This window comes from Pinus tabuliformis, chromosome 3_1 (assembly GCF_031772625.1).
Source record: "Pinus tabuliformis cultivar Carrire ecotype Pingquan chromosome 3_1, CPIR1, whole genome shotgun sequence".
NCBI classification, from domain to species: domain Eukaryota; kingdom Viridiplantae; phylum Streptophyta; class Pinopsida; order Pinales; family Pinaceae; genus Pinus; species Pinus tabuliformis.
Window position 1 is genome coordinate 661,205,252 of NC_142301.1, and position 576,716 is coordinate 661,781,967.

The 576,716-nt window shown below is 39.5% G+C and overlaps 1 protein-coding gene and 1 long non-coding RNA gene across 2 annotated transcripts; one reads left to right on the forward strand and one right to left on the reverse strand.

Moving 5' to 3' along the window:
- Positions 1-108,203: 108,203 nt before the first annotated feature.
- LOC149188847 (uncharacterized) lies at positions 108,204-372,573 on the forward strand. Its single transcript, XR_016256310.1, has 5 exons — positions 108,204-108,356; positions 108,543-108,747; positions 109,255-109,339; positions 109,424-109,499; positions 372,046-372,573. It is a non-coding gene; the product is annotated as an uncharacterized LOC149188847 (long non-coding RNA).
- Positions 372,574-558,008: 185,435 nt separating this feature from the next.
- Positions 558,009-559,250, reverse strand: LOC149188848 (uncharacterized). The gene has a single exon (XM_089410067.1). It carries the CDS (start codon positions 559,248-559,250, stop codon positions 558,009-558,011), a length of 1,242 nt encoding a protein of 413 aa, XP_089266193.1.
- Between the last annotated feature and the right edge of the window lie 17,466 nt (positions 559,251-576,716).

A 576,716-nucleotide genomic window follows, 5' to 3' on the forward strand; every position in this document is an offset into this window, starting at 1 on the left:
GGTGCATACTCCATATTGCTTCTCTTATTTCCTCTTCTGTGACCTCTTTCTCTAGATCTCTGTTTTGTTGTTCGCTGATTTTGCCGAAGAAAGTCTTCATTGTCCACTTGCTGGTTCCTTACTGAGAGGAGGTTTTTATAATAGTTATGTGTTGCCTTTTTAATCTCTTCCGTTTCTCTTATTTTCTGCCTTTCCACTTGTATTTTATTGATTTGATTGCCTGCTCTTCTTATTTTTAAATTGTTATGGAAAAAACGGTGTTTTTATCTCTCGCTTTTAGCCATAGACATCTTGTCTTTGCCTGCTTTCCTCTTCCTCTTGCCTGTTTTGCTTGTATAGATCCAAAAAAATTTCTTTTTTCATGCGCATACTCTTGTTCACTATCTTGCTTATTTTCCTTTTCCTTGCTCATTTTTTCGAGTTTCTCTTGTAGTTCTATTTTTTTCTTTTCTTTTATTTGAGAGCATTTTCTCTTTCCCATGCTTTTAGTAGAAGTCTTAATTTTTTTAGCTTAGTTTCCTATACATAATGGGGAGAGTCTATTACACTGTTTTTCTAGCTTTCCCTTATTAGTTTGCCGAAGTCTTCCTTGCTATCCCACATTTTGTTGTATTTGAAAGAGATTGGTCCTTGATTCTCCAGCCTATCTAAGGTCAAAACCATTGGCTTATGGTCGGAAGCTGAAGCATGCATTATTTTGCTTTTCACTACAGAGAAGGCTGCTGCTATATTTTCTTGAATCAGTGTTCTATCTAATATTTCCTTTATGTTGTGTGCTCCCGTTCTTTTATTGCTCCAAGTATATTTTCCATTACTTGGAGGTATATCAAATAGTTTGTACTCTTCTAAGAGTTTTTCCAGCGCTGCTCTTGAAGGATCACTGAAATAATTGCCTCTTAGTTTTTCATCTATATTTCTAATCAGATTTAGATCCCTTATAATTAATTTGTTTCTTTGCCCTTCTTAAACTTTTTCTTTCACTGATATTCAACATTGAGCTTTATCTCTATAGTGGTTTGGAGAGTATATATTTATGAAGCTAAACTCTTTGTTTGAACTCTTGTTTTTTAGATCTGTTCTAATCCAATAATTATTGAATTTTTGTTTGACAAGTTCCCATTCCCATTTGTTTCACAATATACATATACTGTTAGAGGCTCCATTAGAGTCTATGGTTGTTTCTTCAATTTTTTTTATTTTTTGATCATTTTTTAACTTCTTGCATGCTGACTGTGGTCTATTGGATCATAAGAATGTCTGGCTGTTCCTGTTTTATTAAGTCCCGAACTGCGTTGATTTTAAATGCGGATCCAAAACCTCTGCTATTCCAAGAGACCGTAATAATTATTTACTGGATTTGTGGTGAGTCCCTCCCTTTTTCTTTTGCTGATTTTTTTCTCCACTTCTCTTCTGTTTGCCAAGGAAGGAGTCCATTCGCTGTTGAGTACCTATGGCCATTTCCTTTGCTGCTGCCTCATCCCTTATTTCTTTGTTGGATTTCTTTCCAACTTTTTTGGTTGATCCCATGTTTGGTTGTTTTATTTTGCTTTGTTTCTTGTTTGTATTTGGTCAACCGTGGGTGGAGGGGAGGATGGACTCTGTATGGGGGATGAAATAATGGCTAATGCATTAACTTGGGAAGGTGAGCGAGGGGATGGCAGATCTTCTCCTAGAAGTTCGAATGGGTTTGAGGAAGGGTTGGCTGGAGGGGTCGTATTTATTGGTGGAATAGAGGCTGTTGCATTGTTTTCATGAGATTGAGAAGAGTTCAGTGCAGCTTGTCTATTATGGAGTTTCTTTCTTTTTACTTGTTCCCAAGTATCTTCTTGGGCTTCAGCATTCTCATCATTCTTTATTTTTTTAGCTTATTACACCTATTTGCAAAATGACTGTATTCATGGCATACCTTGCATTTGAATGGGATTTGTTCATAGTTTAGCTACTGGATGTGTGTCCATTGATCCATTTTGATTTTTATAGCCTCCAGTAAATTTTTTCCCAGATCTACTTCCACTCAAATTCTAGCACAAGCATGCATATTATCTTTGGGTTCACATCTGTCTATGTATTTGCCTACCGCATTTTCGATAGCTTTCACCTATTCATCGCCCCAATAGTGAAGGGGAAGATGAGGTAACCTTACCCAAATCAGAACAATGCTTGGAATATCTATCTCCAGATCAAAATCAGGTAACTATATATTCATATATAAACCTCTTGAGTCCATAAAATAGGGTCCATTTCTGAATATTAAGTTCCTATCTTCCTTAGTTTCAAATAAGAATGTAAAATAACCCCTTCCACAAAAATGTATGGCTATTTTTCCTTGTATATTTGCACTCCAGTTTCTCTCTACCCATTTTTGGACTGCTCTGGGAGAAGGCCACAACCCTGTAAATTGTTCCACCAAACCACGTTCTGCTAATGAGATAGCTACTTTTCTGGGGAGTGTTGGAGGTAATGAGATCTCTGGTATGTCTGCTAGCTTTTTCACAAATTTACTAGTAGTTGGCCTGGCTTTTGGAGCTCCATTTTTTGCTATTAGCGATGTGAATGTTGCTTTATGATCATCAATCCCTTGATGGGAAGAAGAATCTCCCCTTGCTGAAAGGGGCATGGTATGGAAGATTTGTTGAGAGTGGAAGGCGGAAAGCTGTGCAGGTAGAGGGCACGCATCGGTTTAGAGAGGCCAATCTGAGCTCAAGGGAGCTCAGCAGCAGGAGGCTGCCAAGCGGAGGAGCTGCAGGAGGTGGTGATGGCTGCTAGGTCAGGCCTGCTGCGCGCGCGATCTTCTGTCTTCTGAATTGTATTACAATGACATGAACATATAAAGGGCAAAATTATAGAATGATAAAGCTCAAATTTTTTCATGTAGTCATTGAAATATTTTATTTATGATCTATTTTGATTTTTTTAATATTAGTTATATTTTTTAAATGTCATATATTAATTTTATATTAAGAATTAAATGAATTATACATCTAGATTTTATTATTGTTTATCAAGAAATAAATTATTTTTATTCACATATGTAATTGATTTTGAAATAAATTAGTTAATGTAAATATTAAAATAGTCCATTTAAATGTTGTATTTTAAATATTTTGCTCACAATCAAAAGTGAAAATATAAGGTTTTCTTTTACTTTAGTTATTTTATTTCTCTAAAATTAATATAAAGTTATGTTACTTCACAATATTTTTACCACATTTTTTTTATATTTACTTTTGTTTTAAAAATCATATATTAATATTATATTAAGAATTAAATGAATTATACATCTAGGTACTATTTTTTATTATTAAGAAACAATTGATTTTATTTTTATTTTTTATTTTTTTAACACTAAAATATTATATTATAGTTAATCTTAAAATAATTATTTTATGTTTTTTTATGCTTTTTCTTTCCGTAGATCAAAACAATCTCAAAAAAATCAAAATGAATCAAAGAAGCCTAAAATCTGCGATATATAATTGATTGCGATTTTTTTTTATTTTATTTTATTTTATTATTATTTTTTTTCACAAGAACGGTTATGGATTGTATTAATGGAGCGGTCTGAATACCAGATTTCTGATTACAATAGGGGTGGGCCCGATCCAAATGGAATCGACCTTCTGAGATACTATGAGGCTTGTATTCCCCTTCCAGCTCTTTTTGGGATCAGCAATTGAGCTTATTTCTGCGATTTTCCCAAGCTTGAATATACAAACAAACTGCTTTAGAATCAAACAAAAAAACATATCTGCTGAGATGATTTAAGGAATTGGGTCCCATGTTTCGTCCCCGTCTCTTTTCATTGCCCCGGCAGAGAGATGTGCAGCTTTATTGGCTTCAAGATCTGCTTCTTTGTTGTTATCTCTCAGCACATGAAAGTATTTCAGATTTTGGAACAGCTTCGCCACGCTTCTGATTCTTTGTATCAACCTTGCTAATCTTAAGTCCCATGGTGTAGAATTGGTCACCATGAGTTTTATGATCACTTCGGAGTCCCCAAAAATATTTGCCTCCTTGATTTCCAGCTTCAAGAGCAACTTGAGACCTTGGTAGAGGGCTAATGCTTCAGCTTGGATGCTGGAATTGATTCCCAGACCCCAGGCAAACTGGAGGATCGATATACCATCAATGTTTTTAATAACTCCTCCTGCTCCAGCGTTGCCAGGATTTCCTTTTGCTGCCCCGTCAAAGAAGAGAGAGTGCACCTTTTGCTTGGGGATCCAGTTTTGAAAGTCCTCCCTATTTTTTCCCCTTATTTGCCATTCCTCAGGAGGGACCATGCTTCTGACAGTTTGGTGAAATTGCAGGTTCAAGGAGGTCCCCCAATCAATGTCTAGCTGACTGAGGTTCGAGTCGTCTTTTTGATCTCCCAGACATTCTTTTAATTGGATCTTTACCTTGGCCGCAACCATCTTGGCATTGTGCTGAATGCTTCTGAAGATTCTGCTGTTGCGCTCTAGCCAAATCTGCCAGCAACAAATTTTGAGCAGTGATGACCAGGCCGCTTTGATCACTTTATTTTTAGGGAAGGGACCGGGATAGTTGTTTTTCCAAGTGGCGAACAGATCTGTTATAGAGGCAGGGAGCTCGAATCTGGGGTTCCAATAGTCCATCAGTTCTCTCCAGACCTGTGTAGAGAAATTGCAATTTAGGACGAGGTGCGTGGCACATTCCGCATATTCTTTGCACAAGGAGCACCTGGACGGGCCATAGAATCCACGCCTCTGGAGATTGTCCTCGGTTAGAATTTTTCTGTGGCATAGGAGCCAACAGAAAATGTCAATTTTGGGCAACGAGGGGATACCCCAGACAACCTTCCACGGGGCCGGATCAGGAGGCACATTTGGGATTGATGCAAGGTGCGCATATCCCTGGGCAACTGAATAGCCAGCCGACAGAGTGCCCCAGCCTCGCCTGTCTTTTCTATGGATGTGCGAGGGTGCAATCCCGTTCAGAAGCTCGCGGAGGTGGATGGATTCTTGGTGGAGGTCCGAAGGCAGATCTGACAGACTCCAGCCCGCCCAATGCGACCCGTTCCATGAAGATATATCCCACAGGTTGTTTTTTCCAGAGGCTGTCAACCAGTCTTTCAGCGCTTTCACGTTTGGGCAATCGCCAATTGGATCGCGGTCCATGATGCGGTCGTTCCATATGTTTATTTTTTTCCCATTTCCGGGAATCCAGTAGGCTTTGGACCGAATCATCGGGGTAGCTTTGGAGCAGAGGCTGACAAAGGGCGAGGCTCCTTGAGGTAATGGCCCATCCAAACATCTCATCCGCGTGCCTTTAAAGTATTTTCTCCAAAGTGCTGACTGGGCCCAGCCTGGATTGGGCGCTATTATTCTCCAGAGGAGCTTGGCTCCCATAGCTATGTTCTGCAGAGGGAGCTTCTTAAAATTAAGCCCTCCCTCCATCTGAGGCTTGAGGACAGTCTCCCATTTAACCAGTGGGAATCTCCTCTCATTTTGTTTACCCCCTTTCCAAAAGAAATTTCTGATATGTTGATCCATTTTCTGGAGTATACCAATAGGAGCTAGAAGCACTGAGAACTGATATAATGGGAGACTGCTAAGGACGACTTTAATGAGAACTGTCTTGCCCGCCATATTTAGCCAATTAAATCCCCAAGCCTGGAGTTTGATTTTAAATTTTTCTACCTGAGGAAACCAATCCCTGCTATAGGCACGCTTGAGAAAAATAGGTAGTCCCAGATACTTGAATGAGGTCCATTCTGAGGAGGCAGCAAATCCTAGGCATCTGGTGATGGAATTGAGCAGAGAGGGTGAAGTGTTCCAGCAGTAAGTGTGACACTTACCCTTGTTGAGGCTGCTTCCGGACTCCATACAATACTCATCAAGTGCCTCTTTAAATCTTCTAGCTGAGTGAGTCGAAGCTGCCCCAAGAAGCAGTGTATCATCTGCAAATAGGGCGTGGTTTATGTTTTGGACCCCCCTCGCTATGGAAATCCCTGAAATCTCCTGATCTTGCATTTTTTTGTTTAGATGGAAGCTGAGAACGGAAGCTTGAATAACAAACAGAAGAGGAGACATGGGGCAGCCCTGTCTTAGTCCTCTTGTAGCTTTAAAGAATCCAGCAGATCTACCGTTGACTAAAGGAGCAATCCATGGTTCCGAGATGCAAGCCCAGATCCAATTGATAAATCTCACCCCAAAACCAAATTTTTTCAAAACATTCAAAAGAAAGCTATGTTTAACTCGATCAAAGGCATTTGCTAAATCCAATTTGATAGCCATACCTTGTTCTTTGCGCTGCTGACTTGACAGGATTGCCTCTTGAACTAGAATGAAGTTGTCCACCAAATGTCTTCCATGGATAAAGCCCCCTTGGTTCTCTGGAATGATTTTAGGGAGAATATGCTTCAGCCTGTTAGCAATAATTTTTGTGATCAGCTTGTAACCAGTGTTACAAAGGGAGATGGGGCGAAATCTATTAAAAGAATTGGCACCCTTTTCCTTGGGAATGAGAGCAAGGAAAGAGGAGTTTGTGCTTCCTCCTAATTTCTGACAGGCTTGCGATTTTTGAACCATTTTATAGAGATCTTTCCCCACTATGTGCCAGCAAGTTTGGAGAAATCTGGCGGAAAAACCATCAGGACCTGGGGATTTATCTGGGTCCATAGCATAGAGGGCGCTTTTGACTTCTTCCATTGTGACTTTGGTTTCTAGATGATGATTCATCTCAGCAGATATTGAAGTGGGAACCCCGTCCAGCAGACAAAAGTTCTGATGTGTATTCGCCTCTTCACTATACAGGCATTTGAAATGAAGGTGGGCTGCATGTTTAATACTTGCAAAGTCTTTGTGTATGGTAGAGTCTTCTTTAATTTCAGCTATGGAGTTGAAACATTTTCTAGCTTGAGCTTGTTTGTGAAAAAATGAGGAATTTCTGTCTCCTGCCTTAAGCCAAAGACAACGCGATTTGATCCTCCACGTTTCCTCTTCGGCCAGGCATGCTTTATGATAATGCTGTTGGAGTTGAACCTCTTTATCTAGGATTTCTCTAGACATATGTGCCTCTTCCGTGAGCAAATGATGGGCGTCAAGCTGACTTTGGATATTTTTTCTTTCAGCTGCTGGATTAGAAAGAGTTTTGGCCCAACACTTTAGGACAGATTTCAATCTTCTGAGTTTTTCTTCCCATATGTAGAATGGAGATCCGCTGACAGGCTGGGACCAACTTTCTTTAACAATCTGCAAGAAGCTGGGTTCCTTGATCCACAAAGGGCTAAACTTGAAGGGTATGGGGCCAAGATCAGTGTGAGCTCGAAGATTTAGCTTAATAGGCTTATGATCAGAGGTGCTACAAGAAAGAATGTGCATGCTAGCGTCTAAACCAAGCAAAAGAAAGGAGCTATGCACAAAGAATCTATCCAGCCTTGCTGCAATATGTCCAAGACCTATTCTTTTATTGGACCATGTAAACTTACCTAAGACAAGTTTGATATCTAACAGGTCCTAGTCTTGGAGGATATCCTCTACCCATTCCCTTGTCGGGTCTCGCACAATGCAGCCTCCTCGCTTTTCAGAAGAATGCAGCGTGATGTTCAGGTCACCTGCTATGATGACATTTTCCAGATTGCCCAGATCTGCTTGCTGCCTTAATGAGTCCCAGCAGATCTTTTTTTCTCCAGCATTGACCGGTACATAAACGTTGAAAAGACAAAATATTTCTTTTGTGATTAGATGCTGCATCTTTAACATTGCCCAATGGATATTTGATGCCTCAGACACCAGCAAAAACCTGCTATCATTCCAAAGAGTACCCAACCCTCCGGAGGCTCCTCGGGCTGAGACAGCTGTTGCATTACTCTTTTTCCAAAGTTTTTTACTTACCTGAAGGAAATCTGACTCCTCCATCTTAGTCTCCTGGAGAAGGAGTATATCAGGGGCCTCTATTCTTATTAGATTTCTTATAGCCTCTTCTTTGATTTTGCTACCCATACCCCTACAGTTCCAGGAGATTATCTTCATTATTTACCTTTGCTCGGCTGGGCTCCCTTGGAGCCTTGATGCGGGTTTCTTGCCATCTTCGGCTTTTTTGCTAACAACTTCTCCAAAGTTGGTTGACTGCCCTGTAGTTTATCCTTGTACGTTTCGTGCTCTCTTTTCTCCCGATCCGTTTTGCGCCCTCTTGTAGATCTCCTTACAGAGGATTGGGATTCTCCTATTTCTCCTTCCTCCTCCGAGTCTTCTGATTCTTGATCCTCCTCCTCGACTTCAATGGGGGTTCCTTTTGAGCTTTCTGCAACCCCCGTGTCTTTAAAGAAGGGGGGTAGGGAACCTTTATCTGGGGACACTGGCTTTTGGACTACAACTTCATGAGAGTCCTCTGGTTGGGAGCTGAGAGGATCGAACCTGTTCTCTGGGGTGAACTTGGGCTGGGTCTGCTGGATCTGTTGAGCTGGATCCTGCTGAGGGCCTTTGCCACTAGTTCCTCCCGGCTTCTGGGTCTTGGAAGACATTTTGGATCGTTTAACTTGGTTCCAGCTGACCTCCTTCCCTTGTACAACTTCATTGGCAGATGGGCAGTTTCTGGCGAAGTGCCCATAAACCTGGCATTTCCGGCATTTGAAGGGCAACTGTTCATAATCTAGCTTCTGCACATGCGTCCAGCTTCCTACCTTGATTTTGATGGCCTCTGGGAGCCCCACCTCCAGATCCACCTCAACGCAGATCCTGGCACAGTCATATTGATCCTTGTTGTTCGCTCGGTCTATAAATTTCCCCAAGGCATTTCCGATGTGCATCAAAGAATCCCAGTTCCAGCAATGAACTGGGAGATTTGGAAGCCTAACCCACACCGGGACAGCTTTGGGTACGTCTACTGTTGGATCGAAGTCAGGAGTCCATTTATTCAGATACAAACCCTGGGGGCCCATGAAATAAGGACCATTTCGGAAAATCAGATCTTTGTCGTCTTTGGTGGTGAATTCAAAGAGGAAGAATCCTCGCCCCAGAAAGTATGAGGTCACACTTTCTTTGATCAGCGGCGACTAGTTTCTTTTGACCCAGCTCTCTGTGGATTTGGGGGATGGCCATAGACCAGTGAACTGGCCTATGAGGGCTCGCTCGGACAAGGACAGAGCAACCTGAATCGGAGTTTCCGGAGGAAGAGAGATCTCTGGAATATCATCGAGTTTCTTGACGAATTTCGCCGCTTCAACATTTTTCTTCTTAGGGAGCCCTTCCAGAAGCCGGCTGAACGCCTCAGCTGAGGAGATCGTCGACGGTGGAGGAGAAGAAGGGGCATGGGGGGTGCCCAGCACCTCCATGGACGCTAAACCAAGCTTGTCAGCAGCTCTTGGGCAAATCAATCACCCATGGCCAGGCCGACCGCAGGAATGAGAGGGACCTCGCGCGGACAGACCCGCAGGCGGATGCGGGCTCACACGCAGTCAGCAGGATGTGCAGGGAGCGGGCTCGAGAAAAGGCCGAGCAGGGCCGAGGAGCAGCACTCAGAGAAAAAAAAATTCGATTGTGAAATATTTTGTTATGATTAACATTAAAATATTTTTGTTTTTTGTTTTTGTTTTTTTATGCTCTATATATAATTGATTTTAAAATAAATTAGTTAATATAGATATTCAAATGGTCTATTTAAATGTTGTAGTGAAATATTTTAAAAAGAATAAGAATTATACATTTTGCTCACACTCAAAAATGAAAATATAAGTTTTTCTTTTAGTTTTAATTATTTTCTCTCAAAAGTTAATATAAAATCATGTTACTTCATAGGGAAATTGAAATATTTTACTTCACATGGACATTAAAATATTTTACTATTTTTTACAAAGGAGGAAAAAACAATTGCTCTATTAATATAATTGTTCATATACAATTGAGACAGAAAAGAACTAAATCACAAATGTATTTACGACATTTCTTTTATATTTTACTTCTGTTTTAAAATTCATTTATTAATTTTATATTAAGAATTAAATGAATTATACATCTAGACACAATTACTTTTTTTAATTAAGAAACAATTGTTTTTTTTTACACTAAAATATTATATTATAGTTAATCTTAAAATAATTATTTTATGTTTTTTTATGTTTTTTTTTATGCTTTTCCTTTCCATCGATCAAAATAAGTGATTATGCGATTAATCTTGAAAAAAATCTAAAAAAAATTAAAATGAATCACAGAAGCCTAAAATCTGTGATATATAATTGATTGTGAAATATTTTGTTATAATTAACATTTTTTTTAATATTCTATATATAATTGATTTTGAAATAAATTAGTTAATATAGATATTCAAATAGTCACGGAGAACTTATTTATTTTCTTTCTCAACTTTTCAAAATTAAAGTATATCCTATTAAGCAACGATTGAAATACCTTGGCTACAACCCGAAATCTGTTGGTTATTCAACTATTGATTTGTCTTGGTTATCTGATCGATTTTACAAGAAAATTTTAGGGTGGGAATTCAAATGCTTATCCATGGGTGGTCGCGTGATATTGACCCAGGCTGTGCTGGTTCAGATTATGGTATACTGGGCACATCTATTCCTCATTCCATCTTCCATTATCGACAGACTCAACAGGATGACTGCCAACTTCATTTGGGGAGGTCACAAAGACCAGGAAAAATTCCATTTAGCAAAACTTGAGATGCTGGCCCGCCCAAAAAAGATGGGGGGATGGGGCATATTGGACTTAAATCTGTTCTGAAAGGCTCTACTATGTAAATCCATGTGGAAAGCTGTCATGGGGGACTCTATTTGGAGTAATACAATCAGATCCAAGTATATGGAGAACAAAGATATAACATTCTGGTTTAGGCTGGGTTCCATTGGATCCCCTTACGGCTCGGCTATATGGAGAAGTTTCAGGAAAATTGAACATTTCTTCTTAAAAAATCTGATCTGGAAATTCCAGTCCAAGAATAAAATTATTATGGGTTTGGATGATATTGCTGGTGGGGTAGGTAGGATCCAATTCTCCCCACAACTGATTGGGGCTTTACACAGTAGGGGTATCTTTTTCTGGGATAAGGCTATTCACAGATGGGAGGGTGCCATTCCTATATGGAAAACAACTGATGACTTGGGACTGAGAAATGCATTGGCTCATCAATGGAACGTGATCATATTGGATATGCGAGATAGAGGCATCTATCGATCTAAGGATGCGGATTTCCTAATATGGAAGGGGCTTGGTGGCAGAACTGATGTATATGTTAGGCACATATACCAGCTTCTTATTCAATCTGAATCTGAACAGGGGAATCCCATCTTCTCGAACACTTTCTGGAAATCTGGATGTCCCCTTAAGATCATTTTATTTGCTTGGTTGGTCTTTCATAACAGGAACCTTACTTGGGAAAATCTCCAGAAGAGACATTGGTGCGGGCCGGCCATATGTCCCCTTTGTTGGGCAAACACAGAGAACAATCTTCATTTGTTCATTCTCTGTCCGCAATCACAGTTGATATGGCAGCTTGTGGCAGCACATTTCGGGCTCAACAGAATCTCTTTCCCCACTATTGTTGATGCTTTTGGATGGTGGAGTGACATGAATATCGACATGCGGCCCATTCCATTGCTGGCCATTTGGGCAATTTGGAAGTGGCGGAATGCAAATATTTTCGACTCAAAAATGGAATGCCATCTATCAGTATTTGAATCTATTCTTCATATGCACAATTCTCTTTGCTTGCCAAAACAGTCTCGGTTAAGAGGGTAGGAGGAAGGCTCAAACTATGGATCCTTCGGGGGTCCCGCATGCCTACTTTGATGGGGCAGCACAACAGGGTATTTGTGCTTGCGGAGTTTATATCATCCCTTCAGATGGGCAACAGTATGAAATATATTGGAATGGAGGGTCTGGTACCAACAATAAAGTTGAGGTTATGGCTCTTGCTGGTCTTCTTTCCTTCTGTGATTTTCTCAACATACAAGAGCTGCAAATATTTGGAGACTCTAAGATGATCATCGACCATTTTCGGTCAAAACATGTCATAAGGAACTACAACTTATCGGGATGGCTCAAAATAATTGAGACAATATGGAATCGCAGGAAGGACTACTTGACTGCTCATATTAACAGGGAAAAAAACACAGTTGTGGATGCTCTATCGAAGAAAGGTCTCCTATCTTATCACAGAATATGGTCAATGTGCATCACAATGGACAACATTTCTTTCCAAATTCAAGATTTTCTCATGCCAGGTACATAACTCACTTTTTTCATGATCACCAATCCGGTATGTACGTAAGACCTTCGATTGCTTTTCCATTTTGGATGACTTTCTGTTATAATCCACATCCAACTTTTTGATTATAGATACCTCATATTTCTCTACATTAATGCTGAACATGATGAACTATCTGATGTAGCCTATTGTTCTGGCATTTTTTGACCATCACATACATATTTGTATGAATTCCGATATGCAGCTATAAACATATGTCTCCATCTTCTATATTTGTACTATCTCCTCTATATGTTTTTATAATAGAAATATTGCTTTTTTTCGTGCTGAAAAAGTGTTACAGTGAAATATTTTAAAAAGAATAAGAAATATACATTTTGTTCACACTCAAAAGTGAAAATATAGTTTTTCTTTTACTTTTAGTTGTTTTTTCTCTCAAAAATTAATATAAAATCATGTTACTTCATAGGGACATCGAAATATCGAAATATTTTACTTCACATGGACATTGAAATATTTTAATATTTTTTTCCAAGAAGGGAAAAACAATTGTTCTATTAATATAATTGTTCATACACAATTGAAACAAAAAGAACTACTCATATATATTTGCTCTAATGACTTTTAAATGTTGTATGTTGCACAGACCATAAAACTGTGACAATACAGAGACAGAAAGCACTGTTCATATATATTTGCTGTAATGACTTTTAAATGTTGTATCTTGTAAAGACCATAAAACTGTGACAATACAAAAAATCAAAAGTCTGCAAGGTCACAAACAATTTCAATAAGTTGCAAGGGGATAAGGACTGCAAAAAGGAAGGTTGTTCATCAGTAGAATGAACCCAAATAAACAAGCCTATCCATCAGAACTAAATTGTAGTATGGGTGAAAAAAGCCTTCCGGCCAAAAATATGAGAACTAAATCACAAATATTTTTACCATATATATATATATATTTTAACAAAGTTGGTTGCTGTATTAATAGCTGAAAAAAGAGGGGAGTTAGGATTCCTGAGATACATTGAGTGTTGAGGGCAACCTGGATCAATGGAGTTACAAAACAGATATCTCTCCTTGATCCTACTCCTACTTGTTCTATCTTTAAGGACTGCTAAACTACTGTAAACTCTTACATATTGGAGCAACAAAAATTGACATTTGCAAAACATTTCTAATCTATGTTTATATGACTAATGTGTCTTGTAGTAGATTCCTTCGGCTTTTCATCCCTTTCTACTTGTTTGGCGCTTGAGGAGCTTGGGGCTGCGTTGTTGCGTTTGTCCATCATGTATTTCAGGATCATTATGGACTCTTTCACATGGCTGCATCTGTTTGACAAATGATTGAACTGTTCATGAAGTGAAGAGACCCTGTGCAAGAAGAGATCAATTTCTGCTCGGTATTTGTCATTAATGATGCGGTTCTGATCACTGATTCTGGCTTCCAAAATCCTCTGCTGGTTGTCTAAAATATGCTGCTGGGCTCTGATTTCTTCCATCTCAGCTTGCAGGTCCGCACAATGCAAGCAATCCTCATTGCGAGCCATAGCTGATGCTGTGGATGGGGAGATTAGAGGGCAGATGGGAACGAAGAGAGGCTGCCAGAAGATTCGATTAACAACTCGGGAAGCAGAAACCTTCCAGGAAACAGAGGCGAAAGAGGAGAGTCGGATTACGACACAGCACAAAAAAGACTTCCTGAGGACCTGGTAGTTCCACTTGTAGTCGGAGGTGGGGATGAGAGGGTCGCAGAGGGGAGCAATCGGGAGATAGATCCACCTGGAGACAGAGGCGAGCAATCGGGAGATAGATCCACCTGGAGACAGAGGCGGGGGAGAAAGAATCGCAGAGAGGAGCAGTCGGATAGAACCACCAGGAAACAGAGGCGGGGATGAGTGAATCGCAGAGAGGAGTAATCTGGGGATAGAGCGCTGGAGTAAGGAGGAGGGAGTGAAGATATAGGGGGAGGCGGGAGAGGAGGGAGCCGGTCACGAGAAAAGTGAGGGAATCCTGAGAGAGGCACGGGAAGGTCAGAGAACTGTCCTGGATAGCCCGAGAAACTGGACTGAAAAGATAGAAACCGACAGAGCTATTGAGATTGATAAGAGTTTTAAGAAGATCAAATCTATGCCATATCCCTATGCGGATTGCGATCTTGCTGAAGGCCTGGTAGGGCTGATTCCAATCGTTTCTGTCAGTGCTGTCCGATTTGGTGCAGAATAGCTTGTTTCGGATCATGGCAGGGGCTGATGGATCTCCTCAGAGTTGCAACGCAGGCTACCTACTGACCTTTCACACGCTCTGTTGGCATATCCGTCGGCCTGCTTGTTGAGATTACGAAGGATATGGTGGTACTGCAAATCGTCCATTGTCTGATGCAACAGTTGATTGTGCCTGATCACTTGCTGGAGGAGGGTATTGGGCGATTCCTTCTGGTGAACCATGAGGTGGATGACAACAGAGGAATCCCCAAAGATCTTTGCCGATTTTATCCCCAGTTTGCTTAACTGAGTTAGTCCCTGAAACAGAGCTAACGCTTCAGCTCTGTTATTCGAGACCTTCCCTAGACCCCATTCGTAATGAAGGATGCGCTCCCCATTAGCGTTGATGATCAGTCCCCCTGCTCCGGCTGTACCTGGGTTCGATTTAGATGCCCCATCGAAAAAAGACAGAAGCAGTTGCAATTTTGTATCCAGTTGGCGAACTCCTCCTCTTTTAATCTGACTTTCCAGGAGTTGGTTTCCAGCCTGCGTTGTTCATTCGCCATGCTACCTTTCTGTGCATTGTAATTTTTTTCCAGAATGTAACTTATAAAATCTCGCTCTTCCACACTATACGTTGTTGCATCTACCCTGCTTGTAGTTTTGATTGAAATAGTTTCCAGGGCGAGATTTTTGGCCTTGTTACAGATGATTCTTGTAGCTGAGCTCTTGTCTTGGAATATCTTCCGATTTCTTGCCAGCCAGATTCGCCATAGCAAGGTATAAGGGAGAGTGTTCCATACTCTCTTCACCAGGTTGCTTCTTTTTTCTTTCCAGGGGCAGCTTTTTCTCCAGATGTGAATTGCTTCAGCTATGGAATGCTGAGGATTCCAGGGTAAGTTACCAGTGAAAGACAGTCTTTTCCAACAATCAACTGCAAAGGGGCATTCTACAAAGAGATGGTGCATCGTTTCTTCGGCGTTGTAGCAGTTGGGACATCTAGATGGGCCGTTGATGCCTCTCTTTTTCAAGTTCTCTGCTGTTAAAATTTTTCCTTTCAGCAGAAGCCATATGAAAATTTTTATTTTTGGGAGCGCCTCAGACCTCCAAACTATTTTCCAATGGTTCCATAAAGTCATGGGAAAGGTGCTGTTGCAGAGATATTGGTGGCCTGCTTTGACTGTGTAATTTGTTCCAGTTGAATCCCAACGAAACCCATCCCTCTCATTCTTTTTGATGGGAGCTTTACTGTGAAGGAGAGTCTGTAGATAGCATAGGCTAGGCTTTAATTCACTGGGTATTTCCGGAAAAGACCACCCTATCCAGATGTGGGAATGGGGATCCCAGCTGGAGATTTGATCCAGATGGTGTATACCCCTGTTGTTGAAGAAATTAATGATGGGTATGGCTTCTTCATGCATGTTTATAGGTTGTTGACCCAAGATTTTATCAGTTCCAATGTTGATGCTAGCTCCCCCCCAGGAACTTTAGAAATATTCTGAATCATGAGAGGGATGGATTTTTTGCATAGTCGCCAGATTTTAGAGGAGTCTCTGTTGGGAATATTGGAGTCAAGGAGTTGCTGCCTGGGGAAGTTTAGGTATTTGGTCTCCAGCACCCTTTTCCACCACGATGAGGGACCTGTTATGAACCTCCAAACAATTTTCCCACCAAAGGCAAGATTTAAGAACTTAGGCGACCTTATACCGAGACCTCCTCTATCTTGGGTTTGGATGACATGTTTCCAGCTGACTAAGTTAAACTTGCTTTTGTCGTTCTTCCCTCCTTGCCAAAGGAAATGGCGTAGAACAACTTCCATTTTGTGGTGGAATGTAGCAGGAGCTTGATGAAGAGAGAAACGATAAAGGGGGAGAGAGGTGATACCTGACTTGAGAAGAATAAGACGGCCTGCTGGGTTGAGCCACAGTGATCCCCATTGCAGCACCTTCCTCTTCACCTTGTCAATGATTCCATCCCAGGTTCCAGCCTTCAAAGGGCCTAGGCTCACAGGCATGCCCAGGTAAGAGAAATGGGTCCACTCCAGATTGCATGAGACACCAAATATATTTGCGATACTATGAATAACCTGATTTGAAGTGTTCCATCCATATATACAGCTTTTAAGCTGATTGACCAAGCCTCCAGAGTACCCCATAAATTGGTCAAGGAGTTTCTTGAACCTCCTTGCTATTGTGGTGGAAGCTCCTCCAATTAACAAAGTATCATCAGCAAACTGTGAATGATTGATGTTCTTGGCTCCATTCCCGAATTTGATTCCAGTTATGAGGCCCACTCTCCTGTTGTGGTCCAGAGCTTGACTGAAGGATTCCGCCATGAGGATAAAGAGATAGGGGGAGAGGGGGCAGCCCTGTCTAAGACCCCGGGAAGATTGAAATGCTTCACCTGGTCTGCCATTGATCAGGGGGGAAATCCAGGGCCCAGAGATGCAAGCAGCTATAAGGTTAATGAAGGGCAACTCGAATCCCATCTTTTTAAGGACAACTATAAGGAAGGAGTGCCTAACTCTGTCAAAGGCATTGGCCAGGTCGAGCTTGAGGATGAACCCTTTTTCCTTCCTGGTGAGGCTCGAATGTATGGCTTCTTGAACAAGAAGAATGGAGTCAGTGATTTGTCTATTAGGCAAGAAACCTCCTTGATTTTCAGAGATCAAAGAGGGGAGGAGGGGTTTAAGGCGAGAGGCTAGAATTTTGGACAGAATTTTATAGGAAGAGTTGCAAAGGGAGATGGGTCGGAATCTGGAAAAGGAGGTAGGTCGATTTTCTTTGGGGATGAGGGCAAGAAAGGTGGCATTGGTGAACCCACCTATTTTACCCTTTCTTTGCATCCATCGGATCATCTTGATCAGGTCCTTTTTTATAAGACCCCAGAACACCCTATAGAAGCAAATGGGGAATCCATCAGGCCCAGGCGCCTTATCAGGTTGCAGATTCCAAATCGCTCTTCTGATTTCCTCTTCTTCAATTTCCTTGTTTAGACTGTCGTTCATCTCCTTAGTGATTCCTTTAGGCAAGTGTTGGAGAAAATCGGAGTAGTCCTCTTCACCTTTGGTTTCAGTTAAGAGGTCTTTATAATGCTCGGAGGCGGCCTTTCTAATGGTCTCTTGAGTGCTGTGCAGATTTCCTTCATTATCCAAGATTGAGCTTACATTGTTCCTGAGCTTTCGAGCAGTGGCCTGTTTGTGAAAATAGGCTGTGTTTTTGTCTCCTCCTTGGAGCCATAGTTGTCTGGATTTTAAACGCCATTTGGTTTCTTCCTCCCTGTTTATGTGGCTCAGCTGTGTATAGAGTGCGCATTCTTGCTCCTTGTTTTGTTGAGATAAGCCTTGTTCTTCGATCCTTAATTGGACACTCTCTAAATCGCTCTTGATTTTCTTTTTAGCCTCCTCTGGCTCCTGGTAATTCTCTTTGGCCCATTCCTTTATCAGCTGTTTGGTTCTTTTTAATTTGGTTTCCCAGATGAAGCCTGGTGAACCTTCTACATGCTGGCTCCAAGCCTTCTGGACAATTTCTCTGACTGCTGGAATCCAATTCCAAAGAGGGCTGTATTTAAATGGGATAGGTCCGAGGGAGCAATGGGTTTCCAGAGTGAGGGAAATAGGGTAGTGATCGGAAGCTGAGGTATTGAGGACATTGGCGTATCCAACAGAAAAGGAAGAGAGGTACGAGATATTGACTAGGAATCTGTCAAGCCTCTCCATTATGTTGCCGATGCCGATCCTACGGTTACTCCAAGTGTACCTGCGATTTTTGGGAACAACATCAACTAATTCATGTTCCTGAGTGATAGCCTCCAGTCGACCTCTGAAGGGATCTGGGGTGAAACTTCCTCCCCTTTTTTCATTGGCATGCAAGACCAAGTTGAAGTCGCCTGCTACTATGATGTTTGAGTTTGGCTCCCCATCGATACTTGTCTTCAGGTCATCCCAGCAGATTTCCTTTTCTCTATAATGGTTGGGGACATAAACATTGTAAATAATTACTGTGTGGCTGCCTGTTCTGCTGTCCAAAACGGTTCTGATCCAATTCTGGTGGAGATTTGTTGAAGTGCAGTTCCATTTACTATTGTTCCAGATGGTGGCAATTCCTCCGGAGGCTCCTCTTGAGTCACTGATGCATCCTATATATTGTTTCTGCTGATCTATTATTCTTCTCATTTCATGCTGGTCTTGTTTTGTCTCCTGTATTAACATCATATCTGGCTTTTCATTGTGAATTAGGTCTCTGAGGGCAGCAACTTTGGAGGGGTGCCCTAAACCCCTGCTATTCCAAGATGTGATTTTCATCATTGGGTATTGGGCATGCGGAGAGGTGCTCGCCTCTCTTGGTCTTTGTAGCTTGTCTCTTTCTCTTGATGCCCCAGAATGAAGGATTCTATGGGAGTTTGCGTTCCCATGGCTATGTCTTTCTGGGCATTCTCATCCCTGTGTTGCTTAGCTGATTTCCTGCCAGGTCCCGGTTTTTTGTAAATGTCACTGGTTGTTCCATGTTCTTTCGAAGAGCTTCTGGTTATTCTTGATAGAGAGGGCTCAAGAGGGGCCTGTGATGAGATGATCTGGGAAGGGTGGGGATCAGAAGGCTCAGAGGGGGGATCTTCTAGGGGAGACTCAAGGGTAGAGAGGACAAGAAAGGGGTTGGAAGAGGGTGGGAGGGGCGGATCAGGCGGGAGGGGGACAGATGGAGAGGGGGAGGAAGAAGAAGGGCGCAGAACAGAGGGTCCGGGGGTATCAGTCTCCAGGGGAGGCTTGGGTGGAGGAGCAGACTTCTTCTTTTTAACTGTTTCCCACTGACCTTCTTGCTCGTCACTCTCTGCATTAACAAGTTTAGTACATCTATTAGCAAAGTGTCCGTATTCGTGACATACCTTACATTTAAATGGTATCTGCTCGTAGTCCAGTTGCTGGACATGACTCCATTCGTCCACTTTCAGCTTTATTGCTTCAGGCAGTCCTTTGCCTAGATCCACTTCGACACAGATCCTTGCACAAGCTTGCATGTTGTCCTTCGGCTCGCTGCGATCGATATATTTGCCTACAACGTTCCCTATGGCCCGAACTGACTCATCTCCCCAACAATGGAGAGGGAGGTGAGGGAGACGGACCCAAACCGGAACAACACTGGGAACATCCAGCTCAGGGTCAAAATCTGGGGTCCATTTGTTGAGGTAGAGGCCCCTGGAGTCCATGAAGTACGACCCGTTCCTGAAGATTAAATCCTTATCCTCTTTGGATTCAAAATGGAATGTATAGTACCCTTTTCCACAAAACCTAATTGATATTTTCCCTTGGATTTTGTCTGACCAGTTTCGTTCAACCCATCTTTGAACTGTTCTTGGAGAGGGCCAAAGGCCTGTAAATTGTCCTATGAGACCTTTTTCGGCAAGAGATAATGCTGCCATGCGAGGCAGGGTTGGAGGCAGTTGAACTTCTTGAAGAACATCTAATTTCTTAACAAATTTCGAAAGTGCAGGTCTGGGGCGTTGAGGAGGGAGGGATTTCACTAGATCTGAAAAAGCTTTTTGTGGATCGATTTCCTCCCGAGGTGATTCCGGGAGGGCCATGGCGGGGGGCCAAGGCCCTGGCCGCCGCGATGCCGGATGGGGGATGCTATCTCAGAGGGCGCGCAGGCTGTGGCGAGGGCGCACACAGCGATAGTTCATAGAGTTATAAAATATTTGCTACTATTTTTATTATTTTATTATTATTATTATTATTATGTTTTTAAAATCATATATTAATTTTATATTAAGAATTAAATGAATTATACATCTAAATACTATTACTTTTGTATTAAGAAAATTGATTTTTTCTTTCTTTCAATTATTATTATTTTTTAAACTAAAATATTTTATTATAGTTAATCTTAAAATAATTATTTTATGTTTGTTTGTTTCTTTTTTTTTGTCGATCAAAATAAGTGATTATGTGATTAATCTAGAAAACAATCTCAAAAAAACTAAAATGAATCACAAAAGCTATATAATTGATTGTGGAATATTTTGTTATGATTAACATTATTTTTTTGTTTTGTTTTTTGTTTTATACTCTATATAATTGATTTTGAAATAAATTAGTTAATATAGATATTCAAATAGTCTATTTAAGTGTTGTAGTGAAACATTTTAAAAAGAATAAGAATTATACATCTTTCTCACACTCAGGTAAAAATATAAGTTTTTCTTTTACTTATAGTTATTTTTTCTCTCAAAAGTTAATATAAAATCATGTTACTACACAAGGACATCGAAATATTTTACTTCACTTGGACATTGAAATATTTTATTATTTTTCTCCAAAGAGGAAAAAACATTTGTTCTATTAATATAACTAAGTGTTCATATACAATTGAGATAGAGAGAACTGGTCATATATATTTGCTCTAATGATTTTTAAATGTTGTATCTTGCAAAGACCATAAAACTATGACAATACAAAAATCCAAAAGTCTGCAAGATCACAATCAATTTCAATAAGTGGCAAGGGGATAAGGACTGCAAAAGGAAGCTTGTTCATCCGCAGAATGAGCCCAAATAAACAAGCTTGTTGATCATAACTAAATTGTAGTATGGGTGAAAAAAACCTTCCAGCCAAAAATTTGTCTAAGAACTAAATAAGAAAAAACCTAATCATACAGTGATAAAAGCAAGAGAAAAAACCACCCAAATCCTATAGAAGTAAACAATGATCAGACCAGGAAATGGGTTACTGAGTGGAGTTGAGTTAATGTCTAGTCGAAGAGAGAGTTACCCTTTCTTTATAATCAAGGAGTCCCTTGTCTCCACAATGAAGATGAAATGGGCTACTGAGTGGAGTGGAGTTGATGTCTAGTTAGAAGAGAGAGTTACCCTTTCTTTATAATCAAGGAGTCCCTTGTCTCCACAAAGAAGATGAACCCTTCTTCAACTCGTAGATCTCTTTTTGATAGAAAATCCGCCCTTTAATTCCACGTTCTATGAATATGCTGAAAATTGAGGGCAAGAAAATTTGATTTCAAAGTTGTGATCCTGTCCATCTAGTGGATTAGTGACATAACATGTAGAATATATTTGTCAAATATCTAGTTAATTACAACTCTTGAGTCTCCGATGATCATAGATGGAGGTGGGAGATGAAGAAGAGGGTCTCGACACCACAAATTCAAGCTTTGGTGAAATATTTTATTTACGAGTGAGTGAAGTATTTTTACATCTCTTTTCATTTTTTTTCACATCATAACCAACATTGTTTTTTTATTTAGAGAATATTTTACTTTTGTTTTAAAAAGGATATGTCAAATCCACATTGAGCCACCACACATCGCCCAAAAAAACATTTAGTGTGTTTATATCGTGAAAATGAACATTATATATATAACATTAAATGTCCTGATCAATATTAATTTTTTTGATTGAGACCTGGAGCACTGCCATGAAGCCCTAGCCTGCGCTTCAACGCCTCTGTGCCCTTGATCCCTCTGCTCTACGGCCCGTGGCTTTGGGCCCTTTGCCCTCCTGCACCGTTCCTGCGTTCCCGTCTTGAGTTCCTGCGTCTTTGTGCGCTCGTCTGCTGCTGAGTGGGGCCAGTAAGCCGGGCTTGCCCCCGGCAGGCCCTCTTCCGCCCCCCCCCCCTCCGCCTTCTTCTGCCGAAGCCTTCTCTCGGCTCTTGGCTGGTTTGCCGCAGAAGAAAAAGAGTGAAGCAACCAAGTTTGTCAAGAGGCTTGAAGACATTCCTGAAATTTCCCTGCCGCCAGAGACTCCAATTCAAGTCGCCCTCTCCTTGGTTGAGCAGGCTCTCATTGGCCAGTTCACCGGTCTATGGCCTTCTCCTAAGACCACTGAGACCTGGGTCAACAAGAACTGGGCTCCTCTGATCAAGAGCAGCGTCACCTCTTACTTCTTAGGACGAGGGTTCTTCCTCTTCGAATTCACCTCAAAGGACGACAAGGACCTGATCTTTCAGAATGGCCCTTATTTCATGGGCCCCTAGGGCCTGTATCTCAACAGATGGACGCTAGATTTCGACCCTGCAGTCGATGTTCCCACGGCTGTCCCTGTGTGGGTCAGACTCCCTAACCTTCCAGTGCATTGTTGGAACTGGGACTTGTTGAAGCACATCGGAAACACCCTTGGGAAATTCATAGATTGGGCAAACAACAAAGATCAATATGACTGTGCCCGTATCTACGTAGAAGTAGATCTGGAGGTGGGTCTCCTGGAAGCCATAAAAATCAAATGAGGAAACTAGACTCATTTGTAGAAGCTAGATTACGAGTAGTTGCCTTTCAAATGCCGAAAGTGCCATGTCTACGGTCACTTCGCTAGAGGATGCCCAACCAATGTGGAACCAGACAAGGGTAAAGAAGAAGGTTGGAACCAGGTCAAGCGTGCCAGGAAAACCCAAAAGCAGGTTGGTCCAAATGGAAGAGGTCCCCTCCAGGCCCCTCCTTAGCAACCCCCTTCCAGAATGGATCAAGAAAATAAATTCGCCCCTCTAAGCTCGCAAATAGAGGAACCACAGGATCCAGACAACCAAAAATCAACCCCACCCTCTAAAGGTACCCCCTCTTCTCCCAAGGGGGCAAGCCTTGCTGAGAGTTCCAAAGGAAATACTATCGAAGTAGAGGAAGATGAGCATGAATCGGATGGCTCGGAGGAAGAAGGGGAAATAGGAGAATCCCAAGCTTCGATAAGGAGATCCACAAGAGGCCGCAAAACAGATCAGGAAAAAAGAGAGCAAGAAACTTTCAAAGATAAGCTCCAAGGCAGCTAGCCAACCCTTGAGAAGCTGTTAGCATCAAAAACAAAGATGGCGAGAAACCAGCCCCAAGGCTCCAAGGGAGCCAACTAGAAATACAAATGATGAAGATAGTCTCCTGGAACTGTAGAGGTATGGGGAGAAGAATCAAAGAAGAAGCCATCAGAAGTTTAATAAGAACATAAGCTCCTGACATACTCCTCATCCAGGAGACCAAGCTGGAAGACTCTGTCTTCCTTCAAGCTAGTAAGAAACTCTGGAAAAAATGTGAGGTGAAAGAAATCTCTGCCCATGGGGCTTCCGGTGGGTTGGGCACTCTTTGGAACGCTAGCAAATTCTTAGTCATTTCTGAGACCCTCAACACTCACTAGCTGCTCTTAAAACTGCAGCATCTAGACTCAAAAGAGATTATTAGTCTCTTCAACATGTACATCCCTATGAATGCTAGGGAAAAAAATGCCTGTTGGGAATCCATAAGAAACCAAACAGTTCTCGTTAATTTAGAGAATAACATCATTGCAGGAGATCTAAACCTCACTCTCTTATCAGTAGACAAGAGAGGAGGCAACATTGTTCGAGATCCGGCAAGGGAATGGGCAGAGGACCTTATGCAGGACTGGGATCTGCTGGACATCAAGCAAATCTCTAGTAAGTATACTTGGTCTAATAAAAGAATTAGTCCTGGCTACGTTGTTGCCAAATTGGAAAGATTCTTACTTCAAAGTTCTTTTCTTCTGCTTGGATTAGAGGTTAGAGTTCATATTCTCCCATGCAACACTTCTGATCATAAAGACATCAAGCTAGAATTGGTGTTCAGCTTGACCTCAGACCAATTCCCTTCAGATTTAGCCCACTCTAGGCTAAGGAATTAGACTTCATGCAATTAGTTAAGGGCATCTGGATGCAGCCGGTCAAAGGCTCACCCTTTTTCGTCTGGGAGGAGAAGCTCAGAAGAGTGAAAAGGGCTTTGAAAATTTGGGCCAAATCTCTACCCAATCCAGCCAATGAAAGGAAAAAACTCCAATGCACTCTGGAAAATCATCATCTCCATGCTGAAACAACTGACATAACAAAAGAGATTCTAGACAAAGAAGCCCAGCTCCAGCAAAACTATCACAAGGCTTGTCTAGCTGAGGAAGAGTACTGGAGACTTAAGTCTCGCAGCCTTTGGCTCAAAGCAGGTGACAGGAACTCTTCCTTCTTCCACAAACAAGCTCAGGCAAGGAAATGTTCCAACTCCATTTCCGAAATCAAAGATGGCCCCATCATTCACAAAGACAATGCAAGCATCAAAAAAGCTGCCTCCCTTCACTTTAAAAACCTGTATAGTGAAGATATAAATCTGGATCAAAACTCTGATATGATGGACGTGGTCCCCTCCCTGATTACTGATGAAATGAATCACCTTCTTGAAGCTAAAGTCACCAAGAACGAAGTCAAGGATGCCCTCTTTGCCATGGACCCAGACAAAGCCCCTGGGCCGGATGGCTTTTCAGCCAGATTTCTCCAATCTTGCTGGTCGATTGTGGAAAAAGATCTGTACAAAATGGTTATTAAGTCCCAAGCTTGCCAAAAAATTGGAGGCAGCACGAACTCTGCTTTTCTTGCTCTCATCCCCAAAGAGAAAGGAGCCAACACCTTCAACAAGTTTCGCCCGATTTCGCTATGTAATATTGGCTACAAACTGATTACCAAAGTCATCGCTAACAGACTCAAGCTCATCCTCCCCAAAGTCATTCCGGAAAGCCAAGGAGGATTCATTCAAGGTAGATAGATAGTGGACAATTTAATTCTGGTCCATGAGGCAATTCACTCAAGCCTGAGTCACAATGAAAAAGGTATGGTTGTTAAACTTGATTTAGCAAATGCTTTTGATATAGTTAAGCATAGTTTTCTGCTGAAAGTCTTACATAAGCTTGGATTTGGTGAGAAATTTATAAATTGGATTTGGCCCTGCATTTCAGAGCCTTGGATTGCTCCATTAATAAATGGCAGAGCTTCCGACTTCTTCAAAGCCACGAGAGGGCTCAAGTAGGGGTGCCCTCTCTCACCCCTTCTATTTGTTCTTCAAGCCTCTGTCCTCAGTTTTTATTTAGACAAAAAAATGATGGATCGGGAAATTGCTGGGCTTTGTATAGCAAGAGGTGTTAAAAACATAAATCATGCCCTCTTTGCGGATGACACCTTGTTATTGGGAGCTACCTCTGTGCTTATAGCCTCCAGATTTAAAGGAGTTTTGGATGAATTTTGTTTGGTTTCGGGAAGCAGACTAAACAATGGCAAATGCCATATCTATTGCTGGAACACCACTTCCAGCTTGCTCAATTCCATTTCCAGAACCTTTGGTTTCGCAGCCTCCTCAAACTGGACTTCCTTCAAGTACTTAGGCCTACCTGTATTTCTTAAAAGAGCCTTCAACAAAGATTGGCTCCCTCAATTGGAGAAATTCAAGAACAAGTTGCTTGCCTAGGGCTTTTCCTGGCTTAACATTGCTGGTAAATTTGTTCTCATAAAATTAGTCCTTAACAGTCTTCCCTTATTTCAGTTTTCTGTCCTTCTCGCTCCCACTGGCATCCTCAGAAAAATGGAGGAGATCATTCGATTTTTTTTTTGGAAGGGGGGCAAGAAAAATGAGAATAAGATTCCGTTAGTCAACTGGGAATCCATCTCCAAACTGCTCTTGGAAGGAGGCTTGAACTTCAAAAATCTTGGATATCATAATATTGCAAAGGGAGCTAAGCTCATCTGGAGAATTATTGCACCTAACCTTGGCTAGGCACAATTAGCTCTTTGGAAAAAATACTTCAAAGGCCAGCGCTCCCGCTGTCTAGATCACCCTCTGCCGCTCCCTAATTCGCCCTTTCTGAAGCTCTGCAACAAAGCCTGTCCGCTTATTAACGCTCATGCCTACTAGATTCCCGACAATGGAAAAAGGATCAACCTTTGGACAGACAGAATTATGAACAATGAGCCGCTGGGAGACTGTCGCTCTCTCCAAGCGATGCGCAGATGGATGAACGATGTTGGATTGCATTCCCTGTGGGACATTTTAGTCTGGCAGGACTCACGCTAGGCTGGCTGGAACCTTGAAACGCCCCCAGATTTGTCTATGGAACGAGAGGTCCTGCTCTCCAAGCTTCACGGATTGGCTCCAACGCGGATGCGAAGCAGGGATTCAAGAGGTTGGGGTGTGCAGGCTGGTGGTTATTCCGTTGCTCAAGGATACGCCAAGCTATGTGAGCGCCCCCATGCGGCCACGAATCCAGAGCCGTGGAAAGGGATATGGCATTATCCCTCCTTACCAAAAATCGACTTCTTCAACTGGCTGTTATGCCACTCCAAAATTTTGACAGACGATAATCTTCAGAAGCGAGGTTTCCACGGCCCTTCAAGGTGCAGACTTTGCAAGGTAAACCAGGAAAGCGTTTCTCATCTAATGCTTGAATGTTCCTTCACTTTGCAGATTTGGATCGAGCTGCTGGAACCTTTGAGTTCCAGCTTCGCCTTGCCTTCCTTCATTCCTGATTTTTTTGATAAATGGCTGCAAAGGTATCCTGGTCCTCCTCCAAAAAACAAAATTATCAGAGCTGCTTGGTCTTTTCTCCCTAAAATTATCTGTTGGCAGGTTTGGCTTGAGCGAAACAGAAGGATTTTCAAAAACTGCGAACAGGACGCCAAGCTAGTGGTAGTTAAAATTAAATGCCAGTTAAAAGAGTGCTTGAGAGACCATAAAGATGACTTAAGTCTCAACCAGCAAGATATAAATTGGGGTTCCTCTCTCGATCTTCAGTTCCAAAAAATTGCAAAGAGTATCTCCCTCCCAAAAGTATGGCAAATAAGGGCTACAACAGAAGAGTTCCAGGGATGGATTGCAAACCATTAGAGACACTTTCTATTTTTTGATGGCGTTGCAAAGGGAAATCCTGGAAGAGCTGGAGCTGGAGGAGTCATTTTGAATCCAGCTAGCTTTAGGATCCACAGTTTCGCCTGGGGTTTGGGCATCGCTTCCAGCATTCAAGCTGAGGCTTTGGCTCTTTTCCAAGGACTCAAGATTTTGAAAGTGCTGAACATCAGGGAGGCTAATGTTATTGGAGACTCTCAGGTTATCATTAACACTATGGTGACTCATTCTAAGCCAATGGACCTAAGGCTAGCAAGGCTGATTCACAAAATTACAGACCTTGGAGACTCTTTCCAGAATTTGAATTTCTATCACGTGTTGAGAGCCAATAATAAGGAGGCGGACACCGAAGCTAACAAAGCAGCTCTTCTTACGGCTGGAGCCCTGCTCAGAGGCGAACAGGAAATATGGGAACCAATTCCTTAATTTAGAAAGCTGTCATGTTTTATTGCCTACTGTTAAATCAGTTTGTTTGTATCCACAATCTTGGGAAAATCTCGGAAATTGACTGCATAGTAGCAACTAAAAAGAGATGTGAGCTAAACATAAATGTCACGGTCTTGCAAGGTTGTACGACACTTCTGGAATTAGACTCACCTTTTGTAATCTACTCTTTGGCATTAAGGCCAAGTTTCTAATATATCCACTACCCATTTCTGTAAAAAAAAAGCATTAAATGATCTGGAAATTATTATATATTATTTTAATTAATTTTTATCATGGGGGGACATTGGTATCAACTTTCGACTTTATTCCTACAAAAGCAACACAACTACACACCCTTTCAAAACTAGAAACAAAAATCGTTGAAAAATCTAGGGTCAGCTTAGTTAGGTGATTTCTATCCCTTTGATAACTACATGTGATGCATTTTTACTTAACTTGATTAGCTGCGTTTTTCACTTGATTATTATGAATATTTTCTTCATCAAACAAATATCAAACTGTAAAGAACAATAACACAAAGGACACAAGATATAGGTGATCAACAAGGGCCAAAACCTCTCTAACTGAGATGAAAACTCACAAGAATTCTTCTCTTTTTATAGAATCTTCAATTGGCGAATTATAAGACTTATGATCCTTAACCAAGGCCCTCCAAGACCAAGTCAAACCTTGCCTCTTTTGCCAAGTCAAAGTTGCAACTTCTTTACCTTCAACTTTGGCCCTGCAACACCTAGACTGCAACTTTGACCTTTCTTTCTGCAATTTTGGCTCCCCTGTAACTTATGTAATTTGAAGCCCCTACTGTAGAAACCCTAACCCTTGCAAGCGTGAGAGATAATGGTATATTCTTGCTCTTTCCTTCTTCACTTGGATAAAGTCTCTCTCCTAGAGAACTTGGCTTGCAAAAATGCTCTTTTTGGTGACCTAATTTGACTTCTGCAACTCAAATTTTACTGTAGCAAGAGGAGCCCTAATTCCTTCGCATGTGTGGAGAGAAGTCACCCAAAATTAATCCAAAGATCTCGTCCTTCTTTTCTTCCTTTGTCCTCTTCTACTTCACACTTTTTCTCTTGTGATTGAGCTTGAGTGAGAGAAGTCTGTCTTCAAAGTGAGGTCAAAGTCTTCTTTATATAAGCTTCTTGTCCATGCCTTTAGACTGACTTGTAACTGTCTTTAGGCCGACTTGTTGCTTGTGTAGGCCGACTTGTTCATTGCATTGTGACGAGGTCTTTGAGGGTTTTTTGACTCTAACATTAACTCAAATAATTCTCTTTACAATATCTAACATGCTCAAGAAGGGTCTTTCATACACGACAATGACTTTCTTGACTTGTAGACACAATGACAAACCCTAGAAGCTCTTGATGGGAGCTTGAACTATAAAAATAAATTTCCTTGAGCATGAAACCCGTGCCTCAAGAATAACAATCAATTTATTTTTCTCATTACATCAAATACATAAAATCATGATTACATGTCATTATGAAGACCGAACCTAGTTACATATTTCAACACTCCCTCTTAACTGGGGAGGTATTCATAATCCATACAAGGTAATTGGACATTCTCAATTTGGATAATTCTCATAAGAAGAGTTAGATTGGTAACCCATTTGTTTAGCATCATATCAATGAACGTTGTCACATAGCAAGGCCTTGACTAATAACTCCATCTCTCCACGAGATCAGAGCACAATGTTGGTGATAACAATGACTTATAAACACCATCATCATTGTCTCTCAAGGTAGATACCCCACCCGGGGGTTCACAGAGTATGTACTTTCAAGACTTTTTATCTTGGATTCCCAGTCCTCAAAGAATATCGGTCCTCTTTGACTACTCTTATCTCGAATGGCCTACCTCATCCTCAGAGAGTATATGATGCCAAATGCTTATCTAATCATCCATTCTTTCTTCCCAAAGTGAAGACAAGAATGATGTGTCTATTTCTTCCTCTCCAATAGGGAGGATATACCCATTCCTATAAAAGGAATGTACATAAGCTCCCTCTTATTCAAGGACTTGTCCAAGCTACCTCTTAATCGGGGACTTGCTTCCAACAACTTTATGCTATACGTGGAGATCATGGGACTCTCAACTGCTTGTGGGACTCCTCCTTTTGATGTCATGAAGTTCATCCTTTTTCATAATGGAGCCTTCATTAGTTGTAGGGTATTATCCATCCATCACTTTGCTTCACGAGCTACATCATTCATGTCATCCTTCTCTTCATCGGAAAGTAAGCTTCTAGGCCACATCTGGCTTTTCTTCATACTACTATCTCTTCCACGTCATGTTTCTTTCAAGATGTTCCATCCAATCACATAATTTCTAGTTGTAGGTGACATCTACAACTCTCTTTTGATAGCCATGTATCAACCCATCCAAAGGTTGCTCAAGAATAAAAAATGAACATTAAACTAAAGTTACCTCTTGTGAAGGCCTTTCATCATAACATTTGCTTGCTTGCAACATCAACACTATTAGATCCCTATAATACTAGTGTATTACCCTTATTGTTATTGTTGTACCCCATAGAAGCCCACTATTGTTAGTGTTGTGCCCTTACATTATTATTGTTATGTAGGCTCTGATTATATTGTGACCCCTTAGATTCCTGTATATATTTTTTTCAAGGAGGAAGAAAACTGAACATTTTCATTAAAGAATGTTTTATATTTGCCTACATCTTGTTCGCTTTTTGTAGGGAAAATATTACTTGTCTGGTTGTCAACAGGCCGACCAACGCCATACACTATATATCGGTAAAAAAAGATAATGTAGATAAAGAAAAAAACTACCAACAGACATAACCACTGATATCAAACCAATTACGCGTATTGTGGTGTCACCCACATCTATCCAATCTTCTGCATCGAGAGGTAAATGATCGAGTAAACAATTCAACCATCTGAGGAGAAAATAGAAGTAGAGTATGGCAAAAAAAAAGTGACAAAAATGACCCCTGTACACCTCATGAGATGGCCTGAAAGAAATAGGGACCTAACATAGGCTGAACAGAGAAAAAAATGCAGGTCAATAGGGTCTGAAAATGCCCGAGGACACACAGAACAATACAAAAGATCCCTCGCTCAAAATAGAACCAACCACACCCTTTTCATAGTGCATAAAACCAGGCAGAAGAGCCAGAGCTTTCTTAGAGAGGGAATCAACCTCAGAGGTCTGTTCTCTGTAAATGTGCTGGCAGATGACCACCGAGAATAGATTCTTGAGGACAATAATGCGTTGCATCCAATTATGAAGAGCTGGAATCTGAACAACGAAACAACCTTGGATCCATCAGATAGTAGATAGGAAATCACCGACCATCCAGACCCTATCAAGGCAGGGCCACTAGTAATGCGCCCCATAACTCCAACATCTCAGCACGAATATTGTCACCTAGGCCCCCAAACCAACAGAAGCGGAAAGATATAGAATGATCTATGTGAGGTGTGACTCCACACCCACACCGCCCTCTTGCCGAAGCCCCATCAAAATAACAAATATGATGAAATTGATTCACATCTTACAAAAATTGCATTCTGAGGGGAAGACTTAGGGACTAATGGACCCGTCTCCATTAAATGTGAAACGATATGTAGTGAAGGCAATAGAGAATCTAGGGCTGATCCAACAAAAATGTATTCATTATGAGCCCGCCAAATACCCCAGATAATATAGAGAGGGACTGCTCTATAAGTCTGATTTTAGCTTTCCTATGAGCAAATCTAATAAGCCACCGAGGACATATAAGCTATGATTTGTATTCCTAGAAGAGAAATCATACGTTTCCAGATATCCCTAGTGAATGGGTAGAGTATGAATAGATGGTGACAATCATCCACAACTACCCAACAGAAGGAACATCTTCCAAGCTCGATAAATCCTTTCTTTAGTAGAGTGTAACACCCTCATCCCACATCTACCCAAGTAACCGACCAACCGGGTTAAACATGTGATGAGAGGCTACTGTTACTGGATTCAACCTCATATGTGACCTTAAGGAGGTGGAATCGACGGAAACATAACATACATACCTTCCACATCAACTACAAGACTCCTGGGAACCACCCCAACCACTCAGGTAGTTAGCCCTTGGGTCCCACTGAAGTTTTTGACCACTTGACCTTTGGACGCTCCCATGCTATAGGCTTGCTAGTGTCCACTAGGCTCTGGACGCTCTCATGACAAGGCATGCCAGTGTCCAGAGACTATTTTGCTCAGTGCTATGCCAATGTCCTCAGGATTTGAGCCACTTTTTCAGGATCAGAGCCCAGGTCACTTCCTAGAATTGAATGACACCTCGATAACAATAAGATGACATGGGAACATTGATGCCAAAGTAAATACTTGAACAAGCCCTTAACAAGACCCCTACTAGCCATGACAGGCATTTCGTCAAACATATCACAAATATGTAATCTGCAAGTGTAAACAATCAGATTTAAGCATAGGGATCTCATACTTATCCGAGAATCTCTAAAACCATTTTTCCCTCATATCATTTGCTTCATCATAATCTATTAGGACATAGATACATTGTCCATTAATTTACAAGTAAGAACATGATGAGAGCCATACATAGCCACTGTCATGAAACACATACATAACCAACATAATAGCAACAAAAATACCAATGAAATCATAGCCATATGATCAACATATAAACCAGTATAATACTCATAGAAATACAAGGAGAGATAACCTCATATTGTTGATGCAAAATCCAAACCTGGGATGGGACTACCACATTCCACCCGACCATAGAATGGTTGAGCCAAGTCTCTCTTCAGCCATTCACCCCTGTGCCATATTCCAAGCATGAATGTGGGACTCAAACCAAAATAACCAACGAGGGCATCTCAAGGCTAAACCACCTCACCCTCATCAGTAGAAACCAGGCTTTACCATAATCCATCCTGGATCACTAGGCCAACACAACAAACATGTAATAACAAACTTTACCATGATCTCCACCCGATCACTAGGCCAAACAAGCATTGATGCCACTGGATTTCTCCACCTACACTGTGAGGAATTTTCCTGTCTCCTAGTCTCTCAGGCTTTACCACAATCCACACTAGATCACTATGCCCTAAACCGATACCCACTCTTCAGTCTTTACCACATATCCCAACTCGGGATTACTAGGCCCAACAGAGAGCAATCCACCTCTTGGCTTTACTGTATATCATTGCCATTCATTGGCAATGATTCCTAGGCCCACCGAGGCAACATAATCCTGGCTTTACCGCAACCAACAGTCTGGCTTAGTGGTTACTAGGCTAGTAGATTTACCGTGATCCACAATCTGGTTCAGGGACCACTAGGCCATGTACTTTATCATTCTTATATCCACCTCACTCAGTTTCAAATCCATATAACAATCCATCTCAACCAAGACATGAGAACCCCATCACACCATGACTATCCGGAAATGGAAAGGCTAGTCTGAAAACACTGTCACACCCAGAAAAACCCATTCCATAACAACGAAAGAGCCACATGCAATACCATGCATGCCAATTACAGCAAGGAAGATACACATGAAAATCGATCCCTGCAAAGAATACTACTGTAGCTGCTTGATTTTTCTCTTCCTTGCTTGCTGCTTCCTTCCTCTTGCCTTCTTTCCCTTTTTTGATCCAATGCCAAAGTGCTCCAAGAAAACTCTAAGTGTACAAGAGTGAGAGACAGAGAGAATAATGGGAGAGCTCCAAAACTGAACTGACAAAAGGTTACCAACTGATCCTCAAAATCCTTTTTTATTAATGAGGCCTCTATTTCCTTCATTTTCCATTATTTTCCTTCATTTTCCTCTTCACATGCAACCTGTGACCTTTCACCTCCCCTTTCTCATAATTTCCATTATTTTCATAAATAGATGTGCCAAAAATTCCATTTTCCTTTCCAGAGCCTTAACCATTGTCTTTGCCAATTTCCTTAGCTGCAATAAATCGATAAACATCCACACTAGGATGTTTTGCCCAACATTTAGCTTGGAATAAGTGTCCCATCAACTATGGTTATTGTTTTTGCCTTTATTAACTTTTATTACATGGAATTTTTCACCAAGGATGTTACAGAACCCTCCCCCTTGGGGGACACCATCCTTGGTGTTCAAACACACCTATATCTCAACAAAATACTGGAAGAAAACATACTGCTCATGGAACTTTATAACATAGCTTGATGTAATATTTAAAATGATCACCCTACTGAAAAGCAAACTGACATGACAACATAAAAACATAACATCATAATGACATGACACCCATACTGCTTTTTGGAGTTTATAACATATCTCATGGTGGTATTACATCCATACACATATTTAGATATACCACACATCACCAAAACATGTACCAAAACATATACCAAAACACCATACCAAAACTGTTTTGCCTCAACCAACAAACAGTGAAGGATAAATAGGCCGCATCTGATCCACCGTCTCCCATGTAACTTCATCGGGCCCAAAGTACATATTTACAATGATCACCCTGCTGAAAAGTAAATCGACATGACAACATGACACCCATACCAATTTTTGGAGTTTATAACATATCTCATGGTGGTATTTACATCCATATACATATGTACATATACCAAACATCACCAAAACATGTACCAAAACGTATACCAAATACATATACCAAAACACCATACCAAAACTTCTTTGCCTCAACCGACAAACAATGAAGGATAAATAGCCCGCATCTGATCTGCCATCTCCCATGTAACTTCATCAGGTCCAAAGTACGTATTTACAATGATCACCCTGCTGAAAAGAAAACTGAGATGACAACATAAGAACATAACATCATAATGACATGACAACCATACTGATTTTTGGAGTTTATAACATATCTCATGGTGGTATTTACATCCATATACATACATACATATACCAAACATCACCAAAACATGTACCAAAACATATACCAAATACATATACCAAAACACCATACCAAAACTGCTTTGCCTCAACCGACAAACAATGAAGGATAAATAACCCACATTTGATCAGCCATCTCCCATGTAACTTCATCGGGCCCAAAGTGCGTATTTACAATGATCACCCTGCTCAAAAGCAAACTGGCATGACAGACCAAACATCACCAAAACATGTACCAAAACATATACCAAATGCATATACCAAAACACCATACCAAAATTGCTTTACCTCAACCAACAAACAATCAAGGATACATAGCCCGCATCTGATCCGTCATCTCCCATGTAACTTCATCAAGCCCAAAGTGCTTCCATTGTAATTTAACCTGCTCGATTGCTCTGTTCCGGAGCACGAGCACCTTTTTTTTCTGCAATATACACTCAGGCTCCGGTTGGAATTCTCCATCTGGTTCCACTTGAAATACAGACCAGTCAATCACATGATCAACATCTTTAACATACTTCTTAAGCAATGACACATGGAAATACAGACCAGTCAATCACATGATCAACATCTTTAACATACTTCTTAAGCAATGACACATGGAAAACATCATGGACTTTCACTATTAGAGGCAGTGCAAGTCGATAGGCTACTAGCCTAATCCTCTCAACAATACTAAAGGGTTTACAAAATTGTGGTGCCAACTTGGCACATGATTCAATATGTAAGGAGTTCTTCTTTGGTTTGATGCGCAAGTACACCTATTCCCCAACCTGAAACTCCTTGAACAACCTGTTCCGATTTGCATAGCTCTTCTGCCTATCCTATGATGCCTTTAGATTCTTCTTTATAACTTGCATTTCTTGTTCCATGTCCGCCAACATGTCCGGTCCAATCAACACCTTGTTAATTGGATCACTCCAACTGATGGGAGTATTGAAACTCCGCCCATATAATGCCTCAAATAGACCCAATCTCAAAGGTTCCTGATACCCATTGTTATAAGCGAACTCTACCAGTGGAAGATAATCTTCCCACTTTGCTACTAATGCATCACGTACATCCTCAACATGTCCTCCAATATCCTGTTGATCCTCTCAGTCTGTACATATGTCTGCGGACAATAAGTTGTACAGAAGGCCAACTTTGTGCCCAAACTTGCAAACAACTCCTTCAAGAAGTTGGAAGTGAACTTTGCATCCATGTCTGACATAATGTTCTTTGGAACTCCATGCAATTTGACTACATCTTGAATGAATACTTGTGGTACATCACTAGCTGAGAATGTAGACTTCACTAGAATGAAGTGCGCAACCTTTGTCAACCTTTCCACCAGTACCATGATGGATTCATGCTGCCTCACTCTCCTCGGAAAATCTGTGATATAGTCCATGGAAATGACCTCCCATTTCCATTCTGGAATCGCAATTGGCTATAGTATTCCACCTAGATGCTTACACTTGGCCTTTACATGCTGACAATCGATACACCTAGCCACGAACTTTGCTACATCCTTCTTCAAATTCATCCAATAATAAAATTACTTCACTACGGTCAATGTCTTCTGATAGCCTAGGCAACCTAAATATGGTTTCGCATGAAACTCCCTTAAGATCACCTTCTTAAGCTCACTGTTGTTCAACACATATATCCTATCTCTAAATTTGACCAATCCATCGGCTGTAAGACAATAGTCCACATCCTGTGCACCTGAACCTGTACCTGTACAACCACATGTGCCTGTACCTGTACCTGTACTATTTTTCAACTTGTGCACAATCTCCATATACTTGACATCTTGTTGACCTGCCGACAAGATCCTATCCTGAAAGTCTGTCCAATAGGAGCTCATAGGTGCTAAGTGATTTACCTGTATCCGCCTACTAAGAGCATCTGCGACCCTGTTCTCCTCTCCTTTGATGTACCTGATCTCATAGTCAAACTCACTGATCGTGGCCAACCATATAGCTTGCCAAGCGTTCAGATTTAGTTGGTCAAACAAATACCTCAACCCAATGTGATCACTCATAAGCACAAACCTCTTGCAAAGAAGATAATGCCTCCACATCTTCAATGTGTGTATGGTCATTGCTAACTCAAGATCATGTGTTGAGTAGTTCTACTTGTGCTCATTTAGTTTTCATGATTCATAGCATCCCACTTGTCCATCCTGCATAAGGACTCCACCAAGTCCTCTATTGAAAGCATATGTACATATTGCAAACTCTTTGTCTAGATTTGCAATCTTTAACAAGGAGAATGTGTCAATAACTGCTTAAGCTGCTCAAAAACTAGTCTCACACTCCTCGGTCCAGTCAAACTTCTTACCTATCCTCTGCAATGATATACTAGGATAAGAAATCTGCGAGAAATTCCTGATGAACCTCTTGTAATAACCCGCCAACCCCATAAAATATCTTACCTCATCCACATTCCTGGGAGCTACCCACTCCATGATGAGTCACCCTTATCTTTTCTAGATCTACTGCAATTCCCTCGTTGGAGAAAACATTTCCCAAGTAATGTACCTCAGTCTGAAAGAAACTGCACTTCCTGAGCTTATCATACAACTGATGCTCTCTCAACAATCTCAACACCGCTGCTAAATGCTCGACATGCTCTTCCTCATTTTTAGAATATACCAATATGTCATCAATGAACACAATAACAAACTTATCCAAATAAAGACGTAACACACTATTCATGAAGCACATAAACATAGCTGGAGCATTAGTCAAACCGAATGGAACTACAACAAACTCATAATGCCCATACCTGGTCCGGAAAGCTATCTTTGAAATGTCCTCCTCTTTGATGTGTACTTGGTGGTATCTAGATCTCAAGTTGATCTTAGAGAAAACTATTGCTCCTTTCAACTAATCGAAAAAGTCATCAATCCTCGACAACGAATACTTTTTCTTGATGGTCACTTTGTTCAACTGCCTATAGACAATGCATAATCTGAGAGTACCATCCTTCTTCTTCACAAACAATACCGATGATTTGATATGATCATATACTAAAAACTGTTGTAGAATTGATTAGCCATTAGTGAATTGAATGATAAACGAAAGCACAGAAAACGAGGAAAACTGCTGAAGAAAAACAATTTATGACAGTTGAATAACCATAGCTAATATGCAAAATAGAAGTGTAAACAACGAAAACACAGATATACCAGACATCGATATTTATTACAGAGTTTGTCCATGATGGACTACGTCTTCGGGTCTGCTTTCAAGATGGGCGACCGTTTTATTAGGAATGAGAAGAAGAAGTGGATTACACAATGATTTAGTTAAACTGAACTTGCACACAGGAAATTATGACCTCTGTTGTCAGATAGCTCTCTGAACCAGATTTCCAATGCCGCTTACGGTTTCCAAATCTGACTGCTGATGCTCCTGAAACTCTGAAAACAAAATCCGCCTCTAACCTCCAGAACCTGCACATGAAAACTGAAAACCACTCCCCCTTGTCTTCAAAGGACAAATCTGCCTCTTAAAGGCCTGCAAATGCATAATAACATCCTTTGACTGATTTAGGGATGAACAAGCTAACTTCTGGGGTTGAATAGGTTTGTTTTTCCACCTTAGGGTTTATCATGGTCTTGGAATTAATTAAAAATCATTTACAACATAAAAAACCCAAAAATAACATTATAATACCCCGAAAACCGCAAACGGTTTTTTAACGGCGCGATGGACAAATGTTCGCATATGAACAGGTCCTTTCTTCCGGCGGTTACACTGACCGTTCACCATGACGGTTGGTGGTGGCGGTTATCCCGACGCTCACATAACGTTGCCACGCCTAACCGTAACGACCCACTTAACCCACTGACTGTTAACCTTGACAACTATCTCCATAGTGTTCACATGGCAATGTTTCTGCGCGGTCAAGAGATGGCAGTCTTCTGCGCCTCAACGATTATCCCACAATGTTCACATGCAAACGTGGTCCCGATACGGTTTACGATAACAATTTAGGGATTGCGGTTAACTCTGACGGTTGTTTTGCAGAGGTCACATGGTCCTCCGCTGCGGTCTCCTACCCGTGCGGTTAGGACTTTGTTTTGTTTTATATTGCAATGTATTTGCATTTTATTTGTTTTGTTTGCCATTTGATTTGGCCGAGAGCTATAGAGCTAGGTTTATATGGTTTTTTAATGTAGTTTAGAATGTAATAGGTGATAGGATTAGGGCTTTAGGAATGTATCTTAGGTTTAATACATAGATGTAATGTATTAGGACTTTAATACATGGTTTAGGTTAAGATTTATGCATCATGCATTAGATTAGGGTTGGAACTTTAGGAAAGAATGCATTAGAATTCTTAGGATAGCAAAGATGAATAAGATAACTTAGGAGTTAGGGTTTAGGTCTAGGCTTAAGCAAACAATTTTATTTAACTGTTCAAGGCCCATGTTGGCTCTGCACAACAACATCGGCGAAACTGAAGCCTTTACCAGATGATCGACCCTTGTACATCCTTGTGGTCTCTGTGCGACATTCATCAACATTTCACGACGACGACCATCACATCTGAAACTGACACTGGTGTTGATGACGACAAGACTATGTTGTTGACCAAGTACTTTAACTCGAATCATTTTACACAATCAACTATATCAGCCATAAATCCTGTAAAGTCGAACGACAAAACACATGTCGTCGACCAAAGCTTGGCGGAACTGTCGATGACATAAGTTGACAACCAGGTACAACACCACATCAACTGAATGCCATGAAACCATAACATTACCTGAACAACCTGATCATTACCAACACTTTCGATCTGTCGAAGCTGAATTGAAGTGACGATGACGCTGAATGACACTCATGAATATTGATGGCGACACTTCGAACACATGTGCAATTGGATCGATGGATCCTCCTGGATCAACCGATGTGCCCAAGGTGATACACTTGGCCTAATGTATCCCTTATCCAACATTTGCTTCAATTGCAACTTCAACTCTACCAACTCATGTGTGCTCATCCTGTAAGGTGTTTTTGATGCTATAGCTACCCCTGACACTAACTCAATAGAAAAATATACTTCCCTGTGAGGTGGAAACTCTGAAATCTCCTCAGGAAATACATCTTAAAACTACTGTAGAATTGGGTACCTACTCAACATATGCACCCTCAACTTCCTTACCTTTATCACTAGAAATGTGTGTTGCAAATAAAGCACCATTTTATGCGACTGCGCTTTGCTTGCATAACTGTCACCATCCTAATTGATGTGGCTTTCTTCTTTCCCTGCAAGACTCTTGGTTCTACATTATCATCCAAGCACTCAATTTTTTTGTCATAAAAATCCACCTTGGTTATATTTAGATATAACCAATCCATGCCCAACAACATACTGTATGATCCGAATGGTAATACATGCTAATGTGTTGTGGTAGGTATACCATTCAAATCAAATGCACAAGCTCTTACCCAATTATGAACTCACTTGTTTGTACCTGTAGCCAACTGCACTAACCAAGATTTTGCATGCAATTCCTTACTCAAACCACACTTATCCACCAAGTTAGGACAAAGATAACTATAATTAGATCCAGGGTCAATCAAAATAGAAATAACTTGATCAAAAAGCTTACCGTCCATCTTAATGATAAATGCCTGATGGTCTGACTGTTTGTTATCCAATGCTGCATAAATACGAGGAAAACGCTAACCAACATCCCCAATAGTTTGTGCCTCCTATGCACTATATATTTGAGGCCTACCACCCTGATTTTGTGGACATTCTCTCTTAAGGTGCTCCTTACTGCATGTCCAACACTCAAACAAACCCATACCCTCACCTCTATGTTGCTGTCGTGACCCATGTCCATGTCTAGTTGTATTGAACCTCTTTTGTGGTGCCACATTTTCTTTCTCGTTCACATTCTGAGACCTTGCTCTTTTCGGCTGCCATTTACCTTTTCCTTTCCATCCTTGTTGAGATTCATTCTTACGCTTTCACTGTTCGTAACAATGCTTCAATTTCCCAATAACTTCCTCCAATGATCGAAGCTCATCATACTCAATCCGATCTCTAAATGCTAAAGGAAATCCACTGACAAATCACTTAATTTTAGCCTTCTCATCTTTAAGATACTATACATACCTCAATAGCTCCAGGAACTCAGTCGTGTACTCTTCGTCTATCATTGACCCCATCTTTAGCTCATAGAATTCTTTGGCCTTACTATTGTAGTACCTTTCTGACAAGTACTTCTTCTTGAAAATCCTCTGGAATTCGTGCCAAGTCAAGTCATCTATCCTGATGTCTCTAACCCGCTTCAGATCTTCCCACTAGATGTATGTTTTACCTCTCAGGTTGAAGATAACTATTCTGGCCGCCATGTTATTTGTGTACTCATGAAACTCAAAGAATTTCTTCATCCCAAGTATCCAATCCTTTGCATCTTCTGACTTCTTCACATCTCCATCAAAAGTAGGCGACTTTGCTTTCTTAAAATAATCTTGCAAGTATACCCTATCACTCCTCCTGTAAGGATGATAACGATGACTATCATGTTGCCTATCAGAACCAAAACTAGAATAATACCTGTATCCATCACCTCTCCTCTCAAGAGTATCCAATAATTTTCCATCTTTAATCGTGTCATCTCTATTCGACCTGTTACAACCATGAGACCTACAACCATATGCCCCATTAATTATGTCCTCCTATCCATGGCTGATCCGTAGTGGCCCTTGTCTCTACAATTCTGAAAACCTTTGAAGAAGTATTGCATTAACCTTTGCTTATTTCTCTTGTGCCTGTATGATTTTTTCATTGTCTGTCTTACAACTCCTTATTTATTCCTTCAAGCTTCTCATGTGTCTGCCAAATCAAAAGAGTGTCCAACACTACGTTGCTCATCCAATTCATAGGGGGGGAGTCTTTGTAGTCTACCATCTTGTTAGTTATTTGATCTCTTTCCTGCAAGGCATACTATGTCAGATAAACCAAATCACAAAAAACCAATGTGCCTTGGCATAATTCAGGGGGATGATATCTCATCTGCAAGATCATCAACTCAATGTGATACATGTATAACATAATCATAACAACACATAGACATAAAATACATAAGCATATAACCATGTAACCATCAGTCTAGCTAGAGTCTAGACATCAATGCATGACCATATCAACTACGCATACCATGACCTCACACATGTCAACACAACCATACCAATGTACACTGACAGTACAAAAGCATAAACAACATTTAACCAACCATACACTCATGACGACATACTTCATAACAACAACATCCTCATTCACATGGTGAAATCACTACAACCATGACTGACACCATGCGTATGCATAAGCACATAGACCACAAGGATGATTAACCACACGTGAAAACGACATGAATTCATGACCAACACACTGCCCATCTAGTCCAAGTGGTGAACCATGCTCTGATACCACTTTTTGGTATCAGATATGACCCAAAGAGAGCGCAATCCGCTCTGATACCACTATGTAACGCCCTCCTCCCACATCTACCCAAGTAACCGACCAGTTGAGGAAAACATGTGACAAGAGGCTACTATGATTGGATTCAACCTCTTATGTGACCTTAAGGAAGTGGAATCGACATAAAAACAACATACAAACCTTCCACATTAGCTACAGGACTCCTAGGAACCACCCCAACCACTCAGGTAGTTAACCCCTAGGTCCCACTGAAGTTTTTGACCACTTGACCTCTGGACGCTCCCATGCTATAGGGCTACCAGCATCCAGGAGGCTATGGATGCTCTCATGACAAGGAAATCCAACATCCACAGACTATTTTTCTCAGTGTTGAGCCAGCATCCCTATGATTTAAGCCACATTTTCAGGCCCAGAGCCTAGGTCACTGCCCAAAATTGAATGACACCTTCAGAATAGTAAGATGATAGGGAACTAATTATGCCAAAGTAAATACTTGAACAAACCCTTAACTAGACCCCTACTATCCATGATAGGAGTTTCGTCAAAGATATAAAAACTATGTAATCTACATGTGTAAACAATCAAATTTAAGCATAGGGATCTCATACTTATTAGAGAATTTCTAAGAACCATTGTTCCCTCATATCATTTGCTACATTATCATTTATTAGGTCAAAGATATGTTGTCCATTCATTGACAAGTAAAAACATGATGAGAGCCATACATAGCCACAGTCATAAAACACATACATAACCAGCATAATAGTAACATAAATACCAATGAAATCACAACCATATGATCGACATATAAATCAGTGTAATACTCATAAGAATACAAGGAGAAATAACCTCACATTGATGATGCAAAATCCAAACCAGGGATGGGACTACCACATTCCACCTGACCATAGAATGTTTGAGCCAAGTCTCTCTTCAACCATTCACCCCCATGCCATATTCCAAGCATGAATGTGGGACTCAAAACAAAATAACCAACTAGGGCATCCCAAGGCTAAACAACCTCACCCTCATCAATAGAAACCAAGTTTTACCATAATCCATCCTGGATCACTAGGCCACCACATTAAACATGTAATAACAGACTTTACCATGATCTCCACCCGATCACTAGGCCAAACAAGCATGGATTCCACTGGATTTCTCTACCTACATTGTGAGGAATTTTCCTGTCTCCTAATCTCTCAGGATTTACCGCAATCCACACTGGATCATAGGCCCTAAACAAAGACCCACTCTCTAGGCTTTACCGCATATCCCAACCCGAGATTACTAGGCCAAATGGAGAGAAATCCACCTCTTGGCTTTACCGTATATCCTGCCATTCACTGGCAAGGATTACTAGGCTCACTGAGGAAACACAATCCTAGATTTACCACAACTCACAGTCTAGCTCAGGGGTTACTAGGCAAGTGGCTTTACCGTGATCCACAGTCCAATTCAAGGACCACTAGGCCATGTGCTCTATCATTCGGAGATCCACCTCACTCAACTTCGAATCCATTCGACAATCTAACTCAACCAAAAATTGAGAACCCCATCACACCATGGATATCCGGAAATGGAAAGGCCAGGCTGAAAACAATGTCACTCCTGGAAAATCCCATGCCATAAAAAAAAAAGAACCACATACAATACCATGCATGCCAAATCTAGCATGGAAGATACACATGAAAATCGATACCTGCAAAGAATACTGTTGTAGCTGATTGATCCTGCTCTTCCTTTCTTGCTCCTTCCTTCTTCTCACATTTCTTGATCCAATGCCAAAATGATCCAAGAAAACACTAAGTGTCCAAGAGTGAGAGAGAGAGAGAGAATAATGAGACAGATCCAAAATTGAACTGACAAAAGGTTACCAACTGATCCTCAGAAGCCTTTTTATTAATGATGACTCTATTTCCTTCATTTTCCATTATTATCCTTCATTTTCTTCCTCACGTGCACTAGTGACCTTTCAACTCCCATTTCTCCTAATTTTCATTATTTTCATAAATGAATGTGCCAAAAATGCCATTTTTCCTTTCCAAAGCCTTAGCCATTGCCTTTGCCAATTTCCTTAGCCATAATAAACCAATGAGCATCCACACTAGGATGTTTTACCCAACATTCAACTTGGAATAAGTGTCCCATCAACCGTGGTTATTATTTTTTCCTTTATTAACTTTTATTACATGGAATTTTCACTAAGGCTGTTACATAAAGTGTCCCATGTGAGGATGCGATTATGGAGAGTAAGCCATGTGAAACATAATAACTTAAGAGACACCTCCTACCCCCACAGCCTAACAACCAGCTTAGAAAAAGGGGGATATTGTGTACAAGAATTAATATGTTCATAAGCTTTAGATGACTGTTCTGCCATCGAATATATGTCCAACCCATCCAAGTCTATCCGGGTGTGGAATCCATAGAATACCTGCTTGGCATAGGTTTCTTCGATAATTTCCCATTCTGCCTAAAAGAAATCAGGGAGGCCAATGTCTCAAGCATGAGGCCAAGAAGCAATAGTTAGAGGCAAATGTTGTCCTCTCCCAATACTGGACAAATTGAAGAATCCCTGATGGTGGAGAGTATTAATTAATGGAAATCATAGAATATGACATCCTCTCATACCTTTAATTGCATCCAAGCCGACTTGTATACTTAGCCCATTGCCGAAAACCCAGAGAAGATTGTTGCATAACTAAGGGATCATTGACCTTAAGCTCCGCAAAATGGCTGTTATACAAGACCTCAATGGACTCCATAGAAAAAATTAGATTAAAAACAAATGATAAGGCTTTGTGACAATTGTGATAGCAAGTACACTAAAGGTCATACGTGTGCTAAGAAGAAATTATTCGACATAGATTGTGAGAAGGAGGAAAAAATGAACAAGAAACATCAAAAGAGGAGTTTATACACCAGGAACCAACCGCGGAGAGAGAAGAAATGAATCCAACCATATCTTGTAATGCATTGGAAAAAATTACAACTCCTCAAACTCTCAATATAGAAGGATATATCAAGAAAAAAAAGGTAATAGTGCTGATTGATTCAGGTAGTACCCATAATTTTGTTCATTGTAAGATAGCCAAGGAATTGAATTGCCTCCTATATCCAACACCAAAGTGTCAAGTGATGGTTGCAAATGGAGGAACTATAAATTTCTCTGGAAAGTGCCATTATATCAAGCTAACCATGAGGTAATATGTATTGAATAGTCCAATGCTTTCCATTCCAATGGGTGGTGCTGATGTTGTACTAAGAGTCCATTGGTTACAATCTTTGGGGACGATAGCTTTTAATTTTCAAGAACTTTTCTTGAAATTTTTTGGGAAGGAAAGGAAGTTGAATTAAGGGATATCACATGGAAAACATGAAATATAATCATCTTTAATAAAATGAAAAAGCTTTTGAATAAAGAACAATGGGGCGTAATTACACAATTATTCTCACTATAGGTTCAAACATCGAAATCATCTATTTCTCCAGATCTCCAAATTGTCTTGGACTATCATTCTAATGTATTTGAGACTCCCAAAGGCCTCCCACCTATTCGTGATTATGATCATGCTATTCATTTGATTCTAGAAATTGTTCCTCAAAACATCAAACCTTACAGATATCCCTATGCCCAAAAGAGTGGAATTGAACATATGGTTGCAAAAATGCTAGAGGCTGGTATAATTCAACCTAGTCAAAGTTCTTTCTCTGCTCCAGTAGTATTGGTGCACAAGAAGGATGGATCATGGCATATGTGTTCCGATTATAGGGAGCTCAAAAAGATCACTATTAAAGATAAATTTCCCATTCATGCCATTGATGAATTGTTGGATGAATTACATGGAGCAATTTACTTCACCAAGTTGGATCTTCGTTCAGGATATCATCAAATTAGAATGAAGACTGAAGACATTTCAAAAACAACATTTATAATTCATGAGGGTCATTACGAATTTTTTGTCATGCCTTTTGGACTTACTAATGCACCTTCCACATTTCAAGGTTTGATGAATTCCATTTTCATACCCTTCCTTAGAAATTGTTTTAGTATTTTTTGATGATATACTAATCTACAAGTATTGGAAGGATCATGTTCAACATGCTGAGAGGGTGCTCAAACTTTTGGAGGAGAAAAAATTATATGTAAAAACCTCCAAATGTTTCTTTGGAGTACAAGAGGTGGAATATTTGGGTCATATTGTATCTCATGTGGGTGTTAAGGTAGACCCTAACAAAATTAAAACCATTAAGGAATGGAAAATTCCCACAACCATAAAACGTTTTCAAGGATTTATTAGGTTGATAGGGTATTATTTCAAGTTTGTTAAGAATTATGGGAGAATAACAACACCTCTAACAATAACACTGAAGAAAGATGCATTTTCTTGGATTCTAGAACCAACTAACGCCTTTGAACATTTTAAAGAGGCAATGTGCCAAGCACTGGTCTTAGCTATACCAGACTTCACAAAAACTTTTATTGTGGAACATGATGCCTCAAGAAATGGAGTTGGTGTTGTTTTAATGCAAGAAGGAAGATCCGTTGCTTTTGAAAGTCGTCCAATCAAAGGAAATTATTTACGCAAACCTATTTATGAGAAGGAAATGTTGGCAATACTACATGCACTAAATTAATGGAGGCATTACCTAATGGGAAGACACTTCAAGGTAAAAACATATCATGATAGTATTAATTACATTTTGAAACAAATATGATCTTCAGAAGAGCAACAAAAAAGGGTCACAAAGATGTTGGGTTATGACTTTGAAATCATTTACAAAAAATGAAAGAAAAATGTTGTATGTGGAAGCATTTCTTTGTGCCATTTCTGTTATCCAACCTGATTGTAATACTGAAGCAAGGGATGAATGGAAGAATAACGAAGAGGTGTGGACACTCATTCAAAATTTGCAGAAAAATCTCCGCACATCTGATACATTTAGCTAGAAAAATGATTCATTATGGTAAGATCGCTTATATATTTGTAAGAATTTCAAACTCAAGGAAAAGGTTCTTTTGGAATTGCACACCTCTCCCTTAGGAGGGCACTCAGGATTTAAAAAAAATTACCATAGGGTCAAGAATGATTTTTTTTTGGATGGCCTTAAATCTGATATTCAGAAGTTCATGGAAGAATGTTTGGTTTGCAAACAAAATAAAGTTGAGACAATCAAGACCCCGGGTCTGTGACAACCTTTAGTCATTCCAAGTCAACTTTGGGAGGAGGTCTCAATGGATTTTATCACATGTTTACTCAAGTCTTAAGGAAAGAGTGTCATCGTGGCGGTAGTTGATAGAATTACCAAATATGCACACTTTTGTGCATTATATCATTCTTTTAAAGTCAGTATAGGTGCTATTGCATTTATGGAAATAATTCAAAATCTACATGGAAACCCAAAGATCATTGTAAGTGACAGAGATCCCATTTTAACGGGAAATTTTTGGACAGAATTATTTTCTTGTATTGGTACTCAATTAGCTCATATCTCATCTTATCATCCTCAATCTAACGAGCAAACTGAGATAGTGAACAAATGTTTGGAAGGATATATTCATTTCTTTGTATATGATAAACAAACACAATGGGTCAAGTGGTTACCTCTAGCTGAATGGTGGTATAACACTTTCTTCCATACCTCAACAAAAATGACCCCATTTATGGGCACTGTATGGATATCATCCAACATCCATCACATCATATTTAAGAGAAAATTCTAAGGTTCAAGTAGCAGAATATCACATCAAGCATCAACAACAAGTTCTCCAACTCTTAAAGGATAACTTGACTCTGACGCAGAATCAAATGAAACAACAGGTAGATCAACATCGCAGTGAAATAAGTTTTGATGTAGGCGACTGGGTATTTTTATGGCTACAACCATATAAACAAATGTCCCTCAAGCAAGCTAAGAAGGATAATAAATTATCACCCAATTACTATGATCCTTACAAGGTGTTGCAAAAGATTGGTACTATGGCATACAGATTGGAGCTACTTGCGTCTTCCTGAGTACACCTAGTTTTCCATGTTTCTGCTTAAAGAAGGTTATCGATGACAAGCTCCAAATTCAAACAATGTTGGTAGAACTTGACGAAGAAGGAAAAATCAAATTTGAGCCTAAATCAGTCACGGAAACAAGAACTCGACAACTACGAAATCGATTAATTTCAGAGTATCTCATTAAGTGGAAGAACTTACCTATTGAAGCTTCCACATGGGAGGATGAGAAGTTTATACAAAAACATCCAGAACTACTCAAGCATTGAAGACAACACTTTTTGAAGGAGAGGGGCATGTTAGGTCCATATAATACTAGTGTATTCCCCTTATTTTTATTGTTGTGGTAGCCCCTTATTGTTATTGTTGTGCCCTTACATTATTATTCTTATGTATGTTCCGATTATATTGTGACCCCTTAGACTCCTATATATACAAGTAGGTCTTATCATTTGTATCATCCAATAATTTTTCATTTATGTAAAGGAGGTTGCCCCCTCGAAGAGGCTAATTTTTAAGTCATTGATCTATCTTTTCTTCTATTTTGTGAGCTGGTTGCATAACAAACACCCCGTGTTCATAATTACACCTCCAAGAATTTTTATGTCAAGGGTCTCCTTTCTTTACAGACCTTATCAAGGTCTTCATACCTTTTCCACAAAGATGTCACATCAGGTCCTTTTAGTCTTTAGATGTTGATTCCTCATCTTACATGACCATAATTGCATCTTTCATGATCTCTTCTTTCTTTCTTCACATATTGCTTCCTAGGAACTTCCATCCATAGTTCCTTCATCTTGATTGTCAACCACCTCAAATTCCATATGAGTTCATATTATGTTGATTTCATTTTGTTAATATGTGAACCATGATTTCATGCATATTTCCAAAGAAAGAGATCATTGATCATGTTCTCAAGGTAGAACATTTACCCATGCTTTCTGCAAATATATGATGACATGATTTTAAATATCAAATATATACATACATACCTCTTTTCTTCTTTTGGTCATCTGGACTTCCTTCAACAACTTCCTTTCCTTGAATGAAAGTACTTCAATGAACTTGACCTGTTGCAATCCTTTGTCACCACACCATCATCCTTCTAAACAATATATCCCACACAAGGTGGAATGATCGACGAGACACTTGCTTCTTCCAAGTAGAGGTGAACCTTCTAATGAGTATTTAAATAGAGGATCTAGATTATCCTCATCCTGAAAATTCTCCTTTCTCATGATGGCGATGTATGATGAATTTCTTCCATTATGCTAGATGACTTTCTTTAAACCATATGTACTGCATGAGGTTACCAAGAGCTACTTCCTTTATATGATGACTGCTATATCCATTTAGAGTTCTACTTCAACTATTCTTTCAAGATTCTCTAATGATGTCTTCAACTCTTGCTTCAATGTTCTACTTCCCGTATGATGCCATCTTATACTAAGATTCATCTTGTCATAATGCGTCTCATATTAACTTCCATTGTGGAGGTCTTTTCACCTCCTACTTCTCCTAGATATGCATTGGAGAAACACTAATAGTGAAGATCTATCCATTTGGATTTATTCTCATTATGTTCTTCCACTTATTCGGTGATATGAGCTTCATTTATTTCTTTCCTCTTGTTGGCCTTCTTGAATTTCAGACAATTTCTCATGTAATCCCCATATTCCTGACAACCATAACATTGGATTTTCGACATTTTATTTATTTATTTATTTTCTTGATGACCAAATCTTCCAAAATTTTCTTTCCTCCTAGCCATGGTAGAAAATTCTTGAACTTGCTCATTTGATCCTACCGCGCTTTTTTCCTTTAATCTGGTTTCTTCAATTTTACACAACGACCAAAGTTCTCATAAACATATTTCATAATAATCACATATTGGTTTTTGAGTCAACGTTTCAAACCATCTATTGTGGTTCATCCTCAAGACAAAGATGAAAAAACAAGATCAATCATTAGGTATAAATAACATAAATGCCTCAGTTCCCAAAAGTAACCATTGGAAATTTAGTTGATAAATTAAATGCGAGCTCCCACCAATTTTTGACCTAGAAATTTTGAGTTCTTAATACTCTTGCAACACGGGCCTTAAGTATTTTTTATGGCAGTCACCTTGAGGAGGAGAAATATCATCTTTTGAAGGTCTTCGAAAATAATGGCTATAACAGACATCAAGGTCTTAGGGCTTTTCAAAGAGCTAGTAAGGGACCCAGGGTTAAAAATGCTATAAATGGTCTTGTTTCCATGGTTAAACTTCCTTTTATCCATGGGGTCACTGACAAGATTTCTCATATCCTTAAAAATCATAAGATCCTTGTTACCTTTAACCCCCTTAGTACCTTTAGAAGCTCCCTTGTGTCTGTTAAGGACCCGTTGACCCTAAAGACATGAAATGGGTTTATTCAATCCCTTACTCTTGTGGGATTCCCTACATTAGGGAAACAAGTCGCTCCATCAATCGTCGTATTCAAGAACATGCTGTAGACATCAGATGCAGGTGTTCCAGATCCTCAACTATAACTGATCATGCAGAGAAAACTACACACCATGTCTGTATTGAGGACTCCCAGGTCATTGCTAGGGTTGATCACTTTCACCATAGGAAGATACGGGAGGCCATTGAAATTGAAAATCATGCGAGAAATCTCAATAGGGATGATGGTTGGAAATTAAGTAGGAGTTGGGTTCCTGCCCTTTCGTCTTGACTTCTTGGTTTTTAATATAATTTTATTATTCTTTTTGTTTTGGTTTTCATGTTTTTTCATTCTTTTGGTTTTGTTTTTTATTGATCCTTTCCATTCTTTTCCTCTTTTCTATTTTGTAGCTCTTCTATGTTCCTTATTTTAATTTAATTTATTTTATTTATTAAGACTTGTCCCTTAATAATATATTAATTAGTTTTTTTCTTTTGACCTTCTCTTTTTTCCTAACCTTTCATCTTGAACTATCAGTTTATATTTATTATTATTTATTTATTTATTATCATTTTTTTTTTACCTTTGTGTAATATACATATTAGTAGTTTATTAATTTTATACCCTTTTTCTTTAATTGTTTTTCCTTGCCCTTTAATATTAGTATTATTATTTATTTTATTCAATTAATATTTTATAATTTCCTAATTAATTTGAATATTTTTTTGACCTAACTATACATTACGTTCATCTTAAAACTATTTATTTTTTAAATTTATTAACTAAATTTCCAACAACTACTTTTGGGATCTAAGGCATTTCTGCTTTTTATACCTAATGATTGATCTTGTGTTTTCATCCTTGTCCCGAGGATGAACCACAATAGATGGTTCGAAACGTTGACTCAAAAACCAAGATATGATTATTCCGAAATACATTTCTGATAACAATATGGATCACAAAAGCCTGAAATTATTGACCAAAGTTCGCTGAATGGGGTGGCTTCCTTCTTTCTAAAAATGCTAGATGTGAAGTTGCCCCATTCCCTTGAAGTGCATTGAGCACTATGGTGGAAATTTCTTTATCGACCATTATTTCTCCCAATTCTTGTAGTTGGTCTCTTATTTATGACACCTTCATAAAATATGGGGTTATTCCATCTTCCTTTGAGATCTTCATTTTGTATAGTTTGTTCCTCAAAGATATCACTCCTCCAGTTGTACTTACAGAGAAAAATTCTACTAACTTGTCATATATTTATTTTGATGTCTCCAACTTTGATACATAAGGTATGAGGGTATCCTTGATGGATTCTATGAGAATCCTTTGAGCCCTTACTTCCCTTTTCATATACTTTGCTTGAGCCTGAGTTTCTTCCTTTGGAGGTTTAGTAATTGAACCCTTAACATGCTCAACGAATTCATTTTCTATGAGGATCAAATCTGTCCTCTTCTTCCATGCAGAAAGTTTGTTGACCCAACCAACTTGTTGCTTTCCTTGCAAAATGAAGTCATTTTGATAGAAAATTTAGTCATAACTATAAAGGTACTTACTTGTCTAATGAATATGTTTCTTGATGACAATATCTTCAACTTGATGCCTTTTTGATGATATGATGTTAATAATGGAAGATGTCTTGTTGATGAAGATGTCTTCCTTCAAAATGATCCTTGGCACAACAGGGGGAGATGACTTTAATTGCTTGATGATGATGGAAAATCTTCTTCCTACTTCCCTTGGATATAGAAACTTCAAGATGCTTCAATGTGTATTCCTTCTAGGTAGGGCCCTTGAGATCTTCTTTGATGATGATGTGAGAGCTTCCCAAGAATGCTTCAAGTGAGAAACCCTTCTTTTGATAAGTTAGGGTTTGAGGTCTTCTTTGCTTGTAGTCGGTCCTTGTGAATGTCTTCTTGATGGTACGATGTGAATGTCTTGATATTTCTTGATATTCATTTTGATACTCCTTATTTTAGCTTCCTTTCCTTGTCTTGTCACCTTAGCTCTGATACCATGTTGAGAAATCTAGGGGCAACTAGGTTAGGTGATTTCCCTCACTTTGATAACTGTTTGTTATGTATTTTTAGTTAACTTGATTAGCTTGTTCTTTCACTTGATTATTATTAGTATTTTCTTCATGAAACAACTATCAAACCATAAGAACAATAACACAAAGGACACAAGATATAAGCAATCATCTAGGGTCAAAACCTCTCCATCTGAGAGGAAAACCCACAATAATTATTCTTCTTCTTATAGAATCTTCAATTGACGAATTCCAAGACTTACGACCCTTGACCAAGACCCTCCAAGACCAAGTCAAACCTTGACTCTTTTTCAAGTCAGAGTTGCAACTTCTTATTTGTCTTCAACTTCGGCCCTGCAACACCTAGACTGCAACTTCGACCTCTCTTTCTACAATTTCGGCTCACCTGTAACTTCTTCAATTTTTGGCCCCTGCTGCAAGAACCCAAACCCTTGCACATGTGAGAGATAATGGTATGTTCTTGATCCTTCGCTTAGATAAAGTCTCTCTCCTAGAGAAATAGACTTGCAAAAGTGCTCTTCTTAGTCAACCATAGTCCTAACTCCTCACTGTTGCCATCCCTTTCATCTGTCTGTTTCAAATATTCTTCATCATGAAGGACGTCGTCATTAAAATGACTCACAACATGATTAGTGTGTGTGTGTGTGTATTCTGTCATAGTTTCATTTTCATGGGCATGGCTTATATCAGTAATTTGGAGATTACTTGCATGGCGTGTGGGAATAATAATGTTTATTCTATTTATTTTTTAAATACAATGATTCTAGATGATTCATGGTGTATGGGAATAATATGATTCCAGAGGCCGCTTAGCAGTCTCCACCATAACCATTTGGGTTTTCCACTAGTTACGTCGCCAGTTGGGCCGCATATAACAATTGGTGTGTGCGTGGGTATAAGGTAGGCAAGGGAATTGGATTTGAGAGCAACACCAACCATTATCACCAAAAAGAGAGAAAAAATTCTTGCCACTGAGGCATTCAACCACAATGGTGATGCTCAACCTTCCGTCACTGCCCAACACCCGATGCGTTGTCAATCCAGGACACTCGATCACTTAGACGAAGGATATTCACTCAAAAACAATCGATGCCATCCATCTATAAAAAAAATAAAAATTCAACATCGATACATCCACCTGAGGTTGATATAGAGACGCCTTTGACGAATAAGACATTTTCAGCGAATTAATATGCACATTTAGTATAAATTAAACTTTAGTGGTTGAGTAGTGTGAAGTACAAGTAGATTGTCTAGGGTCTAGTCCCTAGGTTAGGTTAGTTGTATTTTTGTGAATATTTTGGGCTCACTTGATATCCTAAAATTAGGTTGCCAAAAGTGAAATCAACTAGTTTACTTAGGATACCATCCTCAAGATAAGAATAAGTGTATAATAGCTTTCCTAAAATCTTTATTCCATCATTTAAAAAAAAATTGCAACTTTCATCTTTTATTCATTCTTTTTTTTTATTAATTGTTTCTTAGTTTGAGATAAGAATAAGTGTATAATAACTTTCCTAAAATCTTCATTCCATCATTGAATTTTATTTTTTTTTGCGACTTTCATCTTTTATTCATTTTTTTGTTTTGTTATTTTTTTATTATTAATTGTTTCATAGTTTATTTTCTTTTTTAATTAATTGTTCATTTTTGTTTTGATTATTAATTATATATATTTTTAGTTTAATTGTCATTTTGCATTAAGTGTTTGATTGTTGATAAGTATGATTTTCTTTTGTTGCTATATACAAATTTATAACTTTTTTTCTTTTGTAAAATTATCCATTGAAGTGAAAGAACATATATATATAATTTTGTAAGTCACCTTGTAAATAAATATGAGTATAACTTTAATAGTAATTTCATGGTTTTAAGTTAAATCATGCATGATTTGGGAGAATGGAGTTTGTGTTGGAGACTAGGGTTTACTCTTATTGGGTTTCTTTCCCATCGGCCATTGCAGGCCAAGGGCTCAATCTTAGCTTTGAGGATTTGCTATCATGCAAAGACATAGTCCCTATCTTTCTCTTAGGAGTCGAAAAATGGGTTCAAAAGAACATGTTTGTGGCATATCGAATATTTCTCTATTTCCGTTTGTTTTTTTAATCTCTGTGAGCACTAGAAGATAAGGTAATGCTAGTTTACCTCAAGCCTATCTTGTTTTGTGCATTAAGGAAATCATAATAGTTGATAAATAATCCAAATACTATTGTTTCTAGTTGGTATTTGGTTGTTTTGATGTCGATGTGATGGGTGAACACAATAGGGTTGACTTATGAACTCCTTTAGTTGGCCCCAACTACTCATGCCTGCTTTGCTGCAAGGGTGTTGGCATTAGGGGTGTTGGGTAATTTAATTGTGAGTTAAATTACTTGTCATTAAATGTCAAAGATGTTGAGAAATGTAACTAGTATCGATATTTATAATTGATATCTAGCTCATGATAAAATTTAATTCTTTTGTATTTTTCAAAAGAAAGAAAAATAAAAATTATTGTCAAAGATAAATTATTTATGAGCATGGGTTTCATGCTTTATTTATTATATTTCTAGGTCAAAGCATCCATTGTGTGCTTCTGGGGTTTATATCATGATTATTGTCCTTGTCATCATGTAACAGTCCCTTACTAGGCATTTTTTTATCAAAGAATAAAATTTATTTTATGTAATTTGGTCAAATATGGCTCCTCCTCTAAGTCTCTTGCTCTCTATTCAAGTCGGCCTCATAAAGGGAATTCGACCACACAAAAAGACTATATATTAGCAGTGCATTCAATCTATTTGAGCATCCATAAAATAAGAGTTTGATCTACAATTGAAAGGGAGTGCAAAGGAAAGAAAAGAAGGTGACAAAGGCTTGGAGAAAGAGAATAAACCCTAATGAAGGAAGGAGGAACCCTAGCAAAGGAAAGGAACTCATTTTCTATTGTTTCTAGCTCATATGTACGAGATTCTGAGTTGCAAGAAGGGGCCGAAATTGCAGGTCTGTAGTAAAGGCTGAAATATTGATGCAAGAGGCAGAAATATGTGATTGATGCAGTATTGAAGAAGGTTGACTCTTGTTGACTGGAAGTTGTTCTTTGTCATCTTGGAAGGACCATCTTAGGAGGCTGACTTGGTGGATTGGATAAGATATTTATCTTAGGCGAAGGGTCTTTATTGTCTCATTTGATTTGGTTTTGAAGGAAGAGAAGATAATTTTTGGGTTTTTCCCTACAAGAGGGGTTTTTTCGTGGCTAAGAGCCTACATCCTGTCTCCTTGTTGTTTTGATCTTCATGTATTTATGTTTTTGGTAGTTGCTTGATCATAAAAGAAAACATAAAATAAGCTAATAAGTTTGCAAATAAATCACAAGTAATTATCAAGATAAGAAAATATTTTTGCCTTTATGATTTTATAACGAAGCAATGTTCGTATTCTTGTGAATTATACTTGCACTATATATGTTAGGGAATTAGCTTTTGATATAATAAAAATCTAGTTCATTTGAAATGAATTTGAAAAGCTTAAAATATGTTCTTATCTATAAAATAACATCTAAAATCAGTACACACAACACTTCCTAAAGCAAGACAATACCCAATAAAAGCTTAGCCTATGGAAAACATTAGGATCTAAACTAGAAAGCAATAGACTTTTTTTAATCTACTGAATTGAAATGACAATCCTTCTTTTAAAAATTCTTAAATCTAAGTTCTAACTCTAAATTAAATGAAAATGAATTTGGTTTAGGAAAACTATCTATTATATAGAAATTCAATTGACCATCAATCTAAGACACAATGAAACTAAAGCATTAAACTTCTATTCTACAAGCAAGGCATTAAATTTTTTATTCTAAGAGGAGTTGGACATGATAATTAACTATGAAAGCCTATGAATGAGTGTACATCAATTAGAGTTCATTATGCATACTTAACATCTATTGCAAACTTCTGAAAAGTGAATGTAAGACTAAAAGTAAATGTTTTTGTTGTTTTTATGGTTCACTAAAACCCTTGATTTTTGCAAATGAAACAAAGCGAATAAGAAAAAGGCAAATCTAAAGTTGTAAACGAAAACTACGCTATAAAAAATGTATTATGGATATGAATAAAATAGAGCATAAAGAATTAAACAAATGCTAAATATGAACCAAACTACTCTATCTCGTACTTCTGCAGGGGTGGCTCCTGAGAAGCACGAGTGATTATACCTCAAAACACGAACTTTAAATCAACAACAAACTTCTTCCATTAAAATGAAACCATAAATATGATAAGCTTGATTAACAGAGCAATGTCAATGCAATCATTAATTAAAATCAAGATACACACCCTCCCCTTTCATCAAAGAGATTACAGTGTTTTATAAAGCTTTGAAGTAACAATAACCTCAAAATTGCATTGCTTGAATCTAGCCATGAGATCTTGAGAATAAAATATATTTTTGATGGATTTTAGGATCAAAGATGAGCTCATATATTATCAAGCTTATCTCCCTGCCACGAATTTTCTAAAACATAGCCTGTTCTTGCCTCTTTGTTGACTGTGCTTTTGAATGACACATTAGCAAACCATTTGCCCATGCAATTTATAAAATATGTTTTCAAAGAACCAAGAAAATATTCAAAAACTAAACATTTTTGAGGAAACTGCCCTTTAACGTCCTAAATTGGCTCATTTTGCAAAAAACCCATGTTTTGTTTTTTTAAAATTCATTTCCATTTGATCAGAAAATGTATCCAAAGTTGACTGGTAAAAAATGCAGCATTTTTCCTTTGATCTCATGCGTTCACACATGCAAGCTGGGTCAACTTTGACCAACAAAAATCCATATTGGATCTTTTAGAAACAAAATCCATGTGCATGATTTCCTTCTAGAATGGCACTAATATCCCGATCACAAAGTTTGCTACAAAAAGTTGGACAAAACTACATAAATTGATCTGGAAAACTATCATAAATAAAACGAAACAAAATTCTTCTTAATTCATTATAGATAAAGGAAATAATAATAATAGATTATGTAAACATGTATGAGGGAGTTTTGGTGTATTTGTGGAGAAAAATGGTAAAAATGGTACTAATGGGTAAGTGGTATGGTGTGAAAATGAATGGCAAGATCAAGACAATTTAGAGGCCCAACATCTCCCCCACACCTGATTTTTTGCATGTCCTCTTGCAAACAAAGCTTTGCAAAGTTTCATAATGCAACCGGTTCCTAATATTCCTTTATTCTAACATTTCAATTGAATCCTTGACCAAAGCTTGAAGATATTGGTGTTGACCATCTATATCAGTAAGATGCGCTTTTCTCTCTCACCAATCAGTAAGAGATTGGTTGATGGTGAGAGTATGTGAGGAAGAGAAGGTTGCATAGTGTGAATATGCTTCAGACCTAGTTGTGAGAAAAATTGCTTCAGTTAATGAGTGTAAATGGCAGTGAATGGAGCAGATTGTTGAAGTAATGCATCAGTATTCAGATCATATTTGAGGATGATGTAGTAAAGATTGTTTGGAGAGTTTTTTCATGTTGTTGGAGTATAATTTGTTGGAAACTCTAATTTTTGTTTTTATCAGGAGCTGCTGATGCATTTGGCACATAGCCATTGTGTTGTATGTTGCTAATTATAGTATGCAACAATTGTATTTTGCAGTGAGGGTTTGATATTAAGGTTGAGTATGTGATATGTTTATGTTGTTGGTGATGATATCATTCAGTTTTTTATTGGATGGATTGTGGCCACCATTTTGCTAGAGTAGAGAGAATATTTGTGGTATTATTTTGATTTGATGAGATTGTCTTGTTGTTGGAGATCATATTGCAGAGCTGAATCAAGTTGAGCAGAAAGTCTTGGGATCCAGTGTGAAAATATATGAAACGAGGTCCACATAGAGTAGAGGAGCAGTGAATTCATGGGTGTGGAGCAGTGATTGTGAAGTTTCAGTGAAAGGAAAAATTTCTCAATCCAACTGGAGTTGGATAATCCAATCGAAGTTGGGTGAGGATCAATTGATCATGGTGGCTTTTAGCGGATGGTAGTTCGTAGATCAGTGTGAGAACATAGTCTTCCGAGCTGATCAATAGAATTGAGTCTCCAAGATGATGGGAGTCAAATGATTGTATATAAGGTCAAGTCTCCTAGCTGATCAGAGTCAACAATATACATAAAAGACTATATTTTCTTAATAGAAGACTCAGAGAAACACAACAACAACAAGAGTGGTTTTTTGCCCAGTGAAATGTGGATGTGTTTTTGATGTGTTGATTATTGTTTCTCTCATTGTTGTCTTGTTTAAGATTCTTATATGGTTTATATGCATGATATAATCTAATGTATTGTTGGTTAATATATGTGATTCAATAGAGAAGTTTACATTGGTAAAATTGTTTAAGAAGTCACAATATTGATTCACACCCCCATACCCCCCCCCCGCCGCAGCCCCCCCCGGCTTAGTAGTGCTCAAAGGATTCCAAAAATTGGTATCAGAATGGGGCTCTTAGTTATAGTTTGATTACTGGAGAGTAGAGTTGGGGTTAGTTGGAAATTTGATTTTTTATTTTTATTTATTTTTAATTAATTAATTTTTTTTTTAATGTTTAATGTTTAATTAATTAATTTATTTATTTTTATCAGAATGGATGTCCTCATTGCTGCAAATTACAAGGTATGGCACAAAAATACTAAATCTCAATAATTGTCTAATGGATCTAAAATTTGGAGACTGGTATGTGAAGGATGTGGAAGGGATCCAATAACACCTAAATTTTTGGAGCAGGATGCGTAAGCTAGAGTCATAAACTACAAGAATCTTCATGATGATGATATGAAGAGGCTAGTAGGTTTGAAATATGCCAAGGAAATGCGGGACAAGCCAGAATCCATATTTGGAGATGGTACCGACAACAATATGGAGAATGAGAAGAAGAGAAACAAGAAGAAGAATAAGAAGAAGGGCCTACAAAGTCAAGAATCTCAGCCACAAGAGTCTCATTATTCTAGTGCACATGATTCAATAGATGATAAGAAGAAATTAGAAAACCCTGAACCCAAAGGTATAAATATTAATGATTTTCTATTAAGTTATACTTTTGATGATTCAGATTTTGATAATGCTAAAGTTCCTAATGAATATGATAATGATATTAAGGGTCTTAGATCTAAGATTTCTAGACTAAGAAGAAAAGTGCATATTTCTAGACTAACAAGGAACAAGAAAAATTATTGCAGATTTGTGATAATAAGGAGGCCAAACTCAAGGAAGAGATTTTCAGCTTAAAGATTAAGTTAGCAGAATAAGAAAGAAATTAGAAGCTGAAAAGTTTTCCTTGAGAAAACAATGAAATATGGAGAAGAGTAGTATGGCCTTGGATAATTTGATTGAGATCCAAAGATCACCATTGGATAAATCTGGTCTTGGATTTAAAAAGGGTGAGTCTAGTTTGCATGTAGGAAAAAATAACAAAGAAGAACCCAAGAAACCTCTAGAAAAAATACCAATAGCAAGAGCGAGAACAAAGGAAATAAGAAGTAGAACCAATAGCTAATCAAGCAGCAAAACCAGCAGCAACAAAGAATAATTCTCAGGGAGATCCTACATCAAAAAAATCATTTACTCTAAGATATAATCGTGGCAGATTTGTAAGGTTCCAAAGGAATCAAAGTCCTTTTGTTCCTTTTGTGCATAATGTAGAATGTTACAACTGTCACAAATTTGGGCATGTTGCTACTAATTGCCAAAGCAGAATGTATAAATCAAATCAGAGGAGATTGCAACGATTTCAGTGGCCAAGGAGACTAGCCAACATGTATAATCATGGTTTTTATGGTTATTGCTATTCATGTAACCTTTTTGGACATAAGGCAATAGATTGCAGGTCTAATCGATGGAGGAGAAGCACATTTCATGCAAGGTTTATATCTAGCATTAGCAGCAGGGTATCTAATCCTCTTGCTACATATCTTGGCCATGTAGAATGTTACACATGTCATAACTTTGGCCATATGGAAAGAGACTATTTGTTGCCATGTTATCGAAGACAAAATAAATAAGAGCAATAGAAACAAAGAGGACCTACCAAAAAACCAATAAAGGAGGAAAAAAAGCAGCCAAAGACCGTGTGGAGAAAGAAGGAGCAATAATTCTTCAAGTAGTGAAGTGCATCCCCTCCTACAATCCATGATTATTTCTTGCATATTTACAAGAGGATTGCAGAGTTCATGAGAGGTGCATAACCTCAGGGGGAGCGTATGGTAGCTTGATGAGTATAAGATGTTACAACAACATATGATGAGTTCATTTGAGCTTCATGCACTTTCAGGCCCACAAGATCAAACTGTCTATTGGAGGTATATTGAGCTCAGGGGGAGATATGCATGGTATGAGGTTTGCATGAGTTATTTGATATTTTTCATCATTTTCACTTAGTTATTTGTAACTTCCTTACATATGTTTCCTGAGTGAAAGTAGTACATTTTTCAACCATATATAAATTTTTGGTCTCTACTGACAGTTGGTTGAAAAGTTGTACAACCATGCATGCAATGAGATCATTGGTACAAGATGCATAGAGATGACATGAGACATGGACCAAACATGTATGAGATGTCATATGATGATCATTACAACATGTATTTGTTATTTATTCATCATTTTATGTTGGTTGAGAGTCCAATCCTTAGTATGATGAGTCATGATGTTTGATAGGCTTGTTATGGAGGAGTGTCATGGAGTTTATTATAGCCACATGTATGGGCTAATGTTGATGTAATAGTCATGATATTTTATGTATTTAAGTCATTGGTCCATTGGAGATGATGATAACAACCATGTATTTATTGATATATCCATGTAAAATTCTCATGAAGCCATGTACTTGTATGTATGTATATTTGGGCCATATAGTCATGAGGTAATGTTATGATCATATGAGAGTATGTATGAGGTATTATGTCGCTTCTAAAACCATCTATTTTCATTATAATATGTCACTTAGTCATGGTCATGTGGAGTCTATGTCCATATGGTGCTTTTATTTGTCAAAAGAGAGCATTGTTTGCAGTGGAAGCAGTTCATTGCAGGTTCGAGATGATATTGGAGATGACATGTGTTCAGGGGGAACATATATTTGATCTTGTTTACTTTAGCCATATATTTTTGGCATTATGATCTGCTTGGAGGTGTTCATGATGTGCCTCATGTTATGTTATGTTTGTTGGGTTTTGACCTCATTATTTGGGCAAAGAGATTGATGTTTCCTATTGATGATGATGCTATGTGGTTGCTATATGGAGAATGTTGATTGATGCTTCAGGTGCATATTGTTGCATATCATTGATGTTGCTTACAATTGTGATTATTGTTGTTGCTTCTGGAGGTTATTGGTTGGATATGCTGATCTGAATGTTGCTTGGTTCATATGTTGCTTGTTGCTTGATGATGATGAGGAGGCATGGATGTCGGTTGATATGCATTATATTTCAGACATGTAGAGATCAGTTGCTCCAGTCTTTGTGATACAATTTTCTGCCTTATCAGATGGATTTGTCCCTTTTCCATTGATGTCAAAGGGGAAGTGACAAAGGATATTGTTCTAGAGGTCATGTGTGGTTTCCATCAATGCCAAAGGGGGATATTATTGGCATTATGGTGTGCATGGTTCCAACTAGATGATGTTGGCATTGGTTCATGATGACAACTAGCTTATGTTGGCATTGATGTCAACGCTGTGTAATCTACTAGATGTTTGGATGCCTTCATTGTAGCATGCTTTGCAACTAGTTGAGTTGGAATTGAGATGGTTATGTTGGCATTGATGTCAAACTTTTTAAAGTGGTCGGATGATGGCATTGGTGTGGTTGATGGTTCCTCATGTGCTAGTGGTGTTCATGGAGGTGTTGCCTTGAGTTGTCTTGTGTTGGCATATGTTAGCATGTGCATTTATTAGAGGCACTATTGATATTGCTATAGGTGGATGATGCAGATCTACCTGTGATGGAGATGATGGCTCAATTGTCATTCATGTTTTTGTGATGGAACACTTGTTGAGTTGGCATATTACATCTTCATCTAGGTCTTCCTGCTTGTGTTCATGGAGATGACTTGTTGCAGTGATGGTTTGGCACATGATGATGCTGATGATGTTGCAGAGGTGTTGCAACTTGTGAAGGACTTGTTGGCAACCTTACCAACCTATGTTTGTAGGATTTTTAGGTCAACTTGGAAATGACACTTGGGATACTTTTTTCATTGTTATTAGAGGCTTGTCATGGGTTTTCATAGGTTCTACAACTTTAGGAGATGCCCCCCAAGTAGATAAACAAGTCCTGGAAGTTTGGAACTGATCAGATGCAAGATTAGGGCTGCAAAACTCTTGAGAAAACTCAGTTTTGAGAGGCATACATAGCTCTTGTGAAGGAAACCTGAGTATATGCAGGTTTTATGAAGGAAAGTCACGTATATGTCCTAAAAGTGAATTTCTCCACATTCCTCGCGCAAATTGGAATTAATTCGGCATGGAAATTCTTAGAGGCTTCTAGATTAAGTTGTAAAGGTCGAAAATGGTTTGAAAGGTCCTCTAATGATGTGAACACCTTAAGTGCACAAGTAGTGGAGATAGTGGATTGATTTTGTCAATTTTGGGCACTCTTGATCCCAACCCCAACATCCATTTCGCCCTGCATGTTTTATATAATTCATTTTGGAGTTGAGTGATGGTTTATGGTGAGAGTATGCGAGGAAGAGAAGGTTGCATAGCATGAATACACTTCAAACCTAGTTGTGAGAAGAATTGGTTTAGTTAGTGATTGTAAATTGCAGTGAATGGAGTAGATTGCTGAAGCAATGCATCAATATTCAGATAAGATTTGAGGCTATTGTAGGAGTGATTGTTTAGAGGGTTTTTGTATGCTGATGTAGTATATTTTGTTGGTGACTCTCACTTTTGTTTTTATCAGGAGCTTCTGATGCATTTGGCACATAGCCATGTTGTTGTATGTTGATAATTGTAGTATGAAACAATTATATTTTGTAGTGAGGGTTTGATATTAAGGTTGAGTATGTGATATGTTTATGTTGTTGGTGATGATATCATTAAGTTTTTTATTGGATGTAGTGTGGGCACTATTTTTTTGGAGTAGAGAGCATATTTGTGGTATTATTTGGATTTGATGAGTTTGTCTTGTTACTAGAGATCAAATTACATAGCTGAATTAAGTTGAGAAGAAAGTATTGGGATTCAATGTGAAAATATATGAAACAAAATCCGCATAGAGTAGAGGAGCAGTGACTTCATGGGTGTGGATCAGTGATTGTGAAGTTTCAGCGAAAGGAACAATTTCTCAATCCAATCAATGTTAGATAGTCCAATCGGAGTTGGGTGAGGATCGATTGATTGTGGTGGCTTTCAGCGGATGGTAGTCCATAGATCCGTGTGAAGACATAATCTTCCAAGCTGATCAATAGAATCAAGTCTCTAGGTTGGTGGGAGTAAACTGATTGTATATGAGGTCGAGTATCCTAGTTGATAAGAGTCAACAATCTATGTAAAATACTATATTTGATTAATAGAAGATTCAGAGCAGTGTAACAACAACAATGGTGGTTTTTTTTCCCGATGAAGGGTTTTCCACTAGATATCTTGTGTCTCTTGTGCGGATGTGTTTTTGATGTGTTGATTATTGTTTCTCTCATGGTTGTATTGTTTTAGCTGCTTATATGGTTTATATGCATGAGGTAATCTAATGTGTTGTTGGTTAATATATGTGATTCAATAGAGAAGTTTAAATTGGTAAAATTGTTTAAGAAGTCACACTACTGATTCACCCCCCCCAATAGTGCACAAAGGTTTGCAACACTTATTGTATGGAAGGTACATAGAAAGCAACACTAAAGCGAACACACAATTTAAAAATCACAAAGCCAAAGATCAAGAACAATATGTATGCACAACTTGAAAGATTTTGAAAAATCCAAATTCAATTTATATTCAACTCATAATTTGTAGGCTTGGCCAACCTCGTACAACCAAAATCTGCCAAGTCTTCCGAGTCAACATTCTAACAATAAAAAGAGACTTGGCCAATTGAACACGATAGAAATATGCGAGAATGCGCGTTGGGATTCATCCAATTCTCATGAAGATGAAGGGGATTCTTCTTTTTTAATAACACTGAATCTCATAATCCTCTATTACTATTTTCTTTATTTCCCTCCTTCAAACAACCACTGTAAAAGAGAAGTAGCGACCTTCCTTCCAAAAAAACACCCAAACCAACAAATTTTCTTTGAATGGGTAGCCATGACTACATCTTCCGTCCTAACCCCCTTAGCATCCGAGTCCTAAGATGGTGGCGGGGTCCTACGAAGGCTACTCATGAAATGGCTATACTCATCCTTTCCACCTACTCCATGGCGAAGACTCCTGTAACAGAAATGTCAAGAATGATAATTTGGATGAAAAAGCCAAGGTCGAGTCCTTGAGCTGCACATATAGTGAGACCCTACAAACCTCAATTTGCAAAGCTAAAAAATTGGTCATGCATCACAAGAGGACCCAAATGTCTAAGGTAGGTGAAGATATTGGTTTTGTCATTGGAAGAAACAAGGAGTTCGAGCTTCCTTCATATTCCCCTGACACCTCCGAGATAGAGTCACCCCATGAATCCATTAGGGATGAAAGGGTTGTGAATCCTGTAATGTTGGAGAACATAATGCCTTAAGGAGACTTCCACATCCATACCATGCAGTATCTCTTCCTCAAGCTTCGCCTTGTTTTATATGCTGATTCCATCTCCTCACAGGTATCCTCACACCAAATCGCTTAATGGTGAAAAATATGATTGCCATAATAGAGCTTACCTGAATTTCAAACCAAGGAGGAGAAAGGAAAAAGGGGAGAATATGGGGAAAATTCCAGACATTTGTGATTTAATGAATTTTGCAGCATTGGACAATCCACTACCACACATCATTAATGTTGAACTCAAATGGAAATAGAGACAAATAGAATGTAGATGGAACTGACTGAATGGAACGAAGATGGAACTAATAGAATGACAATGGCATCCGTTTTGAGATTGTTGAAGATGGTGAAAAAATGGGTGGGCAATAAGGCCATTTCATATATAAGATAGACTACGCCTATACCCTTTTTTTGTCAATCAAGATGCTTTCATTAGATTATCAAAAATATGCTGAGTACAAAATTCATCTCAATAGACCCCTTTCCCTCATTCAAAGAGACTTGTTGAGATTGGGACCTGAAGGAAAACATAGAAAAATGATGGAATTCTTTATTTCTGATAGGCCTATTAGCCTTGGCATACATAGACAAAACATAAGAGAATTCTGAATAGGAGGCAACATATTAAGGAGGTGGGTTAGGAGGAATAACGCGAGGAGCAACAAAATAGCCCACATGTTCATGCATGTGAAAATAAATATGCTCCACCTTTGCTTCCAGGTTGTGGAGGTAGTCATTGGTGCTCCAATGTTGGCATCGAAGACTGTCCAATTGTTCCATAATTTCGTTCTAAATATATTGGATGTTGTTGATGTAGGCTACCAGATCGTTACGATCCTCATATTTATGCTCCCTCAAAATTTCCATGTTCACCTGGTCGTTGCGCAGCTGAGCTGCAATGGGCTCGAGGGTGGCTGGAGAAATCACATGGCCTAGGGAACAGGTTGGAGAGATAACAATTGCCTCCTCCATTTCCCGACTGTCATATGTGTCTATGGGCTATTGATTTCTCGGGTTAGGCCGCTCAGCATGGCTGTGATTTCCTCGCCCCCGATGAGGGCGTCCTCTTTGATGCGACATGATGTCGAGCCGAGGCTGCCAAAGGAAGGGAGAGGCTAGAAACATGAACCACAAGAACCATGTAGCACCCAATAATCAAACCTACAAAAAAATCACCACTGAGATATATAACTCCATGCAATATAACCAAACACAAGAATCCTAGTGGATGACACGAGATTATAGTCCCAGGGTGCGCCTAAGCATGGGGCTTTCCTCCACACCTAAAACTGGCCAATAAAAACACCCCAACCGCTGGACACAAATAATTCCCACCACTAGTTTGACACCGTACTCTTAGACTCGCCTTCGTGATTGGCGAGGGGCGCAATGCGACTATTGACCGCCCCTTCTCTATGAGTACCGAAAGGAGTAGCACCCCAACAAGCTCATAGCTCGAGACGAGCCCAATTACATAACTGGGCACTCCAACACTTGAAACACAAATTACAGGGGTAAAAACTAGCTTACCTCGAGGACTAGGCGCCTCCTCCGTCACCAACACTAACTCTCCATCCCTTGAGCATAGGTTCTAGGCGGAAAGATAGAGAGACTCAACATTATCACTCGTGCCAGGATCCCATGGACAGTCCCTGGGCTTAGTGGTGCGCCACCTTGGGCTATCCCATAAACTGTCGCTCTGCACACCCACTGCCTTGACCTTGGCAGGGCATTCAAATACTGAATACCACTACCCTCTGCACCCTCCCAATTCATCACCCGAAAACATACAACTGGAGAATTTCCCTTTGTGTCCTGGGTATTTATCAACAACGCGTGCGAGTAAGGTGTCCACATGTGGGCAATTAGAGCATGCCCGACTCTTCATGGAAGATTAATGAAGCGTGTGGAGGTTGGTCAGGCTCCGTACTCGTCCGACTTGCCAAGTGGTGATATGGATGTACACCACCATCATGGAGACTACGCCTATAATATATTTTTCTTTTTTTTGATATTGTTGCTAGTTGTTGCCAATCATGGGTTTGACTCTCTTCAACTTAGGCCTCATAATCAGGGCCAAGGATTTATTCTGTTTACCATCCACAAAATGTGGGGAAATAATCTGTGTTTGCTTTCATGTATAGACATGTTTATTTTACATTAATTTTTTTTATTTAGCATGGTCATTGAAATATTTTATTTATGAACCAGATTATTTATTAAAAAATATTTCTTTTGTTATTAATATATTTTCAAATATACATCAACATTAATTAACCACATATATTGAAATTTTCTATTTATCACTCGTATTGAATTTTTAAGTCCTCTATTGAAATATATTTATTTTTGTAGGTTCGACTAGTGAGACATGTTTGTGGGATTGAACTTCCGATTACTTGGATACACAAGGGCTTGCCAACATGATTTTTGCCAATTATGCTACCACCCACAAACTGTATTGAAATATTTTAAAAAGTAAAAGAATTATACTTTTTCCTCAAATTCAAAAGTGAAAATATAATTACTTCAATTAATATAAGTGAAATATTTTACTAGTGTGATATATTTTACCACATGTTCTTCATATGGATTCACATTTTCAATAATAAATCAAGCTAACATAGTGAGCATGGAGAATATGATGTTTTAGAATATTTTTAATTAAAATTAATTATATTCATTTTTGTTTTCATTATGGGCGATATGATCTTTTATTTAAAAAACATTTTGTATATTCATTTTTTTTTAATTATCACTGACATGGTCTATTATACTTGCCCAAAAGCAAGTTATATTGTAATCAGTTTATGGTAAAAATAATTTCACCTCTAAATTTTTTCAATCAACCTATATAGTTTATTAAAGTTAAAAAAAATTAAATATTAAATTGATATTTTTGGAATTTTTTTTTTAAATTTAAATTTCTGACTATTAATGAAATGACTAATTTTGTGAGGTTTTATTAAATCTATCAGAATTAAAATTTATTTAAAAAATTAAAAATAAAATAAATTCTCTATAACAAACAAATGTCTTAAAAATACCCAAATCTTAATATTTACAAATTTCATAACATACATTTATCGAATCTTAATAAAATAAAATATTTATTTATTAATGCAATAACTATCACACACCCTTCACATCACACCAAATCTAATAATTAAAAGCAAGGTGTACATGTCCTAATGTAAGCATGGTTACATTATTATTAATGTTTTTATTAAAAAAATAATATTACTCACCTTGCTTTACGTGTACATGTAGGTTTGATTTAAAAGTATTTGATTCTCATATCAATTTCAATAGCTGATTATTTCATAGCCCTCTTCGTCTCGACATTTTTCCATGGATTCCCGTCCTTATGAGTCCAGCTTTATTAATAGAGTATGTCAGAAGTTTTAATAATTATTTTTAAAGTATATTTTAATTATTTTGTTAGGATTTTATTATTATTTAAAATTAATAATATAATTTTGGGTTTTTAAAATGTATTTTTAAAAATTTAAAATTTATATTAAAAAATAATATCAATATTATTTTAAAAGCTTACGAGACACTTAAACAATTTTTGAAAGGTTTCAAAGAGGAGTAAAACTCGTTTTACTAAGGCATTTCTCTATTCTTATTGCAAATTTTAAGTTGGCCAAAACAATCATTCTATCCAAATCCTTTTTAAAGAACACATTATTTATAGCTCGTCATTATTTGACATATATTGTTAGAGAAACCTTATAAAAAGAAAAACATCTGAATAAATTTAATCATGAATATATAAATTTAGTTTTGGCAATATCGTATTCAATGTCTTCACCCTTAAATTAGTAATTGATGAATTTATTATATATTTTTATTTCATCTTTGGGTTTTTCTAGCTCCATTGATTTCCATCATATTCTTATGTATTTATGCCATTACCTTCGCATTTAATCGGGTCTCTTTACTTTTCTTATTTCTATTATAATCCCCTTACCTAAATATCATTAATCATCCTTAGTTTCATATATATTCTCTTTATCTATTGATTAGTTTTTGCATAAGAGGCAGGTAGGTACTAAACAACTATTACACTTATTTAGAAAACATTTTGTTTTTATGATAGTGTACATTATTTTATTTTAATTTTAAAAGAGACGCGTGTCAAGTCGAGGTTAAGCATAAATGAAATCATACATCCCCTCATACTAGGCTGTATCATGCGCCTCTCAAAACAAAAATAAAATTTATAATTTCATTCAAAAAATTAATTATAATTTTAATAAAACTAATATGTATAACAATATAAAATTTGTTACAAGTTTGACATCTTTAATATAATTATTTAAAATAAGATTTATAATTTCGCTGAAAACATTTAATTATAATTTTAAAAAAATGTTTATATATATAATTATAATCATAAATTTTTTTTTTACATATTTTAGATTTCTTTATGGGTTGAGTAACATTATGTATACCATTTTTTGGATTTAGAACACATTCTCCTTGATTATTTAAACCGAAATTAAAATTACAACCATGTTTATTACATTGAAAATACGTCAAACTATTCCTAAGATATGGTCTTCGCAAATTTATTCATAACTTTATCTTTAAACTAGTTATAATTAATTAATTAAAAACATTTTTTTAAAAAGAAACGACTACGAATTTTGTATTAATTAAGTCTATTTTGAAGGCCATAACGTTTTACATCTTTAAGGAAGTCTTCTTCTACTACATTCAAAGAGATCCAAAAAAGGTTAATTTTTATGTTTTTATGTCTACATGCAACTGTTTTAATCAGGCTATACTTATATAACCTCCAAAACACTCCTAAAACTATTACATATTTTTAGAACACAAATTAAACTAACGAGTAGGACTAATCTTCAGAATACACCTTGAGAACAAAAGTGTCTTCAATTCCTTGTTTTCCATGTTGAATTTCTACGATATTGGGTCTAGGTTAGAATCTTAAAATCTCTGATGCTACTAAACCAAGAATCTCAACAAGAACTACTTTGCACAGTGAAAAATATAAAGCAATAAATCACATATGCACAAGTATACACAATTTTTAACAAATATTATACAATAATGTACAACCCAATATTCGTTATATTAAACCAATATGAATAATACAACATTGTATGGAATACAAGATACAATGACAATATTCGCTGTAGTTTCTATGTCGTATCTTGTCCTGCCGGTACTTCGCTTCCATACTTCTCTCTAGCTGCCCATTAATCCTTCAAAGGACAACACATAGAGTCTATAGGAGGGCTTCCACCTAACACCGCTGCAAGTCACTTCTAATGCATGCACACGGGCTGATCTAATATGCTCTTCTAGGCTAGCCAATCCTCGAGCTCAATTCCACCAATCTAGCAGTCACTTTTGTCCTTCAAAGTGTTTCACATTAGGCACCAAACTTCACCCAAACTTCATTTGTCTTCGTCACTTCAATATTGCTTGTCTAGGGCTACTTTGGGTATCCAACACACTACCCTCCACCATACCAATGACACCCAACACTTCACTGTAGGATTTTCTCCTAGAAAGGATTTCGATCACCAAATCAAGTCTTCAAATTAGCTCCCACAGGATGCAAATGAAACCAATCCAAAACTGATCCGAAACATGGATCCAACACAAGACAAAACTAAGTCAAACACTCATTTCGACTATTGTTCCAAATTGAAGTGACATACTGTGATGATGCAACCTAATTAGGGCTTTCAACAACCACTTGCCAGCCCAGACAAGTACCCTTAACAACCTCCTACAATTGTGATATGGTCTCTCCTCCTTGCTGTTGTCCAATGCTAGAGTATAGTGTTAAAACCAACCCCTATACACACCCAAAAAACCACTGTTTAGGGATCGACCTACATGTAATCTTTCCTGTAGATTAAGTTGCCAAAATAGGGATAAAACATGCCAAAAACTCCCTCACAAATAGCTCATAAATAACCTCCTTTAATGTGGCCTTACAATTGGTTGATATGAACCCCAAAAAAGTCATGAGAGTGACCTTAACATCCCTCTCTTTTTCGATAAAGATGCCCTAACCTGTGGCCAAAAAAATAAAATAGAGACCCTTCTCCTTGAACGAGCTCCTTTCTCTCCTTCTACGTTGTCCTTGTGTTGCTCACTTGGATGGTCCTAAATGAGACATAATCACCTCCTACTTATACATAATAGACGAGCTTCCTCCAACGTTCCAACATAGGGCTTGTCAAACTGTTAAGAGGCTTATTAACATCAAGCCGACCCTAACACATTTTGTGCAAACCCACTTCTAGACTTCAAAAATTCATATCTCCATTTCTACAACTCATAATTGGATGATTTTTATTGCGTCAGATTGTCTCGACGAGATATATCATCCTCATCCATCACATGTTGAAATGTGCTCATGGTTTTGACCTAAATCACAATGGGTGAAAAACTCCTACCTTGGGTTCCAAGCCCAAAAGTTAATCTTGTGACGCTTTTCTCTCCAAACCTCGAACCCTAGGGATTGTAGTACCTCCCAGGCTACTAAAAAATCAACACTCCCTCTTAGTGAGGGAGGTACTTCCAAGACTAGGAAGTAACTCATCATCATCATCACTACTCACAACACTTGCCCAACTCTTGGCACTCACCACTGCAACAATCCTTGAAGCATGAACTACGCTTCTCTCGGAAGTGTCACTGTCACTGAAAGGATCCTGCTTCTTATTCTCTTGTAATTTCTTCCACTCCCTCCATGAAATTTCCTTCTTTGCAGATGTGGAAGCACCCTTTCTCTCCATTAACCACACGCTCTTCCTGGGCTTCAAAGTGTTCCTCTAAATATGCAAGATCCCGCTAGAACTCGACTCCCTCTGAGTCTCTGGAATTTGGACCTTCTTCTTGGGAACCTGTACTTTCTCCTCTGAAGCTTGCACTTGCAACTGCTTCTATGGAACCTACACTTGCTTCTTCCCATGATCCATAGGCTTTCCCGTCAGCCTGTATAGACCATGCACTCTAAATCCAAGCACAATCTCATCGAAGCTAGAGAATCTAGGTCTGAGTCTTGCCTTCCCATCCTGGAACAAGACCTCAAACCCCTTCTTCTCGATCATCGAGATAGATATCATGCTATATCTGAGTCTTGGTACAAATAGTACATCCTGGACCCACATCACATGTCATGTATCTATCCTGAATGGCACAATCCCCGATCCCCGGATCTCCTTTTGACTCTTGTCACCCAACACCATCTGCAACTTCGAGTCCCATTCAGCTAGAGTCTCAAAAACTTCTTGTGACCCTGTCATATGTTTTGTCATACCATTGTCCACATACCATCTATCGTCATCGATAATACCTTGCGATAAATGAGGTATCATAGCGAATTCCTCCTCCTCTAATTTCTTGGTGAGAGAATCTATCTCAGTAGAAGTGGCAACATCGGTGACCTGCTTCCCTTTATTCTTCTCGTCATCTCCCTTCTTCTTCATCAAACATCTCGACAAAAAATGACCCATCTCGCCACAGTTAAAACACTTGACTTTACTCAAGTCCTTCTTATTCTTACCCTTCATTCACTCTGCAAGTGCCATGTCATCCTTCGAAGCCCTATTCTTCGGTTGAAGATCCTCATCTTTCAACTCTTCCTGAATGAAGTCGACCCACAACCTATTCCAATATGGAAACTTCTCTCTAGCTACGATCCCTTTGATGAAGGGCTTCCATTCCTCGGTGAACCCTTTCAAAGAAATCCTCACCATATCTGAATCTGAAATAATCACACTGAAGGCAGCAAACTCATCTTTGACCTGAGACAATCTCGTCAGATATAAAGTCACTCCTTCACCCTATATCATCTTGGTGGACTTCAACTTATCCTCGAATATTAGTACCCAGTTCTCGTTCTTATTTTGGAACAAATTTTGAAGAGCCATCCACATCTCATATGTAGTATTCTTCCCAGAAAAATGAGGTATTAGGGGATCCTTCACACCATCAAGGATGATCAATATCACCCTCCTATCCAAATCCTCATACACTTCCAGCTCATTTTGGTCAGTTGGCTTCTTAATGGCTTTCTCAACGAACTCCCAGATCCCGTTGAATGCAAGACCAATTTGATCCTTTCCTTCCATGGACTATATTTGGACAACCCCTCCAACCTGTCCTTATACCAGATACCAACCTGCAACTTTGACATTTTCACCTACAATGTGACCAACTCCCTCTTAAGTTGTACTTCACTGTGCACAACTCTAATTCACTAACTTCCAAAGTAACTCAGAAATGATCTGATACCATGTTGAATTTCCACGATATTTGGTCTAGGTTAGAATATTAAAATCTCTGATGCTACCAAACAAAGAATCTCAACAAGAACTACTTTGCACAACGAAAAATACAAAGCAGTAAATCACATATGCACAAGTATATACAATTTTTAACAAATATTGAACAATAATGTACAACCCAATCTTTGGTTATATTAAACCAATTAGAATAGTACAACAATCTATGGAATACAAGATACAATGACAATCTTCACTGCAACTTCTATGTCGTATCTTATCCCGCCAGTCCTTCGCTTTCGTACTGCTCTCTAGCCGCCCCTTAGTCCTTCAAAGGAAAACACATAGAGTCTCCAGGAGGGATGCCACCTAAAACTATTGCAAGTTACTTCTACTACATGTACAAAGGCTGACCTAACATGCTCTTCTAGGCTGGCCAATCCATGAGCTCCAATCCACCAATCTAGCAGTCACTTTTGTCCATCAAGGTGCTGCACATTAGTCACCAAACTTCATCCAACCTTCAACTGTCTTCGTCACTTCAAGATTGCTTGTCTAGGAATACTTTGGGTAGCCAACACACTTCCCTCCACCAAACCAATGGAACCCAACACTTCACTATAGGATCTACTCCTAGAAAGGCTTCCGATCACCAAATCAAGCCTTCAAATTGGTCCCCACAGGCTACAAATGAAACTAATCCAAAACTGATCCGAAGCATGGATCCAACACAAGACAGAACTCAGTCAAATAATCCTTTTGACTATTGTCCCAAACTGAAGTGAACTACTGTGATGAGGTAGCCTAGTTAGGGCTTCCAACAACCACTTGTCATCTCACACAAGTACCCTTAACAACCTCCTACATCTACGACATGATCTCTCCTCCTTGGTATTGTTCAACGCTAGAGTATAGGGCTAAAACCAACCCCTATACACACCCAACAACCCACTGTTTAGGGCTCGGCCTACCTGTAATATTTCCTGTAGCTTACGTTGCCCAAACAAGGATAAAACATGACACAAAATCCCTCACAAACAACTTAGAAATAGCCTCCTTTAATGCAGCCTTACAACTGGTTGATATACACCCCAAAACAATCATGAGAGTGAACTTAACATCCCTCTCTTCCTCGTTGAAGATGCCGTAACCTACGGCCAAAAACAAAAAAAATAGAGACCCTTCTCCTTGAATGAGATCCTTTCTCTCCTTACATTGTCCTAGTGTTGCATACTTGGATGATCCTAAATGAGACACAATCACCTCCTATTTATACACAATATAAGGTCTTCCTCCAACGTTCCAACATAGGGCTTCTCAAAATGTTAAGAGGCTTATTAACATCAAGCCGAACCTAACATATTTTGTGTAAACCCACTTCTAGACTTCAAAAAATCATATATCCATTTCTACAACCCAGGATCAGATGATTTTCATTGTGTTGGATTTGTCTCGACGAGAGCTATCATCCTCATCCATCACATGTTGAAATGTGCTCATGGTTTTGGCCCAAATCACGATGGGTGAAAAAACCCTACCTTAGTTTCCAAGCCCACAAGTGACTCTTGTGGTGCTTTTCCCTCCAAACCCCAAACTCTAGGGTTTGGATTACCTCCAAAGCTACTAACAAATCAACATTCCAGACCCTAGTAGAGAAGAAGAAGACGCCTCGCCAATTTCCACCATCTGCAGATCTAAGGTCACCTCCTACTGTGTCAAAAGATCTTCAACTACTTCATTATTCTCACCGGTTGCTTATGATTCTAGCAGTTGGTTCAGATTGCCCATCTTGAAGTTGAACAAATCAGTTTCCACCTGCATTCTTTCCAACTTAAGTCTCCACCAAACTGAGTTTTTGGTTTAGCAAATCAAGTGGGCTTGCGACTTTGGTAGCATCATTTCTCCTTGCCTGTAAATCAAGTTTATAATAAATTCCATGGACACCATCAACTGGCATAAGTGGAATTTGTTTTCCTCATTCTCAACACTGATATGGCTCTCCATTGGGACAATCACACCGTGTGCCTTTGATTCTCCCAGACTAACTGTGAACCATATGGGAAACCCTGTGATGGAAATATTGTACCTCCTCTTCTTATAGCCACATGATTCTGCCTTCCCAAAATCATCGTTCCTGGCTGCGCTTTCAATGTCGTGTTGTTTTCCATGCATTCATTGGATGTAAAAATCCAACACCTTAATGTTCAATATGCAATTTGTGAGACACTCCATTCATTCTTGGGAATGCAAGTGTGTTTCCTATGTCTCGAATGTAGGGTTACTAACTCTTAACAACCACTCAAATTTATTAACAGAAAGGCCCATCATACGTCTATCCATTGACAAACTCTGAGGTACTGGGGATTTCCAAATGAGTGCACATATCCAAAGCTTTGCATGAGATTTGAGCCACCAAAATAATAGGAATGATAAGAGATGTAACAAATGACCCAAGTATGGTATGACAATGGGACAATGTGAGTCCCATCCCTTTGATTCAAATTTTAATTCTGACTGCTACCTCCAAATTCTAAGATAAGCATAATCTTGTCATGGTAATGGCTTATGAGATGGATTTGCATCACCTAAAATCAACACAAGGTGGAACCCCTATTTGCTAGAGAATCTGCCACTGAGTTAAGGTTTCTTCTAACATGAAATAATTCCACACTTTCAAATTTTGTTATTTGGAGATTTATTTTATGCAGAATGAGAACTTGGATATGCTCGAAATTCTCTTTAAGTTTGCTCACTTATTAGATTACAATCAACGAATCTGTAAAGACCAATAAATGTTGAATTTCCCTTGAAATTTCCAAATATAATCGTTGCGAGATAGGAAAATATTCGGCCTAGTTGTTGGTTGATATCCCCAACCCCAAGCATACTGAATCTTTATTTTTTCATTGGAGCGTAGAATAACCCCTCCCACTCCTACCTCCCCATAAAAACAATTTAACTTTACACTATTTATTTTAAATAATATTTTGAAAAATAAAACTTTATTACTTTAAATTGTAAAATTATATTTTTAAAACAATATTTTGAAAAGCTTTAAATTTCAAAACTTAGGTTAACTTAAACTTTTATGAATCCGATGAAAACATAATTATGAAAATAGGTCTTCCATAAATTTTTAGAATAATAATAATTTTATTTCAAAATTCACATTTTGAATAATAATTATATTTTATTATATAGTAAATTCAAAATTTATATCTATAAAAAAATTATATATTTTCTATATATATTTAAAAAAATAATGTTTATGCTTCATTGAAAGACATATGATATATAATACACATGCTTTTTTACTATAACTTAAAGTTAGCTTTAGTGGTTGAGGAGAATGAAGTATCACTAGAATGCCTAGAATCTAGTCTTTAAATTGGTTATCTCTTTCTAAATATTATGGGTTTCAGTTGATATGGTTAAATTGCCAAAATTACAATCAACTAATTTACTTAGGATACCATTCCTAAACTAAGTGTGTAATAGGCTTCTTAATATGTGCATTTCATCATGAATAAGTATGTAGTAAGTTTCCTAAAATGTGTATTCCAGCATTAAAATAAAATAAAAAATAAAGATCAAATATGATGTCACTTTCATCTTTTATTATTATTTTAAAATCATTACATTGAATTGCCTTATTTTTTGATTATGTGCGTTCTTAATATGTGCATTCCACCAATGAATAAGTATGTAGTAAGTTTCCTAAAATGTGTATTCCATCATTTAAAAAAATAAAAAATAAAGATCAAATATGATGTCACTTTCATCTTTTATTATTATTTTAAAATTTTGATTAATTTGAATTGCCTTATTTTTGGGTTATGTGTGTTTTGTTTGTTTGTTGAATAACTAAACGTCGTGGATTTTTAATATATATACAAGGATATGTGTGATTCTATTCACATCTGTTTTTTTAATTAAAAAATAAAATATAAAAATTACTATAAAATTAAAATTAAAAAGCAAAAGCTTACACAATGTTGGCTTAAAATTCTCACTGTTACACAATTTAATATATATTATAATTAAATATATAAACTTGTCAAGACAAAAATTATAGGGTGTTTAATTATTTTTACAAATTTTTGAACTATATGATCAAAATACTTATTCAGCTTGTTGTAGGGCATTTAATGCACAAGGGCCATATATGTCCACTATTGAATTTAAGTAAGTAGATTATCCAATAATGAGCATATACAACCCTGCACATTGCCCAAGAAGCTGGACAACTCCTGCCCAAATAAAGCACACAAAATAGGTGTAGAGAGGCAGAGTTGTGGGATTGGAAAACCACTCAAACTCTTTTTGGACCTCTAGTGATTCTGACGATTCTCTATGGTTGTGACTTGTGGGCCAACAGTACATCGGACATGAAGTGAAAACAAATTGAGAAAATTCAGAAGCGTTTGATTACAAACAAATTTAAAATTAAACGTGTAGTTCCTTATGCTATCTTATTAAGTGAAACCATGGTCGATCTTATTGAAGCAATTGCTATGGTGCGAGTCATAAGGTATTTAAAAAAAAGAGCAAATGGAAGAGGACGGGTGGCAGCTCCCATGGGGCCTTTGTCTCCATTGCCATTGCAGGTAGTTCTAGAAGCACTCAACGGCAGATCCTCCAGGTGGCAGCGGGGCGGGTGACGAGGCAAAGGATGGAGAAATCTGGTATGGTAATGCATGCCCTATTTTTGAGGAGAAACCGGACCAGGACGTGGTCATGTGATGCCACCTGAACCCCTTCATGTTTTTTTGGATTAGTTTGTCAAGTTCAGATGGTATTGATTCGGTGGTTCTGGTTCTGTCTTTGTGGCTAGGTAGTCTGGTTCTTTGTCTTTGTGGTTTGGTAGTCTAAGGTTCTCCTGCTGAAATGGATAACATCTCTATCTTTTGTTGTTGGTCTCGACAGCTTCATAGGGGGTTATCCCATATCCTCTTTTTGGCTATATCGTTGTATTCAGGTTCCTATGTATGGTTTTTTGCATACTGTAACTGGTCTTCCCAATCATGGGACAATTTTGATGAGCTGAAGGCATGCAGTTGCTCTCATCCGAGGCTCCGACCTCCTTGTAATAGTATTTTCTTTTTCCTTTAATAGAATTAGTCTTTACCGAGAAAAAAAAAATTCACAAAACAAATATATATACTGGACCTTTAAATCAATATATATTTATAACTTCCACTTCCTATCTGCGACTCTATTTTAGTGTCCTAAATGCCAATGAGTCCATATTCTTTGGACTATTTTCACTTTATCAGGAGGGTATTTGTGTAGAAAATTGTTTTCATTCTACAGGAGGGTATTTGTGTAGAAGATTGTTTCTGTTCTACAGGAGGTTTCAAAGCTCAAAATTGGCCTTGAAAGTTGAAAATTTCATAATATAATCTTTATGGAAAAACAACTATATATACAGGACCTTTAAATCTATGTATATTTATAAATTCCACTTCCTATTTGCCACTCTATTTTAGTGTCCCAAATGCCAATGAGTCCATATTCTTTGGACTATTTTCACTTTATCAGGAGGGTATTTGTGTAAAAGATTGTTTTTATTCTAGAGGAGGTTTCAAAGCTCAAAGTACTTCAAAATGTGGCTCCCTTGCTGAAAATACAATGATGGTTTCTTACAGACAAAAAGAGTGGCCTGGCCGTTATAATTTTTTTTTCCCACTTATGGCCACTAGCATTGCAGAAACAAAACGAGTGTCGGTGTCCACTTAAACCAGGTGAAGTTGCAGTTATCTTGAAGGCAATGGGGTATCCTAAGGAGATCCACATAAATGAGAATATGCCACATCTTCGGGTTGTCAACAGTTTCATCTCATCAGGAAAGGAAATCATTAGTGTTACAATGGGCCAAGAGACCCTCCACATACCTCACCTCACCCAACTTCCACTACATTGTTGCACTTAAACTGCCAAGAATTTCAAACGAAATATATCATTGATATCATTACAATTAGATGACCAATAAATCTAATCATCATTTTTTTTTAATTCACTACAAATGTTTTAAATTTTGAATGTCGTCCATGTGTTGATGATATTGCTAGTTGTTTCGTTAAATTTATTAATGAATATTTCGACGAATTAAATGAATGGCTTAATATGATTTGTTCTATTAATGCACGTGTGAGGTGAAATGCGATCGTTAGATTTTATGTAAGTTAATTCGCAAATATGGGAACACAAGTTAATGCATCACGGTCAAATTATGCAATAATTTGTAATCCTGGAATGGTTCAAACCTAGCGAGTTATATATCCACCGTCCATGTATACTCCACAAAACAAAAAATTTGGTGAGAGTTATGCCCACCAAACCGTTTCACCGCACGGATCATTCTAGTTATGACAAAAGGAGCACGCTACATATATTCTTGGCACTACATCATCCTAAAACACATCGACAATCCCGCAAAGCGTTCTAAATTTTGTTTGGGTTTCTATTCGAATTTAATAATTCATATAATAACTTGGTGGGTGTCGTAGATTGAACATGGAGTGCGCAGAAGATACACTTAAAATCTCGATGGATCTATCATAACCAATGAAAGAGCACACTATAAAGGATAAATTGCTTTCAACCTCCAAGGATGTCATACTCGATGAAAGCCCATTTGATATATGGTGGGTTACTTTTGACACTTTTTTTTTCACATTTTTCTGGAGCAATACCATGTTGCAGATGTACTGGTATTTAAAAGAGGTGTGACAAGAACTTCATGGGATCATCTCATATACTTCATGCATTCATGACAACAAGATTGACTTCGACAATTTTAATATCTTCTGATCTTACTAATTTTGGTTTTGAATACTTAATATTTTTTTTGAAAGGACTATTCATGCCTCTAAAATACTATCATTCTCTTAAAAAGTCTATTTTGACAGATTGTAAGTAATAAATATTACATGAGAAAAACAAAACTTCATTAGATGAAAAACTATATATATGAATTCTCTTTTTATATATAAAAAACAACATATTTTTTCTTCTGAAAAAAACATTGCATTTTGTTTCCAATTGTTCAAATTCAAAATTTGTTGTGACTGCTTAATATTTTTTTTTTTCTCTGTAAGACTAGGCTAATTTATATTACAAAAAACAAAAATTACAGCAAAATTACACCAGGGCCGTGGCCCTGCATCTCCAGCGAGATTGTCTCCATGAAAGACCCTTCTGAGTAGCATCATTACAAAATTGAATCGACACAGTAAGCCTGTAAACCGCCACAATGGACATGTGAACTGACACGGTGGATTGACAAACCGACACAATGGACACATTGACTGACATGGTGGACACAAAATCCGATATGGATGACACATAGACATATTGACAAAGAGAGCAGTAAATCGACAGAGAGCTTGAGAGGCAAACAAAGAGTTGCTTTCCTGGCAGCAGTGAACGGATTGACAACGGAATTAGTCCTCATCGGTTGTATGGGGCTCCTCCTTCGCCGGTCCTTTGAGCTTCTGCGAGACCTCCATATCCTTCGCCTGCCCTTTGAGCTTTTGCGAGACCCCCATTTCCGAGCGCAGCGTCCTCTGAACCGGCTCACTAGGGCCAGCTTCCTCCGCTTGAGTTGCTGGGGGTGAGTAATCTTGGGTAGGCCTCCGCATATCGACCGCGGGAACCTGCATATCGACCACTGGCACGCCCAAATTGTCCAGAGGCCCTCTGTGGTTATTGCAGTGTTCCACCATGACTGAAACGATAAGAGTATTGTTTTCCAGCGTGCAAGGAATTCGATAACGAACAGCCGGGTGCTCCAAATGCCCGCATTCTGGAATTTCTCCCCACCCACGCACAGTGCCGCGTCCAACAGGTCTGTTTGAGCCTCTGATGTGCTCATAAGCAATTTCCGCCGAGGAGGAGGGCGAATTGACTGGGCGCTGGGTGGCAGAGCGGCCCCTAGAACCACCCCTGCGACTGCTCATCGTGAGCCTCTCCCTCTGCATTGTCAAATTAACCTTCGGACCAGAATCCCACTGAGTATTTGTGCTCTGAACCAGGGAATGTTCCTCCTCTGCCAACGTCTGCTCGGAATTCTTGCAGGAATGAATCCAGGTGACCGGGGGAGCGTAGATAACGAGCGCCATTTGCCTCGAACTCAGCTGCACAATGAATGCCCACTGAACCAGCCATAAAACCAGCATTGAAGCCGAGTATGCGGAGCCTCCCATCGCCTTTATTGTCTCTGCGGTCGGGTGTGTCGTGGCACGTCCGGGCTTACGACTGCCCACGTGACGAGCCTCTTCCGACACCTGCCTATCTCGCCAGGTCACCACCCGCATCCGGGAGTGACTGCTTAATATTGAGTTTAGCAATAATTTGTATTATATTAGTTTTTTCTTGGTTTATTGCTTGTAAAACGCCCTAGAGTTGAAAACGATCATGCTTATGTGGAAGAAGAAGTGGGATTGGAACAAGAAAAATAATTCAATGTTGGATGACACCTCGAGCCTTCAGGCACCATATAAAATTGGTAAGGAATTTGGTTCAAATGGTTTTGTTAGATATCTTAGAGTGCATAACTAAATATTATTGGAGAATTTAATTTCAACAACCTATTAACCGTCCATCCAAGTATCATCCCAAGCATCTTAATTCAATTTTCACTTTGTCCAATTTAATTCAATCACTGCAATCATTCATTTATTGTTTATGTCTCCAATATAATCATTGTGCTCAACGCACCCATTGAAACATCGCTGAGGTCAGCATATTGAAAACTCATTTGGAGCACGAAGTCGGCACAAAGTCAGTTTGCATAAAAAGGTAAAGGCACAATTTATTAGTAAGACAAACACCATTTTTTAACAAATTTGTTTCAAAGGCTTTCTTAAAATAATTGTGATTTAGGTGCGGTTTATTAGTACCGCAAACACCTTTGTTTTAACAAATTTGTCTCAAAGGATTTCTAAAATAAAGGTGATTCATTTTTGTTTAAAAAGAGTCTTATGTTATGTTGTAAAAAAAGGGAATTAAAAAAAAGTGTTTATGTAATTTTTTTGAGAACCACTACAAAAGTAGTAAAAGGCACTTCCCTTTGAAAACAAATCTCCTAACTGCCATGGTGTATCTGTTTGCAGCGCCTAATATTATGCATGATATTATGTTAAACGATTAAAGAATCCTCTGCCATTATATTGAAACAATTATAATGAGCTTCCTCTTCAATAAGCAACACATTTGCATCGCACAACACCAAAAGCTCGCAGCACAGAGGATCGAAGCTCGCAATAGAGAGGGTCAATTTGAGAACCTCTACCTCAAATTCATGCAGCGCATCACAACCCTCATGGAATTGAAGTTACCGTCAATTGTCGTCGTCTATGGGCATGCTTCTGCAGGGGGATTTATTTCTGCATTAGCCCATGACTACAGATTCATGAGAAAGGACAGAGGGTTTCTCTATATGAGCGAGATAGACATGGGTTTCGTCATTCCTCCGAGTGGCATGTCCATCATTAGGAGCAAGGTTGATTCACGTTACTTGACAGAAATTATGTTGGGCAGACCCAAGTATTCTGCTCCCATGGTCTTCAAAGTGGTTTTGGTGGACTATGTTCACGATAATTATGTCGAAACCCTAGAAGCCGCCATTGATGTAGTTGTTAAGATGGGTCAGAAAAAATGCAATAAAGAGGTTTACCTACAACTCAGGCTTTGTATTTTCTCCGAACCTATGGAGAAACTCTGACTGGTTGCCAAAGAGGGTTCTCTATTACTTTCCCACCTTTGGTTTCTGTATCTTTAATTTTTTTTTTTTAACTTTGTGAACCCCATGTGTCAATTGTTTGAGTACTCAAATATATGAATATTATGCATAATATTTGCATTCACAAAAGCTAGTGCATTCTACAGAGTTCTTGTAGCCCCATTTTTATACACTGCCATCTGTAAATTTTGATTCTACAGAGTTCTTGTAGCCCCATTTTTATGCACTCCCATTTGTAAATTTTGATTCTATGCCAAACTAATCAGTGCATAATATTACAATTCTAGAGCGTATTTCGAAAATTGTGAAATAGACTTAAGCTCATGCTTTTCTAGAGGCTTGAATGAACACTAAAGAAAATTCAAAATCACAAGGTTACTAATGTGACAATTGTATATGACATCCATGTTAAGCCAGTGTTGCACAGTAATTTTTTTAGATTCAAGAAACTTTATGGCATTAGTATAAATTAATGTATGCACTAAATTTATACGTGGTTGGATGAGGGATTTTTGTTTGAAGATTCCACTTGCTTCACAAGCTTACTAATGTGACAATTGTATATGACATCCATGTTAACCCTGCATAGTAAGTTTTTCTCAAATTCTAGAAACTTTATGGCATTAGTATAAATTAATGTATGCACTAAATTTATACATGGTTGGACCAGGGATTTGTGCTTGAAGATGCCACTGGCTTCTCTGTAAATGGTGACATTGATGTGCATACAGTTGTTGTTGCTTCCTTTCTTGTCTCACATCCAAGCTTTTCACCTCAAAGACTTCTAGAAATGTCAGAAAAATGGAGAGATCCACCTTTGCTAGAAGGCCCCCTGGATCTTTTCATTGGGATAATCTCTACAGGCAACCACTTTAGAGACTGGATGGCTGTCAGAAAGATATGGATGCAGTCTAAACTCGTTAGATCATCGAATGTTGTGGTCCATTTTTTTGTTGCCTTAGTAAGTTATTGTACATTTATTTCCACTAGATTGTTTTCAAAAGAGTTAATAGAGTGATGGAATGATGAAATTTATTGTCATTTAACTGTCTCTATAGGAATTCACTGCATATCAATATTATTAAGAGGAAATACTATGATTGAGGGGTATATCATTTATCATCAAAGAAGATACTTGTCTTAAGATGAAAACTCCTGAGTAAATCCTTTCAAAAATCTCAAGAAGTGTCCTTGAACACTCTGTTCATGAAGAAGCAGAGGAACAGATAGCTAACAAAGATTTGTTGTACCATTCAAGTTGGGTTCAAATCATCAAGCTACAAGCTACCCCAAATATGTGCTGTACCAAGCAAGTAAACTTCAGAGCAATTGATTTTGGCAATATTAACTACAAGAAGTCTTCAAAAAAGACATCGGAAAAGGGGTGGTAACTGGAGAGAAATGAGGAACTATGTAAGCTTTAGGTTTTTGAATTCATTGGGCTCCTTTGAGTTAGGGTGGTTGTTTGTAGCATAATGGGCCAAGGAGCCCATAATTCCTAGTCTAGACTGTTGTCCTATTTCTAGCAGTGCCTCTCTAGCCTCGATTGTTTTAACTTTTGGCGTCCCCATTTCTCATATTTTATTCCCATATTAACTTTTGGCATCCCCATTTCTGAGATTTTCTTCCCAGATGTCTTTGTTTTTTAATACTAAAGTGGCCGAAAATCCTCATCCTCCTTAATTGAGGCAGTTTTGGGGGGTTTCTTGAGATTCACCACTTGGTTTGTCTACTTTGGACAAGCCTCTATAAGGTAGCCAAAAAAATGACATTGTTGACATTAGAATGTCGTGTTTTTCTAAATCCAATGGTTGCAACCATTGTGTTGCTTGTAAGTTGAGCATTATTAGATTTTGGCGAGTTTTTGCTTATATGTATCTTCATGAAAATTTTGGCATAAGTAGACAAGGCTTCTTCAACCCTTGTGCCATAACAATTTCATGTTCTTTCAAAAGGCTTCCACCTAGAAATGAATGAGGGTTTTGATGATCTTTACCCACACTAAATTGGATGAGATTAGAACTGTGGCAAAATTAAATTCTGCAAACCACTAGTTTATGTTAGAACCGCATTCATTCTGGGAAAATTGTTTTATGTTAGAACCACATTCATTCTGGAAACATTGTTTTATGTTAGAACTGCATTCATTATGGAAACTCTATTTTATGTTAGAACCACATGCATTTTGGAAACATTGTTTTATGATAGACCAACAATCATTTTGGAAACCATTGTTTTATGATAGACCTGCATTTGTAGACAACCACGACATATTGTCTTGGGTCCAATTTCTCTTTTCATGTGTTGTAAAAGACACATGAGTATACATTAGAGCAATCGATTTTGGAATTTTTAACTACAAGAAGTCTTTAAAAAGATATCAGAAAAGGGGTGGTAACTTGGAGAGAAATGAGGAACTATGTAATCTTTAGGCTTCTGTATTCTTTGGGCTCCTTTGAGTAAGGGTGGTTGTTTGTAGCATAATGGGCCAAGGAGCCCATAATTCCTGGTCTAGATTGTTGTCCTATTTTCATCGGCGCCTTTCTAGCCTCGATTGTTTTAACTTTTGGCATCCCCATTTTTAAGATTTTCTTCCCAGATGTCTTTGTTGTTCAATACTAAGTGGCTGAAAATCCTCATCCTCCTCTGCTGAGGGAGTTGTGGGGCATTTCTTGAGATTCAACAATTGGTTTGTTCTACTAAGCCTCTATAAGGCAGCCAAAAAAATGACAGTGGCCACTATGTTTCTTGTAGGTTGAGCAATATTATATTTTGGCGAGTTTTTGCTTATATGTATCTTCATGAAAATTTTGGCATAGGTAGACAAGGCTTCTTCAACCCTTGTGCCATAACAGTTTCATGCAGCTATTTAACTGAAGTGTTTGGTTTCCCTATTTTTGCATGGCTTACAAGAATTATTTTAATCACACATTGTTCTCTCAACATGTTATTCTAACGTTAAAAAGCTACACTTATTGATCATTAGATGATATTTTTGTTTCGTAATCATAATTTCCTTTTTATTTGATCAACTTAACATGTCCTGAGTGAACGTTGAAGTGGGATGAGGTAGCGAGAGAGAATTATCAAGGTGTTGGTTTGTCTTTATACCTGATATGATTGTCCTTACATTTCCAAGACAATATTTGTCTTCATTTCATGTTATATATATGGTCTTGATATGAAGGCATTTTTCACCTTGTAATTCATCTTGCTAGGAATTTTCACAAACATATTTGCATGTTTATATGCTCAACATAAGTATACAACAAGAAACGTTTAGTGGGATTTGGTATGTTTCCATCATTGAGTTATGTAGGATGTGAGACCACAAGGTTTACATGTCTATATATGAAACTGGGTTTATCCTTTGCTTAGAGATGCAATAATAAAAGCATACCTGGTTTTGATATGGATCCATTTTGGATTATACAGAATTTGAGGTCACTGGATTTTGCATATTGGTGATCAAAGGAGTTCTTGCATGTGCAAAATCTATGGAAGGATATATGAGAAATTTCATGACACACAAAAGTGCAATAATTTAGAAGAATATAATATGAGAAATTTCATGACACACAAATCAATGTAAATTCTTACTTATGATAAAAACGAAACACCAGTAAAGAAACAAAATTGCATAAAATTTTGACTTTTTTCTTCTACGTCATGTTTTCTTATGCCATTGCCTTACGGCGTTTCCTTTGCAACATGTGGTGCAAATGCTAATTAATTATAAATGAAATGCAATAATGATGTGGAAGCAATAATAATTTAATGTTTACTAGTTAAATTATTCAATAATTATCTAATTAATTCCTAACTTAGAAATCAATAAATTATTATTATATCAAATTTAAGAAAAAATAGTCTTAAAGAGCTTGGCGATGGAAGTAACATAAGTCCCGTAAGAAAACTTAAAGATCCAAGATTAGAAGGATACGATATGATGTGCCCACCTCTCAATTATATAGAAAAGGGAGAGGTTATGCTTATATAAGTAACAAGTGATCTGAATATGAATGAACTGTATTACTAGTAACTAGGTTGAATAGAGCAACAGGTCTGGTTCCTAAGTTACTGTATTCATTTCATGTAACTTATGGCATTACTTATATATATAATTACGAATATATTACCATACCTTTCATAGCCATATAAGATAGCTAGTTCATAAAGTTAAAACATGCTATATTAGTATCCCTATTTAATTAGTATTGGTTGCGTTCACTATGATTCACTTGGTTCCATAGAGGTATGATTACTTATCAATGTACGATGAAGCTTACTACTCTGAATTACTAGTGATCAACTTGGTTTAGCTTACTCTATTGACTCATTGCTCTTAGACAAGCGGGTAACACTATACTCATATGTTTAAGCATAACGATGATAATCACCTTATATGTGTAAGATAATGAACAGAGTGCTGATACATGATACTAGTAATTACAATGTTGACTATTCATACCTTATTAACATTATCTATACCATTGATTTACCTTATTTAATCAACATGAACAATCGATGTGCGCTTTGGAATGATGTAAACGCTATGACTAAGCTTCACCTAAATAATTAAAATTAAATTAAAAAAATAAATAATTTTTAAATAAAAATAATATATTAAATAAAGGTTACATAGTAGTTAGTACATGTTAATTAGCTTAAATATAGATTAATTAAACTAAAAAATAATAAAGACAAAGACATAAAGATTTATCTATGTAAAATTTTGTTATTATTAATATAAAATATTGAAAGACATAAAAGTTTCATCACAAAAATAGAACAATTAATAAATATTGCATTGTTGAATGCCATCACCAAAAATTAAGAAATATATATATATATATATATATATATATATATATATATATATATATATATATATAGCTAGTACTTGAGGCTTAGCTTAAGTAAAATTTAATGAAATTAAAAAAAAATAAAAACATAAAATTTCATCACAAAAATAAAAACAACTAATATTGTTGAAAGCCATCACCAAAAATTAAGAAAGATGATTAACTAATATTATTTATATTAACATACATGCACTTTAATATATATGTGTTTTATTTTTTATTAATATATATAATTTTTTATAATTAAAATTACTAAATATATTTTTAATATAATTAAATTGAAAATATAGAGAAAAAAATAAAATTCATGAAAATGGAAATAATAGAAAGAGGAAAAAAAATAAAAATCGGAAAGTTAAATAAAAAGGAAATAAAACAAAAAAACAAAAAATTAGTCACTAATATAAAACAACACATAATTAGACCTCAACCAATCACTTATAAACAAATTTAAATAATAATAAAAATAGTAAAAATTGAATTCCTAATGTTAAACTATAGATAAATGACATAAATTTTTGGTCAAAGGCAAACTAATAGACAGTCAAAGCAAAACTAATTAGGTAATACTATGCTTGGGGCAAGTATAATAATTACATATTTATCAATTTTCTATTTTAAAATATTAGGTAAATCATTTTTTTAATATATTAAAATTTGATTTTCATATTATTTTATTAGCTGAGAGAGTTGGAATATTTTGACAAGGCTTGATTTGAAAATAAAATTGAAATTTTCTCAAGATTTTGTTAAAATCTGGCGAAATTTTCTAGAAATTTTGATTATAATTGTCAATCTTCAAGATTTTGAATGTCCCAGTGAATTTTGATGGAGCTGAATTCATTTCCATCATAAAAACAAAATTCAGACACTCCTACCAATAAATTATTTTAGCTCGAACAAATTTATAGCATCCACCAATCACTAAATTACAATACATCCTGTGAGAAAAGTGAGATGATAAGGTGTGTTACCAGTGATCTTACTTGCCATTCATACTTGCCATTCAACCAGGGGATGTGGCAGCCCATCTCCCTAGTTCTCATATAGTGATCGATGAATCTCAATACATCCCATACATAACCTCACCCACTTAATCTGACTCGCTCGGATTGACACCACTCGAGGCATCAGCCCACTCCTTCATGGAAGGGCTAAGTCGAAACATGCAAAAATGATGGCCATCACAACCTCTGTAATGGCAATTCAATACGACATTTTGACCGCCACCTCGACGTGCAATCTCCTCTAGAGTTAGTTAAACACCACTCGAAGATTTAGACACCGGAGTTAGTGTTTGAATCATGTTTTTTATAATAGAAATAGATTGAGCATCATCAAAAATGTCTAAAACACTTAAAATTTTGAAGTTTAACAACTATAATTTGGATTTACAAAAATTCTTCGCAAAATTTTTCTAAATATAACCAAAATTTTCATAATTTCCCAAATAACTCCTCCGCCTTATTAGAGTACACGCTACTCTTCTCCGCAATAAATGGTAGGGCATGGGTGAATCTCTTCGTTTCGGCCCCCCTGGTCATTACCAAACTTGAATCCCAAATTTACCTTTAGATTGCTCGGGGTTAGAGATAGAAATGATAGCTACCCGGCTAACGAATCCCACTCCATTGTCACGGCTTTCTCCAATCTTACTGGCAACTGACATCTGGACTTGTCCAAACAAAATCTCCCACTCAATTGGATTCCATGATAATTGATACGCAGCTCGGTTATGAACTATGAAAGATGGTTATGATCTGCATTATATTTTAAAATTGAATAATTGATACGCAGCTCGGTTATGAACTATGAAAGATGGTTATGATCTGCATTATATTTTAAAATTAAAGTGGGAAAAAAATTCAAAACTATATTTATTAATTTTTAAAAATGGGTGTGAACGACATATCTAAAAATTATAATTTATTTTACATTCAGAAGATTGTTGACGAGTGTATTTATTTTAATCCAGTAGAGATGGATATTTATTTATTAAATCTTTATCCTCTGACTATTAAATTATTAATAAATTAAATTTTTTAGAAACTTCTTTACAAAATAAATAAACACACTTAATAGTTGTTTGATTAAAGTTTGGAAAAAATAAAAACCATTCTTACCGAATATTTAAAAAATAATGGAATGTTCTGGCTCTTTTTTCCACAAGCGAATTCAAATTTTGCATATAACTTGAACTCGAAGTGGGACGTTGATGGCCTGCCCACTCCCCCTCCCAAAAAGCTATCGGATCAGAGTGATTGTGACCGTTTGAAAGGCAGGCTACATAAGACAGCACATTCTCATTTTCATCTCATCTTCTCTGCTCTGCATCGCACTGGCTTCCTTTGTTTTCTGTCCATCTTTGTTTCCTTTGTTGCATGGCCATGCATTTTGGGATTTAAATATTTGTTTGTGTTGGGTTTTCACGTTTTGATTGTAATTGTCACTGTTTTCTTTTTGGTTTTCTTCCATTGTGTTTGCATTGTTTGCCCAGGCGAATTTTTTTGTCGCTGTTATGTAGAGCAGAAGAATCTTTAAAGAAGAAATCCTCGTTTTCCTTTCCGTGGAGGACCAGGTATGCGTTTGTTTTTCTCTATATATGCCTTTTATACTATGAACAGCCGGTTGGCTAAATGTATAGAACATACTTTATTCATTATTTCTATTTCACAGTGAAGCAGAGGAAAATCACGAGGACATTATAGCGTAGATACGGTGCTTTTTGTTTTCTTTAGCAGTTTTTGCTTAATAGTTTTGACTTGCATAATAAATTTGCAACAGGTGGAAAAAAGGGTTTGCCAGGGAGGGAAAATATGAGACGAGAAGCTTGGGTTTCTAATTCTCTTTTTAATATCTGTTTACCCTCTTCAATCCGCCTGAGACGCGTTGTTTATCTTGCAGTGAAACTGGGGCGATGAGACGGTACAAGGTTACGAACGTGCCAAATGATATTCGTACACTTTTCTGCCTCATTCATTGTATTCGGTAAGGTAAGTACCGATTTCTTTTTCAGTTTCTCAAAAAGATTGATAACAATTGGTTACTCTCTCTGCAGGTACTCTCTCTGTAGGCATGCGTGAGATCATTATCGGTATACTATCTCCAGTTACAAATTCTGTCAATCCATGTTTGGTCATTTCTAGGTCTATCTGCTTCATGTCCGTTGGATGCCGTAGATAAAGGGCTAACATCATAGAAAATCAAGGTTAACATTGATTTATCCTATATTTCCCTGCGCGTTTGCATTCTTTGTTGGGCATATTTTATTTTATTTTGTTTCAGAGAGCCCTCATAGTTGTTTTACCGTATTCTAAATACGGTACAACTTATGTATCAAACAGTTTTTATTTATCATACTGGCCAGGGTTTCAATTTTTCGCACAGAGTCGCAATAGTTGTTCTATGATCTTATTGATATAGATTATATGGTTGTGCTAGTAAAATATTTTTGCAGTGGTTAATTATTTGAAACATGTCAAAAAGGGAAAGAGAGGGCCTCGCCACAACGAATTGAAGATGACGACCTTAGGTATGTTTTGGTTTATTTGAGCAGTGATTCAATATCTGTCTCTCAATTTTACAAATGGTTTGCGGTTGAATTGCAGGATAAAGTATGAAGAATACATGATGCCTTTAGTACTTTGGCGTTTTGAAGATAAAAGAGGGCGGAGAGCATATGAGATCATCACATGAGGTAGGTACACCTTTTTCACAGTATCCATTTAGGTAAAACCGCTAACCCTGTCGAAGATGCGGTTAACCTAGTTAATGAGTCTTGCTAATTAATTGTAATAATTATATAGAGATCTGTATCGCAAATTTGACTAAAAATGATTCTTGAAGCAATGTTATCTGGAAGTTGCATAGATGATTAATGGAATTGTGTTAGTTGGGGATATGGTTCTGTTGCAAGATGTACGGAAAAACAGAAGAACGACGGGGAGAGATGAAATCCATTGGAGTGGAGGAGCTTGATAGATGATTTTCCTCGGTGGAGCGCTTCTTAGGTTTGGAGAGGTTAAACCTTTTTCAGTCAGTCTCCAGGCTCTGGCTCAGCAGGTTTTCGGGTCAATTCCGGTTTCCAGGTTTGGATTTCGATTCAGATTCAAGTGCTGATGAAAATTTCAATTATTCTGTTCCCGAGGCTCCGAATTTCAATGTTTCGAATTCTAATTCAGATTTGAGGTTCAGGTTATTGATTATTTTGGTCATAGATTAAGCCCTTTCATTGGTTATTTTGATTTCTGGATGACAATTTATTTGGGAGCGCATGATTTTTGTTTTGTTTTGATTTATGGTTTCAAATGAGCTTTGCTTTGAAGCAGGTTAAAAGTTCACCATTGAGAAAGAAGATAATGTAAGAAATGTTTTTATTTCAGCCTAAGCGCTGTCCCATTTTTTCCATAGGTATGTAAGCTTGTTTGGTTTTCTTATCGTTTATATATAACTAGAATGGTTCCATTTTTTCCATAGGGATGTTTGCTTGTTTGTTTGGTTTTCTTATCGTTTATATATAGCTAGAATGGTTGTAGAGATTGATTCTTATCGATCTTTTATTGCAGTCATTGCAGAGATGAGATACCATGCTGGAGGAGAGAATTTAAAAAGAGAACAAACTACCAATCTGAATCAGCTAGATACACGTTTTAATCATATTCTCTGTTGGTTATTCTAAATTAAACAACTAACCCTAGCTAACACCATAGGTTATATGATTATCACCATAGATTATATGATTATTCTCTTTAATGCCATTTTAAATTCAACAGTTAACACATAGGTTATATGATTATTCTCTTTATGGCCCGTTTCTATCAAATTAAGCAGCGCTCAAAATTGTTAATTAAAAGTCTATTTCCCTGAAATTTTACTAAAGGAACTAGATGACATGGAAAGCAACTTTTCGCAAAAATCAGATGATTATAGATGATTACATTGGCGAGCTATGTAGGTGTATTAATGTCATGTACTATTTATGTCAAATTTCAGGTTGTTGCTTCATTTTTAGGGATTGTATTGATCAGGATTCCTTGATCTCAGTGATCCTTGAGTAGCCTGTACTCCTTCCCAGGGCCACAAAATAGTTTGGGTTTGTGTGTAATTAGTACTTAGTACTGGTCTGTGTGATTTTGGATTATGTTGTGCACGTTTTTATTATTGGGAGGAGAAATCCAATCCTTTTGAACTCTCAAAAGACATTACCATTATAAATTTATCTTTGCACAATTATTTACTCATAGGTAGTAAAGGTTAATCATTCATAGATTTAAGAATGTTTTTTCTTTTTCTATTTAGTAATGATTATCATATTAGATGTATTTAGATTTTAATTTAGAATTTTAAAGATTATTTTATCTTTTAAATGTTAGTAATACTTTTTTAGTAATGATTATCAAATTATATTGGGTATTTGGATTTTAATTTAGAATTTTAGAGATTATTATATCTTTTAAATGTTAGTGATGATTATAATTTTGGATGAGATAGTTAAATTTTAATTTAGAATTTTAGAAACTATTATATTATTTACTTGTTAAAAAATATTGTTAAAATAATGTATATTATTTTATTTTTTAAAAGGAGATTTTAGTTTGAAATTATAGAAATTTTATTTTTTACAAATATTTATTTATTTGTAGGAATCATAGAGATGCATTATGGATATAAAATGTATAAATGCTTTCCAAATCCATTTTGATTTCATATTTCTATTTTATATTTTTATAGCAAAGCTTATATGAAATTCACAAAACTATTGTAATATCATACTTTGGTTTTGTAATTTTATAACAAAGTCTATGGGAATCAAATAAAGTCTAGGGGGTAAATAAAGTGATTTTTAGAGGTATTTTCCAATATGTAGTCAAATTAAGGGTATTGTGTGCTATGTGAGAGGTTCATGCAGCTATCTGATGGGAATTTAGAAACCATAATATAACATTTTCTCAATAACTTGAGCATAAAGACTATATTTTGGCCAAACTCACTCCCATATTAAGGAAAATAGAAAAGAATACCTATCAAATTGCTTTACACTAGAGGATCATTTCAAAATATTGCAAATGAGGTCCACAAATTTGGTCAAAGCTAGCATAGTGCATATTCTACATAGTGATCATCCCAATTCAATTGGAGATGGAAGTTTTTCCCAAGCACAAGAGAGTTGAAATTTAAAGCTTCCCCTACAAGGTAATTTCAATCCTCTTATAGGTGTTTTGCTTGGAATCTTGTGAATAGCCACAACAAATATATTTTCTCCTATAATCAATGACATCCTTATTCTCCAATTTATAGACATGATGCAATATTAGTTTGTTTTTCTAAGGTCTCCAAATAAATCTTTTAGCATGACTCATTTCTCCACTTCTTTATAGATGAGGATGAATTGTGATACACATGATAAACTTCTTTAGAGTACAACCAATTAAATAAAAAAAATATTCTTCAATGAATTAATCACAAATTTTTCCAAATAAAATAAGTAATTTACTAATATAAAATTTTAATGTATAGGCTAATGCTGACTCAAAAGCAAACTAATTATTATACATTTAGTTTATCAAATAAAATAAGTGTGCAGTTTAAGTGATTGATGTTTTTTTAGGCTAGAATTTAGAATTTTAGCACAAGATTGTGTATTTTCATTGTTTATATTGTGTTTTTCAACGCATAAATAATTTCAGCATTATAAAAAGCCCCATAAAACTTCAAATTGACTAAATTACAAAGTTCAAATTTACAATTTCAAACAATCTCTATCAAATTTCGACACCAATTACAAAAATAAACACATTAAATAATTATACAACTTTCTTTATTACCTTTTAATTTCTACTCATTATTATTTTTTAAAGTATTTTTTATTAAACTGATATTAGATTACATAATATCAAAATCATTTTATCAAGCTATATATCAAATTACATAAATTCTAATTCTTTTGCAATGATTTGCCAAATTTAAAATCAGACAAACCGCAAAAGTTATTTTTTTTGTCCCAAATATATTTGGATACATATTAAAACTTAAACCTGCGATGCAATATTCCACAATACTTTTAAATTCCAAATAAAATAGAAAAATCATATAGCTGAAACCATAAAAAACATGTAAAAATATCAATGATATTTGAAATGATTAGATTAGATAGGCTTGCAGAATTTGGGTTATTGCTAAGGTCCTCAATCCAAACAAAATTTTCATATTTTTCCAGCAACAAAATAATTCTTTATTTTTTCAATATATTTATATTTTTCTTATTTTCTAAGTAAATTACCTCTCGAACAAAACCCTGAAAAATATAAGACATGGCAGCGTAATTAAAACCCCACCATTTCCATATTAATCGGAGATATGTTATTTGCCTATTTAAAAAATTCACAAATGAAAACAGACGAGCAAAGCCACACCCTTCTTGACTCTCGCTGGAGTAGTCGTCCTCTGCGCCAACCTGAGATATTTAATAATTTTATTAAAATTGTAATAATGGTGGAATATTAAGAATCATTAATCAAAATTTTACAAACTTTATTCCAACGTAAACACACACCCACTTCGATTGAAGTTGGAAACAATAAAAACCATGCTTGTCGAATATTTGAAAGATGCATTGAAATTGAACTAGAAGTGGGATGTTGATGGCAAGCCCACTCCTCCCAAAAAGCTATCAGATCAGAGTGATTGTGACCGTTTGAAAGGCAGAGTATATAAGACAGCACGTTCTCATTTTCATAAAATCTTCTCTGCTCTGCATCGCATTGGCTTCCCTTGTTTTCTGTCCATCTTTGTTTCCTTTATTGCATGGCCATACATTTTGGGATTTAAATCGTTGTTTGGGTTGGTTTTTCACATTTTGATTGTAATTGTTGCTGTTTTGTTTTTGGTTTTTCTTCCATTGTTTGCCCAGGCGATTTTATTTTGTGGCTGTTATGTAGAGCAGAAGAATCTTTAAAGAGAAATCCTCGTTATCATTTCGGTGGAGGAGCAGGTACGCGTTTGTTTTTCTCTATATATGCCTTTTACTCGTAATAAATTTGTACTGTGAACAGCCGGCTGGCTATATCTATAGAACACACTTTATTCATTATCTCTATTTCACAGTGAAGCAGTGGAAAATCACGAGGACATTATAGCGTAGATACAGTGCTTTTGTTTTCTTTAGCAGTTTTTGCCATTATAGCGTAGATACGGTGCTGTTGTTTTCTTTAGCAGTTTTTGCTTAATGGTTTTGACGTGCATAATAAATTTGCAACAGGTGAAGAAAAGGGTTTGCCTTGGAGGGAAAATATGAGACGAGCAGCTTGGGTTTCTAATTTGTTTTTAATATCTGTTCATCCGTTTCAATCCGTCTGAGCCGCGTTGTTTATCTTGCAGTGAAACTGGGGAGATGTGACGGTACAAGATTACGAACGTTCCACATGATATTCGTACACTTTTCTGCCTCATTGATTGTATTCGGTAAGGGAAGTACTGATTTCTTTTTCAGTTTCTCAAAAAAGAGAGAAAACAATTGGTTGATCTCTCTGCAGTTACAAATTCTGTCAATCCATGTTGGCAAGCGTTCGGTCATTTCTAGGTACGATGGACACAAGGATGCCGTAGGTAAAGGTCTAACATCATAGCAAATCAAGGTTAACATTGATTTATTCAATATTGCGCCGTGCCTTTGCAGTCTTTCCGGGCCATATTTTATTTTATTTTGTTTCAAAGAGCCGTCATAGTTGTTTTATGGTATTCTAAATAAGGTACGACTTATCAAACTGTTTTTATTTATCATATTGGCAAGGGTTTTAATTTTTTGAAGAGTCATTGATATAGATCGTTTGCACCCTTTAATATAATTTTTTTGCAGTGATTAATTATATGAAACATGTAAAAGAGGGAAACAGAGGGCCTCCCCACAACGAATTGAAGATCACGACCTTAGGTATGTTTTGGTTTATTTGAGCCGTGATTCAATATCTGTCTCTCCATTTTACAAATGGTTTGCGGTTGAATTGCAAGGAGAAAGTACTAAGAATACGTGATGCCTCTAGTATTTTTCTCACTGAAATGAGGGAGAGGGCGGAGAGCATATTAGAGCATTACATGAGGTATTTTCATACTCATTTTATGTGAAGTGGGCGTAGGTACAGCCTTTTTCATACTATCCATTTAGGTAAAACCGCTAATCCTGTCGAACATGCAGTTAACCTAGTTAATGAGTCTTGCTAATTAATTGTAAAATAATTATATAGAGATATGTATCGCAAATTTGACTAAAAATGATTCTTGAAGCAATGTTATCTGGAAGTTGCATAGATGATTAATGGAATTGTGTTAGTTGGGGATATAATTCTGTTGCAGGATGTACGGCAAAACAGAAGAACGACAGGAGAGATGAAATCCATTGGAGTGGAGGAGCTTGATAGATGATTTTCCTTGTTGGAGAGCAGAGTTTTATTTGTAAGAGTTTCTTCTCAGGTTTGGAGAGGTTAAACCTTTTTGAGTATGTCTCGAGTCTCCAACTTCTGGCTCAGCAGGTTTTCGAGTCAATTCCGGTTTCCAGGTTTGGATTTCGGTCAATTGCTGATGAAATTTCGATTATTCTGTTCCCGAGGCTACGGATATTGATGATTCGAATTCTAATTCAGACTCTGGTAAAGATTCTGATGATTCTTATATCGAGGTTCAGGTTATTGATTATTTTGGTCCTAGATTAAGCCTTTTCATTGATTATTTGGATTTATAGATGACAATTTATTTGGGAGCGGATGATTTTTGTTTTGTTTTGATTTATGGTTTCAAGTGAGCTCTGCTTTGAAGCAGGTTATAAGGTTCACCATTGAGAAGGAAGATAATGTAAGAAATGTTTTTAATTCAGCCTAAACGCTGTCCCATTTTTTCCATAGGTATGTTTGCTTGTTTGGTTTTCTTATCGTTTATATATAGCTAGAATGGTTCCATTTTGTCCATAGGTATCTTTGCTTGGTTTTCTTATCGTTTATATATAAACTAGAATGCTTGGTTTTCTTATCGTTTATATATAAACTAGAATGATGGTACTGATTGATTTTTTATTATTATTATTATTGTTGCAGTAGTCATTGCAGAGATGAGATACCATGCTGGAGGAGAGACAATAAAAAATAGAACAAACTACCCATCTGAATCAGCTAGATACGCGTTTTATCATATGCTCAGTTGGTTGTTCTAAATCAAACAACTAACCCTGGCTAACGCCATAGATTATATGATTTTTCTCTTTATTGCCATTTTAAATTCAACAGCTAACACCTAGGTTATATCATTATCCTTTTTATTTCTGTTTTCTATTAAATTAAGCAGCACTCAACATTTTTAATCAAAACTCTATTTCCCTGAAATTTCAGGGAAGGTGATGACATGGAAAACGAAATTCAGATTTCAGGGAAGGTGATGACATGGAAAACGAAATTCAGATGATTATATTGGCGAGTTCTGTAGGTGTATTAATGTCATGTACTATTTAAGTCAAATTTCATGTTGTTCCTTATTTTTGGGGATTGTTTTCATCAAGATTCCTTGATCTCTTGATCCTTCAGTAGCCTGTTCTCCTTCTTAATGCCACAAAATAGTTTGGGTATGTGTGTAATTAGTATTTCTTGATCTTGGATTATGTTGTGCACGTTTTTATTATTAGGAGGAGAACTAGAATCCTTTTGAACTCCTACAAGATACTACCATTATAAATTTATTTGTGCAAAGATTATTTACTCATAGGTATAAAGGTTAATCATTCATGAAGAGAACTAGAATCTTTTTGAACTCCTACAAAATACTACCATTATAAATTTATTTGTGCAAAGATTATTTACTCATAGGTATAAAGGTTAATCATTCATAAAGGGTTTTCACAAATACAAGTTTTTATGTTTTATCACATTACATAGAATTTGAGAGACTGTTATATCCTTCAAAAGTTGTGAGTGATGCTTTTTCAGTAATGATTATCTTATTAGATTAGGTATTTGGATTTTAATTTAAAATTTTAGAGATTATTATATCTTTTAAATGTTAGTAATGATTATTATTTTGAATAGGATAATTAGATTTTAGTTTAGAATTTTAGTGACTATTATATTTTAAAAATATGGTTAAAAAGATGCATATTATTTTATTTAAAAAAAAAAAGATTTTAGTTTGAAATTTTAATTTTTTTTTACCATTTTTACAAATATTTATCTATTTGTAAGAATCATAGAGATGAACTATGGATATAAAATGTATAAATGCTTTCCAAAACTATTTTGATCTCATACTTCCATTTTATATTGTTATAACAAAGTTTATGTGAAATTCACAAAACCATTGTAATATCATACTTTGGTTTTGTAATTTTATAACAAAGTCTATAAGGTACACAAATCTACATAGTGATCATCCGAATTCAATTGGAGATGGAAGTTTAAATTTAAAGCTTCTCCTACAAGGTAATTTCAAATCCTCTTACAGATGTTTTGCTTGGAATCTTGTGAACAGCCACAACAAACATATGTTCTCTTATAATTAATGATATTCTTATGCTCCAATTTATAGACATGATGCAATATTAGTTTGTGTTTCTAGAAGGTCTAGAAATAAATTTTTGATCTTGACTCCCTTTGTCCACTTCTTTATAGATTTTTTCTGAAGGAAGATGAGTTATGACCCACATGATAAACTTCTTTAGAGTACAACCAATTAACTAAAACAAATTCTTTAATTAACTAATTAATTACAAATTTTTGAAATAAAATAAAATAAACTAATTAATTTACTAATATAAAATTTTAATGTATAGACTAATGCTAACTCAAAGGCAAACTACTTATTATACATTTAGTTTAGACAAAGATAATAAGGGTGCAATTTAAGTAATTGACGTTTTTTGGGCTAGAATTTAGAATTTTATCACAATATTGTGTATTCTCATTGTTTAAATTGTGTCTTTGAATGAAAAATGATTTCAGCATAATAAAAAAACCCATGAGACCCCCAAATTGAGTAGATTACAGAGTTCAAACTTACCATTCCAAACAATCTATATCAAATTTTGAATAAAACCAACTAAAAAACAAACACATTAATTAATCAAACAACTTTCTTTATTCTCTTTTAATTTTCACTTATTATTATTTTTTAAATAAGTATTTTCCTATTAAATTGATATCAGATTACATAATATCAAAATCATTTTACTATGATCTATATCAAATATAAAATCTAACTTTTTTTTACAATAATTTGCAAGATTTAAAATTAAACAAAATCACAAATATTAATATTTTTTGTCCCAAATATTAATATTTTTCTTATTTTCTAAATAAATTACCTCTCTATTTTATTTTTAAAATATCACTTTAAACTATATAGAACAAAACCCTGAAAAATATATGACATGGCAGCGTAAATAAAATCCCACCATTTCCATATTAATTGGAGATATGTTATTTGCCTATTTAAAAAATTCAAAAATGAAAACAGATGAGCAAAGCCTGACTCTCGCTGGAGTAGTCCTCTGCGACAACCTGAAATATTTAATAATTTATTAAAAAATTAAAAAATGAAAACAGATGAGCAAAGCCACACCCTTCTTGACTCTGGCTGGAGTAGTCGTCCTCTGCGGCAACCTGAGATGTTTAATAATTTATTAAAATTATAATAATGATGGAATATTAATAATCATTAATCAAACTTTTACAAACTTTATTACAACATAAACACATACGGCCACTTTCAGTAAAGTTAGAAAAAAAACCATGCTTACTTGATATTTAAAAAATTAGTTGTATTTTGGGTAATTTTTTGGAAGTCTTTTTTATAGGTTTTGTTTTTCTTTTTGTTTTTTTAGGAATTTGGTAGGAATTTATTGAAATTACAAGTTTGATGAATAAACTTGCACGATGAAAATACGTTAAAGTTTTTTAAGATGTTAAATCTATATATAATAAAAAAACCAATTTATATAAGATAAATCAAAATTTCATCTCAAAATTTTCAGCCAAATTCTTACCCATGAACGTCAAAAAAAAAATTCACATGAGAAACAACTTCTTTAGAAAGTTGATTGCATTCAAATTGTACTGGGACGTTGATGGCAAGCCCACTCCTCCCAAAAGGCTATCAGATCAGAGTGATTGTGACCTTTTGAAATGCAGAAGACAGCACATTCTCATTTTCATAATCTTCTCTGCTCTGCATCGCATTAGCTTCCCTTGTTTTCTGTCCATCTTTGTTTCCTTTGTTGCATGGCCATGCATTTTGGGATTTAAATCGTTCTTTGGGTTGGTTTTTCACGTTTTGATGGTAATTGTTACTATTTTGTTTTTGGTTTTTCTTCCATTGTTTGCCTAGGCGATTTTATTTTGTGGCTCTTATGTAGAGCAGAAGAATCTTTAAAGAGAAATCCTGGTTATCCTTTCGGTGGAGGAGCAGGTATGCGTTTGTTTTTCTCTATATATGGTTTTTACTAATAATAAATTCGTACGGTGAACAGCCGGTTGGCTATATGTAACGCACTTTATTCATTATTTCTATTTTACAGTGAAGCAATGGTAAATCACGAGGACATTATAGCGTAGATACAGTGCTTTTGTTTTCTTGAGCAGTTTTTGCCATTATAGCGTACATACAGTGCTGTTGTTTTCTTGAGCAGTTTTTGCCATTATAGCGTACATACAGTGCTGTTGTTTTCTTTAGCAGTTTTTGCTTAATGGTTTTGACGTGCATAATAAATTTGCAACAGGTGAAGAAAAGGGTTTGCCATGGAGGGAAAATATGAGACGAGCAGGTTGGGTTTCTAATTTGTTTTTAATATCTGTTCGTCCCTTTCGATCCGCCTGAGACGCGTTGTTTATCTTGCAGTGAAACTGGGGAGATGAGACGGTACAAGATTACGAAGGAGCCAAATGATATTCGTACATGTTTCTGCCTCATTCATTGTAAGGTAAGTACCGATTTCATTTTCAGTTTCTCAAAAAAGAGAGATAACAATTGGTTACTCTCTGCAGGTACAAATTCTGTTCATCTATGTAAGCATGCGTGCTATCATTATCGGTATACTCTCTTCTGTCAATCCATGTTGGCACGCGTATTTCTGCGTCTATGTGCTTCATGTCCGTTGCGTTAATTATACAATGGACACAAGGATGCCGTTGGTAAAGGGCTAACATCATAGAAAATCAAGGTTAACACTGATTTATTCAATATTGCCCTGTGCCTTTGCAGTCTCTCTAGGGCATATTTTAATTCATTTTGTTTCAAAGAGCACTCGTAGTTGTTTTATGGTATTCTAAATAAGGTACGTAGTATGTATCAAACTGTTTTTATTTATCTTACTGGGTCATTGATATAGATGGTTGGCGCCTTTTAATATATTTTTTTTGCAGTGGTTAATTATTTGAAACATATAAAAGAGGGAAAGAGAGGGCCTCCCCACAACGAATTGAAGAGGTCGACCTAGGTATGTTTTGATTTATTTGAGCCGTGATTATTGATCTGTCTCTCCATTCTACAAATGGTTTGCGGTTGAATTGCAGGAGAAAGTAAGAAGAATACATGATGCCTCTAGTATTTTTCTCACTGAAATGAGGGAGAGGGCGGAGAGCATATTAGATCATTACATGAGGTATTTTCATAAATTCATACTCATTGTATTTGAAGTTGGCGTAGGTTCAGCCTTTTTCATACTATCCATTTAGGTAAAACCGCTAACCCTGTCGATGATGCGGTTAACCTAGTTAATGAGTTTTGCTAATTAATTGAAAAATAATTATATAGAGATCTGTATCGCAAATTTGACTAAAAATGATTCTTGAAGCAATGTTATCTGGAAGTTGCATAGCTGATTAATGGAATTGTGTTAGTTGGGGATATGGTTCTGTTGCAGGATGTACGGCAAAACAGAAGAACAACTGGGGGAGATGAAATCCATTGGAGTGGAGGAGCTTGATAGATGATTTTCCTTCGTGGAGAGCAGAATTTTATTTGTAAGAGTTGCTTCTTAGGTTTGGAGAGGTTAAACCTTTTTGAGTCAGTCTCCAGGCTCTGGCTCAGCAGGTTTTCGAGTCAATTCCGGTTTACAGGTTTGGATTTCGATTCAGATTCAGATTGCAGATGAAAATTTCGATTATTCTGTTCCCGAGGCTCCGGGTTTTGATGATTCCAATTATAATTCAGACTCTGATCAAGATTCTGATGATTTTTATATCGAGGTTTCAGGTTATTGATTATTTTGGTCATAGATTAAGCCCTTTCATTGATTATTTGGATTTCAGGATGACAATTTATTTGGCAGCGCATGATTTTTGTTTTGTTTTGATTTATGGTTTCAAATGAGCTCTGCTTTGAATCAGGTTATAAGATTCACCATTGAGAAAGAAGATAATGTAAGAAATGTTTTTATTTCAGCGTAAGTGCTGTCCCATTTTTTCCATAGGTATGTTTGCTTGGTTTTCTTATTGTTTATATATAACTAGAATGGTTGTAGAGATTGATTTTTTTCGATCTTTTATTGCAGTCATTGCAGAGATGAGATACCATGCTGGACGAGAGACAATTAAAAAAAGAGAACAAACTACCCATCTGATTCAGCTAGATACACGTTTTATCATATTCTCGGTTGGTTATTCTAAATTAAACAAATAACCCTAGCGAACACCATATGTTATATGATTATTCTCTTTAATGCAATATTAAATTAAACTCAACAGCTAGGTTATATGATTATTCTCTTTATTTCCAGTTTTCTATAAAATTAAGCAGCGCTCAGTATTGTTAATTAAAACTCTATTTCCCTGAAATTTCACTAAAGGAACTAGATGACAAGGAAAACAACTTTTCGCAAAAACCATATGATTATAGATGATTACATTGGCCAGTTATGTAGATGTATTAATGTAATGTATTATTTGAGTCAAATTTCATTTTGTTCTTTATTTTTGGGGATTGTTTTCATTAAGATTCTTTGATCTCAGGGCACTCTTATTTCTTACCCCATAGAAAAGTTAATGCAGTCTGACATGCTACGGAAATAGCAGTTTCCTTACATTTATATTTCCCTCAAAATTGACTTTGGCACTTCAGCAAGGAAACTGCTATTCCCCTTGCATGTCAAACTGCATTAACTTTTTTATGGAATAAGAAATAGGAGTTGCCGATCCTTCAGTAGCCTGTACTCCTTCCTTAAGGCCACAAAATAGTTTTAGGTCTCTGTGTAATTAGTACTGGTCCGTGTGATCTTGGATTATGTTGTGCAAGTTTTGTGATCTTGGATTATGTTGTGCAAGTTTTCCTTAAGGCAACAAAATAGTTTTGGGTCTCTGTGTAATTAGTACTGGTCCGTGTGATCTTGGATTATGTTGTGCAAGTTTTTATTACAGGTCCATTAATTGTCAAAAGATACTACCATTATAAATTTATCTTTGTACGGATTATTTACTCAGACGTATAAAGGTTAATCATTCATAAAGTCAAGAATGTTTTTTTGTTTTTTCACCGGTATAAATTTTTATATTTCTAAAAAGTTTTTAGTAATCTGATAAATGACTTATAAAAAGTTTTTAATGATCTGATAAATGCTTTCATTTATCACATAACATGGATATTTGGATTTTAATTTAGAATTTTAGAAATTTATATGTTCAAAATGTTAGTGTTGTTTTTTAGTAATGATTATCACATTAGATTAGGTATTTGGATTTTAATTTAGAATTTTAGAAACTATTATATCTTTCAAATGTTAGTGATGATTATAAAGTTGGATGGGATAATTAAAATTACTTTGGAATTTTAGTGACTATTATATCATTGGGGTGTTTAAAAATATGGCTAAAAATATGCATATTATATTAGTTTTTAAAAGGAGATTTTAGTTTGTAATTTTTAAAAATTTACCATTTTTACAAATATTTATCTATTTGTAAGAGTCACAGAGATGAACTATGAATATAAAATGTATAAATATTTTTTAAATCCATTTTGATCTCATACTTCCATTTTATATTTTTATAGCAAAGCTTATGTGAAATTCACAAAACCATTATAATATCATACTTTGGTTTTGTAATTTTATAACAAAGTCTATGGGAATCAAATAAAGTCTAGGGGGTTAAATAAGGTGATTTTTAGAGATATATTCCAATATGTATTCAGATTAAGGGTATTGTGTGCTATGTTAGAGGTGAGGTTCATGCAATGAAGCCGCCATGATGGGAATTTAGAAACCATAATAAAACATTTTCCCAATAACTTGAGCATAAAGACTATATTTTGGCCAAACTCACTCCCATATTAAGGAAAATAGAAAAAAATGCCTATCAAATTGCATTACACTAGAGGACCATTTTAAAATATTGCAAATAAGGTCCACAAATCTGGCCAAAGCTTGCATAGTGCATATTCTACATAGTAATCATCCCAATTCAATTGGAGATGGAAGTTTTTCCCAAGCACAAGAGAGTTGAAATTTACAGCTTCTCCTACAAGGTAATTTCAAATCCTCTTATAGGTGTTTTGCTTGAAATCTTGTGAATAACCACAACAAATATATTTTCTCTTGTAATCAATGATATCCTTATTCTCCAATTTATAGACATGATGCAATATTAGTTTGTTTTTCTAGGTCTCCAAATAAATCTTTGAGCACCATTTCTTTATATATTTTTTCTAAAGGAAGAGTACAACCAATTAACTAAAAAAAATATTCTTCAATTAACTAATTAATTACAAAATTTTTGAAATAAAATAAAATAAAATAATTAATTTACTAATATAAAATTTTAATGTATAGACTAATGCTAACTCCAAGGCAAGCTAATTATTATACATTTAGTTTAGACAAATATAATAAGGGTGCAATTTAAGTAAATGATGTGTTTTAGGGCTAGAATTCAGAATTTTATCACAAGATTGTGTATTTTCATAGTTTAAATTGTGTTTTTGAATGTATAAATGATTTTAACATTATAAAAAAACCCAAGAGACCCTCAAATTGAGTAAATTACAGAGTTCAAACTTACAATTCCAAACAATCTCTATCAAATTTTGAACAAAACCAACTAAAAAATAAAACACATTAATTAATCAAACAACTTTCTTTATTTTTATTTTTTTCACTTATTATTATTTTTTAAATAAGTATTTTTCTATTAAATTGATATAGATTACATAATATCAAAATCATTTTGCTAGAGTCTATATCAAATTACATAAAATCTATTTTTTTGTAATGATTTGCCAAATTTAAAATAAGACGAACCACAAAAGTTAATATCTTTCCTCCCAAAATTTTGGATGCATATTAAGACTTCATTATGCAAGACAATATACTATAATACTTCTAAATTCCAAATAAAATAAAAAATCACAAATTAACCAAAACCATAAAAAAAACATGTGAAAATATCAATAATACTTGAAATGATTATATTAAATAAACTTCCACCATTTATTGCTAAACTCCTCCCTCCAAACAATTTTTTCATATTTTTCCATCCAACAAAATAATTCTTCATTTTTAAGATATATTTGTATTTTTCTTATCTTCGAAGTAAATTATCTCTCCATTTTACTTTTAAAATATCACTTTAAACTATCATAGAACAAAACCCGCAAAAATATAAAAATATTTGACATGGCAGCGTAAATTAAAACAGATGAGCAAAGGCACACCCTTCTTGACTCTCGCTGGTCAGGTCGTCCTCTGCGAGAAACTCAGTATTTAATAATTTATTAAAATTGTAATAATGATGGAATATTAAGAATCATTAATCAAAGAATTACAAACTTTATCCCAACATAAACACACACGCCCAGTTCCATTAAAGTTGGAAAAATAAAAACCATGCTTATCAAATATTTAAAACAGAGATCCATTGAAATTGAACTAGAAGTGGGATGTTGATGGCAAGCCCACTCCTCCTCCCAAAAGCTATCAGATCAGAGTGATTGTGATCGTTTGTAATGCAGAGTACATATCTCTGCGTCGCATTGGCTTCCCTTCTTTTCTGTCCATCTTTGTTTTCTTTGTTGCATGGCCATTTTTGTGTTGTTTTTTTCAGGTTTTGATTTAATGGATGCTCTTTCTTTTTGGTTTTTCTCCCATTCTGTTTGCGTCGTTTGCCCAGGCGATTTTATTTTATAGCTGCTATGTAGAGCAGAAGAATAGCTAGAGAAGAAATCCTCGTCATCCTTGCGGTTGAGGAGCAAGTATGACGAGCAAGTTTGTTTCTCTGTATATATACATTTTACTAATAAATTTGTACCGTAAACATCCGCCTATATGCATAGAACAGTTTTTATTCATTATTTCTATTTCATAGTGAGCAGTGGAAAATCGCAAGGGCTTTCATCGTACATACAGTCCTGTTGTTTTCTTTAATAGTTTTGACGTGCATAATAAATTTGCAACAGGTGGAAAAATGGGTTAGCCATGGAGGGAGAATATGACACGCGAAGCTTCGGTTTCTAATCTGTTTTGTGTTTTCTCATTTGTTTCTAATATCTGTTTATCCAATTTCAATCCGTCTGAGAAGCGTTGTTTATTTTGCAGTGAAACTGGGGAGATGAGACGTGCCAAATGATATTCGTACACTTTTCTGCCTCATTCATTGTATTCGGTAAGGATAGTACCGATTTCTTTTTCAGTTTCTCAAAAAGAGGATAACAATTGGTTACTCTCTCTGTAGGCATGCGTGAGATTATTATCGGTTTACTCTCTGCACTTTAAATTCTGCCCATCCATGTTGGCACGCGTATTTCTGCGTCTATCTGCTTCATGTCCGTTGCCTTAATTATACAATGGACACAAGGATGCCGTAGGTAAAGGGCTAACATCATAGAAAATCAAGGTTAACATTGATTTATTCAATATTGCCCTCTGCCTTTGCTGTCTTTCAGGGCGTATTTTATTTTATTTTGTTTCATAGAGCCGTCATAGTTGTTTTATGGTATTCTAAAAACGGTACGACGTATCAAACAGCTTTTATTTATCATACTGGCAAGGGTTTTAATTTTTTGCAGAGTCATTGATATAGATCATTTGTACCTTTTAATAATATATATATATATATATATATATATATATATATATATATTTTTTTTTTTTTGCAGTGGTTAATTATTTGAAACATGTAAAAGAGGGAAAGAGAGGGCCTCCCCACAACGAATTGAAGACGACGACTTTAGGTATGTTTTGGTTTATTTGAGCCGTGATTAAATATCTCTCTCTCCATTTTACAAATGGTTTGCGGTTGAATTGCAGGAGAAAGTACGAAGAATACATGATGCCTCTAGTTTTTTTCTCACTGAAATGAGGGAGAGGGCGGAGAGCACATGAGATCATTACATGAGGTATTTTCATACTTTTTATGTGAAGTTGGCGCAGGTACAGCCTTTTTCATACTATCCATTTAGGTACAACCGCTAACCCTGTCGAAGATGCGTTAACCTATAATGAGTCTTGCTAATTATTTGTAAAATAATTATTTAGAGATCTGTATCGCAAATTTGACTAAAAATGATTCTTGAAGCAATGTTAGCTGGAAGTTGCATCGAGGATTTAATGTAATTGTGTTAGTTGGGGATATGGTTCTGTTGCAGGATGTACGGCAAAACAGAAGAACGACGAGTAGATATAAAATCCATTGGAGTGGAGGAGTTTGATAGATGATTTTCCTTGGTGGAAAGCAGAGTTTTATCTGTAAGAGTTGCTTCTTAGTTTTGGGGAGGTTAAACCTTTTTGAGTCAGATTTCCTACTCTCCAGGCTCTGGCTCAGCAGGTTTTCGAGTCAATTCCGGTTTCCAGGTTTGGATTTCGATTCAGATTCAGATTGCTGATGAAAATTTTGTTTATTCTGTTCCCGAGGCTCCGGGTTTTGATGATTCCAATTCTAATTTAGACTCTGATAAAGATTCTGATGATTCTTATATCGAGGTTCCCGTTATTAAGATTGCTTTGATGTGGCTTGTTCTGTTCCGGTTCCATTTTGTTTTAAGGAGCGATATAGAACATTCTGATGTATAGCATATGTAGAAGTAAGCTCAGAATCAGACCTTTAGATAAATACTTCATTGACATATCATAGACTTTGATGCAAAATGATGTAAAAGAAAAATATGCATATTTACTTTCTTTATTATATAATGAAAGCTGGTTTTTTTTCTTTCTGAGAAAAAGATTAAGCCCTTTTATTGATTATTGACTAAGCCTTTTTATTGATTATTTGGATTTCAGGATGACAATTTATTTGACAGCGCATGATTTTTGTTTTGTTTTGATTAATGGTTTCAAATGAGCTCTTCTTTGAAGCAGGTTATAAGGGTTCACCATTGAGAAGGAAGATAATCTAAGGAATGCTTTTATTTCAGCCTAAGAGCTGTCCTATCTTTTTCCATAGGTGGGTTTGTTTGTTTGGTTTTCTTATCATTTATATATAACTAGAATAGTTGCAAATATTGATTTTTTCAATCTTTGCTCGCAGTCATTGCGGAGACGAGATAACATTCTGGAGAAGGAGAGACAATAAAGAATACGACCAAACTACCCGTCAGAATCAGGTAGATACACATATTTTCATTCTCTCTGTTGGTTATTCTTAAAAAAAACCTAACCCTAGCTAACAACGCAGGTTATATGGTAATTCTCTTTATTGCTAGTTTTCTAGTAAATTAAGCTATGCTCAAAATTATTATTAAAAATTTGTTTCACTGAAATTTCACTAACAGTAGGAGAAGCAACGTTTCTTAAAAATCAAATGATTATAGATGATTACATTGGCCAACTATGTAAATGCATTAATGTCATATACTACGTAGGTGGAATTCCATGTTGTTCCTTCATTTTTGGGATTGTTTTCATCAAGATTCCTGATCCTTGAGTAGCGTGTATTCCTTCCTTGGACCACAAAGTAGTTTGGGTCTGTGGTCATGATTTGGACGACGTCAGTTAGTGCTGTTTTGTGTGTGATCTTGGGTTATGTTGTGCACGTTTCTATTAGGAGCAGGAGAACTCGATTCCATAAGAACTACCATAAATTCACATTCGCACCAGTTATTTACTGGTAGGTATAGCTATTGATCATCCATAGAGTTAAGAATGTTTTTTTACAATGAAATACAAATATTTGTGTTTCTAAAAGTTAATTATCACATTGAATGGGGTATTTGGGTATATTTGTATTTCTAAAAATTAAGTATCACATTGTATGGGTATTTGGGTTGTAATTTAGAATTTTAGAGACTATTATATCATTCAAGTGTTAGTAATGATTATCACATTAGATGGGATATTTGGATTTTAGTTTAGAATTTTAGAGGTTATTATATCATTCAAGTTTTTAAAAGTATTGTAAAAAAAATGCATATTATTTTTTTTTAAAGGGATTTCAGTTTGAAATTTTAGAGTATTTGCTATTTTTACAAATATTTATCCAATTGTAGGAATCATAGAGATTCACTGTAAATATAGAATGTGTAAATGCTTTCCGAATCCATTTTGATCTTATACTTCAATTTTGTATTTTCATAGCAAAACCTATGTGAAATTCACAAAACTATTTTAATATCACACTTTGGTTTCCATTGAGAACTACAATAGAACATTTTCTCAATAACTTGAACATAGAGACTATATTTTGGCCAAGCTCGCTCCCATATTAAGGAAAATAGAAATAATATCTGTCAAAGTGCATTACACTAAATGATTATTTCAAAATATTGCAAATGAGGTCCACTAATCTGGCTGAAGCTTGCTTAGTGCATATTCTACATATTGATCATCCCAATTCAATTGGAGATGGAGGTTTTTTCCAAGCTCAAGTGAGTTGAAATTTACAACTTGCCTCAGAAGGTAATTTCAAATCTTCGTATGGGTGTTTTGCTTGGAATCTTGTCAATAGCCAAAACAAATATATTTACTTTTCTAATCAATTATATCTTTATTCTCCAATCCATAGAAATGATGCGATATTAGTTTGTCTTTCTACAAGGCCTCCAAATCAATCTTGAGTATGTCAATAGATTGTTTCTAAATGAGGATGAGTTGTGATGCACAAGATAAACTCCTTTGGAGTCCAACCATATTGAGTTGAGCTTCATCTTTTGCACTACAGTTTTTTCTAAACTCAAATAAAATATACTTATTATTTTAGCTAGATGATTTTAGTCTTTTTTTCATTAAATTATGTCAAACTCTTTCCACTCATTCAAGTCATTTGATACTCAAAGACTTTGAGTCTTTCTACTAACAAGATAATATTTGTTTTTCTTATGTGGTTCACGGATCTTGGAAATTGATGACTGCTACGTCCACCGAATATTTGTACTAGGTAGACCCACACGAAGGGATCACTTCCTACTGGCTCAACCATGAAACCTGACCATGAGAGTGTCGAGAGAATTGAACCTGTGACCTCACCATATCAAAGGTGCTTTAACGATGGGGACTTGACCAGTTGAGCTAACCCTCGGGGCTACTAACAAGAAGATAAGATTTACTATACATGTTTCCCTTATTAATCATGGTTGGATTTTTTCAAACTCTACATATTCAAACTAAGGTTTGTTTGCTTAGAGTGAATCTTTTGTTATCTTGATGTTGCAATATTTGAACTAGTTACCAAATAGATTTTCCCAAAAATAAGCTAACAAAATCACTGTTTTACAAACCAGCCGTTTCGAAACCGACTCGGTCGAGTCGAACCGTTTCAATAGCCTGAGGACTGACCCGGCCAAGTAACTGGTCCGGTTGACTGAGTCACACATGACTCGGCCGAGTCATCCAATGACTCGGCCGAGTCATGTGTGACTCGATCAACTCGGCTGGGTCCGATATGACTCGGCCGAGTCACAAGGGGACGGCTGGGCAGCGTAAAAACATAAAAAAAAATTCATTTTTTTGGTATTTTTTCAAATGTTTAATGCAGTTTTCATGTTGTCTAAGGTAGGAAATCTACTCTCTAGCCATATATTTTCTTAGAAAACTGACCAGACATTGCCCAGTAAATTAATGTATGTGTGTTTGTTGCGTAATTGTTGTGAAAATGCCCGCGTGTTATTGTTCTATGTCTGAGATATTTTGAAAGATAAGGGTTTTTATGTAATGCATTGATATATGTCCAACATAACCAATCAGACAAAATTTAAGTTAGTTTGACCTAATTTCCTTTCTATATGCCCACATTTCCAATTTGGCATGTGAAAAGGGTTGTCAAAGCAATGGATATTTCCCAAAACCCAAAAGTCATTAAAACTTTATGAAAAACATGTTAGTTGGATCTATTTATCGCGCTTTCACCCCACTTCATTGTGTTATCATTTCTTTAATTGTACTGTCATTCAACCCCTTTTCCACATACCTAGTGTAGGCACAAGATCAAAGTTGAAAGGGTGTGTTGCACCTTATATAATCAGATGGAAATCCCAGGGAGAAAATGAAAAACCAAGGGAGGAGAGGTGGTTCGTTTTGAGACCAGAAGTTTAGAGATGGTAAATGCTGACCCTACAATCTAACTAGCATTCAAACATACAGGATGCATAGCTTTATGTGGAAAATTCAAACACATGGCCACCACTTTCAGCTTGCCAGTTTGTTTTCCCTCAGTTGTAAAGGTGACAAGGTCAAGGTCTCTATTTATACACAATTTGTTGCTTGATTGAAGGGACACGTCTCTGGAGGTCACCGACTATGTATTGCCATTGGGTACCATTTTGATATAGTGGATTGGTTCATGAGCCTACTTTGATCATATGTTGTCTTCCATCTATATTATAATGCTGTGTGTTTGGAAACATGAATGAAAATCTTTAAAATTATGTTTAAAATATTTAAAATTATGTTTTTTAATAAAAAAAATAAATATTTAATGTATTTTTTACAACGACCGAGTCATTGAAATCGAGCCGGCCGAGTCATTACCGTTTCGGAGTCGGAGTCGGAGTCGATCCTCGGCCGAGTCGGAGTCGGAGTCGGAGTTTTAAAACATTGAACAAAATATATGTTCCCTCATGAATCACCATATGAAATCATTTGCTGTGAGATCCTAGTAACTATTTTGGATTCTAGCCTTCATGGATTCTGCCTCAAGTCCAAATAATTGGATCCTCTTGGGAAAGAGGCCTTCATGTTCCTTTTCATTTGTGGACCTTGTCTCCCTCTACCTCCTTTTTGTGCATCACATTTCTTATGACCTTCCTCTCTTTTGTCTAGCATCATCATTACCGAAAAAATTGCTGTGCCTATTCCCACTCATATTTATGGAGTCTCTTTTCCTTTCTGTTGATTTATTAGACAATGCTATGCATTTTTTGCTACAATATGTAATATTCAATCAACCTTGCTTCTTTCTTCTTGTTTTAATCTCTTGGTATCCTTTTCACTTTTGTAAAGGAACACACTACTTGAACATCATTTTGCTCCCTCTTTCTTTCTTATTTTCGTAGGTAATGGAATAGTTTAGTAACGTCTTTTCCATAGGCGAGATTGCATACCTCTAACACTATTAATAGCATGGAACCTTGTACAACATTACTTTGCACATTGCCTTCCTTGATCCATTGATCATCCATGAAGGTTATATAGGAGGACATGTATTCTCTTATCATTGTTAGTATCCTAGGAACTTGGACGACTTGCTTTTCCAGGCTTCCTCCAATTACTCTATCCCTCTTTTTGGTTTTCCCTTTTGGTTTCCCTTTTCTTGTAATAACTTGCTTGCTTGCATACTCCACACGGTGTGCCCCACTCTAGCTAGCCTTTGGTTCAAAACCATTGTATGGCCTGCCTCTTAGGCTTGTTTGCATCCCCAAGTTGTTTTCTTTCTGTTTACAATTATTGTAGCATTGCTAACAACATTGTTGATGATCCATGTTGCCAAACCCTATGTTAGTCCTTTGTTCATTTGTTCCATGTTTCTCTTCATTCTCTCTTCCCTCCATGCTTCAAGCATAAGCCTAACTACTTTAGCTTTCTTGTCTTCAGTTGTCCTAACATTTCTAATAGGTTCCTCTAATATCTTTGGGGAAAGTTTGCTTGTTCTTTTCTATTTTTTGAGTGACAAATCCACTGTTTCTTTTCTAAAATGTTTGCCTAGAAAACTTGGAGATTTAGTGCTTCCCCTTTCTTATTTTGACCTCTTGGCCTCCATTTAAACCTCTTTACCTCTTCTTTTGGACTCTTCCCACTTTGGCATCTTGGCCTCCATTTAAACCTCTTTACCTCTTCTTTTGGTCTCTTCCCACTTTGGCATTTTGGCCTCCATTTTAATTTCACCTCTTCTTTTGGCCTCTCCCAGCTTTGGCATCTTGGCCTCCATTTTGCCTTACAATCACCCTTTTCTGGCCTCATGACATCTCTTTTTGGTCTCGTACCCCGTTTTGTGGCCTCTCAACCTACCTTTAGTTTCTTGGCCCTTCTTTTGTGCTTCTCAACAACTTTTTTAGACTTTGGGTTTGTTACCCACTAGATTGTGGTTAACCCCCAAGGGAAAAAAATTCCCATTTGATCTAGCTTGTAATGTTCCTAATTGGAAAATTAACAGTAATTACCAAAAATGCACTAGCTACAACAATTAAAATTTCACCATGCAAACACAAATTAGTACACTAAGGAAGTGAGGCAAAGTGTTGAGCCATTTTATTAAATTTTAAGTTGGAATTGAGTACAATGGAGTGAAATGATAGAACCTGGGCTTATTACTGCAAGCATGTAATACCCAGGTGAGAATCTAAGTAAAATCTCCAGCTGAAATGGCTCAATCTGTCCAAATGCATTGCTAAGAAATTTCTGCTGTTGCCGGAGGAAAACTGTGAAATGAACCCTTAAAATTGCTCCAAAAATTATGAAAAATTAGAGGAAGGCTCCTCATTCCCCAACTAACAAAACCAAGAAAAATCTCATAGACCCAAGTGGCAGAATGGCTTCCCCAAATAACTACGCCCTGCTCTAGGAATATTGTTGTTGCTGGATGGCTTCAACCCTTTGTTTTGGGCCTCAAAAGTATTGAGAAAAATTTACCAAATTAACTGAGGCCTCTCCTCATAAAACCCACAAAAACCCAAAAATATTTTGGGCTAGTTCCAGCTGACCCAGAAATACGCAAATTTGGACGAAATTCCTAACAAGTGGGTTATGCGTCCCACCAAGACTATTTGCTGCAAAGTAGCTCCAATTTCCTCCCTCAGCTGTTGGAATTTCCTCTACAAAATTTCTCTGGAAAAGAACAAGAAATCTCAACTCAACTCCTGCACAAATCTCCACTTCAATCTATATGCACTGTAGATGGCGTAAGAAAACCCCTGTGCAGGCCTTAATGACAGAAATTCAGCCCTTTTGATAACAATGTTCTTTGCCTTTGAAAATATCCAAGAAAACTCGTCCTCCATTGAGGAAAATTTTTTGCAAATTCTCAGCCTCAAGATCCACCAAATGCTAGCTCTCCAAAATGCCACGAGTTCCACAATTGCATCTCTTGCAACCCGTTCAAGCTGAAATATCTCTGCAATTCAACCCTCCAAATACCAAATTATGCTCACAAATTCTCTTCTAGAGTGACACTCAAAGTTCACTGAAGAAGAGTTGGAATTCCTGCTTGGAAATTCCTTGTGCTAAACAACACTGGTTGACTTGGCTTAAGCAGCTCAAGAAAACCCACCAAAATTAGAAATGAAATGCCAAAATAGAATGATCAAAATGAGGCTTTAGCCTTCCTTTTATTGTTGTTTTCCCTTCCTCATACCATGGTTCGATTTCTCTCACACTATGCTTTGATAGCATGGTTTGATTCTTCCCATGGTTTGATTTCCCTTTTTGGTAACCTCCACAACTTATCTTCACTTTAATTTTGTTCTTTTCCTAAGTCCCAACCTTTGCCTTTTCTCCAAAAAATTACTTAACATCTCCACAACTTATTTCTCCTAAGTTTTTTTTATCTAATCTATATTAATCGCCAAAATTACAAAATTGAGAATCTCCTTGGCAAAATTTATAACTGGGGACATGATAGTCCTCCTTGCCAAAAAATGCTTGTCCTCAAGCAATGCTCAAACAAGCGTTCTCTCTAACTGTTGATCACCATTATCACCACCAATAATATTAGGGTCCCAAATGTGCCACTGAGTTAATCTCGATCTTTGTACTGTCCTGTCATGAAGGAATCCTTCGATACTAGGATCCCAAGCCATCCTGATTAATGTGAAACACCCCTTGCTCCACTCGCTGTCTGGCCAGGTATATGTACCAGAAGCCCTCTGCATACTATTAATAAGTAGAGCATCATGATAATGTAGAAATCTGTCCAACTCCCCATGAAGCTTCCCTACCAAGTAGTCCACCTCATGCACTCCAAGAGTAAACTCCTAAAGATACAACCCAATTCGTGGGGATGAAGTCTCTCCTGCATGAGCTACCCCTAATATCCTCCTGCATGACCAACCTTCCATGCTAATGAAGTCCTCCATGCCATTAGCAAGTCACCAAAGACCAATGGAAGATTTGAATGATCTCCCCCTGCAGTAGCTAGCTCATCCCTAAAGATCGTTGAGCTGTCAAGTACTGTGATGCCCGGGTCCCACGCTAGTCTCAGAAGGGTACCACCATGCTATCGCTGCGCTACTTTGATTCCATCACGCGCACATTGTATCCTCCTCCACTGAAACTTGGTGGTGAAATACTAAGAAAGGCCAAGGTCATCTTGCCCAGGTATCTCTATTATGTCAATATCTACCCATCCATTGCTAATCCTAGTCTTGAGCTGCAATTGAAAAATCTTGCCTCGCCATACAATGGAGGCCTCAACGATCCCCCATGTTTCAACCCCAAGGTGAACTATATCACCCTTTGTTATGGTCCTGCTCCTTACGAAATGGAGTGGCCTATCAGTGAACGGAATCCCTAGACCCCATAACCAGATTTGCTGCGACGTAGTCCTTATGACTACTGAAATCCACCTGCCCCACATCTCTCCTCCCTACATGCAATCGATATATATACTCCACTCATCATGAATCAATCTAGTGCATGCAAAATTGCCTTGCGCCTGTCATACCACACTGTGGGATCTGCTATCCTGTCTCCTAAAAACATACCCCGATACTGCCTGAAGACGAAACATTCGCCTGTATGAAAGGTCAACCACTTGTTGTATATGCTCTTATGACAGCGCAGAGTACCTTGCCCAAAATGTATCATGCATCCCTTTAAGTGTGAACTAAGGGGTGGAACATACGCTACCTCCACAACAAACCACGCACTCCCCAAACCTGTACCTGTCATCTCGTGCCTTGACCTAATGCCACTGTTGAGAAGTCTCTCCCCTGGTGTGCTGAGTCCCATCCAAATATCTCAGGTGAGCTCCCCGTGCCCTGTTGCTCATGCTTAGAGTCTCAAGGGGCAACAACCAAATCATCAGTGCTTGTAAGCGATGTAGAAGAGGGACATGCGTGTGAGTCCCCATGGATACCATCAAATATCGCTAATCCGCGTCCTCATCGATTCTGGGTGAACTAGACCCAACGATATGCCTGGTGTCCCCGTCCATAAGTCTCCTTGGAGGCAACACTCCGAGACCCCACCATACAACACCATATGCCCTTGCATACCACCAAGTAACCTTGTATTCCTCAACATTCCACTGTACACTATGACCTATCCCTGTACACCACTGGATACCCCCTATTACTGCTATACCATCCTGTATCGTCTTGTATCGTGCTTGTATCACTGTACCTAATACTGCCCATGCGTAATCAATGCGATATGAGTAACTCCTCCCACTTCATGATGTAAATCCATGCACATTGACGCATCACCATGCACCACCATGAGTCCCATCCAAATATCTTAGGTGAGCTCCCTGCGCCTTGTTGCTCGTGCCTAGAGTGTCAAGGGAAAACAACCAAATCATTAGTGCCTGTAAGCGATGTAGAAGAGGGATATGCGTGTGAGTCCCCATGGATACCATCAAATATCTCTAATCCGTGTCCTCATTAATCCTGGGTGAACTAGACCCAAAGGTATGCCTGGTGTCCCTGTCCATAAGTCTCCTTGGAGGCAACACTCCAAGACCCCGTCGTACAACACCATACCCCCTGCATACCACCAAGTATCCTTGTACTCCTCGGCATGCCACTGTACACTACGACCTATCCCTATACACCACTGGATACCCCCTACTACTATTGTACCATCCTGTAACGTCTTGTGTCCTGCCTGTATCACTGTACCTGATACTCCCCATGTGTAATCAATGCAATAGGAGTAACTCCTCCCACTCCATGATGTAAATCCATGCATCGCAACACACCACCATGCACCATTGTGCTCACCTACAAACCACTGCTCAACGTTGTATGCTCCTACATGCCATTGGATGCCATGATCTAAAGCTAAGACAAAACGCGTTGGCCTGCATCCTACTATTATTGCCACCTCCACTGTCGCATCACCATAACCTATGATGCATGGACCTCGCCTCCAAATCCTCCCTGAGAGACACGAGAGGTGAATCCCCTGATGTACCAGTGGTGATGCCATCACTGCACTGTTCCTTCGTGACCACTGTGCCCCACATAACTGGGGAGAATCCTCGACCCCATACAAGGCACTGTAGCTTGCTAATGCCACCTCTAACAAACTCCTGCCAAATTATGCTAATCATCTTGTGATCCCGAGTACAACCACCATACCAAGACAACCCAAGGGGTCTGTACATAAATTGATTGGCCACTAGTGTTGATTGAAACTCCCCTAGTGAATGCATGCGCTTAACCGCTAGGTCAACTATACCACCAATGTCGTAATCAACTGATATATCTTGTAAACAATTAGTCCCACTTGGATCCCAATGCCAATTTGGGCTTCTAGTATCCCTAATGTCTAGAAGCTGTCGTGGAGCTTCACCCTGGTCTACTACCATCTCCATAATCCTAGCCTCGCCAACTCAAAATCGCTCACCATCCAACCTTAAGAGAGGAGTCGAATGCATGAACTCCCATACATAGAACAAGCTCTGCATCCTGCGAATTCTGCACCCTACGCAGCTCAAGTCGCCTCATCTCACCATCTTGGTCAATACATAAAATTTGTCGAGGCGACTTTGCCTCTCCCTCTCCAACATGTAAAAGCAACCTACTAGTGCTACAAGCCCCATCTATGTATGTCTGAAGAGGGCTGCTCTAAAGCTCCAATGTGTACCCTAACTGTACCATTAGGGAATCTAACCATTCCCCAACGCGAGTCAGTTTGGCCGCTAATTTGACACAAACATCTCTAATGCCCTCCAACTCCTCGTTCTGCTGCAGAATGATCTCTTGCACTGTTGTGGCCTTCTTTTTCAATGCTAGAAGGCCGACCTGGAACTGATGAAACTGTTGTGGGCGGATATCATCTATAAACTCAGTCACAGCTCTGGACCCCTTTGTGTCTCTAGGCACCTCATCAATGGAGGATATGTCTTTTGGTACCTCATCAACGGTGGATACCTTCGTGTCTCCTAGCACATCATCAACCTGATGTAGGCGGTCATCATATGGAAACTCTGTCACAACTTTGGGTGCCTCAACAATGGATACCTCCTCAACTGATGGCCCTACAAGTGTATGCTCAACTGTCTCCACCAGTGTGTCAATCAGAGCTATCAAAGTAATCTCCAATAAGGGTGACTCCTGCGTCATTCTTGGTATATTTACGTGCTCCTCCTGCGTGCCGTTCGCTTCATGCTCCACCTCCTTCTCAGGCTCATGATATCTAAAGCTAGGTCTCCACTAGCAGAAACATCTCCTAGCCTCACCCTGATCTATGCTCCTCAAACGAGATATCCCTCTTGATCCTGGAGTCCAGTGCCCCATACTCATCAATCCTATCCATGAAGGACCTCATCAAATCTGCAAAGGTGTATGGTTTCCTCTCCTTCTCCAGTTCATCTAGGAAATGAGGCATGGTAGGCTGGCTAGGCTGGCCATGGGTATTGTTTTGCTGGACTGCACGTGCATGTGCGTGGCTTCTCTACTGGTTATGTATCAACATTCCCATCATTTGTTGCATCCCCTCTAGAACCTGTTGGCAACTTTTGCCTCACCAACTCCTCCATGCTCCCCTATGTACTACTTCCCTTTTGTGTCATTGGAGTGTCCATAAATTCACCAATCACTGTTCATGCATGCCTAACCTCCATGATCTTGTTAGCTTCCCCACAGCTGGCCAAGATCATGCTCTGATACCACTGTAATGTTCCTAATTGGAAAATTAATAGTAATTACCAAAATATGCACTAGCTACTACAATTAGAATTTCCCCATGCAAACATAAATTAGTACACCAAGAAAATGAGGCAAAGTGCTGAGCTATTTTATTAAATTTTAAGCTGGAACTGAGTACAATGGAGTGAAATGATAGAACCTGGGCTTGCTACTGCAAGCATGCAATACCCAGGTGAGAATGTAATTAAAATCTCCAACTGAAATGACTCAATTTGTCTAAATGCACTGCTTAGAAATTTTTGCTGATGTTGGAGGCAAACTGTGAAATGAACCTTCAAAACTGCTCCAAAAATTATGAAAAATTAGAGGAAGGCTCCTCACAACCCAACTTGCAAAACCTAGAAAAATCTCATAGACCCAAGTGGTAGAATGGCTTCCCCAAATAATTGTGCCTTGCTCTGGGAATATTGTTGTTGTTGGCTGGCTTGAACCCTTTGTTTTGGTCCTCAAAAGTGCTTAAAAAATTCTACCAAATTAACTGAGGCCTCTCCTCATAAAACCCACAAAAACCCAAAAATATTTTGGGCTAATTCCAACTCACTCGGAAATACCCAGATTTGGACGAAATTCCTTGCAAATGGGTTCTATGTCCTACCAAGACTATCTGTTGCAAATTAGCTCCAATTTCCTCCCTAAACTACTAGAATTTCCTCTACAAAATTTCTCTGAAAAAGAACAAGAAATCTCAGCTCAACTCTTGCACAAATCTCCACTTCAATCTATGCGCTGTAGATGGCCCAAAAAAACCCCTGTGCAGGCCCTAATGATAGAAATTCGACCCTCCTAATAGAAATGTTCTTTGCCTTTGAAAATCTCCAAGAAAACTCGTCCTCCAATGAGGAAACCTTCTGCAAATTTTCAGCCTCGGGATCCACCAAATGCTAGCTCTCCAAAATGCCATGAATTCCACAACTACGTCCTCCTGGAACCCGCACAAGTTTAAAGATCTTTGCAATTTGGCCCTCCAAATACTAAATTTTGTTCACAAATTCTCTTCTAGGGTGACACTCTAAGTTCATTGAAGAAGAGTTGGAATTCCTGCTTGGAAATTCCTTGTGTTAAACAACACTAGTTGACTTGGCTAAGCAGCTCAAGCAAACCCTCCAAAATTAGAAATGAAATGCCAAAATAGAATGATCAAAATGAGGCTCTAGCCTTCCTTTTATTGTTGCTTTCCCTTCCTCATACCATGGTTCGATTTCTATCACACTATGCTTTGATACCATGGTTTGATTCTTCCCATGGTTCGATTTCCCTTTTTGGTAACCTCCACAACTTATCTTCACTTTAATTTTCTTCTTTTCCTAAGTCCCAACCTTTGCCTTTTCTCCAAAAATTTACTTAACATCTCCACAACTTATTTCTCCTAAGTTTTATTTATCTAATACCATCTTAATTGCCAAAATTACAAATTTGAGAATTTCCTTGACAAAATTTCTAATTGGGGACATGCACAACTTGCCAGTCAATAGCCCCACTTTGACCCATAGATATGCACTCTTAGTTACCTATTAGCCACTTTCCGATCAATCATCTCTTTCATCTAGCCAATTCACCTGATGAAAGTGGGTCTTCAAATATGAGGTATGCTAACCATTTTTATATCAAGTGTTTACATTTAATGGTTTAAGGCATTCTAGTGTGGATCACAGGTCAAATTGGATGATTGACTGTGTTGCAATTTCCCTGCCCTCTAGGTTTAGTATGTGCCCTAGCTAGGAACAAAAAACACTAGCGAAACCTAACACAAAAGCACTTTGCATAGTGTAAATATAACAACAGTGAAACCACAATAAAAGGACACAAGATTTATGGCCCATATCTCATTCCTTATTAGTCCATTAATAAAAGAATCATATGGCTCTCGTACTAGGGATCATGGCCCTTCAAAAACCTTGATACAAATTAGTATACATAGTATACAATAAGGTACAACTAGGGCTTGAGGTCTAATTCTTCAGAACCTCAATCTACCCATTAAATACAAAGACAAATAACTTGATTTGCTGTAGCATTCCTTCTCCTTCTGCCCTTTTTGTCCTCCTTTTCCACCATCCGTTGGTTGCCCTTTTCCTCTAATCTGCACACAATGATCAACTCCCTTTAGATAACTGTTCACTCTGATGACTCTCAACAACTTCACCCTTTTGTTTATTGAACATAATAGCTAGTATACACCTTCCTATCAACACTTTCCTTAGGCTGTTAGACTTCCTTTCTTTAGCCCTCCTAGTCGACCTTAGTAACCATCCATTTCCTTTGCATAGTTGTTGTTGTCCTTAAGGCCCACGACCCTCTTGATCTGTCCCTTGGTCCTTCTGATGTATCCCTCAGAATACTTGATTTGACCCTTACTAGAATTCTGGGTTGATCCAGACTTATTGAGGCTCTCAGTCTCTTGCTAGATCTCAGACACCTATTATCCAACCCTCGATCAGTCTACAACACCCTGAGGCTCTTGGCCTCTTTCCTGAAGCCTTATGATTAGTATTGATGGCACTCGATCTTATTAGATCACCTTCATCCTCCTGTAAGAACACATAACATACTTCCTAAATTAACTCAATAGTCCACTTACAATGAACAACAACCTCATTCATAACCCTCACTAGCCTTCCTACAACTTTGAGGTACTGTGAACCTTTGTTCACAAGCCTAAGGCCTTTCAGCCTCCTTCTAGGCCTACGACCTCATCATAAAACAACTCAACTCCTTTCTTTATGGCTCGACCCTACCTCTCTAAGGGTCGGAGGGATCTCGCCCCCTACTCTACTTGCGACCTAGCCTCATAATAGGCTTTGGCATTTCCTTAGCTCCCTGTCCACAACACAAAGGCCTTTCGGTGTCTCAGATCTGTGGCCTTTCAACCAACTTTTGGGGCTTCGACCCTCTCTTTGAGCACAAAATAGAATCTCAACCTTATTCCTCTTCAAACAACAGGAAATACTTAACTCAACAACCTCTCCTTTTCTTCCAAACAACAAACATAATACTCGGCCTCTCCTAAAAGATAGATGCTCGACCTCCTCCTTCTCTTAGACAAAAATCTTACAACCAACACAAAAATAGACCTCTAGCTTATCCTCTTATAGCTATGACTCTCTCTCTCTTAGGCTTGTTGTTCTCACCAAGATGGATTGCTATGATGGATTGACCCCTCCATTGGTCTCCTCTTATTTATATTTTTCTCTTAGGTCATTTCGAGAAACCTTGGTCCTTTAGGGTTTTTCCCACTCAACCATTTACTAATTAACTAGGATATAATGAGTAGAAAATCCATGAAATTATGATATGATAATATGAAAAATTTGAAAACAATTTTCTTTTCATGTAATCACAATTTCTCTACAAGATGCAGCAGAATAGGAATAGAAATAAAAGAACAATTCATACAATAGCACAACACAATTTTTCTAGGGAACCTAATTGGGAAAACCCTCGCTTGCTTGAGAATATTATTGAAGAAGACTAAGCTACAAATCTCTTACAAAGAACCCTACTTCAATATAGAATACAAATTAATCTCTCAGCTTTGAACTAGGTTGAAACAACCTTGCAAGAATTCTGATTTGCTTCCCTCAACCAACCCACACTAAGGCCCGAAATCCTTGCACATTCCTTAGGAAATAACCCATATTTCCTAGCGCATTCGACCTCCTAAAAAATAGGAATTTCCTCCTATTTTTTGCGCACTTCCCAAGGGAAATTCTCCTCCAATAATTCACACAAGGAAACCTTTCTGGATTGTTCCTCTCACAATCTCATACAAAAAGTTGGGGTTACAAGTTGTGCCTTCAATTTCCTTATAAGCACCTCAAATAGGCTATTGTTAGTAAGTTCTATGTTTGGAAAGTTGAATTAGTGCTTTTATAGTTAACAATAGTTAACACAACTTGTTAACCACTTCCTCCTAAAATTTAGGAGGCTAACTCCACAAGTTCTTCCAGTTTCCAAACCAACTCATACTGGAATACAATTAACTCAGTCTTCCACAAACTCGCACTAGTAAAATTGCTTCTCTAACTTGTACACATCACTGGAACTCGTATATGACTAAGGAGAACACAAATTTGATTCCTTGAATTAATGCACACATCAAGGAATCTATTCCTTCTCTACTTTTCAACACTCCCTCTTAGCGAAGAAGGGATTCTATACAACTCCCAACTTATCTTTGCGATGAACAAAACTGCTTCTTGCCAATGCCTTGGTCAAGATATCTGATATTTGCTCCCTTGTTGGAATGTATGGTAGCTTCATTATCCCCTTCTGCACGCAATCTCTAAGATGGCGATACCCGATTTGGATATGCTTTGAGTGATCATGAAACATCAGGTTCTGAGAGAGCTTAATGCAACTCTGATTATCACAATTTATCATGGTAGGATCTATCCTTTGTGTAAAAAGTCTCACAAGTAACTTCCTCATCCAAATAGCCTCATAAGTTGTCTGATTAGCAGCCATGTACTCGGCCTCTGTTGAACTGAGTGCAACTGATCTCTGCTTTGTGCTGTTCCAGGAAATAACTATTGACCCAATACTTAAGATGCCACCTGAAGTAGTCTTCCCATCTATGGAGTTCCCTGCCTAATTTGCATCTATGAAGCCCTCAAGCCTCACTCCATCAACCTATTTGCACCACAATCCATAGTTCGTTGTGCCTTTGAGATATCTCAACACATTTTTTGCAGCAACCCAATGCACTTTGGTTGGTTCCACCAAGAACTGACTTAGCTAGTTGACTGCAAAACAAATATCAGGTCATGTATTGACAAAGTACATCAATGATCCAATGAGCTTCCTGTATGCTGTAGGATCCACTCGCTCTCCTCTGCTAGCATCGACCTTCCTCCAGTTTGTGAATAGAGGCGTGGCCATGGGCCTACAATCCTGCATATGAAATCTTTGGAGAATCTCTATACTGTACTTCCCCTATCCCATGAAGATCTCACCAGCACCCTGCCAAACCTCCAAGCCAAGAAAATAGTGCATAAGCCCCATATCATCTCAAATTCCCTTGCAAGGTCCTCCTTGCAATCTTTAGATCAAGCTCTCATCTCCAGTCAGTACAAGGTCATCAACATAGAGAATTATAATGAGCGGAATCCCTCCAACCATTATGTAGTACAGGTTGGCATCTACCTTTTTAGTTTTTGGTAGCATCGAAAGTGATCTAGCCTTGAAAATTGGTGGAGAGGCTAAGGCACATGAGTTCTAAAGAACGTAGAAACCATTTGGTGAAATTCCACCTGGATTGTATTTTATTAAAATAATTAATACTTTTAATGGAGTTCCTAAGTCTAAAGTTAGGGAAATTAAAATATTAATGGGTATTAATCAAAATATGAGTGAGAATGATCTAGAAGGCGGATCAAGTCATGTTTTAATCTTAACTGTTGATTAGAGACTTAATCTTGGTCATTGAAGACTCAACAAGAAAAGTATAAAATGGAGGCTTGGGGTTCATTTGAATACACACACAGAGATTGAGGAAATCAATTTTCTGAGGTGAGAAGTTCTTAGGAGGAAAATCGATTGGGGAGATCTTGCAGCATAGGGGCAGTGAGAATCCGGAAGAATGACTTTCTGGAGAATACTAACAGAGAGGCGGAGAGAGCTTGCAGAGAGGCAACACAGTAGTTGGGAGATCTGACGTTGGACTAGTTTGGGCCCACGCAACATTGACACAGAGCTAGAAGGGCCAGCGCAGAGCAGAAAATCTTCCTGTCACGCAGAAGCTGGAACTGCGGAACTGCTGGAACAGTCGGGATAGCTGACGCAGAGGGAAAAAGAGGTGATGCGGGGCTGACACAGAGCCTGAAAGGTTGACACTGGGCCTATGTAGGATCAACATAGAAATAGCCAGGGTTAGCTAGTCTTGTGCCGGATCAGCTGGGATTCTGCTAGGTGAAGTGAGGTAAGACTTACTCATATTTTCCACCAATATTTTGTATTCAGATATTTCTCCTGCATAATAATAAACCCTCAGAATTGCTGCACTGGTTTTCTGGCATTGGGTTTTTATGGGGACTATTGTGTCTAAAAATAAGTGTGTCCTATGTATCTTGTTCTTTGCTCTAGTTTCTGTTTCATGAGATCAAGTATTTAATTAGTGTAGGCTGCAAAAGTAATTGCTTCAGTATTCAGAAGAATAACTTGGTTAATGTATATTAAAAATCAAGTAGGTGAAGTAGATTCGTATTTTCTGCAGTAGGGGTTCCTTCAGTGTAGAAATTTTCACATACCTCACTCTTAGTGAAGCCAATCTTCTATGGTAGCTGTCAATCTAAGTGTACAATGCTCTCGGAGCTTGCTTGAGCCCATAAAGAGCTCTCTTAAGCCTGCATATATGTGTGTCTCTACTGAACTTCTCGAATCTCTTTGGTTGCTCCATAAAGATCTCCTCCTCAACCACTCTATTGAGGAAGGTTGTTTTCCCGTTCTGGTGGATCTTCCACCCCATTTGTGTTGCAAGTGTCAGAACAGTCCTGATGCATGAATGCCATGCTACTGGAGCAAAAGTCTCATCATATTCTATGCCCTCATTTTGTGAGAAGCTCTTGGCCACAAACCTGGCCTTATACTTCTCCACACTCACATCTGCTCCATGCTTCACCTTGTACACCCATTTCGATCCAACTATTGATTTCCCCTTTGGTCATGGGAGAATCTCCCAAACATCGTTCTTCATGATAGAGAAATATTCCTCCACTATGGCATCGTGCCAAACCTACTGAGAAGTTTCCTCATTATAAGAAGGCTCAATGTCCACCAACTTTGTCATCAGTGCCATATAACCTGTGTACTTCTGTGGTTATTTACTCTGCCTAAACATGGTGCTAGGAGCCTCGACCTGCTCCTGAGCCTCCTAAATCAATCTCTTAGCCCGCTTGGCCTGGTTTCTTCCTATGGTGGGTGGCTTTGGCTAGTTTGTTTACTCTTGGCCTGGTTTCTCCTCCTCATCCTACTGAAAATCCTGTTGTGCTACCCTCTTGCCACTAGACTGTGGTTGTGGTTGACTCTGAGGTGTTGGTTGTGACTCCTGTTTGGGAGCGAGTAGCTCCTCATCAGGTATTTCCATCTGCTCATGCTCTAAGGAAACTCTCAGAGACCAATCCTCTTGGAATCTCACATCTCGCTTGAGAATTGTCTTCTTGAATCCTGGAATATACATCGTAGGTGTCTAGGATGTCTCACTATATCCCATGAAAATTCCCTTTTTTGTTGTGGGATCCAACTTCTTCCTGCTATCATTGGACACATGACAATAGACCTTTGAGCCAAAGATTCATAAGTGTGAAACATCAGGCTTCTTTCCTGTGAAAGCCTCCTCTAGTGTGACTTGTCCACGCACCCTGTGTGGACTCCTGTTCTGCAGAAATATGTAGAGGATTCTACCCACAAGAACCTAGGCAGATCTTGATCATGCAACATATCCCTAGTTGCTCCAATAATACTCATGTTCTTCCTCTCAGCCACTCCATTTTGCTGAGGGTTATGAGGCACTATCAAATCTCTCCTAATACCTTCCTTTGCACAAAACTCGTTGAAGGCATTGAAGATATATTCTCCACCATTGTCACTTCTCACTGTATTGATTTTCTTCCCAATCTACTTCTCTACCAAGGCCTTAAACTTCATGAACCTGTCTAAGACCTCATTTTTCTTTCTCATGAAATAAATCCAAGTTTTCCGAGAAAAATCATTAATGAAAGTAACATAATACTTGTGTCTCATCAATGATGGAGAAGAAAAGGGCCCGCACACATGTGAATGTACCAACTCCAAAATCCCTTTAGCTCTGCTATCCTGACCATCGAAAGAAGACTTGGCATACTTGCCAAACGTGCATCCCTTGCACACTCCATTCTTGTTAAGGCCTCTTGTTGGTAATCTTGTGGCAATTTGCTGAAGAATCTTTAACGCCCCATGATGCAAGTGTCCCATGCACCTGTGCCAAAGTTCATCAACATCTGCACATCCTGCCTTGTTGCTCAAGGCTGCATCTGTCTCTACCTGCAACTTGTAGAGATTCTTCACCCTCACACCTATCTGCTTCATTGCTCCTAAAACTAGATGCTTGAGGTAAGCCTTATCTCTGATGTAGATGACATTATACCCTTTGTCCTCAAGGACAACTACTAAAACTAGGTTCTTCTTTAGCGTTGGAACATGGAGAACATATTTGAGGTGTAGAGTATTACCTAACTCCTGCTCAAAGCTGACAGTACCAACTCCCTTGGTAGCATAGTTTCCATTATCTCCAAGCTCGATATTCACCTGCATATCTTTATCATCCAGCTGGATGAAATACTCCCTGTTCCCAGTCATATGGAAAGAGGCTCCTGAATAAATATACCATGTACTTCTCCTTACTAAGCTTGCCATGCAAGCTATCAATGAGAAATCCTTCTCAAACTAATCTAGCTCAGGTGATGCAGCTACATGTTTCTTATTCGACCCCTTCTTCTTTCGGTTAGGACACTTAGAAGTAGTGTCCAAAAACATGGCAATGCAAGCCTTTGATCTTACTTAGAACCATCTTCTGCTTGTGACCCTTTTGACTGTTCTCACTCTTCCCCTTGCCTTTCTTGCCTTTGACTTTTCTTACAAGAGCAAGCTTTTCCTCCTCCTTTTCAACCTTGGAACCCTTGTCATTGTTGCTAGAAGTCTCAATTAGTCTAAACCTTAGCTCCTTCTGGATGAAGTCATTCCATAGGCATTCCCAATCCGACAACTTATCACGTCTAGTAATGCTTTGAACAAAAGTATGTCAATCTTTGGTAAACCCATTTAGAGTCACACACACTAGCTTTGTGTGCATGGATTGATCTCCAACAATTGCTAGCTCATCATGAACTTCCTGAATTCTAGTGAGATAGGCAGTTACACACTCACCCTTCTGCATCTTGATTTTCCTCAACTTCTCTTTGAGTACCATCTTCCGGTTCTAGAAATAATTCTAGTAGAGCTTGACTAAGGCATCCCACATGTCCTTAGTTGTATCTTTACCTGCAATATGAGGGACTACGTGATCTTGGAGTCCATCAAGGATCATCTTCTTGGCCTTGGCCATCTTCCTTTGGAAAAGCCTCAACTTGTTTGAATCTAAAGTTTCTACAACTCCTTTCTCAGCAAATTCCTTCAGCCCAAATTCATCCAACAAGGACAATATGTGGACCTTTCAAACACCAAAATTTGAGGAGCCATCCAGTTTATCCTTCTCTCTCAATCCTAATCCTGTGTGAGTTGTCATCTTTCAAACTTGAAGACTGTGCTAATCGATTCTTGTTCACAACTCCGATACCATGTATAAATCCACGAAACTCTAATATGTTAATATGAACAATCTGAAAACAATTTTATTTTCATATAATCAAAAAATTTCTCTACTAGATGCAACGAAATAGGAACAAAAATAAAAGCACAGTTCATACAATAACACAACACAATTTTTCTATGGAACCCAACTAGGAAAACCCTCGCTTGCTTGAGAATATTATTGAAGAAGAGTAAGCTACAGATCTCTTACAAATGACCCTTCTTTAATAGAGAATAAAAATTAATCTCTTAGCCTTGAACTAAGCTTGAAACAACCCTGCAAGAATGTTGATTTGCTTCCCTTAGCCAACCCACACTAAGGCTCTAAATCCTTGCGCATTCCTTAGGAAATAGGCCCCTATTTTCTAGCACATTCGACCTCCTAAAAATAGGAATTTCCTCCTATTTTTTTGCACACTTCCCAAGGGAAACTCTCCTCCAATAATTCGCACAAGGAAACCTTCTTGGATAATTCCTCTCACAAGTTCACAAGCTCACACAAAAACTGTGATTACAAGTTGTGCCTTCGATCTCCTTATAAGCACTTTGAATAGGCTATTGTTAGTAAGTTCTATGTTTGGAAAGTCAAGTTGGTGCTTTTCTAGTTAACAGTAGTTAGCACAACTTGTTAACTAGTTCCTTCTAAAATATAGGAGGCTAAGGCCAAAAGTTTTTCCAGTTTTCAAATTAACTCAAACTAGAAGACAATTAACTCGGTCTTCCACAAACTCACACTAGTCAAATTGCTTCTTGAACTCATCCACATCACTGGAACTCGTACATGACTAAGGAGAACACAAATTTGGTTCCTTGAATTAAGGCACAAATCAAGGAATCCATTCCTTCGTTACTTTTCAACATAATATTCCTTTTCTTGGTTCCAAACCCACCACTTTAGGTCCAAAACCCAAACACTTGGTAAACTTGCCCATAAGGTCCCTTTTCGTGGGTTTCCACCACTTGGAAATACCTTCTGAGCTACCAAAATTTCAACACTCGCTGTTAGCGAGGAAGGAATTTCCATTACACCTTGAAATATCCAAGTCCATGAATTTCCTTTCATGCCCACAACTTCCTTGTTGGGAATCACGATTGCTGTTAGACCAAAACCCGTAGGTGTTAGTCAACGATCGCATCGCCAGAGATAAGGATCCATGAGAGGTGATTAGTCCATGTCACGAAACACACGGGGAGCATTGGTTTATCCAGTGTCCAACAATCTCCCCCTCAACACGAGGCGGGTATGTATTGAACTCCTAAGTTGTGACCATGCTCTGATACCACTTGTTGGGAATCATGATTGCTATTAGACCAAAACCCGCAGGTGTTAGTCAACAATCGCATCATCAGAGATAAGGATCCACGAGAGGCGGTTAGTCCATGTCATGAAACACACGGGGAGCATTGGTTTATCCAATGTCCAACGTTCCTTGTATGAGCTATGAATTTCCCTTGCATGGCCACATTTGTCCTCACATCTGCCACGTCTTCTTTTGTACTTGGCCAAGATTTATCTTGCTTGGTGCATGACTGTCCTTGCATGCATCATGACTTTTCCTTGCATTATCCATGACCATCCTCGCATGGTCTACGACTTTCCTTGCACCTCCATGAGTGTCCTCGCATGGTTCATGACCGTCCTTGCATGGGCTAAAAACTCCTCTCTCTTGCTCGAATCTGAAGGTTTAGACTTCCATTGGTTGGCTGACTTTCTTTTGTAGTTTCCCTATAAAGCTAGAGTCTGTATGAACCAACACAACCTCCACCGGCTCACTTTGCTTTCCCTCTCGGAAAGTGTTGTTTCTGAACTCATGTCCTTCCAAAGTTAGTCTCGAGCTATGGTCGAACACTGGGTCTAATCCACTCTAGACCACACAATGCAACTCTACATGAGTCCTCATCCTCCTAGGTTAAATACCTCATCTGCACATGGTTACTCTATAGGATGTGAAACTCCACAACCCGATGAAGATACAATCTCACAATCAACTTTCCATCCACATAAAGCTACCTTGTCCATGCCAAAGCACCTTCTCTGCTAAACCTTTTGCTCTTTGTCTAGTAGTTTCACAACTCCCTCTTAAGCTGTGATCTGAATTGGATCTTAAAACACTCTCTAAGTTTTCATAACTCTGTAAAATTCATGCCAAAGTTTCAAAGACTTACAAAGGTCAAGCTTATCAGGAATACCCTCGGAACAGTTGTAAATTGTGAGCAGCGTGGAGCAACGAGGATCCTCGGTCAAGCGTGCAGACCATTGGCCCATGGTAACGCGCGCTGTCACGAAACAGCGAAACGGGAGGTCTTTTTGAGAAATAGGGAACCCCTTTGAGAAGAAAAAGCCTCTAGCGACCTGGACCTGAAAAGTCAGAAACCGTACGGAATTTGCCGATTCCATCAGAGGCAGGTCCCACACCAAAACCGGCAGGATATCAAAAGGGCTTTGAGTAGTAAGCAGTTTCAACCCAATCCCGCCCGATGCCACACACTGGGTGCCACACGTCCGACGGAAGAGAGAGAAAACCGATCACATCGGACAGGTAAACATTGTGCTACTTACCCGCCTGATATGGATGGAGACCGTAGGATCTGGAAGCTCCAGATCGACGACGGAAATGCAATCTGACGGATGACCAGATTCAACGGGGTAAACAGGCCGAGTTGTATAAAGTTTGAAGTCTGACATGAATGATGAGTTGGCAGAGGGATCATGTTCATGGGCATTCTTGGAGCTAATGGTAAAAACGATCGTTTCACAGACGTCCAAGAGAACTGACACTCAGTTTGTTACGAAACAGGTGGCCACCTCCCTGTGAGGCATTACACAATGATGATGACGCAGAACAGGGGAATTTGAATGGACAGAGGCAGGGAAACCAGAAAGCCGGGAAGCGGAAACAAATAGTAAAAAAAAAGACTGGCTTTAAAGCCATGAACTGACAGAAGCAGAGGAGTTAGTTAGACGTAGAAAGCTAAGAGCAGAGAATAGAGAGAAGCCGAGCTGACCTGAAGGCAACATCGAGCCAGACAGAGCCAGAGAGAGTCAGAGTCTGTGTACTCCAGAGAAGGCTTGAGAGGTTCAAGTGAACTCCTCGGCATAGGCCTGTCATGTATGAGTCTCAGATTGGGCTCATACTACTGTGACCAATAGAGGTCGAGTTTCAGTAAGGAGAGTTTGTGTACTCCAGAGACTTGGGGATCCAAGTCCAGTCCTACTGATTTATATTTGTTTAGTGAGACTCGAATTGAGCTCACTGTTGTAAAAACTCTGCTTTGAAAACATAATAGAGAGGCCACCACTGAAGGCTGGACCAGGAGATGTAGCCCAGGAGCATTGGGTGAACTCCTTATTAAACTTGTTGTGTTTACATGTTTGCCTGTTATGTTTTCTCTAACTGCCTCAGTGTCTATGTATTTCGCAATCTTATTGATCCATTGCATAAAGTAACATAGGCACATCCATGCACATGAGTCTGTAATACCTTTAATTCTTTGTCCTGGATAAATTCCAGATCAAGCTGCTTCTTGTGCACATCTAATCCATATGCTCTTCAAAGTAGCTCTAATTCCATGTTGAAATTTCCATGCCCTCAAGGTTTGGTATATGTCGTAGTTGGGAACACAACACATTAGAGGAGCCCAACACAAAAGAACTTTGCACAAAGGAAATACAGCATTAGTGAAACCAATAAAAGTACACAAGATTTCTAGCCCAAATCTTATTCCTTATTAGTCCATTAATAAGTGAATTATAGGGCTCCTGTACTAGGGATCATGGCCCTTCAAAAACCCTAATACAAACTAATATACCCAGGATACAACAAAGTACAATTAGGGCTTGAGGTCTAATCCTTCAGACCCTCAACCTACCCATTAAATACAAAGACAAATAACTTGACTTACTTGTTGTAACGATCGTTTGCCTTCAACCCTTTCTGTCTTCTTTGTCCACTATCCCATGGCTGTCCTTTGCCTCCAATCTGCACATAATGATCAACTCCCTTTAGATCACTATGTCTTACTGTAGCTCTCAGCAACTTCACTCGTTAGTTTACTGAACATAACAACTAGCATACACCTTGCTTTCAACACTTTCCTCAGGTTATTAGACCTTCTTTCTTCAGCCCTCTTTATCTGTCCTTCGGCCCCTCTGATCTATCCCTCATAATACTTGATCCGACCCTTGCAGGTATTCTGGGACGATCCAAACTTATTGAGGCTCTTGACCTCCTTCTACTAGATCTCAAATACAACAGCTTGAGGCTCTCGACCTCTCGCCTAAAGCCTCTTGATCAGTCTTGATGGCACTCGATATTATTAGATCACCTTTGACCTCCCTTAAGAACACATAATTGAATTCCTAAACCAACTCAATAATCCACTTACAATGAACAACAACCTCATTCATAGCCCTTGTTTTCCTTCCTATAACTCTGAGGCACCTCGACCCTCTGTTCACAAGCCTGAGGCCTTTTGATCTCCTTCTAGGCCTGTGACCTAATTATAGAATAGCTTAACTCTTTTTCTTTATACCCTGGTCCTGCCTCTCCAAGGGCCTGAGGGCTCTTGATCCCCTACTATGCTTGCGACCTAGCCTCAGAACAGGCTTCGACCTTTACTTAGCTCCTTGTCCACAACACAAACGCCTTTCAGCCTTCTTCTCTCAAACCCGAGGCCTTTTGGCTTCCTTCTAGGGCTTTTTCCCTCTCTTTGAGCACAAAACAAAATCTTGGCCTTATTCATCTTCAAACAACAAACAATACTTAACTCGACAACCACTCCTTTTGTTCCAAACAACAAACATAATACTTGGCCTCTCCTAGAAGGCAAATGCTCAGCGTCCTTCTCTTAGACAAAAATATTCTAGCCAACACAGAAACAAACCTCTAGCTCATGCTCTTGCAGCTATGGTTCTCTCTCTTAGGTTTGTTGTTCTCACCAAGATGGATTGCTATGATGGATTGACCTCTCCATTGGTCTCCTCGTATTTATACTTTTCTCTTAGGTCATTTAGGGAACCCTTGGTCCTTTAGGGTTATTCCATCCAACCATTTAGTAATTAACTAGAATATAATATTCCTTTTCTTGGTTCCAAACCCACCACTTTGGGTTCAAAACCCCAACACTTGGGTAACTTTCTCACCACAAGGTTATTTTTCATGTGTTTCCACCACTCGGAAATACCTTCCGAGCTACCCAAATTTTAGTAGACTACTTTTGATTGCATCATTGTTCCCTTGCTTTGCCTTGGTGGTTATCTCCTGCTCCTAGTCCCCTGCTCCTAGTCTAGTGTAACCCTTCTTGTGTCCATTCATTACACTATCTGGGGGGGCACAAATAGGAGGCCTTGATTAATGTTGCATGTCCCTGATAATCCATAATTAGTAGCCCTTTTAGTTGCCATCTCCACTCTTTTGTTTGATCGCTTATTTCTAATATTCCTTGGTTTCCCTTGTGTGGCATTTCTTTGAGTAAGGGCTCAAAAACTTGGTCCTACCCTTCTCATTAGCTCTCACCTAGTTTTTGGCATATTATGATCTATCTAAATAAAAGGAATTTTTAAATGCCCCAACCTCAACGAGTAATAAATTGCTATATTTCAAGGGTGTATTTGATGCATCTATTGAAGCTTGTAACCCATCTATTGAAAGAAAAGAATATTATTGAAAACAAATTGGCACTTGATGCGTGGTAATTCAGGTCCAATGATTTCCAAGGAAAGGAGTATCTCAGGTCTCACGATTGCTACCTTTTCATTTCATATTACTCAACGACATTAGTTGCGTAGATGGTACACCACAATGACATATTTCATGGAGTTAACACCTATTTTTTACTTGCACCTTTTGATTGATGGGTTGGACAAGGAATTGTTCATCCCCCTAAGGTTAGAAGCATCTAATAGGCCCCGTTGATAACCCTCCCATACTTAAGTAGGGTAGCTTGTTTACAAGTCTTAAGCTAGAAAGACATTTGAAGATGAGCCTTGTGTGATGTATTTTAATTCCTTGTTCCATTGAATATGGGCCACTTTGATACACTTATGGTTTGAGGTACCTTTGATGTTGATCTCATTTGATTTCATGAGTTGTGTTAGGTATTTTCTCCAAATTTCATTGGCCATCCTTCGCGGAATCAGAGCATGCTTCTTTATGTTGGAAAATCAAGAAACTTGTATATTATGTTTGACTTTCCTTGATAATTACTTGTGATGTTAGTTGGCCTTTTATTACTTTCATTTCTTGTTCATCAAGCAATTACCAAAGCAATGAAGATCACTAAGAGACAAAGTACACAAGATATAGGCTCCAAGCTAGGGCAAAACCCTCTTAAGGGGAAAACCCAAAAATAATACTTCTCTTTTTATAGAATCTGTTCTCTCTTCTTGTAGAATCTGTTCAAAATGAGACTTCCAATACCCAAGACCAAAGCAAAAATTCCTCCCAAGCACCAAGCCAGCCCACCAATAAGATCTCTTCAAACAAACTAGGCCCTTCCAAAGATAGTGAAGATCAAAGCAACTTCACTTCAGAGTTTCGGGCCTGAAACAAGGTCTGCAACTTCGACCTGCAATTTCGTCCCCTACAACTTGCACAAAAACCCTATACAACTTCACACTTGTGGAAAAAAAGATTTTTTTCTCAAGAGACTTTCCTTCTTCGACTTCTTCCTCTTCTTCTTGTCTTTTTCACTCTTCCTTCTCCTTCTGTTAAAATTGGCAACTAGGGCCAAACTCCATGTGGGTCATCTTATTAATGGAAGCTGATATTTTTCTTGGATCCCTCTCATCGAGAGGTGTAGGATTGATCTAAAGATCATTCGATTCCGATAAGTATTCATGGAGATATGAATTTATTTGTGTTATTGGACAATTCGTCAAGGTCGGCCAGCAACCAAATAAACCCCACTTGTGCTCAACGTTTTAGTATAAATAGAGGTGGCCTTCAAGTCATTTCAACACACTTGGGATCTCTTCCTCTCTACTTGTCTTTGGGTTTTAGTAGGAGGAGAGATCCTAAGGGATAATGCTGCCCTAATCTAGAGGGCAGAAGCCAGGAACTGCCAGGAGAAGCCGAAACTGCCGGAACTACTGGACCTGCCGGGAACTATCGGGAACAGCCAGAACTGCCGGAAATTGCTGGGAACAGCCGGAATATCCGTAACTACCGGAATAGTTGGAACTACAAGAAATTGCGGGGAACAGCTAGAACGTCCAGGAACTGCCGGGAACAGCCGAAATAGCTGGAACAGCTCGAAACTGCCAGGAACAGTTGGAAACAACCGGAACAACCAGAACTGTCGGGAATTGCCGAAACTGTTGGAACTACCGGAAATAGTCGGAATCAGTCGGAACTGCTGGAACTGCCGGGAACTGTCGAAGCATCTGTCTCCGAAGGAGAGCAGCATGTAAGGGACAACTAACTAACTTTGGGACAGTTGTATGGTACTTAGCAGCAAGTACACCAAGCATGCAATGTTACAGCTAGCATGCAAGGGACAGCTAGCATGCAACAACAAGCATGCTAAGGACAACAAGCAAGCAAGGTGTAGCCAGAGCATAGGTCAGTATGGCAACATGTTGTAGCAATGGCACATAATGCAGTATAGTGATGGGTACAATCATGATTAATGAAGTGTGATGAGATGCATCATAGTGATGATGGGTGCAGCATGGTGCAGCGCGGTGAGGTGCAACATGATGACGAAATGCAGCACAACGATAGGTGAAGGAGTCACCTTGGAAAATCAGTTGAAGCATCATGTCTTCCACTGATCTCATGTATCATGTTCTTAGAGAAGATCTTTGCTCTTATCTAGATAAGTCAAAGTGTTGACTTCTGTTGTAAACATACTATCTCTCTCTCTCTGCTGAACTATTGAAGAACATATAAGAAGAATTGATCAAGGATTTACCCACATTGGGGTTTGTCCCTGGCTAGCACCACATCTTGTGTCCTCTTGTCTTGGCTTGTCTTCTACGATTTATGTTTATGTTCTATCTGCAGTTTACTTTAATGCTGATGTGATTGTTAATCTGGAAAAGATATCGAGCTAACTGTGAAAATTGAAATAAATTGCTCTAAGCATAGAACATACCTAAAATTAACATGGTATTAGAGCTGAGGTGAATTCAAAGCCCAAGCAAGAGTGAAAGAGCAATCACTGAAGACATTTGGGAAAAGGAAAAAGGATCAGTGGATTCCTCATCCCTCTTCAAATTCACCGAGGGTGAAGTTGAAGGAGAGAATATTATCAGAATGGCGCATCGGAAGCTTTTGATGGCCTACCTAAAGATCACTTCTATGGGAAGTCAGATCTAAGGATGTAAGGAAAGACAGTTCGGCCATTATGTGAAGGAGCGTCCGACTAGCAGGGACACATCACTTGATGATGATAACAATCATTCTAGGGACATCTTCAATGATCAGAGGAATGATAGGTAATGTAGGTCATCAAGGATACAGTCGACTCTTCAATGAAAGCAAGGAACCCCAGGTATGAAGAATCAAATGTTGTTTCTGATAAGATAAAGAAGTGTTATCTTGTATTGGTCCTCTCCTTCAGATTCTTTGGGAATCTGGCTTATTGATTGTAGTGCTTCAAGGCACCTCATCGGATAGAAGGGTGCTCTCTCGAATCTGGTAAAGATGGAAACAATTGCGGGATTATACTTGGAGCCGATGCTGCCTATCCCAGAAAGGGTGTAGGGAATGTTACCCCTCAATTGAATGAGGGTAACTCGATTCATTTACAGAATCTCTTTTATGTACCTGATCGCAAGAAGAACCTGGTGTCCATTTCGGCAATGGAAGTCAAAGGTTACAGGGTGGTACTCATCGATGGAAAGGTACGTGTTTGAAAATAGAATTTTCAAAGATGTTTTTGAGTTCAGGGTTGTATCAAGTTGCAGGAAGTCCACTGGGGACCATGTCCATTGACACATAGCACCAGAGTTTTGTGAGTCAGATGGTGACAGGGATGCCTGAATTCAAAAAGAGCATGAAAGTACATGTCTGAGATGTACTGAAGGAAAATCTTACAAGGGGACCATTCCCCTCATGTAGCAGGTCCACAGGTTTGGAACAACCCGAGGGGTTTGAGATTCATGATCAGGAATCTCAGGTGTGCAGGTGGAAGAAAGCCCTCTATGGATTGAAGCAAAATTCCCCAGGCGTAGTATGAGAGGATTGATAGCTATCAGATGAAGCTGAGATTCACTAAGAGTGAAGACGATCCAAACCATTGTTTGAAGGTTGTGGATGATAGACCTCTCATACTAGCACCTTCTGAGGACGACCTATTTCAAACAGGTGCAGACCCTCTCACTTGCAGAAGTAAGAGGGAGTTGGATTTCGGATGTGGAATGGTAAACTGCAAGCCTGTGACTACCTTGAGGATCTTAACTTTCAGAAGTTATATGGTAGTGATGTTGGACCAGATTTGGGAAATGCCTCTGTGTTTCATAAACTCATTCGTGTTGATGTTCTTGGTAAACTTTTGTCCAGACATATGTTTTACAGTTAGCACAGTGAGCTCACATTTGGTTGAGCCTCACTGGATTGGTGCCAAGAATCTTCTGAGATATCTTTGGGGTACAATCTCTCATGGATTGAGATACACTGTCGGAAATATGAAACTGCATGATTATTCGAATGCTGACTGGGCAAGCAGTGTGGAGGATCACTAGAGCACTTCCTAGTGCTGGTTCTCTTTGGATTCTGCTTCGATATCATGGATGAGCAGGAAGCAGAAGTCAGTTGCTATAAGCACCGCCGAGACCGAATACATAGCTACGAGTATGATCTCGTGTGAAGCTGCATGGTTGCAGAAGCTCTTAAGTGAGCTGTTTGTACACATGATGAATACCATTGTGATTCTCTGTGACAACGAGAGGGGGGATTTGATTATTGAGGAATCCTGTATCGATGATTCCTCCAGCAGATAGGCATCAGATACTGCCTTATCTGGGATATGGTAAGTCGATGAATGAGGAGGCTCCATTGCATTGAGACTGATGTACAGGTCGCAAACATTTTGTCAAAGCCCCGGGGAAAGGTCAAATCTGTGACTTTCCTGAACGACTTGGAGTCGTTGAGATACCTTCTTATAAGGGTCCTGCATGTTGCATGCATTGAGCTCTGGGAGCTTTGGTGGGGCTTGGGGTACTTACTAGAGCAACATTCAACCACAGGGCGACTCACCCTCCCCTGGTGGTGCGCTATGTACAGGATGATAGGTTCAACCTTCCCCTGTGATACCCCCTGCGAATGTGAAATAGGATGATTAGTTCTCTTGTGGGCTGAGATGATTAGTTGTCCCGTGGCAAATGTGGAACAAGATGATTAGTTCTCCCGTGGCAACTGTGAAACAGGATGATTAGTTCTCCTCTGGGCCGGGATGATTAGTTCTCCCATGGCAACTGTGAAACATGATGATTAGTTCTCCTGTGGGCAGGGATGATTAGTTCTCCCGTAGCAATTATGAAACAAGATGATTAGTTCTCTTGTGGGCTGGGATGATTAGTTCTCCCGTGGCGACTGTGAGGCAGGATGATTCGTTCTCCTGTGAGCTGGGATGATTAGTTCTCCCGTCGAGGCATCCTACCCATGCAGTCTGGGACTCATGGGAAGTACTTCTCATTTGATCAATGAGCAGGGAAATGGGGTTAGGGACCATAGTAGTACTATCGATGGATGCATTATTGTATCTACCGTACTCCCTATGCTAGGATGACCTCCATTGATCTGGGATCAGTATGAGTGGTTTGAGACACCAGGATGACCTCCATTGATCTGGGATCAATAAAACTGACTTCTGGTCAGTGAGAGTGATGTGACACACTCTCTTCAGGTGAAACTGACTTCGGGTCAGTAGACAATGGTATGAGACATTCTCGATCAATTCTTCTTCTTCATGGTTCAACAGAGCAGAGCAGAGCAAAGCAGAGCTCAGCAGAGCAGAGCAGTGCAGGGCACTGATGGCAGAGATAGTATAGTCGGACATATGGATCAGTGGATGGATTTCTCCCTAGTTGAGAGGGAGTGTTAAAAAGGGCAACTAGGGTCATCTTATTAATGGAAGCTGATATTTTTCTTGGATCCCTCTCATCGAGAGGTGTAAGATTGATCTAAAGATCATCTGATGCCGATAAGTATTCATGGAGATATGAATTTATTTTTGTTATTGGACAATTCGTCAAGGTCGGCCATCAACCAAATAAACCCTACTTGTGCTCAACGTTTTAGTATAAATAGAGGTGGCCTTCAAGTCATTTCAACACACTTGGGATCTCTTCCTCTCTACTTCTCTTTAGGTTTTAGTAGGAGGAGAGATCCTAAGGGATAACGCTGCCCTAATCTAGAGGGCAAAAGCCGAGAACTGCCGGGAGAAGCCGGAACTGCTGGGAGAAGCCAGAACTGGTAGAACTGTCGGGAATTGCTGGAATTGCCAGAAATGTCAGGAATAGCTGAAATTGTCGGAACTACCAGACCTGCCAGGAATTGTTGGGAACAGCTGGAACTACCAGAATTGCCGGAAACTACCGGGAACAGCAGTAACTTCTAGGAACTGCTGGAACTACCAGAAACTGCCGGGAACAGCTGGAACTGCTGGGAATAGCGGGAACAGCTGGAATGGCCAGAAACTGTCGGGAATAGCCGAAATAGCCGGAACAACCGAAATTGCCAGGCACAGTCGGAACAACCAGAACTGCCAGGAACTTCTGGGAACTGTCGGAACTGCCAAAACTGCTGAAAATAGCCAAAACTGCCGGAACTGCGGGGAACTGCCGGGAACTGTCGGAGTATCTGTCTCCAAAGGAGAGCAGCATGCAAGGGACAACTAACAAACATTGGGACAATTGTATGGTACTTAGCAGCAAATACACCAAGCATGCAATGTTACAGCTAGCATGCAAGGGACAGCTAGCATGCAACAGCAAGCATGCTAAGGACAACAAGCAAGGTGCAGCGAGAGCATAGGTCAGTACGACAACATGGTGTAGCAATGGCACATAATGTAGTATAGTGATGGGTACAATCATGATTAATGAAGCGTGATGAGATGCATCATAGTGATGATGGGTGCAGCATGGTGCAACGCAGTGAGGTGCAGCATGATGACGAAATGCAGCACAACGATAGGTGAAGGAGTCACCTTGGAGAATCAATTGAAGCAGCATGTCTTCAACTGATCTCATGTATCATCTTATTAGAGATGATCTTTGCTCTTATCTAGATAAGTCAAAGTGTTGACTTATGTTGTAAACGTACTATCTCTCTCTCTCTGCTGAACTATTGAAGAACATATAAGAAGAATTGATCAAGGGTTTCCCCACATTGGGATTTGTCCCTAGCTAGCGCCACATCTTGTGTCCTCTTGTCTTCTACGATTTATGTTTATGTTCTATTTGCAGTTTATTTTAATGCTGATGTGATTGTAATTTGGAAAAGATATTGAGCTAACTGTGAAAATTGAACTAAATTGCTTTAAGCATAGAACATACCTAAAATTAACACCTTCACTATCACAGATCAAACTTGCTTGAGTAGGTGATTCAAATGAGTCGAAGTCCTTATTTATAGCCTTTTGGGGGGTCAAATAGGCCTCTTTAGGCCGACCTCTTTGTTGGGGCCGACTTGGTCTTGGAGGATACTTTTGCTTTCTTGACTCAAAAATAATTATTTTCTTTTGTTACAATGAGTCCAAATGGGAGTATAATACATGGCAAAAATTCTTCTTTGACCTAGAAAGTCCTAGAAGCATGAAGAACATGCTTTGATCTAGACTTGAGCATGAAACCCATGCTTTTACAGATAATATTTCTTTTTCTTTTTCTTTTTATATACAAAATATACAATGTCATGTTTACAAAGGTCATTATGAAGACCGAAACTAGTTACATTCTCCAACACTCCCTCTTAACTAGGGAGGTATTCATAATCCCATCATGAAGTACAAGGAATCTCAAACTTGAAGTATTCTCATAAGAAGAGTCGGATTGATAAGCCATCTTTTAAGCATCTATATTACAACCAACATTGTCAACAAGGCCTTAACATGACAAGCTCAACTTATATGAGAGCATCATGCTGGAGGTTTTATGTGAGATACCACACTACCTCTAAAGGCACATACCCCATCCGGATGTTCACCAGGTATGTCCTTTTAGGACTATTCTTACCTTGGATTGTCAATCCTCAAAGAATATTGATCCTCTTCGACTACTCTTGTCTTGGATTCCCTACCTCATCCTCAAAGAGTATCGGTCTATATGTTCACTTGTATCTTGGATTTTATGATCCTCAAGAAGTTCCAATCTCAGATGCTTATCCAATCCCCTAGACCCCAGTCTTTCTTTATGGCCTTCACTAAGACTTACGACTGTTAATCCTGGTCTAGTGCATGACATATAAAGAGAAGAATATACTCTAACATCCCTCCCTCTAATCAGAGAAGAGATATCCACCAAACCAAGCTTAACTCTTAGGTACTCATGCTTCTTGTTTGGTAATGCTTTTGTTAGAATCTCAACTACTTGTTCTGTTAAGTTATGGTATGTTCTATGCTTATAACAGTTTACTTCTTTTTCTTATTATATTCCACCAATTAGCAATCACATGTACATAAAGTAAAGTGCAGATAGAACATTAAACGATCGACAGAAAACAAGCCAAGACAAGAGACACAAGATGTGGCGGCTAGCCAGGGACAAACCCCACAATGTGTGGGGAAACCCTTTGATCAAATCTTCTTTTATCTTCAATGATTTAGCAGAGAGAAATAGTACAATAAATCTGATTCATATCAGCAGTAGCAAACCCTAGATCAGTAGCATCAGCATTAGCGGCTTCATTATCAAACTAGGGCAGACCATATCTCACAAACCGACAGTCGGATTGACTTCATTCCACCACCAAAAGTTTCGGCTTCCAGAGGAGGTTCAGATGAACCTACAGCGCAGTTCAGATGAGGAGATCTTCTAGGCCACGCAAGTCAATCTTTACTTCTGTAGTTGCAGCTTCAGTTTCAGTAGTTTCCGGCTTCAAACTAGGGCAGTCGATATCTTGCAAACCGTTCATCGGATTGACTTCATTCCACCACCAAAAGTTGCAGCTTTCAAAGGAGGTTCAGATGAACCTACAACGCAGTTCAGATGAGGAGATCTTCTAGGCCACGCAAGTCAATCTTTACTTCTGTAGTTGCAGCTTCAGTTTCAGCAGTTTCCGGCTTCAAACTAAGGCAGTCGATATATTGCAAACCGTTCGTCGGATTGACTTCATTCCACCACCAAAAGTTGCGGCTTTCAAAGGAGGTTCAGATGGACCTACAGCGCAGTTCCAAAGAGGAGATCTTCTAGGCCACGCAAGTCAATCTTTACTTCTGTAGTTGCAGCTTCAATTTCAGCAGTTTCCGGCTTCAAATGTGTGAGAGAGAGAGACCCATTTCAGCGCAGTAGAGAAGAGACTCATATCTGCGTAGTAGAGAGAGAGATGTGATGAGATGAGTGAGTCAAAATGAGGAAAAGTCCTCTTATATTTATACACAACGTTGGTGGGTGAATAGATGCGACTGTTGGGCTTCTGAGCCTACATGAGTTGTAGGTCGGCTTGATAATAATTCCATAATCAAAATAAATTCATATCTCCATGAATACTTATCGGAATTGGATGATCTTTATATCAATCCTACACCTCTCGACGAGAGGAATCTAATAAAAATATTATTAGCCATGAATAAGTTGACCCACATGAAGTTTTGCCCTGGTTGCCAATTTTAACACTCCCTTTCAACCATGGAGAACTTCATCTGCAATCTGTCTATCGGTCGTTAGTATTCATCCATCAAATGCACTGCCTTGTACAGCCTGACCCTTGCCTTGCTCTGCTCTATTTTGCCTATTCTGCTTTGTCTTGTTCTGCCTTGCACTGATCTGTAATGTTTTGTTTTGTTCTGCTCTGCTCTTGCATTGTTCTGTTCTACTCTGCTTTTGTCCGAATTATGAAGAAGAAGAAATGATCGAGGATGTATCATACTGACTCAAATTCAGTCTCAGAGTATGTACCACTGGTCCCAGACCAGTCTCAACCAACCCAAAGTCAGCGTCATAGTGAGTACAACTCCAATGGTCCCAGACCAATGTCATCCTCCACTGACTCAAAGTCAGTCTCAGAGTATGTACCACTGATCCCAGACCAGTCTCAATCGACCCGAAGTCAGCGTCATAGTATGGTACAACTCCTACCACTGGTCCCAGACCAGTATCATTGATCCCAGATCAATGGAGGTCATCCTAGCGTAGGGAGTACGGTAGTTACAACGATGCGTCCATCGGTACTACTATGGTCCCTAACTTCATTTCCCTGCTCATTGATCAGATGAGAGGTACTTCCCATGAGTCCCATACTGCATGGGTAGGATGCCTCGACAGGAGAACACATCAATCTTGCTACAATTTCCAATGGAGAACTAATCAATCATTTCCTCACAGGAGAACACATCAATCTTGCTACAATTTCCATGGAGAACACATCAATCCAGGCCTCACAGGAGAACACATCAATCCTTCTACAATCGCCGTGGAGAACACATCAATCCAGGCTGCCATGGAGAACACATCAATCCAGGCCTCACAGGAGAACTAATCATCCTGCTACACAGGAGAGCGAATCATCCTGTTCCACAAGAGAGCGAATCATCTTGTCCCACAAGAGAGCGAGTCATCTTGTTCCAGTGTGCACCACCAGGGGAGGGTGAGTCACCCTGTGGTCATATGTTGCTCCAGTAGGAACCGCAAGCCCTCAGAGCTCCCAGAGCTCAATGTATGCAACATGCAGGACCCTTGTACAAGGGTTTCTTGCCGACTCCAAGTCGTTTGGGAAAATCACTAATTAGATTTTTCCTTGGGGCTTTGACAAGGTGTATCAACCTGTACATCATCTTAATGTGATGGAGCTTCCTTGCTCATCGACTTACCATATCCCAGATGATGTTTATCTGCTAGAGCAATTGACGAATACGGGATTCCTCAATAATCGAATCCCACCTCTGGTTGTTACAAAGAATCACAGTGGTATCCAATGTAAATCCAAATAGCTCACTGAAGAGCTTTCGCAACCAGACTGCCTCACACGAGGTTATGCTAGCAACAATATATCCTGCTTCGGCGGTGCTCATAGCCACCGAATTTTGCTTCCTGCTCATCCAGGATATCGAAGCAGATCCCAAGGTGAAACAGTACCCGGAAGTGCTCTTTACGGTCCACCACACTGCCTGCCCAATCAACATCAGTATATCCAAGTAGTCTCACATCTCCGGCAGTGTATCTTAATCCATGAGAGATTGTGTCCTGAAGACATCTCAGAAGATTCCTAACATCAATCCAGTGAGGCTCAACCAAATATGAGCTCACAATGCTAACTGCAAAACATATGTTCGGACGGAGGTTCACCAAGAACATCAATGCGAATGAGTTTTTGAAACTCAGAGGCATTTCCCAAGTCTGGTCCGACATCACTACCATATAACTTCTAAAAGTTAAGATCCTCGAGGTAGTCACAGGCTTGCAGTCCATCATACCGAATCTTTCCAATATATTTACCACATATTTTCCTTGAGATAGGAAAATTTCCCTTGGCTTTTGCCACACATCACGTCCTTGGTCCTTCATTTCAAATTCAGAAGCCATCTCCCTCTTACATTTGTGAATGAGCAGGTTTGCACCTGTTAGAAAGAGGTCATCCACATACAACACTAGTATGAGAGGCTTGTCATCTTCAACCTTAAAGTAAAGGTTATGATCGGCTTCACTCCTAGTGAATCCCAACTTCATCAAGTAGCTATCGATCCTCTCATACCATGCTCGGGGTGCTTGCTTCAGCCCATAGAGAGCCTTCTTCAACCTGCATACATGAGATTTTCAATCATAAATCTCAAATCCTTCAGGATGCTCCACATAGACCTCTTCTTTGATAGAACCATGCAAGAACGCGGTCTTAACATCCATCTCATGTAGGTTCGATCCTTGTGAAGCCACAAGGGCTATGATCAAGCAGATGGTCGTATATCTGGCAACAGGTGCAAATATCATAGTCTATACCTCCCTTCTGGGATAAACCACGAGCAACAAAATGAACCTTATACTTTTCCATACTTCCATTTGCTGCATGCTTTATCTTGTAAAGCCATTTTGAAGTAACAATTGTCTTGTCCAGGGTCTGGGAACTACTTCCCAGACATCATTCTCCATAATAGACTCATATTCTATGGTCATAGCATCCTTCCATAGTTAATGCTTGATGACATCTGAGAATGATGAAGGTTCATTTTGTATGATCGTGCTCATGATGGTCAGGTATCCCTCATACCTGTTAAGTTTCTTACTTTGATGGAAGGTTCCTCAGGGTGCAACATGTCCTTCAGCATCATCAATTATCCCCCTAAGCCATGAAGGCCTCTTCCTAGAAGAGGAAGGCTCATGTGGATGAGGATCAATCAGATCCATGGGTTCTTCTACATCAGGCACTGATTCATCATCCTTTTCTTTCGGTTCCCTGGTGTCGGCTTCTTGAGAGCTACTCAAAGTCAGCAGATTGTCCACCTTGCTGAGAGCCATATCTTTGTCAAAGGTGACATCATGACTAATCACGACTTCCCTTTGACCAGTGGTGAACATTTCTTCAGGAGTTTAGGAACCCAATGCTTGATGAGAGCATCGATTTTGTACATATACGGCGGTGATTGTAGTTTCAGCCCATAGAAACTTTGGAAGTCTTTGATCATGTAGCATGGCCCGGACAGCTTCCATCATCGTGTGGTTCTTCCTTCCCACCACACCATTCTGCTCAGGAGTATGTGGTGTAGTAGTCTCCCTCTTAATGCCAACCTTAGGTATGCCTGAGTAAACCAATTGTAATATATCGGAGGTCTTGCTTTGGCTTGAGGGGAATGGTCCCCTTTTGAGCTTTCCTTTGGCACATCCTAGACATGCACCTTCTTTCTCTACTTGGAATTCGGGCATCCCTGTTACCATCTGTCTTACATCGGGTAGAGCTTTGTAATGAAGGTGGGCAAACCTCCGATGCCAAAGTTTGGACTAAAGAGTTGTGTCACAAGACATGACACCTAGCGGACTTCCATCGACCTGATATAATGAATCAACACTAAACCCAAGAGTAAAGGCATCTTTAACATTATTTTTCCATATACATACCTTGCCATTGCTGAAGGTTACCTTGTAGCCTCTGTCTTACATTGCCAAGATGGACACTAGGTTCCTTCTGAGGTCAGGTGCATTTAATACATCCTAGAATTTCTAGCCTTTTTGAATGCTTGTTCTCTTCCTTGATTCCCAGCTCTCCTCTTACCTTTGTTGTTGAACTTGTCATTCCTTTGATTGCCATCAGAGGGATTTTGAGTTGCACCACTGCATACTGTACCATGCTTCTCTAATCATGATTATCATCATGCTGCCCATGTCCATGATTTTATCCATCATAATGCTGCTCAAACTAGTGTGCATCATCATCATGCTATCCTATATGTCCATGATCTCATGTTGCCATTTATGTCCATGATCTCATTCATCACGATGCTCATGATCTCATACATAGTGACTTGCTTTATCGCAAATGTAACATCGTCATTTTCTTCTAGCCTTAGGTCCAGCCTTTCCTTTTGATTTAGTCTCGGAATTATTTCTTTTCTTTGCATGAGAAGAAAAGGCAGTAGGAGGACCTTTAGGCATGGGCATTTCTTGCACTTCTTCCCTTGTTTCTTCTTGAATGCATCTAGCCATTAATTCCTCGAAACCAGGAATTACATTATAGTTCAAAAGAGTAGTCCTGAACACATACCATTCAAATGGAAATCCTCCAAGAGTTGTGAGTGCCATTTCTCTGTCAGTAATAGTTTCCCCAATAGATAGGAGATCGTTCTTGATCTCGGTGATTCTTAAGAAGTATGCTTGCATACTTTCATCTTTACCCTTCTTGATTTCCCTCAGCTTATTTCTAAGAAACAAAACTTGATTTGCATCATTAACTTTAAATAAACTCACCAGTTTGTCGTAGATTTCCTTGGAGGTGTCTAGATTAGAGATGTAGGCCACCAAGCGCTTGTCGATAGAGTCCCGGATGATCTTCTTTGTTTTGACTTCTCCATTTTTCCATTTGTTCCAGGCAGCAGCAGATGCATTTGATAAAGGCTCAACAATATTGCCTCTTACATGGTCCAGCACTCCTTGATCTTCAAGGGTTAGATCGATAGACATCTTCCATCCGTGATAGTCAGCTTTCTCACGGAGCTTGTCTTCGGCAGGAAAGAGTGTTGAGGGCCCCAAAGTTCTTTTAGGATAGCCTTGCCAATCTTCTCTTCAATGATTGCTCTTGCTCTTGCTTGGGCTTTGTCTTCACCTCGGCTCTGATACCATGTTAAGTTATGGTATGTTCTATGCTTATAACAGTTTACTTCTTTTTCTTATTATATTCCACCGATTAGCAATCACATGTACATAAAGTAAAGTGCAGATAGAACATTAAACGATCGACAGAAAACAAGCCAAGACAAGAGACACAAGATGTGGCAGCTAGCCAGGGACAAGCCCCACAATGTGTGGGGAAACCCTTTGATCAAATCTTCTTTATCTTCAATAATTCAGCAGAGAGAAATAGTACAATAAATCTGATTCATATCAGCAGTAGCAAACCCTAGATCAATAGCATCAACATTAGTGGCTTCATTATCAAATTAGGGCAGACCATATCTCACAAACCGACAGTCGGATTGACTTCATTCCACTACCAAAAGTTTCGGCTTCCAGAGGAGGTTCAGATGAACCTACAGCGCAGTTCAGATGAGGAGATCTTCTAGGCCACGCAAGTCAATCTTTACTTCTGCAGTTGCAGCTTCAGTAGTTTCCGGCTTCAAACTAGGGCAGTCGATATCTTGCAAACCGTTTGTCGGATTGACTTCATTCCGCCACCAAAAGTTGCGGCTTTCAAAGGAGGTTCAGATGAACCTACAGCGCAGTTCAGATGAGGAGATCTTCTAGGCCACGCAAGTCAATCTTTACTTCTGCAGTTGCAGCTTCAGTTTCAGCAGTTTCCGGCTTCAAACTAGGGCAGTCGATATCTTGCAAACCGTTCGTCGGATTGACTTCATTCCACCACCAAAAGTTGCGGCTTTCAAAGGAGGTTCAGATGGACCTACAGCGCAGTTCCAAAGAGGAGATCTTCTAGGCCACGCAAGTCAATCTTTACTTCTGCAGTTGCAGCTTCAATTTCAGCAGTTTCCGGCTTCAAATGTGTGAGAGAGAGAGACCCATTTCAGCGCAGTAGAGAAGAGACTCATATTTGCGCAGTAGAGAGAGAGAGATGTGATGAGATGAGTGAGTCAAAATGAGGAAAAGTCCTCTTATATTTATACACAACGTTGGTGGGTGAATAGATGCGACTGTTGGGCTTCTGAGCCTACATGAGTTGTAGGTCGGCTTGATAATAATTCCATAATCAAAATAAATTCATATCTCCATGAATACTTATCGGAATCAGATGATCTTTATATCAATCCTACACCTCTCGACGAGAGGAATCTAATAAAAATATTATTAGCCATGAATAAGATGACCCACATGAAGTTTTGCCCTGGTTGCCAATTTTAACATGTTCATCTGTAGGAATATAGTGTAGATTCACAACCCAATCTCATACCAGACTTCTAATGTAGTGGTACTTATTATTTATATACTTTGTCCTAGCATGAAACTTTAGGTCCTCTGTCAAATTTATGCAGCTTTCTGTATCACAATGTATACATGTAGGGCTAAGTGGTGCTTCAAGTAAATTTCATAGCAACTGCATGAGCCAAACAACTTCTCTGTAAATTTTAGCTGTAACAATGTACTCAGCGTCAACACTACTTAAAGCAACAATATCTTGCTTCTTTCTCATCCATGAGATCACGAAAGATCCCAAATTAAATCATCCACCTATAGTGCTTCTTCCATCTATCTCATTGCCGCCCCAATCAGAATTTGTATATCCTATGAGCTAGATTTCATTACCAGCATATTGAAGGCAGTGATGTATGGTTCCACATAGATATCTCAGGATGTGTTTGGTTGCTATCCAATGATCATGCCTTGGCTCCATATGAACTTGATTGAGGACATTTACTGCAAAACAAATGCCACGTATAGTGTTTACCAGATACATCAAGGAGCCAATCAACTGTCTATAGCAAGAAGGATCCAATGGACTAGAATCTGGACGCCTCATCTTCTTTAGATTAGTAATCATGGGAGTTATCATTGGATTTTATAGAATCTTGATCACATATTTTCCTTGACCAAGATATATTTCACCTGGTTTCTTCCAAACTTCTAGTCCTAGATATTAATCCATGATCCCAAGATCCTTCATGTCAAATTCAACTGCTTACTGCTTCTTGCATTCCTGAATTTGATGTTCCACACTTGTAACAAGTAGATCATCCACATATAGAAGAATGATAACTAGTCCATCCTTGACCACTATAATGTAGAGGTTAGGATTTGTAGAACTCTTGACAAATCCAATTCTCAAAAGGTATGCATCCATCCTAGCATACCATGCTCTAGGTGCTTGCTTTAAGCCATATAGAGCCTTCTTCAATCTGCAAACATGTATCTCCCTTTGATTGAATTCAAATCCTTGAGGTTTTTCAATATAAACCTCTTCATCAAAGGTCCCATTCAGAAAAGCTGTTTTAGAATCCATTTGATGGATGTTACATCCCATAGTAGCAAGCAAAGAGACAAGTGATCTAAGTGTTGTATATCTAGTTATAGGAGCAAAGGTTTCTTCATAATTGATACCTTCTTTCTGTGAGAAGCCTCTAGCTACAAATCTAGCTTTGTACTTATCAATGCTTCCATCCACAACATGTTTTATCTTATATATCCATTTTGAAGTGACTATAGATTTGTCACTTAGTCTAGGAACAATTTCCCAGACATCATTCTTCATAATTAACGAGTATTCTTCCTGCATTGCATTCTGCCATTCTTGATGTTTAGTTGCATCTTCATAAGAGGAGGGTTCAACTTCAATGAGTATAGTCATATAGGCTGCATAATCAAAATACCTCTTCGGTCTTTTACTTTCTCTAAAGGTCCCTTTTGTTGTGTGTCCTTCTGCTTCTTGTAGAGTTGTCCTCAACCAAGCATGTCTCTTTCGAATTTTAGGAACAATTTACTTGCTGCACAGGCTCACTAGGACCTTCAACATCTTCTTGAGTTGATGTAGGACCTTGATCATTGTTGTCCCTCAAGATATTTTAAAAATAGGTATCTCTTCTTCATTAAAATCGATTGGAATATCTTTGGATCTTTTGTAAGCCACATTTTCATCAAAGATTACATCTCGAATTACTTCAATACGAAGATCCTCTTTAATGTAGATTTTGTATGCCTTTGATGAATCACTATAGCCAACAAATATGCCTTTCATACTGGTAGGATCCAACTTCTTCCTCTTGTCTTTGGGAATGTGTATATAAACATGATATCCAAATATTTGAAGATGATCCACACTAAGCTTCTTTCCTGTAAATGCTTCTTCCGGAGTCATGTTGTTGAGAATCTTATGAGGACTTCGATTCTGCAAGTAGACAATTGTTACACATGCTTCTCCCCATAAGAATTGGGGGATATCTTGGTCATGTAGCATGGTCCTGACACATTCTTCAATTGTTTTGTTCTTTCTTTTAGCCACACCATTTTGTTAAGGATTATAAGGAACAATTAGCTCCCTCTTAATCCTTGCTTCCTTGAAAAATGCTATAAGCTCCTTGGAGGTATATTCTCGACCAATGTGAGACCTTAGGGTCTTGATTGTCTTTTCTATCAAATTTTCTACTTCATTATTGAATTCTTGAAACTTCTCGAATACCTCATCTTTGTTCTTGAGGAGGTACAACTATGTTTTCCTTGAGAAATCATTGATGAATATCACATAGTATTGATGACCTCCAAGAGACTTTACTGCCATAGGACCACATACATCATAATGTATGAGATCTAAGATTTCCTTTGATCTGGTATCACTTCTTGCAAATGGTTTCTTTACATTCTTGCCTAGAACACATCCCTTACAGAGTCGTTCATGTTCTTCCTTCAATTCGGGGATGCCATTGACCATTTGATTTAGAGATGGCAAAACTTTGTAGTGAAGGTGTCCATACCTTCTATGCCATAGTTCAGAAGGGCTCACATCTAAGTGAACTAGGGCTTGAGGGAGAGGAGTAAGTAACCTATACAAAGTTCCCTCACGAATCCCAATTATTCTTGCATGATCAATACTAGAATCCTTTCCCCAAATGAGAACTTTGCCATCAACAAAAGCAATTATATCACCTTTAGACAAGAAATAGGAAGTGGATTTTTCTTCAAACCTGGAACATATAAGATATTATTGAGATGAATGCTCCCACTAGTCTCTAGCTATAATGAGGTAGATCCAATTCCCTTCACTGGATAGCTCTTCTTGTCTCCAGGTTAGATTGAATGAGAGGAGGTTCCTTTTGATAGAGTCTGGATTTCACTGCATTCACCTGTCATATGTCTGGAAGCTCCACTCTTTATAACCCATACATTATCATCCTTAAAAGTGCTAGAGAGAGAGCAGAGAAGAAAATTCCATCCATCAATTCTTTTGATAGCTTGGAGATGACCTTCAAGATGCTTTCTTTGATAGTCACAACGAGATTCCCAAGAAGCTTGAAACACTTCTTCATAATCCTTGCCATTGACAGAGTTCCAACTAAGATGTGATCTTCAATCTCCTTCTTGCACCTTAGTTCAGAAACCATGTTGGAAAATCAAGAAACTTGTATACTATGTTTGACTTTCCTTACTTGATAATTACTTGTGATGTTAGATGGCCTTTTATTACTTTTATTTCTTGTTCATCAAGCAATTACCAAAGGAATGAAGATCACAAAGAGACAAAGTACACAAGATATAGGCTCCAAGCTAGGATAAAACCCCTTAAAGGGGAAAGCACAGAAAGAATACTTCTCTTCATGATAGAATCTATTCAAAGTGAGACTTCCATGAATACTTCTCTTCATGATAGAATCTATTCAAAATGAGACTTCCATGACCCAAGACCATAGCCAAAATTTCTCCCAAGCACCAAGCCAACCCACTAACAAGATCTCTTCAAACAAACCAGGTCCTTCCAAAGACAACGAAGATCAAAGCAGCTTCACCTCAGAGTTTCGGGCCCTGCAACAAGGTCTGCAACTTCGACCTACAATTTCAGCCCCTGCAACTCGCATAGAAACCCTCGATAGCTTTGCTCGTGTGGACAAAAAAAATATGTTTTTCGCAAGAGACCTTCCTTCTTTGACTTCTTCCTCTTCTTCTTGTCTTTTTCACTCTTCCTTCTCCTTCCCTATTGCAGATCGAACTTGCTTGAGTGAGTGATTCAAATTAGTCGAAGTCCTTATTTATAGCCTTTTGGAGGGGTCGAATAGGCCTCTTTAGGCTGACTTGTCCTTGTTGGGCCAACTTGGTCTTGGAGGATAATTTTGCTTTCTTGACTCAAAAATAATTATTTTCTTTTGTTACAATGAGTCTAAATGGGAGTATAATACATGAAAAAAATTCTTCTTTGACCTAGAAAGTCCTAGAAGCATGAAGAACATGCTTTGACCTAGACTTGACGATGAAACCCATGCCTTTACAAATAATATTTCTTTTTCCTTTTCTTTTTATATACAAAATATACAATGTCATGTTTACAAAGGTCATTATGAAGACTGAAACTAGTTACATTCTCCAACAATTTAGCACTTTAGAGAGAACATCCAACCCACATGTGACTACACTAGAGATCTAGACAAGAACATTGCACAGTTTTGAGGGACGTTTGGCCATGTGATGATTTAGTAACATAGAGCATGACACCCCTTCCTTTAGAGATGGGTTGTTGAGCATTAAAGATGAAACGTTGCACCCACTAGCATGACATCATGGAGATTAGGGACCACTTGACATTGTTGATGGTTTCTTGACGATGGAGCAACTTCCTTGGACCATGGAGATGGCTTGTTGATGTAGATCACCTTTGGAGGTGCCCCTTGCACCTTTTCTTGAAAGGCTCATTTGGAGCATGATGTCATCCTTTTTGGCCTTCTTACTCACATGTGTGGGTTAATTTAAGGTGATTTCTTATGTTTTTGAGTTCAAATGATTATTATGTTGGTCAACATGTGATCGTAGCACCATATTATGTGGATTGCTTGTATTTTGGGGCTCTTTTAGTTATATTAGTGAGGAACTGATCTACCTTTGTATTGTATAATTAAGGAGGTAAAATTCTTCAATTATGGCATCAGAGCACATTCATTTTTCTTCTCTTGAATTCTCTTGAGCTTGTGTGGAATGGAGGCCTAGTTGAGCAACTAAGCCTAGGGTTTCTCTTCTTGTGAATTGAGCAGTGTTGTAGGAACTGTCTCCGCCACCAATGGATCAAAAGTTGGAATTGCCAACTGTGCGGATCCATGAGCGAACCACGGATGGAATTGCGCACTCAGATTTCAGAACTACACTTTGCTTGGAAAATTGCGGTTCTAGGACCTGTGGGAATTATGGAAATTTTGTTCAATGTTCCCCAAGCCGAAACATAGTTTGAGCATGTGTTCGACACACTTCCCATGCAGTTCTAAAAAGCACTCACATGGTTTCGTGGGGCACTTATTTTTTTATTATCTTTTTTTGGTATTTTGGAATCGTTATGTGAGGAACCGTGCTTCCCACACACTTCTAAGGTGCTCCCTTGATCTCCCAAACTCTTCCTAGATGCTCCCTAATGGTAATGTTAATGTCACTTTTACTTAAATTTTTAGCATTATGACTTAGGATGTTTGAGAGTGGTTCCAACCTCATCGGACTTCATATGGAGAAAATATACTTCATATCCCATTCAAAATTTAGCAAACTTAGTAGTTTTCAGGAAAAATGGGATTGTGGCATTTCATTAGATTATATCATGTATGAGGGTATGTGACTGACATTTAATCAAGAGCACCAAGCCCAATATGTACCCCAGTGTTGGTGGTGTTGATTGTTGAGCTCCTTTGTCATGGCATGGCCTTAGAAAAAATGTACCCTTCGCTCAAGTCAAAATCATTGATCAGGCATGTTAAGTTTTTTATACCATATTTAAGGCTTGGATTAGGCAGCTCGATCAAATTGGGGAATGTTGACTAATATCCCTAGAGAATCAAGGTAGAAGCAAAGGCTAGAAAAGAGAAGAATCTAGATTCTAGATGGTTGATGCTCGAACAATTAATCATTAATGTACTATGGATGCAATTTCTATCTTGATTTGTGTACAATATGCATGTTTTCATATATTTTGCAACTAATTTGGCTTCTGAGGATTTTTGGAAAATGACGCTTCCGACACTTCGCTTCCTCAAAAACGCACTTGCTTTGTCTCTGCTTTGTGCAACATTGGGATTGAACTCTTCCCAAAAGATTTTCACAATGAATCTTGGATCTTAGATGTATTATAAGTTGGTTTATTTGTTATGCTTGGATATTTTCTTGGGAATTGTTGCTACTTGTTAAGTAGGTTACTTTAACATTTGTGTGCATGTCCATTTTTGAATTTCTACTCACTTTATAAATATTTGAGTAGAAGAGTAGGTTAATTCATATTCTCATTTGATTTTCTAGAGAATTGAGAACCCTAGTTTAAACCTTAGGGAAAGTAGGTTAATTTTCCCCGACAAGTTGGAATTAGGTTTTCCCCTTTTATATTGCCATAGGTTTTAGTTTGGATCCTAGACTCTACTACCATAGGTGGAGAAGGCACTAGCATCTCTTCATCTAGTGGATAGGTTGTAGTTTTATAGTTAATTTAATAAAACCTATTTTATTAAGTTAAACACTAGTTTAATTTAAATTCATCTTTCTACTTTGGTGCTTTGATATTGGGGATCACCTTGATTGCATTATATTGGTTAAATAATGCCCTTTGATGAATGTCCTATGGTGTAGAATCAATTTTACGTACATTGGAGAAGCAAAATCCATGTTTTTCATGCATTTTTCTTCAATTTATTAGGGTTTACATCAATATTTAATATGAATTATTGGCTAGTTGAATCGTGGAAAGTTGTTGAATTTTATTTCTTAACTTGTTGATTTTCTAATCTTTCAATCCATGTACTTTTTATATGAATTGAATGGTTATATTTGTTGTCGTTATAAGCTATTGATTGTTGTCCAAAACTGCAGATTTTTACCCTAGTTATAGCAGTTTTATGTCTAGTAAGCTTAGGGTGTTTTTTAGGAACCCATTTGAGACCCCTTTGACCTAGATAGCCTTAATATTGACAAATAGGCTTTGTGAACCCCTTTGCTTGTGTTACACACAATTTCCATCCCAACCTAGTCATTATAGGCTTGTGTGGGTGGATATAGTTCGTAAGAGTCTTAGGGGGTATTTAGCTTTAAGTATCTTAGAGTTAGTTTTTGAGCCCTATTGAGAAGCCTCCCTTGTGGTGGTTGGTGGTCACCACTAAAATAGATGACGAGTAGTTGCCAAGGTGACAACCCTAGTTTGTTGCATATATTTCTCGCTTGGTGAGGCTTTGCAACAAGGTGTAAGATTTTGCAGCAATAGGGTCTGTTACCACTCAAACCAGCAAGGGACCTAAAAGGGGTTCCTAAGAGGGCAACTGCTAGGTTAAGGGCAACGGTGGAGGCTTAGCCCACTGTCACCACAGCGAAGTCTCCCTGCTTTCGACAAACTTTCACCAATGGGAGGAGTCCCGGTAATGTAGGAATCACCTGTAAAGTATATGTCAATGGATAGGTGTGAAGTGACCCTAGAAACCCTTTCTCGAGGATGGAGTGAAGGATGGAACTTGCTTGCTCTTTAAGCAAGGGACTTGGTCTTCTAGGGGTAAGGGGTGAGGATTGGAGGGTTGAGGGAGAAGGAACAGACTCATTGATGAGGTTCTCAATCCCTATAATCCTTGAGAAACTTGGATTCCCAAATGGTCCTTGAGAAATAATCTTTATTGATAATTGGGACCACATGAGGCCAAGTTGACCCAACCAAGGTTCGGGAATGGAATACAACAATCAATGATGTTCCTATTCTGGACTAGGTGAAGGGAAAGGACCAAATAAAAATATTTACTTCAAAAGGTTGAATTGATCCTGTTGAGGTCTAGCCTTGGGGATGCCTAGGCAAAATTCGATTCTAGGGCTAGATTTGGGATTCTGGGGATTCCACCATTAATATTGCCTCAAATTTGGAGGAGAGGGAGGGGACCCACCAATGTAGTAGCTTGTAGGAGGTCGAAGTTTTTCCTTGGGTCAATTCCCAGGAAATTGATGCCCTAGGTAACCTTTGAGGGCTAGACCAGGGAAAAAGTGGTAAAAGGCAAAAAAGGTGAAGGAGATGACCACCCTTCTTAGGGATCAGTGCCTAATTCACTTGGGCATATGGAGTCCAGGATGATAATGAGTAAGAACTTGGTTTCTTGATTAAGGAGGCCTAGAAAGTCAGCTTCATCTAATGTTGAGAGAAAGAAAGGAAAAGTGACCTTTAAGAATTTATACTTCAAAGAAAATAATGCAAGCTTATCGAGACAAATAATCTCTAGGACATTTCATTCATATAACATTGGCCCATACATTAAATTAGCTAAAACATGCTTAATTCCACATTTCAATTATGCAACAACTAGCCCTAATTTTAGCAGTATGTAGCAACAAGAATAACAACGTTAAAATTCACTTACAACGTTATAGAGTATATCCAACCAAAATTTTGTTTGCAAGACAAAGCTCCAAGACAAGAAAAATAACCCAAATCCATATGTCAAAATTCATCCATCTCCAAAAATATCCCACAAGGAAAAAATGCAAAGTTCTCTAAAGATTAGAGAGATCCCAAGTCAAGTGATGATCCAAATGAATGTATCTAACATCAATATATAGCCTCATAAGGAGTTCGAATTAGCCTATGGGCCTACATTAGCCCCTAATGATAAAATAATGTGCAAATAAAACCCCTATTGGTGACAAGCCCACCAAACTAGCTCACAAGTGGAAAAATAAGCCTCACAAGGGGCCAAATAATAATATGTACATGTTGTGGGGCCCTCCAAAAGCCTAATAATGTCTTGAAGTGCCATACTAAGGAATAAATTCCTCAGAATATGATGGAAAAGGGGGTGGCCCCTTGTTCTCCAAGTAGTAGACTTGTGGTGCTCCCAGTGGGTCTGAGGGCACATAAATGACCCCATGGGTCTCCATATGAATAAGATATTCCTGTAGATCCTCTGCAAGGGTCCGAGTGATGGAATGAATGCTGCCATGACATCGTACAAGTCCTGAGACACCTTCCAAGAGTGTGAGGCTCCTGTGGGGGGTCTGCTAGGCAAAGTGTACCAAGAATATCACCATCATCCAAAAAGTGGATTGCTAGTAGTCTCTGGGCATTGATGAAGATCCGTGGATTGATGTTTGCTGCCGTGGAGGCCAAGGGCTCTCTATGCACACCCTATATGTGCCAATGTAGACCTTTGGGGGTTAGGATCCCGTATAGGGAGACCACTTGTAATCCTACATAAGATCCAATGCGTCCCCTAGGCTTCTAGTACAACCAGTCATTAAAATAATCGGGTAAAAGAGTTTTCAAATCATGGATACCAAAGTGGGCACTTCATAATGGCATGCCCTTTCGTGGTGGGCTTTGGCAAGTGCTAGTGTCTCCAAGCTCCAAAGGGGGTTAATCAAGTACCTTATTAGGTGGTTTCAGCCCTTTAAGGGGATAGTATGTCCAAGGTACATCCCTCTAGTGGGGATGACAAGTGATAAATAAGCGGAATGGAGTATGGAATGAGAAGGGCAATCCTAGGCTACATATTGGGGCATAAGGGTAGCTAGATAAGGGGAAGACCACACCTGGATATGTAATGTGTAGGAGGGAGCAATCATGGTACATGAGGTGCCCTGGTCTTGATTTTTCCATCCTTATTTATATGCCTTTTTCCTTTTATGAATTTTCTTTAATTAACTTCTCAAGGCTCAAAGGACAAGAGCATGATGTGTAAGATATAACAGTGATTACCCCCTTTGAGGTAGGGCGGTTCATTTCCCTCCAGGGGTTGGGACAATCATGGGTTCCTAATTGATAAAGGAGGCTCATCTAGGGCCTATGGAACCAAGGTGATGACCATGGATTGGGGTAGAGCTCATGTATTGGCTTTTGCCCACGTGCTAATTATTTTTTCCCGACCATCTTTTGCATTTTGTGGTACAATATCTTGTTAAATGTGGCCAATTATACTTTTTTCTTTTCTTTTAGCTGCTTCAACTTCCGGGGCATCATTCCAGGCCTGACCAAAGGTGGGGGCAAGGGGATAGGGAGGCTGGCCCTATGTGGACCCAGTTGGGAGAAATGATGAATGGGGTATAGTGAGTGGAAAGGGAGTAATATATGCGGATAAAGGAGCGGGACCACACACCCAAAGTCGGGATTTCTGAAGTAGTATCACTGTAGAATGAAATGGTCAATAAAGGAGATCCCCTGGTACTAAGATCCAAGGGTAACATCCAAAAGAGATCAAGGGGACAAGAGCACAAACTAAGCACACCCTTTCCACCAAATCCCCACATCAATCCATACTCAAAAGTATCCATGATAAGTAAACCCAATACTCAATTACCAAATGACAAGATATACCTTTAGATTGGGGAGGCCCATCTTCAAACATACAATCAATACAGGTGGGTGAGGTACCACATGGTTGGCTCAGGTGGCAGATAAATGGCACAACGAGCTAGTAGAAGGATGCAAAGGGTTGCCCGCTAAGGTTCATCGTGGAGAAAAATTTCTCCTGGGAATATCACCCACAAAGTGGTGGGTAACATCTGGCTCCAACTGGGACGTGATCTCTTGAAGAAGTAGACGAAGTTGCTCGAATGGGAGGTCACGAGAACTCCAACAATATCTTGGTCACCGTAGACCTGTTATCTGCACATGTTAAAGATCAAAGCCACGAGGCAACATGTTTTCCACGGTGTCTTATGATCTCCCATGCTTAATGTTATCCCATAAACCAACAAGAAAATAAAATATGAAAATATGCATCTCTCTACCATGAGAAAAATCATATGATGTTATTTTTAATGTAGAAATCAGCATGCAATGCATCCTACCCTAACATGTATGTAATAATGTTAATACTAAGTGTAATCATAAATCCAGTGCAACCAACATATCATCATACCAATATACATGTGCTTGCTAGTATGATTACTCATGTAGCAAATCCCAAAGAGAATGTGGGTACAATTACATAGAGGATGAAGCGGGTGGGAGGTGGGAAAATATGATCTCTATTCGAGGTAAAAGGAAACCTTAGGAGAAGGAAAATAAGTCAATGTAGAAGTGTAGGGATTTCCCTCTAAGTACACAATGGTGGAGTGAAATATCATTATCAAGAACTTCCTATCACAATCATTGTTTATAATATTAAGCTTTGCAGGTGCCACAAGGTCGTGATGAGAGGGGAACCAAGGGTGAGGGAAGGGTGGCGCGCAACAAATAGGTTGCTCACGATGGTGGCCACATCGGAGAGGGGAGGTTATGGAGTGTTCACAATCGTGAGGATATGCCTAGGCTCACTTGAGATTATATGGAAAGGGGTGAGGGAATCACTTGAGGAAGACTCAAAGTGATGAACGAGAGGAAAAGAAAAAGGGGAGGGCGAAGTGTCATATCCAACGGGTTTTTCTTCCCCAAAATCATATTTTAAAGGTTCAACCGATTTGAATATAGAATCATAGGTAGGAGCCTAAAGATTGGGCTTTCCCTAAAAGGATAATCGATTACTTCAAACTGCCCCTCTTCATGCAAGGGAAAGTTATGATTCTCCTTCTCAAGGGCATCAATGGGTGTGTCATCATAAATAATGCCCGAGAGAAAGGGAAAACCAATCTCAGCCTCATCCTCTTTGTCGGTATCATAAATGGGAGAACAATTGAATTGAGGACCAACAATTTCCCATTTCTCCTTTTCAATGTGAAAATAATCTCCAATGTCATTTTCTAAGGAGCCCATGGGATCACCTCCCTCAAGGTTTTCAAAAGGCGAGTCATCAGGAGTGATATCCTTGAGAAAGGTAAGGTTTGTCTCATCTTTATTTTCCATAGCCTCATCTTCCCTAACACACGTGTTCATAAAATCATGTGGACCCAACAAAGACTCATCTTCAAAGCTACCTCCAAGCACTTTAGCGAGATCTTCCTTTGGGGCTTTATCACATGTAGCTTATCACATGTAACAAGAGGATGGTTCTCTTTAGAAATTAAAGGGGAACTTGAGACATGTTCCTCACCTTTACCAAGATCCTTTTCAAGAATACTCCTTTCATTATGTAGCTTTTCCACAAAGGCGTCTCTGAGATCCTCCCACTCTTCATGAGGGATGCCACCCCATATTTAAGGAAAAATACCTTCAAACTTATCATAATCAGGGGTAATCTCATGAGGGAGGGTATTATACAACTCTTTAACTTGACCTCTAAGTGATAAGGCCAATACTTTCATAATTGTGTTTTCATTGTCAATCCTTAGTGGGGCTAAGACCCAAAAGAAGTCATCAAGATGTACATTGGGATCTTGGTTGGGACTCCCTTTGAACTTAGGCATCCAACCTTTGATCCATGCTTTGATTTCTGGGTGCTCTAGTACTTCTTCAGTACTAAGGTTTTTATAGGGAGAAGGGGGAAACTCTGCTCCTCGAGATAGTCCATTTCTTATGATTTTGCAAAAATGGAGTCGCTAGGTTGAATGTAGATGCCTTAATAGATGCTTGCTTCACCCTATAAGCATTAACTTTGAAGGTCAATGAAGAACTAGGGCTTCGTTCTTCCAATGGAGTCGCCGATGATAATATGTCAATATGTCATATGGGGAACAATACACACGTATCGCATCCCTGACAATGGTGCCAGAAATGTTACCACTCAAACTAGTAGGGGAACTAAGAGGGGTTCCTAATAGGGCAACTACTAGGTTAAGGGCAACGGTGGAGGCTTAGCCCACTGTCACCACAATTAAGTCTCCCTGCTCTTTATGGACTTTCACCGATGGTAAGAGTCATGATAGTGTATGGATCACATGTAAAGTATATGTCAATGGATAGGTGGGAAGTGACCCTAGAAACCCTTTCCCAAGGATGGAGTGAAGGATGGAACTTTCTTGCTCTTTAAGTAAGGGACTTGGTCTTCCAGGGGTAAGGGGTGAGGATTGGAGGGTTGAGGGAGAAGGAATAGACTCATAGACGAGGTTCTCAATCCCTATAATCCTTGGGAAACTTGGATTACCAAATGGTCCTTGACAAATAATCTTTATTGAGAATTGGGACCACACAAGGCCAAGTGGACCCAACCTAGGTTCAGGGATGGAATATAAAAACCAATGATGTTCCTATCTTGGACAAGGTGAAGGGAAAGGACCAAACAAGAATATTTACTTCAAAAGGTTGAATTGATCCTGTTGAGGTCTAGCCTTGGGGGATGCCTAGGCAAAATTCGATCCTAGGGCTAGGGCTAGGGCTTGGGATTCCTAGGGATTCCACTGTTAGAATTGCCTCAAATTTGGAGGAGAGGGAGGAGACCCACCAACACACTAGCCTGTAGGAGATCAAAGTTTTTCCTTGGGTCAATTCTTGGGAAAATGATGCCCTAGGTGACCTTTGAGGGATAGACATGGGAAAAAATGGCAAAAGGTGAGAAAGGTGAACGAGATGACCACCCTTCTTAGGGATCAGTGCCTAATTCACTTGGGGATATGGAGTCTAGGATGATAATGAGTAAGAACTTGGTTTCTTGATTAAGGAGGCCCGGAAAGTCAGTTTCTTTCAATGTTGAGAGAAAGAAAGGAAAAGTGACCTTCAAGCATTTATACTTCAAAGCAAATGATGCAAGCTTATCGAGACAAATAATCTCTAGGACATTTCATTCATATAACATTGGCCCATACATTAAATTAGCTAAAACATGCTTAATTCCACATTTCAATTATGCAGCAACTAGCCCTAATTTTAGTAGTATGCAGCAACAAGAATAACAACATTAAAATTTACTTACAACGTTATAGAGTATATCCAATTGGCATTTTGTTTGCAAGACAAAGCTCCAAGACAAGAAAAATAACCCAAATCCATACGTCAAAATTCATCCATCTCCAAAAATATCCTCGAAGGAAAAAATGTGAAATTCTCTAAAGAATAGAGAGATCCCAAGTCAAGTGATGATCCAAATGAATGTATCTAACATCAATATATAGCCTCCTAAGGAGTTCGAATTAGCCTATGGGCCTACATTAGCCCCTAATGATAAATAATGTGCAAATAAAACCCCTATTGGTGATAAGCCCACCAAATTAGCTCACAAGTGGAGAAATAAGCCTCACAAGGGGCCAAATAATAATATGTACATGTCGTGGGGCCCTCCAAAAGCCTAATAATATCTTGAAGTGCCATACTAGAGAATAAATTCCTCGGAATATCACCCACGAAGTGGTGTGTAATAGTGCCTACCTTTCACTTTTATTATCTCAATCCCTCTTTTCCTTGTCATAGTAGGACATTTGGTGGGATAGGCGATCTTATCGCATAGGCTTAGTTTATTAGTTGGTAAAAAGTGAGGCTCATTTTTCTTCATTGTTTCTTATAATCACCCCAATTGTCCTTTCCTTTATTTATTGCCCTATTTTCTGAACAATTGAAATGTTAAGAGTCAAATCATTGTGTTCATTAGTGGTAGAAACCATGCTTTCCTATATAGGGTATGTTTCCCATATTTGGGAAAAATGGGGCTAAAAGAATTGACATTTTATGCTACTTTTCTCTATGATTTTTTGAAGGTGCTCCAACTTTGCATGGCGGTTCATTTCTACTTTTCCTATTTATTTTTCTACCCTCAATTTAATTTAGTTAATTTGTCTTCTACTTTGTAGATGGTTCTTACCAACATTGACTTATCACATTATATTATTAGCCATCTGAATACTATCACCATTGGCATTTATCGAAAGGGAGGCCAACCAAGATTATTGAATTTGACTATCGGTATAACATGTAGTGCATAGACATTTATTGAGTTAGGTTATTGGAGGGTTCCATGCTCTTTTTAAGCCTTGGTTATTGTTAATGAATCCTCTCCATGGTGGGGCCCTTTTGTCTTTTTCTTGTTTTGGAAGTCAAACCCTTGTCCCTTTCCCTATTGTGTAGCCTTGATGATTTGGAAATTCCTATCATTTGTGTCCTTTAGTGTTTGTTCACTCATTTGCATGATCTTTCCCAACCATGAGTTTCCTTTTCGTTGTTTTGCAATATTTTTCTAGGTTCATGTAGAACAAAAAATTGATTGTGATTGCTTCTTGTTGTAGTTGGGACATTAACCACGTTATAGAGTGATTTTTTCCAAAATCACACATGAATTAATTTGTACTCTTTACTTTCTTGTTTTATAAAATTTTTGGGTGCTTTTGTTACTTTAGGATTTCATTTTCATCACTTCAAGCTTTCAACTTCTCTTGGGGGAAAAATGTAGCATGAAAAATTTAACCTTTATTGCTACTTAGCCTTGTAATGATTTTTTAAAGTTACTCCAATCTTGCTTAGTAATTCATCTTGCCTTTTCCATCTCCTTTCCTACTCTCAATTTAATTTCGTTAATTGTGACCCTCCTTTATAGTCATTACTAAATTTGACTTATCATGTTAATCTTCATCAATACTCTCACCCACAATCTTCGTAATACATCATTGATGAAGGCAAATTAGGGGCTTTGACTTTGACTGCCAAGTTTATTGTGGAGGGCACATCCATTTAATTTATTTAGTCTAGCAAAGGGTCCCTTGCCTTTCTTATCCTAGGTCTTTGTTATTAGATCCATTCCTAGTTGGGACACACTTGTCTTTCTCTAATTTGGTATCAAAGCCTCATCCTTTGCCCTCTAGGTTGGCCTATTTGATTTGGGAATTCCAACCTTTTTTATTTTTATTTTTTTATCTGCAAATCCACAAATTGTTTTGCACTATTTTTCCTATTTGTAAGTTTCTCTTCCATTTCCCATGACATTTTGCTAAATTCACACAAAATTGATAGTCAGTTGTGCTTGTTTCCCATTCATTGTCATGTCCCATGAAAGAGAGTGTTTTTTGCTAAAATCTCACAGATTTTCCCATTGACATTATTTTCTTGGCTATTTTTATATACAATTTGTGTGCTTTTTTTAGTTTAGGGTTCTTTCCATGCTTTGAGTATTCAATCCCTCTTGGTAGCGCTTTCTCCTTGTTAGGGGCACACTTCTTTGATTTTGTCTTCTATTTTTGTTCTTTTCATGGAGCTGTCCATCTTAGAGGCCTCACTCATCCTTTTTGTTTTATGGCTTTAGTAGATCCCTCTTATCACCAAAACTAAGCCTTTGGTGACTTGTTCGAGAACAAAGGTTTTGTAATCTTCTAAGCTCTTATCACTTTGGGTTGGTTCGTGCCAACACTAGTGTATTCCTATATTTGGCCATTGGTCTATTGATTAGGTAAAAGAAAGTCAACGAAATCAATAAGTAGACAAATTTCACTTAATCTAATACTAGTTTGGGATGGATTTAAAAAATCAATGTTTGCCATTTGGATTATGGGGTCAAATGAAAAGTAAACAAAATCCCATTTGGTGTGTTGGAGAATGTAGCAGAGAAACGATTAATTCAAATTCTCCGTAACCTTAATAATTTATTGTGAACTTATTTATCTTCTTTTGTTTCTTTATTAGATCTTTTGATTAAACAATTATCAAGAACAAAAACAATAAAGACAATGGACACAGAAAGTTAGGTTCCAAGGCAGGGCAAAACCCTTCCAAGGGGAAAACCCAGAAAATATCGTCTCTTCTTATAAAATCTGCTTCAAATGAGAAAACCAAGACCCAAAACCTTAGACCAAGCTCCTCCAAGCACTAAGTCAACCCTCCAAGAAGCCTTTCAAATTAGGTTAGAGATCAACCGAATAAACTAGGAACAATTTTGCTCCAACTAGCTTCCGGCTTCAACTTGGGCCCCGAGCTTCGACCTGCAACTTTGACCCTATAGTAGCTACGACAACCCTAGCTTTTTTGCACGTGTGAGAAGAAAATAGCCCAAAAACAATTTTTTCTTCTTCTCCTTGACTTCTCCTTGCTTTCTTGACCTTTGCTCTAGCTTTCTTGATGTTCCAAGCTTCAGATCAAACTTCTTGTTAGAGATGATCAAATTGTTGACAAAAGAGGTCGAATCTACTTATATTTATAGGCTTTATATGAGTTCGAATTCCCTTCTTTAGGCCGACTTGTCATTGCTAAGGCCGACTTGTGCTAGGAGGCTTGTAGAACTTGCTAGACTCAAAATCAATATCTTTTACATGTTACAACTTGCCCAATGTTGAGAAATCTAGGGCAACATATAGATTAGGATTCTTAAAATGATTTCTCTTTCCTTTGACAAATTCTTGTGATCATCATATTAGTTCTTTATTATTATTATTGTGTTTCTTTTATCATCAAGACAAATGCCCAACAAGAAGATCAAATAAGACACCATAGAGAGGCTCCAAGCTAGGGAAAAACCCCTATGAAGGGAAAACCCAGTCAAACTCTTCCACTATAGATTCAAATCAAATTGAGATGACCAAGACCTTTTTGACTCTAAAGACCAACACACCATGATCAAATGAACCACCGATCCAAGGGATTGACTTCAACAAAGTCAACTGCTAGCTTCTGCTTCATTAAGACCTGTCGAAACCCTAACATCTTTAGAAATTCGCTTCTTTCACAATGAAGAATCCTCCTTCATTGGACTTCATGTTAGTTTTTGTACCATTGGATGTGTTCTAGCCTTGAAATTTTGTGGAGAGGCTAGAATGCATGAGATCTACAAAACCAAGAAATCATTTTTGGAAATTCCACCTAGAAATCACTTAATCAAATTATTAACCATTTTTAAAATATTTCTTAAGTCTAAACTTATGGAATATGGTTAATTAATCAGAATTAATTAAGTCAAGGCGAGAATCATCTAGAAAATCACACAGATCAATCCAGAGATGATCCTAGCCATTGATTACGTTTTAATCTTGGCCATTGGTGCTCCAACAGAGGATTATAAGAGAAGGTCGATGTGGTGATGGAGAAGACACTTCTGCAGTTCGATATCTTGGTAGATCGATTTCTAGAGTAGCAGCAGTGAGTTATTAGAGAGAGAGATAGAGATCGAAGCAGTGAGAGAGGGGCAGAGACAGTGAGACTAGAGGAGGCATTCTAGATCCAACGAGTGCATTTGCAGAGAGACAGAAGAGCCACAGAGAGGTTAATGTTGGGGAAGTGCAACAACCTCTAGAGGCAAGATCGATTTGCTGAGAAGGAGAGACGTCTTTAGTTCCAGAGGCTAGGAAGGCATCCCAGAGTGCGGGAGAAGCATCTTTCTAGTCAGTAGAAGGAAAAAAAACTTCATCAAAGACTAGTCTGAGGCTAGACGTCCAGCACGCTGCGCAGAGCAGCACAGAGGCTGACGCAGGGGGTCAGAGGGCCGAATTTCTGAAGGCAAGTTGTGTCGAGAGTTTGCCTGTGGGGTGAGGAAAATTCCTCACTAGAATTTTTGCCAGTATTTTTCTCTGTGGGATTGCCAGATTTTGGCATCTAGTTGTACTCAAAATTTCTCGCTGCTACATAATAATAAAACCCTCATTTGCTGCACCGGTTTTCCCGAATTGGGTGTTTTGGGGACTTTTGTCCAAAAGTAATTGTGTTAATTTTATGTGTGTGTGCTAGCATTTCTCAGTTTCCATTGAATTATTTTTCCACAATATTTTATTTGTGAAGGTTGCAGTGTATTTATTTTGATATTTGTCATAGTAGATAAATTGTTAATTAATTAACAATTAGGAGAAATAATATCGGTTACAGCAATAGGATTCCTTTTTGTGGAATTTTCACACTTCATGCTTCTACCCAGGCTCCTCACATTCCTTATCTACTTCAGATTCGATCATAAAGATGTGATTGATGTGCTACCAAATGAGGTCGAATTGCATCATATTTATAATCTTCTTGAGCTGGAAGGGTTCTTTCAAGGACGACTTGTAGGGCTGGACGACCTGATCATTTGGTGGAAACTAAGACACTTTTTACAAAACAATTTTTCTCTTTCTTATTTACAAGAGCCCCAATGGGTCTATGTTAAATTGGCAACTAGGGCCAAACTCCATGTGGGTCATCTTATTTATGGAAGTTGATATTTTTCTTGGATCCCTCTCATCGAGAGGTGTAGGATTGATCTAAAGATCATCCGATTCCGATAAGTATTTATGAAGATATGAATTTATTTTGATTATGGACAAATTGTCAAGTCGGCCAACAACTTATGTAGGTTTAGAAGCCCAGCAGTCATGTCTATTCAAACTCTATCTTTTAGTATAAATAAAAGAGGACTTGAAGTCATTTGTCACACACACACTCTTCATGTGATCTCCTCCTCTCCACGTCTTTGGGTTTTGGGGGAGAAGAGACACTAAGAGTATATGCTGGCCTAAGTAAAGATGATGCCCTAGCAAGGATGATATGTTAATATTGGAAACCAGGGCAAAACTTCATGTGGGTCATCTTATTCATGGCTAATAATATTTTTATTAGATTCCTCTCGTCGAGAGGTGTAGGATTGATATAAAGATCATCCAATTCCGATAAGTATTCATGGAGATATGAATTGATTTTGATTATGGAATTATTATCAAGCCGACCTACAACTCATGTAGGCTCAGAAGCCCAACAATCGCATCTATTCACCCACCAACGTTGTGTATAAATATAAGAGGACTTTTCCTCATTTGGACTCACTCATCTCATCACATCTCTCTCTCTACTGCGCAGATATGAGTCTCTTCTCTACTGCGCTGAAATGGGTCTCTCTCTCTCACACATGTGAAGCCGGAAGCTGTTGAAATTGAAGCTGCAACTGCAGAAGTAAAGATTGACTTGCATGGCCTAGAAGATCTCCTCTGTGGAACTGCACTGTAGGTTCATCTAAACCTCCTTTGAAAGCCACAACTTTTGGTGGTGGAATGAAGTCAATCCAACGAACGGTTTTTAAGATATCGACTGCCCTAGTTTGAAGCCGGAAACTGCTGAAACTGAAGCTGCAACTGCAGAAGTAAAGATTGACTTGCGTGGCCTAGAAGATCTCCTCTTTGGAACTGCACTGTAGGTTCATCTGAACCTCCTTTGAAAGCCGCAACTTTTGGTGGTGGAATGAAGTCAATCCGACGAACGGTTTGCAAGATATCGACTGCCCTAGTTTGAAGCCGGAAACTACCGAAACTGAAGCTGCAATTGCAGAAGTAAAGATTGACTTGTGTGGCCTAGAAGATCTCCTCTTTGGAACTGCACTGTAGGTTCATCTGAACCTCCTTTGAAAGCCGCAATTTTTGGTGGTGGAATGAAGTCAATCCGACGAACGGTTTGCAAGATATCGTCTGCCCTAGTTTGATAATGAAGCGCTAATGCTGATGCTGTTGATCTAGGGTTTGCTACTGCTGATATGAATCAGATTTATTGTACTATTTCTCTCTGCTGAATTATTGAAGATAAAAGAAGATTTGATCAAAGGGTTTCCCCACACATTGTGGGGCTTGTCCCTGGCTAGCTGCCACATCTTGTGTCTCTTGTCTTGGCTTGTTTTTTGTCGATCGTTTAAAGGTCTATCTGCACTTTACTTTATGTACATGTTATTGCTAATCGGTGGAATATAATAAGAAAAAGAAGTAAATTGTTATAAGCATAGAACATACCATAACTTAACATGGTATCAAAGCTGAGGTGAAGACAAAGCCCGAGCAAGAGCAAGAGCAATCACCGAAGAGAAGATTGGCAAGGCTATCCTAAAAGAACTATGGGGTCCTCAACACTCTTTCCTGCTGAAGACAAGCTCCGTGAGAAAGCTGACTATCACGGATGGAAGATGTCTATCGATCTAACTCTTGAAAATCAAGGAGTGTTGGATCATGTGAGAGGCAATATTGTTGAGCCTCTATCAAATGCATCCGCTGCTGCCTGGAACAAATGAAAAAATGGAGAAGTCAAAACAATAGAAGATCATCCGAGACTCTATCGACAAGCACTTGGTGGCCTACATCTCTGAACTGGACACCTCCAAGGAAATCTACGATAGACTGGTGAGTTTATTTAAAGTTAATGATGCAAATCAAGTTTTGTTTCTTAGAAATAAGTTGAGGGAAATCAAGAAGGGTAAAGATTAAAGTATGTAAGCATACTTCTTAAGAATCACCGAGATCAATAACGATCTCCTATCTATTGGGGGAACTATTACTGACAGAGAAATGGCACTCACAACTCTTGGAGGATTGCCATTTGAATGGTTTGTGTTCAGGACTACTCTTTTGAACTATAATGTAATTCCTGGTTTCTAGGAATTAATGGCTAGATGCATTCAAGAAGAAACAAGGGAAGAAGTGCAAGAAATGCCCATGCCTAAAGGTCCTCCTACTGCCTTTTCTTCTCATGCAAAGAAAAGAAATAATTCCAGGATTAAATCAAAAGGAAAGGCTGGACCTAAGGCTAGAAGAAAATGACGATGTTACATTTGCGATAAAGCAAGTCACTATGTATGAGATCATGAGCATCATGATGGATAAAATCATGGACATGGGCAGCATGATGATAATCATGATTAGAGAAGCATGGTACAGTATGCAGTGGTGCAACTCGAAATCCCTCTGATGGCAATCAAAGGAATGACAAATTCAACAGCAAAGGTAAGAGGAGAGCTGGGAATCAAGGAAGACGACAAGCATTCAAGAAGGCTAGAAATTATAGGATGTATTAAATGCACCTGACCTCAAAAGGAACCTAGTGTCCATCTTGGCAATGGAAGACAGAGGCTACAAGGTCGATGGAAGTCCGCTAGGTGTCATGTCTTGTGACACAACTCTTTAGTCTGAACTTTGGCATCGGAGGTTTTCCCACCTTCATTACAAAGCTCTACCCGATGTAAGATAGATGGTAACAAGGATGCCCGAATTCCAAGTAAAGAAAGAAGGTGTATGTCCGGGACCATGTTACTTGGGAGCGAGAGCGGGAGTGAAACCGGGAGCGGGAGAGACAATTTTCAGAAGCTCCCGGTTTGGGAGCGAATCCGGGAGCGATTTTTTTAAAATATATATATATTTTATATTTTTTAATTTTTGATACATATATGTCAACAAAAACATGTAGAATGATGAATTAGACATAAAAAACATAAAAAAACATAGATTGATCATTGAACCATATCACATCAATCATCTAGAAATTATAATCGTCATCAACCATGTCCACAAGTTAGTAAAATACATATTACAACTGCAACATATTGAGTCTTATAAATCATGATTCATCAAATTCAATATTAAAGTTTCAACTTCAAGCTTTCAGAATTGAAAATTCAATAACATTTATCATCATTGATCACCAAAGTTGTACTTGTAAGCTAAGTTTAACCATTACAAGAAGTAATATCGAAGATATTTCTAAGTCCTAACTTCTAACTGTTAACATGATATGAAATGTTAAAAATTTATAAAATGAAACATGAATAATGAGATGAAATGAAACAACTTTAGTCTTTCACAAAGCATCATATTCATAATTCACAATCATTACCAATGAGTTATAATTGCCAAGGCCCATCTTCAAACTTCAAATTTTCATTGTCACAGTGATATAATGTTTACAAAAAATATCATTATGATATGAAAGAGTAAAGAGTCAAGAGTCAAGGACTCAAAACTCAACAGTTATGTCAAGGACTCAAAACTCAACAGTTATGAAAACTAAAGTCTAATAGAAACTAAAAAAGACAAGTAAACTGTAAATCTACATGTGGCCCTTGCCACGAGACTCTCCAGGAGTATAAGCAGGTCGTGGTGGTCTTCTAGGAGTCTCCCGCACAGACCGACGACCAAAACTAGAACCTCCACGCGAGGGTGTAGATGGAGGTGGCGACAGCAAAGGAACAAGACTCGGACCTCGAGCACTGCTACTGGATGGTGGAGGTGGAGGTGGAGGTGGAGGTGGCATGGTTGCTGCTTCATTTTCATCCCTTACAAGTTCCTCTTCTAGTTCTTCAATATGTACAATGCCATCCTCCAAATTGTCATCCTCTGGGTGATTGTCCCAAATTTTATATGTGGGATCCTCATTAGCCCGATCACAGTAATGACTCAACAACCTCAAGTTGTAGTGCACATAAACCAAGCTTTCTGCTCGGTTTTCATTGAGTCTGTTTCTTTTCACATTATGTATATAACTGTAGGTGCTCTAACACCTCTCTGCAGAAGAAGAATTTACAACCTGTGAAAGAACTTTTTTTGCCAATTTTGGCAAAAGTCCGTGGCCGCCATATGTTTCCCACCATGTGAGAGATTCAAATTTATCTTTGTCGTCCATTGCATGGAAGTTACCATACAAACCAGTGCCACTGAAGTATCTGCCTATTTCAAGGCGCACCGCTGCACATTCCTCCCTGTCAGGTACCAACTTTTCTAATGCTTCCAAATATCCTTTAGTTACCTCTTGATCTAAATGGGGTTTGGTCCTAACCCCACCCCCTGATGCAGGTTGGCCCAACCAAGATGTAGAGTAGTATTTTGGTGTAAGGATATAAGCCAAGCAATGTAGTGGAAGGTTAAGCCTATTCCACCGTTCACACACACAATCATGAATCAGTTTGTACAAGTTGGGATCTCTATTATGAACAATGTCTTTTATTTCCCCCAACATGGTATCCATTTGCTCATACACCTCGCCAATCACTGGTTTGTCTGTGTCTGCAAACCGAGTCATGTGATAAATTGGCTTGGTGAAATCCAATACTTGCCTCACACTTGTCCAAAACTACCCATCAAGAGCGGCCTCCTCCACCATTTCAAAACCTGCCATGTCAGCTACATTTGTAGCCCTTTCCTTTAACACCTGCCAATGTGGGCTTGATACCATGTTAGCTAATGCCTCTCTTACCTTCAAAAGGCGCTTGAAGGTGAGGTAATAGCTACCAAATCTAGTCCTCGCAATCTTCAACAACTCCAATCTCGAGTGACTGCGGAAAAGGCCATGGGTATTGCTATGATTTGTAATAAATTTTATCATTTGTTTTCCTTTCTTGTACAAATTACCAATCCATTGGTATTGTTCATTTTTGTTTTTGACAATATCATGCAACAGAAGGTTCAATGTGTGAACCAAACATCCAGACCAAAATATGTTCGGGTATTTATCCTCAATAATTGCTCCCGCCGCCTTACAATTAGGAGCATTATCAGTGATGACTTGGATGACATTGTATGGGCCAATATGCTCAATTGTTTCAAGTAATGCTTCTGCAATGTTGATGGCGGTCTTGAACTTGTCTGAGTAATCATGTGCAGCTAGAAAGATGGGACCACTAACAGACACAGCAAGAACACTTATCAATGGCTTGCCTTTTACATTTGTCCATCCATCAGATACAATGGACACCCCATGGTCAGTCCAAGAACTTGTCATTTTATTCAAAGAATGTGATATTTTTGCTTTTTCATGATCAAGGCCAACGGTTCTTGCCTTGTCATACCCAGTGCTCTTGTATCCTTTAGGGGCATCATTTATGGCAGAAACCATTTCGTGCCAATAAGGTGAGCGTAGAACATTGAATGGTATCCCACATGCATAGAGAAACCTGTAAACTTTTGAATCCACATCATTCCTACACCCCTCATCAAGGAAATCTGATATGGTTCTACGCCTTAAAGATGATGACCCTGTGCCTCCATGTCCATATCCACTGCCTTGGGAGGATGCTGAAGGAGTTCTTTGTGATTGTGAGCTTGGTTCAAAGAAACCCCTTGATTTTTTTGTTCTGTATTGGGCTTCCTCCTCTTCCCTTATGTATTTGGCTCTATCTGCTGTTGACACCGTTGTACAAGTTTTGATTCCTATTTGTTTCTCTCCATCCCATGGCCTTTTCCCGCAGAGGTGTCTTCTAGCACGGGTGTATGAACCTGTGTAATCAGTGTTGCAATGGGGGCAATGAAATTTAGTGGTTCCACCCCCTCTCCCTGTTTCAGCCCTGTGAACATATTTCCACAATGGAGTTTGGTCTTGTTTAGTTTTTTGAGGGTCATGTTCACCCTCCTCCAGCTCCTCCTCACTGGGGTTTTCACCCATTTGACTTTCTCCGGCTTCTTCATCCCCCTCTTCAGTTTGGGGCCCCCTCCGTTTCCTACTCTCCAGCACCATAATAACCATAAAAGGGACCAGGAAGAGGAAAATGCCAATAAATATAGCCAGGTCCATGGTGTTTGATGTTTGTAGGGTTTTGATTCTTGAATCTGCAAATTAATTTAATTTATTGGGATTAATTAATTTAATTTATTAATTTAATTTAAATACATGATCTTTAAACTAAAACAACTAAATTAAATTAACTAAATTAATTACCTAACCAGCTAAACTAACTAAATTACTAAGTTACTTACCTCTGCAGGCTTGCTCCTCGCTCCTTGGCACTTGCTCCTCGCTCCTCAGCTCTTGCTCTTTGCTCCTTTGCTTTTGCTCCAGCTCCAAACTCAAGCTCAATGAAGTTATAATGAATTTTTTTTGGCCCATTGGGATTATAAAACTAAAAAAAAATTCTACATTTTTTTTTTTATTTTCGGGTCCGGCGGATTTTTTTTCCGCCGAACTGCTCCCGGCCCGGCTCGAATCGCTCCCGGAGCGATTTTTAATGTCCGGGAGCGATCAGGGAGCGATCGCTCCCCGATCGCTCCTGGGCATTAAAAATCGCTCCGGGAGCGCCGGAGCGATCGCTCCATGTGTCGCTCCCTAACAGACCAGGGAGCGCAATTTTTTTTAAGGGAGCGCGCTCCCGAAAATCGCTCCCGTCCGGGAGCGATTTTGGGAGCGCGCTCTCGAGCCGCTCCCGCCCGGAGCGCGATTCGGAAGCGGGTTCGAGGGGGGGGGCGCTCCCCCGCAACACTGGTCCGGGATGTGCCAAAGGAAAGCTCAAAAGGGGACCATTCCCCTCAAGCCAAAGCAAGACCTCCGATATATTACAATTGGTTTACTCAGGCATACCTGAGGTTGGCATTAAGAGGGAGACTACTACACCACATACTCCTGAGCAGAATGGTGTGGTGGGAAGGAAGAACCACACGATGATGGAAGCTGTCCGGGCCATGCTACATGATCAAAGACTTCCAAAGTTTTTATGGGCTGAAACTACAATCACTGTCGTATATGTACAAAATCGATGCCCTCATCAAGCATTGGGTTCCAAGACTCCTGAAGAAAAAATCAACGGTAAGAAACCTGATGTTTCTCATTTTAAAATTTTTGGAAGCCCTGTATACTTTCATGTGCCGAAAGAGAAAAGAAATAAATTGGGAGCATCTGGAAAGAAGGGAATTTTCATGGGCTATGGTGAAAATACTAAAGGCTATAGAATCTATGTAGCCGGTCAAAGGGAAGTCATAATTAGTCATGATGTCACCTTTGACGAAGATATGGCTCTCAGCAAGGTGATCAATCTTCCGACTTTGAGGAGATCTCAAGAAGCCGACACCAGGGAACCGAAAGAAAAGGATGATGAATCAATACCTGATGTAGAAGAACCCATGGATCCGATTGATCCTCCTCCATATGAGCCTTCCTCTTCTAGGAAGAGGCCTTCATGGCGTAAGGGGTTACTTGGTGATGCTGAAGGACATGCTGCACCCCGAAGAACCTTTCGTGAAAGTAAGAAACCCATAGGTATCAAGGATACCTGACCATCATGAGCACGATCATACAAAATGAGCCTTCGTCATTCTCAGATGCCGTTAAGCATCAAGTATGGAAGGATGCTACGACCGAAGAATATGAGTCTATCATAAAGAATGATGTTTGGGAAGTAGTTCCTAGACCATAGGACAAGACTGTTGTTACTTCCAAATGGCTTTACAAGATAAAGCATGCAGCATATGGAAGCACGGAAAAGTATAAGGCTCGTTTTGTTGCTCGAGGTTTCTCCCAAAAGGAAGTATACACTATGATGAGATATTTGCACCTGTTGCCAGATATACGACCATCCGCTCGATCATAGCCCTTGCCGCTTCACAAGGATGGAACCTACATTAGATGGATGTTAAGACCGCGTTCTTGCATGGTTCTATCAAAGAAGAGGTCTATGTGGAGCAACCTGAAAGATTTGAGATTTATGATTGAAAATCTCATGTATGCAGGTTGAAGAAGGCTCTCTATGGGATGAAGCAAGCACCCTGAGCATGGTATGAGAGGATCGATAGCTACTTGATGAAGCTGGGATTCACTAGGAGTGAAGCTGATCCTAACCTTTACTTTAAGGTTGAAGATGACAAGCCTCTCATATTGGTGTTGTATGTGGATGACCTCTTTCTAACAGGTGCAAACCCTCTCATTCACAAATGTAAGAGGGAGATGGCTTCTAAATTTGAAATGAAGGACCTAGGACTTGAAGTGTGGCAGAAGCCAAGGGAAATTTTCCTATCTCAAGGAAAATATGTGGTAAATATATTGGAAAGATTCGGTATGATGGACTGCAAGCCTGTGACTACCTCGAGGATCTTAACTTTTAGAAGTTATATGGTAGTGATGTCGGACCAGACTTGGGAAATGCCTCTGAGTTTCAAAAACTCATTCGCATTGATGTTCTTGGTGAACCTCCGTCCGAACATATGTTTTGCAGTAAGCGTTGTGAGCTCATATTTGGTTGAGCCTCACTGGATTGATGCCAAGAATCTTCTGAGATGTCTTCAGGACACAATCTCTCATGGATTAAGATACACTGCCGGAGATGTGAGACTACTTGGATATACTGATGTTGATTGGGCAGGCAGTATGGTGGACCGTAAGAGCACTTCCGGGTACTGTTTCACCTTGGGATCTTCTTCGATATCCTGGATGAGCAGGAAGCAGAAGTCGGTAGCTTTGAGCACCGCCAAAGCAGGATATATTGTTGCTAGCATAACCTCGTGTGAGGCAGTCTAGTTGTGAAAGCTCTTCCGTGAGCTGTTTGGATTTACATTGGATACCACTGTGATTCTCTGTAACAACCAGAGGTGGGATTCGATTATTGAGGAATCCCGTATTCGTCAATTGCTCTAGCAGATAGACATCATCTGGGATATGGTAAGTTGATGAGCAAGGAAGCTCCATCACATTAAGATGATGTATAGGTTGATACACCTTGTCAAAGCCCCGAGGAAAGATCTAATCTGTGATTTTCCAAAACGACTTGGAGTCGGCAAGAAACCTGCATGTTGCATACATTGAGCTCTGGGAGCTCTAAGGGCTTGCGGTTCCTACTGGAGCAACATATGACCACAGGGTGACTCACCCTTCTCCGGTGGTGCACATTGGAACAAGATGATTCGCTCTCTTGTGGGACAAGATGATTCGCTCTCTTGTGGAACAGGATGATTTGCTCTCCTGTGTAGCAGGATGATTAGTTCTCCTGTGAGGCCTGGATTGATGTGTTCTCCATGGTAGCCTGGATTGATGTGTTCTCCACGGCGATTGTAGCAGGATTGATGTGTTCTCCTGTGAGGCCTAGATTGATGTGTTCTCCATGGCAATTGTAGCAGGATTGATGTGTTCTCCTGTGAGGATAGGATTGATTAGTTCTCCTGTCGAGGCATCCTACCCATGCAGTATGGGACTCATGGGAAGTACCTCTCATCTGATCAATGAGCAGGGAAATGAAGTTAGGGACCATAGTAGTACCGATGGACGCATCGTTGTAACTACCGTACTCCCTACGCTAGGATGACCTCCATTGATCTGGGATCAATGATACTGGTCTGGGACCAGTGGTAGGAGTTGTACCATACTATGACGCTGACTTCGGGTCGGTTGAGACTGGTCTGGGATCAGTGGTACATACTCTGAGACTGACTTTGAGTCAGTGGAGGATGATATTGGTTTGGGACCATTGAAGTTGTACTCACTATGATGCTGACTTTGGGTTGGTTGAGACTGGTCTGGGACCAGTGGTACATACTCTGAGACTGACTTTGAGTCAGTATGATACATCCTCGATCATTTCTTCTTCTTCATAATTCGGACAAAAGCAGAGTAGAACAGAACAATGCAAGAGCATAGCAGAACAGAACAAAACAAAACAGTACAGATCAGTGCAGGGCAGAACAAGACAAAGCAGAACAGGCAAAATAGAGCAGAGCAGGGCAAGGGTCAGGCTGTACAAGGCAGTGCATTTGATGGATGAATAGTAACGACCGATAGACAGATTGCAGATGAAGTTCTCCATGGTTGAGAGGGAGTGTTAAAATTGGCAACCAGGGAAAAACTTCATGTGGGTCATCTTATTCATGGCTAATAATATTTTTATTAGATTCCTCTCGTCGAGAGGTGTAGGATTGATATAAAGATCATCCAATTCCGATAAGTATTCATGGAGATATGAATTTATTTTGATTATGGAATTATTATCAAGCCGACCTACAACTCATGTAGGCTCAGAAACCCAACAGTCGCATCTATTCACCCACCAACGTTGTGTATAAATATAAGAGGACTTTTCCTCATTTGGACTCACTCATCTCATCACATCTCTCTCTCTACTGCGCAGATTTGAGTCTCTTCTCTACTGCGCTGAAATGGGTCTCTCTCTCTCACACATGTGAAGCCGGAAGCTGTTGAAATTGAAGCTGCAACTGCAGACGTAAAGATTGACTTGCGTGGCCTAGAATATCTCCTCTTTGGAACTGCGTTGTAGGTTCATCTGAACCTCCTTTGAAAGCCGCAACTTTTGGTGGTGGAATGAAGTCAATCCGACGAACGGTTTGCAATATATCGACTGCCCTAGTTTGAAGCCAAAAACTGCTGAAACTTAAGATGCAATTGTAGAAGTAAAGATTGACTTGCGTGGCCTAGAAGATCTCCTCTTTGGAACTGCACTATAGGTTCATCTGAACCTCCTTTGAAAGCCGCAACTTTTGGTGGTGGAATGAAGTCAATCCGACGAACGGTTTGCAAGATATCGACTGCCCTAGTTTGAAGCCGGAAACTGCTGAAACTGAAGCTGCAACTGCAAAAGTAAAGATTGACTTGAGTGGCCTAGAAGATCTCCTCTTTGGAACTGCGTTGTAGGTTCATCTGAACCTTCTTTGAAAGCCGCCACTTTTGGTGGTGGAATGAAGTCAATCCGACGAACGGTTTGCAAGATATTGTCTGCCCTAGTTTGATAATGAAGCCGCTAATGCTGATGCTGCTGATCTAGGGTTTGCTACTGCTGATATGAATCAGATTTATTGTACTATTTCTCTCTGCTGAATTATTGAAGATAAAAGAAGATTTGATCAAAGGGTTTCCCCACACATTGTGGGGTTTGTCCCTGGCTAGCCGCCACATCTTGTGTCTCTTGTCTTGGCTTGTTTTCTGTCGATCGTTTAATGTTCTATCTGCACTTTACTTTATGTACATGTGATTGCTAATCCGTGGAATATAATAAGAAAAAGAAGTAAACTGTTATAAGCATAGAACATACCATAACTTAACATGATACCCTAGCCGCAGTAAGGATGATGGCCTAGCCGTAGTAAAGATGATTCCCTAGCCCCAGTAAGGATGATGCCCTAGCCACAATAATGAGGGTTCTATATGCAACTAGAGGAAACTTCTAGCCATAGCATTTAAGGTGCCCTAGCCGTAGCATTTAAAGGTACCCTTGACCACAGCCAATGATGATTTGATGCAGCAAGGGGAGGCACTTGTATGCAGTCTAGAAGAGACTTAATTCCGCAAAGAAAGGAGGTTCTAAACGCAGCTGTAAGATGCCCTTAGTCACAGTTAAAAGGAGACTCAATACACAATCCATGAAGGTCCTTAATTACGCAGTGATTAGATTCTCATATGTTGTTTAAGGAGAGCTACAATCCACTGTCCTAGAAGGCTCCTATACTCAGTTCTAGAGGAGAGTAAGACGTAGTCATCTAAAGGTCACTAATCCACTGTAAAGAAGAAGATAACTGTAGTTGAAGGAGAGACCTATCAACAATAAATCTAGCTACAATGGTGGGGAAATATGATCGCATTCAAGGGAGGCCTAAACGCAACAAAGAGAGGCTAGATCCATAGCCCAGAGGAGCTCCTATCTGCTGTTCGAAAGAAGCTTTGATCCACAGTCTATAGAGACCTAGCCATAACAAAATAAAGACCTGTAATCTACAGCAAGAAGGAACGTAGACAACGTGGGATTTGACTGTGGTTAATAAGGCTGATCTAAGGTCTGGTGCAGCCTCAAAGAGAAGGTCAATCAAGTCTGTCTAAAATGATCTCTCTGGATAAGATTGGAAGACACACTGTTGTTCAAAGGCAGTGATATTTGGGTGTTGTGTGTAAACCTATCTTGCTGCTGAGCTAGGCCGTAGGCCATAGCCAACAACATAGAACTTTAAGGGCTGAACTAATCAGTGGCAGTGCTGGAACCTCTCTTGGTCTTTGAGTTGTTGACTGTTTCAAGGACTAACATGATGTAGGTGACATCAATGATGTTGAGAACAGCTCAGTGATATTTGGGTGCAGCACCGAGACGATGAAGTACAACATGATAGTGAGGTGCAACATGATGATGAGTTGCAGCATGGTGATGGGAGCAACTCAGTGATGGGAGCAGCTCAGTGACTAGGTGCAACATAGTGACGAGATGCAACACTATGATAGGTGAAGCAGTCACCTTGGAGAATCAGTTGAAGCAACATGTCTTCAACTGATCTCATGTAGATATAGAAAGTCAAAGTGTTGACTTCTGTTGTAAATGTACTATCTCTATCTCTCTCTATTTGTTGAACTATTGAAGAACATAAAAGAAGAATTGATCAAGGGTTCCCCACATTAGGGTTTGTCCCTTGCTAGTGCCACATCTTGTGTCCTTTTGTCTTGGCTTGTCTTCTACGATTTATGTTTATGTTCTATCTGTAGTTTACTTTAATGCTGATGTGATTGCTAATCTGGAAAAGATATTGAGCTAACTGTGAATATTGAAATAAATTGCTCTAAGCATAAAAAATCCCTAAAATTAACAGTCTATGACATCATGACTTTGACTTTGACTCAAAATAGAATCCCTAGAGCAGACAATGGGTGCCTTGACCTATTGACCATTGACCCAAGCATGAAACCCATGCTTTAATAAGTCAATTTCTTTTTATAATAATTTTTTTTTTCTTTTTTTTTGACAAATACATTACATCATGACTTCAAATACAATTATGAAGACCGCCACTAGTTACATTCTTCAACACTCCCTCTTAACTAGTGAGCTATTTATAATTACATATATACAGAGGTACATGGAAGATCTCAAAATGATAAGTTCTATGAAGAGTCAGAGCACACACAATGCTACGGATTAGATACTTGACGAAGGTATCTAATAGGGTGGGACTAGGGTGTGTTCCAAGCTTCAACCACTCTAGGTACCATCAGGCTTCCACTCTAACACCAACCCAAGGATCTAGGTGCGTATTCAAGGTCAGAGCTCCAAGACCAATGCCACCCTCCCTACTTTAGGATCTAGACATCATCACAGGCCGGCCATATATCCTCCAAAGCATCTTGTCACCCCAAGATGCTTTATCTCTCCTTAACAACTAAATCAGATATATCCACCAGTCCAAGCATGCTTCAAAATGTTTAACCTTCAGAGAGATCCTGCACAATCACAACCCCAATTAGTAATAAACTTTAGATATAAGTTAAATCAGACCTTCAGGGTTTTCAAATATATTGATGTTGCTTAGGTCATCATCATATTATCCAAACACGTCTAGGAATCTTTCTTCTTTAACTTCTATAGCAGCACCAAACTTAGCCTCAACACTTCTTCTAGATCATCCAAGTCTTGTTTACAAATTTTCCATTCACGAATATCTATCTGCAAGGCTTCAACCCTGATCTTTATTCTTTCTTCAAGGTTTTAGTTGACTCATTATGCCCTCCCTTTCAACCAGAGAGATATACAATTTCTTTCGTCCAAGCTCCCTCTCAACTTAGGGAGATTAACAACTTCGTATTATCAAAGAAACTTCAACTTATCAAAACTTCAGGAATGTCATACTTTCATAACAAGGTCATCTAATCATATGTCATCATTATTCCATTTTCAAGTCATCTTCAACATCTTGAAGATTATGTACTTGAAAATCTTCAATAGCAAGTACAACCAAGTACAAATATACAGAAACATGAAGTCAACTATATCAAAATTATGTCATTACAATGGAAGCATCAAAATAATCAAGATTTAGACATCAAATATCAAAACCTAGTTAGGTTCATAGTCAACAATGGTTACATTTTTTATATTCTGGACTTCAACAACTTGCTAGGGTTTTTGTCATAAACCCTAGATTTCATCATCGAGACTTAAAGCCTTGATATCAACAACTGAATCAAGTTAGAAATCCAATCATAACACTTTACATCTTCAATATTATGCCCTAGAACTTTATGTCAGATTCTACTAGGGTTTTATCACAAACCTTAGATTTCATTATTCATCGACAATCAAGTTAGCATTTCATATCTAGGGATTCATTCTTATATCAATCTCTTACTAGGGTTTCTATTGTAAACCCTAGATACACATATCTAACTTCAAAGATTAGATATACAACAATTTGATTAGACTAGGGTTTCAATCATGCAGAAGCTCATACACCCAGGTTTTCATTGCAAGGGTTTTGTCATAAACCAAAATTCACCAACCCCTAAAATCTAGGGTTTTATTATTTAACTTAGATATCATCGACAAACTCTAAAAGGCTAGGGTTTCATAACATTAACAAATTATAAACATCAAGAGTAGAATTTTATTTTTAGACTTTATTAACAAACCTTGAGTAGGCTAAGGGCTTCATTGCCAACATGCCATAAGAATCAAGAGGCTAGGTATTTATAGTGAACCCTAAAGGTTAGGGTTTCACCAAAAATGATCAAACAAGAGATAATATGATAAGGGTAGATTCAATCTAATGATTAATCGCCCTAACAAGAATCCTTATGATACAAAACCCTAAACATGAGAAAGTAATAGAAGGTAAATTTCAAAATGATCATATCTTTTAATGAAGAAGTTTAGCTACAAAATCTTATGGTCTTAGACATACCTTGAGTTGCTCCTTTTACAAACCTTGTAAGGTTTCCTTGAAGTGATCCTCTGAATTTAGCCATAATCTTTATACCTGCAATACTTATTGACAAATATAACCAAGAAAAATATGTGATACCAAAAGCATGACGTCAATTTGTCAATCTAGGGTTTCTATGCAAGAATAGAGGATGCAATCCTAGGGTTTCCAAGTACATGTTGAAATTTCTAAGTATAACCCGTTAGAAATTTTATCTATATTCTTCTGGTTTATTTCTCCTACTTGTTAATTACGAACAAGTTATTTAAACATATAAACATCGAAATAAACACAATACAGTCTCAACCATCTACAGATCAACAACTGAAAGAGATAGAAAACACACAAGTGACATCGTTAGTTTTGGACAACTCATCCCCGGAAATACCCAATATGGGAAAACCGGTGCAACAATTCTGAGGGTTATATTATTATGCAGTATATCCTTAAGTACAACTGGGTGCCAAACTGGCTCACTCGACAAAGAAAAATAATGGCAGTAATACCTCTCTATTCGGAAGCAGATATTCAGAAAATCTGCCCCACGAAACCCTCTCTAGCACCATTGAAGCACTGTGTCAACCCTCCTGGCCTCTGCGTCAGCCTCAAAACCCTCTGCGTCAACCCTTTGAGGCATTGCGCAACCTCTACAACCTTCTGCGTCACTCCTGCTGCTCTCTGCGTGGATGACACAACCCCTTTTGGCTTTGCGTTGTCTCTGCTAGGCTCTGCGTGGCTTGCTCTGGCTTCTGCGCCTGCCTCTACACTGGTCTCTCAGCACTATCTCTGCCTCTCTGTCCAATACTCACTGCCCCTCGTTGCAAACTGATCACTGATTCGACTTTACTTAGCAAACCCCGCTCTAGTAAATCGAATGATTGATCACTCTGGTGTGTCCTCCAACTGACCCTCAAGCATCCTCTTATTCTTTTCCTGTTGGTCCTTCAACGATCGAGATTACATTTGTAATCAACCGCTAAGATTAGGCTTGATCCATGTCATTTAGAACATTCTAACCTAGTTTTATATTAATAACCATTAATATTTTATTTTTCCTAAGTTTAGACTTAGGAACTCCATTAAAAATATTAATTATTTTAATATCTCCTAAATCAGGAAGAATTTGCCCAAACCATTTCTGGGTCTTGGATATCTCATGTGATTTACTCTCCACCAATTTTCATGGCTAGATCACATCCGATGCTACCCCAAATCAACACTTCGTACTAGCGAGGATTGTGTTCTAGTAATACTGCACACTGAGCATCACTCTGGTTATACGACACCAGTACCTGTGATGATGCTAGGCCCCCCGCCCAACATCCTCTGCACTGCTGCATCCTGTACTGCTATCCATGGCCCTGCCACTGCTGCATCTGTATGACAACTCCCTCTTCATCCGTGTTGTTGCTGGTCCTTTCTCCCAACACTGCATCTACACTGCAACCCCCTCTCATCATGCTGCATCGTGCTATTGTTAACTGCTATTGCACTGCAACTCAGTTACTGAGAAGTAAGTAACTGATCCACCCAACTACTGACATCCCTGTCAGGCTAGAAACACTCCCAATGTTGAAGCTCTCTCTACTGCTATCAAGTGCTCCCTCTACTACCTTGTTGGTGCAACAACTCCCTACCTCTTGTACCGTTGCAAACCTCTCTGTGCCATCCTACACTATTGCAACCTCCTCTGTGCCTCTTGTAATGCCTCAACCTCCTAGCTTTGTGTTGTCGGGACTCTTGCACTGTAGCACTCTTTGCCTCTTGATCCGCATCCATTTCTACCGACATCCGCCAGTCCTGCTACTCTCTCTTTGGGGCTCCTGTAGCAAGGTATAATCCAAGAGTGTGGGTGCCTCAAGGATCCTTCCCCTTATCGCCTGTAGTCTTCTTAACTACATCTCGATGTCTCCCCACCTCTTCTCTAGAGGTACATGAGCACTGATGGCACAATCGTCATCCTCCTCTACCTCCTTTTTCGCCTTCGCTAGTGCTACCTTGGAGTCAGACACCTCTCCCTTGTTCTTCTTCCTCAGATACTGGTTTGCATAATGACCTAGTTCCCCACAGTTGAACCACTTGACCTTGGAGAGGTCCTTTTTCTTCCTCTTCTCCTGCTTCCCTACAGATGCCAGAGTTGCATCATCTTCCTCTTCCTTCTTGATCCAGACTCCTTTGCTTCTACTTCCCGTCTGATCTCTTCTTGGTGAAGATCCGCCCACAATTCTTCCCAATATGGAAGATTCGCTTTGCCTAGAATGCTCTAGATGAATGTCTCCCAATCCTCGAAGACTGCGTTGAGAGGAGTCCTCACCATCAAATCCTGATCTGACATGGCCGCTATGTAAGTCAGTTGGTCCTGGATCTCCTTCAATCTCTCGAGGAAATGATCTATCTGCTCCCCCTTCTGCATCTGGTATGACCGCAACTGATTCTCAGGTAACATCTTCCTCTGCATGGAAGTATGCTGGTACAATGTCTTCAAGGCGTCCCATATTTTCTTTGCTGTCTCCTTCTCAGCAATATGTTGGACCACATGAGCCTTGACCCCATCAAGGATGATACATTTCGCCTTAGCCATTGCCTCCTCGTACTTCTCATTATCAGCCGAGTCAACTGGGATAGCCACTGTTCTGAAGGCAAAGACCTTGATGTGATGTCTATCTAGAATGGACAAGATCTTGGCCTTCCAGACCACAAAGTTGGACGCCCTATCTAGCCTGTCCTGATCCCTCAGTCCATTCATGGTCATCTCTCTGCTCCTTCTGTCGACTCCTCCGAGTCTCTGCTTCCCTCTGGAAGTTCTCTCTTCGACTCCCTCTGAGTTGCTACTTCCCGTCTGGAAGTTCTTTGCTAGACTCTCTTTGAGTCTTGATTTCCCTCCTGGAAATCCGCCTGCCAATCATCGAGTTGCACCTCTCCGATCTCCTATGCACTTGCAACACTGATATGGATTCCTTGGCTAGAAATCTGCCTCAGTAGCGACTCCCTCTACATTGGTTTTTCCACGTTAGGTATTGTTTTGCCCACAACACCCCACCAGCTTCACTCCCCGCAATTTGCCCACAGCTTCCTATGCCCCAGCAACTAAAGGACTGAGGCTCTAGGCTTTACGCAATCCCAACACTGGCTGAAATGCTCCCCTAGCCAACTGCGTCAACCCTCTTGGTCTCTGCGTGAGCCTTTTTCTGCCCTCCTCAACCTCTGCACTGGCCTCTCTCTAGCTAGGATTGATGATGCAGTCCCTCTGCGTCAACCCTTTTTTTGTCACTTTCTGCAAGGGACAACTTCTGTCACTTAGGAAAACTATCTCTACTGCAAATGCTCTACTTCAGCTGATGCCTTCAGCACTCCTGTGATCTGCAACCATGCTCCGATACCATGTTGAAATTTCTAAGTATTACCCGATAGAAATTTTATCAGTATTCTTTTGGTTTATTTCTCCTACTTGTTAATTACAAACAAGTTATTTAAACATATAAACATCAAAATAAACACAATACAGTCTCAACCATCTACAGATCAACTGCTGAAAGAAATAGCAAACACACAAGTGACACTGTTATTTTTGGACAACTCGTCCTCGGACAAACCCAATATGGGAAAATCGGTGCAACAATTTTGGGGGTTATATTATTATGCAGTATATCCTTGAGTACAACTGGGTGCCACACTAGCTCACCCGACAGAGAAAAATAACCGACAATAATACCTCTCTATTCGGAAGCAGATATTCAGAAAATACGCCCCACGAAACCCTCTCTAGCACCACTGAAGCACTGCGTCAGCCCTCTTGGCCTTTGCGTCAGCCTCAAACCCTTCTGCATCAGCCCTCTGAGGCACTGCGTAGCCTCTATGGCCTTCTGCGTTACTCCTACTGCACTCTGCGTAGATGACGCATGCCCTTTTGGCTCTGTGCTATCTCTGTTGGGCTCTTCATGGCCTTCTCTGGCTTCTGTGTCTACCTCTCTACCTCTGCGCTAGTCTCTTAGCACTATCTCTGCCTCTCTGTCCAGTACTCACTGCCCCTCGCTGCAAACTGATCAATGGTTCGACTTTAATTAGCAAACCCCGCTCTAGTAAATTGAATGACTATCACTCTAGTGTGTCCTCCAACTGACCCTCAAGCCTCCTCTTATACTTTTCTTGTTGGTCCTTCAACGACCGAGATTACATCTCTAATCAATGGCTAATATTAGATTTGGCTTGATCCATGTCATTTAGAACTTTTTAACCCAGTTTTATATTAATACCCATTAATATTTTATTTTTCCCAAGTTTAGACTTAGGAACTCTATTAAAAATATTAATTATTTTAATATCTCCTAAACCGGGAAGAATCTGCCCAAACCATTGTTGGGTCTTGGATACCTTATGTTCTTTAGCCTCTCCACCAATTTTCATGGCTATAGCGCATCTGATGCTACCCCAAATCAATAGTGCAAATCCTAGATCTAACAAAAATCAAATTATCTTCTTCTTCAATCAACACTAGGGTTTACTCGACACCCTAGATTACCTACAAACCCTAGAAGTCAAGAGTAATGAGTGATTAGGGTTAGGGTTTCTATATGAATAGGGTTTTCATGTGCCACTTAGGGTTTACAGTCTTAGATATTAATACCAATATCAACAACTTTCGATAATGAAGACAATAAACCTTAGAAACATATAAGCAGCTAACCCTAAAATATCTCATGTTAGACCCTTAAGAAATGAATATATTATACATACCTCATGATTACGTACCTTTGTCCTCCAAGATCATAGAGGGTGCTACAAGGTCTGCTACAAGACTTGTTATTGGATGCCATGCTCTTCTAACTGCTCTTTAAGAATGAAGACTTCAAAGCCAAAAACTGTTTATAAAGGTATTGCAATCTTTATTTTTCCAATGAGTCTTCAAACATGGATACCTTTTGATATAACTACTCTATCCAGCTTCTGATAGGACTACAATGAGGGAGCTTATTACAGATCCTCAATAAGCTTCTTTGATGGAGATGCCATAGAAGATCTCAAACACACCCTTCTGTTGTAGTTTGTTTTTCTTGTTATGAAACAAGGATAATATGTTGTTGTTGCTTTTGTCACTGACTACTACATGACAATCAAAGATATTTTATATCCAGAAGACTATTCCTTCTCAAGGCTTAGAGATTCTCTCCAATCACTTTACTACTTCTTCTGGATGTCAGTAGCTTCTTCAGAGGATGACCTTCAAAGGATAACCAGTTCTGCTTTTCTTGAGATGACCCTTTTAATAGGGCTTTCTGAAAACATGTCCAGAATTCAAACTGTATATATATGTGCTTAGGATGAGTGTTCTTTTCGGCTTCCAAATTCGGCCTCACTGTTCGAGCTTGAACTTTGTATATCTATATGTACCACATGGCTGCTACAATCATGTGGATTCTATATTGTATGGCTTGCGTTTTTCTTTTAGAATAAGGTGAGCTTGTAGATGGATGACAAGCCTTCCAAAATATTTATGTTCAGGTCTTCGATAGGGTCTTGACTCCTTGAAGTGATTGAAGTTTTAAAACAAGCCCTTCGAAAAAGAATACATGAAAATAACACAAAGATTTCGGTCTCCTTTAATAACGATTTTAGACCTTGAGGAATATGCCTAGGACTTCGGTCTTTTCATCAATGGGTTCGACCTTCTATAGGCTATTAGACTAGCCTTTCCGTGCTCTAGAACAGGGCTTATGAGCCCCTCAAAACCCTCGATCTTTTCTCCTCAGATCTGTGGCCTTAACAGTGACTAGGGCTTCTAGATGTGCCCATAATTTTGGCTTGGTGCCTCGTACCCTTTGTTGGCCTTCTTCCTGCACTTACACAAAGAAACCAAGCTCTAATTCCATGTTGAGAAATCTAGGGTAGCATATAGATTAGGTTTCTTAAAATGATTTCTCTTTCCTTTGACAAATTCTTGTGATCATCATATTTGTTATTTATTATTATTATTGTGTTTCTTTTATCATCAAGACAAATGCCAAACAAGAAGATCAAATAAGACACCAAAGGTAGGCTCCAAGCCAGGGCAAAACCCCTATGAAGGGGAAAACCCAGTCAAATTCTTCCACTAGAGATTCAAATCAGATTGAGATGACCAAGACATTTTTGACTCTAAAGACCAACACACCATGATCAGATCAGCCACCCATCCAAGAGATCAACTTCAACAAAGTCAACTGCTAGCTTTTGCTTCATTAAGACCTGTGGAAACCCTAACATCTTTAGAAATTCGATTCATTCACAAATGAAGAATCCTCTTTCTATTCCTTTGTTGGACTTCATGCTTCTACCTAGGCTCCTCGCATTCCTTATCTACTTCAAATTGGATCAGAAATATGTGTGATTGATGTGCTACCAAATGAGGTCGAATTGCATCATATTATAGCCTTTTTGAGTGCTTGAAGGGTTCCTTCAAGGCCAACCTGTAGGGATGGTCAACCTGATCATTTGGTGGACACTAAGACACTTTTTACAAAAATAAATTCTCTTTCTTGTTTACAAGAGCCCCAATGGGTCTATGACATCATGACTTTGACTTTGACTCAAAATAAAATCCCTAGAGCACACAATGGGTGCTTTGACTATTGACCATTGATCCAAGCATGAAACCCATGCTTTAATAAGTCAATTTCTTTTTATAATAAAATTCCATTTTCTTTTCTTTTGACAAATACATTACATCATGACTTCAAATACAATTATGAAGACCGACACTAGTGAAGAATTTCAACCCCCACTTCGGTTATCAATTTTCCTTATCCCTCCATGCATTTAGTTTTAAATTCAAGCATGATAAAAATTCTAAAATCTAGAAATGACAATATTTTTCTGAAAACACAAATTTAGAGATTTCACAACCGCTGAAATTGTAGAAATCAAACACAGCAAAATTATGACATCCACACACAGAGAATAACACAGTGATTTTTGGTCAATGTGACCCTGGAAAACCCCCCTACAACTCTTGGGGAAAACCAGTTTGCGAGCTCTTTTTTATTTCTAAACATATTTTTACAGAGAAACTGAAATACACAGTAAAAATTCTAGCAACCACAAATTACAACTTATCTTGATTTTCATGCTTGAAGTCCACCTCAAAAATCGTGCCAATCAACAAACAGGTAAAACAAACATTTTCTAGATATAAAACAACATTAAATGTTGTACGGACTACCTCGAAAAATGTGCCAGGAACTTGCTGTACGTATTGTACGAACCACACGGATTTCAAGAGTATGATGCCTCGAAAATTTGTTTCCTTGCTGCTGTCCCTTTTCCTCGAATTTTGTGCCTTTCTCCTGCTGTACAATTTTACCTTGGGATGCGTGCCAATAAATGTTGTTGCCTAGATTTGCTGAAATGTCTTCTTGTTGCTCTTCTTCACTTCTTCACTACTCAGAAATTTTCTCCTTGCTCTCTCTTCTCTTTCTTTCAAATGCTCATGAAAGAATGAATTGATCTTTTTCTCTTCTCTTCTCCTTTTACTCTCTAAATGACCTTTTGGGTTACCCTAAGATCTAATGGCTGAGATTTATTTAAATCTAGGGATGAGAATAAATGTGCATTTAATTCTCACTTTCTATTTTTTACTCACCCACTTAATAAAGACCCACTTAGCCTTTTATTTCCATAGTGACTCTTTCCCTTTCTAATTCTTCATTGACTTTAATAAAGTCGCCTTTAAATTAGAATGTAACTTTACCACTTATAAAGTCACTTTTAAATTAATTGACTTTACCACTTATAAAGTCACTTTAGGAGAAAAGTACAAATAAATTTGGACACTTTTCCCTAGGCCAAAGATCAAAGCCTTAGGGAACCCCTTGTCCTCTGGTACCCAAATTTTAACACTCCCTCTTTCCGAGGAAAGTGTTCCTCACCACTCCCATCTTGTGTCTGAAGTAGACATGTTTGCCCTAACGTAAGGCTCGGTGTAAATGTCCCCTACCTGCTCATTTGTGGAAATGTACTCAAGCTTGACAACTCCCTTTTGGACATAGTCTCTAATGAAGTGACACTTGATCTCAATATACTTTGACTTGTCATGAAAAACTGGATTCTATGTGAGTTTTATGCAACTCTGATTATCATAGTAAATTACTGAAGGTCTCAATGCCTGACCAAATAGACCAAATAACATCTTGTGAAGCCATATGGCCTCACAACTAGCCAATCTATCAGCCATATACTTTGCCTCAACTGAGCTCAATGCAACTGACTGTTGTTTCGGCTGATCCACGACACAACTGCTGAACCCAAACCAAAACAGGACCTGGAAGTACTCTTCCTATCTGAAGCACAACCTGCCCAATCTAAATCCGTGTACCCTGCCAGTCTCACTCCATCACCCTGTCTATAATCCAGACCAAAATCCATAGTCCCCTGCAAGTAACGAAGAATGTGTTTTGTAGCCACCTAGTGCACTCTCTTGGGCTCACACATGAACTGACTAATAGTGTTAACTGCAAAACATATATCTGGTCGAGTGTTGACCAGTTACATCAATTTACCAATCAGCTGTCTGTATAGAGTAGGATCCACCAACTCGGAATCAGAAGCGTGAAGCTTCTTCTAGTTAGTGATCATAGGTGTAGACATGGGTTTGCAGTCCTCCATGTTAAATTTGCTAAGAATACCCACAATGTACTTCCCTTGTCCGAGGAAGAAATGCCCCTCCTCATGCCACACCTCCAATCACAGAAAATAATGCATCAAGTCGATATCCTTATTCTCAAAATCTGAAGCAAGATCTCTCTTGCAGCCCTCAATGAGTCTCTCTGCACCAGTGATGATCAAGTCATCAACATACAACACCAGAATGAGAGGCTCCTCACCCACCATAATGAAGTATAGGTTCAGATCAGCCTCACTCTTTGTGAAACCCAACTGCTGCAAGTGTGTATCAGTCCTCGAGTACCAAGCTCTAGGAGCTTGCTTCATGCCATAGAGTTCCTTTTTCAATCTGCATACATGGGACTCCTTCCCATGCACCTCAAAGCCCTGTGGCTGCTCAATATAAACATCCTCCTGAATGAAGCCATTGAGAAATGCGGTCTTTACATCCATCTAGTGGATCTTCCAACCCACCTTTGCTGCAATCGATATAATGGAGCGAATAGATGTATACCGAGCTACCGGAGCGAAGGTCTTTCATAGTTAACTCCCTCTACTTGTGAGAACCCTCTTGCCACAAATCGAGCCTTGAACTTCTCGATGTTGCCCTCTGCAACATGCTTTATCTTGTAGAGCCATCTGGTAGTAACAACTAATTTACCTTCAGGCTTCGACACTACCTCCTAGACATTTTTCTTCATAATAGAAGAATACTCCTACATCATGGCCTCTCTCCAGACCTGCTGGTTGGCTTCCTCCTCATAACTAGAAGGCTTGGCGTCAACAATTCTTGTTACCAATGCCATGTAACTACAAAACCACTCAGGTGGTTTACCCTCTCTAACCTATCTCTTTGGCCTAGAAACTGATGTGGCCTCACGCAAGGTATCTTAAAGCCACTTGGGCTTCCTCTTCCCTGAGCATACTTCTCCTACTGGAGTGAGAGAAGCCTCATCATCATTAGAAGCCTGAACTCCTGAAGGCTTGCCAACTGACCTCATGCCTGAATCTGTGCCTGTAGACGCTGAAGTACCATGCGAATTGTCCATTAGTGGACCACCTGTGAATTGCTCTGCGGGCTGCCCTGCATGCTGCCCGAAGAACCACCCACCTAACTCTGAGAGCCACTGCTCACTGATGGACCTGACATTGTAATCGATGTACCTCCTGATCCCTGACCACTGGATCCCTGTGACTAACTCAGCTGCTCTTGAGGGTCTGGTGACTCTGGATACTCTAACTCTCGTGACCTCCTGAAAGCTCTCTCCTCCTTGAACTACACATCCCGCCTGACAACCACTTTCCTCTGCGCAGGAATATAAATCCGATAAACTTTCTAGGTTTCACTATAACCCACAAAGATGCCTTTGTTGGCAGTGGGCTCTAGCTTGGTCCTGTTCTCCTTGGGGACATAGGAATATATAAGGCACCCAAAGATACAAAAATGCCCAACATCAGGCTTCTTCCTAGAAAAAGCCTCTTTTGAGTCACATTCCCCAAGGCACGATGTGGACTCTTGTTCTGCAAGTACAAAGCAGTGTTGCAGACATCTGCCCACAAAAATAAAGGTAACCCCTGATCATGAAGCATGGCTATGGCAGCCCCTACAATGGATCTGTTCTTCCTCTCCGCAACCCCATTCTGCTGGGGGTTGTAAGGAACCGTGAACTCCGTCCTAATGCCTGCCTCAGCACAAAAATCAACAAACTCACCAAGGGTATACTCCCCTCCATTGTACGACCTGAGGACCTTGATCTTCCTACCTGTCTGGGTCTCCATAAGAGCTTTGAACTCTTGAAACCACTTGAAGATCTCACTCTCGGTCTTCAAGAAATAAATCCAGGTGAAAGGAAGACCTGGATTCCGTCCACTCACATTGATATGAATCAAGTCAAGGATCCTGGTCGCTCTGTTGTCACTGTTGGGAAAAGGGGATCTGGAAAACTTCCCCATAGCACATCCTTTGCATACATCAAGGTGATTAGAACTGAAATCTGGCACACTTGTGGTGATCTTTGTTGGAATTTCTAAGTCTATCCATTAGAAACCTTTCATGTACTTTCTGATTTATTCCTACCTACTCGTTTTGTTAATTAACAAGTTATTTACCATGTAAATACTGGAAATAAATACAAGTACATGCTCAGCACATTACAGATCATCAAATGAAGGAAACAGAAACAAGCACACAAGTTACATCGTTGTTTTTGGACTAATGTGCCTGGAAAAACCCAATGTGGGAAAACCGGTGCAACTATTTGAGGGTTTGATTTATTAAGCAGTTTCAGAATACAATCTGGGTGCCAAATCTAGCTCACCCAACAGAGAAAAATCTCGGCAGTAGTACCTCTCTACTCGAAAGTAGATATTTCGGTTGGAAACCCGGATAAACACTCTAGCAGCTCCACAACTCCAATTTGCCCCACGAAACCCTAGCATCAGCCTCTCTCTAACCCAGCGTTAGCCCAGTGTAACTCTGGCTTGGCCCGCGTTAGCCTTTGGAGGCACTGCGTCAGTCCTCTGGCCCTCTGTGTCACCCATGCTGGCCCTCTAAGGCACTACGCAACTCCTGGTTACCTCTGCGTGAACCCTGGTTGGCTCTCCGTGAACCCTTGGCTTCTTCTGCGTCCCTCTCTCCAGCTATTGCGCTGATCCTCCCGATGCTATCTCTGCCTTTCTGCTTTTGTATTCACTGCCCCTCAGCTGCAACTCTGATTACTCTCTCAACTTTCTTAGCAAACCCAACCCTAGAAAGTCGAAATCTTGATCTCTTGGTGTGTGTTGACCTCTACCGGTCAACTACCCATGTAGTACACCCCCTTTTTCTTTGCAAGAAAAGGGCAGCACCTGATCAGCGTGTCCGTGCCATCCAGCAGTCATCAGCAGCTTGATCAATCTAATTGTAAACCCAGTGTGCATGTATTAATTGTAAATAATCTTAGAAGATATGAGTCGTGTATGTGAATTACCTAGGTGGACCTAACTTTCTAGTGGTAATCTACGTCCCGGGAGGTTTTTTGTCTCACCGATCCATGGATCGGCAGAGTTTTCCTTCAAACCTGACCCCAAAGCCGGGATGGATTTTGTCATTAGAACTTTAGGAGAATCCTAGTGTGTTGATCTGCTAGATTATAGTTGTGTCGCAGAACTGGGTGTTTTGTGAGGGTCTGTATTAAGTGGGTTTGTCCCCTTGAGATGTAAATTGTAAAAAGTCATCATGAAATGTGTCTTGAGGGTTGAAAATATTTTAAATCCCCTCGTGAGTCCTAAGTCCTAGGTCCTAGGTGATGTTTCCAAAGGCTTAGTTCGATGATCCATTTAAAAAAATGAAATAAAATAATAAAATAAATAAAAATTAAGAAATTTAAAAATTAAAAAAAAAATGAAATAAAATAATAAATAATAAAAAATTAAAAAAAAAAATTAAAAAAAAAATAAAAAAAAATAAAAAATTAATTGAATAAATCGACGGATGAGATCAAGAGATGTCTTGATCCTCATCAACGGTCGAGATCATTTCTACATGGATCATTCGAACTAGCCGTTGGGATCATTTCCTTTATATAGGGTCTTAGGTGTTCATTTCAGATCATTGGATCTGTGAGTCTTGATACTGAAGAAGCTCTCTTGTAAATCTGTTTCTGGTTAATAAAAGAAGACTTTGGGGTCTATATCTTGCTGGTGTTACTCTCTTGAAATGCTGTGAGATTGTTTAATTTTCTGCATATGTTATTTTCAGTCGTTAATAATAGCTTTTTGTAGAGTATTGTGAGCACAGGTATCTTGTTCACTTGCTAGGGTTTGGGTGCTGTTAGGGTTTCTGAAGTAATGGCAGGTATCTCCATTACTTCCTGAGATCTAGCAGCATTTTTGCCCTCTTTACTGATGGTTGTTTTGAGCTGTTCAGAAAATATTTTCTGAAGGAAATTTGTGGGCGTTCGGGGAAGTTCTCGGCTGAACCAGCCAACTCCCGCAAGCATTTTTTGCTGAGCCCAGTCGGATTTGATCCTGGGTCTATCATTCGGTTTATTTATCTGATTTGCATGAGATATTTTTCTGAAGTTCTTCACAGTGAAAACCTCAAATTTTTATTCTTAAAATATTTTCCTGTGCTCATTGCTGAATCTGGCTGTTAAGGGGCCAAATCTGTAAATTTATCAGTTTTTTCTGTTCTAGGGTTTCAAATTTATTTTTGCAGTTTTCATTAGGGTTTTATTCTTTTTTGTTTTGCAGCTGTCAGCCAGCAAATCCAAGCTAAATCGAAATACCCAGCACTGAGCCAGCTTGCAGTGAAAGCAATATTCGCGTGGCCATCAACAAAAATTCATTGCTACACACAGAAATTTTGTTCTGGGTAATTTCTTCACGTGTTTAACCGCCATCGACTGTATATCAATGCGTATCAGCGTTCTGAGTATTATCAAATAGGCCGCCGACAGTTACAGCTACGTATGTCAAAACATTGGCGTAAGCAAAAGTCAGGTAAAATAAAACAGTGTCAATCGAAAAATTTCAAGTCGGCATCCGCAGGTAAGCATCAAGGTTTATTTTTTTTAAAAACATGGACGGCAGGTAAGAGTCCCCATCCACGCGTTTGCAGTGAGAAGTGCTGATCGAAATCGTTTTTGTTCTTTCGCCGCCCTCACTCACGCAGCAGTTTCTATTCGCCTTTCACATACTCATTTCTTTCAGACGTCCAAAATCCATGCATCCTCAGAAATTTTGCAGAAGGAAATAAAACGTTTTGTCTTAGCTTCACGCTGATCCCGCAAACCCTTACATGCTGCAAGTCTCACCATCCCTCACGCGGTAGCCTCCATATCCTGTTGACTGAACCTGCAAGCATTTCCGTCTGTCATCTTCGCCCTCAGGCCAGGTATTTTCCCGAAACGTTTGCGTCTTTAGGTTGGCTGCAAATTGATTACCCTCCACCGTCTGCTGTGTTCATCGAAAATTTCCATTATTTACGTTCATGTCCCCCACGATTCGATTTTGACTTAGTTTCCTTTTCTTTTTTTTTTACTCATGCAATTGTTTGAAATTCAAAATGCGTGTAGAATGTAAGTCGAATTTCGATATGCGTTATTTTAATTAGCTTTGTTTTTTTTTTAGGATTGTAAAAATTTTTGTTTAGAATTAATTTAGTTTAATTTTAGAATAATTTTTAAATTAGATTTTAGTTTAGGTTTGTTAGGTTTTATTTTTTTAGCTTAGCAAATTTAAATTTTATTAAAGCTTTAGTTTCATTTTTATATAGTTTCATTTTTTTAGATAATAAAAATAAAATAAAAAAGAAAGTCTTTTTTTTTGTTTAGGACTAAAGTTTTAATTTTTTGATAGTTTAATTTTATCTTTTGAAGCTCTAGGTTTAGTTTAAATCTTAGTTTTAATTTTTATATAGTTAGGTTTTTAGATTAACTTTAATTTAGATTTTATTTTTATTTTTGGGTTTTGTTTAATTTAAAAAAAAAAAAAAGGGATTTTCCACTTTTTATTTTTATTTTTTTTATTAGATTTTAGTTTTAATTAGATTTTGATTTAAATTTTGTTTTAATTAGATTTTATGTTTAAAGTTCTTTTCATAAATTTTAGATTTAGATTTTTTATGACATAAAAATAAAAAAAAATAAAAATTTAAAAAAAGGATTTAATTTTTTTTTTGAAAAAGTATAAAAAAATTTTGTGGAAAATTCTCTTCGTCAGATCCAGTCATTTTCGGGAATTGTCGTATCTTTCGTGTTGAGATCTAAATTTTCAAGTCGAGATGCGAAATTGATATCTGGTTAATGGTTATGATTCATGGTGGTTTAAAGCATTCATTTTTCTTTTGAAAATTCTCAATTGCTGGATATCGTTTTGGTCATTCCAAGAGCATTGTGATTTAGTTGATGATAGATGATTGCTGTTCATGGTCCATATTTTTATATCATTTAACAAGTAATCGTTTTAACCACAATCTCTTAAGACACTGGTCTGCTAAATTAATCAAATCCATCTAGTGCTTTTCATATCGTGTCTCGTTTCTCCCAACCAACTGGTCGACAGTTGGTCTCATCATCTCACAGGGTCTACCCCCCTTAGCCGCGGGAGACAGGCTTAAACGGAGGGATCGGGGATCAGAGTGAGCCCCCGATTTGAGCGTTGTCGTGTCAATTCGCGCGACAACATTTTTTGGCGCCGTTGCCGGGGATAGAGTTTTTCTGTCCTTGGTGTTTCAACATCTTTTCATCATTCATCGTTCATCTGTCTATCATTCGTTTGAGCCGGCAACGCCAACATTTTTTGGCGCCGTTGCCGGGGACAGAGTTTTCCTGTTCCTGGAGTTTCATCGACATTCATCTCCTTTCTCGTCTCTCATTTTGAGCTGGCAGATTCGACCTTTGGGATTATCATTTGGATCTTTCATTGCCTTATTTTTCGTCACATCATCAGTATCTCTTGGGGTTGTTTCTTGTTTGGGTGGCAACTCCATTTTCTCATTTTTCCCAGACAAGAAGCCTTCCTCATATCTGGTTGTGATTCCTTTTTGGATCTTAGAATCAGATTCATTGTTCAAGTGGCGACTCCACTTCTTTCATCTCTTGATTTTCTTGAGCAGAGATCTAGTTCTATCATTCATCTAATCCCTTATCATTCATCATGGATTATTCATTTAAGCCATGTCGTTTCACTGAACGTCTCCATGATTTTCCGGAAGATGCCATTCCTAAGTTACCTATTTTCTCGGGTGGTGATCCAATCGCTGTTAGAAGGCATCTAGTCTTGTTTACTCGCATCATGATCATATACTGTAGATCCCCTCAGTTTAATCATGAAGATATCAAAATGCGTCTATTTGTCCTTACTTTAGAAGATGATGCTTTGAATTGGTTTAACAGTTTTCCTAAGGATTCTTTCACTTCTTTAGAAGACATTGTTGATGCTTTTAAAGATAGATATGGTTATCCAAACAGCTTGCCTTCTAAAATTGTTGAACAGAAAGAAAGTAATTCAGTTGTTGAAGACGATTCATCATGTCAGAATGTGTCTTCCACCGGAAATATTGCAGATCAAGTTCATGATAGTGAAAAATCAGGGACAAATGACAATGAAAGGGAAGAGCAAAAACAAATTTTACGAGATCTAATGATGATGGTGAGAAATATGGAAATCAATCAAACTAATTATGTCAATGATGTGAAAACTTTATGCTCCCACCTGGAAAAACGTAATAGGGAGATTGAAGTCACGCAAAATCAGCATGCTAAAGAAATTGAGGCCATGAAAACTAAATATGAAACAGAAATTAGAAGCATGCAAAGCAAGATGTCAGTCTTAGAGGAAAATATGGTGACCATGAAAGCTGATCATGATAAGGAAATTGACTCTATGCAAAACAAGTTATTAACTATGGATGAGGAAATGACTATCATGACGTTCAATCATAACAATCAGTTGGCTGACATGCAAGCGAATCACAAAGAAGAAATAAATTCCATACAGCATTACTTGATGGACATAAAGGAAAAGAACAATAAAGTGATAAAAGACATGGAAGAACATCATGCCAGACAAATCAGTGCTATAAAGGCTGAACATTCTAGTCAGATGGATGCCATTAAAATACAGATTCAAAGGTTTCAGCAATTGGAAGATGAGAGAAACCAGCAAACATCAACAGATCAGGAGCCTTCTCATTTGTTGCAACAAGTTCCATCTTATTATGAGGAGGTCATTGATTCGATTGAAAGATGGTTAATTGAGGGTGATCCGGATATATTTAAGAATGATAAAGATCAGATACAAGATGAAGAAAGACATGTCACGCATATCTTACATACTTCTTCTGATAGCTTTGAAACAGAAAGTTCCAGGTCATTAGTAATTCAACCTGCCAGAAAGAAAAAACGTAAGAGAAAGAAAATAAGAAGAAGATTTGATGCATCAGACGGCCGTGAGCAGCTTGATTTTCGGATAGGAAAGAGTCCTACCACATGCAAAATTGGACATGGCACATCCGACAAGCAGCCGACAGATTTGCCTGAAAGCAGGCAAATGCTCAGTATGCACTATATTGAACACATCTGATGCCGTAGGGCATCCTTTGTACCGTATTTCTAACCCTACTCCTTGTTTTTTCCGCATTTTCATTTCTGCTTTAGATAGTTAATAAATGAAGAGCTTTTATCTTTCCTGTGCTTAACGTATATGATGATTTTTTGGATGGACGCTACTTATTTTTGTGTTGTATGGATGCAGATTCTGGATTCTCACATTCCTACAAGCAGCAACGTGTCCCCAAATAGAGCCAGATGTTGACCTCTACCGGTCAACTACCCATGCAGTACACCCCCTTTTTCTTTGCAAGAAAAGGGCAGCACCTGATCAGCGTGTCCGTGCCATCCAGCAGTCATCAGCAGCTTGATCAATCTAATTGTAAACCCAGTCTGCATGTATTAATTGTAAATAATCTTAGCAGATATGAGTCGTGTATGTGAATTACCTAGGTGGACCTAACTTTTTAGTGGTAATCTACGTCCCGGGAGGTTTTTTGTCTCACCGATCCATGGATCGGCAGAGTTTTCCTTCAAACCTGACCCCAAAGCCGGGATGGATTTTGTCATTAGAACTTTAGGAGAATCCTAGTGTGTTGATCTACTAGATTATAGTTGTGTCGCAGAACTGGGTGTTTTGTGAGGGTCTGTATTAAGTGGGTTTGTCCCCTTGAGATGTAAATTGTAAAAAGTCATCATGAAATGTGTCTTGAGGGTTGAAAATGTTTTAAATCCCCTCGTGAGTCCTAAGTCCTAGGTCCTAGGTGATGTTTCCAAAGGCTTAGCTCGATGATCCATTTAAAAAAATGAAATAAAATAATAAAATAAATAAAAATTAAGAAATTTAAAAATTAAAAAAAATGAAATAAAATAATAAATAATAAAAAATTAAAAAATTAAAAAATAAAAAAATAAAAAAAAATGAAATAAATAAAAAATAATAAAAAATTTAAAAATTTAGAAATTTAAAAAATAAAATAAAATAATAAATAATAAAAAATTTAAAAATTAAAAATAAAATAAAATAAAAAATTAATTGAATAAATCGACGGATGAGATCAAGAGATGTCTTGATCCTCATCAACGGTCGAGATCATTTCTACATGGATCATTCGAACTAGCCGTTGGGATCATTTCCTTTATATAGGGTCTTAGGTGTTCATTTCAGATCATTGGATCTGTGAGTCTGATATTGAAGAAGCTCTCTTGTAAATCTGTTTCTGGTTAATAAAAGAAGACTTTGGGGTCTATATCTTGCTGGTGTTACTCTCTTGAAATGCTGTGAGATTGTTTAATTTTCTGCATATGTTATTTTCAGCCGTTAATAATAGCTTTTTGTAGAGTATTGTGAGCACAGGTATCTTGTTCACTTGCTAGGGTTTGGGTGCTGTTAGGGTTTCTGAAGTAATGGCAGGTATCTCCATTACTTCCTGAGATCTAGCAGCATTTTTGCCCTCTTTACTGATGGTTGTTTTGAGCTGTGCAGAAAACATTTTCTGAAGGAAATTTGTGGGCGTTCGGGGAAGTTCTCGGCTGAACCAGCCAACTCCCGCAAGCATTTTTTGCTGAGCCCAGTCGGATTTGATCCTGGGTCTATCATTCGGTTTATTTATCTGATTTGCATGAGATATTTTTCTGAAGTTCTTCACAGTGAAAACCTCAAATTTTTATTCTTAAAATATTTTCCTGTGCTCATTGTTGAATCTGGCTGTTAAGGGGCCAAATCTGTAAATTAATCAGTTTTTTCTGTTCTAGGGTTTCAAATTTATTTTTGCAGTTTTCATTAGGTTTTTATTCTTTTTTGTTTTGCAGCTGTCAGCCAGCAAATCCAAGCCAAATCGAAATACCCAGCACTGAGCCAGCTTGCAGTGAAAGCAATATTCGCGTGGCCATCAACAAAAATTCATTGCTACACACATAAATTTTGTTCTGGGTAATTTCTTCACGTGTTTAACCGCCATCGACTGTATATCAATGCGTATCAGCATTCTGAGTATTATCAAATAGGCCGTCGACAGTTACAGCTACGTATGTCAAAACATTGGCGTAAGCAAAAGTCAGGTAAAATAAAACAGTGTCAATCGAAAAATTTCAAGTCGGCATCCGCAGGTAAGCATCAAGGTTTATTTTTTAAACATGGACGGCAGGTAAGTGTCCCCATCCACGCGTTTGCAGTGAGAAGTGCTGATCGAAATCGTTTTTCTTCTTTCGCCGCCCTCACTCACGCAGCAGTTTCTATTCGCCTTTCACATACTCATTTCTTTCAGACGTCCAAAATCCATGCATCCTCAGAAATTTTGCAGAAGGAAATAAAAACGTTTTGTCTTAGCTTCACGCTGATCTCGCAAACCCTTACATGCTGCAAGTCTCACCATCCCTCACGCGGCAGCCTCCATATCCTGTTGACTGAACCTGCAAGCATTTCCGTCTGTCATCTTCGTCCTCAGGCCAGGTATTTTCCCGAAACGTTTGCGTCTTCAGGTTGGCTGCAAATCGATTACCCTTCACCGTCTGCTGTGTTCATCGAAAATTTCCATTATTTATGTTCATGTCCCCCACGATTCGATTTTGACTTAGTTTCCTTTTCTTTTTTTTTACTCATGCAATTGTTTGAAATTCAAAATGCGTGTAGAATGTAAGTCGAATTTCGATATGCGTTATTTTAATTAGCTTTGTTTTTTTTTTAGGATTGTAAAAATTTTTGTTTAGAATTAATTTAGTTTAATTTTAGAATAATTTTTAAATTAGATTTTAGTTTAGGTTTGTTAGGTTTTATTTTTTTTAGTTTAGCAAATTTAAATTTTATTAAAGCTTTAGTTTCATTTTTATATAGTTTCATTTTTTTAGATAATAAAAATAAAATAAAAAAGAAAAAGTTTTTTTTTGTTTAGGACTAAAGTTTTAATTTTTTGATAGTTTAATTTTATCTTTTGAAGCTCTAGGTTTAGTTTAAATCTTAGTTTTAATTTTTATATAGTTAGTTTTTTTAGATTAACTTTAATTTAGATTTTATTTTTTCTTTTGAAGCTCTAGGTTTAGTTTAAATCTTAGTTTTAATTTTTATATAGTTAGTTTTTTTAGATTAACTTTAATTTAGATTTTATTTTTATTTTTGGGTTTTGTTTAATTAAAAAAAAAAAAGAAAGGGATTTTCCACTTTTTATTTTTATTTATTTTTATTAGATTTTAGTTTTAATTAGATTTTGATTTAAATTTTGTTTTAATTAGATTTTATGTTTAAAGTTCTTTTCATAAATTTTAGATTTAGATTTTTTATGACATAAAAATAAAAAAAAATAAAAATTTTAAAAAAGGATTTAAATTTTTTTTTGAAAAAGTATAAGAGAATTTTGTGGAAAATTCTCTTCGTCAAATCCAGTCATTTTCGGGAATTGTCGTATCTTTCGTGCTGAGATCTAAATTTTCAAGTCGAGATGCGAAATTGATATCTGGTTAATGGTTATGATTCATGGTGGTTTAAAGCATTCATTTTTCTTTTGAAAATTCTCAATTGTTGGATATCATTTTGGTCATTCCAAGAGCATTGTGATTTAGTTGATGATAGATGATTGCTGTTCATGGTCCATATTTTTATATCATTTAACAAGTAATCGTTTTAACCACAATCTCTTAAGGCACTGGTCTGCTAAATTAATCAAATCCATCTAGTGCTTTTCATATCGTGTCTCGTTTCTCCCAACCAACTGGTCGACAGTTGGTCTCATCATCTCACAGGGTCTACCCCCCTTAGCCGCGGGAGACAGGCTTAAACGGAGGGATCGGGGATCAGAGTGACAGCCCCCGGTCTGAGCGTTGTCGTGTCAATTCGCGCGACAACAGTGTGTTCTGCAAGTGATCCTCAAGCCTCCTCTTATACTTTTCTCGTTGACAAATCAACAACCGAGATTAAGTCCCTAATCAACGGCTAAGATTAAATCTGGGTTGATCCATGACTTTTGGACCTTTCTAACATAGTTTTATATTAATTCGCACTAATATATTGTTTTCCCTAAGTTTAGATTTAGGGACTCCATTAAAAATATTAATTATTTTAATATCTCCTAAACTGTTTAGAATCTGCCCAAACCCTTTCTTGATATTGGAGATCTCATGTGCCTTAGCCTCTCCATCAATTTTCTTGGCTAGAGCACATCAGATGTTACCCCAAATCAACACTCCCTCTTAGCGAGGATTGTGCTCTAGCAATACTCCTCACTGAGTATCACCCTGATCATCCGACATCGGTCCTTGTGTTGATGCTAGGCCTGTTTCCCATCATCTGCACTACTGCATCCTACACTGTTATCCATGGCCCTGCCACTGCCACTGCTGCATCCGTACTGTAGCCCATGGCCCTGCCACTGCCACTGCTGCATCCGTACTGCAGCCCATGGCCCTGCCACTGCCACTGCTGCATTCGTACTGCAACTTTGTCTACATCTGTGTTGCTGCCCATGACCCTGCCACTGCAACTACTGCATATGCACTGCAACCCCTCTCATCATGTTGCATCGTGCTGCCCATAGCACTACCACTGCTAATTGCTGCATTGCAACTCAGTTACTAAGAAGTAAGTAACTGATCTCCCAACTCTGACATCTCTGTGAGGCTAGAGACACCCTCGTCCTGAAACTCCCTCTGTCGTTGACAAGTGCTCCCTCTCTGACCTCCGCGTTGTTGCAACAACTCCATGCATTTGGCACTGTTGCACACCTCTCTATTCCATCCTGCACTGGTGCAACACTCCCGTGCTTCTCGCACTGCTGCATCACACTGTTCTAGGAATCCTGCACTGTAGCTCCCTCTGTCGCTCCATCTGCATTTGTCTCTACTGACATCCGCCAATACCGCTACTCCTCTTCGGGGCTCCCATCGCAGGGTTTAATCCAAGAGGCTGGGTACCTCAAGGATCCTGCCCCTCATTGCCTGTAGTCCATATGACTACAGCTCAATGTCTCCCCACTTCCGCTCAAGTGGTATGTGTGCACTCATGGCACAGTCATCGTCTGTCTCCACTTACTTCTCTGCCCTTGCTGGAGCAGCCTTGGCCTCATAGGCCTCTCCCTTGCTCGTCTTCCTTGGACACTGGGTCGCATAATGACCCAGCTCCCCACAGTGGAAGCATTTGACCTTGGAGAGGTCCTTCTTCTTCCGTTTCTCTTGCTTTCCCTCAGATGCTAGGGCAACATCCACCTCCTCCTCCTTCTTGGTTTTGATCCCCTTGCCGCTGCTTCTCGCCTTGTTCAACCTTCTGATCTCTTCTTGATGAAGAACAACCCACATTTCCTCCCAATATTGAAGGGTCGCCTTGCCCAGTATGCTCTGGACAAACACCTCCCTGTGTTCTAAGATTGCGTTAAGGGCTGTTCTCACCATCAATTCTTGATCTGACGTGGCCCCTGTGGAAGTCAGCTGATCCTGGATCTCCTTCAATCAACTAAGGAATGGGTCGATTTGTTCTCCCTTCTGCATTTGGTATGATTGCAACTGATTTTCTAGTAACATCCTTCTCTGCACATAAGTATGCTGGTACAATTTCTTTAGGGCCTCCCACATCTCATTTGACATTTCCTTTTCGGCAATATGTGGTACTACATGGTCCTTTGACCTCATCAAGAATGATGCTCTTGGCCCTCGCCATTGCCTCCTCGTACTTGTCGTTATTAGCTGGCTTAACTGGGATAGCTATTGTCCTCAAGGCGAAGTGCTTGACATGATTCCTGTCTAGAACAAATAGGATTCTGGCCTTCCAGACTACGAAGTTTGAGGCTACGTCTAGTTTGTCCTGGTCTCTTACCCCGTTCACTGCCATCTCGCTGTTCCTCTACTTCCCTCCTGGAAGTCTTGGTGTGACTCCCTATGAGCCTCGATTTCCCTCTTAGAAACCCTTATGCCAATGTCGAGATGCCCCCACTCCAATTGTTAGTGCAGCTGCACCACTGATCCGGATTTCTCGGCTAGAAATCCTCGTTAGCAACTCCCTCCTGCTTGGCCTTGCCCTGTTAGGTATTGTTTTGACTATAGTACCCCACCAGCTCTACTCTACAACTTACCCAGAACCTCCTAAACCCCAGCAAACTGAAGGTTAGAGCTCCTAGGCTCTGCGCAATCTTGGCACTGGCAAATCAACTTCCTTAGCCAATTGCGTCAGCCCTCCTGGCCTCTGCGTGAGCCTGTCTTTGCCTCCCTCAGCCTCTGCGCTGCCTCTTCTTGGCTCAATCTTGATGACACAAGCACTGCATCACCCCTTCCTTGCTGCTACTCTGCTATGAACAACTTCTGTCACTCGGGACAACTATTTTTTGTTGCTGTTGTTCTGCTCGGCTGATGTCCTCAGTTCTCCTATGATCTGCAACCACGCTCTGATACCATGTTGGAATTTCTAAGTCTATTCGTTAGAAACCCTTCATGTACTTTCTGATTTATTCCTACCTACTTGTTCTATTAATTAACAAGTTATTACCATGTAAATACTGGAAATAAATACAAGTACATGCTCAACACATTATAGATCATCAACTGAAGGAAACTAAAACAAGCACACAAGTGACACCGTTGTTTTTGGACTAAGTGACAAATCCGACTTACCAAATAGAGAAAAATCTCAACAGTAGTACCTCTCTACTTGGAAGTAGATATTTTGGCTAGAACCCCAGATAAACACTCCGGTAGCTCTACAACTCCAATCTGCCCCACGAAACCCCATCATCAACCTCTAGGGACTGCGTCAGCCTCTCTCTGGCCCAACGTTAGCCCAACGTCACTCTGGCTTGGCCTGCGTCAGCCTCTGGAGGAACTGCGTCAGTCCTCTTGCCCTCTGCGTCACCCATGTTGGCTCTCTGAGGCACTGCGCAACTCCTGGATGGCTCTGCGTGAACCCTTGGCTACTTCTGCGCCCCTCTCTCTAGATACTGCGTTGATCCCCCGGTGCTATCTCTGCCTCTTTGCTTCTGTATTCATTGCCCCTCAATTGCAACTCTGATCGCTCTCTCAACTTTCTTAGCAAACCCAGCCCCAGAAAGTCGAAATCTCGATCTCTTGGTGTGTTCTCCAAGTGACCCTTAAGTCTCCTCTTAGGCTTTTCTCGTTGACAAATCAAGGGCCGAGATTAAGTCCCTAATCAATGGCTAAGATTAGATCTGGCTTGGTCCATGACTTTTGGACCATTCTAACACAGTTTTATATTAATTCACATTTTTATTTTCCCTAAGTTTAGACTTAGGGACTCTAATTAAAAATATTAATTATTTTAATATCTCCCGAACTATTTAGAATCTTCCCAAACGCTTTCTGGGTATTAGAGATCTCATGTGGCTTAACCTCTCCACCAATTTTCGTGGCTAGAGCACATCCGATACTACCCCAAATCAACAATCTCCCGCAATGTACTCAAGGCCCCATGATACATGTGCCCCATCCTGCGGTGCCAAATCTCACACAACTCTGAATTGCTAGATCTGTTGTCGGTCCCCTCTCGGGTGCTGCTACTCAATGCCATCATGGGCTGGAACGAGAACTTGTACACCTTGGCATGGCGCACACCAATCCCTCTAGCTGAAGACGCTGGAGTTCCCCTAGGATATATAAGCACCTGCCCTCTGCTGAACAACACATCATACCCTCTATTCTCAAGTGCTGAGACGGATATTAGGTTCTTCTTTGTTCCAGGCACATATAGAACATCTGACACTTTCAAGGGAGGTTTGTATCCCCTATCAAATGTGAATGTCCCCACACCGACTGCTCTAACCATGTTGTCATCACCAAATACTACCTCCATATCAATATCATCCTCTGAAAGCTTTGAGAAGTACTCTCTAACTCCTGTCATGTGGCGGGAAGCGCCACTGTCAACATACCAAATGCTAGAAGATGCTCTACTAGTAGCGGGGAGTGTAGACTCCCTCTGAACCTATATGGTAAGTGATCCTGCACTAGTGGCCTCACAAGCTATGATCCCAAACTCCCGATCAAAGCTCTCTGAGAAGCTCTCTATCTCTGTAGAAGCTGCCATGGGTTTGTCTCTCTCTTTCTTGTTCTTCTCTGGACACACAACAACATAGTGCCCCAATTTTTGACAGTTCCAACATTTGACTTTGGAATAGTCCTTCTCCTTGTTCTACTGCTTTACTTTATCTTTGCCTTTGCCTCCACTGTTGGAAGCTTGTTTCTTTGCTTTGCCCTTCTTGCCTCTTGCTAACAATGCCATATTGTCATTCTCCTCCACATGTTTCGCTGCCCCCATGTTGCTTGGGAGCGGGAGCGACCATTTTCAGAAGCTCCCAGTTTAGGAGCGAATTCGGGAGCGATTTTTTAAAAATATATATATTTTTTAATTTTTGATACATATATGTCAACAAAAACATGTAGAATGATGAATTAGACATAAAAAACATAAAAAAACATAGATTGATCATTGAACCATATCACATCAATCATCTAGAAATTATAATCGTCATCAACCATGTCCACAAGTTAGTAAAATACATATTACAACTGCAACATATTGAGTCTCATGAATCATGATTCATCAAATTCAATCTTAAAGTTTCAACTTCAAGCTTTCAAAATTGAATATTCAATAACATTTATCATCATTGATCACCAAAGTTGTACTTGTAAGCTAAGTTTAACCATTACAAGAAGTAATATCTAAGATATTTCTAAGTTCTAACTTCTAATTGTTAACATGATATGAATGTTATAAATTTATAAAATGAAACATGAATAATGGAATGAAATGAAACAACTTTAGTCTTTCACGAAGCATCATATTCATAATTCACAATCATTACCAATGAGTTATAATTGCCAAGGCCCAACTTCAAACTTCAAATTTTCATTGTCACAGTGATATATTGTTTACAAAAAATATCATTATGATATGAAAGAGGCAAGAGTCAAGAGTGAAGGACTCAAAACTCAACAGTTATGAAAACTAAAGTCTATTAGAAACTAAAAAAGACAAGTAAACTGTAAATCTACATGTGGCCCTTGCCATGAGAGTCTCCAGGAGTATAAGCAGGTCGTGGTGGTCTTCTAGGAGTCTCCCGCACAGATCGACGACCAGAAGTAGAAACTCCACGTGAGGGTGTAGATGGAGGTGGTGACAGCAAAGGAACAAGACTCAGACCTCGAGCACTGCTACTGGATGGTGGAGGTGGAGGTGGAGGTCGCATGGCTGCTTCATCTTCATCCCTTACAAGTTCCTCTTCCAGTTCTTCAATATGTACAATGCCATCCTCCAAATTGTCATCCTCTGGGTGATTGTCCCAAATTTTATATGTGGGATCATCATAAGCCCGATCACAGTAACGACTCAACAACCTCAAGTTGTAGTGCACATAAACCAAGCTTTCTGCTCGGTTTTCATTGAGTCTGTTTCTTTTCACATTATGTATGTAGCTGTAGGTGCTCTAACACCTCTCTGCAGAAGAAGTATTTACAACCTGTGAAAGAACTTTTTTTTCCAATTTTGGCAAAAGTCCCTGGCCACCATATGTTTCTCACCATGTGAGAGTATCAAATCTATCTCTGTCGTCCATTGCATGGAAGTTACCATACAAACCAGTGCCACTGAAGTATCTGCCTATTTCAAGGCGCACAGCTGCACATTTCACTGTCAGGTACCAACTTTTCTAATGCTTCCAAATATCCTTTAGTTACCTCTGGATCTGAATGGGGTTTGGTCCTAACCCCACCCCCTGCTGCAGGTTGGCCCAACCAAGATGTAGAGTAGTATTTTGGCGTAAGGATATACGCCAAGGAATGTAGTGGAAGATTAAGCCTATTACATTGTTCACACACACAATCATGAATCAGTTTGTACAAGTTGGGATCTCTATTATGAACAATATCTTTTATTTCCCCCAACATGGTATCCATTTGCTCATACACCTCGCCAATCACTGGTTTGTCTGTATCTGCAAACTGACTCATGTGATAAATTGGCTTGGTGAAATCCAATACCTGCCTCACACTTGTCCAAAACTGCCCATCAAGAGCGGCCTCCTCCACCATTTCAAAACCTCCCATGTCAGCTGCATTTGTAGCCCTTTCCTTTAGTACCTGCCAATGTGGACTTGATACCATGCTAGCTAATGCCTCTCTTACCTTCAAAAGGCCCCTGAAGGTGAGGTAATAGCTACCAAATATGGTCTTTGCAATCTTCAACAACTCCAATCTCGAGTGACTGCGGAAAAGGCCATGGGTATTGCTATGATTTGTAATAAATTTTATCATTTGTTTGCCTTTCTTGTACAAATCACCAATCCATTGGTATTGTTCATTTTTGTTCTTGACAATATCATGCAACAGAAGGTTCAATGTGTGAACCAAACATCCAGACCAAAATATGTTGGGGTATTTATCCTCAATAATTGCTCCCGCTGCCTTACAATTAGGAGCATTATCAGTGATGACTTGGATGACATTGTATGGGCCAATACGCTCAATTGTTTCAAGTAATGCTTCTGCAATGTTGATGGCGGTCTTGAACTTGTCTGAGTAATCATGTGTAGTTAGAAAGATGGGACCACTAACAGACACAACAAGCACACTTATCAATGGCTTGCCTTTTACATTTGTCCATTCATAAGATACATTGGACACCCCATGGTCAGTCCAAGAACTTGTCATTCTATTCAAAGAATGTGATATTTTTGTTTTTTCATGATCAAGGCCAACGGTTCTTGCTTTGTCATACCCAGAGCTCTTGTATCCTTTAGGGTCATCATTTATGGCAGAAACCATTTCGTGCCAATAAGGTGAGCGAAGAACATTGAATGGTATCCCACATGCATAGAGAAACCTGTAAACCTTTGAATCCACATCATTCCTACACCCCTCATCAAGGAAATCTGATATGGTTCTACGCCTTAAAGATGATGACCCTGTGCCTCCATATCCACTTCCTTGGGAGGATGCTGAAGGAGTTGTTTGTGATTGTGAGCTTGGTTCAAAAAAACCCCTTGATTTTTTTGATCTGTATTGGGCTTCCTCCTCTTCCCTTATGTATTTGGCTCTATCCACTGCTGACACTGCTGTACAAGTTTTGATTCCTATTTGTTTATCTCCATCCCATGGCCTTTTCCCGCAGAGGTGTCTTCTAGCACGGGTGTATGAACCTGTGTAACCAGTGTTGCAATGGGGGTAATGAAATTTAGTGGTTCCACCCCCTCCCTGTTTCAGCCCTGTTAACATATTTCCACAATGGAGTTTGGTCTTGTTTAGTTTTTTGAGGGTCATGTTCACCCTGCTCCAGCTCCTCCTCACCGGGGTTTTCACCAATTTGACTTTCTCCAGCTTCTTCATCCTCCTCTTCAGTTTGGCCCCTCCGTTTCCTACTCTCCAGTGCCATAATAACCATAAAAGGAACCAGGAAGAGGAAAATGCCAAGAAATATAGCCAGGTCCATGGTGTTTGATGTTTGTAGGGTTTTGATTCTTGAATCTGCAAATTAATTTAATTTATTGGGATTAATTAATTTAATTTAAATTCATGATTTTTAAACTCAATAAACTAAATTAAATTAACTAAATTACTATCTAACTAACTAAACTAACTAAATTACTAAGTTACTTACCTCTGCAAGCTTGCTCCTCGCTCCTCGGCACTTGCTCCTCGCTCCTCAGCACTTGCTCCTCACTCCTTTGCTCTTGCTCTTGCTCCAAGCTCTTGCTCAATGAAGTGATAATGAAATTTTTTTAGGCCCATTGGGCTTTTAAAACAATTTTTTTTTAAATTCGATTTTTTTTGGCGTCCGCGGAATTTTTTTTCCACCGGATCGCTCCTGGCGCCCGTCGAAACGCTCCCGGGGCGATTTTTTAATGCCCGGGAGCGATCGGGAGCAATCGCTCCCCGATTGCTCCCGGGCGTTAAAAATCGCTCCGGGAGAGACGGAGTGATCGCTCCCTGCAATGCTCCCAAAAATGGCAGGGAGCGCAAATTTTTTTTCGGGAGCGTGCTCCCGAAAATCGCCGTCCGGGAGCGATTTTGGGAGCGCGCTCCCGAGCCGCCCTCGCCCAGAGTGCGATTCGGGAGCGGGTTTGGGGGGGGGCTGTCCGGGAGCGATTTTGGGAGCGCGCTCCTGAGCCGCCCTCGCCCGGAGCGCGATTCGGGAGCGGGTTCGGGGGGGGGGGGGGGGGGGCGCTCCCCCGCAACTATGGGCTGCCCCAAGTCCGGAAGCGATTTTGGGAGCGCGCTCCCTCCCGGAGCGCGATTCGGGAGCGGGTTCGGGGGGGGGGGGGGGGGCGCTCCCCCGCAACTATGGGCTGCCCCAAGATGGTTCTTTCTGATCTCATTCTAAATGCAATCATCCCACCTCTCCCAATGGGGAAGGTTTTCCCGTGCAACACTGCCATCCACAAAATTCTCCCAAGTCTTGGGAAGACCATTCAAAGCAATCCTCACCAACTCAGTGGGTGCAATGATCTCACCTACGGCTGCCAATTCATTTCTCACTGAAATGATCTTTGTGAGGTATGTTGTAGCATTATCAGTCTTAGCCATTTTAATGGCCTTCAATTTCTCCTTTAGGACCATTTTTTTGTTTTGATTTGAGCTCTAGTAAACACTGGTCAAGGCTGTCCACATCTCATGTGCATAATTCTTTCGTCTTGTTGAAGTTTCTAAGTTTACTTAGTTTAGAAACCCTTCATGCACCTTTTCTGATTTATTCCTACCTAATTGTTATTTTTCTTTAACAAGTTATTTACAAAGTAAATACTGAACAGAGAATTTCCTTAACAGCTATACCTCATAGTTTGAGAGAAATCTCTTGGCCGAAACCTTGGAAAATCCTTCTGGCAGCTCCTCAGCACAAAATTGCTCTGCAACCCCAGCGTCTGCCCAAACTCGACTGTGTCAGCTCCTCTGTATCTCACGCTGGCCCTGCGCCAGCCTTTCTAGGCATGTGTTAGCCCTAGGAGGCCATGTGTCAGCTCTGGGAGCCTTTGCGTCAGCTGCGCTGACCCTTTTGGTGCTCTGCGTAGCACTTGGCTGCCTCTGCGTGGCCCTGCGTGAGCCTTGGTTGGCTCTGCATCACCCTCCTTGGTTGTTGTGCTGCTCTCTTGGCACAATCTCTGCCTTCTCTATTTCTCTATACTCAATGCCCCTCAAGTGCACTCCCGATCACTAATTCTATCTCTCTTAACAAACCCTGCTCTAGAGAATAGAATCACTGATCATCTGGTGTACTCTTCAAGTGACCCTCAATCCCTCTCTTATACTTCTCCCGTTGACATTTCAACGGCCAAGGTTAAGTCCCTCATCAACGGCTAAGATTAGATCTGGCTTGATCCATGTCTTTTGGACCATTCTAACATAGATTCATATTAATACACATTAATATTTTATTTTCCCTAAGTTTAGACTTAGGGACTCCATTAAAAATATTAATTATTTTAATATCTCTTGATTTGTTTAGAATCTGCCCAAACCCTTTCTGGGTATTGGAGATCTCATATGCCCAAACCTCTCCACCAAATTTCGTGGCTAGAGCACATCCGATGCTACCCCAAATCAACACTCCCTCTTGGCGAGGACTGTGCTCTAGCAATACTCCTCGCTGAGTATCACCCTAATCATCTGGTATCGGTCCCTGCGTTGATGCTAGGCCTTCCTGCCCACCATCCTCTGCACTAATGCCTCCTGTACTGTTGCTCATGGTTCTGCCACTGTCACTGTCACTGCCACTGCTGCATCTGTACAATAGCTCCCTCTGCATCCATGTTGCTGCTGGTCCTTTCTCCCAGCACTTCATCCACACTGCACCTCCTCTCATCATGTTGCATCGTGCTTCCCACTACTGCACTGCAACTCAGTTACTGAGAAGTAAGTAACTGATCTCCCAACTGACCTCCTTGTTGGGCTAGAGACACCCACTGATATTGAAGCTCCCTTTGCCGCTGACAAGTGCTCCTTCTCTCTGACCTCTGCGTTGCTGCAACAACTCCCTTTATCTCACACCGTTGCACACTCCTCTGTGCCTTCTTGCACTGGTGCAACACTCCTGTGCCTCTCGCACTACTGTAGCTTGCTAACTCTGCTCTGTCTTGGGACTCCTGCATTGTAGCTCTCTTTGCCGCTCCATCTGCATTCGTCTCTACCCACTCAGCCAGTCCTGCTACTCCTCGTCGGGGCTCCCGTAGCAAAGCCTAATCCAAGAGGCAAGGTACCTCGAGGGCCCTGCCCCTCATCGCCTGTAGTCCACCTGGCTACAGCTCGATGTCTCCCCACTTTTGCTCAAGTGGCACGTGTGCACTCATGGCACAATCATCGTCTATCAAAACTTCCTTCTCTGCCTGTGTTGGCGCTGCCTTAGTCTCGGAAGAGTCTCCCTTACTCTTCTTCCTTGGGCACTGGGTCGCATAATGACCCATCTCCCCACAGTGGAAGCACTTAATCTTGGAGGGATCTTTCTTCTTCTGCTTCTCCTGCTTTCCCTCAGATGCTAGGGCCACATCCTCCTCCTCCTGCTTGACCTTGATCCCTTTCCTGCTGCTACCTGTCTTCGACTGCCATCTGATCTCTTCCTGGCGGAGAGCTCCCCACATCTCGTCCCCAGGTAGGAGTGTCCCTCTGCCCAAGATACTTTGGACAAACACTTCCCAATCTTCTGAGACAACATTCAGGGCTATCCTCACCATAAGCTCTTGATCCGGTGTCGCTCCTATAGTAGTCAAATGGTTTGGGATCTCATTTAGTGCTCCGAAGAAGGTGTCAATCGATTAACCCTTCTTCATTTGATACGACCTCATCTGGTTCTTGAGCAGCATTCTTCTTTGCACAGAAGTATGCTGGTACAGGTTCTTGAGAGCCTCCCACATCTCAATTGCCGTTTCCTTCTCGGCTATATGTGGTACCACATAATCCTTGACCCCGTCAAAGATAATGCACTTGGCCCTCGCCATCGCCTCTTCGTACTTGTCATTATCATTGGGGTCGACTGGGATAGCTATAACCTTCAAGGCGAAGTTCTTGACATGATTCTTGTTTAGCATTGATAAGATTCTGGCCTTTCAGATTGTAAAGTTCGATGCTTTGTCCAGTCTATCCTGGTCTCTTACCCCATGTAGTATCATGAACGCTCCTCTACTTCCCTTCTAGAAGTTCTCTGTTCGACTCCTTTGAGTCTCTAATTCATGTTTGGAAGTTCTCTTTTGGACTCCCTCTGAGTCCTGATTTCCCTCTTGGAAATCCTTCTGCCGCTTGTCAAGATGCCCCCTACTCTGATCGTCTTGTGCAACTGCACTGCTGATCCAGGTTCCTTGGGTAGAAACCCTCGATAACAACTCCTTTGGGCCTGCTCTGTTAGGTACTATTCTAACTATAGTACCTCACCAGCTCCACTCTACAATATTTCTGCAGCCTTCTAGACTCCATAAACTACCTCTCTGTGAACTGCGTCAGCCCCTCTCTGTTTCACATTGGCTCTGCGTCAGCCCTGGGATGCCCTGCGTCAACCCTTTGGCCCTCTGCGTCAGCAACGTTGGCCTCTCAGAGGCTCTACGTAGCTCCCGGCTTCTTTTGCGTGGCTCCGGCTCGTTCTACGTCACACTTCTTGGCTTTTGCGCTACTAAAAACAACTTTTGTCACCTCGGGACAACTGTTTTCTGTTGCTATTGCTCCGCTCGGCTGATGTTTTTTAGTCCTCCTGTGATCTGCAATCACGCTTTGATACCATGTTGAAGTTTCTAAGTTTACTTAGTTTAGAAACCCTTTATGCACTTTTTCTAATTTATTCCTACCTACTTGTTATTTTTCTTTAACAAGTTATTTATAAAGTAAATACTGAAAATAAACACTAGTGCATGCTCAACATATTACAGATTAGCAACCAAAAGAAACAAGAACAAACACACCACATAACACCATTATTTTTGGACCAATGTCTCCGGAAAAACCCAATGCGAGAGAAGCGGTGTAGCTATCTGAGGGTTTTCTTATTAAGCAATATTAGAGTACAATCTGGGTGCCGAAACTAGACTACCCAACAGAGAATTTCTTTAGCAGCTATATCTCATAGTTTGAGAGAAATCTCTTGGCTGAAACCCCGGAAAATCCTTCCGGCAACTCCTCATTGCAAAACTGCTCTGCAACCCCAGCGTCTGCCCAAACTGGATTGTGTCAGCCCCTCTCTATCTCACGCTGGCCCTGCTTTAGCCTTTCTAGTCCTGCATCAGCCCCAAGAGGCCCTGCATTAGCTCTGGGAGCCTCTGTGTCAGTTGCGTTGGCCCCTCTGGCGCTTTGCGCAACACTTGGCTGCCTCTGTGTGGCCCTGCGTGAGCCCTGGATGGCTCTGCATCACCCTCCTTGGCTTTTGCGTTGCTCTCCCAACACAATCTCTGCCTTCTCTGTTTCTCTGTACTCAATGCCCCTTAGCTGCTCTCCCGATCACTAATTCTATCTCTCTTAGCAAACCCCACTCTAGAGAATAGAATGACTGATCATCTGGTGTACTCTCCAAGTGACCCTCAAGCCCCCTCTTATACTTTTCCTGTTGGCATCTGAACGGCCTAGATTAAGTCCCTAATCAACGGCTAAGATTAGATCTAGCTTGATCCATGTCTTTTGGACCATTCTAACACAGATTCATATTAATACACATTAATATTTTATTTTCCCTAAGTTTAGACTTAGGGACTCCATTAAAAATATTAATTATTTTAATATTTCTTGATTTGTTTAGAATCTGCCCAAACCCTTTCTAGGTATTGGAGATCTCATGTGCCTCAACCTCTCCACCAAATTTCGTGGCTAGAGCACATCCGATGCCACCCCAAATCAACACCTCTCACATGAGGAATGACATGATCTTTGATTCCTTCCATAATCAATCTTTTTGTCTTAACATTCTTTTTGTTAAACTCTTACAACTGTACAGAGTCAGGAGGTATTGCTACTAGGTTCTGTGTGGTATTTACCATAATGCCCCATGCTTCTGCTTCCTCAAAGATGCTTTGGATTTTCTCTTTCCATGCACTGTAGTTGTTCTGCCCATCCAACCTGTCTTCAACACTCAAACCCAAAGACATGTTTCACTGTCCTACTAAACTAAAATTTTCAAATCTGTGGTAAAGGTTTCCGTTTTCTGTGTAAAAAGCAGCATGCTGTAGTTTTCACTTTGCTGTCCCAAACTGCACTTTTCAGCCAACCATGCTCTGATACCACGAAGAATTTCAACCCCACTCTGGTTATCAGTTTTCCTTATCACTCCATGCATTTAGTTTTAAATCCAAGCATGATAAAAATTCTAAAATCTGTAAATGACTATTTTTCTGTAAACACAAATTTAGAGATTTCACAACTGCTAAGATCGCAGAAATAAAACACAACAAAATTATGACAGCCACACACAAAATTTAACACATTGATTTTTTGTCAATGTGACCCTGGAAAAACCCCCTACAACTCTTGGGGAAACCAGTTTGAGAGCTCTTCTTTATTTCTAAAAATGTTTTTACAGAGAAACTGAAGTACACAGTAAAAATTCCAGCGAACACAAATTACAACTTATTAAGATTTCCGTGCTTGAACTCCACCTCAAAAATCGTGCCAATCAGCGAACAACAAAACAAAAATTTTCTAGCAATAAAACAACATTAAGTGTTGTATGAACCGCCTTGAAAAACATGCCAAGGTATGGACTGTACAAATTTCAACAGTACGATTGCTTCAAAAATCGTGCCCAAATCTACCTCGAAATTCGTGCCCTTGCTACTGTCCCTCTTCCTCGATTTTTTTGCCTTTCTCCTGCTGTACGGTTTTGCCTTGGGATGCGTGCAAATAAATGTTGCTGCCCAAATTTGCTGAAATGTCTTCTTGTTGCTCTCCTTCACTTACTGCTCATAAATTTTCACCTTGCTCTCTCTTCTCTTTCTCTCAAATGTTCATGAAAGAATGAATTGATCTTTTTCTCTTTTCTTTTCCTTTCACTCTCCAAATGACTTTTTGGGTTACTCTAAGATGTAATGGCCGAGATTCATTTAGATTTAGGGATGAAAATAAATGTGCATTTAATTCTCACTTTCTATTTTTCAACTCACCCACTTAAATAAAGACCCACTTAGCCTTTTATTTCCATAGTCACATTTTCACTTTCAAATTCTTCATTAACTTTAATAAAGTCGCTTTAAAATTAGAATGTAACTTTACCACTTATAAAATCACTTTTAAATCAAATTGACTTTATCACTTATAAAGTCACTTTAGGAAAAAATTACAAATAAATTTGGACACTTTTCCCTAGGCCAAAGATCAAAGCCTTAGGGAAGCACTTGTCCTAGGGTACCCAAATTTTAACAACTAGTTACATTCTTCAACACCCAATAGGGTCTTATAAATGATAAATATTCTTTTGACATGACAAACCCTAGAAGCATGAAAAACATGCTTGACCTAGATAACCATAAAAAAGGAGCATGAAACCCATGCTCAAAAATAATATGTCTTTCTTCTTTTTCTTGTAACATAAGATATACATAATGATTTGAGTACATTAACAATTATGAAGATCAAAACTAGTTACGTTTTCCAACATGGTGATCGAGAAATCTAGTGAGCTATTTTCTTCTAATGAATCTCGCTGCATCAAAATGTTCTAATCCCTATGTCGTTGGGATAAGAGGATCCCTACACTAATTTACATAATCTGCTCATAGACCTATCTTGATGACTCCGATACCTTAATCTAAACAAGCAAAATAATCTTTTACTGTTGAAATTTTGGGGTTGAGAGAAACAACTTTGGTTTGCAAAACCGAATTATTTCGAGGATGAGGAAACCCACACCCTATGAAATCATTTGGTTTGATACAAAAATGTCAACACATAGAAAGTAGACTGGTTGTTCAATTATCATTTATCATTAAGGCCTCAATAGGCAATTACAAGTAAGAAAAACAAAGATCAAATTTCATTAAATATTATCCAACCCTCTTATAGTTAATTCTTCATCATTTGATAAACCCTAGGTCTTCTTGAAGAATGTGTCCTCATTCTATCATATTGAAAAGTGCATATACCATAATACTATTCGGTATAGATGTGTCACTGTTCTATTGGTTGCATCCTAATTGGCTGTTAAAAATGGATATGCAACTACTGAAATCTAGGTGTATGCATGGATCTGAATGTAGGTCTGAAGTGTGCCTCTCTTTAGGTGTTTAAATGATGATCAAACTCTCTAGATAATTTGCCTTCACACATGCTGTGACCTCAACACATGAATGGGCTTAAAAGTAGGCTACCCATGCCTACTTTGAAAGTTTGATGTGTGAAAAACTAACGTTGTGAGCATCGTGTCAGTGTATATAGCCCCCAAAAAAAAATATTGGCAACATCGAGGAAACTTTCAAAAAATATCAGAATTTTTTTTTGACTTAAAACATAAAAAAATTATTCAATTTTTTGTAATTTTTTGAACATCTAGAGCAACCCTCCCCAGTCCTTTTATGGGAAAATGTAACCATGAATAATCTCTTTGTTCTCAAGCCCTTGGTTTCCCTCTTCAAACTGAGGGAACAAATCCAAAGAAATGCAAAAATCTGCCAACTCAGCAGATATTTTCCAACTTCTAGCAATATTTTTCCAATATTTTATGATATATTCAAAATTTAAAAAAATCACGACTTTTTCTAGCAATAATATCATCAATTTGGGAGAATCATTATATATCATGATGTTGGTGATATATTGCTGATATTCGCAACACTGCTAAAAACAAGAAAAATAACTTATCTTCAATGAAGTGCATCCTCATTCTCGCATGCAATATTCCACTACCTTCTTCCAATCCAAATTAGTGCACCCTATTAACTTGCTAAAAGTATGTCCATAACTCCTGACAACTAGGGTGCATGAATAGATCTAAAGGCCTGCATGGAGTGTTCCCTCATATGTGCAGTCCAACCAAAACATAAACAAGAAACAACCACCAAGGTGATGCATCCACTTTGTTCAATTCATAACTAAGACACGCTAAAATAGATATTAAGAGGATCAAATGTTGCATCTACTAGGAGGTATAAATTCTACATATTCTAAAATAGGCAAGATATCCTCTAAGATCAACACTTCAATTGCAAGTCTGTCCATATACCAAAAGTAGCCAAAATATTTCCTTGTGGTCATTTGGCCTCATGCAAAATAAAAAATAGAAGGTAAGTCCAGTACACACAGTGGTTTCATATTATCATCTCTCTACATGGGGTACACCTCTGCTAGCCTGTCAAAACTAATATGCGTCAGAATTCGCTAGCACATTGTCACCAGAGTGCAACATCAATCTTGAAAACAATGTGAACGTGCATTGCAACCATTTGAAAATCTGCATCAACATGCTCTTAACGATGGCATGTAGTTAATTTTAGGTATGTTCTATGCTGAGAGAAAATTTACTTCAATTTTCCATATTAGCTCAATATCAATTCTAGATTAGCAATCACATTTAGTATGATAATAAAATGCAGATAGAACATAAACATAAATCGCAGAAAACATGCCAAGACAAGAGGACACAAGATGTGGCGCTAGCTAAGGACAAAGCCCAATGTGGGGAACCCTTGATCAATTCTTCTTATATGTTCTTCAATAGTTCAGCAGAGAGAGAGATAATACATATACATCAGAAGTCAACATCTTGACTTATCTAAATAAGAGCAGAGATCTTTTCTAAGAAGATGGCACATGAGGTAGCTGATATGAACTCAGGTGAAGGCATACTGCTTCAACTGATCCTCCAAGGTGACTCGATCACCATGCAACACCCATCACTGTGTTGTACCTCATCATCATGTTGCACCCGCCACTGTGCTGCACTCAATCACTGAGTTGCTTCCAATCATCATGTTGTGCCCATCATGTTGTACTTCATCAACATTCTGTTGCATCCTTCATGCTGCACTATGTTGTACCCTTTATGCACTCAATGCATACTGTAGTATATCACAATTCTGTTGCTGCAATACATCATATTGTTGCACCTCATTGCCGCATTCATCATCACTGTGTTGCACTTTGTTACATTTGTGCTGCACTCATCATGCTATGATACACTTCATTACTATGCCCATCATCATGTTGCAACATTCATCATCATGTTGCACCTTATTACAATGTTGTCACATCATATCATATCATGCTGTTGTTTGCTGCATCGCTGGACTCAAACAGCAATTCAGACAACCTTCACAATGGACTAGTTAGGGCATCAATGAAGTCCTACCAGCCTTCTCACATCAGCTGCAACATCCCTCCTAAGGCTACAGTCACCCTTCTTCAGTACTCCTAAATGAGCCATGCTGTCACCTACAACAAAGTGACATAAGTACATATCCTCTAGAATGATAGTTGACTTTCCTTACAACATCTCCTTCATCATTTGGCTGATAGGGTCCTCTCCAACTATAGCCATGATGACCTCCTTGAAGGCTGATACTAGCCCTCCTTTGACTACGGTTAAATGGATAGTTGCTATAGTCCTCTATTTTGGTGACTGTAACCTTCTCTTTTATTGCGGCTAGGGCAGACTTGAGACTGCAAATTAGGAACCATTCAGGAAACATATTGGAGCTCTAGAGATTCCCTAGGACTGCGGCCAAATCTTGTCATTCATTGTGGCTAGGGTAAGACTGTAGTCCTCCCATTAGGACTACAGCTTCCTGGGTATAGAAACCTTCTACTTGACTGCGGCTAGGTCTTTCTATTGGGGCAACATTAAGGTTTCTTTAATAAGGAAATGCTAGGGCTTCATTAGGGCAGCGTTAGAAACTTAGAACAACATTATGTAATATTCCTAACCTAGAATATTCCTCAAACCCTAGCGAAAACTCCAACCAAATATGTGCAAATGATATAATAACCCAGAAGTGATAAAATAACAGTGGAACAAGTTAACAACATATAATAATGTAAACCGGAAATATAAGCAAATACACAAGAAATGCAGCGAGAAATGCTAAGCCATTTTATTATACTGAGCAATAAATGAGTACAAGAGGTGATTAGACAGATGGAACCTCGACTTGCACAAGGCAAGTGAAGAAATACTCTCAGAATGACAAGAATGGTCTCTCTGCGTGGATGCTGCTGCTGTGTTGTTGCTGCTGCTAGAAAACGAATGAGGATTTGGGGCTGCTCCCCTCCTCAGAAAAGGCTAAAACTCGGGAATCAGACTCTACTCAAAAAAACCCAGAAAAACCCAAAAAGCTTTTCTGAAATGGTCGACCCCCGAAAATCACCCCCTTGGGGTTTTGCGGAGTTCCTCAAAGACGCCGATGACACTGCTGCTGAAATGTTGATGGAACTACTGTTGAAATGCTGATGAATCTACTGTTGGAATGCCAATGGAAATACCTTGCCCGAGCAGGCACTCGAAGTCCCCCGGGGCTAAGAGTGAGATCTCTGAACAGAGACACTCAATGCACTAAACAATGCTGCAGACTAGCTAAACAGCCAGTGTGCTCTAAGTCGAAATGACTATCACAAATGCTCATAACCAGAATGATCCAAAATGAGGGGGCTCCTCTCTATTTTATAGCCTCTGCCTCTCACAATCCCTAGGCTCACCTCCTCCTGCGTGATTCCCCTCTTGCCATGTGTTCTTCCCTCCTGCGCAGTCCCTCCATGTGTCTGCGTGGGCCCCATTTCTGCGTCCCCCTTTGGCCCCCTTGGCTCCTCCTTAAGTCACAACGTTGTGCTACTAGGAAGTGACTTTTTATTCTTAAAGTGAGTTATGTCCCCCGTCCTCACTTTTTTATTTATAAATAACTATAGAAGGCAAAAATTGGGCAAAATCAAATATTCCAATTAGCCATGGCTAATTAGGAATATTACACTCTCCCCCGGCAAAATGTTGCTTGTCCTCAAGCAACTGAAGTGATAAATGATGCGAGATCTTCTCACTCTCCCAAGTGGCATCCTCATCCGGCAAATTCTTCCACCTCACCAAGAATTCCCGAACCGTCCTGCTCCACAACTGCCTCTCCCTGGTATCAATGTTAGCCTTCGGCTGCAATACCAAATGCCCTTCGTCATCCATGGGTGGTAGCTCATTTGTCATTGTCACCTGCTGCCCCAATGCCTTTTTCAGGCATGATACATGGAAAACGTTATGAATCTTGCTGCCTTGGGGCAGCTCCAACTCATATGCAACCTGTCCAACCCTACGTATCACCCTATACGGCCCATAAAAGCAGGGCTTAAGCTTCTCAGCCCCCTTCTGCTTTAGTGACAATTGTCAGTATGGCTGTAACCGTAGGTAGACCATGTCCCCTAACTGGAACTGCCTCTCCACCCGACCCGTGTCGGCATACAGCTTCTACTGGCTCTGTGCTGTAGCCATGGTATCCTTGAGAGCTCAGAGAATATCCTGACTCTCTTGGATCCATATCTTGTCTCTAGGAGCCTTGCTATCACCAAACATCACGTTAGCAAAAGATAAAGGATGATACCCATATAAAGTATAGAATGGTGACATACCAATGGACATGTGATGTGAAGTATTGTAGCAGTACTCCTTTAGATGCAACCACCTCAACCATGCTCGCTACTGCCCACTGACATAGTTACGCAAGTTGCCCTCTAGCCACTTGTTAACTATCTCTGTCTGCGCATCTATCTGTGGATGATAACTTGTACTCGGTGTCAACTCCGTCCCCACCAATCGGAAAAACTCCTGCCAAAACCCACCCATGAAACGGCTGTCCCTGTCACTGATGATGGTCTTAGGAAGACCATGTAGCCTGAAGATCTCCTTGAAGAACAACTCGGCCACCTGTGCTGCTGTATAGTGTGCGGATATGGCAAAGAAATGTGCATACTTCGTCAGTCGATCAATGACGACAAAGATGCAATCCTTGCCCTGCACCATGGGCAACCCTGTGATGAAATCCATCGAAATACTCTCCCATTTCCTCTCCGGAATGGGAAGAGGCTGCAATAATCCTGCAGGATGGCTCATCTCTCCCTTGTTCCTCTGGCAAACATCGCACTCCCGGATGTGTTGGAGTACGTCCTCCTTGAGGCCCTTCCATGAGAACCTCTCCCTAATGGCCCTGTAGGTTTTGGTAAAACCCTGATGTCCTGCCAATGGGGAATCATGTGATGCCTGGAGTATCTTCTTCTTGAGCTGAGACCCCTCAGTCAAGAAGATCTGGTCCCTATAGTAGATGATCTCATCGACCACCCTGTACCTGTCATCTGCCACTTGCCCATCCAGAACCTCACAAGCAAACCTGTCCTTGGAGTACTCTACTAAGAGTCAAGCCCTCCAATCTGTATGCAAGCTCGTAAGAGACAACGTGGCTGGTCTACGTGAAAGGGCATCTGCTACCACATTGTTCCTACCTTTGACATACTCAATATCAAAGTCATATGCTTGGATTTTATTGATCCACTTCTGTTGCCTCTCCTGTAGCTGCTTCTGCTCCAAAAAGAACTTGAGGCTGTTGTGATTGGTCCTCACCCTGAACCTGTTGCCTACCAAATACTGCTGGTACTTAGCCAATGCATGCATGATGGCCAGCATCTCCTTGTCGTATATGGAATACAACCTCTCGTGTGGAAGGAACTTCTGTCTCTCAAATGCTATCAGGTGACCTCCCTGCATCAATACTGTGCCAATCCCCTCCCGATGCATCACACTCCACGACAAATCGCTGCGTAAAATCTGGCAACTCAAGCATTGGGCAGCTGCTCATAACCTCCTTGAGATTGTCAAAGGCTCGCCGCGATATATCTGACCAACTGAATGCCCCCTTCTTCGTCAAATCTGTCAGGGTTGCAGCAAGCTGTGAGAAACCTTTGACGAACTTCCAGTAATAAGTGCAAAAGCCAACGAATCCTCGAAGTTCCATCACGTTTCTCGGCTTCGGCCATTCCCTGATGGCCTTGATCTTCTCCTCGTGGACCCTCACTCCATCCACCCCTATGATGTGTCCCAGATACAACATCTTCGTCAACCCAAACTTGCACTTGGAGAGTTTGGCATAGAACTGCTGCTCCTGTAAGATACACAGTACTGTCTCAATGTGCTGGAGATGCTCCTCCCAAGTCCTACTGTAAATGAGAATATTATTGAAGAATACCAACACAAACTTCCTCAAATGACTACGGAAGATGTGATTCATGCAGGACTGAAATGTAGCTGGGGCGTTGGTTAGCCCAAAAGGCATCACCAAGAACTCAATGTCCATAGTGACACCTAAAGGTGGTCTTGGGAATATCCTGCTCCCTCATGCGAATCTGATGGTACCCAGATCTCAAATCAATCTTGAGAAGAATCGTGCTCCCCTCAACTCGTCCATCAACTCATCGATCCTGGGTATAGGATACCTGTTCTTTAGAGTCTTCTTGTTCAGGGCCTTGTATTCGATGCACATCCTCAATGTACCGTCCTTCTTCTTCACCCACACCACAGAAGAAGCAAAAGGACTCGTGCTCGGTCGAATGTGCCCAAGAGCTAGCGACTCCTGGATAGCCCACTCGATCTCGTCCCGACAGGCCTTGGGGTGCCTATAGGGGGTGGTGATCACTGCTTGGATGCCCTGCTTAAGCTCGATAGTGTGCTCAAACCCCTGGTCCGGTGGCTTTCATGGCGGAATCTCCCCAAACACTATAGCATACCAGTCAAGGATGGACTGTATCTCTGGATGTACCGTTTGCCCTGTAGTCCCTACCTCTAATGTAGGTAGCTCTACTACCCACTCTATGTCTCCCTTTCGGAAGACTGCCTCCATCCGATGAGCCGAAACAGTCTGAGGCGGATATGTGTGTTGTCCCCGTATCTTCTTATGCCTCCCTGTCTTCTCATCATCCCACTCCATCTCCAAGGTCTTCTAATCTGTCATGACCTTCCCTAGAGTGATGAGCCACTGAACACCCAGTGTCATGTTGGTGTCCGGAATATCGACCACGAAAAAGTGGTCAGTCAATGTGTAGGTGCCCATTGTCACTGATAGCTCTGGAACATAACGAGCACACATCATAGTCTGATCTCCTAGGACCAATACTGAAAACCCATCGAAGCTCTCTGTCTGTATACCTCTTCGCTCAACCATCTGGGCATCGATGAAGTTGTGGGTTGCCCCACTATCAAGCAAAATTGATACGCACTGGCCACGTACTATCCATCGTACGTGTAGCGTCAGATACTTGGGAACTCCCCGCAACGCTGCAAGGGCCCCTCCGGTGGGTGCAAAAGATGCACCACCTGCTACTGGTGGTGGAGGTGGCAAAGGTCCCTGTATGGCATGGCTATCTCCTGCCTCCACATCCTCCTCGTCATCCTCTTCTCCACTGCTCTCGGAGAAGACCTCAATAAAATGTGCTTTACCAACAGCACATCTATGTCCTGGTGCCCATGGCTCCTGACAAGTGAAGCACAACCGCTTCTTCTTCAGCTCCCTCCTGGCATCATCATCAAGTTGTACTCGTCTTGGATTCCCCTTTGGAGGTGGAATCCTCACATCCTTCCCCTTAGACTGGAAAGTCTGTTTCTTGGGGTAAGGTGTCCGGGTCCTGGGTAAGACATCCTGTAAGTCCCAAGTCCTGCTGATAGGGTCCTGGAGCGTCGCTGGTCTAGTGGATCGGACTAGACCCCGAAGTGGCTCTGCTAACCCCTCAACATACATATAGACCCTCCGTGCCGTGGATAGGTCTGGCACCATCACAAAGACCCTCAAGAAATCTGCAATGTAGGTCTCTGGGCTCCCTGTCTGTTTGAGCCTTGTCAGCTCAACAAAATGCTGCTCTAGATCCCTCCGATCAAATCGCTCCATTAGTCTCCTGGTAAACTCGGAATATGTCGTCACTGTGGAGTGCCCTAGTGTAACCATCCCATGAAACCACCAATCTTGGGCCTCAACATCCAAATGCAATGTTGCCACCTTGATGGCCTCTGTCTCCGACATCTGGTTAAGTTGGAAATAAATGTCCAGCTTCTCCACCCAAGACTTTGCCGAACTGTTTGATGAACCATCAAGTGTAGGCAAGTGGAATCTACTCGTTGCATGGTGGGTGTCACCATCATGGTAATGCCGGTATCCTCTGTGATGGTCGTGGGGTCTACTATCCCGCTGGAGCTGAACAAAATCTTTGAATGAGAGGGCTTCCTTGAACCCCTGCCCATAGGCCTGGTACTTTGCAAAATAATCGCCCATATGTCTGGGCTTTGCCCCTGCTGGGCTGCGGCCCTCGTGTCTACTCCTAAGAAGGTGGGCATGGTAGAGCGTGTAGGGGCATGTGAGGCCCCCTGCTGCGTAGTATCATGCTGCTCTGGCAAGTGATGGGATGCACCTGATCCCTCACCGATCTGAAAAACTCGTGGGCTCTCTCGCTGTCTGGCCTCTACTGCCGTGAATCTCTGCCCCATCACCTCAATCTGCCTCGACAGATCCTGCACTGATTTGAGGAGCATATCTGCAAATCTCTTCCCGTCCTCGTCTGCCATCTGCTCTGTGTCCACTACTGGCTCTCTCTGTTCTGCATCTACCACAGGTTCCTCTTGTTCTGCGTCTGCCACAGGAACACAATCTCCCTCTCCGTAGGTATTCTCCAACCTATGCCCAGTGTCTCTGTATCTCTGACCTCTGTAACAGATATAGGGTTTTTCCCTCGGTGTCATAGATTGCTAGCTCCACAGGCTGAGCCAGATCTATGCTTTGATACCACTGTAATATTCCTAACCTAGAATATTCCTCAAACCCCAGCAAAAACTCCAACCAAATATGTGCAAATGATATAATAACCTAGAAGTGATAAAATAACAGTGGAACAACATATAATAATGTAAACCGGAAATATAAGCAGATACATAAGAAATGCAGCGAGAAATGCTAAGCCATTTTATTATACTGAGCAATAAATGAGTACAAGAGGTGATTAGACAGATGGCACCTCGACTTGCACAAGGCAAGTGAAGAAATACTCTCAGAATGACAAGAATGGCCTCTCTGCGTGGATGCTGCTGCTAGAAAACAAATGATGATTTGGGGCTGCTCCCCTCCTCAGAAAAAGTTGAAACTCTGGATTCGGGCTCTACTCAAGAAACCCAGAAAAATCCAGAAAGCTTTCCTGGAATGGCCTCACACTGATCTGCGTCCCAGCTGCTGGGAAACTGCCGTGCTGCTGCTGCTGCTGGAAATTGAATGAGGATTTGGGGATGCTCCCCTCCTCAGAAAAGGCTGAAACTCGGGAATCAGACTCTACTAAAAAAACCTAGAAAAACCCAGAAAGCTTTTCTGAAATGGTCAACCCCCGAAAATCACCCCCTTGGGGTTATGCGCAGTTCCTCAAAGACGCTAATGAAACTGCTGCTGAAATGTTGATGGAATTGCTGCTGAAATTCTGATGAATCTACTGCTGGAATGCCAATGGAAATACCTTGCCCGAGTAGGCACTCGAAGTCCCCTAGGGCCAAGGGTGAGATCTCCGAACGGAGACACTCAATGCACTAAACAGTGTTGCAGACTAGCTAAACAGCCAGCATGCTCTAAGTCGAAATGACTATCACAAATGCTTATAGCCAGAATGATCCAAAATGAGGGGGCTCCTCTTTATTTTATAGCCTCTGCCTCTCACAATCCCTAGGCTCACCTCCTCCTGCGTGATTCCCCTCTTGCCATGTGTTCTTCCATCCTGTGTAGTCCCTCCATGTGTATGCGTGGGCCCCATTTCTGCGTCCCCCTTTGGCCCCCTTCGTTCCTCCTTAAGTCACAACGTTGTGCTAGTAGGAAGTGACTTTTTATTCTTAAACTGAGTTATGTCCGCCGTCCTCACTTTTTTATTTATAAATAACTATAGAAGACAAAAATTGGGCAAAATCGAATATTCCAATTAGCCATGGCTAATTAGGAATATTACATATTAGAAGCCCATTTTCTTGTTTGTGTTAAGCCTTTGTCTCCATGCCAGCGTTAGGGGCTAGGGCATCTTCTTTAGGGCAACGTAGGTCCTTCTTTCCCATGGCAACATCTAGGGCAGCTCCTATTAGGGCAATGCATATCCTTAGGATCTCTCCTCCCACCAAAACCCAAAGACAAGTGGAGAGGAAGAGATCACAAGAAGAGTGTGTGTCCAAATGACTAGCAAGCCACCTCTTTTTATGCTAAAACATTGAGCACAAGTGGGGGCAATTTGGTTGCTGGCTAACCTTGACGAATTGTCCCATAAAACAAATAAATTCATATCTCCATGAATACATGTTAGAATTGGATGATATTTAGATCAATCCTACACCTCTCGACGAGAGGAATCCAAGAAAAATATCAACCGCCATAAATAAGATGACCCATATGGAGTTTGGCCTCAGTTGCCAATTTTAACACTCCCTCTCAACTAGGGAGAACTCCATATGCTAATCCATCTGCCAGACTATACTATCTCTGCCTTCAGTTCCTTGCACTGCTTTGCTCTGCTAAACTATGAAGAAGAAGAAGTGATCGAGAATGTATCATACCATCCTCTACTGACCCGAAGTCAATCCCATATAAAAGAGAGTGTCACATACCACTCTTACTGATCCGAAATGTTCCAAATAGAGAGTGTGTCAAACCACTCTTACTGACTCAAAGTCAGTTCCAAATAAAGAGAGTGTATCATACCACTCTCACTGATCCGAAATCAGTTCCAAATAAAGAGAGTGTATCATACCACTCTTATTGATCCGAAATCAATTCCAATTGATCCTAGATCAATATCATCCTAGCATAGTGATCCAAAATTGATTTTGGATACTCCTAAGTCTAGTATTCCTCACTGAGGAAAATGAAAGTCCAAGGATGTTCCTAGAAATAGCCCCATTGCAGAGATTGTCTCGTCCTGAATTTGCTGCAACTCAAATGGGAAAAAATGAGAGAAATGTATGAGGATGGAAGAAAGAGCAGCGTACTTAGAGAGCAGTTGAATTCCATGAAGGAAGAGAAGCAATTGCTTTCTGACAGACTACAAGAAATGGAGAGGCAATTTCATATTGCAAATATGAACCTGAAGAGGATGCATGAGTTGGAGTCACAACTCTTTGTTGCCAAAGAAGCCTTGGTCAAGTATCAGCTTGAAGAAGAGGTAAACCAGTCCAGTTTGTCTTCAAATTCTTCTGAGAATGCTTATATTGGTTTTTTTGAAAAACATACTAGAGGCATAGGTTCCAAGCTAATGTCCAAGATGGGCTATGAAGGAAAGGGCTTGGGAAAGCATGCACAAGGTATTGTTGAACCAATAATGGTTGAGGAAAGGCCTAAGTATTTGGGTCTTGGCTATGGACAAGCTTATGGAGAAAGTTCCAAAGCTACCATGAAGACCATTAAAACAGCTCCAAGAAGGAGTTGCATTACAGGTCTTCAAGAGTGTGAAGGTTGTATTTACGAGGAATGCAATAGCTTGAAACATCATTTGCAGGATGCAGGTGTTCAGAAGCACACACTTGAACTAGAGAGTTGTGAAAACTCTAACAACCTTGAAGAGATTGATGGTGTTCCACAGGGAGCCACTTCTTCATTTGCTTCACCTCCTCATGAAGGCAATAAAGGTGAAAGAGGCAGGTATAAATCTAGTTCTAAACACATTCCTTTTGATTTTGCAAAGCATGATAAATTTTCACATAGATATGGGAAAAGAATTACATGTTCCTTTTGTGGTTTGGATAACCATCATGTTTCTATATGTTGGAAGAGAATGGCCACATACATGAAACTTTTGAAGGAAAAGAAACAAAAAGCCAAAGGTCCAGTGGACAAGGCAAATCATGCTGTCAAGAGAATGCACATGTGTTGCACTTACTGACATAAGCAAGGGAATCTTGCTGAAAGATGTTGGACTTTGAATCCAACAATGCTTCCATAAAAGCTGACGAAAGTGGAAAGAGAAGATGGCAGAAATGGAAAGAAAGATTCCATGGATGATGCGTCTCAGGATGATTCATATGTTGATGCTAATGTGCAGACAAAGGTAGTACCTTTAAAAGGGATTGGTGAGAAATGGCTAGAGTTCTTATCAGCGTTGGGGGGAGTGCTCCCCCCCCCCATCGCTCCCGCTCCCAATCCGCGCTCCGGGCGGGGGCGGCTCGGGAGTGCGCTCCCGATAAAAAAATTTGCGCTCCCTGCCAATTTAGGGAGCGACATCGCTCCCGTTGCTCCCGGAGCGATTTTTAACGCTCGGGAGCGATCGGGGAGCGAACTCTCCCGATTGCTCCCGAGTGTTAAAAATTCGCTTCGGGAGCGAATCCCCCAAAGCCGGGAGCGTTCTAGGCGGAAAAAAAGCCGCGGACGCGAAATTTTTTTCCAATTAAAAAAAAATTGTTTTAAAAGCCCAATGGGGCAAACAAACATTTCATTATTACTTGAATGAGAGCCAGAGCAAGGAGAGCAAGAGCAAAGGAGCGAGGAGAAGAGAGGAGCAAGTGCCGAGGAGCAAGGAGCAAGCCTGCAGAGAGGTAAGTAACTTAGTAATTTAGTTAGTTTAATTTAGTTAGGTAGTAATTTAGGTAGTTTAATTTAGTTTATTAACTATATTTAGTAAAAAAATTATGAATCTAAATTAAATTAATAGATTAAAATTATTAAATTAATTAATCTAAATAAATTAAATTAATTTGCAGATTCAAAAACCTACAAATATCAAACATCATGGACCTGGCTATATTTCTTGGGAATTTCCTCTTCTTGGTCCCTTTTATGGTTATTATGGCGTTGGAGAGTAGGAAACGGAGGGGCCAAAATGAAGAGGGGGATGAAGAAGCTGGAGAAAGTGGATTTGATGAAAACCCCTGTGAGGAGGAGCCGGAGGAGGGTGAACATGACTCTCAAAAAACTAAACAAGACCAAACCCCATTGTGGAATATGTTAACAGGCCTGAAGTAGGGAAAGGGGGTGGAACCACTAAATTTCATTGCCCCCATTGCAATAATGATTACACAGGTTCATACACCCGTGCTAGAAAACACCTCTGCGGGAAAAGGCCATGGGATGGAGACAAACAAATAGGAATCAAAACTTGTCCAGCGGTGTCAGCAACGGATAGAGCCAAATACATAAGGGAAGAGGAGGAAGCCCAATACAAATAAAAAAAAACAAGGGGTTTCTTTGAACCAAGCTCACAATCACAAGCACAAAGAACTCCTTCAGCATCCTCCCAAGGCAGTGGATATGGAGGCACAGGGTCATCAGGTTTAAGGCGTAGAACCATATCAGATTTCCTTGATGAGGGGTGTAGGAATGATGTGGATTCTAAGGTTTACAGGTCTCTCTATGCATGTGGGATACCATTCAATGTTGTTCGCTCACCTTATTGGCACGAAATGGTTTCTGCCATAAATGATGCCCCTAAAGGATACAAGAGCCCTGGGTATGACAAGGCAAGAACCGTTGGACTTGATCATGAAAAAGCAAAAATATCACATTCTTTGTATAGAATGACAAGTTCTTGGACTGACCATGGGGTGTCCATTGTATTTGATGGATGGACAAATGTAAAAGGCAAACCATTGATAAGTGTTCTTGCTGTGTCTGTTAGTGGTGCCATCTTTCTAACTGCACATGATTACTCAGACAAGTTCAGGACCGACATCAACATTGCAGAAGCATTACTTGAAACAATTGACCGTATTGGGCCATACAATGTCATCCAAGTCATCACTGATAATGCTCCTAATTGTAAGGCAACGGGAGCAATTATTGAGGATAAATACCCCAACATATTTTGGTCTGAATGTTTGGTTCACACATTGTACCTTCTGATGCATGATGTTGTCAAGAACAAAAATGCACAATACCAATGGATTGGTGATTTCTACAAGAAAGGCAAAGAAATGATAAAATTTATTACAAATCATAGCAATACACATGGCCTTTTCCGCAGTCACTCGAGATTGGAGTTGTTGAAGATTGGAAAGACTAGATTTGGTAGCTATTACCTCACCTTCAGGCACCTTTTGAAGGTAAGAGAGTCATTGGCTAGCATGGTATCAAGTCCACATTGGCAAATATTAAAGGAAAGGGCTACAAATGCAACTGACAGGCAAGGTTTTGAACTGGTAGAGGAGGCTGCTCTTGATGGTTAGTTTTGGACAAGTGTGAGGCAAGTGTTGGATTTCGCCAAGCCCATTTATCGCATGATTCAGTTTGCAGATGCAGACAAACCAGTGATTGGCGAGGTGTATGAGCAGATGGATACCGTGTTGGGGCAAATAAAAGATATTGTTCATAACAGAGATCCCAACTTGTACAAAATGATTCACGATTTTGTGTGTGTACGGTGGAATATTGCTTGGCGTATATCCTTACGCCAAAATACTACTCTACATCTTGGTTGGGCCAACCTGCACCAGGGGGTGGGATTAGGACCAAACCCCATTTAGATGCAGAGGTAACTAGTGGATATTTGCAAGCATTGGAAAAGTTGATACCTGACAGGGAAGAATGTGCAGCTGTGCACCTTGAAATAGGCAGATACTTCAGTGGCACTGATTTGTTTGGTACCTTCCATGCAACGGAAGACAGAAACAGATTTGATGCTCTCACATGGTGGGAAACATATGGCGGCCATGGACTTTTGCCAAAATTCAAAAAAAAAAGTTCTATCACAGGTTGTGAATACTTCTTTTGCAGAGAGGTGTTGGAGCACCTACAGCTTCATACACAATGTGAAAAGAAACAGACTCAATGAAAACCGAGCAGAAAGCTTGGTTTATGTGCACTACAAGTTGAGGTTGTTGAGTCATTACTGTGATCGGGCTTATGAGGATCACACATATAGAATTTGGGACAATCACCCAGAGGATGACAATTTGGAGGATGGTATAGTGCATCTTGAAGAATGGAAGAGGAACTTATAAGGGAGGAAGATGAAGCAGCTACAGTAGCCATGCCACCTCCACCTCCACCATCCAGTTGCAGTGCTCGAGGTCTAAGTCTTGTTCCCTTGCTGTCGCCACCTCCATATACACCCTCACGTGGAGGTTCTAGTTCTGGACGTCGGTCTGTGCGGGAGACTCCTAGAAGACCACCACGACCTGCTTATACTCCTGGAGACTCTCGTGGCAAGGGCCACATGTAGATTTACAGTTTACTTGTCTTTTCTAGTTTCTATTAGACTTTAGTTTTCATAACTGTTGAGTTTTGAGTCCTTGACTCTTGACTCTTGACTCTTTCATATCATAATGATATTTTTTGTAAACAATATATGACTGTGACAATGAAAATTTGAAGTTTGACATTGGCAATTATAACTCATTGGTAATGATTGTGAATTATGAGTATGATGCTTCGTGAAAGACTAATGTTGTTTCATTTCATTTCATTATTCATGTTTCATTTTATAACATTTCATTTCATGTTAATAGTTAGAAGTTAAGACTTAGAAATATCTAAGATATTACTTCTTGTAATGGTTAACCGTTAAACTTAGCTTACAAGTACAACTTTGGTGATCAATGATGATAAATGTTATATATTGAATTTTCAATTTTGAAATCTTGAAGTTGAAACTTTAAGATTGAATTTGATGAATCATGATTCACGAGACTCATTATGTTGCAGTTGTAATATGTATTTTACTAACTTGTGGACATGGTTGATGAAGATTATAATTTCTAGTATCTAGATGATTGATGTGATATGGTTCAATGATCAATCTATGTTTTTTTATGTTTTTTATATCTAATTCATCATTCTACATGTTTTTGTTGACATATATGTATCAAAAATTAAAAAATAAAAAAAAAATATATATTTTTTAAAAATCGCTCACGGATTCGCTCCCAAACCGGGAGCTTCTGAAAATGGTCGCTCCCGCTCCCGCTCCCAAGTAACACTGGTTCTTATCCAATTAAGGTCGCATGTCTATTGATGCATCTGTGTTACACTTACTGCCATAAGCAAGGGCATCTTGCTGAAAGATGTTGGACTTTGAATCCAACAATGCTTCCACAAACGCTGAAGAAAGTGGAAAGAGAAGATGGCAGAAATGGAAAGGAAGATTCCATGGATGATGCGTCTCAGGATGATTCACATGTTGATGCTAATGTGCAGACAAAGGTAGTACCTTTGAAAGGGATTGGTGAGAAATGGCTAGAGTTCTTATCCAATTAAGGTCGCATGTCTATTGATGCATCTGTTTGCATTTCTTTGTTAATGAGATGCAAGTTGCAGGTTTCTACCAAGATGGTGAATGGAAAAAGGTTGAGTAGGAGACTCACTTTGTTGATGCAACATTATATTTCATTTCAGCTTTGAAAGTACAGTGTGCTTCAGTGAAAGTTGAAGGATGAAATGCATGCATAAGCTTGATGTGCATGAACACAAGGATGTTGATGATCTCTTTGTTTTTGAACATGTATCTGTAATTAACTTGTAGGGTTGATTGATTTGACATGCATGTGATGCAATATTAACTTGGAAAAAGTTGATTTGTTCTCCAAGATGGAGATAGTGATGAAGTGTTTCGTCTTTTGAAAGGAGTCCTAATGGTCTTTTTCTACATGTTTGACTTGAAGGGTCATTTGCTATAAAGGCATGTTTTGTAGGCTTGTGACCTAGTCCATCATTTGTATGCAGATGCAAGGCATGGAGGTGTTCACAAGATGTGAAATCTGTTTCTTTTGTTGAAGCAGGAGTTAGACTATCCAGTTGTTGTCTGTATTTCTGTTGTTGTTAACAGTTGTTGTTGACAACTTGTCAAACAGGTACAAGTGAAAGTTTTGTGGAGTAGGTGTACTTCACATTTGTTTGAGCCACCTTGGATCAATGATCAAGGCAGAGAAGTTCAAACTACCTTCTGTGACCATCTAAGCAGGAGTTCTGCAGGAAGGCAAAGAAGAAGATAGCTCTTCCCAGGAAGACCAGCCCATCCAAGAAGGGAAGTGGTCAGAAACTTTGAGGCACTATGCAAGGCAAGTGTGTGGAGGCTGAAAGAAGAGGGTGAGACACTCTCATTTACTGTTCAGATCAATGTTACTTGGGAGCGGGAGCGAAAGTGGGGAGCGGGAGCGAAAACGGGAGCGGGAGCGAAAGCGGGGAGCGGGAGCGAAAGCGGGGAGCGAGAGTGACCATTTTTAGAAGCACCCGGTTTGGGAGCAAATCCCAGAGCGATTTTTAAAATATATATATATATTTTATATTTTTTAATTTTTGATACATATATGTCAACAAAAACATGTAGAATGATGAATTAGATATAAAAAACATAAAAAAACATAAATTGATCATTGAACCATATCACATCAATCATCTAGATTCTAGAAGTTATAATAATCTTCATCAACCATGTCCACAAGTTAGTAAAATACATATTACAACTGCAACATGTTGAGTCTCGTGAATCATGATTCATCAAATTCAATGTTAAAGTTTCAACTTCAAGCTTTCAAAATTGAAAATTCAGTATATAACATTTATCATCATTGATCACCAAAGTTGTACTTGTAAGCTAAGTTTAACCATTACAAGAAATAATATCTTAGATATTTCTGAGTCCTAACTTCTAACTGTTAACATGAAATGAAATGTTATAAAATGAAACATGAATAATGAAATGAAATGAAACAACTTTAGTCTTTCACGAAGCATCATTTTCATAATTCACAATCATTGCCAATGAGTTATAATTGCAAACTTCAAACTTCAAATTTTCATTGTCATAGTCATATATTGTTTACAAAAAAATATCAGTATGATATGAAAGAGTCAAGTGTCAAGAGTCAAGGACTCAAGACTCAACAGTTATGAAAACTAATAGAAACTAGAAAAGACAAGTAAACTGTAAATCTATATGTGGCCCTTCAGTATAAGCAGGTCGTGGTGGTCTTCTAGGAGTCTCCCGCACAGACCAACGACCAGAACTATAAGGCACATGCCCTCCACGTGAGGGTGTAGAAGGAGGTGGCGACAGCAAAGGAACAAGACTCAGACCTCGAGCACTGCTACTGGATGGTGGAGGTGTAGGTGGCATGGTTGCTGCAGCTGCAGCTGCTTCATCTTCATCCCTTATAAGTTCCTCTTCTAGTTCTTGAAGATGCACTATACCATCCTCCAAATTGTCATCCTCTGGGTGATTGTCCCAAATTTTATATGTGGGATCCTCATAAGCCCGATCACAATAATGACTCAACAACCTCAAGTTATAGTGCACATAAACCAAGCTTTTTGCTCGGTTTTAATTGAGTCTGTTTCTTTTCACATTTTGTATGAAGCTGTAGGTGCTCCAACACCTCTCTACAGAAGAAGTATTCACAACCTGTGAAAGAACTTTTTTTGCCAATTTTGGCAAAAGTCCATGGCCGCCATATGTTTCCCACCATGTGAGAGCATCAAATCTATTTCTGTCTTCCATTGCATGGAAGGTACCAAATAAATCAGTGCCACTGAAGTATTTTTCTTTTTCAAGGCGTATAGCTGCACATTCCTCCCTGTCAGGTATCAACTTTTTCAATGCTTGCAAATATACACTAGTTACCTCTGCATCTAAATGGGGTTTGGTCCTAATCCCACCCCCTTGTGCGGGTTGTCCCAACCAAGATGTAGAGTAGTATTTCGGCGTAAGGATATACGCCAAGCAATGTAGTGGAAGATTAAGTCTATTCCACTGTTCACACACACAATCGTGAATCAGTTTGTACAAGTCGGGATCTTTGTTATGAACAATATCTTTTATTTGCCCCAACATGGTATTCATCTGCTCATACACCTCGCCAATCACTGGTTTGTCTGTATCTGCAAACCGAATCATGTGATAAATGGGCTTGGTGAAATCCAATACTTGCCTCACACTTGACCAAAACTGACCATCAAGAGCGGCCTCCTCCACCAGTTCAAAACCTTGCTTGTCAGCTGCATTTGTAGCCCTTTCCTTTAATACCTGCTGTTGTCGCGCAGATTGACACGACAACGCTCAGACCGGGGGCTGTCACTCTGATCCCCGATCCCTCCGTTTAAGCCTGTCTCCCGCGGCTAAGGGGGGTAGTCCCTGTAAGATGATGAGACCAACCGTCGACCAGTTGGTTGGGAGACACGAGATACGAAAAAAAAAAGAAGCACTAAAATGATTTGATTGATTGAGCAGACCAGTGCCTTAAGAGATTATTATTACAATGATTACTTGTTAAATGATAAGAAAGATGAACCGTGAACAGCAATCATTTGTCATCAAAAGGTATCAGCGAAATCACATAACCAAAACGATATCCAGCGACTGAGAATTTTTTAGAAGATAAATGCTTAAAACCACCACGAGTCATGAATTATTAACCAGACATCGTATTCGTATCTCGACTTGAAAATTTTAGATCTCAGCATGAAAGATGATAAATCCCGAAAATGACTGGATCTGACGAAGAGAATTTTCCACAAATTTTTTATACTTTTTTCGAAAACCTCTTTTTTTTTTTTTTTTGGAACTAAAAAAAAGCAAAATTCTAAATCTAAACCTAAAACCCTATAAAAAAAAATATATATTTTTATTTTTATATATATATTTTTTATATTAAAACTAAAAAAAAAAAAATCTAAACTATGAAAATTTAAAACTAAATCTAAAATCTAAGGAATTTTTTTTTTTTTTTAAAGAAATCAAAAATTGTAAAATCAAACAAAACCTAAGAATAAAAAAAAAAAAAATTAATCTAAAACTTAACTTATGTCTAAAGTTAAACCTAGAACAAAAATAATTCCTAACAAACAAAACCTCTCATTTTTATATTAAATAAAATCTAAGAAAAATGAAACTATGTAACAATATCCTAAATAAATTTAAATCTAGAAAATTTAAAAAAAGAAAACGTGAGCCAAATTTTTTAAAACTTTAACTAAGCCAAATACCTATCACATGTTTATAAAGTCGTATGATGAATAAAACAATGAACAATCGAGAAAACGACGGAACGTGACAGGCTCAGAGAAAAAGAATGCGTACCACAGCCGAAAGCCTCAAACCGTTAAAGGACTTACGCTGCAGCGTTTACGTTTATTATACCCTGTCTCAATCGACGGATGAGATAAGACAATGCCATATTTGAAACAAAAAGATGTAAACTTTGAAGAACTAAAAGCCTTGGCATTGTCCGTAGTGATCTTAGCGGGGACACCAAATCTAGTAATGATGTTATTCTCAATGAAATCCATAATCACCTTTTCAGTGGCTTTCTTAGCAGGAATGGCTTCGACCCATTTAGTGAAATAATCGGTAGCAGTCAAAATCCATGAGTAGCCATTGCTAGAATTTTCATGGAACTTCCCTATGAAGTCCAGATCCCAATGCTGAAAAGGTGCCTCTATGATAACAGGTTGTAGAGGAAGGGCAGCAAGCTTCTGCTTCCCAGTGAACAGTTGACAGGCTTGACACGTTCTAACATACTTGTGCACATCAGAAAAAATCGAAGGCCAATAATAGCCAGCTCTCAGGATTTTGTGGGCGGTAGTTCTAGCGGCATAATGACCACCACAAAATCCTGAATGAAATTCGGAGATTAATCTTTTGGACTCAACATCGTCAACACACCTAAGCACTATGCCCTCAGGATTTCTCCATCCAAGGCCATCCTTCATAAGGCAGTACTTAGTGGCTTTTAGTCTAAGAGCCCTTCTCTTATGAGCGACTAAATGGTTAGGACATGCAAGATTTGTCAAATAGTAGACTATGTCCTTATACCATTCATGCTCTGCTAATCTTCTCAACTCTGGCGAAGATAGCTCGTCAAGGCAAAACAAACCAAGAGTCTTTTCATTACTTTCTGTTAACATTTGAGCTAATCCTTGGCCTTTGATTAGCTTGGTGGGTCTGATTTCCAAATCATACTCCTGTATCTTAGTAACCCACCTAGCACGAGTCCCTAAGCAATCGGTTTGAGTTAATATGTCTTTAACAGCAGAATGTGGGACGAAAACAATGATCTTAGAATAACCCACATAAGTTTTAAAATGCTTAAGAGACTTGACCAAGGCATAAGCCTGCTTTTCCATGGTATTGTACTTCAATTCGGAGTTTTGAAGTGCTCTACTCATGAAAGCAATAGGCTGCTCGTGACCATCTCGATTCTTTTGAAGCAAGACACCGGCGATGGTATCTTCAGAAGCGAAAGAAAAAATCCTGAAATCCTTGGAGTAGTCAGGACTAACCAAGACAGGAGCTTTTGCAATAGCGGACTTGATTTCTTGGAAAGCCTTTTTGCCCTCTTCTTGCCAGACAAATTTTGCATCTTTCTTCAGAAGACTTTGAATGGGCTTAGCTATTTCTGCATAATTTGGGATGAATCTTCTAATAAAATTTATCTTTCCAAGGAAAGACTGAAGGGATTTAAGATTATGCGGGAGAGGAATCTTTTGAATTGCTTCAACTCGTTCGGGATTGATTTTGATTCCTTCTTTAGAAATGATATGACCGAGTAATTTCCCTTCTGTTACCCCAAAAATAGATTTAGCCGGATTCAAAGAAATTCCATATTCTCTACATCTATCGAAAACTTTCCTAAGATGATCTATATGACTGATACCATCTTTAGAGAAAACGGTAAGATCGTCGTGGTAAATTTCGATAATTTTCCCGATCAACCCTTTGAAGGCATAATCCATGGCCCTCTGGAAAGTGGCCCCAGCATTTGTTAACCCAAATGGCATTCTGATGTATTCAAAAGTGCCCCATGGTGTTGTGAATGTGGTCTTGTGTCGATCTTCCTTTTTAACCCAAACTTGATTATACCCAGAAAAGCCATCTAGCAATGACATCATTCCAGACCCAGTTACTCTTTGCAACAAAGTTTCCATGTTTGGCAAAGGGTAATTATCCTTTTTGCATGCTAGATTAAGGTTTCTAAAATCGACACAAAGTCTTATTGAACCGTTCTTTTTCCTAACAATCACCAAATTCGAACACCATGTCGAATGCCTAGTTTGAGCGATGATCCCTGCTGAAAGCATCTTTGCAAGCTCTTTCTGGACCAAGGGGGCTAATTTCGGATTAATTTGCCTAAGTTTCTGCCGAAAGGGTTTAGCATTTTCATCCTTTAAGGGAATAGTATGCTCCATAACATCTTCCCTATAGCCTTTTAATTCATCATAGGAAAAAGCTAAAACGTCTCTATATTCATGAAGTAAATCAGTTAACTTTTTCCTTTCCTCCAAACTAGTACCTTTACCAATTTTAACTGTTTTCGGATTTTCAGAAGTTCCAATGTTGATTTCGAGGTACTCGCCTGGGTTCATCTTGTTTTCTTCTCTAAGCTTCGTGGCATCATGCCGATCAAAATGTTGCTCTAAGGCAACCACATTTCTAGGAGTAGGATTTATGATATGTTCATGATTTAAAGATCCATCCTCCTGAGAAATTATCCGAAAATCCTCAAACTCATCCAAACTATTGAGAAAACGAACGACTTGTTTTTCATCATTAAAAACTTGCCAATGCTCTGAGTTGTCTGGAACAGATGGTCTGAATATTACTTCCATTTTAATTTTATCGTTAATTAACTCGTCAGACAACTGGAAAGTGGTAGCAGCTACGGCAAGCTCATCCGCCAAACTATTTTGTTCTCGAGGGATTGCTTCAAGGTTAAGGGCATCGAAGTGCTCCATAGTATCCCACACAGCATTTCGATAGTTTCTTAATCTCTGATTTCTACATGTGAATTTGTTTTTAAGTTGCATGACAACCAGATCGGAATCCCCCTTGATGCTAAGCAATTTAATCCTTAAAGCTTTGGCCAATTCAAGACCCAACAATATAGCTTCGTACTCAGCGACATTGTTGGTCGCTTCAAATTCTAAACGGTAGGCAAACTTGAATATATGACCAAGGGGTGATTTAAGCACTACTCCCGCACCTTTACCATGAATAGAGGACGCACCATCGAAGTACATATACCAGACGTTATCCTTAAGATCCTTAATCTCATCATCGGGAGGAATTATGAAATTGGACATGATAGAGTAGTTCCCGATGTCAGATTGTTCTCTAATTATTTTGTTATGAGGCTTCTTAGGATTTTCAACATGAAATTTCCTCTCGGGTTCTCTATTTAGCCTAACAAAACCATCACCGCTAGGAGAAGGAATCATAGCATATGAGCAATTCATCTGAATGCTTCCTCCTAGATCAGAGGCCCACTTTCTAGATAACAGCATACCCCAAGCATCAGGAACATCAATGACAACGATATCCATAACAACCATGATGTCCGGGTAAACTGAAAGGTGAACTTGTAAATCCTTGATTAAACCATGTACTTCGATTTTCTTAGAATCCATAGCACATATATTATAGTAGGGTCTAGAAACTCTTAAGTTAAGATGTTCCATGACCCTTTTAGTCATAACGCAAGCAGATGCGCCTGAATCCAACATGCAGTTATTCAATTTATACCCGTTGACTAATAAGGTGATAAAGAAGGGTTGATGATCTTTGTTATCAGCATCTATGCTTTGCAGATAAATAGGAGCATCATGATAGTCAACCTCGCGAATCTTCTGCTGAGAAGTGTTGACTTGAGGACCCTGAATTGCCTTTAGTAACTTGTCTTTTTGGGAAGGGATCTTAGCGATCTCAGATACAGGAACCCAGATTTTTGCATTGTTAAACCAACTTCCTAAATCAACATCTATTCCAGAGTTTATGCCAGGGTTTAAAGTTCGAGGGGGAATTTGATTCCCGCTCTGATCTTTATCCCTTCTTTGGTATGTCAAACCCCTATCTCTAGCAATTTCTAAAATTTTCTCAGGAGAGGGCTTCTCACCATATAACCTAGCCAAAATGTCATCTTCATTTTCAAGGTTATTAATACTAAAAGCAGATGAAGGATCCATAACATCATAGCTCCTTTCCTTAATCTCTATCCAATCATTCATGGGCACAGGAAACTTGCTCCCTACTACGTTTATTTGCTCACCTGTCCCAAGCATTCCATTATCCAAGAGTCTTCTGATAATGAGACAAGAGGACTCTTCGTGAAAAGCATCGCAAGCACGACAGTAAGGAGGAGCATCATCTACCAGATTAGTAAGCGGGTTAGGGGGTCTCTGCTCACTAGATTGACCTCTTCTTTGCCAATTATTATTTTTGTTATTATTATTTCGAGGCTGAAAATTTTGCGATTGCGTTCTTTCCATCTGAATCAATCTATTCTGCAAAGTGTTTATCTCCTTATTATGATTAATTTCCATAGTTTCAATTTTTTGAAGCAATTTAAGAACAAGCTCACTTTCTGGCTCTTGGACTGCTTTTCCCTTAGGTTCCTTTAGTTTCGTAGCAGCCCTATCAAAACCTGGGACTTCAGACTTCCCAGAAGCTGCCTTGTCCTTTTCAAGTTCTACAGCTAAGGCTTGGCAATCTCGATAATCAGTAAGTTTAGCACGCCTTAACTCATAAGATGGTTCAGGACCAAAGGCATCAATGTAAAAATCTTGGAGAGTTTTATCTATAGGTTTATAGTCTTGAGGTAATTCTCTAATAATACCATTAAACCTTCTATTAAATTCTTCAACAGTTTCATCCTCTCTCTTTTTTATCAGAGTAAGAGCTCTTACAAGATGTCTTCCCTCTCTCTTATCTCCATATTTTTCTCTAAATGAATTTATGATTGATTGTAAAGAGTTAAATGAATTTGGAGGTTTTTCTATAAACCAGTCATAAGCATCACCTGCTAGAGTCAAGATAAAAAGAGACATCCTGACATCTTCATGATCAAAATCAGGAGATCTAGCATACTTAGCCATCCATATATTGAAATCTCGCAAGTGGGAATTAACAGTAATGGCATTATCTCCTTGAAAATTAGGCAATTTGTCTAACCCAACAGATGGAATAGCATTGGGGGATCCAGGAATGTTAGAAAAATCACAAGGGGCATACAGACTCATGGTGCTGCGCCTAACTTGACCCTTAAAGAGCAAATGAATATCGGAAAGGGCTTCTTGTCCAAGATTTGCAAGGAGTGTACGAGAAGCAAGTTTGTGTGATCACACCCTGTAAACCTTTTCAGGATCAGGAGTGGGGTTGCACAGACTGCTTGGATGTCTTCTAGTGTACACTCTTGCAGATAATATAGGAAGTGGAGTCGCCACTTGAACAAGAAGTTAGACACAGAAAAGCTTGAAATGTAAGAACCAAGAACAGAAAAACTCTGTCCCCGGCAACGACGCCAAAAAATGTTGTCGCGCAGATTGACACGACAACGCTCAGACCGGGGGCTGTCACTCTGATCCCCGATCCCTCCGTTTAAGCCTGTCTCCCGCGGCTAAGGGGGGTAGTCCCTGTAAGATGATGAGAGCAACTGTCGACCAGTTGGTTGGGAGACACGAGATACGAAAAAAAAAAAAAGCACTAAAATGATTTGATTGATTGAGCAGATCAGTGCCTTAAGAGATTATTATTACAATGATTACTTGTTAAATGATAAGAAAGATGAACCGTGAACAGCAATCATTTGTCATCAAAAGGTATCAGCGAAATCACATAACCAAAATGATATCCAGCAACTGAGAATTTTTTGGAAGATAAATGCTTTAAAACCACCACGAGTCATGAATTATTAACCAGACATCGTATTCGTATCTCGACTTGAAAATTTTAGATCTCAGCGTGAAAGATGATAAATCCCGAAAATCACTGGATCTGACGAAGAGAATTTTCCACAAATTTTTTATACTTTTTTCGAAAACCTCTTTTTTTTTTTTGGAACTAAAAAAAAGCAAAATTCTAAATCTAAACCTAAAACCCTATAAAATATATATATATATATATATATATATATATATATATATATATATATATTTTTTTTTTTTTTTATTTTTATATTTTTTATTTTTATATTAAAACTAAAAAAAATAAAAAAATTTAAACTATGAAAATTTAAAACTAAATCTAAAATCTAAGGAAATTATTATTATTTTATTTTATTTAAAGAAATCAAAAATTGTAAAATCGAACAAAACCTAAGAAATTAAAAAAAAAAATTAATCTTAAACTTAACTTATGTCTAAAGTTAAACCTAGAACAAAAATGATTCCTAACAAACAAAACCTCTCATTTTTATATTAAATAAAATCTAAGAAAAATGAAACTATGTAACAATATCCTAAATAAATTTAAATCTAGAAAATTTAAAAAAAGAAAACGTGAGCCAATTTTTTTTTTAAAACTTTAACTAATCCAAATACCTATCACATGTTTATAAAGTCGTATGATGAATAAAACAATGAGCAATCGAGAAAACGACGGAACGTGACAGGCTTAGAGAAAAAGAATGCGTACCACAGCCGAAAGCCTCAAACCGTTAAAGGACTTACGCTGCAGCGTTTACATTTATTGGACCCTGTCTCAGTCGATGGTGAATGCAGAGAGATCATCGGCAGCAGAAGAATTGTTGCACAGTGGAGCTCGATTTGGAAGGATGAAGCTCAGGATGGGCGCTTTCTGAAGACGATTTGCTCACCAGATAACACGCAGACGATGGCACAATAATGAAGACGCCAGGGAATTGTAATCACTTAGAATCGTTTGGAAATTACCTGAGCGTTGCTTCAATTTGCTGGCGCTACAATTCCGACTTACCGTGCGTCGATTTGGACTGTCTGCGTAAATGAAAGGAAAGCGTTTTGCTACGGGCGGACAGGACAAGCTTGAAATCGATTTTGAGACAATGCCTTTTGATTTTAAATGCTTGTAAGTTGAATGATCGAATTGAAAATTGCAACTTTATCTGAGGATTCTCAACGGTGGCGCATTTATAAGCTGGCGATGGCAACGCTGGATTTGTGACTGTGCTAAAGGTTTCTTGAATTTTCAAACCGCTGATAGACTGTATTTGTTCCTGCCGCTGCAAAACACTTTTGGAAGACCGACACGGTGACTTGGAGAAATTTGATGAGGGTTTCCAACACCAGACAGCAACAAAACAGACGCCTTTGCAGTCACTTTCTCTCCAGTGGTATTTAAAATGTGTGTTATGCCTATTATGTGAATCCTTAAAACGCTGTCTCGCATATATAATCACCTCAAGACGTCAGGATCCTCTGCAAGATACACAACAAAGCCCACAGATATATGCAAAAACCCTTCAAAATTAAACTAAAATCACAAAAAAAAAATTGCAGTAAACAAAATCAAAACCCTAGATCCAGCAAAAGAATTACAGATATGGCCCCTTGACAGCCTGATTCAGCAAATAATAACAGGAATATTTAGAATATCATGTAATGTTTCAGAAATCTCTCATATAAACCCGAAAAGAAAACTCTTAATGATTAACCCAGGGCCAAAATCAGCTAGGCTCTGCAAAGAAAAGCCTGTGGGAGTCGGCTGGTTCAGCCTAGAACCTCCCCAAACGCCCACCAATATTCTTCACCTAAAGGTTTCCTGCACATCTCAAGCAACCATCAATAAAGAGAGCAAGAATGCTGCCAGATCTCAGGAAATAATGGAGATACCTGCCATTATTTCAGAAACCCTAACAACATTCAAACCCTAGCAGGTGAACAAGATACCTGTGCTCACAATGCTCTACAAAAAAGCTATTATTAACGGCTGAAAATAACATATGCAGAAAATGAAACAATCTCACAGCAATTCCAGAGAGTAACACCAGCAAGATTTGGACCCCAAAGTCTTCTTTTATTAACCAGAAATCAGATTACAAGAGAGCTTTCTCAGTATTGACTCACAGATCGAATGAATCTGAAATGACCACCTAAGACTATATAAAGGAAATGATTCCAACGGCTAGTTCGAATGATCCATGTCGAAATGATCTTGACCGTTGATGAGGATCAAGACATCTCTTGATCTCATCCGTCGATTTATTCAATTAATTTTTTATTATTATTTTTTAAATTTAAAAAAAAAAAATTAAAATTTTTTATTATTTTTTATTTATTTCATTTTTTCTTAAAATTTTTAAATTTCTTAGTTTTTTATTTATTTTATTATTATTTTTTTTTTTATTTAAATGGATCATCGAACCAAAACCTTTGGAAACATCACCTAGGACCTAGGACTTAGGACTCACGAGGGGATTTAAAACATTTTTCGACCCTCAAGACACATTACATCATGACTTTTACAACTTACATCTCAAGGGGACAAGCCCACTTAACATAGACCCTCATAAATCACCCAGTTCTGCGACACAACTATAATCTAGCAGATTAACATACTAGGATTCACCTAAAGTTCTAATGACAAAATCCATCTCGGCTTTGGGGTCAGGTTTGAAGGAAAAGTCTGCCGATCCATGGATCGGTGAGACGAAAAACCTTCCGGGACATAGATTATCATAGAAAGTTAGGTCCACCTAGGCAATTTTACATACATGACTCTGATCTGCTTAGATTATTTACAATTGATACATGCAGATTGGGTTTACAATTGAAATGATCAAGCTGCTGATGACTGTAGGCTGGCACGGACACGTCGTTCAGGTGCTACCCCTTTCTGCCAAGAAAAGAGGGTGTACTGCATGGGAAGTTGACCAGTAGTGGTCAACACCTGCCAATGTGGACTTGATACCATGCTAGCCAATGACTCTATTACCTTCAAAAGGCGCTTGAAGGTGAGGTAATAGCTACCAAATCTAGTCTTCGCAATCTTCAACAACTCCAATCTCGAGTGACTGCGGAATAGACAATGGGTATTGCTATGATTTGTAATAAATTTTATCATTTATTTTCCTTTCTTGTACAAATCACCAATCCATTTGTATTGTGCATTTTTGTTCTGGACAACATCATGCATCAGAAGGTTCAATGTGTGAACCAAACATCCAGACCAAAATATGTTGGGGTATTTATCCTCAATAATTGCTCCCGCTGCCTTACAATTAGGAGCATTATCAGTGATGACTTGGATGACATTGTATGGCCCAATACGGTCAATTGTTTCAAGTAATGCTTCTGCAATGTTGATGGCAGTCCTGAACTTGTTTGAGTAATCATGTGAAGTTAGAAAGATGGCACCACTAATAGACATAGCAAGAACACTTATCAATGGCTTGCCTTTTACATTTGTCCATCCATCAGATACAATGCACACCCCATGGTCAGTCCAAGAACTTGTCATTCTATTCAAAGAATGTGATATTTTTGCTTTTTCAGGATCAAGTCCAATTGTTCTTGCCTTGTCATACCCAGGGCTCTTGTATCCTTTAGGAGCATCATTTATGGCAGAAACCATTTTGTGCCAATAAGGTGAGCGAAGAACATTGAATGGTATCCCATGAGAAACCTGTAAACCTTTGAATCCACATCATTCCTACACCCCTCATCAAGGAAACTGGAAATCTGATATGGTTCTACGCCTTAAAGCTGATGACCCTGTGCCTCCATATCCACTGCCTTGGGAGGATGTTGAAGGAGTTCTTTGTGCTTGTGATTGTGAGCTTGGTTCAAAGAAACCCCTTGATTTTTTTGATTTGTATTGGGCTTCCTCCTCTTCCCTTATGTATTTGGCTCTATCTGCTGCTGACACTGCTGGTCAAGTTTTGATTCCTATTTGTTTGTCTCCATCCCATGGCCTTTTCTTGTAGAGGTGTTTTCTGGCACGGGTGTATGAACCTGTGTAATCATTGTTGCAATGGGGGCAATGAAATTTAGTGGTTCCACCCCCTCTCCTTGCTTCAGGCTTGTTAACATATTTCCACAATGGGGTTTGGTCTTGTTTAGTTTTTTGAGAGTCATGTTCACCCTCCTCCAACTCCTCCTCACTGGGGTTTTCATCAAATCCACTTTCTCCATCTTCATCCCCCTCTTCATTTTGGCCCCTCCGTTTCCTACTCTCTAGCACCATAATAACCATAAAAGGGACCAAGAAGAGGAAATTGCCAAGAAATATGGCCAGGTCCATGATGTTTGATATTTGTAGGCTTTTGAATCTGCAAATTAATTTAATTTATTTAGATTAATTAATTTAATTTATTAATTTAATTTAGATTTATGTTTTTTTACTCAATATAGTTAATAAACTAAATTAAACTAACTAAATTACTACCTAACTAAATTAAACTAACTAAACTAACTAAATTACTAAGTTACTTACCTCTTTGTAGGCTTGCTCCTTGCTCCTTGGCGCTTGCTCCTCGCTCTTTTGCTCTTTCTCTCCTTTGCTCTTGCTCCCACTCAAGTGATAATGAATTTTTTTTTAACCCATTGTGTTTTTAAAACATAATTTATTTTTAAATTTGATTTTTTTTTTGGCGTCCGCGATTTTTTTTTTGTTTTATATTTTAAATTTATATGTCCTTGTTTTTGTTTATTTTTAATAGAATTTATTAATTTTTATTCTTTGTTGTTATCTTTTCCCTTCCGCCGGATCACTCCCGTTGTCGGATGAATCGCTCCCAGAGCGAAAATTTAAAGCTCAGGAGCGATCACTCCCTAATCACTCTCGAGCTGTTATTTTCGCTCTAGGAACGATGGGAGCGACGCTCCCGATATCACTCCCGATTTTGGCAAGGAGCGGAAATTTTTTATCGGGAGCGTGCTCCCGAGCCGCTCCCACCCGGAGCGCGGATTGGGAGCGGGAGCGAGGGGGGGAGCGCTCCCCCACAACTCTGGTTCAGATCAGTATATCAGTGTTTTGGAGACCAAAAGTTCTTTAGTGGGGAGGCATGATCCAAAATTGATTTTGGATAGACTCGTAAGTCTAGTATTCCTTAGTGAGGAAAATGAAAGTCCAAGGAAGTTCCTGGAAATAGTCCCATTGCAGAGATCGTCTCGTCTTGAATTCACTACAACTCGAATGGGCAAAAATGGACTTAGGATGAAAATGTTATTGCAGAAAGAAGATGCCTTTGTTCCTTGGAAAAAGAGGCAAAATCCTTTTAAAAATGACCTAAAAGGTTTTATGAGGAAAATCACATTGGAGGAGGTCCAAGGCAGACTTAAGTGGATAGAGGAAGCACCCCCAATCGCCGATCCCCGACATATCGGGTCGGAGGCAGACAGGCGATGTTGCATAAGGACCGGGCCGAGTGATATGCCGATCGCTGAAATCGGTGGATCGCAATCAGCGACGGCATAAGGAAAAGGACGGACCCTGCACCTAGCAATACTGCGACTGCCGATATAGGTGGATTGCAATCAATGACGGCATAAGGAAAAGGATGGACCCTGCACCCAGCGATACTGCGACTGCCGATATCGGCGGATCGCAATCAGCGTTGGCATAGGCCATACCATATGGAAAGACCTCGGGCTTATGCGATATGCGATTGCGACAAGTCACATCGCAATATCACATCGGAGCTACACAACGAAGCAGGGCTACATATATATGTGCGATGCGATAACCAGACCCGACGAGGCTATAGGTGATATTTGATATATTTTGAGATTCGTCAAACGACAGTTTTCTATGTATTTTCGCATATTTTGTTTAATAAACGAAAAGCAAAGGGAAGCACCGATGCGATGAAACTGGACCCGAAAGGGTTTGTAAGTGCCAATGTATAGTATTTCAAGTCCGTCTAAAGCCATTTTGCAGGATTTTTCAATGTTTTAATGTATTTTTGAAATACAAAGGAAATCACGAAACAGGTAGGATTTCGGGCGGGCCGTGGGCGGTAAATGGTTTTGGCCGGGCTCTGCCTTAGCCCATACATTGGCTGCCACGTGTCCAGGCCCTGGAGAGAGAAAACCGCCCTTATCAAGCGGCTAACCCCCGTACTAAAGAGCTGCTTAAAATGAACCATCGCCGTTGGATCTAGATCTCCTAGATCAATGGTGGGGATGCGATAAACGACATAAAGGCGGACCTAATAGGGGTTGTAAGGCAGAATTGATAACATTTCAAATCCGATAAATAAAAGTTTGGCGATTTTTCACAGTTTTTAGTGTATTTCTTTGTGAACACAAAGAACAACCATCTTTGGGATTTCAAGGGCACCGATGGTCCATTCCATTACGGAACAGGTGGACACCTTCCCTGAAGGCGTTATGCAATGTTTGCTAACACTCAGAGGGGGATTTGAGCGAATAGAGGCTGGGAGAGAGAGAGCCCGAGAAGAGGAAACGAACGGACAGCACCAGTTGGCTTAAAAGCCATGAATGTCAGAGACAGAGAGGTTGTTGTTGGAGTTGTTGCTAAAACAGAGTATAAGCAGAAGGCGAAGCCAAAGCAGGAAGCTAAGGCATAAGAGAGCAGCGTGAAAAGGCAGTGGAAAAACACGCAGCGCAGAAAGCGAAAGCGGAAGCACACGCAGTCAAGGGAGTCACTTGGAGTTCAAGTGGAAAGCCAGAGGACTGTAAATTGACAGAGAGCAAAAGAACCCAGAGCCAAGAGCCAGAGGACTGTAAATTGACAGAGAGCAAAAGAACCCAGAGCCAAGAGCCAGAGGACTGTAAATTGACAAAGAGCAAAAGAACCTAGAGCCAAGAGCCAGAGTGAGAGTCGAGAGCTAGAAAGCCGAGAGCTTCAAGAGCCGGGGATAAAACGGTGTCTAAACCCATTATTTCTGTGTAAAACAATGGAGTTGAGCCAAGAGCCTATAAAAAGGACTTTGCCATAATCTTAGAGAGCCTAGTTGAGATGAGTAGAGCTCATAGAGATGTAACCCAAGAATTTTGGGTGAACTCTTAATTAAATCGCTGTTCTGTGTGGTTTGTTTATTGCTGCATTAGTTATTATTGTATGTATTTACATATTAGCCTACACAACAGAATTTAAAACACATAATCAGTTAAAAACAAATACCAGCATACACCTATATTTTCAAACATTTTTAATTCCGCATTGGTTAATCAATAAGACTTGGGGAATATTTAAAGCTTTGGAAGTGGGAGAGGTTCTTGTAAATTAGACAAGAAGCCTAAGTGTCCCATTTTCAGATCACATAGGGAGTATGGTAGTAACGCGATGCATCCATCGTACTACTATGGTCCCTATTTTCATTTCCCTACTCATTGGCAAGATGAGAGGTACTTCTGATGAGTCCCAGACTGCATGGGTAGAATATCTCAGTAGGAGAAGGATGAACCACTCATCTTGCCCACATGTTACTAGGGGTATCCCAGGGGAAGGTTGAACCGCTCACCCTATACACAACAAATCACTAGGGGAAGGCTGAACCACTCACCCTACGACTGTGTCTCATTAGGAGAAGGATGAACGACTCATCTTGCCTACATAGCAGACCCCTAGGGGAAGGCTGAACCACTCACACTATGGCTGCTCATCGCTCCACGATGTACCCCCAAGCCCCCCAGAGCTCCTAGAGCTCAATGTCCATGTTATACAGGACCTTTAGGAGAGAACCTCTCCATGACTCCTAGTCGTTCTCGGAAAGTCAAGAATTTGACCTTTCCCAAGGGCTTCATCTGAATATCGGCGACCTGCACATCAGTCTCAATACGAAGGAGTCTCCTCGCTCCTCGATGTACCATATCCCAGATAAAGTGGTACCTGATGTCTAAATGCTTGGAGCGATCATAGAACACGAGATTCCTCAACAATCAAATCCCCCTCTGGTTGTCACAGAAGATCATGATGGTATCTAGTATGTGTCCAAATAGCTCACTAAAGAGCTTCCTCAAGCAGTTAGCTTCACTCGAGGTCATACTCATAACTATGTATTCGGCCTCAGCGGTTCTCAAAACAACCGACTTCTGTTTCCTACTCATCTAGGATATCAAAGTAGAACCCAGAGAGAACCAGCACCCTGAAGTGCTCTTGCGATCCTCCACATTGCTGGCGCAGTCAACATTCGAATAATCGTGCTGCTTCATATTTCCGACAATGTATCTCAATCCATGAGAGATTGTGCCCCGAAGATATCTCAAAAGATTCTTAGCACCAATCCAGTGAGGCTCAACCATACATGAGCTCAACATGCTAACTGCAAAAAATATATTCAAACGGGAGTTCACCAAGAACATCAATGCTAGAATGAGTTTATGAAACTTAGAGGCATTTCTCAAATTAGGTCCAATATATTCGAACGGGAGTTCACCAAGAACATCAATGCTAGAATGAGTTTATGAAACTCGGAGGCATTTCTCAAGTCATGTCCAGCATCACTACCACATAACTTCTGAAAGTTAAGCACCATCGAGGTAGTCACGGGCTTTGTAGTTTACCATTCTAAATCCGGAATCCAACTCCCTCTTACTTTTGTGAATGAGAGGGTCTGCACCTGTTAGAAAGAGGTCATCCTCATAAGGTTCTAGTATGAGAGGCCTATCGTCCACCACCTTCAAGCAGTGGTTTGGATCGACTTCACTCCTAGTGAATCTTAGCTTCATCAGACAACTATCAATCCTCTCATATCAAGCCCCGGGTGTTTGCTCTAAAACATAGAGAGATTTCTTCTACCTGCATACTTGAGATTCCCAATCATGAATCTCAAACCCCTCAGGTTGTTCCACATCTGAGGTCTTGCTACATGAGGGGAATGGTCCCCTTGTAAGTTTTCCTTCGGTACATCTTGTACATGTACCTTCATGCTCTTCTTGAATTTAGGCATCCCTGTCACCATCTTACTCACATCGGGTAGGGCCCCATAATAAGCAGACCTTCGGTGATATAGAAGAGATGTGTCAACTGACATGGTTCCCAATGGACTTACCTTTCCATTGATGAATGCCACTTTGAAACCTTTGACTTCTATTGCTGAAATGGACACTAGGTTCTATTTGAGAAAAGAACTTCTTGTAAATGATGAATCGTGTTACCTTCATTCAATTGAAGGGTAGCATTCCCTACACCCTTTTCGGGATAGGTGGCATCATCTCCAAGAATAATTTCCCAAATTGTTTCCTTCTCTATCAAATTAGAGAGAGCTTCCTTCTGTCCGATGAAGTGCCTTGAAGCACTACTATCAATAAGACAGATTCCCAAAGAGTCTGGAGGAGAAGTAGTTATTAGAAACAACATTTGATTCTTCATACCTGGAGTTCCTTGCTTTCTTGAAAAGTCTACCATTTCCTTGATGACCTGCATTCCCTTTTCCTTTGCCATGGTACCTGTCATTCCTTCAATCATTGAAGATGCCCTTGGAATGATTGTTACATCATCAAGTGATGTGTCCCTTCTATTCAAGCTCTCCCTCGCATAATGGCCAAACTTATTGTAAGCAAGGCATCTGCCTTTCCTTCCACCCTTAGATCCAGACTTCCCATTGAAGTGATCTTTAGGTAGGCCATTAGATGCTTCCGCTGCGCCACTCAGATAATATTATCTGCTTCGACTTCACCCTTGGTGAATTTGAAGTGGGATGAGGAACCCATTGAGACTTTTGTCCTTTCCAACTGTCTTCGGTGATTGCTCTTTCACTCTTGCTTGGGCTTTGTCTTCACCTCAGCTTTGATACCATGTTAATTTTAGGTATGTTCTATGCTGAGAGCAAATTTACTTCAATTTCCATATTAGCTCAATATCAATTCCAGATTAGCAATCACATTTAGTATGATAGTAAAATGCAGATAGAACATAAACATAAATTGTAGAAAACAAGACAAGACAAGAGGACACAAGATGTGGCACCAGTCAGGGACAAACGCCAGTGTGGGGAAACCCTTGATCAATTCTTCTTATATGTTCTTCAATAGTTCAACAGAGAGAGAGATAGTACATATACATCAGAAGTCAACATCTTGACTTATCTAAATAAGAGCAGAGATCTTTTCTAAGAAGATGGCACATGAGGTAGCTGATCTAAACTCAGGTAAAGGCATACCCCTTCAACTAATCCTCCAAGGTGACTCGATCACCATGCAACACCCATCACTGTGTTGTATCTCATCATCATGCTGCACCCCCCACTGTGCTCCACTCAATCACTGAGTTGCTTCCAATCATCATGTTGTGCCCATCATGTTGTACTTGATCAACATTCCGCTGCATCCTTCATGCGGCCATATGGAAGACTTTCCTGGCGTCTAGAAGCTGAATCAATCTTTCCTCCAGCCAAATCGAATTGCTCTTTTGAAGCAACTGCGCAGTCCTCTGCGCTGCCTCACTGGGAATAACTCGAGTTCTTGCTGCTGCCTCTCTTAATCTGGAAAGCTTCCTTCGGATCACTATCTATGCCCCTCACTGTCTCTGCTTCCTCAGTAAAGCTCGAACTCTTTTGCAACTGACTGCTGCTACTTTGGAAAATCGAATTCTCCAAGTGACTTTGGTGTATCATTTCCAAGTGCCCATTGAATATAATCCATTGTTGGAGCACCAACGACCAAGATTAACACTTAATGAATGGATAGGATCATCTTGGAGTCGATGTGTGTGAGTTTCTAGATGATTCGCACCTTGACTTAATTAATTATGATTAATTAACCATATTCCCTAAGTTTAGGCTTAGGAAATATTTAAAATTGGTTAAGAATCTAATTAAGCCATCTCTAGGTAGAATTTCCAGAAATAATTTATGGGTTTTGAAGATCTCATGTATTCTAGCCTCTCCACCAAATTTTGTGGCTAGAACCCATCCAATGCTACAGAAAGTAACACCTTTTCCTTTGGGCATATGGAGTCCTAGATGCTTAAGATTAGCCAAAATCATCCTTAAGGAGGTCAAGAATCGATGCCCTGGGTACCAACCCTCAATAATCACCCACTCAAGACTTATGGAGTTTAATGGAGAAAAACAATATTTCTCTAGGAACATTCACATGTCATTTTTTCTCCAAGGAAAAAACGTAACTTTCTATTAATAAAAATAAAAAGTTACATAAGCAGATGCACAAGTGAATTCATATATTGTCCTTAAAGGCCATATGTATGTGCTACAAGCACTCATCGTAGCTAGGCTACCAAAATTTACAATTACCTAGATAAACTGGTTTTCTCTATTTTACCTTTTTTCTTGTGAACTTTTTGCCAAACCCTAGAAGATGGAGTAGCCATAACAATTGCCAAGTTATCACTTTCTGATAAAATTGGCACTTCCTTGTTTGAGTCCTAACTCTTAGAAACGTGGGATCACTTTATGCCACCTGGTCCTAGGCTATTTTTCTTTTCCTCGTGTTGATTTTCAGGAGTCTGGATCACCGCTAAGTCATTTGGCTTCTTTGTATGTTTATCCAAATCTTTCTACTTCTCTTATCCCTTCTCCTTTTGGGGCCCTTGTTGGTCTTGTGCCTCTGGATTCTGTTGGCTCTCTTCCATTTCTTCTTCTTCTTCCTCATAAGAGTGCGGGTCTGGAAATTGGCATCCTTTTGGCTTTTGCGACCTTTTCTTTGCCCTTTTCTTCGCTTGAGGACATGTATTCTGCAAATGTCTTGTTTGGTGGCAAATTTGACACTTGAAAGCAGTGTTTTCAAAATCTAACCATTGTGTCCACATGAAGTCTTGGTGTGTCAGATGGACACGATTTGGAAGGCTTTTACTTAAGTCCATCTCCACACATATGCGTGCAAACGTGAAGATATCTTTGTCCATTCCTCGGTCTATCTTTAGAAATCTCCCCAAATAATTGCCGATGCCTTCTAGGACTTGGTGGTCCGAGAAAGGAAAAGGAAGATTATGTAAAATTACCCATACCGACATTTTTGTAACCACCATTGTATTGGCATTGAATCCGGGAAACCATGGAGTTACAAAGACACCTGCTCTTCCCCAAAACCGTGGTCCCCTCATTTATGACATATTCCAAATATTCTGGTTATTGAAGTGGATGATGGAAAAACGCTTTGCGCATAGGTAAATATCACAATCTTTAGTCCAATTGAGGAAGATCCATTGATGTATTTCTTCAGATTTGGGCCAGAAACTATTAAATCGGCATATGATAGCTTTGGCTTGTAAAATAGTGAAAAGACTGCTCACCTATGGAAATTTAATTGAAAGATCTGGAGCTTTCTTCAGCTTCTCTACTATGTACGGACCTGGAATTGTCAAATTTGGGGATTGTTTCTCTGTTGTGGTAGTTTTCCCTCTCAAAGCATCCTTAAATGAAATCAGACCCTTGCTAGCAAAAGATGATCCAGGTGGAATGCTTACTTCTGGGGCTCCACCTTGCAATCTTAAATTTAGGATAATGGTAGAGTTCCTTTGAATGCCATAGTCTTCCAGCTGAAAAGCATCCTGCAACACCTTTCTTGTAGAAATCAGACTTTGTAAAGACGTTGGTATACTTGAGATATTTTGAATAAACTGCTTCATATCTTTCACTAGATCCGTTCTCCGAACTCTTAGCAAGATCGATTTCCCATTAAGGGTTTTGACAAAGACCTGGAACAACTCCTCCGGATCTAGATCTAAGCACTGTGGTCTCCTCTCTACTTGTTTCTCCTCTAGATCTGGGTCAAAATGATAGATCTGGGCTTTGTTATGAAAAGAGTGGTCCCTCCGCCAAGCAAGGAGACTTGGATCCCTATTGCATGAAAGTATCCTGCATGCAACCACCGAAAGTGAAGGAATCTGCTGCAGAGTGATGTCTTGGCATCCCTCACCATCTAAAACCACAGACCCAAACAATATCTCAATAGATCTTCCCAAAAAGATAAACACAAAATATGCATTGTTGTGAGCGATCAAACATTTCTAGAGCTCCTTTATCTCCTCACCATCAGAGATCACAGTACTGTCAGAGAGGATTCACTGCCAGTGCAGAAGACTTAGATCCACATCGCATGCAAATACCTGTTGTAGAGTGATTTCTCAACAACCCCTACCAGTCCAAACCACTAACCAGATCCATGGCCCAATTGCGATTTCATGAAGGGAGAAAGCATTAAAGGTTTTGCTGCTCTGAAAGGCCAACCTTGGCCGGAGGTCACCAATCTCCCCGCCATCCGTTTTCGCTGTGTTTGACCAGGCCTGGACTGTGCTTGTGGTAGAGTAAACCCTTGCCATCATTCCGTCCATCATGCAACAGATCCAGAAATCTAATAAAACTATCCATTCACCACATGTCATATTATGAGAAACATATGCAATTGCAAACCAAATAGCTTTCAAAAATAAATCTTCAACAATTAGGGCACAATATAGCATTAACCTAGTTGCGACAATTCCATACATTAGACATTATTTCAAGAAGAAATTCAACAAAAATCACTTACAAGATGACAATATGGTATATCCATCCACATTTCAAGAGATAGCTCCAGAGTCCCAAAAATATCAAAATTTCAACTCCAAATATCGAAATGCATCCAAGATCATCCAATAGCCAATCCAAGAACAAGTGTGAATTTGCTAAGAAAGCCAAAATTCCCAAGTGTGATGATGATCCAATACAAATGAAGTTAATTTCTATTTATATGAGTCCTATTAGGTCGATTTATTAGCCTAAGCCCCTCAACATTATAAAAATGAGCAAGATACATCCCTTGGTCACAAGGCGACCAAGTAGTTTAACAAAATTATGAATTAGCCATCCAAATGCAAGCTGAAATGATGATGTCATGCTGATGGAGGGTTGTTGGAAGGCCACATTGAGTTCTCTTTCTGCCAAAATGAGTGAGAGGGCTCCATAAATCTCGAACAAGGGGATGGCCCCTTAGTCTCCATGTAAGTCATCATGTGGTGCTCCAATTTGTGTTTGGGGCACAAAAATTGGTCCCATGGATCTCTTGATGATAGAATTTCCTGTAATGCTCCAATACTGAGGCCTATAAAGATGGTGCTTGCCCTCCCATGTCTCAAAGGGTGAGACAAAACCTCCTTTGGGCCTTAGTTCAATTGCCACATCACATGGTACATGCTAGGCTGGTCGAGGCACACTGGTTGAAGTGCACCATCTCCCGAATAGTGTGGGGCAATGAGCAAACTTCTGAGGGTGCTAAAGGTGCCCATTACATGAAATGATGCTCTGCACATGATGGGAGTCCCATGCCTCTCAAGGCTTCACCAAGGGGTGTCAATATGATCCTTTGGTGGACATGGGCCCTAATTAAGTTTCACAGCCCATGATGAAACCACCTACTAATTACATATAATGTCTAGTGTTGCATCATCACCATTAGATACAATAATTCATTAGTGCATCTAAGTGAACCAAGCTTGTTAAGGTGGGGCAATTCATCGCCCACCAGGGGTTGGGACATGCGTGGGGTTCCATAATGATATGATGGCACTCATGGGGCCCTAGGAACTAGGGTGATGGATATGATTAGGGGTAGAGGTCATGTTTGGATTTTGCCCACATTCTATATTAATTGTCTTAGCCATATTTTTCATTTTATAATATTCTTTCTTTTGTTTCTTGCTTGTGGCCATGATATGCTTTTATTGTTCTTTTAGCTGCATTGATCTCTAGGGAAACATTTCTAGGCCCAACCTAGATATGTGGACAAGGGAAAGGGGAAGTGCTAGCGCCTTCTGGACCCAGAGAAGGAAAATGTTGAAATAGGGCTTGTAATGTGCGGAGGGGAGTGAAAAATGTGGAATGGGAAATGAGACCATGCTACCAAAATTGGGGTTTCCCAAGTAGTCCCTTTCGTGAAACCGTAGGTCAATAGGGTAGATCCCACAGGACTAGGATTGAGGATTAAACCCCCATTTAAAGTGAGGGAACAAAACTACGGTCAAAGCCCTTCCTTCTTCCAAGTCACCTAATAATCCATGCCCAAGATGCCCAAATGAAAAACAAGCATAAGCACCCTATTGCACAATGAAAACATACCTTTTGGGTCAGATTGCCCAACTTCTAACATATGCTCTCGACAAATGGGCAAGGGGACATATGACTGACTACTGGTTGAAGAGACAAATAGGAGAAAATTTCTCCCATGGGGTCACCCACTTTTGGTGGGTAACAAGATGCACTTTGAGTTTGGAATTAAATAGGAAATAAGCAATAAATTATCGAATTTGAAGCATCTTCAAGAGCTTTTCTAAGTTGATCTGAGAAAAATCATGAAATAGTTGTTAATAGTTCAACTAAAAGGTCATTAGAACTTAGAAGCACTCAAAATCACTCTAAAAAGCTTGGATATTTTGCCAGTTATACTATATAGCATCTAAAGCTGCACCCCCATATTGATTATATCTCCTAAATCCAAATATCTTGTTGCTACGACAGGTTATGTTCTAATGGCTGCACTTTAAGTAAAGACATAAACACTAGATTGTTGAAGGTAAAGCATCTCTAGGAGCTTTCCCAAGTTGATTGTTATTCAAACCATCATTGTTGGCCAAAAGACTTGCATGCATTCTTCCAAACCATGAGTGCTTAATCATGATGCATGGGGGGAAATTAAGGGTTGTGATCATGGAGGGGACGTGGGGGGTTGATGATCTACAAACCTAGCAATCTTATCGATGGAGTTTGGATGCAAATGAGGCGATGAGTTTAATTTCACAATTTTTTGACTTGAAAAAGAGTTCAGAAACCCATTCCTCCAGAAATCATCATCATGCATGCTAGAGATATGACAACAAATCTCTCATGGCAAGGAAAGGAGTGAGCATTAGGTAATCGACATCATTTAGACATTTTGGTGGTGTCATGGTCTATTCCTCTATTATTTGGCTTAGCATTGACTCCCCTGGTGCTTTTTGTGGTTCCTCCTCCAAGGTTTACAAAGTATTTCACATGATTTAATGTTTGTACCTTGTATCCTCTTCTTCTCTCTTCACCCTCACCTTTCAATTTGCACTGGTTCCCCACCTTCTATGATGCGATGTCGACATTTGCTGGGTCTAGAGGTTGTCAGGGGCACAAGGTAACTCGTCGACCTTTGGGTTCAAGAGTGTTGGCTATAGTAGCCAATCATGAAACAAAGGACAAAGAATTATATGCAAGAAACCAAAAGGGGGAAATTATATTTGAAAACTGTTCCTGTGTGTGTTCGTATTGTATAAATTGTCACAACATTTAATGATAGGTGACCATAACAATTATGTCACAATTAGATTTTTTGTTGAAACCATTTCCTTAACTTCCTCTACAATATCTCCATGAATCTTTGCATAAATATTTTAAGTAATATTCACCCCTAACATCACTCATTTCTCTTAATCTCTCATTCTTTCATAGACTCCTATTTTGTAAATTTAGATATTAAATATAATTCACAAGTAGGATTTATCTCATCATACTTTCCCTTAATGAGTACTTGTGATTTCTTTTGTTTGTTCTCTTCCTCTTTGGGATATTTCATTTATCTTCACTTTCATCTTGTACTTGCAAACCATAAATAGTGTGTTTGTTGAAGTCCATATAAAAAAGTAACCATCGACCGAAATACATGGGTCACTAACCATTGCATTGTCTAGTTCTATAGGAAACCTTTTCTTGTAATTTGTTTAACATCCTATGTTTATACTTGTACATTCAACTCCCCCCATATCATCATTGTTCATCAACTTGGCTTTTTTAGCTTACCTGTAACCATTGGTTTTAGCCAACCACAAACATACATTACATCAAGTGGTTTTGGATGACCAAAACATTCCTCTCTCACAACAAGTGGTTATTGAGCACCACTTCCTCTCTCATGGCAAGTGGTTATTAAGAACTAATGCCTCTTTCAATGGGGGTATACTTGCCTCATTAGGCATTTCATCACATTGACTCGAAGACATTCAATTTAATTTTTTATTCAGGCCCATCTAGCCCTTTTCTTTCCATATCGAATAAAAACATTTCCTTTTCATAAATACATTATTCAGGATTCTTAGGGATGTTTTCCTATGGATTCACTACATCTGCATTTAAATTCTTAACACACGGTACTATCATTTACCTTACTTCATGTACTTCTTCTTGCTTGTATATTAATCCTCATTTTTTTTCTTCTTTTGCTTCTCATATTCCTTTTGATTGCTTCTCTTCTGTTTCTTTATTCTTTTTACCTTTTACTCAAGTCCAGGGTTCCATTCTTTTTGTCATCAACTTCTTTTTGCATCTTGTTGTATCGGCTTCAAGTCTACTTCTTTGTTGTTCTTCATTTATCTGCTTCATTCATGGAGTATTTTTCTCTTTTTTCTCTCTTCATCTTCGCCTTTTGCTTCATCTTTGTCATAAACTTGATCATCATTCTTCTTTGAATCTTCCATTGTACCTGCATAAATTGTTTATGGTAGGAAGGATGTCTCCATCTTTCAATATTCTGCCTTCATACATTTACTTGAAATTACTTGCATTGATTCGCAAATTGTCATGGATATTCCACTGGAGAGTTTGTCACAATAGATTTGATAAAATTATACTTAAAATTCCAAAATCTACACTGAGGATTTATTTCTCTTTAGATTTCTAGATCTCTAAATTACTGTATATTGCGTATGCATGCAAATTATAATTATGCAGAAAATAGATAACAACGAAATAAATGTTGAAAATAGTAGTGAGTAAGTTCTTCTTTGACTTGTGCCTTAGTCAAAGAGACCACAAACAATCCTTCTTTAGCATGCACACGTTCCTATAGGTTAGGACGAGTTCCTATAAGTTAGGACGATTTCATAAAGCATTTTAACTCATGTGAATAGTTGGAGGCTTAGTTGTTTGTCTCCTAGTGCGAGTTAGAAGTCTCAATGGTTATTTGTGGCTAGGACGAGTTACATGAGTCAGTTACACTCAATTAACTAGTTAATCACAACACCGAGTTCCAAAAATAAACTTGCCAAATTTAGATGGGTCGAATTGCTTATAAGGAGGTCAAAAGGCACAATTGTAATCATTATTTTTTTGAGCACAAGGTTGTGAGACAAGAAAATAGAAAGCGCGAGTTCTGTGTGAGCTAGGAAGACTATGAAGGAGAGGCTTGTTATTGCTCAAACTAGAAAGGGTCCTAGGAGGGAATCCTATAGAGCAACTACTAGGTCAAGGGAAGCAACAAAGCGATAGCCCACTGTCACCTCAGCTAAGGCTCCCTGCTTTTTACGGACTTTCACCGATGGGAGGAGACCCAGTATAAGGGGAATCACTAGATGAATGGATCAAATAAGAAGATAAGGAGTGATTACAAAGGCCTATTCACAAGAGAGACTCAGTTATATGGATTTCTTGCTTGAAAAGCAAGGGGATATGCTCTCTAGGAGGGGCTAAGAGGATTCTTGAGGCTAGGGTTTGGGAATATATTTTGTCAAGAGGTTTCTTAGACCCAAAAATCCTTATGGAGAATTGGCCTTTATGTGATTTTTATGGAATTAGAGTTGTAAAGTTGCAGGACCACACAGGACCAAGTGGACCCAAAATTAGGTCAAGGGTAAGGAGTTGATCAACCAAGGAGGGCTTGACCTAATTAGGGAAGAGAAGAGGATTAAAGGACTAATTTTCTTTTGAGATTTGGATGCAATGATCCTAATGAGGTCAATAACCCAAAATCAACCCAGGGCAAGAAATGGTCTTGTGGCTAGGGCTTGCTATATCTCGGGATTCCATTGTCGGAATTACTTGAAATTTGGAGGACCTCTTGAGAAAACTACAACGTAGTAATGGACCAATTTTCAAGGTTTTTGGATGGCAAAAAATGATTTCGTGTGATGCCCTAGGAGACTTTCTGGGGTTAGGCTTAGAATTGGAAGAAATGAAGAAACAAAATGTTATTTTGACCACCAAAGGGATACGAGGATCAGTGCCTTATTGCTTGGGCTTAATGGAGTCAAGATACACATAGATCATGAAATTTTGTGAGCTAAGGAGCCCTAATTGATCTTTGTTAGCCTCTCCGAGGGTAGCAACTAGATCAATAGATATTTATACTTCAAATTTGTGAAGGAGACAAAGTTTCAAGGTCTTTAACCTAAAAGGTGCCTCTAGGAACATTTGCCCAATCCCTCAAAGGTCAATGGATGAATTTAATCACTTATTCAAGGTCGTAGAATAATTTCACATTACATTTAACCCATACGAGAATAAAGATAACAACATACATGTAGTTAACTTGTAAGATAACAAGAATAGCATCAAAATTTTGACTTACATGAGAGGGAGAGAGTATATCCATTTATCAACTTTGCATTAGAGAAGCTCCAAAGAGAATAGTGAAATGCAAACATCATAGTGCATCAAGAAAAGCTCCAAAAATTCATCCCAACAAAAAGTGCAAAAATCTCATAAGAGATAGTAATCCAATCTAAGTGATGATGATCAAAATGAATCATCTCACTTCTATTTATACAATCAATAAGGAGTTTGATTTGCCTAATTTGGCCTAATTGAGCCCCAAATAATAAAATAATGTGCAATAATAACATCCCTTGGTGACAAGCCCACCAAGATAGCTCAATAATACAATAATAAGCCTTTCAAGAGGCTTGAATGATCAATAAAGTGAGTCATTGGGCCTTTGAGGAGGCCTAGTGAAGTCCAAAGTGTGCCATGATGTGAGAATGGACCTCAAAGATAGTGGACAAGGGTGTGGCCCCTTGTTATCCAAGCAAATCCATGTGGTGACCCCAAGTGGGTGTGAGGGGCATAAGGCTATTCTCATGGGTCTCCAAGTGGATTGAAAGTGCCTGTAAACCATCTGTAAGGGTTGGGAGGATGGCATAAGCCCTCATCTGGACCCTGGATCATCTGCCAACTGTGTGGTGCATGTGTGGAGCCGACTGGGCATGGTGAACTAGGTGCATCGTCCTCGTCCAAAAGGTGGAACACGAGCAATCAATGAGTGGTGTTAGCAATCCATGAAGTGCTCTTTGCTATGGTGGAGGACCATGGCTCTCAATTCTCACCCTACAAGTGCCAATGTGGCCCTCTGGAGGGCTATGACTCTGTATAGGGAGACCAAGACCCAAATGTAGACCCACCTGCTATCTGCATAAGATCCAATGTGTCCCCTTGCCCTCTAATACAACCAATCATTAGAATTATCAAGTAAAAGAGCTTACAAGTCATAGAACCAATGGGGCACTTCATGGTGGCATGCCCTTCCATAGTGGGCTTTGGCATGTACATGTGTCTCCAAGATCAATAAGGGGGTTAATCAAGGATCCTATTAGGTGATTCAATCTTTTAAAAGGGGTGACATGTCCATGGTACATCCCTCAAGTGGTAGGTAGAAAATGATGTGGTAATGGAACAAAGTGGGGATCAGGGGAATCATCCAGACCACATGTCATGGTACAAGGGTAGCTATAATAAGGGAAGCCCACACCTGGGTATATGAGTGTAGGAGGGAGAAAATCGTGGTACATGGGCTACCCCAACCTTTGTTTTTCCACTCTTCTTCATATACCTTTTGCCTTTGATTGATTTTTCTTCATAACTGCTTGGGGCTCTAGGGGACAAGAGCATGCTGTGTAGGATACCCCATTAAGGTGGGGCAGTTCATCGTCTCCCAGGGGTTGGTACAATCATGGGTTCCTTAATGATGGAGGGGGCTTATCTAGGGCCCATAGGAACCAGGGTTGATGGCCATGGATAAGGGGTGGAGCTCATGTTTGGTTTTTCCCACATGCTAAATTTGTTTTTTTTGGTACATTTCCTATTAAGAGTGGCCAAATTATGTTTTTTCTTTTCTTTTTAGCTGCATCAACCATCGGGCATCGTTCCAGGCTCGACCCAAGGTGTGGACAAGGGGAGGGGGATGCTAACTCTATGTGGACCGAGTGGACATAAGTGGAACCGGATGGGAAAAGAGATGAATGGGGCTAAAATACTTGGAAGGGAGTGATGCATATGGTGTCAGGAAGCAGAACCACGTAACCAAAATTGGGATTTCCCATGTAGTGCCAACCCTAACGCTAATGGCTAGTAAAGGAGATCCCACGAGACTAAGATACAAGGCGAACCACAAAATCAAGCATTGGAGACAAGGGTACAAACCTAGCCCACTCTTTCCGTCGAATTCCCCCACCAATCCATGCCCAAAATCGTCCATGAGAAGTAAGGAAAATTACTCGACTATACCAATGAAAAGCCATACCTTTGGGGTCGGAAGGCCCACCTTCAAACATACAATCATAACAAATGGGCGAGGGACCACATGGCTGGCTTAGGTGGCAGAGACAATGGAACATCGAGCTATCTGGTGGCTACAAGGGTTTGTTGGCTGCCGACTGAGGACCATCTAGGAGAAAAAAATTCTCCTATATATACTACCCATAGGTGGTGGGTAACAAGGCCTATATGCAGTGTTTTGGCAGAGGAAATTATTGTTGGTATGTGCTAGGAAACATGAGGAAATTTCCAAATTCAACAAAAGGATTTAGGAGCTAAGGGCAAGGTTCTTGCAAGTAGGGTTTCAAGCTAAGTACTAGCAGGGAGAATGAGCTTGTACTCTAGAGAAACAATTTGCTTTGTAATAAATTCTATTTGCTCAAACTTTGTCAATAAAATTTCTATAGTTAGCAGAGGGTTTTCCTAGTTGGGTTCCCTAGAAAATTTTGTGTTTTTGCTATCATGTGATTGTGTTTTATTTATGTTCTATTCTGCTGCAAATTGGTAGAGAAATTTTGTGTCTTGGTGCAACGATTATTTTCAGATCTGTTCACTACAACAGTTTCATAATTTCAAGGAAACTCTACAATTAAAGCTGAAAAAACGCGATTGACATAAGATATAACCTGGGAACCCTTTTAAGAGAAAACTTAGCTAGAAGGTGAGGCCGCTCTTCTCTCTTTCTTTGAATAGAAAATGGCTGCAGGTACAAAGAAGTAAAGCCTGTGGACTGTGGGCTACTATAGTGCAAAACTCCTCTATGTCTGTACTCTATCTCTATCCCTCTCATATACTCTGCATGTTTATGGAACAAAATACACCGGAAAAGAATAGAACCCCTTTTCCTTGAGTAATTGGGGCTAACATAGAACCCTCTTGAATTGTGGTGGCCAAAACAAGGTGGTCAACTTCTGAGTGGCATAACTTTTGCATACAAACTCCAATTGAGGTGCTTCTTGCACCGTTGAAAGGTCTCTGTGTAGAATAAGAAAAACAAGTGTTGTGCCAAACTAGAAAAATTTTACACCCAAAAGGTGTCGTTTGATGCCTCAAAATGCTCTTGGAAGGTTTTAGACCCAAATTTTCCAAATTGGGTCCCATTGGTAAGAAAAGGTCTTGTGAGATGATTCCTCCACTTTTTCTACTCTGAAAGCATCAAGATGGATGAAAAACAATAAAATGATTCAATTCAGATCACACCTCTCCATTTTGAGAAGCTTTTGGTTTGCAAAAGCTTCTACTAAATGAGGTGAAGAAATCTTTCTTCCACTTTCTCTTGGGTGTACCATTTAGCCTTTCTCGGAAGTTGTCCTTTCAACCCAACCTGCCAAAGGTTATGCCGCCCTTGTCTTTTAGTTTTGGACCTCTTTTGCAAAACTGTATCCTTTGTTAACTCGGCTTGAGCATTTGGTGCCAAATTCTTTACAAAAGGTATGACTTGTTTCTCTTCCTCATCTAACATGGAAGGCTCATAGAGTTTCAAATTCCTTACATTTACAACTGAGTAAATGTGCATGTATGGGGGTAGACTAAGTCTATAGGCGTTATCTCCCACCTTTTCCAGTATCTCAAAGGGACAATACCACAGAGCCTTGATTTTCTTACGAGGAACCTATAGCCTCTCCTTGTTCAACTATAACCATACTCTATCTCCCACCTTGAATGACTTCTCCATTTTGTGCTAATCATGCTTGTCCTTGTATTTTTCTTGTGACTTCTGCAGTGTCTCCTATACTTGTATATGGATTTTCCTAATCTTTTCTACAAATCTTTCTGTCCTTAAGGAATCACTTGTAAGATCCTCCCTAACTCCTTGTTGCCCATATGCAATATCCAAAAGTGAAGGTGGCGAATCTCAAAAACAAGTTTCAAATGGCACTTACTAGTAGAAGTTTGGAAAACTCTGTTATAAGAGTGTTGTATATATAATAGATTTTCATCCTAGGTCTTCGAATGCTTCTAATTGTAACCCGTCAAAAGTTGCACCAAAGTCTTGTTGACTACTTTTGTGTGTTGATGGAATGCTGTAGACCTCTTTAACTTTGTGTCCATCTTCTCACACAATATAGTCCAAAATGCACTGATAAATCTTGTCCCTGTCTGAAATGTGTTAGCTTTCTAATACCCAGTTGCTAATTTAATAAAAAAATTACGATGAAGAAACTGAAAACTGAACTCCAAACACTCTTACTAAATAAGTTGAGTATTCTAACAAATAATAGTAGCGAAAAATGAATTCATGAAGACACAAGCACACAATAAACAATACACCACAATTTACTTAGGAAACCCCAACTAGGGAAAGCCTGCCAACGTGTGTGTTCTATTATTATTTTGCTAATAAAAAATGTTATAAAATTGATTACAAATATTGGGAAAAATTTCCCTTTCAATTTGCTATCCTCAACGCAGTGTTTTGCATATTTCTAACCAACTCAGCCTCTGCATACGTAGCTGTATGGACTCGTACAAACTATTCAACCCTCCTGCGCAATTTCACTCGGCCTTGTAAAGTGAGTATGCTGGTTGAAGAAAATTCGAGGCAATTGGACCTCTCTTCACTGCCCTAATGTGCTGATTTGGAAAAATCTCCTTTCGTGAGCTAAAAACACATATCTCTAGTGCATAATTTAATTAGCCAAGTCTACACCCTTCCCTTTCTATAAAATCGAATTGACCCACCAAATCAAGTTGACCTGGCCCATTAACTCAAGTCGAATTGGCCCATTGTTGAAAAATGTGCAACAAGAAATGTTAAATTTAGAATGTGCTAAAAATAGACCTGCTAAAAATAGCATGTCTAAAAATAGCATGTCTAAAAATAGTAGTTTGCCCAGTGAGGTCATTGATCACATTGGGTGAGAGGTGAAACTGCTAAAAATAGAAAGTTTTAAAAATAGCATTTCTAGGTCCCTTCCTATTTATAACAGTCCCTAGTCTATCTATAGGAAGTAAAATTAATCTTAGTCTTAATAGCAGTTGGAAATATTAATTAATTAATTCAGTTGAGTTAATTAGTTAAGGAAATTCGAATTTGAAGTCTTTGTGAGCATGCACATGAGTTGTCTCACTAATTGAGGAATTTATCCTTAATTTCCTCCACTAATTGAGGGAATAAGTATGAGTTCTATAATGAGAGAATCAGTTGACTTAGTTCTAACTAGTCAAGTCCAGTTAGATTATTTTAACAAGTTGTTAAAATAATAAAATATAGTTTGTTAATGCTTGCATGCATGTGACAACTATTATTTTAGATAACTGAGAATTCACTCATGGATAACTGTTGCATGTCAGTTCTGTCAGAGACCCAGTTGAGATCAGAGTGTGAACAGTGTACTATTAGATGCCTGACTATTTCTAGTAAGTAGTTTTTGCATGGTTGAGGAACTAGTGTCCTCAAGGATTGCGTAGTTGGACCATTGGTTAACTTGGTATGTTTGGAATTAATTGCATATGCTTTTGCTATTATTTCCTAAGCAAATTGCACAAGGAAATAAGGATTGGACCATAGGTAAAGCCTTTATATACTGGGCTTGGTTGGTTCATGAGACATATCTTCATATCTTCATAGTTCATTGAGAACTGAGTAGCTTGAGAGCTAATTATTTTTGTATTGTGAAGAGGATTTCCACTTGATTGATAATACATGGTTGGGGTTTTATGTTGGTGCTTTCCCCTGGATATATCTTGTGTTATGTGTGATTATTTCTTTTGATCAATTATGCATGTTTCTACTTGATGTTGCTCATGAATTCGATTATGCTTCCGCTTAATGTTTTGTAGAAGTAGAACAAGTATTATGCTTTAGGACATTGCATATATTGGTTTGTTCTACAGGTGAAATTTCTACATGTTATCGGAGCACAGGTGATCAAGCAAGAACAGTATACTAGCAGGAGAAATTCAAAGTTTATTATTCGGGATATAGATCTCAAGTTCTTATCACATCTATTTCATCGATGGCGTTCTATGGTTTGAGGCTTGAGTATGCCCTTGATGGCAGCTCAAACTATATAGCTTGGAAGGATCGCATGGAGGCAGTTTTGGAAGATACTGGCCTTAAGGATTTCATTGACCAAGAAATTCCTAAGCCTACTGACAAGACTGAGCAGGTGGAATGGAGGAAGTGTGTGGCTAGAGCTAGGAGAATTTTCTTGGAGGGAAGGAGATTCCGCATGCAAAGTGGAAAACATTGAAAGATTTATATCAGAATAGCAGTGATCAGAGGAAGCTGGCACTGAAGGACAAACTTCGAAAGATCAAGTGTGAAAGGGATGAGATGATCTCTATGTATCTGACCAAGCTCATCACATGCAGGGATGAGTTTGCAAGTGTAGGGGTCCTGACATCGGATGAGGATATGGTGAGTTTAGCACTCCTTGGCCTTCCTAAGAGCTGGCATAGCTACCAGGACTCGGTGAATGGAAGGGAGAAACTGCCAGATTGGGAACGACTATGGTCGGATTTGATGCAGGAGGAGATCAGACGGAGCACCAGAGATAATTCTTCATCTATGCATGATGAGGAGAATTGTGCCTTAGCGAGTAAGGCAAAGAAGGGGAAGGAGAAGGTTTCTTTTTCTGAAACCAGTTCTTCCAATGATAGGAAAAAGGTTGACAAATTGAAAATGCGATGCTTTCGTTGTCATGAGGTGGGCCATTACGCTACAAATTGTCCACGGAGGAAATCCAAGAAGGGATCCGGGGAAGGACCTAGAGGTGAGGCACTTGCTTCGCAATTTGAGTTGGATTTCACACTCTTCGCATGCATGGTTTCATCCATGGTGGGAAATGGTTGGTTTCTTAACAGTGGAGCTTCTTTCCACATGACCGACGACAAGAGTTTGCTCAGTAATTTGGAGGAGAAAGATCTCCAGATACTCATAGCGATGGGTAATGATGAGAAGTATAGTGTCTTAGGTGTAGGCACGGTTATTTTTAAGAGGGAGCATGGATCTCGCCTTACCTTGACCGATGTCAAGTATGTACCAGGACGGAAGAGAAACTTGGTGTCGATCGCGATGTTGGAAGACAGAGGCTATGATGTAGTCTTCAGTAAGGGAAAGGTTTTCCTTAGACACATTATCACTAGACAGGTGAAGCAGATTGGTTCACGGGTCAAGAACCTGTATGCTCTTGAGGTTCAAGATGCATGCAAAGCCTTGAGCAGTAAGGCAACTGATGGAGACTTGGTGGTTGAGAGGGAGGGTATATTACCTCTCAACATGCAGAGCCAAAAGAAGTCTCAGACAATTGTGGAGGAGCCACGATTGGTGTAGCAGCTTCAGGAGGTTGTGGAGCAGCCACAACAGGGGAAGCTGAGTGGAGATCGAGTAGAGACATCTACTCATGTAGAGACCTCTAGTAGGGGGAAACTTCGAGCTAGGTGGGCTAAGGGATCACATGCAGCCATACCTCCAGGTAGGAGGTGGGGCGATATAGAGTGATCGTCCCAAGGAGGAGGGGCAGGATCCTTGAGGTACCCAACCTCTTGGATGAGACCTTGCTACAAGAACCCCGATGTGGAGTAGCAGGAACTGACTGATTGGGTAGAGACAGATGCAGATGGAGCGGCAGAGAGAGCGACAGTGCAGGGAATCCCAGGACAGTGCATAGCTAATAGGCTGCAACAATGCGAGAGGCACAAGTGTTTTGCACAGTGCTAGGTGGCACAGAGGTGTGCAATGGTGCGAGATGTATGGAGATGATGCAATGGCGCAAATGTCAGAGAGGGAGCACTTGTCAGCGGCAGGTAGAGCTTCAGCATCAGAGTATGTTCCTAGCCCAACAGAGTGGTCAGTTGGGAGTGTTTTTGTTCCAAGTGTTGTTGGAGCAAGTGGATCGGGTAGATGCGTTGCATGCAGAACATTCAAGAGTTACAAGATCGGGTTTGAGAGAAAGGCTTTCTTGTTGAGAGGGAGTGTTGAAAAATGTGCAACAAGAAATGTTAAATTTAGAATGTGCTAAAAATAGACTTGCTAAAAATAGCATGTTTAAAAATAGTAGTTTGGCCAGTGAGGTCATTGGCCACTTTGGGTGAGAGGTGAAACTGCTAAAAATAGAAAGTTCTAAAAATAGCATTTCTGGGTCCCTTCCTATTTATAGTAGTCCCTAGTCTATCTCTAGGAAGTAAAATTAATCTTGGTCTTAATAGCAGTTGGAAATATTAATTAAATAATTCAGTTGAGTTAATTAGTTAAGGAAATTCGAATTTGAAGTCTTTGTGAGCATGCACATGAGTTGTCCCACTGATTGAGGAATTTATCCTTAATTTCCTCTACTGATTAAGGGAATAAGTATGAGTTCTATAATGAGAGAATCAATTGACTTAGTTCTAACAAGTCAAGTCCAGTTATATTATTTTAACAAGTTGTTAAAATAATAAAATATAGTTTGTTAATGCTTGCATGCATGTGACAACTATTATTTTAGATAACTCAGAATTCACTCATGGATAACTGTTGCATGTTAGTTTTGTCAGAGACCCAGTTGAGATCAGATGTGGGATAGTGTACTATCAGATGCTTGACTATTTCTAGTAAGTAGTTTTTAAATGGTCGAGGAACTAGTGTCCTCAAGGATTGCGTAGTTGGACCATTGGTTAACTTGGTATGTTTGGAATTAATTGCATATGCTTTTGCTATTATTTCCTAAGCAAAATGCGCAAGGAAATAGGGATTGGACCATAGGTAAAGCCTTTATATACAGGGCTTGGTTGGTTCATGAGACATATCTTCATATCTTCATAGTTCATTGAGAACTGAATAGCTTGAGAGCTAATTCTTTTTGTATTGTGAAGAGGATTTTCACTTGATTGATAATACATGTTTGGGGTTTTATGCTGGTTCTTTCCCCTGGATATATCTTGTGTTATGTGTGATTATTTCTCTTGATCAGTTATGCATGTTTCTACTTGATGTTGCTCATGAATTTGATTATGCTTTCGCTTAATGTTTTGTAGAAGTAGAAAAAGTATTATGCTTTAGGACATTGCATATATCGGTTTGTTCTACAGGTGAAATTTCTACACCCATCAACTCCACGAATAGTTGAGATTGATTTACATTTTGACTATAGGAAAATTAGAATTTTCCTCGGTCAAAATTAAGAGAAGGCATATTGTGCTTTAGCTTCACTTATGGGTCCCGTTGCCAAATTTAGGGTACTTCTATATTTAGCAGAACCCTTCCATCTCAAACTTCAATTAACACTCCCTCTTAGAGAGGAACGTGTTCTGTACTACACCTAGTTTATTTCTGAAGTAGACGAATCTGCCTCTTGCCAATGTCTTGGTCAAGATATTTGTTGTTTGCTTCTCTGTAGGTATGTACTAAAGTCTAGCTTTACCCCTTCGACCACAATCTATGATATGGTGGCACCTGATCTCAATGTGCTTGGAGTAGTCATGAAGCATTGAATTTTCATAGAGCTTGATGCAACTCTGATTATCACAGTTTATGACCGTGGGCTGCAACCTTTGACTGAACAACTTGACAAGTAACTTCCTCTACCTAATAGCCTCGCAAGCTGCCAAGATGAAATCCATGTACTCTGCCTCAGTTGAGCTTAGTGCCACTGATCTCTGTTTCTTGTTGAGCAAGGAAATAATTGTTGACCCAACACTGAAAGCACAACCTGAAGTGCTCTTCTTGTCGACTGAATCCCCTACCTAATCGACACTTGTGAATCCCTAAAGACTCACTCCATCAACCTGTTTGCACAACCCATAATCTGATGTGCCCCTGAGATACCTCAACATGTGCTTCGAAACAACCCAATGCACTGTGGTTGGCAACCATAAACTGGCTCAAATAGTTGATTGTGAACCAAATTTATGGTCATGTGTTCACCATCAATGATCCTATGAGTTGTCTAGTTGGATCCACCTGCTCACCTTTGGTAGCGTTAACCTTCATCCAGTTTGTCACTAGAGGCATGGTCATGGGCTTGCAATCCCGCATGTGAAATCTCTTAAGATTCTCTTGCTCGTACCTATCTCGTCCCAAGAATATCTCCCCATAACCCTACCAAACCTCCAATCCAAGGAAATAGTGCATAAGCCCTATATTCTTCATCTCAAACTCTTATGCAAGATCTCTCTTGTAGTCATGGATGAGCTCCTCATCCCCTGTCAATATAAAATCATCAACATATAATATAAGAATGAGAGGTTGGCCCTCAACCACGATATAATATAGGTTAGGGTCGACTTCACTCTTGGTGAAGCCCAAACCGAGAAGGTAGTTGTCTATCTTGGCATACCATGCCATCAGTGCTTGCTTGAGCCCATAAAGGGCTCTCTTCAGCCTGCACACATGTGTGCCTATGTTGAAAGTATCAAACCCCTTAGGCTGCTCAATATGTATCTCTTCCACAACAACTCCATTAAGGAAGGCGACCTTCATGTCAATTTGGTGGATCTTCCACCCCCTTGTAATCACCGGAATAGTCCTAATGGACGATTATCAAGCCACTGGTGCAAATGTCTTATCATAGTCTATCCCTTCGACTTGAGAGAACCCTTTGGCCACGAATCTAGCCTTACACTTCTCCACACTCCCATCAACTACATGCTTAATCTTTTACATCCAATGTGAACCAACCACTAACTTGCCAATTGGTCTTAGCAGAATCTCCCAGATGTCATTTTGCATGATAGAGGAATATTTCCCCACCATGACATCTTGCCAAACCCGCTGAGAAGCTGCTTCCTTATAACAAGAAGTCTCTGAGTCATAAGTTCCATGTACCCCATATATCTCTATGGCTATTTACTCTGTCTGAATGCGGATTTGGGGGCTCCAACTCTCTCCTGAGCCTCCCTTATCAAATGATCTACCCACTTGGCTTGTCCTCTCCTTGCACTGAGAGTCACTGGCTGAGTGGGCCCCTATAACTCTACTCTCTCCTCTTGTTATTGCACTTTCTCCTCAATTGCATGCTGGTCGACCTATCCAACAATTGGCTGTGATGAAGCTTGAGAAACTAACTATGCCTCTTGCTTGGGAGCGTATTTCTCTCTTCCTGTGCTGCACCCTGCTCATGCTTAAAGGACTTTCTGAGAGCCCTTTCCTTCTTGAACATCACATCACGTCTAATCATTGTCTTCTTGAGTGCTGGAATATACACCCTGTATGCCTTAGATGTCTTGTTGTAGCCCACGAAAATTCCCATCTCTGTTGTGGGCTCCAACTTCTTCCAGTTATCAGAAGACATATAACAGTAATCAAGGTTGCCAAAGATCTGGAAGTGAGACACGTCAAGATTCTTTATTGTGAAAGCCTCCTCTAGTGTGACTCTACGTAGCACCCTGTGTAGACTTCTATTCTGCAAAAATATTGTAGTGTTGCACGCCTTCGCCCAAAGAAACATAGGTAGCCCTTGGTCATGCAACACAACCTTGGTCGCTCCAACAATGCTTTGGTTCTTGTGCTCAACTACCCCATTCTGCTGAGGGTTATGAGGTGCAGTGAGCTCTCTCCTAATACCCTCCTTGGCACACAAGTCTCTGAAAGCGTTGAAGATGTACTCCCCTCCATTGTTTGACCTCAATGCCTTGATCCTCCTACTAGTTTGGTTCTCCATCAAGGCTTTGAACTCCACGAACTTTGAGAAGACCCGATCTTTCTTCTTCATGAAGGTCCAAGTCTTTCTTGAGTGGTCATCAATGAAGGTGACATAATATCAGTATCCCATCAGGGATGGAGAGGAAAACATTTGCATACATCCAAATGTACTAGCTCTAAGATGCTCTTGCCCCTATAGTATTTGCTGGAAAAGGATGTCTTGGCATACTTTCCAAGTGTGCAACCCTTGCACACATCATGTTGATCTACACTGTATAGTGGTAACCTTGTAACAATCTCCCCCAAAATCTTCACTCCATTGTGTAAGTGACCCATACGCCTATGCCAAAGCTCTCTAAGGTCACATCTATGTGCACTGATCTCTTTGCTGCTCAAGGCCGTGATTGTCTCAAATTGTAACTTGTAGAGGTTCTTCACCCTAACTCCAATTTGCTTCATGGCTCTTGAATTTAAGGGCTTGAGGAAAGCCTTTCCTATACTAAAGATAACCTCATAACCTTTGTTTTCCAAGGTTGAGATTGAAACAAGGTTTTTCTTCAACCATAGGGCATAAATGTTGAAATGTGTAGCTTGGGAGGTACTCCCGCAACCCATGGGGTGTTCGGTTTGTGTGGAGTTGACCCACAAAAATGGAGCTTTGTGGGTAATGTACCTAAGTGGTGGGTTTTATACCCAAAGTTGTGGGTGCAAGGCCAAGGTGGAAAAATGATAGTTTATTCATTGGATGTATAAGAGGCACCCTTGAAGGGCTAAGGGGCACCTAGGGCTTCAATGGAGTGGCAAAAGATTAATGAAAGAAATTTTGTCTCATGATTTAATGATGTTTAAGAAAGATTGCTTAGGTAGGCTTGGCCATATGTGATGACCCTTGGTGTCTAATGAACTCCACCATGAACACTATAAAAGGAAAAGAATTTTCAGCTCACTCGTACCATCCACGCAAGCACATCTCTCATGTAATATCTTCCCAAGGAAGTGTGAAATACCTCAGGTAGCAGTCAGACCTAAAGGAGGATGAATTTTAGGGCATGTGTGGTTTTCTCAAGCTTGTTTGAAGGTCGAGTTTTGATCTAGGAAGAGGAAGGATTCCTTCTGTGATTTCGTGCCTTGTGTAGGTTTGTTGAGCAGAGGTTTTGGAGGTGTTTTCGATATGGTTCATTCCCTAGATTAGGGCTACTTCTGCGTAGGTACAATGACCCTAAGATCTGTTCCGAAAAGTATGGTAATGTGTCCATGTTCTGTGCATGAATGAGAGGGCCATGACCCTTGAGAATTGGACAATTTTCTCTGATATTTCTCTGTGATATGGCCACAAGTCTCAAGTAATAATGCGTAGGTGTTTTAATAAGGAAAAGGGGTTGTAACCTACCTCAGAGCACAATTGAAAGTGTGCAAGGTTGGGACAAGAATTAGGGTTGTCACAAAGTGAAGTAAAAGGAGCAGAATCATTGGAGAATCGCTTGTGTGGAAAGGATTGTTCAATAAGCAGATTGGACAACATGTTGTTGAGCCCTAAGAATTGTGGTTTGGTGTGCCAAAACATTGTTGTTAGTGTGAAATTTTCAACTATTGCATCAATTGGAAATTATTCTTCTAATTGTAAATTAATTATTGGTTTATTTTCTACTCCAAACAAGGAATAATTCACAACTGCAATTTTCACCAAAATAAATACTGCGGAAGATGAACTGGAAACTGAGAAAATATTGGAAAAGACACGAAAATATAACACCATTATTTTTGGACAAAGTCCCTGGAAAAACCCAATGTGGGAAAACTGGTGCAACAACTGAGGGTTTTTATTATTAAGCAATAGTGAGAAATTTTTGAGTACAACTAGATGCCCAAACTGGCAATCCCCTACAGAAGAAACTGACCACAAAAATTAGTGAGACAAATTTTGTCTCACCTGATACTGATCTAGCTCCAAAACTGACAAATAACGGGCTCCTTAAAACCCCTGCATCACTTCTGCGCAAACACTGGTATGCTCTACTTGGAAACTGGAACTGATCAAGTCGTTTGCCCAACTCAACTTTTGAGAATGAATCGCTGGCCCTCCCCAAAAAATTTCCCGGTCTCCAGCAACTGAATCGACCTTCTGAATGGCCAAATCCAACTCTACCTCTGAAGCTTCTGCGCCAGCATTGTACAACCTCATTGAGGAAACTTGACCCTCCTATAACTGACTCTCTGGAACTGGAAGACTTCCTCCAGACTCACTGTCTATGCCCCCCTCTGTCTCTGCATCCCCTCTCTGGCTCGAACTCTTCCAATAGAGTGTTGTTGCTCTCTGGAAAGTCAAACTACCCAAGGAAATCGTTCCCAAGTGTATTTCTCCATCTACCAATTGACTTATTCTTATAACCTCCCATTGGGACTACAACGACCAAGATTAAAACTTAATCAATGGCTGAGATAATTTCCTAGTCAATCCATGTGAGTTTCTAGAGAAATCTCACCTTCCTGAATTAATTGTTGTTAATTAATCATTTTTCCTAAGTTAGACTTAGGGAAAATTTATTTACTGATCAATTAACTTAATTAAGGCATTTCTAGGTAGATTTTCCTTAAACCGTTTTTAGGCTTTGGGGTGCTAGTGTTTCTTTGCTTCTTTGACAATTGTCGAGACTAGAACACCATCCGATGCTACAAAAAGTAATAGTGAGGGTTGGTCCAATGTGTGCCCTAAGTATAGTGTTTGGTGTTTGTCAAATCATTGTTCAGAGGATTGTTTATGCAAGCCCTAAGTACTGTTGTCTGTAATATTCCAAATATACATTTTGGAGAAAATTGCCTTAGAAATTTAAGCCATCAATTCCATAAACCATTTGCACAAATTGAACCACAAATTTAACAATAGAAGTAGGAAAAAAAATTGCAACTGAAGAATTGACAATATAATCATGCAGAAGAACTCACTCTTATTTTATTAAATAAAAGAGTACATATAATGACGGAAATGGTCGAGAGAATGGCCTCCCACAAATATCTGCTACAAGCTCTACCCAACCTCCAAAATGAAATATCCATTGATAAGCACCTTTGAATTCTTGATGAATTCACTAAGGGGAGAGATGGGTTCTTGCCACTCTCAGTAAATCACCTGAGGGTTTGCATCCTGTGGCTATAGAAGCTCGGAACTATGTTCTCCAAACCTCATCAAGCAAAAAATAGAAACAATCCAAGATATCTCGAAATGGTTAGCACTCCCTCCTTTTTAAATATTGGATGGAACTCTCTCCGGCCTTCTAGAAGCATTTAATTTTATTATTTTATTCCTTTCTAGAAGCCTCTCCCTTTTTGTTTATTTTAATCGAATTTTTATTTTCTAAGTCACTTTTCTCCTTTTTAATTAATTAAGTGACTAATTAAAGTCACTTTTAATTGATGAAAATGGTAAATTCGCTTTCACGGTTTCTCCAGTGATCGAAGGTCACCTTCCACCATCCCATTTTGTAGGTCTCCACATTCTGGTTCCAATGAGCTATTACACTAAGGTGTTTCTCCAAATATCCCACTCCCAACAACTCCTTTGGTGCATACAATTCAAATATACTGAAAATAAATTCATATTATAGGAGTCGTCATAATGCAACGAAACCACTAATGAATTGTGCGGAAATGCTCTCGATGGTGAAATATAGTAGGCGAGCTCCAAGGGACCCCATAAAATTCCTCGAAAATCATCTGTGTCCTCGAATGATACAATATTGCTCTTGTAAACTAGCTGCCCCCAACTCTAGAAGTCTATCTTGACTGCATCATAAGGGAAACTAAAAATGGGGATATTACGAATCCTTCCCCCCCAAGATTGCTTTCCCTCAAGCAATCCACATCTGTCCAGATCAGAGGCATTTGTATACAAATACTAGGACCCCATACAAACCACTAGTCTAAGGTTACTTGGGAGCGGGAGCGGGATCGACATTTTCAGAAGCTCCCAGTTTGGGAGCGATTTTTTATATAATATATATATATTTATATTTTTTATATTTTGATGTATATATGTCAACAAAAGCATGTAGAATGATGAATTAGATATAAAAAATAAAAAACATAGATTGAACCATATAATAACAATCATGTATAAGTTATAATCTTCATCAACCACATCCACAAGTTAGTAACATATAGCGTATTGAGTCTCATGATTCATCAATCTTAAAGTTTCAAGCTTTCAAAATTTAATATATAACATTTATCATAATTGATCACCAAAGTTGTACTTGTAAGTTAAGTGTAACCATTACAACAAAGAATTTCTAACATGAAATGAAACAACTTTCAACTTTCACGAAGCATCATATCCATAATTCATTACTAATTAGTTATAATTGCCAACTTCAAACTTCAAACTTAAATTGTCATAGTCATATATTGTATACAAAAAATATCATGATAAATATGAAAGAGTCAACAGTTATTAAAACTACTAGAAACTAGAAGATTCAAAAGACAAGTAAATCTATTATCTACAACTTCCTCTTGCCGCCATGAGAAATGCCTATTTTCTGAGCAGGTCGTGGTGGTCTTCTAGGAGTCTCCTCCTGCACAATCCCATGACTAGAACCAGAAGCCACATGCCCTCCATGTGAGGATGTAGATGGAGGAGGCGGAAGCAACAAAGGGACAATACATGGAACTCGAGCACTGGCACTGCTACTAGATGGTGGGGGTGTCATGGTTATTGTTCTTTCATCTTCATCACTCATAAGCTCTTCTTCCAATTCTTCAAGATGTATAGTGCCATCCTCCAAATAATCGTCCTCTGGTTGGTTGTCCCAAATTTTATATGTTGGATCCTCATAAGCCCGATCACAGTAATGACTCAACAATTTCAAGTTGTAGTTCACATAAACCAAGCTTTCTGCCAGATTTTCATTGAGTCAGTTTTTTCTCACATTATGTATGAAGCTATAGGTTCTCCAATACCTCTCTGCAGAAGAAGTATTTACAACTTGTGAGAGAATTTTTTTTGCCAATTTTGGGAAAAGTCCCACACCGCCATATGCTTCCCACCATTAAGCATCAAATTTGTCTCTATCTTCCATTGCATGCAAAGAACCAAACAAACCAGTGCAACTGAAGTATTTTCCTAATTCAAGATGCAAATTAGCACACTCCACCTTGTCAGGTACCAACTTGTCTAATGCTTCCAAATTACTTGTAGATAACTCTTCATCTGTATGGGGTTTGACCATAATACCACCCCCAGTTGCAGGTTGGCCCAACCAAGATGGAGAGTAGTATTTTGGCGTAAGGATATACACCAAAGCATGTAGTGGAACATTAAGTTTATTCCACCGTGTACACACACAATTGTGAATTAGTGTATACAAGCTGGGATCATCTTTCTGAAGAATATTTTTTATTTGCCCCAACATGGTATCCATCTGCTCATACACCTCCCCAATTACTGGTTTATTTGGATCTGCAAAGCAAATCATGTGATAAATGGGCTTGGTGAATTCCAATACTTGCCTCACATGTGCCCAAAACGGACCATCAAGAGCGGTCTCCTCCACCTATTCAAAACCTTGCTTGTCAACTGCATTTGTAGCCCTGTCCTTTAATACCTGCCAGTGTGGACTTGGTACCATGCTAGTTGTAATGTTCCTAAATAGGAATTTAAGTGATAAACCAATTAAACTAACAATGCAACAGTGGAAAATTAAAAACATTTAGCAAACACCCATAAAACACAGTAATACTGGAACTGTCGAGCCATATATTATGAAATATGAGAGTATGAGTACAATATATAAATGGATTAGTGCACCTGGGCTTGTCCCAAGGACAAGCTGGACCAAACCCTGGTGGTAGAATAGCTAGAAAGATGGTTGTTCAACTGCTGCTCTACTATGCTTTGTGCTGTCCTAGTAAACTGATGATCTGTTGACTTCGACTTGCTGGAAAATACCCAAAAACTGCCCAGAAAATTCTTCCCTTTTAGCCTTAGACTCCTTGGACAAAACCTAGAAGGGAATTTCTCTGATTTTGACTTTGGATTTTCGGCCTCTTGGGAGCTGTTCTATCTGGCTACATCTATTGACTTTCGGCTTGCTGGAAAGTGCCCAACATCTGCCTAGAAAATTCTGCCCTTTTAGCCTTAGACTCCTTGGACAGAACTCAGGAAAACCCAAAAGCGAATTTCTCTAATTTTGACTTTGGATTTTTGGCCTCTTGGGAGCTGCTCTCTAGGTACATCTGTTGACTTTCGGCCTGCTGGAAAGTGCCCAAAAACTGCCCAGAAAATTTTGCCCCTTTAACCTTAGATTCCTTGGACAAAACCCAGAAAAGCCTAGAAGAGAACTTCTCTGATTTTGACTTTTGATTTTTGGCCTCTTGGGCGTTGCTCTTCGGCTACCGCTGCCAAATTTGATTTGCAGGAAACAGCCTGCAAGTTGACCTAGAAACACCCCTCAAATGTTGCTTTCCCCTGTACTATCTGATCCCTTGCTTCCCAGATGGTCCTTGGCCCTGATGGCTACTCAACCAAGCCCCATGAATTTGTTTTTGGGGGCCACTGCGTAGTCTCTCTGCCCAGAAATGTATACTGGTGTGTGTATTGCCTGGTTGGATACAAAAAACTGATAAAATACCTCAGTCCTCCACCTTCCTTGCTCTCGAAAAGTCCCAGCAAGTGAGGGGCCTCTTGGCTGGCTAAATCAACCTCTGCGAATTTCTGGTTGCCCAGAAAACACGCAGTCCCTTCCTCTGCATGGTTGGTTAAGCTATGAATCACTGCTGAAACTCCTGCAATCTCTGTGGAATAGCCTCCTTGGGGTGGGCACAAATAGTCCCTCGAAGTAGAGGTTGAATCATCCCTGCGGAAGACTCGTGGCTAAACAACCATAGAATCGCTAAGAAACCGAGCTTACAAGAGTGAGTTTGTTTTTCAAATATTTAGAATGAATACAAAATAAGAGTTGATCTCTCTTTATAACTCCTTGGCCCCCCTTAGCCTCATGTGGGCCCCTCCAAGCATATCGAATAGCTAATTCAAACTCCTACGTGGGTGGCCCCCACATTCCACTAGTAGCTAAATAAAGTCAATTTGGCCCCTAAGTTCCTAAGTCAAAAGTGTGGGGCCCTCTTAGTCAAAAATGTGCAAAATTATGTAGCAGCTCCCTATTACTAATGTGTTACTAATGTGTTTGAGAAGGGACATGACACTAGCCAATGACTCTCTTACCTTCAAAAGGCACTTGAAGGTGAGGTAATAGCTAGCAAATCTAGTCTTCGCAATCTTCAATAGCTCCAATCTTGAGTGACTGTGGAAAAGCCCACCAATTCATTTGTATTGTTGGTTTTTGTTCTTAATAATATCATGCAGCAAAAGGTTCATTGTGTGAACCAAACACCAAGACCAAAATATGTTGGGGTATTTATCCTCAATAATTGCTTCTGCTACCTTACAATTAGTAGCATTATCAATGATGACTTGGATGATATTGTATGGCCCAATACATTCAGTTGTTTCAAGTAATGGTTTTGCAATGTTGATGGCGGTCTTGAACTTATCTGAATAATCATATGTTGAAAGAAAGATGGCACCACTAACAGACACAACAAGAACACTTATCAATGGCTTGCCTTTTACATTTTTCCATCCATTAGATACAATGGACACCCCATGCTCAGTCCAAGATTTGTCATTCTACCCAAAGTATGTGATATTTTTTCTTTTTCATGATCAAGTACAACGGTTCTAGCCTTGTCATACCCAGGGCTCTTGTATCCTTTAGGGGCATCATTTATGGCAAAAACCATTTCATGCCAATAAGGTGATAAAAAAAACATTGAATGGTATCCTACATGCATAGAGAAACTGGTAAACTTTTGAATCCACATCATTCCTACACCCTTCATCAAGGAAATCTGATATGGTTCTACACCTTAAAGAGATGTTTGTTGACCTTGTGCCTCCATATCCACTACCATGGGAGGATGCTGAAGGAGTTCTTGATGCATGTTGATGTGATTGTGAGCTATGTTCAAAGAAACCCTTTGATTTGTTAGATTTGTATTGGGATTCCTCCTCTTCCTTTATGTATTTGGCTTTGTCTGCTACTGAGACACTTGCACAAGTTTTGATTCCTATTTGTTTATCTCCATCCCATGGCCTTTTCCCACAAATGTGCCTTCTGGAACGGGTGTATGAACCTATTAAATATTGTTGCAATGGGGGCAGTGAAATTTAGTGGTTGCCACCCCCTTTCCCTGTTTCAGGCCTAGAAACATATTTCTATTGAAATTTCTAAGTCTTACCCGTTAGAAATTTTATCTGTATTCTTTTGGTTTATTCCTCCAACTTGTTAATTACGAACAAGTTATTTAAACATATAAATATCGAAATAAACACAATACAAACTCAAGCATCTATAGATCAACAAATAAAGAAATAACAAACACACAATGACACCGTTATTTTTGGACAACTTGTCCCCGGAAAAACCCAATGTGGGAAAATCGATGCAACAATTCTGAGGGTTATATTATTATGCAGTCTATCCTTGAGTACAACTGGGTGCCAAATTGGCTTACCCGACAGAGAAAAATAACCGGCAGTAATACGTCTCTATTTGGAAGCAGATATCCAGGAAATTTGCCCCACGAAACCCTCTCCAGCACACTCTGAAGCTCAGCGTCAGCCCACTTGGCCTTAGCATTAGCCCAGAACCCCTTGTGTCAGCCCTCTGAGGCACTGCGCAGCCTCTACGGTGCTCTGCATCACTCCTATTGCCCTCTGCATGGATGATGAAGGCTCTTCTAGCCTCTACGTTGTCTCTACTGGGCTCTGTGTATTCCCTTTGGCTCAACGTTTGCCTTTCTCTGCTTCTGCGCTGGTCTCTCGGCATTATCTTTGCCTCTCTGCCTCGTACTCACTTCTTCTCGCTGCAAACTAATCACTGATTCGACTATTCTTAGCAAACCCCGCTCTAGAAAATCGAATGTCTAAGAGGATCCTCAAGCCTCCTCTTATACTTTTCCTGTTGGTCCTTCAACGGTCGAGATTACATCTCTAATCAACGACTAAGATTAGATTTGGCTTGATCCATGCCTTATGGAACTGTCTAACCCAGTTTTATATTAATACCCATTAATATTTTATTTTTCTTAAGTGTAGACTTAGGAACTCCATTAAAAATATTAATTATTTTAATATCTTTGTTTTGATAATCTTCGGCAAAATCACATAATCAGTCTTTTGTCGACGCGTTTCGAACCAACCAGTGTGGTTCATCGTCAGGACAAGTTAATATCTCCTAAACCGGGAAGAATCTACCCAAACCATTTTTGTGTCATGGAGATCTCATGTGCTTTAGCGTCTCCACCAATTTTCATGGCTAGAGCACATCCGATGCTACCCCAACTCAATACTCCCTCCTAGTGAGGACTTTGGTCTAGTAATACTCCACACTGAGCATCACCCTGATTATATGGCATTGGTACCTGTGTTGATGCTAGGCCTCCCCGCCCAACATCCATTGCGTTGCTGCATCCTGTACTACTGCCCATGGCACTACCACTACCACTGCTGCATCTGTATGACAACTCCCCCTACATTCGTGTTGCTGCTGGTCCTTTCTCCCAACACTGCATCTGCACTGCAATCCCCTCTCATCATGCTGCATCATGCTACTGCTAACTACTACTGCACTGCAACTTAGTTACTGAGAAGTAAGTAACTAATCCACCCAAATACTGAGATCCCTGTCAGGCTAGAAACACTCTCGATGCTGAAGCTCCCTATGCCACTATCAAGTGCTCCCTCTACTACCTCTGCGCTACTCCAACAACTCCCTACCTCTCGCACCATTGCAAACCACTCTGTGCCATCCTAAACTATTGCAACCTCCTCTGTCTCTCGCACTGTTGCAGCCTGCTAGCTCTGCGCTGCCCGGGACTACTGCACTGTAGCACTCTCTGTCGATTCATCCGCATCCGTCTCTATCGACATCTGCCAATCCTGCTACCCTCTCTTCGGGGCTCCCGTAGAAAGGTATAATCCAAGAGGTTGGGTACCTCAAGGATCATGCTCCTCATCACCTGGAGTCTTCTTGACTACAACTCGATGTCTCCCACCTCTTCTCTAGAGGTATATGAGTACTGATGGCACAATTGTCATCATTCTCTACCTCTTTTTCTGCCTTTGCTAGCATTGCCTTGGAGTTAGACGCCTATCCCTTGTTCTTCTTCGTTGGACACTGGTTCGCATAGTGACCCAGTTCCCCATAGTTGAAGCACTTGACCTTGGAGAGGTCCTTTTTCTTCCTCTTCTCCTTCTTCCCCGCAGATGCCAGAGGTGCATCCTCTTCCTATTTGATGCAACCATATAGCTGCCACACCCTAAAATCCCTTATCGAGACTCTTATCCCTCATAAAACTTTTATTACCTTGGGCTATACCTACAATTCCGTACTATCGGAAGCATTTTCATATGCTTTTGCTTGAAGCTGGAACCACATATGCTTATCGGAACCCACAAGACTATCGAAAGAGTTAGTTTGCGCTTTTCCTTTAAAACCTCGAGACCATAACATTATATCGCAATACACAGAAACAAAGAAAAAAATCCCGCCAGAGCGCTTTATCCGGATCTCAAAAATTATAAATATGACTTCATATATCTCTCGGGTCCGCTCATCAACCCTTCACCTTTGGTCTATCACGATATCGCTATCGCAATGATTGTAGACACATAACATCGGAAATATATAAGTACACGGGAATAGAAAGAGAAACCCGACTGGAAGCCTTAAGGCCGGACTTTAAATTCATTAAACCCTCATTCACAATTATTGTTGGGTCTATCTCTTGGCTTCATCCCTTTCTGTTACTCCGATCTCCAAAACTCCAATTACTCCGATCGTCGATCGCTCAGATCCATTGCTATCGACAATCGCAATGGTTTAAGGCCCAAATCCTATATCACACTTCCGCCGATGCAATATATCAACGATCGCAGATTGCGATTGTCAAAGGCCTAAGGTCCGCCCCTTGTGCATGAACTTCGCCGATGCGATATCTACAGTTTTGCTTTATGCGATACAATTTGAACCGTTGATTTATAAGACCCAACGGATCTTGTGCGCTCTCCGTCTGTCTCCTCCTTAACTTGATTACACTTGTTTTTAATGGATTCTGTGTTAAAACACAGTTTCCACCATACTTTGGTTTGAACAATGGATTGCCATCGATCCTTATAGTGATTGATGGTTGATCAATATGCCTTTAAATGATTCACACATCTACACAAAAATAACTTGAAAAGGCATAGTACATAGTTCCTTTGCCTGCACACCATCGTTTCCATTATTAAGAGAATCTCAAAACAAAATAGAGTTCGGTTCTTGGCCCTTGATGGCCTGAATTACATTCATTCCTTTCTCTCGCTCTTTTCTCACTCTCTTCTCTCCGAAAAAATTCCTCTCTAGCGTGATACTTCTAATTAGTGGCCTTTTCCTCCTACGATACTCGTAGGCTTACAATTCCATTGCGAATCCTATCTCCCTGTCTCCAGAAAAGACAGGAAAATACATATATGCCTAAGCTAACCATCTCCTTCCACAAATAAAGGGATAGACTATACATTTAGAAATCAAATCCTATCCTAATCTGAACAAACTAAACTATTTGGCTTGATCTCCATACAGGGAGGATCACTTGCCACTTATTCCCAATTGTGTTCAGAATTAGGCAACAATTAACTATTTACATACTTTGCAATTGATAAAATTAAACAACCAAGTATTCCTCCAAACTTTCAGTAGCCACAACATGTGACCACACCATCACATTGATGGCTAGGCCTAGATGCTCCTGCAGCAGGCTCCCAAGGTTAAAAAAATCATGATCTCCTGATCATGTGCTTCTGATCTGTGCCCTCCTGAATCCCATACTTTGTTTGGTAGTATGTCCTTGGTAACTGTTGTTGTTTGTTGTTGTTCTCTAGGTCTCCATACTTTACGCTGTATTGTCCCATTAGCTATGCTCTCACTATCTACAACTGTCTTTTTCATATATCTTACTGCTTTTTGTTCATCATCATAATTAATGTTAGACTTTCACAGTTTAATTTGCAGTTTACCATTGCCTTCACCTGTACCATTCTTTTCAGCCAATGTTCCTTCCTTCTTTTGCCCTCTATTTAGTTTATTGGAATGGTGTTGTATTTGTCTCCACAACTCATCAATTTCTTTGTCCACTTCACTTCTCAGATGATCAATACTATTCTTCTGTAACTAGATGTGTTCTCGCATAAGAACATCATAATCTCTGTGCCAATATTTTTCCATATACATTTCTGAAATGTACAAATACCTTCTCCATTGATCCCCTGCAACAATTCCATTTCCTTCTTCTGGTTTCTCATTCATGGCTTCACCTCTTCTTATTTCAATTCTCAGTATCCCTGCAACTCCACAAATTTCTTGAAAACTAAGGATTCTTCCTGCTTTCTTAGGTACTTGGAATACTCCTTCTCCTAGTAACTTAATTTCTGCACTCTTAAGGATCATGGCATCATACTTGTCTACTTCTGAAATGTCATCTTCAGCCTCTTCTTCATCAATAGCTCCCTGTTGTACAATAGTATTCTTGTTACTATCATCCCTTGAACTTATCTTTAGTTCAACAGTTTCATACTGTAATTTCAACATCATTCCATCTTTCCGAGACATTCTGATCTCATCCTTCCTTACTTCGATCTGATCTTTAGAATCAACTCCTTGTTTCAAATTCACTTCACATTGCCTTGTTCCTGCATATAAATCTTCACCAAAATCAATCAATTCATTACACACAAATGCTTTACCCTGTTTCCTCATTATGCCAACATTTCTGACAACTTCTTTTCCATATAGTCATTTTTTACTTTGGCTTTCTTCAAGGCCAATAATCTTCAATAACTGTTTAATATCTACAAAGTCTTCTATATCAACCTTCAGTAGCTGTTCTCCTTTGGCTTCAGTCCTCAATAGTTGTCTAATATCTGCATAATTCACTACAACTATGTTTAACAACTGCCCTTTCCTTTGCATCACAAGATTATGTGAATTTCCTTCCTTCAACTTCTAAAAAATCATATCTTTGTTTTTCCTTCCCCTTATGACAGCATTAAATAGTTGACTTACTTGAGTGTATCTTGCATTTACACACAAAATATTAGTTTCAAAACTATGAGACTCCAAGGTCTTAATAAGATTCTCCATTTGGTTTGTATTAGCTTCATCAGTTTTCCTGAGAAAACTCTTTGTTCCATATTTGTATGAATGGATCTCTTCCTTTCCAAACACTTCTTTGACCTCAATAATTCCTTTGCCATCCTCCTTTTGACATATCCTTTGGATGTCATCTGGCTGGACATCTTTCTTCACTTGACCGTAACTTTTCTCCTTATTCTTCATATGATTGTGGGTAGTCATCTTTCCACCTGTTGATATGACAGTTTCCAACAACTGTGTGTTTTACCTCAAGTTTTCATGACCTGCAAATACACATCTTTCAGTTTTCAAAATACAATACCTTTCATCCTCTTTTGATGCTTCAAGCACCAATCTTCCATCATAGATCTTCTGGATTTCAGCAGATCCTTCTTGTTGTGACTCCATTCCTTTGAGTCTCTCCTTCTCTAACAAATCAATATGAATTTGTTCAAGTTCCCTGAACTCGTTCATCAGCTTGCCATTCCACCTCTGTTGCAATAGCTTCCACTTGACCCGTTTCTTCATTCTCCATCTGTATCTTCAGTCTTCATTTGTCTTTCTTTGTACTGCCAGACTAATCTCTTGTTCTTCATTCTGTTGCTAGTTGCTATACTTTTGCAATCTAATGCCTTCCTCAAATTCATTCTCATGTTGCTGATCATCTCTTTTAAATTGCTGGTTCCTTCCATCTTTTTCCTGTTGGATTAATACTTTTGTCTCCTTCATCTCTCTGAGGACATAACTTCATTGTTGCTCCTGACCTTCCATTTCATCTTCAAATAATCTCTGCTCAATTTTGTTGATTTCAGCATCATATTTATTAATGTTGTCTTCCATACCTACAGTCACATCATTAACTGATGAGTCTAAACATTTACTTAACTCTATAAATGTTAGAGACAGTTCATCCTTGTCATGCATAGTAACCATTTCCTTTTCTTTATCAGGTTCTGAAAGCTTCATTTCTTCTTCAGGTTCCTTGAGCAGCCTTTCCAAGAATTCTATTTCCATGTGAAATCTCCCCAGTATTTCATCACAACTTTTATTCTCAGCTTCATTCTTTTTCTGGCAATCTTCCCGAGTTATCTTGTTTTCTGCACTATCATATTGCAAACTTCTTTCATCAATTTCATTAAACAAATTCATTTGTTTACCTCCTTGGAATACCACTATGGCATTTTCATTAGACTTCTGGTCCATATCAACTTCATCTGATTGTCTTACACCAAATAGAAATTCATCTATGAACTCTTTTTGATGCAATACATCAACACCTTCTTCTTCTAAAAGGCATTCTTCATCATACTTCACTTCAAGAGCTTCATTCATGTTTGTGACAGTTTCACCAGACTGTCCATCATCCTCTGCATATCCTGTAAACATACACAAACTATGAGAATTAAAATCACAAGGCTTCATTGCCTCATCTGCTTCCCTTGTCATCATATCTTCTAATTGTTCTGAACTATGCCAATAGTCCATGAGATCTTCAACGAATCTCTCATTATCCTCTTCACCCAACATTTCACCTTGTTCTGGTCTACAAATGGAAACTTCCATATCTGCCTCTGCTTCTCTAAGGTTTTCTATCAACCACTTTACCTGTCTTTACTGCAGCCTTCTTTGCAACTTAGGCCACTTCACTGGCTTCCTCTTCAAGACCCAATATTGTCTTTGGTTCTCTTCTAGCAGCATTACTAACACATCGAGCTCTTCTCTTATCTCAGCTATTTCCTTGTTAATCTCTACATGACTCATCTGTTTCCTATGGATTGTTTGAGCACCCTTCTCCTTCATCTTGTAGCCTTCTTCTGAACCTTCCATATGACTTTCCATAGCCATCTTCTCTTCTGTGTGAGCTCTATACCTGCAACCAATCAACTTCCTTCTAAGTTGATCTTCTCACCAAGCTTCTCCTCTGCCTGGTCTCCAAGTCCTCTTTCCTTAGAACTTGCACTGAGCACTCTTTCTCTCTCTCTCTAGTTGCTCCACTCACTTCTCTTAAGGACTCCTCTGTCCCTATCTATTCCAAGCCTCAACTGGAATGAGGTTCTGCTACAATCTCTAAGAACTTCCAAAAGTTCTTCTACAGTCTTACTGCTGTAGTCCTGTGCCCAACATTGCCATTCATTCAACTGCTGCTACGGTCATACCTTTGTAATCATAACCTTCATAAGCAAGACATCCTTCTCGCAGGAAAGTTTCTTCCTTTTTCCTGCTCTGATACCAAAAATGATGCAACCATATGGCTGCCACACCCTAAAATCCCTTATCGGGACTCTTATCCCTCATAAAATTTTTATTACCTTGGGCTATACCCACAATTTCGTACTATCAGAAGTGTTTTCATATGCTTTTGCTTTAAGCCGGAACCACATATGCTTATTGGAACCCACAAGACTATCAGAAGAGTTATTTTGTGCTTTTCCTTTAAAACCCCGAGACCATAATATTATATCGCAATACACAGAAACAAAGAAAAAAACCCCGCCATAACACTTTATCCGGATATCAAAAATTATAAATATGACTTCATATATCTCTTGGGTCTGCTCATCAACCCTTCGCCTTTGGTCTATCGCGATATCATTATCGCAATGATCGCAAACACATAACATCGGAAATATATAAGTACACGGGAATACAAAGAGAAACCCGACTGGAAGACTTAAGGCGGGACTTCAAATCCATTAAATCCGCATTCACAATTATCGTCGGGTCCGTCTCTTGGCTTCATCCCTTTCCGCTGCTCCGATCTCTAAAACGCCAATTACTCCGATCGCTAATTGCTCAAATCCATCGCTATCGGCAATCGCAATGGTTTAAGGCCCAAATCCAATATCACACTTCCGCTGATGTGATATATCGACAATCGCAGATTGCGATGTCAAAGGCCTAAGGTCCGCCCCTTGTGCATGAACTTCACCGATGCGATATCTATAGTTCTGCTCTATGCGATAGAATTTGAACCATTGATTTATAAGATCCAACGGATCTTGTGCGCTCTCTGCCTGTCTCCTCCTTAACTTGATTTTGCTTGCTTTTAGTGGATTCTGTGTTAAAACACGGTTTCCGCCATACTCTGGTTTAAACACGACATATATATATATATATATATATATATATATATATATATATATATATATATATATATATATATAATGATCATTCCATTAAACAATGGATCACCATCGATCCTTATAGTTGTCGATGGTCGATTAACATGCCTTTAAATGATTCACGCATCTACACACAAATAACTTGAAAAGGCATAATACGTATTTCCTCTGCCTACACACCATCGTTTCCATTATTAAGAGAATCTCAAAACAAAACAGAGTTCGGTTCTCGGCCCTTGATGGCCTAAATTACATTCATTCCTTTCTCTCACTCTTTGCTCACTCTCTTCTCTCCGAAAACATTCCTCACTGGCCTGATACTTCTAATTAGTGGCCTTTTCCTCCTACGATACCTATAGTCTTACAATTACATTGTGAATCCTATCTCCCTGTCTCCAGAAAATATAGGAAAATACATATATGCCTAAGCTAACCATCTCCTTCCACAAATGAAGGGATAGACTATACATTTAGAAATCAAATCCTATCCTAATCTGAATAAACTAAACTATTTGGCTTGATCTCCACACAGGGAGGATGACTCGCCACTTATTCCCAATGCTGTTCAGAATTAGGCAATAATTAACTATTTACATACTTTGCAATTAATAAAATTAAACAACCAAGTCCTCCTTCAAACTTTCATTAGCCACAACATGTGACCACACCATCACATTGATGGCTAGGCCTAGATGCTCCTGCATCACTATTCCTTCTTGATCTAGACTCCTTTGCTGCTACCTCCCGTCTTGCTCAGCTGTCTGATCTCTTCTTGGCGAAGAGTTGCCCACAATTCTTTCCAATCTAGAAGATTCGCCTTGCCCAGTATGCTCTGGACAAATGTGTCCCACTCCTTGGAGACTACGTTTAGTGTAGTTCTCACCATCAACTCCTGATCCGGCATGGCTCCTTTGGAAGTCAACTGGTCCCGGATCTCTTTCAATCGATCGAGAAAGTAATTTATCTGCTCCCCCTTCTATATCTGGTATGACCGCAACTGATTCTCAAGTAACATCTTCCCCTGCACGGAAGTATGTTGGTACAACGTCTTCAAGGTGTCTCACATTTCCTTTGTCGTCTCCTTCTCGGCAATATGTTGGACCACATGATCCTTGACCCTATCAAGGATGATGCATTTTGCCTTGGCCATTGCCTCCTCGTACTTCTCATTATCAACCGAGTCAACTGGGATAGCCACTATTCTCAAGGCGAAGGCCTTGATGCGATATCTATCTAAAATGGACAAGATCCTGGCCTTCTAGACCACAAAGTTGGACGCCCCATCCAGCCTGTCCTGATCCCTCAGTCCATTCATGGCCATCTCTCTGCTCCTCATTTTGACTCCTTCGAGTCTTTACTTCCCTCTGGAAGTTTTCTTTTCGACTCCCTCTGAGTCACTACTTCTCGTATGGAAGTTCTCCGCTAGACTCCCTCCGAGTCTCGATTTCCCTCCTGGAAATTCGCTTGACAACCGTCGAGTTGCTTCTCTCTAATCTCCTATGCACCTGCAACACTGATCCAGAATCCTTGGCCAGAAACTCGCCTTGGTAGTGACTCCCTCTACCTTGGTTTTGCCTCGTTAGGTATTGTTCTGCCCACAACACCCCACCAGCTTCACACCCTGCAATTTGCCCACAATTTCCTATGCCCTAGCAATTGAAGCACCGAGCCTCTAGGCTCTGCGCAATCCCGACACTGGCTGAAATGCTCCCCTAGCCAACTGCGTCAACCCTCCTAGTCTCTACGTGAGCCTTTTTCTGCCCTCAGCCTCTGGGCTGGCCTCTCTCTGGCCTGGACTAGTGACACAGTCCCTCTGCGTCAACCCTTCTTCTGTCGCTTTCTTCAAGGAACAACTTCTGTCACTCGGGACAGTTGTCTCTGCTGCAAATGCTCTGTTTCAGTTGATGCCTTCAACTCTCCTGTGATCTGCAACCACGCTCTGATACCATGTTGAAATTTCTAAGTCTTACCCGTTAGAAATTTTATCTGTATTCTTCTGCTTTATTCCTCGTACTTGTTAATTACGAACAATTTATTTAAACAGATAAACACAATACGGTCTCAACCATATACAGATCAAGAACTGAAAGAAATAACAAACACACAAGTGACACCGTTATTTTTGGACAACTCGTCCCTGGAAAAACCCAATGTAGGAAAACCGGTGCATCAATTCTGAGGATTATATTATTATGCAGTCTATCCTTGAGTACAACTGGGTGCAAAACTGGCTCACCTGACAGAGAAAAAAAATCGGTAGTAATACCTCTCTATTCAGAAGCAGATATTCAGAAAATCTACCCCACGAAACCCTCTCCAACACACTCTGAAGCTCAATGTCAGCCCACCTGGCCTTAGTGTCAGCCCTCTGAGGCACTGTGCAGCCTCTACAACCCTCTGCATCACTCCTGCTGCCCTCTGTGTGGATGATGCAGGCTGTTCTGGCCTCTGCGCTGTCTTTGTTGGGCTTTATGTGCTCCCTCTGGCTTAGCATCTGCCTTTCTCTGCTTCTGCACTGGTTTTTCGGCACTATCTCTACCTCTCTGTCTCATACTCACTGCCCCTCGCTGCAAACTGATCACTGATTTGACTTTTCTTAGCAAACCCTGCTCTAGAAATTTGAATGACTGATCAGTCTGGTGTATCCTCCAACTGACTCTCAAGCCTTCTCTTATAATTTTCCTGTTGGTCCTTCAACAACCGAGATTACATCTCTAATCAACGACTAAGATTAGATTTCGCTTGATCCATTCCTTTTGGAACCTTCTAACCTAGTTTTCTATTAATATCCATTAATATTTTATTTTTCCTAAGTTTAGACTTAGGAACTCCATTAAAAATTTTAATTATTTTAATATTTCCTAAACCGGGAAGAATCTGCCCAAACCATTTCTGGGTCTTGGAGATCTAATGCGCTTTACCCTCTCCACCAATTTTCATGGCTAGAGCACATTCGATGCAACCCCAAATCAACAATTTCCACAATGGGGTTTGGTCTTGTTTAGTTTTTCGGGCTGAATCATGTTCACTCTTTTCCTCCTGACCAAAGTACTCCTCTCTGGTGTTTTCATCAAATCCACTATAACCCATTTCTTTATCCTCTTTTTCATGTTCATCCCTCCTTTTTGTACTCTCCAATGCCATAATAACCAAAAAAGGAACCAAGAAGAAGAAAATGCCAAGCCATATAACCATGATGTTTGAAATTTGAAGTTTTGAATCTGCAAAAAGTAGATGAATGGGAATGGGGATGGGAAATAGAGAATTTTATTTATTTATTTATTTAGCAATGAACATAAAAAAATGCTAGATTAGAGTGTAGATCCTACCTTTTTGGCCTTCAGTCTCAAGCTCCAATCTCCACTTGCAAGCTCCTCAAACTCCTCCAAGCTCCTCTCTCCAAGCTTCATACTCTTTCTTGCTCCAAACTCTCTTGCTCTCTCAATGGATGAAGTGAATAATGGGAGGGGAGAGGGTCTATTTATTTTTTCTGCCTTCCTCTTCCCTCTCTCTTCTCTCCGTTTCCCTCCCTTTCCTCCTCTCTCTACGTCGCCGTCCCCCTCCCTCTTGGCTGTGCGGGCTTCCTTTCCGCCAGATGAGAGCGACTTTTTCAATGGGGGGGCAGTTGGGAACAATCGCTCTCCCATTGAAAAAATCGCTCCCAGAGCAGTGTTCCCTAATTCGTTCCCGAAAAAAGTAGGTAGCGAATATTGTCGGGAGCGCGCGAATTGGGAGCGGGATCGTGATGGTGGACGCTCCACCGCAACCCTACACTGGTCCACATCCTGCCTCCATGCTAACCAACACTGAATGGATCCCTCAATACCTGGATCCCAAAGCCACCTTTGACTTAATCTATCATCAATAGATCCCCTTGGATCCCAGTGCCTCATCAGTCTTGGGACCTATGGGTTATGACACCATCTTGACCTTCCTTCACTGCCCCTTCCTAAGGGCTGTTGTTGTGCTATGCCCTTAGCTAAGAGTACCCTCCTAAGAATCATCCCATCAATAGAGTACCAACTCATCACTTCTCCCCAATCTATCCCTCGGGAAAGATCAAATGCTCAGACACCTGTATAAGGAACTAGTCCACTATGCCAATGTTTCTCCATGCTCGGTCATTGTCGCTCCGTTTGGTCAACCAATAAGGAGTACGTTTCCTCCCTCTCTCGGATGGATAAAGGAAGGCAAACAATGTCGCAAGCCCTATCTATGTACTCCTGGAGGGGGTTGTTGTCTGAAAACACCAGAGCTCTGCTAGCTGCCATTGCATCGATCTACCCCTCATCAATAGCTGGTAGCTCATCCTCGTCCATCATGGGCTCAACATGAGCCTCTAGCTGCCCCTCCACAAATGTCTCATCATGCATAACATCTGCATATAACTTACGCTCCTTTATGTGCTCTACTTGTTGGATCATCACTGGCAACTCATCATCAACATCTCCACATGAATGCTCATGCTCCTCAAAGGTATCCCCGTCAAATCAATAGAAGAAGAATCCACTCTAGAAGGGTGAGATTATATCTCTTCTTGTTCCCCCTGTGTCATCTCCTTTGTGCTACTTAAGCATGAGTGGTTAGGCCCCCAAGGTTCCTTGCAGATGAAGCAAAACCCCCCCTCAACACATTCTTGCTACATGTTTGGATCCTTGCATCTTCTTCTTTTCCCCAAGATCGAATCTCGATCAATTCTTCCTTGGTCAGCTGCCTTCTGAACAACCTCATGTTTTGCTCAACCACCCCTTTGGCTAGCCCATAGGTGTTTGGTGAGACAACCTATTCCTTCCTCCAAATGGCCAACAAGTTTGACTGCAACCACTTGCCAGTGACACCACCTTCAACTAGAAATGAAGACATGATATCTTGCTTGTTGGCCTTCACATCCTCAGGGTGATGCTCTCTGATGTTAGTGAAGATGAATTGGGACATTTGAAAAATCAGATCATCATGTCCTAGATCAAGCATGACTACATACGGCCTGTTCTTGGCCATGATGTCTAGGATCTTGAACCTCTTACCAAAGGTAGAGCTCTGGGTGTCATGCAGCCCCTGATAGCACTCCACAATCAACTAAAAGACCACCTTCATGATGCCATCGTTGTAGGGGATTAGAGATGCCACTATCCTCAGAATTTCACTAAGACATGAGGCTTTTGTAAGCTTGATCCTCTTACATGGATGCTCTAAGAATCTGGTTTGTATTAAAGCAAGCGTAGATGGCTTGAGAGCCCAATTTAAACTCCAATATGATTGTTCTATCTCAGAAAGATAGGATTCCAACATTGCTAGTGGGCGGAGGACATTTTTTGATCTCACAGTCTTCAAGTCTGATCCAAGTGCAAAGAGCCAATTTCCCACTTCTTTTTCCTTCTGTAATTGCCTTGCATGCCTCTATTGGAGCATAGTATGTACCTCTCTTGAGAAAGGTCTGCTGTTCTACTTGGTTTTCTGGTGTATATCATAGTCCATTGAGGTGTTGTTCTGTTGGCTTATGAGGTGTTACAAATACTCCATTGTTCATCAACAAAGATATAATGCTTCTAACAGTACATGGCGATGACATCAAAACAACTCTCAGCCTCTCAATTAATACAGTAACCATGGATGTAAGCAGAACCACATGACATACCTTAGCAGACTATTACACGTATACCCATCAACTTCTTCCCTCAAATCTTCCTAACATATATGACAATAACTTCTATGGGCATTTACAATAGGCAGTTTTTGACTCAATACAAGTTCCAGCAAAATATCTTACTAGTGTACATAAGATTCAGCTATAAATAGCTGTGAAAATAGGATATACAACTGATGAATAACTGGGCAACAATGGTAATATTTAAATCTCAGACCTCTGTAATATCCCCACTTAGGAACTGTATTTTTCAAGTTTGAATGATCTATTTCACTGACGAATTTTCACAAACAGTTTGTAGACAATATGCTGCAGGTGACCTTTGACAAAGTAATGCACATATTAGAAGAACTTAGGAACAACTGATTTTATTCTGGCATTGGAATTAGGGACATATATTGATATATTGTTTTAATAATAATGGCAGAGGTCAAGAAATGAAATACCAGTGAACAATAACTGCTGAGAATGAGCTTCAAAATGTATCACCAAAAATATAGTAGGTCCTCCACATTAGCAATATGTCCATGTGTATATGTATACAAGGCCTCAAAATGCAGAGATGAATGAGCAGTGTCACAACAACCTCACAACCATACGTCCAACAAAACTCTAGCTAAGATATATTGCATATACTACACTGTCAAACTACCCAGGGGCGTTCAGGAGCTAATACACAGGTCCAACAGTATTTACCAGCTTGTAATAGCCCAAAAATTGTAGAGTTTGTGGCCTTAGTAGGCAGCAAAACCCCTGTGTAGAGGATACTCCCTTGGAGCCACACATACAACGAAGAAAGGGAAATTTGCAGCCCATCCTCCCAAAAAGTTCTATGTTCCTCTAGAAGAGCCTCCATGAACAAATCTTGAATTGACTAATATAGATATGCTTATGAAACAAACTTGGTCCCTACAGGCATGAAAGTTTTGTTAATTTTCCACTGCTCTATACTGTTACAATTACTTTAGCCCAATTCTTTAACTTCAATTAGCAATCCGTTAATCTTTCAGTAAACAATAGCAATTGTAGATAGAACAGTAATTGACAATGAGCAATAAGAGACAACAAGAGACACCAAGATTTGGTCAAAGACTAGGGAAAAACCCCACAAGGGGGAAAACCCTTTGAAATTCTTCTTCTTATTAGATTGTCATATAATATTCAACAGAGAGTACAATAATCCAATTTCAACAATGAGTCAAAGTCAACCTTTGACTATCCAACTAGACAAATCAATATCCAACCAATGATGAGCCTCAGACGTCAACTCCGGTCAACTGTCAAAGTCTGCAATTTCTGTCCAAGTCAACAGCAGTCAAACTGTGCCCTAACCATTCAAAGTCAATTGTCAGATCAGCCTTCCAAGATCTTGGTCAACAATCCACAAACTTGGCCTCAAATGCTAGTCAAAGTCCGCCCCAAACAGTCCAAGAAAACCCAGTCAAACTCTGTCAAAGGAGAGAGAGTTTCTGCAGTCAATCCCCGTGGTCAAACCTGCAGTCAATGGCAGTCAAACAACCCATATCACCTCGGTTTTTTTGCAAGTCAACTTGGCCTCACGAAATCAGAGTTTTCCCAGTCAAAGCAAGTCAAAAGATGAAATCAAACTCGGTCAAACAGTGGTGAAACCTTCCAGCAGAAAACTCAACGCAGAATTGCCTCCAAGACCCTCGCACGTGTGAACCCAACCTGCAATATTTCAGAGTTGTACGAACCAATGAGAAGAGGAGAGAGTAGAATGTTGAGTTGATGTGATGCTCCAAATGAGTCTCCTTGACTTGTATTTATAGGCGTTAGAGGAGGGCTAATTAGCCTCTTAGGCTGACCTTAACTTTTGTGTCAATGTGGGTTTCTTCACCAAAAATATATTTTTCCTTAACCAAATTGAGTGCTTCCAAGGTTGATTTTGCGTCTCTCTAAATGAGGAATAATATCCAATGGAGGGAATTTGTCGATGAGCTGCCAAATTAACACTCCCTCTCAGCTAGGGAGAAATTTCTGACTGCATAGTAGGTCCCATCACAAATGTTTTATCATCATCAAATCAAATGTCTCTGCTTATTTGTACTTCATCTATTTAACACTCGAATCTAAAAAAAAGGAATTTGACATCATAGGGAAGCTTAAGCTACAACCCTCTATCCAATGACAATTGGGCGAGATCCATCTACCAGCAAGGATCACATCCATTCTGTTGTCTTGTCAACAAGTGAGATCAACTTGCTATATATAGGGTAGAGATCACAACCATCCCAATGTCTGCTGATCTTCCCAAGTTGACCCTTAAGAGTCAAGTGGTAGAACCTCGGCATCCTCTATACTTGAGGGAGATCCACTTGCTATGCAAGGATCACACCTACTCAAGTCTTCTCAACCCATTGGCCAGATGGGGAGGCAATCCCAACAAGCCCCGCTTGTGGGTAGGATGCATATTGGGGTATACACTATCAATCATGATAGGGGAGATACCCATCTTGTCATAGGTGACAAGGATGACGCACACCCTATGGTGACAATAGGTGAGATCCACTTACCTCAGAGGTTAAGGATCACAACCATCCTATTTTCGAAAGATACCTCAAGCCCAGGAGCTCTCAGGTTCAATTCCTCTCCCTGTGAGCTCAAATGGGGGGGGAAGAGCATAGCTCAGTGTTCTTGAACAATCGAGACCCTTACCTGAGAGGGTCACATCCATCAGTCCAAGCTACTCTCTGAAGACAAAGAACTTCCCTTTCGGCAAAGCCTTGGTGAGAATGTCCGCTATCTGCTCATCTGTCGATATGTGGTGGAGTCTTACTGCTCCTCTTTGTACCACATCTCGAATGCAGTGGTACCTGATCTCAATGTGCTTGGACTTGTCATGAAATATGAGATTCTTTGCCAATCGGATCCCAATTATTTTGTCACAATATATCACAGTAGTATCCAAGACCTGCTCAAATAGCTCTTGAAAGAGATTTCTCACTACACTGCCTCATAGCTAGCCATGCGATGTATTTTGCCTCGACTGTGCTTAAAGCTACGAACTTTTGTTTCATGCTCATCCAAGATATCATAGCAGATCACAAGCTGAAGAAACACCTTGACATGCTTTTCCTATCAATAATGTCTCTAGCCCAATCAACAGAAGTATATCCATGCAGTCGTACATCTTCGACAGAATATATCAAACCAAGGTTAATAGTCCCATGTAAGTATCTCAACACATGTTTGGAAGCAACCTATTGTGCAAAGCATATGTACGGATGAGTGTTCATAAGGAACATCAATGCCCCAGTTGGTTGTCTATACTCAGAAGGATTTGTTTTCACACAATCTAGCAGGGGTCCTAGGAGGGGTGCCTAAGGGACAACTACTAGACCAAATGACAATAATGGGACAAAGACCCCTTGTCACCTCAGTCAATGTCCCCTGCTCTTTATGGACTTTCACTGATGGGAGGAGTCTAAGTATGAGGGAAATCACTAAGATGATAGGATCAATGGCTACGTATGGAGTGATTTCCAAGGCCCATTCAGAGGAGAGGCTCAAATAATGGCTCAATTGCTTCAAACAGAAGCTAATGGCTCTCCAAGAAAGGCTTATGAGGAAACATAAACCTAGGAGAAAAAGGTTATTCAATTAAGAAAGGTTACTACTAGACCACAAGCTTCCTAAGGAGGCAAGATCTCTCTTAGGGGTTTGTAAGATAACGACCATATAGAGGTTTGGGACCACAAGAGAGACCTAGGAGAATCCAAGCAAGGCCTACGACTAGAAGATGATTTTCAAAGAGATATCTAGGTTAAGAAAGGATGAGAAAAGTCAACAAATGATTAACTTCCTTTGAGTTTTCAAAAGCATATGACCTTTAGAATGTCGCTAACCAAAGAAGTTCAAGATCAAATCCAAAACTTGAGCTAGGGTCTGAGTTTTCTCTCAAACTAGCTATGAGAATTGCCTCAAAATTTGAGGGTCACTAGAGATGGCGATAGCGCAATAGTCTATCCAATTAGTTTTCAAATGTCATCCCTCTAATGCAATTCGCACAAGGCCCTAACTAGCCATCTAGGGTTAGGGCAAAAATTTAAGAGGAGAAGAAAAGGGTAAAGAGGGTGATCACCAATTTCGCTTGAATTAGTGCCTTATTCTTGGGTTATGGAGTCTATGTGATTTGATATTCGGCTAAAATTTGTCTTCAAGGAGGCTAAATTGTGATGCCCTAGCAATCAATCATTAGTATTTACCCACCCAAGATCAATGGACTGTCATGGAACAAAACAATTTCTAGTCTACTAGGAACATTCATCCACTTGCCATTCAATGAGTCATATGCACAAATTTGCAATCTAAAAATCTTCAAAAATGATATTCAACAATTAAGGTATAAAGCAAAAAAGCTAGATGCATAATTTCCACACATTAGACATGATTGCATGAATATCTTTCAACAAAGAAGCACTTACAAATAGCAAGAGATATATCCAATCTAATGTCAAGATAGTGGCTCCAAGAAAGAACAAAATTCAACTCCCAAAAATATCGAAATGCATCAAAAGAGCTCCAATTGACATCCAAGAACAAATGAAAAATTCTCAAGAATAGATCTCCAAGTCAAGTGATGATGAGTTACAAATGAGGTTGTCCTTTTATTTATACGAGCCTCCACAAGTTCGATTTGGTTTAATTAGCCTAATAAGCCCCTAAAATGACTTTAATGTGCAAAATAACAACCCTATTGGTGACAAGCCCACCAAATAGCTCAAAAGTACAAAATAAGCTTTCCTAATGAGGCCGAAATGATAAAATAATGGTGCAAAAGGGTCGTTGGAGGGCCTAGATAAGTCCTTCATGTGCCAAGATGAAGAGGAGGGTTCTCAAAATGATGACCAAGGGGGTGGCTTCCAAGAAAACCATCTGTGGTGCTCCCAAGTGGATGTGGGGCACAATGAATGGTTTCATGGGTCTCCAACTAGATCAAACATATCGATGCTCCATCAATAAGGGTTAGAATGATGATACAAGCCCTCCCATGTCTCTCTGAATGAGACAAAACCTCCTCTAGGCCCTGCATTAACTGCCAAGTGTCTAGTGCAAGTATGTGGTTGATTGGGCGATGTGGTCCAAGTGCATCATCATCTCTGTATAATTGGGGCACGAGCAAGCAATATGTGGTGCTAAAGAAGCCCATGGCGCGGTAATCAATGCTTTGTTGTGGTGGGGCCCCATGGCTCTCAACGCTCACCCTACAAGTGCCATTATGACCCTTTGGGGAGGGCTTAGACCCCGTATACAGAGACCAAGTCCAAATGGAGGCCCACCTGCAATACTGTTTAGTATCCAATGCATCTCCTCACCTTCCACTACAACAATCTATTAGTGCAATTGAGTAAAAAACTTACAAACCAGGGGCAAAAGTGGACACTTCATAGTGGCATGCCCTTCCAAATGGGATTTAGAGTGTACAAGTGTCACCAAGCTTGACAAGAGAGGTTAATAAATGATCCTATTAGGTAGTTTCAACCTCTAAGGGAGTAACAGGTCCATGGTACATCTGTCAAATGAAAGGTGTCATGTCAAATAATGGTGGAATAGAGTGGGGCAATAGGGAAGGCTCCAAGTCACACACCATGGTACAAGGGTAGCTATAATGAGGGAAGCACACACATTGGGTGTATAAATGTGGGAGGGAGAAATCGTGGTACATGAGTTACTTTGACCTTATGTTTTTCCACCCTTCTTCATATGCCTTTTACCTTTTATTGTTTTTTCTTTCTTTTAAATACTCGGGGCTCCACGGGATGAGAACATGATGTGTATGATAAAGCAGTGAATACCCGTTAAGGTTGGGCAGTTCACCACCCACCAGGGGTTGGGACAATCATGGGTTCCTTAATGACGCAAGGGACTCAAATAGGGACCTTAGGAACCAGAGTGATGGCCATAATGATAAAGGGTAGAGCTCATGTTTGGCTTTTGCCCATGTGCTAAATTCTTATGTCCCGACCATCTTTTGCATTTTGTGGTACATTTCCTATTGTAAGTGGCCAAATTATGCTTTTAACTTTCTTTTTAGTTGCATCAACCTTTGAGGCAACATTCCAGGCTCGACCCAAAGTGTGGACAAGGGGAGGGGGAGGCTAACTCCTTGTGGACCCAATCGACAAATGTTGTTAAAATTGGAAACTAGGATCAAACTCCATGTGGGTATACTTATTCATGGCAGCTGATATTTTTCTTGGATTCCTCTCATCGAGAGGTGTAGGATTAATCTAAATATCATCCAATTCCGATAAGTATTCATGGAGATATGCATTTATTTATGTTATGGGACAATTCGTCAAGGTCAACGAGCAACCAAATTGCCCCCACTTGTGCTTAATGTTTTAGTATTAAAAAAGGTCGCTTGCTAGTCATTTTCACTCACACTCTTCTTGTGATCTCTTCCTCTCCACTTGTCTTTGGGTTTTGGTGGGAGGAGAGGTCCTAAGAGACAATGCTGCCCTAATGGAGAAGGCTCTATGCTATCATGGAGAAGGCTAAACGTTGATATGAAGCAAGCCCTAAACACTGTCTTAATGATGCCCTAAACGCAGTCATGAAGGCAGAATGCCCTAGCCATAGGCCTTAAGGGAGTTTATGCAGCAGAGGAGACCTGTCCACACAGCAAAAAGATGTCACCTCACCAGAGTGACTAGAAGCCTCTATGCTGTCCTAAAATGAAGGTTCTATGCAAGGTAATGTAGGATCCTTTCACGATGGATAGAGGAGCCCTTAACTACCCCTAATAGTAGTCATAATGAAAGCTCGGAAATTGCCATAGCCACAACAAGAGAGGGAGGCTCTAAGACAGCTTGGAGGAGGCTTGAGCTCTATGTTGCAGGAAACGTGGTATAGAGGTCCCTTTCCCTACGGAAATGGATACGAAACGCGGAAATGCGTTTGGTATGGCCGTGAAACACGTTTCCGGCCGTACTGCCACGTTTCCCGAAACGGAAACGTGGCCAGTACGGCCAGAAACGTGTTTCAGGGCCGTACGACCCACGTTTCTTCATTAACTTGTGTTTTTTTTATTTTTTTTTATTTTTTAATTTACTTTTAGGGTATGTTAGTGACTTCTTGTTGCTTCTAGATGCGTGTCTAAAGTTATAAAAGTGAATTTTTGCCCTAGTGTTGATATGCAGTTCATCAGGAAGTTTGAGGGATATGCAGTTCATGGTAATGTTAAATTCTTAAAGTAAAAGTGATATTCTCCTTTATTTTTCATTTTCATCCTTTTACTTAAATTTTTAACATTACCATGAAATGACTTAGGATGTTTGAGAGTGGTTTTGCCCTCATTGGATTTCATATGGAGAAAGTAGAATTTTAGATCTCACTCAAAATCCAGCAGACTTATTTGTTTTTCAGGATTTCAGGATTGGAGGGATTGCAATGTTTCCATTGGATTTTATCATGTACTAGGGTATGGAACTTGTATTTAATCAAGAGAACCAAGCCCTCTATGCATGGGAAACTCCCAATAATCAAGATCATGTAGGGTACTAGGGTATGAAACGTGTATTTAATCAAGAGCACTAAGGTCGTTCGACTATGTAGGAGGAGACTCCTAATACAACAATGGTCCTTCTAAAGAATGGGATGTGGATGCAGAAAACCCTGATTTGGATCTCTCTCTTGCAGCCTTATAGTCTTTATTGTACTTGCAGCCTCATATATTAATATAAATAAAGGCTGATTTTGAGATTTGGATATATAATAAAGGTTGTTTTTGGATATTCCGATATTTTTATTTTCATTATGTGATCATTCATGAGCAAATGTGATGTAAATTAAATCTTAATGTTTAAGTGTAATAAATTATAATGTGTCATTTATGCTTTATTATTGCTGGTATATATATATATATTCAATATACATACATACATACATACATACATACATACATACATACATATATATATATATATATATATATATATATATATATATGTTCGCGTTTCCCCGTTTCCAAAATTTGGGGAGGTCGCATTTCGTATCGCTTCCCGTTTCGGAAACTCGTACCCGTTTCCCCGTTTCGTGCAACTTAGCTTGAGATCCTCGTTGGAGGTCGAGTTAATCGCTGGAGTGGTTTGTTTTTAGGGCACTTTGATGGAGGCCAAGAGGCTGTCTTGGATGCTGTAGGTTGTTCTTGAGGGCCAAAGGCATGAGGAGTTGTTTCATGGGGTTAGAGCTCTTGGTAAGGGCTACTGCAGCAAGGGATAGGCTTGTTGTAGCAAACCACAGTCTACGTTAAGGCCAACAAGGAGGGCGTAAGGCCTAGTTGTGACTGTTGGGGTATGACAAGCCAACGTGGGGTTTAGGAGTGCTGGAGAAGGGTGACCGTATCCTTGGGAGGGATGTTGCAGCTGATGTGTGAGGGCTGGTAGGACTGTCATTGATGCCCTAACCAGTCCATGACCACATTGTGAAGGTTGTCCAATCTGCTGCTACCAGCAATGCAACAAACAGAGTATCCCCTAACAATGAACTAATGTAGTGCAACAACATGATATGATAAGATGTGACAACATTGTAATAAGGTGCAGCATGATGTTGAATGTTGTTGCATGATGATGGGCATAGTGATGAAGTGTAGCATAGCATGATGTGTGTAGCACAAGTGTAACAAAGTATAGTGAGGTGTAGCATGATGATAAGGTGCAACAGTTTAATGAGTGCAACATAGTAATGAGGTCCAACATGATGATTGGGTGCAACTCAGTGAGGTACAACACAATGAGGTGCAGCATGGTGATAGACTCACCTTGTAGGATCAGTTGAAGCAATATGTTTTCACCAGAGTTCAGATCAGCTACCTCATGTGTTATCTTCATAAAAAAGATTTTTGCTCTTATTTTGAGAAGTTAAAAGGTTGACTTCTGATGTATATGTCCTATCTCTCTCTCTGCTGAACTATTGAAGAACATAAGAAGAATTGATCAAGGGTTTCCCCTCATTGGGGTTTGTCCCTAACTGGTGCCACATCTTGTGTCCTCTTGTCTTGGCTTGTTTTCTGCGATTTATGTTTATGTTCTATCTGCATTTTGCTATCATGCTAAATGTGATTGATAATATGGAATTGATATTGAGCTAATATGGAAAATTGAAGTAAATTTGCTCTCATCATAGAACATACTTAATATTAACATGGTATCAGAGGTGAGGTGAAGACAAAGCCCAAGTAAGAGTGAAAGAGCAATCACCGAAGACAGTTGGACACGGTCAAAAGACTCAATGGGTTCCTCATCCCACTTCAAATTCACCAAGGGTGAAGTCGAATCAAAGAAGATTATCAAAGTGGCGCAGCGGAAGCATCTGGTGGCCTACCTATAGGTCACTTCAATGGGAAGTCCGGATCTAAGATGAAGGAAAGGTAGATGCCTTGCCTTCAATAAGTTTGGCCACTATGCGAAGGAGTGTCAGAATAGAAGGGACACATCACTTGACGATGATAACAATCATTCCAGTGGCATCTTCAATGATTGAAGGAATGATAGGTACAATGGCAAAGGAAAAAGGAATGCAGGTCATCAAGGAAATGGCAAACTCTTCAAGAAAGCAAGGAACTCCTGGTATGAAGAATCAAATGTTGCTTTCGAGTATTATCTTATGTCGGCTCTCTTTCAGACTCTTTGGGAATCTAGCTTATTGATAGTAGTGCTTCAAGGCACTTCAGCAGATACAAGGAATCTCTCTCTAATTTGATAGAGAAGGAGACAATCGTGGAGATTATTCTTGGAGACGATGCCACCTATCCTAGAAAGGGTGTAGGGAATGTTACCCCTCAATTGAATGAGGGTAGACGATGCCACCTATCCCAGAAAGGGTGTAGGGAATGTTACCCCTCAATTGAATGAGGGTAACACGACTCATTTACAAGAAGTTCTTTACGTACCTGATCCCAAGAAGAACCTGGTGTCCATTTCAGTAATGGAAGACAAAGGTTACAAGGTGGCATTCATTGATGGAAAGGTACGTGTTTGGAGAAAGAATTTTAAGGATACTTTTACTCTTGGGTTCAGGATTGGAAATTTGTATCAAGTTGTAGGAAGTCCATTGGGGAACATGTCTTCTAACACATCTCTTCTATGGCACCGGAGGTTTGCCCATATCAAATATAAGGCCCTACTTGATGTAAGACAGATGGTGACAAGGATGCCTAAATTCAAAGAAGAGCATGAAGGTGCATGTTGTTGAAGTTTCAAATTTTACTTAGTTAGAAACCCTCCAGCACTTTATCTGATTTATTCCTACCTACTTGTTATTTTCCTTAACAAGTTATTTACAATGTAAATACTGAAAATAAACACTAGTGCATGCTCAACATATTACAAATCAACAACTAAAAGAAACAGAAACAAACACACCATATGACATCGTTATTTTTGGACTAATGTCCCTGGAAAAACCCAATGTGGGAAAATTGGTGCAGCTATCTGAGGGTTTTCTTATTAAGCAATATCAGAGTACAATCTGGGTGCCGAAATTGGCCTACCCAATAGATAATTTCCTTAGCAATAATACCTCTCGGTTTCTGACAAATCTACTGGCTGAAACCCCGGATAATCCTTCCGGTAGCTACTCAGCACCAATTTGCCCCAGAAACCCCAACGTCTACCCAATCTGGACTATGTCAACCTCTCCTAGCCCAGCATTGGCCCTGTGTCAGCCCCAGGAGGCCTTGCATCAGCTCTTTGAGCCTATGCGTCAGCTACATTGGCCCCTCTGGTGCTCTGCACAGCACTTAGCTGCCTCTGTGTGGCCCTGCGTGAGCACTGGCTGTTCCTGCGTCTCTCTCTATGGCTGCTCTGCTGCTATCCTAGCACTATCTCTGCCTCTCTGTCTCTTTGTACTCAATGCCTCTTAGTTGCTCTCCCGATCACTGATTCTATCTCTCTTAGCAAACCCCGCTCTAGAGAATAGAATGATTGATCACTCTGGTGTACTCCCCAAGTGACCCTCAAGCCTCCTCTTATACTTTTTCTGTTGACATCTCAACGACCGAAATTAAGTCCCTAATCAATGGCTAAGATTAGATCTGGCTTGATCCATGTCTTTTGGACCACTCTAACATAGATTCATATTAATACACATTAATATTTTATTTTCTCTAAGTTTAGACTTAGGGACTCCATTAAAAATATTAATTATTTTAGTATCTCCTGATCTGTTTAGAATCTGCCCAAACCCTTTCTGGGTATTGGAGATCTCATGTGCCCCAACCTCTCCACCAAATTTCGTGGCTAGAGCACATCCGATGCTACCCCAAATCAACACTCCCTCTTAGTGAGGATTGTGCTCTAACAATACTCCTGACTGAGTATTACTTTGATCATCCGACATCGGTACCTGTGCCGATGCTAGGCCTTCCTGCCCAACATCCTCTGCACTATTGCATCTTGTACTGCTGCCCATGGTTCTACCACTGCTACTGCTGCATCTGTACGACAGCTCCCTCTACATCCGTGCTGCTGCTGGTCCTTCCTTCCAGCACTGCATCTGCACTGCACCTCCTCTGATCATGTTGCATCGTGCTGCCCATTGTTGCCCTCCAACTCAGTTACTGAGAAGTAAGTAATTGATCCCAACTGACCTCCCTGTTGGGCTAGAAACACCACTGATGCTGAATTTCCCTCTATTGCTGACAAGTAATCCCTCTCCGACCTCTGTGCTACTGCAACAACTCCCTACATCTCGCACCGTTGCACACCTCTCTGTGCCATCTTGCACTGGTGCAACACTCTTGTGCCTCTCGCACTACTGTAGCTTACTACCCTCGTGCTGTCTCGTGACTCCTGCACTATAGCTCTCTTTGTTGCTCCATCTACATCCGTCTCTACCCACTCAGTTAGTCCTGCTACTCCTCGACGGGGCTCCCATAGCAAGGTCTAATCCAAGAGGCTGGGTACCTCAAGGATCCTGCCCCTCATCGCATATAGTCCATCTGACTACAACTCGATGTCTCCCCATTTCCACTCAAGTGGCGTTTGTGCACTCATGGCACAGTCATCGTCTATCAAAACTTCCTTCTCTGGCCGTGCTGGCGCTGCCTTAGTCTCGGAAGACTCTCACTTATTCTTTTTCCTTGGACACTGGGTCACATAATGACCCAGCTCCCCAGATTTGAAGCACTTGATCTTGTAGAGATCTTTCTTCTTCTGCTTCTCTTGCTTTCCCTTAAATGCTAGGGCCACATCCTCCTCCTCCTACTTGACCTTGATCCTTTTGCTACTGCTACCTGTCTTCGACTGCCGTCTGATCTCTTCCTAGCGAAGAGTTGCTCACATCTCATCCCAAGGTGGGAGAGTCCCTCTGCCCAGGATACTCTGGACAAATACTTCCCAATCTTTTGAGACAACATTCAGGGCTATCATCACCATAAGCTCCTGATCTAGTGTCACTCCTATAGCAGTCAATTGGTCTCGGATCTCATTCAATCCTTCGAGGAAGCTGTCAATCGATTGACCCTTCTTCATCTGATACGACCTCATCTGATTCTCAAGCAGCATTCTTCTCTGCACAGAAGTATGCTGGTACAACTTCTTGAGAGCCTCCCACATCTCAAGTGTTGTTTCCTTCTCGTCTGTATGTGGTACCACATGATCCTTAACCCCGTCAAGGATAATTCACTTGGCCCTTGCCATCGCCTCCTCGTACCTATCATTATCACTGGGGTCGAGTGGGAGAGCTATTACCTTCAAGGCGAAGTTCTTGACACAATTCCTGTCACGCACTGATAAGATTTTGGCCTTCCAGACTGCGAAGTTCGATGCCCTGTCCAGTCTATCCTGGTATCTTACCCCATGTAGTGCCATGATGCTCCTCTACTTCCTTCCTGGAAGTTCTCTGTTTGACTCCTTTGAGTCTCTACTTCCTATCTGGAAGTTCTCATCTGGACTCCCTCTGAGTCCTGATTTCCCTCCTGGAAATCCTTGTACCGCTTGTCGAGATGCCCCCTACTCTGATTGTCTCATGCACCTGCACTGCTGGTCTGGGTTCCTTGTTTAGAAACCCTCGGTAACAACTCCTCTGGCCTTGCTCTGTCAGGTACTGTTCTGACTACAATACCTCACCAGCTCCACTCTGCAATATTTTTGCAGCCTTCTAGACCCCAACAATTGCCTCTTTGCCTCACGCTGTCTCTGCTTCACCCCAGATGGATTTGCGTCAGCCCTGGGATGCCCTGCGTTAGCCCTGCGGCCCTCTGCGTCAACAATGCTGGCCTTTCTGGGGTTATGTGCAACTCTCGACTTCCTTTGCGTGGCCTTGGTTGGCTCTGCATCACATTCATTGGCTTCTGTGTTGCTAGAAACAACTTCTGTCACCTTGGGACAACTGTTTTCTATTGCTATTGCTCCACTCAGTTGATGTCTTTTAGTCCTCCTGTGATTTGCAATCACGCTCTGATACCATGTTGAAGTTTCTAATTTTACTTACGTAGAAACCCTCATGCACTTTATCTGATTTATTTCTACCTACTTGTTATTTTCCTTAACTACAATGTAAATACTGAAAATAAACACTAGTGCATGCTCAACATATTACAGATCAACAACTAAAAGAAACAGAAACAAACACACCATATGACACCGTTATTTTCGGACTACTCTCCCCGGAAATACCCAATGTGGGAAAATCGGTGTAGCTATCTGAGGATTTTCTTATTAAGAAATATTAGAGTACAATCTGGGTGTCGAAACTAGCCTACCCAACAGAGAATTTCCTTAGCAGTAATACCTCTCCGTTTCTAACAAATCTACTGGCTGAAACCCCGGATAATCCTTCTGGAAGCTACTCAACACCAATCTGCCCTAGAAATCCCAGCGTTTGCCCAATCTGGACTGCATGAGCCTCTCCCAGCCCAGCGTTGGCCCTGCGTCATTCCCAGGAGGCCCTGCATCAGCTCTCTGAGCGTCTGCATTAGCTACGCTGGGCCCTTTGGTGCTCTGTGCAACACTTGGCTGCCTCTGCGTGGCCCTGTGTGAGCACTACCTACTCCTGCGTCTCTCTCTCTCTGGCTGCTCTGTTGCTATCCTGGCACTATCTCTGCCTCTCTGTCCCTCTATACTCAGTGCCCCTCAGCTGCTCTCCCGATCACTGATTTTATCTCTCTTAACAAACCTCGCTCTAGAGAATAGAATGATTGATCACTCTAGTGTACTCATCAAGTGACCCTCAAACCTCCTCTGATACTTTTCCTGTTGACATCTCAACGACCGAGATTAAGTGCCTAATCAATGGCTAAGATTAGATCTAGCTTGATCCATGTATTTTGGACCACTCTAACACAAATTCATATTGAAATTTGATACACATTAATATTTTATTTTCCCTAAGTTTAGACTTAGGGACTCCATTAAAAATATTAATTATTTTAATATCTCTTGATCTGTTTAGAATCTGCCCAAACCCTTTCTGGGTATTGGAGATGTCATGTACCCCAACCTCTCCACCAAAGTTAGTGGCTAGAGCACATCCGATGCTACCCCAAATCAACACATGTCCGAGATGTACCGAAGGAAAACTTACAAGGGGACCATTCCCCTCATGTAATAGCAAGACCACGAAGGTGGAACAACCCGATGGGTTTGAGATTCATGATCAGGAATCTCATTTATGCAGGTGGAAGAAAGCCCTCTATGGCTTGAAGCAAGCACCCCGGGCTTGGTATGAAAGGATAAACAACTAGTTGTTGAAGCTGAGATTCACTAGGAGTGAAGCCGATCCAAACCAGTGCTTCAAGGTTGTAGATGATAGACCTCTCATACTAGCACTTTATGAGGACGACCTCTTTTTGACAGGTGCATGCCTTCTCATTTGCAAAAGTAAGAGGGTGTTGGATTCTGGATTTGGAATGGTGAACTGTAAGCCCGTGACTACCTCAATGAAGCCTAAATTTAAGAAGTTATGCAGTACTGATGCGGAACCTGGTTTGGGAAATGCCTATGAGTTTCATAAACTCATTCTAGCATTGATGTTCTTGGTGAACTTTCGTCTGGATATATGTTTTGCAGTTAGCATTGTGAGCTCATATAGGGTTGAGCCTCACTGGATTGGTGCCTAGAATCATTTGAGATATCTTCAGGGCACAAGATTGAGGTACATTGCCGTAAATGTGAAGCTGCATGATTATTCTGATGCTGATTAGGCAGGCAATGTGGAGGATTACAAGAGCACTTCTGGGTGTTGGTTCTCTTTGGGTTCTCCTTTGATATCCTGGATGAGCAAGAAGCAGAAGTCAGTTGCTTTGAGGGCCGATGAGGTCGAATACATAGTAGTGAGTATGGCCTCCTGTGAAGCTGTCTGGTTGTGGAAGCTCTTTAGTGAGCTGTTTGGACACGTACTAGATATCATCGTGATCTTCTGTGACAACCAGAGGGGGATTCAATTATTGAGGAATCCCGTGTTCTATGATTGCTCCAAGCATATAGTCATCAGGTACCACTTTATCTGGGATATGGTACATCGAGGAGCAAGAAGGCTCTATCGCATTGGGATTGATGTGGAGGTCACTGATATTATGTCGAATCCCCTGGGAAAGGTCAAATTATTGACTTTCCAAGAGCGACTAGGAGTCATGGAGAGATTCTCTCCTAAGGGTCCTATATGATATGGACATTGAGCTCTGGGAGCTCCAGGGGGATTGAGGGTACATCTTGGAGTGATGAGCAACCATAGGGTGAGTGGTTCAACCTTCCCCTAGTGGTTTGCTATGTAGGCAGGATGAGTAGTTCATCCTTCTCTCGCCGAGACATAGTCATAGGGTGACTGGTTCAACCTTCCCCTAGTGATTTGTCGTGTACAGGTTGAGTGTTTCAGCCTTCCCTTGGGTTACCGCTGGCGACATGTAGGCAGGATGAGTGGTTCATCCTTCTCCTGTTGAGACTCTACCCATGCAATCTGGGACTCATGGGAAGTACCTCTTATCTGGGAAATGAGTAGGGAAATGATGATAGGGACCATAGTAGTACCGATGGACGTATCATGTTACTACCGTACTCCCTATGCTAGGATGATATTCATCTGGGATCAATTGGCACTGACTTCGGGTTAGTAAGAGTGCTATAGCTCACTGTCTTTTGGAACTGATTTCGGATCAGTAAGAGTGGTATGAGACACTCACTTTTATATGGGACTGACTTCGGGTCAGTAGAGGATTGTATGATACATTCTCGATCACTTCTTCATCTTCATAGTTCAACGGAGCAGTGCAGGGCACTGATGGCAGAGATAGTATAGTCCGACAAATGGATTAGTTGATGGAGTTATTCCTAGTTGAGAGGGAGTGTTAAAATTGGAAACTAGGGTCAAACTCCATGTGGGTATACTTATTCATCGCAATTGATATTTTTCTTGGATTCCTCTCATCGAGAGGTGTAGGATTGATCTAAAGATCATTCGATTCCGATAAGTATTCATGGAGATATGAATTTAGTTGTGTTATGGGACAATTTGTCAAGGTCGGCCAACAACAAAATTTCCCCCACTTGTGCTCAACGTTTTAGTATAAAAAGAGGTGGATTGCTAGTCATTTGCACTCACACTCTTCTTGTGATCTCTTCCTCTCCACTTTTCTTTGGGTTTTGGTGGGAGGATAAATCCTTAGAGATAATGCTGCCCTAATGGAGAAGGCTCTACGCTATCATGGAGAAGTCTAAACGCTGGTATGAAGCAAGCCCTAAACGTTGTCCTAATGATGCCCTAAACGCAGTCATGAAGGAAGAATGCCCTAGCCGCAGGTCTAAAGGGAGTTTATGTAGCAGAGGAGACCTATCCACGCAGCAAGAAGATGTCACCTAACCACTGTCACTAGAAGCCTCTATGCTGCCCTAAAATGAAGGTTCTATGCAACGTAATGTAGGATCCTTTCACGCTGGGTAGAGGAGCCCTTAACTACCCCTAATAGCAGTCATAATGAAAGCTCAGAAATTTCCCTAGCTGCAGCAAGAGAGGGAGGCTCTAAGACAACGTGGAGGAGGCCTGAGTTCCTCGTTGGAGGCCGAGTTAACTGCTGGAGCAGTGGTTTGTTTTTGGGTCACTTTGATGGAGGCCAAGAGGCTGTCTTGAATGTCGTAGGCTATTCTTGAGGGCTGAAGGCATGAGGAGTTGTTTCATGGGGTTAGAACCCTTGGAAAGGGCTACCGCAGCAAGGGATAGGCTTGTTGTAGCAAGCCGCAATCCCTTATACACCTACAGGTCTACATTAAGGCCAACAAGGAGGGTGTAAGGCCTAGTTGTGACTATTGGGGTATGACAAGCCAACGTGGGGTTTAGGAGTGCTGGAGAAGGGTGACTGTAGGCTTGGGAGGGATGTTGCATTTGATGTGTGAGGGCTGGTAGGACTGTCATTGATGCCGTAACCAGTCCATGACCACATTGTGAAGGTTGTCCAATCTGCTGTTACCAACAATGCAGCAAACAGAGAATCCCGTAACACTAAACTAATGTAGTGCAACAACATGATATGATAAGATGTGACAACATTGTAATAAGGTGCAGCATGATGTTGAATGTTGTTGCATGATGATGGGCATAGTGATGAAGTGTAGCATAGCATGATGTGTGCAACACAAGTGTAACAAAGTGTAGCACAATGATGATGAATGCTGCAATGAGATGCAGCATAATGGGTATAGTGAGGTGCAGCATGATGATGTAGCACAGTGAGGTGCAACAGTATGATGAGTGCAGCGTAGTAATGAGGTCCAACATGATGATTGGGTGTAGCTTAGTGAGGTACAACATAGTGAAGTGCAGCGTGGTGATGGAGTCACCTTGTAGGATCAGTTGAAGCAGTATGTCTTCACGGGAGTTCAGATCAACTACCTCATGTGTTATCTTCATAATGAAGATCTCTGCTCTTATTTTGATAAGTCAAAAAGTTGACTTCTGATGTATATGTGCTATCTGTCTCTGCTGAACTATTGAAGATCATAAGAAGAATTGATCAAGGATTTGCCCACATTGGGGTTTGTCCCTGGCTGGCGCCACATCTTGTGTCCTCTTGTCTTGGCTTGTTTTCTGCGATTTATGTTTATGTTCTATCTGCATTTTACTATCATGCTAAATGTGATTACTAATTTGGAATTGATATTAAGCTAATATGGAAAATTGAAGTAAATTTGCTCTCAGCATAGAACGTACCTAAAATTAACAAATGTGGAACTAGATGGGAAAAGAGTAAAAAGGGGTTATAATGAGCAGAGGGGAGTGATATATATGGTGTCAAGAAGTGGGACCACCCAACCAAAATCAGGGTTTCCCATGTAGTACCATTCTTAAAGTTAGTAGCCAATAGAAGAGATTTCACGAGACTATGATACAAGATTAACCACCAAGTTGGGACAAGGGAACAAGCATACAAACCAAGCCCATTCTTTCCGCCAAATCCCCCCACTAATCCATGTCCAAATGTGTCCAAGAAAACCAAGCATAAACACCCAATTACATAATGAAAATCCATACCTTCAGGTTTGGAAGGCCCACCTTCAAACATACGATCATAACATATAGGAGAGAGCACACAATGGTTGGCTTAGGTGGTGGAGAATGGTGGCACATCGAGTTATTTGGTGGCTGCAAGGGGGCGCTGGCTAAAGACAAATCTAGGAGACAAATTCTTCTATAGGAATCACCCACTAGTGGTGGGTAACAAGATTAGCAAGGTCAGGTTTAGCAACATCTCCGCACATTGGCACAATTTATTGAAATTCATCTTCATCAGGGTGGCCAAGGATTTGCATTCCATCATTCCAAATCTCTCTAATAGTTTCACAACATATTTTCCTTGAGAAAGGAAAGCCTCTCCAGGTTTCTGCGAGATTTTTAATCCCAAGAAATAGTGCATCATACCAAGATCCTTCATCTCGAACTCAGGGGGCGATTGCCTCTTACATTCGATCATCAGAGAGTCACTACCTGTCAAGAATAGATCATCAACATATACAACCAAAATTAAAGGTATACCTTGGACCACCTTGAAGTAGAGGATGGGATCAGTGCTGCTTCTTGTGAATCCAAGCTTCACCAAGTAACTGCCAATATGGGCATAGCATGCTTTAGGGGCTTGTTTCAAGCCTTACAATGCCTTCTTCAACCTGCAAACATTTGTCTTTTGGTCCTTCACTTCAAATCCTTGTGGCTATTCAAGGTAAATCTCTTCTTGTAACATGCCATGAAGAAATGTTGTTTTTACATCCATCTGATGAAGAGTCCATCCTTGAATTGAAGCAAGGGAAACGATCAATCTAATGGTTGTGTAGCGAGCAATGAGAGCAAATATATCATTATAATATTCTCCCTCTTTTTGGGAGAACCCTCGGGCCACAAACCTTGCCTTGTATTTCCCAATATTTCCATCAGTTCTATGCTTGATTTTATATAGCCATTTTAAAGTGACCGCTGATTTCCCTTTTGGTTTCAGAGCGACATCTCATACATCATTCTTCGTAATAGATTCATATTCCTCAAGCATGGCATCTTTCCAGACTTGTTCTTTCACAACTTTTTCAAAGGTATGTGGCTCAGCTTGAATGATAGTACTCATGGCAATAAGGTATCCCTGATATTGGCATGGCTTTTTTCTCTCTCTAAAAGTACCTCTAGCGGGAATGTGTCTCTCAGCATCCTGTAATGTATCTCGAAGCCATAATGGTCTTTTCCTGGCAGGAGGATTAGTTGGAGGAGGGTCCAAAAGATCCATGGGCTCCATAGGATCATCAACAATCTCCTTCTCAGATTCAGGTGTGGAAGGACCTTCTAGAATATCCATATCATCATCTTTCTTCGCAGGAGGAGGTGGAGGAAGATCCCTTGCTTTTCCAAGGGCAACATATTCATCGAATGATATGTCCTTGCTAATCTCAATCTTCCTTTGACTAGGTATGTATATTCTAAATGCTTTAGAATTTTCACAGTACCCAACAATTGTACCTTTCCTTCCGGTGGCTTCCAATTTGCTCCTCTTGTCCTTCGGCATATGGAAATATACAGGACAACCAAATATCCTAAGATGACCAATGTCAGGCTTCACAACTGTGAATACTTCTTCAAGAGTCTTGTTATCCAGTGCTTGATGAGGAACCTTGTTTTGAACATATACTGTTGTATTTGTTGCTTCACCCCAAAGGAACTTCAACAACTTTTGATCATAGAGCATTGTTCGGGCAACTTCTATAGTGGACTTCTTCTTTCTCTTAGCCACTCCATTTTTTCGGGATTATAGGGTACATTAGTCTCTTTCTTGATACATTCCTTCTTGCAAAAGTCTATGAACTCATTTGAAATGTATTCTCCTCCGTTTTTAGATCTGAAGATATCTTCCCTGTTTGATTTTTGAGCAATGCCTTGAAGTCCTTGAACATATCAAAGGCCTCATACTGTTATGAGTATAATTTGTTGTCGCGCAGAGTGTCTAGGCAGTGCGACAACGCTCAGACCAGGGGCTGTCACCTTGATCCCCGTTCTCTCCGTTTAAGCCGTCTCCCTAGGCTAAGGGGGGTAGACCCTATGGGATAAAGGAAGACCAACTGGGAACCAGCTGGGTTGGGAGACACAGCAAGGGAATCAAGCACTTGGTTGATTTAAAAAAATTGATTAGCCCTTTAAATACTTAAGACCAGTGCCTTTGCTAGATGAAGTGAAAATCGAATAATTGACTTGATGCTTAGGAAATATAAAAACAAACCTTTTAACAATTGCTTGAAGATATTTACTGAAATGTCTAGCATACGATAAGAACTCAATCAATCAAGAAATAACAATCAATGACTTAGCAAAGCTCCAACAATTAAATTTTCAAAAGATAGAATACTTTGAATAACCACAAAAATTAAGAGCTAGGCACCTAGAATTTAAAATGATTATGGTTGAAATTCCAAATCTAGGAAATTAATCACTTTCCAATAGTTAAACTCCAGATAAAAATTTAAGTTCTTTCAACTATAGTAAAATGATGAATAGTGATACCACAACAGAAAAAAGACATCAAAAGGAATTTCCAATTTAATTAGTCTTTTTTCAAAAAAATTTAATTTTTAAATATTTTTATTTTTTATAGAAAATCTAAACAAAAATAAATCAAAACCCTAAGATTAACTTTTATGCCTTTTTTTTGAGGACTTTTATATTTTATATTTTTTTTATTATTTTTTATGATATAAAGTTCTAAATTTAAAATTTAAGTAGAACAAAACTAAAATCAAATAAATCTAAAACTAAAACCTAGCTTAAAAAAATTCAAAATCTAATCTAAAGCTAAAAAAATCATACGATGAAATAGAAATAAACCTATCCCAAGCGTAAAATCAAAACAAAAAAAATCGAAAATCAAAATGCGTGACCCCAAATCTTACCCACGCATATCGTTTCACTGTTTTTGTGTGTGCAGGTTAGATAGCTCGACGACGGTAAGGTTTGGAGACGGAGGTGAAGGCAGTGAGGCTCCGAGTTGCAACAATGAAGGACGACAGAAGGGTAGGGACGAGTGAGGGCAGATTTGCGGGGAAGGAAGGAGGAGCGAAGAGCTGGACAAATGCTCAATGGCAGAGACAGAAGCTCGGATGGCCGAGGAGAGCGAGGAGCATAGAGCTTGAGGATGCCGGTGTATTGTGGAAAGCTGGAGAGGGAAATACGCTGAGGCTAGCAGCGTGAGGAGAGGAGTGCAATGGGAGTGAGGGCAATGGCAGCGATGGAGATGCGATGAAACGTGGGCAGTAGCCAATGAATGGCAGTGATTTGAAGTGAGGGAGATGGCTATGAGTAGGGATTCGACTTGCAGGTTTGCGGATCAAGGGAGAATGTGGCAGCGTTGAATGTGAGGAACACAGGAATGGAGGGAGAACCAGACAACGTGGAGAGGAGGTTGGCAATTGCAGTGAGGAGCGATGGTGTAAAGGGAAAGGAGTAGGGAGCACACCGAAATGAACAGCAACTGCGTGAGGGATAGAGGGGAATGAACGTGGTTGAGAGGGTTTGATGAAGAACGCACAAGAGGGGATGGTTTTGCAGGCTAGGAGCTTGACGGGAGGAGGGCAGCGGATTAAGAAAACACAGAGGGATGGTGATCAAAGATGTGTTGATAGCAGACAGATGCGAGGGTTTTACAGGCTGAAACGAGGCTTGGCAATGAGCGTATGTGGGCCTCTCCCTTGTGTATTTTTCTTTTGATTTTCTAGGCCTGAGACCAGCGTACACCCAAAAATTTCGAATTTTTTCTTGCGAAATGAAACTCAGGAACAATAGACAGATAGCTTGTATAAACCCTCGAATTTCTTCAGAGAATCTGAAAATCCTTTTGGAGAATATCCTGTAAAAAATGACGCTGAGGCCAGATCTTACCCTCTAGGGCCTAGATCTGACTTCAGAACATGACTACACCTTCAGATCTGCAACCTGTAATGACAATAACAAACACCCAGAAACAAAATTAGAAACCCTAAAACCAACTGAATAATTACAATAATTACAAAATGAAGGCTCTAAATAGCCAGATTTATCAGTATGCCACAGAAATATTTTCAAAATTTTAAGTTTAGTATGAGGTGCTTCAGAAAATCCTTCATGCATTCACAAGAAAAATTCAAATGATAAGCCTAGGATCAACACTAGCTGGGCTCTTCAGAAAATGTCATTTTTGGGAGTTGGCTGGTTCAGTTGAGAACTTCCCCAAATGCTCGATGATCTCGAAATCAAGATTTTCCTGCACAACTTACTTCAACCATTAACAAAAAGAGAGAAAAATATATTAAAATCCAGATCTAATGGAGATACCTGTCATCATATTCAGAAATTTAACTACCATTCAAACCCTAGTGACTAAACATTCACTCTTCATCAAGCTATCATCAATGGCTGAAATTAAATTTATGCACGGAAATAAAACATCTTACAACATTTTCAGAAGAGTAACATTAGCAAGATTTCAACCCGAAAGTCTTTCTTTATTGCACAAAAAAAACGATTACAAGAGAGATTTCTTTAGCACAAGGCTCACAGATCGAATGATCTCAAATGATCCCTAACCCCTATTTAAAGATAAATTTCCCAACGGCTAGTTCGAGTGATCCATGTCAAAGTGATCTTGACTGTCGATGAAGATAAAAATCTCTTTTAATCTCATCCATTGAAATTTTAAATGCATTTTAATATATTAAAAAATTAAAATTTTGCATTTATTTTCTCAAAACTTTAACTTATTATTATTTTATTATTTTATTTATTTATTTATTTTATTTATTATTTTTATTGGACCCTTGAACTTAGCCTTTGGAAAAAATTACCTAGGACCTAGGACTTATGAGGGGATAAATTATTTTTCTAGCCCTCAAGACATTTTACATCATGATTTTTACTTTTTTACATCTCAAGGGGAAAAACCCATTTGACATAGACCCTCATAGTAACATGAAAATTAAATCTAATCCTAAAACAGAATTGGAAATGCTGAAAAAACAAGAAGTAGGGTTAGAAATACAATACAGAGGATGCCCCATGGCATCTGATATCATCTTTGAAGAACAACTTGAGCATTTGGCCATTTGTAGGTAAATCAAGTGGTTCGCCATCCAATCTACTCAAGTGGAATGAGTTTGGTCCAACAATATCTCGAATAATGTATGGTCCCAGGCACAAACTGTCGAACTTTATGTTTTCCTGGTTTTTCATTCTTGCGATCCCAAAGAAGTACCATATCTCCAACCTGCAAAGATCTAGATCGAGAGGATTTATCAAATCCTTTCTTAATGTTAGATTGGCTTTTACATATAGTATCAAAAGCTGTCCTACGAGCTTCATCTAACTCCACAATTTGATCTATTCTATTTTGAACAACATCTTTATTAGTGGAAAAATGTTGAAGGCGCTAATAAGTTGGCAATTTCAGGTGCACAGGTAAGGCTACATCCAAGCCATAAACCAATTCAAAGGGAATTTTACTCGTAGCTTTTTTTTTAGTAATCATATTTGCCCATAAAGCGTACTTGATTTTGCTATCCCAAGATCGCTTATTATCTCCTACTATCTTCTTGATAATGGTTATGAGAATTTTATTGCTTGATTCAGCCAGAGCATTACCCCGAGGATAGTAATTTGATGAATGAGATAAGACAATGCCATACTTAAAACAAAAAGATGAAAATTCTGAAGAACTAAAAGCCTTGGCATATTCAGTAGTGATCTTAGCAGGGACACCAAATCTAGTAATGATATTATTTTTAATGAAATCCATAATGACCTTTTCAGTGGCATTCTTAGCAGGGATGGCTTCAACCCACTTAGTGAAATAATCGGTAGCAATCAAAATTCATGAGTAGACATTGCTAGAATTTTCATGAAACTTCCCAATGAAGTCCAGACACCAATGCTGAAACGGTGCCTCCACAACGATAGGTTGTAAGGGCAGGGCAACAAGCTTCTGTTTCCCAGTGAACAATTGGCAAGATTGACAACTTCTAACAAACTTATATACATCAGAAAAAATCGAAGGCCAATAATAACCAGCTCTCAGGATTTTGTGGGCAGTAGTTCTAGCAGCATAATGACCACCACAAAATCCTGAATGAAACTCAGAAACTAATTTCTTGGACTCAATTTCATAAACACGCCTAAGTACTATGCCCTCAGGATTTCTCCATCCAAGGCCATCCTTCATAAGGCAATAATTAGTGGCTTTTAATCTAAGAGCCCTTCTCTTATGAGCGACTAAATGGTTAGGACATGTAAGATTTAACAAGTAATAAATAATGTCCTTATACCACTCATGCTCCCCTAAACTTTGCAACTCAGGCGAAGATAGATTGTTAAGACAAAGCAAACCAAGAGCCTTTTCATTACCTTCGGTCAACATTTGAGCCAAGCCTTGGCCTTTGACTAACTTGGTGGGTCTAATCTCTAAATCATATTCTTGTATTTTAGTAACCCACCTAGCATGAGTCCCTAAGCAATCAATTTGAGTTAATATATCCTTAACAACAGAATGTGGGACAAAAGCAATGATTTTGGAATAACCCACATAAGTCTTGAAATGCTTAAGAGATTTGACCAAGGCATAGGGTTGCTTTTCCATGGTATTGTATTTTAACTCAGAATTTTGAAGCACTCTACTCATGAAAGCAATAGGATGCTCATGACCATCTTTATTTTTCTACAACAGGACACTAGCAATGGTATCTTCAGAAGCGAAAGAGAAAACCATGAAATCCTTAGAGTAATCGGGACTAACTAAGACAGGGGCTCTTGCAATAGTGCCTTTGATTTCCTGAAAAGCCCTTTTGCTCTCTTCTTGCCAAACAAATTTTACATCTTTTTTTAGAAGACTTGGATAGGCTTAGCTACTTCTGCGTAATTTGGAATAAACCTTCTAAGAAAATTTGTTTTTCCAAGAAAAGACTGAAGGGATTTAAGATTATGGGGAAGAGGAATCTTTTGGATAGCTTCAATTCTTTCAGGATCAATCTTGATTCCATCTTTAGAAATGATGTGACCAAGTAATTTCCCTTCGGTTACTCCAAAAATAGACTTAGCCGGGTTCAAAGAAATCCCGTACTCTCTACATCTATCAAAACCTTGCCTAAGATGATTTATATGACTGATACCATCCTTAGAAAAAACAGTAAGATCATCCTAGTAAATTTCAACAAATTTCCCCATTAGCCCCTTGAAGACATAATCCATAGCCCTTTGAAAAGTAGCTCCAGCATTGGTTAATCCAAACGGCATTCTAATGTATTCGAAAGTACCCCATGGTGTGGTGAATGTGGTTTTGTGCTGATCTTCTTTTTTAACCAATACCTGATTATACCTAGAAAAACCATCTAGCAATGACATCATTCCGGAACCAGTTACTCTTTGCAACAGAGTCTCCATGTTTGGCAAAGGGTAATTATCTTTCTTACACGCTAGATTAAGATTTAAAAAATTGACACAAAGACTTATCGTACCAATATTTTTCCTAACAAACACCAGGTTGGAACACCATGTTGAATGCCTCGTTTGAGCAATAATTCCTGTTGCAAGCATCTTCGAAAGCTCTTTTTGAACCAAAGGGGCTAACTTAGGATTAATCTGCCTAAGCTTCTGATGAAAGGGTTTAGCATTTTCATCTTTCAAAAGGATGGTGTGTTCCATGACATCCTCCCTATAACCTTTCAACTCATCGTAAGAAAACGCTAAAACATCCCGATACTCACAAAGTAAATTGATTAATTTTTTTCTTTCTTCAACACTAGTACCTTTACCAGTTTTAACAATCTTTGGGTTCGCAGGAGTACCAATGTTTATCTCGAGGTATTCGCCTGGATCCATTTCATTCACCTCTTTCAACTTTGTGGCATCATGCCGATCAAAGTGCTGTTCTAAAGAAACCACATTCCTAGGAGTAGGATTTATTATATGCTCATGATTACCAGATCCATCCTCCTCAAAATTTATCCGAAAATTTTCAAACTCATCCAAATTATCAAGAAAACGAATCACTTGCTTTTCATCATTAAAGACCTGCCAATGCTATGAGTTATCTGGAACAGAAGGCCTAAATATAACTTCCATTTTAATCTTATCCTCAATTAACCCATCAAACAATTGCAAAGTAGAAGCAGCGACGACAAGTTCATTTCCAAAACTATTATTCTCTCTTGGGATTGCCTCAAGGTCAAGGGCATCAAAGTTTTCCATAGTATCCCACACAATATTTTGATAATTCCTTAATCTCTGATTTTTAAACGTAAATTTATTTGTAAGCTGCATGATCATTAAGTCAGAACCCCCCTTGATGCTAAGCAACTTAATTTTTAAAGACTTCGCCAACTCAAGACCCAACAACAAGGCTTCATATTCGGCACGTTGTTGGTTGCTTCAAATTCTAATCGATAAGATAACTTGAAGATATGACCAAGGGGAGATTTAAGCACTATTCCTACACCTTTACCATGCCTAGATGATGCACCATCAAGATACATGTACTAAACTTTATCATTGAGATCCCTAATCTTTCTATCCACCTTATCATCAGGAGGAACCATGAAATTAGACATGATAGCATAATTCCCAATGTCGAATTGTTCTTTAATTATCTCGTTATGAGGTCTCTTAGGATCTTCAACATGGAATTTTCTCTCGGCTCTCTATTAAGTCTCACAAAACCATCACATCTAGGAGAAGGAATTATAGCATATGACCAATTCATTTGAATACTCCCTCCTAGATCTTGGGCCCATTTTTTGGATAAAAGCATACCCCAAGCATCAGGCACATCAACAAAAACAATGTCCATAACAATCATGATGTCCGGGTAAACTGATAAATGGACTTGTAAATCCTTGATTAGACCATGAACTTCAATCTTCTTAGAATCCATGGCACATATATTATAGTAGGGTCTAGAAACTCTTAAGTTAAGCTGTTCCATGACCCTCTTAGTCATGACACAAGCTGATGCACTAGAATCCAGAATGCAATTATTTAATTTATATCCATTGACCATCAAGGTGATAAAGAAAGGTTGATGACCTTTGTTATTCGAATCTAAACTTTGCAAATATATGGGAGCATCATGATAGTCAACTTCTGGGGTTTTCTGTTGAGAAATATTTGCTTGAGGACCTTGAATAGCTTTTAGTAACTTATCTCTTTGGGAAGGGATTTTCACAATCTCAGAGATAGGAACCCAGATTTTCGCATTATTAAACCAGCTTCCCAAATCGACATCTAATCCAGAGTTTAAACTAGGGTTAAAAGTTCGAGGGGGAATTTGATTCCAGCTCTAATCTTTATCCCTTCTCTGATAAGTTAAACCTTTATCTCTAGCAATTTTCGTGATTTGCTCTAGAGAGGGTTTTTCGCCATATAACTTAGCCAAAATGTCATATTTATTTTCAAGCTTATTTATACCAAAAGCTGACGAGGGATGCATAACATCTCGCCTATTTTCCTTAACCTCCATCCAATCGTTCATAGACAAAGGGAACTCATTACCCACTACATTTATTTGATCACCCGCCCCAAACATTCCATTATCCAAAATTCTTCTAATGATGGGACAAGTAGCCTCCTCATGAAGAGCATCACAAACCCGATAGTAAGGCGGAGCATTATTGACCAAATTAGTAAGCAGATTAGGAGGTCTCTACTCACTAGATTGACCCTTCTTTTGCCAGTTGTTATTTCTATTATTATTATTTATGGGCTGGAAATTTTGTGTTTGCGTTCTGTCCATTTGGACCAACTTATTCTGAAAAGTAGCTATCTCCTTAGCATGGCTAGATGTTAATTTCGCTTGATTAATTTCCATGCTTTCAATCTTTTGGAGCAATTTCTGAACAAGCTCGCTATCAGGTTCCTGAACCTCTTTTCCTTTAGGTTCTTTCAATTTCGTTGAATGCCTATCAAAACCTGGGATTTCAGACTTCCCAGATGTTGCCTTATCCTTTTCAAGCTCTATTGCTAAAGCTTGACAATCCCTACAATCAGGAAGATTAGCACGTCTCAACTCATAAGAGGGCTTAGGGCTAAAGGCATCAATATAAAAATCTCGAAGATATTTGTCGGTAGGTTTATAATCTTGAGGTAATTCCTTAATAATATCATTAAACCTTTTGTTAAATTCTTCAGCGGTTTCACTCTCTCTCTTTTTGATTATGCTAATAGCTTTCACGAGGTGTCTTCCTTCTCTCTTATCTCCATATTTTTCCTTAAAGGCATTAACAATTGATTGCAAGGAATCAAAAGAATTCCGAGGATTTTCTGCAAACCATTTGTGAGCATCGCCCTCCAAGGTTAGAACAAAAAGAGTCATTCTAACATCTTCATGATTAAAATCAACAACCCTTGCGTACTTACCCATCCATAAACTAAAAGCTTTCAGATGTGAATTAGCACTAATTGCATTATTTCCCTAAAAGATAGGCAATTTATCCATCCCATGTGTTGGAATATCATTGGGATAACCTTGAATGTTAGAAAAATCGCAAGGGGCAAATATATCCATGATGTCGTGCTCGACCGGGTTAGTAAAAAGGAAATGGATATCAGATAGGACTTCTTGTTCGAGGTTAACAAGAAGTGTACGAGAAGATAGTTTGTGTAATCGTACTCTGAGAGCCCTTTCAGGATCAGGAGCAGGATTAACCAAACTACTTGGATGTCTCCTACTATACACTCTTGCAAAGGATATATGAAGTGGAGTCACCACTTAGACAAACGTGTAACACGGAAAAACTCGAAAGAAAGGAACCAAGGACAGAAAAAACTCTATCCCCGGCAACGACGCCAAAAAACGTTGTCGCGCAGAGTGTCTAAGCAGTGCGAAAACGCTCAGACCGGGGGCTGTCACCCTGATCCCTGATGTTTCCGTTTAAGCTGTCTCCCTAGGCTAAGGGGGGTAGACCCTATGGGATAAAGGAAGACCAACTGGGAACTCGCTGGGTTGGGAGACACAGCGAGGGAATCAAGCACTTGATTGATTTTAAAAAATTGATTAGCCCTTTAAATACTTAAGACCTGTGCCTTTGCTAAATGAAGTGAAAATCGAATAGTTGATTTGATGCTTAGGAAATATAAAAACAAACCTTTTAGCAATTGCTTGAATATACTTAATGTCTAGCATACGATAAGCACTCAATCAATCAAGCAATAACGATCAATGACTTAGCAAAGCTCCAACAATTAAATTTTCAAAAGATAGAATACTTTGAATAACCACAAAATTTAAAAGCTAGGCACCTAGAATTTAAAATGATTATGCTTGAAATTCCAAATCTAGGAAATTAATCACTTTCCAATAGTTAAACTCCAGATAAAAATTTAAGTTCATTCAACTATAGTAAAATGATGAATAGTGATACCACAACAGAAAAAAAGACAAATTTTTTTTTTAAGTTTTAAATATTTATTTATTTATTATTTATTTTTATTTTTATTTTTTAATATAGAAAATCTAAACAAAAATAAATCAAAACCCTAAGATTAAATTTTATGCTTTTTTTTAGGATTTTTATAGTTATATTTTTTTTTTATTATTTTTTATGATATAAAGTTCTAAATTTAAAATTTAAATAGAACAAAACTAAAATCAAATAAATCTAAAACTAAAACCTAGCTTAAAAAATCAAAATCTAATCTAAAGCTAAAAAAAATCATATGATGAAATAGAAATAAACCTATCCCAAGCGTAAAATCAAAAAAATGAAAATCAAAATGCGTGACCCCAAATCTTACCCACGCATATCATTTCACTGTTTTTGTGTGTGCAGGTTAGATAGCTCGACAGCGGTAAGGTTTGGAGACAGAGGTGAGGGCAGTGAGGCTTCAAGCTGCAACAATGAAGCATGATAGAAGGGTAGGGATGAGTGAGGGAAAATCTGTGGGTAAGGAAGGAGGAGCAAAGAGATGGGCAGATGCTCAATGGCAGAGATGGAAGCTCGGATGGCCGAGGAGAGCAAGGAGCATAGAGCTTGAGGATGTTGGTGTATTGCAGAAAGTTGGAGAGGGAAATACGCTGAGGTTGGTAGTGTGAGGAGAGGATTGCGATGGGAGTGAGGGAAATGGCAGTGATGGAGATGCGATGAAACGTGGGAAGTAGCTAGTCAATGGCAGTGATTTGAAGTGAGGGAGATGGATGTGAGTAGGGATTCGACTTGTAGGTTTGCAGGTCAAGGGAGAACGTGGCAACGTTGAATGTGAGGAACGCGGGAACAGAGGGAGAACCAGACATCGTGGAGAGGAGGTTGGCAATTGCAGCGAGGAACAATGGTGTAAAGGGGAAGGAGCAGGGAGCACGCAGAAATGAATAGCAGCTTCGTGAGGGATAGAGGGGAATGAACGTGGTTGAGAGGGTTTGATGAAGAACACGCGGGAGGGGATGGTTTTGCAGGCTAGGAGCTTGATGGGAGGAGGGCAGCGGATTAGGAAAACGCAGAGGGATGATGATCAAAGATGTGTTGACAATAGACAGATGTGAGGGTTTTGTAGGCTGAAACGAGGCTTGGCAGGGAGTGTATGTGGGCCTCTCCCTTGTGTATTTTTCTTTTGATTTTCTGGGCCTGAGACCAGCGTACGCCCAAAAAAATTGAAATTTTTCCTACGAAATGAAACCTAGGAATAACAGACAGATAGCCTGAACAAACCCTCGAATTTCTTCAGAGAATTTGAAAATCCTTTTGGAGAATATCCTACAAAAAATGACGCTGAAGCCAGATCTTACCCTTTAGGGCCTAGATCTGACTCCAGAACAAGACTACACCTTCAAATCTGCAACCTGTAATGACAATAACAAACACCCAGAAGCAAAATATGCAAGAAACAAAACTAAAAACCCTAAAACCAGCTGAATAATTACAATAATTACAAATTGAAGGCTCTAAATAGCCAGATTTATCAGTATGCCACAGAAATATTTTCAAAATTTTAAGTTTATTATGAGGTGCTTCAGAAAACCCTTCATGCATTCACAAGAAAAATTCAAATGATAACCCCGGGATCAACACTAGCTAGGCTCTTTAGAAAATGCTTTTTTCGGGAGTTGGTTGGTTCAGCTGAGAACTTCCCCAAACGCTCGATGATCTCGAAATCAAGATTTTATTGCACAACTTACTTCAACCATTAACAAAGAGGGAGAAAATGATACTAAAATCCAGATCTAATGGAGATACCTGCCATCATATTCAAAAATTTAACTACCATTCAAACCCTAGTGACTAAACAAGATACCTGTGTTTAAAATCACTCTTCATCAAGCTATCATCAATGGCTGAAATTAAATTTATGCATAGAAATAAAACATCTTACAACATTTTCAGAAGAGTAACACCAACAAGATTTCAACCCCAAAGTCTTTCTTTATTGCACAAAAAAAACAATTACAAGAGAGCATTCTTTAGCACAAGGCTCACAAATCGAATGATCTCAAATGACCCCTGACCCCCTATTTAAAGATAAATTTCCCAACGGCTAGTTCGAGAAATCCATGTCAAAGTGATCTCGACCGTCGATGAGGATCAAAATCTCTTTTAATCTCATCCGTCGAAATTTTAAATGCATTTTAATATATTAAAAACTTAAAATTTTGCATTTATTTCCTAGGACTTGTGAGGGGATAAATTATTTTTCTAACCCTCAAGACATTTTACATCATGATTTTTACATTTTTACATCTCAAGGGGAAAAATCCATTTGACATAGACCCTCATAGACTACCCAGTTCTGCGACACAAACATAATCTAGCAGATCAAGCAATTTGTAATAAAACAACCTAACCAAATAGTTAGGATTATTCCCAAATCACTTTTACATAGAATCGATCTAGCACACTAGGACTCCCCTAAGATTCTAATGACAAAATCCATTCCGGCTTTGGGGTTAGGCTGAAGGAAAACTCTGCTGATCATGGATCGGTGAGACAAAAAACCTTCCGGAACGTAGATCATCACTAGAAGATTAGGTTTACCTAGGCAATTACATACACAACACAAATATGCTAAGATTATTTACAATTTACACATGCAGACTGGGTTTACAAAATAACATGATCAGGCTGATGATGATAGTCAAATGGCACGAACACATTGATCAAGCGCTATCCCTTTTGCGAAAAAAAGTGAGGGTACTGGTATGGGTCGTTGACACGTAGTGGTCAACATAATTTATATAAAAAATAAAATAAATGCAAATAGATATAAATCATAAATAATCATAGTAATGATTAATTAAATAGTCATTAGTTAAATGGAAAGGCATGTCTAAAGGACATGCCCATTCATGAAGGGGCACCTGCCTAGGTATATAAGCAGGCCCTCATTGTAACATTCATTCATCCTTGTATTATCAACTTAATAATAAAATTTATTATTTCAATACATTTGTGTATTTTAAACCCCAAGGGTTAGCTTAGTTGGTTGAGTTTTTGTTGCTAAGTACCTTGTCAGTTGGGAGGTCACATGGTCAGATCTCCTCGACACCCTTGGGGTTAGGCCCTGCTTGTTTGGCCAACAGGTAGATCCCTTTGGGTTGATCTGCCTAGATTTCCCATGGATGTAGCAGCCATAAAATGTCTGTGAACCACCTTAAAAAAATACATTTGTATATTTTACATTTAAAGCATAACAACTCAGAATTTTGTCGCTACAGTGTATCAGAGCCATTCGAACTTCTCGACATTAACCTGCGGCATAGTCCTTTGGATGTTAACCGTTGCATAGTCTATCGATTAAGTCTTAGGTTCAGGAATCATGGGAACATATTCCTAAGATTATGACCATATGACTAGATGAGAATTATTACTAGAAATGAGAGAAATACTTGCAAAATCAATAAAGCATTTTGAAACATATTCAACATCTATAATGGAAGAGGACATTGACACGAAAGAGACTAACGATAAAGAATGCTCTAATCGAGAAAATGATGTTGAACATGTTGAATTAGGATCTCCTCAGGGTGACATAAATGAGGCTGATAATCAAAGTGGGTATATGAAAACTGAAGATGAAGAAGCTAAAGATGAGTCTACTAATAAGGAAACTGTTGAAAATGATAAATGTGATGATCTTTACAACGCTTTAAATGTGAGTTTTATCCAGGCACCTGTGACTTCCTACCAAACCACCAAGCAAGAAAATGTTGGGAATGGAAGGGCCTGGCAAAAAGTTCATTATGGAGTCGAGCAAGCTACAAGAATAATCTCAGGGGCAGGTACAATTGGTGAGGCTTTTGCTAGAAGTGTGGGGTACATCAAACATAACGAAATTAATAAAGCTGAGCAAGGAGCAATCAGTGGGAATATTACTCAATTTTCTTTTGAATCTTGTCCTAAAAGGGACCATAGGATCGATGATGAGGTAGAATCAAATGTAGAAGCACCTGAAGTATTTTGTGGCCATGCTACAAATGTAGTTGTAAGCTATAAAGAGTCTACGGCCTCGGGAAGAAAAGGTGGATTGAATGTTGGTGGTGGATCAATAGAATCAGAAGGAAACAATTTTGTGCTTCTTCCGGAAATGGCAGTACATCATCTCTTACCACTTCCACTTCCAACAGAGTAGGTCAAGCTATATCTCCTGCTACCTCCACTTCCGACAAAATAGGTCCAAGCTTCAAATGAATGCATAGGCCAGCAAGATAATTCTTTTTTGCATCCAGGTGTAGGAGGAACAACATTGTTTGTGGCAAATATGCACCGGTGGAAAACAAATGCAAAGCTTGAAATTGCATTGTCAAAGTATGGGAAAGTGAAAGATATGAAATTCTTCGAGGAAAAGGGCAGTAGAATGGCAGCACCAATGCCACAGGTCAATTGTGGGCATCTCAATAGCGATCTTGTTTGTGCCCCTTGTTAAAGAAAGATGTATGACTGGTTCCAGTTTTTAGAAAAATATCTTGACGTTGAACATAACAACTATTTAGCAATACAGGAACAAATTTACAATTCAAAGCATAAGGCTAAGTTTCTAAGAAAGTGGAGCTCTATTCCAACTGAAGTATATGACACTAGAGACGTTACCCTCTTTTGCACTTCAGATGGATCCTCGCTTACAGCACATGCGTTTATTCTCACAATCAGATAAGATGTTTTCCAAACAATGCTGGAACAAGTAGATATGAAAGAAAAAAAATGAAACGAGTGGAAATTCATGAAGTTGGAGGAGAAAGTGTGAAAGCATTTTTGAAGTTTTTGTACACCACCCAAGTTAGTGATGAATATTTGCATGCTCATTACAGGGAACTCGTTAAGCTTGCCCATTTGTACCAAGTACAACTTCTCCTCCACAGTGGAGAATCACCATAATCAGAGAGCGAGGAATTTATACCAGATGCGACATGCATTCCAAAAGAGTCGACGCCTTGGGCGAAATGGATGTAGGAGAGAGTTTCCCATTATTTGCACTTCAACATCAAAGCATTCCATATTGACTACTCTACCACATCTCGTCGACACTTAATCCTACAGTGACGCATCTCAAAATTATCCATCGGTGTATGTATTTTTGCCTCTTCTTATAAATATGGAATTGAGTTGGAACAAAGGAATAATAGCCCTCTTAAGAAATTGTAGGATAAGAAAACGAAAATGGTGAATGAGCGAGAACCCTATCGACGCATGTAGAGATGTGACCGTAAGAATCCGTACGGTGACTATTGGGCAATTAAAAAAAAAACAACCTTAACAATTTTAACAAATTATTGAAGTTACTTTATAAAATATTATAAAGTTACCTTCTTTAAAAATAATATATATATTTAAAAAACAAAAAGAAAATGGATAACCTCAATAGTACCAGTTACACATGTCAAAATGATGTGGAGAAGATGAAAAAAATTGTCAGCAATTAAGCTTACACATTTCGAAATGACGTGGAGAAGATGAAAAAAAATTGTCAACAATTAAGCTTTGAGGATAAAGCTTTTTGAAGAGAAGGGCAGTGTTTATGAATATAATTTATATAAAAAATAAAATAAATGCAAATAAATATAAATAATAAATAAACATAGTAATGATTAATTAAATAGTCATTAGTTAAATGGAAAGGCATGTCTAAAGGACATGCCCATTCATGAAGGGGCACTTGCCTAGGTATATAACCAGGCCCTCATTGTAACATTCATTCATCCTTGTACTATCAACTTATTAATAAAAATTATTATTTCAATACATTTGTGTATCTTACATTTAAAGCATAACAACCCAAAATTTTGTTGCTAACATCGTTATGCTTCAAACAGTATACCCGTGTCTTCCTAGAAAAATCATCAATAAAAGTTATGTAGTAGAGATGGTCACCAAGAGAATGCACGAGCATCAGTCCACATAGGTCAGAATGAATGAGTTAGAGGATGTCATTAGTCTTATTCTTGCTAGACGGTAATGGTCCCCTTGTCTTCTTCCCACTGGCACACCTTGGACATACTCCATCATGTCTAGCTTGAATATCAGGAATCCCAAAGACTAACTTCTTAAATTTCGGAAGAGCTTCATAATGTAGATGTGCCAATATTTAGTGCCATAGCTCGCTTTGATGCTTAGTGTCATGGACCATTGCCAGCAGAGGTCTTCTAGTGACTCTATAGAGTCCTTCCACTCTAGATCCCAATGTAAAGGCATCTTTCATTCAGGATTCCTTCGGCCAGGTGAGGACTTTTCCTTTTATGAAAGCTACCCTCATTCCTTTGTCTTCCAAAGAAGAAATTGACACCAGTTCTTCTTTAGTTCTAGGACATACATCACTTCATGAAGAATAACTAACTCCCTAGAGTTCAAATCAAATTTGACAGATCCAAAGCCTTTTATAGGATATTTAGCATTGTCTCCAAGAATGATCTTCAAACTTGTTTCCCTCTCAACTAGATTTGAGAGGACCTCCTTATACCCAAAGAAGTGTCTAGAAGCCCCACTATCTACTAGCCAGCTATCATATCAATCCGGAGGAGAAGAGCTAGAAAGGGCAGAAATAATTATATATTCAGATTAGCAGTTGCATTACTTTGATACCTAGAATTTCTTGATTTCTTTTTAGGACGATGGCCTTCTTCTTGATCATCTAGAGTATCTCTTCTTCTTCTTTCATCTCTTCCTCTTTGATCATCTCTTCTTATATTATTGAACTTGCTATTGTTGGAGCCATGATTGTTGCTGTATATTGACCTTGGAGCGTCCGTTCTTTCTCGGCAATCTTGACCATAGTGACCAAAAATTTCTTGTACTTGGACTTGGTGGTAGCAGGAGCATTCTGCGGAGGCTCAGGAACCTTTGCTTGCACATATTCCAAAACATTGTTATTGTCGAATACAACTTCTAACCTGATCTTTCATGCAACAAAGTTTGATGAGTCACCCAACTTCTCATTGTCCTTGAAGAAAGAGGTAGTCATCTTGTCCAAATCAAGCAGGCTCCTTCAACTTGTTTCAAGTATTATTACTCTAGTCTCTTGTCTCTTTGGGCTTTTCTCTTCACATTAGTTCTTATACCATGTTAATTTTCCACTGCTCTATGTTGTTACAATTACTTTAGCCCAATTCTTTAACTTCAATTAGCAATCATTTAATCTTCCAGTAAACAATAACAATTGTAGATAGAAAAGTAAATGATAATGGGCAATAAGAGACACCAAGATTTGGTCAAAGACCAGGGAAAAACCCTACAAGGGGAAAAACCCTTTCAAATTTTTCTTCTTATTCGATTGTCATAAAATGTTCAATAGAGAGTACAATAATCCAATTTCAATGATGAGTCAAAGTCAACTTTTGACTATCCAATTGGATAAACCAATATCCAACCAATGATGAGCCTCAAAAGTCAACTCTGGTCAACTTTCAAAGTCTGCAATTTTTGTCCAAGTCAAGAATAGTCAAAGTGTACCCTAACCAGTGAAATTCAATGGTTAGATTAGCTTTCCAAGAGCTCAATCTACAGTCCACAAACTCGGCCTGAAATGATGGTCAAAGTCAGCCCAAAATAGTTCAAGAAAACCCAATCAAACTAGATCAAAGGAGAGAGATTTTTTGCGGTCAAACCTACAGTGAATACTAGTCAAACAACCCATATCACCTCGGTTTTTGTGCCAGTCAATTTGGCCCCAAGAAATTAGAGCTCTCCCAGTCAAAGAAAGTGAAAAGATGAAGTCAAACTCGGTCAAGAAATGGTCAAACCTTCAGCAGAAAAGTCAACGCAAAATTGCCTCCAAGACCCTCGCATGTGTGAACTTGACCTGCAATATTTCAGAGTTGTACAAACCAATGAGAAGAGGAGAGAGAGTAGAATGTTGAGTTGATGTGATGCTCCAAATGAGTCTCCTTGACTTGTATTTGTAGGCATTAGAGAAGGGTTAATTAGCCTCTTAGGCCAACCTTAAATTTTGTGCCAATGTGGGTTTCTTCACCAGAAATATACTTTTCCTTAACCAAATTGAGTGGTTCTAGGGTCGATTTTGGGTTTCTTTGAATGAGGAATAATATCTAATGGAGGGAATTTGTCCCTGAGCTGCCAAATTAAAAAGTTTGGCATCAATGGAAAACTCCAGATCTAGAAAATGAACAATTTAGAGACTTCTTAGTCCAGGAATCCAATCTCCTTTCCTAATTGACCTGTTACCAATATCTTCCTGCAAACTACTACTTAGCCCCTTCAAAATTAATGATTGAGTCTTCAACAATTTGTCCTCTTCTCTTTAAATTTTTTTCTCGGCACTTGTAAATAGAGATTGATAACTTATAAGAAATTCGATCCTCTTTTGTTGCTCTGATTTGACACAATGCTACGTTCAATATTTGCTACAGGACTCCCTTTATATGCTGATATGAACGCATAATCAATTGATATATCTCCCTCCCTTATGGAAACTCATTTTTCAACTCCTGTAGTTAGCTAATACAAACAAGAGCCCATATATAGCCTAAACTTCATTTTTGTAGGTAATATAACCAACATGAGTCTCCTAAACTTGACCCAATAAGAATGAATCTGTGATTTCACATGTCTAACAGGCAAGAAAGCTCACTACCCCTATTATGACAAGGGACTCACCCCCCACCCCCCGGATACTCAGAATTCGACCTATCAAAATAATATTTGCGCCTTTGAAAATAAATATTTGAAATTTTGACCCCTTTTTAAATTGTAATTTCTTTGTTGTTCTATGTAGTTACAATTACTTTAGGCCAATTCTTATCTTCAATTAACAATCTTTAAACACAAATCAACCATCTAAGTATCAATAGAAATTGTAGATAGAACAATAAATGTAATGAACAATAAGAGACAAATAAGAGACACCAGTATTGGTCAAAGATAAGGGAAAAACCCCACAAGGGGGAAAAACCTTTCAAATTCTTCTTTTTATTAGATAGTCATAAAATGTTTAGCAAAGAGAGTACAATATTCCAATTCTTCAATCACAAGGTTATCCAACAAAACCAAACAAACGATATCTGAAAGATGAGCCAAGTAAACAAATTTGCTTCAAATTATAGTTTTCCAGCGTGTGGTCAATGGTTAGAATATTTGGTCAACTATCTTCAAAACCCTAGGTCACAGCCACATGGATAGGTTTAAAGAGCTCAAACTAGGTGATAGGTTTGTGTCATTGATGTAAATAATTACACTTGTAAATTATATAGTTTGTGTCTCCAAGATCAAGGGCAGAACCATGTGGAATATCTCCTCCAAGTTCAAGTACAAATGGCTAGTAAAAGTCTCCTACAAGTGAAGATAAAAAGGCATTGTAATTTCGGCAAAAATATATTATATTCATGTTGGCTAAATCAATTATGCAAGTTGGCCTAAAGACAAGTCATGTCGGCCTAATGAGAAGCCATGAGAGGACTATAAATAAGGGCCTCTCCTCTCTCATTCGAACACACTCTCATCAGATCAATTCAGTCTCTCTCCTATGCGAAGAAGTCTGTCTAAGGGTGTGAAGAAAGGGTCAAGTCAAGGAGCCGCAGGTCAACAAGAAGGAAGTCTGTTCTGCCATCTATAACCGCAGGAAATTTGTTCACATGTGCAAGGCTAGGGCATCATCTTATGTGCTCTCATTAACAAGGAAAGAGTTCGATCTTGGGGCTATTTGAAGGGCAAATTTACTTGAAGAGAAGTGACAAGGAGAGCAAAGGTTTAGGAGGGCTAGAAGAGCCCTAAACTTCTCACACGTGCGAAGGAATAGGTCACAATTAGGGCTGCCTTACATTCCTAGGTTATCTTCATGAAAAGGGTTGATTTGAGGCCTAAAAAGTTCGGTTGTTAATCTAGAAGGAAGCTCTAAGCATAGCGAGGTAAGGAGGAGGCTACAAGAATAAGTAGCTCACTCGCACGTGTGAAAACAGTGACATCTTCAGGTCTGCTGCTAGGGTTGCTGAACAGTTCACATCAAGGAAGCAAATCATCTTGTCTAAAGGCAAGCGTTGAGGACAACAGCTTGACAAGTGAACTATTTTGGACAAGTGAAGCTTGGAGGAAGAAAGAAGGGAGAGGGAAGCTAATCCTTCCATCTATAGTTGCAGATCTAATTTATGGTACAGCAGGTCAGAGGACAACAGTAGCAAAAGGTACTAGCCTTGATCTTGGAGACACATTGGTGAAAGGGTCTTGGAAATTTTGTCATGTGAAGATTCTATAAGAAGAATTACTGTGGGTTTTCCTCTCAGGTTGGAGAGGTTTTGCCCTGGCTTCTGCCTATATCTTGTGTTATTGTTCTTTTGCTTATTATGCATGATAATTGGTTGATGAAGTTAATAAACATACACCTATGAAAAGATCTTGTTTGAATAACTAAAAGGATAAAAAGACTTCACAAGCAGTTATCTAAGATAGAGAAATTGTTAACATATCAAGCACTTAGATTTTTCAACATGGGATCAGAGCGAGGTTTTACATCAAGGAAGGGCTGATAAAGAACATTAAGGAAGAGGCAAGGCAGTTGAAGTTGAAGGCAAAGCTAGATTCAGATCCACATTCTAAAACTCCAAGATCTATCAAAGAGAAGACAAGATCTACTATTCAGGCAGATCTATAAGAGGAAAGTATCAAGATTCAGTTGAAGAGCAGATCCTCAAGGACAAAATATTAGGTTCCCTAGCATTCAAGGATAGACAAGCTTCCTCAAGATCGTACAAGGCAGCCATCCAAAGTCAAGCTTCAAGGATCATCACATCAAGTAAGTATATTATTTATTTTAGCAAACTAATCTTGAAAGATGTCTTCTTGCAAGAAAAGCAATAAGTTAGTTGGAGTTGCCAACTTCCTTGCTTGGAAGAAGAGAACTGACCTCAATTTGAAAGAACAAGAAGTTATTGAACATGTACAAAAGAAAATTGTTGTTCCTACTGATAGTCAAGAATTGGCTAAGTATAACAAGAACGAAGTTAGAGCTCAAAAGATTCTCATAGAATCTATCAAGGACTCTTTGATTCCTTATGTAGCCAAGCTTGAAACAACCAAGGAAATCTATGACAAATTGATAGACCTATTCTCCGTCAACACCGCAGGAGAAGGGATCTCTTTAAGGAATGAGTTGTACAAGATGAAGATCAACAAAGAAGAAGGTATAGCTCCATACTTCATAAGGGTTTCTGAAATAAGAGATCAGTTACAGGATCGAGGAGAAATCATGTCTGATCAAGAGATGACTACTATAGTGCTGAATGCACTACCTGAGGAGTGGGGAAACTTTATAGCCAACATATGGGCTAAAAAGGAGGCATCCTCACTCAATGATCTGTGGGAAATATGCAAAGTGGAAGAAGCCAGATTAAAGGCCAAGGAAGATATTGCAGTTGGATCCAAGGAGCAAGCATTTGCTGCCAGGTTCAAGAGAAAAGGAAAGTTCGGAAAGTTTGAGAGATCTGGTCACCAACAACATCCCAAGAAAGACATGTCAAAGATTCAATGCTTTGAATGTCACGAATATGGACACTACTGAAGAGATTGTCCCAAGCGAAAGAAGAATGGCAAGAGGAAACATGAAACAGCTCATGTCGCCCAGGAAATACAAGACAATGAAAAGAAGTCGAAGAAGGAGGAGCCACAGGATCTTTACTATGATTAAAAGATCACCTCCTATTTTCTTTCATAGGTCTTAGTTGCATAGCATTTTGTGACATGTTGTGATTCATGAACATTCTTGTGTGTTGTTTAAGCAACTTTTTAAAGGATGTACTGATTATGTATTCCATACCATCCATGGATGAACAATTGATGTATGAAGATATGTTGAATCCTCTGGAAATACTGTTAATGGTTATGATTAAAGTATGTTGTATTTCTTTATGTAAGGATTCTAGGAAGGAATAAAATTGCTATGTGTAGGAAACCCTAAGATGAGAACATTGTGGTTCTCCGAATCTTTGAAGAGTTTTTACATAAAATATCCTCTGTGAAGAATCCAGGTTCATATAAGTCAGAACCATGGTGCCAAGAGAACATGTAAGGATCAAGAAAACTTCGTTGCAGGTCAAAGATCCCTCAAGAAGTCCACTACAAGAATCATGATATGATTCAAGACAAATGAGGTATGTATACTTGTATTTAATATTATAATATCATGTCATATGGTTGTAGGTTACATGGATCAAGCATGATCAAGAGAAAAATGATCTCCTTACATCAACATAATATGTCCTCATATGCAGTATGAGGTGGTTGACTACAATTAAGAAACTCTGATTGAAAGCTCCTGGGAATGGAAGGTGTGAGGATGGTAGAGATCGTGAAATATGCAACCATGATGAAGGCAATCAACATCCAGAGAATCAGGAAGATTTGACTAGGAAATCTCCCAGAAAGATATGGAGACTCTAATGGAAGTCTGAAAAGATGAAGACCCTTGACAACATATATCTTTGGGAGATGTGTCAACATGTATGCAGGGTGTTGATACCTACAAGAAGATGTCATTGGAAAAGGCCATCACCAAAAAGGTAATATGTGATTTGTTTTTGGTTTCTGACCTTTTGGGATAAGTCTGGGTATGTGTGCAGGGCCATGGTAAGAAGAGTTGTGAAGGATGTCACAACTATGTACCTTGTGATCTAGAGCAATCACTGTTGAAAGAAAGGTGGAGATAGATGGCCCTATGAAGGAAGCCCCATATGTAAATCCAAGGAGGATACTTTCCAGGAAAGAAGGAATGACATGATGGAGGAAAGTGATGGATGGCTGAACCCTACATATGAAGAAATTGATGACATCGAGGTGTTGGATCATCAGTCAACTAGAAGACCCTATAAAGTACTGATGATAGAGTCCCTGTTTAAGAGGGAGCTTTGGAAGGTTCCTATGAGTAAAGGAACATGAGTAAGTTTTTGAGTAAAGATAAACTTGGAACTCATCCCTGGTTAAGAGGGAGAGTTAGACACGACATTCTTGTCTTCAGTTTGGAAGAAATAATGGAGGATTGTGTAATCATCTGGCATCCAACACTCTTTGAGGATGTGGTAGGGTATCCAAGACAAGAGTAGGCAAGAGGACCAATATTCTTGATGGCTGGGAACCCAAGATGAGAATAGTCCTAGTAGGGCATACTCGAAGAACACCCGAGTGGGTATGACCCTAAGAGAGACAATGATGATGCGTGTCTATCAGTCATTGGTCTCGCCAACATTGTGCTCTGATCTAAGTGGAGATAGAGCTATTAGTCAAGGCCTTGCTATATGAAAACAATGTTGGTTGAAATGATGCTATAACAGATGGAATGCAAATCCGATCTTCTTATGAGAATTCTTTTGTGAACTTGAAAAATTGTCCAAGTACCATGTATATATGAATACCTCCCTAGTTAAGAGGGAGTGTTGAAGAAAGTGTATCTAGGTTCAGTTTTCATAATGACACATTCTAATGTAAATGATATATATTGTATCTAGCAAAATATTTTGTAAATTTGAGTCATGGGTTTCATGCTCAAAATTTGTTTGTAGTAGCTCCCATTGAAGAGCTCTAGGCTAGGTGATAGGTTTGTGTCATTGATGTAAACAATTACACTTGTAAATTATATAGTTTGTGTCTCCAAGATCAAGGGCAGAACCATGTGGAATATCTCCTCCAAGTTCAAGTACAAATGGCTAGTAAAAGTCTCCTCCAAGCGAAGATAAAAAGGCATTGTAATTTCGGCAAAAATATATTATATTCATGTCGGCTAAATCAATTATGTAAGTCGGCCTAAAGACAAGTCATGTCGGCCTAATGAGCAGCCTTGAGAGGACTATAAATAAGGGCCTCTCCTCCCTCATTCGAACACACTCTCATCACATCAATTCGGTCTCTCTCCTATGCGAAGAAGTCTGTCTAAGGGTGCGAAGAAAGGGTCAAGTCAAGGAGTCGCAGGTCAACAAGAAGGAAGTTTGTTCTGCCATCTATAACCGCAGGAAATTTGTCCACACGTGCGAGGCTAGGGCATCATCTTATGTGCTCTCATTAGCAAGGAAAGAGTTCGATCTTGGGGCTATTTGAAGGGAAGATTTACTTGAAGAGAAGTGACAAGGAGAGCGAAGGTTTAGGAGGGCTAGAAGAGCCCTAAACCTCTCACACGTGTGAAGGAACAGGTCACAATTAGGGTTGCATTACAGTCCTAGGTTATCTTCATGAAAAGGGTTGATTTGAGGCCTAAAAAGTTCGGTTGTTCATCTAGAAGGAAGCTCCAAGTATAGCGAGGCAAGGAGGAGGCTACAAGAACAAGTAGCTCACTCACACGTGCGAAAACAATGACATCTTCAGGTCTGCTGCTAGGGTTGCTGAACAGTTCACATCAAGGAAGCAGATCATCTTGTCTAAAGGCAAGCGTTGAGGACAACAGCTTGACAAGTGAACTATTTTGGACAAGTGAAGCTTGGAGGAAGAAAGAAGGGAGAGGGAAGCTAATCCTTCCATCTATAGTTGCAGATTTGATCTATGGTACAACAGGTCAGAGGACAATAGTAGTAGAAGGTACTAGCCTTGATCTTGGAGACACATTGGTCAAGGGTCTTTGTATAGGTCTTGGAAATTTTGTCAAGTGAAGATTCTATAAGAAGAATTACCGTGGGTTTTCCTCTCAGGTTGGAGAGGTTTTGCCTTGGCTGCTGCCTATATCTTGTGTTATTGTTCTTTTTCTTATTATGCATGATAGTTGGTTGATGAAGTTAATAAACATACACATATGAAAAGATCTTGTTTGAATAAGTAAAAGGATAAAAATACTTCACAAGAAATTATCTAAGATAGAGAAATCATTAACATATCAAGCCCTTAGATTTCTCAACAATGGAGATAGTGACCATGCAAGCGGTTGCAACTTTCCAACTGCATAAAGAACCTTGCATGCATGCATCTATAATCAAGATTTCCTTGTTGCAACCTTGCGGTCCTAGATCAAGAACCCTAATCCACATGTGTGAGTTCAAACCTTGCAATTTCAGACCTATACGAACCAATTCCGCGAATCCACCTCAGACATGTGTGAGCTAATCCAAAGAAGATAGAAGAAGAAGATGCTTGATGATGATATCCAAATGAGGTTCACTTGACTTGTATTTATAGGCTTCCAAGGATGTCTAATTTCTCTTTTGGGCCGACCTGACCTTTTGTGCACATGTGGGTTTCCATATTAAAAATATATTTTTCCTCAACCAAATTAAATTCTTCAAAGGGCTAGGAGGGGTTTTTCTTGATGAGGAAGTTTGTCCAAGGGAGGGAATTTGTCCCTGAGCAGAAAAATTAACACTTCCTCTAAGTTAGGGAGAAATTACTGGCTACAACATATGTCCCATCAAATATCTTGTCATCATCAAATGTCATCTCTGCTCATATCTACTCATATGTTGAACACTCTCGAATCTAAAAGAAGAAGAATTTGACATCATAGGGGAGCTCAAGCTACCACCCTCTATACTCGAAATCACTTCCAACGGGGAGCTAATGATAGCACCTGTGAATCAACTGCAAGCGGGGAGCCAATGCTACTACCCTTGAATTATTTGCCAGCAGGGAGCCAATGCTACTACTTGAGAATCCCTAGACAATAGGAGGGATGCCACTTATCTAATGAGGTAAGGATCGCGCTTATCCCATTGTCTGGTGGTAGTAGGAGGGATACTACTTACCATAAATGGTAAGGATCATGCCTATCCTATTATCCACTGATCTTCCTAACATGACCATAAAGAGTCAAGTGGTAGAACACCTGCATCTCTTGTAATGTCCTAAATAGGTACCTTCATTGAAATTTGATGAGGGTTTTGTCTCTGCACAATTTCACCAAGAAACATAACCAACACATTGGGAATTTGATAGAAACAATGAACCCAAAAATTGTACGGCAATCTCATTAAAAAAATATCACAACATGAGGAATAACAAGAAATGCAGCAACAATATCAAAATCTAGCTTTATTATATAGAAATAATGCTAATACAATAGCTGGAAATGGCCCTCCAAGATATGATATAATGTCGATACCGACGTCTAAACTGAAGTGAGAAATCAATCACTATACCTGTGGATTATGAATGAATCTACCAAAGGTAGAGATGGGTTCTCACCCACTCTCTCTCTCTAGATCACCCGATTGTTTCCGTCCCGAGGCTGCTGGAGTAGAGAACTATGTTCTCAATCCTCTCACACAAGACAATGCACAAATCCAAGATATCCTCAAATGGTCTCCTCCTCTTTTATAGATTAGATGGACCCCTCTAGAAGCCTTATTTTATTATCATTTTAATCACTTGGTACATTTCCCCTCTTTTAATTTTAATTAAAATGCCCTTTTAATTCGAGAAAATGGTAAATCGACCACCATCCCTCCTCAGGCCACTGAAAGTCACTTTGCACCATCTCATCTTGTAGATATTCTCGTTCTAGTTCCAACGAGCTATTACAGTAAGGTGTTCTGTCAAGTATTCCACCTGGAACGCCACCTTAAGCATAATTAATTGAGTTAGGCCCAATAATAAACCTGTTTTTTGGAAGTTGTCGGAATGCAACGAAATGAAAGACAGGTTGTGCGGATGATGGAAAATGCCAAGAAAATGCCATCGGATCCCATAGAAACTCCTCAAAACCCCATGAAATCCCTCTAGAACCCCTGGGCCCACTCATGGAGTAAACATGTTGCTGTGACCTAGTTGCCTCGACCCAAGAAGTCCATCCTGACCATGCCATAAGGGAAACTAGAAAAAGTAACATGACAAATCCTCCCTTCCCAAGATTGATTTCCCTCAAGAAATCCATATATGTCGACTGGTCTGGTGATCTTGTGCAACTGAGAACCAATATCCCATACAAACCACTGGGTGATACCATGCCTTTGTGCCACCCAACCATGAATGGATCCATTAATGCCCAGATCCCAAACTAAACTTTGACTCGTCTTGCCATCAACAGATCCTCCTGGATCCCAATACCACCATGGCCAATCACCAATACCCCTATCCCATGGCTCTAACTGTGCTCAACCTCAAGCCATAAATGCTACTCCACTAGAAGAGTACCAACTCATCACCTCTCTCCAATCCAACCCTTGGCATAGACAAAGGTCAACCCCACTATGTTGATGTAGGCCTAGTGCAAATGGTACACTGATAAACTGATAGCCTACATCCCTCTGCCAAACAAAACATGTAACATCCCTTACATCTAAGGGCCCATGCTGCATTATGTCCCTGACTAAAAGTATCACTCCATCAATAGGATACCAACTCATGATCTCCCGCCAATCTATCTTGTGGGAAGGATCAGATGCATAGACACCTGTATATAGAACAAGTCCCCTATGTTGCACCATGCCCAACTCACGTAACTCTGCCTGGTCAATCAACAATATCCATCTAGAGAATCTTGCCGCTCTCCCTATAATGGGCAAAAGTGGGTAAGTTGTGCTGCAAGCCCTATCTATGTACTCCTGGAGGGGTGTGCTCCCTGAAAGTACTGCAGCTTTGCCGGCTTCCACTGTGTTGATTTCGGGTAGCATTGGATGTGCTCTAAGCCTCAAATTTTGCAGGGGGGCTTGGGCACAGGTATTCCAAAGAACTGAGAAAGCGTTTTGGGAAATTCCACCCATAAGTGATTTTATTAAAATAATTAATATTTTTAATGTGGTTCCTAAATCTAAACTTAGGAAAATTAAACTATTAATGGGTATTAATCTAATCAGGGGTGAAAATTCTAGAAAAATCCATGGATCAAGCTAAAACGATATGAACCTTTGATTATGTTTTGATATACGCTGTTGGTTGTCCTATAGGAAGATATAAGAAGGGGTTTGAGGGTCATTTGGAAAACACATAGCGAGATAGAGAAAATTGATTTTCAGAAATTGATTGAGGAAATCTCTTGCAGTTGAGGGGTAGGGATAGTAGCTTCCGGAGAGAGATTCTTAGCCAAAGATACATCAGCAGAGAGAGGCAGTAAGTGATCCATACGCTTCCACGCAGAGGCTGACGCAGGGCCAGAAGGGCCACGTAGAACTAGCGCAAAGGGAGAGAGAGAAGTCCAAATTTTGTAGAGGAATTCGATTTTCAGAAGCCAGGAGCCGGGAATTAGGGTGTGAGATCGAGAGGTAGAATTTGAATTCCTTGGGTAGAAGATCGATCAGTGAAAGGATTGACGCAATGCTCAGCGAGCTTGATGCTGGCCGACGCAGACATTGCGTAGAAGCAGCCAAAAGAATCGGGAGGCAGTCAATTTGGGGCTGGATCAACTAGGATTTCTCAATGATTGTGTGAGGTAAACTCACAAAGCTTCTGCCAGTATTTCTCTCTATAACTGAATAACCCTGTGAAGTATTCAGTGATGTATTTAGATTTTGCTACTGCATAAAAATAAAAGCCTCAAAGTTGCTGCACCAGTTTTCCCGCATTGGGTTTTTCTGGGGACTATTTGTCCAAAAATAACTGTGTCCTATGTGTTGCATTGTTCTTTCTTTCTCAGTACTTTGTTTTCACAAATATAATAATTAAGTGAATGCTGCAGATGTATTTACTTCGAAATTTACCGTAGAATATAGTAAATAACTTGTATGATTTAATCAAGTAGGAGAAATAACATCAATTTGTTGCAGTAGGGATTTCAACTTAGGAAATTTCACACACTGCACCGATTTGCACCTCATCAGTGGGTAGGCCCGAAGATGGATGCACCACCATCTCCAAAAGATCCTCCCTCATCTAACAAAAAACTCCATGCTCCTCTGGTCTACTAACCTCCTGCAAAACTACCATGTTAGGCTCCAACACCTCATGATGAAAAGTGTTTGCAAATGCAAATACTATCACCATGATGGTTATATGTACATTTTCCCACTCCTCATCAATGGCTGGCCCCAAGGATGATTACTTATTCTCCTCCGTCATGGGCTCAACATGAGCCACTAGCTGACTCTCCAAAAATCGCCCATCATGCACATTATGCTCCACTATGTGTTGCTCATGTTGAATGGGAACAATCTACTACTCATCAATCTTCTCTACCAAACATGGTTGCAACTATGAGCTGTTGTCATCAACTCCCCATGATTTCTCACACTCCTCAAGGTTATCCTCATAAAAACCCATGGACTCAACCATAGAAGAAGAATCCTCAACTTGAAGGTCACAACGAATCTCCTTCTGATCTACCCCTCTTATCTCCTCAGTGTCACTCAAGCATGAGTGGTCAGGTCCCAAAGGTTCCTTGAAAATGAAGCAAAGACCCTTCCTCCTCGCTTCATTCTTGCTGCATGTTTGGTCACCACAAATCCACCGCAACTCCTCCTTGGTCAATCATCTCCTGAACAACCCAATGTTTTGTTCAACCAATCTTTTGGCTAGTTCATAAGAAACAGGTGAATTCAACTGTTCCTCCCTCCAAACGACCATCAATTTAGACTGCAACCTCCCGCAAATGGCTTCATGGCTTCCCATACATGAGGACAAAATGGACTGCATGTGTATTATGATTGTGTCAAGATGATGTTTCCTAATGTTGAAGAAGCATTGGAACATCTGCGGGATCAAGTCACCACACTCTAGCTTAAAAATGAGGTCATAAGATCTAACAAAGTCCATGATTTCTAGAATCTCTGGCATCGTTCCAAAAGTAGGGCCCTCACTGTTATCCAAATCTTGAAAGGTCTCCACTATTAGTCCGAAGACTCTCCTCATAATGTCATCACTGTAAGGGGGTACGCGTGCATTTAGCATCATGATACTATTGAAACAAGAGACAACTAGATGTTTGACTCCTATAAATGGGTGCTCCAGATACTTGTGTTGTACTAAGGCAAAGATGGCTAGTTTTAGAGCCCAAATCAAGCTCCTCCCATCTGACTTATCCACTTTGGAAAGGCGTGAAACAATTTCTTCTAGTTTGAGAAGGGCTTATATTGAAAACCCCATGAATCTCAAATCTATCCCAAGTGCATAAATTTTGGGCTCCAACTTATGTTCTTCCTGCGTCTACTCTTGTTGTAGCATAGAAAGTGTTCCCTTGGACAAGGATCTATTGATTTTTGCTGCTAATTTATAAAGGAAATTTATGAAGGTTTGATCCATGTTTTTGTTCAATGATGGCAAGTATATCAAGTTGTTTTTATATGACTACGATTGACAAACTCTTCCAACACAAGATACAGGGCATGCTCATCAATAAAATTAAACCCTAGTAGAATAGATGATACAAGACTCAAACAATACCATAGCATGTGACCAAAGCATACAATCCTTATGCTGAGACTCAAACTCTCTAATGCCCAATAGTGAAAATATATCTATCTTTTCAAACATTAGGCCCAACCGACTTGTGGATCGAGACATGTTCACTTAGCATTCACTCTGGACCTCTCATCCTGTGTGAGCCATACAAAATTTGTGCAATATATGACAAGGTCTTGACAATTAACTAGTGGCTTCCTGCTATAAAACTTAGGCCATACATACAACAAATTATCAAAAACATCAGTTGACACTGATCATTAATGTTGTGATCTCTACTAGTCTAATTTTTAATATCAGAATACATGTATTTGAGCAACATATGACATAAAATGACATAGCCCCATCAAACCTTGTCATACAACATTCTTTGTACTCAGTAGTTTTGTTCTTGGGAGCCAAGAGAACACAGTCATAATCAAGATAACGATCACTTTATGTCCATGCCCCGACAAGATTTGGAACGCTCCTCTTTGTGTGATTCAACAATTATGTCGACTTTCTTCACTTTGATCTTCGTTATGATGTAGTCACTTAATCCTCGTGCCCAAATGATGGCGATTGAGCAATGAACACAGTTTTGTATCCTATGCAATCAGACCATGATACACACATCTCACATGAAACCATAATATATCAACATCTTTGACGCTGCCCAAAATTCGGGTTGCAGTTCAGTCTTCAAGCTAATCTCATGTACAACCCTGGTGAATGCAACTATACTCATTTTTTTTTGCCTTAACGATTGCTCGAGAAACCACGATCATTTCCTTGATGTCAATCCAAACTGCAATACAACCATTCGATCAACCACAGAACGTATGATGATTCTTTCCTAGGAAGTGTACATGTTCGAAGTGCCAATGTGATCTACAGGGACGGTTTCTGGAGGCGATAATTTTTTTCTCGTGAATGCAGGCAGACACATTAATTGTTTGTAGTTTTCTGTGTTGAAAAGTGTAACTAGGTTTGGTCTTCATAATGACATGTAATTGTGACTTTTGTAAATGATGTAATGAAAGAAAAAAATTATTTTTGTAAGCTCTTCTTCATGGGTTTCATGAACAAGTGATTTTATTTTAGATGGCTCCCATTCAGAGCCTTAAGATTGGTCATTAAAAGTCAAAGAGTCTATGTCATGTATGAAGAACCCTTCTTGGGGATATAACAATGTATATGAGTCTATAAAGTGTCTAGATAGCCCTCCAACGACAAACACTAATTCACCTCTTGATGTCGGCCTCAATATGCATAAGAATCTCATGTCGGCTCAACTTTGGAGACACTTCTATTCGTAAGTACATGTCGGCTCAATAGGTCGGACATACCACTATAAATAGCAACCTCAGCCTAGTTCACAGAGACAAAGAATTCAGATATCTTCTCTGAGTTTTTCAGTGATGATGAACAATGAATATAGTTTGGATTCTTCTATGATTTTCGGATGGTAGATTACAGTAAGAAGTGCGGATTCCTCTGAGATATACATACAAGCAAGAACAGTTCAGACTTCGCATACCTCTAAGATTCTTGGTGGATAAGGCAACAAGACAATTCAGATCTCCATAGAATAGTTTCACTGTATTTTCGGATGGGCTGTAACTTATGAGAAGAGAGTATGGTGACAAAGCATTGAAGGGAATCAGATCCCTCTAGAAGCTTGTATCACAGTGGCAAAAAGTCTAAGCACAGATCATAGTGACAACAAGACTATAGCTCGGATCAGAGTAACAGTAATCTCAGTGAAGAAGTGGACATAATCACAGTATAGATGTTGATTTGTAGTACTTCTGTCTTGGTGCTATATCAAGTCCAAGTAAGGCATTATTAATGACATAACAGTTTGTTGTTCGTGAAGGAAACAGTGTTGGCAAGGCAGTGATGAAGATAATGATAAAAAGAAGAGGACTTGTGTCTTGGTCTTGGAGTGGCTAATGCGTCAAGGGTCTTGGTCTTGGTATTCGTCAATTGGAACTCTATAAGAAGAATTTGTGCGGGTTTTCCTCTCAAAGAGTGAGAGGTTTTGGCCTTGGCTTATAGCCTACATGTTGTGTCTCTTGTCTATTTATGTTCATGCATTGGTGAAGAACACTAATAATCTAATATGAAGAAGATCCTAATCTAAAGTGATCAAGAGGAAGAGTTAATCTTCACTTGTCAAGTAAGTATATTTCACTCTTTAATCAAACTCAGTAAAATGACTTTGTTTTGCAAGGAGATCTATAAGCTGGTTGGGTCATCGAAATTCCTTGCATGAAAAAGGAGGATAGACATAGTCCTCGAAGAAAGTGAAGTCATTGAAAACATCAATGAAAAAGGTCTCCTCTGAAATCATGGAAAGGGATTCTTATGAAAGATCACTTCATATAGCAATATTGGAGACAACAAAGAGATGTATACGATAAGATCGTAAGACTATTCTTTGAAGATGCGATAAACAAGGTCACATGGCTTAAATTTGATCTACACAAAATTGAAGGTATCAAAGAATTAAGGGATATCTTCATAAGATCTCAACTGCGAGATCTGGGAGAAATTATAAGAAGATAATCATCATTGTTCTAAATGAACTATCTGATGAAAAAGGTAACAAATGTCCACGAGGATAAGAAAGTTACCTCGTTCGACAACTTGTGATGTCTATGCAATATAGAAGAAGACAAGTTGGGGGCAAAAGTGTTGAAGGTTAAACGACTCAAACATTTGTAGGAAAGGAAGGGAAGTTTGTAGGAAAGGCATAACTGAGATTCAATGCTATGGATATAAAATTATGGACATTACAGGAAAGATTGTCCTAAAGTGACAATATCAAAAGAGGAAGATAAGAAGCCCATATCACTAAAGAAGTGGAGCCGTAGAGAAGAAGTCGAAGAAAAGAGTAAGTAAGAGATCTCTACTATGCTGAGATAGTTTCTCTCACAAAAGGTCTTGTCATATCTCCTAAATATTTTATAGGATATGGCTAAAATAAATAATAAGATGCATTGTGGCATCATGGAAGCATTAGAAACAAGAGCTTGTGACATCAGCATAGGAAACAAGAAGGATGTCTAGAACACAATCCATGGTAGTCAAATATGAAGGATATAACTCTTGGCAACCTCATTGCAAACTTAAGGAAAGGAAGAAGTCATCCAGGACAAGGCTCATCACACATCAAGTCAAAAAGGAAACATCTACCGGATAGGGATATACAAGATCCTCAAGATTCTCTAATAGAATCCTCATGGGAGGGTTCACTGATCTAGAGAGGAAGGAAGTGTTTCATCAGGAACTCCAACTTGTGGAGTTCATGGGATGATGGTATGATGACATAAGAGATGTAGCAGATAAATGGGTTGAAGATCTTTTCAATCAAGGAAGCCTAGGTGACCTAAAGGTAAATGAGCTATGTATGCTTGTATTTAAAATTATAATGTCATGTCATATGGTTGTAGGTAACATGGATCACTACTTATATCTTGAGAAGAATAATCAAGAGAAAAGGATCTCCTCCTCTGAAAGGATACAGGAAGGCATAAGTCACAATAGATGAAATCAACATAATATGTCCTCAAATGAAGTATGAGGTGGTTGACTACAATTAAGGAACTCTGATTGGAAGCTCTTGGGAATGAAATGTGTGAAGAAAGGAAGGAAGAAATCATGAGATATGCAACCACGATAAAGGAAATCAACATCAATAAGACCAAGAAATATTTGACCATGCAATCTCCTGGAAAGATATGAAGACTTTGATGGATGTCTGAAAAAGATGGAGACCCTTGACAATGGATATCCTTGGGAGATGTGTCAACATGTATGCAGGATGATGATACCTAAAGGGAGATTTCATGATGAAAGACCATCACAAAGGTAACTTTGATTTAAGTGTTCATTTATTATTTTTGAAACAATATCTGGATGGGATTATGTAGGACTGCCAAAGGGAAGAACTGTGGATGACTTCCAAAAGGACCATATAGAAGGATGTAAGATCCTTTTGAAAATATGGCATGAAGAAAGTAGCATGAGATGAAGCAAGGCCAGATGAAGACTGACAGATCACTTTCTAATGAAAGGAATGATGACATGACTGACTCATGGATGAAAGTGATGGATGGTCTGTGCCCTATGAAAGAAGCCACAAAAGATGAAGACTCCTGAACAAAGAAATTCATGACATCGAAGGAAGGAGCTCTTCAAGAAGCTGGTTGAGGAGCTGTTGCAGGTCCCTAATTAAGAGGGAGTTTGGCAACAAGTTTCTTACTTGGGAGAAACTTGGAAATTCCTAAGCCAAGAGGGAGCTTAGGTACATTCCTTATGTAGGAATGAGTACATTCCATTATTGGAATTGATATGTCCTCCCTAATTGAGAGGGAGAGATAGACACATCATTTTGGTCTTCACCTGGGAAGACAGAATGGAGGATTGGGTAATCATATGGCATCTGATACTCTTTGAGGATGAGATAGGGCATCCAAGATAAGAGTAGTCATGGAACGATATTCTTTGAGGACTGGCTATCCAAGATAAGAATAGTCCAAAGAAGGTCATACTTTATGAACACCCAGGTAGAGTATGTACCTTGAGACACAATGATTATGGTGTCTACGAATCATTGGTCATGCCAGCATTGTGCTATGATCATGTGGATAGATTTGTTAGTCAAGGCCTTGCTATGTGACAATGCTGGTTGATATGATGCTAGACAGATGGGTTACCAATCCAATTCTTCTTATGAGAAATTCTTCAGATTGAGAATGACCAAGTACCATTATGAATACCTACCTAGTTAAGAGGGAGTGTGGAAACGTGTAACTAGGTTCAGTCTTCATAATGACATGTAATTGTGACTTTTGTAAATAATGTACTAAAGAAAATATAATCATTTTTGTAAGCCTTGCTTCATGGGTTTCATGAGCAAGTGATTTTATTTTAGATGGCTCCCATTGAGAGTCTTAGGATTGGTCATTAAAAGTCAAAGAGTCTGTCATGTATGAAGAAACCTTCTTGGGGATATAACAATGTATATGAGCCTATAAAGTGTCTAGATAGCCCTACAACGAAAAGCACTAATTCACCTCTTGATGTCGGCCTCAATATGCATAAGAATCTCATGTCGGCTCAACTTTGGAGACACTTCTATTTGTAAGTACATGTCGGCTCAATAGGTTGGACATACCACTATAAATAGCAACCTCGACCTAGTTCATAGAGACACAAAATTTAGATATCTTATCTGAGTTTTTAGTGATGATGAACATTGAATATAGTTCAGATTCTTCTGTGATTTTTGGATGGTAGATTATAGTAAGAAGTGCAGATTCCTCTGAGATATACATACAAGCAAGAACAATTCAAACTTTGCATACCTTTGAGATTCTCGGTGGATAAGGCAGCAAGACAATTGAAATCTCCACAAAATAGTTTCACTGTATTTTCGGATGGGTTGTAACTTATGCGAAGACAGTATGGTGACAAAGGATTGAAGGGAATCGGATCCCTCTAGAAGCTCGGATCACAGTGGAAACAAGTCTAAGGCTCGAATCACAGTGACAACAAGTCTATAGCTTGGATCAGAGTAACGGTAATCTCAGTGAAGAAGTGGACATAATCACAGTGTAGATGTTGATCTATAGTACTTCTGTCTTGGTGCTATATCAAGTGCAAGTAAGGCATTATTGATGACATAATAGTTTGTTGTTGGCGACACTTTGTATTATCTTTGTGATAAGGGCTCGTGAAGGAAACAATGTTGTCAAGGTAGTGATGAAGATAATGATAAGAAGAAGAGGATTTGTGTCTTGGTTTTGGAGTGGCTAATAGGTCGAGGGTCTTGGTCTTGTTATTTGCCAATTGGAATCTCTATAAGAATAATTTGTGTGGGTTTTCCTCTCAAAGAGAGAGAGGTTTTGGCCCTGGCTTATAGCCTACATATTGTGTCTCTTGTCTATTTATGTTCATGCATTGGTTACTGTTTGATGAAGAAGAACACTAGTAATCTAACATGAAGAAGATCCTAATCTAAACAAGTAAAAAGCATTCACAAGTAGTCACTAATGGAAGAGAAATCACCTAATGCTAATGCCTTAGATTTCCCAGCATACCGCAGATGCCAGACTTGTACCATGGAAATGTGATCATCCACAGGCTCTCTCTATGACTGGGCAATGACTATGTGGAAATGTCGTTCCTTGTGCAAGGGTGAGACTCGCCTACGACTGTCTTACAAGCTCTACATGGCACCAAACTTTGAATAAGTTTGACTGGTGACATGATTCCCCAGCTTCGAGAAATTTTGCCTGAATGGAATATTGCGTCGACAACCTCGACTTCCTGTTGTCCTTGTAATTTTGGCTTTGATAGATTAATCCTTGGTAGTTTTGGCTTTTTATCTAGATTTTCTCACGACCCCTTTCCATAAATTGATGGATGACCCCAATAAAACTTGGACTTGGTCAATAATTGGCAATAACCTTCATAAATTTTAGATTTTGGCATGATTTTGACTGGTAATTCAATTGGATGTTGTTCTCACAAAATCGGATGCTGTTATTTTCAACCCAACAATCTTCAACTCTTCATGTTGTCACAAGTAACAAAGCCTATCATTCATAATTGATTTGGTTTTTATAGTAATTATATATATATATATATATATATATATACTAAGTCACCTGACATGTGGATTCGGGACACGTAGGATTCGAGATTCGTGGTGTCGGATTCGGACACACTAACCCCCCGGACAGGACACGTTATATATTATTATTTAAATATCTATATCTATATATATATATATATATATATATATATATATTAAAAATTAGATATTATCATATTTCTTACACAAATTTTAATTAATGATACAAATTTATTGATTTCAAACATAGATCTTCATCTATTGCTATTAGCATGCATAGTACATACAAAATTCAAATAAATGTCAGTAGTACTGGTCACATAAATGATAAATCTATTAAAAATTTAAATCATGATTCATAATTCATAACTGAAAGACAACTTACAACTACAAGATAGTAAGATAAACACACTGACAATTGTAGTTTTCTCATTAAGTCATCAAATCAAAATGTGTTACATAGGTAGTGTTGGTGCAATGCCAATGGCAAATAGAAATAGAAAATATAAAACAACTACAGGTATACAAGCCTCAAGGCATCAATCAGCATCAGAATCAGCATCACTGTCCCCATCATCATGGTCCCCACTGCTCTCCTCTGCATCCTCCTCCTCCCCTGTATCCATAGTCGCCTCTGCATCTGCTGGTATGGAGGTTGACCCCTCTAAGTCATCAAATCTAACAGGCTCTAGCACTGGATCATTGAGATCCATGTTGGCCAATGCCAACTCAACAGTGGTGTCTAGACCCATATCATCAGGAACAGTGTTACTTGGGAGCAGGAGCGAAAGTGGGGAGCGGGAGCAAAAACGGGAGCGGGAGCGACATATTCAGAAGCTCTTGGTTTGGTGCTCTTGATTAAATACGAGTTCCATACCCTAATACATGACAAAATTCATTGGAAACATTGCAATCCCCCAATCCTAAAATCCTAAAAAACTGATAAGTTTGCTGGATTTTGAATGAAATCTAAAATTCTACTTTCTCCATATGAAATCCAATGAGGCCAGAACCACTCTCAAACATCCTGAGCCATTTCATGGTAATGTTAAAAATTTAAGTAAAAGGATGAAAATGAAGATTAAGGAGAATGTCACTTTTACTTTAAGAATTTAACATTACCATGAATAGCATATCAATACTAGGGCCTAGACTTGATCATGAAGCTGCCAAAATGCTCTACTCCTTGCTGCAACAGCACAAATCACTTGCCAAATGAAAATATTAATGAGCAAACACGCCCTTTTCTTTTCCGCACTGAGCTTAGCGAGTCCTAGAAACAAGACACGTGTCCCAAAATCACGACACGCTTTTGAAAATCGTGACACGACCTTGGATTCGACGTGTTGGAAACGGACACAACGTGTCATATGATTTGGACACGAATCCGGACTGAATCGTGTCGGATTCGCTGGATTCGGGATTCGTAGGGGGTTTAGGACTAATCCAGTGACTTAGTATATATATATATATATATATATATATATATATATATATATATTTCAACTGAGGAAACGCTGCCTAGAGTAGCGCTCGGGCATATGTAGCCTTGCTTGGGATTGGACCATAAGACCTGTGGGGCCAAACTTTCCCACTTAACCATTACATCACATCCTCGGGACGTGTTTACCATTCGGTTTTCTCAACCTCAAAATATTGTACATGGACAACTATGCAGGGTTCTCGATACTCTTGGGTTCCCTGAGCATGCACATGATTCTATATAGGGATCTCTTTTCTCAGAATGATTTATTGGCTAGTTCTATTTCTAATGTATCAAAATCAAACAAAGGTTGTAGACAGATTGAAGAATTGTAAACTTCATACTAGTTTGTCGGGCTAAATTTCTAACTGCAACAAGTGTGAAATTTACAAACCTCAAGCAAGGACTTGCAGGTAGATCCTGTAGAATCTAGATTCAGAAATATCAATCTAACCAGTCTGAAATCTGCATACCAGCATCTTCAGTCTTCATAATGGCATACACCCAACAAAGGTTGTAGGCAAATCTCAATATTCAATCGCTATTTGTGTGTAGCTAAACTATAAGTGAGAGTGTACACAGATAGAATTCCATGTGCTATGTTGGAATTTCTAAGTTTGACACGTTAGAAACCTTCATGCAGTTTACTGATTTATTCCTACCTACTTGTTTTGTTAATTAACACGTTATTTACCATGTAAATACTGGAAATAAATACAAGTACATGCTCAACACATTACAGATCATCAATTGAAGGAAATAGAAACAAGCACACAAGTGACACCGTTGTTTTTGGACTAATGTCCTCGGAAAAACCCAATGTGGGAAAATCGGTGCAGCTATCTAAGGGTTTGATTTATTAAGCAGTTTTAGAATACAATCTTGGTGCCAAATCACCCAACAGAGAAAAATATCGGCAGTAGCACCTCTCTACTCAGAAGCAGATATTTTGGTTGAAACCTCGGATAAACACTCTAGCAGCTCCACAGCTCCAATCTGCCCTGCGAAACCCCAACGTCAGCCTCTAGGGACTGCGTCAACCTCTAGGGACTGTGTCAGCCTCTCTCTGGCCCAACGTTATCCCAACGTCACTCTGGCTTGGCCTACATCAGCCTTTAGAGGCACTGCATCAGCGCTTTGGCCCTCGACATCACCCGCGCTGAACCTTTGAGGCACTGCGCAGCTCCTAGCTGGCTTTGTGTGAGCATTGGCCGGCTTTGCGTGAACCCTTGGCTGCTTCTGCGTCCCTCTCTCCGGCTACTGTGTTGATCCTCCCTGTGCTATCTCTGCCTCTCTGCTTCTGTATTCATTGCACCTCAGCTACAACTTTGATCACTCTCAACTTTCTCAGCAAACCCAGCCCCAGAAAGTCGAAATCTTGATCTCTTGGTGTGTTCTCCAAGTGACCCTCAAGCCTCCTCTTATACTTTTCTCATTGACAAATCAACGGTCGAGATTAAGTCCCCAATCAACAGCTAAGATTAGATCTGGCTTGATCCATGTCTTTTGGACCATTGTAACATAGTTTTATATTAATTCACATTAATATTTTGTTTTCCCCAAGTTTAGACTTAGGGACTCCATTAAAAATATTATTTATTTTAATATCTCCCAAACTGTTTAGAATCTACCCAAACCCTTTCTGGGTATTAGAGATCTCATGTGCCTTAGACTCTCCATCAATTTTCATGACTAGAGCACATCCGATGCTACCCCAAATCAACACTCCCTCTTAGCGAGGACTATGCTCTAAAAATACTCTTCATTGAGTATCACCCTGATCATCCGACATCGGTCCCTCTGCTGATGCTAGGCCTGCTGCCCAACATCCTCTGCACTGCTGCATCTTGTACTGCTACCCATCGCCCTGCCACTTCCACTGTTGCATTTGTACTCAACTCCCTCTGCATCTGTGTTGCTGCCCATGGCCCTGCCACTGCCACTGTTGCATCTGCACTGTAACCCCTCTCATCATGCTGCATCATGCTGCCCATAGCACTAGCACTGCTAACTGTTGCACTGCAACCCAGTTACTGAGAAGTAAGTAACTTATCTCCCAACTCTGACATCTCCGTCAGGTTAGAAACACTCTTGATGTTGAAGCTCCCTCTGTCGCTGACAAGTGCTCCCTCTCTGACCTTTGCGCTACTGCATCAACTCCCTACATCTTGCACTGTTGCACACCTCTCTGTGCCATCCTGCACTAGTGCAACATTCCCGTGCTTCTCGCACTGCTGCCTCACGCTATCCTGGGAATCCTGCATTGTAGCTCCCTTTGTCGCTCCATCCACATCCGCCAGTACTGCTACTCCTCTTCGGGGCTCTCGTAGCAAGGTCTAATCCAAGAGGCTGGGTACCTCGAGGATCCTGCCCCTCATCGCCTATAGTCCGTCTGACTATAGCTCGATGTCTCCCAAGTTCCGCTCAAGTGGTGTGTGAGCACTGATGGCACAATCATCATCTGTCTCCACTTCCTTCTCTGGCCTTGCTTGCGCAGCCTTGGTCTCGGAGGCCTCTCCCTTGCTCGTCTTCCTTGGACACTGGGTCGCATAATGACCTAGCTCCACACAGTGGAAGCATTTGACCTTTGATAGGTCCTTCTTCTTCCATTTCTCCTGCTTTCCCTCAGATGCTAGAGCAGCATCCACCTCCTGCGCCTTGATTATGATCCCCTTGCCGCTACTTCCTGCCTTGCTCAGCCTTATGATCTCTTCTTGGTGAAGAGTGGTCCAAATTTCCTCCCAATCTGGAAGGGTCGCCTTGCCCAGTATGCTCTGGAAAAACACCTCCCAGTCTTCTGAGACTGCGTTTAGGGTTGTTCTCACCATCAATTCTTGATCCGGCGTGGCCCCTATGGAAGTCAACTGATCCCGGATCTCCTTCAATCGATCGAGGAAGAGGTTGATCTGTTCAACTTTCTGCATCTGGTATGATCGCAGCTGATTTTCTAGTAACATCCTTCTCTATATAGAAGTATGTTGGTACATTTTATTTAGGGTCTCCCACATCTCATTTGTCATTTCCTCCTCGGCAATATGTGGTACTACACGATCCTTGACCCCCTCAAGAATGATGCTCTTGGCCCTCACCATTGCCGCCACGTACTTGTTGTTATCAGTTGAATCAATTGGGATAGCTATCGTCCTCAAAGCGAAGTGCTTGACACGATTCCTGTCTAGAACGGATAAGATTTTGGCCTTCTAGACTACAAAGTTTGAGGCTCTGTCGAGTCTGTCCTGGTCTCTTACCCTGTTCACTGCCATCTCACTGCTCCGTTACTTCCCTCCTGGAAGTTCACGGTGTGACTCCCTTCTAGCCTCGATTTCCCTCCTAGAAACCCTTCTACCAATGTCGAGATGCCCCCACTCTAATCGCTAGTGTAGCTGCACCAATGACCTCGATTTCTCAGCTAGAAATCCTCCGTAGCAACTTCCTCCTCCTTGGCCTTGCCTTGTTAGGTATTGTTCTGACTACAGTACCCCACCATCTCCACTTTTCAACTTACCCATAGCCTCCTAAACCCCAGCAAACTGAAGGTTAGAGCTCCTAGGCTCTGCGCAATCTCGACACGGTAATTCAGCTTCCCCAACCAACTATGTTAGCCCTCCTCGCCTCTGCGTGAGCCTGTCTTTGCCTCCCTCAGCCTCTGCACTACCTCTTCCTGGCTCAATCTTGATGACACAGACACTGCGTCACCCCTTCCTTGCTGGTACTCTGCTAGGAACAACTTCTGTCACTCGGGACAACTGTTTTCTGTTGTTGCTGCTCTACTTGGTTGATGTCCTTAGTTCTCTTGTGATCTGCAACCACGCTCCGATACCATGTTAGAATTTCTAAGTCTGACACGTTAGAAACCCTTCATGCACTTTACTGATTTATTCCTACCTACTTATTCTGTTAATTAACAAGTTATTTACCATGTAAATATTGGAAATAAATACAACTACATGCTCAACACATTACAAATCATCAACTAAAGGAAATAGAAACAAGCACACAAGTGACACCGTTGGTTTTGGACTAATGTCCCCGGAAAAATCCAATGCGGGAAAACTGGTGCAGCTATCTGAGGGTTTGATTTATTAAGCAGTTTCAGAACACAATCTAGGTGCCAAATCCATCTCACCCAACAGAGAAAAATCTTTGCAGTAGCACCTCTCTACTCAGAAGCAAATATTTTGGCTAAAAACCCGGATAAATACTCCGACAGCTCCACAGCTCCAATCTGCCCCACGAAACCCTAGCGTCAGCCTCTAGGGACTGTGTCAGCCTCTCTCTAGCCCAACGTTAGCCCAACATCACTCTGGCTTGGTCTGCGTCAGCCTCTAGAGGCACTGTGTCAGCCCTCTGGCCCTCTGTGTCACCCACGCTAGCCCTCTGAGGCACTGCGCAGCTCCTCGCTGCCTCTGCGTGAGCCCTAACTGGCTCTGCATGAACCCTTGGCTGCTTCTGCTTCCCTCTCTCCGACTACTGCACTGATCCTCTCGGTGCTATCTTTGCCTCTCTGCTTCTGTATTCACTGCCCCTTAGCTGCAACTTTAATCACTCTCTCAACTTTCTCAGCAAACCCAGCCCCAAAAAGTCGAAATCTTGATCTCTTGGTTTGTTCTCCAAGTGGCCCTCAAGCCTCTTTTTATACTTTTCTTGTTGACAAATCATCGGTCGAGATTAAGTTCCTAATCAATGGCTAAGATTAGATCTGGCTTGATCCATGTCTTTTGGACCATTCTAACACAGTTTTATATTAATTCACATTAATATTTTATTTTCCCTAAGTTTAGACTTACGGACTCATTTAAAAATATTAATTATTTTAATATCTCCCAAACTGTTTAGAATCTGCCCAAACCCTTTCTGGGTATTGGATATCTCATGTGCCTTAGCCTCTCCACCAATTTTCGTGGCTAGAGCACATCCGATGCTACCCCAAATCAAAATGCTAGGGCGGTGGGTTGATTCTTAACCACCAAGTGTGTCATAAGGTTGTCAAATCTATGGTGATCTTTTCACAAGCATAAGCGCAGAAATGGATGTTGGTATGCATCGTTGGCAAGCCAAGGTTCCATAGCATACAAGGTTCCATAATTACACATACATAAAGCAGCATGCTATCATTCCAACACAACCTACTCAGTAATGAATTAAGGACTGCACAATCTAGGCTATATTATGTTCTGTCCTGCAATGAATATGAACTCTAACACCTTGTAATTGCATATCAAGACCACACAAAACATCATGCCTAACAAGGAATGGATACAGTGTCCAGAACAAGAAGTAAAGGTGGGTGATAGCGGCTGCAGAGTCATTAAGAGACGTAGAAGAAGTGCTACATCAATACTTATATGAGGAACCACCAGGGATCTCCCTATGATAAATCATAGTGTGTACCAGAAATAGCATTCCATTACATACTACTTATTCATGCTTTTTTTCTTATGTAATATACTTGGATGACCATAAGACAAAGGCATCATTACGCTCATGACTATTTCAAATTCCCACTACCATAGATGCCATACCAAAATTGATATCTATGTGTCCATTTACCAAACCTGTAGAGCTGAATGTAAGACTGTTTTCAATTTATTAATGGGGTTATGTAAGTCTGTTTTCAATGTATTAATGGGTTTATGTAAGTCTGTTTTCATTGCATTAACGGAATTTTGGACAGATCATTAACCAGATTGCCAATTGTTACACTTTAATGTCAATTCTGTGGTGACCAGTTTGCTGTTGCGGTGCCGTTTAGTGGCCCCATATCATAGTATGTATCCAGGAAATTAATGGTTCTACGCCTAACCCTAAATCTGGTAATACAAGACAGTATGCCAAAAGAATGAAAGAACTACATACTGCCCAACATTAAGTCTAATATATTACTTAGAAATATAATTATATCATGCTCAAAATTCTGTCAATACAATTAGAACCTAAGGAAATGCTTTACCGTTGCTAGCTTTTATTTTACATCTCATACAGTCACTGGTTCATGTGGCTGTCATAGATGGAGCGTATAACTTTAAATGCTGGAGTTGATAGCAATGACTTCCGAGCTCAGGGACAGAACAATTTTTGATCACAGAGCCTTAATAAGCTCAACTTGCTTTACCAGGAACAGTGTTATGCCCTATTTCATGCAATAATATTCAACAAGCATGTGCAATGATACACCAAGAACTGAATTATGGTAAGACTTATGTAGTAGGTTCAGGTTGTGCAAAAGTCAACCGTGTTGCCCTAGGTGTCCTTGGAAGGCTAGCTCTCCACTTATGAATTTCATGGATAACAGTTATAAGGACTGTCAAATTTCAGATTATCATGAGGAGACCTAGAACCCTGCCTCATATTTTCTAGGAACCTTCTTGTCCAATTCAGTTTGGAGAAACATGTTTTGTACGTGAGCAATTATAGTATCTAAGATTACAGCATTGTGCAAGACTACAATACCTCATTATACTGCATTGTCAGAGGTCTATCACGCAGATTGGAAAACACCTGCCAGTTTATAATCCGGGCATGTGATAGGTTGTCATTTAATCAATTTCCTCAGAATGTCATTGGGGCAGGGCTCAAGATTCTCCTCCCAACCATTGGCAAGCTTCCAATGTGAAAATTTCCAAACTGAAATTCTATTACTACAGAAACTGATTTATTTCACCTACTTATTATTCTCAATAATTTATTTACGAAATTCCTTCAGCAAATATTAAAATAAATTCTACTGCATTTATCACACAATTACCCATAGAAAAAATACATGCACAAGAATCAATCACATCGACACAGTTATTTTTAAACAATTGTACCTGGAAAAACACAATGCAGGAAAACCAATGTAGCAGATGAGGGTTTATTAACCTTCAGCAGCAATTGCTTTTACAAGGAATAATTTTACAAAGACAATGAAAGAAAACACCTCAGACTTTCCCTCTGAGACCATCTGACACTTTGGAGACCCTCCTCCCACTTCTGCATCACCCCTGCGTCACTCTGATTGACCCAGTGTGGCTCTCAGTGGCTCTCAGTGGCTCTCAGTCCCTGTGCATTAGCGTGCGTAGGCTCTGCATATCTTTTTCTGCATTGTCTTCCACTGCCCTTGCATCACCTCCTCCTTGATCACTGCTTTCTGTTAAAGCCCTCCTCTTCCTCCACCCTGAAACTCTCTCTGAAATCGATCTCCTCTTCCTTAAGAATCGAATTTCCTTGAGATATTGAGTATCTGTCGATGTGTCTCCAAATGACCCTCAAGTCTTCTCTTATACTTTTCCTGTTGATGAATCAATGGTCGAGATTAAGTCCCTAAGCAAAGGCTAAGATTAAAACACACTTGATCCTCGTCTTTTAGAAGCTTCTCATCGTTATCTTCATTAATATCCATTAATATTTTTATTTTCCTAAGTTTAGACTTAGGAACCATTAAAAATATTAATTATTTTAATAACTCCTCATCCGGATGGAATTTCCCAAAACGATTTCTGGGTCTTGGAGATCTCATGTGGCTTAGCCTCTCCTCCAAATTTCAAGGCTAGAGCATATCCGATGCTACCAAAAATCAACACTCCCTCTAAGCGAGGAATGTGCTCTAGTAATGTTTCACTATAGAAACATCACACTGATCTTTTGCCTCGGTACCTGTGCTGATGCTTGGCTCGCTGCCTCACATTCCCTGCACTGCTGCGCCTTGTACTGTTGCTCCTGTACTGTAGCTCCCTCTCAACTTGCCGCATCACGCTGTCCATAGCACTGCCACTGCTAATTGTTGCACTGCAACTTCTGATACTTATCCATTAGTGAAATGGATTCTTTACCATCCCCATCTTATCCCTGAAATGAACAAACTTTGTTCTCCCTACAGCCTCGGTGAGGATGTTTGCCACTTGTTCTCTTGTAGGAGTGTACTTCAACTGTATTGCCCTCCGTTGGACACTGTCTCTAACAAAGTGACACCTGATATCATTGTGCTTCGTCCGATCATGAAATACTGGATTCTCAGAGAGCTTGATGCAACTCTGATTATTATACATGATCCTACTCGCTTCCATCCTTCTCCTAAATAGATTCACAAGCAATTTCCTAAACCATATGTCTTCACACAAAGTTGTGCTAGTTGCCATATATTCTTCTTCAACTAAGCTCAGAGCCACAAATTTTTGTTTCCTACTGCACCAGGAGGTCATTCTTGATCCAAGGTTGAAACAATACCCAGTTGTATTTTTCCGATCTATTGAACTTCCAGCCCAATTTGCGTCAACGAACCCACTCAGCCTAATGTCATTGCCTCTGGTGTACAATAGTCCGTGCTCAACTGTTCCTTGTATAAACCTGAGAACATGTGCGCCCTCTTAGGTTCTACCATGAACTGACTGAGAGTGTTGACAGTGTAACAAATGTCTGGCTTGGTATTGACCAGATACATTAGGGACCCTATAAGCTACCTGTACAAGGTGGGATCAGCATCTTTATCTTCTGATGCGTCAATTTTCTTCCAGTTGGTGATCATTGGAGTAGCTATAGGTCTACAGTCCTGCATCCTGAATCTCTTCAGGATTTTTGTAGCATATCTCCCTTGTCCCAGGATTATCTCACCCCTCTACTGCCAAACTTCCAACCCCAGAAAATAATGCATCTGTCCCAAATCCTTCATGTCGAATTCTATGGCTAGGTTCTTCTTGTAGTCTTTGATGAGCTTGGATGATCCTGTCAGGAGGAGATCATCCACATATATGCACATATTTGTGTCACTTGACAAACCCCATGTTCTGCAAGGAGCCATCAATTCGACCATACCATGCCCTAGGTCCCTGTTTTAGCCTATACAAGGCTTTCTTTAATTTGCATACATGAGATTTCCTCTCATGTGTTTCAAAACATTTCGATTGTTCGATGTATACTTCCACTTCTATTACCCCGTTCAAGAATGTCGTCTTGATGTCCATCTGATGAATCACCCACCCCATTTGCACTGCAAGAGATATCACAGTCCTAATAAAAGTATACCTGTCTACTGGGGCGAAGGTTTCTTCGTAGTCTACTCCTTCCTTCTAAGCATACCCCTTAGCCACGAACCTGGCTTTGTATTTCCCCACACTGTTGTCAGCAGCATATTTGACCTTGTAGATCCATCTCGAACCTACCACTGATCTATCTTGAGGCCTAGGTACCACTTCCCAAACATCATTGACCATTATAGTGTTGTATCTCTCCACCATGGCATCCACCCATACTTGATGTTGAACGACCTCCTGAAAACTAGAAGGTTCCCCAACCTGAGCTATAAGGCCTGATATCTGTCTAGCTATCTTCGCTCCCTTTTACTATTCCTGGGCGCACCAATGAAGTCTTTTGCATCCCGTAGAATCTGTCGAAGTTCCCGGCTCATTCTTCCACTAGTAGTAGGTACATTTTTCAACTCCTCTTCTTCTTGAGATTCTCCTATTATGAAGCCTTGTCTTCAAGAGGAGTTCCGGTACTAGTTTCCGTTGGTTGAAGTGGTCTGACCAATGGCTCGTCTTTCGACTGCTCCTCGAAAGGCATTTCTCAGGATTTTCTAAAAGCCCTATCCTCCATGAACTTCACATCTCGCCGAACCACTACCTTCCTACTCCGTGGAGAATAGACTCTATATGCCTTAGTATTTTCGCTATATCCCAAGATATCCTTTCTCAATAGTTTGATCTAATTTCTTTCTCTTCTCTTCGGGTATACCTCTTCTCGGAAGCATATATTCAGCTTCTCAACACTAATTTGCCCCACGAAAATCCTTCAGGCACTTCTCCAAGGCTCTGTGTCAACCCTACTAGCCTCAGTGTAGCTCTAGAACCCTCTATGTTAGCCTTCTGCTTCTCTGCGTCAGCTCTCTGGCCTTCAACGTCACCCACTCAGGCCTGTCAGCCTCTGCGCAGTCTCTAGCTGCCTCTGCATGGCTTCTGCTGCCTTTGCGTCAGCCTCTCTTGTCACTGCGCTGACCCTCGAGCAATATCTTTGCCTCTCTGTTATGTACTCGCTGCCCCTCGCTGCATTAGATCACTCGTTCGAATTTTCTCAGCAGAACCCGCTCCAGAAAATCGAACTGATTGATCAATTTTGGTGTATCTCCAACTGACCCTCAAACCTCCTCTTATACTTTTCCTGTTGAGTCTTCAACGGCCAAGATTAAGTCCCTAATCAATGTCTAAGATTAGATTTGGCTTGATCCATGTCATTTAGAACATTCTCACCCAGTTTTATATTAATACCCATTAATATTTTAATTTTCCTAAGTTTAGACTTAGGAACTCCATTAAAAATTTTAATTATTTTAATATCTCTCTAATCAGGTGGAATTTCCCCAAACCATTTTTGGGTCTTGGAGATCTCATGTGCTTTAGCCTCTCTACAAAATTTCATGGCTAGAGCACATCCGATGCTACACCAAATCAACAGGGAGACGACGTAGAGGCCTACGCAGCTCACGCAGTGCTGACGCAGACCAGGAGGGTCTCTTGCAGTGGCAATGCACAGTATTCGTCTAAAGTCTGAGATTTTGTCGGAGAAGCGAGGCTCTAAGCTAGGAGGGCTGAACAATAGTCTTCTTCCAGCAAATCGATCCAACAGAAGGGGTGACACTAGAGGCAAGACGTTGGCCCAAGTAGTGATTTCTCAGGGATTTCGCAGTGTTTGTCGGGAGTCAGATTACTCATTGGATCAGTTGTGACTTGGGGAATGAGGTAAACCCTTGTATGTATTTCTTGCTGCTAAGATTTCTCTGAAAGGTTAATCGGTGTGAGAGGCAACCTATTGTACTCAAATTTTGCTTGCTTAATAATACAAACCCTCTATCTGCTGCACCGATTTTTCTGCATTCGGTTTTTTTGCAAATGTGTTGTCCAAAAATAACGATGTCCCTTGTGTGTTTGTCTTATCTATTGTTTTAGACTAACACCAACACTCGGGTACATATAGGGCTTGTTTCTCTTGATTAAATTCCAATCACATGCCCTCATACATGATATAATCCAATGAAATGCCACAATCCCATTGATCATGAATACTATTAAGTCTACTGAATTTTTAATGGGATATGAAATTCTATTTTCTCCATATGAAGTCTGATGAGGTTGGAACCACTCTCAGACATCCTAAGTCATTTCATGGTAATGTTAAAAATTTAAGTAAAATGATGGAAATGAAAGATAAAGGAGAATGTCACTTTTACTTTAAGAATTGAACATTACCTTTAGGGAGCATCTAGGGAGCATCAAGGGGCACCTTAAGAGTATTCGGAAAGTGTAGTTCCTCACAAAATAATTTGGAATTTCCAAAAACAAAAAAATAAAAGAAGCCTCGCGGAACCGTCCACCTTTTGTCGGATCTGCTTGCAATCCATGGTGGATACACGCCCAAACCTCCACGATCCGTACCAAATCATTTCTGGATCCGTGGATCAGGAAATAGGAACCACAGATCAAACAGTAGGAACAGTGGATCGAGCCCCCACGAATCCAATTTTGCAGGGACTGCGAAAAAAGGAGGAACCGCGGATCCGATTTTCTGATTCGCAGTTCCACCGAATGATCGTTGGCAGATCCGTATGGGATGCGAATTTGCCTTTGGATCCTTGGGGGGGGTTCCTGCAACACTAGGTGTGTGCTCCACTCTCTTTGCCAATTTCTCAACATGTGCCATCAATGTTATCTCCGATAGTGGTGACTCTGGAGTCACACTAGGCCGATCGATGTCATCCTCATAACACCCTGTGTCATCTGCCTCCTGCTCAACCTCCTCCTCAGGCTCGTTGTCAGTGTTCCTGCACCCTAGGCCCCACGGTCTAAAGCAAAGTCTCCTCTTGGTCTCATCATCAAATTGTCCTTTCCACTCCCTCTAAGGGGGTTTGGTGTCCTCCTGGTCAAACCTCTCAATGAGCCTCCGTGTGAACTCCCTATAGGATGTGATGTCTACATGACCCAAGGGGATCAGTCCACGGTACCACGCTCCATGGCATCTCCATCCAAATGCAAAGTGGCATAACTAATGGCATCCACTTCTCTTATGAAGTTTAGCCAGATGTATGTGTACAATTCCTGCACCCATTTTCCGACAAAACTCCTAGCTGAATTGTCAAAGTGGGTGAAGGTTATTCTTCTCACTGTCTTCTATGTGCCCTGCTTTGGCTGATCTCTCATAAGCGATGTGAATGGCTTCATCCCCGTGACATGCTTATCTCTAAGGTCTTTGTCATTGAAATGAAGATGGCTCAAGTTTATTCCCTTATTGCTACTCAACTGGGCCAACATTTTGATTATATCCTCGTTGTTTTTTATCATCTTCTCATTGTTTCTGAGGATCTCCTCCATGATTCCCTGTGTGCTCCTCCCATTTTGTGCCATTGGAATGTCCATAAATTTTCGCCAACCATTGTGCATGCATGCCTACACCTCCATGATCTTGCTAGTTTCCCCACAGCTGGCCAAGATCATGGCTCTGGCTCTGATACCACTGTAATATTCCAATTTAAATTTTACCCAATTTTATTGAATTTGTCAAATGTGATCTTGGTGTGATTTTTGGCAAGAAGTGGGTTAGTGACTATTGTAGGTGCACTTTTGTAATTTATTTCCAAATTACACATACACAGTGAACAACATGTGATAGGATAATATTATAAACTAATATAAACTGATTTATTTCATACCTAGGGACATAGATAATGCTGATATGAATTTATGAAGCAATGAACATGGGCAGCCTTGCATTAAGTCAAATGATAATAACAACGAATAAAAAATAGAGAAATTTGATATAATAGTGAATCTTCCCTTTTTGTATTCACTTCTTGAGAAATATTAGACATATACATCAATCCACAACCTATGCTACAGCCATGCACCCATTACAGGACCGATTCACACACTCAGCAATACACATCAGCATAAGTTACATTACTATTTGTCCTCCTTGAGAAGGCTGCCACAGGTACAAGAAATGCTCTTCCCCAATTGTAAACTCAGATCTGAAACAAGAGTGGTCTCCTTGGCACAAATTGCCTCAAACAATTATCATACAGACCTCTTTGAAGATAGATTGATATAGCACTGGATATTACAGTCATGAAGAACTGGAATATGCTTTAATCCAGGGAACAGGGCTTAGATATGTTCTGAAAATCAACTCGGATCCTTCACATAAATTACTACAGGCTTCATACCAATTCAGACCTCCTTTAAGTAAGCTGCTACAGGCCTTATGGCAATTCGGCCTCCTCAATTATCCTGCTACAGGCACCCAGGATGCGCACTCTAGATGGATCTTCAGATCTGGAATGACAAATAAATCCTTGGTACCAATTTCCTTAACTAAATATCATACGGCCCTCTCAAACAATGTTGCATACTCCAATGAATTCGACCCTTACAGACAGTGATAAATATATATAAAAATGTCTACTACAATGTTGGGTAATAATGTGACCCCATCAGTTCTGAATGAATATCCACTACTCCATTATTCGGCACAATTATACCAACCAGAAATTTGGCCTTGTGAAATTTGCTGCTGGTGCACTAATAATTCGACCACTTGTGGATGGACGCTAGGAGGAAATTAGCATAGGATTTAGCATTTAAAACCTCGTCTCATTTGAAAGAGGAACACGGTCTTATGCAGCACAAATCGTTCTCCAAATATGCTAGCAAATTTGGCCCCCTACTTCGTGGTTTAGAGAATGAACACTTCGGCCCTCTTTATGCTTCCATATTTTGGTATTCAAAATAACAACCCAGCCTCTTGGTGAATGAAGAATATACCTGCCACTGAAACACAATGCCAATAATCAGCTGCAAATAAGAGTATCGTAAAATCTTAAGAGATGAATCAAACAACCAAACCAGTAAGCTCCCATGGAAGATCTGAAATAATCTTCCCAACAAGCTAACTAGGGTGGCTAGAATAGAATGAATTGCCATTGAGTTCCTTCTCCTTTTATAATGGAGTTGTCTTTAGTGAGACTTTTTGGAAGCTTTTCCGGTGGTATTTTCCGGTCAAATTTCTCTAAAATCCGGCAACAATTTATTGAAATCGCAAGTTTGATAGCTAATTTCTGCACAATCAAAGCATCCTAGGGGTTTTTCAAGGTGCTGAATCCAAATATGCAGTTAAAAAACCATTTTAAATAATACAAATCAAGATTTAACCTCATTTTTTTCCGCCGGATTCCGTCACCGGAATCTCCAAAAAGTCGCTCTAAAGACATCTCCTTTTATAATACTTCATGGAACCTCCCTCTAGATTCTAGATTCTCCCTTTTCTTTCCTTATTATTTTATTGGTGTGGCATTTTCCACCTTTTGCCCTCATTTAATAAAATAATAATTTGTCGGCACTCCAATAAAATAATAATTTACCTCCATTCTTCAATAAAATATAAATTTGCGGTTGTTCCATTAAAATAATGATTTTCTTTTCTCCAATAAAATTATTTTCTCACCATCCCATTAAAATAATAATTTCTCCCTTCTCTCACAAAATAATATTTCCCCCCCTTTTAATATTATCTAAAAATTTGCTAAACTCCTAATTGATTTTTGCATCCACAAAATTAGGAACATCACAAAAATAATAAAGAATTCATTTATAGGAGTAATAATATATATATAAAGTGTATGAATAAGTGGTGTTTGAATACAATGAGTACCTCCTATATGTAATTGGAGTTGTGTTTAGTGCAACTTTTTGGACTTTGCAGTGCTAGAATCCAGTGGAAAAAATTGAGGTTAAATCTTGATTTGTGTTATTTAAACTGGTTTTTTAACTTCATATTTGGATTCAGCACTCTGAAAAACCCCTAGGACGCTTTGATTGTGTATTGATTACCCATCAAGCTTGTGATTTCAATAAATTGCTGCCGGATTTTAGAGAAATTTGACTGGAAAAACCAATCGGAAAAGCTTCCAAAAAGTCGCACTAAAGACGAGTTGTCTTTAGTGTGACTTTTTGGACTTTCGGTGCTAGAATCCCGCGGGAAAAATTGTGGTTAAATCTTGATTTGTGTTATTTAAAGGGAGTTGTCTTTAGTGCAACTTTTTGGAAGTTTTTCCGGTGGCTTTTTCCAATCAAATTTCTCTAAAATTCGGCAGCAATTTATTGAAATCAGAAGCTTGATGGGTAATCACTGCACAATCAGAGCGTCCTAGGGGTTTCTCAGGGTGCTGAATCCAAATATGTAGTTAAAAAAACAGTTTAAATAACACAAATCAAGATTTAACCTCAATTTTTTCCGCAGGATTCTAGCACCAGAAAGTCCAAAAAATCACACTAAAAACAACTCCATTTTGGAGGAAGCAAAGACACATGAGAAACATAATGCTGCACATTACAAACAGAACATTACATTCACATTGCCTTCACATGAGTGTTCTCTTAGTAATCCAACCATAATTAAAAATGGAGAGTAAATCCTTACATTGGTTTCAGCTTGTTAACCCTCAGATTTGCTTGTGCATTTCGAGGGTTAAGATCCACTTAGATTCCATCATGTTGGTTCTAGTACAGGTGCATCCAGGCCTTCACAGAGACTAGAGCTTGCTAGTGTCAGCCTCATTGGATTTTGAGAAATTTCTATTTTTAGCAGTTTGCCTTTTTCCAAAAGCCAGAGATCCAGGGCCTGCATATCAGAGGTTATGGCATATTCTTCGTCCCCTCGAGTTTAGGATGTTGAGGAGCCTCTTTTTGGTGAGATGTAAGTAGTTTCACAACACCGCTGTTTTTCAGGGCTTGCATGTTTCTGAGAACACGTTTGTGTTCCTTGCAAAAAAGCAAGTCAAATGGAAATGCTTTCACTGAAATGCAATATATTTCCATTTTTAGCACTGTCCGTTTTTGGATGTATTATATATGGCAGCATTTGCACGATTCTCCCCTTCATTTTCAGTCTTTCTTACTTTCTAAGAACTAGTTTGCGTTGTTTTATGTATGTCTAGAATTAATAGTTTCTATTCATTGCAGGAATACGGTGTAATATTGTGGTTCCAGATTGCACTGCTGGAGTAGTTCTAGGATTCGAGTGGGCGGAAGATGTTCAGCAGGCCAATAAATCTTCTGTTTGTAACATGTAGCAGCGATATAATGGCCGGCCAAAGTGCTTATGTGTTGTACGCATGCTTCGTTGGATGAATGTGTAAGGGAGGTCTCTTATCCATGAATAGCATCATTATTGTTATTGACATGGGTTAATTTGCTCCTTCAGAGCTTTTTTAATATTGTTATGTTTTAATAATTTGGATAAAGGCAATATTTTGTGCTTTTTTGAGTTATCTAGTTTTGGGCGAATATTGAAAACGACGGCGGGCTTTCGTTATGTTCATCATAATACAAATCCTAATCTATATTTATCATATATATTACTTGCTACTTTTAAACCAAAGTTCATTTTTAGTTGGCATGTGCACCATGAGGTGTCTCACCGTTACATTAATTTTAGCAATGATCTACCCATCTCTTGTCATAGCCTAAATCACTATGCTTTTGACCTTTGTTCAAGGCAAAGTTTGTGGAAATTTGTCCTTAGTGTGCTTTTGAGTAGTTTACCTCTTGTGGAAATTTGTCCTTAGTGTGCTTTTGAGTAGTTTACCTCTAGTTGTCCAATGTGTTGGCAATTTTGTAATAACAGATTTTCAGTAGTTGGTAGTGTATTCCCTTTCGAAGTAGCATCCAGATTGAGTTTTACACAGGAAATAACAACAGGCTTAGGAAGGACTGTTGTACTGATTTTTTTCCGCATGTTTTTGTGGTACAGAATCATGTGACAATCGTAAAGTTACAGGAGCTTATTTAGATTGGCAGTTGATTTTTTCTAGGTACAATTAAAGCCTACTAAGGAGGACAATTTTATTTGTAAAGCTTAACTCAATAACAGACGTATGTGGAGGCAGCCCAACAATTTATAGCCAGATTGAAGTCATTCATTATGAAGATGTGTCGTTTAGTACCTTTAAATTTTAATACTGAGATAAATTTGAATCAGCATAGAATTATTTACACCTCCCATGTGCTTGCTATAGGAAATTTAGAGTGTGTGTGGGGGATAAGGTGCAGTCTTACAAGCAGACCGTGGTAATCTAATATGGATGCCTACAAGGGATGTGGATGTGCTCTAGGAAATGGCAGTCAGGTAGTAACTGAATGAAGGAAAACTAGGACGATATTGTGTGTAAAGAGTTAAAGGCATTGCCTTGTTTACTAAGTAGAGTACTTACCATTTTCAGCACGCCTATTCCATGTTTTCTTTATTTGAAATCTATTTTAATGGTTTAGCATGAGTTGCATGCAAGTGGCCACAAAGGAAAGTTTGATTGGCTGCTGCACTTCATTGTTGATTGTCCATTAAAAACAAAATGCATGAAGACTTTCCTTTTCTTTGTGTGATCACTGATTATGAAGCATAAGTTGTTATTTTGATAAGATGATTTAGGCAAGTAAACAGTTGGGAGGAGAGAAAGACCAGTGCTAAAATAGAGTATTGTTAACAGATTCATCCTTGGGAAATTAACATGAAGAACAGCATTGGTTGCCTGTACATGCTCATCCAAATAGTAGACCAACACACAGTAAGCAAGCATGATCCCAAGGTACATGTAGTGGTCGAGGACCAAATAGACACTCAAGTAGGCAAAGAGGATTCTAGGGCTTTCTAAAAGGAAATATGTTTTAATGAATTAGGCTTGAACTTTGATTAAAGGAGAGAAGAAGATTTATTTGCTAATGACATGGTTGGAAACTTGGAAGTGTTGGAGTTTTAATTTTATCTAATTTTAATAATTTATTGCAAGGATTGCCATGGTTTTTAGTTGCTGAAATAATCTTTGAAGAAGGGCTTGTTTGGTCCAATAAGAAGATGTTAGGGTGGAGGTGAAAGCCTCCCCAACTCGTTATGTAACCTTCAATTTTTGAAGGTGTTTGCTATTGCAATCGTTTTCTTAGGGTTGTCCACTCCGTGTTGAAGGCTACCTTATCTAAGGAGGAAGATTGAGTGTGACATGTTATGGTTCTGTTGATCTTGTGGTGAAATCATATTGAAGAATTGATTTGTTCTTGGCTGTTTGCTTAGTAAGAATGTTGTTTTGCTTCATCTACTTCATTTATGGTTTCATGGGTTGTTATCCTTTAATTCATCATGTTGGCACATTATTGTTTAACTATAATTTCATGGTTGTGATGATGCATGCTGTATAAGGGCTCTCACTTATTCTTGCATAAATGAAAATCTGTTCTGGACTAATTATAGCACATCGGTGAATGGCTTAATTACACCTTCATTGTAATATTCAAACCCTTTTGTTTTTAGATCTTGATTCCATAGCCCAATTGGATAGGCAATCATCTTGACATGTTCCACCATCCCTTTATTTCTAAGAAACTCCTTAAGCATTCTTTTCTAAGGTTTCCCCCTATGTTAGAAAAGAACCAACGTAATGTGAGAGGAAACATTCTTGTGGTTAAAGTGGGAAATCTTCCTAAGTCCCTATAGCATCTCAAAATACATCTACAACCACTCATGAGTATTGAACCTAATGAGGAAAAACATTGTAATAGGCCCGGGCTAATTCCCCATTCATTGTAAATATTCTATGTTTTTTGTTTATACTTAAAAAAGAGGCTTGAGAATTGGGACACAGATTCGGGAGTTTGAGGAAGGAGGTTGCTTGGGACTGGAAGGAAGCTTGACTTATTTCATGACAACCATTGAGGGTTGCCAAGTGTGTCTTAAATGGACTGGGTTTGCAAATTAATTGAGCAGGAAGACAAGACTGGAGAACCATGACTGCCTTGGGTAAATCTACAAGGCAGAAAGGACAAAGTTAAATGAGGAAAGGGTTGCATTGACATATGGGGGACAAAGAAGGCATTCTCTCCACCAGGCAGACACAATCGAACCATTGTGGATGAGAGGGAACCGACAACATTGTCAGCTCACGCAACCAAAAGTGGTTGCAACAGAGTAATGGGCATCACACTCGGGGGGAGGAAAAATGACAAGGGAAGAGAATGAAATGGGGGAGATCCGTTCTGAGAAGAAAAAAAGGGACGGCAGACACTGCAAGGGAGAGAGCTTATGCATAGAAAACACTCCCACAGATGGATGGAGAGAAATTATGATGTAGAGTGTGACGTGTGAAAATTTCTAACACGAAATTCTACTACAGTAATTGATTTATTTCTCCTACTTATTTTCCACAATAAGTTATTTACAAAACCCTTCAATAAACATCAAAGTAAATTCTATTGTAGTTGTCACATAATAGCATAGAGAAAAGAATAATGAAATACAAGCACAAGAATCGATCACATCAACACGGTTATTTTTGGACAATAGTCCTCGGAAAAACCTAATGCGGGAAAACCGGTGCAGCAGATGAGGGTTTATTTGTTATTCTTTAGCAACGATCTCTTTACAATGAATGATTTGCAAAAGATAGAGAAATCTCTGAGAAAACGACTGAGATAATTTTGCTCCACCCTTTGGAGAAATTCTGACACGTAAGAGACCCTCCGGCCTCCAGTGCATCACCTTTGCATCATCTCTACATGAGGACTACGTCCCTTGCTACACTACTTCTCTGAGTTGTCCCTCTGATGCACTACGTTCACTCCTCTTCAGTCTCTGACTGATGCTGATGCACATACGATGCTACCCAAAAATCAACATGATGCAGGAAACACAATAGAATAAACACGATAGAAGAAAAATCAATACTACTTTCAGAACACAAGGAGCAGATTCATTCTTTTATTGTGCATTGGGTGGCGGAAGAATAGCTCTCATGTGAGGATAATAGTCTTTAGATCCCCTTGTAAGACTAGAGGGTGAAGATGGTTTTCTTTGGATTCCCTCAACATGGGTGGAGGCTTGTGCCTTTGATTCGTGGGAAGACAATTCTTTAGCCCCACCCCCCTGCTTGTTTTCTTGGTTTACAATGAGATTTATATTCCTTTGTTGCTTTGAGGGTGGAGGCACAGCCTTTGGATTCCCTTACTTATTGAGGGTGGAGATGTAGCCTCTCGAATCCCTTGTTTCTTTGAGGGTGAAGGCACAACCTTTGGATTCCCTTGTTGATTAAGGGTGGAGGTGTAGCCTCTGGAATACCTTGTTGCTTTGATGGTGGAGTACAACCCTTGGATTCCCTTGTCAGTTTAGGGTGGAGGCACAACCCTCTAGATTCCCTTGTTGCTTAGAGGGTGGAGGCATAGCCTCTTTGATTCCCTTATTGATTAAGGGTGGAGGTATATGTTAAAATTGGCAACTAGGGTCAAACTCCATGTGGGTCATCTTATTTTTGGCAACTGATATTTTTCTTGGATTCCTCTCATTGAGAGGTGTAGGATTGATCTAAAGATCATCCGATTCTGATAAGTATTCATGGAGATATGAATTTATTTGTGTTATGGGACAATTCGTCAAGGCCGGCTAGCAACCAAATTGCCCCCACTTGTGCTCAACGTTTTAGTATAAATAGAGGTGCCTTGAAGGTCATTTGAACACACACTTCTTATGATCTCTTCCTCTCCACTTTTCTTGGGTTTTGGTGGGAGGAGAGATCCTAAGAAGACAATGCTACCCTAATGGAGATGATGCCCTAAAATGCAGTCATGGAGATGATGCCCTAAAACAAAGTCATAGAGATGATGCCCTAAAACGCAGTCATGGAGGAGACTTCTATAGCGCAACAAGGAGAAGTTTTGTTGAAGTTTCTAAGTTTACTTAGTTAGAAACCCTCCATGCACTTTATCTGATTTATTTCTACCTACTTGTTATTTTCCTTAACAAGTTATTTACAATGTAAATACTGAAAATAAACACTAGTGCATCCTCAACATATTACAGATCAGCAACTAAAAAGAAACATAAACAAACACACCATATGACACCATTATTTTTGGACTAATGTCCCCGGAAAAACCCAATGTGGGAAAACCGGTGTATCTATCTGAGGGTTTTCTTATTAAGCAATATTAGAGTACAATCTAGGTGTCGAAACTGGCCTACCCAACAAAAAATTTCCTTGGCAGTAATACCTCTCAGTTTCTGACAAATCTATTGGCTGAAACCCCGGATAATCCTTCCGGTAGCTACTCAGCACCAATCTACCCCAGAAACCCCAAAATCTGTGCAATCTGGACCGCGTCAGCCTCTCCTAGCCCAGTGTTGGTCTTGCGTCAACCTATCTTGGCCCGCGTCAACTCTCTGACCCTCTACGTCAACTACACTAGCCTCTCTGGTGCTCTGCACATCACTTAGCTTCCTTTGTGTGGCCCTACGTGAGCATTGGTTGCTCCTACATCACTCTCTCTAGTTGCTCTCCCGGCACTATCTATGCCTCTATGTCTCTCTGTACTCAATGCCCCTCAGCTGCTCTCTGATCACTGATTCTATCTCTCTTAGCAAACCCCGCTCTAGATAATAGAATCACTGATCACTCTAGTGTATCCTCCAAGTGACCCTCAAGCCTCCTCTTATACTTTTCCTGTTGACATTTCAACGGTCGAGATTAAGTCCCTAATCAACGGCTAATATTAGATCTGGCTTGATCCATGTATTTTGGACCATTTTAACACAGATTCATATTAATACACATTAATATTTTATTTTCCCTAAGTTTAGAGTTAGGGACTCCATTAAAAATATTAATTATTTTAATATCTCCTGGTCTATTTAGAATCTACCCAAACCCTTTCTGGGTATTGAAGATCTCATGTGCCACAACCTCTCCACCAAATTTCGTGGTTAGATCACATCCGATCCTACCCCAAATCAACACTCCCTCTTAGCGAGGACTGTGCTCTAGCAATACTCCTCACTGAGTATTACTTTGATCATATAGCATCAGTACCTGCGCTGATGATAGGACTTCCTGCCCAACATCCTCTGTACTGGTGTATCATGTACTACTGCCCATGGTTCTGCCAGTGCCACTTTTGCATATGTACGACAACTCCCTCTGCATCTGTGCTGTCGCTGGTCCTTTCTCCCAGCACTGCATCGGCACTGCGCCTTCTCTCATCATGTTGCATCGTGCTGCCCACTGTTGCAATGCAACTCAGTTACTGAGAAGTAAGTAATTGATCTCCCAATCTGACCTCCCTGTTGAGCTAGAGACACCCACTGATGCTGATGCTCCCTCTGCCACTGACAAGTGCTCCCTCTCTGACCTCTGCGCTACTGCAGCAACTCCCTGCATCTCGCACTGTTGCACACCTCTCTGTGCCATCCTACACTAGTGCAAAACACCTGTGCCTCTCGCACTGTTGCAACCTGCTAGCCTCACGCTATCTCGCGACCCCTGCACTGTAGCTCTCTCTGTCGCTCCATCCACATCTGTGTCTACCCGACTCAGCCAGTCCTACTACTCCTCTTCGGGGCTCCCATAGCGAGGTCTAATCCAAGAGGCTGGGTACCTCGAGGATCTTGCCCCTCATCACCTATAGTCCGCCTGACCACAGCTTGATGTCTCCCCACTTCCGCTCAAGCGGTGCATGTGCACTCATGGCACAGTCATCGTTTGTCAAAACTTCCTTCTCTGCCCTTGCTGACGATGTCTTAGTCTTTGAAGACTCTCCCTTACTCTTCTTCCTTGGACACTGGGTCACTCTTCTTACGCTGTATAGAGGAAGCCCAGTCATGTGTTTAGCATTGTTTTGGGACAATGCATTTCACAGGAAGGAGTGGAAGGTCAGAGCCCTAATCTAAGTTCTGGATGGAAAGTTTGTGTTGGGCTAGTACAGAGAGCCCTTGGTCAATGGAGTGTCAAGTAAAGAATTACCATGTGTGGGAAACTATCTTCAGTATAAGGTTATGACTGTGTTGTGTGATAGTAACTCATGTGCTAATGACAGTAAAGCATAGCAGTAAAATCTTGTGAACATATGACAATGATATATTCAGTCTGATGTATGGCATGTCAGATATATACATGCAGTAATGAATGGATAGAGATTCAGTGATGATTGATCAGAGATCCTAGCATTTAATAATGTTCTTACTACATTGGTATTTGGGTTTATGACTATATGCCATATCCTGTGATGACAAGTGAAGGACGGTCTTGTAAAGGAGACAACCTTCCCTTAGAGGACAATTGCAGACAAATCTAGGTAGATTTTGTGACTATTAGGAGACTACACTCTGGACTTGTTGAAGGAGTCTAGCTGCTCTGCTAAGCTGTAAGCCATAGCAAGCAGCTAAGACTGGTGAGTGCAATGGATGATGGTTGCAGCATTGGGTGCAGCTCAATGATTGGGTGCAACACAATGATATGTGTAGCATGATGATTGAGTGCAGCACAATGAGGAGCAGTATGGTGATAGAGTCACCTTGGATCAGTGGAAACATTTGCCTTCTACTCAGCCCAAATCAACTACCTCATATGCTATTTTCTTAGAGAAGATCTTTGCTTTGATTTAGATAAGTCAATATGTTGACTTCTTATGTATATGTACTATCTCTCTCTTTGTTGGACTATTGAAGAACATATAAGAAGAATTGATCAAGGGTTTCCCCACATTGGGGTTTGTCCCTGGCTACCACCACATCTTGTGTCCTCTTGTCTTGGCTTGTCTTCTGCGATTTATGTTTATGTTCTAACTGCGTTTTACTATCATGTTAAATGTGATTGCTAATTTGGAATTGATATTGAGCTAATATGGAAAATTGAAGTAAATTTGCTATCAGCATAGAACATACTTAAAATTAACATGGTATTAGAGCTAAGGCAGAGACAAAGCCCAAGAAAGAGTGAAAGAGAAATCATCGAAGACAATTGGAAAGGACAAAAGGCTCTATGGGTTCCTCATCCCTCTTCAAATTCACCAAGGTTGAAGTCGAAGCAGAGAATTTTATATGAGTGACATAGCGGAAGCATCTGATGGCCTACCTAAAGATCATTTCAATGGGAAATCTAGATCTAAGGGTGGAAGGAAAGGCAGATGCATTGCTTGCAATAATTTTGGCCATTATGTGAAGGAGTGTCCGAATGGTAGGGACACATCACTTGGTGATGATAACAATCATTCCAGGGTCATCTTCAATGATCAGAGGAATGACAGGTAATGCAGGACATCAAGGAAATGACTGACTCTTCAAAGAATGCAAGGAACCCTAGGTATGAAGAATCAAATGTTGTTTTTGATAAGATAAAGAAGCATTATCTTACATTGGCCCTCTCCTCCAGCCTCTTTGGGAATTTGGCTTATTGATTGTAGTGCTTCAAGGCACTTCATCGGATAGAAGGGTGCTCTCTCTAATTTGGTAGAGATGGAAAAAATCGTGGGATTATACTTGGAGTCAATACCACCTATTCCAGAAAGGGTGTAGGGAATGTTACCCCTCAATTGAATGAGGGTAACTTGATTCATTTACAAGAATCTCTTTATGTAGCTGATCGCAAGAAGAACCTGTTGTCCATTTTGACAATTGAAATCAAAGATTTCAAGGTGGCATTTATCGATGGAAAGGTACGTGTTTGAAAATGGAATTTTCAAAGATGCCTTTATTCAGGGTTGGCAATTTATATCAAGTTGCAGGAAGCCCATTGGGGACCATGTTAGTTGACACATCTCTTCTGCAGCACCAAAGGTATTCTTATAAAGGGGCCCTACCTGATGTGAGTCAGATGGTGATAGGGATGCCTGAATTCAAGAAAAGCATGAAGGTACATGTTCGAGATGTACCAAAGGAAAATCTTACAAGGGGACCATTCCCCTTATGTAGTAGGTCTACAGGTTTGGAACAACTCGAGGGGTTTGAGATTCATGATCGGGAATCTCATACAAGTTGAAGAAAGCCTTCTATGGCTTGAAGCAAAACACCCCGGGCTTGATATGAGAGGATTGATAGTTGTCTGATGAAGTTGAGACTTACTAGGAGTGAAGCTGATCCAAACGATTGTTTGAAGTTTGTGGATGATAGATCTCACATACTGGCAGCTTATGAGGACGACCTCTTCCTGAGGTGCAGACCCTCTCATTTGCAAAAGTAAGAGGGAGTTGGATTCCGGATTTGGAATAGTAAACTGCAAACTCGTGACTACCTCGATGGAGCTTAACTTTAAGATGTCGGACCTGATTTGGGAAATGCCTCTAAGTTTCATAAACTCATTCTAGTATTGATGTTCTTGGTGAACTCCCATCCAGATACATGTTTTGCAATTAGCATGTTGAACTCATATATGGTTGAGCCTCACTAGATTGGTGCCAAGAATCTTCTGAGATATCTTTGGGGCACAATCCCTCATGGATTGAGATACACTGCCAGAAATGTGAACCTGCATGATTATTCAAATGTTGACTGGGCAAGCAGTGTGGAGGATCACAAGAGCACTTATGGGTGTTGTTTTTCTTTGGGTTCTACTACGATATCTTGGATGAGCAGGAAGTAGAAGTCGGTTTCTTTGAGCACCACTGAGACTGAATACATAGCTACGAGTATGACCTCGTGTGAAGCTGCTTGGTTGAGGAAGTTTTTTAATGAGTTGTTTGGACTCATGATGGATACCACCGTGATATTCTGTTACAACTAGAGGGGGATTCGATTGTTGAGGAATCCTATGTGTTATGATCACTCCAAACATATAGGCATCAGGTACCACTTTATCTGGGATATGGTACATCGATGAGCAAGAAGGCTCCATCACATTGGGAATGATGTGCAGGTCGCCGACATTCTATCGAAGCCCTTGGGAAAGGTCAAACTTGTGACTTTTGCGAGAATGACTAGAAGTAGTGGAGAGACTCTCTCCTAAGGGTCCTATATGATATGGACATTGAGCTTTGGGAGCTCTGGGGTGGTTGGGTGTACATCTTGGAGCGATAAGCAACCATAGGGAGAATGGTTCAGCCTTCCCCTAGTGATTTGTTGTGTACAGGGTGAGTGGTTCAGCCTTCCCCTGGGATACCCCTTGCGACATGTAGGCAAGATGAGTGGTTCATCCTTCTCCTGCCGAAACATCCCACCCATGTAGTATGGGACTCATGGGAAGTACCTCTCATCTGACCAATGAGTAGGGAAATGAGGAAAGGGACCATAGTGGTACCGATGGACGCATCGTGTTACTACTGTACTCCCTATGCTAGGATGATATTGATCTGGGATCAATGATATTGATCGGGTCAGTATGAGTGGTTTGAGACACTCTCTTATATTGATCTGGGATCAATGATATTGACTTCGGGTCATTATGAGTGGTTTGAGACACTCTCATTTGGAACTGACTTCAGGTCTGTAAGAGTTATATAACTCACTCTCTTTTGGAATTGATATGGGATCAATAAGAGTGGTATGACACACTCTCTTCATATGGGACTGAATTCGGGTCAGTAGAGAATGGTATGAGACATTCTCGATCAATTCTTCTTCTTCATGGTTTAGCAGAGCATAGGAGAGCAGTGCAGGGCACTGATGCCAGAGATAACACATTCTGGCAGATGGATCAGCAGATGGAGTTCTCCCTAGTTGAGAGGGAGTGTTAAAATTGGCAACTAGGGCCAAACTCCATGTGGGTCATCTTATTTTTGGAAACTGATATTTTTCTTGGATTTCTTTCATTGAGAGGTGTAGGATTGATCTAAAGATCATCCGATTCCAATAAGTATTCATTGAGATATGAATTTATTTGTGTTATGGGACAATTCGTCAAGGTTGGCCAACAACCAAATTGCCCCCAATTGTGCTCAACGTTTTAGTATAAATAGAGGTGCCTTGAAGGTCATTTGAACACACACTTCATGTGATCTCTTCCTCTCCACTTGTCTTGGGTTTTGGTGGGAGGAGAGATCCTAAGAAGATAATGCTGCCCTAAAACGCAGTCATGGAGGAGACTTCTATAGCGCAACAAGGAGAAGTTATAACTTCCCTAAACGCAGGTCTAGAATAGACCCTAAACAATTGTCCTTAAAATCCCTAAACAATGTCCTAGGAAAAGGCACCTAGCCACAGAGAATAGAAGAACTGATGTAGCCCTATAGACACAGATGAATGGTGTATAAAGAAGGCCTCAGTGTGCCCTAGTCGCAGCCAAGGATGAGGCCTAATTAGACATGGAAGACAGGCCCTAAGTGCTGATATATGAGGCTAAATCCACAATCCAGTTTGTGCCCTAGTCATTGTCCAAGTGTGCCCTAATTGCAAGCCTTACTTCACAGCAAAATAAGGATTAGATGTTGCCTTACATCCATTGTTGAAGAAGGCTCCTATATGCTGTATAGAGGAAGCCCAGTCATGTGTTTAGCATTGTTTTGGGACAACGCATTGCACAGGAAGGAGTGCAAGGTCAGAGCCCTAATCTAAGTTTTGGATGGACAATTTGTGTTGGGCTAGTACAGGGAGCCCTTGGTCAATGGAATGTCAAGTAAAGAAATTACCATGTGTGGGAAACTATCTTCAGTATAAGGTTATGATTGTATTGTGAGATAGTAACTCGTGCTAATGATAGTAAAGCATAGTAGTAAAATCTTGTGAACATATGACAGTGATATATTTAGTCTGATGTATGGCATGTCAGATATATACATGCAGTAATGAATGGGCAAAGATTCAGTGATGATTGATTAGAGATCCTAACGTTTAATAATGTTCTTACTACAGTAGTATTTGGGTTTATGATTGTATGCCATATCCTATGATGACAAGTGAAGGACGGTCTTGTAAAGGAGACAACCTTCCCTTAGAGGACAATTGCAGACAAATCTGGGCAGATTTTGTGACTATTAGGAGATTGCACTCTGGACCTGTTGAAGGAGTCTAGCTGCTTTGCTAGGTTGTAAGCCATAGCAAGGAGCTAAGACTGGTGAGTGCAATGGCTGATGGTTGCAGCGTATTGGATGTCATGATGGATGCAGCATTGGGTGCAGCATAGTGACAGGTGCAACATGATGATTGAGTGCAGCACAGTGAGGAGCAACATGGTGATGGAGTCACCTTGGATCAGTGGACACATTATGTCGTCTACTTAGCTCAGATCAGCTACCTCATATGCTATCTTCTTAGAGAAGATCTCTGCTTTGATTTAGATAAGTCAATATGTTGACTTCTGATATATATGTACTATCTCTCTCCGTTGAACTATTGAAGAACATATAAGAATAATTGATCAAGGGTTTCTCCACATTGAGGTTTTTCCCTGGCTAGTGCCACATCTTGTGTCCTCTTGTCTTGGCTTGTCTTCTGTGATTTATGTTTATGTTCTATCTGCATTTTACTATCATGCTAAATGTGATTGCTAATCTAGAATTGATATTGAGCTAATATGGAAAGGTGAAGTAAATTTGTTATCAACGTAGAATATACCTAAAATTAACAGTATAGCCTCTGGATTCCCTTGTTGATTTGAAGGGTAGAGGTGGTGGACCTCTAGATTCTATGTGAGATATTGATTTTATGAAGGAGTTGGTGGGTAGAGGTGGATGGTCCTCTGAAGCCCCTGTTCCAGCTAGCAGATTTGGTTAAATCCCTTAAACACTCATCCTCAAACTCTGGAATTTGGCTTAGGGGTGACTACTGCAAGAAAGACTTGGTTGCAATGTGTCTAAGGTTGGGTGGAGAGTTGAAATCCCAATATTGATTGTCTAGATTAATTTATCAAATATAAGTGGTTGTTGATGTTTGTTGATGTCTCTTATGTTATTAATGCTTTATGCTTGTACAATACATTACTTTATCATGGCTTGTAATGCCAAGGACTGAGGTATTCTTGTCTTAATGAACATTGTTGTTTTAAAGACATGGTTATGGAATTGTTTGAGTTTTTGTGTTGGCCTAAGGCCTGTATTGATATGAATTCAATGTATGTGTTATGCCATGAAATGTGACTTTTTGTATGCTAAAGTATGATGATTCTGGTATGAATTAAAAGTGTGAACTTCTTACATTGTTGAATGGAACAAATGCTTGTAATATTTTGAGCATGGAGTGCAGTTGAATGGCATGTGTGCAATATCTATATGATCTAGTATATATATATGTTGATTAGGATGGGTTGAGCCCTGTGAACAACTCAAGAGTGATATACGCAACTGAAATCTCAGGGGGGCTAGTGTTTGGGTGCTAATATACATATATACATGCCTTAGTACCCAAGTATAAATTGATTGGCCTGAAATCCCCATAAGCTCAAGAGGGATGGCATCAAGACTAGTTATGCGTGCAGATTCAAGTTCAGGAGGGATCACTCTGAGAGCTACATAAATATCAAAGTGCTAAGAGGCTTGGCCCTTGTCCATGTGTATGGTCATTGTAGCCAAGCACCAAGAGAAAAAATGGTCTCAATTGCATATATGAACAACTGTCATAGGGCCAGAAGTTAGGGATCAGAGGAAACAAAGGATCTCATGCTTAAGCCCGTGTGATCAGACACCATAACCAGGGGCATAGGTGGGAGAGATTTTGTCCATCAGATGCCCTACACTTAAACCCATCCACACGTCTTGGAACTTTGTTCCCAAATATTTCAAGGGGAGTCCTAGGGGAAACCTCTCAGACATTACTTACAAGATGACTTCGTAGGTGGGTCGGTCGGTGAATTGTTTTACGTATCGAGGTAGAGGAATCACGAAAACAATTCTAACATGAAACTTTGATTTTCACTGAGCCTCGGAGGACTAGGCAGGACTCGAACCTAGCATGGCAGATGAAGTCGCCTTGGGGCCACGTGGTGTATGTATAATGGGACACATGTCAACTAGTTTTGAGGGTTTTGGGACCCCATGTGACCTGGATCTGCGTGACACATGGCATGCACCAAGTGGATCCATGCAGAGGGTGATGTCACCCTAATGGGAATGGGGTGATGACTTCACCTCAATGCTTTGTCCCAAGAAGAAACAACAAGGGATTGCGCAACTAAATTCCAAGGTTTAAACTCTGGGATGTCGTGGCAGAAGTGGGCCCGAGTGTAAGTTGTTGTAAATAATGCAAGGCCACGATGGAGAAGGGATTGATAAGGTCCATATAATCTCGGAAGGGTCGTCCCTGGAAGAAAGGTTAGGGGTGTTGGTTGATAAAAGGTGTCTTTTAAAACTCCTAATTACCTCACATTAATCATCAACCCAAGCAAGTCCTTTTATTTCAAGAGTGTACACAATATGTGCATGCTATGAACCCAGAGAGTAATGTTTCTTAAAATGAAGTATAAACCTTTGATACAAGAGTAAATTATGCATTTATAAAACTCAAATTGCAACTGTTAAAAGAAATATCACATTTAAGCATTAAGACTTAATCCTCTTCTGAAATCGTAATCAAATCTTAAACAAGAAATTCAATTGACATTAACATCAACCGAGAGCGTAGTAGCAGTAACCAATCTCTTCTAGCTTATTCAATTCAAATCACAATCTCAATTAAGCAATCCAAATGGAAATGATGTCAATCGAGAGTTCAATAGCGATAACCAAACTTTTTCAATTGATTAAATCAATAAGGCTCACTGTCTTAATGGCTAATTAAGCTAATCTACAACAAGCGTAAATAGAATCAGATGACAATACTGCAAAACATGTAAAGAAAATGTACTAACTTCAATATAGGAAACCGGTAAATATCAATAAGATAATCTCACCGAAAATGGGAAAAATATCAAACCACACAAACTTGCGTGAATCAGAAATATATAACACAAGGGATAGCAGTTCAATCCACTAGAGGCTAGGCCACCAGCGAATACTGTTGAGCTACTTCAGAGAATATGGATGAACAACAACATAAATTATAGATTAACCATTGAACTCAAGTCTCATTACAATATGGTCGTGTTCTCCAACAGCAAGAGTCTGTAAATTAAAATTACAATTTGAAATAAAACAGAGATTGATCCCCTTTCCTCCTATAGTCTTTTGCTTTAATAGTCAGAAAGAGGTAAAAGTTAACTGTGATCTTGAGGGATTCGCAATTGAATGCTATCTTCTGATACCCTTCATATTTAGCGTTGATCCCCCTGATTTGTCCTCCAACCTGACCTCAATCGACGCGCCCCATTCTTCCTTTGTTGGTTTATGTTGTTCCGTCTCTAAGGAACAACAACTATTCCTTTCGTCGTTTCTTTGCATAAAAAGGGGTAAAAGTTAGTTACGGTGGCTAAATCTTAATCGAGAGTATTTCATTTGTTTCTTATCATAATCCATCAATATGTTAGTGTATCAAGATATGAAAGAGATAAGAAAAGAGGAAAAAGGTGATGAAATTAAGAGCAAATACATACCCATTTCGTAACTCAACATACTCCCCTGTTTACCTTGTTTCATGTCTTCATGAAAAGTAAATAGTTCTTATGCAGTGCAGTTAAAGAGTAGGCTAGAGAGAAAGCGTAAAAAATTAGTCTAAAACCATGATGTTGAGCCAGAAGCGCAAAGGCGGGCCCTTCCTTTCCTTCAGGAAATTCATAGTCAGCTTGATACCCTTCAGGAGGATACCAAATAATGGGGCTTTGAAATTGACATCCTAAGCAATAAGGTCCTTCTCTCAAAATAAGATTGATGTAGGTGACCATACGGGCCACAACAGCTTTAAAATTTCTGTAATTAAATGGTTCCCTATCTTTCACACTATTAGTGGAGATTGTCCATCTGAGCTTAGATGCAGTCAGAGATCATACTTGAATGGAGAGGAAATATGACATTCCTTTCTGCACAATCTCCTTATGTATGGGCCCTAAATTTTTAATCACCCCTTCTTGTGTCATCAGACTCTTATGGTTGGCAAACAGTTGTAAGGGGTGTTTAGGTTCACTTCTCGCCCAAAGATCCAATTGATGTTCCTGTATTTCAAATGCATTATAAGATTTATACCATTTGAGTTGGTGTTGAAGCCCCAAAAATTGGGTCTACAACAAGGGGTATACCTGCCCGGTCCGGACCTTGGTTGGCAGCGCCTTTTCCGTTTGGTATAGCGGGTCCCACTGGGGATATGGGACCAGTTTCCCAATTTCAGTGTGTGTGTGTGGGAAAGATTGATATTTCTGTTTCTAACAGTTTCTAAATGGAATACTTCTACTCTAATTCTAATCTAATAATTATATTCTAATAAACAGGAATATGTAAATCTACACTAACCCGGGTGTAACCTTTCCTCTATGCGATCTAAAATGATTTCAAACAACAACTGGTAATAAAGATCATTCAGCTATTATGAGAAAAGAATTCAATAAAGATGAACCACTTCGAATAAAAAGTTAGACGAAACAGTTGTGAAAAACATATCACATAATGAGCTATTCGTACACTAAACATAAATAAATAGTTATCAACGTACAAAAGTGCCAAATGATAACTCAGGCATTCATACATTAATATATAAATAACTGAATTGGAAATCACTCTAACACAAGGAAAAAATAGTTAAGAGATAGAAATACCATTTATAACTAGTCCTACTCATAAGCTTCAAGCATAACGATTTATTTCCTCTTGATCTAACATCCACTAAGTGTACAAAAGTGCAACATCAGTAGCAGATATCAAATGCAAACATCAATAAATCCTGTTCCATTCATTCATCAAAACCTCCTCAGAGGGTACAGAAGTGCATGTTCTGGGGATAAGTTTTTGATAAATTTCAAGACCCTTCTCTAAATGCATGAGAAGGGTTTAAATACTACTAACTAATTCTAAAAATAAATTATTACAAAAATATAGGATGCGGTTTAAATGACCGTCCTCTTTTCAGGAAAATAAAACAAAATTAAAGCTAAAATTGAATCTAAAATTAAACTACTTCTGTATTTGGTCCTTGAAATCGCACGCATGCAGCATCTGTTTGAGAAGAGTCGGCTGGCTGACTTCCGCTTTTAGTTGAGCTGAGAAAACCGAATCAACAAGAGTTGGCGCCATCTTTTCGGCCGAATTAATGATACACTTAACAGTCATCCACTGGCTATGTGGCTTTACCAAGTATGCCCAGTAATAATCCCAGTTTAACTTGGTTAACCCTTGGATTGCTTTTGCCTTTTCTTGAGCTCTCTGCTTCCAATCTGTCTGTATCGTTACTTTCTTGCAATTTTCGGAGTTTGCAGGTGACTGGGCAATTAGCAGCTTGCCTTTTCGAGCAATTTTTCTCAGCGATGCGCGATTAGCGCTAGGAAACTGCCTCCGTTCCTTGATTCGGGTTTCCTTGATGCGTTTTTTGCCTTTTGCGCTTTTTCCTTTTAGCAGATATAAAGTTCAAAATTTGTAAAAATAATACTTCTGAAAGCTCTTGACCTTGAGTTTTAAACTGTCTGTTTCTGATCTCAACGCTGTCCAGTACCCACTTGACCATGTCCGTGTATGGGAGGATTTTTGGCCTTGCTGCTATCCGGTGTAAGAATGAGCAGGCTAGCTCTGTAAGGGATGCTTCAGAAGAACCATTTGAGCCCGCGGTAGCAACTACTTCCATTACTCTGGGATTCTCCTCTTCGAGCAGATTATACATGCCTTCCCACGTAGCTATTCCCGCGTCTCTGTTACAGGCTGTGTCTGTATACAAGGGCGCCATTTCCTTTTCTTCAGTGCTCGGGGCTTTGCTTTTCTTTCCCATTTTATCCGGCGTATTGCTTCGTATTGGCCTCTACTCTCCGTTCCTGCAATTCACAAGTGAAGTGAAAATGAATGACAAGGAAGGTTGATGGGAAAGTTTTAAATGCCGCAGACATATGCAGTATACCACCTTACATGAAATGATTCTTTCAATAAGCACGATCCCATATTCCATTAATAATTGTCAACTACCTCATTTATTAGCATTAAAGCGCATAACCATGTGTCAGCTTAGGGAAAATACTTTTCTTGAATAATGTGCCCGAGAGATCTGCGATGGAGTGATTTTGCGATTTGCTTCGCAACATCGTAGATCGCAACATTGTAAAATCGCAGAATCGCAAAGTTGAGAGCTCATGACATCGCATTATTGTATTATCACGAAATCGCAATATCACAATATCGCAAATCGCAGGAATGTTATGTATGACAATCTTTGTTAACCTATTTTCTGCGAAATGCGATCTGGCGATCGGCGTCATCGCATATCGGCAAATTTTAAAGTGTTTCAATGTGAGTTGTGCTGAATGTGATGCGATATTTGTTTATTATCGCATATCGTGATCTCGCAAATGTTGGAATTGTGCTTGTAAGGTGGCATCCCGCTATCTTATGCGATGCGATATTTCCTAAGGAAAGATTTGCATTTTACCTTATCATAAAACTTAGCTTTTTTAGATTTTCCAAGGGGGTTTCCTAAGCTTATGATGGTAATTTTATTTGAAAAGGAAATTTAAACACTACTTTGATTTTTTTAGATTTTTAACTAAGGGTCCCCACTTATTTAGTATTAGGAATAACACTAAATAAGAAGGGGGGTTGTTGCTGGCCACAACAATTGGCGATTCACTTGGAAGAACCAGTTATCTTTGCTGCTTTTTTGAATTTTCAAAACTTCCAAAACAGAAAATTTCCCAGAAAGTTAAACTTTATTATAGAAAGATAAAATACATTATATTCTAACTTGTCAATGACATTTTGTTTCAACTATTTTCAACTTTGATTATTTGCTGCCTCAAGCTAGTCCTTGTATTTACATCAGTCATTACTTGGCTTGTAAAGATAAAACAAAGTCTTCTCTGTAAACCAAATTTAAATATGCTCATTTTTCGTAGGTAGAGCATCTGCTGCCAGCAGGGGTTTATAGCCTCGACAGGGTTACCTGTTACCCAGCAATGATCCTTTACCCTACTTAAAGAAACCTACAATTCTCAAAGAAGAATCCACATCCACACTTATTGATTTGGTTTTCTTTTTGTTCTTAAAGAGAAATGTCTTGGTTTGATAGCCAATTTATGACACAGTCATTCACTTGATTTATAAATTTGTTGAACAAGCTGGCTCGTGATGAGAACCCTTGTCTTTCGATCACAACAATCTCGAGTCTTTGCCCTGTTGTGGTATGCAGTATTGGCAAAGTCAGCAAGTTATAATATCTGTGATTATGATAAGTCGGCTCGTGATGAGACCTATCACTCTTTAGGATAAAGTGTATCCTTGGATTGTTCCTCTGAAAGTTGTGATTTCCTTAGTAGGGAGGAAGTCATTGTTTCCTTAAAATAGCTCTGGACGACAATAGTAGAGTTTTTTGGAAATAGCTGTTCTACAGAGAATCTTTATTTTGTTATTGATACCTTTCATTGCACCGATATAAACAATTTCTCACTAAAGGTTGTTTTCATCAAATTTTATGAAGTTGAAACTAGTATCATATCTAGGCTAGAGTTTTTAACTGTATCTTTCAATAATAAAGATCAATTTTCCAAAAGATTTGCTATTTATACAAGCGAAAGATCAAAATTTGAAAGAGAATTGGTGTCTTTTTCGTAAATGCCAAAAGTAACCATTTACAACTGGTTTTATTATGAAAAGAAAAACAACTACTCTACAAAAATAGAACATTGATCTTCTATGGAAAATATTTCTTGAGAATTTGACCATTAACAGGTAGAGAATCTCTTTTTCCTGTTAAATCTTGTAACATGAAGGTAGACGGACCTACGACTTCTACAATTTGAAAAGGACCAAGCCACATTCTTTGAAATTTTGTATGTTTTCCCTTTTCTTCATGAGCCTTGTCCCATTTTAAAACTAGATCTCCCATCTGAAAATCTTTTCTGGATACCATATTGGAATCAAAAGAGGCTTTCACCAATGCTTGATGACGAGCGTGATTTACTTTAGCCCGTTCTCGCTGTTCTTCTAATTTAATTAATTCCATCCCATACAGGCTGGCAGAATTTTTTTTTTGTTAATGGAAAACCTGTGAGCAATTTATGAAACCGACGTTTCGGACTAGCTCGGTTTCATAAATTGCTCACAGGTTTTCCATTAACAAAAAAATAAAATAATTAATTCCATGTTAAAATTGGCAACCAGGGCAAAACTTCATGTGGGTCATCTTATTCATGGTTGATAATATTTTTATTAGATTCCTCTCGTCGATAGGTGTAAGATTGATATAAAGATCATCCAATTCCGATAAGTATTCATGGAGATATGAATTTATTTTGATTATGGAATTATTATCAAGCCGACCTACAACTCATGTAGGCTCAGAAGCCCAACAGTCGCATCTATTCACCCACCAATGTTGTGTATAAATATAAGAGGATTTTTCCTCATTTGGACTCACTCATCTCATCACATCTCTCTCTCTCTACTGTGCAGATATGAGTCTCTTCTCTACTGCGCTGAAATGGGTCTCTCTCTCACACATGTGAAGCGGAAGCTGTTGAATTTGAAGCTGCAACTGCAGAAGTAAAGATTGACTTGCGTGGCCTAGAAGATCTCCTCTTTGGAACTGCGCTGTAGGTTCATCTGAACCTCCTTTAAAAGCCGCAACTTTTGGTGGTGGAATGAAGTCAATCCGACGAACGGTTTGCAAGATATCGACTGCCCTAGTTTGAAGCCGGAAACTGCTGAAACTGAAGCTGCAACTGCAGAAGTAAAGATTGACTTGCGTGGCCTAGAAGATCTCTTCTTTGGAACTGCGTTGTAGGTTCATCTGAACCTCCTTTGAAAGCCGCAACTTTTGGTGGTGGAATGAAGTCAATACGACGAACGGTTTGCAAGATATCGACTGCCCTAGTTTGAAGCCGAAAACTGCTGAAACTGATGCTACAACTGCAGAAGTAAAGATTGAATTGCGTGGCCTAGAATATCTCCTCATCTAAATTGCGCTGTAGGTTCATCTGAACCTCCTCTAGAAGCCGAAACTTTTGGTGGTGGAATGAAGTCAATCCGACGGTCGGTTTGCCGCCACATCTTGTGTCTCTTGTCTTGGCTTGTTTTCTGTCGATCGTTTAATATTCTATCTGCACTTTACTTTATGTACATGTGATTGCTAATCAGTGGAATATAATAAGAAAAAGAAGTAAATTGTTATAAGCATAGAACATACCATAACTTAAAATGGTATCGGAGCAGAGGTGAAGACAAAGCCCGAGCAAGAGCAAGAGCAATCATCGAAGAGAATATTGGCAAGGCTATCCTAAAAGAACTATGGGGTCCTCAACACTCTTTCCTGCTGAAGACAAGCTCCGTGAGAAAGCTGACTATCACGGATGGAAGATGTCTATCGATCTAACCCTTGAAAATCAAGGAGTGTTGGATCATGTGAGAGGCAATATTGTTGAGCCTCCGTCAAATGCATCCGCTACTGCCTGGAACAAATGAAAAAATGGAGAAGTCAAAACAATAGAAGATCATCCGGGACTCTATCGACAAGCACTTGGTGGCCTACATCTCTGAACTGGACACCTCCAAGGAAATCTACGATAGACTGGTGAGTTTATTTAAAGTTAATGATGCATCAAGAAGGGTAAAGATGAAAGTATGCAAGCATACTTCTTAAGAATCACCGAGATCAAGAACGATCTCCTATCTATTGGGGAAACTATTACTGACAGAGAAATGGCACTCACAACTCTTGGAGGATTGCCATTTGAATGGTATGTGTTCAAGACTACTGTTTTGAACTATAATGTAATTCCTGGTTTCGAGGAATTAATGGCTAGATGCATTCAAGAACAAACAAGGGTAGAAGAACAAGAAATGCCCATGCCTAAAGGTCCTCCTGCTGCCTTTTCTTCTCATGCAAAAAAAAGAAATAATTCCGAGACTAAATCAAAAGGAAAGGCTAGACCTAAGGCTAGAAGAAAATGACGATGTTACATTTGCGATAAAGCAAGTCACTATGTATGAGATCATGGACATAAAGGGCAACATGAGATCATGCACATATAGGATAGCATGATGATGATGCACACTAGTTTGAGCAGCGTTATGATGGATAAAATCATGGACATGGGCAGCATGATGATAATCATGATTAGAGAAGCATGGTACAGTATGCAGTCGTGCAACTCGAAATCCCTCTGATGGCAATCAAAGGAATGAAAAATTCAACAACAAAGGTAAGAGGAGAGCTGGGAATCAAGGAAGAGGACAAGCATTCAAGAAGGCTAGAAATTCTAGGATGTATTAAATGCACCTGACCTCAAAAGGAACCTGGTGTCCATCTTGGCAATGGAAGACAAAGGCTTCAAGGTAACCTTCAGCAATGGCAAGGTATGTATATGGAAAAATAATGTTAAAGATGCCTTTACTCTTGGGTTTAGTGTTGATTCATTATATCAGGTCGATGGAAGTCCGCTAGGTGTCATGTCTTGTGACACATCTCTTTAGTCCGAACTTTGGCATCGGAGGTTTGCCCACCTTCATTACAAAGCTCTACCCGATGTAAGACAGATGGTAACAGAGATGCCCGAATTCCAAGTAGAGAAAGAAGGTGTATGTCCAGGATGTGCCTAAGGAAAGCTCAAAAGGGGACCATTCCCCTCAAGCCAAAGCAAGACCTCCGATATATTACAATTGGTTTACTCAGGCACACATGAGGTTGGCATTAAGAGGGAGACTACTACACCACATACTCCTGAGCAGAATGGTGTGGTGAGAAGGAAGAACCACACGATGATGGAAGCTGTCCGGGCCATGCTACATGATCAAAGACTTCCAAAGTTTCTATGGGCTGAAATTGCAAACACTGCCGTATATGTACAAAATCGATGCCCTCATCAAGCATTGGGTTCCAAGACTCCTGAAGAAAAATTCACCGGTAAGAAACCTGATGTTTCTCATTTTAAATTTTTTGGAAGCCTTGTATATTTTCATGTGCCGAAAGAGAAAAGAAATAAATTGGGAGCATCTAGAAAGAAGGGAATTTTCGTGGGCTATGGTGAAAATACTAAAGGCTATAGAATCTATGTAGCCGGTCAAAGGGAAGTCATAATTAGTCATGATGTCACCTTTGACGAAGATATGGCTCTCAGAAGGTGATCAATCTTCTGACTTTGAGGAGCTCTCAAGAAGCCAACACCAGGGAACCGAAAGAAAAGGATGATGAATCAATGCCTGATGTAGAAGAACCCATGGATCCGATTGATCCTCCTCCATATGAGCCTTCCTCTTCTAGGAAGAGGCCTTCATGGCTTAAGGGGTTACTTGATGATGCTGAAGGACATGCTGCACCCCGAGGAACCTTTCGTGAAAGTAAGAAACCTAATAGGTATCAAGGATACCTCACCATCATGAGCACGATCATACAAAATGAGCCTTCGTCATTCTCAGATGCCGTCAAGCATCAAGTATGGAAGGATGCTATGTCCGAAGAATATGAGTCTATCATAAAGAATGATGTTTGGGAAGTAGTTCCCAGACCCCATGACAAGACTGTTGTTACTTCAAAATGGCTTTACAAGATAAAGCATGCAGCAAATGGAAGCACGAAAAAGTATAAGGCTCAAGGTTTCTCCCAAAAGGAAGGTATAGACTATGATGAGATATTTGCACCTGTTGCCAGATATACGACCATCCGCTCGATCATAGCCCTTGCCGCTTCAAAAGGATGGAACCTACATCATATGGATGTCAAGACTGCGTTCTTGCATGGCTCGATCAAAGAAGAGGTCTACGTGGAGCAACCCGAAGGATTTGAGATTTATGATTGAAAATCTCATGTATGCAGGTTGAAGAAGGCTCTTTATGGGCTGAAGCAAACACCCCGAGCATGGTATGAGAGGATCGATAGCTACTTAATGAAGATGGGATTCACTAGGAGTGAATTTGATCCTAACCTTTACTTTAAGGTTGAAGATGACAAGCCTCTCATACTGGTGTTGTATGTGGATGACCTCTTTCTAACAGGTGCAAACCCTCTCATTCACAAATGTAAGAGGGAGATGGCTTCTGAATTTGAAATGAAGGACCAAGGACTTGAAGTGTGGCAGAAGCCAAGGGAAATTTTCCTATCTCAAGGAAAATATGTGAAAGATTCGGTATGATGGACTGCAAGCCTGTGACTACCTCGAGGATCTTAACTTTTAGAAGTTATATGGTAGTGATGTCGGACCAGATTTGGGAAATGCCTCTGAGTTTCAAAAAAACTCATTCGCATTGATGTTCTTGGTGAACCTCCATCCGAACATATGTTTTGCAGTTATCATTGTGAGCTCATATTTGGTTGAGCCTCACTGGATTGATGCCAGGAATGTTCTGAGATGTCTTCAGGACACAATCTCTCATGGATTAAGATACACTGTCAGAGATGTGAGACTACTTGGATATACTGATGTTGATTGGGCAGGCAGTGTGGTGGACCGTAAGAGAACTTTCGGGTACTGTTTCACCTTGGGATCTTCTTCGATATCCTGGATGAGCAGGAAGCAGAAGTCGGTGGCTTTGAGCACCGCCGAAGCAGGATATATTGTTGCTAGCATAACCTCGTGTGAGGCAGTCTAGTTGCGAAAGCTCTTTAGTGAGCTGTTTGGATTTACATTGGATACCACTGTGATTCTTTGTAACAACCAGAGGTGGGATTCGATTATTGAGGAATCCCGTATTCGTCAATTGCTCCAGCAGATAGACATCATCTGGGATATGGTATGTCGATGAGCAAGGAAGTTCCATCACATTAAGATGATGTACAGGTTGATACATCTTGTCAAAGCCCCGAGGAAAGATCTAATCTGTGATTTTCCCAAACGACTTGGAGTCGGCAAGAAACCTTTGTACAAGGGTCCTGCATGTTGCATACATTGAGCTCTGGGAGCTCTGAGGGCTTGCAGTTCCTACTGGAGCAACATATGACCACAGGGTGACTCACCCTCCCCTGGTGGTGCACACTGGAACAAGATGATTCGCTCTCTTGTGGGACAAGATGATTCGCTCTCTTGTGGAACAGGATGATTCGCTCTCCTGTGTAGCAGGATGATTAGTTCTCCCGTGAGGCCTGGATTGATGTGTTCTCCATGGCAGCCTGGATTGATGTGTTCTCCACGGCGATTGTAGCAGGATTGATGTGTTCTCCTGTGAGGCCTAGATTGATGTGTTCTCCACGGCGATTGTAGCAGGATTGATGTGTTCTCCTGTGAAGCCTGGATTGATGTGTTCTCCATGGCAATTGTAGAGGGATTGATGTGTTCTCATGTGAGGACAGGATTGATTAGTTCTCTTGTCGAGGCATCCTACCCATGCAGTCTAGGACTCATGGGAAGTACCTCTCATCTGATCAATGAGCAGGGAAATGAAGTTAGGGACCATAGTAGTGCCGATGGATGCATCGTTGTAACTACCGTACTCCCTACGCTAGGATGACCTCCATTGATCTGGGATCAATGATACTGGTCTGGGACCAGTGGTAAGAGTTGTACCATACTATGACGCTGACTTCGGGTCGGTTGAGACTGGTCTGGGATCAGTGGTACATACTCTGAGATTGACTTTGAGTCAGTGGAGGATGATATTGGTCTGGGACCATTGGAGTTGTACTCACTATGACGCTGACTTTGGGTTGGTTGAGACTGGTCTGGGACCAGTGGTACATACTCTGAGACTGACTTTGAGTCAGTATGATACATCCTCGACCATTTCTTCTTCTTCATAATTCGGACAAAAGCAGAGCAGAACAAAGCAAAACAGTACAGATCAGTGCACGGCAGAACAAGACAAAGCAGAACAGGCAGAATAGAGCAGAGCAGGGCAAGGGTCAGGCTGTACAGGGCAGTGCATTTGATGGATGGATGAAAAGTAATGACCGATAAACAGATTACAGATGAAGTTCTCCATGGTTGAGAGGGAGTGTTAAAATTGGCAACCAGGGAAAAACTTCATGTGGGTCATCTTATTCATGGCTGATAATATTTTTATTAGATTCCTCTCGTCGAGAGGTGTAAGATTGATATAAAGATCATCCAATTCCGATAAGTATTCATGGAGATATGAATTTATTTTGATTATGGAATTATTATCAAGTCGACCTACAACTCATGTAGGCTCAGAAGCCCAATAGTCGCATCTATTCACCCACCAACGTTGTGTATAAATATAAGAGGACTTTTCCTCATTTGGACTCACTCATCTCATCACATCTCTCTCTCTCTACTGCGCAGATATGAGTCTCTTCTCTACTGCGCTGAAATGGGTCTCTCTCTCTCACACATGTGAAGCCGGAAGCTGTTGAATTTGAAGCTGCAACTGCAGAAGTGAAGATTGACTTGCGTGGCCTAGAAGATCTCCTCTTTGGAACTGCGTTGTAGGTTCATCTGAATCTCCTTTGAAAGCCACAACTTTTGGTGGTGGAATGAAGTCAATCCGACGAACGGTTTGCAAGATATCGACTGCCCTAGTTTGAAGTCGGAGACTGCTGAAACTGAAGCTGCAACTGCAGAAGTAAAGATTGACTTGCGTGGCCTAGAAGATCTCCTCTTTGGAACTGCATTGTAGGTTCATCTGAACCTCCTTTGAAATCCGTAACTTTTGGTGGTGGAATGAAGTCAATCCGACGAACGGTTTGCAAGATATCGACTGCCCTAGTTTGAAGCTGGAAACTGCTGAAACTGAAGCTGCAACTGCAGAAGTAAAGATTGACTTGCGTGGCCTAGAAGATCTCCTCATCTGAACTGCGCTGTAGGTTCATCTGAACCTCCTCTGGAAGCCGAAACTTTTGGTGGTGGAATGAAGTCAATCCGACGGTCGGTTTGTGAGATATGGTCTGCCCTAGTTTGATAATGAAGCCGCTAATGCTGATGCTGCTGATCTAGGGTTTGCTACTGCTGATATGAATCAGATTTATTGTACTATTTCTCTCTGCTGAATTATTGAAGATAAAAGAAGATTTGATCAAAGGGTTTCCCCACACATTGTGGGGTTTGTCCCTGGCTAGCCGCCACATCTTGTGTCTCTTGTCTTGGTTTGTTTTCTGTCGATCGTTTAATGTTCTATCTGCACTTTACTTTATGTACATGTGATTGCTAATCGGTGGAATATAATAAGAAAAAGAAGTAAACTGTTGTAAGCATAGAACATACCATAACTTAACATTCCAGCTGCCTAAGTTGTAAAGAAGAAGTTGGTATTTCATCAATGTACTGAACTAAGGCTAAAGAGGGAATTGTCAGGTGTGTTGGAAGAACTACTTCTTTCCCATAAACTAAATTAAAGGGAGAAGTGCCGATAGAGGCTTTCAGCGTTATTCGATCTGCCCATAAAGCATATATTAAAGACTTATGCCAATTCTTATGATTTTGGTCAATGGTTCGTTTGATGATTCTGATTAAGTTATTATTTGTGGACTCAACTAAACCATTGCCCTGCGGATAGTAATTGGCAGAATATTTAAGTTTGAAACCTCTTTTGAGTGAAAACTCAGTCATTGCATTCCCAAAAAAGTATGATGCATTATCAAACATTAAAGTTGAAGGCAATCCAAACCTGGTGATTATGAACTGATCTATGAATTCAATGATGTTTTCAGCATTAGCCGTCTTGAGTGGAACTGCTTCTACCCATTTGGTAAAGTAATCTGTTGCTGTAAGGATGTATCTATGATGTTTAGAAGAATGAGGAACGATCTCACCTATTATGTCCAATCCCCACTAATCGAAAGGTTGTTCAATAGTAACTGGTTGCAGTGGCAAGGATGGTTTCTTTTGTCTTCCAGCAGCAGTTTGGTAGACTTGACATTTCCTTACGTAGTTATGTGCGTCTTTAAATAATGTGGGCCAGTAATAGCCTGCGCGTAAAATTTTGTGAGCAGTTGCATCTCCAGCGTAGTGTCCACCTGCTGGCCCATCGTGGAGTTCCTGCAAAACTTTTTCAGCTTCAGTTTTCTCAAGACATCTAAGAAGAACAGAATCATAATCTATTCTGAAAAGAACATCATTTACAAGTTGATATTGTTTGGCTTTTATCCTCAGGGCTCTTTTCTTGGTGTGGTCAAGATTTGAAGGACATATCCATTTTTTAAATAATAAATAATATCAGCATATAATGACTCAACATCGTTTAGGCTTACCTCGTACACTTGTACCTCTTCAGATGGATTTTCGGGTATTAGTGATGTTCCTGCCAGCATTTTACAAAAGCCTTGGCCTTTTACAATACTTGCTGGTTTGATTTCAACATCATATTCTTGTAAGGTAGTAACCCAATTGGCCCTTTTCTCACCCACATCCTTCTGTACTAGAAGATTTCTTACCGCTGGAAACGGTACTATGATCTTGGTATGTGTTTTGAGTAAAAAAGGTCTGAAATATTTAATTGCTTTAAAAACAGCATAAGCTTGTTTTTCCACATCTGAATAATTCAATTCAGCACCTTGTAAATTGGAACTGAAAAAAGCAATTGGGGCTTCCGCCTTTTCTTGATTTGCTTGAGTGAGTATTGCAGCATATGATCTATCTGAGGCAAAAGTGTACAAAATAAAAGAATCAGAAAAATTTGGAGTAGCTAACGATGGAGCATTGATAATGGCTTGTTTGATCAGATTGAAAGCCTCATGTTCATCTTGGCCCCATTTAAAGTTTGCGTTCTTTTTAATCATGGCTTGTAAAGGAGACACAATTCTTGAAAAGTCTAGAACGAATCTCTTTACAAAGTTGATCTGGCCAAGGAAAGATTGCATGGCTTTCTTGTTGTGAGGTAGGGGGACTGCGGAAATTTCTTTGATTCTGTCAGGATCAATGTGAATTCCAGATTTTGACACTATGAATCCTAGAAGTTTTCCTTCACTCAATGTCGAAAAGGATTTTTTCGAGTTAAGCGAAATCCCATACCTTAAACAACGTTGGAAGATTTGTTTTAAATCCCTGAGATGGTTGTTTCGTTTCTTGGAATAAACAGTTATATCATCCAAATATATTACCACTGATTTGTTAACTAACCCTTTGAATGCAATGTCCATGGCTCTCTGAAATGTTGCACCCGCGTTAATCAAACCAAATGGCATCTTTTGATATGCGTATGTGCCCCATTTAGTTCTGAATGTCGTTTTCAATTGATCGTTGGGGTGTACCAACACTTGGTTGTATCCCGAGAATCTATCTAAGAATGATATTAATTATGAGCCCGCAACTCCTGCAGTATTTGTTCCATGGGAGGCAAAGGAAAATTATCCTTTTGGCAGACCTTGTTAAGGTTTCGAAAGTCAATGCAGATTCTGACATCTCCGTTTTTCTTTCTAACAGGTACCATATTGGAAACCCATTTAGAATGTCTAACGTGAAAGATTATTTTGGCTTTCAATAACTTATTGAGTTCAGTTTTAATCTGGTTTTCTAAATTTGGATGGATCTTTCTCAACTTCTGTTGGACAGGTCTTTCATTATCGATCATTGGGCTAGTATCTTGGATGATGGAGGTGTCGTATGTTTTGAGTTCATCATAATTCCAGGCAAAAACACCTTTGTATTGTTTCAAAAGACGAATATATGCTAATTTCTCTTCGGGGGCTAGGCTAAAGCCTAGGTTAATGTTTTGTGGTTTAGCATAAGTTCCTAGATTGACTGATTCATAATTCAAAGTTGAACTTTGGAGTTTTGAATTGGTATATCTTTTGAATCGATCTTTTAAATCATAAAGGTCTTCTAATTTGACTACTGATTTAGGTATAGTATTGTTAGTACTATCCTGTTGCAATTGTTGGTCATGTTGGTCTTCGTCAATTATTTGATTGGTGTAGGATCCTTCAGATGTGAGAAAACTCACGATATCAGGATCGTCATTGAAGATCCTCTAATTAGTGATGTTATCAGGGATAGATGGTCTAAAAATTAACTCAATTGAAAATCGATCAGGGCTAAAATCTTCTGAAGGAATGAGCTTAGAAGCTACGTTGGCTAAGAGGTTTGCGCTAGCATTCTGGAGTCTGGGAATTGATGAAATATTAAATGCTATAAAATGTTCAGTCAGATCTTGAACTAAAGATTGGTAATGTTTTAAATGACCTGATAAACAGTGTATAGTATTTCATACCTGTCTGATTACAATTTCAGAATCTCCGAAAACTTGCAGGTATTTGACGTCTAATCCGATTGCCTTGTACAACCCTTGGACTAGAGCTTCGTATTTTGCAGTATTGTTGGTGCACTCGAATTCGAGTCTACAAGTTAGCATGGTCTTATCTCCCTCTGGGCTTACTAATACGCATCATGATCCTGCTCCTTCGTTAGACTTAGAACCATCAAAAAATAGTTTCCAAAACAAAGATTTATTTACATGACTATCTATAAAATTAATGCATTTAGAACTATCTGATTGAGAGAAATTTTCTACTTGAGATAAAACAGAATGTTCTAGGTAAGGTGAAGAATGAGCATTAAAATTTCCTAGGAAAGAATCTACTGAATAGTTGCCAATGATGTTAGAATTATATGCTACTGGTTCGTTTTCTCCCTCGAGTTCTGTTACTATGTATTTCTGATGTCGCTCGCATTCAACTTTAATTTGATTGGGTTTACCATTGTAAGGGAGCCACATGTGCGACCAATCAATGGCAAAGTATCCATGAAGTTTTTCTGACCAATCTCTGCTAATAATTAAGCCATAAAATTCAGGAATATCAGCAACTAAAATGTCGATGACTTGACATACCTTTGGGTTGGATGACAGCCTTATGGTAACTTGAGACAGCCTTATGGTAACTTGATTTAACTCGCCAATCACTTCAACTTGCGATCAATCTAGCTGAACTATGCGCACATCGAATTTCTGTGGTTGAACATTCAATTTTGCACAAATTGATCTTGGCAAAATATTTGATGAAGCTCCATAATCGACTAAGCAATTATGCACATTTTTATTGAAGATTTCATAAGGAGAAACAGGGGGGTATGCGATCTCGATCTTCCTCCAATTAATGCGATATCATTTGGATCAACTTTATTCATCGTACTAGTTGGAGGTCTTCCTATATCATGAGAAGCTTGAGAGATTACAACAGCTGGTAAAGGTGCCACTGGCACAGCATATAATTCTTTCAAAAGTACTTTCTGCTGGTGTTTTAACTTGCTCAATTCAAAAGACTAATATTGGCCCTAGTCTTTTTCGTGTCTTCTACGATATTGTACTCCATTTCATCCGAAACGATTAACGTTTTAGATGGAGTAGATGTGTCTGTTTGGACTAGGCTGGTTTGAGTCGCTTTAGGTGATGTTTTCTTGGCTGCGACTTTATCCTTAGTCATCGAGCTTGTGCTCTTTGGCTTAGGTGTAGGTTGAGGAGGATCAAGCTGATTTCTACTACGAGTACTAACCGGGAATGCTTCCTGATCCTCTTCATTTGGGAGGATGAAATCCCACATACCTTGCAATTCTACAACTTCTTCTTCATCAATATGCTCTTCAGTAGCGTTTTCCTCTTCTTCTTCTTCTGATTCAGCATTTGAAATATCGTTAGGGGGTTTGGAATCAGTTGAAGGATTTCTTTTAAAAGGCCTGTATGGCTTTTTAGAAGAAGTTTTTTCTACTTGCTTCTTGATGTCGACCATTTTGTTAGACATGGTCTTCAAAACTTTTTGTAATCCTTCTAAATCAAATGGATCTTTTGGTTGTTTTTCTTGGGATCTTCTTTGAAAGAAACCTTCTTAGATTTTTGTTCTTCCATCGCGTTTTTCTTTTCTAAGGCCGTAATACGTTTCTCTACTGCTATTGCTTCCTTCATGTTTTCAACTAAGGTTGGTTTGTTAGCCCTATCAACAAAGATTGCTAAGTTTGATGGTAAAGCAGTAATGTACCATTCACTTCGCACTTCTTCACTAGGCTGAGAAGCAGTAGGAATTTTGTTTAAGATTTTATTGAAATGTAAATTGAAATCTTTGATAGGTTCTCTTGACTCGGCCCTAAGGTTAGACAAGTCATTGATCAGTGTCGCTGTAGACCTGTCATCACCAAACTTGGTCAAGAATTGTTCTTGGAAGATGTCCCAACTAGTAATAGATCCAGATGGTAATGAGAAATACCATGATCCGGCTGTTCCTTGCAGAGTATAAGGAAAAAGTCGAACAACAGCATCTTCATTGGTAACTCCATTGAGATTTATGGATAGCATAAATTTATTTGTATGTTCTTCTGTTAGCATGTCTGCCTCAGGATTAAACTTAGGCAGCCATTTTTCAGGATGGGCCAGTATCTGACTCAAGGGTGCAGGCATTAAGACTGCCCCTGGGTTATTCCATGGAGTTTGGGCCATTGCTGAACTACTAACAGAGGAAAGTGCAGAAGATGATCCTTGTGGTTGAGAAGATGAGGATATTATGACTCCAGATGGTTGAGAAGGAGTTGAGGAAGTTGCAATAGGCTGATGGACGATGATCTGAAGTGGAGTGGATGGTTGACTTCGCGGTGAAGAGGTTGAGATGGATGATGATGATGAAAGAGTCTCACTATCAGATCCTTTAGGAGACTTTCTTTCTCTCTTCCTAGTAGGTAGAGGTAATTCGGTTGGCTGAACACCAAACTTTTCACTCTTTAACCTGGTAAGAGGATGAGCAGGATTATATTGCGAAGTCACGCTGCCTTGAGATTTATCAAACTTTTGAGGAGATATTGAAAATCGCTGAAGTTTGTGAATTAAAGATTCAACTTTAGGAGGTTCAATAGTAGATTGTTCTGAAATGTCAGGGTTTGTAGCAGCGGCTGTTGATCCAGCGACTTCTAACTCTGGATTTAAGGTTTCTGAATGCAATGGAGAAGTCGGAGGAGATGGTGAGGGCGATTTACTCTCAGAATGGTATTTAGATTTAGATTTACTTGCCATTCATAGTTCGGGCCCTCCTTCTAGCGCCAAATATGTTGAAGCCCCGAAAATCGGGTCTACAACAAGGGGGATACCTGCCCGGTCCAGACCTTGGTTGGCAACTCCTTTTCCGTTTGGTATAGTGGGTCCGACTGGGGATATGGGACCAGTTTCCCAATTTCAGTGTGTGTGTGTAGGAAAAATTGATATTTCTGTTTCTAACAGTTTCTAAATGGAATACTTCTACTCTAATTCTAATCTAATAATTATATTCTAATAAACAAGAATATGTAAATCTACACTAACCTTGGGTGTAACCTTTCCTATATGCGATCTAAAATGATTTCAAACAACAACTGGTAATAAAGATCATTCAGCTATTATGAGAAAAGAATTCAATAAAGATGAACCACTTCATATAAAAAGTTAGACGAAACAGTTGTGAAAAACATATCGCATAATGAGCTATTCATACACTAAACATAAATAAATAGCTATCACCGTACAAAAGTGCCAAATGATAACTCAGGCATTCATACATTAATATATAAATAACTGAACTGGAAATCACTCTAACACAAGGCAGAAATAGTTAAGAGATAGAAATACCATTTATAACTAGTCCTACTCATGAGCTTCAAGCGATAGCGATTTATTTCCTCTTTGATCTAACATCCACTAAGAGTACAAAAGTGCAACATCGGTAGCAGATATCAAATGCAAACATCAATAAATCCAGTTCCATTCATTCATCAAAACCTCCTCATAGGGTACAGAAGTGCATGTTCTGGGGATAAGTTTGTGATAAATTTCAAGACCCTTCTCTAAATGCATGAGAAGGGTTTAAATACTACTAACTAATTCTAAAAATAAATTATTACAAAAATATAGGATGCTGTTTAAATGACCGTCCTCTTTTTAGGAAAATAAAAACAAAATTAAAGCTAAAATTGAATCTAAAATTAAACTACTTATGTATTTGGTCCTTGAAATCGCACGCATGCAGCATCTGTTTGAGAAGAGTCGGCTGGCTGACTTCCGCTTTTAGCTGAGCTGAGAAAACCAAATCGACAAGAGCTGGCGCCATCTTTTCGGCCGAATTAATGATACACTTAACAGTCATCCATTGGCTATGTGGCTTTACCAAGTATGCCCAGTAATAATCCAAGTTTAACTTGGTTAACTCTTGGATTACTTTTGCCTTTTCTTAAGCTCTCTGCTTCCAATATGTCTGTATCGTTACTTTCTTGCAATTTTCGAAGTTTGCAGGTCATTGGGCAATTAGCAGCTTGCCTTTTCGAGCAATTTTTCTCCGTTCCTTGATCCGGGTTTCCTTGATGCGTTTTTCGCCTTTTGCGCTTTTTCCTTTTAGCAGATATAAAGTTCAAAATTTGTAAAAATAATACTTCTGAAAGCTCTTGACCTTGAGTTTTAAACTGTCTGTTTCTGATCTCAACGTTGTCCAGTACCCACTTGACCATGTCTGTGTATGGGAGGATTTTTGGCCTTGCTGCTATCCGGTGTAAGAATGAGCAGGCTAGCTCTGTAAGGGATGCTTCAGAAGAACCATTTGAGCCCGTGGTAGCAACTACTTCCATTACTCTGGGATTCTCCTCTTCGAGCAGATTATACATGCCTTCCCACGTAGCTATTCCCGCGTCTCTGTTACAGGCCGTGTCTGTATATAAGGGCGCCATTTCCCTTTCTTCAATGCTCGGAGCTTTGCTTTTCTTTCCCATTTTATCCGGTGTATTGCTTCGTATTGGCCTCTGCTCTCTGTTCCTGCAATTCACAAGTGAAGTGAAAATGAATGACAAGGTTAATGGGAAAGTTTTAAATGCCGCAGACATATGCAGTATACCACCTTTCGTGAAATGATTCTTTCAATAAGCACGATCCCATATTCCATTAATAACTGGCAACTACCTCATTTATTAGCATTAAAGCGCATAACCAGGTGTCAGCTTAGGGAAAATACTTTTCTTGAATAACGGCCTGAGAGATCTGCGATGGAGTGATTTTGCGATTTGCTTCACAACATCGCAACATCGCAAAATCGCAAAATCGCAAAGTTGAGAGCTCATGACATCGCATTATCGCGAAATCGCAATATCGGAATATCGCGAATCGCAGGAATGTTATGTATAACAATCTTTGTTAACCTGTTTTCTGCGAAATGCGATCTGGTGATCGACGTCATCGCATATCGGCAAATTTTAAAGTGTTTCAATGTGAGTTGTGCTGAATATTTGTTTATTATCGCATATCGCGATCTCGCAAATGTTGGAATTGTGCTTGTAAGGTGGCATCCTGCTATCTTATGCGATGCGATATTTCCTAAGGAAAGATTTGCATTTTACCTTATCATAAAACTTAGCTTTTTTAGATTTCCAAGGGGGTTTTCTAAGCTTATGATGGTAATTTTATTTGAAAAGGAAATTTAAACACGATTTTGATTTTTTTAGATTTTTAACTAAGGGTCTCCACTTATTTAGCATTAGGAATAACACCAAATAAGAAGGGGGGTTGTTTCTAGCCACAACAATTGGTTAACTGCAAACGAAATAAAAGCCTGGAATTGAACATCTCCTACAAAAGGGTTAGGGTTCTTGTCCACCTCGTTCTCCGATATAAAGTTGTGTAGATAAAACTCACAAAGAAGCCTTTGGACCTTTACATCATGTTGCTTGTAGTAATTTATAAAATCTTCAATTGTTCCTAATTCAATTGGTTTACCAGCTCTTACGACTTTAATTTTCAATAACAGGTATCGTTCTAATAAAAATAAGGCATAATTGGTGGTAGGAGACCTGCATGCCAGGGCATTCGAGTATAATGAGCAGATGGTGTTTTTCTGACTTATGACTTTGTCTGGCTTGAGCTTGATCTTTTCCATTTTTTCTTCCGCCTTTCTGCATCTGTCAAAAGTCTCGCTCTCTGTTATATTCATTTCCTGAAGTTTTTTCTGCAGCTCTTGATATTTTTGCCAAGAAACGGTTTCTTGTTCAAATCGTTCCAACGCGAGCCGGGCTTGTGCCAATTCCTCCTGAAGATTTAGTAGAAGGGGGTCATGGTGCATCATAATGTCTTTGGCTTGTATGTCCGTCTGAGTGCCTATGCTATAAGAGGGGATATCTTCTGTCTATACTTCTTTATTGTAGGAGGTCCAAACCTCCATCTGAGTAGCTACGTCTACTAAATCTGCATGCAGTCCTTCTTGAGTGACGATTGTCTGAGTAGGTATGAGCTCAGTTTGAGTTCCTGTAGCCCTACCTTCATATAATTCTGTTTGTACGACCACATTTACTACCTCAGGGGTATTGTTCGGAACCTATCCCATTGTGATTTCTTTCATTTTTCTTCATAGCCTTTTGACGTTCTTACGAAGTTTCTGGTGTTATTTTCTTAGCTTCTTCAATTTCGTTTTGGCTCTATGCCTTTTTTGAGAAGTAACTGGTCTGCTGATAGTCTCATTAATAGCTTTTGTCTCTAAAGAGCCTGTTTGTTCACCCTGGCTTTGTTCCAATAATACCATGTCTCTAGATTGATTATCAGACTCCCGAATAATCTCTGTCTATGCTTCCTCTTCTTGACCTATGTTTTTTGTGTCTAGATCTCCATGGTTGTTTTCCACTGGGAGCGTGTCACCAGATTATTTCTCTAATTCCTAAATAGCCTCTGTATCTGTTTCCACTTCATAGTTTGTATCTTTTGAGGAAGACAGAATTCTGGTATATCCAAAATTCCCTGGAGATTGGGTTTCTCCTAAGTTAAGATTAAGCGGTTCTTCAGGCTGCATGTAGACATTCATGTTGGCCAAGACTTGGGCCATCCCTGTCTCGAAATCATGCAACAGATTGTCTTGAGAACTCATATTTGGTGTTGGAGGAGGTCCCACTTCGTTTCTTCATTCATCGTCAGAATTCCCTGCTCCTTCCTTAGGTTCTGGTTCAGGGTTATCTTGTCCTTCTAACTCTGGTTGCAAGTCTTGTACATTTACCGGGCTGGATAATTCTATGGGTTGACTAGCGCTGCCTTGAGGATTTTCAGACGTTCCCTGTTTTGACTTCAACCTTGTAGATCGTCTGCATTTATGAGGTATTCTTCCTGAAAGGGAAGTCCTTTTTCTTTTTGGAACAAGGTTAAGTGCTGGCAGGTTTTCACCTCTTTCGAGGGCCAATATGAGATCATCCTAGGTTGATTGTTGTTGGGCAAGGTTGTGACTAACTATTAACCTGATCAGACAATGGTGGCTAACTACTGTTTCTGGATGTTGAGACCATCTCAGCCTCTTGGCAGTGTCATACAATAATGAATTCAACAATGCAGGAAAATTAAGAGAGCATTTTTGTTTTAAAACTGTTAAAATTTTGAGTTGTCACAGCCTTACCACGTCTCTACGCCCATTGCAAGTAATATAGTTATGTACAATTCGTGCTAGTTCTCCCCATGGATCTCCGAGAGAAGATGGCCAAATGCCTTTACCCTTCTTGATTAGCTCCTGTTCTTCGTTACTAAAAACCTCCATAGCGCCATGTAGCCTTAATCACTTGTCAGCCCATTCTGGTCCTTTTGCCAGCAACCCAAACACTTCTGCTATCACAACATCTATTACAGTGATTTGTGTACCTCTCACCAAGGATTTTGTAGATGCTGTAAAAATTCGATGGTGATTTCCTCATTGGGGGTTGAAATCTTGTAAAATATGTTGTCCATCTGCGCGAGCTAGAATTTCCCTGGCTTCATCGGAGACAACCAGTGTTAAAGGTTCTTGGCGCACTGTTCTTCCTCCCATGATGCTTAACTTCTGCAAACGATTAGTGTAGTGGAGAAAGCACAACAACGAGCAGAGTCAAGAGATGGAACAACAAATGGTTGTAATGGCTCTATCAGGTGATGCTTTATAAACATAAATACCGTTATCGAGGACTATTATAATGCCACACGCTCTGTGATTATGGGATGTCGTATTATTCTACAAAATCAAATGAAAAGATGATAGCGCATGCATGAGTATACTGGAGGTCCTCGCCCCCTCTCGAAATGATAGGTCGCCTACGACCGAATGGATGAAAAGATGATGCGCTGGCGACGAAGTACAGGGGTGATGGATTGGGTAATAAAAGTGGCAAGGTATGTATATTAATGAAAGGATCATAAAGGATATTAGAGTAATGAAAACAAGGCATGTAACGAGAATTATTAATAAGTGATAAGATGTTGTGAGGTGATGCGATAAAGAAAAAGGATAGCATACGTAGGAGATGATACTTTACCGCCGTTATTCCACTTGAAAATGTTGTGATTGATTTTAAAATATTAACTCATGCATAAAGGTTCAAGGTAAGTTAGGGACATAATCTCTCCGTAGAAAAAAATTAGAAACATAAGAAGAGGGAATTGTAATAATTATTGATGTAGAAAATAAAACTTTAATACCATAAGCAGAGCTTTTCTTGTCTGCAGACATCCATAGCCTCGACAGAGTTTCTTTCTAACCCTTGGGAACCATGGTCCTCTATGTATAATTAGGGAAGTGCATTATGATGTCCATAGTAGAGACCAATGTGCTGGCATGGTAACTAGATAAACACATTTCCATTCACTGGGAAGTAGCGAAAGTGGTCAGGTCAGCTCATGATGAGACCCCCTGTTCCAAGGACTTTGTTTCTTGATGCATCCATTAGATCATATCCCTTGTGTGGTGGCCATAGTGGGAATGCCTCTTCGCTCCTTCCTTATGATCATGGTAGGCTAGCTCGTGATGAGACCCCCTATCCTCCATCTGTGAAAAAAATCATAAAATTGTTAGTGAATATATATATATATATATATATATATATATATATATATATATATATATATATATATATTATTAAACACTCCCCGTTTTATATATAGAGGGTGGCTCAGTACTCCTCAAGAGTAGGGATAGCGAAAGACGTTTGAACATATCAATAGAAAAAAATATATATATACCCACAATCTTATTGATAATAAACAGAGAGAATTATATGAGATGGGGGAGAACCATCATGGTAAAGATAATCAATCAATTTCATTTGTAGTGGAAATGAGGACAGTGAAGTGATACAAATAATTGTGTACTTTCTTTTTTGATCATCACAAAGCAATCTTGTTAAAGATGATAATATTCAAGATATTTGCTTGCTTCAGTAGACTCCATACTTCTTGTGCTTAGATATGTATTGTACTTTTATGCCATAAAGAAGATCATAAAGAGTGAACTGGGGTGGGCTAGGAATGATCATGCAAGGGGAAGAAAGGGTGTTCTCAAAAATATTCACAAGGTGTTATTCCCTGAAGGGAACAACAAAAGAAAACATATGTAAAAAGTGTTGTTTCTTGTAGGGAACAGCAAAGAAAAACACACACGAAAAGTGTTGTTCCCTATAGGGAATAGCAGTTGTTCTCTGTAGGGAACAACAAAGAAAAATGCGCAAAAAGTGTTGTTCCCTATAGGGAGCAACAGTTGTTCCCTGTAGGGAACAACAAAGAAAAAAACGCAAAAAAGTGTTGTTCCCTATAGGGAACAACAACTGTTCCCTGTAGGGAACAACAAAGAAAAATACACACGAAAATTGTTGTTCCCTGTAGGGAACAACAAAACAAAAGGCACATGAAAAGTGTTGTTCCCTGTAGGGAACAAAAAAGAAAAATGCACACGAAAAGTGTTGTTCCCTATAGGAAACAACAGATGTTCCCTATAGGGAACAACATAGAAAAATACACACATAAAGTGTTGTTCCCTATAGGGAACAGTAGTTTTTCCCTGTAGGGGACAACAAAGAAAAATACACACAAAAGTGTTGTACCCTACAGGGAACAACAGTTGTTCCTAGGGAACAACAAATAAAAATGCACATGAAAAGTGTTGTTCCCTATAGGGAACAACAATTGTTCCTTGTAGGGAACAACATCTTTTCCCTGTAGGGAACAACAAATAAAAATTCACACAAAAAGTGTTGTTCCCAACAGGGAACAACAAAGAAAAACAGAAAAAAAATCGACAAACAAACATCTCTATTGTTCTAAGCAAATACAATCAAATAGAAAGGAAACAGAAAAACAATTGTATGTACAGGTTTCAAAAATAAATTCTTTACAGGACTGGTGTTGTCGAAGAGTTGCCTCTTTAGCGAGAATTTGTATCGTAGAGTCTTCGTGTATCTGTTGGCAAAAGAATTCCCTTGTAAGCGGTTTGTGGTAGAGGCGTACCCAATGCGCATTTACTTTAAAAGAGTAGCCAGACACATCAATGGTGGCTAATGTAAGGGTGCCATATCGTGCACCTATTTTATCTCGTAGGGACCTAACCATCTAGTCTGGAGTTGCCCGGGAAATCCTAAAACCTGGAATCATACAGAAGTGCCTAGTCACCTTCATGGACTATCTTTTTCTTGATGAGGGCATCATGCCATTTTTCTCTTTGTTGTTGAATAAGTGCAGTATGTTGAAGAGCTGATAGTCAGATTTCATCCAATTCATTTATTTGTTGTAATATGTTAATCTGTGCTTCATTCAAATCTAGCCCTACTTCTTGGGCTATCCTCTATGTCTGAATTTTAAATTCTATGGGGAAGATAGGTTCCTTGCCAAACACTAGCTGATATGGGGAGTATCCTATGGTATTCCTCCAAGTTGTGTGATATGCCCACAGGGCTTCCGACAATTAGGTAGCCTAGTTGCAGCTATGCAAGGCGACTGTCTTTGTTAGAATAGCCTCAATTACTTTGTTGGTACTTTCTACCAGGTTGTTTGCCTGTGGGTGGTATGGAGATGTGATTCTGTGCAAAATGTGATGATTCTTTAGTGTAGCAGCAATCTTATGGCCTACAAATTGTGGCCCTCCATCGGTATTTATGTCTCTGGGCAAGTCATACCGCACGAAAATTTGGAAAAGAAAGTGGATTACTGTGTCCTCTGTTTCCCTTGGTAATGCTTCTGCCTCCACCCATTTAGTCACATATTCCGTTGCAACCAGTATATATGACTTTTGATTAGATGATTAATTTATTGGGCCAATGAAATCTAATGCCTAGCGTTCAAAAGGTTCGATGACTAACTGTAAATGTAGGGGCATCTCGTCAGACTAGCCAGGGCAACCCATTCTTTGGCAATTGTCGCATGCCTGGAAAAATTTCTTGGCATCCTTAAAAATGGTGGGCCAATAATAGCCCATCTATAAGACTTTATGTCCAGCCCTGCAGTCTGCAAAGTGTCCACCGCAAGATCCATCGTGGCAGGCTTTTAGGATATCGTAGATTTTGTCTTCCCTGATACACCTGCAGATATGCATATCGGCTCCTGTGTGAAAGAGGTATCCTCCGATCCAGGAGAACCGAGTGTTGCGTTGCACTATTAATTTTCTTTCTCTGGGCGTCAGGTGTTTGGGTAGTTTTCCCACTGCTAGGTAATTTGTGACATCTGCGTACCACGATGTTTTCACGATCACAACAAACAGGTACTCATCGAGGAACTGGTCTTCTACCGCCACTGCATCGTCTGTTCTTGGCACATGTGAGAGGAAGTCAGCCACCAGATTTTCCTTTCCTGTTCGATTGTTGATCGTTATGTCAAATTCCTGCAAAAGGATTAACCATTGTGTCACTCTTCCATTCGTAATAGGTTTATTAGCTAAATATTTGATAACAGAGTGACAGGACCACAAGGTATCTTGTTATATAGTGTCTGAATTTGTTAATAGCATAGATTACAGCTAGAAACTCTTTCTCGGTCACTGTGTAATTCAACTCAGCAGGAGTTAAATTTTTGTTGATGTAGTATATCGCATAAGGTTTTTTGTCTTCTTCTTCGCCGAGAACTCTCCAATGGCTTATCTGATGCAACGGATGAAATCTAGAATGTTAAATCCCAGTTCGGGCCCCGTAGTACTGGGGTTGTTGATACTAGCCATTTTAATTATGCAAAGGCAATGTCACATTTTTCAGTCCATATAAAATCAATATTTCCTGTCAAAGCATATAATGGTGTAGTAATTTGGGAGAAGTTTTTTTATAAATCTTCGATAATATCCAGAAAATCCCAAAAAACTACGTACCTCAGTTTGAGTGCAGGGGGTAGGTAGTAAGAGAATTACCTGAATTTTTGTTGGATCTACCTAAATTTCAACTGTTGAGATGTAATGACCCAGGATCAGGCCTTCGGTCATCATCATGTGGCATTTCTCATGGCTAATGCAGAGCCTAGTAGCAATGCATCTTTCTAGGACTTTCTACAGTGTTTGTAATGCCTGCTCGAAGTCATCTCCATAGGGTGTAAAATCGTCCATGTACACCTCTAATCCCTCGTTTATCAAGTCTGCAAAAATACTGAGTATGGCTCTCTGGAATGTAGCAAGTGCATTGCACAATCCCAAAGGTAAATACCCTGTAAGAAAATGTTGCCCAGAGGCAGGTGAAGGTAGTATTATCTTGGTCTTTAGGGGCAATTTGGATTTGGTTGTAGCCACTAAAGCCATCCAGGAGAGAGAATAATTTTTTACCTACCAATGTGTCTAGAACCTGATTGATAAATGGAAGGGGAAAATGATATTTTTGCGTTGCTTTGTTAAGCTCTCTGTAATCGACATATATATGCCATTTCCCATTATTTTTAGGAACCACAACTAATGGAGACCCCATTTATTATCAGATATAGGATAGATGAAATTTGCATCTAATAGTTTCTGTAGTTCGTCTTTAACAACATCCTTTAGGTGAGGGTTTAATCTTCGCTGAGGTTGTCGAATGGGTCTCGCATATTTTTCGGTGTAGATGTGGCGCATACATAATTGGGGGTCAATCCCTTTCATATATGGGTAATCCCAAGTGAAAGCCCCTTTATATTTCCTAAGGATTTGAATAAGATTTTGTTGCTGGTCATCACTCAGGTTTTTTTTAATGTTAAGGACTTTCCCTGGCTCAATTTCAATAGGTTTGTTGTTATAAACAGTTGTTGTTGGTATTGTTTGGTCATTGATATCTTTTAAAGGATCTTGTTCAATTTCATTATCCAGGGTTGCTTCAATCATGTGACATTTCATATTAGAAACGACAGTTGGGTGGCTAATGGAAGTGTTAATAATATTATCTTCTGTTTGATTCTTAAATTCAAGAGAATCTGTTATAGTTAGTGGTGATCGAATATTTTCGGTTAAATATGTTACAAGTTGCTTCCTGGTTTTTATTATGGTTAAGCTTGGTTGAGCTGGAGGATATAAAGCTAGGTTCTTCACATTATTTCCTCTGGCTATAGTCATAATGCCTGTTCGACAGCTTATATAAGCATTTGTGGTCGCTAGCCAAGGTCTTCCTAATATTAGAGGATGTCCATCTAGCCGGTTTCTAGGATTAATAATCAAGAAATCTATTGGGTACTCCCAAGAATCTACAGACACCATTACATCCTGTAATGTCCCTTCTAGTTTAATAACTGAACGGTCAACAAGTTCCAACAAGGTCGTAGTTGGATCTAAGGCTGTGATGCCAAGTCTCTGACAGGTTTTTGTTGTGAGAATATTAATGGCTTCCCCTAGATCGACTAACGCATTGGGAAAGGAACATCCATTTATTTGTACTGTGACAATAGGGTTTCCTGGGTCTTCATATTTCACAGTATCTCTCTGCCTAATAATAAATCAGACAAAGTTCCGACTACGTGGACAGTGGGTGTTACCTTTATTTTCCTCGTAGGCTTTTTGGTACACAATTCCTTAATGGTTTTTGCATAGATTGGAATGTCTTGAATAGCCTAGAGGAGAGGTATTTTTACACAGATTTTTTAATTCTCCTAGGAGATCGAAGTCGGGATATTCGATTAGGCAAGGTATAATCAATCTTTCTAGGAATGGCGGAGAAGAGGTAATGATTTGTTCGTGGCTTTCCTGTTTGATTTTATTCTCCCTTTGAGGTGTTTGTTCTACACGTAGTGGTTCTTCCAATTGTGTATTTTTATCATCCTCTAGCTCGATTATTCGTCCAAAACTCAATTTGAGTTCATTACATTCTCTCAACTCAGTTTCCAAATCCAGACCTTCAATAATTTGTACCGACTGGACTGGTTTGTTGTTAGGATTTGGGTTGGGCTGGGCTAGGAGTTGTGATCGTAGATTGGGTTGAGGATTCTGCTGCAACGTGTAAGGTGCTGGTAGCGTAGGTTGAGGCAAGGGGACTGTCCCTACTCGCTGGTTCGTAGGTCTTTTCCAGCTTGATTTCCAGTTTTGGTTTTGTGAAGTGGAGGGGGACCATTGAGATGGATATGGATTGTTCTGCCAGAATGAGGGAAATTAAGAGGAATTTGGCAAACTATTGTTCGGAATTGACTGATTGGACCAAGGTGGCATAGAAAATGCTTGTGGTGGCCAATTAGGAAAAGGTGGCTGGTTCTACAATGTAGCTCTTGTGTATTGCTGAGAATTATATTGTGAAGGTTGAAAGAATGAAGATGGGCCGGTAAGAATACCTATTTGCCGTGCTTGCCATTGGCGACGTTGGTATAACAGGTAGACTAGTTCTGCTTCTTCCTCTACCTCTTTGAATACCACTTTTAATCCTAGGAGCGATGGGCAATTTTCTGTGGCATGTTCTTTAGTGCATATATCACAGGTCCGTATCATATCTAGTGGGCATTCTTTATGACTATGTTTCTTCCTACATCGAGGGCAAAAAATAACCTGGTTCTATTATGCTTCTACTTGGATTGCATGATGTCGAATTGTGTTGTCAAGGTTCCTAGGATATCCGTTTTGAAATCTTCCAACAAGTTGTCGAGTAATGCTTCCACCAGAGAATTTGTTGTCCCTGGTGATCATATCGCGTTCAGCTGGTTTCAGTGTTGCACTGCCCCTCAAGCACCTGATACACAGATTAATAATGTTAGCATAATCTTCTTGATAGATATCACCTTTACCCATGATATTTAGTGTCTCTATACACTGGTCTTTCATCCCCTTAATCATCGTGGTTTTTAGCACATTATCAGGCAGATTTGCATAGGGAGACCTTTGGAGGTTATAATGGAAACGCTCCACATACTCTTCCAAAGTTTCACTAGGCCTTGCTACCATTTGGAATATCTCATCTTTTAGCTCTCTAGATCTACAATAATCTTGATATTTTTTAAGGAAGGCAGTTTTCGTTTGGTCCCAATCATTGATGGTGCCTCCACCTAGTCTCATAAACCAACGCAAAGTTGCTCCCTTTAAAGTGGAGGGAAACAACTTCAGCTTCTGGGGGTCCGTGGTGTAATCATAACCCGGACATAGGACGTCAAATTCAAACAAGAACGCATCCAGATCTTTTGAAGTGAGTCCATGAAAGATGGGAATATTTTGTAGAGGGATAGCTTTCATGGGGGCATTGATAGCTATGTCAACAATAGGATACTGTAATGTAGAAGTCTAGGGTGTTTGTGGATTATTGGCCATTTGATCAAAGATATGCCAGTACCATTCTAGGATCTCTGGAGCTAGAGAGTTATCCCTAGGATGTCTAGAAGAGGCGGGAATGATTCTAATAACACTCCCTTGGTATGGGACACTGAGTGTCCTCTGCTCAATTACTACCTCAGGAGATCTTGATTCCTCGGATTCCCCTGTTTCTCCTTCTCCTTCATGAATGTTGCAATAATTCCCTTCTTATGAGGGAATTGGTCACGAATTTTCAATATCTTGAAAACTTTGTTCAGTCCTTTCAGTTTTACTATGGACCTCAGCATAGGCTATAGATGGTGAGCCTGTGGACCGAAGGGAGACAGTAGGTTGTTTAGAAGCAATGGTTTGGGGACCTACGAATGGCTGAGATTCATCTTTTCTTAGGATGTCATCGATAAAAGTTGATCATCCAAAGGTCACCAGTCCCTTAGATTTTTCAGGTTTGGGGTGTGGGATTGTATTATCTTTTGGTCTTTTCTTCTTAGTCATTCATGTAAAAATTCAAATGTTTATTTCTACCTTAAATTTCTTGCAATTCTGCTACAAGGCAGGCGGGGGAGAAGGCATTTTACTTGCTCCGTGCGAAGGTTTTTACCTTCCGTTTTTAATACCCAGTTCTCTCTCAACAGACAAACATCAAACACCTACTTCACTTTGCTATAATTATGCTGAAAAGCGGACAGAGGAGCAAGCACTTTACTTGCTCGTTACATAGGTTCTTACCTTCCATTTTCAATACCCAATTCTTTCCCAACAGCAATTATCAGATATACATTACTCTTTGTAAAATGGCAACACTCTCCCTGACAATGACGCCAAAATGTTGGTTGATAAAAGGCGTCTTTTAAAACTCCTAATTACCTCACATTAATCATCAACCCGAGGAAGTCCTTTTATTCCAAGAGTGTACACAATATGTGCATGCTATGAATCCAGAGAGTAATGTTTCTTAAAATGAAGTATAAACCTTTGATACAAGAGTAAACAGATGCATTTATAAAACTCAAATTGCAACTATTAAAGGAAATATCACATCTAAGCATCAAGACTTAATCCTCCGCTGAAATCATAATAAAATCTCAAACAAGCAATTCAATTGACAATAGCATCAACTGAGAGCGTAGTAGCAATAACCAATCTCTTCTAGCTGATTCAATCTAAATCACACTCAATCTCAATTAAGCAATCCAAATGGAAATGATGTCAACTGAGAGTTCAATAGTGATAACCAAACTCTTTCAACTAATCAAATCAATAAGGCTCACTGTCTTAATGGCTAATTAAGTTAATCTACAACAAGCATAAATAGAATCAGATGACAATGCTGTAAAACATGTAAAGAAAATGTACTAACTTCAATATAGGAAATCGGTAAATAGCAAATAAGATAAACTCACAGAAAATGGGAAAGATATCAAACCACACAAACTTGCATGAATCAGAAATATATAAAACAAGGGATAACAATTCAATCCACCAGAGGTTGGGCCCTTAGCCACCAACGAATACTGTTGAGCTACTTCAGAGAATACGGATGAACAACAACGTAAATTATATATTAACCATTGAACTCAAGTCTCATTACAATATGGTCGTGTTCTCCAACAACATGAGTCTGTAAATTAAAATTACAATTTGAAATAAAACAGAGATCGATCCCCTTTCCTCCTACAATCTTTTGCTTTTATAGTCAGAAAGAGGTAAAAGATGAATGTTATCCCTCAATATTGGGAGATCCTGAGGGATTCACAATTGAATGCTATCTTCTGACACCCTTCATATTTAGCGTTGATCCTCCTGATTCATCATCTGACCTGACTGCAACCAACGCACCCCATTCTTCCTTTGTTGGTTTATGTTGTTCCATCTCTAGGGAACAACAACTATTCCTTTCGTCGTTTCTCTGCATAAAAAGGAGTAAAAGTTAGTTACGGTGGCTAAATCTTAATCGAGAGTAGTTCATTCGTTTCTTATCATAATCCATCAATATGTTAGCCTATCAAGATATGAAAGAGACAAGAAAAGAGGAAAAAGATGATGGAATTAAGAATAAATACATAACCATTTCATAACTCAACAAGGGGTGGTAGGAATTATTTTTGAGAAGGTTATCTTCAAGGTAATGTGGCCTTCAAGGGGCCCATAACCACTTATCCTCCATGTCTCGCGTATGTGTTATGGTTGGGTCATGTGAATCGTAGAGGGGTTAGTTCGTGACTCCTACATATGAACATGTTGGCAACTAAGGTAACACCACCATGCATTGGTGAGGTGGCTGACTGGGATAGCCACGTGGGTGCCACATGGCAGGTTGGTGAAGTGGCGTTAAATGAAAGGCTAATATATGAATTTCCATATCTTTTGATTCAGGGATCAGAAAGGAGTGAAATGCCATATCGTTGAAAATATCTCAATGAGATGAACGCAACAGTGTCATATGTTTTAAGTTTTTAAAGAGTTGAGAAAGGGCGAAAAAAAATTAGACCCCATCTCCATAACTTTACCTTGGAGATTGGGTCAGCTTAGTAACTACATCCTTATATCCTTAGTTGGAGATGGGGATAGGGATAGTAACTACCTCCTTCTACACTTGGATTGGATGGGCTCTATCATAGAAGGAATATAGACGAGGGTTCTGTTGATGCCTCTAAAATTGTAGCACCAACATTGGGGGATAACCACCCGGTCCGAACCTTAGTACATCTCCTTTTCCATTTGGGATGGTGGCTACGACTGGATGTGTAGTTTAATGAATGAATTTTTTAAAATGTATATCGGAGATGGTAGATGGTTTAATCTATGACTTTAAAATATACAAATATACCTATATAACCCAAGTAATCTTATAACAATGTGATTCTTGATAATCATATAGATGATTTACTTATCCATAGAAAGATGCATTTAAATAATGATTACTTTGTTTAAGAAATTAAACAAAGTAATTATAAAAACATATCGCATGACATCATAATATTTATCGCTTGATATATATCTCTAATGTAACAATTCTAAATCGTTCAGAAGTGAGTCAATATAGAATTGCTTGAAGTGTGTGAATACATCAACAATAACAAATTAAATGAAATGCTAATTAAATCAAGACAAAATGAATAGTGGTAGAAATACCACATGCATTTGAGTCTTGATATGTAAATAACATTCTGGTTCCACCTCTTTATTCTAGAAACTTCCAGGAGATACAAAAATGCAGGTCTTGAAAAAGTTCTTTCACAAAAAACTGAAACCTTGATCCACTGCTCATAAAAATTAAATTTAGAAATATAGAAGTGCAACTTCTTAAGTCTAATTTTTGTACAAATTGAGGACCCTTTCTTCAATAACATGAAAGGGTTTATATAATAGAATTAAAACAAATTGTCAACAAAAATCGCTTAGAGTTGTTGGAACTGTAAACATTAAAATCTGGGATTTGCATTGCAAAAATAGTAGTGCAATTTCCTTTGAAAAGATTCATTGTATCTATTTCTTCTCCTATATCCACAACTGACAAATTGAGAGCATGTTTTGAATTTCCGGAGGATGACTCATCCTTGAGTGTAGTTGTCTCGTGTATGTGGCATCTGAAAGCTCGGGCACCATGTGATCAACAACGTTGGCAAGGCATTTGATGGTCATCTGTTGACTGTGTGGTTTGATAAAAAAGGACCAATACACATCCCAAGTAAGGCTTTGTACTCTGCTGAGTTGTTCATCTTTGGTGGCCAAATCCTGCTTCCATTGATTTTCTAACACTTTCACTTTTGGAAGCTTTCCTGGGGTACAATCAGAAATCAAATTGGCTCCATATAAATTATTATTTACCAGCTCAATCACATTGTTCATTATAGCTCTAGCCCTGGAAGTAGCCCTTTCTGCCTTTATTAATTGTGTTTCCCATTCCGAAAACAATATTTCTTTATGCGACTCTTGAATTTTCGGTAGGTTAGCAGCTCTGCCTTCCACTGTGCTCTACCAAGAGAGGAAATTTGTGACCTTTTCATCTGCATCTTAAACTAATTTGGTATTAACTGCCTGATTGATCAACGATGTAGTTATAATGCATAATGGGTCGACAAGAGATATTTTATGGAAATGTAGATTGAGTTGTTGCAGTAAGGCCTTATTTGCTTCTAGGGCTTCCTTCTTAAATTCCTCGACCTTAGGATATTCTCTGAACTGTTTTGTATATAGTTGTAGTTGTGAGATTTTCTCCTCTTTAGCTTTCATTTCTTGTTGATGTGTCAATTGAAGTTGTTCGAGCTGTTGGGATAACTGTTGTTGTTTTTGGATGGCATGTTGGTCAATCTTCAGTTTCTCCAGGTTTAATTGAACTTTGAGCTGCTCGTTCCTTTTTTTTCTTCTGCCAATTGTTCTTCAAGACGATTAATCTTGTGTTGTTCTACTGCTATTTTCTCTTCAAGCTGAGTAATCCTTTGATATTTTTCTTTGATTAATTGGTTAACTTCAGTGGCCTTATCAATTGTGGCAGCTATGTAAGCCCCTGCATATTGGGATAACTTAGTCAAATCCTCAGAAGGATTGACCTCTGAATCCTTCCATATAACATTCATAAATTCAGATTGAGGAGCTATGGATGATGTTTGGTCAATTTTCCTCTTCTTTCTTTGTCTCCTAACTATAGCCCTATGCTTTGGGTTGTAAAATACATCCAAAGGTGGTATTTCCTCAATATTTAGTGTAATTTCTCCTGAAGAATTTTCAGGGATTATTTCAATCTCTTTATGAGCTATGTCTGTATTGGGTGTCCCTTCAATCACACTCTCAGTAACAATGGGTTGTTGTGTTGCGAGCGATGTTGATGCGATAATGTTTCGGGGGTCGCTCTGGCTTTTGATCTGCTGATCAAACCGCTCCCATTTTCTAATCAAGATGGGGTCAATATTAACATCTACGCTAAGGGGTTCACTGGTGTTTTCAATTGTTTCCCCTTCCCAGGAAATTGCTTCAATAGTCTGTTCCCCATTTTGCTCTGTTTGTTGAACAATAGGGGTAGTATTCAATAAATCTAGAGGAAATGTCTGTAACCTTCGTATCCTGTATTCCATGAATTTAACCATCTTTGCGGATCCTAGTTTGAATCTTGCCAGATGAGTTACTTGTGATAATAACTCTATTGAAGCGAATAAATCATCAAACTCATCCTCTTCATGTATAAATTTACTAATTTTCACCTGACTGGTGAAATTGTAAGCGACCTTGTTTGGATCATATTGTCTTTTAGGAATCATTGCTAGACTCAGATCCTTAGTTTTCTCTGCTTCTTTCTTAACATGTTTAAAATCATGTAGTGTGTAAGTGCCATAGCAGAGGGGAAATGGAGGCCACATTTGTTTTTTAGAGTCTTTAAGGTTTCTAGTCATCCCCTTTTCCACCATCTGGTATGCTATTTCCCTAGCTAATAGCTTATCTGGTATGTAGAGTGGAAGGACATGGGGGTCTATAACACTGCCAAAAAACCTAACATAAGTGAACTTTTCCTCCCCGAACCAACTTCCAATTGAAGTCAAATAAATGCTAGCCTCATCAAACACCCGAGGAGCAGGTTTGTTAAACATGGCTTGATGAATAGGTAAACAAAACCATGGCAAATTATGTATATATGATTCTTGTAATCAGACTTCGATAAATACTTATGATAAATATGAATGGGGGTTGGATCTTGAACAATCCATTTCCAACCTAGAATGGGAAAGTCAGAATTAAAACAGGTTGTGTCCATTATGTAGGCGCTCATATAAAATGGGGGCACAACTCGGGTGGTAACAAATCTGTTCCTTCTATAATCTAATATTTGACTGGCCATTTTATATGATAGAATGGTTGCCCAATCCATAATAGCGGAGTTGATTGTTTCTTCTATTAATGGAACCATTTCTATAGAAAACCTAGCAGAATCGGGGCTTTCAAAGAGCCTACATACCATTGCAGTAGCATAACAATACGGAGATGCTAAGGAGTCCACAGAGTACATACCAGAGGATTAGTGTTTATTCTTGTTTGGAAAATGTCTCCATTGTTTGATAGGGTCTGACTCTATGTCATTCTCTCTAGCGAAAGCTTCCAGAAATGCCTTGTTGTAGTGCCGATGGGGATCCGGCAAATGATACATCTTCATGACATCTTTAGTCTTGAATGTCTCGAACATCCTCCCATCGGTTGTGAAGAAATCTCTGCCTATTATATTAATACTTTTGATTACCCATCTCACTAGATCATTATATGGTAAAACTTTGGCTCTGGTTACTATTTTATGGAGGAAGGAGCTCGCCAAATCATTGAGCGTGCTTTCTCTTCAATCAGTTCCATCTGTTGTTACTTTTTCCTCTATCTCCATTGGATTTTTTGCTTCGAGTAAAGCATATATGCCTTCCCACAATATTTTACCAAGGCCTAGACTGATAGTTTCTGCAATTACCACCAATTTTGCTGGTGCTTCTTCCACTATAACAGGAGCCTTTGCCTTTCAAGATTTTTTAGACATCTTGTGTGATTGTGTGATTCTCAGTCAGCTTTGCAAAATGAGAAAGAGGAGCGTAACAGTTGAAAAACTTGAGAAGAGATAATACAAATTACAGACCAAACACAGTTAAGCGCATTAGATGCATGACATGTTATATTGTACTTAGCTATCTCAGATGGACTCTTTAAAGGAATTACTCGTAACTACTCCTTAATGTTTTACTGTAACTTCCAACGTGAAACTTTAACGCTGAAACCATATGTCACGTCGCAAGTTTGGTAACGGTCCTTTTTAGAATAGGTGTCATGACTCTGCGATCTGTGATCAACCATTGCAATATTTTAATATTTGTGCAATAATTGTGTATCGCAAATCGGGAGTTACAAGCGCCACACTCAAAAGGTTTGTTTCCATAGTTGCGATTGCATTGAGTGTTGAGCTGGCATGGGGAGACAACAGGTTTCAATCTTGGAAAACTGCGTTATTTCTTTATAATCGATTTATCCCTTTACTGCATGTATTCATAATATTTATCACTTTGTTTTTATTGAGAGCGCGACATGCGATAATTAAATCGCATCGTGATTCTTCAATGCAATGTATTGGATGCTTCCTTATGAATCAACGATATGTGATTGTGATAGCCTCATCGCATTGCAAGCTTCCAATGGAGTGTTTGGATGTTTTCCTATGAATTAGCGATATGCGATTGCGATAGCTTTATCGCATCGCAAAGTTTCAATGCCGCTTTAAGTCATCCTGTGGGATTAATGATGTGCGAGGCACGATAGTCACATCATATCGTGTTTTTATAAATGGCTTATTTTGATTGAAACTTTGCAATGCGGGCTTTGATATGACTTTGATTGGATCACAAGCTCTCCAAATGGATGTTCATGGGTTGTAAAGAAATGCGATTTGCGATGAGCGGTCCTAAATACTCTAAAAGAAATTTTCATATGACTTTTATAGAAAATTTATTTTATTCAAAATTTTATTGCTTTTATTTATATTCAAAAGGGGACCCATTTCTTATTTAGCATTTTAAGACTAAGAGTTTAAAACTTGAAATGGGGAGAGGGGGGCGGGGGGTTGGCAGGTGTTGTATAGCACAACAGGTTCATCGTTGAACCCTTGTGGGACCAAATGAGGTCTAAAACCCTCGGGATAAGTGTTGGGAACCTGATTGTTGTATGTATTGTGTTGTTTGGTGTGTTTTCTTTGTGATGTAAAAATGGATGTAGCATGATACTAATGATTGATATGGTTTTATTGATACTGAGGTGCCAACTGAGGTTAAATTTTGCAGTTAGCTTTTCACCAATAGATTTCCAACAAGAAGCCAAGGTGATAGTGTGGGTGAATGCATGAAGATGGGTTATACTTTTGGGCCAAATGTGGTGATGAAATTTCAAACTTTTACTCTTTTATCGAATTGAAGCCCCCAAAATTCATATAAGCACTATGAATTTTGATTCAGAGTAAAAAGACAATATGTGGAGAATTATGTTGTCTTAATATTTTTTGCAAAAAAATTTAGCGTGGTATAATATGTCAATTTTCCATTGAATGAAATACTTGTCCTTGCAAATTTTTGCACATCTAAAAGGTATGTGTGTGTTCACTTAGCATAACTTAGTCTAAAATGGGTAATTTATATGAGCATGATCTACACGGAGAGAACTAAGCTTTTCATATTAAAAAATAATTTTTTATGCAAAATTGAATTTTTTTTTTTTTGAAGTTGGCGAAGTAATATTTCAATTGCATTTTGCATACACGTGTTCACTAAGATTTTTTTCTACTATTTAAATAAATTCAAAAATCAGGAGTACCCTTTTGAAGAGGACTAGTAAACGAAGGTATTTGTATTTTTTGAAATTTTTTCATTTTGTATATTTTATGTTATTGATTTTTTATTTAGCTCCTTTGAAACTATCCAAAAAAGTTTCAAGCATTATGTTTAAAAGAAATTAGATAAAGAATATCATATGAAGTTGAAAATGTCAAACTCATATGCCATTGGATAAAGGATTCCTTCCCGAGTCTAACATGATCAACTCTACCACTTAAGGACATATTATGCATGGAGTCTGCTAGGGTAAAAAATGGTGTTGTAAAGAAATCTGTAGAAGATCGAGCACTTAAAATGCTTGATGGAGTGTTTAAAATAAAATTTCAAATAACTCGATCGAGGGTTTTCAATCGTACCCTTAACGTGGTTAAATAGAGGCTCGATTGAGCTATCATAATTATCTAAAACAAGTGAAGCCTCTCAATACTTTATTTAAGAGAAATATAAAATTTATTTATTCCACAATTTTTTTTTAATAAATATTCAAATATTCCAAACTTTAATTTTCTTTAATTATAAATCCAAATTTTATTTTATTTTACCAAGAAAATAATTATAATAATACATAGACAACTTTATATAAAAAAATTTAATTTTTCTTTTCCAATATGAAATTCTTAAAAATGATAATTTGGTTATTGTTTTGATTTTAAATATAGCATATTTTTATACTTAATCATTTTATAATTTTTTATGTATAAATAAATAAAACAACTAAACTAAACTATTTCTTACTAACATTTATGAATTTGTCACCATCCAATCAACTTGAAATATGTTCACATTATAATACAAAACTAAACACTAAGTATAAAGATTCTGTAGCAGATTACTCATTAATCACTTTAAAAAATAATCACATATTATATTTTTTCAAACCATTATTTTAAATTTCTGTAAATTTTATAATATTACCATTTTAAAAATATTTTTTCTCACATTTAAATCTAGATTACTCAAATTCAAATTAGTCAAATAAAGTTTTAAAATTTATGATTTTCTTATGTTTTAATTATTTTAAAAATATATATTGAAAATCTGAGTCAAGTGTAAAAATTTATATATATCTTCAAACTTGTGCAAACTAAGGACAAAATTGAGTGCAACCAATCATATTTTACAAGTTGAGAGGGATTTATAACACACATACCATTGCATCCATTACAACTATATTAATTACAACTTACAACTATTACAACTATGTTAATTATTACTGCACTCATTTCTTTCTATGAACAAGTGGATATTAATGCATTATATGTGTGTGCGTGTGATTTTAATAGATATGATTATGACTTGTGGCTCATTTTTTATTAACTCTTCAGTGAATTTTATAAAATATATATTTCCAACAGTTTCAAATTCAAATTCTTGAATTACACTTATTCATATAAAAAATTATTATATTTATTACAATCAAATTGATAAATTTTCTTATGTTTAATCAATTTATTATTTAAATTATAATACTGAAAGCTTAAATCATATTAAAAACTGTTTTTTAAATTACCAAATTATAAATATAAGAATATTACAAATTCAATTGCAAGTGGGATAGAATTATTTTTCAAATCTATACACCAACACTCTAAAAAGTAATGAAAAATTAATTAACACCATTGTTAATTACCTATTCAAATGTAATTAGTAATTAAATTTGGTTTTTTATTTATAACTATCAAATACTTAGAATTTTAAAATTTGCATCATTATTGATATATTACATAAAATTTAAAATTTTCAGCTTTAAGGTTCGATTGACCTCTTAACTCTTCATTACATAGGAGTTTGATCGAGAGTTCGTCTTAATGCTCAAATCATCTAGGCCAACACCTAAGAATGTGGTTGAAGCAAGGTCCGTAATGGGATTGGAAGGCTATTACAAGAGATTTATTAAGAATTTATCCAAGATTGGTTGTCCAATCACTGCGTTACAAAGGAAGGGAAAGAAGTTTGAATGGACAATTGATTGTGCAAAAAGCTTTGATCAGCTAAAGCAATTGTTAACTAATGCATCAATGCTAAGAATAACAGATCCTGAAAAGGACTTCATTATATGCACAAATGCCTGCAAGGAGGGACTTGGTGGAGTATTGATGCAAGAAGGCCAAGTGGTTTGTTATGAATCAAGAAGGTTAAATGAACATGAACATAATTATGTAACTCACAATCTGGAATTGGTTGCCGTCATCCATGCAATAAAAATGTGGAGACACTACCTCCTTGGAAAAATATTCACTCTAATGATTGATCATGTAGGGCTAGAATATTTGTTTTATCAGCCTAAATTATATGCAAGGCAAGCAAGATGGTTGACCATGCTTAGTGAATTTGATTTGAAATCAAGTATATAAAAGCCAAGGAGAATAGAGTGGTAGATGCACTCATCAGGAGAGTGCAAGTAAACCATATAGAAATTATAAGTTCATATGGAATAGATCTTGAAGAAAGGATCAAACATGTGGGGCAACAAGATGAAAAATATCAACAATTAAAGGAGAAGTTGCAACAAGGTTCTCAAGGAAATGAAGGTAAGGATTATTGCCTTACGAAAAGGGGTTGATTAAATTCAAAAACAGAATTTATGTCCCAAACAACAACGACTGAAAGAAAATCATGTTAAGATAGTTTCATGTGAAGCCATATTTCGGCCATTTGGGATATCAAAAGACTCTAGCGACCATCAAGAAATTTATTTTTGGCCAAACTTGAGAAGGGAGGTGGCTAATTTCATCTCCACATGCATAGAGTTCCATCAAGTAAAGGTTGAGTGCAAGCACCTAGCTAGCTTATTGCAGCCTATTCCCATTCCAAAATGGAAGTGAGAAGTGATTTCTATGGACTTTATTCAGGGATGCCAAGGACTCTTAAACAACATGACGCAATCATGGTAATGGTTGAAATGTTGAGTAACGTGGTTCACTTTGTAGTTGTTAAGTTTATAAATTCAGCGAGTGATGTGGGTTAGAATTTCATAAAGGAAATAGTGAGATTGCATGGAGTTCGAATAGAGATGTCAAATTTACTTCAAGGTTTTGGAAGGAACTACAATGTAGGCTTGGGAACAGAGTTGGCCTTTAGTACTGCTTACAATCCTCAGATGGATGGGAAAATAAAGAGGACAAACATAATTCTTGAGGATATACTAAGAATGTATGTAATGCACCAACCAAGGAAGTGGGAATAATATCATCCACTTGTAGAATTTGCATATAATAATGGGTATCGAGAATATTTGAGGATGAGCCCATTTGAAGCACTTTATGGGAGAAGTTGTAATACTTCTATCAGTTGGAGTGATCCAGTGTATAGGTTCTTTATTGGGCTTAATATGTTGAAGGACATGGAATAGGAACTGCAAACCATCAAAAGAAATTTGAAGGTGGCACGGGACAAACAAAAGAACTACACTGACCAACATAATATTCTCGAAGAATTTCAAGTTGGGGAGCATGTGTACTCGCAAGTTAGATCCAAGGAGAGCTCCTTGAATATTAGGTCATGTGCCAAGTTGGCACCATGATTTTGTGGGCCATTTGAAGTGCCTAAAAGGATTGTTAAAATTGGAAATTAGGGCCAAACTCCATATGGGTCATCTTATTCATGGCTGATAATATTTTTATTAGATTCCTCTCGTCGAGAGGTGTAGGATTGACCTAAAGATCATCCGATTCCGATAAGTATTTATGGAGACATGAATTTAATTTTGATTATGGAATAATTATCAAGCTGACCTGCAACTCATGTAGGCTTAAAAGCCCAATAGTTGCATCTATTCAATCATCAACATTTGTGTATAAATACAAGAGGTATTTTCCTCATTTGTACTCACTCATCTCTTCACATCTCTCTCTCTCTCTTGTGCAGAAAAGAGGATCCTCTCCTACTACGCAAAAAGAGACTATTCTCTCACATGTGTGGAAGGAAGGTCGCAGATTTAGGGCTACAACCGCAAATTCAAAGTTTGACCAATGTTGACCATCATTCTCCCTCTCAGAACTGTGATGTAGGTGAATCTAGATCTCCTCTGAAGGCCACATTTTTTGGTGAAGGAATCAAGCCGATCCGACAGTCGGTTTGCAAGATATTGTCTACCCTAGTTTGGCTGATCTAGGGTTTGTTGCTGCTGATGTAAATCAGATTTATGTACTATTTCTCTTTGTTGAATTATTGAAGATAAAGGAAGATTTGATCAAAGGGTTTCCCCACATTGGGGTTTGTCCCTCGCTAGCCGCCACATCTTGTGTCTCTTGTCTTGGCTTGTTTTCTATCGATCATTTAATGTTCTATCTGCACTTTACTTTATGTACATGTGATTGCTAATTTGTGGATAATAATAAGAAAGATAAGTAAACTGCTCTAAGCATAGAAAATACCGTAATCGAACATGGTATCAGAGTTGAGGTGAAGACAAAGCCCGAGCAAGAGCAAGAGCAATCACTGAAGAGAAGATTGGCAAGGATATCCTAAAAGAACTATGGGGTCCTCAACACTCTTCCCTGCCGAAGACAAGCTCTGTGAGAAAGCTGACTATCACGGATGGAAGATGTCTCTCAATCTAACCTTAGAAGATCAAGGAGTGCTAGACGATGTGAGAGGCAATATTGTTGAGCCTCCATCAAATGCACCCGCTGCTTCCCGGAAAAAATGGAAAACCGGCGAAGTCAAAAGAAAGAAGATCATCTGAGACTCTATCGACAAGCACTTGGTGGCCTACATCTCTGACCTGAACACCTCCAAGGAAATCTACGATAGACTGGTGAGTTTATTTAAAGTTAATGATGCAAATCAAGTCTTGTTTCTTAGAAATAAGCTGAAGGAAATTAAGAAGGGCAAAGATGAGAGTATGCAAGCATACTTCTTAAGAATCACTGAGATCAGGAATGATATCCTATCTATTGGGGAGATTATTACTGATAGGGAAATGGCACTCACGACTCTTGGAGGATTACCATCCAAATGGTACGTGTTCAGGACTACTCTTCTAAACAATAATGTAATTCCTGGTTTCGAGGAATTAATGGCTAGATGCATTCAAGAAGAAACAAGGGTAGAAGAGCAAGAAATGCCCATGCTTAAAGGTCCTCCTGCTGCCTTTCTCATGCTAAGAAAAGAAATAATTCCGAGACTAAATAAAAATGAAAGGCTGGACCTAAGGGTGGAAGAAAAGGACGATGTTACATTTGCGATAAAGCAGGTCACTATGCAAGGGAGTGCCCTGATAGAAGGGACTCACATCGGGACGATGATTAAAATCCCTCTCATGGCAATCAAAGGAATGGCATATATAATAGCAGAGGTACAAGGAGTGTTGGAAATCAAGGAAGAGGATAATCATTCAAGAAGGCTAGAAATTCCAAGTATGAATCTAACACTGTTGATAATAAGCAGGATGAATATTATCTACCAGCTGCTCTATCTTTCTCTGCTCCTTCGGACTCAATGGGAATTTGGCTCATTGATAGTGGTGCCTCAAGGCACTTCACTGGTTACAAAGAAGTTCTCCATAATCTGATAGAGAAAGAAACTAACCTAGAAATTGTCCTTGGAGATAATATGAAATATCCCATGAAAGTTGCAGGCAATGTCTCTCTCAAATTGAATCAAGGTAATACGATCCACTTACAGGATGTATTATATGTACCTGACCTCAAAAAGAACCTGGTGTCCATCTCAGAAATGGAAGACAAAGGCTATAAGATGACCTTCAACAATGGCAAGGTACGTGTATGGAAAAATAATGTTAAAGATGCCTTTACTCTTAGGTTTCGTGTTGATTCATTATATCAGGTCGGTGGAAGTCTGCTAAGTGTCATGTCTTGTGACACATCTCTTAAATCCAACTTTGGTGTCATAGGTTTGCCCACCTTCATTATAAAGCTCTACTCGATGTAAGACAAATGGTGATAGGGATGCCCGAATTCCGAGTTAAAGAAAGAAGGTGTATGTCTAGGATGTGCCGAAGGAAAGCTTAAAAGGGGACCATTCCCCTCAAGCCTAAGCAAGACCTCCGATATATTACAGTTGGTTCACTCAGGCATATCTGAGGTTGGCATTAAGAGGGAGACTACTACACCATATACTCCTAAGAAGAATGGTGTGGCGGAAAGGAAGAACTGTACGATTGTGGAAGCTATCCATGCCATGATCCATGATCAAAGACTTCCGAAGTTTCTATAGGCAGATGATGAAACAATGCTTGATGTGGAAGAACCCATGGATCCTATTGATCCACCTGAGCCTTCCTCTTCTAGGAAAAAGCCCTCTTGGCTTAGGGGGCTGCTCGATAATGCTGAAGGGCACACTGCACCCCGAGGAACCTTCCATGAAAGTAAGAAACCTAACAGGTATCAGGGATACGTGACCATCATGAGCACGATCATACAAAATGAGCCTTCATCATTCTCAGATGTCATCAAGCATCAAGTATGGAAGGATGCTATGACCAAAGAATATGAGTTTATTATAAAGAATGATGTCCGGAAATTAGTTCTCGGACCCCAGGACAAGACAGTTGTCAATTCTAAATGTCTTTACAAGATAAAGCATGCAGCAGATGGAAGTACGGAAAAGTATAAGGCTCGTTTTGTCGCTCGTGACTTCTCCCAGAAGGAAGGTATATACTATGACGAGATATTTGTACCTATTGCTAGATACACCACCATCCGCTTGATCATAGCCCTTGCGGCTTCACAAGGATGGAACCTACATTAGATGGATGTCAAGACCCCGTTCTTGCGTGGTTTGATCAAATAAGAGGTCTACGTGGAGAAACCTGAAGGATTTGAGATGTATGATCGGAAATCTCATGTATGTGGGTTGAAGAAGGCTCTCTATGGGCTGAAGCAAGCACCCCGATGGTATGAGAGGATCGATAGCTACTTGATGAAGCTGGGATTCACTAGGAGTGAAGTCGATCCTAACCTTTACTTTAAGGTTGAAGATTACAAGCCTCTCATACTGGTGTTGTATATGGATGACCTATTTCTAATAGGTGCAGACCCTCTCATTCACAAATGTAAGATGGAGTTGGCTTCTGAATTTGAAATGAAGGAACTAGGATTGATGCACCATTTCCTAAGACTTGAAGTGTGGCAGAAGCCAGGGGAAATTTTCCTATCTCAAGGAAAATATGTGGTGATGATATTGGAAAGATACGGTATGGTTGACTACAAGCCTGTTACTACCCCGATGGAGCTTGACTTTAAGAAGTTAAGCGGTAGCACTGCTGGACCTATTTTACGAAATGCCACCAAGTATCGTCAACTAGTCGAAGCATTAATGTTCTTATTGAACTCCCATCCAAATATATGCTTTGCAGTCAACACGTTGAGTCAACATATGGTTGAACCTCACCATATACATTGGATTGGTGCCAAGAATCTGTTGAGATATCTTCATTGCATAATTACTTATGGATTAAGATACGTTGTCAGAGATGTGAGACTACTTGGATACAATGATGCTGATTGGGTAGGAAATGTGGAGGACTGTAAGAGCACTTTTTGATGTTGTTTCTCCTTGGGATCTGCTTTGATATTATGGATGAGCAGGAAGCAGAAGTCGGTGGCTTTGAGCATTGCCGAAGCAGAGTATATTGCTACTATCATGGCCTCCTGTGAGGCAGTCAGGTTGCGAAAGCTCTTCAGTGAGCTGTTTGGATTTACATTAGATACCACCGTGATCCTATGTGACAACCAGAGTGGGATTTGTTTGTTAGAGAGTCCCGTATTTCATGATCGTTCCAAGCATATCGATATCAGGCACCACTATATTTGAGATATGGTGCAATGGGGAGCTATTAGGCTCCAACATATCAGGACAGATGAACAGGTTGCCGACATTTTGACAAATCCCCTAAGAAAGGTCAAACTTTTTACTTTCCGAGAACGATTTAGTGTCTTTCAAAAATCCTCTTATGAGGGTCCTGTATGATGTATTGAGCCTTGGGAGCTTCGGGGGGGGTGCAGGGTACTTCTTGGAGCGACATATGACGAACATGGTAAAAGAATCAAAACTTTCCCTGTGACACCCCGTGGCAACTATGTAGCAGGATGATTTGTTCTCCTGTGAGGTCTGGATGTTGTGTTCTGCATGACGATTATGTAGTAGGATGATTAGTTCTCCTGTGAGGTCTGGATGATGTGTTCTCCATGATGATTGTGTAGCACGATGATTAGTTCTCCTGTGAGGTCTGGATGATGTGTTCTCCATGATGATTGTGTAGCACGATGATTAGTTCTCCTGTGAGGTCTAGATGATGTGTTTTCCATGATGATTGTGTAGCAAAATGATTAGTTCTTCTATGAGGCCTGGATGATGTGTTCTCCATGGCGATTGTGGACAAGATGATTTACTCTCTTGTGGGATAGGATGATTCTCTCTCCTATGGACAGGATTGATTAGTTCTCCTGTTGAGGCATCCTACCCATGTATTTTGGGACTCATGGGAAGTACCTCTCATCTGATCAATGAGCAGGGAAATGAGGATAGGGACCATAGTAGTACCGATGGACGCATCACTGTATCTATTGTACTCCCTATGCTAGGATGACCTTCATTGATCTGGGATCAACGATACTGGTTCGGGACCAATGGTAGGAGTTGTACCCACTATGACACTAACTTCAGGTCAGTTGAGAACTGGTCTGGGACCAGTGGTACACACTCTGAGATTGACTTTGAGTCAGTGGATGATGATACTGGTCTGGGACCAGTGGTAGGAGTTGTACTCACTATGACAATGACTTCGGGTCAGTTAAGGACTAGTCTGGGACAAGTGGTACACACTCTGAGACTGACTTTGAGTCAGTGGAGGATGGTATGATACATCTTCGATCATTTCTTCTTCTTCATAATTTGGATAAAGCATAGCAGAGTAGAACAGAGTAGAGCAGAGCATATCAGAAAAGGGCAGAACAGAACAGGGCAAAGAAGGAAGAATAGAGCAGAGCAGGTAGGGGGCATGTTGTACAAGGCAGTGAATTTGATGGATGAATAGTAGTGTCCGACAAATGAATTACAGATGGAGTTCTCCCTAGTTGAGAGGGAGTGTTAAAATTGGCAACTAGGGCCAAACTCCATATGGGTCATCTTATTCATGGTTGATAATATTGTTATTAGATTCCTCTCGTTGAGAGGTGTAGGATTGATCTAGAGATCATCCGATTCTGATAAGTATTTATGGAGATATGAATTTAATTTTGATTATGGAATAATTATCAAGCCGACCTACAACTTATGTAGGATTAGAAGCCCAACAGTCGCATCTATTCAATCATCAACATTTGTGTATAAATACAGGATGTCTTTTCCTCATTTGTACTCACTCATCTCATCACATCTTTCTCTCTCTCCTGCGCAAAAAAGAGGCTCTTATCCTACTGGGCAGAAAGAGACTCTTCTCTCACACGTGTGGAAGGAAGGACGTAGATTTAGGGCTGTAACTGCAGATTCAAAGTTTGACCAACGTTGACCATCAGTCTCCCTCTCAGAACTGCATTGTAGGTGAATCTGAATCTCCTTTGAAGGCCCCATTTTTTGGTGAAGGAATCAAGCTGATCTGACGGTCAGTTTGCAAGATATTGTCTGCCCTAGTTTGCTTGATGTAGGGTTTGTTGTTGGCTAGCCGCCACATCTTGTGTCTCTTGTCTTGGCTTGTTTTTTGTCGATCGTTTAATGTTCTATCTGCACTTTACTTTATGTACATGTGATTGCTAATCTGTGGATAATAATAAGAAAGATAAGTAAACTGCTCTAAGCATAGAACATACCATAATCAAACAAGGATAAAGTCAGTAGCTTATAGGTTGGCCTTGCCACCATCAGTGAAAGTTCATGATGTTTTTCATGTTTCATTGCTTAAAAATATATGTACATGATGTTAATCATGTCATTGATTGGTTTGTCTTACAGGTAGAACCAGAGGAATATTTTCAACCAGAACCTCTATGCATCTTGGATTGGAGGCAGCTCATGCTCAAGAATTAGGCAATAGAGCAAGTCAAAGTGCAAAGGATACACCTTGGTCCTGAGAAAACCACATAGGAAATGGCTAACTAGATGCGAGTAGCATATCCTTTTTGTTTGTTTATTGAGGCACATGTAAATACATTGTAAATGTAGCATAGTGTTGTGTGTATAAAGCTCCAAATCAATTGTGCTTAGTTTTAAAGTATCATTTTGTTTTGTGTTCGATTATAGAACATCAAAGATGATTTTCCTCCAAGGGGGAGGGGTTTGTGATAGTCCCAGGCTAATTCCCGTTTATTGTAAATATTCTATGTATTTTGACCATACTTATAAAAAAAAGGCCTGAGAATTGGGACATTGATTCCAGAGTTTGAGGAATGAGGTTGCTTGGGATTTGAAGGACACTTGACTTGTTTTATCACAACCATTGAGGGTTGGCAGGTTTGCCTTAAATAGATTGTGTTTGAAAATTAATTGAATGGGAAGATAGGATTGAAGAACCATGATTGACTTAGGTAAATCTACAAGGTAGAAAGGACAAAATTAAATGAGGAAAGGCCTGGATTGACAAATGGGAGGTAGAGAAGTTAACCAACAGGAAGTAGGGAGGAAGGAAGTGTTGATACATAGCATTCTCTCCACTAGTCAGAGAAAATAGTACCATCATGGACAAGAAGAAATGGACAACAACGTCTGCCCACAAAACTAGAAGAAGTTGCAATAGAGTTATGGGCATGATGGGCATCACACTTGGGGGGAGAGGAAAAAATGACGAGGGCATATAACGAAAAGGGGGAGATCCATGTTGAGAAGAAAAAAAGGGACGATGCATGCTGCAAGGGAGAGAGCTTATGCATAGAAAACACTCCCACAAATGGATGGAGAAAAATTATGATATAGAGTAGGATGTAGGGAACACAGTTGAATAAACACGAGAGAAGAAAACTCAGTACTATTATTAGAACACAGGGAGCAAAGAAATTCTTTAGTTGTGCATTGGGAGGTGTAGTAATAGATATTAGGTGAGGACAGTAGTCTCTGGAGACCTAGTAAAACTAGAGGGTGGAGATGGTCTTCTCTGGATTCCCTCGACAACATGGGTGGAGACATGTGCCTTGGACTCCTGATAGGAGATTTCTTTAGCCCCCGCTTTGTTTGTTTTCTTGGTTTACATTGAGCTCTAGATTCCCTTGTTTCTTTGAGGGTGGAGGCACAACATCTGGATTCCCTTGTTGATTGAGGGTGGAGGTGTAGCCTCTGGAATCCCTTGTTACTTGCAGGATGGAGACACGATCTATGAATTCCCTTTTATTGAGGGTGAAGGTGTGGCCTCTGGAATCCCTTGTTGATTTGAAGGTGGAGGCATAACTTATGGATTCCCTGATTGATTGAAGTTTTAGGTGTAGCCTATGGAATCCCTTGTTGCTTTTAGGGTGGAAGCACAACCTCTAGATTCCCTTGTTGATTGAGGTTGGAGGTGTAGCCACTGCAATCCCTTGTTTCATTGAGGGTGGAGGCACGACCTCTAGATTTCCTTACTAGTTTAGGGTGGAGGAATAGCCTCTAAATTCCCTTGTTTCTTGGAGGGAGGAGAAACAACCTATGGATTCCCTTATTGATTAAGGGTGGAGGTATAGCCTCTAGATTCCCTTGTTGATTTCAAGGGTATAGGTGGTGGACCTCTAGATTCCTTGTGAGATATTGACTGTATGAAGGAGTTGGTGGGTGGAGGTGGATGGTCCTCCAGAGTCCCTATTCCAATTGGATTATTTGGTTAAATCCCTTAAGAATTCGTCCTCAAACTTTTGAATCTGGCTCAGGGTGACTACTACAAGAAATACTTAGTTGCAATGTGTCTAAGTTTGGGTGGAGAGCTGAAGTCCCAATCTCAATTGCTTGGATTAATTTATCAAATATAAGTCTATGTTGATGTATCTTATGTTCTGAATGCTTTATGTTGGTACAATGCATTGCTTTATAATGGCTTGTAATGTCGAGGACTAGGGTATTCGTGATTGAATGAAAATTGTTGTTTTAGAGACATGTTTATGGAACAATTTTAGTTTATGTGTTGGCCTAAGCCTATATTGATATGAATTCAATGTATTGGGTCAATGCATGTGTTATGCCACAAAATGTGATTTTTTATTTTTTATGTTGAATAATGATGATTCATGTATGAATTATAAGTGTGAAAATTTTGCATAATTAAATGGATCAAATGCTTGTAATATTTTGAGCACAAAGTTCAGCTGATTGGCATGTGTGCAATGTATATATGAATGATCTAGTCGTTATTCTTGAGTTTGAACATGCCCTAATCTACCTGTCCACTAAGAGATAGATAAATATTTGTTCTATGTGATGTTTTAGTGTCCAGACCTTATTTTTCATGTGCCAAGTTCAACAAGAACTACTATCTATATATCTATATATATAGATATAGATATAACCCCTCCTGAGCTTTCAATTGTGTATATTGCTCTTGAGCTCCTCATAGGGCTCAACCTAACCAGTCAACATATTTACATTAATTATATATATATATAGCCCTATGAGGAGCTCAAGAGCAATATACACAATTGAAAGCTCAGGAGGGGTAGTGTTCAAGTGCTAATATACATATATACATGCCTAAGTACCCAAGTATAAACTGACTGGGATGAAATCCCCATAAGTGCAAGAGGGATGGCATCAAGACAAGTTTTTCTTGCACATTCAAGTTCAGGAGGGATAGATGTGAGAGCTACATAACTATACATGTATATAAATTAGTTTGATTCAAGTTCAAAGTGATAAGAGGATTGGACCTTATCCATGCGTGCAACCATTGTAACCAAGAGCCAAGGGAGAAAGCAGCCTCAACTGCATATATGAATAAGTGTCGTAGGGTCAGATGTTAGGGATCAAAGGAAACAAAGGATCTCAAGCTTAAGCCTGTGTGATGAGGAATCATGCCCAACAACATAGGCAAGGGAGATCGTGTCTGTTAAATGTCCTACACTTAAACCCATCCACACATCTCAAAACTTTTTTCCCTGAGATTTCAAGGGGAGTCCCAAGGGAAACCTACGAGATATTACTTTTGAGATGATTCAACAGGTGGGTTAGTTAACGAATTGCTTTATCTATCGAGGCGAAGGAAGCACGAAAGCAATTTTAATGTGGAACTTTGATTTTCACCAAGCCTCGGATGACTGGGTAGGACCCATGCCTAGCGTGGTGGATGACGTGGCCTTGAGGTCACGTGGCTTCTGTAGAATGGGACATGTGTCAACTAGTTTTGAGGGTTTTGGGAGCCCATGTGAGGTCTATGTGACACTTAGCATGTGTCGAGTGGAGCCACATGAAGGGTGACATCACCCCAATGGGAATGGGGCGACGATGTCACCTTGACGCTTTGTCCCCAAAATAAACAACAAAGGATTACACAATTAAATTTTAAGTTTTAAACTCTAGGATGATGTGGCAGAAGTGGGATTGAGTGTGTTTTACTATTATAAATAATGCAAAGACATGGTGCAGAAGGGACTTATAGAGTTCCATGTAATAGTGGAAGGGTCGTCCCCGAAAGAAAGGCGAGGGGTTGTAAGAATTATTTCTGAAAATTTTATCTCCAAGGTGACGTGACCTTCAAGGGGCCTACACCCAATTATCCTTCATGTCTTACGTATGTGTTTTGGTTAGGCCATGCAAATGTAGTGGGGTTAGTTCGTGATTCCTGCTTATGGACGAGTCGACAAATAAGGTAACACTTCCATGTGGTGGTGTGGTATCTGACTGGGATAGCCACATGGGCACCACATGGGGACCACGTGAGCCCCATGTGGGTGCCATGTGGAAAGTTGGTGAAGTGGCACTGATTGAATGGCTAATCTATGAATGACCATATTTTTTGATTTGGGGATCGGAAAATAACAAAGTTCTATATTGTTGGAAAGGTCTTGATGAGATGAATGCAACGATGTCATCCATTTTAAGTATTAAGATATTGGAAAAAAACATTTAGATCCCATTTCCATAACTCGGCCTTGGAGATTGGGTCAGCTTAGTAACTACCTCCTTCTACCCTTAGTATGAGCTTAGTAGGGGGTAGGTTACAAACACTAGGGTAAGCATCTTTGTTAGTTTTCAACTTACTTCCTCACATTGCAATCTCTTATTTCTGAAGCACATAACTTGAAAAAAATTGTTTCATTTGATGAATGGAATGGATCTTAGTGGATATGCAAACAAGCTGGAAAAGACACCAACAAGAAAGATTTGAGAACACTTTTCAGAAGAAAAAAAAAACAAATTAGGTTGTGAAAATTGGTAAGTCCTTGTTAAGGCGTTTTGGTTGATGAATGGGGAAAACTTAGCTATGGGTTACATTCATTGTTGTGAAAAGCGTGATTAAATCGCGCTTTTTTCAAAAAATCGGGCTTTTTTCCTAATGCCAATTTAATCGCGCTTTTTATACCAAAAAAACAGCTATATTTCTTTTGCCGATTTTTTCCGAAAAAAGCTCAGGGCGTTGGGGCAGCGGGTTTTATAATGAGATTTTGGATTTTTTTTGGTCATTTGGACAGTGGGCGCGCACAGAAGGAGGAGGAAGTCTTGGAGAGAGCAGCTGGAGGGTTTGTGACCAAATCTAAGTGCTTATAGGACAAATTCAAGAGGAGACCACCAATTTCTCCATAGAAACGGTATGTGGATTAATTTTTTTTTGTTTTCCTTGTTTAAAAACATTGTTTTTCATTGTTTTTGGTTGGGAAACTTCATATGGGCACCATTTTCCTTTTGTTTTCATTGTTTTTAAAGAAGTTTTTGTATTTTTTCATTGATTTGGGATGGGTAACTTGGTATGACTATGGGAACCAATTTTTTTTTTTCATTTTTTTTAAACATTGTTTATGTTTTTTCATTGTTTTTGGCATTTGCCATTTGGTTGGGTAACTTGGGTTTGGAACTTTGGATTCTGGAAATTTGTAACTTGTAATTTTGTAAATGCTAAATTGTAATCCTAAATTCCTATTTCCTAATCCTTATTTTCCCATAGGTTTGCAAATTCAAAATTCAAAAACAAACATGCCAAGGAAATTGAATCCTTTCTGGGAATATGGTGAACCTAAAGCTCCGAATGATAGCCAAAACTTGAATTGAAAGTTGTGTGGAAAGGAGATACGCGGGGGGTGTACAGGTTGAAGTTTCACCTTGTACAAATCCCTGGACATGATGTGGGGCCCTGTATAAATACAAATCCTGAACTTATCCAAAGAGCCATGAGAGCATTGGGAGAATTAGAGCACACTAGAGAGGCCAAAGAAGAACTCAAAAGGCATCTAAAAAGGTCAGCTGAAGGAAGTGGGCCAAGTGGCACTGGTTCTACTGCAGCATCAGTCAATCCAGTAGCTGCATCATCATTTTTTGTTCCTCGAACCACACCTGGTTCACAACCATCTATCGGTTCAATGCTAAAAAGAACTGAAAAAGAACAAGCTGACAGGTTGATGGCAAAATTTCTCCTCTGGAGTGATATTCCTTTCAGCATTGTAAGGAATAATCCATTTTTCCAACCTACTGTTGATGCTATTGCCAGTGTTGGCCCGGGGTACAAAATCCCTTCTTATCATGATTTCAGAGGCTGGATTCTTCAAGATGAAAAGCGTGACTACACCCAAAGAATGGAGGATTTTAGGGCATCATGGGCACAAACAGCATGCACTGTTATGTCAGATGGTTGGACTGACCAAAAGGGGAGAACCCTTATAAACTTCTTGGTTAGTTATCCCAAGGGGACTATGTTTATCAAATCTGTTGATGCATCTCATCAAATCAAAGATGCAAGAACTTTATGTGATTTGCTGGATGTGTTTATTTTGGAGGTGGGTGAACAACATGTTGTCCAAGTCATAACGGACAATGCTGCAAATTATGTTGCTACTGGTAGAATGCTTATGGACAGGCATCCTACTTTATTTTGGACACCTTGTGCTGCCCATTGTATTGATTTGATGTTAGAGGACAGAGGGAAAATTCCCTTTGTCAAAGATATTGTTGACTCATCAAAAAGCATCACAAAATTTATATATAATCATACATATGTGCTTAGCTTGATGAGAAGATTCACCAACAATAAAGAGTTGGTGCGCCCCGCCATTACACGGTTTTCCACGAGTTTCATATTCTTCAATCCCTCTTGAATTCTATGTGGGATGTGAAGAGAATGTTTCTTTCAGAGGAGTGGCGTGCTTTGTCAATGAGCCGCAAACCAGAAGGAGAGGCCGTATGCAGACTAGTTTCATACCAGGAAGACTTTTGAGCGGGAGTGCAGGAGGTGTGCGCCGTTACTGAACCTTTGGTAAAGGTTCTTCGGTTGGTTGATGGTGAGAATCCCGCAATGGGCTATTTGTATGAAGCCATGGACAGGGCCAAAGAAGCCATTCGGGCCTACTATGATGATAAGGGAGATGATGGGTTTCAGAAACAACTCCTTCTATGGGGAGTGATTGATGAGAAATGGAACAACACACTCCATCGTCCCATTCATGTTGCTGGGCTTTTCCTGAACCCTACATTTTCTTATGCATGTGGGTTTTATTTTGATGCTGAGATCATGGATGGATTCTTATCCTGTGTCCAGAAGATGGTGCGATCTCCAGAACAACGTATAGAGATCTCTAAACAAATTGAGACATATAAGATGGCAGGTGGCACATTTGGCTTTGAGATGGCTATCACTGATAGGACGATTAAAATGCCAGATATTTTTTAGTTTGTAACTTTGTTTCAAATTTCATTGTGTCTTCAAATTCCATTTTTTTCTTATGTTTATTTAAAATTTTATTTGTAATTTTGTTGTAGATGCATGGTGGAAAATGTATGGTGGCAGAGTACCCCTTTTGCAAAAGCTTTCCATACGCATCCTCAGCCAAACATGCAGCTCCTCAGGATGTGAGTGCAACTGGAGTGTATTTGAAAAAATACACGAAAAGAAGTGCAACAGGTTAACACTTAAACATTTAAAATATTGCAAATTTCCAAATAAATTTTTGAATTCATTAAACAATATTTTTTTTATAATATTAATTATTAATTATTATTTCATGATCTTTGTACAGGTTGGAGTCCCAACGACTTAATGACATGGTCTACGTCTACTACAATCTTCGATTGTGGGTGAGGCAACTTGAGAGGACACCTGATGTGGATGCCATCTCATTGGATGGGATTGACACCACTGCTGCATGGAGGGTTGAGGTTGAGAGGCCTCTCATGGATTCTACTGATGATTGGTTAGTGCAGGATGTAGTGGAGGGGGAGGAGGAGCAGGAGTAGGAGGAGGAGCAGGTGGAGGAGGAGCAGGAGGAGGAGAAGGAGGAGGAGGAGGAGGAGGTGACACCGCCTACCCGGGCTACCACTGCCACCAGTAGAGGACGTGGTCTCCATCTACCTCCTGTAGCTCCTACTTCTAGTTCTTCAGCTTCTAGAGCACATCAGACTCCACTGCCATTTCCACCAGCACAGGCACCAGCATCTACATCTAGAGGGAAAGGGAAAGCTGTGACATTTTCTCGCAAGAGGGGCAGAGGAAATCAATAGGATTAGACTTTCATTTTATTGTATATGACATTATGACATGATGAGATACATTATCATATTTTTTGTTGATATTTTGAGGCTGAGTTGGGACTCAAGAGTCAGGACTTACTATTCAGGACATGATTCAATGTTATGTGTGATTTTAGCGCTAGAAATGATATTAAACATCCTATATATTAGTTTTTTTTATCATATTTATGTGTCAATGTATTTATTTTATGTTGTAGATGGTTTAGATATTAAAAAATTTTAAAAAAATGAATATTTTTGTAGCAAATGCTTTTTTCCTGCTTTTTTCCCGATTTTTCCGATTTTTTCCGATTCGTTCCCCGCGCCGATTTAATCCCGCTCGCGCTTTTCACAACATTGGTTACATTTATGAGGCTCCCAATCATGAAAAGTATATAAGGACAACATACAAAAATAGAGTAGCTAAGGACGGACCTATCTAGGAAATCATTGATAATAGATGGAATAATTGATGACATTTCCCTATACATGTTGGATATCTCTTGAAACCAAGGTATCATTACAAAACTCTACAAGGAGAAGATCAAACTAGGGAGGTCAAAATTGAATTATATTGAGAGAACATTATTATATCTTGCTTATGTATAGAAACATAGTTGCTACAACATTTAAAGTGGCATTTCCTACAACATAGTATTACATTATGTCAATCACATGGTTACATGTGGTTGATACATGAAACTTTGCCCTGAAATAGTTGAGTTTGCTTAATAATGAATTTTGTATGTAGTTTCTTTTAGGGCCTTATTGATTGTGAATATGATTCTTGTTTATACTCATCTAAGGAACACTAAATATCAATTTAAGTGACACCCTTCTGCAATGAAATGGAATGTTAGAAAGTGTTGATGTTTGGATCTTAGGAAGGTGCTTTTGCATAAGACTAAGTGTCTAGGCATTCATAAGTTTCCTAATACACCCCTAAACTCAATAATAATTTCTTTTATTAGACAAAAGTGAGTTAATATAATAAAATGAAAAGGTTTTTCCACTAGTGAATTTGATGACTCTCAACCATCGATCTCAAGTGAGGTGAGATCTAATATCAACAGTGAATCACTTTGGAGATTAAGGTTTTGGATTTGGTCATACCTCAAGATTATTAAAGAAAGACTAGGCTAAGGGAAAAGACAGATAAGACATTGAGTGAGCATAGGACATTTAGAGAAGGACATATCAATGATTGATTGGAGACGTACTTCAATTCAATTTTGTCAGGTCCGAGGAAGTTGCAAGCAACAACAAGGGAGCTCTATATCAACCAAGACAAATTGAAGGACAGATAAATTGGATTAGATCTAAGGTATTGTCGTATATTTAATTTCCTCATTAAACCATTTTCCCAATAGGTTATGAGGTTATTTTTAATAAGGTTCCAATCCTAAAAATAGTAGTACGTTTTCATATATTTTAAAAGGTTGTCAAAATATAAAATTACACATATTTTAATAAAGTGAAAAAGGTGACACACACACACACACATTGATCTACGCATGCACTTCATCTGAAAACTTATTCAATTGGATAATATCCTCAAAAAGCTATTTTTCCCTATAGATGATCAAGTTGTAGACATTTTCACAAAGTCTCTTATAGAAGCAAAAAAAATCCAAACTTTGATCTATGTTAGGAGAAACTTAGGAAGTTGTCATTAAGGGAGTGGGGGGGTTAGGGCGGTGTGGGATAGGCTCTAATGCCTCCTCATTGCTCCTATTATGTGACCTTTTTAAATCCTTGAATTGTATCCCAAGTTGTTGTTAAGGAGGGATGATAGGATATTTAGGCACTTAGGAATTTTTTAAGATCAATTTGGTCTAGTGTATGTATAAAAAGTGTGTTTCTTCTATATGCATTCGTAGTTATGTAATCCAATGTTCACTGTATGTTCTAGACATAAATTGATCTAACAACTCATATTCTCCTCAATACTAATCATTATTGATCCATGGCCTAAAACCCAAAGGTCCATGATCTCTATTTAAAGAGCATGGAGCTTCATTTGCTAATGATCAATTGTGAGAAACTCTTTGTGCTCAATTGGGTTCGTTTGGGTCATTTGTTGTTGATTGATTGATAAATAACTCTCTTGAAATGATAGAATTAGGATATTTGTGTTATTTCCTTGGCCTTCAAGTATGCACGTGACCTTCTTTGTCGATTTCACATGGAAGATTGTAAACTAGCCCCTTCTTTCCTCCAATCTAGGGTCAAAATTGTTGCCATCTATACTATACCCAAAGTCAATACCACCTTGTACCATCAGTTAGTTTTTAGCCTCTTATATTTGACTCATGCATATTGATATTTTCTTTACTGTTGGTATTGTTGTTCAATATATGTAGACACCCCATGAAAGCCATTGGAAAGCAAAGAAAAAGATATTTTAGTTTATCTAAGGAACTATTTAGTTTGGGATACATTACAGTTTAGGAAATACTCCTTTATTGGTTGGTTTAATAGAATCCAATTGGATTGGCAACGCTAAAGATCAGAAGTTTATTATAGGTTATTTTTTTAGTCTTCACTTTGGACTTATCATTTGGGCTTGTAAGAAACAAGCTCTTTCTCTTTCTTTGACAAATGCATAGTATCAAGTAGCAATTAAAGTAAGTCAAGAAAAATTGTGGCTTCAACAAATTGTCTTAGAGTTTAGATTATGGAAACAACATTTGATCACACTCTACTATGAAAATCAAAGTGTCATCAAGATCATCAAATACCAACTCAATAACAATGATTTAACAACCCAAACAATTCAAAGAAACTAATCTCACTTCTTGAAAGTAAAAGCACACAACTCAATTAAAATCTTTTGGATGATTAGGTATGTACTAGCATTCCACAAGTTGTAGCTTCTTTGGGTTCAAAGGCTTTTAATGGTTGACTCAGTCTTGTACTCTATCATCATGGTTGATTTCAAGTGTCAAAATGAAAAGAAATTTTCAATAATGGAAACAATTCATTATTGCAAGGCTATGCATGCATTAGGGCATTTTACTAATGGATGGGCTCTCCTAATATTTTACCCAATCCTTCAATAAGCTCGTTTCTCAGAGCATTTACTAATCTATGGAAAGATAAACCTACAATTCATGCTGTAATTCTAGTTTTATAGATTATGTATGAATTAAGGCATTTTCCTGATAGAAAGGTTCACTTAATATTTTACCTCATCTATCAATAAGTTTGTTTCTCAAAATCATTGACTATCTATGGTAAAAAAACTTGATTATGATGACCAATAAAGTAATAAGGTTGATAATTCAAAGGAGTTATGAACAATTATGGACAAGAAAAGCATGAAAATGAATGTAGGGACAAGGTAATTGAAATCTCATGAAAATAAAGACTTGCTTGCATATGTAAATATAAACATGAAAGAAAAATACACACAACTTTATACCAACATCCATGGATATGAACAAAAATGAAAATAAGTGCACATGTTTTGACAATGGGGCCCCTCCATGCATTAACTTGTACACTGAAGACTACTAGTTAGTAAAAACCCACAAGGATTTCATCTATTAATAATGATGAAACTGGGGAGCGCGCGCGGAGCTGGAGCGAGGGTTTGGAGAATCGCAGCAGCAGCAGCTTCGCCTTGGCCTGGGCCGCGAGGCCTGTTTTGGGGCCTGGCCTCCGCCATGGCCCATTCTGATCCATCATCTGGGGATGCAGAGAAAGCTTTCTCTGATTTGGTAAAATCTCTGCCCCCCGTCCGCCTGAAGCCAGCAACATCCAAATTTGTTAAGAAACTTGATACACTCCAAGAAGTTCAGTTACCTCCTTCTCTTCCACGAATGGCAGCTTTATCTCTAGCAGAAAAAGGGCTCATTGGGCAGTTCACAGGCTTATGGCCCTCACCAAAGACAATCCAGAGATGGGTGGAAAGGAACTGGTCTGATAAAACTCAAGGAAAGATATCGATTCGATTCTGCGGCAAAGGCTATTATACCTTCCATTTTGAAACCAAAGCAGATAAGGATCTGATATTTAGAAACGGGCCCTATTTTATGGACTCTCGAGGGTTATATCTGAACAAATGGACCCCTGATTTCGACCCTGAACTCGATATTCCGAATGCGGTTCCGGTTTGGGTCCGTCTTCCCCATCTCCCCCTGCACTGCTAGGGAGATGACTCGGTAAAAGCAATAGGGAATGCAGTCGGCAAGTACATCGACAGAAGTGAGCCTAAAGATAACATGCAAGCTTGTGCAAGGATTTGCGTAGAAGTGGACCTTGGGAAAGGCCTACCAGAAGCCATCAAGCTGAAGGTGGATGACTGGAGCTACATACAACAGCTGGACTACGAGCAAATTCCATTTAAATGTAAGGTATGTCATGAATATGGCCATTTTGCCAATAGATGCTCTAAAAATACTAATCTTGACTCTGAAGGTCAAGGAGATCAGTGGGAAACGGTTAAAAAAAAGAAAGCAGCACCTCAGGCAAAACAAGATCCACCTCCTGAACAACCGGGACCCTCCTCTCCTCGCCCCACCTCTCCATCCTTTAACCCTCCTGGACCTTCCCTTGACTCTTCCTTCCCCTCCTCTTCCAATCCTTTCCTTATTTTATCCTCTGATGATCCTCAGACTGATCAGCCATCTCCGAATCTGATTGAGCCCCCCTTGATTTCTTCGACCCCCTCTCAGCCCGTCATTGATCCTCCCCCCTTCAGAACCACCAGAAGTTCCTCCAAAGACTTTGGCTCCTCCGGTGATATCCACAAGAAACCTGGACCAGGCAGAAAGTCAGCCAAGCAGCATCGGGAAGAAAGCACGCAAAAGGACATAGCCCTAGGGATCCAAACTCCTATGGAATCTTTCATTACAGGTTCACAAGAGAAAGAAACAGCAGGTAAAGAACATGAGAGGCGAGCACCTCCTCGCTCGAACGCCTCATGATGAAGCTTTTATCTTGGAACAGCAGGGGTATGGGGCACCCCTCCAAATCAACTGCCCTACGAGATCTTCTTCAAACAGAAAGACCTGAAATTGTTCTGATACAGGAAACCAAGCAAAGTCAGAGCGAAATGCAAATAATTATAGAAGCCCAAAAAAATTTCTCAGGGGCCAGTAGCAACTCCAGAGGAGCCTCTGGAGGAATCACAACCATGTGGAATAAGCAGTACTGGGACTGCAAATCCTTTGTCCTCAATCAAAACTGGGTCAGGACCAACCTTACCAACAAGGAAGAGAGCTGTGACTTCATCATTTATAATGTCTATATCCCCAACCATTACCGGGAAAAGGAACAATGTTGGAAGGAATTGAAGGAAGAAATAGACAAGGAGCAGAACCCAAATGTTATTCTTGCTGGAGACTTCAATTTAATTCTTCATGCGAATGAGAAAAGGGGGGGCACCTTCACCCCCGACCCCTCCAGAAGACAGCTGGAAATGATAATGGCTGAACATGAACTGATGGATATCATTCCAAAAAATAGGAAATATACTTGGAACAACAGAAGATTGGGACCAGGCAACATTATGGAAAGGTTGGACAGAATACTGGTCAATGTTTCCCTTCTCTCCTCCTTTGCCGCAGGCCACACCAAAATTCTCAGTACCACAGCCTCAGATCACTTCCCCATTCTCTTAACGCTGGACTCCCACGCTCATTTGGGACCAATTCCGTTCAGGTACAATCCCTTGTGGAGAGACAGCGCTGAGGCCGAGGCTATCATAGAAGAAACTTGGAAGCAACACGTTGAAGGTTCCCCAATTCATATTTGGGAAACAAAACTTCGAAACATAAGGAAGGCACTCAAGGATTGGGCAAAAGCCAGCTATCAAGAGCCAGAAAAAATAAAGAAAAAAATACAGCAGGATTTGGAAGAGATCCACCAACAAATAGAGGACCATGGATTCACTCATCAGCTGAAAAGTAAGGAATGGGAGGTTCAGGGACAGCTAATTCAAATAAAGAGAGCGGAAGAGATCAAATGGAGGATCAAGTCAAGAGAATTATGGTTAAAGGAAGGTGATAAAAATACGGCATACTTTCACAAGCAGGCCACAGCAAAAAAAACAAGGAACAATGTTACCACTATTACTGATAGTCAAGGCAGCCAGCATAATGACCAAGAATCTATAAAAAGAGCTGCCTTCCTCCATTACAAATGTCTCCTCACAGAAACCCAAGGAGACGCTGACTATTCGGCCTTCCTTAAGCATCTTCCGGAAAAAATCTCTGTTGAGGAGAATGACAGGTTAAACAGTGAAATTACAGAGGAGGAGATCAGAAAAGCCATCTGGACTTTACAACCAGACAAGTCCCCAGGTCCAGACGGTTTCCCAATAAATTTTTACAGGGACCATTGGCATTTGATAAAAAAAGATCTTGTTAAAATGATGAAAGGAATCCAAAGGAAAAAGAAAATGGGGGGCTTCACAAATTCAACTTTTCTCGCCCTCATTCCTAAGGAAAACCGCCCCACTTCTTTCTCCAGATTTAGACCTATTTCTTTGTGTAACACTTCTTACAAGATCTTTGCAAAAATTATAGCAGCCAGGCTCCAGCCTCTTCTCCCTTCCCTTATATCTGAAAATCAAGGAGGCTTCATGTCCAACAGGCAAATTCATGACACCATCACCTTGGTTCAAGAAGCTATCCACTCCAGCACATCTAGGCAGGAGAAAGGCTTCGTTCTTAAGCTAGATTTAGCCAACGCATTCGATCGAGTAAGACACTCATTCTTGTTCGCTGTCTTGAGGAAAATGGGATTTAATTCTGCCTTCATCAGCACCATTGCCGCTTGTATCTCTGGCCCCTGGATCTCGCCTCTCATAAACGGCCGCCCTTGTGATGCTTTTCAATCCTCAAGAGGGCTAAGGCAAGGTTGCCCTCTTTCCCCTTATCTTTTCATCTTGATGGCTGAATCCTTTAGCAGCACCCTTGAACACAACAGAAGAGTTGGCCTCATCTCTGGTATCAAGTTTGGAAACGGAGTGAAAAATATCAATCACTCACAATTTGCTGACGATACTCTGCTTATTGGTGGGGCATCCACTACTATAGCAAGGCGCTTCAAAATCCTCCTCGATCAATTTATGGCGTGCTCAGGAGGAGAAGTCAACTTCCAAAAAAGTTGCATCTATGGATGGAACATCTCCAATCAAACAGCCCACAGTATTGCTAACATCTTTGGAGTTGCCTTCAAAGCAACCTGGGACCACTTCACCTACCTTGGGATGCCGGTCACCATGGGCTCTCTAAAAGCCACCACCTGGAATGAAATAATAGACAAAGTCAAAAGGAAGGTTCAGCAATGGGGAACTCAATGGCTTAACCCAGCTGGCAGACTAATTTTGCTCAAATCAGGTATCTCCTCCTTACCTTTATACCGATTCACACTTTATCAAGCTCCTGCTTCTTTTCACTATAAGCTGGAAACCGCCCTCCGCAATTTTTTATGGCAAGGAGGGAAAAAAGAAAAAAATAGATTCAATTTGGTCAATTGGAAAAGCGTAATACAATCTCCAGATAGAGGTGGGTTGGGAATCAGAGCTCCTAAAATTCTAAACCTCGCTTTCGGGATTAAAATGGCTTGGAGGCTAATTAATGAACCAAAAGCCTGGTGGAAACAGGTCATTGAATGCAAATATCTCTCTGACAATAGACAAAGACTCCTTGAAACTGATATTCCCAATAGAGATTCTACCAAAATCTGGCACCTCTGTAAGAAAGCAATCCCCACTCTCATTCAAAACACCTCAAAGATTTCGGGGGAAGGGAGCAGTATAAATTATGCCACTGATAAAATAATGGGTTTCCAACCTCTAAATACTGTTGAAGAAGCCATTCCCTTCATCCTCTATCTTAACAGCAAAGGCATTCAGAGGCTGGACCAAATTTCAAAATGGGATGCTGATACTGGAGCTTGGACTAGCTGGGACTTTCCAGTTATTCCCCCACACTTGGAATCAAGCTATCAAGCCCTCCATAAAAATCTTCAGAACAGAGCCCCCATTAAAAAAGGAGCAGCAGATGGGTTTAGATGGGACCCCACGGGCTCAAGCTATACCATCAAATCTGGCTACCAATTCATTTGCAACAACACTTACCAGACTCCCGTCTGGAATCAATGGAGAACAATATGGAAATGTGAGGCCATCCCCAAGGTCAAATTCTTCATCTGGTTGCTGTTAAAGGGCAGAATCCTCACTTCGGAAAACCTAAGAAAGAGAGGGATACATGGACCTTCAATCTGCCCTAATTGTTGCTCTGAGGAGGAAACCATCCACCATCTATTCCTTGATTGCATCTTCGCGAAGAAATGCTGGACCATCATGTCCAACTTGGGCAATATAACATGGCAACCTCAGCAAAACATTGCAGAGACAATCCAAGATTGGAGAAGGAATTGCCCTTGGAAAGATAAAAGGAGCAAGATAGTCAAAAGAACTTGGGATATCATACCTCACAACCTTCTATGGAAAATCTGGCTCACAAGAAACAAGAAAATCTTTCAAAACAAAGAGGGCAATGTTTGGAAGACATGCAACAATGCTCACCTCTTGGCGCAGGAGACGATGGCAGCCAAATACTCAGGGAAAATTATAGCAAAAGACTATTCAGTTGAGGAGAGGCTAATGATCAAGCATATTCTAGGTCGTTCAGGTCATCAACAGAGTATTCAGAGAACTGACAGACAGCATCAACATCAGACCAGGGAATGGGAAATTAGACTACCAACCCAGGAATTCAAGAGGTGGATCCAGAGTAACAACTGCCCAATTTTATACTTTGATGGCGCCTCAAAGTCCAACCCAGGACCAGCAGGCGCAGGAGGTGTTATCATTGATGAATTAGGAGAAGAAATCTGCAACTACGAATGGAGTTTGGGGGAAAAAACAAATAATAATGCAGAGGCTCTCGCACTGTATCAAGGGTTGTTGCAATTAAAAAGCATGGGGATTAGAAAAGCTCTAGTTTTAGGAGACTCCTCCATAGTCATTGGCCTCATGAACCATCACCGGAGATCTCCAAACAGTAATCTTCAGCAACATATCCAACGCATCAATCTCCTCACCAAACACTTTGAAAAAATCAGATTCTGCCATATCCTTCGCACGCTCAATGGGAAAGCGGATAAACATGCGAATAACGCAGTTGGACATCCGGAAGGTGCATTGAGGCACAATCACAGAGATTTTTTCCAGCCTCTGCCATGAAGCAGGCCGACCCTGACTTTGCCCAGGCACGCAGATCCAGCAAGTGTGTGACGGGCATGGTTACAACAGTCCCAGGACACTTGACAGAGAGTATGAAATGCATAAACAGTCTCATTCAGGCCTTGATTCAAAGAATAACTGACATCCCGAGAAAAAACAATCACCTCAGCGAAGGACGGAAGAACGATTGCACTGCTCCAGCAAATCGACTTAGAGATTTAGGAAAATATCTTAATAATACAGAGGATCCGACTTCTGCAATGCCTTCAGGCCATGGTTGGTTCCGTTCCATAAATACGGGCAAAGGAAAGCAAAGACTTGTCATTCATTGCTATGAGCAAGAGCAGCTTCGCTGGAATGAAGAAGGGGCACTTGTCCAGAGTCGAAGACGAAATCAATCTCTGGTATCGCCATTCCTTGCTTTGATTATCTCTTCTCTAATCTTTATCGTGGTGCTTTTCAGGAATAGTTTCAGTGGGAAGGCGAGAACTACTGCTCCATTCTTTCATCAATCTCTGTTTTATTTACTTCACCTCTGCTGGCCATCCTCCATCTTTCAAACTTGCCCCTTCAGTACGCCCCTCTCTGATTCATTCTCTCTAATCTGCAGTATTTCCCTTTCAAAATTGCGCGCTATCATCCAGCCTCTCTTTTATTCCCCTTCTCTCACTCAGAAAGTGAGAGCTGTTAGCACGACCCCCTTTTGTTTATTCTCCCTAACCTTCAGTACTCCTCCTTCAACCCTGCGCATCATCATCCGGCCCTTCTTATTCTTCTCCATTGTCGTTCAGCACATCCCCCGCAGCAAAGAGGAGTTAGCAGCCCACCACAGTGAAAACGCCCCTCAGAGAATCCAAGCCCAAGTAGTGATGGAGCGTCCTGAGCAATGCTTTCATTGCCGCGATCTTCAGGCCGAATTCGAAGAGGTCAGAGCTCAACAAAGGGTATTGGAAGATCAAGTTCGGAACATGGAAGCCAGGCACGCTGAACAGATCCGGAGCCTGGAAGCCAAATTTGACGAGCAGTTCAGAATTTTACACAGCAAATACCGCACAGAAATGAACCTGTTTCTCCACCGAGTTCATTCACTTCATGAGCAGTTCAACGGACTCAGCAATAGATGCATACACGCTGAGGAATCGCTGTCAATCTTAAGGGAAATCATGGAAGCAAAGCAGAAAGATAAATCATCATCCTCAAGTGCAAAGCCATTGGAAGCAGACCAGAACCCAGAGGATTCCACAGCGAGACAGATCAGTCGTATTGACATTGATTAACTATGTGCTGTAAATGCAAGTTTTGGTGCCACCAGTATGTCCGAATTTATAGTAGCAATAGATGTTTTTTAGCTAGAAGTTATAGAAATCAATTCAAGGACAGGAACCTCATGCTTTCTCCTTGGATTTGTAATGCTCTCGAAGCAATCTATGTATGGCTTCATGCCTTATTCCCTTTTTCAATCAATATATAGCAGCCGATCTTGTCAAAAAAAAAAAATAATGATGAAACTTGAATCAGGGCTTCAATGATGCAGTTTTTGAGTATTAATATCACAATAAAAACCTGAAATTTTGAAAATATAAAAGTGATTAACAAGCTTCACTAGCTTGTCATTTATACATAAGAAATGAAGCCAAATACTAAAATTTTATTTGTGGCTAACCAAACACAAATCTAAGACATATTTTAAATGCAATTTGACTTTCCACATGGCCAAATCATGGAAAATTTGTGTTTGCTCAGATATGATTGAAATTCATCACTAAATATGTGTTTTAGCAAGTAGGTTGTGTTGGGAATCATGATTGTCGTTAGACCAAAACCTGCAAGTTTTAGTCAATGATCACATCGCCAGAGATAAGGATCCATGAGAGGCAGTTAGTCCATGTCCCAAAACACACGAGAATATTTTGTTTGTCCAATGTCCAACAATATTCCCCCAACTCAATTCAAGTGTGTATCGAACTCATGACCTATTCTCTGATACCACTTGTTGGGAATCACGATTGTCGTTATACCAAAACCTATAGGTTTTAGTCAATGATCACATCGCCAGAGATGAGCATCCATGAGAGGCGGTTATTCCATGTTGCGTAACACACGAGGAGTGTTGGTTTATCCAATGTCCAACAAACTAACTGCTTTGACCGGAACTCTATATGTGTTTTCTTGCAAAACCATGAGGAAGTTAACCATATTGAGATCATGGGTGGAAAAACCCATGTCCCTAATTTTTATCAACTAGCCTACAAATACCTAAACAAGTGAGCTTTATGAAAAATATTTATTTCCTGTAAAAATATGGTGAACTTGATTTAGAATGCATAAACTTTCATGAAATTCCAAAAATTAAAAATTAATGACAAAATACCCCAGGAAGTGTTTTATTGATCAAAATAAGTAAAAATTGTGATGAAAGTGGTGTAATATAGGTATATTTAGGCTAGGATTTGGTATATTATCATGGAAAAATGTTGTCAAAATAGAGGATTGGCATCTCCCCCATAACAAAGATGTCTCATGTCCTCATCCTCAAAAAAATGTCACTGCCCCTCAAAGTGCCCCTAATGCACAGAGAAGAATGTCTACATTGTCTCTTTGTGGTGATCGTGCTACTTTCCTTCACGTATTAGTTAAAAGCCTCACCTTGAGGCTTTGGTTCATAGACTTTAATTCCTTTTTTTGCTTATACTAGTCTCGTGTGATTGCCTGGACACCACAAATTCTCTTCTTTAAGTCTTTCATTCTCCACTTTCAATTATTCATTTTCCTCTACTAGAGAGGCTATGTCTTTTGAGCCACTCATTTTTAGTTTGATGTACCAGTCCAAGACTTTCATCCATCTAATAGTTCTCTTCTTTTTTCTGAATTTTATTCTCTTTTTATTCATAGTTTTTTCAGTAGTACTCATATGAGCTTTGCATTTTGTTGTTTGGGGAATGCTTTTCTTCATCATTGAGGGTGTATTATTTTGGCGTCTTTAATTTCTCATCTATAAATTTTGTTGATGATAATTGTTGATGTTCCTTCTCCTTGGATTCTAAAGGCTCAATATAGTCATACAATGTTTTTTGGTCCTCATCTATCTCCAAGGTATTTGTTGAAGAGATTAGTTCTTGTTCTTTTTTCCACAACTGCAAAATCTTGTTCCTTTTTCTATTCATCTTAGCTTTTTCTTACCATTTCCCTTGTGACTCTTCTACTATATGTGATAGGTTATTTTCTCAGTGCTTGTGTTTGTTGATATTGAGGTGGAGATATCTCAATTGTTTCCTCTTCCTCCATTATTGATTCTTCCTCACTGATATTTTCAACAAACTAATTATCCTTGAGAAAATGATCCTAGTTCTACTCATACTTCTCTTGTTCCCATTCTATGATAAACTTGATGAGGCCATGGTGATATAAAATTATGTTCCCATTTATGGGGTGCTTCTGAATCAACTTTGTCATTTTGGTCAGGCTATGCAAGAGATATTATGGCACATTTAGCATTTTTCTCCCCTCAAATGTAGCAATATTTTGATATAGTATAAGTAAATGAGGTTGAATCTTCCCTCACAAGTTCATACATCTAAGCCAAGAAGGTTAATTCATCCCAAGGATGTTTTTAACCAAGTGTTAGGCATGCCTCTAACCCAATTAGGCTTTGATCTTGATTTCTTTATGAATAATTTCCATCTCTTCCTCTCTAATTGGCTTGAAATTTTGTAAATTAGAGCTTATGTGTGTTCATGTTGCCATTACTCATCAGTAATCAAGGGTGCATCATGTTGAGTTGTATTATTTGTAAGTAATTTCAGTTAATTCGATTTTGGTTAGTGGATGGTCTAGTCAGACAACACGACTAGGAATGAACCTTAACAAGTTTGGTCGGGAACAATCAACTAGGGAATATAAGTTGATGGTTTGATCGATAAATCAACTATCAAGTTGAAAGATCAGTCATCTCAGTCAAAGTCGATGGAAATCGAGCATCCAATGGAAGTTGGTAGTGGACTAGAACAGTTGAAGGGATTATAGTTGAGCGCAAGTGCACAATCAACTTAAACACATGGTTGATTGTAGGACAAAAGGGATCAACTACAGTCGGAAATGATCTTCAACCACCTACACTTATTTGAGATGCTTTGAATTAGGGTTTTTCTACACATATAAATAAAACATGATGTAAGGCTTACGAGATATGTTGAGTTGCTAAAAATTGAGAAATGTAAGATGAATGCATTAGTATTAGGAGTGGACTAAAGTTTAAATTCATTATATATTAGTTGTAATATTTAGTTAAGAATATAAGAGCATTGGAGCTCAATGTTTAATTGATTTTCCTGGTTAAGGGTTTCTAGTGTAAAATATTTATGTGATGCATAATTATTTATGGTGTACTATTATTTATTTTTTAAATTTAAGTTCTCTCATGATATTTAAAGATTTATATTAAATTCAAATTCTAGCCTAGATTAGATGTCTAATTGTTTTTATATTTGGACTTTCTGCATTTGTATTATAAATCAAGTGACTTAAGCCCAACATGTGGTATCATATCTCATTTTGATTGTAGAGGGATGTCTCAGTTGTTAAAGATTGAGGATATTTAACTTGGATCTTGTAGCATACCCAACCCCTTAATGTGTAATTAAGGTTGCAGGGTATCCAAAACAACCTCTTAGATCACCTTATGGAAGTGGGGTTATGAAAATTCCTCCACTTGTATCCATATTCAAACTTGTTGTTTAGTCTAGCATCATTTTCTACTCATCGAGGACATTCTAATGATATAAAACTTGCCCCATTCCAAGTCTAAGATATCAAGATTTGGCCCTTACAAGATTTTTATACCAGCACCACACCAACATATTTGTACATATGACATGTGGTAGATGACATGGGAAATAGTGCCATAAGTAACCTCAAGGATTTTTCTTGCTAGGATTAGGGCCACTTGGCCATCCCATGTCATCTTTCTGTCCCCACATAAATTGCTTTTACGTTTATTAATAGAGGGTTATGAATTAAATTATTTAGATTTATTACATCATGCCCATTTTAAATAATCGTTCCAAAGTCCAACGAGGATAGTTATTAATCTATTATCCACTTATTGGCTTCATCCACCATAAATTTATTATTTACTATTTATATCCAATTCAAAATATTTGGGCCACTTTTCTACAACACATATTTATTTTAATATTTATTTTCATCTACCTTGTGCAGAGATGTGGAGCTTACTCTTACCTTCGCACAGACTTTACCTTTTCACATATTTACCTCTGCACTTTTGTAGCATTTAATTGCACTTGAAGTTCCACACTCTCCTAATTGCACCACCCATATTAGTCTATTTCAAGACTTGTGTAGAAATCCCTTCCTCCTAAACCTTCCATACACCATACTCTTCCATGCTCCTTCTTTACCTAGTTGAATTTTTTTTTCTTGTGCAGAAGATTTTCCAACTCATTCCTCGAACAATCGACTCTCCCACAGAGACTTCCTCTTGCAAGTTTTAGACTTGGCAATAATTTTTCAGAGAAGATTATCACATATGCTTATAAACATTAACATAAACATATACATTTATTTAAAGTGATTAATAACTCTTATTTCCGGGAAAGAATAAATTAAAAGTTTATCTCATAACTGTAAAATGTTCATCATTTTTAGCAAGTAAAAACAAAAGAATTATGTTTGGGCATATTTCCTTCTTTCACAAAAAATATAGGGGAAAAAGGAAAGATCTCCACCAAATGAGGGAGAATATATTTAATGCTTTCATGCTTAAATTTTATATATATACTATTTGAATCTTTCCACATAACACAAAGTAAATCATATGAACATGTTAATTATTAATTCATTAACCCAAGTTATGCCTTATATATATATAGTTGCACCCTGAGCATGACAACAGTTAGGGTTTTGACTTAGCAGTTCGAGGAGGCATCTCCTTTGTCTTCTCTTTGTTGTTCGTCTCCTCATGGCATATTATTCAAACTTTGTGAGCCATTATTTCATGTATTCCTCATCTTTGTTGGATTTGTTCCCTCAAGTTTAGGTCATGGCTGAGGCGACCTCTTTAGATCTAGGAGATTTCGTGTCCTCTCTTTGTTCTATAGCTATTTTGAGTAGTGAAATGGTTAATATGGGTCTCAATGTTGTTCCAAATTTTCTCCAATATTTAAACAACAACAACATGTAGATCCTGCTAACAAACCTTGGAAACATGTACTTCATATGTGAAACGCCTAGTCCCTATAGTGGTATGAAGATGGCCATTGATGTACATTCTATTGCTGCCAATTGTGGATCCCCCGCCATAGGCTCAACCTCACCATTCATGTTTGTGTCTTGTCTTGTTCTTGTTTCTAATTTTCTCCATCCCCAATCGAGCACAGACACCTCAAATATTGTTGTCATTTCTAGTGTTGCAGTTGTAGATCCATTTTAAATAGTAGGCTTTTAGAATTTTGTCAAGACCCTTAGTTGAAATATGATCCAATTATGGATCTCTGGATTGGTTTTTGGGGTAGAATTAAAGTAGTTTGTTGAAAATCGGATGGGTGTTATTGTAGCCATGCAACGTCTTCTTTGCAAAGGGAGACTGTTGTAATATTTTTCCCAATTGTAGGATTATGGCAATGCTAGAAACTCTACTATCATCTTGGCATTGAGGTTTTGTAGGGGTGCCTTGGAATCCAAGAACCCGGGAGGCTCAACCTCCTACAAGGATGTGGCATTGGGTAAAGGAACTAATCCATCAGATCTACCACAATGTAATCTTATACCTTACATTTTTGAACAACAACAACAACAAGTGTCTTCCATGGAGGTAAACCTAACAGAGGTAAATCAACTTTTTTTTGTACTTCAATCTAGGGAAGTGATTTGGAGAGAAAAAACTTGGACAAAAAATTGCTATATATACCTATGCTCAAAAGGTTTCTTTATTTTTCAGTTCGATACTTGGGAATATTTGGAGAGAGTATTGAAAGAAGGGCCATGGATTTAGGGAAATGTAGGGCTTCTCATTACCCCTTGGTTTCTAGATTTTGATGCCACAAAAATGGTGGTATAAACAACTCAAATATGGGTGAGGCTACCAAATCTTCCCCTTCCTTTCTGGCATCACAAGGTCCTTGAGGAAATTGGAAACACCCTAGGGTCATTCAAAAAGATGGACTAGGAGAGAACAAAGAAAGGGTTATTTACATCCACCAAAATCTGTGTAGAAATATATCTAAGTTAAGGTCTACCTGATCACGTTCAGCTGAAAAATAAAAAATTCTAGTGGACCCAACTATTGGATTATGAAAATATGACATTTAGATGTTGATTTTGCAACAAAATGGGACACTTGCAGGACACACGACCTTAGGAGAAAAAGCACCCAAAAATGAAAAAGGGGCAAACCAACAAAAGAAAAGGATGTTATATTTTTTATACCTACCTCACTAAGGAAGAATAATAAGAATCACAGAGAACCCTACAAACCAAGAAGAAGGGTGTACTCAAGTCTGGAATGGTAATGCAACCCATAAGTAGAATGGTACAGAATCACAAGAGATCCATGAACTAGAACAACAAAAAAATGTGGCACACAAAGAGAATGGGATGGTGGGCACAAAGAGAATTCATGTTTCTAAAATTTTGTATTCAAACAAATAACTCCCATCGAAGATGATCAGAAGTGATTTGGAAATGGTTCTAGTCGACCTCAACTCAAGGGGTGGAAAAAGTTCCAAAAAAGGAATATAAGAAAGAGAAGTTAAGTGATTACTAACACACTTAAATTCACAAGTTTATATTAATTTTCAATTTGTTTGTATGCAAATAATCCAAGAGGTTTCTCTTATTGAATGTGGTTAGCATGTACAAATGTATTTTTCCTTTCAAATTTGAATAAAATTATGGGTTTTTTACCCTTGTAAAAAAAGTCATATTATGCCCTAACTTCTCCCAGTATTTCATAGGTCTTAAGAAATTCCATCCTAATAATAATTTTTATGTTATGTGGGTGAAAGAGAATAAAAATAAATCATCCAACACATCCAAGTTTGTACTTGTATTAAAGTAACTATGACTGGGTACCATACAATTAAATACATGTGATAATTCCTATATTCACGATAACCCAAATTGCTCTTAAAATTTATGGAAACTCAAAAGCTCTTTAAGCTTCCCTGCTAGAACATGTGTTATCATTCTATATTGGTAATTACTCACCAATATTCATTTTACCAACTACAAAGGCCCCAAAATAATTTTACCAAAAACTTGTCGACTTCCAACGTAACATTAGTTATAAAATATTGCATAATAATATAATTTCATTACTATAAAGAAAAAGTTGGAAATTGAAGAAGAGATTGTCATTATCCACCCACCATAGGCATTGCTATACAATAATATTTCTTGCAATTGGCCAGCTTTGAGCCAGATTTGATGCCTTCTGAGTAAGATTCACATAGGGTTCAATAAAATTTCATAATCATCATAAAGAACATGAAGGCTACTCCTTCATACATAGGTTTTTAGTTACCTTGATCCACTGAGCTAGGCCCTATTATCTTTGATTGTGTGACTACTTTGGGCCCACATAACACAAAGGGATCCCTTCACTGAATCTATAGTTCCTCACTACTTCCCTTTCTTAGTGCTCATTTTTTCATATGTTTAACAAGCTTTCTCAACATTTTCATTTGTCCCTATAGCTTAGGCTAATGGCTTCAACACTAAATTCCCTCTCCATTCAAGTAGTCCATAATTCCACATGGGTCTATTGTGACTTAGAGGATTCTTTTTCACTGTTGTTTAAAGTCATAATTTCATCCTCATGTGTGGTTCAATTTTTTCTTACAATTTCCATTGGTTCAATTGTAGATACCTGTCTATCTCTCTCACACATTTCCATTCCATTGTCCTCTTCTCTATGTTCCACCACCCCTACATATACTCCAAACATGAGAATTTATTTGGGTACCTCTTTAGGCTGTGTGGTCAATCAAACATCTCTAGAATTGGTATGTAGCCCATTCTCCTAGAGAAACTCAATACCACTCCCATTCCTTCCCATAACTACTGACAGGTGGGTGGTTCAAATAACAAATCATAAAATTAATACATTATTTCAAGTGAGGCAGTGTTTTTTCTTGAACCCCCCTTATAGTTTTTCCCTCAATCAAGCTTTCTTCTCAAGCATCAAGATTCGTGTTGGTTGCTCTCTTCTTTATCATTTGGAAATATATTTAATAAAAATGCATATTACAATTGTTCCAAATCCTTTTGACCCATTTAAATTTACTTTCCCCTATGGGAATCATTAACATAAGTAATAGCAATTGAAATATATACAGGGAATTAAATAACAGGGGTGTTACAATCCCCTCCCCCTTAAAGGAACATCATCCATAATGTTCACACCATTTTAGGTGTTGTCCTTAACAACACATCATTCTAGGTTGCCTCTCATTCATTGCAGTAGTATGTGGATTGCTTCCTTTCAACTGCACCAACATCCTTTCTTTTGCATATCAGCATCATTTTTCATGCTATTTATCTTTTTCAATGTTTCAATAATGGTATTTGTCTCCATAACCTGGTTACCTCTAAACTTGTAGTGTTCCATCTAGTACCTACATTAGGAAACCAATATAACATGTGTTATGACCATTTTCATATACAATCATTAACTTTTCCATAGGGGATCTCAATTTCCACAAAGAAACATGCATTTCAACCAATTAAACTTTCAAATCAATACTTATTTTTATGGTTATCCTTCACCTCATCAAGCTTCCATAAGTAAAAAGTTCAACTCATTGCTTGCATCTAAAATACCTATTCACATTTATGATCCCAATGGACATGTGTCATAATATTTTCATAGCTATTTCATTCAAGTCTCCTCCTCCTTGTTTTCACTCACCATTTTAGGTCGAGGGAATCCCCTTCTTTGTTATACAATACTTTGAGTAATCTACTTAACTAAGGATTTCTTACACAAGAAGACTAAAGAGACAATTAGAGTTTTATAGCCAAGGCATCCCTCTAGCTTTCTATAACATCATTTTCATGCCATTTCTCATGGAGTATTATAGCCAAGGCATACCTATGGCTTTCTCTAAAATGGTTTACTTGTCATTTCGCATGACGATCAAGGCATATCACAAGGTCCAGTGTCATCACAGTGACCTTGTTCCTAGGCTTTCATCTTTAAAGCCATCAATTTTTCCAACTAGGGTAGTCATCATATCCTTTTAAGGAGGCATTACATGAAGACTTCCAAGTCTTCTATTGTTCCACTCTAATTTATAGCCATCATCTATCCTCCCTAGATGGATACATTGTCTTGTATGGTTTCCATCACTATGCATACTTATCTGATCATTTTTCAAGGATGCCATTTGGCTACCTCTTTAGTTCCTTGACAAGCTCCATGTCATTGTCCTCATGACTCTTTTCAATGGATAAAGGTGATTTTTCTACCTCAAATCCCATTTCCAATAAGGGATCTTTTAATTTTAATACCTGAGAATTGTTTGCATATTTTCCTGATTCACAATTTCATTCACACATTGGCTATTAGTAAAATCAATTAAAACGTGTGTTATAGTACTTCTAATCGGAAACCAATTAAAATTATTTACATGCATTAAATTTTCAATTTATTTTTGGTATTTCAATTGTGCATTCACATCTTAGCAAGAAATCAAGCATTCTTGGGCTCAAGTTGATTAAGCTTATGGCCTAGTTAAATCCACCTTGATTGATTCTTAAATATTCAAATTTATCCTCTTATGCAACTTTTATGTTTACTCAGCAAGGGCACTTGGAAATTTCATTCAAAATTAGCATATCAATATTATCCAACAAAATTTAATTAAATTTTTTTTCTTCTCAAGTTTGTATAGAGGATTCACCCCCCTTTGCACTCATGTGCATAATAGTTGTCGCAATATATAATTTAGGACAACTTTAACATGCTCTTAGTTTCCTATTAATTAACATCAAATTCCATAGCCCTATCTTGGGATTTTTTTTAAATTATTAATCATCTTAGAATATTTTTCCATTGCTTCCTCATTTTCCTTAACCTCACCACCAATGGTGTGTGAATTTGCCTTTTTAATTTCCCCAATTGTCTTCTTAGATAGTTACACTAGCCAACTCCTTACATGCTTATTTTCCTTCTATCTCCACCACTACATCTTGGTGGATTTTGTGTTGATCCTTCGTTCTTGCATAAATATTTAGCATGATTCTGGATACTATATACATAGTAGTAGCCTCTTGGACATTGAAATATTTCTTATAATTATGATGCTTGTAAGGAAATCATGAAATATATTGAGTTTGCTCAACAATGAATTTTGTACACAATTGTGTTTAGGGTCTTACTGATTTTTTAGGGGACATTAAATTCACCCCATAGAATCATATCATTATTCGTATTTACAACATTATTCAACAACATATGAAATTCTATAGAAATAAAAACATCATCATCAATGCATCGGAACATAAAGGAACAATAGAAGAAAAGCATTCACACATAGAGACACTAGGATTGGTTAGAGTCTAGGGAAAAACCCACTACGGGGAAAACCCTTTCAAATTATTCTTCTTATTACATTGCCATTGAATGATTCAGCAAAAGAGAGTACAATGATCCATATATTCAATCATAATTCTATCCAACAAAATCAGATAAACAACACCCATGAGATGAACCCAACAATGCTAATAATTAAAACCCTGATTCATAAGCCCGCAGTTATTTGTCACTTTTTGTGATCAACTACCGAAATCTATGATCAACTGAGGAATTCGCGGTCAATTGTAAAATTCAATCCCTATGTATCAACTGCATGGATAGAGTGTTGTACATGCGACTAAAACCTTTCAACTGCATGCCTGCAGTTACAACCAAAATTTCCCTATGGCATGCTTGTGGCTGGGAACCAAAAACACTATAACACACGTGCAAGCTTTAGACCCTGCAATTTCGGACCTATACGAGCCATATCCGCAAACTTCCTCAGACCTATGTGAGCCAAAACCAAAGAAGAGAATATAAGAATGCTTCATGATGATGTCCAAATGAAGTTGAGGTCACTTGTATTTATAGACTTCCAAGAGTTTCCAATTTTTTTTAGGGTCTATTATGCTCCTATACCAATAGGTGTCATATTTCATGGTTGACTTGATTAGCTCTGCAATATGTACATACCTTTTCTTGTTGCAAAGGTTTTCCATATTCTTAAAGAATCAAAAAAATTTAAAAATGAAAAGAGGGTATACCCTAAAAGAAAAATCAAAGGGTAAAAAGAATAAGATGGTTAGAAAAAAGAAAATAAATGAACCCCAAACAAAAGACCAGGAAAGTGTGCAAGTCCAAAATGACACTACCATCCTATTTTTGCAATAATCTGATGGTGTGCAGCTTGTTGACCTATGTCACCATTGATGAATGGCCAAACAGCTCAATCTTGGCTAGTTCATGTCTGAATTTACCTGTTTTAGTGATAGAGAATAAAATATGTCCAAATTGTTTAATCTTGGCAGATAAATAGCTAGGTAGAGAAGCAAACGAGCTCAACAGTTTAATCTAAGCCCTTGGAAGAAATAAGTGCAGATCTAGATAGGTGTATCATGTAAACAAAAGAAAATTGATCAGGGTTTGCCAACCCAAGTGCACCCAAAGAAGAAGAAGAAAAAATGTTAGGTATAGTAGGCTGGGTAGGCAGTTTTGGTGTTGCTGAAAGAAACTTGTGATAGGTTTTGTTTCTCAAAATTATTCATCTTATTATTATCACAAGTATCATGGCAGGTGTCTGCATCCAGGTCAAGCAAAGCATGAATAACTCCCCTCCATCCTTTTCCCAAATCACTTACTAATCTCCCCCTAGAGATATTGAGATCTGCTCAATATCCCCTACTCATTCCGTCTCATTATTGCCTCAGTAAACTCCCATTTTGCTTATGAAAATGGTTATCTTCTGTGTATTGACCCCTTCTCTTCCCTTTGGGCCTAAGTTTTTGTGTAAAAATTCTAAAAAACATTTAAACTTAGCGCTTGCTTTCATTTGTCATATTAACACTAATTTGTATAATATAATTCCCCTGAAAAGATACCCTATCCCGTACTATATATAATATAATCCCCCCACTACTGTATTACTCCCGCCCCGGCTAAACTATAGCCATATATCATTGTTTTAATGGAATTATAGGTTTATTTGAAACCTTATAAGAACCATTCCCCGCACACAAGAAGGATTAATTAACACCTGGTTAATTAATAACTAAACCCACCCCGCAACCAATGAACGCTGCCCCGATATGATTTATTAGTATTTATTGCATCGGGCCCCCGCGCCGTAACCCTCTGTCACTTCCGCTGAGCGTCAACCATCAGATCAACGGCCCCAGATCTGACGGTCGAGATCTGTATCGCAACCCCCTCCACCGCTGCACTTTAACGTCTGGGGAACTGGCGGTATCGCGCCCGTACCGTGGACGTGTGTCGACCACCCGTGCTGCTCGTGGCCCCCTCGTCTGAAACCACTTGAGCCGATAAGCGGTGTGGGCCAAAACCACTTACCGCCCTCCCGCTGTCTCCTCGCTGATGTCACTGCCACATCACCATCCCATACCCCTGCTAAGCGACAAGGTGTCCCGTCATGCTGACATCATCTGTCAATAAACGCCAAAAAGTCCCACCAAAGCCAAAATTTTGTTAAAACCACAATAAAATGTCATTTTCGTCCATTTTTCTACGCATTGTTTTCATGCAAGATACGTCTGGTTGATTGCAAATCACGTCCAGTCCGCCACCCGCCCAAAAAACTCCAGCATCTTGCTCTGCAGCTCATCCAGCAACCTGCGAATTACACGGTTCGCCTTTAAAAACAGGTATTTACCCCAATTCACTTCCTGAATCGGTAATTTCATTTTTTCTCTGTGAATTCTACCCAAAAGAGCCAAATTCAAGTAAAGTCAGTCCGTAGCTGTCATACCAGGACACCCAAAACAGTTGTTTTGCCCATTTTTCCACAGAAGCCCGAAATTCCGGTTTGAAAACACAAGAACCAAACATGGAAGCTCCCGCAGCCCTAAACGTCGCACCCCTCAACGCACCCCATAAGGACCTGAATTATTTGTCTTTAGCTGACAGAGATTTCCAAATAAAAGACCCATCTGGTGACGAGAATCATCTTCAGACCTTCTGCCAGATAAGGGATAGCTATTTAAGCAACTCTGACATTTTTGGACTGTGGGAATCAAACCTTCCCATGTATTTCCTGCCCTCAGTCCATGTCTTCCTAGACATCATTCACCAGTGCTATGCCAATTATGACCCTGTTCATAGAGCTGTTATGTCTCCTTCCAACACTATCCTTTTTTACATAACTGCTGAATCCATCAATGAGATGATACATTTCCATTCCACTGAACCCCTCGCTCGTCTTTCCATGGGATTTTTGCTTAATTGCCCAGCTCAGAAATAACTCGTATTGCCCAGATGTTCATGAAACCAAATTGTCAACCCTAAGGCTCACCTCCCTATTTGCATGTCTGGTTCACTGAGACTGGAAAACTCATTCTTGACATAATATCCTTGATATTTGGATTTAGTTCCAGTGAATATGTGGATGATATGACCCTAGTTCCGTTATCTATCTTTACTCCAGGACAGCCCCCTGCTATCAAGTATGACTATGCCACTTTCATTGCTGACAAAATCCATACTCAATTCTTGAATTTGGAAAGGGAAGGAGTGTTTAAATATACATCTTCCATATACCATCTGTTGTTATATTATCACCCAGACAGTTTCCCATTTCCCATCAGGAAGTTATACTCAAAAGGGAATCGGAGGTCTGTGATTTTTTGGAGCTTAGTCTTCCATAACTATGACTCCCATTATACCTATAGTGAATTCATTGATTTGTTTGTACATCCAGCCTCCACTTTGTTGATAGGAGCTCCTCCTCCTAGAATTTCTGGTGATATGAGGAAAATTTTACAGTTGTCCAAACAGTACAGGATAAGTGACTGGTACCTCTACTAGAATCACACTGAAATTAGAATATATGGATGTGAATTATGCCCATTCAAGTTGCCTAGGTATGTGCCTATGAGGTTATTTGCACTAGAATATTTTAGGCAGCTCATATGTTCAGACTTAGCCCACTTTTGTAATGTAAAGAAGAAGGCGCAAAAGAGAATCAAAAACCAGTTGGGCCCTTATGTCATCCATTCTAGGGATGCATGGAAAGATGCTGAGAACATATTAGAAAATCACCTTAAATTCAAGAAGAGTTTTGAGTGGGTACCATATGACCCAAATAGTTTTATAAGTGATAGAAGAGTAAGAAACAGGCTGTCAGTTTATGTTCATCATAGCATCCCAGAAATAGAACAGTATGCAAATTAGGATGAATGGATAGAAGGGACCTTAATTGAAGAAATTAGTGAGCAAGAAAAGATGGAAAAAGCTATGAAAAATCTTGAAAAAACCCTTGACCTGGACTCTTTTGGACAGGTATCTTTCAAGTGGCCTCAACAAACAGGAGTTGGAACATCCTCTGCTGGAACTTCTCAGCAGCCTGTACTAAGAACCAGCGCATCAGTCACAGGGACCTCAAAGGGCAAAGAGGTGGAAACAACAGAGCAGCCAATAATGACTGATCAGCTAGGGGGGTCCAAAGAGCAGGAACAAGTACAAATTCCTCCTACCCAATCTAAAGCACCAGAAGTTCCAGCACTACAAACTCCTCTAAATGAGGAAAGAAGCAAGAAGAGAGACAGAGAAGAGGCCACACCTATCAATGGACCCGCTGAATAACCAGGAGCAAAAACAAAAAGGCTGAATCCTCTGTCAGAAGAGGAAATCATTGAAGAAACCACTGACAGTCTAAAAGGTGAGAGGGTAACCAGCCAGCAGACTTCCCCAGTAATAGAGACATCAACTAGTTCACACAGGCAGGAGCTAGAAAGGCAGCAGAGTGTGGAAGTTTCATCCACTAGGCCACAAAACAAACAGGCCTCGTACATCAAAAGGACATTCATTGAGATAAAGGACATGAACGATCCACTAAGGCTTCAAATTTACAACCAGTATCTTAAGATGCCCCCCACAAAACAACAAAGATTAATGTCAGCATATGACATAAGAGAAGGAAAGATGATAATGATTTACTTTAAGCCCAAGGTGCAACAACCATAATCAGTAGCTGATTACATCAGGACAAATCTGGAGGTCTTAGCCAAGGATATTCATCCCTTGGACCAGATTGAGCTTCATAAACAGACTGGAGAAATGGTATACTTCACACTGGTTGATAAAGCTATGTTAGCTCATAAATTACAAGACTCCTTGAATAATACCTTCGCTCAGTTAGATTTAGAGAAAGTTTCTTCTCTAGCAAAGGAAAATAGGATCAAATCCTTGGAGGAAATTATCATTGAACTGGGACATGATCCCAAAGATGCCAAAGGCATAAAGGCACTGATGAAGAAAAAGGAAGAGGACATTGCTGCCCTAAGAAAACAGCTGAAACTGCCTCCTTCCATGCACCCACAGATTGCAGAAGTTGTACAGCAGAAATCTGAAGAGGATATGATGGACCTGCTTATGAAACTCAATGAAAGATTAACCGATACTGAGCAGGCACTAGAAAAAGCACTAAAGGAAAAGCAGGGAGAGTCGACCTCCCGGCCACCTGAAAAAATCCATGCAGTCACTACTGCCCCCTTCAAACTTATAACAGCATTGCCTCCCACTGTCCTGGCATCAACAACAGAGGTCATCACAGGTACATCAGCAAGAGCAGCAGTACCAATATGAGTACAGAGGAACTGATAAGAGCCATGGAAGAATTAAAACTACAGGTGTCAGAATTGAAACTGGTGAAGGAGCAATTGGCAAAGGTGGAAAAGAATTATGATAAATCCAAGATGAATGTGGCAGAGAAAACAAGGGAGGTCAAAGCGTTAGAGAACAAAGTGAAAGCATTAGAAAAGGATCTCTCTCTGGATAAACCTCTAGCAGAAATCATAGGAATTTTGTGGACCAACATCAATCAATCCCTTAGTATTGTGTGGAGGTATATCCAAGTCATTTATGAGCAGATTGACTTGATAAGAGCGGCCCAAGTGGAGATTCAAAAGACAAGAGATTTATTGGGACAGATGCCTGAACAAGCTAACCAGCTGATGCATTTTTTGAACAACAAGACCAATGAAGAACTAGAAGCACTAGAAATCAGAGACAGAACAGGCACCATTCTAGAAATCAAGAGAGTTCTAACCATGAGAACTCTAATGCAAAATTTGGAAAGGAGATGCCAGGACATGCAAGTAGAGATTAATTCTTTCACGGAAAAGTTTACAGTTTTGCATAAAAAAGGTTTGCCAAGTCCTTTGGGAAGTAATGATCGTCTGATGAAACACAAAGACTATGTACATAAATTGAATAAATATACTACTAATCAAATCACTTCAATGAGTGCTTCAGGAGTAAAATCACTTCCATCTGGCCAAGCCCTCTACGACAGCCTGGAAAATTTGTTCCACATTGAGCATGAGGTGAAGCATCTGTTCACCATCCCACCTAATTTCTTCAGATACACAGAGACTAATGAAACTTTAAGGAAGCTTCAGATACATAAATTACCAGGACCGGAGTGGTGGCAAAGTATGTTAGAAATTCTATAAACTTATCTTTGGTACCTTGGTGAATTGAAAAATTTATGCCATTTACCATAATGCGCAAGACAGAAATAAATGAGAGTCATACCGTTCAAAGTATATCAGATTATGGCTAAGGAATATCTAGGCAACGACGGAGCAACCAGTGCGGAATATCAGTGGAGGACAACTGGAAACCGACTTACAGAACCTACCTCCGGTACATTCAATAAAGAGGAGTGGCCAGCACAGCGTCAATTTATTGCTTCCCTGTTTCCGAGACTGTTTGTCTCTATCTTTTGTAAAAGAAACATTAATCACCACTAGATATTATTTCTACCAGATATTTTGTAAGATATTTTGACATTATTGTATAAATACCCCCCCAAACAAAGTATTTGGGGTTGGCGGGTGTTCATAGTTTTTGACTATAATACTGAAATTTTTTGGAATAAAAAGCTATTGGAACCATTTGTTGTCAAGCTCACTGGATGAGGAATTGATGCTAAGGACCTGTTACAGAATTCTTGAATCATTTTATGGATCAATAAGTCCCTTCTAACTTGTGTTTTACAGTTTCTACGTTTATTATTTCATCTATGTTTCATGATCTCAATAGTAGAGAAAAGGAATAATTCAAAATTTGCTTAACTACACGTTGTTTTCAGTCTTTATTATTATCAATGTTTTCTTCAGAATTAGAATAAACAGTGAATTCTTAATTGCTCCTGTTTCCCCTGATTCTTTCCTCTTGAGTATTTGCTAAGGAATTCTTAATTGCTCCTTAGCAGTAATCAACCATTTTCCCTCTGTCAAATATGATGAAGGATTCTTAACTGCCCTTCACCCATTTGACTCCATTCCATCTGATTTCAGCCTTTAAATTGTTCCATGTTTGAGTACCTTGCTCTGTGATACCATCCTCTGTTTAGAAACCGAATCCAGGAAGTTGTCCTTCTTTGACTCCATCATGCCCAATGGACTGAAACTTTTCAGGTCTACCTCACTATTCTATTGAATCCTTCCAACCAAACTCAAAACAAAACCCTTGTACTTCATAACTAGCCTAACACACTTCAAAACAAAGCTAAATCATAAAGAGAGAGCCCTCTCTGGATGCAGATGGGCTAGAATCTGCATCTAAAAGATTGGTCTGTGGTTACCTTGGCCGTATTCCCTTTCTTACAACTTTGGGAACAACCTGAGTGATAACATCATTGGCGACTCCACTGGGGACCAGAATAATTGTTTGTTATTATTGTTTATTTCATAAGCAGAAGATGGAGCCTGAAGTTTGTCAGGCAGCCTTTGAAACTGCTTTGCTTTGTAATTGCAGAAGTAAATAAATGTTGCTTCAGTCTATCTCTAGTCTAGCTTATGTATTGAACAATTGTCTCAAATACTTGATTAGTTCCTTGTTTTAGTAGATCTTTAGGAAAGTCCATAATCCCCTCATCTAAAATTTTCCTAGAAGATATTGTTAAAGTTGTATTGTTAAAATATTTCAAGAAAAACCAAAAACATACTTAAAAACTGGCTCAAAAGAAGAAGATCTGTTACACTAGATCAAATCTGGATCCCAAACCCCCACCTATCTTTAAAAATCCTAATCTGATTTCTAAGATCCTTAGAAGCCAAGAGAGCCAAGAACATTCTGCTAGTTCACCCCGTAACAAACATTTGTAGAACCCTATCCAAACTGAGCTTACTTCTGAAAAAACACAAATCCATTATGCCATTGCTGCAGCTTCCTTAAGTTCACCATCAGCACTCTCCTTTCCACTCCCCCATCTACAACCTACATTTCCACTGTTATCCCTGCTCTTCCCATTGTCACACTTATCTTTGTAAACATGGCTAACCGATATGCTCCCCTGCAATTAACTGCGAATCCAGGGGCTATGCCTCAAGATTATCAAAGTAAAATCACCTATTTTGATTGTACTGGCACTTACACAGCTCAACAACATACTAAGAAAATGACTGATTATTTTGAAAACTACGAGATTGATAATGATGATGTGAGAATGAAAGTCTTTGTTAAAAGTTTAACTAGGGATGTTAGAACCTGGTTTAGAGCACTCCCTGCAAACAATATCAACGACCCAGAAGCCCTTTATCAAACCTTCTTGAACAGATGGGAAAAGAAGAAATATCCTCTCCACATTTTATCAGAATATGAAAACTTGAAAAGAGGCCCACAAGAAACTGTTCAAGATTACTGTACCAGATTTAATAATGTATATAATGTTATTCCTCAGAATCTCAGACCTCCTCCAGATTTGGCCTTGATCAAATTCCATGATGCATTTGACTCTGATATGGCATACCAGCTTAGGGAAAGAGCTCCTCATAATTCAGAAGAGATGCAGAGTATAGTTGTCAGTGTTGAAGCCAACCTGATTTCTAAACGAGCTCGAGCTAGAGCTGAAAGGAGGATACCCATCAAAGAAGAACCTTCTGCCTTTGAACAAAAATTAGATGCCATTATCAAAGGAATGGATAGACTTGGTGATAGAGTAGAGACAATTGAGAGGAAATCCCTTTGGGATGTTCAACCGAGCAACACTGGGAGAAATCCAAATTTCAGAAAAAACCAGAATTCTAATACTAGCAAGGCTGGGCCTGACCAAAACATTAGACCTCCATTCCAGGAAAATTATGTTGAAGCTTCAACTTCCAGTGAGCCAATAGAAAATACTCAAATTAACTTAATGGGTCTTAATAGCGAACAACAAATTTTCTTGACCCAAGAATACCAAGAGGCTCATACTCTTAATCAATTCCAAACTCAATCAGGTGAATCATTTGATTTTAGGGAGGGATATGATACAACCATTTATGAAGTTCACAAGCAATACAATCTGAGTAGAAGGATAGATGTCCCTGAAACCAATAAACAGAAAGAAACCAAGCAACCTAACAAAGCCAAGGTCAAGAACCCCTCTGTACAGCCCCTTCCTAGAACAGGTCCTAACCCAAATAGTCCAATAGTTGAAGATGTATCACACGATCAACCACCTAACAGACAACCTTCCACTTCTACTCCTCCCAAAGGAAAGGTGGAAGAACCTCCAAAAATTGACATAGAAGCCACTTCAGCCCATAACAACACTCCTGAAAAAGAGAAAGACACAGAAAACACAGCAGAAAAAGAAAATCTCATTGCCCAAAATGCAAAAATTCAAATAGAAAAACCTTTCAACCTTGAGACCGAAATAGGAAAATTAAGGATAGCCATTCCATTGTCAGAATTGGCCAAGCATGATGTCTATAGAGATCAAATTAGCAGATCACTCCAAATTTCGGAAAACAAAGATGCAGTAAATGTCCTTGATGACCAACTAGAATTAATTTTTGGCCCTAAGGTTAACGGAAAATCAGTATATGGGGGGGTTCCTCCTTTCTATGTAAGCCTGAATGTTCATGATAAGATACTTCATAATGCAATGTTTAATTCTGGCGCTTCTCATAACTTAATGCCTAAATCTATGATGGAGAAGTTGGACCTAGACATTACCAGGCCATACAAAGAGTTGTTCTCTTTTGATTCAAGCCAAGTCAGATGTCTAGGTTTGATCAAAGATTTATGTGTATCATTAGTTCAATACCCTTCCAAGACCATCTTAATGGACGTGGTGGTAGCTGACATCCCACCAAAATATGGCATGTTGTTGGGGTGCAAATCTCCAAGGATCTTTATAACTGGACATGTCCTATGCTACCATTTCAGTATTTGGTCAGCCAAAGAGATTGTATCGAGAGACTCTAATGAAATATGTGGTAAGTAGCCAGAAAAGACCCCAGAATTTTCCCATCTACTCCATGCATTCTGACATGGACTCCTTCATTCTATACAATGTTGAGGTTAATCCTGCAAATAATATCAAAGTTTTAGCACTTGAACAAGAAAAAGTTATAAACGAAAAGTCTAGTCTTCAAATTCAAGAAATTGCTGAGAACAATGATATATTAGACACTCGGGAGAAATTAGATGAAATTAAAGAAACCTGTCTTCCTATCAAGCAGATTACTGAAACTCCTGATACCAATTATAAACATGAAATTCTTTGGTACTTGGAATTTGATGGTTCAGTCAATAAATTAGGAGTAGGAGCAGGAATTTGGGTACACAATCTAGAAAATGATCATGCTGAAGGACATGCTTACAGGTTGAATTTTAGATGCACTAATAATATGGCTGAATATGAAGCCCTCTTGCTAGGACTCAAATTGATCAAAAGTTTAGGGGCAATCAGGGTATCAGTTTTGGGAGACTCTGATTTAGTCATCCAGCAGATCAAAGGGAACTTCCTCACAAATGATCCCAGATTAAGATCTTATAAAGGAGAAGTAGTTGAGATCCTCAAGACATTTCTGGAAACGCAGCTGGCCAAAATTCCAAGAAAACATAATTTGCATGCTCACAGTTTGGCAACATTTGCCAGCACTTGTAAACTGCCATTTGAACCTAATCATCAGTTTACAGCTAAGATTAGGCACAGTCCAACCATACCTGACAATGTAAAAAACTAGCAAGTGTTTGACAGCAACACTCAGATTAACAATTTCTTAACCCTAAAAGAAGAGTTTTGTAACACTAATATGGACATGGACACTGTTGGAGAGGTTGATCAAATAGACAAAATTGAAACAGACATTGCAGCAGAAACTGCAACACAAATACTTCACCCAACGAAATTTACCAAGGAAAAGTTGCAAGATCTTAAAGAAATAGACATTGATGAGATTATTGAGGGGGAACCTGAAGTTATTGATTTAAAAGACAATTATTTTCCCACAGGATTAACTCCTCTGGAAGATTTCTTTGATTCTAATGATATCCCAAGGAAACCCAAAATGCAGCCTCTAAACGCAGACATTGAGGACTGTAACATAGGAACTGAAGAAAATCCTAAAATGATAAAACTATCCAAAACTCTGCCCCCTGACCAAAAGCTTAAATATGTTGAACTGTTCAAGGAATTCCAGGATGTTTTTGCCTGGAGCTATGAAGATCTGAAATCTTATGACACCTCTATGATTCAACATACGATACCCCTTAAAAAAAATCAAAAACCATTCAAGAAAAAACTCAGAAGGGTCAACCCTGTGCTACTCCCTTTAATTGAAAAAGAAGTCAAAAGAATGTATGAAGCTGGGATAATTGCACCTATCAGGTTTTCAGAATGGGTGTCTAACTTAGTGCCCACTAGGAAGAAAACAGGAGAAATCAGATTGTGTGTTGATTTAAGGAACGTAAATAAGGTTTCTTTAAAAGACCACTACCCCTTACCTAAGATGGACCACATTTTACAAAGGGTAGTAGGTGTCTCTAGGATTTCACTTTTGGATGGTTTCTCGGGCTTCAACCAGATTCTGGTTCATCCTGATGATCAGGAAAAGATTGATTTTACAATGCCATGGGGAACTTTCAAATATGTGAAAATGCCATTTGGACTTAAGAATGCAGGGGCAACTTTCCAACGGGAAATGGACATAGCTTTTTCAAAATAAATTCATGATTTTCTCGTCATATACCTTGATGATCTTACTGTGTTTTCCAAATCAGATAAGTAGCATCTAGATCATCTAAGGCAAGTGTTTTTAACATGCAGAAAGTATGGTATTTCCTTGAATCCTAAGAAATCCTTGTTTCGTCTAGAGGAGGGTAAATTGTTAGGTCATATAATCTCCAAAGATGGCATCAAAAATTGATCCTGACAGAATAGAAGCCATTTTAAAAATACCCCATCCCAGAAATGTCAAATAACTTCAAGCTTTCCTAGGGAAAATTATTTTTTTAAGAAGATTCATACCTAATTTGGCTGAATTAATCAGATTGCTGAACAATATGTTGAAAAACGATTCCAAGGTTAAATGGACAATAGAAGCCAAACAAGCATTTGAGGAAATTAAAATGGCTTTGACCAGAACCCCAGTCCTTACAAGCCCAAAATTTGACAGAGACTTCATAATATTTTCATTTGCATCTCAACATACTATTGTTGTTGTTTTACTACAGAAAGATGATCAAGGATGTGAAAAACCTATAGCCTTTTTCAGTAAAGCACTTAGGGATGCACCACTAAAATACCCAATCATGGAAAAATAGGCTTATGCACTTGTGAAAGCTATCAAAGACTTCAGAGTCTACATATTATACTCCCATATAATAGCCTATGTGCCAAATGATGTTGTCAAAGATATCCTGACCCAAGAGGGGATTGAAAGCATGAGAGGTAAATGGATTGCTACTATATTGGAGTATGATATTGAAATAAAACCTACAAAGCTTATAAAAGGACAGGGATTGGCTAAACTCATGACTAAAACCAATTGCCAAACCTTGGATATCAATGAACTGGATAATGAACAGGAGATGGTGACTCCACAAATCAGCCAGGCCTTCTTAGAATCAACTTGGTATGTTGATATATCTTATGTGTTATTAAACCTACAGGTTCCTCCAGGGTTATCCATAAAAAAGAAAAGGTTTTTGAAAATGAAAGCTTCAAAGTTTTGTAGTTTAGATGGTGCTCTTTTTTGGAAAAATCATGAAGGTGTTCTATTAAATTGTCTAATAAAAGATGAAGCTGACAAGGTACTCAAAGAATTTCATGCAGGGGACTGTGGTGGACATCTTTACTAGAAATCAACTACTAACAAAATTCTAAGGGCTGGATTTTACTGGCCAACCTTGTTTGCTGATGTCAAAAAGTTTGTCACTGCTTGCCATAAATGTCAAATTTTTGAAGGCAAGAGGAAACTTTTACCTCTACCCCTTAGACCAATTTCACTAAATGGATAGAAGCCATCCCTTGTAGACAAGCCAATGATACAGTGATCATACAATTCTTGGAAACCAATATCTTGTCTAGATATGGCTGTCCTAAAAAGATCATAACTGACAATGTTGTTGCTTTCAAATCCAAGACAATGATCAGTTTCTGTCACAAGTACCACATCACCTTAGGCCACCCCACAGCCTATTACCCTCATGGTAATGGTCTAGCTAAGTCCTCCAATAAAATCCTGATCAATATTATGAAGAAAGTAATGGAAGAAAACAAGAAAAATTGGCATAAGAAACTTATCAATGCACTATGGGCAGACAGGTTAACCACCAAGAGATCCATTGGGACTAGCACTTATGAATTAGTCTATGGTATGGAGGCTATATTTCCTTCATCTCTAGGGGTCCCTGTAATGAAATTACTGCAAGAAGCTCAGGTACAGCTCAATGACATTCAAAGAAGGATAAATTAGACTATACATTTGCAGCAGACTAGGGAAGAGGTATACCAAAGATCCCAAGTGTTACAAGAAAAGCTCAAGAAGATATTTGATAAGCGGAGCAAGGCAGAAGATTTCGACCTAGGAGACAAAGTTTTAAAATGGGATCCCAGAAGAGAAGATAAAGGAAAACATGGGAAGTTTGACTTCCTATGGAAGGGACCCTTTATTATCTAGGCTTTGAAAGGCAACAATACTTACTTTTTGAAAAGCCTGGATGGTACAGAAGCAGAAGATGGACCAGTGAATGGTCGAATGATGAAACACTATTTTGATCCAGTTTGTTAATATATCTGCATGCTAACATGTACATAAGGAAGTTCAGTTTCTACAGCTTTTTACAGCAATAAGAATAGGAAGGAATGGGCAGAAAGTTTTGAGAAACAATGAAGGAATTTTACTATTTTTGTTTTCAGCTCAAGAGAAATGTATATATTTTACATGGTCTGTTGTACAGTTTTGTTTACTTACAGCAAAGGAAGATTTCAGAGTGCAGCAAGAATTGTACATAAGGCCATCTGACTTTCTATTCTTGACTTTTCACTAGGAAAAGCCATCCCCAAGTGGAGCAAGTGTTATGCTCCTATACTAATAGGTGTCATATTTCATGATTGACTTGAATAGCTTTGCAATATGTACATACCTTTTCTTGCTGCAAAGGTTTTCTATATTCTTAAAGAATAAAAAAATTTAAAAAATGAAAGTAGGGTATACCCTAAAAGAAAAATCAAAGGGTAAAAAGAATAAGATGGTCAGAAAAAAAGAAAAGAAATGAACCCCAAACAAAAGACCAGGAAAGTGTGCAAGTCCAAAATACCACTACATTTCTATTTTTGCAATAATCTGATGGTGTGCAGCTTGTTGACCTATGTCACCATTGATGAATGGCCAAACAGCTCAATCTTGGCTAGTTCATGTCCGAATTTACCTGTTTTAGTGATAGAGAATAAAATTTGTCCAAACTGTTTAATCTTGACAGATAAATAGTTAGGTAGAGAAGCAAAGGAGCTCAACAGTTTAATCTGAGCCCTTGGAAGAAATAAGTGCAGATCTAGATAGGCTTATCATGTAAACAAAAGAAAATTGATCAGGGTTTGCCAGCCCAAGTGCACCCAAAGAAGAAGAAGAAAAAATGTTAGGTACAGTAGGCTGGGTAGGCAGTTTTGGTGTCGCTGAAAGAAACTTGTTATAGGTTTTGTTTCTAAAAATTATTCATCTTATTATTATCGCAAATATCATGGGAGATGTCTGCATCCAGGTCAAGAAAAGCATGAATAACTCCCTTCCATCATTTTCCCAAATCACTTACTAATCTCCCCCTAGAGATATTGAGATCTGCTCAATATCCCCTGCTCATTCCATCTCATTGTTGCCTCAGTAAACTCCCATTTTGCTTATGAAAATGGCTATCTTCTATGTATTGACCCCTTCTCTTCCCTTTGGGCCTAAGATTTTGTGTAAAAATTCAAAAAAACATTTAAACTTAGCGCTTGCTTTCATTTGTCATATTAACACTAATTTGTATAATATAATTCCCCTAAAAAGATACCCTATCCCGTACTATGTATAATATAATCCCCCCACTACTGTATTATTCCTACCCCGGCTAAACTATAGCCATGTATCATTGTTTTAATGGAATTATAGGTTTATTTGAAACATTATAAGAACCATTCCCCGCGCATAAGAAGGATTAATTAACACCTAGTTAATTAATAACTAAACCCACTCCGCAACCAATGAATGCCGCCTCGATATGGTTTATTAGTATTTATTGCGTCAGGCCCCCACGTCGTAACCCTCTGTCACTTCTTCTGAGCGTCGGCCCCAGATCCAACAGCCGAGATCTGTATCGCAACCCCCTCCGCCACTGCACTTTAACGTCTGGGGAACTGGCGGTATCGGGCCCATACCGTGGATGCGTGTCGACCACCCACGTTGCTCGCAGCCCCCCCGTCCGAAACCACTTGAGCCGATAAGCGATGCGGGCCAAAACCACTTACCGCCCTCCCGATGTCTCCTCGCTGACATCACTGCCACATCACCATCCTGTACCCCCGCTAAGCGACAAGGTGCCCCGTTATGCTGAAGTCATCTGTCAATAAACGCGAAAAAGTCCCGCCAAAGCCAAAATTTTGTTAAAACCACGATAAAATGTCATTTTCATCCATTTTTCTACGCACTGTTTTCATGCAAGATATGTCCAGTTGATTGCAAATCACATCCAGTCTGCCACCCGCCCAAAAAGCTCCAGCATCCTGCTCTGTAGCTCATCCAGCAACCTTCGAATTACACGGTTCGCCTTTAAAAACAGGTATTTACCCCAATTCACTTCCCGAAGCGGTAATTTTGTTTTTTCTCTGTGAATTCTACCCAAAAGAGCCAAATTCAAGTAAATTCAGTCCGTAGCTGTCATACCAAGACACCCACAACAGTTGTTTTGCCCATTTTTCCACAGAAGCCTGAAATTCCGGTTCGAAAACACAAGAACCAAACATGGAAGCTCCCGCAGCCCAAAACATTGCGCCCCTCAACGCACCCCATAAGGACCTAAATTATTTGTCTTTAGCTGATAGAGATTTCCAAATAAAAGACCCATCTGGTGACGAGAATCATCTTCAAACCTTCTGCCAGATAAGGGATAGCCATTTAAGCAACTCTGACATTTTTGGACTATGGGAATCAAACCTTCCCATGTATTTCCTACCCTCAGTCCATGTCTTCCCAGACATCATTCACCAGTGTTGTGCCAATTATGACCCTATTCATAGAGCTGTTATGTCTCCTTCCAACACTGTCCTTTTTTACATAACCGCTGAATCCATCAATGAGATGATACATTTCCATTCCACTGAACCCCTCGCTCGTCTTTCCATGGGATTTTTGCTTGAAAAGGCCTCTCAATTGCCCAACTCAGAAATAACTCGTATTTCCCAGATGTTCATGAAACCAAACTGTAAACCCCAAGGCCTACCTCCCTATTTGCATGTCTGGTTCACTGAGACTAGAAAACTCATTCTTGACATGATATCCTTGATCTTGGGATTTAGGTCTAGTGAATATGTGGATGATATGACCCTGGTTCTGTTATCTATCTTTACTCCAGGATAGCCCCTGCTGTCAAGTATGACTATGCCACTTTCATTGCTAACAAAATCCATACTCAATTCTTGAATTTGGAAAGGGAAGGAGTGTTTAAATATACATCTTTCATATACCTTCTTTTGTTATATTATCACCCAGACAGTTTCCCATTTCCCATTAGGAAGTTAAACTCAAAAGGGAATCGGAGGTCTGTGATTTTTTGGAGCTCAGTCTTCCATAACTATGACTCCCCTTATACCTATAGTGAATTCATTGATTTGTTTGTACATCTAGCCTTCACTCTGTTGATAGGAGTTCCTCCTCCTAGAATTTCTGGTGATATGAGGAAAATTTTACAGCTGTCCAAACAGTACAGGATAAGTGACTGGTACCTCTACGAGAATCACACTGAAATCAGAATATATGGGTGTGAATTATGCCCATTCAAGTTGCCTAGGTATGTGCCTATGAGGCTATTTTCATTAGAATATTTCAGGCAGCTCATCCGTTCAGACTTAACCCACTTTTGTAATGTAAAGAAGAAGGCGCAGCTGAGAATCAAAAACCAATTGGGCCCTTATGTCATCCATTCTAGGGATGCATGGAAAGATGTTGAGAACATATTAGAAAACCACCTTAAAATCAAGAAGAGTTTTGAGTGGGTACCATATGACCCAAATAGTTTTATAAGTGACAGAAGAGTAAGAAACATGCTGTCAGTTTATGTTCATCATAGCATCTCAGAAATAGAATAGTATGCAAATTAGGATGAATGGACAGAAGGGACCTTAATTGAAGAAATTAGTGAGCAAGAAAAAATGGAAAATGCTATGAAAAAGCTTGAATAAACCCTTGACCTGGACTCTTTTGGACAGGTATCTTTCAAGTGGCCTCAACAAACAGGAGTTGAAACATCCTCTGCTGGAACTTCTCAGCAGCCTGTACTAAGAACCAGTGCATCAGTCACAGGGACCTCAAAGGGAAAAGAGGTGGAAACAACAGAGCAGCCAAAAATGACTGATCAACCAAGGGGGTCCAAAGAGCAGGAACAAGTACAAATTCCTCCTGCCCAATCTAAAGCACCAGATGTTCCAACACTACAAACTCCTCTAAATGAGGAAAGAAGCAAGAAGAGAGACAGAGAAGAGGCCACACCTATCAGTGGACCCGCTGAACAACCAGGAGCAAAACGACAAAGCTTGAATCCTCTGTCAGAAGAGGAAATCATTGAAGAAACCACTGATAGTCTAAAAGGTGAGAGGGTACCAGCGAGCAGGCTTCCCCAGTAATAGAGACATCATGTTATGAAACCAGCTCAAGAAAAGATAGAAAAGATAGATCAACGCCTTAGAATTCAGCCTCTTCAAGGGGGCAACCTCCTTTACATTACATAAATGAACAATTCTTGGATGATACAAATGACAAAACCTCCTTTCTATATATAGGAGTCTAAGGAGTCACAATATAATCCAGCCGACCTAACAATAATAATATAAAGCCACAAAAATAACAATAGAGGGATTCTATGGGGCACAGTAATAACAATATGGGGGCAATAGGGGCACAACAATATTAATAAGGGGTATAACTACAATAGTAATGGGGTAATCACTAGTATTATAGGGACCCAACATGCCCCTCTCCTTCAAAAAAGTGTTGTCCTCAACGCTTGAGTAGTTCTGGATACTTCTGCATAAAATTCTCATCCTCCCATGTGGAATCTTCAGCGGATAAGTTCTTCCACTTGATAAGATACTCTGAAATTGATCGATTTCGTAGCTGTCGAGTTCTTGTTTCTGTGACTGCTTCCGGTTCCAATATAATTTTTCCTTCCTCGTCAAGTTCTGGCAATATTGTTTGAACTGGGAGCTTGTCGCCTATAACCTTCTTTAAACATGAAACATGGAAAACTGGGTGCAATCGAGAAGCTGCAGGAAGCTCCAATTTGTATGCCATAGTACCAATCTTTTGCAACACCTTGTACGGACCATAATACTTTGGTGATAATTTATTATCCTTCTTAGCTTGCTTGAGGGACATTTGCTTATATGGTTGTAGCCGTAGGAATACCCAATCACCTACATCAAAACTTCTTTCACTGCGATGTTGATCTGCCTGTTGTTTCATTCTATTCTGTGCCAACACGAGGTTATCCTTTAAGAGTTGGAGGACTTGTTGTTGATGTTCGATGTGATGTTCCACTGCCTGAACCTTAGAATTTTCTCTTAAATATGATGTGATGGATGGTGGTTGATACCCATAAAGTGCCATAAATGGGGTCATTTTTGTTGTTGTATGGAAGGAAGTGTTATACCACCATTCAGCCAGAGGCAACCATTTGACCCATTGTGTTTGTTTATCAGATACAAAGCAACGAAGATATCCTTCCAAACATTTGTTTACTATCTCAGTTTGCCCATCAGATTGAGGATGATAAGATGAGCTATGAGCTAACTGAGTACCAAGACAAGAAAATAATTCTGTCCAAAAATTTCCAGTGAAAATGGGATCTCTGTCACTTACAATAATCTTTGGGTTTCCATGTAGCTTTTGAATTGTTTCCATAAATGCAGTAGAAACTGTACTGGCTTTAAATGGATGTGATAATGCACAAAAGTGTGCATACTTGGTAAGTCTGTCAACTACCACCATGATGACACTCTTTCCCTCAGACTTGGGTAAACCTGTGATAAAATCCATTGAAACCTCCTCCCAACGTTGGCTTGGAATGGATAAAGGTTGTAATAGACCTGGTGTCTTAATTGTTTCAACTTTATTTTGTTGGCAAACCAAACATTCCGCCACAAACTTTTGAATATCTGATTTAAGGCCATCCCAAAAAAATTCCTTCTTAACCCTGTGGTAAGTTTTTAAAAATCCTGAGTGCCCTCCTAAGGGAGAAGTGTGCAATTCCATAAGAATCTTTTGTTTTAGCTGGGAATTCTTACAGAGGTATAAGCGATCTTTGTACCATAACGAATCATTTTGCCAGCTAAATGTATCAGACATACTGGAATCTTGTTGTAACTTTCGAATAAGTGCCCACACTTCTTCGTCATTCTTCCATTCCTCCCTTGCTTCGTTTATCCAATCTGGTTGGATAATAGAAATGGCGCACAACAATGCTTCCACATCCTCATCCTTTCTTGAGAGTGCATCTGCCACCACATTTTGCTTCCCTTTTTTGTAGATGATTTCAAAGTCATAACCCAACATCTTTGTGACCCACTTTTGTTGCTCTTCAGAGGATAATCTTTGTTCTAAAAAGTATTTAAGGCTATCATGATCCGTTTTTACCTTGAAGTGTCTTCCCATTAGGTAGGGTCGCCATTTCTTAAGTGCATGGAGTATTGCCAACATTTCCTTCTCATAAATAGCTTTGCAAAAACTTTCCCTTGATTGGACGACTTTCAAAAGCAATGGGTCTTTCATCTTGCATTAAACAGCACCAATTCCATTTCCTGAAGCATCACATTCCACAATAAAGGTTTTTGTGAAGTCCGGTGTAGCTAAGACCGGTGCTTGGCACATTGCCTCTTTAAGATGTTCAAAGGCCTTTGTTGCTTCCGGAGTCCATGAAAATGCATCTTTCTTCAATAATGTTGTTAGAGGTGCTGCTATTCTCCCATAATTCTTAACAAACTTGCGATAATACCCTGTCAACCCGAGAAATCCTCGCAGATGCTTTATGGATGTGGGGATTTTCCATTCCTTAATGGCTTTAATTTTGCTAGGGTCTACCTTAACTCCTTCATGAGATACAATATGACCCAGATATTCCACCTCTTGGACTCCAAAGAAACATTTGGATCTTTTTGCATATAATTGTTTCTCCTCCAATAGTTGTAACACCCTGTCAACATGTTCAACATGATCCTTCCAAGACTTGTTGTAGATTAGTATATCATCAAAAAATACTAACACAAATTTTCTAAGGAATGGTTTGAAAATTGAATTCATCAAACCTTGAAATGTTGAAGGTGCATTGGTAAGGCCAAAAGGCATGACCAAAAATTCATAATGACCCTCATGAGTTCTAAATGCCGTTTTCGGAATGTCTTCAATCTTCATTCTGATTTGATGATATCCCGAACGAAGATCCAACTTGGTGAAGTAAATTGATCCATGCAATTCATCCAGTAATTCATCAATGACAGGAATGGGAAACTTATCTTTAATAGTGAGCTTGTTGAGCTCCCTATAATCTGGACACATGCGCCATGATCCATCCTTCTTGTGCACCAATACTACTGGAGCAGAGAAAGAACTTTGACTTGGTTGAATTATACCAGCCTCTAGCATTTCTGCAACCATACGTTCAATTTCACTCTTTTGGGCATAGGGATATCTGTACGGCCTGATGTTTGGAGGAACACTTCCTGGAATCAGATGAATAGCATGATCATGATCACGAATAGGTGGGAGACCTTTGGGAGTCTCAAATACCTTGGAATGATTGTCCAAGACTTTTTGGAGATCTGGAGAAATAGATGATTCCAATGTGGAAACATCTAGCGAACATAATTGTGCAATTACACCTCTTTGTTCCTTTTTTAGAAGCTTTGTCATACCATTAGAGCTGATTATCTTTCCTGGTTTCCCTGCAATACCCCTTAATTCAACTTCCTTTCCTTCCACAGAAAATTTCATGAAAAGTTCTTGAAAATTAAAAGCTATTGTACCCAAGGATTGTAGCCATTGGACTCCTAGTACAACATCAGCACCTCCCATTGGAATGGAAAGCATTGGGCTAGTCAATACATATTCTCCCATGGATAGCTTGATATTATGGCACTTTCCAGAGCAATTTATTGTTCCTCCATTTGCAACCATCACTTGACACTCTGGTGCTGGATATAAGAAGCAATTCAATTCTTTTGCTACCTTACAATGAATAAAATTGTGGGTGCTTCCTGAATCAATCAACACTATTACCTTTTTCTTCTTGATTTGTCCTTCTATCTTGATGGTTTGAGGAGTGGTAATTCCCGCCAATGCATTACAAGATATGGTCGGATTCATTTCTTCTTTATCTAGGCTTTGTTCCTGGAGTATATCCTCTTCTTTTGACCTTTCTTGCTCCTTTTCTTCTTCCTCTTCACAATCTATGTAGAATAATTTCTTCTCAGCACACTTATGACCTTTAGTGTATTTGCTATCACAACTGTAACAAAGCCCTTTTGCTCTTTTTTCTTCCAATTTTTGTGGTGTCAACCTTATAGGTTGTGGAAGACTAGGGCAACAACACTTCCGTCTTTATAGTTGTGAATGGTATGCTTCCTGGTTGCCATAATTTTGCTTTCCATTTTTCTTGCTAACCTGAATGCCTTCTCTAATGAATCAGGTTCCCAAAGGCGAACATCATGTTGGATATTATCCTTTAAAGACCCTATGAACACATCAATCCTATGCTCCTCTGGAATATCTTTTACCCTTATGTTCAATTTTTGGAACTCCTCAATGTGCTCCATTATTGAACCCTTTTGTTTGAGACTTATCAATTGGCTAAAAAAAGTGTTGCTTTTTGTATCCTCATAATGTGCTATCAATTCTTCCGTAAAAATTGCCCAAGTGATAAATTGTTTACGAGAGCAAAGCCATTGATACCATACAAACTGATTTGGTTCCAAATATAAAGTTGCCATACGTACCTTTTGTGTGTTTTGCACATTATTGAGATCGAAGAATTGCTCCATCTGTAATATCCATGTGGCGGGATCCTTGCCATCAAACTTCCTCATATCGATTTTTGGAATATGGTGAGTCTTCGATCCAACATTAGAGTCTATGGAATCATGATTAACATTTCTTTTGTTCTCATCATGAGTTTCCTTTAGTACCCTTTCACCCTTAGTGACCATTTCTTGTAGCAACTTATTCATATTTATCTTCAATTCTTCCATCTTATCGTCCATGCCATCAATTTTAGCGTCCATGCCATTCACCTTAGCTTCCATGCCATCCATCTTAGCTTCTATGCCTTTCTTTAAAAAATCCATCTTAGCTTCTACACCCTTCTTTAAACCATACATCTTAGCTTCTACATATTTCGTTAAACCATCCATCTTAGATTCTGTTGCTTTTTGTGCAAGTGACACTTGTTGCACTTGTTCTTGTAATTTTGATATATCATATAGCATTTCTTCTTCTTCTTCATGAGTCATGCTAGAGCTTTCAGGTTCCTTACTAGGTGTTTTCATTTTCTTTCCTCGAGGCATCAGTTACCGATAATAATTCTCTAATATGCCCTTTGAATTCCTTCAAAATAAATTTTCAAACCAAGCTTAAGCAAAAATTAAAGAAAATCTACACACCTTTTTTCACTTTGTAGGAGCTCGATATTGCCTCTGATGTATCTCTATACTTTATAATTATCTAGTTCTGAATTTGTGACCCGTATTATCCCTCTGTGTCCTCTTTCTAATGCCACTAGTCTGACCCAATTTGGATTCTCCAAAGAAGAGTTATGCGAAATCTCCCACAGTGACTTGATTATAGACTAGTTTAGTAGAGCGAACTTGTACGACGTGCCACGAGTCACTGTTTCAACCTTTGGATCTGAAAAATAGCCAAAATAAACTACAGTCCGTCCTCTTTCTATACCTTCTTACAAAATTTCAATCCGATCCCCAGAGAGAAAGTTATGACGATTTTTCCCAGGTCACCTGTTTTGAATGTAATTCAGGAGTCTGCAAAAAGACCAACTTCCTCAGATCATATCTCCGCAAATATCGTGCGAAAAACTCTGAAATTTGGACCCAAGGTTCAGCTTGATTTCTTCTCAAATGGGTTTTTTTTGCGACTTCTGAAACGTCACAGAAATAAAATTATATCGAAAATTCCACGATGACCTGTTTGGAGCAGCGAAACCCTAGAATCCAAAGCTCTGATACCAAATGTTATGAAACCAGCTCAAGAAAAGATAGAAAAGATAGATCAACGCCTTAGAATTCAGCCTCTTCGAGGGGGCAACCTCCTTTACATTACATAAATGAACAATTCTTGGATGATACAAATGACAAAACCTCCTTTCTATATATAGGAGTCTAAGGAGTCACAATATAATCTAGCCGACCTAACAATAATAATATAAAGCCACAAAAATAACAATAGAGGGATTCTATGGGGCACAGTAATAACAATATGGGGGCAATAGGGGCACAAAAATATTAATAAGGGGTATAACTACAATAGTAATGGGGTAATCACTAGTATTATAGGGACCCAACACATCAACTAGCTCACACAGGCAGGAGCTAGAAAGGAAGCAGAGTGTGGAAGTTTCATCCAATAGGCCACAAAGAAAACAGGCCTCGGGCATCAAAAGGAAATTTACTGAGATAAAGGCCAAGAACGATCCACTAAGGCTTCAAATTTACAACCAGTATCTTAAGATGGCCCCCACAAAACAGCAAAGATTAATGTCAGCATATGACATAAGAGAAGGAAAGATGATAATGAGTTACTTTAAGCCTAAGGTGCAACAACCACAATCAGAAGCTGACTACATCAGGACAAATCTGGAGGTCTTAGCCAAGCATATTCATCGTTGGACCAGATTGAGCTTCATAAATAGACTGGAGAAATGGTATACTCCACACTGGCTGATAAAGCTATGTTAGCTCATAAATTACAAGACTCCTTGAATAATACCTCTGGTTAGTTAGATTTAGAGAAAGTTTCTTCTCTAGCAAAGGACAATAGGATCAAATCCTTGGAGGAAATTATCATTGAACTGGGACATGATCCCAAAGATGCCAAAGGATATAAAGGAATTGATGAAGAAAAAGGAAGAGGACATTGCTGCCCTAAGAAAACAGTTGAAACTGCCTCCTTCCATGCACCCACAGACTGTAGAAGTTGTATAGCAGAAATCTGAAGAGGATATGATGGACCTGCTTATGAAACTCAATGAAAGATTAACTGATACTGTGCAAGCACTGGAAAAAGCGCTAAAGGAAAAGCAGGGAGAGTCGACCTCCCAGCCACCTGAAGAAATCCATGCAGTCACTACTGCCCCCTCCACACTTATAACAGCATTGCCTCCCACTGTCCCAGCATCAACAGCAGAGGTCATCACAGGTACATCAGCGAGAGCAGCAGCACTAGGCAGCAGTACCAATATGAGTACAGAGGAACTGATAAGAGCCATGGAAGAATTAAAACTACAGGTGTCAGAATTGAAACTGCTGAAGGAGCAATTGTCAAAGGTGGAAAATAATTATGATAAATCCAAGAAGAATGTGGTAGAGAAAAAAAGGGAGGTCAAAGCGTTAGAGAACAGAGTGAGAGCATTAGAAAAGGATCTCTCTCTGGATAAACCTCTAGCAGAAATCAGAGGAATTGTGTGGACCTGTTAGCCTCTATTGCAATAGGTTTTCACATTTCGTGATTGACAGTGGAACTGCCAAAAATGTTCATCTTTTCCATGCTGCAAAAGTTCCATTTTTGAAAGATTTCATAGTTAAGGGAAGGCCAAACAGCTTAATCTTGGCTTCCCTAGGTTTCAATTTCCTATTTTAGAATATAGAGAATAAACATCTGTCCAAACTGTTTAATCTTGGAAGATTTTTAGATAGGTAGAGAAGCAAGGGCACTCAACAGCTTAATCTGAACCCCTGGATGCAATAAGGGTTGATTTAGATAGGAAAATAGTTAAAAGAAAAGTGGAAAAGCTGGGTTTGCTAGTTTAAGTGCACCCAAACAAAAAGAAGACAAAATGCTAGGTAAGTAGGTAGGGTAGGTAGTTTTGTGGTGGCAGAATGATGAATTGTGATCCATTTCATGTTTTCAAGTGTTATATCTATTATGATCACAAGTATGAGGCTATTTTCCCTTGGAGCAGCTCAAGCGAGGCATGTCTAACTTTCCCCTTCCTACTTTCCCCAAATCATTCACTAACTTCCCCTAAAGAGGTCAAGATCTTCTTGATATCTCTTAAATTCATCATTTTCCATAACATTTGCCTAAGTAAAGATCTGCTTTACTTAAGGATGCTCTTATTTCTTCTACAAGTCCTATTTCCCTTTTAAAGCCTAAGATTTCTACACTTAGTGCTTTCTTCATCAATTTCCTATTAATTTCTAACATTATTATATAAATCCCATGAATTCTCCTTTCCCCTTACTAAAATATGCTAAATAGCTCCTCTATGTATATATCCCCTCCCTCTGGTTGAAAAATAACCATAAGTATGTTTGGGAATTGCTAAGTTTGCCTGAAACTTGGCAAGAACCCTCATTTTGCCTCTTTAACCTTCTTCCAAATGCATTAGGACTCCTTCCTATGCATAAAATCCCTCCTTTCATCTATACAAACCCTCCATTATCCATGTTTTAACCTTTTTCAAGGCTCAAAACCCTCATTCATACTTTCGGACCCCTTCCGAAGTATTAAAAACCCTTCCAAAGCCTTAAAAATCCCCCTCCGATCTCCAAAGGCCCCTTCCGATGCACTTGAACCCTCTTCCGATCGGAGAAATCTATCTCCAATCCATTAAGCCTTCTTCCAATCGCTTCGGACTCCTTCCGACTGTGAAAACATTCCTCTGATCCAATATTCCTCCCCTCCGATGCGATATCGCTGTCGGAGGTCGCCGCAGTCATTTGTTGGCCCATATGGTTTTTGCAACTCGCCGATGCGATTTCGGCGATCGGCATATCGCAATGTTTTGTGCCATGTTTATATGCCCCCGACCCCTCGGCTGATTGCCGAAACGCCGACTAAATCACGACCATCCATTCGGGCCCTCAGATCAACGGCCCATATTTAGTCGCACCGCAGCACATATATATCGCTGACGGGCCGGAGCCAAAAATTTATAGAGAGCAGTTTGAATGGGTTTCGGGTCCACTTATCATTTTTATTAAAATCCGCCGAGTTGGGTTCGCTGATGGGCCGGACCCGATCTCCATAAAGAAAGAGCCTATAAGCATTTCGGGTCCGCTAGGTTCATCGCTATTCGGAGGTTTTATGTTTAGGGATTCGCCGATTTAGGGCCAGCCATTGGATTTGCCTTCGCGCGATCCAACAGCCAGGATTTAATCTTCGCTACAGTGCTGCTCCCGCCTATGTTTTTCACAAATTTTACATAGAAATTGGTCTTTTCTATGTAAAGGAAAAGGAGGCATTTTTTCATATTTTCACATATATGCCTGTGCGCGCTCCTTCTCCAAGGGATCATGATTATTTCTCAGCCATTCTTGGATCGCTCCAGGCCCAAATTGCCCCAAATAGCAGGTTTTTTGCCTCGGCAAGCCATCAATGCCCGATCTCCGCCATTTTTTGCATTGATTCATCACTTTTTAGCAGTGTTTTGATCGGCCAAGCGCCGATAGCTTTCCAAAGAAAGCAGGAGGCCTCGCAGCAGTTCTTTGGCCGAACAGCGGCCATAAAGAGGGCAATTAGACAGTTAAAGCGTTTTAGCAATAAAGGAGAGCCCAGAGGCATGTCAAAGAGTATCAGGGAAGCGGCGAAGTGTATCAGTCACAAATATCAGCTGAAATCTTTGTTTCCAAAGCAGGTGGCATTAAAAGAAATCGCTCAAAGTCAAAGAGGCAGCTCTAAGGCTTTAAAGGCTCATCAAGCACCGATAAGGGCATTTAAGCCATATTAGGGCAGTGCAGAAAGGCCCAATGCACAGTTATTGCACAGATGCCACCGCAGAGCTCCAAAGGACCATATTCACTCATTTTTTAGGCAGCTGCCCCAGCGCAGCAGTTAGATAGATCTTTCATGCATTTATTTCAGGATATTAGGATTAAAGACAGTTATTGCCACAGATCTGTTTAAGATCTGCTCTTGTAGATATTTTTTGGATATTTTCTCTATATATACCACCCTCAGCTATGTAAAAAGGGTTGGTTGGTTGTTTGTTTTTCTCATTCTAGACTTGCGCTGTAAGCTTGAAAGTTTCTATAATCAAAGATGCTGGAATGCTTGTTTCTGAACTGCTGGTTGTGGATTTGATGGCTTAAAGAGTATGCTACAGATTTCTGGTGTTTCTACATGACTCAATAAGTCCTTCTTGTCTATGTTTTCAGTTTATATGTGTTTATGCCACCCTTGTTTCACCATCTAAATAGCAGGAAAGAAGAATAGCTTAGAATTTGCTTAGCAACACTCTATGCTCAATTCCTGTCATTTCTTTATGTTTTCCTCTGAATTAGTAAGGGATATGAATACTTTATTGATCATGTTTAAGCTAGTTCTCTCATTTCTGAATGCTGTTTAGGAATCCTTCATTGCTCCTATTTAGCCTTCATCCATTTTCCCTCTTTGGCTGTGTGAGAGATCCTTAATTGCCTCTCATCCCCTGACCTCCATTTCATCTTATTTCCAGCATTTAACATTGTGCCATGTGTAGCCACCCTGCTCTGTATTCCTCTCTTTTACCAAATAAAACACACCCATCAGTTCACATTCATTGACTCCATGCCCAATGGTCTGAACTTCTTACACTTTGCATGCCAACTCTGTCTGAATACATCAACCATCCCACCAAATTTAATCAAACTCATGCACTCATATCTAGCCTAAAATCACCCCTAAACAAAGCTAAATTATAAAGAGAGAGCCCTCTCTGATTGCAGGTAGGCTAGGACCTGCAGTCCAAAGATTGGTTTGTGGTTACCTCGGCCGTATCCCTTAAGGAGCCAAGGGACAACCTGAGTGATAACATAATTGGTGACTCCGCTGGGGACAATCTTGCCGGCTCCAAAGAGGAAATCTCGTTTTCTGGAGAAAGTGCTCCTTTTCTGCAGAACTTTTTCACGTTTAGTTCTGATCTGTGATGGTGGACAGAGATCAAACACACCAAAGGATAAATCATCCACCTGGCAACTCCACTTCATTTTCAATCAAGACTCCACTGGAGGAACGAACCTGAAAGAGAAAATCTTTAAGTTTCCTCTGAAACAGTTCAGCAAAGCTATATTCCAACTCCTTCTATTATTTCCTCTTCCATCCCAGCTGTTCTGTTTCTTCCTGCTGTTCCTTTTATCCCTGCAAATATGGCGAATCGTTATGCACCATTACAGTTACCTGCAAATCTAGGGGCTATGCCTCAGGACTATCAAACCAAAATCACATATTTTGATGGTACTGGTTCTTGCACAGCCCTGCAACATACCAAAAAAATGCAGGACTATTTTGAGATTTATGAAATAGATGATGATGCCATAAGAATGAAAATTTTTGTCCAAAGTTTAAATGGAGATGTAAGGCCCTGGTTTAGAGCTCTCCCTGCAAATTCCATAGCTGACCCAGAGGCCCTTTACCAAACATTTCTTAACAGATGGGAGAAAAAGAGAGATCCACTGCACATATTATCAGAATATGATACTATCAAAAGAGGCCCTCAAGAGGCTGTCTTAGACTATTGTGCAAGATTTAACAATGTTTACAATGCAATTCCCCAGAACCTCAGACCTCCACCTGATCTTGCTATGTATAAATTCCCTGATGGTTTTGATATCGACATGGCCTATCAATTGAGGGAAAGAGCCCCTCAAACCTTAGCAGACATGCAGAATATAGCTGTTAGTGTGGAGGCAAATCTGATTGCCAAACGAAACAGAGCAAGAGCTGAGAGAAGAACTACTTTCAAAGATGAAACTTCAGTTTCTGAGCAATATATGGATGAATCTCCCAATCTATTGTATGAATATAATTGTTGTTCTTCTTTCAGTTGTCTGCCCAGGTATCATCAATATGAGGATGATTATGCGCCTAATGTCCAAATCAGCCTTGCAGAGGAGTCAGAGCCTATTTTGGCAGAAAGCACAGTTCAAGTTCAGCAGCCTGAACCCAGTGATCAGCTTGCTCATTTCGGCTATGAAGAGGAGGAGGAAAGTGTAGAAAATTTTGAAGTCAGCGAAGGAACTTTTCCATTTTGTTTTGAGTCTTTTCAGTTTATTAGGGAGAACTATCATACAGTTTGTAATCAAGTGTCATCAAGTGTTGATATTGACCATCTAGAGGAGAGTCAAATCCTTGCTCATAATGCATTACCTCTAGATTTGCAGCCCCAAAGAGCCATTGAATGTCAGATTGAAGAAAGAGACTCGGAAGCAGCTGCTTATGATCAAATGGTCCAAGTGGATCCCCGGCCACTCTGTTTTGAGTCTTCTGAGCTATGTAAAGAAAAAGAGGAGCAGCCGGTGCAGATTTGTCAGGTTCCAAATGAGCCTGTTTGTAATGAATTGCAAGTATCATTCCAGGTTCTGTATAATCCATCTGTTGACAAGTTGAATGATGAAATAAATCAGCTCTCTTCTCCATTAGCAGGCTGTGTGCCTCAATATCAAGATGCTGGTGATTTTCCAATTCAAAGGCATGATAGCTATCCTAAACCATTGTACAGTTGTTTGATTCAGCCCAGCAATAATGTATATATGTTGCAGGACCCCGTTGTACAGTCTTTAGATTCAGCAAAGGAGATCAGGACTTTCCTTATCTTCTCAAGGATTGACAAAGCTATATCAGACTGCAAGATCTCCATTTTAAGCATCAGCAAGCACAAGCACCAAAGCTCACTGATGTTTGTATTGCTGAAGTGGCTGCATTGGCTGTTTCATTTCACCTAACCAGCAAAGTAAGTGTTGATTAGAGTAGGTAGGTAGGATTTCAGTTTTCTGTTTGGATAGCAAGCTTGCTGCAGTTGAAGCCTGAAGTGAAGGCCCTAAGCTCTTCAAGTCTGCTGTCATGTTCATAAATAAAGCAGCCAGCAAAGGGAAGTTTTCAATACAGCAAATAGTTGAAGATCAAGGCAATCTGACCTGCTGTTCTTGACTTTTCACAAGGAAAATCCATCCCCATGTGGAGCCACTGTTAGCCTCCTATTGCAATAGGTTTTCACATTTCGTGATTGACAGTGGAAGTGCCAAAAATGTTCATCTTTTCCATGCTGCAAAAGTTCCATTTTTGAAAGATTTCACAGTTAAGGGAAGGCCAAACAGCTTAATCTTGGCTTCCCTAGGTTTCAATTTCCTGTTTTAGAATATAGAGAATAAACATCTGTCCAAACTGTTTAATCTTGGCAGATTTGTAGATAGGTAGAGAAGCAAGGGCGCTCAACAGCTTAATCTGAGCACCTGGATGCAATAAGGATTGATTTAGATAGGAAAATAGTTAAAAGAAAAGTGGAAAAGCTGGGTTTGCTAGTTTAAGTGCACCCAAACAAAAAGAAGACAAAATGCTAGGTAAGTAGGTAGGGTAGGTAGTTTTGTGGTGGCAGAATGATGAATTGTGATCCATTTCATGTTTTCAAGTGTTATATCTATTATGATCACAAGTATGAGCCTATTTTCCCTTGGAGCAGCTCAAGCGAGGCATGTCTAACTTTCCCCTTCTTACTTTCCCCAAATCATTCACTAACTTCCCCTAAAGAGGTCAAGATCTTCTTGATATCTCTTAAATTCATCATTTTCCATAACATTTGCCTAAGTAAAGATCTTCTTTACTTAAGGATGCTCTTATTTCTTCTACAAGTCCTATTTCCCTTTTAAAGCCTAAGATTTCTACACTTAGTACTTTCTTCATCAATTTCATATTAATTTCTAACATTATTATATAAATCCCATGAATTCTCCTTTCCCCTTACTAAAATATGCTAAATAGCTCCTCTATGTATATATCCCCTCCCTCTGGTTGAAAAATAACCATAAGTATGTTTGGGAATTGCTAAGTTTGCCTGAAACTTGGCAAGAACCCTCATTTTGCCTCTTTAACCTTCTTCCAAATGCATTAGGACTCCTTCCTATGCATAAAATCCCTCCTTTCATCTATACAAACCCTCCATTATCCATGTTTTAACCTTTTTCAAGGCTCAAAACCCTCATTCATACTTTTGGACCCCTTCCAAAGTATTAAAAGCCCTTCCAAAGCCTTAAAAATCCCCCTCCGATCTCCAAAGGCCCCTTCCGATGCACTTGAACCCTCTTCCGATTGGAGAAATCTATCTCCGATCCATTAAGCCTTCTTCTGATCGCTTCAGACTCCTTCCGACTGCGAAAACATTCCTTCGATCCAATATTCCTCTCCTCCAATGCGATATCGATGTCGGAGGTCGCAGTAGTCATTTGTTGGCCCATATGGTTATGCTCCGATTGCAACTCGCCGATGCGATTTCAGCGATCGGCATATTGCAATGTTTTGTGCCATGTTTATATGCCCCCGAGCCCTCCGCCGATTGCCGAAACACCGACTAAATCGCGGCCGTCCATTCGGACCCTCAGATCAACGGCCCATATTTACTCGCACCGCAGCACATATATATCGCCGACGGGCCGGAGCCGAAAAGTTATAGAGAGCAGTTTGAATGGGTTTCAAGTCCTCTTATCATTTTTATTAAAATCTGCCAAGTTGGGTTCGCCGATGGGCCGAACCCGATCTCCATAAAGAAAGAGCCTATAAACATTTTGGGTCCGCCAGGTTCATCGCTATTCGGAGGTTTTATGTTTTGGGATCTGCTGATCCGCCGATCACCGATTTAGCACCAACTGTTGGATTTGCCTTTGCGCGATCCAACGGCCAGGATTTAATCTCCACTATAGTGTCGCTCCCGCCTATGTTTTTCACGAATTTTACATAGAAATTGGTCTTTTTCTGTGTAAAGGAAAAGGAGGCATTTTTTCATATTTTCACATAAATGCCTATGTGCGCTCCTCCAAGGGATCATGATTATTTCTCAGCCATTCTTGGATAGCTCCAGGCCCAAATTTCCATAGCAGGTTTTTTGCCTCGGCAAGCCATCAATGCACGATCTCCGCCATTTTTTGCATTGATTCATCACTTTATAGCAGTGTTTTGATCAGCCAAGCGTCGATAGCTTTCCAAAGAAAGTAGGAAGCCTCGCAGCAGTTCTTTGGCCGAACAACAACCATAAAGAGGGTGATTAGACAGTTAAAGCATTTTAACAATAAAGGAGAGCCTAGAGGCATGTCAAAGAGTATCAGGGAAGCGGCGAAGTGTATCAGTCACAAATATCAGCTGAAATCTTTGTTTCCGAAGCAGGTGGCATTAAAAGAAATCGCTCAAAGTCAAAGAGGCAGCTCTAAGGCTTTAAAGGCTCATCAAGCATTGATAAGGGCATTTAAGCCATATGAGGGTGGTGCTGCAAGTTCCAATGCATAGTTATTGCACAGATGCCACCGCAGAGCTCCAAAGGACCATATTCACTCATTTTTTGGGCAGCTGCCCCAGCGCAAAAGTTAGATAGATCTTTCATGCATTTATTTCAAGATATTAGGATTAAAGACAATTATTGCCACAGATCTGCTTAAGATCTACTCTTGTAGATATTTTTTGGATATTTTCTCTATATATAGCACCCTCAGCTATGTAAAAAGGGTTGGTTGGTTGTTTGTTTTTCTCATTCTAGACTTGCGTTGTAATCCTGAAAGTTTCTATAATCAAAGATGCTAGAATGCTTGTTTCTGAACTACTGGTTGTGGATTTGATGGCTTAAAGAGTATGCTACAGATTTCTGGTGTTTTTACATGACTCAATAAGTCCTTCTTGTCTATGTTTTCAGTTTATATGTGTTTATGCCACCCTTGTTTCACCATCTAAATAGCAGGAAAGAAGAACAGCTTAGAATTTGCTTAACAGCACTCTATGCTCAATTCCTATCATTTCTTTATGTTTTCCTCTGAATTAGTAAGGGATATGAATACTTTATTGATCATGTTTAAGCTAGTTCTCTCATTTCTGAATGCTGTTTAGGAATCCTTCATTGCTCCTATTTAGCCTTCATCCATTTTCCCTCTTTGGCTGTGTGAGAGATCCTTAATTGCCTCTCATCCCCTGACCTCCATTTCATCTTATTTCCAGCATTTAACATTGTTCCATGTGTAGCCACCCTGCTCTGTATTCCTCTCTTTTACCAAAGAAAACACACCCATCAGTTCACATTCATTGACTCCATGCCCAATGGTCTGAACTTCTTACACTTTGCATGCCAACTCTGTCTTAATACATCAACCATCCCACCAAATTTAATCAAACTCATGCACTCATATATAGCCTAAAATCACCCCTAAACAAAGCTACATTATAAAGAGAGAGCCCTCTCTGATTGCAGGTAGGCTAGGACCTGCAGTCCAAAGATTGGTTTGTGGTTACCTCGGCCGTATCCCTTAAGGAGCCAAGGGACAACCTAAGTGATAACAGGACCAACATCAATCAATCCCTTAGTAATGTGTGGAGGTCTATCCAAGTCATTTATGAGCAGATTGACTTGATAAGAGCGGCACAAGTGGAGATTCAAAAGACAAGAGCTTTATTGGGACAGATGCATGAACAAGCTAACCAGCTGATACATTTTTTGAACAACAAGACTAGTGAAGAACTGGAAGCACTAGAATTCAAAGACAGAATAGGCACCATTCTAGAAATCAAGAGAGTTCTAACCATGAGAACTCTAATGCAAAATTTACAAAGGAGATGCCAGGACATGCAGGTAGAGATTAATTCTTTCACGGAAAAGTTTACAGTCTTGCATAAAAAAGGCTTGCCAAGTCCTTTGGGAAGTAATGATCGTCTGATGAAACACAAAGACTATGTACATAAATTGAATAAATATATTGCTGATCAAATCACTTCATCAACGAGTGCTTCAGGAGTAAAAGCACTTCCATCTGGCCAGGCCCTCTACGACAGCCTGGAAAATTTATTCTACATTGAGCACGAGGTGAAGCATCTGTTCACCATCCCACCTAATTTCTTCAGATACACAGAGACTGACGAAACTTTAAGGAAGCTTTAGAGACATAAATTACCAGGACTGGAGTGGTGGCAAAGTATGTTAGAAATTCTATAAACTTATCTTTGGTACCTTGGTGAATTGAAAAATTTAGGCCATTTACCATAATGTGGAAGACAGAAATAAATGAGAGTCATACCGGTCAAAGTATATTAAATCAGGGCTAAGGAATATCCAGGCAATGACGGAGCAGCGAGCATGGAATATCAGTGGAGGACAGCTGCACATCGACTTACAGAACCTACCTCTGGTACATTCAATAAAGAGGGAGCGGCCATCACAACTTCAATTTATTGCTTCCCTATTTCCGAGACTATTTGTCTCTATCTTTTGTAAAAGAAGCATTAATCACCACTAGATATTATTTCTACCAGATATTTTGTAAGATATTTTGACATTTTTGTATAAATACCCCCCCAAAAAAAATATTTGGGGTTGGCGGGTGTTCATAGTTTTTGACTGTAATACTGAAATTTTTTGGAATAAAAAGTTGTTGGAACCATTTGTTGTCAATCTCACTGGATGAAGAATTGATGCTAAGGACCTGTTACAGAATTCTTGAATCATTTTATGGATCAATAAGTCCCTTCTAACTTGTGTTTTACAGTTTCTACATTTATTCTTTCATCTATGTTTCATGATCTCAATAATAAAGAAAAGGAATAATTCAGAATTTGCTTAACTGCACTCTGTTTTCAATCTTTACTATTATCATTGTTTTCTTCAGAATTAGAATAAACAGTGAATTCTTAATTGCTCTTGTTTTCCCTGATTCTTTCTTCTTGGGTATTTTCTAAGGAATTCTTAATTGCTCCTTAGCAATAATCAACCATTTTCCCTCTATCAAATATGATGAAGGATTCTTAACTTCCCTTCACCCATTTGACTCCATTCCATCTAATTTCAGCCTTTAAATTGTTCCATGTTTGAGTACCTTACTCTGCGGTACCATCCTCTGTTTAGAAACTGAATCCAGGAAGTTGTCCTTCTTTGACTCCATCATTCCCAATAGGCTGAAACTTTTCAGGTCTACCTCACTATTCTATTGAATCCTTCCAACCAAACTCAAAACAAAACCCTTGTACTTCATAACTAGCCTAACACACTTCAAAACAAAGCTAAATCCTAAAGAGAGAGCCCTCTCTAGATGCAGATGGGCTAGAATTTTCATCTAAAAGATTGGTCTATGGTTACCTCGGCCATATTCCCTTTCTTACAACTTTGGGAACAACCTGAGTGATAACAGGGTCGACCTAATAAAATGTGCACATGTGGGAATTAATTCAAAATACACTTTCCATTGTCCAAATTGAGCGCTCCAATAGTAAAAATTGGTCCTCTCAAAAAGAGGAATCGCGTCCCATGGTTGGACTTTGTCACTATGTTCCCCAATTAACACTCCTTCTCAGCTGGGGAGAAATTCCAACTGCATCATGTAATCATCGCAAGTATCCTATCATCAAATCATATCCAATCTCAAGTATTTTGTAGTCAAATGTCATCATTGCTCATCTCTTCTTATTTATGCTTATCCCTGCTTATCTCTTAACTATCTTTGTTAATATGTTGAACATTATCGAATCTAAAAGAAGAATAATTTGACATCGAAGTTGATCCTAAGCTACCACCCTCTATCTATCGGGGAGCCACTACTACTACCCAGAATCACTACCAATGGGGAGCCCAATGCAACCACCCAAGAAACATCATAGAGATTATCATCAACGAGCACATCTCAACCTAGAACCACATCAGGGAGCTTATTCTCAACCTGAAATTACAATGAGGAAGGTCCTACAGGAGACTCTCACCTCATGTCCATGACTTCGGGGAAGGTCCGATTGGACACTCTCACCCCAAGTCATCTCATAGGGGAGAAAACATCTTCCACCCTATGTCAAGAAATAAGAGTCATTACATAGGGGAGCACATCTCAACCCATCCTATTGCCCACTAATCTTCCCAACAATGACCCTCAAGAGTCATGTGGTAGAACACCTGCATCATAATCAACTTGGGTTGTACACCTCCAAGCACTCTCTCAACTCATTAGCCAGACGAGGAGTGGTATTCCCAACAAGCCCAACTTATGGGTATGTTTCCAATCGGGGTATGATTCCAACTGGGGTTAACATCTCTGACCCTATGGGTGATAGATAAGGGACAAAAATCTATGAGCCTATTTTCCAGAGATCCCTCAACCCCAGAATACCTCCATCTCAATTCCTCACCATGGGAGCTCAGACAAGGGGGAAGAGTCAACTTAATGTTCTCGGTTAGTCCTGCTCTCTGTAAATCAGAAACACATCATTGTGCTCATATCTGGTACCATCTTAAACAACTCACTGAAGAGTTCAATCATAATGTATCAATAGCAATAGTCTCTTGTTCATGCAAGAAATCAAATCAAATATTATATTAGAACAAATATATATCACAAAAAGGACACCTTATTCATCCTCCCTCTCATGGTGGTGGAAACCACAAGCCTAAGCTTGTTCCATATAACTGCACTATCTCAATATATGAATATATATCAGTCCCAACGATATACAAGATTATCTTCCAATCGGATCCCACTCGTTATTATCGCAATGTATCCCTAACATATCCAGAACCTACTCAAACAACTCTCTAAAGAGCTTCTTCAGCCTGCCTCAGAACTATTCATGCCAACAACATCGTACTTAACCTCGGTCGTGCTTAAAACTACGTACTTCTCATCCAAGAATATCACGGTAGATACCATACTAAGGCAACACCCATATGTGCTCACCTTATCAATATTGATCCCAAACAGTATCAATACATCCATACAGTCACATATCATAGGAAGAATATCCCATATCAAAAAGTGATCATCCCATGAAAATATCTTGAATTGTGCTTCGCGGAAATGCAATGTGTATGAAGTGGCTCAATCATAAATTAACTCAAATTGTTCTATGCAAAACATATATATATGGATGGGTGTTCACATGGAACATCAATGCTTCAATCAAATATCGGTTGCCTAGTAAGGTTCAATAATATCTCTTCATAACTTCTTGAAATTCAATCAGAATGTCCAAGGATTCACATTTCCACTTTCCAAAACCTATTTAATAGCTTCAAGATATATTCATTCATCATACCATGGTTCTTCTTCTTAAACTTTAGAGGTAAGATCCCTCTTACTTTTATCATCAAAGGCTCATTACCTTTCAAGAATAAACCATTTGTGTATAAAACCAAAATCAAAGTCATACCTTGGTCCACTTTTGAAGTGGAGGTTTGGATTGGCACATCTTCCTGGATTTACGAGGTAATTATCAATGTAGACATACCAGGCTCAGGAATCTTGCTTCATATAATGTTTTCTGCAAACATAGCACTTGACCAAACCAAGATTCTCATCCTTACACAAATCAATAGTGTGCAATCGAATCAACTAAATCAGCTTATCAAGTTTTAGATGCCAAATCAAAACTAATATCATAATCATAAAAGTTTTTTTCAATATCACTATGACAAACTCTTCAAACCAAGTATCAGGTACAAATCACATCCAAATACCAAGTCATGCCTTCATCTATTTTCATGTCAAAAAATTGTTATTTAAGCAATATCAAATTCCATCATAATCATAATATGAATTATTTATGTCACTAGATGCAAATGCATATACCAAGGATAAGTCACGATTGTTTATGCTTCAACTAATGTTTCAAAGCCAATAATGCCAATGTAGAATCTTTATTGAATACCAATATTAGTCACTTAATGTCATTATGCCCACATAGCACTGTCATCAAGGCAAATCACCAATAATCAAGTCAAAACCCTAATTTGTTATCACAGTGAGTTCAATTAATCCATAACCCAAAACATATCTATGAACCATCAAGCATCATGTCAAAGTTCTAAGGCGTCATCAATCATCCAATCCAACTAAGAATTCAATAGGCCAAATCATGTCAATCTCTTGCAAATGTTATCAATCACTATCATATACTAGCTTCAATTATCAAATCAAAATAACATACTAATATGCATATTCTGGTCCCCTACAAACATAAGTTTAGTCAACACATTCACATTCTCTATAGTAAAACATTCAAACTTCTCTGCTCATAAGACTTTCAATTATCTGCTCCATATCTATAGGACATTCATACTCTATGTCAACTTCTGATTTCATGCATGAGGCTTCAGATTTTGTGATCTGGTAGCCCAAATGCACCCATAGACCTTCTTCTGTGCGGTTGTGAGGCTTATAACCACACTGATAAGATTGCTTCTATGTGGTTGGGGCTTAAACTAAGGGAAACCCTCTCTTCTCAAACCAAAACTTGTTGTAGATAAACAATATCAAATATTTGTTTGTTTATGTCATAAATCTTACTTCAACAATAAATAAAATTCTATACATTTAATGCAAATGATAATATGTGTATGGATCTTATGGAGAGTTTCTCCCTCTGAATGGGAAGCCACTTTAGTCATCATCATTCAAAACATCAATATGTCTATTTTAATAGTGTCATGCATCAAAAAAATATTAGATCATGAGATCACACTATATCAGGTTCTAACACATATTCATCATGGTCGTAATATGTCAACATTAGCTACTTAATCATCACATATGAAAATGACATCAAACTTTCATCAAGGGTTAAAGTCATACGATTATGGTAGCTGACAGGAGTATCCTCATAATTTAAGGATCATAATCACTACATTAATTATTTTACATTTATTCAATAATTAAGTTAGGGAATCCAGATTTATCACATTTTCCAATTTACTAAACTTATCAAAATATAAACAAGGTCAACAACAAGATCCTGAATATCAATATTATTGTTACACTTTCATCATCAAGGTTACCAGGCTTATCAAAAGCATTAACAATAGTATCAAGATCAATGAATCTAGGAAATTAATCATGTCTAAGATGTGAGATGCTTTTCCAAACATCAAGTATACCAATATATCAAAAATCAATGTTTCTAAGTAGTTTTACCATGACTCAATACCAAGTGCACCATCTCATCATAAGTACCATGAATCAAACTTAGCTTCTATTGTAGTTGCTGCAAATCCCTCCAAAATGTTGGCTTGCACTCAGATTTTGAAGCCTTCCTTGGTATTTTCATTTGTTGTTGCAAACACTAGAGCTTATTTCATGAGATTTCTCAAAGTTCGTTGGTCACTTTTGCATGTTGGATTAACTATCGTCTTTTCACGTGTTTGATTGTCATAGAATTTTTGCAAGCCTTTCCTAATAGTTTCGAAGGTTGGTCTTTGTGTATTTGAGTTATCCCAACCATGTAAAAAAATTTCACATCCATACACAAAGTCTTGAGCACTATCGCACAAGTGTCATCACGGTCGTCTTAAAGTCTATCTGAAGTGTCACACTTGTCATATCTTGTCATGAGACAATCACACAGAGGAGAATGCTTTGTTTGTTCGTTCTAATGATCTATGTTCTCGTGCCATCAAAGTATTTTAAGGTGTGATCACAGTTAAGGTTCATCACAAGTCTATCTCCCATCTTGTACTTAGCCATTTTCAAAAAATCTTCCCAAACAGGCTGCAGCAGGGCTGTTGAATTTTGGTTCATGTCGGTACACCTTTGACAGGCCGAAAACTTGCAGGCATAAGAATGAGCATCTCTGAATAATGTGGGCTAGTAGAAGCCAACCCACATAACCTTATGTGTTGTGGTGTTTCCTGTAAAGTCTCCCCCGGTGTTGGGAACGGGTTCCCCCAAGAGCCATTTTTGGGGCTAAAATCCCATGTTTTGGGGCAGAAGGCCCAAATTTTGTAATAAATATGTAAAGACTCTGCATTTTGTGATTGCAGAGCACAAAGAGGTCAAAGGGTTGTCCACCCTTGATTTGTGAAGTCTCATGTCGACTGTAAAGATCTACGACCATGGGATTGTATAAAAAGGGAGTCTTAGAAGAGTCTAAGGGGGTAGAAGTAAGAAAGATTTTGGGGTTAAGAAGTTCTAAGTGTTCTTGGGTCTTAGCGTAGGTAGAGGCTTTGTAGCTAAGTGCGTAGAGGCCTAGGGTGGAAGTCCGCAACTGAGTGCGTGGACCCTTGCAGCTGTGTGCACAGGGTGGATCGAGTTTGTACGAAACTTGAGATATCAATAAAGAGAAGTATTTTGCAAATCACTGTGTATTTTGTCTCTGTTTAATGCATCTGATTATATTATGATACGATCTGGGTTTACATTATAATGCTTATTTAATGCGCAAATGTATTCGATTATATCTGTTAAATGAACGCAAGAAAGAATAAAGGATTACATGAAGGTAATTGTAAATGAATGGTAGGTTAGGTAACACTTAAGATAAATTGGGGACTTATACAATAACATAGTCATAGAGGCGCGTAAGTGCCTGGACCTTGGGTTAGGGCTGCACGAAGATCAGTTGGGTACCATTGCGGAGGTACTAAAGGACGGGAGATAAGGAACATCGATAAGCTCTAAAATCTTATCGATCTGCACAAAGGCAGGATCAGGAAGTATAGATCGAATGACCATCTCAGGGTGCAGAAACTTGGTTCCTGCATCCCCCATACTGCATCGGGTGAGATTTCGGTTCACGATCCATGGGTTGCGGCCGAAAGGGCCAGTAGCATAGGGATTTGCTTGGCTGACTAACACTGAACCTGGGTCAAGGCCCCTTAAGCCAACAAATGGTACTGTTGCCGAGATTGGGATTTGCGTGAGATATGTGTGATGTCATATCATTAGAATCCAACTAAGAAATAAATTGAAACTTGGTTGGATAGAAAGATCCATGAATTCGCAGCGCAAGAAAACAAGAATTCGCGATTGACGAAAGAACAGTGGTTGGGAAAATACATGTACACAGAAATGCACGAAATCTTCTTATGTTCCTTCCTGGGTGAGTTATACAAGTGGATCACAAAGTTGGCAGACGGTCAAGGAAGGTGGAGGCTTGACAAGCCAATTGTTTGGACTCTGGAGATAGTAAGGAGGTTAGAAGCTTTTGAGGATAAGATCACACGTGTTGTCGACCATTGGCTCGGCCGCATCATAGGAGAATTTGTGACCACATTCACGGTCAATACCTCTGTCAGTTGCAGCGAAGTAGAGTGCTGCTTCTTTAAAGGACTACAAGGTAAGCATTTGAAATTATTGAATACTTGGATTAAGATTCTCTTGTGTGAAAAACGGGTTATGCGGTTACCTTGATGTTTGGAGCTACGTGAAGCGAAAAACCTTTCAGGGATGGAGGAAGAAAAGGTCTTGAGTATAGCCCACTGATCGGACCCCCTTTAAGTGACGATGAAGGAACACTGCAGATTTCTCCCCTAAGCGCTAGTCAGTTGATAAGACAAGGGTTCCCGTGAATACCTACACTACCTCCACCCTCATCACATCCATCCACACCACCTCCATCCTTTCCTCCACCGCTCACCCCATCACCCACACCATTGCCACCTCCACTGTTCAATATGGCGAACTCTGTAAAACTACCTATATTCAAGGGCGTAGGGAATGAGGACCTGGACCAATTTTGGTTCGTCATAAAGGTTGTATGGGAAGCTCAGGGCGTCGCAGATGATCACATGAAGAAGGCAACGTTGGTTAGTGCTTTGCAGGATCACGCACTAACCTGGTACATCAAGTACTCTAATGACAACCAGGCAGCTACGCTGGCAGAGATCTAGACCACGTTGAATAAAGAATTCAATAGGCCTAAGTCTAAAGCGCAGTCGATTGTGGGATTCAAGGAAATCACAATGAAACCAGGTGAGACCCCTTGGGAGTTAGATCAGAGATTGAAGTGTAAAATCTGCGAAGTTAATATGAATTTGACAGATGGGCAGCACTGCGAATGGTTCGTGGCTTCGCTCTTGCCTCACCTAAGGGTTGCGCTATCACAACAGAAGATTACGACTCAGGTAGAAGCCTTGGAGATTGCAATGAGACTGCATGAAACATCGATTCAAGATCCGAATCTAGGGGGTTCAACAGATTCATGCATAGTTGCAAAGCCTTTGTCTCGAAATGCAAAGTCCGAAGCAAGACAGAACTACTCGGCTGGAGGCGCATGAAGAGGTTTAGTGCATAAAATGCAAGGGTTAGGGCCATGATAAGGATCACTGCCCAATTTTCACGAACTACGTTGCAGCAGGAGGACCAATGCCTTTATAACCGGAGGCTCCGGTAGGGCCAAGTGTAGGGCCTGCGCTATGGTGTGCTATATGTCAGGTAGCAGGGAAACATACGACTGATAATTGTCATTTTCTATAGAAATTTGTATAAACACCGCACCAATTTTTATACAATTTCTATCAATCAGTAGGCCATGATGAGCGCAATTTTTGAAGTTACAAATTGATGATGGATAGGACACCCACATACAGAGTGCAGATAGAAACGTGACCTCCAGACCAAGGTGTTGGGGGAATGCAAGGTGAGTATCAGGGGCAAGACCAAGGGCAAGGTGGAGGAGGGCCTGGGAGAGGCGAAGGACAGTTGATTTGTTACAATTGTGGAGGCCCAGTACATTACGCGAGGGACTGTATGAATCCGACGTGATTGTCATGCCACTATTATTTTCAGTTTGACCATGCAACTAAAGATTTCCCAATATTGTTGGCTAAGATCCGTGGAAATGGGGTGCAACCGATGCAAAACCTCCAGATGATGAGGGCTGAGCCTCGCAACGAAGACCCTAAGGTAAACATTATGCTGCAGAGCGGAACCATGACTAGGGAGATGTAGAGCTGTAACAAGGGTCTCTTTCACCTCTAGTTATGCTACATTAATAAGTCAATCCGGGAACGCTTTGTTATTGCAAAGAGTAACTCAATCCGAGGCTATTCGTCAGAGTAATGCTTAGTAGTACAGTGTCTAGAAAATACAAGAGTAAACGGCTGCTAAACCTATGACTAAATTGCTTTTAAAAAGAATAAAATCACACAACGCAGTTTATCAGTCAAGGGTACGGAAGCGATAACCCATCCCTCTAGAAACTGATGGAAAGGAAATTAGAGCATGGACCATAGGTCTGGGAGCTAGGCAGCGACTTGCTGAGGCTCACTACAGCCTTAGACCTTCTCTCACACCAAAACAGTAAATGCAAGTAACTGGAACGGCAGAAAGTAAAATGGAACAGCAAACAGAAAATGGAACAGCAAATCTGAAATGGAACAGCAATAAATGGAACAGCAAGAAATGGAACAGCAATCCAATAAACTAAATCTCGCGAGTCAGACTACGCTTGCTCTATTGAATTAAACTCACATCCTACAATCAAATAGCAATCTTCTCTCTAAAGCAACTTCAATGAATTATACTTTATGGAACAATATTCACAAATGAATTATGGAACAGCAATCATCAAACGTATATACACAACACACTTACTATAGCAATCTGATGATTAAAGAGAATATGACTATGTTTCCAAATAGAATAATATTACTTCCGGATTCCAATAACTGAGATTTCAAATGAATCCAATACAGCAATATTCAATATTAAGGCTATGTAACAGAAACAGTTGGCTTAGACTGCAAACATGCAATCAACTCTGAATAGATTCACTCACGCAATACAGAGTCACGACATAAATCTTCTCGAAAGAAACCATTAATGAATTAATTGTAACAGAGCATGGAATAGCATATGAAAAACATATCAGATTACTGAACTGTAAAGATAAACAAATCACACAGAAACCAAATTATAATGATACAAAAGCAAGTGTCCTTCGGAGTTGGGCCCTTAGCTTCCAACGACACACTGCCTTAGGTTACTCCAGACGCAGAGATGAAATAAACACCAAGTCTTTTGTATTAAAACATCAACAAATGTACAGCAAAACGAGTCTTAGTGAGAGTCGATGATCAAAGTTGAATCTGGAATTCACAGTTACATATATGAACAAAAAGTCCTCTTGCTTAACACTGCTGTCCCTTTTTATAAGAGTAACGGCGGAGGTATCTAGGTAACAAAAATAAGCAAAACAGCGATCCCTCAGGATCAAAGATCCTGAGGGATTCGCCAAGCCGTTAATCCTTTACTTTTCTTCCCCTGCTCCGCCGAGTCGATAATCCTTCTTCCTTTCCAGGGTCGTCTTGCTTCGATCTGTTCGATCTTGTTCGCATCCGGTTCCCTCCTAAAGGGACAACAGTTATTGCTTCTTTGTCTTTTCCTTTCGAATGGAAATCCTTCGTTTCCACCCTTTCCTGCATGGAAAAATAACAATTATCAGCGATTAAGTTTTCCATGCTAATTATCACACATTCTATTAAAATTCTTTATTTCTTTAAGCTCATTATGCAGAAAGGGTTACAATTGTTACTGAAAAGTCACTAAATTGTTCGTCAAAAACATACATTTCCAGTGCTCCACACACCCCCTGCTTACCCTGTTTCATTCCCTCATGAAAACATTATAGTTGACATGCAAAGCGGTAAGAGAATAGGTTGGAGAGGGAACCTCGTGTGGAGGCCTACAGCCGTGATGAGCAACTAGATCATCAAAGAACTGATTTGTTTGACCTTCAGGCATTTCATACAAGGCCTGATATTCAGGTGCAGGGTGCCAAATAATTGGACTAAGAAATCGATACCCTAACCAGGATGGCCCTGCTTGCAAAATACGCTCGCCATAAAGGTTCAATCGGCTGGCAGCTAGCTCAAAATTTTCATATCTGAATGGTTCCCTGAGCTGGATGTTTGGGTTCGAAGTCTAGTATCGAAATTTTGCAGCATCGATGGCAAGGTCTTTAATAGTCAGAAAATATTCCAGATTTTGTCGGATTAGGTCCTCGTGCATGGGTCCTAATGTCTCCATAACACTCGGGGTTCTCATAAGGTTCCTATGTGCTCTCCATAACAGTACTGGGTCTCTAGGCTCGGCTCTTACCCACAAGTCTAGGCTATTTTCCTGTCTCTGAAAAGTGTTATAAGCCCTGAGCCATTTTAGCTGATTAACCCCGAAAGAAATGAAGGCTTGCAATTAGATGTCCCCAACAAAAGGGCCAGGATTTAAATCAGTTTCCTGGTCTAGCACGAGGTTATGCAAGTAAAATTCACATAATAACCTTTGAACCTTAACTCCATAATGCTTGCAACAATCTATGAAATCATTAACAATATTGATTTATATAGGGGCACCTGCCCTGACAACTTTTATCTTTAATCGTAAATATCGTTCAAGCAAAAATAAAGCATAGTTTTTAGCAGGGGCCCTTCAGGCCAGAACGTCATTATACAAAGAACACATAGTGTCCATCTGCCTAACAACAATATCTAATCGACGAGTTACCTTTGCAACCTTTTCTTGCTCCTTTTTCCAGCCTTCGAAAGCCTGGCTCTCGGACTGACTAATATCCCGAAGTTGTTGTTGCAACTCTTCATATTCCTCCCAGGGGACTGTTTTTTCCTTCAACTGTTCAGCTTCTTGTTGAGCTTACTTCATCATCTTGTGCAAGGTTCGTGGATCCTTTTTCCATAGGGCCGTAGAGGCTGGGAGTTTTACCTGAACCTTTTTATTATGCTGTTTGGAGTTCAGAACCCGGATCACCCCTGAGGGCGGTGCCTCTGTTTGGATCTCCTTATTCTCCTTTTCTTTCTTAACCCGAATGAAAGGTTGTTGTGGTTCCTCTGTTAATGGAACATCATCCTGTCCCTCTGCCCCAAATGGAATGGCAGTCTGTTCTTCATTATCAATTGGAACAGCAGTCTGTTCCTCATCGTCAATTGGAACAACAGTCTGTCCCTCAGCATCATTTGGAACAGCAGTCTGTTCTTCTGTGACAATTGGAACAGTAGTTTGTTCCTCAGTGTCATTTGGAACAGCAGCAGATCTTCCAATCGGGTTTTGACCAACATTGCGACTGTAAGTCCTTCGTCTTCTTGTTCTGCGGGATTTTGCTGCAGTGGTCCTCTTTCTTTTCCTTGTGGTCCTTTGTATCCTCAGACTGGCTTTCAAAATCCGAATTTGTTGTCGGAGCCGGGCCATAGTGTTCAACAGCCTCTGCTGTTTAGTCCTTAATTTCTTGATTTCCCTTGCTTCAGCAGAGGTTTTGCGACTGGCCCTTAAATCTGATCCTATTCTATCTAGAGTTTCTTCTGGTGCCTTGGGAGCAGATTGTTCTTGGTTGGTGTCCCTTATTTCTTCCTCATGAATGGGTGGGTTTTCTTCTCCTTCCTTTTCTGCATGTGAACCCTCAGGTATGTCTTCCTCTGGAGGTTCATCGGGAGGACCTGCTGGGCTGGAGGGTTGGCCATATTCCCCCAAACTGGCCAGGATTGCGGCCAATTCTTCTTCGCCCACAGGGTCTCGCAGCGGGCTGCTTTCTGGTTGTATTACTTCCTCCTCCCGATTGTCCTGTTCAGTGACTGCCTTAGGGCGTTCAGCTTCCATTTCTGTTTCAGAGTGCACTTCTCTCTCCTCACCTCCTCCTCTGGCTTGCTCAGCTTCGCCCCCAGATTGCCCAACATTTTCTTCGGAAGGTACTCCTTCTGGTTTTGGAGGTTCGTCTATGATCTCAATTGGTTGGCTGGTGCTTTCTCGAATCTTTTCCAGCCTCCCTCGAATTCGAGCTAGCCAGACTGATTTTCTTGGTTTCTCTGGTTGTTCAGGTGTGCAAGCAACAGGTTTTTCTGCTATCACTTCTCTGCGTTTTTCTGGTCGCTCCGGTGTACTTGAAGAATGCTTTCGTTTTGGAGCAACACGTTTTCCTGCTGCCACTTCTCTGCATTTCTCTGATCATTCCGGTGTGATAGAGGAAGTTTTAGGTTTTGGGGATGGTGCAGCCAATTTCCCTTCAATCAATGCAACGAGCTCCTCCCAGCTGCTCTGCTGTTGAGTGAGACTATGGCTCACTATCAATCGAATCAGTCTATGATGGCTAACAACTGCTTCTACGTGTTGTGCCGTTTTCAGGCTTTGGGCCGCATCATGCAATAGTGAATTTAAAAGTGCAAGCATATTTACAGAACATTTCTCTTTCAAAACAACTAAAAGTTTAAGATGGCGTGGTCTTACCACGTCCCTCCTTCCTTCGCACGTAATGTAGCTCTGTACTATCCTTGCTAGTTCAGTCCAGGGTTCTCCTAACGTTGCTGGCAGAACTCCCTTCCCCTTTACTATCAAGATTTGGCCTTCGTCCTGACAAATCTCCATAATCTTCTGCAGTCTTTCTTTCTTCAGCGTCCATATAGGTCCGGTGGCTGGTAGGCCTGAGACTTCTGCAATTACATCGTCAGTGACCGCTATCCGCCTTTCTCTTACTATGGAGTGGTCCTCCTGCAAGTTTTGCAGAAATTCCAACGCCACTGTCTCGTTTGATTCTTGTAGGCGACTGAAATAATTCAGCCATCCAGCCTTTTCCAGGATCTCCCGGGCAGCAGCAGAGACTGTCAATTCTTGAGGTTCGCTTCGGACTGCCTTTCCTCCCATGGTTCTACTAAGGATTTTCAATGGAACAGCAACTGCCTGTGCTGTTTTGGGATGCAGAGAAGGTGATCGTCGTGGAAAAAAACAGAGTATGCAGCAAAAATGGATTGCGGATGGCAACTTTGCGTAAAATAGAATTATCATACCGTTAAACCATGCCATACTTTCGTACACTATCTACCCCGAATGGTGTGCTGACACGTAACTCGTGGAGTAATGAGATTACCTTCCCCCCCGCGATGTGATAGGCTGCCCCAGCCGTCAAATAGAGGAGCAGCAGCCATCGTGTAACCAGTCATAAAGGAACAGCATATAGAATTATGCCATGTTTTAGATGGATAACGAAATACTGAAATCGAGGCAAAAAGGTGGATCGCGTTTTACATAAGAGCCTGCATAATATGATGCGAGGCCGGGGGATGGGACGTGTGTCAATCGTACGAAATCCACAAAAGTCATTGTCAGTTCCCTTGCCATGATTGGTAGTAATGAGTGTTCGTGCGATATGTTCATCGGGAAATAAAATATGAATTATTCATAGGATAGAAGAGACGAAGAGGTATTAATATCATCCCTGTTGGTGTAACTATTATGACTTCGATGCCATTAACAGAGCTCTGCTGCCGACATGTGTTCATAACCTTGGCAGAGTTGTTTATTTCACCCGTGGAACCATGATCCTGTATGTGTATAAAAAGTGTTTTGTCAAAACGCAGGCCATTATGCTGGCTTGGTAACCAGGTAGCCATAATGCCATTCACAAGGAGGGTGCGAATCGTGGGCAGGCCGGCTCGTGATGAGACCCCCTGTTCCAAGGTCTGTTTATTTAGTGTACCTTTTGGACCATATCCCTGGTGTGGTGGCCATGTTGGGAATGCCACTTCGCTTCCAACCTGATGATCATGGTAGGCTGGCTCTTGATGAGACCCCCTATCCTGCATTTGACAATTAATAATCCATATTGATTATCATTTCTTTCTTTGCAAAGCACCTTTTTCTTATTTATTTACACATAAGGGTGGTTCAGCACTCCTTAAGAGTGGGAATGGTGGAAGAAGTCTTATCATGCCAACAAGAAGATATAAATCCTCTATTCTTATTCCTATGTAATAATCAGAGAAAGATTTTTAAGGAGATCGCCATGATAAAGATAACCAACCAGGACAATGGGAATAAGTCAATGACAATGGTGATTAGAAGTAAAGTATGTCCCTCCTTTTTTCCTCTTATCAATACTATGCTCTATAAAGATAGCGATTTTATGATCTGCTGACTTCGGCATGTTGTAATTGATGTTCATTGCATAAGTATATAGCTGTATCTTAAAGACTGGAGAGATCATGGGTGAGAAGCATCCTTAATATGAATCATCACTGAGAGCAAAGATATGGCTATGGTATTCCTTTTGAAAGAGAAGAATCCATGAAAACAAATAGTTGGGATGTCGTTCTTTGAGAAGAAACAGCCTAAGATCATGAGTGTTGTCTGCAAAAACTCTCAACTGCTGTTCCTTTTGAAAAGGAACAGCAAAACCCCAAAAATGTTGTTCCTTTGGAAAAGGAACAGCAAAAACTCACACCTGTTGTTCCTTTTTGAAAAAGGAACAGCAAAAACACGATGAAGCAACTGTTGTTCCTTTTGGAAAAGGAACAGCAAAAACCCAGAAATGTTGTTCCTTTTGAAAAAGGGACAGCAAAAACACAGAAATGTTGTTCCTTTTGAAAAAGGGACAGCAAAAACACAGAAATGTTGTTCCTTTTGAAAAAGGAACAGCAAAAACACAAAAATGATGTTCCTTTTGAAAAAGGAACAGCAAAAACACGGAAACAAGCAACTGTTGTTCCTTTTTGGAAAAGGAACAGCAAAAACACGCTGACTGTAAAAAGCAACCTTAAGAAAGAAAGCTCAAAGAAATATTAAGAAAACGTATATACAAGAACTTATGTACATGTCAAAAAAAATGCATTCCTTACTGAACTATAGGTGAGGAAGGTTTTACTTCCTCTCCTAAAATTTCCATGTCAGTGTCTTGACGTAGCTTCTCACAGAAGGATTCCCTAGTGAGTGGTCTGCGATAGAGACGAACTCGGTGGCCATTTACCTTGAATGCATATCCAGAACCATCGATTGTGATGAGGGTAAGGGTCCCATTATCATGTACTTTCTGGATTTCGTATGGCCCCAACCAACGAGTCTACAGTTTCCCCAGGAAATCCTGAAACCGGGAGTCATATAACAGAGCCCAGTCTCCTTCATGAAAGACTTTATTCTTGATAAGTGCATCATGCCATTTAGCTCGCTGCTGCTGAATAAGTGCTGTGTTTTGTAATGCAGAGAGCCTTATTTCATCCAGTTCATTAATCTGTTGTAGTCAATTGATTTGTGCCTCACTTAAATCTAGGCCAACTTCCTGTGCAGTTCATAGTGTTTGGATTTCGAATTCTATGGAGAAAATAGGTTGTTTCCCAAACACTAATTGATAGGGTGAATAACTAGTGGTGCTTCTCTAGGTGGTTCTATAGGCCCAGAGTGCTTCAGGTAGTCGGGCGGCCCAATCACGCCTATGTGAAGCAATGGTTTTTGTTAAGATTGATTCTATTACCTTATTGCTACTTTCTACTTGCCCATTCGCCTGCGGGTGATATGGGGTAGTAATTTTGTGCTGGACGTGATAATTGTCAAGTGTTGCAGCTAATTTGTTTCCGACAAATTGTGGTCCTCCATCTGTGATTATTTCTCTCGGAAGGCCATATCGTACAAACAAATGGAACAGGAACTGTATTACCGAATCTTCTGTAGCTCTAGGCAACGCTTCGGCCTCAACCCATTTGGTAACATATTCTGTGGCTACCAAAATATATGTTCTCTGATTTGATGATGGGTTGATGGGTCCAACGAAGTCAAGAGCCCATCGTTCAAATGGTTCAATAACTAATTGTGGCCTCAGAGGCATTTCGTCGGCTTGACCAGGTCGTCCTGCTCGCTGGCAGCTGTCACAGGCTTGAACAAATTTCTTTGAATCCTTAAAGATTGTAGGCCAGTAGTATCCCGTCTGCAATACTTTATGTGCTGTTCGTTTCTCGGCAAAGTGTCCCCCACATTGTCCATTATGACAAGCTTTTAAGATGTCGAAAATTTCATCTTCTCGGATACACCTTCTAATTTGCATGTCTGCCCCTGTGTGGAACAAATAACCCCCGATCCACGAAAACCGAGTACTCTTCTGAACAATCTGCTTACGTTCATTAGGGGTAATGTGTTTTGGTAGCTTACCTACTACAAGGTAGTTGGCAACATCAGCATACCAAGGTGTTTGAACAGCAACAGCAAACAGGTGCTCATCGGGAAATTGGTCTTCCACTGCTGCTGCCTCAATTGATTTTGGTATTCGTGAGAGAAAATCAGCTACAGGGTTTTCCTTGCCGGGTCTATCTTTGATTGTGATATCGAACTCCTGCAATAAGATCAACCATCTCGTTATTCTAGCATTTGTAACAGGCTTATTTGCTAAATATTTGATAGCAGAATGATCTGTATATAAAACAACGGGATAGCCTGTAATATAATGTCTAAATTTATTGACAGCATGTATTACAGCGAGGAATTCCTTTTCGGTGACAGTGTAATTTAATTCAGCAGGGGATAAATTTTTGCTGATATAATAAATAGCGTATGGTTTTTTATCCTCCTCCTGCCCCAGGACTGCACCGATTGCTGTGTCTGAGGCATCAGATGAGATTTGGAACGGTAAATTCCAGTTTGGTCCTCGAAGGACTGGAGCTGTTGATACAAGCTTCTTTAAATCCTGGAAAGCGCGGTCGCATTTTTCTGTCCACATGAAATCAACATTACCAGTTAATGCATATAAAGGTGCAGCAATGTGTGAATAATGTTCTATAAATCGTCTGTAATACCCAGAAAATCCAAGAAAACTGCGTACCTCTGTCTAAGTAGTGGGGGTGGGGATAAGCAACAGAATTTGAATTTTGGCCGGATCTACCTGAATTCCAGCTGCTGAGATGAAATGTCTGAGAATGAGTTCTTCAGTCATCATCATATAACATTTTTCGTGGCTTAGACAAAGCCTGGTATCAATGCAACGCTGTAGGACTTTCTCTAGGGTGTCCAGAGCTGGATCAAAATCATCTCCGTATGGTGTAAAGTCATCCATGTATACTTCAAGCCCATCATTTATTAAATCTGAAAAGATGCTAAGAATGGCCCTTTGGAATGTGGCAGGAGCATTACATAGGCCAAAGGGTAGAACTCTATAGGCGAACGTTCCCCAAGGACAAGTAAAGGTAGTTTTATCCCGGTCTTCAGGGGCAATCTGAATCTGATTGTATCCACTGAAGCCATCCAGGAAAGAAAAGAATTTCTTTCCTGCTAACGTGTCCAATACTTGGTCTATGAATGGGAGGGGAAAATGGTCTTTTTGTGTGGCTTTGTTTAACTCTCTATAATCCACGCAAATCCTCCATTTCCCATTCTTCTTGGGTACAACCACAAGTGGAGAGACCCACTTACTATCAGAAATAGGATAGATAAAATTAACATCTAAAAGCTTCTGAAGTTCTGCTTTTACAACATCTTTTAGGTGAGGGTTGAGTCTTCTTTGCGGTTGACGGACAGGTCTTGCATCTTTTTCTATATAAATATGGTGGGTGCACAATTGGGGGTCAATCCCTTTCATATCGGGGTAATCCCACGCAAATGCTTCTTGATGCTTCCGTAACAGGTGGATGAGTTTTATTTCTTGATCCGGTGTAAGGTTGGCATTGATGTTTAGCGTTTTTCCCGGTTCAATTTCCACTGCTTTACTATTGGCAACAGAAGTTACAGGTATCGTTTGGTCATGTGTATCTTTCAAGGGATCTTCTTCTAGTTCGTTCTCAAATGCAGCTTCTATCATAAAACACTGTGCATGAGGTCTAGATTCAGTTTGACTAACAAAGTTATTGATGGCATCATCTTCTGTTTGGTCTTTAAAGTCTAGGGCCCTCTGTATAGTCAATGGTGATCTGATATTGTCAGTAAGGTATGATACAGGGTGCTGGTTAGTTTTTATCATTGTCAGACTTGGCTGTGCTGGAGGGTATAGGACTAGGTTTTTAATATCTGGTCCTCTGGTTATGGTCATATTCCCCTGCCGGCAACCAATGTAAGCATCGGCGGTAGCAAGCCAAGGTCTACCTAAAATTAGCGGGTGTCCATCCAGTCGGGTTTTTGGATTAATTACCAGGAAATCAGTTGGGTATTCCCAAGAATCTATAGAGACCATGACATCATATAGAGTTCCTTCTGGTCGAACTACAGATCGGTCAGCCAATTCTAACAAAGTAGAGGTGGGTTCTACCGATGTAATACCGAGATTTTGGCAAGTAGAAGTTGTCAAAATATTAATTGCAGCTCCTAAATCAACTAAAGCATTAGTCAGGGTCTGGCCATAGATTTGGACAGTTACGATTGGATTTCCTGGATCTTCATATTTAATGGGTGCTCCTGATAACAGGTCAGATAAAGTACCGACTACTTGGACTCTTGGGTTAGTGGTTACATTCCTCCTTGGTTTTTTTATGCACAATTCTTTTATAGTTTTTGCATATATAGGGATGTCTTGAATGGCTTGGAGGAAAGGAATTCGTATGTACAGGTTTTGTAGCTCTCCCAGAATGTCAAAGTCTGGATGTTGTATAGGTCGTGGTATGACTAATCATTCTGGGAAGGGAGGAGAGGGCGTATTTGCTTGATGATGAGTCTGCTCCTTATTTGCACCCTCTTGTTGTAACGACTGTTCTATTGGTAACTGATCTTCAATGTGAACTGTTTTATCTCCCTCTGTTTCTATTATACGTCCAGATCTTAACTGAAGATCATTGCACTCCCTCAGTTCGGGTCCGATTTCTGCTGATTCTATAATTTGGAGGGATTGGACCGGCCTGTTATTAGGATTAGGATTGGGTTGGGCTGGGAGTTGCGGTCTCAGATTAGACTGGGGATTTTGTTGCAAAGCTGGCAGAGTCGGTTGAGGGAGCGGAATAGTTCCTGTTGGCTGATATGTCGATTTTGGCCAATTTGTCTGCCAGGGTGAACTTTGTGAAGTAGGGGGGGTCCATTGCGGAGGGTATGAGCTATTCTGCCAATATGGTGGGGCGTAAGGAAAATTCGGCCAACCAAATTGGCTTGGCTGATTCATCCATGGATTTGAAGAAGGAAATGGTTGTGATGACCAGTTCGGAAATGGAGGTTGAGATTGGTTTTGCCACATACTATATTGCTGAGCGTTATATTGTGGAGGCTGAAAAGAAGAAGTTGGATCTGAAAACATACCTGATTGCCTTGGTTGCCATTGGTGACGCTAGTTAACGAAGTATGCTGATTCTGGCTCTTCTTCTGCTTCCTTATATACTGCTTTCAATCCAGGAAGTGAGGGGCAACTTTCAGTAAGATGATCTTTTGTACAGATAGCACATGTTTGAACTGCATCCAGCGGACATTCCTTGTGGCTATGTTTTCTTCTACATCGGGGGCAGAAGATCGCCAAATTCTGTTCTGCCTCTATCTGCTTCTGTTTAGCCTGCACAATATCAAGTTGTGTAGTCAATGTCCCCAAGATATCAGTTTTAAAATTTTCTAATAAATTCCCAAGTTCTACACGTGTTACTCCTTCTGTTGGTATTTTGTTATCTCTGACAAACCGATCATATTCTGCTGGCTTTATCCTCGTGCTACCTCTCGAGCTCCTGATACATAAATCAATGATGTCAGCAAAATTTTCTTGATAAATATCCCCTTTTCCCATGATATTTAATGTTTCAATCCATTGTTCCTTCATGCCTCTAATCAATGTTGTTTTTAACACATTATCAGGCAGAGGTAGTGATGCATATGGAGATCTCTGCAAATTATACTGAAAACGTTCTACATATTCTTCTAGTGTTTCGTTTGGTCTAGCTGTCATCTGAAATATTTCATCTTTCAGTTCTCTAGACCTACAATAATCTTGATATTTCTTTAGGAAAGATTCTTTCATCTGCTCCCAGTTATTTATAACCCCACCACCTAAACCCATAAACCATCTTAAAGCTGCTCCTTTCAAAGTGGAGGGGAACAACTTTAATTTCTGGGGGTCAGTGGTGTAATCATATCCCCTGCATAATACATCAAATTCAAATAAGAATGCATCAGGATCCTCTGATGTAAGTCCATGAAATGTAGGAATGTGTTGAAGGGGAATTGCTTTCATAGGAGCATTTGCTGCGGAATCCACTATAGGATATTGTAATGTAGAAGTTTGAGTGTTTGGCTGATTCTGTGCCATGGGATCGAATATGTGCCAGTAACCTTCCGGGATTTCTAAGAGGGTATTCCTAGGCGGAGAAGGAACGGCCTTAACAGGGATTGTTTTAATAGTACTTCCTTTATCTGGAATAACGAGAGTCCCTGTTGCTTGAGGAGATTGAATCCCTTCAACAATGATTTTTACAGCGCTTCCTTTATCTGGGCTTTTTAATGGATGAATTATCCTAGGAGGAGATCTTGGCTCCTCAACTTCTCCTGTTTCCCCTTCTCCTTCACAAAGATTGCTTAGATTCCCTTCCTGCAGTCGTTCTGGAATAGAATTTTCAATTTCTTGAAAGTCCTGTTCATCAGTCTGACTATGCACCTCAGCGAAGGCTACAGATGGTGATCCTGCGGCCTGAAGGGAGCTAGTAGGTTGTTTAGAATTGGTTTTCCTAAACCCTACTGATGGCTGAGATTCAGTTTTCTTATAGATTTCGTCTATGAAGGTTGTTCGGCCAAGGGTCACCGGCCCTTTGGCTTTTTCGGGTTTGAACGGAGGTTTGATAATTTTTTATCGCTTTTTCTGCTTAGTCATGCACTCTATAAACTACCAAATTCTATTCAACCCACAATTCTGCCAGGAAAGCGGATGGTGGAGCAGGGCTTTTACATGCTCCGTACGCAGGTTCTTACCTTCCGTTTTTAAAATCCAACTCTCCCCTAGCAGACTCGTACACTACTCTGTAAAAGACAAATGGTTGTAATCTTTCCCCGGCAACGACGCCAAAATGTAGAGCTGTAACAAGGGTCTCTTTCACCTCTAGTTATGCTACATTAATAAGTCAATCCGGGAACACTTTGTTATTGCAAAGAGTAACTCAACTCGAGGCTATTCGTCAGAGTAATGCTTAGTAGTACAGTGTCTAGAAAATACAAGAGTAAACGGCTGCTAAACCTATGACTAAATTGCTTTTAAAAAGAATAAAATCACACAACGCAGTTTATCAGTCAAGGGTACGGAAGCGATAACCCATCCCTCTAGAAACTGATGGAAAGGAAATTAGAGCATGGACCATAGGTCTAGGAGCTAGGCAGCGACTTATTGAGGCTCACTACAGCCTTAGACCTTCTCTCACACCAAAACAGTAAATGCAAGTAAATGGAACGACAGAAAGTAAAATGGAACAGCAAATCTGAAATGGAACAGCAATAAATGGAACAGCAAGAAATGGAACAGCAATCCAATAAACTAAATCTCGCGAGTCAGACTACGCTTGCTCTATTGAATTAAACTCACATCCTGCAATCAAATAGCAATCTTCTCTCTAAAGCAACTTCAATGAATTATACTTTATGGAACAATATTCACAAATGAATTATGGAACAGCAATCATCAAACGTATATACACAACACACTTACTATAGCAATCTGATGATTAAAGAGAATATGACTATGTTTCCAAATAGAATAATATTACTTCCGGATTCCAATAACTGAGATTTCAAATGAATCCAATAGAGCAATATTCAATATGAAGGCTCTGTAACAGAAACAGTTGGCTTAGACTACAAACATGCAATCAACTCTGAATAGATTCACTCATGCAATACAGAGTCACGACATAAATCTTCTCGAAAGAAACCATTAATGAATTAATTGTAACAGAGCATGGAATAGCATATGAAAAACATATCAGATTACCGAACTGTAAAGATAAACAAATCACACAGAAACCAAATTATAATGATACAAAAGCAAGTGTCCTTCGGAGCCGGGCCCTTAGCTTCCAACGGCACACTGCCTTAGGTTACTCCAGACGCAGAGATGAAATAAACACCAAGTCTTTTGTATTAAAACATCAACAAATGTACAGCAAAACGAGTCTTAGTGAGAGTCGATGATCAAAGTTGAATCTGGAATTCACAGTTACATATATGAACAAAAAGTCCTCTTGCTTAACACTGTTGTCCCTTTTTATAAGAGTAACGGTGGAGGTATCTAGGTAACAAAAATAAGCAAAACAGCGATCCCTCAGGATCAAAGATCCCGAGGGATTCGCCAAGCCGTTAATCCTTTACTTTTCTTCCCCTGCTCCGCCGAGTCGATAATCCTTCTTCCTTTCCAGGGTCGTCTTGCTTCGATCTGTTCGATCTTGTTCGCATCCGGTTCCCTCCTAAAGGGACAGCAGTTATTGCTTCTTTGTCTTTTCCTTTCGAATGGAAATCCTTCGTTTCCACCCTTTCCTGCATGGAAAAATAACAATTATCAGCGATTAAGTTTTCCATGCTAATTCTCACACATTCTATTAAAATTCTTTATTTCTTTAAGCTCATTATGCAGAAAGGGTTACAATTGTTACTGAAAAGTCACTAAATTGTTTGTCAAAAACATACCTTTCCAATGCTCCATAGGAGAATAAAGGGAAGTAGCCTGCAGAAGGTGTATAGGTCCTCAAAGCACCAAAAAAGGAGACTAGGTTTGATTTGGAGAGTGCAAAAGAAACATTTATGGAAGCAAAGAAAAGCTTTGCTGAGGCCTGTACCTCTAAAAGTCGGGAGAAACTAGTTGAAGAAATGGACCCATCCACGATTACCACGTTCTTGGAGACCTGCATGAAGCTACTCCATGACAGTAAGGCTATTAAGGGCCTGTAGGAACTGATCAAACAGTGCGCTGGTAAGGATGGTGCTACTAGTGAACCGCGTGTGGTCAAGAAGCTTGGCAAGAACAAGACAAGGATCAGGCTAGAGATGAGACTCACCGCGCAGATAGGGGAATACGAGATGGAACAAGTTATCATGGATTTGGGGTCCACCGTGCATGTTTTGCCAAAATAGACCTGGGGGAGAATGGGTAGACCTACGCTCTAGTGGTCTCTGATACAGTTAATAATGGCGAACCAATAGAAATTTATTCCAATGGGGAGGCTGCAAGGGGTCATAGTTGACATTGAGAGTGCAAGCATGCTAGCAGATTTGAGGTAATAGAGATTGTGGATGATAGCGATCCCTACCCTGTGCTCTTTGGAATTGATTGGGCCACTGACATGAATGGGGTAATCAACCTGAAATAGCAGAAGATGATATTTGAAAACAAGTCACTCCGTGTAGTGGTGCCATTGGATCCCACAGAGGGACTGTACTACACAAAACCAGTTCGAGATTATGAAATCGATGACGATTTGGACCAAATTTATAAGATAACGTTGCGAGAATATGATTGGGTGAATCCGACAGTGGACGAATGCATTGCATGGGATCACGAAAGCTCCTGCACATCACATTTGGATGAAGAATTGGAGCATTGGTAGAACCGACTGCATGAAGTTTTGACATTGCGTTGTAATATGATGATGAAGTTGTTGCATTGTGTGTCATTCGAAGTCAGAGATCTACCACAATATGATGGGCTAACTGATGTTGATTGCTTTTTGGATGCATTTGAAAAAGAAGTACTGGAGAAACATCGCTTCCAAGCCTTGGATTGCGTACTGCATCCTACGCCTACAAGATGGTGGAGTGCACACAAGGATAGTTTCAGTGATTGGCGCGACTATAGAGGGATGATGAGAATATGTTTTGGGTAGCCAAAAGTGTGAGTGACAGATAAGTATGACAGAAGAGATGACCCGCGTGATCACCTAACTAAATGGAATAAGGCTTATGGTGTGGAGCCTCAGACTGAATGGGTGCATCTTTTTTGTAATACCCTGGGTATCATACTAATGAATTGGTACTTGGAAACCAAGCTTCACCATGGCACGGAAGAATGGGACATCCTGCACCAGGTATTTTTAATGACGTTCAGATTTGAGGATGGGTTTGACTATATTGACGTGGCACAACAGGAGGTTAAAGCGGCGATCTTTAGGATACCACAAGATCCTTTGGACTTGATCAAACCTGATTAGACTACCCAATTGAGTCATGCACTAGAATGATATAACGTGACCGTTGAAGAAGAAGACAAGGATCCCCGGAATGTTAATATTCCAGAAACTGAAGGTCACCACGAGGTTGAAGGTCTGTAGATAAAGGATCCTGACATAACCGTGCTGCTGAAAACCAGGAAGGTCAACATTGGCACAAAGGCGGAACCAAAATTTGTAAAGATTAGGGACTAATGGGATGATGTGACAATAGACAAGGTCACTAAGCTCCTCTGCGAATATCAGGATTTGTTCCCCACAAAGTTTTCTGATCTAAAAGGAATAATAGGAGACCTGGGTGTCATGAAGATCACCCTGAAACTGGATGTGAAGCCTGTAAAACAAAGACCTTACTGCCTTAATCCTAAGTATAAGGAAAGGGTTCACACTGAGTTGGATAAGATGCTCGCAGCATGAATTATTGAACCAGTAGAAGAGTCTGAATGGGAAAGCCTGATATTGGTTCAGGAAAAGAAACAGAAAGAAGAAATAAGGTTATGCGTGGATCTCCGGAAGTTGAATGATGCTTGTGTGCATGACCCCTTCCCAACCCCATTCACTAATGAAGTCTTGGATAATGTAGGTGGCCAAGAAGCATACACTTTCACTGATCGATTCTATGGGTACCATCAGATCAAAATCACACCTGAAGATAGAATCAATATGACCTTTGTGATAAAATGGGGTTGTTTTCAGTATATTGTAATGCCTATTGGGCTGAAGAATGCGGCAGCAATATTTTCCCACATAGTCATTGTGGCATTCAAAGATTTCATTCATAAGTTCCTAGAGGTGTACTTTGACGATTGGATAGTGTTTGGATTGGTCAAGTGTCATGTGGAAAGTCTACGCTTAATGTTGGATACGTGTTGAAGATACCAAATCGCACTCAATCTAAAGAAGTTTCTGTTTTGTGTCCCTTTTGGGATCCTGCTAGGTCATGTGGTGTGCAAACAAGGATTGATGGTAGAGCCTACGAAGATCCCAGTGATAATCAACTTGGAGGTGCCAAGGAATGTGAAACAGTTGCATGCGACCCTGGGGCATACTGGATACTATAGGACGTTCATCAAGAGCTACGCCCAGATCACTGCACCCATGGAGAAGTTGTTGAAAAAGGATGCTTCATTTTGTTGGAATGATGAATTCTAGAAGATCTTGGACACGCTGAAAGAGAAAATGGTCACCACACTAATCCTAGTCTTCCCGAACTGGAAGAAGGAATTTCATGTGCACGTGGATGCCTCATGTATCACGCTGGGGGTCGTGCTGACACAGGAGGGTGAGGGAGAATTAGACCATCCTATAGCATTTGTGAGCAAGAAGTTATCCAAGGCTGAGAAGAACTATTCCACTATAAAGCGCGAAGGACTAGCCATAGTATACGCGCTCCAAAAGTTCAGGAACTATTTGTGGAGTGGACATTTTAAGATGTATACAAATCATTCTGCATTAAAATACCTGGTTAATAAGCCTATGTTGGGGGGGAAGATCTACAGGTGGTTGTTATTATTCCAGGAGTATGATTTTGAAGTTATTGTGAAACATAGACAATTGAACACGGGACTAGATCATCTGTCGCACATCAAAACGGGAGAGGATCCCACTAATTTGGAGGAAGGACTGCTTGATGCACAACTCTTTGTAGTACGCGTTGCTGACAGTCACTTTGAAGATATCATAAAATTCCTGACAATGGGGACTGCTCCAGAAGGGTATACAAGCCAGCAAAAGAAGGAGTTAGTAGTGTGTGCAACAGACTTCTCCGTCATTGCAGGACATTTGTACAAAATGGGGTTAGATGAAATATTGCGACGCTATGTACCTGACTTTGAGCGAAGTAGCATCCTTGCAGAGGCTCATGGAGGAGTTGCAGGAGGAAATTATGTAGGAAAAGCGACAACACAGAAGGTTCTGTGTGCTAGATTGTGGTGGCCAACTCTACATAAGGATGTGAAAGCATATTGTAGGGCCTGTGATGCATGTCAAAGGATTGGCAGGCCATCGTGAAGGGATGAACTGTTGTTGACACCGTAGGTGACATTACAACCATTCGAGAAATGGGCAATTGACTTTGTGGGACCAATTTAGCCTTCGTGAAAGAAAACAAGTGCGCAGTACATCATCACCGTGACAGAGTACTTGACCAGGTGGGTAGAGGTGCAACTTGTGAAAGACTGTACCGGCGCGAAAGCAATGAAGTTTCTTTTTGAATACATATTGACGAGATTTATCTGTCAAAATATCTTGATGAGCAATCGCAGTACGCACTTCCTGAATGAAACAATCAGCGTGTTGAGAGACAAATTTTAGGTGTATCATCAAAAGAGCATGCCTTATCACCCGCAGGCCAATGGGATGGTGGAAACATTCAATAAAATACTGGAGAATGCACTGAAAAAGGTCTACAATTCTCAGAGAAATGACTGGGATGTGTGCATACCATCGGTGCTATGGGCCTACAGAACGACTTGCAATAAGTTGACTGGGAAAACGCCTTTCAGACTCATGTATGGCGTAGAAGTTGTGATGCCAATGGAATACATTATACATAGTCTATGCATAGCATCACTCACAGGAATGGCGGACCGCAAAGCCTTGGAAGAGTGGCTCGCAGAGCTAGCAGAGCTTTAGGAGGACCGATTTCTCACTGGATTTCATCAACAAGTTCAAAAGGACCGCGAAAAGGCATGGCATGATCAGCACATTAAACTATGCACCTCAGTGGTAAATGATCTGGTTTTGCTATATGACAACAAGTTTGATAAATTTCCAGGAAAATTTAGGATGCACTAGTTGGGGCCCTATGTCATCAAAGAGATTACTGACGGTGGAGTAGTTCAGTTGGTTAAGTTAAATGGGGAGCCCTTCCTAGGAAAGGTGAATGGTAGCCAATTGAAGCCATACACTGGTGATCCAACTAGGTGACTATATGAAGGAAGCATAGTCTTAGCACTCCAGGTAACTGAAAGGAGGCACAGGACCATAAACTACATTTCCCTGCTCGGGGAACTGCGCAATGAAGAAACTGTGTGGAATGAGGAGATGTCACAAAGACCACATGAGTGCACAAAAGGCTATGCTACCTGGGATAAAACCGCGCAGGTCAGCTAGAAAGTGACCATTAAAGTCACTGTTCATGATTTGACGACGAAAAAATGGCCAAATGGAGCAGGGGGCGGCATTTAAGACGAAATTTATGGGCGAGATCCTTGAAAATCTGTCGCCAATCTAGCATTAATGAATCAATTTTGGGGGGAACGATCCAATTTGAATTCAAAATGGTCTATAAATTACATGTGCTTTCTCAATGAAGAACACTTGGCATTTTGAGCATTGATTTGTTGAGCTCTTAGACGCATATGAACTGTGAATTCTTTGAAGCTCTGATAGCGAGTTTGGCGTTTGAAAAATTACCAAAGGAGACACAAGAACTGTTGAATAGTTTCATGTCGACACTGGTAGAAACCATAGATATTGGGGAAACAGTGACAGCCAAAGGGGCTATGCCAGAGGTTTCTATGGAAGCAGAGGGAACTGCTTCGAAGGTTGTAGAGATATCCAAGTCGCCACGGTCGCCTAGACCAAGGCCTACCAAGACCCAGGAAGGTTCGAAAGGCGCAAAAGGAAAGAAGGTTGCGACACCACTGGTGCGTGCGTCACCTATGAGAAACCCACCAAAGGACAAGCCCACCACTCAAGAAAAGGGAAAAACCATTAACCTGGAACCAGAGGAGGAAGAAATTGAGGATATCCCAATGGACGATGAGGATCTTGGGATAGACACAGAGGACGTTGAAGTTGAGGGGTCTGAACCCATTACTAAGTTGCTTGAGTACGTCCCTCCACGTATGGACAAGGCCAATGTGCCGAAGGACATTGACGAGAGAAAGATCACCTTGTACACACCTCTGTTGTCGGACAAGATTGTTTTTGAAGGACCGCGCTTGGGGCAGATTCCAATGTTGAAATTAGAGGACTGGGACTTAGCTGACACTGAGTGATTCCCTCACTTGGTGACAGACCAGCTGATGCATCACGTCCTCCATAAGACCACTGAGGTGATCGTGTTGGAACCGCAGAAGTGGCTCAAAGGAGTGGATAAGGCAAGCCTGCTCAACCTGCTATGGGTGCCGCACTACAATCGCACACCCATTACCTTGCTGGTAATCAAGCAGTTGTTGTGCTTGGTACATGATGGGTGTCTGTGGCTAGAGGAGCCAATACCCATCATTGATAGATTGATCCATAGAATCACGAGGCTGCCATATTCAGGGGAGAATCCGACTATGATGTTTGGTGGAAAGGCAGGCGAACTGGCCCTTGTGGAGGCCATGAAGAAGAAGTTCGGATTAATAAGAAGCCACGTGGCTATGCAATTACAAGTATTTCTGACCCTATAGTCAAAGTGGGCACACAAATATTGGCAGGGAAGGTCATGCGGAAATGTCGCTCCAATGAAGTACCGACGCCTGTTGTAGCTCTAGTGGCCCAATACTCGAAGGGGGTTCAGTTTAATTTGGCCCACTATCTCTGCGGTGAGTTCCTCGTGAACTGCCACGAGGCACAGGATCTCAGCAAGACCTTCCACTATGCGTGGATCTTGCTGTCCATCGTACTGGTAGCCTGGGAGCTACTCGAAGACAGCCAATTTCCCTCAGTTGTGTTGGACCTGCCTGAGGCCATGAAGCACACTTCGCTATGGGTGACTAAGGATCCTCAGTGGATCAAAGACAGCAAGATCTTTTGGATCTTGGTGGAGATGAACATGCACATGGCCATCAAATGCAAGTCATAGTTGTCGCCTACTATCTCTGATAAATTGCAACCGTACGCAGAATTTAAGGCTGATTTCCACCATGTATCCATAAGGGCGTGGAAGGACCCTGAGCAGAAGTGGCATGACTTGCCCTACTTAGCGACGAATGATGTGATTCAAGTGGTTATTGACAGCTAGCTAGCAGAATGGAATATTGCCTTTGACTTAACGGCGGGATCCAACAAGACAGTCGCACAGCGGAAGAAGGATGAAGCCAAGCTCAAGATGGAGAAGTTGGCTGAAAAAAGGAGAAAGGAGGCTGAGGATAAGGCTAAGGCAGACTACACTGCCACAAGTAGACAGACAGGAGGAGAGGAGATCAGCTCTGAAAAAGAGAAGTCGCCCTCCCCAAAAGAAGAGGAAGAAGAGGATGATCTAACAGAGCAGTTGGTCGAGGAAATCAAGCAGGCAGTCGTGCAGTGCACCGCCAAGGTAGCAGTCGTATAGGTTGAGATGGGGGGTCTTCGTACCCATAGAGTGACTCAAGGGTGATTCACCATGTTGGTGTTGGGGGCTAGAAGTAAGAAGGATTTTGGGGTTAAGAAGTTCTAAGTGTTCTTGGGTCTTAGCATAGGTAGAGGCTCCTTAGCTGAGTGTGCAGAGGCCTAGGGTGGAATTCTGCAGCTAAGTGCGTGGACCCCTGCAGCTGTGTGTGTAGGGTGGATTGAGTTTGTATGGAACTTGAGATATCAATAAAGAGAAGTATTTTTCAAATCATTGTGTATTTTGTCTCTGTTTAATGCATCTAGTTATATTATGATATTATCTAGGTTTACACTATAATGCTTATTTAATGCGTAAATGTATTCGATTATATCTATTAAATGAATGCAAGCAAGAATAAAGGATCACACGAAGGTAACTACAAATTCATGGTAGGTTAGGTAACACTTAAGATAACTTGGGAACTTACACAGTAACACAGCTACAGAGGCATGTAAGTGCTTGGACCTTGGGTTAGGATTGTGCTAAGATCAGTTGGGTACCATGGCAGAGGTACTAAAGGATGGGAGAGAAGGAACATCGATAAGCTCTAAAAGCTTATCGATATGCACGAAGGCAGGATCAGGAAGTATAGATCGACATCATGACTATCTCAGGGTGCAGAAACTTGGTTCCCACATCCCCCCATACTGCTTCGAGTGAGACTTTGGTCCGCTCTCCATGGGCTGATGCCGAAAGGGACAGTAGTGAAGGGATTTGCTTGGTTGAGTAATGTTGAACCTAGGTCAGGGCCCCTTAAGCCAAAACCCGGTTGGTCAATCATGGAGATAATATGACCAATTCACGACCCTAGGAAGTTGGTTGTCCAACTAACCCCAACAGGGCCCATAAACTCTTGGTGTTACATCTCCTCGGGTTAGGTTTTTGGTTGTTTAGGGTTTTCTCTTATTGTTCAAAGGCCCTTGAACCTCATTGTAACTCAGTTCAGAGGCATGTAGCCACCGCATCTCTTCTCAGAGATAAGCTACCATCGCCGAGATAGTATGATTTCCATATTGTTTGAAAGCATATTCCATTATTTGATATTAATCAAAGGAAGTGTTATTTCTATTGCATATCTGTATTTATGGTTATATCTGTAATTTGTTGCATTCTTGTTTAAATTCAAATCATTGGTATTAGAGCGGTATGCTCTTTCTCTATTTTTCTTTACATGTTCCCAACGAGGTCGGGATATGAGTTAGGGCTCGAACTGGTTGAACCTTTGCAAGACCAGCCTCATAAATCCTGATGGCCTTCCATGGAGGAAGAAAAGAAAGATGAGGGAGCAGGATATCCTATCAAAATATTGCTTGAGGAGGCCCTCGAGAAACAAAGGAGCGCAATGATGGATAACTTTGCTCAGATCCTTCAACAGTTGCCCACCGGTAGCGCATCCACATCCAATAGCCACTCTGGAGGCTCCACACCTTTTAAGGTACAAGTAAACTTTGACATTCCCATATTTGAGGGCAAAATAGATGCAAACGCAATAGATAAATGGTTGAATCTATTAGAAGGATATTTTTCTGTTCATGATTTTTCTAGTTGAGAAAAGATTACTTTTTCTCTTCTCAAAGCCACCCCCCACGTCAAGGACTAGTGGGAAACCTATTGTGAGCAGAAGGATGAAAGTACAAACTCATTGTTTTCAGCCGCTCCCACTTGGAATTCATTATGGGATGCCATCAATGAGTAGTACTACCCTGTCGAGAGCTATGAGGACAAATACATAAAGTGGACCACGCTGTGGCAAGGAAGGGACCAAGATGTGTCATATTTTACCAATGTTTTTCATACCCTGTGCACGATGTTGGGTATCAAGGATTCTAAGAAACATTTGGTACTCAAGTACCATGACTGCCTACATAGATACATCGAGGATGAGATGGAGTTCCTAGACATCTCCTCACATGGCACAGTGTATTGATACGACGTCAAGATCGAGCAGAAGTTTAAAGAAAAGAAGTGAGACTTTGGATCTGTGAATCTGAAGCAAGGGAAAGGTGCCCCCAAACCGCAGAACAAAGGACAAAGCCAAAGTGGGATAGCCCAGGACAGCCCGCCAAGGACAACACTGCAAAGCCAAAGAAGGGCACAGGAAAGTGGTGTGAGTTCCATAAGAGCTCCACCCACAACACAAGCGAGTGTCGGGCCAAGAAATCACTGGTGGCCGAGCTGAAGGCTTTAGAATCAGATGCATGTTCTGACTCTGAGTCAGAACCCAACAAGGGGAATGACAAGGGGAAGCAGATTATTGATGTGGAGCCCAACACCACTGTCGCCACCACCAAGATCCAGAAGGAGGAACCCGAAGATCCATAGGAGTAGGAGCATCTCTTCCACTCCAAGATGTGGATGAAGGGTTCCCCACTACAGTTCATTTTCGACAGTGGGAGCCAAAAGAACCTCATTGCAGTAGAGGTTGTGAAGCAGTTGGGATTACCAACCACATCACACCCACAACTGTACACCATCGGGTGGCTTCACTAAGGATGGGATTTTCATGTGAGCCAACAATGTCACCCTCCATACAACATCAATCCCTTCACGGATGAGGTATTATGTGAAATTTCTCCCCTTGATGTTTGTGATGTATTATTAGGCCAACCATACTTGTGGAAGTGACATGTTGTGTAGGAGCCAAGACCTCGCATTGTTATTTTTACATTATGAAATAATTTGTACAAGATATCGGAGGTAGCCCTGCCTACCGCCATCTCTCTGATTACTGCAAAACAGTGCAGTAAACTAATTTCAAAAATTGGGAAATTTGTTTTCCTAGTGATACACCCTAAAGGAAAAAATAATACATTGGCCACGACCTCTAGACAAGGCCCCTCCACATGAAAACAATAGATGGACAAGGTCATGGAGGAGTACGAGGACATATTCACCTCCCCCGCAGGGGTGCCTCTACACTGTCAGGTCAAGCACTCCATCGATCTGACCCCAGGTGCGTCGTTACCCAATGGACCAATCTATCGACTCTCCGTTATGGAGAACTGTTAAGTTATGGTATGTTCTATGCTTAGAGAAATTTACTTTTCTTTCTTATTTTTATTCATAGATTAGCAAGCACATGTGCATAAGTAAAGTGAAAATAGAACATTAAATGATCAATAGAAAACAAGCCAAGACAAGAGACACAAGATGTGGTGGCTAGCTAGGGACAAACCCCACAATGTGTGGGGAAACCCTTTGATCAAATATTATTTTATCTTCAATAATTCAGCAGAGAGAAATATTACAATAAATCTTATTTATTCAACAGTAGCAAACCCTAGATCAGCAGCATCAGCATTAGCGGCTTCATCATCAAAACTAGAGCAAAGGATATCTCACAAACCGACCATGGGATCGGCTTGATTCCACCACAAAAAAATGTGGCCTTTAGAGGAGGTCTAGATGGACCTACAACATAGTTCAGAGGAGGAGATTTCATGGTCAACATTGGTCAAACTTTGGATCTGCAGTTGCAGCTTCAGGTTCAGTAGCTTCCTTCCACATGTGTGAGAGAGAGTCTCTTTTCTGCACAATAGAGAAGAGCCTCTTTTCTGCATAGGAGAGAGAGAGATGTGATGAGATGAGTGAGTGAAAATGAGGAAAGGTCCTCCTGTATTTATACACAACTGTTGATGTTTGAATAGATGTGACTGTTGGGCTTCTGAGCCTACACGAGTTGTAGGTCAGCTTGATAATTATTCCATAATTAAAATAAATTCATATCTCCATAAATACTTATTGGAATCAGATGATCTTTAGATCAATCCTACACCTCTCATTGAGAGGAATCTAATAAAAATATTATCAGCCATGAATAAGATGATCCACATGAAGTTTGGCCCTAGTTTCCAATTTTAACACTCCCTCTCAACTAGGGAGAACTTCATCTGCAATCTGTTTGTCAGTCGCTACTATTCATCCATCAAATGCATTGCCCTGTACAGCCTAACCCTTCCCCTGCTTTACTCTATTCTACATGTTCTGCTTTGTCTTGATCTACCCTGTATTGATCTGTACTGCTCTGCTCTGCTTTGTTCTGTTTTTCTCTGCTTTTGTTCGAATTATGAAGAAGAAGAAATGATTGAGGATGTATCATACTGACTCAAAGTCAGTCTCAGAGTGCATACCACTGGTCTTAGACCAGTCTCAACCGACCTGAAGTCAGCGTCATAGTAGGCACCACTCCTACCACTTGTCCCATACCAGTATCGTAGTCTCGGAGAGTGTACCACTGGTCCCAGACCAGTTCCAACCGACCCAAAGTCAGCGTCATAGTATGTACCACTCTCACTGGTCCCAGACTAGTACTTCACTGACCAGAGGTTAGTCTCAGAGTATGTACCATTAGGCCCAAACCAGTCTCAACCGACCCAAAGTCAGCGTCATAGTGGCTACAACTCCTACCACTGGTCCCAGACCAGTATCATTGATCCCAAATCAATGAAGGTCATCCTAGCATAGGGAGTACGGTAGATACAATGATGCATCCATCGGTACTACTATGGTCCCTAACTTCATTTCCCTACTCATTGATCAGATGAGAGGTACTTCCCATGAGTCCCTGACTGCATGGGTAGGATACCTTGACAGGAGATCTTAATCAATCTTTTCCTCAAAGGAGAACTAATCATCTTGCTACACAATCGCCATGGAGAAAACATCATCCAGGCCTCACAGGAGAACTAATCATCCTGCTACATAATCGTCATGGAGAACACATCGTCCAGACCTCACAGGAGAACCAATCATCCTACTACATAGTCGTCATGGAGAACACATCATCCAGACCTCATAGGAGAACTAATCATCCTGCTACATAGTCGCCACAGGGTGTACATGTACACCACCAGGGGATAGTGAATCACCCTGTGGTCATATGTCGCTCCAAGAAGTACCCCGCACCCCCCCAGAGCTCCCAGAGCTCAATGCATCATACAAGTCCCTCATCAAAGGGTCTTTTAACAACACCAAGTTGTTCTTAGAAAGTTAGGAATTTGACTTTCCCTAGGGGTTTTGTCAGAATGTCGGCGACCTGTTCATATATACTGATATGTTGAAGCCTGTAGCTCCACTGCACCATATCTCGACTATAGTGGTACCTGATATCGATATTCTTGGAGAGATCATGAAATACGGGATTCTCTTACACATTAATCCCACTCTGGTTGTCACATAGGATCACGATGGTATTCAATGTAAATCCAAACAGCTCACTGAAGAGCTTCCACAACTAGACTGCCTCATAGAAGGCCATGCTAGCAGCAATATACTCTGCTTTGACAGTGCTTAAAGCCATCGACTTCTGCTTTCTGCTCATCTAGGATATCGAAGCAGATCCCAAGGAGAAACAGCACCCGGAAGTGCTCTTACGATCCTCCACATTGCCTGCCCAATCAGCATTAGTGTATCCAAGTAGTCTCACATCTTCGACAGTGTATCTTAACCCATAAGTGATTGTGCCACGAAGATATATCAACAGATCCTTGGCACCAATCTAATGTATGTGGTGAGGTTCAACCATATGTCGACTCAACGTGTTGACTGCAAAGCATATATCTAGACGGGAGTTTACTAAGAACATGAATGCTCCAATGAGTTGCTAATACTTAGTGGAATTTCGTAAAACAGGTCCAGCAGCATTACCGCTTAACTTCTTGAAGTCAAGCTCCATCGGGGTAGTTACAGGCTTGCAGTCTACCATACCGAACCTTTCTAATATCTTCACCACATATTTTCCTTGAGATAGGAAAATTTCCCCTGGCTTCTGCCACACTTCAAGTCCTAGGTCCTTCATTTCAAATTCAGAAGCCAACTCCCTCTTACATTGTGAATGAGAGGGTCTGCACCTGTTAGAAAGAGGTCATCCACATACATCACAAGTATGAGAGGTTTGTCATCTTCAACCTTAAAATAAAGGTTAGGATCGACTTCACTCCTAGTGAATCCCAGCTTCATCAAGTAGCTATCGATCCTCTCATACCATGCTCGAGGTGCTTGCTTCAGCCCATAAAGAGCTTTCTTCAAACTGCATACATGATATTTTCGATCACAAATCTCAAATCCTTCGAGTTGCTCTATGTAGACCTCTTATTTGATCGAACCGTGCAAGAACGCGTTCTTGACATCCATCGGATGTAGGTTCCATCCTTGTGAGGCCGCAAGGGCTATGATTGAGCAGATGGTCGTATATCTGGAAATAGGTGCAAATATCAAATCATAGTTTATACCTTCCTTCTGGTAGAAACCACGAGCAACAAAATGAGCCTTATACTTTTCAATACTTCCATCTGCTACATGCTTTATCTTGTAAAGCCATTTAGAAGTGACAATTTACTCATCCGAGGGTCTGGGAACTACTTCCCAGACATCATTCTTCGTAATGAACTCATATTCTTTGGTCATAGCATCCTTCCATACTTGATGCTTGACGGTACCTGAGAATGATGAGGGCTCATTTTGTATGATCGTGCTCATGATGGTTAGGTATCCCTGATACCTGTTAGGTTTCTTATTTTCACGGAAGGTTCCTCGGGGTGTAGCATGTCCTTCAACATCATCAAGTAGCCCCCTAAGCCATGAAGGCCTCTTCCTAGAAGAGGAAGGCTCGGGTGTATAAATAGGATCCATAGGTTCCTCCACATTAGGAATTGTTACATCATATACCCGTAGAAACTTCGGAAGTCTTTGATCATGGAGCATGGCACGGACAGCTTCCATAATCATACGGATCTTCCTTTCTGCCACACCATTCTGCTCAGGAGTATGTGGTGTAGTAATCTCCCTCTTAATGCCAGCCTCAGGTATGCCTGGGTGAACCAACTGTAATATATCGGAGGTCTTGCTTTGGCTTGAGGGGAATGGTCCCCTTTTGAGCTTTCCTTCAGCACATCCTGGACATACACCTTCTTTCTCTACTCGGAATTTGGGCATCCCTATCACGATTTTTGTCTTACATCGGGTAGAGCATTATAATGAAGGTGGGAAAACCTTTGATGCCAAAGTTCAGAGTGAAGAGATGTGTCATAAGACATGACACCTAGCGAACTTCCATCGATCTGATATAATGAATCAACAAGAAACCCAAGAGTAAAGGCATCTTTAACATTATTTTTCCATACATGTACCTTGCCATTGCTAAAGCTCACCTTGTAGCCTTTGTCTTCCATTGCCGATATGGACACAGGGTTATTTTTGAGGTCAGGTACATATATTACATCCTGTAAGTGGACCATATTACCTTGATTCAATTTGAGAGAGACATTTCCTACACCTTTCACGGGATATTTTATATTATCTCCAAGGATAATTTCCAGATTAGTTTCTTTCTCTATCAGATTATGGAGAACTTCTTTGTAACCAGTGAAGTGCCTTGAGGCACTACTATCAATGAGCCAAATTCCCATTGAGTCCGAAGGAGCAGAGGTAGATAAAGCAGCTGGTAGATAATATTCATCCTGCTTATTTTCAACAATGTTGGATTCATACCTGGAATTTCTAGCCTTCTTGAATGGTTGTCCTCTTCCTTGATTTCTAGTATCCCTTTTACCTTTGCTATTGAATTTTCCATTCCTTTGATTTCCATGAGAGGGATTTTGATCATCGTCCCGGTGTGAGTCCTTTCTATCAGGGCACTCCCTTGCATAGTGACCTGCTTTATCGCAAATGTAACATCGTCCTTTTCTTCCTCCCTTAGGTCCAACATTTCCTTTTGATTTAGTCCCAGAATTATTTCTTTTCTTAGCATGAGAAGAAAAGGTAGCAGGAGGACCTTTAGGCATGGGAATTTCTTGATCTTCTACCCTTGTTTCTCTTTGAATGCATCTATCCATTAATTCCTCGAAACCAGGAATTACATTATTGTTCAGAAGAGTAGTCTTGAACACGTACCATTTGGATGGTAATCCTCCAAGAGTCGTGAGTGCCATTTCCCTGTCAGTAATAGTCTCCCCAATAGATAGGAGATCGTTCCTGATTTCAGTGATCCTTAAGAAGTATGCTTGCATACTCTCATTTTTACCCTTCTTAATTTCCTTCAGCTTATTTCTAAGAAACAAAACTTGATTTGCATCACTAACTTTAAATAAACTCACCAGTCTATCGTGGAATTCCTTGGAGGTGTTCAGGTCGGAGATGTAGGCCACCAAGTGCTTGTCAATCGAGTCCTGGATTATCTTCTTTGCTTTGAGTTCTTCGCTTTTCCATTTGTTCGTGGCAGCAGCAGATGCATTTGATGGAGGCACAACAATATTTCCTCTCACATGGTCCAACACTCCTTGATCTTTTAGGGTTAGATCAATAGACATCTTCCATCTATGATAGTCGTCTTTCTCACGAAGCTTGTCTTCGACAGGGAAGAGTGTTGAGGACCCCATAGTTCTTTTAGGATAGCCTTGCCAATCTTCTCTTCAGTGATTGCTCTTGCTCTTGCTCGGGCTTTGTCTTCACCTTAGCTCTGATACCATGTTAAGTTATGGTATGTTCTATGCTTAGAGAAATTTACTATTCTTTCTTATTATTATTCATATATTAGCAATCACATGTGCATAAGTAAAGTGCAGATAGAACATTAAACGATCAATAGAGAACAAGTCAAGACAAGAGACACAAGATGTGGCGACTAGCTAGGGACAAACCCCACAATGTCTGGGGAAACCCTTTAATCAAATCTTCTTTTATCTTCAATACTTCAACCGAGAGAAATAGTACAATAAATCTGATTTATATCAGCAGTAGCAAACCCTAGATCAGCAACATCATCATTAGTGGCTTCATCATCAAAACTAGGGTAGATGATATCTCACAAACCGACCGTCGGATCAACTTGATTCCACCACCAAAAAATGTGGCCTTCAGAGAGGGTCCAAATGGACCTACAGTGTAGTTCAGAGGAGAAGATATGATGGTCAACGTTGGTCAAAATTTGGATCCGCAGTTGCAGTTTCAGGTTCAACAACTTCCTTCCACATGTGTGAGAGAGAGTCTCTTTTTTGCGTAGTAGAAAATAGCCTCTTTTCTGCGCAGGAGAGAGAGAGAGAGATGTGATGAGATGAGTGAGTGAAAATGAGGAAAAGTCCTCCTTTATTTATACACAACTTTTGATGTTTGAATAGATGCGACTATTGGGCTTCTGAGCCTACATGAGTTGTAGGTCGACTTGATAATTATTCCATAATCAAAATAAATTCATATCTCCATAAATACTTATCGGAATCAGATTATCTTTAGATCAATCCTACACCTCTCGATGAGAGGAATCTAATAAAAATATTATCATCCATGAATAAGATGACCCACATGAAGTTTGGCCCTAGTTGCCAATTTTAACAAGAACGATGAAATAAAGAGGAAATTCAGGACCTGTTGTAGAAAGGTCACATTTAGCCAAGTTCATCACCCTGTGGGAGCTCAATCGTGTTGGTACAGAAGAAGGATGGGACTTGGAGACTCTGTATTGACTATCGGGTGCTGAACAAGATCATTGTCTGGAATAAGTACCCGATCCCATGGATTGATGACCTTCTGGACCAACTCACGGGAGCAAAATATTTCAGCAAGATCGACTTGAAGTCCAAATATCACCAGGTACCAATCTAACCCTCCGATGTGTGGAAGACTACCTTCAAAGCCACAGAGGGCGTTTTCAAATGGTTGTTTATGCCTTTTGGGTTGATGAGTGCTCCTGCAACCTTCATGAGGCTCGTGGATGACATCTTATGACCATTCACCAACTCATTTATAGTGGTATACTTGGATGACATCCTGATCTTCAGCCAGAGTTGGGAAGAGCACCTCCACCACATCCAACAGGTTCTCCAAACACTGTGGCAACACAAGTTGTGTGCCAATTTGGAGAAATGTACTTTTGGCATGACCTAGGTTCAGTATTTGGGATACATTATTGATGAATGGGGGATGCAGGTGGATCCAGCCAAGATCCAAGTCTTTTGGGATTGACCAACCCAAACCACTCTGATAGAGCTTCGTAACTTTCTAGGGCTTGCCAATTTCTATCTCAAGTTCGTGTTGGGGTTCTCTCATATCACATGTCCCTTGAGTAAAGTCACCAAAGTAGGAGCAAAATCAAAATTCTTTTGGTCTAAATATCAACAGAAGGCATTCGCAGAGTTGAAACATCGCCTCTGCTCTGCACCAGTGCTCACATTACCAGACTTGTAACAACCATTTGAGATTGAGACATATGCCTCTAACTATGCTATTAGGGCAGTCCTTACTCAATAGGGGGATCCAGTGGCATATCACAGTGAGACACTTTCAGACACGGTCCATAAGTATCCCACTTATGATAAAGAGATGTAATCCATTGTGCAGGCCTGTCGACAATGGAAGCATTACATTTTGGGGAAGGAAACGATCATCCACACAGACCACTAAGCCCTGCAATTCATACAGATGCAAGGGAAGTTTCAGAATGATCGCCATCAGAAGTGGTCCACATACCTGCAAAAGTTCCATTTGAATATCAGTACAAGAAGGGCAGCACAATAATGTTGCAGACTGCCTCAGCCGACCACCAATCATAGCGTTAACTACCGTTCTCAACTCTTATGGGCATGAGACTTCTGATTGGCCGCTTCTCTACAAAATCGACCCAGAATTCGGCCACACATGCCATATGTTGTTAGGGGGTTAACAAGTTCCAAGTTTTCACCTCTAGGATGTGTTGTTATGTCATATGGGACACCTTTGCATTTCTTCAAGCGAGCGTGCAAAGATGATTTGGGAATCGCACTACATTCGGGCCGCTGGGAATTTTAGGGTCGAGAAAATAGTGGCAGTACTACAAAAGTATTTCTGTTGGCCGAATCTTTGACAAGATGTTGGGAAGTACATCAGATCTTGCACCGCCTACGCCATCGCCAAACCGACCATCAAGAAGAAAGGTATCTATACTCGCTGCCCACTGAGAATCCACTAAATGGCGTGACTCGATCAGCCCATAAGGCATTCACCAAAGCAAAGTACCAGTTTCGTTGTTTAAAGAATATGGTATTTCTGATAATGCAGATAATGTGCTTGTTCGTGGATTCAGCAAGACCATTCCCTTGAGGATAATAATTAGTTGAATGTTTGAATATGATACCATTCTCCAATGAAAAATAATAAATTTTTAACTATGAGAAGTATGTTACATTGTAAAAAACAGGTGATGTAGGAATGTCAAACCTGGAAATGATGTTTTGTTGGAGAAAGCTAATGACTTCCTAATCTTTTTAAAGAGAGAACCCATACAGGTGAGTCAGATTTGAAAAAATGTTTTGAAATAACCTGTTCAGAGTTTTTTTTATTAAACCCAATGTTTCAAACTTCTATGTGAGTCCATCTTCAGGGGAACACCCAGATTCTTGAGAAGATTGGTGTGGATTAGGACAAGGAAATGCAAAGATATATAATGATAGATGAGGGGAGTGTTCTTGAGTCGGCTGTTAGGAATTTTAATTTTAATTTTTAATATAATTTATTAGGTTAATTTAAGAGATAAATTTAATTAGTTAGGATATAATTTATTATTATGCAAGTTAGATGCATGAATAAATATTTCTTTTTATAAATTGATTAATTTATTAATTCTTGTATCTATTATTCTCATAATATTAAAATATAGTTAGTTATGATTTATGTAGTATTCAAAAGACTACTTTATAATATTTTTTTAATAATGTAAAAACATTATGAGATGAAACAATAATCTAAGTGCATATGATTTATAAATAAATTAATGTTAAGTTTATTAGATTTTTTGTAATGAGTTAAATTTAATTAGGATATAGCTATTCTATGTTAATTAGAAATGTGAAATAGTAATTCTTTTTATTTTGATTCTTTATTATTAAGCTTTAATTTATCAGACCTATTTTTTAATTTAATAACTTTATTTAATTATTCTTTATTAATTATGAAAAAGTCATTATGAGTTAGAATAATTAATCTAAGTTAATAAGATTAAAATTATAAGTTAATGTTAAAGTTATTAGATAGGTTGTTATGAGAGGTATGATTTAATTAAGGGTTTCCAGGTGTTGTTGATTATAAGACCTTCATCTCGGTTCATATTGTTCTTTCTCTTTTCGATTTCTATGGCTTCTTTTATTTTTCGTTTTAGGTAGTGCTCTTCCTTGATGACAAGTTTGGCATCTTCCATACAAATGTAGTGTGAGGAGGAGAAAGCATGATCTGCAAGAGCAGATTTTGATGTTCTATTTCTAGATATGTCTGCAGCATGCTCCTTAAGCCTAATGTTTAATGATCTGCCAATTTCTCCTATGTATTGTTTCCCACACGAGCAAGGGACTATGTATACTCCTTTTTGAAGTCTAGGGTTTATAGGGTCCTTTGTTGAGTCTACAATTTTTATAATAGTGTTAGGGGGAGTGAATGCAATGATGATGTTGTGCTAAGTTTTCTAGTCAGGAAGATTTTTCAAAATGGCTATGGGTAGTATGTTTTGACCCTATTGCTTGGAATATGGAGTACCTTTCCTCGATGGCTGTTGCTTTGTGCAGTTCTTGAGTCCGTCTCTCAATCTTGACCTCCAAAATTACGCAGTTGTTTCTCCCATTCGGCTTTGAACTGCACACTTTTCATCTTCAACCCTTAAACCTTTTCCTTGTATGCTAGACTGCGCAAAGAAACCTAACCTCCCTTGGCCTCTAAAATTGCGCAGATGCCTCCTCAAGTGCCCTTTCCCTCAATTGGATCCCTTTGCCTCCAGAAACTACACAATTTTATCTTTCAAGCCTCCTTTAGCTACGCATTGCACAATCTTAGAGCCTAAGCTCTCCCCTTGTCTGTTGGAACTGCGCAATGTGTAGTCACTGGGCCCTTTTCCCCGTCTCTGGCTTGTCCCAGGCTCAGTTCATGGATAAGAATGCATCATCCTAAATTAATGGGTTTTCAAATTGATGTCATCCTATCATGAGTGAATTGTATGAACAAGTACATTGTCAATTCATGGAGAGATGATGGAGAAGGATAAGAACGAGGCAAGCACGCCTAAAGACTCTCTTGCAGCTAAACTCACAATCAGATCAATCAAGGAGAAGAAAAGAGACACAAATTTTCAACTACCATCTAATACTAAAGATCATTGAAGACTTTGCATCATCAAGCCATGCAGAGGTGAAGAGAAAGCATATCCAAGAAGATATCGAACACTCAATAGCAATAGTGACTTGACATTGCCACATCACCAAGTAGTCCATGTCAACAGTGTCATGTCATGTCATGTCATAAGAGGTCACATGCCACATCACTATTGTGGACCATGTATTTTATATTCAAATGTATTGTGAAATGGAAGTCCAAAATACAAACATGAATATGAAGACTCATGTAAGTTGAAAATTCCTAGGAAGTCAAACAATCATGAGGGTAGTCAAAGAGTCACAAGGAGGAAACATCACCCCTTGATTATATATACCCCCTCATTGTATGAGCAAGGGACTTTTCACCTTGGCTCCTCTCACAAGGCATCCGAGAGATCAACTAGTTCTTTAAGGAGCAAGGAGTAGCTCCAATGTCCCACTACTAGGGCTAGTGATGTACATTATAAACATGTGTCTTGGAACTTTTGCTTAATAACTGAAGCCTTTTCATGCTAGCATGTTCTTCATGTATGGACTATGAATGTTTGTAAGACTATTCTGTGGACGTTTGTATTTCATGTACTAAGATAGTTAAACTATTTTGGTTATTTTAGTGCTTATATTATTGAGAATGTGTTGTAATGGTTGCTATTGTTGTTCCATCCTTGTGGACTATTCCACGGATACTAGACAGATTTATCCTTGTTTGTTTGTTTTAATGATCGTCGTGTCCATTGTGGACTATTTCGCTAGATGTTAGATAGACCCTTCTGGTTCATGTGTGTCTCTTCCTGGTGGTACTATTACCTCTCACTTAGAGGCTCACTTTTCTCCCCCCTTTGTAGTAGAAGAACCTTAACACAGTTGCAACTGCACACTCACCAAGCACACTTGCCTCACTTTTTGAAGACACCATTGTATCACTCTCTTGTGCTAAAAGCTAGAGCCAAGGAAAATATTTAAGGATTTGGAAACCGGGCCTTTATACCGGATGGGACTCCTACACAAAACGATGTGAGGTCTGATTGGGACTTCATATCAGGGAAATCTCCTGAATGTTGGCGGGTCTAGCATCGTCAACATTTCTGGCGCTAGAAGGAGGGCCGCTAGTATTTTATGGTTGATAGACCCACTGACCCCGTAATTCCATATTCTAGTAAAGGCAACAATTTTCATTCCACCTCCCCTACTCATGCTTCTGAAGTTTGTGACTCTTATCAACCCAGGCCTGAACATGAAATTCCATACACTAAAAATTGGGTCATCCGCCCCATCACCTGTCAATTTGCAAAAGTTTTTGGATTGATTCCGGGAGTAATCAGTCTTCCATATTCTCCAAAGAAGAACAAGACCACCTCCACATGGATAATAGTCTCATCTATTGAATATGTGGTTCTTTCTGCTCTTGAGGAATTAGAATACATTGTGGAAAAGAAAGAAGAGCCTCCACTCTTTCACGATGGTAATGGAGGCAACATTATATTCTCGAGTGCAACTTTCAATGGGACAAACGAAGAAGAAGAATCAGAGGAAGAAGAGACATCAGACTCCAATAAAGAGGAGGAAGACAATGAAGAAGAAGACATGGAAAACCAAAATCTGGATTGGATGACTTACTACCAACTCGCACTTTCGGGTGTCCTGCACAAGATGCCAAAGCATTTGGAGAAGCTTTTATTGAAGTATGACCCTGATAGGACAGTAAAGGTTGAAGACCATTTGGAAAAATTTTACCTACATCTGCAAACACTTGAGGTACATTATGATGATGTTGCATGTAGACTTTTCCCATGTACCTTAGATGGTAGAGAAGTTGTATGGTATCGCAGCCTTCCTCAAAACTCCATCCAGAATTGGAGGGGGTTCAAGAAAATATTTCTTGAAAAAATTGTTGATGACAAGACCCATTCCATGTTATTTAAAGAGCTTGGTAATCTCAAGATGGAGAAAAAGGAAAAAGTGAAAGATTTCAACCAGAGGTTCAATCACATCTTGAACAAATTTCTGGAAAATACAAAATCTCATGAATTCATCACCATAGATTACTACACTTATGCTTTGCTAGAAGTATTGCGCACTTTCTCAAGCGAACTGCGAAACAGAAATTGACAGAAAATTACGAAGAGGAAATCACTGTCGAGAAGGAATTGCGTGCTATTGGAGTAATATCATATGATGAATCAACAAAAGACTCCAAGGACATGGGTAAGAGGTTTCGAGCCTTTGTAACTAGGGATAAAGAGAAATAATCAAATGATATTGAAAGTCTGACTCGTCTCGTTAAGCCCCTGTCCAATGAAATGGCTGAACTCAAATAGAAGACAAGAAAGTCCACCGTGAGGAGCGAACCTCCCAGGTTTAACCAATTCAAAAGGACTCCAACTTATAGCAGTGACAGTATCCAACCGGAAAATTTTGTGCAGAGTTCCAATGATGCCCTGAACATTGAGAAGATGGGCACATATCAATATTACATGTTTCATCAAGAGCATCATTCAGAAAAGATGTGCCCACAATGGAACCAAGCCATCAACATAATGGTTGTGCAACTTGTTGATTTCGTCATGGCTAAAGAGCAGATAAGACTCATGAAGAAAAGGAAGAATTTATTGCAGTTGATGAAGCTCCACTTTTTTGGCATGTAGTGAACATGTTTAATTATATTCTCATAACCCAAAAGAGTATTTCCAATAAGCAGCCTCCGAGTGACAGTTCTGCCCAGAAGAAAAACAACCGATACAACCTAAGAATCCAAGGGCCTGTTGAAAAGTGTGCAACAAGAAATGCTTGTTGAGGATGCAACAAGATGATGGAGCTTAGTGGAAAGGAGTCGCCTTCACTAAGTGGGACCGCAAGCAAATTATGGCGCAAGTTCTATTTTTGGATCCCAGCAGGGATGATCACAGCAGGAGTGACCACAGCAGGAGTGATCACAGTATGGGTGATCACAGTATGGGTGATCACAGTATGAGTGATCACAATATGAGTGATCAAAGTCTATTTTTAGACTGGCTGTCAAAAATAGAAAAGTCAAATATTATTGTCTCATAATAATATTTAGACTATAAACTTTGTCTTATTCTCTTGGAGCACTTCAGGATGAGCTACGGATGTGGTACATGCAGATCCCAGAAGGAAATACATGGTTACCTATGGGATGACTAATATTTTCATGCAAGACTTCAGCTAGAACTCAAGTGAGTTGAGTTTAGTGGACTGGAGGTGCAGTTGATGGAGTTGTGTTCAGTTTAGCTTTGTTAAACTGGTTGTATTTAGTCTAACTGGCAAATAGACTAGAGATGAGTTGGGTGAATTAGTTATTAATTAATTCAAAATTTATTAACTCATAATGCAACTATACAATAAATTAGTTAACTCAGTTGCACGTCAGTGCATGTTTAGTTCAGCAGGGACAAGTGTTAGAGGATCAGATTTCTATCAGTTGTGACTATAGTTGTGCATGATGATTTGCACAATCAGAGGGATTGAGTATGCCAATGAATTGGCCAATACCAAGAATTTTAGCCTGTGCTCACGTCCAACAGAGTGTGAGTGATTATTTGCAGGTCAAATACGAGTTTGGCAAACCATTCTCATAGATTCTTGAGTAGGTATTGAGCAGTGGAGGCAGGCAAAGCAACGGGGGACATTTGGAGATGAAATCTGAGCTGTATTGTGTGTAACAGGTGGAGCTACTACTGGATTGCTTGTGATAAGCATTGTACTTTGTAATGTTACATGATTCAATCACTATAATATACAGATAGTTGGGGTTTTTAGCGAGATGCTTTCCCCAGGAAAATATTGTGTTGATATGTGTGATTGATGCTTCTATGTGCGCCTGTGAATGTTTCTGCTTCTGTAAATTGATGATCAACGTAGAGGAGGTTATGTATTATGCATGTTCCACTTATAAGTGTATAATCAGGATAATCTCTGTGAATATGTGTCATATTATTCAAAATTTCTACATGGTATTAGAGTTGCTTGATTTGTAGAAGAGATTTTTACATGATATCAAGCAAGGATTGATCATCAGATCTGTTAGTGCTTGAAATTTCACCTCAGGCTGAGATAGGGAAACTCCAAGGCAAAATCAAACCACTTAGCCTCGTAGCTAGCCTTACGGGGCAGGAGAGGGCTCTCTCCGGTCTATCTCGGCAAAGATCTTCAACAGGCAGAGATAACCAATAAAGAACACTGATTTTAGGCTAGTAAACTGATAAAAAGGTTTGATTTGCGATTTTTAGGGTTTCAGTGGAAAGTTGGGGAAAGGCAATTTTGGGTGCGGGGATTGGACATAGTTTTTGCAGGGGGTTCTTTGGGGCAAGGTAGGAGACTGTATTGATGCCTTTGAAAGAGTCAGATGGGAAAGAATGACTGGTGAGGAGCTAAGGAGAGCAAGTAAACACCTTGAATCCTCCTTAAACAGATGAAAACATTGATATCAAGCAAACTTAAAGGCAGAGCATAGCAACCATGAATTCTACCTTAACACTTCATTTGCCTAATTTGCAGAAGGAAAGGTAAGAAGATGATTCACATAACAAACTTACAAGTACAAAGAGAAACACACCATCAATACATGTAACCACAGGAATCCCAAAAAGGACTGCAAAACCCTGGTCTTTCTTCCTTTGCCAAAATTGCAGAGATACAATGAGTAATACAATAGAAGCTTTCTCCCTCAAGAGTCCAACCATGAAAATGACCAAGAAATTACATAATATAGGCAATCTAACATCTTTCCTTTCCTCTAGGGGTCGAGCTCACTATCCTAGGAGCTATTTCAACAAATTCCAAACTGAGTACTAAAATCTAGGCAGTCAAAACAACTTGCCTCTATAAGCTAGGAAACCAATTCATTCATTAAATTTTTGCCTATTTCATGAATGAATCTTCTAGAAGAGATAAATGAGTGTCAAAATATCATAAAATTACATCATTTACAACAAGGAGGATCAAAATCCACTCCAAAAAGTCAAATCCAGTCAAAATTGCGTTTTGCTGAGCTGTAGGTGCATTTCTGTGAAAATTGCCCAACGCATAGCGCCCTGATTCTGAACGCATAGCGCGCCTTTGGAGCAATTTTTGAGGCACTTCCAGGTGTCCAAATGAGGCAAAAGTGGGCTTGTTGGAAAGGTCTAGATGTCTAATTTCCCGCCCAAGTAGAATATCTAAATTTGGTGTCCATTTGCCCCTCCAAAATTGCAATCTCCCAAGACTGCTTCCTGTGTGTCAAAAAAGTGGCAGAAAGTCATTTTTTGCTTGCTTTTTGACCTTCTGGAGGCTCAAAACTTGATGAAATCTCTTGGTAATTACTGAGCAGGTGTATTTTTGCATGAAAAATCCAAAAATGCTGAGTTTTCCTGAAATGGAGTTGCCCATCTAAAGGGTCGCGCGCGGCGCGCTACGTGTTGGTGAAGAAAACCTGTTTTTAGCCCAAAAATTCACAAGTGACCAAAAATGCTCAAAAATTTTTGAAATTTGTGCTGGAGTTGAGTCATTTAGCACCATGCTCCTTCAAGGAAGCCTCAGCCAAGATGTGGAGGGGATCGGGCCCTTTTCTTCGTTTTAGTGCCTTGGCCAACAGTCTTTTGAGCACCTTCATTCTCGCCTTGCATACGTGCATTCGGGCCCAATAGTGGTTCTTCATGTTTCAGAGCAGGTCCTTATCTTTGTTGGCCTTGACTAGCAGCCTCTCCAAATGAGCATTGACCTGGAGGAGCATAGCCTCTCGCTCAACGGGTACCAAAATCACTGGGTCTCTTGCACGCCAAGTTGCGGTCTTCATGGATCCTCCGCAACTCATCAAGAGTGTGCTCATCTTCCAATTGCTTGTTGCGCTTCTCTAAGTAGGTGATTGTCCAATTTTCCATTTCCAACCTTTGTTGCAACGAGTCATTTTCAGCCCTTAGTTGCTGGATGATCTCCTTTGGCTCTAAGCTAGGAGAACTGATATCGAGGTCAACAACATCTATGATTGGATCACCTGATGGCCCCACATCAATTTTGGGCTGCTTGCCTCTCTCTTGTACCTGTGCTGCTGTCGAAAATGAGGCCCCTTCCACCTGGTGTGGAGATAACACTCGCGGTGCTGATGAAGAAGGCGAGACCCCTTCCACCTGATGTGGAGAAAATACTCGCCGAGCTGATGCAAATAAGGCCCTGTGGCCTTTCTGATATGTGACCAATGGAGGGGAGCTGACATGTCTGGCCTCGGGGATATCATGTTGTTGTGAAGGTCCTCCCTCCTCATGAACAACCTCAGGAGGTGGTGGTGCTGTGAAAAAATCTCGAGAGATAAAATCCTCCCATGGGATACCCTGCTGAGCCAACTGATGCATGACCACAAGCTTGATCAAACCATAATGAAAGATGCTCCGGTGTTGCTGTATTGGGCTCTTTCTCTGCACCAAGGGCACCATCCTCTCAATATTCCGGCACATGAAAAATGGTATGTTCATCATCCGTACCCGTGTGAAATGCATCAACAAGCGGATATGGTACGAATACAAACGTGAAAATCTGCCCTCATAGGTGAAATAGCGAATGATGAGCCTCATCAAGGGAGCATACTCATCCCTCAAAAATATGAAAGGAAATACACTAGTCATGTACCTCATGTACACAGGTTTAATGTAGGGCTCATACTAAAATCTGTCCAATAGTTTGCGCTTGTTCCACTCTTCTCCAACATTGGGTATCCCTGTTGCTTGAGCAACAATCTCAGGTGACAATATAAAATCCACCCTTGCAATATTTACATGCCCGTCATGAAAATGCAAAACAAACAAGCGGACCAATTCCCTATGGTGTTGAATTTGAGAAATCCTCTCGAAAAATTCATAACATGACTGATGGCGGAAACATGTGACTGCAAGTGGACAAGCCTGCAAATAGATCAAAGAGGTGGGCTCCTCTCTCACATGGTGACCACCCTTACCATCCCTGTGAAGCCTCCTTTGTACCTCAACCTCTGGTGTTGACTCACGGTCATCACTTTGCTCATAGTCGGTTTCGGTTTCTGACATGGTTTCAAGAGCAAAGTGGCTGAAATGTACTGCTACTTCTGCTCAAATGACCTGTTGTTTTTACTGTTGAAATGCTACTTCAAGGGGACAAATAACACAAGGGAGATGTTAGGGAAGGGAGACTTTTAAGGGGAATTAGGGAAAATATATGAAAAAGGGAATTAAGGGAAGGAATCATGACATATACAACATGATACAATTATAATTTGCCAGGGTTTTATGGGAAGTAGGGTTTAGGGTTATGTTATTGAATTTTAGGGATAGGGGTAGGGTTTTGGGCCTTTGATATTTTTGGTAGGGAGATTAGGTAAAAATGATAAGGGAGGTGGCTGGGATGTGGGGAAAAAATGGGAGTGAAAGAGATGACCTTGAGAGCAGCAAAACAAAACCCTAGCTTTACTTGCACTTTGACATTTTTAAGCAAATACACATAAACTTCTCATTTCAAATTGATGGCATTAAAACACATTTCCCATGCTCATTTTTATTTATCAAGCAAAATACTTTGATGATCAGAGGCCTACCTGCAACCTTGAAGAAATTTGGGGTCGTTTGAAGCTTGTAGGCAAATTGTTTTGTGTGTTATACCCCAACGCGTAGCGCGCGGGTCCTGACGCGTAGCGCGCGCCCAACGCGTAGCGCCTGTGTCTTTTTCCCACTGTGCTGACTGCCCCGACGCGTAGCGCTTGCCCAACGCGTAGCGCGCAGGTCCTGATGCGTAGCGCGCGGGCTCTGTCCACCAACTTTCACAGTTTTCACACTAAATCGCCTTTTGCTCTTTCTTTTGGAGTCTTGGAAGCAAATAATGATAAAATGAAGGGAGGGGAGCTTTTATAAACTTGATTTGAATTAATTTCCCCTCAAACCCACTTTCTAATGTTTATAAAATGACACTTTTCAAAATTTAAATGTTGCTGACTTATGGTTTCCTTTTTGTCCTGAAATTGGTTGAAATGATGCTTTTTCTTGAAAATTTTTGCAGAGGTACCTTCTGAAGAGTCTTGGCAAAGGAGACCAGGTTGCATGCCAACTTCTGGAGAGTTTGAATTTTTACAAATTTTTACAAAACATGAGAAAATGACCTTGCCTTCAAAAACAGGATTTTTGAACTCAAGGTAGAAAAAATAGTTGTACAATATGAAATCCTTTGAAGTGATGCTTAGATAGACATCCCTCTGGCCTGCTGGGCATTTATTGACCTTTAAAGACATGACCTCAAAGACAAATTGGACCTAAACCCTAGACCTAGGACCTTGACTTAGAAACAAGACCAATGACCCTGTAAAGAATTTTATTGACTGAAACAACTTGAACCAGCAGTGCCAAGAGGGGAACATAAAGACACAAGCTCCTCCATCAGGGTTATGGCATGCCTAATGGAATGCAATAAGATGACACTGATGAGACACCTACTTATGAAATGCAAAGAGCTTTGATCGCTGATGGAGGGCTACTAGACCGACTCTAACAAGATCTATTATTCAGGAAGTGTTTACATTTTATTTCTTCAGACAGAGTCTGTGATCGGGCCAGGTAGCCTCTGGATTCATCCTTCTTTTGGAAGGTGAGATATCCGGTGAATGCCCAGATAGTCAATCTCTGTACAAGAAATACTTTGTTCTCACGAATTCTAGATCGGAAGCGGTTGTGTTTTGAGCTGGTGGAATTCGAATTTAATTCCAAAGCAAGAGCGAAACTTAGAAACATTCAGTGTGAGAATGGAGACAGTATGCCCGAGTATCTCACGAAGTTCACCCAATGCCAGGATGCGCTGGGAAGTATGGGAGTGACTGTCGGATGAGGATGATGAGTCTATCACTCCTTGACCTTCCTAAGAGTTGGCATAGCTACCAGGACTCGGTGAATGAAAGGGAGAAACTGCCAAATTGGGAACGACTATGGTCGTATTTGATGCAAGAGGAGATTAGACGGTGCACCAGAGATGGTTCTTCATCCATGCAGGATGAGGATAACTATGCCTTAGCAAGTAAGGTGAAGAAGGGGAAGGGGAAGGTTTCTCTTTCCGAATCCAGTTCTTCCAATGATGGCAAGAAGGTTGACAAGGCGAAGGTGAGATGATTTCGTTGTCATGAGTTGGGTCATTATGCTACTAATTGCCCAAAGAAGAAGTCCAAGAAGGGATCCGGGGAAGGATCTGAAGGTGAGGCACTTGCTTCACAATTTGAGTTTGATTTCACACTCTTCGCATGCATGGTTTCATCCATTGTGGGAAGTGGTTGGTTTCTTGACAATGGAGCTTCTTTCCACATGACCGGTGACAAAAGTTTGTTCAGTACTTTGGAGGAGAAAGATCTCCAGATACTCATAGGGATGGGTAATGATGAGAAGTATAGTGTCTCAGGTGTAGGCACGGTTATTTTTCAGAGGGAGCATGGAGCTCGCCTTACCTTGACCGATGTCAAGTATGTACCAGGACTGAAGAGAAACTTGGTGTCGATCGCGATGCTGGAAGACAGAGGCTATGATGTAGTCTTCAGTAAGGGAAAGGTTTTCCTTAGAGACCTCATCACTAGACAGGTGAAGCAGATTGGTTCACGGGTCAAGAACCTGTATGCTCTTGAGGTTCAAGATGCATGCAAAGCCTTGAGCAGCGAGGCAACTGATGTAGACTTGGTGGTTGAGAGGGAGCATATATTACCTCTCAACATGCAGAGCCAGAAGAAGTCTCAGACGATTGTGGAGGAGCCACGATTGGTGCAGCAGCTTCAGGAGGTTGTGGAGCAGCCACAACAAGGGAAGCTGAGAGGAGATCAAGTAGAGACATCTACTCATCCAGAGACCTCCAGTAGGGGGAAACTTCGAGCCAGGTGGGCTGAGGGATCGCATGCAGCCATACCTCCAGGTAGGAGGTGGGGTGATGTGGATTGATCGTCCCAAGGAGGAGGGGCAGGATCCTTGAGGTACCCAACCTCTTGGATGAGACCTTGCTACGGGAGCCCCGATGTGTAGTAGCAGGAACTGACTAATTGGGTAGAGACAGATGCGGATGGAGCGGCAGAGAGAGCGACAGTGCAGGGAATCCCAGGACAGCGCATAGCTAGCAGGCTGCAGCAATGCGAGAGGCACAAGTGTTTTGCACAGTGCTAGGTGGCACAGAGAGGTGTGCAATGGTGCGAGATGCATGGAGATGTTGCAGTAGCGCAGATGTCAGAGAGGGAGCACTTGTCAGCAGCAGGTATAGCTTCAGCATCAGAGGGTGTTTCTAGCCCAACAGGGAGGTCAGTTGGGAGGTGCAGTGCAGATGCAATGCTGGGAGATAGAACTAGAAGCAGCACAGATGCAGTCAGAGATCAAAGTGACAAAGGCTAGAGCAGTCAGATACTGAAGAGCACAGATATGCAGAGTTTTCAGTCGACAGAGGCAATAACAGTTAGAGACTTTGATGACAGAGCAAGTGGACCGGCCAAATGTGTTGCATGGAGAACATTCCAGAGTTACAGGATCGGGTTTGAGAGGAAGCCTTTCTTGTTGAGAGGGAGTGTTGAAAAGTGTGCAACAAGAAATGCTTGTTGAAGATCCAACGAGATGATGGAGCTTAGTGGAAAGGAGTCACCTTCACTAAGTGGGACCGCAAGCAAATTATGGCGCAAGTTCTATTTTTGGATCCCAGCAGGGATGATCACAGCAGGAGTGACCACAGCAGGAGTGATCACAGTATGGGTGATCACAGTATGAGTGATCACAGTATGAGTGATCAAAGTCTATTTTTAGACTGGCTGTCAAAAATAGAAAAGTCAAATATTATTGTCTCATAATAATATTTAGACTATAAACTTTGTCTTATTCTCTTGGAGCACTTCAGGATGAGCTACGGATGTGGTACATGCAGATCCCAGAAGGAAATACGTGGTTACCTATGGGATGACTAATATTTGCATGCAAGACTTCAGTTAGAACTCAAGTGAGTTGAGTTTAGTGGACTGGAGGTGCAGTTGATGGAGTTGTGTTCAGTTTAGCTTTGTTAAACTGGTTGTATTTAGTCTAACTGGCAAATAGACTAGAGATGAGTTGGGTGAATTAGTTATTAATTAATTCACAAGTTATTAACTCATAATGCAACTATACAATAAATCAGTTAACTCAGTTGCATGTTAGTGCATGTTCAGTTCAGCAGGGACAAGTGTTAGAGGATCAGATTGCTATCAGTTGTGACTATAGCTGTGCATGATGATTTGCACAATCAGAGGGATTGAGTATGCCAATGAATTGGCCAATACCAAGAATTGTAGCCTGTTCTCACGTCCAACACAGTGTGAGTGATTATTTGTAGGTCAAATATGAGTTTGGTAAACCATTCTCATATATACTTGAGCAGGTATTGAGCAGTGGAGGCAGGCAAAGCAGTGGAGGACATTTGGAGATCAAATCTGAGTTGTATTATGTGTAACAGGGGGAGTTGGTACTGAATTGCTTGTGATAAGCATAGTACTTTGTAATGTTACATGATTCAATCACTATAATATACAGATAGTTGGGGTTTTTAGCGAGATGCTTTCCCCGGGAAAATACTGTGTTGATATGTGTGATTGATGCTTCTATGTGCGCCTGTGAATGTTTCTGCTTCTGTAAATTGATGATCAACGTAGAGGAGGTTACGTATTATGCATGTTCCACTTATAAGTGTATAATCAGGATAATCTTTGTGAATATGTGTCATATTATTCAAAATTTCTACAGGGCCAACCACCACAATTGAGTAACTGAAGCATAAATTCAAAGATCTATTAAGAAAAATCAACCCATAGCTAACTCAGCATAGAACACTCAGTGCAAGTTTGGGAAAGTAGTCTCAATGAAAAGTGTTTCCAACAGCAGTAAGGATAGAACCATCCCTCCAGAAACTGCAAGCCAAGTTCCATCCCCGGACACCTCAATCAGTCTTCCCACTGTAAATTATAACATCGTTGATGATATGAAGAAGGTTCATGCAAACATCTCCATGTTTGAACTAACAAAGATCACAAGCCAGCGGGACATCCTTCTACAGGCACTTGGGAAAACCTCTACAGGTAACACTACCTCTTCAGACAAGGGATCTAGTAATTCTCTTGATACTCTCACATATGTACTCAATGCACTTACGATGGATGTGAGCACACTCTACCCTCCATTCTTGTTAACTTTCGAAATATTCAATTTCAATGTACACAATTGCTTGGTTGATTCTGGTGCATCGATAAACATCATGCCATTATCTCTTGCCAAGAAATCAATGCTAAATGGGAAAAGATAGATGTAGAGATTATTCAGCTAGACAACACTAATGTCTAGGAAATTGGTGAACTCAAATATGTCATCATCCACTTATCATATGAAGGACAAGTCCACCAATGTATCAACATAGTGATTGTGGACATTCTGGAAGCATACATAGTGTTGTTGAGTAGAGACCGGTCTAACAAGCTACAAGGGTACTTTGCGATAGACTGGTCAGACTTATGGCTTCTGTATAGGGGAAGAAACAATCATATTCAAGTAGAATCAGACATATATATGAAACACATGGTCACTCCCCTGAATGGGTATAATGAACCAATGGATTTCACAAAATTACTTTTCGGCAATTTCTTTCATAAAACTCAAGTATGGTTTTATCTTGTACAACCATCCCCAGTTCCACCAGACACACAATTGCATCTCCTTCCTTGTCCAACTGGAAATAACGAACTTTGTACAGTTAGTAGTGGTATTAGTACTGCTAGTGAAAGTCACAGTCCCTGTACATATGATGTTTGGACTATGTATTTCTATGGTTCCAAAACACAGGAGAGCTCTGGAGCTGGTTGTGTTTTAATAGACCCGCTGCAGAGAAATAATTTGATCTCTAGCTGCTTGGAATTTGAGTGCATGAATAACATTGTAGAGTATGAAGCACTCATCTTGGGCTTGAAAAATTCCATTGACCTCAATGTTTCCATCCTGAAAGTGGTAGGTGACTCAGAAATTATGGTGCGATAGGTACGCAACACCATACATTGTGTGTCACATCATCTTAAAAGTTATCAACAAGAGGTATGGTGTCTTATCTCACATTTCCAAGATTTTAATATTATTTATGTTCCAAGAATACGTAAAGAAACTACAGATTCATTAGCAAATATGATGTAGGGTTACACCTACTTACACCCATAGTATGCATATCACATGCATAATCACATTTGCCCCAGGAATTTTTACTCACTATCGAGTCAAAATCTTCAACCATCAATGGTTTAGGCTCCCTTTATTAAACTCTAGGAATCATTCATTACAATAGCCTAGTCTTTACTAAACCACCTTTCTATCGAACTTAATCACCCCTCATAAAAGCCACACTCAATAACCTTATCGGGTCCACCATATTGCTTGCTGCATTTGTTTTCAATTGATATAACACCCTTGAACATTTGAAATGCGATCACTTCATTGATCGCATCAAAGATCGCTTGTTTCAATTCTTTATGGCCAAGGGTTATTCCTTCTTCGAAATACAATTTAGACTCCACCGTTGATCCTCCTTCCGATTCGAGGACTGATCTCTTTTCCCGATCAATCAAACTTGCACGATAGTCCTCTACCATTGATCTGCACTTAGTGGATTTGACAGTCCATGACAAATTTTGGATGAGCCATAAGCATGGAGAATACTCGCCCGATAAAGCAATTTTTTCTCTCCACCCTCGTGCTACGTGTCAATCTATAAGTGGAATTGGGTGACTACCCTTTAATACCACTTACCAATTTTTCTTCACCCGATAATCCACTTATAATTTTAAATCCGCCTTCCTTTCTTAACTAATTCCCCAGCATGTTAGCACCCGAAGACCGTAGATCTTCTACCATCGATGGCTCTAACGGCTCCTCTTGATTCCTCTTCCTCCAGCTCTTAAATTAATATCCATCATTCATTTCTTGATTCCCTTCTACGTGATTAAATCATGATCGTTCATTTCCTTCGAACTCGCTCGTTGTCTCAATATCCAACGACTCATATGCATCGACGACTCACCTCTTCATTCATCCCTTTGCTTTGACTTTAATTCATTTCTTCAGTGTTTTTCCTGTGGTTTCAAGTTTTCTTCAGGTTTTCAGCCTTTCACTTTTCCACTGCTCAATTCTCTTTGAGCCTACCTTCTGCGAATTCATACACTGTTGATTCTCTTTGAGCTTCACTCTGATTCTTCAACCGGATTCAAAGACCCATTATGATTCCTCTGTCTCTTCTTCTCCTCTCTGTGTTTCGCCGAATTCTGCCTGCACACAACTATTACAGAATTCCAATTCACTATAATTCAACACTCGAAACACACTTATACAGGTTTGAAATTAACCTCTGTATTTATAAATATAAACAACGATTACAGAATGAGATCTCTGTCTCTCTGGCCTGATGTTCTAATATCAGTGGCCTCTATTTACACTCTATCTATCTAGCCTATCTCACCAGCTAATTATCTAACTTTCTAACCCCTGTCTTTGTCTTTTAGGCTTACATTTATACAAAGGGATTCTAAAACCAATTCCTGGTTTAGATCCATAAATCTCTTAACAAAATCCTAAAATATCTTCCTCATCCCTAAGGATCCTCTCTAATCCATAAAATCGTGAACTAAATCCTAATATGAGTTTTACAATTAATTCTCAAATCCTCTCCTCTCTCGATTATCCTAAATCTCTCATGTTCTCCTACATTTAAGAACATTTACAAATATGCCTCACTATATTCAATTAAATCCTATTCTCATTAAAGTCACTCAAAAGCCTAAATAATTACATTAATTCTCATAGGCTGTACGGGATTATCCCGATATTTCCCATATGTGTTGGAGGAAAGGTTGTTAATATCGAAGTAGAAGTCATCGATGCTAACCTAGATTACAATCTCCTCTTAGGAAGGAACTGGATATATGAAATGGATGCCATTGTTTTGACTCTGTTTCGTGTCATTTGCTTTCCTCATGAGGGGAAAATTGTTAAGGTTGATCAATTGGATTATTCTCCAGTCGATCCTCGAGCAACTTCAGACTCTATTGTTCCCTTAGTGGATAACCCTCGTCCACCTACTGAGAATCTAGGAGTCGGGATGTACTCTTCATTGATGGGTACTTTTGATCTTCCCCCTCCTATTGCTAGAATAGATACAATTTCATCCTCCAAGGAGCCTATACGGAAAGAGTTTGTTCGAACTCACTATTTTTCGGATCCTGGGACCTTACCTTCTTCCGCGACCACATCAGATGAAGGGAAGGTGGGTGGAATAGAATCTCCTATGTCTGTAGCAGAGCTTGGATATGAATTTATCAATAACTCTACAGATGACCATCTCGCTCCTTCTTTGGAAAAAGAGTTAGATGGTGATGTGGCTCATTCTCAGACCCTTGATTCCACTTCTGCTTTGGATTGCTTGGATATTGTTTTTCCATCTGACGAAGCGATATTCGAAGCAATGACGGTTGTAGATCGACCATTGGAAGATTTACATCATCGTTTATATTTTTGTCCTCCTTTGCATGAAGTCAAGTCTAGGTCCTCCAATTTTCCTACTAGCGATGTTTGTACAGTTCCTTTGGCTCCAACACAATTTTCTGCCAAAGGTAATATATTGATTGGTTCAATGACTATACCTATAAACATCTCTAGGAGCAAGCTAGCAGAGCCCCCTGACGGGTTCTACCTTAAGAAGTACTTTGCTTAGCAGTTAGGCAATGGCTTCTTTGTACATTTTGTATTTTTGTACATACCTCATCGGGAGTTTTTTGATATCAACACTTTTTGGTCTGTTGTGGCAGGTGTTGATGGATGACTTGGTCTATTTTGGATTCGCCGATGGTGCTAGTCGGCACACTTGGAACCTCGCTTCCACAGCTTGGGTAATCTACTATCCAGTTGATCAGTTGATGGTGTCAAGGGCAGTATGCATTGGTCTCGCATCAAATAATATGGCTAAGTATATTGCCATCATTAATTTAGTATCCGAAGATATTTCTTATGGAATCGATTCATTGGTAGTCTATCTTGATTCACAATTGATAGTGTCACAATTGAATAACATTTATCGGGCAAGAGATCCATGTTTATATCGTCAGTATTTAAGAGTGAGATTGTTACAAAGATCTTTTACTTACATTAATTATTTGCACACTTATTTGCACACTCCAAGATCTCATAATTGGTTAGCAGATTTTATCGTTAATCAAGCTTTAGACTGACACATCATTCATTCATCACAATAAAATCAAACATCAAAAAGTCAAAACCATATATATATATATATATATATATATATATATATATATATATATATATATATATATATATATAGATATATATATACATATATATATATATATATAAATCAAACATCAAAAAGTCAAAACCATATATATATATATATTTTTTTTTCCCGTAGAAAAAGTCGTAATTTCTATTAGTCAAAGAAATTACATTCTGTAGATGTCTAAACATATGCATAGTGAGGTTGGCTGCCTCTCAAACGGTAGCAAAATATACACAGTTTGTTTCAACCATGTACATGTAGCACAAAAAAACCGATTTTTCCTCCACGCAGGGAGTTTACTGGTCTCATATAGATTGTATCATAATACCAGTGATAAACTTGTTATAGTGCTCCACGCAGGGAGACTTTAGAGTATGTAACTGTAAAAAAATATTACTAACAAAAACCGGCCTGTAGCGACCTGGAAAAGTGTCTGTAATGTAAATAAAAACATCAGTGTTTGCAGCGGCTGCTACACCACTTCCTTTTAGAGGAAGAATAAACCCGTGATTCAAAACTGAAAGCAAAAAATCCCGTGTGGATAGGATGGAACCATATTCAAGGCTGTATGTCTCTTTGTGCGCGTGGATCTACAAATGGCCTGTGATAGTGACGATGGAAGGTTCCATACACTTCTTCCTGTATTAACCAGTCTTCCTCTTGCCTTTGCGCTGCCTGCTTGGATAGGAGGTCCGCCCTTGAGTTGCACTCCCTGTAAATATGATAACAATCAAATTTTTCAAAAGCTGCTATTAGCTTGTGCGTCTCATCCAGTATATGTCTCAAAGAATAAACAGTGCAGATAGATGTTTTGTTGAGCCAGTTGCAGACAAGTTTTGAGTCTCCAAATAATTGTAGTGTAGTGCAACATTTTTCAAGGGCAAAGTGGATGAGCTGTTTGGCGGTGGATAGCTCGACATAATTATTTGTGCCCCTTCCCAGGTATATTTGTATTTTGAAGCAGTGTTCTTCCCGAAGGAAAAGGAGGGCTCCTCCCCCACAGCCTTCTGCTTGTGCTGAGCCATCAAAATAGGCCCAGGGGTAAGATTTGTCAATGTGTTCAGGGGTGATAGTTCGAGGAGGGGTAGGAGGGGGGTCATCAGGGAGGAGAGCGTAGTCTGCAAGGATGTGAGATCTGATGGATGGCCAGGATGGTGTTTTATGGTCAAAAATTGCACGATTCCTCGCCATCCAAATAGCCCAGCTCATGAGGAGGGGGATGTTCCTATCTTTGCCTGAGTGGTTCTCCAGCCAATTCAGCCAGGCTTCGATGATTGTCTGTCCTTGCCATCGATTGAGGGAGGGGAGATGAGAAGTAAGAAGGGACCATTGTTCAATGACTATAGGGCCGGACAGAAATAGGTGTTCAGTGTCTTCCTCATTGCACCTACATAAATGGCACCAGAAAGGCCCATGGAATGATCTTTTTTTCAAATTTAAGCTTGTGGGAATTTTGTTGAAAAGGATGGCCCACATAAGCATACGCGATCTAGGGGCTGCTTTGAGATGCCAAATGGCTTCCCACCACTGCTGTGCATTTTCAGGCTGAAATTGTTGCATAAGCTGTTGGTACCCTTCCTTGGGAGTGTATGAACCATTTTTTGCAAGTGCCCAGACTATCTCGTCTTCTTCATCCGTTATCCTGATATGTGCTTGAGTAAGGGCATCTATATAGATCTCCCATTCTTGTCGCCACTGATCCGGGATGTGGAGATCTAGTGTTGTCTTCCAGGCCTGTTGGAGAAAGGTGGAGTTTTGTTGGTCTGCAATATGTGCTATATGAGAGACACCCTGGTCCATAAGATATTCCGTTAGCTGTGATGGAAGTTGATGGGCATTGCCACATCCAATCCAGGGGTCTACACCTATGCGGACTACGTTCCCCTGATGTATTCTCCAAGTTAAACCCTCCCGAATGAGAGGGAGGGATGAGAGAACCGCTTTCCATATGTTTGAGTGTCTTCCGCTTCCCCTGTGTTCCCTGCGAATCCAGCTGAAAATGATTTCCGGGGCAATATATTTTTCCGCTACTACCCTTTTCTAGAGGCTGTTGGATGTGAGCAGTTTCCATCCTAGCTTTGCTGCCATAGCTTTTGCGAATAAATCTAGTCTTTTTATGCCCCATCCTCCCCACTTCTTGGGCCTTGCTATGGTATCCCATTTTACCCAGGCAAAGAGGTTTCCCTGTTTGTTCCCCTTCCAAAGGAATCTGCAGCATATCTTCTGGAGTCTGGTTAAGATTCCTCTTGGTATCCAAGCCAGTGACATCCAGTATACAGGGGTTGCTTCCAGTACAGCTTTTATAAGGGTGAGTCTCCCAGCCCTGGTGAGATATCTATTATACCACACATGTAATCTCTTCTCCACCTTTGCAATAAGCCAAGTCCAGTCCGCAATTTTGTATCCCCCGTGTTTCACTCGGAAGCCAAGGTATTTCAGCCCTTCCTCCATCGGGTGTAGTTGGAAAGGGAACCGATTTTTTATATAGATGATCTCATGGTGCGAGCAGCCAGCTGCTGTAAGAGTGGATTTATGAACATTTATAATCATTCCTGTAGCCTTCTGAAAAAGGTCAAAGACAAATTGTAAGGCTGAGGTGTCGGCCAGGCTTCCGTTTAAGAAGATGAGCACATCATCCACAAACAGGAGGTGAGTGAGAGAGCAGTTTTCCGTGATTTTTATCCCATTAATCCTTCCCCTCCTGTGTTCTGATGCTATCAACCTGCTAAGCCCTTCCATGATGAGAAGGAATAGTAAAGGGGATAGGGGGCATCCTTGCCGTAAACCTCTTTCAGCTGTGAAGAAAGGGGTGGGGGCACCATTTAGTAGGACACTGTACGGCACATCAGATATACAGCTCATAATCCTCTTGATAAACATATAGGGAAACCCCAGATGGGTGAGAAGCATTCGGATGTAAAGCAAGTTTGCCCTATCGAAAGCTTTTGAGAGATCTACCTTAAGGATCATTCCTTTCAAATGCTTGCTCTGCATCGAGTGGAGGAGTTCCTGAGCAGTACCAATAGCTTCATGGATTTGGCAGCGATGGAGGAAAGCAAATTGTTCAGGGGATATATGGGCTGAAAGGATGGGCTTGAGTCTGTTCGCAAGGATTTTGGCCATAATCTTGTAGAGGAAGTTGCAGAGCGAGATTGGCCTAAATTCATTGAAAGAGACTGGCTTGTCGGATTTTGGAATGAGGGCAATGAAAGTAGCTTTGATAGCCGACGGGATGTTTCCTGAGAGGCTGCAATGATTGATCACTTTGAGGAGGTCCTGGCCCAGAAGCTCGAAGAAGGCTAGATAGAATTCGATGGACCAGCCATCAGGTCCCGGGCTTTTGTCTCTTTGGAAACCTCGAATGGTGGCTTCCAACTCCCCCAATGTAATTTCTTTTGTGAGCTCAGCTACTTTCTCGTCATCCACAAACCTGGGGAAGAGCTCGGCTACTCTCATGATCTCTAGCAGACTTGCTTCACTCGAGGCCCTATATATATTCTTGAAGTGGGAGGAGGCTAGGAATGCAAGTTCTCTGGATGTGTGGACCTGTTGGCCATGTTCATTTTGCAGCTCCCAGATAGTGTTGATCGCTTTCCGTCCATTCGCAAACCGGTGGAAAAACTTTGTATTCTCATCCCCTTCCTTGAGCCAGATTGCTCTACTTCTTAATCTCTAGCTTGCCTCTCGGTCTCTGAGAACTTGTGATCTCTGATTAATAAGGCCTTCATACATGGCTTTCTGTTCCGGGGAGATATAAGTTCCCTCCGAGTGGGATTCTAGGTCTGCAATTGCTTGCTCTGCAAGGGAGATCGTTTGGTCATCTTGTTGCCTTTTCTGGTGAGCCCATTCTCTGGATAGCACCTTGATTTCAGAGAGGTTCCTAACAAAGCAGGTAGCTGGGTCTTCTCCCTCGGGGAGAGGATGTGTTTTCCAATAGTCTGATATTAGTTTAATATAGGAGGGGTCCCGGAGCCATGTGGAATTAAACTTGAAAGGGGCCTTGAGTTTCTGTTGCCTTGCTCCAACTTCAAGGAATATAGGTCTGTGGTCCGATATCCCTCCACTTCCAACCCATTGCCTGGATCTGGGGTGATTACTGTGGAAAGCCTCCTTGATAATAAAGCGGTCCAGTCTCCTGGCAAGGCTTTGTTCACCGGTTCGATTATTCTTCCATGTGTGCTGGATCTTAGCCGAGGGGATATCGATCCAGTGATGATCCTCAAGCAGCTGCTCGAAAAAATCCGATAGCGGGTCGATCTGCGCCATATGTCCCTAGGATTCTGAGTGGCCCATTTAGAAGTTCAGATATATATATATATATATATATATATATATATATATATATATATATATATATATATATATATATATAGATATATATATATATATATATATATATATATATATATCATAAAACATCTTGAGTGTACATAAGTGTGTCAAAAATAATATACAAAAATTGGGACTCAAATACCCATAATCATGTCCAGTACATCTAATGCCCCAGCTGAGGATGAGTGGCTAAGTATGCGACTACTGCTTTGGCCTGCCTAAGAGTCCAAACCCAGTCTCGTGGCATGCCAACCACGTGATGTTGCATGTCTATAGGGAGATCCTCTACAGCCTCCATCGGTACTCGGTGAGTTAATCTCACCAAGTGCCACTGAACTGTGTGTAGGAGTCGCTCTGTATCAGTAGCCGCCTCTTCGACACCTCGGCCACGACGTCCATGCCGTGGGAATCCATCTGGTCATACTGGCCCAATATCTGGAACATGATCATCATATTAGTCATTTGAATCCTATCAAAAATATTTTTCAAGTTCATTTTTATATTTGAAAAATCATAAAAATCATAAAAATCATAAAATCAAAAACATTTGTTACCTATATTTCCCCATGTCGTGGCTGGTGGTAATGCTAGATCTGGATCTCCTCGGAAGTCCAGACCAGCATAAGGGTAATCATCCACTGCGATGATCTGTTGCTCCCACCAGGAGAAGAAATCATCATCAAAAGTTATCTGTGGTATGTCCCCTCCTCCCAGTCGTTTCATCAGATCAACCCACTTTCCCATCCGTGGATCTCGCGGGCTACTGATCGGAACAGGTACTCTAGGGCATAGCGTTGGGACCCTCTCAAAAAATAAGGAGCACAGAATGGTCCCATACCCAAAGTTTTTTGTTTGGCCTTTTTGATAGATGATAGTTGGCTCTTCAAGTTGGTGAGAAGAGGAGTACACCAATAAATACTGTGGTGAGACAGTCTACCGTCAAGCTCATGGTAAGTCGAGATGCCTGGTGTAAGGAAGCTAATCCATTCACTCTGGCTACAGTGAATAGGATGATCCTCAATGATAAACTCTCCATGTGCTTGATTGTAATTTCGCTTCCAATCTTTTCTGGATGACCCGGGAAATATATATACACATAGTCCTCGATAGAGAGGCTACCTCGTAATCGACCCTTGGAATGTACTACCTCTCCCCTCCGAGAAAGGCCTGTGATGAAATAGATATCTTCAATATCTATCTTCAGTAGCATTTGATCAATCATGAATGATTCATCCTTAATGCTCCAATAGTGAATGAGCATTTCGAGCAAGCGAGTGTTTGCCTTCATATTTGTCATTTTGAAGAACTTTAGTAAACTGCATCCTCTTAAGGCATCCAAGGCCTGAGGATCGTTCATAACCTCATCATCCACTGTGGCATGCTCTCTTTCCCACCAAGTGACTAGCATCCTGAGGAAAAAAACAAGTTGGGATCGTTAGTTTTTTCTTTTGAAGTTTTCGTGGTGTATACGCGGGTCCGTTTCATACACAGTCGCGTCTAGGGCCTACGTATACGCAGGTTGCATATAGCCAACCTGCGTATATGCTGCGACAAATTTTTTGACATAAATTCAACGGTGAAACTTGAATTAAAATTTTTAAAACCAATCACAAATGAATGCAAGATGAGTTTAAGGGTTACTTGGTGATTTTGGGAAGATTTGAACGGTCGAATTCGGAAAATGGCAAAGCTTGCTTCTTTTTCTCCACTCCTTGTGCTCTCAACTCAAATGGTAATAATGGTGAGTCAAAAAACTATTTTATAAGCTTTGAAAATGTCAATTTTTTTCAAAACTTGATTTTGTTTTGTCTCATGTAACTTTTAACTTGGGAGCTTGGAATGTCGAGAATGGTTTGTTTTTTAGGACATTTTGGACGCTTTTTCAATAGTTTCGACACAATTCCATGACTACAGACCCGTCATGGCAGGTATCCTTTTCTCACTGGCATATAGGTTAGGGAAGCCATTTTTCCGTCGCATTTTGCATACTAGCCTCCATTTGTCGATACACTTGCCATAGGGTCGATCCCATCATGTTATGGTTCATAAACCATCTTCACTTCCCGATTTTTTGAACCATAGCACGATGGTAGAGCCATCCTTTTCATGGGCATCATAGTTAGCACCTCACTGACATTTTTTGCCCATGCTACTTCAATTTGAGTAGGCTCGGGAGTCCTCTGTAGTCCCGCCATGACTTATGCGATGAAGACTCATTCCTCTTTGCTTCTTCACTTCGTTCTAGCCTTATACCCTAGAGGCTCCTTCATGTTGAGTTGTACTACTGCATTGCATTTTGACCATTTGCACCTTTTAGCCTTGAGCCGACTTCACTTGGACTCGTGTTTAAGCCAAATTTTGACCATGACATCTGCAAAATCAAACTTGCATCCCCTTGACTTTTGCAACTTGACACACCCTGACCCGTGGAAGGAACACACCTTTGAGTGTCTTTGACCAGTTTTTGCCTCCTTGCATTGAGCATAGGATTGTTCCAATCCCAGGAACTAGATCATCTATTTCACCGACACTCATTCTTTCCACTATACTATAGCATTCTTTTATTCTTTTTCCAGCTTAAAGAAAAAGACAAAAAATTATATATTCAAAAAAGAGCGGGAACGGGACAATATTTCCATTTATTGTTGGTAGCTAGAGTCAGTTGTGTCGCCCTTGAACAAAGCACTCAAACAAAGTGTCTCCTCCATTTGGGTGGGATTTAGCTTGACTTAGATATGACTTAACATTGTTATTAATTCAGTTCTCCCCTGATTGGTTATCTCTTCCAATCATATGGAGGGTTCGTTCGTGCCTCCTACATGACGAACTTATACAAAGTCATCATATGCTGCCACATAATCACATTCAGTCGTGTTTTTGTTCAAGGGAAGTTAGCCTGAGTTGACCTCTCTACGATGTCTCTTGACTCATTTCTCATTCGGCCATCCCTGGTTGTCATCGTCTTGTTTATCTTCACATCAGTTGTAGTAGTCCTTTACTCGTGTTAGTTTGAGAAGGTCTCCATTGACTTCTTACTGGTGGGTCTTTTCCTTATCGACGATGACATCTTGCTCTGAGGACAGGCCTAGAGCCGCACCCTGGCCCTATTTTCATTATTGATAGGTCACCTTGTGCTTAGCATCGATCAGTATCATGGGTCTTTGATTGAGTGGTTTCCCATGTGTTTGACATTAGCTTACACTATCACACATTGGGATTCATGCAGTACCTTGGTTTCCATTTGACCCTATTGGTGGACACCTCGCTTTTGTGTCAGCTTTCATTATTGGTCGGTTCAGAGGGTTTCTGACGTGTGCTAGTCACATCTTGTGTACATCGGAAACGTGCTTCGGTCGGGTTACTACATCTTTTTCGTCGAATTCCTTCCACATTATTGGCCTACGGGTTACACTCGTGCTATATTGATGAAGGATGCCTTAATGCCTTCCTTATAACGGATATTTCCCTATCAACTGTGACTCATTGCTCTGGGGCAAAGATCTAGAGTCCATTTGGTGGTACCTTGGGGCTTGCAGTCATTAGTGGCAGATCCTTCACTATTGACAATGGGAAAACATCATTGTCTCCTGATTGATAGATTCTTACAGGTGTTCGACTCCAGCTCATTTATTCACACGTGTTAGATTGTAATAGGTACCTTGACGCTCATTATCATTATCGGTGAGTGGTCTCGCGTTTGTTAATGGTATACATCAATGACCGGTAATCAAACGATTTCTCACGTGATCAACTTTAGATCATTTATTCCCATGGTGTAGAAATGTACCACGGCGGTCCGTGAAGACCTCGAGTTGCATTAGCATTCATTGGTTCACTTGATGGTTTCTCCTGTTGCTACTAGTTGATACCATTGCACCTTATATGTTGCAGTCATTCATGGCGACATCCTATATGCTAGCATCCAAGTTTGCAGTGTAGTACCATCTTATTTCATCATGTTCATTTGGTACTTTTGAGATCAGTCTTTGATATCAGTGATCAGCTCCATCCTTCAGCATCATTGACATTCTTATATGTGATATTCATACATGTACTTGTTCGATCGTGATCAGATGATCCATTATGTATTTCCAGTCTTCTATACTTGTATACTTAGTGGATCCGCTTGTACTTGATATGCGGACATGCTTTACTTTCTCTGAGCATGGGTATGCCTGCCTCAGACAATGTTTCTTTCTGATCTCTTTTTGTGGCTTGGCAGGCTGAACTCTAGTGAAGTCCTTCTCAGTTTTTGACAGGTTTCATTTCCATGTACTTACTTAATACATTTCGGCCATCATGTACCCCTTCTAATCTCATATATTAGGGGGCATCTGTTATAGCTCCAAATCTCACTCTTGATGTTTTTGATGCTGCACTCATGGCCTAGGGCAACCCCTCCTTCCAGACCTAGTCCAAATACTTAAAAAACAATGTTTTACTCCCTATACATGACATTTCCCTGAGCTAAATGCGTGTGTACGCAGGTCTGTGTATACCCAACCCACGTATATGTCTTAAAACACTTAAAAAAAATAAATCTCCTTAATTTCCGACGGAGATCACGGGTTTTACCTATTGATTACCTATTAGTTCTCGTGGCCCAATTGTTCCCAATGAATTCCCAACTAAAAAAATACTTTGGGAGAAGTATAAAAAGGCTTCAATGGGAAGGCCTAAGGGAGGAGAGAATAGAGAGAAAAATCACTTTGCTGAGATTATCCCTAATCAGGTCTGAAGGTCCTTGTGCTTCCAGCACTTCCCCCATTATAGGAAACACTTGTTTCCTTGAATTATGATGTCTTTTCACTAGTTGAGATATCCTTGTGTGAGTCAAGGAAGGAACCTCTTGAAGACTTAGGATTGGACAGATCCGGAGGATGATTCCGCTTGGAGCCAACGAGAGGAAGATTCAGGTGATATCATTCCTTATTTTGTTTTAGCTATCTACAATAAAGAAACACTTGTCTTGTTCCCGAAATCAATCTTCTTCATGCTTATGATGTTGTTGTTATGGTTTGCATATGATTCGTTGTTTCAATTGTATAACTAAATACCTTTCAATATGTTATGAAGATGATTTCTATATGATGCTTGGTCCATATACTGCTATGCTTCTTTGAATTTATTATTTTGGAGGTTTAAGGATCGAAAGGAACTCCAAGAGGGTTTGGACCCTGGCTGGATCTACCAGAACGAAGGACCCCCAGGTGCACCTCTCTTTGCATAGTTTTCTTATTTTAGTATCATGGATATGTGGAATTCTTGTTTTTTACTGTAAATAAACCCCTCTCTACTAGGGTAGTGACCCAAAACCCTAGGGGACTTTGTCCCTCAACAACTTGAAAACACAATACCCCTATGTCTACTAAAATACAATGACATTACTAGGCTGAATGCTCCTGCATCAAAATGCTACTTCTAGGATATCACCATTGAGGGATGATTTTTCTACTGAAATTATTTATAAACCTTATGTCCCGAATAATATCGCTAATTTACGCATTTTTTATGATGACCAATGGATATTGTATCTTATGGTGAATAGTGACGTGTTCAAAGGCACAGCGATCAATGAGGATGAGAACAAAAATGCACTGCAGGATGCAGCCAATGCAAGTAAAGAAAACCTCATCCCCAAGGGTTTGGTATCATTGGAAAATTTGTATGATCTGCAGAACTGCTTCCGAGGACCCATCAATTCCAAGACTCGTAGTTCCACTCTGCCACATGAATAGATCAAATTGGGAACTAATAAGAATCTGAAATATTTCAATCTCGGTAACCATTGCACACCACAAGAGCAAAAAGCCTTCATCCTCTTATTTAAGAAGTACCATAAAAATGTAAACTTTGAAATGGGAAATATAAACTTAGAATGAGAACTCTAGCCAAAAAAAACCCAAAAAAGCATGAAAAACAATGCTAAAAACGAAAAGTGTGTATATTGGAACGATGTTTTTTTTTAGGGTTAATTTTCAACATATTTAAAAAATGGCAGTAAAACCATTTTTTTTTTGTGCAAAAAAAAATTGTTTTTGAGGAAAGAAACACACTAATGTTTTTGATAGAATAACATTTTTCTTTCTCAGGTATAATTTCAACATTTTTTCATAATTACGATAAAGATCAAATAATGGGATCCAAAACACATTAAAATTCCATCAGATTTCATCCATGTTGTTAAATATATAATAACATGACACTAAAGATTGTTAAAATTCTAATTGTTTTAAACTAAAAAAAAATGGAAAATTTTCAACCACAGAATTAAAAAACTCTAAGTTTTCAACACATTCAAACCATGACATTATGAACAAATTACATGACTAAATTAATCAAAATGTCAATACTTGTAGATTGATTGAAACATAGATTATATCTCCAAGTTATTGTTGCATTGTAGATATTCTAAACAATAAAAATCATCATAATTAAAAAATATAATCCAACAAACATAAAAATGAGTCATAACTTCATTTAACACCATATGGAAATTAAAATTTTTATTTCAAGATACGATGCAAACATCAGTTATATAAACTGTCTTAGACAATTATTCAAAATCACTCATATTTTCTTGCACACCATCAGAATTCACATCTTCAGATGCATTATTGGATGTAGATGAAGATGTTCCATATTCTTCTCTTTCATCAACTAGTGCATCATCTGAGTCCACATGCATTCCCACCATTTCAGGTTTCAAAATTCTTCTGGATCTACGACTATTTTCAACAGACTCCCATCTCAACACAGTTTCTTCAAGTAACAACCTCTTCAGAATCTCTATCGTCTTGAAGTGAATAGTTCCTCTCTTTGTTAAATTGAAGTCATAAACAAGTAAGTCAACATCCTCCAATTTTAATAGGTTTGTGCGGCGAAGATTTATATTTGTACCCTTTCTTTTTCTCTTTTCGTCAATTTTTTTATCAATTACCATCTTTGGCTTGTACACACCATTGAGTGGATGTGTATTTGTGGCATACCAATGTACTTCAACACCTGCAACATATTAATTTTATGTAATGACATTTATAACCTTAGGAACCAAGAATGGATAGCCATTGGGATCTCCATCTTCTAGCACTGCGATCATGTAACCCTCCTTAATATCTTGTACTAAACCCCTGTAAAGGTCTTCCATGGCTTCACATTGTGCATGAGATCTTCTGGAACCAATATACATTTCTCTTTCCTATACCTGTGAAGAATTAATAATACCTTGAGATTGTTTTTATTCAACAATGTTTCTTTCCTCATGTACATTTGACACATTTTGTGGCCAAATAAATGGAGTTTTTAAAGGTATATCTTCATTTGTTGTTCTTGAAATGATATCACTTTGATTATTGAAAAAAGGCTCCCACCAAACTGAATCAACAATATCAAATTTCTCATATGTATATCTAATACATTTTTTTATTTCTTCCAGGAAATCAGAATAATTTATATCTCTATTATGTCTGCGTGCATTATGAACTTCAGCAACTAATTGTAATAACAATATATTTGACGCAAATATTGGATGATTTGGAATGAACTTAAAAAATGTCAAACCTGATGATCACACCCATTCTGCAGTATTTGAATACTTATTGCCCCATATTAGTGTTTTCCCATCAATTTTTTTGATACGAAATTGATGTTGGAAGCTAATGTCATTAAGTTGTTCAATGCATTTCTCTTCACCATGCGATCCTAGAATAAACCTTCGCATGTCAACAGTTTCTTCCAATACATCAAAAATAGTCTCTAGCATGTATGGTTTCTTAATACATTCAATTAATGATGGCAAGATCCCAACTTCCTTCCTCCTCATTGTGACTGAAAAATTACTGAACATCTGATCAATATGGTCATGAGTGTGCCCAACAATAAGGAAACCAACCTTTACCTTCTAAAAAATTCTCAATTCAAAAGCATGTTTAGATATCCAAAAACAATTTGATTTTTGTTTTCAAGACAAGTGTTGTCCAATTGTAAATACAAAACTTCAGGGAGATTACTAGACCAATGAGAAAGAACATCATGAATTATGGTTCTTGTAATATTTGTATCATTATGAATATTTGGAGTTGTGAAGTATACCCTCGGTAACATTTTCTGACTGAATACCATACAACCGACCAAGTGATACTGAATAAATTTTTCCTCTTGTAAATTTTTGGGTGTGCGAACAAAATGTGGTAGAAGTGTTTTCTTCTGGTCCATACCATCAATTATCAAACCCATATATTTATTTTGGATTGTCATAACACTTATTTTGAAGCTTGTACAAATTTTTCGTTTCACTTATTTGTTGTTCGTGATGCTCTTGAAGCGCTTTGACAATGGAATCTACACAACATAAAAGAAATTCATTAATAAATACGTTTTCATAATTGATGACTATAGAATTTTAAAAATTAATGTTATGAATGCTTACCTCCCTCTACCCCTTCACATTTATCCCTTTTTTATTTACGAGAAGCACATGTAATGAAAATCCCCATCCTTGTCTTCTTAGGAATACAGACATTGTTGAATTCTTTCTTCCTTATCTTCACAAAATATTGATATGTAATAAATCGATCATTTCCTTCAGCACCTTCTACATATTATTTATATAAGTTGTATATTTCTCGTCATGAGAAATTATCTGGAATATGTATTGTCTCTCTATTCGGCATACACTCTCCATGCTTTGAAAATAAGTCTTTCATCCATGAGATTGTAGTATTTGATAATGGCCCAAACTGTCATTTATGATGTACTTGTGAATAAAATGTGTGATCCTTTTCCAAAATTTCTTGGATTCTTGAGAGACGAAAATTACTCATTGAAAAAAACATTTTGAAATCCTTTCTACAGATAAATGAACCCAATATGATAATCATAACCTAACAATGTAGATTACATGCACCCCACTAAATATGAATTTTGCGCGCTTTTATTCATTGACAAATATCTCTTCCTTTTCTCCAATGCAAACTTGAAATCCATATGTTTCAAGCAATCTTTTTGACAACATTCACTTGAAATGAGAGCACTGATAGAACTTCTTCTCGTCAGATATTTTGCTCTACCCCTTGTATAACTAGAACATCTTGGATTGATACGAAAAGGTTTGCTCCTACTCCTCGATACAATATTTGTTGGCAACATCTCCATCATTGAATCATCATATGTATAAGAATTTTCATCATCATTATGAGGAATATTATCCTCACTATGATCATATTTTCTTTTGAAATACTGACTTGGAGGATATTCTTCATCTTTCCCTTCTTCAGTGCTACCCTCATAGTCCTTAGAATTAGGACTAAATGGAAAATTTGACTCGATTTTTATTGGATATTATTCATCATGTGAATTTTCAGTGCTGCTCTCATAGTCCATAGGATTAGGATTATCTGAAAAATGTGACTCTTTATTTACTGGAAATTCTTCATCCTGCCTTGCATCACTACTACTCTCATAGTCCTTAGGATTAGGACTAAGTGTTTCATCTTACCCTTCGTCACTAATGCTCTCATAGTCCTTAGGATTAGGACTAGGTGGAAAATGTGACTTTTGATTTAATTGAAATTCTTCGTCTTGGTCTTCATCATTGCTACTCTCATAGTCCATAGGATTAGGTGGAAAATGTGACTCTCTATTCATTTGAAATTATCCATCACTACTTCTCTCATAGTTCATAATATTATGACTAAGTGGAAACCGCAACTCTTTATTTATTTGAAATTCTTCGTCATGCTCTTCATCACTACTACTCTCATAGTCTATAGGATTAGGACTAAGTGGAAACCATGACTCTCTATTCACTTGAAATTCTTCAGCATTGTTGCTCTCATAGTCCATAGGATTAGGACTAAGTGGACACCATGACTCTCTATTCATTTGAAATTATTCATCATGCTCTCCATCATTTTCGCTCTCATAGACCATAGGATTAGGACTAAGTGGAAATTGTGACTCTTTATTTATTTGAAAAATCTTCATCATGCTCTTCATCATTGTTGCTCTCATATTCCATAGTATTATGACTAATTGGAAACCATGACTCGTTATTTATTTGAAATTCTTCATCCTGCCCTTCATCAGTGTTGTTCACATAGTCCTTAGGATTAGGACTAAGTGGAAGATTTTACTCTCTATTCATAGTGGAAGAATTTCCACTATATTCATCAATATGAATAGAGTTGTTACACGACGAAGATGTTGATGCTTCACAAAGTGAAACTTCACTATCAGAAGAATCCATGCCTTTCAAACAAAAGAGGTTGAATGATACAAATGCACTCTCTCCTAATGATAATATATAGCTTAAAGAATGAAAAATTCCCTCCAAAGTTTCCCTCTAAATTTTTTCGCCGAAATTTTTCCCTCCAAAAAATTTGTTTCATGTATTTTCCTCCATAATTTTCTTCTACAATTTATTGAAAAAATTTAACTAAAATTTTCTTATGAAATTAATCTTTTAAACTAAATCTTTAAATTAAAATTGTAAACTAAATCTTTTACCTAAATTAATTTTTTACTTAAACTATATAGCATTTACTAGACAATTGAATGTTTCTTTTAATTTTTATTATATCTTCTATCACACATTTAAAATAAATTGTTATATCACCATAACACGATTTATATGTTAAGCTTTTATAAAAAGAAAAAACTAATAACGCATTCACCATGCGGTAAAACAATTTCGTAATGTTTGCTTTACCATAATTTAGTATATCACCATAACAAGATTTATATGTTAAAGTTTTTATCAAAACAAATTAATCCCACATTCATTGTGCGATAAAACAATTCTGTAATTTCTGCTCTATCATAAATTTTATTATCATTATTCCTCACATCACATCAAGGCTTTTTGAGGTTCATTAAAAGACTTGGAGAGATTTTGTGAAGCATCTACATTGTTATCGACAACATATTCAACAGAAGATTATCGCATTTGAAAGGTTAGTTTCCCTTTTGATGTGTGCAGTTTTAAAATTCAATAGGTTTACTAGTAATTATGTGTCAGTTGGGTTGTTATCTTTGTGTAAAATACCAAGACAAAAACATATTCCAGTAAAATAATATTTATATTTTTATTAATGAAATTTATATTTTTTTAGAAATTAAAAATTTAGATGAGCTAGGCTTACCCAACAACCCCATGGTAGACAAAAGGCCACTACGTCCACAGTGGGCGTGGTGGGCCCGGTCGTGCCCGTCGGTGGCACCCACCACCGCGGCCCAATGCTCCAAGGGTGAGGGTCGATTCTTAGAATCGGGCCTCCACCCCCATGGGTTTCCAACGAGCCTCCAAGAATTGGGCCTCCTCCCCCACGGGTCTCCAACAGGCCTCCACCCCCATGGGTCCATTGGGCCGCGGGGGTGGGGTGAGAGGGGGCTGCATTTTTTAAAATTTTTAATTTTTTTAAAAGGTTATGTTTTACAAAATTATTTTTGATTTATGGTTATTTGTTGTTTTTAGATTTTTTTTTTTCGTTTTGTTTGTTTATTTAAGCTAATGATTTTTTTGCAATTTATTGATTTGTATATGTATATGTGTATATTTTTTGCAGGAAATGGCATCAAAGAATATTTATGTGAATCTTTTTGGACCGCTAAAATTAAAGGTGGATCCTAAAAAAAAACTGTTGAACGAACCAAACCTGAGCTAATAACTACAAATCTATCAAGTGCCTCAAATGATAAGAAGACGAATTCATACTGGAATAAATCAAAAGAAGTGAAGCTTATAAAAAAGTATGGTATGTGAAAGATAGAGAAGCCAGACAACAGTTGCAGATATATCTATATGTTGATATCCCTAATGATAGTGGACTTTATGAGGTGTTGAGAAAAGTCATAAACATCTATTTGATACCGGACACTGAAGTTGTTTATGTACTTACAAAACTGCTCAAGTCACATGACAAGATTAAATATCAGTTATCATTGTCAATGTATAACACAATAGAGGAATCTAAAAAAATGTGTAAACAAATTATAAATGACATTTCACAAGTTATGGTAAGTATTGTTATTTATATTTGTGTTTTGCATTATTGTAACTATATCATTATATTTTTATAACTTAGTTTTTATTGACATATGATATTTTGTTTGACATAATTTTATTGAAAATCTTTCAATTATGTTGGGAGACATTCATTTCACAAAGAAAGATATTATGAATGTTGTCAGCAGTTTCTACTCAAGGTTAGAAGAAGATATGGTGAAAAAGCAAAAAATAGTAATTCATGAAGCTACAAAACTACATCCAAGGGATCAACAAATAATGTCTATAGTGGATAAATCTAGTAAAGGTAGACAAGTTACTTTTGAAGATAAGGAAGTTGAAACTGAAGCTGAAGAATATGTTGCCATTATTGAGGATGACATTAGAAATGATGTTAGAAAGGAGAAGAGCCATAAAAGACCAAAAGTAACAATGCTGAAGAATGCTTCTTTTCTAGTTAATGATGATAATGTTATTTATCTAGAAGATAAGAGGAGGAAGAAAATGAAAGTTGATCATTCTCAAATAGTCAAGGCTAACAGTGAAGATCCTAGTGAAAATTCATAAGAAAACAGGAAAATCATTACACTAGAAACTAATTTAGAGGATGGAATTATTAAAACAAAACAAAATGTCATTCAACATAACTTGACAGAGAAAAACTTAATTAAGGGTGGTCATACATTTTAGCTTAATGTGAGAAAAATCTATAAGCCAAGTGAAGGACAATTTAAATATCAAATCAGAAAGCCACACCACCTACATGTTCACAACTTGAAGACATTGATGAGGTACAATCCATATGTTCATGTGGTTAATTATGTGCTTCTTGTTGATCTAGTTCAAGTTCCAAACAAAGAATCATTTGATAAGTCAAAATGTTTTGAATACAATTATTATGTGCTTGGGAGGAACCATTCTGTAGAAGCTCAAAGGCAATTTATGGAGGAATATCCCAATAACCCACATTTTGAAACAATGAAATGTATCATTTATGTTGGTTTATCAGATACATAAACAAATTATTGGCATGAGATCATAATACAGATAATGAATATAGGATGTCTATGACTTTCATCCAATGGGTTAGATTTATTCATAATGAATTTGAAGAACAATGTGGTGGGATAAGATAAATGTTACTCCAGAATTTCAAAAGGAATGTTGTATGGAAATAGGCTATCAAATTGAGGAGAAAATCAATTCAAAAGGTTGGAAAAGTAAATTCTGATATATTCAGAAGCGTTGTTAAGATTTTTCAGTTGGCATTTAGAACTAAAGAGATACGAGAATTGATTAATTATATTTTTATCATGTGGGAGAGCATTGACATCAAAAACCAGAAGGTCAAAAAGTCTAAACCATTGATATGTAGCAGTAATAAATCAGGTCCTCAAATGAAGCAACTTCTAGAAGATATGACTATCACACCATGGAGAGCATTGCAAGGAGTGAAGGATGAAAAACTTTTCAAATAAATATTATCTCATGTAAAGTCAGGGGAATTATCATTAGGCGAAATGTCTGAGGAATTAAAAAGTAAGTTTGTTGAATTATTTTTACTTATTTCTAGATTATAATTTTCTTTTAAATATAACGTATTGTTCTTGGTAATATTTGTTATACATATCATTATATTAACTTTTTTTACTTTATCTATTCAGTCACAAAGTTTACATGAAAATATAATAACACATAGTTAAATTGTTGAATGAAGATAGTTGGTATGATGTTGTACGCAACTACCCAGATTCAAGTTCCAAATCAACACTAGAAGATTTTTATCTTGCATTTAAGAAGGTATGTTGATTTATACATTTATTTTTATTCATTTATATACTATTTTTATTTTATATCTTATACATATATTTGTTTATTTTATTAAATATGAAGAAGGATGCAAATGGAACACCAGGTAGTTTCAGAAGTTTTATTGAAAAAATTAAGATCGAAAGACTGAGAAAGCAACGTCTTAGGAATGTTAAACTAGATCCAAGTCTTACTCATTTCATTTGGAATGGGCTTGACACTATTCTATATCAAGTAATACTAAGTGACTGTGAAGACATTTCTAAACTCATACCTAAAAGGGATTATTCCCTAGTTATTGCATATATTCCCCATGGTTTAAATATCTCAAACATTGACTATGATAGTGACCCTTATACTTATCAAGGTCTTAGTAAAGTGGTTGTGGGATTTGTAGAAGTCACACCATCACCATTATGGAGGTTTGTGACATTTCATTCACATACACAATTGGCAATGTTATTGACAAGCTTCAAGGGGAAAACAAACTCAAGGATGTAGCTTACATAGTAAGACATTGAAATTGTATGTTTGATTAATGTTAAAAAATTCATTTATGTAAAAGTTAATTGAACTTTTACTATTTCATGTTGCAGGAAAAATTCAAATCTTCTTAACCACGAAGATCAACCATTTATAAATTATTGTGAGTTCATCCATATTGATAATTGGACAAAAGATGATAGATATAAGTATATGCTTCTTAATCAGGTAGATGGAAAGAGTCATAGCCAAGTACTCGTTTATGATGCTATTGTGAAAAAACTAACATATGAAGATAAAGAAGCAAAAGGAGAGATAGTTAACATTTATCAAAAACCACAGTCATCGATTATCTATCTTATAGACTTATGTTCAAATGAAAGAGATTGGGTTTTGGATTTATTTTCAGGCTCAGATAAGATTTATTATATTCAATGTCTTATTTTTTCATTTATATGTCATTATACTAATTTAATTCATTATTTCTTTTGTGCTTGATAATTAGGTACAATACTAGCATGTTGCCTACAAAAACAAATAAATTTCATTTCTATTGAAAAAGATCTAGTACAATGCAAATTTATTCAGAAAAGAATTAATGCTCTTCAATTTCTTCCACAAGGAATGCAAGAAATTGG

What these genes read in the sequence shown, in the direction of transcription:
- LOC149188848 (XM_089410067.1), bottom strand. Translation starts at nt 559,250, where the DNA reads ATGGACCAGGGTGTCTCTCATATAGCACATATTGCAGACCAACAAAAC.